This window comes from Scyliorhinus canicula, chromosome 2 (assembly GCF_902713615.1).
Source record: "Scyliorhinus canicula chromosome 2, sScyCan1.1, whole genome shotgun sequence".
Taxonomy (NCBI): Eukaryota; Metazoa; Chordata; class Chondrichthyes; order Carcharhiniformes; family Scyliorhinidae; genus Scyliorhinus; species Scyliorhinus canicula.
Window position 1 is genome coordinate 258,156,524 of NC_052147.1, and position 576,716 is coordinate 258,733,239.

General features: G+C 44.5%; 2 protein-coding genes across 7 annotated transcripts; one reads left to right on the plus strand and one right to left on the minus strand.

The window, feature by feature from the left end:
- Positions 1–8,365: 8,365 nt before the first annotated feature.
- Positions 8,366–113,007, minus strand: orc4 (origin recognition complex, subunit 4). Of its 3 annotated transcripts, XM_038789972.1 has the most exons (14): positions 112,921–113,007; positions 108,628–108,703; positions 91,036–91,109; positions 89,503–89,593; positions 61,919–61,994; positions 53,298–53,383; positions 52,220–52,268; positions 33,872–34,023; positions 27,920–28,093; positions 24,585–24,671; positions 23,134–23,242; positions 16,471–16,566; positions 11,039–11,106; positions 8,366–8,792 (listed from the first exon to the last, which is right to left on the minus strand). In XM_038789972.1, the coding sequence occupies exons 2-14, from the start codon at positions 108,682–108,684 to the stop codon at positions 8,610–8,612; spliced, it is 1,302 nt and encodes a 433-aa protein (XP_038645900.1). In that variant the 5' UTR covers positions 108,685–108,703; positions 112,921–113,007; the 3' UTR covers positions 8,366–8,609. The 3 variants fall into 3 exon arrangements, with proteins under 3 accessions (XP_038645900.1, XP_038645901.1, XP_038645903.1); XM_038789973.1 differs by lacking the exon at positions 108,628–108,703 and having other exon boundaries at positions 112,921–113,001; XM_038789975.1 differs by lacking the exons at positions 108,628–108,703; positions 112,921–113,007 and adding an exon at positions 77,718–77,930.
- Positions 113,008–113,176: 169 nt separating this feature from the next.
- mbd6 (methyl-CpG binding domain protein 6) lies at positions 113,177–484,774 on the plus strand. 4 transcript variants are annotated; one of them, XM_038789976.1, is made up of 10 exons: positions 113,177–113,540; positions 270,529–271,218; positions 304,957–305,059; positions 323,686–323,866; positions 334,658–336,757; positions 337,988–338,059; positions 368,400–369,386; positions 409,634–409,845; positions 412,297–413,526; positions 483,555–484,774. In XM_038789976.1, exons 2-10 carry the CDS (start codon positions 271,109–271,111, stop codon positions 483,624–483,626), a joined length of 5,067 nt encoding a protein of 1,688 aa, XP_038645904.1. In that variant the 5' UTR covers positions 113,177–113,540; positions 270,529–271,108; the 3' UTR covers positions 483,627–484,774. The 4 variants fall into 4 exon arrangements, with proteins under 4 accessions (XP_038645904.1, XP_038645907.1, XP_038645906.1 ...); XM_038789978.1 differs by having other exon boundaries at positions 113,180–113,540; positions 412,297–413,514; XM_038789977.1 differs by lacking the exon at positions 113,177–113,540 and adding an exon at positions 178,082–178,184.
- Positions 484,775–576,716: the final 91,942 nt, after the last annotated feature.

A 576,716-nucleotide genomic window follows, 5' to 3' on the forward strand; every position in this document is an offset into this window, starting at 1 on the left:
TGTCTACAACTCCACCGAAGTAGGACGTGGAGTTTACCCTCCGCAGGGCCTCAGTCCACACCTCATCATCCAAATCAGGCCCCAACTTCTCATCCTACTTGGCCTTAATCCCCTCCACCAATACTGTCTCCTCTGACATAATCTGTCCATAGAGACCGGAAATACTCCCTTCCTCTGACCTACAAGCAAAAGTACCCTATCCGTCAACAACATCGGCGGCGCCACAGGGAATGTTGGGTAGATCTGTTTTTCAAAATTGCAAACTTGTAAGCATCTGAATGAGTCGGATAGCGAGCCCAAACCACCCGACAGTTCTTCTAATCTGGCAAACTGCCCCTCCAGGAGCAGCTTCCCCCATTCTTTCCAACCCCTTCCCCCTCCCACCCCACCCAACGTGGCATCTAACCATGCAGGCTCAAACAGAGCATCGCACAAATTGGAGCCAACTTCCATAAACCCCCCCCCCCCTCCCCAAACCATTTAAAATGCTGTTGAAATTGTCTCCAAATCTTATGGGTGGAGAAGACCACCAGATTTGCCGACTATTGCTCTGGTGAGAACGGGAACAAGGCCGTCGCTGATGCCCTCAACCCAGATGCTCTACACGCCTTCGATTCCATCTGCACCTACGTGCTCCCAATTACTACACCAACCTAGCACCTTCTCAGCATTAGCCACCTATCAATAATAATAATCTTTATTAGTGTCACAAGTAGGCTTATATTTACACTGCAATGAAGATATATATGGGATTTTCACAATATATATATATATCAGGCATGGAACCAGCCAACCGAAATGGCAGCACCAAAGATTGACACCGCTTCCCGGGGGGATTAACCGGGAAGAACTCACTTTTTTCTCATGTTTAACTTATATGCTGGAAAAGAGCCAAAGCTCCTCAGCAGTCCCATTATATCGCCGATGGTAGGGATCAGGTCTGTCACATGCAGTAAGAGATCATCAGTGTACAAGGGCACCCTATGCTCCACTCCTCCCTTATTATCTCCCTGCACCTACCTGAAGCCCTCGTGGTGATGGCCAAAGGCTCTATCGCCAATGCAAACAAGAAGGGGGAACATGGAGCACCACATCTTGTTCCCCTGTTTAATTACAAATACCCTGAGCTCATGTTATTTGTGTGGACATTGGCTTTCAGGGCTTTGTACAACAATCATACTTAAGACACATTACAACACAAGGAAAATTCCACACCCTATTTTGGTAGGGATTGTAATGACAGAAAACCATCTTGGCTTCATTGAGAAACAATTTGGTAATTTATGCCTAGATCATAGAATAAATCATAAAATTTACAGTGCAGAAGGAGGCTATTTGGCCCATCAAGTCGGCACCAGCTTTTGGAAAGAGCATCCTCCTTAAGCCCACATCTCCACCCTATCCCCATAACCCAGTAATGCCACCTAACCTTTTGGACACAAAGGGGCAATTTAGCGTGGCCAATCCACCTAAACTGCACATCTTTGGACTGTGGAAGGAAACCGGAGCACCCGGAGGAAACCCACGCAGACAAGGGAAGAACGTGCAAACTCCATACAGACATAGTCACCCGAGGCTGGAATTGAACCCGGGTCCCTGGAGCTGTGAGGCAGCAGTGCTAACCACTGTGCCACCGTACAGTCTAGGTTAGAAAAAACTCCAAAAACTGGAATGGATGTGAAAAAAACTACAAGTTGCTACCCTCGCCTTTTGGTGACTTGCGTCTCATTATTAAACACAAAGTCACTTGTCTACTCTATAATACTAGGTCTCAGTTACATGAGTAAATGTCTCCTATACCTAGCTTTTGCTTGTTGCCACTAACTTTCATCCATTTGCTATCCTCATGATGTAGTTACACAGGTGGAAATCCCTTTCTTCTGTTGGTATAGTTCTCTGGAATATTTCCCTGGATGGAGTAAAGCTGAATAACCCAAGGCACAAGGTGATAGTTGCTATTTGGATGTTCAAAAGATGTCTTCCTTTTCTATGCAATGAATTCCATTGACCTAGTCAAAACACTGCCTCAGCAACTGCATTTTGACACTCATGGAGTGATGAACAAATTCCATCAGCTTGTACCCCATAACTTCCATGACTAAAATCCTAATGTACCGACGAGGTCATGTTTGATGCACTGACCGACGAAAATGAAATATGTTCCATACCATTTCACTAATGTTAAAGTACTCTATTGTCATGGGTGACTTCAACTTCCCTAATATTGACTTTAACCTCCTTAGTGCAACTGGTTTGGATGGAGTAGATTTTGTCAGGTGTCTCCAAGAAGGATTCCTGCCTCAATATAGATAGGGTGACTAGTGGGGAGGCCATATTGGATTTGGTGCGTGGCAACGAACCAGGCCAGGTGTCAGATGTCTCGGTGGGAGAGCATTTCAGTGACAGTGACCACAACTCCTTGACCTTTACCATAGTCATGGAGAGGGATAGGAACAGACAGTATGCGAAGGTATTTAATTGGGGGAGGGGAAATTACACTGCTATTAGACAGGAGCTGAGGAGCATAAATTGGGAACAGATGTTCTCAGGAAAATCCACAACAGTAATGTGGGAGTTGTTTAAGGAGCACTTGCTACGAGTGCTGAATAGTTTTGTCCCACTGAGACAAGGAAAGAAGGGTAAGGTGAAGGAGCCTTGGATGACAAGAGAAATGGAGCTTCTAGTTAAGAGGAAGAAGGAAGCTTACGTAAGGTTGAGGAAGCAAGGATCTGGCACGGCTCTAGAGGGTTACAAGGTAGCCAGGAAGGAACTCAAAAATGGATTGAGGAGAGCTAGAGGGAGACATGAAAAAGCCCGGGCGGGAAGGATTAGGGAAAACCCCCAAAGCTTATGTGAGAAATAACAGGATGAGCAGAGTGAGAGTAGGGCCGATCAGGGATAGTGCAGGGAAATTGTGCCTCAAGTCTGAGGAGGTGGGGGAGGCCAAAAATGAATATCTTGCTTCAGTATTCACTAGAGAGAGGGACCTTGTTGCTCGTGAAAAGAGCATGAACCAATAGGCACGAGCAGGTTGATATTAAGAAGGAGGATGTGCTGGAAATGTTGTAAAACATCAGGATAGATAAGTCCCCTGGGCCAGATGGGATATACCCAAGGTTACAGGAAGCGACGAAGGAGATTGCTGCGCCATTGGCAATGATCTTTGCGTCCTCACTTTCCACTGGAGTAGTACCGGATGATTGGAGGGAGGCGAATGTTGTTCCCCTGTTCAAGAAAGGGAACAGGGAAATCCCTGGGAATTACAGACCCATCAGTCTTACGTCTGTGGTGTGCAAACTACTGGAAAGGATTGAGAGACAAGATTTATGATTATTTAGAAAAACATAGTTTGATTAAAGATAGTCAGCATGGCTTTGTGAGGGGCAGGTCATACCTCACAAGCCTAATTGAATTCTTTGAGGATGTGACGAAGCACATTGGTGAAGGTCGGGCAGTGGATGTGGTGAATATGGATTTCAGTAAGGCATTTGATAAGGTTCCCCATAGTAGGCTCATTCAGAAAGTTAGGGGGCATGGGATACAGGAAATTTTGGCTGTCTGGATACAGAATTGGCTGGCTGAAACAAGACAGCTGTTGGTAGTAAATGGAAAGTATTCCACCTGAAAGTCGGTGACCAGTGGTGTCCCTCAGGGATCTGGTCTGGGACCTCTGCTCTTTGTGGTTTATATAAATGATTTGGATGAGGAAGTGGAAGGGTGGGTTAGTAAGTTTGCTGATGACACAAAGGTTGGTGGAGTTGTAGATAGTGTCGATGACTGTTGCAAGTTACAACAGGATATTGACAGGATGCAGAGCTGGGCTGAGAAGTGGCATATAGAGTTCAACCTAGATAAATGTTAAGTGATTCATTTTAGAAGGTTGAATTTGAATGCTGAATACAGGGTAAAAGGCAGGATTCTTGGCAGTGTGGACAAACAGAGGGATCTTGGGGTCCACATACACAGATCCCTCAAATTTGCCACCCAGGTTGATGGGGTTGTTAAGAAGGCATATGGTGTATTGGCTTTCATTAACAGGGGGATTGAGTTTAAGAGCCGTGAGGTTTTGCTGCAGCTTTCTAAAACCCTGGTTAGACCTCACATGGAATATTGTGTCCAGTTCTGGTCACCTCATTATAGGAAGGATGTGGATGCTTTGGAGAAGGTGCAGAGGAGATTTACCAGGATGTTGCCTGAACTGGAGGGCATGTCTTATGAAGAAAGGTCGAGGGAGCTAGGGCTTTTCTCATTGGAGTGAAGAAGGAAAAGAGGTGACTTGATAGAGGTGTACAAGGTGATGAGAGGCATGGATAGAGTGGATAGCCAGAGACTATCGGAGACATAATTAGAGGAAGGTAGAGGAGAGATGTCAGAGGTAGTTTCTTTACAGAGAAAGTGGCGGGTGCGTGGAATGCACTGCCAGCGGAGGTGGTGGAGTCAGTCATTCGGGACATTTAAGTAACTCTTAGACAGGCACATGGACAGCAGTAAATTGAAGGGGTGTAGGTTAGGTTGACCTTAGATAAGGATAAATGGTCGGCACATCGTGGGCCCAAGGGCCTGTACTGTTCTATGTTCTATTATGATACATCACAGCAATTTATTTTTTTCAAAATTTAGAGTACCCATTAATTTTTTTTCTCCAATTAAGGGGCAATTTAGACTGGCCAATCCACCTAACCTGCACATCTTTGGGTTGTGGGGGTGAAACCCATGCAGACGCGGAGAGAATGTGCGAACCTGGGTCCACAGCACCATAGACAGCAGTGCTAACCACTGTGCCACCCCTCCACCACAGCAATTTAAACTCAACATTTTCCTGTATTATGCGACACTTATCTGGTTTGAATCATATATTCTATTATCTGGATAAAGCAACTGAGGGTAGTAACTGAAAACCCCACCAAAACTATCCTGTCTTCTCTTTTGGACACGGCAGTTTGTTACGCTATCAAGATTGGGTCATGTTCAACTTGAAACATTAACTATTTCTCTCTCCACAGATGCGGCCAAACCTACTGAGTATTTCCAGCATTTCTTTTAAATTTCCGTACAGAGGTGCAGGAGGAGGGGAGTGAAGAAATACAATGGAAATGAAGGCCACCATTGTGCATCAGTGACTGTCATTACAAAGCTATTTCATATTTGACTTTTCCAGCCCTTTTGTCAAATGATCTTCATGCAACTGGTTAACAGCTTTGAGTTACTGATCTACACACAGCATTGTCTGCAACCAGTCTTCTTTAAACTTGATTAAATTTAACCTAACAGTGCTAAAGGATGCTCATCAGCTTATACATTTTTCCACTATGCCCAACGGCAAGCAGTAAAAGCAAGAGAATTTCCTGGTCAACCATATTGCAGAGTGCATGGCAGTACTTTGCAGAGCATAATCATGGACCCTTCCAATGAGGGCCATGGTCATTAATATCCTCTAGGGCATGGGACGTGAAGGAGGGAGAGGAATAGTGTTCAAACCCACAGATTTACATGTTAGTGTGAAATTATTCCTGACTAAGTCCCACCCTATGTTAACTTGATCCAGTGCCTGTACCCTGCCCTGCATCACCTGGATTCTGATTGACCTTGATTCTGTGTCTATGCCCCTGCATAGCCACTTAAATTCTTACCTCTCCATAGCTCTCAATTTCCTACTTTACTACAGCATTCTGTCTTTGTTCCATCCTTGGTGGAATATCCTCAGATTCATGGTGACACGTATCTCACTCAACTTTCAAAATCCCGCCTCACACAGCTGATGTGAACTCGCACTAGAACAAAATTTAACAACTCGACTGCATGTTGAAGATTAAACTTGAGTTTATGATGCAATTCTGATGTAATAAATATTTGAAATTAATCTGGAACGAAAGCACCGAGGAACCGTCCTGATTATGCACAAAAGCCAAAAATCAAACAGGAGCACCATTAGTCCAAAGAAAATGGCAGTCACCATGACAAAATTTTGGGTACTTTCTAAGATACTTAATAATCTTCCTGGGACAGCCACTGCCCTTTTGAAAAATTTAATGGAAATTAAATAAAATGTTCATATTCTTTAAATGCATAAATGGCAGGAATTATGTCTCTATAGATTGGGCGGCACGGTGGTGCTGTGGTTAGCACTGCTGCCTCAGGGCGGCGAGGACCCAGGTTCGATCCCGGCCCCGGGTTGCTGACCTTGTGGAGTTTGCACCCAGTGTCTACGTGGGTCTCACTTCCACAACCCAAAGTTGTACAGGGTAGGTGGATTGGGCCTCTGTCCCCCCTGTTTCTGCGGGATCAACCATACTTACCTACACTCTGAGGTTTCCCTTTGTTAGGAGGTCGTCCAAAATGGCCACAGTCGCCATTCTCACCATGAGGTTGGGCCCCTACGCTTTGTCCAGTGGGCACCGAACATGGCCGGCAGCTGTGTACGCCACGTGGGTGCGCACCTGCACTCCGGGGTCTCCCTTTGTTTCGGGACCTTGCAAAGTGGCTGGTTGCGGTGTCATCTTGATTTCTCAGCCTGCTCCATGCCCGTCGAGGCCTTTGCCTATCTTGCTGCCAACCCTTCCCTATCATTTTGTCCTGTCTGTTCTATGAATCCCCCCCCTCCCCCGCGTGTTCTCTCTCCCTTGTTTTGCTCCCCATGTCCAGATGCTCCCCCGCACCCAAGAGGTGCGCCGCGGTCCCACTTACTACATGTATTCTCGTGCTAGCCCTCCCTGCTAGTATGGTGGCTCCCCTCCCAGGGCTGGTTGAGGCCCTGTGTCCGTTTTGTCTGCCTGCTTCTGTTCCTTTCACCACTCCTCACCTGCTTTTCCTGTCGCCGCTCCCTTCTCTTTGTCTTCCAACTTTTAACTGAAAACGAGGCAGTACAGTCCCGCGGAAACACAAAGTCATTTTTCGGTCCGTCCTCACCGCTGCAGAGTTTGGTCCCTCTCTAAGTTGTTCGATCTCACAAACACGTTGGCCTCCGCTGAAGTGCCAAAGTAATGTTCCTTCCCCTGGTATGTGACCCAGAGTCTAGCCAGGAACAACGTGCCAAACCTCGCCCCATTTTTATAGAGCGCCAATTTTACTCTATTAAATTCGGCCCTTTTTTTGCAAGGTTTACCCCAATGTCTTGATAGACATATGTCTATATGATATATGATAGACAATGTCTTGATAGCGCATTCAGGATCCTGACCTTCCTGTTGCTTGCCATTTTAACAAAAGACCCTGCTCCCATGCCCACATGTCTGTTCTTGACCTGCTGCAATGTTCCAGTGTAGCGCAACGCAAACTGGAGGAACAACATCTCATCTTCCGGTTAGTTACGCTACAGCCTTCCGGCCTGAACATCAAATTCAACAACTTCAGATGATCAGCCCCACCTCGACCCATTTGTTTTCATTTTATTTTAACTGTCTTTTACCATTTCTTTCTTTCCTGCACCTTTCTCCTCTTTGCTTCCCCCTTCCCCTCCCCCCACACCTACAGTTCATCCTCTGTTAGATTCCCTGCCGTTTGACCTTTCACATCTTTTGTCCTCTCTGGGGACTGCCATTAGCACTCCTTCCCTTTGGTTTCTGTGGCCATTAGCAACAAGTTTCACTGGGTTTCTGTGGCTATGACTCATCTTTCATTCTCACTCAACAGTATAAATATTTCCCACTCTCTCTGTCTGTTAGCTTTGACAAAGAGTCATCGGACTCGAAACGTTAGCTCTTTTCTCTCCCTACAGGTGCTGCCAGACTTGCTGAGATTTTCCAGCATTTTCCCTTTCGTTTCAGATTCCAGCATCTGCAGTAATTTGCGTCCAGAGCCACGATCCTATCACTCTGTTCTGACGGCACCTTTTCAAGGGCCAGGATCATTCTTTGCTATGCCTCCACCTTCTTCCCCAGGTTGTCTATCGTGCACTGGAAGGAGGCCATCGCCTCCGTCACCACCTCCTTCACCACCCCCTGGAAATCCATTTATATTGCCTCCCTGATGGCAGCCAGTTCGTTTTTTAAAAAAGCTTTTCCATTTGCCCTCTCCGGTGGGGAGGTGGAGGCCGTCATTCGCGCTAGTTCCGCTGCTCGGGTCGCCGATCGTCCCCGCTCTTGGGTAGTCGGGGCTTCCACCTCGCCTCGTGGGTCCGCCGATCCGTTGTTCATGCCCCTTTCCACCACTCCTGGCTTCTCATCGGCCCTTTGAGCTACCGTTCGTCGGCATCCTCTTCCCCACTGTTGGTCTTTGTCCTGTATAAATTTGGGAAAGTTTTGGGTGGCGTTTTGAGATATAAATTAACTTTTTTGGTTCTAGTTGGGATGTGCATCTGCTTAGCACGTCACCGCCACCGGGAGTCAGCACTAATCTAGTTTTGCCATTGCAGTAATCTTTAAACTTGTTCTCATGAAAAAGCCATTTCCATTTATTTGAAAATAATGTCAATATTACAACATTGTGGCACTTGCATGTAATGTCAGCTGCACAAAGTGGTCATTGTACAGAGGTCATACAACTGGACTTTTATTTCCTACAATGTTCAACTAGTTTTAAAAAAATACTTGTTTGTGACTATTTGTGTAGAAAAATACTTAAATTTCTCAAACATAAATTCCTTCCATTGATGAATTCCAAATTCAAGTGGTTTATTCTAGAGATGATGATGCCCACAGTTGGACTTCTGTCGGGCAATGTGGATACTTTTGCAGTGCGTCCATAATCTGACTGCTATCCAGTAGCAGTTTCACCAGCTGGTACTCTTTCTGCGTTCGGGTAGATGCCCCATCCATTGGTTTAATTAATTCCAATTGGTGCAGGTGCTCAAATGCCTAAGACGACAAAGGCAAAATAAATAATTTGACCATCAGCAAATAAGTATTTAATCAATTTCCTCGCTGTTAATTTTCTTAAAGTGAAATATGAAGCAGGCTGACAATGAAGGATATAGGGAGAGACATTAACAGGCAGAAATTTTATCCAAAATGTCTGCTGACAAGCACTTGGATTGACTGCTCACGAGCATTAGGCAGTGCCAATGGTGTGGAATTTTCCCTTCTTTCAGTTTTCACAATCAGAATAGTTACCCTCATGCCTGCGCGGACTCTGCAAAGGAGCAAACTACCCAGTGCCACTCTCCGGTTTTCTACCTGTAGCTTGGCGCATTCTTCCTTTTCAGATAATAATTCAAACCCCTCAAATGAACCTACCTGCACCATACGCACTGGTGATACACAAGATCCCAGCCACTCACTGTGTGATAAAGTTCTTCCTCGTGTCTCCATTTCACCTTTTGCCAATTACCTTAAATATGTGCCCTCTGAACAGGGTGTAAATATTTGCAATTCTCCAGGCCTTTGCTGTCACCCCTTAGCCCAAGGAAAACTAGAAAATGATGGCCGGTGCCTTTCAATTTCCACTCCCACTTTCCTCAGTATCTGGGATGCATTTATCTCATCCAGTCCCGGTGTTTTATCAACTTTAATTACAGACAGTCTGACCTACGACCTACACCTACTTGTCAATTTCAAATGCTTCAAGTGTCTGAACTACTTCCTCTTTCACCAGGAAATTTCAATTGAGAAATTGGAAACATTTTTAATTGTCATTGTCCTGCTGAAGGACAAGTGGAAGAGGAGATTGATGATTCAGCTATTTGTGAGCGGTGTGGAGTATATTAATCAACTTCCATCAATTGTGTCCCACAAGATGCAGCATCTGAAAATACAGTCCCCCATCCCATATACAGTGAATTATGCCAACATGATTTGTCTGCACTAAGTCATGTACAGAAAATGTGCCAATTTCCTAGTCGAAGCAAAATTAGTTGTTGAGTTTTTCATGTTCATGCCTCTGTATAATTGGCCATGCAATTCACTTCACTGAGCTGAATACAAGTCAGAGGGCTGCATTTCACATGCCCTTGCCAGCGTGTACAACCCACCAACTTCCAATCCATCCTCCAGCTCACCCCCACCTTACTGCGGGTGGGCACCAAAATCAGCAGCCTGCTGATTTTTAATATGTATTTAAATAAATAAATAATATATTCAAATAGCTTAAATAGCTTGTTACCAAGCCAAATGACTTATAATATGCTGCCTACTCTATAAACCCTTTGTTATGGGCAGTTCGGCAGGGGTAAGCTGCCTGATTTTAAAAACAAAACTACATTCATGAAAGGGCGGGCAGGAAACAGGGTTCTATCTTCAGGGGCTGCCCTTTGCAGATCGCCCTCCCAAGATGGAATCCCCTCTTTCTTTCCTACCTGCCCTTAGCCTTAAATCCAATGCCGCTCTCCTGACTCCTCTTTGATCTCCCGAAACTCTCCCTGCCCACTCTGATTGGCCGGCAGCTCCAGAGGACAGGATTTCCTCCTCAGTAAGAGGCAGAAGCCCCACCTGGCCTTTGTTAAGCCTACCTGCAGCACATTATGGGGTGACTTTGCTTTGGGGTGGGCAACCAGGGTAACTTGGTTGTTGGGCTCTCCTTGCCTCCCTTTGTTTTTGTTCCCCATCATCCTCACAACCCTGCTGCCACCAACCATTGAAGCATGCATCGCTCATCCAGCCCCCCCACACACCATGCATGGGTCCATGTGGGCTAGGTACCGCCTACAAAATAAACCCACCAGAGATACCCCTTGACTGACCAATCAAAACAGTTCAGGCAAAGAAAAACAGTATTATGATTATTATAGAGTGGAGGGTAGGTAAATACTGGATCTACTACTAGAGATTTAGCATTGTGCTAATCTTGCGCCAATAATCTGGCTAATCACGCACTGTTAATTAATTTCTGCATGCTGCAGGCAAGTCAGCCAAAGTTCTTGGTTGCAATCTAGTAATGTTCACTGGGAATGAGCTTTACTGAACATCAAATTAGAACAGAATCGATTTGCACAAATCAGATGTGCAGCCTACAAAACTTTCATACAAACGCATAAATGCAGGAGGTTCCAGCTTCAGGGAAGGAAGGGGGAGTGGCAGAGCGGAGAAAACTAGAATCGGAAAAGAAGAAATTGGTTTAATGAATGTGGTCATTAAATTTAATGTTTACAGTTTGCAAGTTTCCTTACCTTCAAGATTACTGGTTTCTCAAAGTTATGCATTGAATGGGTCCTCCTCTGAATGAACTTCTGAAATTCTGTAATGCAACAATACTAAATATTTGGTGGATTTATCTACATGCGACATCTCTCTAATTAGTTATACTAATTAACAGCCAGACAACTTTCCAAGCGTAATGCTTCATATTTGGTTTCTGTATATCCTGTCATCCATCATCATCTTCGTCAGTTCTAAAATATAGACTACGAGTTATAACCTTTCAGCAATGGGATTGAATACGCAGAACACCGCCACATTATACACTTCGTTGGTTTCCATATATATCGATGAAATGATTGTGCGATTCAACAAGCAGAGTGACCTTTCTCTTATAGTCTAGTATAAACAGGGGGAGGGGGGTGGAGTTTAATTGAAATAGCTATTCAGGAGATATGGTGTTCCCAGCAGAATCTTCCCCATACAGAATTATAACTTTGCAGGGTGTAGATTGCCAAAAGCGATTTTGCCATATGAGATTCCAGGAAGAGTAGCCAGGTTGCCTGGAAGACATTGATGCAGAAGGAAAAAATACTAACTTCGCACTGTCCTAACAATTATCTTTAGTCACTTTTCAAACATTAAATTTATTTGAAGAGTCTTCAAACCAAACTACGCAGAAATCCAAGAGCACAGTTCAGGTGGATGTGAAAGTGAATAAATGCTCCCTGCAGGAGCACACACAAACAGAAGTGTTATGGGCCAGGGTTTAGAAAACTCCAAACTATATCATGGAGTTCACCTGACCTCACGGTAGCATGGTGGTTAGCATCAATGCTTCACAGCTCCAGGGTCCCAGGTTCGATTCCCGGCTGGGTCACTGTCTGTGTGGAGTCTGCACGTCCTCCCCGTGTGTGCGTGGGTTTCCTCCGGGTGCTCCGGTTTCCTCCCACAGTCCAAAGATGTGCGGGTTAGGTGGATTGGCCATGCTAAATTGCCCGTAGTGTAAGGTTAATGGGGGGATTGTTGGGTTACGGGAATGTGGGTTTAAGTAGGGTGAGCATTGCTCGGCACAACATCGAGGGCCGAAGGGCCTGTTCTGTGCTGTACTGTTCTATGTTCTATGTTCTAACTGTTTATCGATTCTGGTTACGATGAACACAAGGACCTGCCTTTCAGGTTATTCAACAGCGGCTTAAGCACTTTCAATCAAAAACAACCTTTATTGTACAAATTTAGTTAACATTTTTATAAACACACACCGTAAGCACTTTTATCAACTACAAACATAAATGCGCTACACAGCTACTCCCTAACCCTAACGCTAACCCTAGGGTTAAGGTTAGGGTTAGGTTACTTTAACTGTTCCAATTTAATAACAAGAGCTGCACGGTAGCATAGTGGTTAGCACTTCACAGGGTCCCAGGTTCAATTCCCGGCTTGGGCCACTATCTGTGCGGAGTTTGCACATTCTCCCCGTTTCTGCGTGGGTTTCCTCCGGGTGCTCCGGTTTCCTCCCACAAGTTCCGAAAGACGTGCTGTTAGGTAATTTGGACATTCTGAATTCTCCCTCCGTGTACCCGAACAGGCGCCGGAATGAGACGACTAGGGGGCTTTTCACAGTAACTTCATTGCAGTGTTAATGTAAGCCTACTTGTGACAATGAAGATTATTGTTATATAAACCAGTACCCACTTTTCAAAGGTATGGCCCAGCACACAGCATTCAAAGCCTGGTATGGATACTCTCGTTTCCTTTCCAGAACAGCAGGTTTGAAATCTTTCCAGAAAGCAATTATTTCTTTTCAAGTTATCAAGCAGTCTGGAAACAGCTTTTAAAAAGAAGTGAGAAAGATAAGCCAACCCCATGTTTGCGTGGGTTTCGCCCCACAACCCAAAGCTGTGCAAGGTAGGTGGATTGAACACGCTAAATTGCCCCTTGATTGGAAAAAATGAATTGGGTACTCAAAATTTATTTAAAAAAAGACAAACCAAGATACTTCTCTTTCTGAGTACAGCAGCCAAATGAGAAAAAACAAAGGCAAAAATTCAGAGCCACAAACCCCAAACCAAAGCAAAAGTAAAACCAACTCCCAGAGCCACAGCCCAGCTCCACCCACACAATGACATCACTGAAGCCATGTGATAAGACAAAAACATTTCTTAAAAGGGTCACTCCCATGACAAACGCAAGAATAAAATTAGCGGTACTGCCAGAAAGTTTATTTTGCAGCTAACCAGAAAACAGCAAACAATTTTTCGATCTTGTCTAACGAGAACGACTGCACCTGTCGCAGGATGGCTGGAGCAGAGCAAGAACAGCCCCTGCCTCGAGTGACAAGAAGCTACCCTGGAATCTGTTGCATTCATCTGGTTTCTAATAATTTAGTATTAAAAATGTGACTTTTCTTCTCTCCCTCTGGAACTATACTTCAAAGGAACATAACTTTGATCATATAGCGCGGTACTGAAAACAGGCTGAGAAGATACACATCGGCCAGGAACAGAACCCTGTCTCATGAGGCCTTGGCTGGAATCAATACTGGCCATCTGCAAAAGCAATCAAGTCAAAGTATAAACTTGTTATTGCTATATGGACTTTGTGATTATCCACTCCAAAGAACAAGACCATGCTATGAATATGTAACAAACTTTCAGGCACAGGTGATCAACTTTGCAGCAGGACGAAGAGCAGACAAAAGAGGTCATCAGACTCCATAATGAGCTGATGGCTGGTCAGACTAGGGAATTTCAGAGGACCATGTGTCTTGCTCGAATCACCATGGATAAACAGGAGTATCCTGTCTTTCCCATTAACAAGTTGGGGTCTGCTGGGTCAATGGCCAGTAGTGGGCGTATACCAATGACTCAATCCTAGCTTCCCAGCTGGGTCAGGTTGTTGCATCAGGCTCCCATCACGAGTGTACGGATGAATTGGTCAACATTGGACTATTTCAGGCTGCTTTGGGGGACGAGACAGGGATGCCTCCTCTTCCCACTGTTGTTTGTGTTAGCCATGGAGCCGTTGGCAATTGCGCTGAGAGCCTCAAGGGGCTGGAAGGGGCTAATCCGGGGAGAGTGGAACACAGAGTCTCACTTTACGCAGGCGACCTGCTCCTGTATGTATCGGACCCACTGGAGGGGATGGAAGAAATTGAGGATTCTGGGGGAATTTTGCCGGTTTTCAGGGTAGAAACTAAATATGGGGAAAAGTGAGATGTTCGCGGTCCAGACAAGGGGGCAAGACAGGCAATTGGGGGAACTGCCCTTTTGGATGGTAGGGGGAAGCTTTCGATATCTAGGCATCCAGGTGGCACGGGAATGGGAACGGCTGCACAAGCTAAATTTGGCCCGAATTGTAGACCAAATGAAGGACTGTTTTCGGAGGTGGGACACGCTCCCCGTTGTCACTAGCTGGGAGGGTGCAGACAGTGAAAATGACCGTCCTCCCGAGATTCCTGTTTGTGTTTCAGTGTCTCCCCATCTTTATTCCTCGGTCCTTTTTTAAACGGGTCAATAAGGTAATCACTGGCTTTGTATGGGCAGGTAAGACCCTGCAACTAAAAAAGGGGGTGCTTGAGCGGAGTGGGGGAGGGGAGGGCGGGCTGGCACTGTCGAACTTTAGTAATTATGACTAGGCGGCAAATATAGCCATTATCAGGAAGTGGGTGGTGTGGGGGGGGGGGGTCCGGTATGGGAGTGTGTTGAGACGGCTTCATGCAAGGGCACCAGTTTGGGGGCATTGGTAACAGCGCCTCTGCTGTTCCCGCCGGCACGGTACTCCACCAGCCCCGTGGTGGTGGTGGCCCTGACGGTCTGGGGGCAATGGAGGAGGCATGTGGGAGTGGAGGGAGCATTGGTGTGGTCTCCAATCTGTAATAATCACTGGTTCACCCCAGAAAGGAGGAGTGGAGGGTTTCGGAGATGGCAGAGAGAAGGGATTGAGAGAATGGGGGATATGTTTATAGAGTGGAGCTTTTCTAGCCTGAGGGAGCTGGAGGAGAAATTTGGATTGGCGAGGGGAACAAATTTAGGTACCTGCAGGTGCGGGACGTCCTACGCAGGCAGGTCCCAACTTCCCCGCCCACACCACCAAGGGGGATACAGGACAGGGTAGTTTCTAGAGTGTGGGTGGGAGAAGGGAGGGATTCTGACATTTACAAGGAACTCATGGGGTCAGAGGGGTCTCAGACCAAGGAGTTGAAACGTAAGTGGGAAGAGAAGTTAGGAGGAGAAATAGAGGATGGTCTCTGGGCGGATGCGTTGAGTAGAGTCAACACGTCCACAACATGTGCCAGGCTCAGCCTGATACAATTTAAGGTCGTTCACCGGGTCCACATGACAGTAGCCTGGATGAACAGGTTCTTTGGGCAAGGTGTGTGGGAGGGTCAGCGAACCATGTCCATGTGTTCTGAGCATGCCCGAAGCTCAGGGCGTTCTGACAGGGGTTTGCGGAGGTCATGTCCAAGGTGTTAAAAACTAGGGTAGCACCGAGTCCAGAGGTGCCGCTTTTCGGAGTGTCGGAAGACCCAGGAATCCAGGAGGAGAAAGAGACAGACGTTCTAGCCTTTGCTGCCCTGGTAGCCCGGAGACGGATTCTATTAGCTTGGAAGGACTCAAAGCCCCCGAGGATGGAGACCCGGCTATCGGGCATGGCTAGCTTTCTCTGTCTGGAGAAAATCAAGTTCGCCTTGAGAGGGTCAATGTTCGGATTCGGTGGCAGCTGTTCGTTGACTTCTTTGCGGAAAATTAACCATCAGCGGGGGGGGGGGGGGGGGGGACGGGGGGACTGGAGGTGAGATTAGTTTAGAGTAGGGGGTTAGTAAAGGTGGGACTTTTAAGGGAGGAAGACGGCTTTTGCACTATGTTTATAAATTCGTGTACATTGTTTATTTTGTTGTTGTAAAACCATAAATACCTCAATATTTATTTTTTTTAAAATCCTCGCTTCCCAATATGAAGAAAGGAACATTGGAAAAAATAGTCAGCGATAACCTGGGAGTCCCCCAGGCACCTGGGTTTCAAACCCAGGGAAGACATCCACGTCGAGTGATCGTAGCCTGCCAGCCTCCTTTACTAAGTGCGGGTAAAACCCAAAGCTCAGCTGTGAGTCGGAGTCATATTTTGTTGAGGAAGGGAACTGTCAATAAAATTGCGTTAAACTGTGAACCTGTTTTGCCCTTTGTTCACCTCGTAAATAAGGGCATCTGGGTAAAACGTTTGAGTAAGTAAACTGGTCGAACATCAGAGGTTTTACAAGTACAACAATATGAAAAATGTAAAGCTTGATCACAAAAAATAGAGCGCGACAGTGCACTTAATTAATGGGATTTTGCTGAAAACGTAACAAGATCATTTCTGCCATGAAAAGAAAGGAATGGACTCTGGCCGCCAGATGTGCTTCTGGCCATTTTGTAATTTAAATATAGGAACCCAAGATAACAGTATTTAAATTAAAAACTCACCATTGTAAACCATTTCAAAGTTAAACGGTTCTCCTTCGTAAATGGAATTTAAGTGCTTCATGGCAATAATCAGACAGAATTCCAGCACAGACAAACCTACAAGCAAAACAGGGCTGGATATTAAAATTATAATTCATAACAAGGACCATTTCAAGAGAAGACATTTGATCAAATTCCAACAGTGATGATCAGGTTGGCTGAGGCACGCCTCTGCAGAGTGTACATGGTGGTTTGCCCACACACCGCCTCAGCTGGAGGAAGGACGAGGGTATGTGTGCAAAATGAGAGGGGAGCAAAACAGTATAATTCCCTGAAATCTTAAATTACAGCCTTTGGTGTACTTCGCAATTAAATGGCAATTAATTTGTTCACAGAGGTTTCCCTGCAGGAACCACAAATTTCTGAATTAAATGACCAGCATTTTCTGAGGAAGCAATTAGAAAAGAAAGGAGGATGACTCTGCCCACTAAACAAATGTTTACATGGTGGTGAAATCCAGAATGTGCAAAAGGAGAAACAAAAGTTCTATTCAACGTTTTAGAGATTTTTTTCCTCTTGCTTCCCTCACTCAAAACATCCTTGAAGAAATATTTAAGGGACAGGATTTCACGGGTGACAGGGATTCCCACTCCAGCCCTGGAAAAGTCACCGTGAAACTCGCCTCCTGCTCCAGCAGGCTGCTCTGCAGTTTGTCAGCACTCAAAAAAAAATGTTAGGTGACTCAGGGCAACTCTTTCACCCCCATTTGGGATGAAGGCCTGCCTCAGAGCGGCTAGCTAAATGCACTGGCTGGGAGCTTTCTGGTCCCAGCAGCGCTACGAAAAGCAAGAGCAATGGTTGCTGCTGGGACTACAACAGTATCTCAGCAAAGAGGCAGGTACCAGACAAGAGGAAATGGGGGAAGGGGAGGGGTTCTTTGCAGGGCAAGGGGAGGAGAGGAGTCCTGAGGGAGTTAGGGTGACAAATGAAGGAGATAATCCCTCTCACCTGCCCAATCCCGAGCGGGCAAACTGGTGGACTTCCCACCCATTTCAGACTTCCTCCCACCAGCTGAAACATTGTGACCAGGTGAAAAATGGCACTAAGTGGCTAGTAATTCTTCCAAAGACAGGACTGTGCAAACAAAGCCTCGCCAGCAAACTGTTTAATCACTGCGAGGTCAGGGGGAAAGGTATCCACATAATTCTACAACCACACCTCTGCCTGTAAACCTGCCCACAGGTGACCGTAAAATTCTGTTTGATGTCAAATAGCTAGAGGACATTTAACATGCTGTCTACATTTAGATACAGGATAGTCATGGTCCTTGGTGATGAAAGAAGGGAAGGGAGAAAGGGAGGAATTTTGAAGTGTAGTCACAGCCAATTTTACACATAGCAATGTTCCACAAATAGTGACAGAGGATTAAAAACAAATTAACAGACAAGTTAAAGTTATTATGACCCCAGGTCAAACTCCCAGAGTTTTGTTGCAAGCCGGTTAGGGACAAGTAACTTTCTTTTCAGATGGAGAAATTAAAAGTCCCAGTTACTTACTGAAAAGTTAAAGCCACAAGATTCCACGGTTTTAAACAAACAGAACAGGTTTTACGATACAGAAGTCAGCAAAGCAATCAATTAACACTATCTATTTTGTACTCTAACATCCAGAAAATGAGGTAAAGCTGAATTAATATGCAAACTGTGATCATAAACACCAAAGGCCGCACATTAAATGGCAGATACAACCAAGGTATATCCCCTGAATTTTCTCGACCACTCACCCAGATGTCAGTGAGTTACAAACATTCTTTTAAATTCACTTCACTGGAGGGATTTTAGCTCCACTCTTTTGAAGATCTAGCCTCCGATTTCCATCAATAGTCACTCCAATTCAGGCTGCGCCAATAATTGCTCACCTCCCTGTTGCTCAAGGTCTTCTCCTGAGACACCTTTCTATTGGATCCACGAGCCTGCACCCCACCCACATCTAGTTCTGGCACAAATCTGACTCTCTGGTAACTTTGAGCAGCACCCCCGTCCCCAACTCCCAGCTTCCCAGAGCCAATGGCTGCAGTTCACTTCAGCTTCACTGGGCTGATAACTGCCCATGGCAATATCCCAGCAGCACAAAGCTAGCAATCTTCTGCTGCCTCCTCCAGTTCTATACACATCTGTTCACCACCAGCTGTTGTTCTCTCAGCTGCACAGAGCTAATGCAGCACTTCAGCTGTATGGAGCTGACTCTCCTCTTGTCTATTCTCTATGGACTGTTCACTTTGCCCCTTCAAACTGATTGGTGTGACCTGTTAAGATTTCCCAGCAGGGTTATGGTCCTGCCCTGAGTCAGGAACAAATGCATCAACCGGTGGTACATTTTGTACTTGAATGTTGCACTCCCCAGTTAACCAAAGGTCACCCTCTACAGGTGCTCACAAAAACCTGTATGCTGAAACAGATTCAGCAATGGAACTTTCTCATTGGTTACTGTTTAATTATGCCCTTGATGTCGCATAAGCTGCTTCCTTGATGTGCACTCTGACAATGGAAGGTTCAGACTTGGAGATACCTTTAATACATTTATTAAACTGTTAACGATTCTCCTACTTGGATTCAACTCTCCTTATAATCCTGCTATAGCTACTCAGACTGACGAACCAGTCTGCTACAATCCACGTGGTGGGTGTGATGTGTTTCAAATTAACCCTGTCTACTCACTAAGTGTCTCCACTGGAAAGAAGTAGATCATGTGTGTGGTGTCCTTTTATATGGGTTGATGTAATGCCCTCCTGTGGTAGTGTCACCTCTGTGTGTGTCGTGAATGCCCATTGGTTGCATCCTATCTTACTGGCCTATTGGTTGAATGTCTGTGTGTCATGTCTCTGGTGCTCCCTCGATTGTCTAGCTGGTCTACGTGTATTTACATTGACCCCTTGTGTATTTACAGTGATGCATATCACCACATCCCCCCTTTTTCGTGTTACATATTTTCTGTAGTGTTAAAGAAAATTGAACAAAAACAGGTAGATAAGTCATGCTCTGTACTAGTTATAGTAACATTGATCATTAAACAATAAGTCCAATTCATATGCATGTGTCCAAAATCCATTAATTATTATGGTCGAGTGTCTTTCTTGTTTGGTTGGTGAGGTGGTGATTTTGACGGTGGCATTGCTTTGTAAACGCCATCAGTGTCCCTGTGTAAGGAACCAAGAAGTGGTCAAATCACTTCATTGTCTGATTTGGAGTCTTTTTTTTTTCTTCCGATGCTTGTGGTAGCGATGTATGCAATCTGTCCTGAAAGCCATATTGCCTGTTGGTAGTGCAGCAAACGTGAATTGGTAAGATGCATCGTCCTGCCATGGTATGTCATTGTACTGAGCTAAGTAGTAACACTGTCCCTCATTTGTAGAGTTGTACCATGTCGTAGTTCCATTGGTGTTGTGTTTGTCATGCTTGTTGTCGACGCTGTTGCCTTTGGTACGCTTCTAGTTATTGTCTTTGATGTTGTTGTGTTTGCTGCGCTCAAGGACCACACTCTGAGGATAATGCGAGTCCTTCACACAATTACTCGTGTCAGCGTGCTTTGTGGCATCTGCTGTTTCCTTGAGCGTGCCGTCACTGAATTTGCGGCACTCCCCGTCTGGAGTCATGTCCGGCTTACTTGAATCAGCTTTGCTTTGTCGATTCTCCCCATCTGGTGTCTGGTCTGTTTCACCCGAGTCCGTTTTGGCTTGTCGATGCTCCCCGTCTGGAGCCCTTTCTGGTTTACCTGTGTCAGCTGAGGTTTCTTGATGCTCCCTATCCGAAGTCATTTCAGGTTCACTTGCATCTTCTGAGGTTTCTTGATGCTCCACGTCCGGAGTGAAAACGTTCAGGAATTCATTTGCTTGTGGAGAGGCTCGAGAAAATGAGGTTTGAAGTAACGTGGTGTCACCGGAGTCACCCGCAGTCTCACTGTGATTGTCGAGTGCCTCTGTACACACTAGCTGAGGTCTGTCACGTTGCACAACTGGTATGGGAAGTGGGATGCCACCATCACTTGTCGCACATAGAGTGGGTAGAGCCTCAGCGTCTTCTTGCCGTTCACTTGAGCTGGGTAGACCGTCAGAGTCTTCTTCTGGTGGCTCAAACAATCTGGGTGGACTGTCATAGTCACTTTGTTGTTCACTGGAGCGTGTTAGACTGTCATAGTCTTCTTGTTGTTCACTTGAGCGTGGCAGACTTGCATTGTCTGCTGCTGTTGCTCAGAGGAGTTGCTAGACCCACATGGTCTTGTTCATGCCAGGACTGCGCTCTGGAGTCTTGCGTTCCTTCCATCGTGGAGTCTGTCCACGAGCTTGCCGTGGAGGCTTGTGTCACTCCCTCTGTGGAGTCTTGCAGTGTTCCCTGTGTGGAATCGTGCATTGGTCTCACTGTGGAGACTGTCATCACTTTCCATGTAGAGGCTGGGACCCTTCTTGGTGCGTGAACCACTCTCTGTGTGGCAGCAGGCCAATCTCTGTGGACTTGTACCGCTCTCTGTCTCTTGGCGTCAGGCCGTAGCATAATCCTGCACTCACGAGTCGGGATGTCATATGTGCTGGGCTGAGGATTCCCTAATCCGAAGAACTAGTCGTCGGGGTCTTCAATGTACACCTCTAGTTGCGGTTCGGATTTGGTACTGGGGTAGCCACCTCCCAAGGTGAAATCTTCGTCTGAGTCGTTGTCTTCCAAGACCATATCATCACGTTTTGTGTCGGAGCTGGCATTGGGCTTGCGATGTCCAAATAAGAATTCAAGGTCTGAGTCATAGTCTTCAAGGACTGTATCATCTCTTTGGGCGGTGCTAACTGCTTGTTGTAGGGTTCTGCGGAGGTTGAATTTCAGGCATTGTGCTGTCGTTCTAGGTGAAAGAATAGAGTTTTACGGCTTTTAAACTTTTTTTTCGTGTTTTGGGACATTTCCCCTTTGAGTGGGCGTGGTCCGGGGCCTCTGACGCCACGAAGCGTGTGACGTAGGTCGTAGGAAGCGATTGCGTGTGCGCATATCGCTGTTCCTTTACTAGGGGCCTTTTTCACAAGTGCGCATGTGCGAGACGGACCTTCCCATTCTGTGCACTCGTCGCGCATCTGTGCATGTGTGGCTCCTTTTCCAAGATGGCCGCCAATCAAAACTGCAGATTTCTTCAATGGAAAGCCGATCTTCGCCTCGTGGTGAGTTTTGCCGCCTCTTTTACTGTTTTTCCTTGTATGTTCCTCGCAGAATTCTTGGAATTTGTCCAGGACTGCCTGGAAGTCGCTCTTGTTTTGCCCCTTTGAGTATTTGAAGGTCTGGAAGATTTCAGCTGCTTCTAGACCCACGATGGTAAGTAGAAGCTTTATTTTCTCTGCATCTGCCATGCCATCTAGGTCAGACGCTACCAGGTAGATCTCAAATCTCTGCCTGAACCAACGCCAGATTTCACTGAGATTGCCGTGGTACCTGAGCTGCTGTGGAACCGGAATCCTGAACATCATCTTGCCTGGGTGCCGTTGCTGGTTGTCACCGTTTGCTGAGTTGTAACTATATGGATTTAACAGGTCACTCCGTGGTACCATGTTTTGTTATGCTCTTGACGTAGCATAAGCTGCTTCCTTGATGTGCACTCTGACAAAGGAAGGTTCAAACTTGGAGACAGCTTTAACACATTTATTAAACTGTTAACGATTCTCCTACTTGGATTCAACTCTCCTGTTAATCCTGCTATAGCTACTCAGACTGACTAACCAGTCTACTACAATCCATGTGGTGGGTGTGATGTGTTCCAAATCAACCCTGTCTACTCACTAAGTGTCTCCACTGAAAGAGGTAGATCATGTGTGCTGTGTCCTTTTATATGGGTTGGTGTAATGCCCTCCTGTGGTAGTGTCACCTGTGTGTGTGTCGTGAATGCCCATTGGTCGTCTCCTATCTTACTGACCTATTGGTTGACTGTGTGTCATGTCTCTGGTGCTCCCTCAATTGTCTAGCTGGTCTACGTGTATTTACATTGACCCCTTGTGTATTTACAGTGATGTATATCACCACAGTTACTTTTATGAAAACATGAAGATTACAGGATATTCTCCCATCAGGGGAACGGAGTTGTGTAAATTCAGAAATAGTCTAATAATCAAAGGATCAACATAGTAAATAGATTTCTTGTAGGCATTCTGACTTCTCTGAAAAGACAGGAATCATGGGGTTTCCACTGTCACATTTTGGTGACAGGCTTTTTGTTTTACCGCAGCTTTTTAGGATTTTAAATGAAAAGCATTAGCTAGATGCAGAAGAAACAGATAGTGTCAGTACTAAAGACCTTTGATCAAAAAACACAGGGACACTGACTGGAGGTTGGCCCAGGAGGTTGACAATATCATGGCCCTAATTATGGGCAGTTCATTTTCGAAGTTTTATTTCTGAAACTTTCCAGAAGGCAACTCAGAATACAAAAGGTTGAATGTGATCCTATCTGGAAAGCCACAAGCATTTTCTTGGAAAGCTGGAAGAGGTAGCGTGCCAGATCCTTTTCTATGTTCCCATCCTCGGTTTCCAAGAGCATAGCACATAGACTTCTGCAAATCAGCTCATACAACTTTTATGTTGTGTTTGCAATGGCCGCACTGCACTGCATTATCTTTTCACACCTCCAACACCTATACTAAAAGAACTTCATTCCTCCTACCATGCAGTACATTTGCTTTAGAATCCATTGTGCACAGTCTGCTGGCTGCAAGAAGGTCTGTTAATCCAATGTTTCGGTTGGAGACAGTCACCTGACTAAGCGTCAACATCTGAGAATAAACAAAAAGTAAAATGATGACTAAACAAGTTATTATTTGTATTTCAGACAGATTAATTGGATAATACCAGACACTGTTACTATGACCAATATTTTTATTGTTTGCAAAAATTAAGGTGAAGGGCCTTTTGTGTAGTTAGTCACATTTCACACTTGTGAAGAATTCTATAACCATTATTTCATTGAGCAGCAGCTCCATTGAATAAGGATGACTGGAATGCGACAAAACGAATGGCGACACGACTCGCCGGTAGATGCCGGGATAACCCTCTTCCATGATCTACGACGCTTGCCACGCCTCTCCAGGAATCGAGAGTGGAATCCTGCCCATTGTGGACGGGATCACTATCTGCATATTAGGGCAAGACAGCTAGTCTCACTCTAATATGCACTTGTCTGATCTACCGAGGCCCCAATGTCTTCACCTCGGAGACCTCAGGTGAGTGCCGTTCAGTGTTGGCCCTGGGGCTGGTTCTCCCAGGGGATAAGAAGAGCCCCCAGGTGGCTGTCTCTGGGCAGGGTGACACCCTGGCATTTCTGATGCCACGTGGACATTACCAGCCTGGCACACTGGTAGTGCCACCTAGAACCAGCCTGGCACCGCCAAGGGGTCCAGATGGCACTGTCATCTGGCAAGAGCACTTCCTGGGTGCCAAACTGGCATTTTACCCATGCCAAGGATCGGTCGCAGGGGTGTCCTGCCCGCGAGGTGGGGTGTGGGATGTAGCCCCCCCCCATCCCATAGGTGAGTGGGGGGGGGTCGGGTGTGAAGAGATCAGGACATCATTTGAAAAATAGCTTTGCAATCTTTGCCTGCACTGAGGAGTTCTGGCGAGCGAAGTTCCTCAGTGTCCAAAATAGGACTAAGTGCAGCATCGGCAGAGCATTCCCCGCTGAGGCCCTGGATTGCAACAAAGTCCCGATAGATACAGGAGTTTGTTGCAATTTGGTTATATCGCGCCAATAGTCTGAGAGGGTCCACTCCACTCTCTCTCTTCCCCCCCGCACACCACCACCACCTCCTCCCTAATCGCCCCCCCCACTACATTATTCACCATATCTCTATCCCTTTTCAGTTCTGTAGAAGGGTCATCTGAACTTGAAACATTAACTCTGTTTCTCTCTCCACAGATGCTGTCAGACCTGCTGAGTTTATCCAGAATTTTCAATTTTAATTCAAAACTGTTGGGCTGTGCTATCAGACTGGGTAGAATATTTTCTGTGCTCCACCTGCAAATAAATTCCATTGTATAGCACCAGTAATTACAGAAAATTAGTAAATTGCTAGGTTAAACCATTATAATATATGACTTTAAGAGTTAATAAGCTCTTACCAGTAGCATATGCAGAGAGCGGAAATCCTTACTGGAATTGAAGTGCTTTTGTAAAATATCTTCCACAGTCTTATCTTTGCACAGAGACTGGTAGGGTAACAATATTTTAGATGGGTGTTAAATAGCTGCAAGTAGTGGCAAATTGCAAAACAGACGACAAACAAAAAGGTACAGTGTTACTCCCAGTACCACACGCGAGTGAGCATGAGAAGAGAAAGATTGAGCAGTTTAACATGTGGCTAGACAAAAGGAGTAGGAGGGAGGACTTCAGATTTCTGGGGTAGACGGGATCTGTACAAGAAGGACTGGGACTAAGGCCCTCTCATGAGGTTCGCCAGTGCTGTTGGGGAGGGTTTAATCTAGATTAGCAGGAAGATAGAAACATGGGGGAAATTCAGAGTGGAGGAGAGAAAAACTGGCAGTGGGAAGTAGAAAAGTATTAACTAATAAGGAGGATATATCAGAGAGTGTAGTATTAAGATAAATAGAAGGTAAATAGAGTTTGATCGGATTAGAGTAGGCATTAGATGGGGTCAGAGTAAGGGAGAAAAAGTAAAAAAGTTTAAATCAGGGGAAATGAGCATGCTTTTGAATGCATGGAGTATGGTTAATAAAATTAGTGAACTAAAGGCACAGGTTCCCAAATGGAATTATGATATTATTGCTACAACAAGGATGTTCCAGAGGCATCAGTATGAAATCTCTGGCTAGAGGTAAAGAATGAAAAAAGGTGTAATATTATTGATTGGTGCAGTAGAGAGATCACCAGCTAGTGGAAGAGACGGAGAGGAAACAAGTTGCAAATAAATTACAGCGAGGTGCAAGTGAGAATGTGAAGAAAAGTTTAAGAGCCAGAATGAATGGGATATGTTAGTGGAAAATCACAAGTGTAGAAGCTTGTTATTGAAGGAGAACGAACTTGCTGAAATAAGGGAGTTGAATAGCCTTTTGAAACAAGGAAGATGGCCAGGTGACAGGGTATGAAATGTGGGAGCCGCTTGCAACTATAGCTAGCACCTGCTAATTAAGCTAAGACTGCTACATGCTCATGTGCCAATAGATAACTTTAAAGTCTGTATAATTATGTACTGGAACTATTGCAATAACAAATTAATAACAAATTTATGCTTTGTAATGGGGGCGAGCTCAAGTGAATGTCAGAGACAGCCCCTAACAATACATATAAAAAAAGGATGTTTCGAGCAAAACTTTGGCACTCTCCGAGGTGGTTCTCCGGAATACCTAGAGAGCGGCCCCGATCGCAATAAAGAATATTCTGAAGTACGAACGTGTTCGAGATTGTTTCCTCTGGACTGAGAGACAAGTGAATCAGGGACGCATTCACACAATAATTATAGAATAATTATAATGGGGTACTCAGTTATTCAAATGTAGATTGGATAGGGATAGTGCAAAGGGACGAGAATTCCTGAGTGTTCAAGATAATGTTCTGCAGCAATATGTTTCCGGCCTAATTTGACCTGGTTCTGGGGGAATGAATTGGCCCAAGGGAATCAAAAACCAGTGGGAGAGCATTTAGGAGTCAGTGACCATTGTAGCTTAAGGTTCAGATTTGAAAAGGACAATACAAAAGGACAAGGAACAATCCAGAGCAAAGATAATTAATTAGGGGAAAGCCAACTATGATGGAATGAGAATACATCATAGTTAGAGCATAGAACATTACAGCACAGTACAGGCCCTGCGCCCCATGTTTTTGCCGACTATTTATCCTAATCTAAGATCAACCTAACCTACACCCCTTCAATTTGCTGCTGTCTATATGCCTGTTCAAGAGTTGCTTAAATTAGTTGAGTGCGTTGGAATTAAACGTTGGCAGAAAAGATGTGGTTGAACGATAAACATCTTTCCAAGAAAACATATTACAAGAAATGTAATGGTATGTTCCACTGCAGGGAAAAAGTAGGACAAATAAATCCACAGCGCCCTGGATGATGAGAGAGATAGTGTGAATGATGTCAGGTAGAAAATACAAGGGATAATCAAGCTGAATATGGAAGGATCAGAAGGGAAGTGAAAAAACAAATAAGAAACGCAAGTGGAGAGCATGAAAAGAGACTGGAAACCAACATAGAAGGGACTTCCCAGGTCTTCTATCAGCATATAAATAATAAAAAGAGTGGTAAAAGAAGAGGGATGAGAAGGGATTTAAAAAAAAAAAGAGGGCCTTCCACATGGAGGCAGGAGAAAGAGCAGAGTTGTTAAACAAGTAACTTGCATCTGTCTTTACATAGGATGAAGTAACTGGTACACTAAAATAATTAACAAACGAGAAGGAGGAGGTGTTAGAAAGGCTATCGGTACTGAAAGTAGATACGCTATCTGGATGACATGAGATGCATCGAAGGGTATCAAGGGAAGCGAGAATGGAAACTTCAGAAGCACCCGTGATAATCTTCCAGTCTTCCTTAGATGCAAGGGATTTGAGAATTGTGAATGCTACAACCTTGCTCAAAAAGTGGTGCAAAGATAAATCTGGCAACTGGAACCCAGAGACAGTAAAAAAGGGAGAAACTCTGCGGTGCAGGAACAGATGGACCTCGGTGTATATCTACATAAGTGAATGAAGATGGCAAGGCATGTCGAGAGAGCAGCTAATAAAACATATAGTATATTTGGCTTTATTAACAGGGGCATTGAGTACAAATAAAGGATGTCATGTTGAACCTGTATAAGACACTAATTAGCTTCATCTGTAGTACAGTTTCCAGTTTTTGGCACCATATTTGAAGAAGGATGTGAAGGCACTAGAGAGAATACAGAGGAGATTCACAATAATGATTCCAGGAATAAAGAACTGCAGCTATGAGGATAGACTGGAGAGGTTAGGGCTGTCTTCCGTGGAGAAAAGAAGGCCGAGAGTTTTGACAGAGGTACTCAAGATCCTGAGGGGTATGGACAGGATAAACAGTGAGAAACTGTTCACACCCAAGAACTAGAGGGCACAGATTCAAAATACTGGGCAAAAGGAGTAAAAGTGATGGAGAAAAATGTTTTCACCCAGAAGTTGGCTGGAATCTGGAACAAACTTCCTGAGACGGAGGTGGAGGAAGCTTTGATTGAAGTATTCGAAGGAAATTAAGTTGCTATCTGAAAAGAATGAATGTGAAAGGTTACAGGGATAAGACAGGGGAGTGGGATTAGGCAGAATGCTCTTTCAGAGAGCCAGTGTAGTCTCGATGGACTGAAGGGTCTCCTTCTGCACTGTAAAGATTCTGTGAATATGTTATATTTTTCAGTTTTTACCCAACGGCTAGAAAATAATACCTACTGTATTTCCTGTATACGAGTGATCGAAAGAAAATAAAAGTTACCTGGATATTTTGATTCCATTCTTGTGCAAATCTCCCATCAGGAAACTCTTTTGGCAAAGTAAGTTGTTGTTGGAAGATTTCCACATACTCTTTGAAGCCAAATGTGTTCAGCAAATGAATCTGCCGGTGGGAAAATCTGGACTTCACCCTCTTTTCTAGCAGTTCCAGAACATCCTAAAGTTTTAATATAAATTGTACCAAGTGTAAACAAACTGGTCAAACACCAAAAGACTCATTAGCTGGCTTAATAAATGTCCCCATGGACAGGCGAGAGGCTTTACAGTTTGCAAAGCTACAATGGCAGATGGTGAGACATTGCTGGTTGTGAAACCTGGGACTTTGATCAATAATGTTGGTAAATTGTGAACATCATAAACAGCAATCTTTTTTGCCGACAAAGTGGATGGAATAAACTGTAATTAGAACCTGCTGGGCAATCATGCACACAAGCAGCGTCTTGTCAAGGTAACTGGAATGCGAACGGCTGTACAAAAACACACGTCCTTTAAAGCCGTGCCCTAATGGGCCACGGCAGATTATGATGTAGCTTTTTTGTTTGTGCAAAAAGGTTATTGCAGATATGATGCAGGACCAGCAGATTGTGATTATGCTCACATGTGAAGAATGACCATTTGTGTACCTATTATAATGGTTTCCAATTAAGGCCACTGACTCAAAGAGGGAAGTGAAGGAAAAGGAAGTTCATCAATTTACATGGTGCAAGGGAAATTAAAAAAAACTGTAGGAATTAAATTCTATAATCCACAAATCAGATCTGCCATGATTACATTAATTGGCGGAGGGACTCAAGAGACTGAATGGCCTGCTCAGATTCCCAATGGTGATGTATCCTGAGGTCTTTTGGTTTCTGCTCTTCCTCAACACCGATGTTAGGCATTCAGTGCAGTGACCAAAACAAAATTAAACTTGTTTTTCTCCATTAGTTTCACAAAAAAAGGGAATGAATAGGGTCCCCAAGGAGAAAATGTCTGGCAGCATCTGGAGGGAGAGAAAAGGACTAACGTTTCAGGTCCAGATGACCCTTTGTCAAAGCTAAAAGACAGAGAAAGTGGGAAATATTTATACTGTGGAGTGAGAATGAAAGATGAGTCACAGCCACAGAAACCCAGGGGACAGCTCCCATGCCCACATGTCTGTCTTTGGCATGCTGCAATGTTCCAGTGAAGCTCAACGCAAACTGGAGGAACAACATCTCATTTTCCGGTTAGGCACACTACAGTCTTCCGGTCTCAATATCGAATTCAACAACTTCAGATGACTAGCTCTACCCCACCGCGACCCTTTTGTTTTCATCCCATTTCATTTCAACTGTTTTTTACCATTAATTTCTTTCTTGTCTTACTTTATAAATTTCCCTCCCCCTATCTTTTCCACCTTTCCTTACCTTTTCTCCCCTATGCTTCCCCTTCCCACACATCTACTTCTGTCACAGTTTACCCTCTGATGTTAGTTTCTCTGCTTTCACACTTTTTGTTCTCTCTAGGGACTGCCGTTAGTACTTGGTCTCCTCGGTTTCTGTGGTTATGACTCATCTCTCATGCCACAATATAAATATTTCCCATTTTCTAAGTCTTTTAGCTTTGACAAAGGGTCACCTGGACTCAAAATGTGAGCTCTTTTCTCTCCCTACAGATGCTGCCTGACCTGTTGAGATTTTCCAGCATTTTCTCTTTGGTTTTAGATTCCAGCATCTGCAGTAATTTTCTTTTATCCAGTGAATAAATAGGGTGTCATTTTCCTGGTGAACCAATCTTGCAATCACAAGTATATAAATGTAAAGGGGAGTGAATAGGGAAATGAACAAATTACATTGGTGTTCTCCAACTTAATATATAGAATTTACAGTGCAGGAGACTATTCGGCCCATCGAATCTGCACCGCCATTGGAAAGAGCACCCTACCTAAGCCCACTCCTCCAGCACGGTAGCACAAGTGATTAGCACTGTGGCTTCACAGTGCCAGGGTCCCAGGTTCGATTCCCTGCTGGGTCACTGTCTGTGCGGAGTCTGCACGTTCTCCCCGTGTGTGCGTGGGTTTCCTCCGGGTGCTCTGGTTTCCTTCCACAGTCCAAAGACTGTGCAGGTTAGGTGGATTGGCCATGATAAATTGCCCTTAGTGACCAAAAAGGTTAGGAGGGGTTATTGGGTTACGGAGGTAGGGTGGAAGTGAGGGCTTAAGTGGGTCGGTGCAGACTCAATGGGCCGAATGGCCTCCTTCTGCACTGTATGTTCTATATCCCCGTAACCCAGCAATCCCACCTAACCTTTTTGGACACCAAAGGCAATTTAGAATGGCCAATCTACTTAACCTGTACATCTTTGGACTGTGGGAGGAAACTGGAGCACCCAGAGGAAACCCACGCAGACGTGGGAAGAACATGCAGACTCCGCACAGACAGTGACCCGGGAATTGAAGCCAGGTCCCTGGCGTTGTAAAGCAACAGTGCAAACCATTGTGCTACTGTGCCACCTGAATGGTCACCAGTAATAGCTTTTTTATATAATCAACACACAAGGCAAAAAAATAGCAAGCCTGTCAGGCAATAGAAAGACTGTCAATCTAAGAAAATCTTTAAAAAGGAATTCACTCCTGACAAAGTTCAGCTTGTAAAAAAAATTGAACAAGATGGGGCAGATGACATTTATGTCCATTATCGTCTCAGTGTTTAACTTTACAGTCATAAGAAAGGCACATATAGGCAGCACTTTCTGAGGGCAACAGAAACTATCAATAGGAAATAATTGCAAGTAATTCAGTAAAGAAAATTAGATTGATGCAAAAAATTTCCTGTTGGCCGTACTGTGAATGACATACGTTCCCCTCCCATTATTCACAAGGCCAATAACAGCTAATTGAGTCCTGGATTTTACACTACCCCCTTCTTTAGGTAGCCTTTGTCTAAAGTGCTTTCACACAAACTCCCAGCCACCAATTTCCACAGTTATTTCAACTCATGTTTCACAGGCTGTAGGAAAATCTCACAAACCTGAAAATCACTTCAGATATCTTTCTGGCATCTCAGCCTTCTCAACTCAGTCTATTTTCACAGAACAGTGCTCTGTTCCAGTACCTTTAAATTCAGACTTCTTGGAAACTTCTCTTCATTTCTCTCGTTTCCTTAGCTGGTTGCTCGTCAGATGTCTGTACTTGTTTTCTTGACCATTACTCCATGGTATGGCTTTTCTTCTCGCAAAGCTGAGAGAGATGTTCCCTCTCTAGCCTTCTAAACCAACTGTTTCTAGCAGAGCTGTGAGAGCTGCTTTCTCTCTCACTACCCATCTCCAACTTCCAATAAATTCAGCTAAAACGTAAAAGCTTCTCTACCTGATAAGGCCCTGTTGCTAAGCAACACTCACATGCTTATGCATTTTATTTATTCTTCATGCTGTAGCCCTCTCTCAGCATAATAGAAACACAGTTGAAACTTAACCAACCCTCGCATATCCAAAAACCTTTGTCCAGCAGAAATCGTACTATCGAGTTTACCCTTCCAGGCACCGAAACATTAAATTGAACCCACTTAAATCTATACCTTATTTCTAATGTTTACCAATACAAATGCTGGCATGGTGTCGCACATATTAGTACTGCTGCCTCACGCGCCGAGGATCCGGGATCAATCCCGGCCTAGGTCACTGTCCCTGCGGAGTTTGCACATTCTCCCAGTGTCTGCGTGGGTCTCACCCCCACAACCAAAAATGTGCAGGTGGATTGGCCAGACTAAATTGCCCCTTAATTGGAAAATAAATTGGGTAAATATATATCCCTTAAAACTACCTTTGTTTTCCTACTACTGCCCAAGTACATCAACCGTTTAAAACGTTTCAGAATATACGTAGACAGTTGTAGAAAGCTGCCACGAGCGTTGACTTAATCCCTTGCCCAAAGCTGAAAATACCATTAGTAACAGAGTTCATCTGTGTTGTTAAAGAGCAGAATTAATAGTGAAGTAAGATACACTGCATGGTGATTACTCCCTCTGCTTACTGCCGAGGGAGATCGAATGGTCAGTAATATAGTGGGGTCAGTATTTTATCAAACGTTTAATCAAAAATGTTAAACTCTGAAACCTGTTGAAATGAAAGAAAGACAGAACCTTTGTTGGCAAATGGCTCTTTTTTAACACGACAATCCAAGACGCTTGAGAAGTCAAAATAGACGAGAAGCAGTTTGATTTTAGCATAGAAGTAGCAAGGACAAAATAATAAAGAAGATCAACAGTAGGATGTTCCAACGGTATTCAGTAATGAAGGGGGCAGATTGTGTAGTAAAACCAACGCTGAAGACAAGAGCGCTAACCATTATTTACATGGAAAAATCAGACAGCAACATCTGGAAACAGTGGTTGTCCGAGATGCCCTACTCCTCCAAAGTTTACACAATCCTGGTATCCCCGACAGATTCGCCATTCAAACAAATTGAGTAACATGAAGTTGTTGTACTTACCTTACCTTAAGAGGTGGGAACGAAATGTCAGAAAAAAATTTGTTAATTCTAGTCCCTTTTAATCATATGGTAATCCTTAATTGCTGTCAAAAACCCTCCCTGGCACCGAAAACTAACTTTTACAACTGTGGAGCCTTAATCCTTCAGATTTCAATTAATTATTGTTGAGAATTTATAAAGTCTTTGTTTTTTCTGTCTCATTGCTCTCTCTAGAACATAGAACATTACAGCGCAGTGCGGGCCCTTCGGCCCTCGATGTTGCGCCGACCCGTGAAACCATCTGAAGCCTATCTGACCTACACTATTCCATTTTCATCCATTTGCCTATCCAGTGACCACTCAAATGCCCTTAAATTTGGCGAGTCGACTACTGTTGCAGGCAGGGCGTTCCACACCCCTACTACTCTCTGAGTAAAGAAGCTGCCTCTGACATCTGTCCTATATCTACCACCCCTGAATTTAAAGCTATGTCCCCTCGTGTTGGTCATCACCATCCGAGGAAACAGACTCTCATTGTCCACCCTATCTAACCCTCTGACTATCTTATATGTCTCTATCAAGTCACCTCTCAGCCTTCTCCTCTCTAACGAAAACAACCTCAAGTCACTGAGCCTTTCCTCATAAGACCGTCCCTCCATACCAGGTAACATCCTAGTAAATCTCGTCTGAACCCTTTCCAAAGCTTCCACATCCTTCCTATAATGTGATGACCAGAACTGCACGCAGTACTCCAGGTGCGGCCGCACCAGAGTTTTGTACAGCTGCAGCATGACCTTGTGGCTCCGAAACTCAATCCCCCTACTGATAAAGGCTAGCACGCCATATGCCTTCTTAACAGCCCTATTAACCTGGGTGGCAACTTTCAGGGATTTATGTACCTGGATGCCGAGATCTCTCTGTTCAGCTACACTACCAAGAATCTTGCCATTAGCCCAGTACTCTGCATTCCTGTTACTCCTTCCAAAGTGAACCACCTCACACTTTTCCGCATCAAACTCCATCTGCCACCTCTCAGCCCAGCTCTGCAGCTCATCTATGTCCCTCTGTAACCTATAACATCCTTCAGCACTATCCACAACTCCACCGACCTTCAACTCTCTATTGATTCAATCTTTTTTCTCCTGCCCATTTCACTTTCTGCACCTGATTTGACATTTAATTCAATATTCTAACTGACATTTCCTGGTTCAGGCTCTGTGCTGCTCATGAATAATTCTTTCATCTGATTAGTTAACGGGGCACACAGTTGCTTGTTCTCGTCTCACAGGTCCCAGATCCCATTAGACTGTGCTGCGCATTTTGGCTCTCCTATTTGCAGGAAATCTCAGTACCAAATCCGACAGAAAATCTACGAGCATGCCCAAGCATAATGAACAGCTAGCGCCATTTGTTCACTGTTGGGGACAAAACGTAGTTCAATGTTAATTTAACTGTAATTTATATTTTTAAATCTTTTGTTTTGTAAAGATTCCTTTGTGCACTTACCAATCGACAAGTCAGGCCCACTATGGCTACAGGCGTCTGAGCTGACTGAGCAACGTCAAGGAGGTTATAAAGCAATGTCTGATTCCTGTGATGAGCAAAGAGGTCAAATTCATCCAAGATAAAAAGCACTGGTCTGCTGCTGCTGCGGCTTCCTAGATATAAAAATATTAACTTTACAAAGGAAAAGTGCATTTTTAAAATAATTCTTTCAATGTTGCTCCATTTCCATTTATTTTCATAAAACATTTGCTTCAATTATTTTTTTTCTCCAATTAAGGGGCAATTTAGCTTGGCCAATCCACCAAACCTGCATATCTTTGGGTTGTGGGGGTGAAACCCACGCAGACATGGGGAGAATGTGCAAACTCCACACGGACAGTGACCCAGGGCTGGGATTCAAAGCCGGGTCCTCAGCGCCGCAGTCTCAGTGCTAACCACTGCGCCACATGCCTCCACTTGCTTCAATGTTTTGAATGATTATCGTTAATTCAGGTTCACGTCAGCGCACACAATGAAGGAAGAATGCTGCTGACATCTGGAAGAACAGGGCCAGCAGGGGCATGGGAGTGCAATCACGTCCAGGTTCTACTCCAAATACCATCCAGACATGGCTTTTTCATTGTTGTTAAATTTTAAATCTTGCAACAGTGGGACTACCTTCACCAAACAGGCTGTAGCAATTCAAGGCCTTTTTTTCAAAGGCTCAAACTATACGAGGCACTAGTTAGACCACACCTGGAATACCGTGAACAGTTTTAGTCCAGAGAAGGTTCATTAGGTTGATCCTAGGTATGCAGGCATTTGTTTTAATGAGGAGAAGTTGAGCCTGTACTGATTGAAGTTTAGAAGACTGAGAGGTGACCTTGAGACATATAGGGTGCTCAAAGAGCTTGACATGATAGATGCTCAGAAGTGGTTTCCTCTTGTCTAGGAGCAGAGGGCAAAATCTCAGTTTAAGAGATGCAAAGGAATTTCTTCATTCAGAGGGTAGTAAATCTGTGTAATTCTTTACCACAGAAAGCTGCAGAGGCAGGGTCTTAAATAAGTTGACGGTTGAGGTAGACATTTTTAAATCGGCAAGCAATCAAGGGTTATGAGGATATGGCGGGAATGTGGACTTGTGGATTATATCAGCCATAATCTAATTGAATGGCAGTGCAGAACTGATGGGCCAAGTGGCCATCTTCTGCTCCTACATCTTATGGTTCAAGGCTGTCAATTCCATCTTCACGAGGGCTATAACTGCTGTTCTTGTTAGAGATTAAATAAATGCTATAATACGTGTAGGTAAATTATTGGAGAGAATTCTCAGGGACAGGATTTATACCCGTTTGGAAACAAATGGACTCTTAGCGATGGACAGCATGGTTTTGTGAAGGGGAGGCTGTGCCTCACTAACTTTTCTTTTTATAAATTTAGAGTATCCAATTTATCTTTTCCAATTAAGGGGCAATTTAGCGTGGCCAATCCACCAACCCTACACATCTTTGGGTTGTGGGGCGAACTCCACGCAAACACGGGGAGAATGTGCAAACTCCACATGGACAGTGACCCAGAGCCATGATCGAACCTGGGACCTTGGTGCCGTGTGGGAACAGTGCTAGCCACTGCACTACCGTGCTGCCATCGTGCCCCACTAACTTGATCCGAGTTTTTTGAGGAGGTGACAAAGATGATTGATGAAGGGAGGGTGGTGGATGTTGTTTTCATGGACTTCAGTAATGGCAGACTGATACAAAAGGTGAAGTCACACAGGATCAGAGGAGAGGTGGCAAGATGGATACAGAAATGGCTCGGTCACAAAAGGTAGCAGTAGAAGGGTGTTTTTCTGAATGGAAGGTTGTAACTAGTGGTGTTCAACAGGGATCGGTTTTTGATTTATGGGATTTTGTTTTTGAATTGGAACAGTTAAGGGGGAATTAATTAAGTGTTATACATATATAAAAGCAAATTACTGCAGATGCTGGAATCTGAACCCAAAAAGAAAATGCTGGAAAATCTCAGCAGGTCTGGCAGCACCTGTAGGGAGAGAAAAGAGCTAACGTTTCAGTGTAGCTATGGGGTGTCTTTATGTTTGTAATTGATAAAAATTCTTGCTGTGTGCTTATATATAAATGTTAACTACGTTCTTAGAATAAAGCTTATTTTAATTAAAATGTCCAAGAAGACTGCTGAATCACACCTGAAGGGAAGGTTCTTGTGCTCATCCGAGCCAAAGTCAACATAAAGGTTGTAGGTTAGGTGGACTTCATAATATACTTTGGAGTTTCTAAGCCCTGGCCTAGAACAGAGTTTAATCCGAACAAATTTGAGGTAATGCATTTTGGTAGGTCTAACACAGCGGGGAAATATACAATAAATGTCAAAACTCTTAGGAATATAGAAAGTCAGAGAGATCTGGGCGTACAGATCCACAGATCTTTGAAAGTGGCAACACAAGTGGATAAGGTAGTCAAGAAAGTATATGAAATGCTTGCCTTCATTGGACGGGCATAGAGTATAAAAACTGGCAAGTCAGGCTGCAGTTGTATCGAACCTTGTTAAGGCCGCACTTGGAATATTACGCGCAATTCTGATTGACACACTACCATAAGGATGTGGAGGCTTTGGAGAGAGGAGGTTTACCAGGGTGTTGCCTGGTCTGGAGAGTGTCAGCTATGTGGAGAGGCTGAATAAACTCGGTCTGTTTTCATTAGAACGACAGAGGTTGAGAGGCGACCTGATAGAGGTGCACAAGATTATGAGGGGCATGGATAGAGTGAATGAGCAGGCACTCTGCCCCCCTGCTGACTGTCCCTTCACACTGGGAAATAGGTTTAAGGTCTTTGGGGCAAAGTTTAGAGGAGCTGTGTGAGGCAGGATGTTTGCAGAGAGGGTGGTGAGTGCCTGGAACGCGCTGCCAGGGGAGGTTGTGGAAGCAGATACATTAATGGTGTTCAAAAGGCATCTTGACAAATACATGGATAGGGTGGGTACAGAGGGATACAGCACTAGGAAGTGTTGAGGGTTTTGGCCAAGGTGTTATCATGACCAGTACAGGTTTGGAGGGCCGAAGGGCCTGTTCCTGTGCTGTATTGTTCCTTGTTCTTCCCACCAGCGACTTAATTGCTTCTATTTTTTCGAAGCATGGATGGACTTAGCAACTCCAATTTGGCAAGAAAGAAACGGACATCTTTGCTGCTTCATCACTGACCCTTCCTCCATCATACAGTCAGAAGTGGCCAAGGTCTCTGCTGATTAGTGTTCTGTGCCATTCACAACTCCTCAGGTAATGAAGCAGCCATGCCCACATGTAGCAACAACTGGACAACATTCAAGTTTAGGTGGTTAAGTGGCAAGTAATATTAGTGCCAGATAATGATAATCTCCAACAAGAGAGATTTAACAACATCGTGGACCAAAGGGCCTGTATTGTGCTGTACTGTTCTATGTAACCATCTTCCCTAGCTATCGAACAGCATTGCCACCGCAGAATCCCCAGGAGGCTGGAAATTTTGTGGCAAATAACCTACCTCCTGATTCCCAAAGCCTCTCCACCAACAACAAAGCACAAGTCAGTGCTATGGAATACTCTCCACTTGCCAGGATAAAAGTGCAGCCCCAACAACACTCAAGAAGTTTGAGTGTTCAGGATAAAGCAACCTGCTTGATTGGCACCTCATCCACCAGTTTAAACATTCACTTCCTCCCTTAGCATGGCAGAGGTGCATACCATTTACAAAATAACTGCTGAAATATGTCTCGGATTCTTCAACAATACCTTCCAAACCAGTGGCCTACCAGAAGAATAAGGGCAGAAGGCACAAGAGAAAATCATCCACTGGAAGTTCCCTTCCAAGTTACAAACTATGGATTATATCACTGATCATTTAGCATTGCTGGATAGAAATTCTGGAACACTTTATGTAACAGCACTATGGGTGTATTTATAGTATACAGACTGCACTGGGTCAATAAAGTGGCTTAACACCATCTCATGAAGGGCAATACATTCTCGCTTTGTCAGTGACACCACACCCAGGAATTAAAATCAGGAAAAAAAACTATGGGCACCCAGGTTCAGAATGAAAAGTTGCCCCAGGTAATGCTTCAGTATCAATAGGGCACCAACATCAAAAAATAATAAAAATGTTTATGCAAATGAATTGTGATGAAGGTTTTTTAAAAATGTTTTGATTTGAGGATTGTATGAGGAAGAAGATAGAGGAAAAATTAACTACCCTGTTACAAACAATGGTGTGAGGCCTGTATTGTCAGCCAAAACAAGCAGACTAGGCTTCAGTTTAAAATCTCATTCAGAAAAATGGTACCGCCGACCTATCAGCATTGACCCAATAAACATTGGCAGATGCTTAGGTCCATAAATAGGTTGGACACAGGCTTCTGGCTCAGAGGGCAAGAGTGCTACCAATTGAACCACACAGGCGCGTATTGGAAAAGAGCTGCAACCATAGGATGGATAGGGCAATGAGATGAATCTAAATGGCCATAAATATAACGAATTATCACTCAGTCCAGGAGGCATGACCAAAATCCAATTTTCGCAGACTTATAAAGTACATTCAACCCCATTAAAAGATTGCACTCATGTGAGACCTATTGTCGAAAGTGGATAAGCCCACGGAGCAGCTATTTTACTGATTGATATAATACATGAATACCTGAAAAGAATCAAGCCAGCTTGGTTGTACTGAGCCACCTTAGAAATCATGCCCAAGGGACAGTGTCGAACCAGGGGATTCTGTACTTAACTTTCTACCAATCTTTGGGATTCACTCCTCAACAGAGTCCTTGGCATAAAACAGTCTTTTTTGTTGGCAAAAGGAGTTAATATTAGGGTGCAAAAGAAAACTTGCTGCCAGGGGAAAAAAAACCTTCACCTGCCTTGGGGAAAATCTATGTTCTGTGGCCCATGATAGTTAGAAACATATTGCATTAGATAATTTTAACTTGCTATTTGAAGTCTGTCCATGATTTTAAAATGGCATCACCATTCCAATGCATATAAGCCAAGGCAACAAAGGCGAAAGAACATCAATAATTAACACACTCGCTAACCAATCTCCAACATTAATCAAGCCAATTCTGAAGATGGTTCTAATGAGTTATATTTTCCATGTATTTTTCCAAGATACTCCTACGATTTGCTTTTCTCCTTCATTTAGAAACTATTTCAACTTCTTCTAAATTCTTTTATTTTCTTGTCCGAGAGTATTTTAAGTTTCGAATTCTTGAAAATTAATCTTCAAAACGTGTTCTCATTTTGAAGATTTTGTCTTGATCAACATTCCATCAATCATTGAAATACACTACAAACAGGGAACACCTAAAATTTAAGGAGCAATGTCAAACATATTCCTGTGTAAACATGTCTCTAACCTCCATTGACACTTCCCAGAAACACACAAGTCTTCAAACAAATCATTAGCCCAAAGGGCCCAGGGAAAACATCAGTCAGGGTCCATTGAGCTATGCAGATATGCTTATCCAAAAGACACTCTACTGAAATGGCAGTCATCTGCTGGTTTTAAATAGATAATCTCAATAAGAGAATATTACAACTTGCCCTTTTATGTGAAGATGCAGATAAAGGAGAAATATAGATCAATTCCACCCAGACAGAACATCTGGAGATAAAGAACTAACAATCTAACTTTAAATGAAGTACAGAGGCTGCTTGCCCTTGTACCCACAAATTCAAAGCACCCGACAGCATTTGCAAAAGGAAACAACATTTGGAAGCAAAACGATTTAGCACTGACCACCCAAGAGTCAAGTGAGAGTTGCTCTTCCCACTGTTGATTTCAATATTTGCGCAACATTATTGTTCACCATCGTTTACCCAGAGTACCCCATGTTAAGCAGATATAGAACCTCGCTTAGACCACACAAGAGCTCAGTCTGGTCTTCACATTTCACCAAAATATACATACAGAGGAGGCACTGGAGGAAGGCAACAAGATGACACCAGAGCAGAGAGTTTTTAAACTATCAGGAAGCTTCAACAGGCTGGAGATTTTTACTTTAGCAAAGAGAAAGCTGAGAGGTGGCCTGATAGAAATCTTTAAAATTCTGAATGGCTTTAGGGTAGATATCGAGATGTTTCTACTTATGGGGAAGGGGTGGGGGCAAAATTAGGGGCCAAAATATAAGATAGTAATGAATAAATTCAATGAAGAATCCAGGAAAAATATCTTTACTCAGATGGAAACTTGGACTAGTTGTAACAAAATAGCATAGATGCCTTTAAGGGAAAGCTAGATGCGTATCTGAGGAAGAAAGGAATACACGGAAATGAAGATAAGGTTAATTGAAACGGAGTGTGAGGAGGCTCGTGTGGAGCATAAACACCAGCACAGACCACCTTGGCTGGATGACCTGTTCCTGCCCTGTAAATTGTGTGTGATGAGATCCCAAACCCAAAAGGCCCTGAATCTTAGAAAAGAAAACTTTTGTACCATGTGGAAAGACTTTGATGCAGGTCAGGAGTACAAAACAGATGTTTGGCTAAGAGCCATACACCGGACAGGAGAAGGCCAATGTGCCCTGCTGGGCTAGTGTCTAGGAAGTCAAAAAAATAGGAACTGGTGGCCGTTCGGCCCTTTCTGCCTGCTCTGCCATTCATTATGATCATGGCTGATCATCCACATCAATAGCATGATCCTGTCTTTCTTCTCATATCCTTTGATTCCCTTTGTCCCAAGTGTTGTATCTAACTGCTTTTTGAATACAATGTTTTGGCCACAACTGGTTTCTGTGGTAGTGGTGAATTCCACAGAACGACCAGTCTGGGTGAAGAAATTTCTCCTCGACTCAGCCCTAAATGATATTCCACCATAGAACGTTTTTCTTGCATTTACCCTGTCTAGTCCTGTTAGAACTTTGTACGTTTCTACGCAATGCTCCCATATTCTTCTAAAATCCAGCACATACAATCCAACCAACTCAATCTCTCCTCAAACGTCAGTCCTGCCATCCTAGGAATCAGTCAGGTAAACTTTCTCTCCACTTCCTCCATAACAAGAACATCCTTCCTCAGATAAAGGAGACAAAAACTGCACGTGATCCTCCAAGTGTGGCCACACCAAGGCCCGGTATAATTGCAGCAAGACATCCCTGCTCTTGCACTCGACTCCTCTCACTATGGAGGCCAACATACCATTTGCCTGCCTTACTGCCTGCTGCACCTGCATGCATACCTTCAGCGACTGGTGTACAGGGCACACAGTTCTCTTTGCACATTCCCCTCTCCTAATTTATGGCCATTCAGATAATAATCTGCATTCCCATTTTTGTTACCAAAGTGGATAACCTAACATTTACCCAAAATATACCGAATCTATCATTCATTTGACAGCTTACTCAACTTGTGCTTCAATTTTACGCACTAATCTCTTCCGTGGGACTTTGTCGAAAGCCTTCTGAAAGTCGAAATAAACCACATCCATAAGTTCCCCTTCATCAACTCTACTTGTTACATCCTCAAAGAATTCCAGTAGATCTGTCAAGCATGATTTACCTTTCATAAATCCATGCTGACTCTGTGCGATCCCCCCACTCTTATCCCCCCCCCCCCCCCCCCCCCCCCCAAGTGGCAGGCCATAAAACCTTTGATAATGGATTCCAGAATTTTCCCCACCACAGATGTCAGGTTTACTGGTCTATAATTCCCTGTTTTCTCTCTGCCTACCTTTTTAAATAGTGGGGTTACATCAGCTAGCTTCCAATCCGAAATAGTGGGGTTACATTAGCTATCCCCAATCCGTAGGAACTATTCCAGAGCCTATGAAATATTGGAAGATGACCGCCAATGCATCCACTATTTCTCAGGCCACTTCCTTAAGTTCTCCTCTTCGAACACTAATCTCCTGCAGTTCCTCCCTCTCACTAAGCCATGTGATTTCCAACATTTGTGGCAAGTTATTTGTGAAGACAAAACCAAAGTATGTACTTAGTTCATCAGCCATTTATTTGTTCCTCATTAGAAATTCCCCTGTTTCTGACTGTAAAGGACCTACATTTGTCTTCACCAATCTTTCTTGCCTCACATACCTATAGAAACTTTTACAATCAGTTTTTATGTTCTCTCCAAGCTTACTTTCTTTTCCCATCTTAATCAATCTTTGTCCTCTTTTGCTGAATTCTAACTGCTTTCAATCCTCAGGTCTGTTGTTTTTCTTGGCCAATTTGTATGCTTCTTCCTTGGATATAACACAATCTCTAATTTCTCTTGTCAGCCATGGTTGGGCCACCTTTTCTATTTTATTTTTATGCCAGACAGGAATAAACAATTGTTGCAGTTCACCCAAGCGCTCCTTGAATGTTTGCCATTGCCCACCCACCGCCATCTCTTTAAGTAATATTTACCAATACATCAGAGCCAGCTTGTGCCTCATATCATCGTAGTTTCCTTTTGTAAGATTCAGAATCCAAGTCTCAGAATCAACTATGTCACTTTCCATCTTGTTAAAAAATTCTATCATATTATGATCACACATCTCCAAAGGCCTTGCACAACTAGATTGCCAAGGATTCCTTTCACATTATTCAATACATAGTCTAGGACAGCTTGTTCTCTCGTTGGTTCCTCAACGTATTGTCCCGATAGCAATCCTGTTTACACTCCAGGAATTCCTCCTCTAAGATATTGTGACTAATTTCATTTACCCAATCTATTTTAGATTAAAATCACCCATAATTACATATGTTCCTTTAGTTTATCTATTTTCTGTTTAATACCATTCCCAACATCACAACAGTTTGGGGGTCAATATACGACTCCCACTAATGTTTGTTTTTGCATCTTGGTGTTTCTCAGCTCTACCCATACTAATTCCACATTGTTGGAGCTAACATCTTTCCTACCAATTGCGTTCCTCTTTAACCAGCAATGCAACTCCACTGCCTTTTCATTTGTATCTGTCCTTCCCAAGCACCGAATACTCCTGAATGTTCAAATCACATCCGTGGTTACCCTGCAGCCATGTCTCCGTAATCCCGACTATATCATAACCATTTCCATCTATTTGCGGGGTTAATTCATCCAATTTACTGTGAATGCTCCATGCATTGAGGCACAAAACATTAAGGCTTGTCTTTTTAAACATTACTTGTCCCGTTCCCTCTATTTTTCACTGTGGCCCTGTTTGAATCTTGCCCTTGATTTCTCCGCCCATCATTTTCTTATTCCCCTTTGTCTTTTGTTTTCATCCTCGATTCCCCCTCCGCTGACTCCTTGCATAGGTTCTCACCCCCTGCCAGTTTACTTTAAACCCTCCCCAACCACTCTAGCAAATACTCCCCCGAGTACATCAGTCCCGGTTCTGACCAGGTTTAACCCAGTTTGTACTGATCCCACTTCCCTGAGAACTGGTCCAAATGCCCCAGGAATGTGAAATCCTCCCCCTCACACTATCTCTTCAGCCACAAATTCACCTAATATATTCCCTACAATTTCTATATGCCCTAATATCTCACCCTACATATTTCCTGCTATTTTTACTTTGACTGGCATGTGGCACTAGTCGTAATCCTGAGATCACTACCTTTGAGGTTCTACTTCTCAGCTTTCTTCATAACTCCCTATATTCTGCTTTTAGGACTTCATCCCTTTTTTAAAACCTATGTTGTTTGCAACAATGTGCACCACAACTACTGGGTATTCACCCTCCCCCTCCAGAATATCCCGGAGCCGCTCAGGACGCATCCTTGACCCCAGTACCAGGGAAGCAACTTACCATCCTGGAATGTGGCTTGCAACCACAAATACAGCAATCATTTCCCCTTACAATTAATTCCCCAATAACCACTGCATTCTCACACTTTTTACTTCTCCTTTCTGCAGTAGAACCAACCGTGGTGCAACGAATATGGCAGTCCCAAATCAACAGCCATACCCCTCTTCCTAGTTGTAGGGGATTCGATTGTAAGGGGAATAGATAGACGTTTCCGTGGCTGCAAACGAGACTCCAGGATAGTATGTTGCCTCCCTGGTGCTCGGCTCAAGGATGTCTTGGAGCAGTTACAGAACATTCTGGAGTGGGAAGGTGAACAGCCAGTGATTGTGATACACATCGGTATCAACGACATAGGTACAAATGGGATGAGGTCCTGAAAGCAGAATATAGGGAGTTAGGGTTCAGATTCATGGGGCATTGGGACTGGTTCTGGGGGAGGTGGGACAAACTGGACGGGTTACTCCTGGGCATTCGTAGGGGTGGTTAACAGACTACCAAATTGCAGTGGTAATGTTGGGAATAGCATTAGACTGTAAATCAGAGATGCACGTGATAAAGGAACATCTGTGATTTGGGTGACTCAAATTAGTCACAGTACAATACAGGAGGAATTTCTGGAGTGCATACAGGATGGTTTTCTGGACAAGTATGTTAATGAACCAACAAGGGAATAGGCAATCTTGGACTGGGTGTTGTGCAATAGGATTAGTTGGCAATCTAGTTGTGAGAGAATCGTTGAGGATGAGTGACCATAATATGATAGAATTCTGTATCAAGGTGAAAAGTGGGGTAGTTAATTCTGAGATCAAGGTCCTGAACCTCAGTACGAGGCATGAGCTGGCTACGACTGGCTGGGAACCATCACTGAAAGGTAGGACAGCAGACAGGCAATCGCAGGCATTCAAGGAATGAATAAATGAACTATAAACGTTGTTTATTCCTATTTGACACAAGAGTGAAAAGGGAACTGTGGCCAAACCATGGCTTACAAAGGAAATTAGAGATCGTATTAGATTCAAAGAAGAGGCATACAAATTAGCAAGAAAAAGCAATAGACCTGAGGATTGGGAACAGTTTAAAATTCAGCAAAGGCAGACCAAGGGATTGATTGAGAAAGGGAAAATACAATTTGAAAGCAAACAAGCGGGGAACATCAAAAATGGAATGTAAAAGTTTCTATAAGTATGTAAAGAGAAAAAGATTAGTAAAAACAAACGTAGACCCATTAGTCAGAAACGGGGGGAATTCATAACAGGGAACAAAAAAGTGGCTGAAGAACTAAATTCGTACTTTGCTTCCCTCTTCACAAAAGACGACATGAATAATGTACTGGAAATTCTGAGAAGCACAAGTTTTAGTGAGGAGCTGAAAGAAATTAGAATGGGTAAAGAAATGGTTTTGGGGAGATTAATGGGATTGAAGGCGGATAAATCTCCAGGGCCTGATAATCTGCATCCCAGAGTACTTAAGGGCCCTAAAATGGTAGATCTATTGATGGTCATTTTCCAAAATTCTTTGGACTCTGGAATGGTTCCTAGATTGGAGGATAACGACTGTAATCCTGCTATTCAAAAAAGGGAGTTAGAGAGAAAACAGGGAACTAGAGACCAGTGAGCCTAACATAGGTACTTGTGAAGCTGCTGGAGTCCATTATCAAGGATTTCGCAGCACAGCACTTGGAAAGCAATAGTGTAATCAAACAAAGTCAGCAAGGATTTATGAAAGGAAAATCATGCTTGACAAATCTACTAGAATTCTCTGAAGATGCAACTAGTAGAGGTGACCAGGGAGAACCGGTAATTGTGGTTTATTTACACTTTCAGAATTCTTTCGACAAGGTCTCACACAGCAGATTAATATGTAAAGTTAAAGTGCAAGGGATTATGGGTAGTGTCTTGAATGAATAGAAAGCTGGTTAGCTGACAGTTGGAATAAATGTGTCTTTTTCTGATTGGCAGGCAGTGACTAGTGGGGTACGCAAGGACCCCAACTGTTCACATTATATATTAATGATTTGGATGAGGCAAATTAAATGAGAAAGAAAGGGGGGGTTTACCAGGCTAATTCCTGGGATGGCAGGTCTGTCATATGAGGAGAACTACATCAGTAAGGATTATATTTGTTGGAGTTTAGAAGAGTGAGAGGAGACCTCATTGAAACTTATAAAATTCTAACAGGATAGATTCAGAAAGAATGTTCCCAATGGTGGGGGAGTCCAGAACTAGGGGTCATAGTTTGAGGATAAGGGGTAAGCCTTTTAGGACTGAAGTGAGGAGAAATTTCTTCACTTTGCCACCGCAGAAAGTAATTGAGATGGGCAGCACGGTGGCACAGTGGTTAGCATTGCTGCCTACGGCACAGAGGTCCCGGGTTCGTTTCCCGGCCCTGGGTCACTGTCCGTGTGGAGTTAGCACATTCTCCCCGTGTCTGCGTGGGTTTCATCCCCGCAACCCAAAGATGCGCAGGTTAGGTGGATTGGCCACACTAAAATTGCCCCTTAATTGGAAAAAATATGAATTGGGTACTCTAAATTTTTTTTAAAGTAGTTGAGGACAAAACGTGCAATTTCAAGATGGAATTAGATATAGCTCTTGGGGCTAAAGAGATCAAGGAATATGGGGAGGGGGTGGCGGCACTGGGAGGGGGGGAAAGATGGGATCAGGGTATTGAACTTGATGATCAGCCACGATCATAATGAATGGTGGAGCAGACTCATAGGGCTGAATGGCCTACTCTTGCTTCTATTTTCTATTAGGTTAATTTTTAAAGAAAGTTAGCTCAAAGAAAAGGTCCAAATTTGTCACGTAGGCCACTGTTGTTACAATTCTTTTTCTGTGAACGTATAATTCCATCATCATCCGAATCTAGTGTTATTCGCAAGCCTCAATCTTGCTAGTACCCAAAGAAGGCAAAGACACTACTGAACGCGGGTCCAATCTCTCTGCTCAATGTAGATGTGAAAATGCCGGTCAAGATTCTGGACAGGCAAATGGAGAACTGCGTATCAGAGGTGGTCGCAGAGGACCAGATGGGCTTTGTTAAGGTTAGGCAACCAACACCGAACATCAGGCACCTGCTGAACTTGATAATGACCCCATCCGGGGAGAGAACACCAGTGGTGATCATCTCCCTGGACACAGAAAAGGCCCTCGACAGGGTCGAGAGGAAGTACTGGTGTGGCTTGGGCCTAGGTGAAACTTCTGTACAGCCCTCCCATAGCAAGCATGCAGAACAACACCACCAGCTCTAAATACTTCCAGATGCAGAGGGGCACAAAGCAGGGATGCCTACTGTCCCCGCTTCTATTTGCCCTGGCAATCGGACCACTGATGATCGTCCACAGAACGGCAAAAGATTGGAAGTGGATCCAGAGAGGGGAACCCCTGGTAGCAGAATTTGTTTTGAATTCCAGAGAGGGCACAGAATGGCAGAGAGTCTTACTCTATGCAGATGACCTGCTCCTCTACGTCTTGGACTCCCAAAGCAGCATGGAGAGGATCATGATGTTCCTGGAAGAGTTTCAGGCTACAAATCGGGGGGGGGGGGGGGGGGGGGGGGGGGGGGGGGGGCTCCCACGCTGCCTGGGTGGGAGGGGGGTGCGAGTGATCAAGGTGAAGATACTGCCCAGGTTCTTCTTCCTGTTCAGATCCATACTGATTTACATCTCCAAGGCCTTTTTTAACACAGTAGACAAAATGATCAAGGTGTTGGTGTGTGTGGGGGTAAAAAATCCAAGGATCCCAAAAAATTCCTGCGAAGAAGGAGAAGCATTGGAGGCCTGACCTTCCCAAACCTGCAATACTACCACTGGACGGCCACAGCAGTAAGAGTGAGGGTATGCGTAAGGGAGCTGGAAACAGAATGGGTAAGAACGGAGGAGAAATCCTGCATCGGGACATCCCTCCGGGCCCTTGCCACAGCAACAATCACACCCCCATCAGCCAAGGACTCTACAAGCCCAGTAGTAATAGCCATGCTCCGACATGGAACCAGGTTAAGGGAACACTTCGGCCTGACCGCTATGACCATCATGGCCCCCATCGACAACAATCACAGGTTCACTCCAGCCACAATGGACGCCATGTTTAAAAGATAAGACCAGGGGTTGGGTGATGACACTGCCAGTTAGGGACAACAGACTAGCGATGCTTGAGGGGCTGACGGGAAGGTCACAACTGCCCAAAGGGAACAAACTACGACACTTACAAATCAAAACCTCCCTCCTTAAAGAAACAACAACATACCCACGGACGCCGGGACACTCAATGACAAAGGAGCTGTTGGACACAGGCGACTTAGGGAGGGAGAACTGTGGGAACTTGTATGGGCAACTGTTAGAGGAGGAAAGTTACCCACTGGACGAGACAAGGGGAAATTGGGAGGAAGAACTAGGAATAGAAATAGGGTGGAGGCTCTGGAGCGAAGCTACCACATGCGCAAGGCTAAGCCTAATGCAGATGAAAATGGTGCACGGTAGCACAGTGGTTGGCACTGTTGCTTCACAGCGCCAGGACCTGCTTTTGATTCCCGACTTGGGTCACTGGCTGTGTGGAGTCCGCATGTTTTCCCCCTTTCTGCGTGGGTTTCCTCCAGTTGTTCCGGTTTCCTCCCAAAGGTCCCAAAAGACGTGCTTGTTTGGTGAATTGGACATTCTGAATTCTCCCTCAGTGTACCCGAATAGGCGCCGTAGTGTGGCGACTAGGGGATTTTCACAGTAACTTCATTGCGGTGTTAATGTAAGCCTACTTGTGACACTGATAAAGACTATTATTATTATAACCAGAACCCAAATGAGCAGGTTCTTCCCAGAAGTGGGGGACAAATGTGAACAGTGCCAGGGAGGCCCAGACAACCACACCCACATGCCCCAGACTTTTCAGGTTCTGCGCAGCCTTCTTTGAGGCAATGTCCAAGGTTGTGGGATGAGGGAGTCATCAGAGTGTTAGACCAGCCAGAATTCTTCATGAGGAGGGGCTGATGCCCCAGCCTTCGCCTCTCTAATTGCCTGCCGAAGAATCCTGCTTGGCGGGCGATCAGCGGCACCAGCCAAAGCATAAACTGGCTGCCCAACCTATCGGACTTTCTCCAACCGGAGAAAATCAAATTCGCCACCCGAGGGTCGGAAGAAGGCTTCAAAAGGACCTGTTTGTAGTCAACGGCCAATAGAACAGGGGAGTGTTGAGTGTTTTTTTTTTTTTTTTAATAAACAATTTTATTGAGGTAGTTTTTGGCTTTATAAACAGTTACAGACATCATCAGAAAGGAAGCAAAAAAGGCAAAAATGTGCAAACATCCACGTACTTTCAATACTTCCACCGTAACATATTGCACAAGCCCGCTCCCCTCCCACCGGTACTACCCGCCATATTTTCCCTCCTACTCTACTCTAACCCCCCCCCCCCCCCCCCCCCCCCCCCCCCCCCCCCCCTGCTGACGCTCACTCTCCCGCAAAGAAGTCAATAAATGGTTGCCACCTCCGGGTGAACCCCTGCACAGAACCCCTCAAGGCAAACTTGATTTTTTCTATCCCCAGGAAACTCGACATGTCCGCAAGCCACCACTCCGTCCTCGGGGGCTTTGAGTCCCTCCACGCCAATAATATTCGTCGCCGGGCTATCAGGGAAGCAAAGGCCAGCACATCGGCCTCTTTCTCCCCCTGGACGCCCGGGTCTTCCGAAACCCCAAAAATTGCCACCCCTGGGCTCATCACCACCCTTGTTTTTAGCACCTGGGACATGACCCCCGCAAATCCCTCCCAGTACCCCCTCAGCTCAGGGCATGCCCAAAACATGTGAACATGGTTCGCTGGTCCTCCCGCGCACCTAGCGCATTTGTCCTCTAGCCCGAAAAATTTGCTCATCCGAGCCACCGTCATATGGGCCCGGTGAACGACCTTAAATTGGATCAGCCCGAGCCTAGCACATGTCGCGGTCGAGTTTACCCTACTCAGGGCCTCTGCCCACAGCCCATCCTCCATTTCCCCGCCTAGCTCCTCCTCCCATTTAAGTTTCAGTTCCTCTGTCTGGGACCCTTCCTCCCTCATGAGCACCTTATAAATACCCGAGACTCTACCCTCCCCTTCATCCCTCCCAGAGACTATTCTGTCTAGGATCCCCATTGGCGGGAGGCGCGGGAAAGATGGGACCTTTCTACGAACAAAGTCCCGCAACTGTAGGTATCTAAAATCATTTCCCCTTACCACCCCAAATTTCTCCTCCAAGCTCCTCAAACTCGCGAAGCTGAGTGTTGAGTGTTTTGAGTGTAATGAGTGTGTGTGATGAGTGTGTGTGGAGAGTGTGTGTGGAGAGTGTGTGTGGAGGAGTGTGAGTGAGAGTGTGTGTGGAGAGTGTGTGTGGAGAGTGTGTGTGGAGGAGTGTGAGTGAGAGTGTGTGTGTGAGAGTGTGTGTGTGGAGAGTGTGTGTGTGGAGTGTGTGTGTGAGAGTGAGAGTGTGTGTGAGAGTGTGTGTGAGAGTGTGTGTGAGTGTGAGTGTGTGCGTGAGTGTGTGTGCGAGTGTGTGTGTGTGTGTGAGTGTGTGTGAGTGTGTGTGAGTGTGTGTGAGTGTGCGCGAGTGTGCGCGCGCGCGAGTGTGTGTGAGAGAGTGTGTGTGAGAGAGTGTGTGTGAGAGAGTGTGTGTGAGAGAGTGTGTGTGAGAGAGTGTGTGTGTGAGTGTGTGAGATGTGTGTGTGGAGGGGGGGGGGTGCTCAGGCGAAGCACAGATCGTAAAGGAAAGGGCAGGGGGCATAAACCCATAGGAAGGCCGTGACACTCAAGGGGCATAGCGGCAGGGGACAGTTCCAAGGACATACGGAGGGCCAGAGGAGCAGCAATACATGGGGAAACACTATCTCGAGCCAATACTGTAATAGGCAGGGCAACTGAGGCAGACCGGCCAAATGGGGCCCACAGCCACCAAAGGGTGATGCAAATATGCATAGCGATCCTCGTTTGTTTGTGCTTTGCTGGCTTTTTAATTTTTGTCTTGTGTAATTATTACTGCACCTTGATTATCTTTGCAAAATACTACACGCGGGAACAGCACTTGTAACTCACTGTTCAAACAGAAATATGTGAAAACCAATAAAAACATTTTTTTTAAAAAGGGCATGCATTATCTGTATCAACTCTTTGATAAATGTGAGGATGTGAAATGAAATGAAAATTGCTTATTGTCACGAGTAGCCTTCAACTAGGCGCCCCTAGTCGCCACATTCGGGCGCCTGTTCGAGGAGGCTAGTACAGGAATTGAACCGTGCTGCTGGCCTGCCTGGGTCGGCTTTCAAAGCCAGCGATTTAGCCCAGTGTGCTAAACCAGCCCCTCCGATACCAGTCGGGCCATGACAAAACAAAAGCAGTTCCCCTTTTTCTAAATTTGTCTCATGTCTGTTGACAGTAACATCTGCAGGTGCAGAAAGATAAACCAGTTTGCAGCTAGCTTTTATACTGCAAGATTATAATTCTTATAGAGGCCATTCATCCCCCCCCCCATAGTGTTGTGCACTAAAAGTTCAGAGAAGGCATGATTCATAGCTTTATTTGTGCAGTTTATTAGGGTTGAACATGAGACTTTGGATACAACTCAGATGAAATTCAAATACTTCCCATATCAGATGTTCCAAACCTGAACTTTGCAGAGCTGAATCTGCCAAGACAAATCAGAATCCAGATTTAGATTGCGATCTAAATGCAGACCACCTGAATGGCATCCAAAGTTGATCTCTGGATGCTTATTCAAAAGTTTAATCAAGCCTGATCTGGGTTATTCTTGGGTTTCCTTTGTTTACACGCAGAACTGAGAAAACTAAAAAGGAACAATGCAGCATTATGTTAAAGTAACTTCAGACTAGGGTTTCCTAATGGATGTGTGCACGTGCAGTTGAGCCATATACCTGGGAAGATCCCAGGTTTGATCCCATGATAGCTGACCTCAGCCAGAGCAGCAGTTTTGGAGTAGTATGGGGAGTGGGGGTGAAGAGGGGCATTCTTGGTCCAGTGGCAAGGAAGGAGACTCGCTCCTCTGTAAAATGGGCTTGTGGAAACAACAGAGTAAGGAGGGGGACTTCATGATCTGCTGAAAAAATTTATTGTCCAGCTGTGCTTCCTGTGCAACTTCAATAATAATAATAATCTTTATTGTCACAAGTAGGCTTACATTAAAACTGCAATGAAGTTACTTTGAAAAGCCCCTAGTCGCCACATTCTGGCGCCTGTTTGGGTACACAGAGGGAGAATTCAGAATGTCCAAACTACCTAACAGCATGTCTTTTGGGACTTGTGGGAGGAAACCAGAGCACCGGAGGAAACCCACACAGACACAGGCTTATTATCTAAATGGTGAGAGATTGCAGAGCTCCAAGATTCAGAGGGATCTGGGTGAGTGGTCATTTGAATGAGTTACTGGAAATGTGTCAAAACCTGCAGAACTCTACTCCGAGCAGCTACTGTTGTCAGGAGGGGAAAGTAGAGAACTGAGGTAGAGAAATAAGTCAGAGTGGACAACAAAAACTGTATTTGTCTATATCATTTTAAATGATCTCACAACCATATTTTAACCAATTATTATCAAATGGAGAAGTCTTTGGTTAAACTACATACAAAATAAAAAGTTTGTACCTTTTCTCAAAGCCTCAAGAAGAAAAGCAAGATTTTCAGCAAAGCTCCCCTGTAATTAACAACATTTTCACGTGGTCAGTGGGTTCTCCATATACACACAGCAGCAAAAAAAAAAGTCAAATAACGGTTAAACCTCATGTGTGAGAATTCAGATATCCCAAGAACAGTACAATGTGGTATTTTTGCTACTGCATAATCGACAGGCTGGGTTTCTCCTTAGCAAAAATAAGGCCGAGGGGTGACCTGATCGAGTTCTTAAAAATTATGAAAGGCTTTGATAGAGTGAATGCAAAGAGAATGTTTTCTCTAGCGTGAAGAGCATAACTAGAGGCCACCAGTATGGGATAATCACCAACATATCCACCAGGGAGTTCAAAAGAAACACCTTGATGCAAAGACTGCAAGAATGTGGAACTTGCTACCACAGCGAGCGGTTGAAGCAAATATGATGGACGCATTTAGAGGGATGCTAGACAAGCAGAAATAGAAGGCTAAAGTAGTTGATTTAGATGTAAAAAGTGAGAGAAGACTCCAGTGGAACATAAACATGGACGTGCACTAATTGGGCCTTTGTTTCCAGTGTTGATTATCAGCCCTGTTCGCACCCGTGGGTAGCTATGTGTAATTGTTTTCTGGAAAGTAGGTATAAATACTCAAAAATGTGCAGTTGCATTATATGGAAAACAACAGGCAGAAATATCCTGTAACTGCAGCATTATTATACATAGTAATTTCAGTGTGTGGGAGAAGGAACAAACAGTAAGACTTGTGCACATCAGTTTGTATTTTATTGTAAAAGTGAGTATATAGTAAAATTGATCATGCTACCTATACTGTTTTAGTTGAGTAACATGGTGCACCAGAAGTATGGCAGATGCATAAGTTTGGTTTCTTTCTTTATCATACGTCAACCACCTTCACCAAAACTTAAAAATAGGTGCAATTGATTTCACAACATAAAGCAGGAACGGCTGATATTAAGTTACGAACTTACACAAATTTACATTACTGTTCACACAAAAAAATGATTAAGAAATATCACAATTGCAAAACATCAATCTTGTATACAATGACTTACAAAAACTTTATCGCCAACAACATTCTCAAGCTTGAGTTGTCGTGTAACTTCTTTCAGTGCAATCTTGTCATCGGTTTGTAATAAACCTAAAACATAACCAAATAAGATGTCCATAGTCTTATTTATTCACCATTTGTACAAAGAGGATTTAAAAAAAAGATTTACTAAAGACTAAAGTAGAACAGATTTGCTCTAAGAAAACATTCATCATGCGCAGCTAAGATTTTAAGGGTGCCAAGAGAAAACTGAAAAGGGACAGAACTGCAGATGTAACACAGAATGCCAAAAGAGCCTTCCAAAATGATTAGTCAAGAGACCATAATAAAACCCTCCCAGCTTTGTATGGGTTTGAGCTCAAGAAAAAACAGAAGCTGGTTGACATGGTAAATTATTACTTCTTGGAATAAAACACGCAACATTAATAATATACCATCCAAGAACAAAAATATGCTCTGCATATTCAGGATTAGGACTTTAGTGCAATAGCAGTGTCACGCAGGCTGAAGCCAATAAAAAATTGAAATATTAAAGCAAAAAACGAATGAAACAAGCAAGCAGAAACAAAATGGAAGATGACTTGTGTGGAAAAATCTTTAAAGAAAGCCAACATGTTTCAGAAATGGTGTGTTTTACATCACCAACCACAGACTTTTTTTTTAAGTAGACTGCAACATTGATAATTGGCAGGAGAGACTGGAAGGAAGTTCCTACACAATCAAAAATACCTTCAATTAAAAAAAAACTTGCATTAAAAAAAAATCATTGGCTGTGGGTGTTGTTGACCAGGTCAGTATTTATTGCCCATCCCCAATTGCCCTGGAGAAGGTGGTGGTGAGCTGCCTTATTGAACCACTGCAATCCATTCGCTGTAAGTACATCCATTGAGTAGTTTAATACAATGGGGCTTGGGCGGCATGGTGGCCCAGTGGTTAGCACTGCTGCCTCACTGCATTGACGATCCGGGTTCGATCCTGGCCCTGGGTCACTGTCCGTGTGGAGTTTGCACATCCTCCCAGTGTCTGAGTGGGTCTCCTCCCATGACCCAATGATGTGCAAGGGTGGATGGATTGGCCACTCTAATAATACTCCTTAATTGGTAAAAAACAAAGAATTGAGCACTTTAAAATATTTTGTAAATACACTTAAGTAGTTTGCACCGCCATTTCAGAGGGCATTTAAAAGTGAACCACATTGCTGTGGGCAGACCAAGTAAGGATTGCAGATTTCCTTCCTTAAAGTACATTAATGAAGCAGATGGGATTTTATGACAATCTGCAATGGTTTCATGGTTACCTGGATTTCTGGAACATTATGATAAAAGCAAATTACTGCGGATGCTGTGGAGACCACCACCGAGTTTGACGAGTGCTTCGCCGGTGCGGATAGAAGGGAAGCCATCACCAGTGCATCCAAACTGGATCCCCCGCATGACCCAGACTCCAGCTGTACCCAGGTAGACCCCAGATCATCTCTGCATTAGCAGCCCAGTAATAAAATATCATGTTCGACAGTGCAAGACCTCCCGACTATCTATGCCTCTGTAAAACAACCCTCCTAATCCTCAGATCTGCCTGCCCATTTGAAGAGCGCGATTAACCGTTCTACAGCCCCCCCTCCCCAAAAGTGATTTGGGAAGGAAGACCGGAAGACACTGAAATATGAACAGAAACCTTGGCAAAATGTTCATCTTAATTGACTGAACCCTACCCACTAGGGAGAAAGGAAGGTTGTCCTACCTTTGTCGGTCATATTTATTTATTTTAAAAAAAATAAAAAATTTAGAGTACCCAATTATTTTTTCCAATTAAGGGGCAATTTAGCATAGCCAATCCACCTATCCTACACATCTTTGGGTTGTGGGGGTAAAACCCACACAGACACGGGGAGAATGTGCAAACTCCTCACGGACAGTGACCCAGGGCCGGGATTCTAACCCGGGTCCTCAGCGCCGTAGGGCGAAGCCACGGAGGAATGAAATACCGTGAGCGGTGATAGTGTGTTTGCACAGCTATCGGTCGAAGGAGTTTAAGTGGGCCAAGGAGAATCGGAAAGTAAGGTAGCAGTATCTGCATACATCAGGACATTTCAGCGGAATTGGCAAGGCGGCAGGTGACCTTTAACAGGCCAAAGACGGTACTCTGAGAGTGATGTTTGGTTTGGCATGGTGTATCCGGCAAGGCTGAGGGTTATGCACAAGGTTAAAGATAATTAAGATAAAGATAAAGATAAAGAGACGGCGGAGGAAGCGGAATCATTGATCAAAGCTGAAGGACTTGGGCTGGACGGAGGGGTTTGCATGGGACTTGATTGGTGGTTGGGATGGGTCTGTGTGGAGACTTTGCAGGAACAAGTGTACTTATATATGTTTTACCCTTGTTCCCTTTTCCTCTCTCTTTTTATCTTGTTTGTACAGAGTTGGGGGTAATTAAAATAGTTGCAGTTTGGCTTAGGGAGTTTGTTTACCTTTTTTCTGTATTTCTTTGTACTAAGGGGTGTTTGAGGTTTGGAGGGAGTGTTTGGTGCAGGGGAGGGAAACTTTGAGAGCTGAGTTTGATTGGCTAGCGAACGAGAGCGAAGTGAGGAGAGGGGCTGCGGCTTGCGGGACCCGTTTAGGGAGGTGGACCCCCGATTCGTTTGGTGACGTGGTATGTGGAGGGATTGGGGGGCCCCAGTGAAATGTGCGAGAGTTTTCCCTCATTTCAAATTTGGAAAGCTGATGTGGTGCTTCTACAGAAACCCACCGTGGGGAAGGTACCAGATTAGGCTCCGTAAGAGTTGGGTTAGCCAGGTGTTCCACTCAGGCTTTGACAGCAGGGTTAGGGGATGGAGGTGACAATACTTCTTAATAAAAGAATTCAGTTTGAGAATGTGATTGCGGACCAGGTCAGCAGACATGTTATAGTCTCGAGAACATTGGAGGGCAAGTCAGGGGTACTGGTGAGTGTGTACGCCCCAAATTGGGATGACATGGAGTTTATGAGGAGGATGCTGACTGCGACACTTGACATGGATACACACCATTTGATTGGGGGCCGGGGGGGGGGGGGGTTTCGAGCCCCAAGATGGATCAATCTAAGCCGAAGTCTCTACTGGCAGTGTACATGAAGGAGATGGGGGCTGGGAAGAGCCATGGCTATTTTTACACCCTTGGGCAAGAAATTCTCCTCTTTTCTCTCTGGTGCATAATGTGTAGTCGTGCATAGACTTTTTTTGTGATGGGGAAAATCCTGCTGCCAGGGGTGAGGAATGCGGAATATTCCGCGACAGTGATTTCAGAACATGCTCCGCACATGGTGGATGTGGTTTTGGAGATGGGGCCTGCCCAGTGGCTGGCGTGGAATTTTGATATGGGACTGTTAGTGGATCTGGGATTTTATGTGAGGGTAGCAACCGTGATGGATGAATATGCGGGATCCAACAAGATTGGGGAGGTGTTGATCTTGGTACTGCAGGAGGCCCTGAAGGCGGTGGTGCGAGGGAAAGTAATTATATACAAGGCACAAAAGATGGGGAGACGAGAGAGTACCGCCAGTGGTTGGTGGACGAGATTCTGGAGGAGGATGGCTGATATTCAAGTGACCCTAACGCCAGAGCCTCTGGCTCTTGGAAAGAAGTTGCAGATGCAATTTGATCTGCTGTCCACTGATAAGATGGTGCGGCGGCTGTGACACTCGAGGGGGTATATGGGGAGAAGGCCAGTTGGCTCTGGCTGGTCAGCGGAGGCAGCAGGTGGCTTCCTGGGAGATTGTAGGATTCGGGTAGTAGGTTAGTGTCATCGCCGGATAACGCCAATGGGGCGTTTCAGGTGATCTATAGGAATATGTATAGATCTGAACTGCCAGAAGGAGGCGGATATATTGACATTTTTGGATGCTTTGGAGCCTCCCAGGAGGAAGATTGAGAAGAGTTCGACGGGCTGCTAGAGTGGAGGAGGTCAGAACAGCAATTGGGTGAATGCAGATGGGTTAAGCATCGGGGCCGGACCGGTTCCCGATGGAGTTTTATAAAATTTGCTGATCGATTGATGCCGCGACTAGTGGAGATGATTGAGGACTCGGATTGTGGGTCTTTTCCGGAGTCAATGATGCAAGCTTCCATAAAAAAGGATAAGGACCCAGTCGAATGTGGATCGTACATCCCGATTTATTAAATGTGGACGCCAGGATTTTGACGAAGGTGCTAGCGCTGTGGATGGAAGGGTGCCTCCCGCAAGCTATTGGGGAAGATCAGACAGGGTTTGCAAAGAATAAGCGCTTGTCGCCCATTGTGAGGTGACTTTTGAATGTGATACTGTCCCCAGCAGAAGGAAGGGAGCAGGAGATCATTGTGGCTCACCCAGTCCTTCCGAAGCCTGTCCTGGTCCTGCATCCCCAAATGGGTCACCTGTAAAAAGACCACACCACATCGGCCCCTAGATTCTTTAGGAAAGGGAAAACTCTTGCCCTTTTTACAAGGCCCCTGGACATTGCACATTCCAGGTAACTAGTCCTGTCGGGGGTGTCTCACCCCCCACTTTGCCCTTAAATCAGCCATTTAAATCATGATGAGTCATCGCATTCCATTACAAATTCCTAGGTCCCAAATTCATTTAAGATGAAACACCTTTGCATAGCCACCAGTCCCTTCCAAAGGGCGGGACAAAGAAAATTCCCAGATCATTGTTAGCTCTCTGCCCCTCCGTCCTCCCCAGAACCAGAACAGTACCATAACATCCCAACAAACCCTTCCCGTTCTCCCTTAGAAGTCCCTTTCAACCCTCTTAAGTTGAGTCCCAGTCCTTTCTCCTTAATGATGGCCTTCACCTCCTCTGGCGTGTCAAAGTAGTGATCTTTCGACTCCATCGTGACTTACATCCTCGCCAGGTACACCACCCTGAACTGCACTCTTTTTTTATATAGCGCAGCTTCTCCTTGTTAAGGGCCGCACATCTCTGTTAGTTCAGCTCCAATGTCATGGTAAATGCAAACTATGTTTCCCTCCCAGTTGACGTTCCGATTCTTCTCGGTCCACTCCAGAACGTGCTCCTTCTCCGAAATCTGTGGAAATGGATCATCACTGCCCATGGCGGCTTGTTCGCCCATGGCTTCTGCCGAGTGCACGATGGGCCCTATCGAACTCTGGAGGAGCGAACACTTCATTCCACCCCCACCAACCTGGAGAACATCTGTGAAAAGTATTGCATTGGCCTAGGGTCCTCCACTCGTTCTGGCAGCCCCACTATGCTGAGGTTCTGTCGCCTCAACCTATTTTACGGAGTCTTCCAATTTTGTTCCCAGGCCCTTGATCCTCTCTTCCACGAGCAGCATCTCTGCTTCCAACAAGGCGAGTCGTCCCTCGTGCTGGGACAAGGCTCGCTACGCGCCCTTCAGCATTTCACCTTGCTCCCTCACAGCTTTTGACATTGTTCCCAACTGTTCCCTCAATGGTGAATTTGGACTCCCTCAACTCCTTGCCTGCAAACCAAACTGCTTATCCATTTGTTTCCCAAACTTCTGAAACTCCTGCATCATCAACATAGTCAGCGTCTTTACTGGGATAGGTGCAGCCAGACCAATCATAAAATTTACAGTGCAGAAGGAGGCCATTCGGCCCATCGAGCCTGCACCGGCCCTTAGAAAGAGTCACCTTCCCTCCTTCCGACTCCCTCAAAGGACTATCAGCCTGAGGCTTCTTTGACAAAATTTTCAACATAATTCCGCCAGCAATTCTTTCCACAGTTTGGCAGGCCAGGTTTGACCACAAAAATCTCCCGAATACTGGGTAAAAAGGATTGGAAAAAAAACAAGACTCTGGCAGGAGCTACCTTTTGTGCGACTTGCTCTCGCATGGCATCACCGGAAACTGCGTTGAGCACATCTAACTCCCAAATCATCCTGTTGTTGCTCATCCCCAGAAGTGTTAGGCTCTCCATTTCCTGCATTTTGTCCAAATCACAAGTAAATACCAGTTCAGAGATGAATACCGCCTCCAAGGGATCCCTGATGCACCAAGGCATGAAGCAGTCATGCATTATATTTACCAACTCTGGCTTTAAGCCTTAAAATGTAGAATGAATCTGTTCCAACATATATTTCTGGAGAAATTAGTGGTCCTCCTTGTACAGGTTGGGAGATATATAGCATTTTGACTTGGAAGGTCTCCAGAACAGACTTTTTATATTCTTCTAACTAGATGAAAGGATTGTGCAGCTTTCCCCCCCACCTAGACCAGCTTTAACAACCTCCCAGGTGCGCTGGCCTTTTGGAATATGCCACCTCCTTTCTGTATATGTTATACAAATGCTGTATCAGCTTCTATCTGCACTCAATCATATTGCTGGCTGTTAACACATCCTTTTAGCTCCAATATGTCTTATGTTCTACCTCTATTCCTGATCACAAGTTCATCTGTGCCACTCATTATTCATAGTCACCTCTTGATTACCTCCCATCCTGCGATGTGCTTTTCACCCTCTCATGTAGAAATTGGATTAGAGTTTCAGTGTCCTTTATGAAATGAATTTGACTGCACCTCAATAATCCTGATGGGTAAAAGTCTTTCATGAAATTGCCGGAAATTTGTGGGGGGAATAGAGGAAACACCAATAGATCTGGGAGAAATCATGGAGAGCATCAGCTCCATGTAGGCGGGGAAGGCACCGGGACCCAACGGACTTCTATAAAAAAATTTGCGCCAGTCCTGGCCCCACACCCAATGGACATGTTCGCGGACTCGCTGGCAAGGGGCACTTTGCCCCCCCCCCACCCACGCTAGGGCAGGCCACAATTTCACTGATACCCAAAAAAGATAAAGACCCGACAGAACATGCATCATATAGACCTATTTCACTGTTGAATGTGGGTGAATGTAGCCCTCCGGGCCCTGGCTACAGCAGCACTCCCATCCCCCTCAACAAGATACACAAGGAGCCCAGTGGTAGCGGCCACACTGAGAACATGGGCCCAATTGAGACAACACTTCAGGCTAAGTAAGATGTCCCCCATGGCCCCCATCTGCAGCAATCACAAATTCCCCCCAGCCATACACCTTCAAAAGATGGAGGCAGGACGGGGCACACTGATGGTCAGGGACTTTTATGGAGGGCACAGACTAGCGACACTAGACGAACTGACGAGGAAGTGGAAACTACAAAAGGACAGGAAATGAGACATCTACAAATAAAGCACTTCCTACACAAAGAGACAGTAGGGTACCCAGAGCCCCAGAAACCACACTTTTAGAGGACCGGGGGGGGGGGGGGGGGGGGGAAATCGGACACCACTGGGTGAGACCAGACAAAAGTGGGAGGATGAGCTGGGGACAGAGGTACGGTGGGGTCTCTGGAGCGAAGCTCTGAGCAGGGTTAACTCCACCTCCTCCTGCGTAAGGTTAAGCCTAATGCAGCTCAAAGTGGTGCACAAAGCGCACCTGACCAGAACCCAAATGAGCAGGTTCTTCCCGGAGGTGGAAGAGAAATGTGAGCTGTGCCCGAGGGGCCCGGCCAACCACATGGTTTTGGGATTGCCCCAAGCTTGCTGGGTTCTGGACAGCCTTCTATGAGGCAATGTTCAAGGTTGTGGGGGTGAGGGTGAAGCCATGCCAATAGTGGCAAACTTCAGGGTATCGGAGCAGCCAGAACTACACATGGTGAAGGGGCCAATGCCCTAGCTTTCGCTTCCCTAATCACATGCCGGAGAATCCTGCTTGGCTGGTGATTTAGCAGCACCACCCACAGCTGCAGACTGGCTCGCTGACCTTTTGCAATTTCTCCACCTGGATAAGATCAAGTATGCCATCTGAGGGTCAGAGGAAGGCTTCCTGAATACATGGGGGGAGTTTGTTGGCCTGTTCCAAAACCTGTTCGAGACCAGCAACGAGGAGTGTTAAGAATAAAAAACCAAGGTAGATGAGGAACCAAAGGACTGACCAACCCGGGTGAGGAAAATGTGATGCACATATACAATTGTTTGTAAATATGAAAAATGCCAATAAAAAGATTTTTCTAACTGATACTGAGATCACAATGACAACATCGCAGAGAAACAGTATGCTGCCTTAAAGTTTGATTTTGTTATCTTATGTTTCAGTGCCGTTGTTAACTGGAGATAAATCATTTTTGCTCTTATGTTTGTCCCCAAGAAACAAATTTTCTTTCTTTGGAGTTGCAGCTTCAATGCAAAAAATACAATCTAAATAAAACAAAACTGGTGGATGGAACAGATATCCTTTTTTCTCTTGCTATCCCCCCACATTAAAAAAAGCTGCACTCCATGAAAGCCTGGGTTCCAGCAATTTATTCCACATCCAAATGCTTTGGGATGATGTAAGTAAGGAAGAACTCGAGTGCCAATCACGTTGATTCAATACATTGGGGGTAATTTTTAATTTATGTGTAAAACCAGTCTCGAAACTGCTCAATTTGTTTTTTATTAACTGCAACAGAAAAGAAAAATGGTTTCGATTCTGCACTGCACCCAGCCTGCAATGCCGGTTTATGTGCCAGTGATAAATTGAAAGTTAAATTCAATCATCTCTTTCCCCTCAAATCTGCAGTTCTCTCCAGTGCAAGTAAACTAACAGCTTCAGTATTTGCACAAACATCTATGTTGGAGAATCTCACTGTTCTAGAGAAAGTGACTTACCATTTAAGTGCACTTGCAAAAGATTCTCCTTAACTTGTTTCATTTCTGTAAGTTCCTTCAACACACTCTTCAGCAGCTAAGAAAACAAGATAAGAACATTTCAGAATGCAACCTTCAAGTTGGTCAAAAAGCAGCTTCTTTTTGTGACCTTAACCACTGAAAAATACGGAAAGAGTCGGAGATGGTCAAATTGACGAATTTGTGCCTGGTTCCAACAGATATGATTGTTTTAGTACTGGTACAGTTTACACTTCTGGTGTTTATCTCTGACTTACCAATATTGATTTATCAATGTTTTTGCAAAAGTAAAGAATAATAAATGACTATGGATAAATTATTCCAACTTCATACGAAAGTTTCACTTGGCATTTATGCTGAGATCCAAACCTAACTTCAGTGAACATTTTTTAATCAAAATACCAAATACATAAAATAACTTTTAATTTTGAAAAATGACAGATGGAAAGATTTGCATTTATATAGAATCTTTCGCAACCTCAGAACGTTCCACAGCATTTCACAGTCACAGATCGACTCTTGGCAGTGTAGGGGCTGTTATAATACAAAAGCTTTGGTGGCAATTGTTTCTGGATGCTTTGGCACGAAACAGCCTCAGAGGTGGATAAGGTGAGGTCTTAAATTGAAACACCAGTTTAACCCACATTTAGCGTAAGATGCCATTTTGGTGAACAAAGAACAGTACAGCACAGGAACAGACCCTTTGGCCCACCAAGCCTGCGCCAATCCAGATCCTTATTTAGACCGACTACTTATTGCCCAAATGATCTGTACCCCTTCTTTCCCCACCCTTTCATGTGTCAAAATACATCTGAAATGTTGCTATCCTGCCTGCCTCCACCACCCCCACTGACAACACGTTCCAGGCACCCACCATTCTCGGCATGAAAAATTTCCCCCGCACATCTTCCCTGAACTTTCCCCCTCTCACCTTGAACCTGTGCCCCCCTCGTAATGGAGTCTTCCACCCTGGGAAAAAGCTTCTGACTATTCACCCTGTCTGTACCTCTTGTAATTTTGTTGACCTCAATCAGTCTCCCCTCAGCCTCCGTCTTCCCAACGAGTTTATTCTTTTCATAGCTGACACTCCCCAGGCCAGGCAACATCCTAGTAAACCTTCTTTGAACTCTCTCCAAAACATTCGCGCCCTTCTGGTAGTGTAGCGTCCAGAATTGCACGCAATATTCCAAATGTGGCATAACTAGAGTTTTATACAACTGTAACATGACCTGCCAGCTCCTGTACTCAATGCCCCAGCCGATGAAGACAAGCATGCTGTATACCTCCTTGACCACCTCCATGGGGGTGCTGGGCCCGCCTGTCACCAACCCCTCATCCATGTAGTGTGGTGCGAGATTACTACTGCTGGGGACTGTACCCCTCCAAGCTTGGGGATGAAACAGTTCCTCGATGGACTGGACATGCCAGTCGTGGTGGTGGTGGGGAAGGGGGGGAGAGAGAGAGAGAGAGAGAGAGAGAGAGGAGAGAGAGAGAGAGAGAGAGAGAGAGAGAGAGGAGAGAGAGAGAGAGAGAGAGAGAGAGAGGAGGAGGAGGAGAGAACAGAAGATGGGGCCTGGGAGCACCGCGCAAACTAGGGCAGCACGGTAGTACAGTGGGTGGCACAGTTATTTCACAGCTCCAGGGTCCCAGATTCGATTCCCTGCTTGGGTCACTGTCTGTGCGGAGTCTGCATGTTATCCCCATGTCTGCCTGGGTTCCTCCGGGTGCTCCGGTTTCCTCCCACATCCAAAGATGTGCAGGTTAGGTGGATTGGCAATTCTAAATCACCCTTAGTGTCCAAAAACGTTAAGTGGGGTTACTGGGTTATGGGGAAGTGTGGCTTTAAGTAGGGTGCTCTTTCCAAGGGCCGGTGCAGACTTGATGGGCTGAATGGCCTCCTTCTACACTGTAAATTATATGATTCTATGAAGTGGGAGAAATCATGGAGAGTATAAACTCCATGCAGCAGGGGAATGCGCCAGGACCGGATGGGTCTACAAACAATCCGCAACAGCACTGGCCCCACACCTGCGGGAGATGTTCACAGGCACACTGGCGAGGGGCACACTGCCACCTACGCTAGCACAAGCCTCAATCTCGCTAATACCCAAGAAAGACAAAGACCCGACTGGATGCGGTTCATACTGACCCATCTCGCCACTAAATGTAGACGCCAACAAATTGGCGAAGATCCTCGCCAAAAGGCTAGAAGACTGCATACCAGAGGATCAAACGGGCTTTGTCAAAGGTAGACAGCTAACATCGAACATCAGGCGCTGCTGAATGTGATCATGACCCCATCAGGGGACACAGCACCTGAGGTGATCGTCTCTCTAGACGCAGAAAAGGCCTTTGACATAGTCGAGTGGAAGTACCTCATAGAGGTACTGGAGCGGTTCGGGCACGGGACAGGATTCTCCTCATGGGTGAAGTTCCTGTACAACGCTCCAATGAAGAGTGTATGGACCAACAACACCAGCTCCCGGTACTTCCAGCTGCACAGGGGCAGCAGGCAGGGATGCTCGCTGTCCCCACTGCTGTTCACCCTAGCAATTGGTGATCGCTCTCAGAACAGCAAAGAACTGGAAGGGGATCCAAAGAGAAGGTAGAGAGCACAGAGTCTCGCTCTATGCGGATGACCTCCTCCTCTACATCTTGGACCCACAAATCAGCATGGAAGGAATCATCAGCCTCCTGAAAGAGGGTGCAAATTCAACTCGGGCAAAACCGAGATTTTCCCAGTGAACCTGCAAGGGGGAAGGGCAGCACTGGTGGCAACACAGTTTAAACAAGTCCGACACAAATTCCACCACCTTTTTCCATGCTGGTGTCCAGTTTCCTGGTTTTGACATTTCAATCCCATCTTCCCGATCCTTTTGCACCCATTGTGATGCAAGGGTTAATTCGATGCCAACATCTCTGGTCCCCCATTCATTTAGTCTAAGGGTAGCCTTTATTTTAAATCCCAGCTAATTAAAAAGTATTTAAAAAGTTAAAGACTGGAATTAATACTTTTATCAAGTATGTTCCATGTCAAAACCTTAAATTTACACACAATAATTTTCAGAAAATAGGAGGTTAAACTATCCTGCAGCAATTACAATGAAATAAAACACTGTAATTTTTACTGGCCTATGACCATCAATTCCAAAGAATCTTTCACCAGCTATGGACTAGAATGCTCCCTCTTCAATAAATGCTACAATTCCGTTGCATAAGTTTAATGTCAATGTGAATAATGTATGAACTCATTCTGCATCATATATATTTCATAGAATTTACAGTGCAGAAGGAGGCCATTCGGCCCTTGAAAGAGCACCTTACCTGAGCCCACACCTCCACCCTATTCCTGTAACCCAGCAACCCCACCTAACTTGTTGGACACGACAGAGCAATTTAGCATGGCCAATGAACCTAACCCACACATCGTTCGACTGTGGGAGGAAACCGGAGCACCTGGAAAAAATCCACGCAGGCACAGGGAGAACGTGCAGACTCTGGATTGGATTGGATTGGATTTGTTTATTGTCACGTGTACCGAGGTACAGTGAAAAGTATTTTTCTGCAAGCAGCTCAACAGATCATTCAGTACATGGGAAGAAAAGGGAATTAAACAGAATTCAAGAAAATACATGAGAATACATAATAGGGCAACACCATACATACAATGTAACTACATAAGCATTGGCATCAGATGAAGCATACATGGGTGTAGTGTTAATGAGATCAGTCCATAAGAGGGTCATTTAGGAGTCTGGTGACAGTGGGGAAGAAGCTGTTTTTGAGTCTGTTCGTGCATGTTCTCAGACTTCTGTATCTCCTGCCCGATGGAAGAAGTTGGAAAAGTGAGTAAGCCGTGTGGGAGGGATCCTTGATTATGCTGCCTGCTTTCCCCCGGCAGCGGGAGGTGTAAATGGAATCAATGGATGGGAGGCAGGTTCGTGTGATGGACTGGGCGGTATTCACGACTCTCTGAAGTTCCTTGCGGTCCTGGGCCGAGCAGTTGCCGTACCAGGCTGTGATGCAGCCCGATAGGATGCTCTCTATAGTGCATCTGTAAAAGTTGGTAAGGGTTAATGTGGACATGCCGAATTTCCTTAGTTTCCTGAGGAAGTATAGGCGCTATTGTGCTTTCTTGGTGATAGCGTCGACATGAGTGGACCAGGATAGATTTTTGGTGATGTGCACCCCATGGAATTTGAAACTGCTCACCATCTCTACCTCGGCTCCGTTGATGCTGACAGGGGTGTGTACAGTACTTTGCTTCCTGAAGTCGATGACCAGCTCTTTAGTTTTGCTGGCATTGAGGGAGAGATTGTTGTCGTTACACCACTCCGCTAGGTTCTCTATCTCCCTCCTGTATTCGGACTTGTCGTTATTCGAGATCCGGCCCACTATGGTCATATCGTCAGCAAACTTGTAGATGGAGTTGGAACCAAGTTTTGCCATGCAGTCGTGTGTGTACAGGGAGTAGGGCTAAGTACGCAGCCTTGCGGGGCACCGGTATTGAGGACTATTGTGGAGGAGGTTTTGGTGTTCATTCTTACTGACTGTGGTCTGTTGGTCAGAAAGTCAAGGATCCAGTTGCAGAGTGGAGAGCCAAGTCCTAGGTTTTGGAGCTTTGATATGAGCTTGGCTGGGATTATGGTTTGAAGGCGGAGCTGTAGTCAATAAATAGGAGTCTGATGTAGGAGTCCTTGTTTTCGAGATGCTCTAGGGATGAGTGTAGGGCCAGGGAAATGGCATCTGATGTGGACCGGTTGCGACGGTATGCGAATTGAAGTGGGTCAAGGCGTTCCGGGAGTATGGAGGTGATGCGCTTCATGATCAGCCTCTCGAAGCACTTCATTACAACTGACGTCAGGGCCACCGGGCGGTAGTCATTGAGGCACGTTGCCTGGTTCTTCTTTGGTACCGGTATGATGGTGGTCTTCTTGAAGCAGGTGGGGACCTCGGAGTGGAGTAGGGATAGGTTAAAGATGTCTGTGAAAACCTCTGCCAGCTGGTATGCGCAGGCTCTGAGTGCTCGACCAGGGATCCCGTCCGGGCCCATCGCCTTCCGTGGGTTCACTTTCAGGAAGGCCGATCTGACTTCGGAAACTGTGATGGTGGGTATGGGTGAATTATGGGTTGCTGGGGCACTCGATAGCGGATTGTTGGTTACCTGCTCAAACCGAGCATAGAATGCATTAAGTTCATCGGGGAGGGGTGCGCTGCTGCCAGGGATACTGCTCGGCTTCGCTTTGTAGCCCGTTATGTTGTTTAGTCCTTGCCACAACCGCCGAGAGTCTGTCTGTGACTCTAGCTTAGTTTGATATTCTCTCTTGGCATCTCGGATGGCTTTGCGGAGGTCGTACCTGGATTTCTTGTACAGGACAGGGTCGTCTGCCTTGAACGCCTCAGATCTGTCCTTCAGTAGGGAGTCAATCTTGCGGTTGAGCCATGGTTTCCAGTTGGGGAACATACGTACTGCTTTCTTTGGCACGCAGTCGTCCACACATTTGCTGATGAAGTCTGTGACGGTGGTGACATACTCATTTAAGTTAGTCGCTGAGTTCTTAAATATGGACCAGTCCACTGTCTCCAAGCAGTCACGTAAGAGCTCTTCTGTCTCCTCGGACCAGCACTGCACAACCTTCTTAGCTGGATTCTCCCGCTTGAGTTTCTGCTTGTAAGCCGGGAGAAGGAGCACAGTCTTACGGTCTGATTTCCCAAAGTGCGGTCGGGGATGGAACGGTAGGCGCCCTTGATTTTTGAGTAGCAGTGGTCAAGTGTTGTCGCCCCTGGTGGGACAGGAGATGTGCTGGTGGAATTTTGGCAGTACACTCTTGAGGTTGGCTTTGTTGAAGTCTCCGGTCACAATGAACAAGGCCCCCGGGTGTACTGTTTCATAGTTGTTTATGACTGTGTACAGTTCATCCAGCGCCTTCCTCACTTCTGCCTGGGGTGGGATGTAGACCGCTGTGATAATGGCTGAAGTGAACTCATGTGGAAGATAGTATGGGCGGCACTTTACGGTCAAGTATTCCAGGTCTGGGGAGCAGTAGGTCGCCAGGGTCACCACATCCAAGCACCAGGAGGAGTTGATGAGGAGGCAAACCCCTCCACCCTTCGCTTTGCCTGAAGATGCCGTGTGGTCCGCCCGGTGAATAGAGAAGCCTTCAGGTTATATGGCACAGTCCGGTGAGGCGGGGGTGAGCCATGTCTCTGTAAAACAGAGCACACAGCAGTCTCTTACTTCCATCTGAGAGGTAAGTCTGGCGTTAAGTTCGTCCAGCTTGTTTTCAATCGCTTGGACGTTTGCCAGGAGTATGCTGGGGAGAGGGGTCTTGAAACCGCGTTCCTTCAGTCTAACCTGCAGACCGCTGCACAGACAGTGACCCAAAGCAGGGAATCAAACCCGGGTTCCTGGTGCTGTGAAGCAACAGTGCTAACCACTGTGCTACCGTGCCGCCCTTATTAAGATTTATTTATTTCAATCATCTGCAATCAAAAGGAATTTTAAAAGGTTTTTGGGTTTGAAAAGCAGACAAAACTTAAACAGCAAATCACAGCTTTGTAATTAGTGATCCAACTGAACACCACCGTTGCTTTGAAACACAAGCATCGTGAACAAAAGGATCATTCCAATCATTAAAGTGCATTTTTCAAACTCGTTCATGATCATCACTCTGAATGTCCTAACGTTTTGGTCACTATCACTCAGTCTGATGGGAATATTTATGCAATTGTTATGTAATGAGAAGTTCTTCCCAACAACAACTCAAAATTATTTACACAAATTTGTATCCTCTGCCAGAGGTGTCCTGAATATTTATTTATTTTCTTAAAGGTATGGGTCCCCTTTGACTTCGCTATCTCCATAATATACACCAGGTCTCAGCCAATTAAGCAAAGTATCACATACGTCTTCTTAACCCAGCTGCCTTCAGGGACCTGTGGACATGCACCTGAAGGTCCTCTGTTTCTCTACGTTTCACAGTATCTTACCATTTATTGTGTCTTGTTTGTCTTCCCAAAACATTACCTCACTTTTGAAATGAAAAATGAAATGAAAATCACTTATCGTCACAAGAAGGCTTCAATGAAATTACTGTGAAAAGCCCCTAATCACCACATTCCGGCGCCTGTTCGGGGAGGGTGGTACGGGAATTGAACCGTGCTGCTGGCCCGCCTTGGTCTGCTTTAAAAGCCAGCGATTTAGCCCAATGTGCTAAACCAGCCTTCTCAGACTGAATTTCATTTGCCACTGTTCTGCCACCTAACCAGTTCATGGATATCTTCTTGCAACTTTCCTCCTCACAACCAACCACACAGCTAATTTTTGTATCATCTGAAAATGTACATTTGGAGTCTAATTCATGTACACGTGCCATGAACAGCAACAGATGGAGTATTGAGACCAGCAGAACCCCACTGGAATCAGGTTTCTGGTGTTGCAAATATCTAGTTGCAGACAAAAAAGACATGCTGTCGATGCTCTTCATTTTGATCGAATCAGGACAGACACAAGAATGCCAAATTTCAAAAGGGGACATTAATTAATATGGAATGAGAAATGGGGTGCTGATTGGTTGAAAATTTGGCTCCAACTGATCGAGATATTGTCAGTATTTAGCACTTAGGGCAATGGGGATCAAAGGATATGGGGGAAAGTGAGATTAGGTTGGATGATCAGCCCTGGTCATAATGAATGGTGGAGCGGGCTTCAAGGGCTGAATGGCCTCCTCCTGCTCCTATTTATTCTATGTTTCCATGGCAAATGCACAAGCTGACGAAAAGCTTCGGCAGCATGGCTTTACTTACTTTTGTACTACCAAGTGACTATTTGAACATCTCGTTCATGGTTCATGTAAGACCATAAGATACAGGAGCTGAATTACGTCATTCAGCCAATCAGGTCTGCTCTGTCATTCCATCATGGCTGATATGTATCTCATCCCCATTCTCCTGCCTTCTCCCTATAACCCCTGATCCCTTATTAATCAAGAACGTATCTATTTCTGTCTTGAAGACACTCAGTGACTTGGCGTCCACAGCCATCTGCTGCAAAGAGTTCCACAGCCTCTGGCTGAAGAAATTCCTCACCTGAGTTTTAAAGGATCGTCCCTTCAGAATGAGGCTGCTCCCTCGGGTTCTAATTTTTCCTACTAGTGGAAACATCCTCTCCACGTCCACACTATCTAGGCCTCGCAATATCCTGTAAGTTTCAAGAAGATCTCCCCATATCCTTCGAAACTCCAACGAGTACAGACCCAGAGTCCTCAATCGCTCCTCATACGACAAGCTCTGCATTCCAGGGATCATTCTTGTGAACCTCCTCTGGACCCTTTCCGAGGCTGGCACATCATTTCTCAGATACGGGGCCCAAAACTGCTCACAATAGTCCAAATGGGGTCTTACCAGAGCCTTGTATAGCCTCAGAAGTGCATCCCTGGTCTTGTATTCTAGCCCTCTAGACATGAATGCTAACATTGCATTTGCCTTCCCATGTTAGCCTTAAGAGAATCTTGAACTCGGACTCCCATGTCCCTTTGTGTATCTGATTTCCTGAGCCTTTTCCTACTTCGAAAATAGTCTATGCCGCCATTCTTCGTAACAAAGTACACAACCTCACATTTTTCTACATTGTATTCCATCTGCCACTTCTTTGCCCAGTCTCCGAACCTATCCTATCCCTCTGCAGCCCGCCTACTTCCTCAATACTACCTGTCCCTCTACAGATCTTTGTATCATCTGCAAACCTAGCATCAGGACTCTCAGTTCCTTTTTCCAGATCGTGAATGTATATTGTGAAAAGTTGCGGTCCCAACACCAACCCCGAGGCATTAGTCACCAGCTGCCATCCTGAAAGACTCCTTTATCTCCGCTCTGCCTTCTGCCAGGATCACACCCTTAACACCATGCGCTTTTAACTTATTTAACAGCCTCCTATACAGCTCCTTGTCAAAGGGCTTGTAATAATCATAATCTTTATTGCCACAAGTAGGCTTACGTTAACACTGCAATTAAGTTACTGCGATAAGCCCCTCGTCGGCACATTCTGGCGCCTGTTCGGGTACACGGAGGGAGATTTCAGAATGTCCAAATTACCCAACAGCACATCTTTCGGGACTTGTGGGAGGAAACCGGAGCAGACGGAGGAAACCCACGCAGACACAGGGAGAATGCGCAGACTCCACAGACAGTAACCCAAGCCAGCAATCGAACCTGGGACCCTAGTGCTGTGAAGCAAAAGTGCTAACCACTGTGCTACCGTGCTGCCCATATTTTGGAAATCTATATAGATCACATCCAACGGTTCTCCTTTGTCTAACTTTCTTGTTGCCTTCACAAAGAATTCTAACAGATTTTTCAGATTATGACCTCCTCTTGACAAAGCAGTGCTGACTCAGTCCTAATTTATCCAACTAAAGAAAAAGTAAAAAATACCAAGTGCAGGAACGATGTGCCATTTCTTTGGAACTGTAGAGGTAGGAATGTGATTGGTTTTGTTCTGTTGAAAAAATGGAGTAGGGGCAGGACAGGTGCAGAATGAGTACTCGCCTATTTCATCTTTAATAATGGACTCTAAAATCTTACCGATGACCGAAGCCAGGCTAACCGGCCTATAATTTCCCATCTTCTGCCTCCCTCTCTTCTTAAACACAGGTGTCACATTAGCCATTTTTTCAGACCTCTGGGACCTTTCCTGCCTCCAGTGATTCCTGAAAAATCACCAATGCCTCCACAATATCGTCAGCTATCTCCTTGAGAACCCTGGGGTGCAGTGCATCCGGTCCAGGTGATTTATCCACCTTCAGACCTTCACAGAATCTTCTTCCTTAGTGATGGCCACTGGGCAGCACAGTGGGTAGCACTGTTGCTTAACAGCTCAGAGACCCAGGTTCGATTCCCGGTTTGGGTCACTGTCTGTGTGGAGGCTACACATTCTCCTGTATCTGCGTTGGTTTCCTCTGGGTGATCCGGTTTCCTCCCACAAGTCCCGAAACATGTGCTGTTATGTAATTTGGACATTCTGAATTCTCCCTCTGTGTACCGGAACAGGCGGCGGAATATGGCGACTAGGGGCTTTTCACAGTAACTTCATTGCAACGTGAATGTAAGCCTACTTGAGACAATAAAGATTATTATTTTTATTATTATTACACTCACCTCTGCCCCCCCCCCCCCCCCTCCCCCCCCCCCCCCCTCTCCCCCCCCCCCCCCCCCCCCCTCCCCCCCGAGTCTCCTGGAGCTCTGGCACACCACTGGTGTCTTCCACCGTGATGACTGATGCAAAGTAACTATTCAGTTCCTCTGCCATTTCTTTGTTTCCTATTACTACTTCTAAAGCCTAATTTTCCAGTGGTCTATTCTTGCCTCTCTTATCTTTAATATATTGAAAAAAAAACTGTGGTTATCTTTTATATTATTATCTATCTTACACTCATATTTCATCTTCTCCCCCCTTATTGTTTTTTTTATTTATATAGATAGAACGATACAGCGCAGTACAGGCCCTTTGGCCCACGATATTGCACCGACATGGGAAGTCAAAAACTAAAGGCCATCTAACCTACACGATGCCATTATCATCCATATGCTTATCCAATAAACTTTTAAATGCCCTCAATGTTGGCGAGTTCACTACTGTTGCAGGTAGGGTATTCCACGGCCTCACCACTCTTTGCGTAAAAAAAACCTACCTCTGACCTCTGTCCTATATCTATTACCCCTGAATTTAATGCTATGTCCCCTCGTGCTAGCCACCTCCATCCGCGGGAGAAGGCTCTCACTGTCCACCCTATCTAACCCTCTGATCATTTTGTATGCCTCTATTAAGTCACCTCTTAACCTTCTTCTCTCTAACGAAAACAACCTCAAGTCCATCAGCCTTTCCTCATAAGATTTTCCCTCCATACCAGGCAACATCCTGGTAAATCTCCTCTGCACCCGTTCCAAAGCTTCCACGTCCTTCCTATAATGAGGCGACCAGAACTGTACGCAATACTCCAAATGCGGCCGTACCAGAGTTTTGTACAGCTGTAACATGACCTCATGGCTCCGGAACTCAATCCCTCTACCAATAAAGGCCAACACACCATAGGCCTTCTTCACAACCCTATCAACCTGGGTGGCAACTTTCAGGGATCCATGTACATGGACACCGAGATCCCTCTGCACATCCACACTACCAAGAATTTTACCATTAGCCAAATATTCCGTATTCCTGTTATTCTTTCCAAAGTGAATCACCTCACACTTCTCCACATTAAACTCCATTTGCCACCTCTCAGCCCAGCTCTGCAGCTTATCTATGTCCTTCTGTAACCTGCAACATCCTTCCGCACTGTCTACAACTCCACCGACTTTAATGTCGTCTGCAAATTTACTCACCCAACCTTCTGCGCCCTCCTCTGGGTCATTTATTTATTTATTTTTAAAAAAAATTTAGATTACCCAATTATTTTTTCCAATTAAAGGGCAATTTAGCGTGGCCAATCCACCTACTCTGCACATTTTTGGGTTGTGGGGGCGAAACCCACGCAGACACAGGGAGAATGTGCAAACTCCACACAGACAGTGACCCAGAGCCGGGATCGAACCTGGGACCTCAGCGCCATGAGGAAGTTGTGCTAACCACTTGGCCACCGTGCTGCCCTCTCTAGGTCATTTATAAAAATGACAAACAGCAACGGCCCCAGAACAGATCCTTGTGGTACGCCACTCGTAACTGAACTCCATTCTGAACATTTCCCATCAACCACCACCCTCTGTCTTCTTTCAACTAGCCAATTTCTGATCCACATCTCTAAATCACCCTCAATCCCCAGCCTCCGTATTTTCTGCAATAGCCAACCTTGGGGAACCTTATCAAACGCTTTACTGAAATCCATATACACCACATCAACTGCTCTACCCTCGTCTACCTGTTCAGTCACCTTCTCAAAGAACTCAATAAGGTTTGTGAGGCATGACCCACTCTTCACAAAACCATGCTGACTATCCCTAATCATATTATTCCTATCTAGATGATTATAAATCGTATCTCTTATAATCCTCTCCAAGACTTTACCCACAACAGACGTGAGGCTCACCGGCCTATAGTTACCGGGGTTATCTCTACTCCCTTCTTGAACAAAGAAGTTTGTTTCCAATCCTCTGGCTTCCCACTAATCCTCGCCACCTGTATGTTTTTTTCTTTTGCTTTTCTGCTGTCCCTGATTTCCCTCGTCAGCCACGAATGCCTCGTTCACCCCTTGACACGTTTCCTCCTCCTTGGGATGTATTTCTGTTGTGCCTCCCGAATAGCTCCCCAAAAACCCCTGCCATTGCTGTTCCACTGTCTTCCCTGCTAGGCTCCTTTTCCAATCAACTCTGGCCAGCTCCGCCCCCATGCCTTTGTTGTTACCTTTGTTCAATTGTAACTTCGGATTTTACTTCTGCCTCTCAAACTGTAGGGTAAATTCTATCATATTGTGGTAACTGCCCCCTGAGGGCTCCTTCACCTCAAGTTCCCTCATCGGGTCTGCCTCATTACACATCACCAAATCCAGAATTGCCTGTTCCCTCGTGAGCTTGTCACAAGCTGCTCCAAAAACCATGTCTTAGACATTCCAAGAATTCCTTTTCTTGGGATCCGCAACTGATCTGATTCTCCCAATCCACGTGCATATTGAAGTCCCCAATATTATTGCAATATTGCCTTACTTATGTGTGTTTTCTATCTCCTGATTTATTTTCTGCCCCACATCCTGACTACTGCTAGGGGGCCTGTACACAACTTCCATCAGGGTCTTCTTTCCTTTGAGATTCCTGAACTCTACCCACACAGATTCCTTCCGAACCTATAATTGCTTCTTGCTATCGATTTAATTGAATTCCTTACAGTAGTATATAATTTTCAGTTTTAGAAATATAACCTTTAGGTTATTTGGTGACTCACAAAAAGGTCTGGAGGCTGGTATGGTTGAACATAAAGTGCTTATTGGCAACCCATATCTAGATCCAAGGTACCATCATGCTTGGGTGCTGTCTCCAAGCTGACACATTCCACAATCTATGACACACGCACAGTCTACTATCATGTGACCCTCTACATTATACTGTGGGTGGTCCTGTTCTCCAGTTCCACATTAACCTTTGCTGTGCCCACACCCTTATGCTACAGCTCTATGTTTAAAAGGTTAGAAGAGAGCTATAAAACAGCAGGTTGACTTACTTAGCTCGGAAGCTAGAGACACGACGCCTGTAATCCTTGTAAGAAAAAGGTCAGTCCAGAGAGATGTTTTTGTTTTGGGAGGTAGAGTTAAACCTTTTAAACACATTTGGTAAAACCTGAACAGTTGTAAAACTTTATTTACTTCAAAGAATAAATGGTAAATGAGGGATAATTCACAAAGTTGGGAGAGAACAGCCCAGAGAAGGCTATACCGTCATGGAGATGGGTGGTAGGTTCCCTGGTTTCAATTTTGCTTGGAGATTTTAGTTGCAGTTTTGACCTCATGTGATTTGCAATCAGAAAAGTTAGCCACCGTGCCGCCCCACACGTCTTAATGTGATGTGTCTTAAGAACATTTGGTGGAATAAGGAAATAAACCGGAGTGCATAACTTACACAGTTGTAAGTTATAGCGTTAACTTACCCATACTTGCTTTGATATATTCCATATATCATAAGGTTTGTGCTTTGCTAAACAAGATAAACTATACAAGATAAACTATACAACTATAGAATAGGGGCTGGTTTAGCACAGGGCTAAAGAGCTGGCTTTTAAAGCTGACCAAGGCAGGCCAGCAGCACGGTTCAATTCCCGTACCAACCTCCCCAAACAGGCACCGGAATGTGGCGACGAGGGCTTTTCACAGTAACTTCATTTGAAGCCTACTTGTGACAATAAGCGATTTTTGTTTTTCATTAATCTTGTGGAGTAGTTCGATTGGATGAAATTAGGTATTCGGATTTCTTTTTAAAGTGTTGTGGGCCCTATCTGGATTGTAACACCAGTCACTAACACACTTAATGACCATAACCTTTTGCTTCTTGCCAGAGCCAATTTCACATCCAACGTGCTACTTTTTCTTGGATCCCATGAACTTTTAATTTCCTAACCAGGTTGCCAGGTGGGACTTAAATCCATATAATCTACATCATCATTCTATCTCATCAGGCCTCCTCAAAAAAGAACCACTCAGTTTGCCAAACCTTTCTTTAACAACCATGTTCCACTCCTTGGTTGATCCATGCCGCTCTGAATGACACTAAACCTCAATATTTTTCCAATAATTTGCCCCCTACTAAGGCTCACTTACCTGTAATAACTCAGGCAGTCCCTTTTGCTCTTTTTACAAAGAATGATACAATGTTACTCCAATGCCATACCTAATTCCATAGATAATTAGAAAATGATGTTCAGATCCAACACTTTTTCTCCCTTTAATAACCGGGATATATTTCACAGGTCTGGTGACTTAAGGGCAGGTGAATACAGTGGTTAAGAAGGCAGATGGTATACTTGCCTTTAACAGCTGAGGCATGGAGTTTAAGAGCAGGGAGGTTATGCTGGAACTGTATAAAACATTGGTTAGGCCACAGCTAGAGCACTGTATGCAGTTCTGGAATTCACATTGTAAGCGGGATGTGATGGCACTGGAAAGGGTGCAGAGAACTTTTACCAGGATATTGCCGAGGCTGGAGAGTTTTACTTAGAGTTTTACTTATGAAGAGAGATTGGATAGACCTCGGCTGTTTTCCTTGGAGTAGAAGAGACTGAGGAGGGACATGATTGAGAGGTATAAAATTATGAGGGGCTGAGATAGAGTAGACAGGAAGAAACCTTTACCATTGGTGGAGGGATCAATGACCAGAGGGCATTCATTTAAGGTAAAGGGCAGGAGGGTTAGAGGGGATGCAAGAAAAAAGCATTTTCACCCAGAGGGTGGTGGGAGTCTGGCACTCACTGCCTGAAAAAGAGTGTTGGAGGCAGAGACCCTCATAACATTTAAGAAATATTAAGAAGTCGATGTCATGGCATGCATGGCAATGGACCAAGTGCTAGAAAATGGGATTGGAATAGTTAGGCAAATATGATGGGCAGAAGGACATTTTCTGTGCTGTAGACTTCAATGACTCGATGGAACAGACAAATAAATGCATTGCTCCCAAAATTAGTATCCTGCATTTTTTGGGAAAATTTCAGTGTTATTACTTTGGGTCTCCACTCTACAAAGCATGCTACATATGTGGAAGCATTTCTGAACACCCGTATAACTTACCTTCACCAGTTTGAGCATGCACCCTCTTGCTCGACTACTATTTTAATTATTATTGCAAATCTCAAATCTACAAATAATTTTTCTTTTCATTCCCTGAACTTCCTACAGGGCATTAACGTCTCCCATGGTCAGAACCGGACACAAGGTTTAGTCTAACCAAAGCACTTTAGAGTAGTGAGCAGAATGTTTCCAGCAGGAACTCCACTGTTTCAGCTACTGTATGGCATTTATTAATTCATACACTTTGTTAATTGCTTTAAGTGATCAGATACATTTCGTGAAGTCAGTTAACATGCTGATTGAAGTCTACTAAAATTCCTGGATCTCTTCTCACTTCACCCGTACCCATTTCAACTTTCTTTCTTTGCATAACACTGTCACTCAAATTAAATGTCACTTTTCACTGTCCTAACTGCAGAGTAAAGCGTTAACTCTAATTATGGCTACTTGGCATGTGCGTTAGGAGTTATGTCACAGTAAGCATGGAAGTAACACCACTACCTATAGAAGGAGGAATTTTCTACCTGAAGAGAAGTAGGGAAATCCTCGAATATTTCCTCAAAACCAGCAATATTTTGAAGAATGTTCTTGCTTCTTTTCCTTGTTCAGGTATTGAATGCTTCTCTTGTTGTCACAGCAGCAGTGAATGACACAGCTGTAATGTTCTTCATAGGTGCTGGAAATGCTTTGTTTTGCAAGGTAGTCATTTGACCTTTCCCCAATGCGTAACAAAGGAGCTGATGAAAAGGGAAAATTTCAGTTGATAATCTTCCTTTTCAAGAACATCTGACCATTAAGTCCTGGAGGGCTCTCTCTTGAAACTATTTTTATCAGTTTCTTCATGATACGTCTTCACTACCTTTACATTCAAGTGTCACAGCCCAGGAGCCAGCTGTTGTGAGAAGCCCCTATTCCACTCCATTGTATTTGCCTTCCAAGGAGATAAAGTCCTCCAAAACTGTTGGGAATCATGCCTTTGGTTTTGGGCAGGGTGGATGAGTTGGATGGAAAGGTAAATAGTGTATGAGATTCACAGTTTGTGACAATAATGAAATTGGGGCGGTGATGTAGAATAAAGGGTTAACTCTAATAATAGCTACTGAGCATTTGCATCAGGAGCTATGCTATAATGATGTCACTCACTTAAAATATGATGATGTGGCGATGCCAGCGTTGGACTGAGGTAAGCACTGTAAGAAGTCTTACAACACCAGGTTAAAGTCCAACAGGTTTGTTTAAAACACGAGCTTTCGGAGCACTGCTCCTTCACCTGAGGAAGGAGCAGCGCTCCGAAAGCTCGTGTTTGAAACAAACCTGTTGGACTTTACCCTGGTGCTGTAAGACTTCTTACAGTGCTTAAAATATGATGACTGAGAAGCATCTTGGAATAGCTTCATCTATGCCTTGGTCTGCCTTAACGTTTCTAAAATAGCTGGTGTGTAAATAAATGTGTTTTCAACAAAAGATCATTGCCTCCAGGAAGATCTCTTCTAAAGTAAGAAGTTAACAATTCCCGAGATAAAGCCATCTTAACAGACTAACCACGTACACATTTTAATCCTGATGTGGAGATGCCGGCGTTGGACTGGGGTGAGCACAGTAAGAAGTCTTACAACACCAGGTTAAAGTCCAACAGGTTTGTTTCAAACACGAGCTTTCGGAGCACGGCTCCTTCTTCACCTGAAGAAGGAGCCGTGCTCCGAAAGCTCGTGTTTGAAACAAACCTGTTGGACTTTAACCTGGTGTTGTAAGACTTCTTACATTTTAATCCAATCATGCTCGAAATCCTTGGCTGCAATTGAACTAACTGCCTCCTTAGATTTAACAGTTTTCACCAGGCACTCAACCCACTCCACTCACCCAGCAGTTTGGGCATTTGCAAATTTGATCAGTTTGCATTGTGCTGCGTAATCCAGGTCGTTGATATACATTATGTACGGGGCAGCATGGTAGCACAGTGGTTAGCACAATTTCTTCACAGCTCCAGGATCCCAGGTTCGATTCCCGGCTTGGGTCACTGTCTGTGCGGAGTCTGCACGTTCTCCCAGTGTCTGTGTGAGTTTCCTCCGGGTGCTCCGGTTTCCTCCCACAGTCCAAAGATGTGCAGGTTAGGTGGATTGGCCATGCTAAATTGCCCTTAGTGTTGGGTGGAGTTACTGGGTTATGGGGATAGGGTGGAGGTGTGGGCTTGGGTAGGGTGCTCTTTCCAAGAGCCGGTGCAGACTCGATGAGATGAATAGCCTCCTTCTGCACTGTAAATTCTGTGTATCTATGATTAGAAACAGCAAGGGTTCGATTTCTGTTATCTATGACAGTCCATGTTGAATTTTGTTCCATTCCCTATCAAGTATTTTTTCCTTATTACCATCTCAGGCTTTATTTCAAATTACAATGGTTTCCACTTGGGAGTATTATTCTTTTCGCAGTCTACTTGAATGGGATACTTCCCCTTATAAAACCAAGGAAGGTTGACTTAGCTTACTTGAAGATTTGAAATATTGGATAATGTTATGGGAGAAGTGTTTTCAGAACCCCAAAATGTATCATGGAATCCAACCAACCCCCCCCCCCCCCTTTAATGGATTGTTGCTTTCGAAGCACATGGCTTGTTCCCTAGGTGTGGTATTACAATTATGGACACGTGGTTTTTAAAACAAAACAATGTTTATTCCATGAACTCAACGTAACCTTTTAAAATAAACATTGGATCTCTTAACACCCCTTACTTCAAAGATAACCCCAAAAATAATACAACACTACCCAATCCTGCAAACTGTTCTTTTAAATATCCAAAAAACTTCAACCCTTCAAAAATAGGAGCACAACAGGTTACATTCAATATATTTATAGTCTTTGGATTTGAAGAAATCACCAGACCAGCTATTTTCCTTCCAGCTGCTCTCTCAAACTTAAACTAAAAACTTCAAAATGAAATGAAATAAAAATCGCTTATTGTCACGAGTAGACTTCAATTAAGTTACTGTGACAAGCCCCTAGTCGCCACATTCCGGCGCCTGTTCGGGGAGGCTGTGACGGGAATTGAAATGTGCTGCTGGCCTGCTTTCAAAGCCAGCGATTTAGCCCAGTGTGCTAAACAGCCCAGCTCCACCCACACTCTGACATCACTGCATTTCTTAAAGGTACATTGCTTAAACATCCATTTCTTAAAGGCACTCTTACATGACAATAAAATTTCCTTCAAATAAATTGAATTGAAAATCCCAATCATATTAGTTGTTGGCAACTACGAAAGACTTGTTAAAAACAGGCATGGTTATTGTTCCTGTTACACAAACATTTTGAAGGGCAACCAGATGACCTGCCTTTGTATTTATTTTTAAATATGGATAAGGATTAAAAAGTAGTTTGCATATGAAAAGTTAGGAATAAATATTATTCCAATAAACTACAGTAAAAATGCACTTGCACAACCTTTGGCTTCATTATTTGGTTTACTTAAGTAGCTATTTCTTGAAATAGTATTTTAATTTCAAAAAATTATCATCCACCCTCCCCATAATGAGGTCCATCTTGGTGTGATTGTAAAGGGAATATACTTCTAAACTGTTCGAAGGTCCTCAGCTGAAGCACTTGGGCTACTGAGCAAACGCATCTTCCTGATTCTATATTTTTGTTGTGTATTAAGCCAAGGGAAAAAATACTTCATCATAAGAGACACATTACTAGTGTTATATTCACCAGAGTTTCTCCTGCAAAAAGGATGATGTGTGTTCACAATGCAAGGTCCAAATGCTCTTTGTTTAAACTTCGCAAATAATTGTCAACTTCACATGCTTTCCTTTCTCTGCACACATACCAGGGGATGTTATTCAGCAGCATTTGTTCTGCTTTCTAAAAGGCCTCAACCTGGAGAGTCAGACATCCTAGCTAAAGCAAAGGAGGCAAGAAATTGACGGAATTTAAATATTCAGAAATGTCAAATAGAGACAGGGACATATACAGCTGTCTATGATAGGAAAAAAAGAATAAAATTAAATTATGACTTTTGCAGAAATTAAGAGTATTTATATGGTCAATTTTATCACACAAGCCATTAATATGTCTTATTCTATGAATTTAACCTCTTTTGAAGGTCAGCTAGGATTGTAAAGCATTTCACAAGAGCAGAATGATATGCTTAGGAGATTTTAAAAAATACAAGCCAGTTTTATCTGCTGAGTCACTGTCCACTCTAGATATGCAGGGTGCAGACATCTATTACTTTGGAAGCCCAGTGGTAGTATTGAGTAATTTCAAAAATGTAGGTAACTATAATAACCATGTTTTAAAAGCAATCTCAAAGATGTGTAACCACTTCAGCTGTAGCTAAAAACCGTGATCGCCCATGCTCACCATGCTCACTCCCAGTTAACACAAAGCGTGTGATTCCACATCCTTGAAATAATATTCGTAGACTTGAAGCAACTGCTGTGTAGTAATAGAAATTCAGTACCAGAAACAAGTAAGAGCACTTGAGATTAATTAAAGAAAAGTGTTCTGCAGGAATGAACGGGTGACTTTCATCTTCATATCAATTGGACCAGTCAAATTAGGAAAGGTAGTCTGGAATACAAGTTTACTGAATGCTTTTGTGACAATTTCCTTGAGAAATATGTTGTTAAACCAACTAAGAATAAAGCTATTTAGATCTATTACTGTGCAATAAGGCAGGGTTAATTAGTAACGTTGCAGTAAAATATCTACTGGGGAATAGTGATCATAATGTAATTAAATTCCACGTTGTTTGAAAATCACACACTCTAATCACTAACAAAAATCTGAAACTTAAAATCCATTACATATAATTTGAAGAAAGCCGGATATGGCTGATTAGGTAAAAAGACTACGAGATATGGTGATAAATAAACAGTGGGAAATATTTACTAAAGAAACAAAGAAAAAAACCCATTCTATTCAAGAACAAAAAACTCAACAAGAAAGATCCATCCATGGCTTACTAAAGAGGGTAATATTAGTCTGCGAAGTGGCTTACAATGTTGCAAAAAAAAAGTATTACGTCTGAGGATTATGAGACGTGTGATGGAAAGCAAAAGGAGCATCAAAAAGATGATAAAAAGAGAAACAAAAATCAAATGAGAGTGATCTAGCCTGGAATATAAAAACGGCTTGTAGGATATTTTACAAATAAATAAAAAGGAAGAGAGTAGCTTGAGAAAACATTGATCCCTCCGATGCAGAGACAAAATAAATTATCATGGGGAATTGAAGAAACGACAGAGGCATTAAACAAATACTTTGTGTCCGTCTTCACAATGGAAATAGAAATACCAAAAATGGAAGCTAATAAATGTAAGGAATTTCAAGCAATTCATATCAGCAGGGAGAAGCTCTAAGGGCTAATATCCTGTTTCCCCAGGCCTATACGACACTTGTCATAGGAAGGAGTACAACAGAAATCAACCAGATTAATCCGTGGGAAGACTGGTTCGCCCTATGGGAGATTGAGGAAATCGCCCGTGAGAATTTAGAAGACTGAAAAAATTCTTACAGGGCCTGTGACAGAGGAAATGTGGACAGGATGCTTCCCTTGGCTGTGAGTCCAGAACCAGGGGGGACAGTTTCAGAATAAGGGGTCGGCTGTTAAGGCTGAGATAAGGAGGTGTGGAAACTGAATCACTGAGCATGTTAAAAGACATTAAACGATAGATTTAGAACAATATAAAAAAGTTACGGCACAGAAAGAGGCTATTCAGCCCCTTGTGTTAGCGCCAGCCAAAAAAAGAAACTAGCCGCTCATTTTAATGTTCCGTAGCCTTGCAGGTAACAACACTTCAGCAGCAGATCCAAATCCTTCAGCATTTCAGCCTCATCCACCAATCCAGGCAGTGAAGTCATGTCGACCACCACCTTTTGGGTGAAAAAGTTTTTTCCTTGTGTTGCCTCTAACACCCTATGGGGCAGCACGGTAGCACAGTAGTTAGCTCTGTTGCTTCACAGCGCCAGAGACCAGAGTCCAATTCCCTCTTTGGGTCACTGTCTGTGTGGAGTTTTCACGTTCTCCCCGTGTCTGCATGGGTTTCCTCCGGACGCTCAAGTTTCCTTCCACAAGTTCCGAAAGATGTGCTGTTAGGTAATTTGGACATTCTGAATTCTACCTCTGTGTAACTGAACAGGCGACTAGGGGCTTTTCACAATAACTTCATTGCAGTGTTAATGTAAGCCTACTTGTGACACTAATAAAAGATTATAATCCTTCTACCAGTCACCTTAAATCTATGCCTCCTGTTAATTGACCTCTCAGATGGGAGAAACAAGTCATTCCTGTCTACCCGATCAATTCTCTCAATTTTGTGCACTTCAATTAGGTCATCCCCTCAGCACCCAAGGAAAACAACCCGAGCTTGTCCAATCTTTCCTTACAGTTGCAATTTTCAAGCCCTCGCTGCATTCTTGTAAACCTCCTCTGCATTCTCTCCAGAGCAATTTTGTCCTTCTTGTAATGTGCTGATTAGAACTGTACATAAAACAATATCAGACTAACGTCACAGACTCTCGTGGTTGTGGCAAGGCTTGAACAACATAATGGGTTACAAAGCGAAGCTGAGCAGAATCTCCGGCAGAAGCGCACTTCTTCTCGATAAACTCAATGCATTCTATGCTCGGTTCGAGCAGGAAACCATAAAACCACTGTCAACTGCCCCAGCAGCTCCGGACAAAGCCATACCCACCGTCACAGCTTCAGAAGTCAAATCGGCCTTCTTGAAAGTGAACCCTCGGAAGGCAACGGGCCTTGACGGGGTCCCTCATCGCACACTCAAATCCTTTGCAGACCAGCTGGCAGATGTGTTCGCGGACATCTTCAAACTATCCCTACTCCATTCCGAGGTCGCCACCTGCTTCAAGAAGACTACCATCATACCGGTGCCAGAAAAGAACCAGGCAACATGCCTCAATGTCTACCGTCCGGAGGCCCTGACATCGATCGCAATGAAGTGCTTCGAGAGGTTGGTCATGAGGCACATCAACTCCATACTCCCAGAATGCCTAGGTCAACTGCAATTCAGATACCGCGGCAGGCGCCATCTCTCTGGCCCTAAACTCATCCCTGGAACATTCGACAACAAGGACTCCTGCAGCACACTCTTATTAATTGAATACAGCTCCGCCTTCAATACCATAATCTGTATTCTAACTATTCAGTAACTATTCAGTTCCTCTGCCATTTCTTTGTTTCCTATTATTACTTCTCCAGCCACATTTTCCATGGTCCAATCTCTATTTTAGCCTCTCTCTTACCTTTTATATATTGAAAAAATCTCTTCCGATCTTCCTTTATATTATTAGCTAGTTTGCACTCATACTTCATCTTCTCCCCCCTTATTGCTTTTTTAGTTGTCCTCTGCTCGCTTTTAAAGACTTCCCAATCCTCTGCTTTCCGACTAATCCTCGCCACTTTGTATGCTTTTTCTTTAGCCTTTATGCTGTCCTTGACATCCCTCGTCAGCCATGGATGACTTGTCCTCCCCTTAGCATGTTTCCTCCTCCTTGGGATGAATTTCTGTTGTGCCTTCCTAATAAACCCCCAAAACTCCTGCCATTGAAATGAAAATCGCTTATTGTCACAAGTAGGCTTCAAATGAAATTACTGTGAAAAGCCTCTAGTCGCCACATTCTAGCATCTGTTCGGGGAGGCTGGTACGGGAATTGAACCGTGCTGCTGGCCTGCCTTGGTCTGCTTTCAAAGCCAGCGATTTAGCTCTGTGCTAAACAGCCCCATTGCTGTTCCACTGTCTGCCCTGTTAGGCTCCTTTTCCAATCAACTCTGGCCAGCTCCTCCCTCATGCCTTTGTAGTCACCCTTATTTAATTGTAATACCGTTATATCTGATTGCAGCTTCTCACTCTCAAACTGCAGGGTAAATTCTATCATATTGTGGTCACTGCTCCCTAAGGTTTCCTTCACCTCAAGTGCCCTAATCAAGTCTGCCTCATTATACATCACCAAATCCAGATTTGCCTATTCCCTAGTAGGCTCTGTCACAAGCTGCTCCAAAAAAACATCTTAGACATTCCGTAAATTCCATTTCTTGGCTCCACTACCAACTTGGTGCCATAGCCTTTGAAGGAGAGCAAGGAGGCAAGTCCCTTTTTCATTGTCTTTTGGCTTGCTGGGGGGGGGTATGCCTGGAGCTCTGTGACTAGCTGGGATCAATGTGGTGGCAAGGATGTGGACTCGGGGTGCCTCGCTCAAGATTAGGATGCCATGGCTGAACCTCCCATTGTTTTTGCAAAAGACTAGCAAATTACCCTTAAGGTGTTACTTACAAGTTCCTGACTGTTTAAACTATTGACTGTTGCCAGTATCCACGAAATGCTCTGAGGTCTCCTGACCATGTAGATATCCATCTATCCCGCCCACCTGGAAACTCTCACGTATCAGCAGTCTAACGAAGGGGACGGGCTTGGCCATGCTCAATCGTCAGACCACCATGTGTTGGGACTCCTTAGATGCACAGCTCCACAGCAGAGAAACAGAGCTACCCTACACAAAGGCATATGCACTGATGGCTGCTGAAACCTCCCTGGCAACAGCCCCCTCTCAGAGTAACAGTCTCACTCGTGAGACTATCAGCCAACCCACTTGCATAGATCAGGTGAATTCTCCAGGCCCAGCCGGTCAACCACTGCCCATTGGTATCGCGTGGCGTGAGTGGATGCACCCCGGACCCACCCAGGAACCATGGGCTTGACTCTCCCAGTCCTGGGCCGGGCCGGAGAATCCCCGCGACCGGGCCACGCCGCCCTGAAGCCGGCACGAGATTCTCCGGCCCAGATAGGCCGTGAAAAAAAAAAACGAGCCTCACCGGCGCCAACCACACCTACTCGCAGTCGGTGGGATTTCTGCATGCAAGGGTCAGGTGGCAGCCTGTAGGGGGGGTCCTCCGATGCGGCCTGGCCCATGATCGGGGCCCACCGATCGGCGGGCCGGCCTCTCTGTCCCCCGGCCTCTTTTCCTACATGCCAGCGCCTGTACTCCTGCATGCTGAAGGAGGCCACCGCGCATTGGTGCTGGCACTACTGCGCATGCGCGGATCCCGTGGTGCCCAGTCTGCACTTGAATCGGCGGCTGGAGCTGCATGAACCGCTCCAGCACAGTGCTGGCCCCCTGTAGGGGCCAGAATTACTCCTGGTAGCGGCCCGTTCACGCCATCGTAAAACGCGATGGCGTTTACAACAGTTTGAACACTCTGCCGCGGGATGGGAGAATCCTGCCCCCTTTTCAACTCCCTGTCCAAATCGGTACGTCATACATGGTGGCCTGCTGCGTCCTGCACAACATGCTGGAAGACAGGGAAGATCGGCAAGCCTGATTGGACGAGGATGGTGTCGATGATGAGCCAGGCAAGGACCAGGAGTTGGCTCAACAGGCTGTGGAATGAGTCCTTCAGGGCCATTCAACCAGACAGAACCTGATCAGCTTTTGATTCGCCGACTAGGAGGCCAAAAGACTGGCAGCTCCATCACTATGGTCCCACCCTCAGTCCCTTCTGTCCCATTGGGCCCCCTCTCCCCCCCCCCCCCCCCCAACCCCTACTATCCCCTTTCACTCCTTCCCATGACCACTGCTCCCTCCCCCCACCCCTTCCCTCCAAGGGTTAACTCAGCATCACAGCAGTATGTTGGGCCTGTGGAGTTAGTATCAGCGGGTCTGGCCTGCGGCACAGAGGATAATGAAGACTCGCTGTGAGATGAGCTCTGATGCTCCTCACTGTGTGAAAAAGTCGGAGACCCGTGTTTAGGATAACATACCATTGTCTGCCCGGATGATTCCTCGTTGTGCAATGGGTATTCCTTCTCATGGGCCACATTATTTTGGGGGAGGGGGCAGGGGGAGATGGAACAAGCTTTGGGGTTATAGACGGAAGAGCTTTTGAGCCCTCTGGCCCCCATGGCCTATCACCTCTTTTGGGGGGAGGGGGGGGGCAGGGGTGCCTGCGGGACATCCAGAGGTCCAATGAGCCCTTAACCTCCTCCCCATCCCCACCACCCGTGCCCAAGCATTCCAAGACCCAGTCCCAACCCAATCTTCCCACCCATGAGACACAGATTGGATTGGTGGTGGGAAAGTGTTTTAATGGTGCATTTTGCATTTTTACAGATCGTGTCTCCTTTTCTCTGACCAGGGCAGCACAGTAGTTAGCACCATTGCTTCACAGCTCCAGGGTACCAGGTTCGATTCCTGACTTGGGTCACTATCTGTGTGGAGTCTGCACGTTCTCCCTGTGTCTGCGTGGGTTTTCTCAGGGTGCTCCAGTTTCCTCCCACAAGTCCCGAAAGACTTGCTGTTAGGTAATTTGGACATTCTGAATTCTCCCTCGGTGTACCCAAACAGGCGCCGGAATGTGGCGACTAGGGGCTTTTCACAGTAAGTGCCGTCTAGCTTCCTGATCTTCTGTGGCTTCCTGCTCCTTCTAAGCATGCCCCCAGATTGCACATCAGGAGTGAGGGTGGCCTGCTGCATGTCTCGCCCTCTTGGTGATACCATCCTTGGCAGCCATCCACCGGAGGCCTGGGCATGGGTCCTGTCTGCTGCCCATCAGATGCGCTGGTGTCAAGAGGTGGGGGGGGGGGGGGGGGGGGGGGGGGGGGGGCATGATTCAGAAGGCCTACAATGTTCCAGCGCCTCCCTTTCAGGAGGTCCAGCGGGTTCCGTGCCCCTTTCTTTAGCATGCTTCCGCCCGTCTTCCGACACACCCATTAAATTATGGCCCGCTTTAGCCTTGGGGATGCAGAAAGGACATAATGAGATACCAGCCGGCAGTTTTATGGGGTGGGTTTCTATCTGGTGACATGTGTGGACACGGCGCCTGGCCAAAGAGGGCAGTGCGTATGCTGGAGTTTCCTGGAGAGTGGGTTCGAGGGACATCCTGGTCGGTGGAGTGTTACTGCCAGGATGTACCCCTTTACTGGCATCATAGATTATCATAGAATTTACAGTGCAGAAGGCATACAAGGGGTTTGGGCTATTAATACAAACACTTGTTCTCATAAAGATTAACCACTGAACAAATTTTCCATTTAAGTGTTATGGATGGGAGAAAGGAACAACCAGAACTTATTTCCTTTCACCAACTGTCCATGAGCAGAAGGGGTTTTGAATTTTTCTTTCAAAAAGCAAACTGCACATTTTCCGAAACCAGCAGTTTATGTAAGGTTTCAAGGAGCAGACTATTGTTCAGCCTGGAGATCTGCTTATTGGTGTTTATTGGTTGGATGTTAGCAGCAGACTATGTGTTTCCCAGTTCTCAAAAGGAATAAAAAGATTTCAAAATGATTGCTCGAGTCATGTGCCTTCTTTCTCCACAATTTCAAAAGGGATGTTTACCCAGTGTGTGGAACTATCTTTCATTTCAGGACCGATGATGTCCCAACCACTAGCTTCTCAAAGATCCATATTGAGGGCCTTGCAACAGAATGTCATTGTCTCGGGAGACACACCCCTCAAGGGAGGCAAGTTTATTAAGATGCAAATTACATCCATTGTCCCCTTAATGGTCCCATTTTGAAATGGACCTGACCAGTCCTATGTGTGAGATGACCAGTCCTATGTGTGAGATGAATCTGTTAACAGCTCTGCAGGCATCTGCTAGTCTCCTAGTTTCATGATCATACTATATTTACAATTGGGGTAAGATTCCATGATGAGGAGAAGATAGAAATTGTTTTGCTCTTGTAACTCTAATTGGCAGTCTCCAAAAAACTAAGGGCCAATCCTGCGGTCATGTGACTTGTATCAGACATATTTTTTTGGTCAGCAGAAACCGCATTTCAAAAACAGCAAAAAAGTTTGATATAGAGTGTTGGATTTCTGTCCAGAGGTTATTGGCTATAGGGATTAAGCACTTGAAGGGCTATAAATGTAGTGAATGGGGCTTTATGAATGAGAGCCTATTTTTAAAAAACAGGGAAATTATCAACATCCTCTTGGAACTTTATTTATTCTCAGCACGGGTCATGAAGTCTGCCTATGGTAGATATTGGATGAGTTGATATGGAAATTGTAAGGGCAAAGGGTGGTGATTACAGGGCATGGAGAATTGGCACTAATTTGGCATTAGAGCTATAAAGGGCCTTGGGGGCTGGGTATTTGTTAGCATGGAGGGTACAAGGAATCATGGGACGGGTAGAGGGGAATAGTTTGGCATGGAGGGTTTGAGGGGCCATGGGGAGCATGACGGGGTCAGGGCTGGAGGATTGTTTCTTTTACAACCAGTCAGAGTGACCACGATTGTTTCACTCCAACCCCACTCCCCGACCCTTGATATAGCATTGTCACACAACAACATACCATAGTCTTTCCTGCTCCTCGGGGACCAACAATTAGGACAGAGTTGCTCTCCCCATGAACAGCTGTTTGTTTTAGAAGATCCATCAAATTTCTGGAAAACAGCAAAACAACACAGAATTAGACAGATTTTTGTTAGGCAAGGGAGTCAAGGGTTATGTGGGGTGGCAAGAGATAGGAAAGTGGAGCAGAGACCACAGCCATATCAGCTATGAACTTACTGAATAGTAGAGCAGGCTCGAAGGGCGAGATGGCCTACTGCTGTGTTCTTAACAAATCTAAAAATGTACATGAACTAGGAATATTCTGAATAGATGACAAAATCTTATGATATACCTGGTTTCCTTATCTGTGCGAATGTACTGCAAAATTCCATATTCTTATATGCTGCTGAATGCCTTTCAACATTTGTTTGAATACTTATATAAAACATTCAATGTGTGTTTCAAAATAGAAAAGCTGCTTGAAACTGTCTAATAAACACTTATTTTAATAAATTGTGGGGAACGTACTGAAATCTATGAGACAGAAACATTTTGAACTGATCAAGAATTAGCATTTATAATGGATGGTTATGTCTGCCTTTAATTCACTGACGTGATGGTGCAACAGAATTAAAATAGGAAAATGCTGGAAATACACAGGAATGCCATGTCCACGTTAGAGGCAGCAAAGAGGCATATAGGATACTTTCCTTTATTCGCTGAGACACAGAATCTAAGAGTGAGGAGGTTATTCTGGAATCGTATGAAATACGAGTTAGGCCACAGTAGAGTATTATGTACAGTTTTGGTTACTGGGATATAGGAAGGTTGCAATTACACTAGAGCGGGCATGTACATAGGAAATTTACAAAGATGCTGCCAGGAAGCAAAATGTAAGCTCTTAGGAAAGATTTGATAGGCTGGGCCTATTTTCTTTGGTGCAGAGAAGTCGAAGGGAGATTTAGTTGAGGTGCACAAAACTATGAGGGGACGAGGTGGAGTTGATAGGGAGGGCATATTTCTATTCGTGTGGAGAGGTCAATACCCAGAAGGTGTGGATTTAAAGTCAAGTGATCAGTGGAAGGAGTTGAGGGCAGATTTTTCACCCATCTATCACCACCTTAATAATTCACGCTTTTCAACACCAGCACACGACAGCTGTGGAACAAGCAATCTACAAGATGTATTGCAGCAACTTGCCATGTTTTCTTCAGCTGCACCTTCCAAAGTCTCAACCTCCACCGCCTAGCAGGGCAAGGGGAGCAGATGGGACCACACCACTTGAACGTTCCTCTCCATGGCACACGCCACCTTGACTTGGGAATATAATGCCATTTTTTTCCACTGTTGCGGGATCAAACTCCTTACTTAGCAGCACTGTGTGTGCACCTATGCCACAAAGACCTGAAATATTTCAAGGTTTTACACACTCCACCTTCTCAAGGGCAATTAGGGATAAGCAATAAATACTGGCTTTGCCAGTGATGCCTACACAAAAAAAGTATCAATGAAGAATACTACAATGCGGCTGATTCAGGCAAGTATCACTTACTTGTACTGAGCTTCTACTCCAAAAGGTTTGCCAGGGAGATGGTGGCAGAATCTTTCTCTTAATATCATTTGTACCTGTCAATCCAATGAGAAATGAGAAAGATTATTCTACTTATAACAAGCATTATATAAACTTACCTATGTTCTCAAAAGCAAAAACTATTTTTCTTTCATTTTCTCAGACATCTTCAGATACTGAAACAAGCCCTTGTACGAACGGGATATGGCGCTCAACTCATCGATCGACTTTTCCAATGCGCCACAGCACAAAACCACACCGGCTTCCTCAGAAGACAAACATGGGACACAACCGACAGAGTACACTTCGTCATCCAATACTTCCCCGGAGCGGAAAAACTACAACATCTTCCTCGCAGCTTTCAACACATCATCCATGATGACGGACACTCTGCCAAGGTCATCCTCACACCCCCACTACTTGCCTTCAAACAACCACGCAACCTCAAACAAACAATTGTTTACAGCAAACTACCCAGCCTTCAGAACAGCGACCACGACACCACACAACTCTGCCATGGCAATCTCTGCAAGACGTGCCAGCTCATCAACATGGGTACCACCATTACACGTGAGAACACCACCCACCAGGTACGTGGTACATACTCGTGCGACTCGACCAACGTTGTCCAACTCATACGCTGCAGGAAAGGATGTCCCGAAGCGTGGTATATTGGTGAGACCATGCAGACGCTGCGACAACGGATGAACGGACATCGCACAACAATTTCCAGGCAGGACTGTTCCCTTCCAGTCGGGGAACACTTTAGCAGTCAAGGGCATTCAGCCTCTGATCTTCGGGTAAGCATTCTCCAAGGTGGCCTTCAGGACACGCGACAACGCAGAATTGCCAAGCAAAAACTTATAGCCAAGTTCCGCAAACGAGTACGGCCTCAACCGGGACCTTGGGATTCATGTTGCATTGCATTCACTCCCCACCATCTGGCCTGGGTGTGCAAAATCCTACCAACTGTCCTGGCTCGAGACAATTCACAACTTTTTAATCTGCTCCATCTGGACCTGTAAAGACTTAATTACCTGCAAAGACTCGCATTCAAAGTATCGTCTTGCATTTTTAACTTTGCCTACATATGTTTCTGGAACCTACCTCTTCATTCACCTGAGGAAGGACCAGTGCTCCGAAAGCTAGTGTTTCAAAATAAACCTGTTGAACTTTCACCTGGTGTTGTAAGACTTCTTACTGCAGTCATAAAAAAGAGTGAAGTAATCATTCATTCATCCCAACCACCCACTTGATTACAGATAAAAGGCTAATAGACTAATGTTTTGATAGCATGGAGTGTAGTTAATTTGAGGGATTGTATTTAATTCAAGCTACGCAGCCTATGGAATTTAGTGGGATACAGGTGATGTAATTAATGGGAGGAGCCATGTCTGTCTGTAGTTTTGCAGTTTGTTGTAGGATTTTAAGTTGAACAACTGTTTTGCCAAATACCGTTAGATTGAGCAGACTGGATCTGCTCCTGAAAGTTTCAGATAGAGATCCTATCTCCACAGCTGAGCAAGTAATCTGTTTTGTTCAGTGGCATTTGAACTGCATTGGGTTGCTTCACTGAAATTGGTGACAGGCACAGATAGTAAGTTTAAGTTTTTCCCTTATATGTTAAGAACTGTTTAACTGAAAATTGTAAAGCTATTTCTTTGATGTTATTGTGGTTAATTCTGTATTCAAATTAAAGTTTGTTTTAACATAAAAGATACCTATTGGTCAGAGTCATCACTCCTGGGTGAAGTATCCTTTCCTCACAGTTTTACAAATTGGAAAATTGCTTGGGTTTCTCGACCAGTACCCTAACAAAAAAAGTGGCGTCTGGCCCAGTACCCTAACAACTTAAGCCTTCCGACCCTAAAGGTGCCTCTGGCTACTAAGCAACAGCTCATTATTTCTCAACTCATGTTTATTTTTCATGCTGTAAACACTTGGAAAACAGTTTGAGATCTACCCCCATGCATGCGAACACCTTTGTTTAAGATGAATCCAACTAGATGTTTATTGGTCTGTCACAAAAACACAATATTGAACCCACTTAAATATATACCTTATTTCTAATTTTTAACAAGACAAACATAGATCACTGAAAATTACCTTGGTCTTCCTTACACAGCACATAAACTGCAGATCCCTGCACGGTTAAATATCATTGCAAAAGTCATTGAAGAAATCGTAGGGAATTGACCAAAAAAACCCCCAATACACTCAGAAGATGGGGAAGCAGAAATCATGTGGCAATCCATGCAAGGTAAGCATTAACAGGCAAGAGTTGTCACATGTGAACAAGTCATTTCAATCCAGAATTTTGCTCCTTAGTCACGCAATTTCCTGGCTCGCCGGACCAGAGTCCTTAGCTATAGGTCACCAATGGTAAACCCACATGCATAACAATTACTAATGTTGGTTTTCAAAATCAGTTCAAAGTTTAACAGGTTTAAAAATAGTAAAAAATAGTAATAAGAATACTTAAAATTAATTTACTTTGGCAAATGCTCCAAAATAATCAAGCACAGGTAGAAGCTCCAGATCAATTATCTCCCAGCACTTTTTATTCGACCAAGATGATCAAAGGTTCCTTTCACGAGAGAGCTAAGTATACAAAGCTGGATTAGACTGCAAGTAGAATATTGTGTACAGTCTGAGAACTGTACCTTAGAAAGGATATAGTAGCTTTGAAATTAGTGCAGCAAAGATTCATCAGAGTGTTACTCGGTTTCCAAAGGTTAAATTGTGAAACTAGATTACATAAACTAGACTTGGATTAAATATGTTCAAGGATGAGACAGACAGATTTTTAATTAGTATGGGAATCAAGGGGTATGGGGTTAAGGCGGGAAAGGGAATTGAGGGCTATCATATTTGACCAGAATCACAGAATATTACAGTGCAGACGAGGTCCTTCGGCCCATCGAGTCTGCACTGACGCATGAAAGGCCCTGACCTGACCACCTAAATCACGTGCCAGCACTTGGTCCATAGCTTTGAATGTTATGGCATGCCAAGTACTCATCTATGTACTTTGTAAAGGATGGGAGGCATTCTGCCTCTACCACCCCTAGCGCATTCCAAACCGTCACCACTCTCTGGGTAAAAGGTTTTTCCTCAAATCCCCCCTAAACCTCCCACTCCTCACTTTGAAGTTGTGTCCCCTCATGGAGTGATGTGGAGGCTTTGGAGAGGATGCAGAGGAAGTTCACCAGGATGTTGCCTGGTCTGGAGGGTGTTAGCTATGTGGAGAGGCCGAATAGACTTGGACTATTTTCATTAGGAAGACGGAGGTTGAGGGGTGACCTGATAGAGGTCTACAGGATTATGAGGGGCATGGACAGAGTGGATGGGCAGGCACTCTTTCCCAGGGTGGAAGGTCAGTCACCAGGAAGCATAGATTTAAGGTCAATGGGGCAACGTTTAAAGGAGATGTGTGAGGCAGGTTTTTTTTTGTTTACGCAGAAGGTGGCGAGTGCCTGGAACACGGTGCCAGGGGAGATTGTGGAAACAGATACATTAACGGCGTTCAAAAGGCATCTTGAAAAACACATGGATAGGATGGGTATAGAGGGATAAGGCATAAGGAAATGCTGAGAATTTTGGCCAAGGTTGGTATCATGATTGGTATAGGAGGGCCGAAGGGTTTGTTCCTGTGCTGTATTGTTCTTTGTCACTGATCCTTCAACCAAGGGGAACAGCTGCTCCCTATCCACGCCCCTCCCAATCTTGTATATCTCAGTCAGGTCACCCCTCAGTCTTCTCTGCTCCACAGAAAACAACCCAAGCCTATCCAACCTCTCTTCATAACTTAATTGGTCCATCCTAGGCAACATTCTGGTGGATCTTCTCTCCACCCGCTCCAGTGCAATTACATCCTTCCTTTACTGTCGAGACCAGAATTGCAGTACTTCAAAATCAAATTCAAAATCCAGCCCTGGGCCCACCAAAGTTCTATACAGCTCCATCATGACTTCCCTACTTTAGTAATCTATGCCCTGATTGATAAAAGAGAGCATCCCATATGTCTTTTCCACCATCCTGTTAACCTGCCCTCTGCCTTCAGAGATCTATGGACAAACACACCAAGGTCCTTTTGTTCTTTGGAACTTCCCAGTGTTAGACATTCCATAGTATACCTCAGTGTTAAATTACTCCTTCCAAAGTGTATCACCTCACACTTTTCAGGGTTAAATTCCATCTGCCACTTATCCGCCCATTGATCATCCTGACGATATCTCCCTGAAACCCAAGACACTCAACCTTACTGACCAATCTTTGTGTCATCCGCAACTTACTGATCCCCGTCCCCCCAAAGTCATTTATGTCATTTATATAAATGACAAACAATAGGGGGCTCATCATGGAACCTTGTGCTACGCCACTGTTACTGGGTTCCAGACACTAAAGCAACCATCTGTCCTCACCCGCTGTCTCCTATCGCTAAGCCAATTATGAATCCATCTCATCAAATCACCTGTAACCCATGTGCATTTGCCTTCTGAATACATCTTCCATGTGGGACCTTGACAAAGGTTTTGCTGAAACCCATGTAAACTACATCAACTACACACTTAGTCACATGCTCAAAAAATGCAATCAAATTTGTTAGGCATGACATCCCTCTGACAAAGCCATGATCACTGATCACGATCAAAATATCACTGATCAAACCTTGCCTCTCCATAGAATCTCTCCTTCAGAATCTTCTCTACTAGTTCCACAACCACTGACATGAGGCTCACTGGTCTGTAGTTCCCTGGCTTGTCTGTACAACCTTTCTTAAATAGTGGGACCACATTAGCTGTTCTCCAGTCCTCTGGTACCTCCACCGTAGCCAGAGAGGAATAAAAAATTTGGGTCATGATCGAGCTGAACAACAGAGTAGACTCGATGGGCCGAATGACCGACTTCTGCTCCATTGTTTCTATGGTCTTCGGATTCCCTAAAATATACAACAAGGTTTTCATGATTTTGAAAGGCACTGATAGGGTAGATAGAGACAAACTTGTCCATTGGTGGGAGGGACAGGTGAGCAAAAGGGATTGTCTCTGATTTTTTAAGTTATTAGGAAACAAAGGGTGATTGGAGTAGAACCCACTGTCAAAACCAACTAATTGAGATCAAGGCTATTGAGGATGCGATGTCACAAGGGGACAGGTGCTGGATGGGTGATCTTTCCGATACTTGCTCCTCCATTTTCTAAATCATGTCCGTCCCTCACTCAAGATGACCACCGGGTACAGCCAGGCCTTACTCAAGAATGACCACTGGTAATCCCAGAAGGAACGGGCGACATTCAACCTGGAAGTGAGCCCACATCAATCTTGGGGATGAAGTTCAGCTGCAAACCCTTAGATAAACTATACATGTAGATCACCAAGCAATAGTAAACAACAGAAGCGAGGAAAATGTTGGAATCCTGTGTGAATTACTTGCTGTGTGCTTTGTGGGTTACCAGGACAAGACAACGAACCCACTCTGGAATCGGACTATGGACGATATGAGAACCTGCCTCGGTAACATGAGCCCTTTTTCCATTTATACAACCATGAACTTGGCTCCGTGCCTTCACGCGTGTTAATCAAGACTTGGTCTTCTGGTTGCTCACATCAAGTTTCTAAACTCCACCTATATCGTTACTCGACTCCTTGCAACATAACAAGGGATATGGAAACAACGTAGATGGAAGGAATTAGGCTAAAGATCAGCCATGATCTCACCGAACAGGCTCGAGGATCTGGATGGCTGACTCCTGTTCCCCAAGTTCCCGTCAGCTTCAAGGGTTGACCAAGGGTTGCTTTATGCAACTTTAACTTCTCAGCACAAAACTGTAAATTTGATCAACTGATATTCTGGAGCCACAAGTGTCAATGGTGTGGGTAATGGAAAAGCTCACATGGGTTGATAATGAAAACTCAAGAACACAAACACATATTGCTGGGACAGAGGCGAGTATGTTTTCTGATCCATGCACTGTTATATCAAGCAATGTCATATTTCACCTCAATACACAGTGTTCCCAAAACAATTAGTTCCACTAAATTCCTGTGACAGCTGATATTTCTAATGGTCCACCTTGATGGCAAACCAGATGGCAGAAGTTATTTGAGGTAAATTATCTCAGGCCCAGAACATCACGGCAGGAATTCTTCAACACAGTACCATCCGACCATCTCCAGCTGCCTCATCAAAGACCTTCCTGCATAATTTCAGAAGTGGGGATATTCACTGATGATTACACAACATTCAGCATCATCGCAACTCCTCAGATACTGAAGCAATCCATGTAGCGTAGCATGTCATGGACAATGTCCAGGCTTGGGCTGACAAATGACAATTTGTCCTTCATTTAACTAACTCTATGTACATTTTGTTACCCTCTGGATCTCTCCCCCCAGCACCCACACGCCACCCCGCATTGGCTTCAGCATCCTTCCTCTTCTCTTGTGCTTTCCCCACCTTCCTTGCGCCCCTCTCAGCCCATGCAGTCCTTTGGTTCCTCATCCTTTTTTTCCCCCCTAGCTTACTCCTCGTTGCTGGCCTCGAACAGGTTTTGGAACAGGCCGACGAACTTCCCCCAAGTATCCAGGAGGCCTTCCTCTGACCATCGGATGGCATATTTAATCTTCTCCAGGTGGAGAAATTCTGAGAGGTCAGCGAGCCAGTCTGCAGCTTTGGGTGGTGCTGCCGAATGCCAGCTGAGTAGGATTCTCCGGCGTGCGATTAGGGAAGCAAAAACAAGGATATTGGCCCCCCCTTCCCCATGTGTAACTCTGGCTGCTCCGATACCCCGAAGATTGCCACTATTGGGCATGGCTTCACCCTCACCCCCACAACCTTGCACATTGCCTCAGAGAAGGCTGTCCAGAACCCAGCAAGCTTGGGGAAATCCCAAAACATGTGGGTGTGGTTGGCCAGGCCCTCTGGCACCACTCACATTTCTGTTCCACCTCCGGAAGAACCTGTTCATTCGGGTTCTGGTCAGGCGTGCTTTGTGCACCACTTTGAGCTGCATTCGGCTTAGCCTTACGCAGGTGGAGTTCGCCCTGCTCAGCGCTTTGCTCCAGAGACCCCATCCTACCTCTGTCCCCAGTTCGTCCTCCCATTCCCATACCAGCCTCCCACAACAGGCGTCGGAATGTGGCGACTGGGGGCTTTTCACAGTAACTTAATTTGAAGCCTAATTGTGACAATAAGCGATTTTCATTTCATTTTTGTCTGGTCTCGTCCAATGTTCGAGCTCTGTCCAGTAGCTGTTCGTATACTTTCCCACACAGCCCCCACTTCTCGCTGATTGTGCCTATCAGGTCCTCTAGTAGTGTGTTTTCTGGGGCCCCGGTGTACCTTACTGTCTCTTTGTGGAGGAAATGTTTTATTTGGAGGTCTCAATTGCTGTCCTTTTGCTAGTTTCCACTTCCTCGTCAGTTCATCCAGTGTCGCCAATCTGTGCCCGACGTAGAAGTCCCCGACCGTCAGTGTGCCCCCATCCTGCCTCCATCTTTTGAACGTGGTATCTAGCATAGCTAGGGGATAAACTGTGATTGCCGCAGATGGAGGCCATGGGGAGACATTTTGGTTATCCCGGAGTGCTGTCTCAACTGGGCCCACATTCTCAGCATGGCCGCTGCAACTGGACTCGTTGTGTACCTTGTTGAGGAGGGTAGGAGTGCTGCTGTGGCCAGGGCCCGGAGGGTCATTCCTTTACAGGATGCCTCCTCCATTTGTACCCAATCTGTGTCGGATTTTTGGACCCATTCCCTTGCTTTTTCTGCTGTTGCTGTCCAGTGGGAGTATTGTAGGTTCGGTAGAGCCAGGCCCCCTCTGACTTTTCCTCTTTGCAGTGTCAGGTTCTTACCGCCCCCACACAAAACACCATGATTACACTGTCTATGTTTTGGAAAAAGGCCTTGGGGATGAAGATTGGGATGGATCTAAATAGGAAGAGGAACCTTGGCAGTACGTTCATCTTGATCGTCTGCACTCTCCCTGCCACGGAGAGTGGGAGTGAGCCCCACCGTTCAAGGTCTTTTCTTACTTCCTCCACCAGGCTGGTCAGGTTCCACTTGTAGATCTGTGTCCAGTCTTTGGCTACTCAGAGCCGCAGGTAACTGAATCTGTTCTGGGCCGTTTTAAACGGGAGCTCCTTCAGCTCTGTCCCTCCCCCTTTTGGGTTCACTGGGAATGCCTCGCTTTTGCCTAGGTTAAGTTGTTACCTGAGAAGGTGCCAAACTCTTTCAGTATTTGCAGTATTGCCTTCAGTCCCTCCTGTGGCTTCGAGACATAGAGGAGCAGGTCATCTGCATAGAGTGAGACTCTGTGCTCTCTCTCCTCTCCAGATTCCCTTCCAACTTTTTGCGTCCCGTCCCGCAGGGCTATCACCAGGGGTCCGATCCTAGCGCGAACAAGAGTAGGGACAAGGGGCAGCCCTGTCTTGTTCCTCTCTGTAGCTGGAAGGATTCAGAGCTGGTGGTGTTAGTTCGGACACTCGCTTTGGGAGTGTTGGACAGGAGCCTCACCCAGGCGGTGAATCCCGCTCCTAGCCCAAACCGACCACATTATATGGATGTGAGTTTGAAGACAGGCCGGGCCCAGCGCCCCACGTGGAGGCTGGACACGGACCTCCTGGCCAACAAGGCAATCTGCCAAAAAATATCGCGGGCCATAGGCGATTACGTTAGTAACAACCATAACGGGGAGGTCTCACCCTCCACGTTTTGGGAGGCATTGAAGGCCGTGATTAGAGGAGAGATCATAGCCCACAAGGCAAGCAGAGATAGGGGAGAGAGGGTGGCCGGGCAACAGCTAGGGGACTCCATTCTGTCAATGTCGGGGATTTCCACCATGGTCTTCTTTATGAATTCTGTGCCGTCCCAGTTGGCAGCGTACACATTTACCAGTACAACCGGTGCCCCTTCCAGGACTCCGCTGACCATGACGTACTGTCCCCCTGGGTCCGTGACTGTCTTGGTTTCCGTAAACCTTGTCCTTTTGCTAATTAATATTGCTATCCCCCCCCCCCCTTAGCCCTTGTCCCGTAGCATGGGTGGTACGTCTGTCCCACCCAGCCCTTCCTTACCAGCAGTCAGTCCTTCTCCCTCAGGTGCGTCTCTTGTAGGTAGATTATATCTGCTTTCAGGCTTCTTAGGTGGGCAAAGGCTCTGGATCTTTTCACCGGGCCGTTGAGTCCCCTTACATTCCAGATAACAATCCTGGTGGGGGGTTTCTGACTCAGGTCCTGCGGGATCACCGATACTTACCTGGTGGACACGCCCCTGTACTCCGGGGTTTCCCTTTGCTAGGGGGCCGTCCAAAATGGCCAAGGTTGCCGCTCTCTCTCAGGCCCCTGCGCTCCGGGGTTTCCCACTGTTCAGGGGGAACCCAATGTGGCCGCCAACTGTGTGTACGCCACGTGGGTGCGCCAGCGAGATACATACTGTGGCTACAAGAGCAGGTCAGATACTGGGAATGCTGTGGCGAGTAACCCATCTCTTGACTCCCCAATGCCTGTCCACCACCTACAAGACACAAGTCGGGAGTGTGATAGAATACTGCCCACTTGCCTGGATGAGTGCAGCTTCAACAAAAAAACATTCCCTCCCTCCACTGCAAACGTACACTGGCAGCGTGTACAATATGCAAGATGCACTGCAGTAGGCTCCTATAACTGCACCTCCAAACCAGTAACCTCTACTCCCTAGAAGAACAAGGGCAGCAGATGTATTGCACATCACCACCTGCAAGTTGTGTCTCCAAACCCCTGACTTGGCACAATACCATTATCATTCCTTTACTGTTACCAGGTCAAGATCCTGGAACTCCCTCCCTAAAAGCAGTTCAAGGATCACTGAATTTACAGTGTGGAAGGAGGCCATTCAGCCCATCGAGTCAACACCGGCTCTTGGAGAGAGCACCCTACTTAAGCCCACGCCTCCACCCTATTCCAACAACCCACCTAACCTTTTGGACACTAAGAGACAATTTAGCATGGCCAATCCACCTAACCTGCACTTCTTTGGAACGTTGGAGGAAACTGGAACACCTGGAAGAAACCCACGCAGACACGGGGAGAAAGTGCAAAGTCACCAGAGGCCTGGATTGAACCCTGTTCCCTGGAGCTGTGAGGCGGCAGTGCTAACAACTGTGCCACTGTGCCGCCCCATTTTAGAAAAGAAGGCAGCTCACCACCATTTTCGCCAAGGGTAATGCCGGATGAGCAATAAATGCTGGCATAGCCAGCGTTGTCCACATCCTGTGAGTGAATTAAAAAAATATAGCGGCAAATTAAAGCTCCTCAGAAAAAAAATGGACATTAGTTTCTAAACATCCCTTCACAATGTTGTTAAGATATCAGGATTCCTACTAATAATGCAATGGGACCAGCAGATAGTTGCACAGGAGGTCATTCTGACCCATGCTCATTGCCCTACTGGCTAATTTCCCAAATCATATTGATTGACACTTAATTCAGCGGCAAGACAAAATGTGAGGAAAGTGCTGCAGGAAAAAGACAGCTGAGCTGAGTGAGCAGATAGGACTGTGAAGTGATCCATTTTAAGTGAATGGAAACTGCAGAAATGTACCCGAAAAGGCAAAAAGCAAGAAATCTTTAAAGGTGTATGAATTTGCACAACTAAAAGGTGGAATTGAAAATAGGGACGTTCACGAAAGAAAATGAAATGAGATTTTGAGTTTTACATGAATACAAGAGCAAAGTGTTTTGGAATTTGTAGGAGACAGTAACTGGGACAGAATTGGAGTATCACATAATTCGTCACATTCCAATATAGGAAGGATATTAAAGCCATAGAAAGAATACAGTGCCATCTTCACTAGAACACCAGAAATAACAGTTCGTATTAAAAAACTATCCCAATATTTTGAGTATTCTGTTTACTGAACAGAAAAGATTGGTGGTGGCGGGGCTTGGTGGGGGGGAATATGTTAGATTAATTGGAGCTCTTTACGGTGGACACAAAATAGCTTCCCATTCGTGAGAAAAAGCCCAACTGTGCATAAAATAACCTACCTACACGCATATATCTTCCATCAGGCAAGAAATTCAAAAGTCTGAGAACACGCACTAACAGATTCAAAACAGCTTCTTCCCCGCTGTTACCACACTCCTAAACCACCCTCTTATGAACTGAACTAATCTCTCCACACATCTTCTCTACTGAATAATAATAATCTTTATTATTGTCACCAATAGGCTTACATTAACACTCCAATGAAGTTACTGTGAAAATCCCCGAGTCGCCACACTCCGGCACCTGTTCGGGTAGACAGAGGGAGAATTCAGAATGTCCAATCACCTAACAATTCGTCTTTCGTGACTTGTGGGAGGAAACCAGAGCACCCGGAGGAAACGCACGCAGACACGGGGAAAACGTGCAGAATCGGTACAGACTGTGACCCAAGTCTCCACAGTGGAAGATACGAGTGGGATTCCAGAGCTCCAGAAGAATCAGGGGGCAGAGGTGAGTGCAGTGGCCATCACTAAGGAGAAGGTTCTTGGGAAACTGAAAGATCTGAAGGTGGATAAATCACTTTCTCCGGATGGACTACACCCCGAGGTTCTAAAAGAGACAGCTGAGAAGATTGTGGAGGCATTGGTGGTGACCTTTCAGGAATCACTGGAGGCAGAAAGGGTCCCAGAGGGCTGGAAGAGGCGAATGAAACACCGCTGTTTCAGAAGGGAGGCAGAAGACGGGGCATTATAGGCCGGTTAGCCTGACTTTGGTCATTGGTAAGATTTTTGAGTCCATTATTAAAGATGAGATCGTGGAATACTTGGAAGTGCATGTTAAAATAGGACTGAGTCAGCACGGCTTAGTCAAGGGGCGGTCATGTCTGATAAATCTGTTAGAGTTCTTTAAGGAAGTTAGACAAAGGAGAACCAGTGGACGTGATTTATTTTGATTTCCAGATGGCCTTTGACAAGATGCCGCAGAGGAGACTGTTAAATACGTTAAGAGCCCATGGTGTTAAGGATAAGACCCTGGCATGGATAGAGGATTGGCTGACTGGCAGACGGCAGAAAATGGGGATAAAGGAGTCTTTTTCGGGATGGCAGCCGGTGACTAGTGGTGTGCCTCAGTGGTCTGTGCTGAGACCACAACTTTTCACAATATACATTAATGATCTGGAAGAAGGAACTGAAGACACTGTTGCGAAATTTGCAGATTAACAAGGAACTGTAATGGGGCAGGTATTATTGAGGAAGCAGGTGGGCTGCAGAAGGACTTGAACAGACGAGGAGAGTGGGAAAAGTGGCAGATGGAATACAATGTGGAAAAATGTGAGGTTATTGGAAGGCGGAATGGGGGCATACACTATTTTCTAAATGGGGAGATGCTTAGGAAATCAGAAGCACAAAAGGACATGGGACTCCTTGTTCACGATTCTCTTAAGGTTAACGTGCAGGTTCAGTCGGCAGTTAGGAATGCAAATGCAATGTTAGCATTCATGTTGAGAGAGCGAGAATACAAGACCAAGGATGTACTTCTGAGGCTATATAAGGCTCTGGTCAGACCCCATTTGGAGTATTGTGAGCAGTTTTGGGTCCCGTATCTACGAATGTGGAAAGGGTCCATAGGAGGTTCACAAGAATGATCCCTGGAATGAAGAGCTCATCGTATGAGGAACGGTTGAGTGGATCAGGGGTTATGGGGTGAAGGCAGCAGAATGGGGATGAGAAAAATATCAGCCATGATTGAATGGCGGAGTAGACTCGATGGGCCGACTGGCCTAATTCTGCTCCTGTGACTTATGGTCTGAGCCGGGAATAGAACCCGGGACATCACTCCATACTTAACTTCATTAACAATATCTGCTAAATGTCTGCCGATATCCTCCTGACGTCCACTACTTAGTATGTTTCCAAGTTTTTATATGCTCTGCAAACTTCAAAATTGTACTCCTTGTCCCCCAAGACCAGATTATTTCCATACCCAAAAGAAAAGTCCTGATATTGCTCCAAATGACTGCATTGTAGACTTTTGTTCCTGACAGAAAAAAGATCCGTCCATCACTACTTGCTATCTCCTATCCCTTCACCAATTCTGTATCCAAGTTCCCACCATGTGCTTCGTTACTTCAAAAGAAATCAATCGGATTAGTCAGACAATTTGCCACAAAGAAGTCTGTGCTGGCTGACTATTATTAATTCAAGCTTCTCAGAGTGAGAAGTCTCCTGGATAATGATCTCTGGTAGTTTTCCTACATCTGACAATAAACTGATTGGCCTACAGTTATTATTATGGTTATCATTTTTTGGTTTTTGAACAGCTACTTATTTTTTTATGATCAGCTCAACTCACAAAGGCATTTATTCTCAAAGGAACATATCACTGCAGCCAATCCAATGCCATGTCTCCTCTATTGTGAGTAGGGAAATATATTGTGAATATTTTTCATAGCGTTTTAATAACACTTCCTTTTCAGTCCATCACATGTCCATTTGCTAATCTTCACACTCAATAGATCACTTGCTTCAAAAACTCTTGCTCCAACATCACTAACTAATGAGCTAATTGATGCCAATCACTAACACATAACACTATCTCTGGACTGAAGATTTTGTCTTGCACTTAATGCTTTGTGTCAGTGCAGAATGCTACTCCTACTGGTAAACATTTAAGTGTTGTTAATACATTGCTCAGGCTCATAAGTATGCACATCCCATGTTAACATCATTTATTGGACTTCTTAAACAACTAGCCTTGGATTTCAGTTTTCCCACTAGGACGGTTCAGGATTAGGAAAGAAAGAACACAAATGGAAAACGCAGTACTTACCTGGATGAGTTGCCTTAAATCAAAATCAAGCAATACATAGAACATATAGTGCAGAAAGAGGCCATTCGGCCCATCAAATCTACGCAGACTCACTTAAGCCCTCACTTCCACCCTATCCCTGTAACCCAATTGCCCCTCCTAACCTACCCTTTTTGGTCACTAAGGGCAATTTATCATGGCCAATCCACCTAACCTGCACGTTTTTGGACTGTGGGAGGAAACCGGAGAACCCGGAGGAAACCCACGCAGACATGGGGAGAATGTGCAGACTCTGCACAGACAGTGACCCAGCGGGGAATCGAACCTGGGACCCTGGCGCTGTGAAGCCACAGTGCTATCCACTTGTGCTACCGTGCTGCCCTTTGCAAGATTATTCCATTTGTTCAAAATGAACTGCCGCTTCCCCAAATCAAACTATCAGGTAGAAACTTGGTTCATCTAACAATCACCTCAAGTCAAAAGATCACAGACTCAAGACCAATTCTTGAGTTGACATAATCTCGGTTGAAATTTTGGAAGTACATCTAGCAGCTGAGTCGTTAAACCAAGCCTGTCTGCCTATTTAGGTAAACGTAAAAGATCCCATTGCACCACACAAATAAGAACCAGCAAGTTCTCCCATGTCATGATCAACGTTTATCATCCAATGGGCAGCACGGTAGCTCAAGTGGGTAGCACTGTGGCTTCACAGCGCCAGGGTCCCAGGTTCAATTCCCCACTGGGTCACTGTCTGTGCAGAGTATGCATGTTCTCCCAGTGTCCGCGTGGGTTTCCTCCGGGTGCTCCGGTTTCCTCCCACAGTCCAAAGATGTGCAGGTTAGGTGGATTGGCCATGATAAATTGCTCTTAGTGACCAAAAAAGGTTAGGAGGGGTTATTGGGTTACGGGGATAGGGCGGACGCGAGGGCTTAAGCGGGTCGGTGCAGACTCGATGGTCGAATGGCCTCCTTCTGCACTGTATGCTCTATGTTCAACCAACATTTTCTCTATGCAAGCCAACTACAGTAGTCCCCCGTTATACCGCGCTCCACAATACCGCGGTTCGCGATATACCGCGGGGGGGGATTATGGACCCCAACTGTCAGTTGTGTCAATTTCAGCGGCCGGCTGATTATTTCAGTGAGAGCAGCTTCCCTCTCCGGATCAAAGTGAGCCGGCCGCTGAAATTGACACTGCCCGCTGCTCTCTCCCTCCAATCAGAAACATTAAAACTTAAAAGTTGGATTGGAGGGAGAGAGCAGCCGGCAGTGTCAATTTGATCCGGAGAGGGAAGCTGCTCTCACTGAAATAATCAGCCGGCTGCTGAAGTTGACACTGCCGGGGGGGGGGGGGGGCGGGTGTTGGGGGGGAGAAGAGGGGGGGCGGGTGTTGGGGGGGGGGGAGAAGAGGGGGGGCGGGTGTTGGGGGGGGGAGAAGAGGGGGGGCGGGTGTTGGGGGGGGGAGAAGAGGGGGGGCGGGTGTTGGGGGGGGAGAAGAGGGGGGCGGGTGTTGGGGGGGGAGAAGAGGGGGGGGCGGGTGTTGGGGGGGGGAGAAGAGGGGGGGGCGGGTGTTGGGGGGGGGAGAAGAGGGGGGCGGGTGTTGGGGGGGGAGAAGAGGGGTGGCGGGTGTTGGGAGGAGAAGAGGGGGGGCGGGTGTTGGGGGGGAGAAGAGGGGGGCGGGTGTTGGGGGGGAGAAGAGGGGGGCGGGTGTTGGGGGGAGAGGAGAGGGGGGCGGGTGTTGGGGGGAGAGGAGGGGGGCGGGTGTGGGGGAGACCCCCTTGGGGGTGTGGGGGAGAGAGGGTGGACCTGCGGGTGTTGGGGGAGAGAGGAGGGCCCTGCGGGTGTTGGGGGGGGAGAGGAGGGGGGCGGGTGTTGGGGGGAGAGGAGTGGGGGCGGATGTTGGGGGGGGAAAGGAGGGGGGCGGGTGTTGGGGGGGGGAGAGGAGGGGGGCGGGTGTTGGGGGGGGAGAGGAGGGGGGCGGGGTGTTGGGGGGGGAGAGGAGGGGGGCGGGTGTTGGGGGGGAGAGGAGGAGGGGGGCGGGTGTTGGGGGGGAAGAGGAGGGGGCGGGTGTTGGGGGGAGAGGAGGGGGGCGAGGGTGTTGGGGGGGGAGAGGAGGGGGGCGGGTGTTGGGGGGGGAGAGGAGGGGGGCGGGTGTTGGGGGGGAGAGGGTGTTGGGGGGGTGAGAGGAGGGGGCGGGTGTTGGGGGGGGAGAGGAGGGGGGCGGGTGTTCGGGGGGGGGGAGAGGAGGGGGGCGGGTGTTGGGGGGGGGAGAGGGGGGGGCGGGTGTTGGGGGGGGGGAGAGTGTGCGGGGGGGGAGAGAGGAGGGGGGCGGGTGTGGGGGAGACCCCCTGTGGGTGTGGGGGCGACCCCCCTGGGGGTGTGGGGGAGAGAGGGGGGCCCTGCGGGTGTTGCGGGAGAGAGGGGGGTCCTGCGGGTGTTGGGGGGGGAGAGGTGGGGGGGGGCGGGTGTCGGGGGGGAGCGGGTGTGGGCGGGTGTGGGGGAGACCCCCCTGTGGGTGTGGGGGAGACCCCCCTGGGGGTGTGGGGGATAGAGCGTGGACCTGCGGGTGTTGGGGGAGAGAGGAGGGCCCTGCGGGGTTGGGGGAGAGAGGGGGGCCCTGCGGGTGTTGGGGGAAGGGGGAGGAGAGGGGGGGAGGGGGCGAGCCGGAGGGTGTGGGGAGGGGGCGAGCCGGAGGGTGTGGGGGAACAGGGGGCAAGCTGGACGCTGTGGGGGAGAGCAGGAGGGTGTGGGGGAGAGGGGGAGAGGGAGCGAGCCGGAAGGTGTGGGGGGAGAGGGGGCGAGCTGGACGCTGTGGGGGAGAGCAGGAGGGTGTGGGGGAGAGGGAGCGAGCCGGAGGGCGTGGGGGAGAGGGAGCGAGCCGGAAGGTGTGGGGGGAGAGCTGGACGCTGTGGGGGGAGAGGGGGCGAGCCGGAGGGTGTGGGGAGGGGGCGAGCCGGAGGATGTGGGGGGAGAGGGGGCGAGCCGGAGGGTGTGGGGGGAGAGGGGGCGAGCCGGAGGGTGTGGGGGAGAGGGGGCGAGCCGGAGGGTTGTTGGGGGGGAGAGGGGGCGAGTGGGAGGGTGTGGGGGGAGAGGGGGCAAGCCGGAGGAAAAAAAAAGAAATTGACACTGCCGGCTGCTCTCTCCCTCCAATCAGAAACATTAAAACTTAAAAGTTGGATTGGAGGGAGAGAGCAGCGGGCAGTGTCAATTTCAGCGGCCGGCTGATTTCAGTGAGAGCAGCTTCCCTCTCCGGATCAAAGTGAGCCGGCCGCTGAAATTTTAATTGGATCCATGATGGGGGTTTTAAATTTATTTAAAAATCTATGCTAGCGCTTCCCATTGTGAGTCTACGGGGGTCTGACCTCTCCCCCCGCCCCCCGTAGACTCTCAATGGGAAGCGCTAGCATAGATTTTTAAATAAATTTAAAACCCCCATCGTTGATATCCGCGGCTCGGTTGCAACGCGGGTGGCTGTCTTGGACCCCAACACCCGCGTTATAAAGGGGGACTACTGTACCACAGTTGCTTACAGAACAATGACTACACAAGCGTGAAAGATGCATTATTTTAATATTCTCCCACAGTGAAGTTTTATTATATCACACAAGAGGTTTGCAATGCATTTGTTCGGGGGTTGGATTAAATTTAGCCGCAACTTTCAGAATACGGCCATGACCATACGGTAATAATGCAAATACATCAGAAAAGCTCATAGCTATTAGAAAGAAGAAGTTGCTCACTCGATTGCAAGAATTCAATATAAAATTACTATTCATATAACTTAAAATGTAAATACAAACTTTGGTAATGCATTCGCCCAGAGAAAAGCTGTTGTCCTTAGATTTTCTTTTACTCATGATAAAGATTTTTCATAAACTGCAATGAAAAAAGTTAAAATGAATAATCATGATCGGCTCAATTCAAATGTTTCACAATAAAGAGCAATATTTGTGCTAAGATTGTGTCAGGGCAGCACAGTGGCACAGCACTTAGCACTGCTGCCTCACAGCACCAGAGACACGGGTTTCGTTTCAGACCTTTTGTGGAGTTTGCACATTCTACCTGTGTGTGCATGGGCTTCCTCCTACAGTCCAAATATGTGTAGGTGAGGTGGATTAGCCATGCTAAATTGCCCCTTAGTGTCCAAAAGGTTAGGTGGGGTTACGGGGAGAGATTGCATGGGCTTAGGTAGGGTGCTCTTTCAGGGGTGGCATGTGGCACAGTGGTTAGCACTGGGACTACAGCGTGATGACCTGGGTTCGAATCCCAGCCCCGAGTCATTGTCCGCGTGGAGTTTGCACATTCTCCCAATGTCTGCGTGGGTTTCACCCCACACTAACTGGTTACTCTAAATTTATTTTTAAAAAGTATACAAGATATACTACATGTCATATTTTGTGCTTGGTTCGTTAAGAAAGCCCTGTTGCTTCCTGGCACCTATTTTATTATGGTGAGATAGTGAGCACCAACATCCACATAATCAAAACATTGAGACTCTATATTATCTCAGAGTGCTATAGAATTCAATGCCATTCGACCTTTATACCACCAACTGCTCCAGTCAATGAGGTAGAAGATACACGTTTTAAGACTTTGACTGTAACAAAAACTAAAAGCAATATCAACTAAATAATTTGACAAAGTGCCATCCAGACTTGAAACATTAGCTCCCTTCTCTCTCCACAGATGCTGTCAGACCTGCTGCGATTGTCCAGTATTTTCTGTTTTTGTTTCAGATTCCAGAATCCACAGTAATTTGCTTTTATCAACTAAATAATATCTAGTAAGTAACTAATACACTAAGCTACGGAAATTAATTTCACCTTGAACTTTTAACATGACCGAAAGCCCCATGCCACAGTTAACACTTAATTTCCTCCACAGAACTGCAGTTTTTAAAGGAACCTGTCCAACATCGCTTCCAACAGGTTCACTTATTCACCGAGGCATAACATCCCATGACCGTCAGAAGGCACTATTCTCAGTTTCCAGAAAAGTCCAGAAAGACGTACAAGCAGTAAAACCACTCCAGCAATTGTTTCACCCTTTGCTTATGCCAGGGTGAATCTTCCAGATATCTTCAACTGCCACAGAATACATCTTTTCAACAAGAGACCATCTTCCCTCCTGCATTCTGCCTGGTAGTAAACAGAAAGACACACTCTCCTCTCTACTGACCACATTAGCTGCAGATCATAGTCTCTGTGACCTCCCTCTCTATGTCTGAAATCTCAGGAGATCTTTGCTTTACCCAAGTGCACTCAGGAATTGGATTTGAACTCGATTACCGAGTTACAAAGGACACTTCAATTTAATTGCACATCCAAACTGCAAATAAAACACTTTAGGACGTCCTGAGCTTTAATCAGGCAATTCCTTCCTTCCTTCTTTCACAAAGGGCATAAATTTAGCCCTGATACAGAAATAGATTATTGATGACACAGGATCAAGATATTGTGGTTCTGCAGGCAAATTTCAGGGAGCTCCGCTGTTGAACTACTCAGCATTTCTTTTCATTAACCAGGTGGAATGATGAAGTTAAATGACTCCACCAGGCTGTTGCTTGTATAATATACAAGCAGAAATATCCCGGCCACTGCCTACTGTTGGTAATCAGTCTTCAGAATACAGCACTAACAGACAACATCTTCGTTTGGGAATTTGCAGCTTGGCGACCTTTACATATGAAAAAAAAGAACCACTGGAGTGGAAACCGGCAGCACTGAAAGGGGCATTTGGCCCACTGGCATGAATCGAGTCTCTTGCGAACAATCGTGCAAACAGAAAATGAAACCTTAACCCATCTTTGCACAACACAACCACTGCCTCGTGGAGCAAATCTCGTCTGTATTGACGTGGGGCTGAGGGAAACAGAAAAATGATTGAAACACTCAGAAGGTGCGTAGAGGAAGGGATAAACCTTTTTGGAGGTTCCCTTCATCAGAGAAAATAGCAGGAGTAGGCCATTCAGCCCTTTGAGCCTGCACCGCCATTCATTATGAAAATGGCTGATCATCCAACTCCATATCCTGTTCCCGCTTCCCTCCCATCCTTTGATCCCTTTAGTCCCTGGTGCCATATCAAACTCCTTTAAAGTATACAATGTTTTGGCCTCAACTGTTTGCTGTGGTAGCAAATTGCACTGGCTCATCGCTCTCTGGGTGAAGAAATTTCTCATCTCAGTCCTAAATGGTTTATCGCTTACCCTTAGATTTTGACCCCTGGTTCTGGGCTCCTTTCTGCACCTACCCTGTATGGTCCTGTTAGAATTGTATAGGTTTCTATTAGACACCCCAAATTCTTAGAAATACTAGCGAATGTAACCCTAACTGACTCAATCCCTCCTCATACGTCAGTCCCAGCATTCCAGGAATCAGTCTGATAAACCTTTACTCCCTCTATAGTAAGAACATCCTTCCTCAAGATAAGACCACCAAAACTTCACACAATATTCCAGGTATGGTCTCATCAAGGGCCTGCATAATTGCAACAAGACATCCCTACTCCTATCCTCAAATCCCTCCGCTATTAAGGCCAATATCCTTCTTTGCTGCATGCTTCCCTTCAGCAACTCATGTAGGTGGACCAGTTGCACACTCCCCTCTCTCAATCTATAACCGTTCAGATAATAATCTGCATTCCTGTTTTTGCTACCAAAGTAATAATAATAATCTTTATTGTCACAAGTAGGCTTACATTAACACTGCAATGAAGTTACTGTGAAAGTGGACAACCTCACATTATAGTGCATCTGCCATACATTTGCACACTCACTCAAGTTGTTCAAATCACACTGAAGCATCTCTGCATCCTCCTCACAGCTCACCCTCCCACCCAGATTTGTGTCATCTGCAAATCTTGTGATATTACATGCTATTCTCTCACTTAAATATGTATCGTGGATAACTGGGGTCCTAGTATTCATTCCTGCAGCACTCCACTAGTCACTGCCTGTCATTTGTAAAATGGCTCATTTATTCCTCCTCTCTGTTTCCTGTCACCCAATCAATCAGTTTTTTATCCATCTCAATACACTACCCGCAATCCCATGTGCTTCAATTTTACACACTAATCTCTTACGTGGGACTTTGTCGAAAGCCTTCTGAAAGTCCAAATAAACCACATCCACTGGTCCCCCTTCATCAACTCTATTCGTTACATCCTCAAAGAATTCCAGTAGATTGTCAAGCATGAATTCCCTTTCGCAACCCCATGCTGAGTCTATCCAATCCTGCCACTGTTTTCCAAGTGCTCTGTTATTAAATCTTCTTCTCATGGTCTCTAGTATTTTCCTCAAAACCAACATGAGGCTGACTACTCTATAATTTCCTGTTTTCTCTCTGCCTCCCTTTTTAAATAGTGGGGTTACATTAGCTACCCCCTCCCAATCTGTAGCCGATACAATCTTGGAAGATGACTGCCAATACATCCGTTATTTCTGGGGCTACTTCCTTAAGTATTCTGGTATGTAGATTGTCAGACCCTGGGGATTTTTTGGCCTTCAATCCCATCAATTTTCCCAACACCGTTCCCCGACTAATACTGATCTCCTTCAGTTCCTCACTGTCTTACTAAACATTGCGTTCCCCAACATGTCTGGTACGTTGCTGGTGTCATCCTTTGATGAGGACAGAACCAAAGTATGTATCAGATTCCCCTCACCTCTCCAAAACAAAAAGGACAAACCCAAACCCGCATGTTGGAAAAAAAAAAGGCTGAAGAATTGCACTGTCTTGGGGAGGGGGAAAGAGGAAGAGACATGCAAGACCAATCTTAAGGAAATCATTGCGATGGATCAAATCGCCGGTTCCCAATTGAACAAAAAAGCTGGACAGAATCAAGAACGTTGGCAAAATAATGATAACAATTCGGACAAAAAGAGGATTCCCCACAGGCGCCCGAGGAGGGACAGAGTGTGTGTGGGGGGGGGGGGGGGGGGGGGAGACTTAAAACAGCAAACGTGCCCACAACTAATATCTCAGATTTCCAAACTGCATAAGGAAAATTATGGGAGGGGGCGTATTATTCATACAAATAGAGATACACAAACATCATGGGAATGGGCCCATATTTGAAAGCCAGGCTGCACCTACCTGAGCCGCCAGGCCCTCCCGCTCGCTCTCTCTCTCTCTCTCCCTCGCTGGCTCACTCACTGCCGATCGTCACTCAGGTAACCAAGCGCCTTTGTCTAATCCCGCCCCCCCCAAGCGCCCTTTGCCCTCTGACCCGCCCATGACCTCCCACCCGCCCCGTCACTCGGTTCGCAACGCCTCCCTGTCCCCCCGCGGCATTCTGGGCCATCTCCGTCCTGGCACATGCGCAGTGCCCCGGGTATTTTCAGCTGCAGGTTTTTTTTCTCTCTCTCTCCTCTCGTTCTCTCTTGCCCCTCTCTCTCTCTCACCCTGCCTCCCTCCCTCTGTCTCTCTCCACCCCCCCTCCCACCCGCTAGTCTTTCTGTGCAAAGCTCCCGCGAAGTCCCCAGAAATAAATCGGCCGTTCCTCTCTTTTTGTTATTATGAGTCCACATTCCCAACCGGATACATCCCGAGCGTCTGAAAAACTTCCTGGATACCTCCCTTAACAACCAGCCGACCTCCCGGGCCTGGCCAGCAGCCTTCTAAGTGCCATTTCAGCCCTTTATTACCCTTTGTTTTTGACTTTTTTTTTGAAACGAAAGCTTTGGCGAGGGAGGGGGGGGACACAAGAGTTGAAGGTAAGTGGTTGCAAAGCAATTCCCAGCCTCGTTTTTAAAAAAATATATAAAAAAAGATCTTTATTTTATATGAAGTGTAAATTTTACACTGTAATATATAAATATTTCTCAGTGTTAAGAATGTGGTCCTGTTGGAGTTGGAGTTTGGGGTTTAATTTTTTTTAGGTATATTTCGCAGAAGAGGAACGTTGCTGGCTCCTGAAAATGGGGTTTAATCTGGTTTAAAGGCTTCTATTTATCCGCCCCCTCTTTGCTGCTGCTGATGATGATGCTACGTTGCAGGCCACGGCCATGCGTGACTGCTGTTTACAACAGTCCAACTTCAGCTCTTGTGGGTACCAACCCCGCAGTAATCAGAGCGGTTGTTCCATCCTGATGCAAAAATGTGTTTGGATATCTGGAGGGGGGGCGGGTTGCAGTAGGATCTGCAGATTGGTATGCATTTTCCCCCTCTGTTTGAAAATGTGAATCGACTGGCAGTTAAGATACCGTCATGTTTGTGATTTTTCATATTTTGCATATTTACAGGCCCAGTAGGATGTGGATTACAATAACTAGGATTTCAAACCTAAAGAAACATTTGGGGTTGAAGGGTTTAAACATTGTGCAGTTTGACCATCTGTCACTCCAGTATTACATTTTTATTACAAAACTCCAGGGATTTAATGTTTTTTAAAAAATAAATGCACAATGTTAGAGCTGATGTGCATGGTGACTTACTCTGCGGATATATGTTGATAGTGTTCCATAGTGTAATTGTTTAGATCATAGCTTAGTGTGAAGATGGTTTTGCTTGGAAAAGGAAAGGATCTGATGCTATATGTTTTTTAACCAAGAAACTTTTATTACATTTTGAAACTACGCAGTGATGTACATTGAATTTATATGTTAAACATAAAGCAGCAAGTGATTTAATCGTCAGTTGGCAGTTTTGATTTAATGTTCTGTGCTTTCTTTTGTTTTATAATTAATGCAATTTCAAGGGACATTTTTATAGAAGATGTGGAAAATATTCACTATTTTTACAGTGTTCTTAAATGCTGTTAATTTGAAATTCTAGAATTTCTTTCCCTGGTCCGTTTGTTGACCTACATTAAACTATGAAATAAACTTTTCTATATTTGGTTGATTTTTGTATATCCTATTCTTGTTTTTTGTTTTGCTTTGCATCATGCCCAATAGATTGATTTCTCTCCTGAGTGGAGGCAGTGGTTGTGTTGGGGTTGAGATGGTTCCAAGATGGCACACCTTGTGATGGAAGCTTAAAAGTGATTGCACCTTTTGCATTAAGTTTTGGAAAACTATTTCCTGAACTAGATCTGCACCACCCCCAGCGTAATGTTAATTGTATTCCTAGCTCCTAAAGAATTGCATCCTGGGATTCTTCCCACTTGGCTGTAAACAACCCAGTGTGAAATAGTCCAATGGGCAAGGTGGTCCTTCTTAAATGAGCATTTGTGAAAAACTGCAACTTTTTAGCTGCTTAAACAGTACCTCTATATGTCCATGGAGGCAGTCACAAAACCTTGACTTCGGTCAATCTGCACTTAAATTCATTGGTATTGAATAAATGGGATCGTATTTGAGGTGAGCATATTGGGCGCACGAAATTCCTACAGGTTGGTCTAGATTTACCAGTGGCTTGATTTGGAGCTCTGTTCAAGATGATTTCTTGTATCAAGAGATTTTGCTGATTTAAAACAATGATTTTATTTTTCTCTCTTCAAATTGTCAACATTACTCTTCTGGAAAGTAGATATTATGGTTTGAGCTGATTCCATCCCAAAATGAGTTGTATTCTTATTTTGCTTTTGAAAGTCTTTCAATTCAAATGAGTGGCAAGCATTCTTAATGTAGCAATATACTGTACTGTCATATATCTTATTCAGGGAAGACTTATTTTTATGCCAGTGCTATATGTTTCATCAAATTTTATGCCAGCTTAAAGACCTTTTTCTGAAAAATTGGTAACATTTGATCTATGTTAGTTACGGTAAATATACAATGCTTGAAGTATCAATGCAATGATGTTGCTGAAGTGTCTGCCATTTATCCAGCAAGTATATTGAGCATTTTTGTATTTTCATTTTCAGAATTATAAAATTTTCAGGGGAGAATTTGTGCAGTTTGTTTAAAATTTTGTTTTCAAAATATATGATGTGCCTTGGGAAAAGTATTGAACAAGTACTGCAGTTGTAGCATCCTTCAATGTAGTATTATTATCTCCAGATATGCTCTTCTAAATATGTTACTATTGTTTTAATTTTAACAAATGTCTTCATTTTTATTTTACAATCATTCTCCTGCACGAATTATGATCAGTATATACTATCTCCTGTCAAAACAAGGTGTATGATAGCTGATGCTACAATCCTTGATGGGATAGATGCTGAGAATTATTTTTCCTTTCGCGAGGAAATCTAGAACATGAAGTCACAGTTTTAGAATAAAGGATTGGCTATTTAGGAATGAGATGAGGGATAGTTTCTTCACACAGGCTTTGCTAATCTTTGGGAATTCTCTCCCAGAGAGCTATGAATGCTCAGTCATTCAGGATAGTCAAAACAGGTTGATAGATGTTTTGGGTATTAAGGAAATTAAGCATTATGGAAATTAGTGTGGGAAGGTGGAGTTGAGGTAGATCTTGTTGAATGTTGGGAAAACTTGAAAGGTCAAGTAGCCTGCTTCAAATCATGTGTTCTTATGTATACATCTGTGTAAATTAGATTATGTTGTATATTTACAAGTGTAGCTTCAGCTGAGTTGAGTGAGGCATACTCATTGAAAAAATTGGCTACGTTTTATTTAGTTGCTATGGAGATGTTGCGCACACAGATTTTCATCAACCCAAAAAAATTTTTGTAAAGAAATATGTGCATGTGACACAATTGTGCAGCAATGATGTGCCTGCCAACATTTATATTGATGTCTTATTGGTGCTATTGCTTGAATTTATAATGGAAGTATAGTGTAAAATTTTGTATTAAGCCTTTTACTTGGAAAAAATCAGTTTGCAATACTTTCTGATCAAAAACAAATTGGATTTCTATTTATTTTCGATATGCTTGCATTGTGTTTTTGTATAATCCTTTTGAGGAAGTTCATTGCACGCATCCCTGTACATGCCTAAATCCTCCCCAAAATTTGAATTGCTTGATTACATTGAGTTATTAATTAGCTGTGCGTTGAGAATTTTCAAAAGATCCTTCTGATTTGTGATGTTAGGGTGGCATAGTAGCACTATGAGTAGCACTGTTGCTTCACAGCGGCAGTGTCCCAGGTTTGATTCCTGGCTTGGGTCAACTGTCTGTGCGAAGTCTGCACGTTCTCGCTGTTTCTGCGTGGGTTTCCTCTGGGTGCTCTGGTTTCCCTCCACAACTCCCGAAAGACCCGCTGTTAGATAATTTGGACATTCTGAATTCTCACTCTGTGTACCCGAACAGGCGCCATGTGGCGACTAGGGGTTTTTCACAGTAACCTTATTGCAGTTTCAATTTAAGCTTTGTGACAAAAAAGATTACTATAATATATTTGGTAAATGCAGCATCTGCGGAGGGAAAAAAGTTAATGTTTCAGGTTGCTGACCTTTTGTCAGAACTGAAAAGGTTAGAGATACAGCAGATTTTCAGCAGTACAGGAGCAGGAAAAGGGGATAGGGAAAGAACAAAAGGAAAATACTGTAATCAGGTGGAAGGCAGTGACAAAAGGGATATCATGCAAGGTAATGGAGATGCTATAAGTGAAGAATCAGAAGGTTACTCTTGAAAAAGTGTAAATGGGTAGAGCAGAATCATCAAGACACGGTAGCACAGTGGTTAGCACTGTTGTTTCACAGTGCCAGGGTCCCAGGTTCAATTCCCACTTGGGTCACTGACTGCAGAGTCTGCAAATTCTCCGTGTCTGCGTGGGTTTCCTCTGGATGTTCCGGTTTGAAAATCGCTTATTGTCACGAGTAGGCTTCAATGAAGTTACTGTGAAAAGCCCCTAGTCGCCACATTCCGGCACCTGTCCGGGGAGGCTGGTACGGGAATTGAACCGTGCTGCTGGCCTGCTTGGTCTGCTTTAAAAGCCAGCGATTTAGCCCAGTGAGCTAAACCACTTCCCGCAAGTCCTGAAAAATGTGCTGTTCGGTGAATTGGACATTCTGAATTCTCTCTCTGTGCACCCGAACAGGTGTGGCGACTAGGGGATTTTCACAGTAACTTCATTTCAGTGTTAATGTAGGCCACTTGTGACAGTAATAAAGGTTCTTATTAAGATTATTATTATTAATAGAAGATAGACGCAAAAGTTATGATCTGGAATTTTTGAACTTGTGTTGGGAGCCTGGAAGGGTTTGAAGTGCCTCACTGAAAGGTGGGATGCTGGTCATCAAGCTTACGTCGAGGGCAGAGGTCAAAATGGGAGGGCGAATGGAGAAATAAAATGGTAAGTAACCATAAACTCTAGCTCACACATGCAGACAGAGCAGAGGAGTTCCACAAGGCATATCTGCCACCTCCAACATAATGCCACCACCAAACTGATCTCCCTTCTCCCCCCCTCCCCTAACCAAAACCATACTCAATTCATTAAGATTGTGCAAAATCACAGAATTATTCTGCAGCAATGCTTCAAAAATGTTGATCAGTATCTTGGTAGGATCAAGGGTTTAATTGTTTTTAATTGATAGCTTAATGGGTAAGTTTGTTAGATATTTTTGGCTTGTCTATTGTTAAAAAAGATGGCGGGCTTTTTCCAAATAATGCTTAATTAGCTGCAAGAGCAATGGAATTTGCTTGCTAGCACATTTTGCATGTATATCTGCTTAACATGGCCATCGGAGAAAATTATTTTATGATGCAAAGCATCTTGGTGGCCTCTAGAACACTGCTGCTTTTTGTATAAATCAGTCCATGCATTGATATTTTGCATCTGTAAAGACCATTGTGCTACAGTTATGTGGAAAATTTCACCCATTTTCAATGTTTTGGTGCAGACAACAGAAGCAACTGAACATTTAATATGATAAGTTAGGGTTTATCTCATCTGTGGGAACAGGGAATGTTGCTTTTCTTTCACATGGAGGAAATGTTAAACTGAAAAGTGCTGAAACCGGTGCAATTAACTTGGCAGTTACCTGCGTCTGTGGCTAATGCGAAGTGTAGCAGTTTCCGTAAAACATCTTGTTCTGTCAATAAATTGTTAAAAATAGAGGCTTTGTATATGAAATTAGAATATTTTTATTAATTAACTGGCAGCACAAAACCAACCAAAAGTTTTTAGGCGTGTGCATTGAACGATGGAAGTCAAGTTACTTTTTCTGACCCAGGGTTACAGTTTGAACTAGTTCCACACAGTGGACTATAACAGTACTCCAAATTTACAATTAACCTGGAAATATAATTTTGGTATTTTATTGCTAGGAAGTAGGCTGTGATTCAAAGTTTATTTTTGTTTATTCATCGAGTATTCCAGACAACTTAAATCCGAGATACTGGATAGGAAGATATGTGTGTACGCATTTGAAAGAGAGTAAGAAGCAAGTTAACTTAGACTCCTCATGCTGAGTTATGTCATTACCATAATAGAAATGGTAAGAAATAGCTGAAGTTAGCATGTTAGTTTAAATTCTGGTTTAGATACCTTTTTGTCAGCTGATATGAAGAAATTCTGTACGGTAGTGTCACTCAATGCAAAAATCAGATTTAAATTTGCAATTTTGAATATTCAGCTTTTTTCCATTGTAATTTTATTACTGTTATTGTCCTTGTTGTGCAAGCAATATTGTCCATTAGAAATTGCTGACCTAATCACAGGTGTGGCTATGGTGACACTGCTTTAGCCACATGCGCTGGCTGATGTTAGGAGAAAACACCTTGCTTACAATCCGAAGACCATTCAGTAACAAGAAGGTAAAGCACTCACAATGGTGAAAAAACACTTGCGCACTTTTTTGCCTTGCCGTTTTACGAACAAACACCCAAAAATCTGAATGTACTTAAATGCTGTGAAAGTGTGTTGAGATCGTAAGCCTAACAATGGTCTCTTATTACTCATTTTTTGATTTACTTATCAGTAATGCAATTAACAACATCTGGATTCACAATTAGCCAAATGTGGTCTAATGGTTAATGCATTGGACAACATGCCCGAGGAGCACCTAATCTCATAAATTCAAAACCAATCTTCAATCTTTGTTGTGTTGGATGATTGTGAACTTGCATCAGAGTTTGGAATTAACATTCGTGTAACTGATTGGTCCTATTTTGTGCAAGCATTTATTCGTCTGAACAAAGCTCTGACTTCTACACAATTAGTTTCACATAAAATACAACATGGACACTTGCCCTTGAATACAACCAGACAGTATTGGTGTTTATTCTCCACATGAGCAGTAGTCTTCATCTTGTGTGTGCACCCTATTCCCGTATGCCTTTTATCCTGTTCTCTGTCCTACATCTCATAAATTTGATTTTATATCTCTGTCATTCCAGACTCCTAAGCCACTGTTTATATTTACTCTGGGTCATCCCTTCACCTTTTAAACACCTCCACCAAACACCTCCATCAAATTGCCTGCTCTGTTCCAACAAAAGTGGCCACATTTTAAAAAATTCTTTCTTCCTATTTGTATTTTCTTATACCAGACAGCTTTGTGGTGAATGTGGGGTGTAGCTTTTTTTCTGTTGCTTCAGCATCCTTCTATAGAGTGGAACCAAAACTTCAACTTCCAACTATGGTCTTACTGAGGCTTTATAAAGATTCAGCACTGCCTCTAGACTTTTGTATTCTATTACTGTAAAGCCAGTACTCCATTAACATTTTTTAATATAACCTTAGCTACTTGAGTTGTTGCTGTTAATCTTGTGTGAATCTGGACCCCTAAGTCCCTCAATTTTTCCATTTTATCCAATCAGCTCCCATTCAAAATATAATTGCTTTTTTTTCAACCAAACTGCGCCAACTCACACTTAATGACATTGAATTCCACCTGCCTTTTCTTTTTGCTCATTCCACCATCTTATTGGTATTCCCTTGCAGCTTACTTTGGTCTTCATTACTTACTGTGCCTCATGCTGAAGTATTTTCTGTAAATTCGATGTGTTCAATGAACAGAGGCAGTTCCTGAATAAAATTCAGCAACACCTTCGATCAAGCTGAGAAACTGTCTTTAACATCTATTTTCTATTTTCTCCATTTTAACCAGTTTTTAATTGAAGTTGCTATCATTCTCATAATTCCACACCCAATGATCTCTGATAGTCTCTTGTGTGGTACCTTGTCATAGACTTTTTAAAAGTCCATGTATACTAGATCACCTGCATGTTCTGCAGTCTTCATATCAGATATAGCCTTAAAGAATCCTCTCGGGTTTGTCAAGCACCAGCTCCCTTTCTAAAATCTGTTAGCTGCTTCTAATTATTTTCTCCATCATCTGGACATTTTGTAATTTTATCTGTAATTAAAGATTCTAAAATGCCCCCACCACAGATTTAAACCAACTAGCCTATAATTACCCTGGCCCTTTTCTGTCTCTCTTTTAGAAAATGGAAACAAGATTGCCCATTCACCAGTCCTCGAGCCTTAATAGAATAATGAAGTATAATTTCTAGGACCTCTGCTATTTCTTCCCCAGGATCATTCAGTGTCCCTTCAGACCCAGGAACATTTCCTCCTTTGGTTTAACTGATTTTATTATTTTTTTTAAGTATAGTTATTATATTTTAACATGATCTCACTGTGCTTGCCTTCTGTAAATGCTGAAACAAAATACTTAAGTAGTCTGCGACTTCATTTATCCTTAATTTAGCTCACCTTTACTTGACTATGTTCTTCATCCTGATATATTTGCAGAATACTTTACTGTTTTGTACCATTTTCTTGAATTTTCCTCCTCCAACTCCTTTATTTTGTTTCACAGAATCATAGAAGAACCATAGAACCCCTACATGCAGACGGAGGCTATTCAGCCCATCAAGTCTGCACAGACACTCCGAAAGAGCACCCTACCTAAAGCCCACTCCCCCAACCTGCCCAATAACCCTCCATGTTGATCATGGCCAATCCACCTAACCTGCACATCTTCGGACAGTGGGAGGAAACCAGAGCACTCGGAGGAAACCCATGCAGACACGGGAGAATATGCAAACTCCACACAGGCAGTCACCCAAGGCCCTGTGAGGCAAGTGCTCACCACTGTGCAACTGTGTCATTTTCTTGATATCTGTAGATTCCTTGGGGTCCCTTCTTCGATTGTTCCTGAGCTCTTTCGCCGCAGCACCTAGAAGCTTAAAACACTTTCCCTATTTTATAGCCTTAAAATTGGAACTAGGCCATTCAGAAATGAAATCAGGAAGGACTTTAATGCAAGTGCTGCCCCGAAAGGCTGTGGATGCTGGGACAATTGAAGCTTTCAAGACCTGAAATGGTTTGATTTTTGTTATTTAATGTTAGGTAGGAAAATGGAATTGAAATTCAGATAAACCTTGATTTTTAGAGATACTGTTCCTTTGCCAATTTGATCAAAATCTTCAAACCTGAACTCTTTTTTTTAAAGATGGACTGAGGAAATAGCTAGGGCCAAATCTCGAACATTTTGATTTCAATAAGGATATAATAGTTTTTTTTTTTTTTACAAATTTTTGCACGCAGAAATGCCACATAGAGCAACAGTTTGTTTTTACTTTATTCCCCTCTCCAATAAATAACTTGATAGAAAGCACAAATGTGATGGGAAGGATGAAACTATCAGGTTGTTTGTACTTATGGCAATTTTCACTTCTGATCTTGGACTTTTCAATCATGCTTTCAAATCCATGCTGCTGGCATGAAAATCTTCGTGAGGACGATCTCTCTTTCGACCTGAAATGAGTTGCATGTAGACATAGGCCAGTCTCACAGAGGGGCTACGGATGGGCATTGAGGGAAATGGAACCATAGCAAAGTGGAGCAGCATTGCAGAGTATTCATATGAGGCATATTATGAGTGATGAATAGAGGGACCTTATTTTGGATCTGGTTGTGATGTACCTATCACTTATGATGTACCTGTGAAATTGATATGTTGATAGATTTTTAGTCTCTAGGGGAATTGAGGGATATGGTTATTGTGTGGTAAAATGGAGTTGAAATTGAAGGTCAACTATGATTTTATTGAATGGCAGAGCAGACTTGATCTACCCCTATCTCCAATGTATCCTCTAAGCTGTACAGCCACACAGCAACCTGAAAGCCCCATCACTGGCCTTGGACAAGTCAGCCTCCTGAAATTAGTGTGCCACAGCTGTACAAAAAAAGGGCCACACTCAAAAAATGTTGCCTGCTACTATTTCACATGCCCATATGTTCGAACCTGCTTAAAGCTGACATGTAAAGCATTATCATGTTGATCAGCTCAAACATTTTTTGGTAACTAGAAATTTGATCAGGAAATGGAGCATTTTAATATGGTCATCATTTTGGAAGCTGAAAATCAAATGTTGAAAAGGTTTTGCAAAATTTATGAAGATTTCTTAAGGCCATAAGTTTCAATGTTTCAAGCTGAAGGTTTGCGGAGGGGAACACAGATTTTGTTGTGGGAATATTTTTCCACAATTTCATAATATGTTTTGTTACGTTACTAAACTAATTTGAAATATTTAATGGATCTGTTGAAAGCCTGAGCAGAATTTAATTTATTCCAAAGTGTACTGAACTAGTTTTAATGCAGGATTTACATTTGTTTTTGCGATTAATTATCTTTTCAGCTGATAGTTTTCTGTGAAATGTACCATAACCAGTAAAGTACATTGTGCAGTTGTGCAGCGATACTCCATGTAAGCTTTGTAAATTAAACTTGATTTGGAATGCAACTATAAAGTGTGGTCTAGATCGTAGCCATTGTGCTGCAGATATCCATTATTGCCTACATGACGATTGTGAGTGGAATTTATTCAAAGCATCTGGATAATGGTGTAGTGGATTTCATGTCTTTAAAGGGGCAGAAGGAGCAAGTCACCAACCTCGATGATGTGAACTTTGAACTGCTGTACATCGTGACGATTAAATGAATATCAATTTACAGAACCATTTATATTTTCCAGTTACTTCGCTAATCTTTTGGTCTAACATATTCACACTTATTTCATACTCTGATATAATACTTATTTTACTTTGGATGTAACTGTATTGGTTTAAACTTCTTCACCTCTGGACTATGTAGTGGCTCCAGCTTTTAATTAAATTGAACAGCCTGCCCGACCAATATATTTTATTAAACTGCTACAGATACATTTCTATGTACCCAAGACATACAGAGATACTTTCCAGCATACCGTAACAGGATAGTAGATAGTAAACTGGAAACAAAGAGGAAAACAGGTATTAGGAGGTGTTAGAAGCATGGACAAAGGAAAGCACCTTTTCCAAGATTATTGATAGCAAAACGAGATGATCCTGAAGAGATACTGAGGGAGGGAGTTTGGAGTTGATTAATGTAAAGTGAGAGTATTTTAAGCGAGTAGATCATCTAAGCAAAGGGCGCTTGAATGAACATATGCTTTAGGAAACTGGAGTTGTGAAAAGGGTAAATTGTAGAGGAACCTGAAAGTGGGGACAAAAATCTTTGCAGGATGAGGAAAAATACAGAGCTTAAGCATGGCGGAAGATGAAGCTCCGTATGTTGGCCTTCCCAGTTTCAAGTGATAAGGACGTAGGTTAAGAGGTTTTGCGGACAAACCTCAAGTGGAAATTGAGCCAGGCAGTGTTTAAGATGAACCTTGATAACATATTGATGTGGGGCAAAGGAAAGGAACTGAACTGGGTTTGATCTAGGTGTACAGGTCCACAGGTCACTGAAAGGGGCAACACAGGTGGAGAAGGTATAGTCAAGAAGGCAAACGGCATGCTTGCCTTCATTGGCCGGGGCATTGAGTATAAAAATTGGCAAGTCATGTTGCAGCTGTATAGGTCCTTGGTTAGGCCACACTTGGAGTATAGTGTTCAATTCTTGTCGCCACACTACAGAAGGATGTGGAGGCTTTCGAGAGGGTGCAGAAGGGATTTACCAGGATGTTGCCTGGTATGGAGGGCATTAGCTATGAGGAGAGGTTGAATAAACTCGGTTTGTTCTCACTGGAACGACGGAGGTTGAGGGACGACCTGATAGAGATCTACAAAATTATGAGGGGCATAGACAGAGTGGATAGTCAGAGGCCTTTTCCCAGGGTATAGGGGTCAATTACTAGGGGGCATAGGTTTAAGGTGCGTGGTGCAAGGTTTAGAGGAGATGAACGGGGCAAGTTTTTCACACACAAGGTGGTGGGTGCCTGGACCCCTCTGCCGGAGGAAGTGGTGGAAGCAGGGACGATAGAGACGTTTTAAGGGGCATTTTGACAAATACATGAATAGGATAGGAATAGAGGGATGCGGACCCCGGAAGTGTAGAAGATTTTAGTTCAGACGGGCAGCATGGTCGGCGCAGGCTTGGAGGGCCGAAGGGCCTGTTCCTGTGCTGTACTTTTCTTTGTTCTTTGTTTGAGTAATGCATAAAGATCCAACATCTTCTGGCTTTAAACCTGAGGTAGCAGCTGGAGATATTTGCTGGAACCAAAGTAATTTGGCTGAATATGTTCATGTGGTTTTCCCTTCACATAGGAAAATAGCTCTAATCCTATTAATTTACCCAGTTCCCTGCAATCATTTTTTCATCATTTGGTTTCTTGCACAATTGGTCATTCGCTGTCTTAACTGAACAATTGATCATGTTGCCAATCCAAATCATCTTTCCATCTGATACAATGTCAGGAGCCAGTGAATAGAAGCAAAATACTGCTGATGCTGGAAATCTGAACTAAAAACAAAGTGCTGGAAAAACACAGCATGTCTGTCAGCATTCGTGGAGAGAGAAACAGACAAACTTTTGAGTTGAATATGACTTCTTCGGAACAGAAGAACTATATCTGAATCAAAATGTTAACTCTGTTTCTCGCTCCACAGATCTGCCAGATCTGCTGAGTTTTTCCAGCACTTTGTTTTATTTCTGATTCATTTGACCTCTACTGTAACCCTGGAAGCTGAAGATAATTTTACCTGTTTGGTATCAGTTAACGCAGTAGAAACAAGGAATAAAGCCAGGCATCTACCTAGAGTGTATGATTCATCAGCTTGCTTAATATATTTGCAGAACTATTGGAGGAGTTGGAGGCCCTTCATGCAAGGTCTAAGTCTTTGAGTTGGCAGGTCATTGTACCATGGGTGGCCATCACAGCAAAGCTCCAACAAATATCCTCCATCTGCTGGCAACATAAGAACTAGGAGCAGAAGTAGACCGTCCGGCCCTTCGAGCCTGCTCCGCCATTCTATAAGATCATGGCTGATCTTTTCGTGGTCTAAGAACCACTTACCCGCACTCTCGCCATATCCCGTAGTTCCTTTATTTTTCAAAAAAACATCTACCCTATCTTTAAATATATTCAATGAAGTAGTGTCTACTACTCCTTTCGGTAGGGAATTCCATACTTTAACCACCCTCTGAGTGAAGAAGTTCCTCCTTGATTCAGTCCTAAATCTGTTCCCCCTAATCTTGAGGTTATGCCCTCTTGTCCTTCTTTCACCTACCAGTGGAAACATCCTTTCTACTTCTATCTTATCCATTACTTGAGCCCTTACTTGAGAAAGGACGTACTGGCACTGGAGGGTGTGCAGAGGAGATTCACTAGGTTAATCCCAGAGCTGAAGGGGTTGGATTATGAGGAGAGGTTGAGTAGACTGGGACTGTACTCGTTGGAATGTAGAAGGATGAGGGGGGATCTTATAGAAACATTTAAAATTATGATAGGAATAGATAGGATAGATGCGGGCAGGTTGTTTCCACTGGCGGGTGAAAGCAGAACTAGGGGACATAGCCTCAAAATAAGGGGAAGTAGATTTAGGACTGAGTTTAGGAGGAACCTCTTCACCCAAAGGATTGTGAATCTATGGAATTCCTTGCCCAGTGAAGCAGTTGAGGCTCCTTCATTACATGTTTTTAAGGTAAAGATAGATAGTTTTTTGAAGAATAAAGGGATTAAGGGTTATGGTGTTCGGGCCGGAAAGTGAAGCTGAGTCCACAAAAGATCAGCCATGATCTCATTGAATGGCGGAGCAGGCTCGAGGGGCCAGTTGGCCTACTCCTGCTCCTAGTTCTTATATTCCCTTCAAAATTTTATATGTTTCTAGTAGATCCCCCCTCAACCTTCTGAATTCCAGTGAATATGATCCCAATCTACTCAGCCTCTCCTCAGACGATAACCCCCTCAACTCCGGAATCAGCCTAGTGAGCCTCCTCTGCACCCCCTCTGGTGCTTGCACATCCTTTCTCAAGTGTAGAGACCAAAACTGCACACAGTACTCCAGGTGTGGCCTCACCAGCACCTTGTACAACTGCAACATTACCTCTCTACTTTTAAACTCAATCCCCTTCGCAATGAAGGACAAAATTCCATTTGCCTTCCTAATTACTTGTTGCACCTGCAGACCAACCTTCTGTGACTCATGCACAAGTACACCCAGGTCCCTCTGCATAGCAGCATGCTGCAGCTTTTTACCATTTAAGTAATAATCCGTTCTATTGTTACTCCTACCAAAATGCACGACTTCACATTTATTGACATTATACTCCATCTGCCAGACCTTTGCCCACTCACTCAATGTGTCAATGTTCCTCTGTAAGGTTTTACAGTCCTCAGTACACTTTGCTCTGCCACACACCTTCGCGTCATCTGCAAACTTGGATACCTTACACGTAGTTCCCAACTCCAAATCGTCTATATAAATTGTAAATAATTGTGGTCCCAACACCGATCCCTGAGGCACACCACTCGTCACTGATTGCCAGCCAGAATAGCACTCATTTATTTCCACTCTTTGTTTCCTGTTAGACAACCAATCCTCTATCCATGCTAGTACTCTACCCTTAACACCATGCATCCTTACCTTATGCAGCAGCCTCTTGTGCGGTACCTTGTCAAAGGCCTTTTGGAAATCTAGGTACACCACATCCACTGGGTCCCCTTTGTCTACCTTGCTCGAAATGTCTTCATAGAATTCCAAGAGATTCGTCAAGCATGACCTGCCCTCATGAATCCATGCTGCGTCCGTTCAATGGGGCAATTTCTATCGAGGTGCCCTCCTATCTCTTTCTTGATAATAGACTCAAGCATCTTCCCCACAACAGAGGTTAAGCTAACAGGTCTATAATTCCCCATCTTTTGTCTACTCCCCTTTTTAAACAGTGGCGTCACATTTGCTGTTTTCCAATCCTCTTGGACTGCCCCAGTGTTCAGCGAATTTTGGAAAATTACAGCCAGTGTATCTGCTATTAATCCAGCCATCTCTTTCAGTACCCTGGGATGCATTTATTCAGGGCCAGGAGACTTATCTATCCTGAGCTCCATTAGCTTGCCCAACACATGCTCTTTCGTGATAGTAATGGTTTCCAGGTCCTCACCTACCTTCTTCTCTCGGTCAATTGCTGGCATGTTATTAGTGTCCTCCACTGTGAAGACCGATACAAAATATTTGTTCAATGCCTCCGCCATTTCATCATATCCCATAACTAAATGATCACTCTCATCCTCTAACGGACCAATGTTTACTTTAGCCACTCTTTTTAATTTTATATAATTATAAAAACTTTTGCTATTTGTCCTTATAGTCTGTGCCAGTTTTTTTTCGTGTTCTATCTTACTTTTCTTTATGGCTCTTTTCGTGGCTTTCTGCTGACCTTTAAAATTTTCCCAATCTTCTAGTTTCCCGCTGATCTTGGCCACTTTGTAAGCCTTCTCTTTCAATTTGACAGCCTCATGTATCTCCTTAGACACCCATGGTAGATTACCTCTTTTCTTACAATTCTTCCTTCTCACTGGAATATACTTTTGTTGAGCACTATGAAAGATTTCTTTGAAAGTACTCCACTGCTCCTCAACTGTCCTACCATAAAATATTTGTTTCCAGTCTACTTTAGCGAGGCCCTTCCTCATTCTATCGTAGACCCCTTTGTTCAAGCATAGGACCCTGGTATTGGATTCTATCATCACACTCTCCATCTGTATACTAAATTCAGCCATGCTGTGATCACTCCTCCCAAGAGGATCCCTAACGATGAGGTCATTAATTATTCCTGCCTCATTACACAGGACCAGATCTAGGATAGCTTGCTCTCTCGTCGGTTCCATTACATATTGTTCCAGAAAACTATCCCGGATATATTCAATGAACTCCTCTTCAAGGCTACCCTGACCGAGCTGATTTGACCAATCTATATGCAGATTAAAATCTCCCATGATAACTGCTGTACCCTTTTCACAGGCATTAGTTATCTCTTCATTTACTGCCCGTCCCGGTGTGATGCTATTATTTGGTGGACTATAGACTACACCTATCAGTGTAGTCTATTCTAGAAAAATTCTTTTTCTTCTTAGAATTTCTAATTTCTACCCAAATGGATTCAACCTCATTCTCCATAGAACCTATATCATCCCTCAATGCCACCCTGATGCCGTCCTTGATTATTAGTGCTACTCCACCTCCCTTACATACCTGTCTATCCCTCCGAAACGTCTGGTACCCCTGGATATTTAACTCCCAGTCGTGACCATCCTGCAACCATGTCTCCGTAATGGATATCAAGTCATATTAATTCGCGATGATTTGTGCCGTTAATTCATCAACATTGTTCCAAATGCTACGAGCATTCAGATAAAGTGCCTTAATGCTGACTTTCTTATCATTATTAGAGAAATTGGACATCATGAGATGTCCTAAGTTATCCTTCCTTTTTGCTTCATTCCTAGCCTGCCTTGAACTTAAACCCACCTGCACACATGCTAACCTGCTGCTTATCCTTCCATTTAACTCCCTACTCTGTGTCGCTTTCCCTTTCCCTTCCCCCCGACTCAGAAGTTTAAAGTCCTACTGACCACCCTATTTATCCTTTTCACGAGAACACTGGTTCCAGATCGGTTCAGGGGAGACCGTCCCAACGGTACAGATCCCCCCCGGTTCCAAAACTGGTGCCAATGCCCCATGAAATGGAATCCCTCTTTCCCACAACAATCCCTTAACCACGTGTTTACTTCCCTAACTTTCTTATCACTATGCCAATTAGCACGTGGCTCGGGCAGTAATCCTGCGATTATGACCCTCGAGGACCTGTTCTTCAACTTCCTTCCCAGTGCTTGATAATCCCCAAACAGGTCCTCCACCCTAGCCTTGCCTATGTTGTTAGTCCCAACGTGGACCACAACAACTGGATCCTCCCCCTCCCGCTCCAGTATCCTTTCAAGCCGGTCGGAGATGTCCCGAACCCTGGCACCGGGCAGGCAACACACCATGCGGGACTCCCTATCCAGCTTGCAAAGGATACTATCTGTCCCTCTAATTATAGAATCCCCTATAACAACTACTTGTCTTTTTGCTCCCCCCTCTTGAATGGCCTTTTGCACCATGGTCAGGTGGCTCATCCTCTCCACAGCCCTTTTCGTCATCCGCACAGGGAGCAAGAATCTCATACCTGTTGGACAAGGTCAAGGGCTGAGGCTCCTGCACTCTTGAACTCTGAATCCCCCTACCTGCCTCACTTACAATCACACCCTGTTTTTCCTGAACACTTACTGAATTTGAATTACTTAATCTACCGGGTATGACTGCCTCCTGAAGCAAAACGTCCAGGTAACTCTTCCCCCTCCCGGATGTGCCGCAGAGTTCGAAGCTCAGACTCCAGATCATCAATACTGATCCGGAGTTCTTCCAGCAACCAACACTTGCTGCAGATGTGGTCACTGCCGTTCACAATGGGATCAGCCAGCTCCCACATTATACAGCTGCAACACATCACCTGTCCAGCCAGCTCTACTTATTTAATTAACGTTTACAAATTTATGTTAAATAATTTCTCGTACTTCTCTGCTAAATAAAAGCTTAATTCAACTACTATAATACTCAATAATAAACTTAAACCATATAAGAGTAAAATTAAAAAAAACCAACTTTATCTTATCAAACTGGTTAGAGGAGGAGGACGGGTGGGAGACAGTACATGTGTAGTGTCTCAGGTTTAGCCGCCGCCCAAATATATGTATGTCACGGTAGCTTGTTCAAGATTTTAGCTGATATTATATTGTGCCCATAAGTTAATATGGAAACCATTTTTACTGAACAGAACATGGATTTGTTTCATGTTCAGCAGATGACCAAAGCTACTTTCTCGAGCACCAAATTGATAATGCATTAATTACCATAATAAACGATAAATGTAAGTGTCGCAAATCTTTTGGATTTACAGATCATAAACTTCACGATTATTAATGCACATAAATCTCTGGCTATCAACAAAATATAAGTTCAGGGTGAAAATTTGTATTGCACAATTAGTGTTATTTTATTGAGTAAATTTAGGTCTTTCAACTTAGAATCTGCCTGTACCTTAGTGCAAGGCGAACATTTCAATATAATAATCATATAATTACTGCAATAACCGAGTTAACTGCATTAACTCCGATTTTCATTTTTCATTTTTTCATTACTATGAAGTTTTGGGTCTTGGATAGGCAGCATTTGAATTGTCTGCTTTATCTTTAAGAAAGTTCTACACTATTTCAATAAAGCCAAAAAAGATGCATCTCTTAATTCTATTAATTGAAATGAAATGAAATGAAAATCACTTAGTGTCACAAGTAGGCTTCAAATGAAGTTACTGTGAAAAGCCCCTAGTCGCCACATGCCGGCGCCTGTTCGGGGAGGCTGGTATGAGAATTGAACCGTGCTGCTGGCCTGCCTTGGTCTGCTTTAAAAGCCAGCGATTTAGCCCAGTGTGCTAAACCAGCCCCTTTTTGGATGTAGACGGCGCTTGCATGTGCGCTTCGTCAGAAACTGAGCTCCAGGTCATTATCGATGCCTTCTCCAAAGTCAACGAGCTCCTGCAGTACACCAGGAAACCTCCAGGAGAACAGCTGGATGGATCTGGCTGCCGTCTCGCGCTCACCTCCGCTTCTGCCGTTCCTCCAGTCTTTAGTCTTTATTCTCCTCGTTCCCTGCTCCTGGAGATGCCATGTTCGTTATTGTATCCCATGCCTGCATTCCGGCTCTCATTTCCCTGCCCGCCCCACCTCCCTGGTTCTCCTCTCTTGTTTCCTGTCTCTTCCCTCTTCTCTCCCCCCCCACCCCCCTCTCCTGTGATTCGCCTTTCTTTCCTCTAAGGTTTAGCTGTTCCTCCCCCACCCTCACGGTCTATCTCTCCCTCTCCCTCTCTGCTTTGGCGACTTTCACCTGATTCTTGGCTACCTGGCTATTTTTTCGCTTGTTCGTTGGCCATGAACAGGTCCCGGAACAATTGCGTGAATGGCTCCCACATAGGGCAGCACGGTAGCATTGTGGATAGCACAACTGCTTCACAGCTCCAGGGTCCCAAGTTCGATTCCGGCTTCAGTCACTGTCTGTGCGGAGTCTGCACATCCTCCCTGTGTGTGTGTGGGTTTCCTCCGGGTGCTCCGGATTCCTCCCACAGTCCAAAGATGGGCAGGTTAGGTGGTTTGGCCATGATAAATTGCCCAGAGTGTCCAAAATTGCCCTTAGTGTTGGGTGGCGTTACTGGGTTATGGGGATAGGGTGGAGGTGTTGACCTTGGGTAGGGTGCTCTTTCCAAGAGCCGGTGCAGACTCGATGGGCCGAATGGCCTCCTTCTGCACTGTAAATAAATTCTATGATTCTGTGGAAGCGGTCATCTGACCCTCGGATGGCAAATTTGATTTTCTCCATTTGGAGAGATTCCGAGAGGTCGGACAGCCAGTCTGCAGCTCTGGGTGGTGCTGCTGACAGCCAGCTGGACAGGATTCTACGGCGGGCGATCAGGGAGACAAAGGCAAGGGGGTCCGCCCTCCTCACCAGGAATAAATCTGGCTGGTCCGAAACTCTGAAGACCTCCAGTTTCAGGCATGGCTCCACCCTCATCCCCACCACTTTCTTTGGACATTGCCTCAAAGAAGGCTGTCCAGTACCCTGCAAGTCTGGGGCAAGACCAGAACATGTGGGCGTGGTTGGCCGGGCCTCTTTGGCACTGTTCACATCTATACTCCACCTCCGGGAAGAACCTACTCATACAGGTTCTTGTTAAGTGGGCTCTATGTACCAATTTTAACTGCGTCAGGCTGAGCCTTGCGCACGTGGAGGTGGAGTTGACCCTATGCAGTGCTTTGCTCCAGAGTCCCCACCCTATCTCAATCCCCAGGTCCTCCTCCCATTTCTTTCTTGTTGCGTCCAGTACGGTGTCGGCCCTTTCTATCAGTCGGTCATATATGTCACTGCAGTTTCCTTTATCTAGTATACTTGTGTCCAGTAGATCTTCCAGTAGTGTCTGTTGTGGTGGTTGTGGGTACGTCCTTGTCTCCTTTAGTAGGAAGTTTTTGAGTTGTAGATACCTTAGCTCGTTCCCCCTAGCTAGCTGGGATTTCTCTGTCAGTTCGTCCAGTGTTGCGATCCTGCTGTCCCTGTATAGGTCCCTGACTGTCAGTGTCCCTCCGTCCTGCCCCCTCCTTTTTGAAGGTGGCATCAGTCGGTGCTGGTGTGAACCTATGGTTGTTGCAGATGGGAGCTATGTCCGACGTTTTGGTCAGGCCAAATTGCTGCCGCAGTTGGTTCCAGCATTGGAGGTTGGCTATCACCACCGGGCTGCTGGAGTGTTTTTTTGGGTGGGGATGGGAGTGCTGCCGTGGTGAGGGCCCGGAGGGAGGTCCCCATGCAGGAGGCCTCTTCCGCGCGTACCCACTCGGCTTTTGGCTCCTTGATCCATCCCCTTATTAGCTCAGCCGTCGCCGCCCAGTGGTAGAATTGTAGGTTTGGGCGGGCTAGTCCCTCCCCTGGATTTTGTTTTTTGCAGGACCTTCTTTGGGATCCTAGCATCTCTCTCTCTCTCTCTCTCCTCTCTCTCTCTCTCTCTCTCTCTCTCTCTCTCTCTCTCTCTCTCTCTCTCTCTCTCTCTTTCTCCCCCCCCCCCCCCCCCCCCCCCCCCCATACGAACGCCATGATTAGTTTGTCCAGCGCTTTGAAAAAGGCCTTGGGGATGTAGATCGGTATGGATCTAAGTAGGAAGAGGTACCTGGGCAGTACGTTCATTTTGATCGTCTGGACTCCCCCTGCAAGGGAGAGTGGGAGTGTGTTCCATCTTTGCACTTCCTCCGTCAGACTGGTGAGATTCCATTTGTGGATCTCTTTCCAGTCATGGGCTATTTGGATCCCCAGGTAGCAGAATTTGTGTTGGGCTTGTTTAAACGGCAGTCCCGTTAGTGCTGCCCCCCCTACTTGTGGGTGTACTGGGAAGATCTCTCGCTTTTGCTCATGTTGAGTTTGTAGCCCGAGAAGGCGCCAAACTCTTTCAGGAGCACGATGATTCCGTCCATGCTGCTCTGTGGGTCCGAAATGTAGAGGAGCAGGTCATCTGCATAGAGTGAGACTCTGTGTTCTCTGCCTCCCCTTCGGATCCCCCTCCAGCGTTTTGCTGCTCTGAGCGTGATCGCTAGTGGTTCGATCGCTAGAGTGAACAGCAGCGGGGCAGTGGGCATCCTTGTCTAGTGCCCCTGTGCAGCTGGAAGTATCGGGAATTGGTATTGTTGGTCCGTAGGCTCGCCATGGGAGCGTTATATAGGAGCTTTACCCAGGAGGTGAACCCTATTCCAAGCCCGAACCGCTCCAGTACCTCTGAGGTATTTCCATTCGACTCTGTCGAAGGCCTTTTCTGCATCTAGGGAGACGATCACCTCTGGTGTTCTCCCCGGAGGGGGTCATTACCACGTTCAGCAGGTGCCTGATGTTCGAGGTAAGTTGTCTACCTTTGACAAAGCCCGTCTGGTCCTCTGCGACCACCTCAGGTACACAGTCTTCCAGCCTTTTGGCTAGGATTTTGGCAAGTATTTTGGCATCCGCATTCAGCAGTGAGATGGGTCTGTATGACCCACATTCCGTTGGGTCTTTGTCTTTCTTAGGTATCAGCGAGATTGAGGCCTGTGCTAGCGGGGTGGCAGTGTGCCCCTAGCTGGCGAGTCTGTGAACATCTCCCGCAGGTGCGGGGCCAGTGCTGTCGCAAATGTTTTGTAGAACTCCGCCAGGAACCCGTCTGGTCCCGGCTCTTTCCCCGCGTGCATGGAGCTAATGCTGTCCATGATCTCTCCCAATGCTAGTGGTGCTTCCAAGCCCCGTTTTCTGCCCTTCCCTACGACTGGGATGTCCAGTCCATCAAGGAACCGTTTCATCCCGGACTCACCCATTGGGTGCTTTGAGGTATATAGCCCTTGGTAGAAGGCCTTGAAGGTTTTGTTGATCTTTTCTTGTTCTGTTTCTAACATGCATAGAACATAGAACAGTACAGCACAGAACAGGCCCTTCGGCCCTCAATGTTGTGCCGAGCCATGATCACCCTACTCAAACCCACGTATCCACCCTATACCCGTAACCCAACCCCCCCCCCTTAACCTTACTTTTATTAGGACACTACGGGCAATTTAGCATGGCCAATCCACCTAACCCACACATCTTTGGACTGTGGGAGGAAACCGGAGCACCCGGAGGAAACCCACGCACACAGGGGGAGGACGTGTAGACTCCACACAGACAGTGACCCAGCCGGGAATCGAACCTGGGACCCTGGAGCTGTGAAGCATTTATGCTAACCACCATGCTACCCTGCTGCCCCTAATGCCTCTGGTATACCTGATTTGTGCAATTTCTCTGGGGGCTGCCTGCTTTCTCAGCCGGTGGTTGACTTTGTCTCCATGTTCGTATAGGGTCCCACGTGCCTGGCGGAGTTGGTACACTGCTTTCCTGGTGGAGAGCAGGTCAAAGTTCCATTGTAGCTCTTTCCTCTCCGCCAGGAGCTCTACGGTCAGGGCCTTGGAGTATTTACGGTCTACCTCCAGTATGGAGTCGACCAGCTGCTGTCTAGCTGCCCTTTCCTCCCTATCTCTTCACGCTTTGAAAGCGATAATTCCCCTCCAAGTATGGCCTTTAGCGCTTACCAGACGTGGAGGGTGAGACCTCCCCATTCTGGTTCTTCTCTGTGTACTCTGCTGTGGCCCGCAATATCCTTTCGTTGAAGGCCTTGTCAGCTAGTAGGGCAACCTCCATGCGGGGCGTTGGGCCCTGCCCGTCTGCAGCCTCACATCCATGTAGTGTGGAGCTTGGTCCGATATCACAATTGTCTATCCCCGGAAGCACCGTTTTCCCCACCACAAAGAAGTAAATTCTGATGTATATGTTGTGTACTGGGGAGAAGAACGAGAATTCCTTCTTCCGTGGGTGGGTGAACCTCCAGGGGTCCACCACTCCCACCTGTTCCATAAAGTGACTGAGTTTCCTTGCAATGCTAGAGGTTTTCCCCGTTTTGGGGTTTGATCTGTGTTCCCCCCCCCCCCCCCCCCCCCCCCCCCCAATGATTAGTCGGTGCGTCGCTATGTCAGGGATTTCTGCTATGGTCTTCTTGAAGCTCGTGTCGTCCCAGTTGGGTGCGTACACGTTAACTAGTACTGCCGGTGCCCCGGTGACCATGACGTACCGTCCCCCCAGGTCCGTAACCGTCTTTGTCGCCCTAAACATCTTCCCCTTGCCGATCATTATCACCACCCCCCTGGCCCTTGTCCCATAGCAGGAATGGTAGGTTTGTCCCACCCAGCCCTTTCTTACCCGCAGCCGGTCCTGCTCTCTCAGGTGTGTCTCTTGGAGGAAGACTATGTCGGCCCTCATAATTCTTAGGTGGGTGAGGACTCTGGATCTCTTCACTGGGCCGTTGAGTCCCCTTGCGTTCCAGGTGACTATCCTGGTGGGAGGGCTTCTGCCCCCTAGCTTCTGTGGGATTAACCATATTTACCTGGTGGATGCGTCCCTGCCCTCCGCAATTTCCCTTTGTTAGGGGGCCGTCCAAGATGGCCGCTGTCACTACTCTCTCCATGCGGTCGGGTCCCTGCGCTCCGGGGTTTCCCTTTGTCCCGGGGGCGCCCGACATGGAAGCCACCTGTGCGTCCGCCACGAGGGTAGTCTCCTGCACTCTGGGGTCTCCCTTTTCCCAGAGACCGTACTCGGTGGGTGCTTGCAGTGATTCCTTGTTTTGAGCCCTTGGTTGTGGCACTTTGTTGCTCTATTCCTTTACTAGCCTTGTTTGTCCCTCCTGCCGTGTTTCCCCCCTCCCCGGTCTCTTCCTCCCTGGTCTCTTCCTCCCTGGTCTCTCCCGTTTCCCCCCTCTCCCGTATACAACTCCTTTGTTCCTCTTTCCCCTGTTCCTATCCCTGTTTGCTCTCCCACCTCTGTTGAGTGGTCCCCCCCACCCCCTGCTGGTGGCGCGCTGCGGCCCTGCTTTGTTGCATGCCCCCAGCGCTAGCTTTCCTGCTCGTGCGGTGGACCCCTCCCGGGAGTTACTGTCTCGCTTCTCCCCTGCCTGGTCTGTGGTTTTCTGCCTGCTCTTCCCCTATCATACCCTGCACTCCTCCTGCTTGCTCTCCCTTCTCCGCTACTCTCGTTCCCTCGTGCTGGGGCCTGGTCTCCCACCTGAAGCGGTCCCTCGGGCAATGATTTTTCTTTGTTCAGGGTGCGCTCGCCGTGGTGGGGGGGGCCTGGCGTTGCCTCACCCCTCCCCTCCCCCCTGTCGGCTTGTTGTTGCCCCTTACCAGGGACCCCTCGTTTCTACCCTCGCTGGTGGTTTTCCAGCCCGTGTTCCTCGACAAACTTGTTTGCTTCGACGGGGGCTGTAAAGAAGTATTTTCTTTCTTGATGTGTGACCCAGAGTTTCGCTGGGTACAGCATACCAAAACGCACATTGCTCTTGTGAAGAGCTGCTTTCGCTCTCTTGAACTCGGCCCGTGTCCTGGCTAGGTCTGCCCCAATGTCCTCATAAATTCTAATGGAGTGTCCTTCCCATTTGCAGGTTCTGTTTTTCATGGCCCAGCGCAGGATTGTTTCCCTGTATTGGTACCGGTGCAGTTTAGCTATAACTGCCCTCGGGTGGTCCCCTGCTTTGGGCGCAGCGACCGGTGTGCTCTGTCCATTTCTGGTGGGTTGGGAAAGGTTTCCCTCCCCACTAAGTTACCCAGCATCTTGGCTACGTATGTCATGGGGTTTCTGGCCTCGATCCCCTCTGGTAGGCCCACTATCCTAACATTTTGCCTTCTCGAGCGGTTTTCCTGGTCGTCCACTCTGCCCTTCTGGTTTAGCACACTGGGCTAAATTGCTGGCTTTTAAAGCAGACCAAGGCAGGCCAGCAGCACGGTTCAACTCCCGTACCAGCTTCCCCGAACAGGCGCCGGAATATGGCGACTAGGGGCTTTTCACAGTAACTTCATTGAAGCCTACTTGTGACAATAAGCGATTTTCATTTCATTTTCATTTCCCCTGTGTTGTGCCCAGTCTCGCCACCTCCCTCGACAATAAGTGATTTTCATTTCATTTTTCATTTTTCCCCAGGGCCGTGATCCGGTCGCTCATGTCAGTCGCTGTTTTCTCCAGCTCCTTAATGGTCGCCTCTTGGGCTTCCAGTTTCTCCCCAGTTTCTCCCCAACAACCCCCCCCCCCCCTTAACCTTACTTTTAAGGGCACTACGGGCAATTTAGCATGGCCAATCTACCTAACCCGCACATCTTTGGACTGTGGGAGGAAACCGGAGCACCCGGAGGAAACCCACGCACACACGGGGAGAACGTGCAGACTCCACGCAGACAGTGACCCAGCCGGGAATCGAACCTGGGACCCTGGAGCTGTGAAGCATTTATGCTAACCACCATGCTACCGTGCTGCTCTAGTGCTACCGTCCTGCCCTTCCTTTTTTCCTTTCTTTTCCCTCACTCACCCAGGGTCGAGAGAGAGGCTTCTGAAATGGAAATGAAATGAATGAAAATCGCTTATTGTCACAAGTAGGCTTCAATGAAGTTACTGTGAAAAGCCCCTAGTTGCCACATTCCGGCGCCTGTTCGGGGAGGCTTGTACGGGAATTGAACCGTGCTGCTGGCCTGCCTTGGTCTGCCAGCGATTTAGCCCAGTGTGCTAAACCAGCCCCAACCAACTCCTGGGTGGGAGCCCCTTTGTTCCTGCCTCGTGGTGGTCGCCGCCGGGGGGGGGTGTCGGCCGGTCAGTGTCCCCGCTTCTTTTTTGACTTGAGAACCATTCTTCTAAATCTTTTCGGTACTCTCTCTAATGCCATTATGTCCTTGAACTTGATGATCAGCCATGATAATAATGAATGGCGGAACAGGCTTGAAGGCCTCAAAGGCCGGAGTTTGCACGATCTCCGTATCTGCATGGGTTTCTTCCGGGTGCTCTGGTTTCCTCCCACAGTCTAAAGATGTGCAGGGTAGGTGGATTGGCCATTCTAAATTGCCCCATAGTATCCGAAAGGTCGGTGAGATTACTGGGTTACGGAGATAGGATGGAGGCGTGTGTTTAAGTATGTGCTCTTTCCAAGGGCTGGTGCAGACTCGATGGGTCAAATGGCCTCCTTCTGCACTGTAAATTCTAGGATTCCTGCTTCTATTATCTATGTATCTATAAAGTGTGGGGCCCAGAACTGGACACCATACTCGGGGCCGAACGATGTTTTAATCAGGTTTAACATAAGTTCTTTGCTTTTGTACTCTATGCCCCTATTAATAAAGCCTATGATGCTGTGTGCTTTATTAACTGTTTTCTGGACTTGTCCTGACACCTTCAATAATTTATGCATGTATTCACCCAATCGCTATGCTTCTGCACCCCCTTTAGAATTATACCCTTCCTACCAAAATAAATCACTCCTCACTGCTCTGCATTAAATTTCATCTACAACTTCGCCATTTCCACCAACTTGTCTCTGTCAGTTTGAAGTTCTACACTATTTTCCTCATAGTTCACAATACTTCCAAGTTTTGTATTCTCAACAAGTTTTGAAACTGTTCCCTGTACACAACGATCTTGGTAGCTTTTCAATATATATATGCAGGGATCCTAAAACCGACCTCTGGGGAACTTGACTATAAACCTTCCTGCAGTCTGGAAAAACATCCCTTAACCACTACTCTGTTTCCGCAATTCAACCAGTTTTGTATCCATGTTGCCACTGCCTCTTTCATTCAATGAGGTCTAACTTTGTTCACAGGTTAATAGAACATATAGAACAGTACAGCACAGAACAGGCCCTTCGGCCCTCAATGTTGTGCCGAGCCATGATCACCCTACTCAAACCCACGTATCCACCCTATACCCGTAACCCAACAACCCCCCCTTAACCTTACTTTTTTGTAGGACACTGCGGGCAATTTAGCATGGCCAATCCACCTAACCCGCACATCTTTGGACTGTGGGAGGAAACTGGAGCACCCGGAGGAAACCCACGCACACAGGGGGAGGACGTGCAGACTCCACACAGACAGTGACCCAGCCGGGAATCGAACCTGGGACCCTGGAGCTGTGAAGCATTTATGCTAACCACCATGCTACCCTGCTGCCCCAACTGTGGTGCAACTGTTTATGAAATGTCTTTTGGAACTCCATGCTCCAGCTGAGATTATTCATGAAGGCTCTGCCTTCTCAACCTTGCCCCTCAGTGTGGTGACCTTCATATTAAATCATCGCCAAACAGCTCTCTCTTAAAAGGGAAGAGCAGCGTCTGGTCCTCTGGTACTATGGTGACTTTCATTTTCGTTTTGCAATATTCGAACTTAATGCCCAACTGCAAACTTTAATTGTGGTAGACTGCAACAAATATTAGGATACATTGTCAAACAAACAGGAGCAAAATTCTCTGGAATGCCTTTAATCTGAAATAAAAACAGGAAATGCTGGCAATAATCAACAGGTCCGGCAACATCTGTGGGGAGACATCAATGTTTCAGACCTGAAACGTAGATGCTGCTGATTATCTCCATCATTTTCTATTTCTGTTATTTGATATACTAATAAATATTGAAATGAAACTGTCCCAGGGCTTTATTCTGTTTCTGGTTGTGATTAGCGTCACAAGTAGGCTTACATTAACACTGCAATGAAGATACTGTGAAAATTCCCCAGTCGCCACATTCCGGCACCTGTTCGGGTGAGGGAGAATTCAGAATGTCCAATTCACCTAACAAGCACGTCTTTCAGGACTTACATAGAACAGTACAGCACAGAGCAGGCCCTTCGGCCCTCGATGTTGTGCCGAGCAATGTCCGAAACCAAGATCAAGCCTTGTGGGAGGGAAAAAACTGGAGCACCCAAAGGAAACCCACGCAGACACTGGGAGAACGTGCAGACTCCGCACAGACAGTGACCCAAGACGGGAAGCGAACCTGGGTCCCTGGTGCTGTGAAGCAACAGTGCTAACCACTGTGTGACTGCGCCACCCATAATTATAGTACTGGCCTTGCTAGTGACACCCACATTGCAGGAGTGATTTTTAAAAATTATGTTTAATTAGGCAAATGAAAAGACTTCAGTCAAAGGTCCAACTGTATTCCAAAATCAATCTTGCGAATAGTATGATGAGGGATTTGCTTGTCAGCGGACATCCATCAGGCTTGTCTATTGATAGGTTCTTTGTAACCTTCCACCTGTACTAGATCATCTGATACTTGGACAAGCTTGGAAGATTTCAAGTTTTGAGGAAGGTTGCTTCTTCTGTGGCTCTGTTTTCAAGCAAATTCAATCGTAAAGTGTCGTGACATTTAGATGTTATCTAGAATCTCCAAGATGATAAGCAGCCAATCCGGTGTGGCTGACATTTTTGTCTACTGCAGGGGCCGTCCTTTTTAGCTGTGCAGTGTTGTGGAATTTTAAATTGATACTGTAATTTCAGAGATTGTTCAAAAATACTTAAATTTAACAACTATGACCAACCCCCAAATAATCGAGGTATTATTTATCGGGCATCACATGACATTCTCTGGGATATATTAGTTGGTGATTTTATTGGAGTTTGAACATTGGCAAAATAGGGTGAGGCACTATCTATTTGAGTTGAAAACATTGGACAGTACATAACACCAGTCCCTGATATATTGGTGCTGCTGCTTGTCTGCTGCTTGTATGATAGACCTGAAAGCAATTTGATGTGATGAATGTAGCATATTGTGGAAGAAGAATATTGCCCAATATTAAAACCTGCTGGCTAAAGTGGGATTTTTCCTGTGGTGGTTTTATGCCAGTGCATTGAATATATTTGGTGACAATAATGTTCTTTGGTATTCGTGTGCGCTTTGTGATAAGAAATAGAGGAGAGTCACATTTATGTATGTGAATTGAACGTCTGAAGGCTTCTGTTGAGTGACGTGGCTGTTTGGTTGTTGGAAAATGATGCTGTCTGCGTCTGGATTGCCAGTTTTCTAGATTTCCATTTACATTGTGCAAAAGTAGAGATTTTGATCATTATCCAGAATTGCAACAAATTCAACTATTTTTATATTAAAGGGTAGCGGCCTGCCATGCCCAGTTTATTTCTGGCTGCATCTAGATCTGTTTTGTATCCATTTTAGGATAGCTGAATTAACGAGGACATTTCTTGGCATTGCATACAAAAATCCTTAATCTGCGTACAAAATACATCTACTATAGTTTTTTTGGGTGGATTTGGTGGTTTCAAGTATACCTACTTATTAAAATTAGTTCCTGGTATTTGAATTGACTGGTTGGGAAATTATATAAAAATTATGTCTTTTATTTTTTGACTGTCCTACAATATATTTGTAGTGTTCAGAAACAGTTCAGTCTTGCTGTACCTATAGCAAAGGACGTAACATTTATATAACTCCTTTTACGACCTCCGGACATCCCAAATACTTTACAGCCAACGATAAGTGAGAGGCAAGAATCTTTGAGTGTGTATTTATCACTAAAAATAAAATGAGATCAAGAGAGAACATAAATCTATATTGTTGGTTGTGAATGCAGCATCAAATTCAGCTAAGGCTGATTTAAATCAAGTACTTGCTTGATTGCATTTTGAATTGCATGCAATGGTGTTGCAGAGATATCTAGCTTGCTCAGTGTGCAAGCCTACTTTACACATCTGATATCAGGTCATTTACATAGGGGTTTCGCTGGCAATGATAGCCATGGTTTCCCAGTCAGCATTGTGCTATATTAAGGTTTCAGTAAAGTGCAATGGGTGTATGAAATTTTCATATTCTTCCCATTTAAACTCAAAATTTCAGTGAAAGCAATTATATCCTTCGTCCTTCCAAACTTGGGTTAGGCTTGGATATTCCATTTCCTGACCCGCCTCTTACCATGCATCTCCCATAAACATGAGCTCATGCAACATTCTGCTGCATGTATCTTAATTCCCACCAAATCCTATTCATGCATCACCCCTGTGCTCCCAGTGTTGGCATTAAAATTCTGTATCCCTAATTTCCAGCCCCGCAACATTGCTAGATATCTGCACTCCTCCAATTCTCTGCTTTTGCGCATCTTCAGTTTTTAACTCTCTACCATTGGTAGCTGTATCATCAGCTGCCTAGTTCTGGAGTTTCCTCCCTGAATAATACGACCATTAGAACCTATCTTTTTGGCTAAGCTTTTGGTCACTTGATCTAATAACCTTGTGTCTTGGTGTCAAATTTTGCTCTGTTGCTCTTGGGAGTTTTACCAAGTTAAAGACACAACGTAATTGCAATCTTTTGTTGATATAGCATTTGTTTTGGAATCTAGGGTGCAGAACTTTTTCACAGTTCTGTGACTTGTGTGATAGAGGGAACAATTTAAGGTCACAAGTCGAGAAGAATACACAACTACCGTTCAGTATAATTTGAAAGTTCTGCATTCAGATGCCAAAACATGACTTGAGTGTGTAATCTAGGCTCACAAAGTGTAGCAATGAAGCTGGATGTTCAAGATGCTGTGGTATTATCTGCATAAGCTCGGCGTTTTATTGTTGTCCTAACAGTATGCTTTCCACAGCCAATGCCACCAAAGATAAGGTGATCAATCATTTGCTTGTGGGATATTGTTAATGTGGAAAAGCTGTCATGCTTCCTACATAAACTCTAAAAAACATAATACATTGTGTGAAGTATTTTCTGATTTTTGGCATGGTGATAAAGGTGCTATATGAATGCAAATCTCTCTTTCCTTTTCTTTCGTGTAGAATGAATACCAATGTATGTCTTGTGACAACTAGGATGAAGTTGGGATGGAAATAAGCTAAAACAAATTTGTAATAAGAAAGCACTCAAGACTTTTGTATTTATCATTGCAAAAAGGAAAAAGAACAGAAAATGACTGCTGTGAGCTGTTATTTCATTCATGGATGTGGCTGTTCTTGGTTCTGCCAGCATTTATTGCAGATCCCCATTGCCTCTGAGAAGATGATCATGAGCTGCTGCTGTGAATTGGTGGAAGTGCAAATGGTCTCGGGTACTCCAAAACTGCAGCCAAGGCTGTTCCAGTATTTTAACTCAGCCATGATTGTCTTTCCCAGTCAGGATGCGCAACTTGGGGAGAACTTGGAGATGATGGTGTTCCCATGTATCTGCTGCCTTGGATCTTCTAATCTAGATGATAGACCATGGGTTTGGAAGTTGCTGTAAAAGGAGCTTTGGTGAATTTTTGCAGTGCCTGTTGTAGATGGCACATCCTGCTGCCGCTTTGCACTGATGATGGAGGGAAGGAATGTTTGTAGCTGGAGTACCAATCAAGCAGGTTGCTTTGTCCAGAATGGTGGAAAGCTTAGACCAAAGAGAAAATGCTGGAAAATCTCAGCAGGCCTGAGATCTCATCAGTAGGGAGGGAAAAGAGCTAACATTTCGATCCAGGTGACCCCTTGTCAAAGCTGAAAATGGTGGAAAGCTTCTTGAGTGGTAGAAGAGATTTTTAAAAATGAAGTGGAAGAAATCAAACGTGTTATGGCAGAGTGAGCTGCTTCTCCCATAATGTTGAAGATGGCACAGGAGTGTTTGAAACAGTCATTCTTAGAAAATGCTAATTGAAACACTAATTTTTACATTTGTGCTTCATTCTGCAAGTATAATAATAATCACTTATTGTCACAAGTAGGCTTCAATGAAGTTACTGTGAAAAGCCCCTAGTATCCACATTCCGGCACCTGTTCAGGGAGGCTGGTACGGGAATTGAACCTGCGCTGCTGGCATTGTTCTGCATTACAAGCCAGCTATTTAGCCCACTGTGCTAAGCCAGCCCCTCAGTAGGATGCGTAGCTGGCTATTGGGTTGGGAGAGTGATTGGAATCATGATGTCATTAATTCACAATTTCCTGCAGGTATCACAAAATTACTTGCATTTATATAGTGCCTTTGACATAAAACACCCCAAGGTATTTCAGAGGAGCATTACTGATCAAAGTCTGATGAAGAGCCACAAAAGGATGACTAAAAGCTTGGTCAGAGGTGTAGATTTTAAGGAGAGCTTTAAAAGGGCAAAGTTGAACTTCCAGTGGCAGCCATGGCGCGAGTGGTCGCACATAAGGTGGCTCTTGCCTGAGGTCTGATTCATTGGCCCTTTCTGCCCATTTATGGGGTTCCTGCAGGTGGAAAAAGTGGGAATATTAAAGAATATGGTATTCTCCTTCTGTGGGAAATATCAGAAGAATTATTAGGTGCGGAAGGCGATGAATAAGAGACAACATTTGGGTTGTGAAGACCTGGTTGGCGCAGCAGGGGAACAGATGGGGGAGGGACTTGGAATTTACAGTGCAGAAGTAGACCATTTGGTCCAATCAAGTCTGCACCGAACCGTGGAAAGACCACCACACTCAAGCCCACACTTGCACCCTATCCACGTAACCCCTCCCAATCTTTTTAGACACTAAGGGCAATTTAGCATGGCCAATCAACCTCACCTGGGCTGTGGGAGGAAACCGGAGACCCAGATGAAACCCACGCAGACACGGGGAGAATGTGCAGACTTCGCACAGACAGTGACCCAAGCCGGAAATCAAACCTGGGACCCTGGAGCTGTGGAGTCACAGTGCTAACCACTGTGCTACCATGCCGCCCTTGTGGCGTCATTGCCTGGATAATGGCCAATGGAGCAGTTGGTTGAATTCCTTGAAGTAGAGTTTAAGCAGCAAAGGAAGACAACTTCAGAGGATCTAGCTGTGGTGGCAGAGCCAATTTGGGCTGCCCTGGAGAGAGTGGAGCAGCGGCTGGAGCTGCAGAATGCGTCGATCGGTGGCTGACCGTGAGGATCAGATTGCCTTGCTGGAGGCAGAAATGTTGATGATAGCGGAGGGTCAGAAAAAATTGAGGGGGAAGGCCGAAGACCTGGAGAAAGGTTTGGCATTCTTGAACCGGAGGATTGTAGGGTTGCCTGAAAGGATTGAGGGATCGCATGTCACAGATGTTGATGGTGGGGGAGGGGGTCTGTGACTGTCCTCCTGAAGTGGATCTGGCGTATATGTCGTTGAGGAGGAAGCTGAAATCAGGAGCTGCCGAGGGCAATCATCATGAGGCTGAGTACTTGGACAAGGCGAGGATCTGGAGTTGGGCAAAAGAGACGCATGAGTGTATCTGAGAAGGGCATGCCGTCCGTACCTCCCAAGGCTTGGGAGCGGAGCTGGCCAAGCGATGTGCCGGATTTAATAGGGTCAAGACGGCCCTCTTCAGGAACAAAGTCAGTTTCCTGAAACCTTAATGTTTGTGAACATTAGATGTTGGGTGGGTTTACCTGTGAAACCAACTGGAGGTGTCGGACTGAGGGAGGGTGCGAATTTGTACGCTTTTGCACAGGGTTGTAATGTTTGGTTTTGTTTATATTACCCACTCTGTATAGTTAACTGTTTAGAAGTAGAGTTCTGTATCTGTTCAGCCTCCCCGCATTGGAGTAGTGATGTTTGTAATATACGTATGTATGAGGCTTTGTGGGTAGCATGAGGGTGGAGGGGCTTGGTGCAGCACGGGGATCGGGTGGGGCGGGGCGTGGAAGGGTGCTTTGGGATTGAGGATGTTGGTCTTTTGCCTCGGGTGGGAGGGGTTGAGGTAATCCTGCTAGCAGGTAGGCTAGTTAACGGAAGTAATGTCGGGAGGGGAAGAGTCATGGTAGGTGGCGCGGGGGGTTGGGTTTTTTGGCTTGTGTTGGTCGTCTTTGTGGCTTGGGTATGGATGGTGAGCCTGAGGAGCTGGGACCTTTTGCCTTTCTGTTGGGGGAGGGGGGGGGAGTTGCTGAAGTTAAAGGTGTTGTTGTGGAGCAGTTGGTTATAGGAGGATGGTGGCAGCCACCTTGAGGGGGTCCCTGGAGGAGTCCATTGAAATATGGATATGGCTGATCAGGCTGGGAGGTACGGGGGTGGGGTGGACATGGAGCCCTACAACCGGACTGGTCCCTTGGAATGTTAGGGGACTGAATGGGCCTGTCAATCAATCCCAAGTGGGTTGGTGGTACTCAACAGCCCATGAGGGGTTGTTAAGTAGTGGAAGAATTTCCAGATGGAGTTTGAACATACATCTACAGGGAAGGCGTTGGGCCAGTTGTGTCGCGTGAAGAGGGTGCTCGATGAGCATGTGAAGAAGGCCAGAAGGTTGCTTGTGCACCAGTTGATGTGGCAGGCGGCGAGGGAGATGGGCAGATTTGGGGGTAGGGTGGTCACTGAGACAGGGAAGGTCAATGGGGTTTTGCGGCCTTCTATCGGGGACTGTACACGTCAGAGCCCCAGGGGGAGGGACTCGGGCATGAGGCGGATTTTGGATGGCCTGGACTTTCCAGTGATGGAGGAGGGCAAGATGCATGGATTGGATGCCCCAATTGGGCTGAGGATAGTGATGGGGTGCGTGGGTTTGATGCACCCGGGTCCTGACGTGTTCTCAGCAGAATTTTATAAAATCTGTTAAGAGGGCAGTATGGTGGTGCAGTGGTTAGCACTGGTGCCTCATGGCGCCAAGGCCCCAGGTTCGATTCCGGCTCTGGGTCACTGTCCGTGTGGAGTTTGCACATTCTCCCCATATTTGCGTGGGTTTCGCCCCCACAACCCAAAGATGTGCAGTCTTGGTGGATTGACCCATAATTGGAAAAAATGAATTGGGTACTCTAAATTTAAAAAAATGTTAACAGAATTGGGGCCCCTTCTAGTGGAGATGTTCGACGAGTCAGTTGGTAAGGTGGAGCTTCCGCCCACTTTGGCACAGGCTTCGATTTCACTTTTGAAGAAGGATAAAGACACAGGGGAGTATGGATCGTATCGTCCAATATCACTGTTGAATGTGGATGTGAAGGTGTTAAGGTTCTGGCGAAGGAGGATTGTGTGCCAGGGTTATAGATGAGGACTAAACTCCGTTTGTGAAGAGGTGGCAGTTGTCTGCTAATATTAGGGGGGGGAAGGGGGGCAGGAAACTGAAGTGATAATGTCTATGGACGTACGGAAGGCGTTGACCAGGTTGAGTGGGATTATTTCTTTGTGTTGGGACAGTTTGGATTTGGTTGTTGTACAGGGTTCCTATAGGGTTCACATAAAATAATATTAGCTCACGGTATTTCCGACTGCATCGGGGAGCGAGGCAGGGATGTCCGTTGTCTCCATTTCTTTTTCTCATTGACAATCGAGCCATTGGCCATGGCGCTTCGGACTTTGGGGGATGAAGGGCTATTGAGAGGAAGTGGATGGAACACCGGTCTCCCTGTATGCAGACGACATGTTGTATGTCACGGATCCGGTGGAGTGTATTGATATGGTTATGGGGATATTGACGGAGCTTGGACCATTTTCGGGGTACAAGCCCAATGGAGGAAAGAGCGAGTTGCTTCCGTATGCAGGGGAGGGACTTGGAGAAGTTGCCGTTTCGGCTGGTTGAGGCGAGTTTTTGATATTTGGATAAGTTGAGTTTGGCACCCTTGGTGGAGGGGGTGACGGAGGACTTTAAGAGGTGGGATTTTCTTCTGCTTTCGCTAGTTGGGAGGGTCAAGCTTGTAAATGTGACAGTTTTACCGAAGGTTTTGTTCATTTTTCAGAATCTTCCCATTTTTGTGCCTACGTCGTTCTTTGGGAGGGTGAATAGGTTGATTTTGGAATTTATATGGGTGGGCAAGGTAGCCCAGATTGGGAGGGTGTTTTTGGAAAGGGACAGGTGGAGAGGAGGTTTGGCGCTGCAGAGGTTGCTGAATTATTACTGGGTGGCGAATGTGGAAAAGGTCAGAAAGTGGGCTGTGAGGGAGAGATTGATGTGGGGGTGGTTGGAGGAGGGTTCGTGTGTGCAGACGCATTTGAGGCACTGTTACTGGTGCCTCTTCCGTTCTCGTTGGCCAGGTATTCCACGAGCCCAATGGTGGTTTCACCAGTCCGAGTGTGGAATCAGTGCATGCAACATTTTGAGATGGAGGGCATGGGCGGTATGTCATTGTGGGTACCGATCTGTGGCAATCATAGATTTATCCCGGCAGGGTTAGATTCTACATTCAGGGACTTGTTCATGGGCAGTAGATTTGCGGAATTGGGAGAATTCGAGAAAGAGTTCCAGTTGCCGAGAGGGAATGGGTTTCAGTACGTGCAAGTCAAGATTTTGTGAGTAAGGAGTTTACAAACCATCCCCATAATTGCAACGAAAGATTCTGTCTGAGGACGAGATTGGTCAGAGTAGGATCTCTTTTGATTTGATTTATTATTGTCACATTTATTAGTATACAGTGAAAAGTATTGTTTCTTGCATGCTGTACAAACAATGCATATCGTACATAGGGAAGGAAGGAAAGACTGCAGAATATAATGTGACAGTCACAGCTGGGGAGTAGAGAAAAATCATCTTAATACGAGGTAGGCCCATTCAAACGTCTGATGGCAGCAGGGAAGTAGCTGTTCTTCAGTCGATTGGTATGTGATCTCAAGCCTTTGTATCTTTTTCCTGACGGAAGAAGGTGGAAGAGAGCATGTCCAGGGTGTGTGGGGTCCTTAATTATGCTGGTTGCCTTTTCGAGGCAGCAGGAATTATAGTCAGAGTCAATGGATGGGAGGCTGGTTTGCGTGATGGACTGGCTACATTCACAACCTTTTGCAGTTTCCTGTGGTCTTGGGCAGAGCAGGATCCATACCAAGCTGTGATACGACCAGAAAGAATGCTTTCTATGGTGCATCTGTAAAAGTTGGTGAGAGTCATAGCTGACATGCCAAATTTCCTTAGTCTTCTGAGAAAGTTGAGTCGTTGGTGGGCTTTCTTAACTATAGTGTCAGCATGGGGGAACCAGGCCATATCTTTTTATTAAAACAGTAAAAAGTATATGCAAGGCCAAACGGTACAAACACTCATTTTGTATTGGAGAAAAAGGATATCCTCCCCTCAGTACCAATGTACTGGGGGGGAGGGATGGATACTCTGATGATTAAAACAGTTCACAACACGTTTCAACAAAGAAACAAATGGTGCAAGCATTAAACTTTGCGCTGGAGAGACCAGATACCCTCGCCTCTACATCAACAGAAGGAAAAGGAAGGGCCGGGGGTGGGGAGAGGGGAAAGGAAGGTGGTGGGGAGGGAGGGAGTCGGTATGTTGGTGAAGAGGGGGCCCAATATGGCACTGCCTGAACTATCTACAGAGGCAGAATAACAAAAGAACCTGGTTGCTGGTAATCTGGACACCTGACAACCTGAAGCTCTTGACCCTTTCTACTTCGTTCCCATTGATGTAGACAGGGGCATGTTTTCCTCCACGCTTCCTGAAGTCGATGACAATCTCCTTTGTTTTGTTGACATTGAGGGAGAGACTATTGTCGTCGTCAGTTCACCAGATTCTCTATCTCATTCCTGTACACTCGGACATATATGAGGAATTTTGATGATGAGAGAAAGGTCCAGAGGATATAAAGTGGAAGTGGGAGGAGGAGCTGGGGGGAGGAGGGGCGGGAATGAGGCTTTGCCACGGGTAAATGCAACCTCCTTGTGTGTGAGACTGAGCCTCATTCAGTTTAAGGTGGTGCACAGAGCGTATATGAAAGTGCAGTAGGTGTCATTTTTTTCCAGGGATAGAGAATAGATGTGGGCGGAGCTCAAGGGGACTGGTGAATCATATTCATATGTTCCGGGCATGCCCAAAGTTGGAGGACTTCTGGGAGTCATGTATAGGGACCAAGTCGGACATTTTGGGAGTGAAGGTGGCTCCGATCCTTCGGTGGTGATGTTTGGGCTATCAGAGGATCCAGGAGTGGAGGTGGGGAGAGTGGCTGGCGTGTTGGCCTTTGCCTCCCTGATAGCCCGGAGATGGGGCTGTTTAGAGTTGCGGGATCCGGAGCTGCCTCAGGTGGCAGGTTGGGTGAGTGACTTGGCAGAGTTCCTACATCTGGAAAAGAAAAAAAATTGACTTGGGGATCAGATGAGGGGCTCTTCTCGAGTTGTTCATTGCCTTCTTTAAGGAGTGGTGAATGTCAGCGGGCGAGGGGGAAAGGATTTGGGTTGTTTTCCTGTGCTGTTATTTTTGTGTTTTTTGTTATTATAATTGGGAAGTGAGGTAGGGGGATCATGTTAGGACATGGAAGGGTTTTGTATTATGACTATGGTTTGCGGATGTTGGTTACTTGTGTTCTGTAAATAATGTAAAAATGCCTTGAATAAAAATATTTTTTGTAAAAAAGGCTCAGGTTGACGATATACTATCCTATTGAAGACTGGAGTTTGTGGACTCCCCTTTAGGTGGGAGTCGGTTGCTTCTCCTGATGTGGATCTCACTTTTTGACAGATCTCTTGGTCTGACTGAGGGGTGTTGGATGGTGAGCCTTGGTGTCATGCACTCTCCGATATCGATCTATGTTGGTTTTTGGGTGTCCTAATCCTTATACTTTCTGTGGTCCTGGTTTGGGGGAGGAGTGGGGGCAGGGGATATCCTGTTCTCTTGAAGGCGATACTAGTGCTGATTGATGGTCTGGTGATCTGTTTTATTCCTTGATCTGGGGCTTTGAGATGGAAGTTCGGATTCTTGCTCTTGGATTTTGTTCTTGCTCTCTCACTTTTTTTATGGGACACGCTAGGCTGAGTATTAAGGTTTGGTTGTTTCTGGTACTCCCTCTGTCTTTGTTTTTGCCATCTTGAAGTTGTAGGTTGGCAACCTGTCCTGATCTGGATCTATCGAAGAATTTAAATTATGCAATAAGAGTTAGTCAATTTCCCCTTAGTAGTGGGGTTCTTGGGTATTGTTTTTTTCTTTCAGTTTGTTTTGAAGCAATGGGCATGATGTAGGTTTACAATGTTCCCTGTATCCTGTTTGGGTGTGGCCAGATCATTTGTCCGTGGAAGGAACGTTTTGGAGATTTTGTCCCTGATTCACATTTTGGGGACATTGTCCCTGATTCATCCGGTTTATTTGTTCCCAATTGTGTAATTACTATTGTTTTGTGCTGTACCTGCTTTACATTGAAGTCTATTTCTTGGAAAAGAAAATTGAAAATTTTAATCAATAGACATTTCAAAAAAGTCAGGTATGTTCAACAGCCAGAATTGAAGGAGTACACGTATCTAGGAGGGTTAACGAAAGAAAAATACTGCAAATGTTGGAGATCTGAAATGAAAACAAAGTGCCGGAAAAACAGCAGGCTGCATCTGTGGAGATCTTCAATCCCAAAGAAGTTGTATTGGACTGAACGTTAACTTTGTTTCTCTTTCCACAGATGTTTTTGGGCATTTTCTGTTATCTAGGAGGGTTAGGGCTAGAGAAGGTTGTGGGTGGGAAAGGGAAAGATCACGGAGGGATTTGAAGACAAGGATAAGAGTTTTAAATTGAAGCATTGCTTAATCAGTTACTGAATTAAATTAGCGAGCACAGGAGTGACAGGTGAACAGTTCTTGGTGTGAGTTAGAATATAGAACATACAGTGCAGAAGGAGGCCATTTGCCCATCGAGTCTGCACCGACCCATTTAAGCCCTCACTTCCACCCTATCCCCGTAACCCAATAACCCCTCCTAACCCTTTTGGTTACTAAGGGCAATTTATCATGGCCAATCCACCGAACCTGCACATCTTTGGACTGTGGGAGGAAACCGGAGCACCCGGAGGAAACCCACGCAGATACTGGGAGAATATGGAGACTCCGCACAGACAGTGACCCAGTGGGGAATCGAACCTGGGACCCTGGCAGTCTTAAATATGGACATGGGGTGGGATGTTTATCTTGGAGTCCAATAAAGGTTGAGAATGGTCTGATTCAGCTTTAGACATTTGCCAGGAAGAGGGATCGAGTTGGTTCCAAGGGAATAGAGTTTGTGGTGTGGAACAGAAATGATTGCCTGAGTCTTCCCAATAGTTATTTGGGGGAAATTTCTTCTCATCCAGTAACGGGTGTCGGACAGGCAGACTGAGGATTTGGAGAGGTCATGAGAAATTGTGGGCAAAGTGGATACATGTCATCTGTGTACATGAGGAAACTGTCAGCTTTTATGGACAGTGTCACCAAGTGTTGGTGAGGGAAAATACTTTCAAATTAGTCAAACAGGCATGACTGCCACTGGTATAAGCTATAGTGCATGTTGGTCAGTAACAGGATCAGTAATAACAACCATGGGGAAATGGTTGAATACTCTGAAGTCACTCATCGGGGCTATTTGGCAGTTAGAGGTGATACCGGTCCCAATCGTCAGATGTAGAGAGATTAGAAAATGAATAATCAGAAATGCTACAATGAAATTAAATGAATTCATGAAGATAGAATGGTGGGACAGATTAGGCAGATTCCAGCAGTTCATCATATCTAGTATTGTCCATTCTTGCTTCTACACCGTTACTGCTGTGCCCCTAAAGGATCTATCCTTGAATCCTCCCAATTCGCAACTATATGGTGCCCCTTAGTGACCTAATTTCTATTTTTTCTTATCTCTCTGCATTTGAAGATTGTGACTGGTATCTCACCGAACTGCCTAATAGCCCAGAGAGTGAGTGGCTGTTAGTACTGATCCTGTCCTTGACCAACATGCACTATTTGCTTATACCAGGGTGCAGTCATGCCTGTTTGACTAATTTGAAAGTATTTTCCTTGCTTAACGTAAAGACGTAGGTTATTTGAAATCAGCTAAGTTTTAACTTAGCAAAGCCCAGTGATTGAATCTTGGTTCAACTAGGTCTGCATGTTCAAAGTCCCATTAGTCGTGTACATAACCACTGAGACACAGGAAAATTCTGTTGTTAATTTATCTTCATATGTATGTGAAAAAATTGTCATTTGTAAGCAGATGTAATGGCTGTGGCAAAAATAGTTCCAGATTAAGATATCTGGAACACCCTCCACAATAGATTTGAGCAAATGAGAAAGAAAATTATTGATATTGTGGCCATGAATTTTCTCATAGTGCAAGTGTGAGATTATGTACGTGTTACAATTGTTTTACCCAAGTTCCTGTGAAAAGCCCCTAGTCGCCACATTCCGGCGCCTGTCCGGGGAAGCTGGTACGGGAATCGAACCGTGCTGCTGGCCTGTTTGGTCTGCTTTAAAAGCCAGCGTTTTAGCTCAGTGAGCTAAACCAGACGGAGTGGAGAAGAAGTGTAGGGGCTTGTGGAGGGAACTCGTGTGGGTGGGCCTAGGTGGCTGAATGATACTCGGTGAGGTTCGGAATGTAGACAGCGGAGCTATGGATGAATGCAAGTTTGTGGAGGCTGAGGCCCTTCTCAAATAATTGAGTCTGGTGGTTGCAAAGACAGACAAGAGAACCCATTGCTAAAGATGTTCTGGCTACAACTGGCTAGATAAGGGTTGAGCCAAGGGAGGGTCATCCCACCGATCTGGAAATGGCTTTCCATATCAAAAGCTGCAGTGAGGCCCAGCAAGGGATGCACCATTACAGTTTTTTAAAAAATAAGTTGGAATTTCTATCTCGGAAGCCCGGTTGATGCTGTCGCAGGAGCAGAAACCTGATTAAGATTCAAACAAGAGTTGCAGGAAAGATTGACACATTTGAGGGTAGGACAGGTCTTTCTTTTTTGCCGAGTGCTAAATTTGGGTGCATTTGAGTGCTACAGTGAGAGCTTGGTGACTGAGGGAGTTAGGTGAGGAGGGAGCAAGGTTCTCCTTCATTTCATTTCCTACATTTCCTCAAAGAACGTGAGGGGAGCCGGGTGTTTACAGAGACTGCAGCTGACTGGGAGCAGAGTCGGAGGGCGGAATTCCTGTTGGTCTGCAGGGCAGCTATGTTCTGTAAGGTAAGAGGGGATGGAGGCTAGGGCAGTTGCATGCTCCTCATGTAGGATGTGGGTGGTGAGGGATACCACCGGCGTCCACGCTGACTATACCTGCGGGACCTGCACCCAACTTGAGCTCCTCGGAGTCCGTGTTAGGGAACTGGAGCTGGATGAACTTCAGATCATCCGGGAGGCAGAGTGGGTGATAGAAAAGATTTACAGAGAGGTAGCCACGCCCAAGGTACAGGACACGAGTAGCTGGGTTACAGTCAGGTGAAAGAAAACGAATGGGCAGGCAGTGCAGGGATCCTTTGTGGCCGTTCCCCTTCAAAACAAGTATACCGTTTTGGATGCTGTTGGGGGGATGACCGACCGGGGGAAGGCCCTAGCGGCCAGGTCTCTGGCTCTGAGTCTGGCTCTGGGGCTCAGAAGGGAAGGGGGAAGTATAGAAAATAAATAGTGATAGGAGACTCGATGGTTAGGGGAATCGATAGGAGATTCTGTGGTCGCGAGCGAGACTCCCGGAATGAGGCTCCCAGAATGTATATTGCCTCCCGGGTGCCAGGGCCAGGGATGTCTCGGATCGAGTCTGAAGGATTCTTAAGGGGGAGGGGGAGCAACCAGAAGTCGTGGTGCAGATAGGCACATAGCTAAGAAAAGTGATCTTAAAAAGTGATTTTAGGGAGTTATGTTGGAAGCTAAAGAGCAGGACAGGCAGAGTAGTGATCTGAGGATTGCTATCGGTGCCACGTGCAAGTGAGGCAAGGAACAGAGAGCGAGTGCAGCTGAACACGTGGCTACAGGGCTGCTGCAGGAGGGCAGGCTTCAGATATGTGGATCATTGGGATATCTTCTGGGGAAGGTGGGACCTGTACATGAAGGTCGGATTGCACCTAAACTGGAGGGGCACCAATATCCTGGTGGGAGGTTTGCTGAAGCTCTTCGGGAGGATTTAAACTAGTTTGGCAGGGGGATAGGAACCAGAGCTATGAATCAGAGGATAGGGTAGCTGTTGAACAGGCATAAATAGTATGCAGCAAGTCTGTGATGAAAGATAAACAGTTGATAGGGCAAAGTTGCAGACAGTGGAATGGGTTAATGTGTGTCTGTTTCAATGCAAGAAGTGTCAGGAATAAGGGACATGAACTGAGAGCATAGATCAGTACTTGGAACTACGATGTTGTCGCCATTACGGAGACATGGATTTCACAGTGGCAGGAATGGTTGTTAGATGTTCCGGGGTTTAGATGTTTTCAGAAGAATTGAGAGGGAGGTAAAGAGGAGGGGGAGTGGCACTGTTAATTTGGGAGTGCACCACAGCTGCAGAAAAGGAGGTATTTGAGGAGGGTTTGTCTACTGAGTCAGTATGGGTGGAAGTCAGAAACAAGAAAGGAGCAGTCACTTTATTGGGAGTTTTCTATAGACCCCCCAGTAGCAGCAGAGAGATAGAGGAACAGATTTGGCGGCAGATCTTGGAAAAGTGCAGAAGTAACAGAGTTGTTGTCATGGGTGAAGGAGCCTTGGATGACAAGAGAAGTGGAGCTTCCAGTCAAGAGGAAGAAGGAAGCTTGCGTAAGGTTGAGGAAGCAAGGATCTGACTCTGCTCCAGAGGGTTACAAGGTAGCCAGGAAGGAACTCAAAAATGGACTGAGGAGAGCTAGAGGCGGCATGAAAAAGCCCTGGCGGGAAGGATTAGGGAAAACCCAAGGCGTTCTACACTTGTGTGAGAAATAAGAGGATGATCAGAGTGAGAGTAGGGCCGATCAGGGATAGTGGAGGGAACTTGTGCCTAGAGTCTGAAGAGATGGGGGAGGCCCGAAATGAATACTTTGCTTCAGTATTCACAAGGGAAAGGGACCTTGTTGCCCATGAGAACAGTGTGAACCAGGGTAATAGACTCAAAAAGGTTGATATTAAGAAGGAGAATATGCTGGAAATTTTGAAAAGCATCAGGATAGATAAGTCCCCTGGGCCTAACGGGATATACCCAAGGTTACTACGGGAAGCGAGGGACGAGATTGCTGCATTGTTGCCGATGATCTTTGCGTCCTCACTCTCCACTGGAGTAGTATCGGATTATTGGAGGGAGGCAAACGTTGTTCCCCAATTCAAGAAAGGGAATAGGGAAATCCCTGGGAATTACAGACCCATCAGTCTTACTTCTGTGGTGAGCAAAATATTGGAAATGGTTCTGAGAGATAGGATTTGTGATTATTTAGAAAAACATTTGATTTTAAAACTCACCACTATTCTTAGAATTTCCCCTATACCAAAAAGGGCCGACATGCTAAATGGTGAACAGGGATTCTCACTCCCTGACTCCGAATGCAGGCTTCGGTGGGTGCTATTCGGGTTAAACTATATTTTCAAGATATCGCCCGGTATAACCCATACCTTCACCGAAGATTTTATCTACCTTCCACTTAGTAGCATCAATCCTGGGTCCCGCATTGCTAAGTACGTAAAGTAGACTTTAGGAATAACCACTACTTCAGGTTAAATTAAGTTATTTTATTATTATATATTTTTTTATAACAGCTGCAATCACTTTCTTTACAGAAAGGTAAAATAATCTTGCTTTTGGATCCTGCTGGTTGGTTGAAGGGACCTTCAGGCCCACCTTGACAATCAGTCTTCTTTAAAGTCTGGTCTTCTTGAGATGTATTCGCTGGTGAGCTCGGTTGCTGTGTCTTGTCGATCCTATGGACTGAACTATAAGAGCTGGCTCTGCTGGCTATCTCTCAGCTGACTCTGACTCCTGTTTAAATTCTAGTCTTCCTTAGATGCATAGCTGTTTAAGCTCGGCTGTTTGTCTTGTCTATCCCATGACCGAGATGTGAGAGTTGAATATGCTTCTCTTCTCTCTGAGTTCTGATCTGCTTCTGCTTCTGCTCCCTGGGTTTATATTCTCTTTCTAGTAGTTGTTCAGTTTTTATGACCTTATTGTAAATTAACTTATTTCACTTTGATTGTTAAAAAGTATCTTTGATCTAAACGTTCTAATACAACTAAGTATTCATTTTGGGCATAACCTCACCTCTCCGATCTGATTAAATTGTTCTTTGTGATGTTCAAAGTTCCTTTGTGATATTCAAAAATGCTTTGGTTTCAATAGAGGTGTTACTTTTATTTCCTGTGATTTCAATAGTTTGATTTTCCAATTGTCCCCAGCTCATAACTTTGCCTTTGATTTTGATTTTAATTTATGTTTCTCGTAGACAGGTTGTCTCCAATTTTCTTTAATTTACTTGATGTTAGTAGAATTTCACACTTAGAATTGACACCAAATTCAACTGAACCTAATCCTTTCCTTTTCCAGATGCTTCCTAAGATAGTTACTTTCAATGAAGGTGTGAACCATTGTTTTTAGCTTAATACAAGAATCCTGTGTGTTTGTTAAGCCTGCTTGTGAGAAAGAATCTGCTTTTTATAATCCTGCTCTTTGCAGCTGCTTTTAACCCTTCATGGGATCTTTCCCTTTATCCTCTCGGGTTTCTCTCAGACCAGATATTGCCAGACTTCCACGTTTCAAATGACACATTTTTCCGTATTTTCAACAACACATTGTTTGATTAAAGATAGTCAGCATGGCTTTGTGAGGGGCAGGTCATGCCTTACAAGCCTCTTTGAATTCGTTGAGGATGTGACTAGACACATTGATGAAGGTCGGGCAGTGGATGTGGTGTATATGGATTTCAGTAAGGCATTTGATAAGATTCCCCATGGTAGGCTCATTCAGAAAGTTAGGGGGCATGGGATACAGGAAAATTCCAGTACCAGCCTCCCCGGACAGACGCCGGAACGTGGCGACTAGGGGCTTTTCACAGTAACTTCATTGAAGCCTACTCGTGACAATAAGCGATTTTCATTTTTTTTTTCATTTGGCTGTCTGGATACAGAATTGGCTGGCGGAAAGAAGACAACGATTGGTAGTGGATGGAAAGTATTCCGCCTGGAGGTTTGTGACCAGTGGTGTCCCGCAAGGATCTGCTCTGGGACCTCTGCTCTTTGTGGTTTTTATAAATGACTTGGATGATGAAGTGGAAGGGTGGGTTAGTAAGTTTGCCGATTACACGAAGGTTGGTGGAGTTGTAGATAGAGTTGAAGGTTGTTGCAGGTTACAACAGGACATTGACAGGATACAGAGCTGGGCTGAGAAGTGGCAGATGGATGTTCAACCTTGCTAAATGTGAAGTGATTAATTTTGGAAGGCCAAATTTGAATGCTGAATACAGGGTTAAAGGCAGAATTCTTGGAACTGTGGATCCCTCAAAGTTGCCACCCAGGTTGATAAGGTTGTTAAGAAGGCGTATGGTGTGTTGGTTTTCATTAACAGGGGGTTTGAGTTTAAGAGTCGCGAGGTTTTGCTGCAGCTTTACAAAACTCTAGTTAGACCACACTTTGAATATTGTGTCCAGTTCTGGTCACCTCATTATGGGAAGGATGTGGATGCTTTGGAGAGGGTACAGAGTAGATTTACCAGGATGCAGCCTGGACTTGAGGGCATGTCTTATGAAGAAAGGTTGAGGGAGCTGGGGCTTTTCTCACTGGAGCGAAGAAGGCAGAGAGGTGACTTGATAGAGGTGTACAAGGTGATGAGAGGCATGGATAGAGTGGATAGCCAGAGACTTTTCCCCAGGGTGGAAATGGCTGTCATGAGGGGACATAATTTTAAAGTGATTGGAGGAAGGTATAGGGGAGATGTCAGAGGTAGGTTCTTTATGCAGAGAGTGGTGGGTGTGTGGAATGCACTGCCAGCAGAGATGGTGGAGTCAGAGTCATTAGGGCCATTTAAGCGACTCTTAGACAGGCACATAGACAGCAGTAAATTGAAGGGGTGTAGGTTTGGTTGATCTTAGATTAGGATAAATGGTCGGCACAACATCGTGGGCTGAAGGGCCTGTACTGTGCTGTACTGTTCTATGACAGCAGGCTGGGGAAGCAAAGCAGATTGGGAAGGGATCGTAGTCTTCATTCTTTCATGGCCATTTGGCCCACTTTGTCTGCTTTGGCTCTCCAAATGAGCATTATAGCTTAGCGCCATTCCCCTGCCTTTTCATGTACCCCTGCATATTGTTTCTAATCATGTAATGCTCTCTTGACTGCCTCAACCACACTTCCAGGCAGTGCATTCAAGACCCAAACCACTCATTGTGTCGAAAAAGTTTCTTCACATCCCCCATCTCCTCCACACTCCTCCATCGCCCCAACTATCCTGTGGAACTCCTGGAGCGATATCCCAGGACTGGGATAATTGACCTCCAACAACCACAACTATCATCCTTTGTTCGAGGTGTGGCTCCAACCAGTGAAGTCTTTTGCTAAGTCTCCTTGAAATCACATTCGGTCAAATGCTGCCTTCAAGTCAAGGGCGGTCACGATGAATGTCATGTCCGCTTGTAAGGCCTGAGGGGTTTGAATTATGAGTTTTTAGAAGTAAATCTGTATTAGGTGTCAGCATTCTGCAGGGATCACTCTCCGTGATACTTTGGTCCACTCCTCCATCGCCCCAACTCCTCATCCTATTCCTGCACAATCACAGAACATGCAGCACCTGCCCTTTTACTACTTCCCTCCTCCCTGTCCAAAGGTCCAAACACTCCTTTCAGGTGATGCAGTATTTCACTTGCACCTCTTGCAATTTGACCTGCTGTATTCGCTGCTCCCAACGGGGTCTCGCTTACATTGGGGGACTAAAAGCAGACTGGGTGATGACTTTGTAGAACACCTTTGCTCGGGGAACAAACATGACTCCAACCTTCGATTGCTATTTCAACTCAGCATCTTGCTCTCATGCCCACATGTCTATTCTAGGCATGCTGCAATGCTCCAGTGATGCCCGATGCAAACTGGAAGAACAGCACCCCATCTTCTAATTAGGCATGTTGTAGCCTTCTAGACTCAACATTGAGTTCAACAACTTTCGACTGTGAACTTTCCCCTCCATCTTGACCCCCATCACATCCTTCCAGTGGCTGAATAATTCCTTCCAGAGACATAATGCAGTTTCCGCCCATTAAGAGGCACCACAGACATGATCTACATATGTGGTAAATTCAAGAAAAATGCAAGCGACTGCATCAACTGCTGGACATAGCCTTTTTCAACCTTTGACGCCGTCTTCTGCAAAGTCTTGTGAAGCATCGTCCAATAATTTGGCTGGCCTCAAATTGGTTGTCCTCTTTCAAATACTCCATAATGACATGTAAGCCATGATTCTGTCTAACAGAATCACTCCAGATCTTGTCTCTGTAAGACTGGGGTCAAATAAGGTTTTGCCACAACGTCCATCCTCTTCTCTATCTTTCCTGCTGTAATACTGCACCTGACCGCCAGTAAACTACCCACAGATGGGAGAAACACTTCAATGTCCACCACCTTCAATCCAAAACCAAAATCACTTCAACCTCAATCATTGAGCAGATGACAATTGTGTGTGCACTCAGTAACTCTGCTCCAGGTCATCTGTCTTCGACTCCTCTGAGGTATATGAGAAAATGAGATTTAACTGAACACCCAGGAAACTAACCCTCTTCAACCAGTTCCTGCAGCACGATACCTTCTCCGCCCCATCTAATAAGATAACACTGAGACCCGAGAAAATGTGGACCATTCTTCATATCTTAGGAGCCTCCTCTCGACGAAGGTTGACATGGATGAAGAAATGCATATCCCTCCGATGTGCCAGCTCAATCTTCAGCTGACCAAGGAAAAGAGAATTTGAGGCCACAGTTTACCAGGCAGCAGTGACCCCACACCCCTTTGGACAGTTGGACAGCTTTGGAGAAGTACCACCAGCAGTGCCTTAAGATTCTCCAAATCCGATGGCAAGAAAAGTGGTACAACAGCATCACCCTATCCCAAATAACATGTTCAACATCCAAGTTGCTAATCACACCAAGCCACCTCCACTGGGTGAGACATGTTGTTTGTAATCTCAACACCAGGTTCCCGAAGAAACTGCTTTCCCAAGAAGCTGCCGTGGTAAGCGACTCCCAGGAGGACATCAAATACACTTTAGGGATGTCCTTAAAGCATCCCTAAAGAGGTCAAGCATTCCCACCGACTCATGTGAGACCATGGCTTGTGGCCGATTGAAATAGAGAAGGCACATTTTGAGAAGGCAGTGAATGCTGACTTTATGAAACTTCATTGAGAACATGCAGAAATGAAGTTGTGTCCGGCGGAAGTGCACAAACCTCCGAACAACTTATTCTACCTAACCCTTTAATCATCTGCTCCAGTTGTGGCAGCGCCTGCAGACCACGCATTGGACTTATCAGCCATCTCAAACCCAACTGGAGTGGAAGTAATTTATCCTTGATCGAGAGCGACAGTCTGAGAGAAGAGTTTGAATGGCATGTATTTTAGCAAATGAACGCTATTCCATCACACTTCTCACTGTACCCTGTAGATGGTGGACAGGTTTTGTGAGTCGGAGGTGGGTTAGTCGCTCCATAAGTCCAAGTCTCTGCCCTGTTCTTAAAACTACTGAAACCGGAGCACCCGGAGCAAACCCGTGCAGACACTGAGAGAACATGCAGACTCCGCATAAACAGTCACCCAAGCGCAAATAGAACCTGCGACCCTGGCGCTGTGAAGCAACAGTGCTAATTGCTGTGCTACCGTACAGCTGGAGTGATACAGAGCACAAAGGAAGATGGTTATAGTTGTTGGAGGCCAATTAACTGAATATCTCGGGGAGAGGGTTTGGTTCTCTTATTAATAAGAATCTTAACTTTTGTCACATGTAGGCTTACATTAGTACTGCAATGAAGTTAATGTGAAAAACCCCCAGTCGACACACTCTGGTGTCTATTCGGGTACACAGAGGGAGAATTCAGAATGTCCAATTCACCTAACGGCACATCTTTCAGGACTTGTGGGAAGAAACTGGAGCACACAGAGGAAACCCACCCAGGCACGGGGAGAAATTGGAGATGGTCATTGACTGGTACGTGTAGTACAAATGTTATTCGTAATTTATAAGCCTAAGCCTGGATGTTGGCCAGGTCTTGCTGCATGCGGGCACAGACAGTTTTAATATCTGTGGAGTCATGTTTAGTGCTGATCACTGTGCAGTCATTATTGAAAATTCTATTTCTGACTTTGTGATGAAGGAAAGGACATTGAAACAGCTGACAATGGTTGGACATGGGACACCACACTGAGGAGCTCTTCATTGATGTCCTGGGGCTAAGTTGATTAGCCTCCAACAACCATAATCATCATACTTTGTGCTCTGTATCACTCCAATGGCACAGTAGCATAGTGGTTAGCACTGTTGCTTCACAGCGCCAGGATCCCAGGTTCTATTCCCGCTTGGGTCACTGTGCGGAATCTGCATGTTCTCCCCATGTATTTCTTTTAAATTTGGAGTACCCAATTAATTTTTTCCAATTAAGGGGCAATTTAGTGTGGTCAATCCACCTACAGTGCACATCTCTGGGTTGTGGGGGCGAAACCCACGCAAACACGGAGAATGTGCAAACTCCACATGGACAGTGACCCAGAGCCGGGATAGAACCTGGGATCTCGGCGCCGTGAAGCAACAGGACTAACCCACTGCGCCACCGTGCTGCCCTCCTGTTCTCCCCATGTCTGCGTGAATTTTCTCTGGGTGCTCTGGTTTCCTCCCACAAATCCTGAAAGACCTGCTGTTCGGTAATTTGGACATTCTGTATTCTCCCTTTGTGTACCCGAACAGGCGCTGGAATGTTGGTGCTAGGGGCTTTTCACAGTAACTTCATTGCAGTGTTGATGTAAGCCTACTTGTGACAATAAAGAGTATTATTATTTCTAGTGGAGAGTTCTCCCCTGATTCCCATTAACTTCAGTTTAGCTAGGGTTCCTTAATGTCACAGTCAGTCAAATGCTGCTGCCTTGAAGTCCAGGACGGGCAACCTCGTGTCACCTCATCTCTGGAATTTAACTCTTTGTTCATGATTGGACCACTTAATGTTCAGTGCCACTTAATGTTCTGTTTTTATTTCTACTGAAGAGTTTCCCTGTACATTACAGGATGAGGTTTCCTTCACTTCTCTTGAGTCCAAATAAATGTGTGCCACAGCTCTTAGTAATTCACTTTTATTCCTCACACTCTTGCCCTCTCGGGCTCTTGCCACCTCACCCTCTCTCTGAGTGAAGAATCCGCTGCCATTCCCTTCCACTAATTTCACCAGGCAGATCTGACAATTTTAATTCCTCATGTTTTCATTTTGAGCATAGACCCCATTCACAATTTTTTCTTAGTGACTCCAACTCAGAACACACCTGGTTCCTAATGCCCCTATTAATCTCGTTCTAGCTGCCGTTAGATACACTACCTTCTCACAGTCATTCAAGTTGACCATGTCAGTGAGAGAAACACAGATTAACCTATAACAAAAGACTGCGTCTCTGCGATCCACTCCCACGGCAATTTGGCAGATCTGAGATGTCCAGGAGAGGGAGCTAAACTAATTATCTCTTTATCAACTTCCCAAACTGGCTGCTTTCATCTAAAATTCAGTTGTCCTCAATAATTTAATGTGTTATTGTATTGTAGAGTATTATTACTATTGTAGGCGTTGAACCGTTCAGGCATACCTTCAAACAGTCTATGTTGTGAATTGATCTTGGGATTTTAATTGTGATGAATATAAGAAATTGTCAAGAGTTTTTCATTTTTGCAGTAATGTTTTTTAAAACCTAGGTTGAGAGTCATACAGACAGCATGACTGCTAGAGCGGTGATTTAAGTGCCATAAAAGTGATAATTATTAACTTGCACGTGAAGTGCGAATAGATCTTGAGAACCATTTACTTGTTTACAGATGGTTAGATTATGGAATATTGTTTGGGTTTGAAGGAGTCTTGGGGGTGTTGATAATTTGAGATGTGTGGATTGGTCCTGGCTAAACAAGTTAAGGGACAACTTGAAAGAAGAGACAAAAGAATACTTTATACTTTGGGTACAAATGATCTTGGGAGGAGCCAGGTCTATCTGAAGGGTCAGTATGTTCTAGAACTCCAATCTGAACAGAGTTATTTCAGTTTGGTCCCAAAATGTTCTCTCTCCAAAGATTATGCTCAGAGAAAAGCAAATAAAACCCTGGTTGTTAACTTTATTCATGAGTGGTATCTAATATATATAGGTTTGCTTAATTAGAATATAGTGGCAGATTTAGGAAGTAAATTGAGGTTTCATCTTCTACTTAATAACTATTAACTGTAACGTTATTTCTTTGTTGCTCATGTGGTTAATCCTGTGATGAAATTAAAGTGTGTTTTAATATAGAAGATACCGCTTGGTCAGTATTATTAATCTCTTAGGGTGCAGTAACATTTATTCACTGTTTTACAAATTGAAAATAGTTGGGTTCTTGTTCGGGATCCCAATGTAGTGGAATTAATATAATTGGCTATGTGGTCAGTATACAGGCTGCTGTAAGGAATGTCATGCAATGTTCTTGTTATCACTATCTTTAATTCTTGCTGGAAAATACATGTTTTGATTTTGCCAGCTGATGTTTGCAATGTGAAATGTGGTCTCTTGAGGTATTTGAGGGCTGATGATGCTTGTGTAACATACCCCAGATTGAGTCACCGCATTTCTTTCTCGTAGGGGGGTAGCCGGAGACGAGAAATGACATGGCTAGGCCTTTTTTTTCATAAAGTGAATTCTAAATGATCACCTTTCCAATACATCTTCTGGTAATAAGATATTTCTGTTAGCAGGACACATTGTGAAAAATTTTAATGCAGTTTTGAAAAATGCAGTTTGCTAAATTATAGCCCACATCTGACAACAAAAGTGTTTTTGTTGGTCTTGGATACTTGCCTCACAGACCAGCATAGAAGATAACTTAAGACCAGTAGAATTAAATGCATGTATTCTAAAACTTTTGTAAGAACGTCAATGGGAGCAGAAGGAGGTCATTAGGCCCATTGAGCCTGCTCTGCCATTCAAAAATATCATGGCTGATCGAATGGTGACCGTAGCTCTACTTTTTTGCCTGTTCCCCATAACCCATTAATCCTTTGTAGATCGAAAATCTGTGTAACCCAGCCTTTAATATATTTAATGACCCAGCCTCCACTGCTCTGTGAAAAAGAGAATTCCAAACACAAACTACCCTCCGAGTGAAGAATTCTTCGCCGCCTCAGTTTTCAATGGGAGGTTGCTTATTTTTAAACTGTGCCCCACGAGGGAAACATTTGCTCAAGCTCCCTCTGAATGCCTCAGACTCCTTGACGTTTGAATAAAATCGCCTCTCATTCTTCTTACTTCAAAATGGATCCAGGTTTAACCTTTCCTCATAAGATAGTCCCTTCCAAGTGAACCTTCACTGAACTTCTTCTGATGCAAGTATTCCCCTCAAGGAGACTAAAACCCGAAACACTACTGTCGTCTCACCAAAGCCCTGTAGAGTTGCTATTCTATTCCAACCCCCTTGCAATAATGGCAAAGGTTTTGTTTGCCTTCCTAGTTCCTTGCTGTACCTGCAGAGACTTCTTTTTATGATCCATGTACAAAGATGCCATGTCCCTCTGTACTGCAGCATTCTGCAGTCTCGCTCAAATTAAATAATATTTTCTTTTCTATACTGTCTGTAAAAATAGGGGCTGGTTTAGCACACTGGGCTAAATCGCTGGCTTTTAAAGCAGACCATGGCAGGCCAGCAGCACGGTTCAATTCTCGTACCAGCCTCCCCGAACAGGCGCCGGAATGTGGCAACTAGGGGCTTTTCACAGTAACTTCATTGAAGCCTACTCGTGACAATAAGCGATTTTCATTTCATTTCATTTCAAAATGGACAACCACATTTTCCCACATTTATGCTCACATCTGCCAAGATTTTTCCCACTCCCTTTATCTATATAACTTTGTGTAGACTCTTTGTTTCCTCAAAAGGATTTGCTTTCAGACTGTCAGCAAATTGGGCTTTAAGGAAGCTGGTTGTCCCTTCATCCAAGTCATGGATCGTAAATAGGTCAAGCACCAGCATTGGTCCGGATGTCTCATTTCATGATTCATATGCTTCAGGAATAAACGTTTTAGCTTGAGATTGAAGTTTAAAAAATAAGGTAATGGAAGTACCTGGTTTGGGAAGTTGGTAAAACAAATTTAGCGATCAATATTCAAAGCATGGCCTGTGTTTATTTAATACGGTCAGAATGAAAACACTGAACGATGAGTAGTTCCTTTCTGAGTCTTGGTTGAGATGAAATGACGTCAGTTGTCTTCATGAGAAGTATAAACATTCATATAATTATTTGTGCAATTCTACCAGGAATGAGTGTTGTTGAACTGCACTCATCCAAGCGAATAGGGAATATTCCATTATACGCTAATTTCTTGCATAAACTTTGCTCTCCTACATTCCTTTTTTTACACTCCTGAAAGCAATGATTTATGCTGGGCTGTTCTGCAGAATCTCATTGTCCTCAAGTGCCTCAACCGAGTAGGCACAACATTTAACAAATTGATTGCCTGAACAGTGACTCAGAACAGAGCCTGATTTACTTGCTTAAAATATTTGCTCTTGAGCATGGATTACTCGATAGATTGTGATCAGGATCTGCAACTTGCTATTTTTCATATGAAGTCAGGGATTTGGGGGTAATTCTGACAAACCCAGGTAAGAATGGCAAATACTGAACAAGCATTGAGCCCAAAACCTCTTTGCCCCCCCCACACTAGATGACTTAATATTCATGCGATACGGTCTCCATGGCGTCATCATCCACGCAGCATATAAGGCACTGAGATGCAACTGAAAACAACAAATAGGATTTTGGGCTTGCTCTTATTTTCAAACAATTTTTGTAAACTTTAAACCCGGTATTTATTGTATTACAGTTTAGAATAGAATCCCTACAGTGCAGAAGGAGGCCATTCAACCCGTCGAATCTGCACCCTATCCCTGCAAATCCATAACCTAACCTACATATCCCTGGACATGAAGGGGCAATTTAGCATGGCCAATCTACCTATCCCTCACATCTTTGGACTGTGGGAGGAAACCGGAGCACCTGGAGGAATCCCACACAGATACGGGGAGAATGTACAAATCCACACAGACAGTGACCCAAGGCCGGAATTAAACCCGGGTCCCTGACGCTGTGAGCCAGCAGTGCTAACCACTGTGCTACCGTGCCGCCCTGAGCATTTTAGTCTAAGTTTGTCTGCTTCCGTTTTATGATTCTATTGAAACCTTAGCTACAGTTAAATTTGTCTGCTAACTTTAGCCTAACTGATAGGCCGGTGCCTTTTGAAAATATGTAGTGAGCATTTGTGAACCCTTTAAATGTTATCGAAGAGGAATTGTGAATCAAGTGATGCTATCCCATTCATAGCACCCCGAAGTATGCAAATTTCGATTCATGGGTCTGTGACTATGTATGAGTTTAAAGTGCTGAGGAAATGTCCAGATTGCCATTTCTGATAAATGAACACTTGGAATGCATTTTGGAATTGTGTTAAGTCAGAGATCTAAACGTGATTCATTAATCATGCCTTTCTGAAATAAATTTTGTTTAGGTTCTTTTAATAACTTTTTGGACTTTCCACTAATAAATAAGGCATTGCTCTCATTCGCTTACATTTTCTTGAAAACATTTCTGAATAAAAGAAAAAAAAATAGTAAAGTTGACATCATTGTCGTCAATTGAAGTAATGAGATATGCTGAAGTAATTAGCAATTCATTTAATTGTGGCAAAACACAGTTAATTGAAATTGGATAATTGTTTGTTGATGTGTTTCACCGTTTTTGTGTTAACAAGTTTTGATTTGATTAACCGGATTTGAAACTTGGCAACCTATCCTCAACCATTTTGTGGATGTTGCACTTTTACTCCCAAGAAGACAAGATGCCTGTTATTTGCATAATTTATCTTCTGTCCAGCTATGGGCCATCTGTCAACCGTGATATTTCTCCTGCACCTTTGATGCACTAGTTTTCATTAAACCCATTACTCCCTTTTATCTTCATCCTTTATGTCCAAAATACGCAGATTTGAATGGATTTTTCAACCAGTGGTGAAGTGATCAAAATCAAGGGTGCTCAAGAGATCAGAATCCAAGGTGTGCAGATGTCTGTGTTGTGGGGCTGGAGGAGATTGCTAAGACAGGACGGGACATCGCCAGGGAGGGATTTGAAAACTGAATGAAATTTTCAAAAATTGAGGTGTTGCTTAGCTGGGTGCCAGAATTGTGTCCTCGGCCCAAGCATCTTCAGCTGCTTAATCAATAACCTTCCTTCCATCATAAGGTCAGAAGTGGGGATATTTGCTGATGATTGTACAATGTCCTGCATCCTTTATGACTCAGATGCTGAAGCAGTCCATGTCCAAATGTAGCAAGACCAGGACAACATTCAAGCTTGACCTGATAAGTGGCGAGTAACATTTGTGCTGAACAAAGAACAAAGAACAAAGAAAAGTACAGGACAGGCCCTTTGGCCCTCCAAGCCTGTGACGACCATGCTGCCTGTCTCAACTAAAATCTACACTTCCTGGGTCTGTATCCCTCCATTCCCATCCTATTCATGTATTTGTCAAGATGCCCCTTAAATGTCACTATCATCCGTGCTTCCACCACCACCTCCTCCAGCAGCGAGTTCCAGGCACCCACTACCCTCTGTGTAAAAAAAACTTGCCTCGTACATCTCCTCTAAACCTTGCCCCTCGCACCTTAAACCTTGGTAATTGACCCCTCTACCCTGGGAAAAAGCCTCTGACTATCCACACTGTCTATGCCCCTCATAATTTTGTTGACCTCTATCAGGTACCCTCAACCTCCGTCGTTCCACTGAGAACAAACTGAATTTATTCAACTGCTCCTCGTAGCTAATGCCTTCCATACCAGGCAACACCCTGGTAAATCTCTTCTGCATCCTCTCTAAAAGCCTCCACATCCTTCTGGTAGTGTGGCGACCAGAATTGAACACTGTACTCCAAGTGTGGGCTAACTAAGGTTCTATACAGCTGCAACATGACTTGCCAATTCTTATACTCAATGCCCCGGCCAATGAAGGCAAGCATGCCGTATGCCTTCTTGACTACCTTCTCCACCTGTGTTGCCCCTTTCAGTGACCTTTGGACCTGTACACCTAGATCTCTCTGACTGTCAATACTCTTGAGGGTTCTACCATTCACTGTATATTCCCTACCTGCATTAGACCTTCCAAAATGCATGACAAGTGCCAGGCAATGACCATCTTGACATTCAGTTGCATTACTATCACTGAATCCCGCACTATGAACATTCTGGGGGTTAATATTGACCAGAAACTAAAATGGACCAGCAGTATAAATATCGTGGCTACAAGAGCAAGGTTGTGAATAATCTAATTCAGCCTCGGACACCTACCTTTCCGGCCTACCTTTCCGGCCTACCTTTCCGGCCTACCTTTCCGCCTACCTTTCCGCCTACAAGATAATCCAATCTCTTTGACAAGTTTTTGGTCATCTGACCTAAGATGATCAAACGTGGCATGATCCCTAATTTTGCTTGACAGTGTTCCTGCGGAGTACCTTGTAACGTATTTATATATCACATTTACCACTATAAAAGTTGTTGGAATCCAAGGTAAGTGGGATCAACAAAAATTGGTGTAGAACAGGGGGGATGTTGTTATTTTGGTAGGATGCAGCTCTCTGGGTTCAAGAACAGCCAAACTGTCTTTGGACTACAAATCATTTGCATTTTTAGCCATTGTTGAATTTGGGCTCAATGTCTGCGGTCAAGAATAAGCTATCTTTTAATTAAATTTCAGCCCTGCTATGCATTGAAAAAAATTCTTGAACAGGCGATTTTAGTTTACACTGACACTTTTATATCTGTACTTCCATTTGAGTAACTGCTGCTATCTTTATCACAGTTTGGCATTGAACATGGCCTACATTTCTAATTTTTAGTCAGACTTCTAACATTTCACGTACAGAAACTCAGTTAATAAATAATGTGCTATGCTGGCAGTATAAGTAATATGTCCTCATGCCAGACTAACCTGCCAGAGGTTTGTCTAATCATATTAATGATACACGTATTTAAGACTTTTGAACTGCCATATCCATATATGACATTTATAAAATTATTTCAAAGCTGAGATATGGGCGCAAGTTCAGAGTTTTTTATGCCAGCAGTTCAGACTGTTTTCAGACTGTTTTAAGAAGGTTATAATAATCTGAAGTCAGTTTATAATTCGGAGCTCAGTCCAGTATGTTTATCACAGAATTGTTTCAGCGAAAGAAGGGACCATTCAGCCCATTGTGTCTGCGCCAGCTCTCCAAATGAGCATTATGACTTAGTGCCTTTTTGCCATACCCTTACTGTTACTGTTCAAACAATCATCTCATGTCCTGTGTAAGCCTTGATTAAACTTTACCTCCCCCACATTTACGGACAGTGCATTCCAAACCCGAACCTCACTGTGTGTAAACGTTCACCTGGCATCAAGTTTGCTTCTTTTGCAAATCACTTTAAATTTATGCCCTCTCGTTCTTGATCCCTTTATGAGTGGGAAGTTTTTCCATATCTACTCTATCCAGCCCCTTCATGATTTTGAACATCTCTATCAAATATCCTCCGCCTTCTCTCCAAGAGGAACAGTCCCAACCTCTCCAATTTATCCTCATAACTGAAGTTTCTCATCCCTGGAACCTTTCTTGTAAACCTCTTCTGCACCCTTTCCAATGCTTTTACATCCTACCTCTCATGTGGCATCCAGAACTGTGCACAGTATTCCAGCTGAGGTCTAACTTGTTTTGTTCTATAAGTTCAGCATACATGCTTTTGTACTGTATGCTCCTATTAATAAAGCTCAAGATACAGTATACTTTGTTGACTGCTGTCTCCACATTTCCTGCTGCCTTCAATGATCTATGAACAAATACGCCCAAGTCCCTCTGCTCCTGCAACCCCTTTAGAATTATACCCTTTATATTGTCCCTCTGCATTTTTCCTACCAAAATGTATCACATTGCACTTCTCTGCATTGAACTTCATTTGCCACCTGTATTCCCACTCCACCAACCTGTCTGCCTTTTTGAAGTTCTACACAGTTGTCCTCACAGTTTACAAATGCTTTCAAATTTCATGTAATTTGCAAACTTTCAAATTGTTCCTTGCACACCAAGATCGAGATAATGAATATACATTCGGAAAAGCATTTATTATAACCCATAAATAGTTAAAGGGATAGACAGGGTAGATGCAGTCAAGATGTTCCCCATGGCTGGAGAGTCTAGAACCAGGGGACACAATTTCAAAATCAGAGGGAAAACACTTGGGGCCGAGATGATAAATCTTTCCATTTGGGAGTTCATAATCTTTGGAATTCTGCACCCAGAGGCTGTGAAAGTTCAGTTGTTAAGTATGTTTAAAGTACAGATTGACAGATTTTTAAATACCAGTGACATAAAGGGATATGGGGATAGCGTGGGGAAAATGTACCTAAGTGGATGATCAGCCAGGACTGCATTGAATTTCAGAGTGGGTTTAGTAGACTGAATGGCCTACTGCTCTTCCTTTATTTGTATATCAAAGAACAGTACAGCACAGGAATGTCCCCTTCGGCCCCCCAAACCTGCGCTGATCACGTGTCCTATCTAGAGCAACTGCCTGTATCCTTCCATACCCCGTCTGTTCATGTGCCTATCCAGATAAGTCTCAAAGGTTGCTAACATATCTGCCTCAACCACCTCACTTGGAAGTGCATTCCAGCCCACCAGCACCCTCTGTGTAAAAACAACTTCCACCACACATCTCCACTGAACCTATCCCCCTGACCTTGAACTTGTGCCCCCTTGTAATTGTCATTTCCACCCTGGGAAAAAGCCTCCAACTGTTCACCCTATCTATACCCCTCATGCCCCTATCTATACCCCATACCTCTCTGCCTCCGTCTCTCCAGGGAGAACAATCCCAATTTATTCAATCTCTCCCCATAGCTAATACTCTCCATACCAGGCAACATCCTGGTAAACCTTTTCTTTTCCCTCTCCAAAGCCTCCACGTCCTTCTGGTAGTGTGGTGACCAGAACTGGACATAGTATTCCAAATGTGGCCTAACCAACGTTCTACATAACGTTACCTTTATTAGGGTCACAAGTAGGCTTACATTACACTGCAAGGAAGTTACTGCGAAAATCCCCCAGTCACCACACTCCAGCGTCTGTTCTGGCACACTGAGGGAGAATTTAGAATATCCAATTCACCTCACAAGCACTTCTTTCAGAACTTGTGGGCGGAACGGAGCACCTGGAGGAAACCAACGCAGACACTGGGAGAACGTGCAGACTCCGCACAGAGAGTGACCCAAGCGGGAAACGAACCTGGGACCCTGCCACTGTGCTACCGTGCCTGCGAACTTTTATACTCAATGCCCCGTCTGATGAAGGCAAGCATGCCATATGCTTTCTTTACCACCATTTATACCTGTGTTGCCACTTTTAAGGATCTGTGGATCTGCACGCCCAGATCTCTTTGCATCTCTACGCTCCTGATGGTTCTGCCATTTATTTTCTAGCTCGCACCTGAATTAGATCTGCTAAAATACATCACCTCGCATTTGTCCGCGTTAAATTCCATCTGCCATTTCTCCGCCCAATTTTGCAGCCTATCTATATCCTGCTGTATTCTATGCTAATCTTCATCACTATTCCCAACTCCTGCAACCTTGGTATCATCCGCAAACTTTCTAATCAGACGAGCTAGATGTGGTGCTGTACTAATGATTTGATTACTGCTCAGAAAATATGCAATTCACAATGGTCAATTCCCACCACCTCGCTCAGTTTCTACAAAAGAATGATTACCGTATCAGCCTCCCCGAACAGGCGCCGGAATGTGGCGACTAGGGGCTTTTCACAGTAACTTCATTTGAAGCTACTTGTGACAATAAATGATTTTTATTTCATATTTTTTTTCCCGAATACATCTCATCAATTAGGTCTCCTCTCACATCCCCTTTCAAAAAGTCCACAACTTTATAACTTTTCTGCATACTCGAATCCTCTGATGCCAGGGATTAGCTTCTTCATTCTTTGCTGCATCAGGGACACAAAATGTTTCCCTCTGCTCAGCCAGAGTTCGATTAGAATTAAAGGTGCGACATGGCCAGACGGCAACACATTTCCAAAATAAGTGAATCCAATTCAAGCCCTCCTGATTTTCCAGTGTCCATTCAGCATGTTGTTTGTTTTTCATTATTACGCTACTGTGACTGGATGCCAGTGTAATCTGTTTCCCTCCAAGATATCTCTCAGCCATTTTCCAAGCTGTTTAACATCATTTACTGGGGATGTTCCCCTTTAGAAAAGACGTACTGGCGCTGGAGGGTGTGCAGAGGAGATTCACTAGGTTAATCCCAGAGTTGAGGGGGTTGGATTGCAAGGAGAGATTGAGTAGACTGGGACTGTACTCGTTGGAATTTAGAAGGATGTGGGGGGATCTTATAGAAACATACAAAAGTATGAAGGGAGTAGATAGAATAGAGGCGGGGAGGTTGTTTCTACTGGCGGGCAAAAACAGAACTAGGGGGCATAGCCTCAAAATAAGGGGAAGTAGATTTAGGACTGAGCTTAGGAGGAACTTCTTCACCCAAAGGGTTGTGAATCTGTGGAATTCCCTGCCCAGTGAAGCAGATGAGGCTCCTTCATTAAATGTTTTCAAGATAAAGATAGGTAGTTTTTTGAACAATAAAGAGTTATGGTGTTCGGGCGGGCAAGTGGAGCTGAGTCCGCAAAAGATCCGCCATGGTCTCACTTAATGGTGGAGCAGGCTCAAAGGGCCAGATGGCCTACTCCTGCTCCTAGTTCTTGTGTTCTATCTTTGCAATGTACAAGTCTTATCAGCACCGAATTTTGTCTGCAATGGTTCCTCCCACTTCCAAATGTTGTCTAGCTCTTTCTGTAGTTTTATTTAATCACGCTACTGCAAACGTGATCAACTTAGTTGCTTATATATTCGGTTCTTGAAAACCGTTGGCTTATTTCCAGTAGTGTGAACTATCGAGCATTCTGCTTCTTAGATTTTATCACCTGCCAAAGTAGTCTGTGCTGTATGGGAGCTGTCCTGAAGAATTATTTTTGAACAGTATTAAGCTATCTAGAATATATATGTCAGGTACCAGAGAAATTAAGAAAGCCGTTGGTTAAATTCCTGGGCTGTACTGAGTTTAGCAGTTTAGTTTTCGAATGCTGCAGTTACCCAATTGGGCCATCTCCCCACACTAGCCACCACTCTTCTATATCCCCTTCAATAGAGAAGAGGGAAAAACGAACAAACGTTTTTTTTTAAAAGCTTCAAATATTTTGAACATCCCCTTTTTCCCTCTGTTATAAATGGTTAGCAACAGTTTTATTATCGAAGACTTTTATTATCGAAACCTATAGTTTGACCCAATTAAAATTCTGCATTTATCCATATGCATTTATCCATATGGATTCACATGGGGATCTTTATTTGTGCTTTATTTGTCATTTCTTTGTTTTTGTGTTGCTTTCCTTTTTAGTAACCTTTTGTTGTTGTATGGAAAGTTATAGAGAGTTAGAGAGCTGGTGGAGATGATGTCATTCAATCTACATGGTTCAGCATTCATACGGCCAGAACCTGTTTTAAGGAGTCCACGTGAACCATAGCTGTTAATCACATGTATAATCTGGTTAGTGTTTTCCAGGTTAGTGATCTAGCCATATTAATGCATCTCAACAGGGGTGGGTGGTGGTACAATGGTATTGTCAATGGCTGAGGAATCCAGAGTCCCAGGATAATGCTCTGGCAACCTGGGTTTGAAACCCACTACAGCAGATAGTGAAATTTAAAGTCCAATGATGATGATGAAATCATTGTCAGATATTGTACAATCGATCTGTTCTTATCTGGTCTGTCCGACATTTTACAAAACTATGTAGACTAAGTATCCTGCCATTAACTCTTCAATTTTCCTATCATAGATATTAGGCTAACTGACTTGTAATTTCCTAATTTGTGTGTCTCTCCTTTCTTGGATAAAGTTAGATTTGGTATTTTCAAAACTGATGGGACCTTTCCATAATCATGGGAATTTTGGAAAATTACAACCACTGTTTCTTTTTTCATTTACGTGATGTGGGCATCGCTGGTTAGGCCAGTGTTTATTGCCCATCCCTAGTGGCCCTTCAGAAGCTGGCGGTGAGTTGCCTTCTTGAGGTGTAGGTACACCCACTGTGCTGTTAGGGAGGGAGTTTTGGGATGTTACCCCAGCGACAGTGAAGGAGTGGCGATATATTTCCAAGTCAGGGTGGTGAGTGATTTGGACAGGAATCTCCAGATTGTGGGGTTCCCAGGTATCTGCTGCTCTTGTCCTTCTAGATGGCAGTGGTTGTGGGTTTGGAAGGTGTTGTCTAAGGAACCTTGGTGAATTACTGCAGTGCATCTCGTATATGGTGTACACGGCTGCCACTGTTCATCGGTGGTGGAAGGTTTCAATGTTTGTGGAAGGGGAGCAATAAAGCGGGCTGTTTTATCCTAAATGGTATTGAGCTTCTTGAGTGTTGTTGGAGTTGCACTCATCCGGGCAAGTGGAGAGTATTCCATTACACTCCTGACTTGTGCATAGTAGATGGTGGACAGGCTTTGGGGGGGGGTGAGGAGGTAAGTTGCTCGCCCAGACTTCCTAGACTTTGACCTGGCCTGCTAGCCACAGTATTTAAAAGCGTCACAGCCGGCGTTCTCTATTTAAAAGCCGGTCACGGCCAGTATTCTCTATTTAAAAGTCGGTCACAGTCGGCATTCTCTATTTAAAAGTCGGTCGCAGCCGGCATTCTCTATTTAAAAGTCGGTCGCAGCCGGCATTCTTTGTTTAAAAGCTGGTCGTGGCCGGTATTCTCTGTTTAAAAGTTGGAGTTACTGGGTTGGAGGGATAATTCATGTCAATCACTGATAATTCATGAGTCCGTTTGCACTGTAAATTCTATGGTTCTATGATTTCATTATTTTGAATTATTAATTCCCCAGATGCACTAAAGTGGACCAAATTTTGTTACTCTTTTCCTTTTTAAATACTTGGAGAAACTCTTACCTATTTTATGCTTCTAGCTAGCTTTCTCTTGTCCTCAAATTTCTCATTTGTTTTAGTCCTGCTTTGCAGGTTTTAAAATTCTGCCCACCACTAAACTTTGCAGATTTGTGTACTTTTTCCTTCAATTTGCTACTATTCTTAACTTGCTTAGTTAACCACGGATAATTCATGTGTCTCCTACAATTTGTCTAACTGAAATGTAACTGCTCTCTTTTTATAAATGTAGAGTACCCAGTTATTTTTTTCTCCAATTAAGGGGCAATTTTGCGTGGCCAATTCACCTACCCTGCGCATAGTTTTGGATCCACGCAAACGGGGAGAGTATGCAAACTCCAAACGGACAGTGACCCGGGGCCAGGATCGAACCTGGGTCCTCAATGCCGTGAGGCAACAGTGCTAACCAATGTGCTACCATGCTGCTCTTGAAATGTACCTTTGTTGAATGTCATGAAATATCTCCTCAAATATGTGCCACTGATTCTCTGTTCACCTAGCCCTAAACCTAATTTCTCAGTTCATTTTGACTTCCTCAGTCTTCATATCTTGTCATTGCCTTTATTTAAGTTTTGAACACTTGTCTTAGACCCACTCTTCTCTTTCTCAAACTGAATGCAGTATTGAATCATGTTCCAATCACTGCTATTTATCTCAAGACTCCTTTACGATGAGGTCATTACTTAATCCTGTCTCATTGCATTGTACCAGGTCTAGAATAGCCTGGTAGCTCTTTAGATGGTGCTGTTCTTAGAATTTGTTCTGAAAACATTTCCCAGATTGCCTTTAACAGTCTGCTACATGTAATGTGTATGTAAATTAAAACCTGGGGCTGATTTAGCACAGTGGGCTAAATAGCTGGCTTTTAGTACAGAACAATGCCAGAAGCGCAGGTTCAATTCCCGCACCTGCCTCCCCGAACAGGCACCGGAATATGGTGACAAGGGGCTTTTCACTTTAACTTCATTAAAGCCTACTTGTGACAATAAGTGATTATTATTATTAGTATTATTAATATTATTATTATTATAACCATCCGTGATTATTTCTATATCTTTCTTATAAGCCCCAATTATTTCTTCTTGTATATCCCATCCTCTAGTTTACTTACTGTGTGGGGGGGGGGGGCTACAAATTATTCCCGCAAGTTACTACTTTTACTATTTCTTTTCTCTACCCAAACTAATTTGACGCTTAAATCTTTAAAGCAAGGTCATCTCTCGGTGTTGTGCTAATGCTGTCGTTAATTAACAGAGCTTTCCCGCCATTCGTTCCAAGCTTCCTATCCTTCCAAAACATAAAATGCCTCTGAATATTCAGGCCCCGGCATTGGAAATCGTGCAGCCACAACTCTCCAATGGCTATCAGGTCATACATCTTTATTTCTTCAGTATTGCTAAAGAAAGAAACATGCTGTCACAGCTTTTCATCTTGTACTCCTCCAGGGGTTCCACAGCCTGACCAGCCGGGCCCGAGAGGAGCCAGGGCTGGGAGGTGAAGGGTGGTGGCAGAGAGGAACTTTGGCAGCCCGAGAATAGGAGGAGCTATGGGGGCCTGAGAGGGCTCATATTAAAATGCCTAAAAGAAGGTAAAACTTGGAAGTATTCATTAAGCAACAGAACTTTTTTTTATTTTAATAAATTATTCATTTAAGACAAAGTTAGTTTTATGTTTGTACCTGTTGCACAATAATCATTTTCTGTGGTTTAATTCTTCAGTATAATGTTTCTCAGACGTTCCATCAGTATTCTTGGGAGATCAAATGGTTCTGTAGCTGTGAAAGTTTGGGTAACCCTGCTGTGGAAAGTTTCCGAGGCAGGATGGTGCAAGGTCTTGTAGAAAAGGATTTTAAAACCAAATATCTGGAGACAGTTTATGTTAATATTAGAAATGATGGAAGAATGCGCAAGTTTCAGTTTATCGACTGTGTTAAGCTGATGGCAGCAAAGAAGGCATAACCTTGAATGCCTGGATGGACTATGGTCAAGGTTCAAAGGCAAATGAAGCAAAGGTCACAGTTGCAAGGATATTGCAGACAAGTTATGTTGAGTAAGACTCATGTATTTTCTGTCCTATGACTTATAAAATGCAATATTATTTGCTGTGTGATGTTGTATAATATTGCTGCTAGTTTTTAAAAGCACCCGCACGGTCTGGAATCTTTATTCAACAAGTTACTGGCCCTTTCTAATAATGGGACAAACAATTTAATCGTTAGCATTTGTAGGGCGAGCTCTATAAACGGTCCTTTTCCAGTGGTTCAGGGAGACATGGCATTTTTCACACTGTTTCTATGTCCTGGCCATGCTGAACTAATTTTAACTTGTCATTCATCGACTAGGTGCCTTGCTGCGTGAAAAATGCTTCAATATCTGCGTATTTTTGGTCATCTGTCAGACTACTTTCATATGTAACCTGGTGTCAAATTTTAATACTCTTGTGAAGCACCTTGGGTTCATTTGCTGATATTAATATTAATGCAAGCTTTGTACTTAATTTTTGAGGTCAGGTGACTCCCCTTGATATCAAGGTCGCATTTGACAGAGTGTGGCATCAAGGACCTCTTGCAAAATTGAAGTAAATGGAATCGGAGGGAAAAATCTTCACTGGTTAGAGTCATGCCTAGCTCAAAGGAAGATGGTTGTGGTTGTTGGAGGTCAGTCATCTCGGCTCCTCACTGGAGGAATTCTTCAGGGAAGTGTCCTAGACCCAATTATCTTCAGTTACTTCCATCAACAGCCCTCCTTCCATCAAAAGGGCAGAAATTGGGATGTTTGCTGATGATTTCATACTGTTCAACATTGGCAACTCCTCAGATACTGAATCATGTCCAAATGCAGCAAGACATGAACAGTATCCAGGCTTGGGCTGACAAGTGACAAGTAACACTCATGCCACATAAATACCAGGCAATGATTGCAAGAAGAGATAGTCTAACCATTGCCCTATGACATTCAATGTTATTACCATCACTGAATCCTCCACTTTCAACATCCTGGAGGTTATCACCACATGGACTCCAGTGGTTCATCAAGGTAGCTCACCACCACCTACCCAGGGATAATGAGGGATGGGCAACAAATTCTGGTCCAGCCAGCGAAGCCCACATAGATAGGATAGAGTCATAGATAGATGTTTACAGCATGGAAACAGGCCCTTCGTCCCAGCTTGGCCATGCCGCCCATCTGTCATTAAGCTAGTCCCACTTGCCCTCATTTGGCCCATATGCCTCTATACCCACTCTGCCCAAGTAGCTGTATAACTGTTTTTTGTAAAGGAAATATTGTACCCACCTCTACTACTGCCTCTGGCAGCTCGTTTCAGATGCTCACCACCGTCGTGTGTGAAAACATTTCCCCTCTGGTCTCTTTTGTATCTCTTCCCTCTCAGCTTAAACATATGCCTTCTAATTCTAGACTCTATCTTTGGGAAAAGATGTTGACTATACACCTTATCTATGTTCATTATTGTATAGACCTCTATAAGATCACCACTTAGCCTCCTACGCTCCAGGGAGAAAAGTCCCAACCTATCCAGCGCCTCCTTATAATTCAGACAATCAAGTCCCATGGATGAATAGAAAAAAGTGTAATCACTTATTAATTGCATATGGTGCTCGCAAATGATTTGAGAGTCCCCTACGAGTGCAAGTTGTTGCGTTTTTCTTCTTCGTCCAATTAGTTGAACAACTAATTTTGCAGAACTGAAAGCAAGGATAAAACCATAAATATAGGAGCAGAATTAGGCCACTCGGCCCATCGAGTCTACTCCGCCATTCAATCATGGCTGATACTTTTCTCATCCCCATTCTCCTGCTTTGTCCCCATAACCCCTGATCCCCTTATTGATCAAAAACCAATCGATCTCTGTTTTAAAGACACTCAGTGATTTGGCCTCAAGCCTCCTGCGGTAAAGAGTTCCAAAGATTCACCGCTGAAGAAATTCCTCCACATCTCTGTTTTAAAGAATTGTTGCTTTAGTCTTGAGATTGTGCCCTCTGCTTCTAGTTTTTCCTACAAGTGGAAACATTCTCTCCACGTCCACTCTATCCAGGCCTTGCAGTATCCTGTAAGTTTCAATAAGATCCCCCCTCATCCTTCTAAACTCCAATGAGTACAGACCCAGAGACGGGCAGTCGGGTCTTGCGCGGATCAGCTGGCGAGTGTATTCACAGACATCTTCAACCTCTCTTTCCACCAATCTGAGGTCTCTATCTGCTTCAAGAAGACAACCATCATCCCTGAACAAAAAAAAAGCCAAGCAGCGTGCCTTAATGACTATGGTCCAGTGGCTCTGCCATCCATCATCATGAAGTACTTCGAAAGGTTAGTCATGGCACAAATCAACTCCAGCCTCCCGGATTGCCTTGATCCACTATAGTTCGCCTACCGCTGCAACAGGTCCACAGCAGACGCTATCTCCATGGGCCTGCACTCAACCCTGGAGTACCTAGATAACAAAGGCACCAATGTCAGACTCCTATTTATCGACTACAGCTCAGCCTTCAACACCATCATTTCTATGAAACTCATCTCCAAACTCCGTGGCCTTAGCCTCTGCTCCTCCCTCCACGATCATCCTCAACACCGGTGCCCCACAAAGCTGTGTCCTCAGCCCCCTGCTATACTCTTTACACACCTATGACTGTGTGGCTAAATTCCCTTCCAACTCGATTTTCAAATTTGCTGATGACACCACTGTAGTTGGTCGGATCTCAAACAGTGACGAGACAGAGTACAGGAATGCGACGGGCAATAATCCCTCCCTCAATATCAACAAAATGAAGGAGATTGTCATCGATTTCAGGAAGCCTAGTGGTGAACATGCACCTGTCGGCATCAATGGGAATGAAGTAGAAAGGGTCGAGAGCTTCAGGTTTTTAGGCGTCCAGATCGCCAAAAGCCTGTCCTGGTCCCCCCATGACGACACTATAGTTTAGAAAGCCCACTAACGACTCAACTTTCTCAGAAGACTAAGGAAATTTGGCATGTCAGCTACGACTCTCTCCAACGTTTACAGATGCACCATAGAAAGCATTATTTCTGGTTGTATAACACCGTGGTATGGATCCTGCTCTGCCCAAGACTGCAGGAAACTACAAAAGGTCGTGAAACCAGGGGCTGGTTTAGCTCACTCAGCTAAATCGCTGGCTTTTAAAGCAGACCATGCAAGCCAGTAGCATGGTTCAATTCCCGTACCAGCCTCCTCGGACAGGCGCCGGAATGTGGCGACTAGGGGCTTTTCACAGTAACTTCATTGAAGCCTACTCGTGACAATAAGCAATTTTCATTTCATTTTCGAATGTAGTGTCATGTGAGAGTACCTTTAAGAAATAGTATTATCAGTGATGTCAGAGTGTGGGTGGAGCTGGGCTGTCTGTCTGCTTTACTTTCGTTTTTGAGCAGGCTGCTACACGGAGTTTTTAGTTTTGTTTTCAGAGAGAAGAGCTGCAGTGAAAGCCAGCAGATGTGCATGGATCTCTCTACAAGCTAAAACGTGTTCATTTGGGTGATTTCAAAGTGCTGACTGCTCTCAGTAGTGAATTTAAACCTGATCTGTGTGTTAAAATGATATTGTATATTCCAGATGTTATTTGGGAATTTATTAAGGGTTATCTGTAGAGTACTGTATTCTTTGAGGATTTATTGGTGTTGATAGTTGTTTAGATGTTTACTGTGGGTTTACAAAGTGTTAACTGGTTTCATAAATAAATATTGTTTTAATTTAAAAGTACTGTAACTCTCTGTTGAATAACACCTGAAAGGCAGGCCCGTGTGTTCCCCAGAACCACAGTAAATTCAAAGTTAAGGGTCAGGCGAACTCCATGATACACCTTGGGGTTCTTTAAACCCTGGACCTTAACAAATAGGGTCTCGAGGGGGTTAAAAGTCTATCTATTGGATTGGCTTAGTGAACTTAAAGACAGTGAGGGGTGAGCATATTCTCGTTGCTTTTCAGGTGTGCTTTTTCAGTTTTAAGTAGGGAGTGTGTTGTGGACAGTGGCTCTTTCAGAGGCTCTGAAGTTTTTGAGGGTGGAGATGGCCACACGCAGTACCTTGTGGTCAGAGACTAAAAACACGCTTTTAGAGTTGGCAAAAACATTGCAGTTAACATTACCTGACAAAATGCGAAAAGATGAGGTAATTATGGCGGTGGCTAAGCATTTAAAATTGCCTGAGAGACAGTTTGACTCATTGGAAATGGCAAAAATTCAGTTACAAATTAAACAAATGGAACATGAGAAATAATTAAAGCAGTTTGAATATGAAAGAGATAGAGAGGAAAAAGGAAAGGAGAGAGAAGAAAGGAGAAAAGAAGGAATAGCCCTAGCAGAAGTTCAAGAAACAGAAAGGGAGATACAGATCAGGGAAAAAGATAAAGAGAGAGAGTTTGAACTTCAGAAAATAGCCATGAAACAAGACAGTCAGTTAAAATTGGCGGACGTAACGGGAAACTTACAGTTGGATGATAGTGTTAAGGATAGTGAGAAAGAGCGTTATAGTCGAAGGCTTGGTGGGGATCTATGTCCAAGCATTGCCAAGGTTTGTTGAGAAGGAGGTAGAAGCCTTTTTCATTTCATTTGAGAAGGTAGCTAAACAAATGAAATGCCCACAGGACATGTGGGTATTACTGATTCAAATAAAGCTGATCGGTAGGGCGAGTGAGGTGTTTGCATCACCACTGAAGGAGGTATCTGGGACGTATGAGGAGGTGAAAAAATCCATCTTGGGTGCATATGAACTAGTGCCTGAAGCCTACAGTCAAAGGTTTAGAAATTTAAGGGAAGAATTCGGTCAAACATACATGGAGTTTGAAAGGATCAAACAGAGTAATTTTGATCGGTGGGTAAGGGCTTTGAAAATAGACCAAATGTATGAAGCTCTGAGAAATTTTGGAGGAGTTTGAAAAGTTCAATTCCTTATGTAGTGAGAACTCATGTGGAAGAGCAGAGGGTTAAAACTGTGAGGTGAGCAGCAGAAATGGCAGATGATTATGAATTAGTTCATAAATCAAAGCTTGGTTTCCGACATCAGTTTCAGCCTGTGAGGGACAGAAACTGGGGACATGAGAAATACTCTAGTGGTAGAGGCAAAAGTGATCTGATGGGAGATAATAGTGAGAGTGTACCTCAGATTAAAACATAAATCCAGGAAGGTGGAAAAGAAATGAAAAGTTTCAAATGTTTTCACTGTAATAAACTAGGCCATGTAAAGTCGCAGTGTTGGTGGTTGAATAAAAGCACTGGGAAGGCTGATGTGGTAAAACAGGATAAGACAGTGGGGTTTGTTATAGTGGTAAAGGAAAGCCCAAGTGAAGCAAAGGAGGTGCAAAATATTGTACAGCCTGATCAAGAGGTGATTGATAAGAAGGTGCCAGATCTCTTTAAAGAATTGACTTGTCTGGGTAAAGTTTACTTGTGTGTACCAGAAGGAGCAGGTAAAAAAAGTCACAATTTTAAGAGATACGGGTACTAGTCAGTGCTCAATGGTAAGAGATTCGGAGTTATGTAGTTTGGGAAGAATGTTGCCAGAAAAGATGGTATTATGTGGAATTTAGGGTGGGAAGAGTAGTGTTCCATTATATAAGGGTGAGGTTGGAAGGTGTGGTGAAGTGGTAGTACGAGTAATAGAGAAACTATCTTGTCCAGAAATACAGTTTACCTTGGGTAATGATAGCTGGATCACAGGTGGGCGTGATGCCTATTGTGGTTGATAAGCCGGTGGAAAATCAGACAACTGAAGTGTTGAAGGACAAATATCCTGGGATTTTTCCGGATTGTGTAGTAACAAGGCCGCAAAGTCAGAGGTTCATATAAGAGGAGAAATCAAAAAATAAAGATAAAGTTGAAGTGCAATTATCAGAAACCATTTTTGATCAGACGGTTGAAAAAGAACAAGAACAGGTGCAGGATGAGGCAGATATTTTTAGTTCAGGAAAATTGGCGGAGTTACAACAGAAAGATATAGAAATGAAATGGATGTATCAGAAAGCATACACAGAAGAGGAATCTGAGTGTATACTGGAGTGTTATTACCATAAAAATGATGTCTTGATGAGAAAATGGAGATCTTTACATAAGCAGGATGAAAAGTGGGCAGGTGGATGAAAAGTGGGCAGAAGTTCATCAAGTCGTATTGCCGGTAGGGTATAGAAAGGAGGTGGTGCGAGTAGCACGACGTACCAGTGGGAGGTCATTTGGCAGCAAAGAAAACTCGAGCTAAAATACAAAAACATTTTTATTGGCCTGGACCATGAAACTATGTAGTTAAATTTTGTTGATCATGAAACACATGTCAAGTGATAGGGAAACCTCAAGCAGTGATAAAACCAATGTCTGTAGTACCCGTTCCAGCATTTGAGGAACTTTTTACAAGGGTCTTAATTGATTGCATAGGACCGCTTCCTAAAACAGAAAGTGGGAATCAATATCTTTTGACTATAATGTATGTGTCTACTAGGTTTCCAGAGGCCATTCCAGTACGCAATATTACAGCTAAAAAGATTGTGGAGGAGTTACTGGACTACCCACAGAAATACAATCGGATCAAGGACCAAATTTTACTTCCAGGTTATTCAAAGAAGTTATGGATAGCTTAGGAATAAAACAATTTAAATCAACTGTGCACCATCCAGAATCGCAGGGAGCATTAGAAAGATGGCATCAGACATTAAAGACAATGTTGAGGGCTTATTGTCACGATTATTCAGAGGATTGGGACAACAAAATGCCATTCGTACTGTTTGCAATTAGGGATGCACTTAAGGAGTCAACCAAATTCAGTCCTTTTGAACTAATTTTTGGTCATTAGGTAAGATAAATTGATGAAGGAAAAACTGGTGAGAAAGAAATCAGAACTTACATTATTGGATTACGTGTCAAACGATTAAATAGAGAAGGTGAAGGTGAATTGGCTGGACAGCATTTAAAAATTGCACAACATGTGATGAAACGGGTAGCGGACAAGAAATCCAAAGTTTGTAATTTTGCCAGTGGAGATAAAGTTTTAGTATTGTCACCAGTGGGAGGTGAACCTTTAAAACCTAGGTTTTGTGGACCTTATCAGATTGAAAGGAAATTAAGTGAGGTGAATTATGTGGTAAGAACGCCAGATAGAAGGAAATCTCACCGATTGTGTTGTGTGAATATGTTTATAAGGTACTTTGAAAGGGAAGGAGAGAAAAACAAAGTTTTAATGATTCTAACTCAAAGTGACGAACCAAATCTGGATGACTGGATTTGACATGCCTCAAATTTAATTGGAAAACGAGGATATTCTTAAAAATTGGGATAAATTGTTGAATTACCTTCCAGAGGAAAAACGGACTGACTTGAAACAGTTATTATCACATGGGCAAGTTTGTGGAGATAAATTGGGCAGCACTAAAATAGCTATACATGATGTAGATGTGGGAAATGCTGTTCCAATCAAACAACATCCATACAGACTTAACCCTTTAAAATTGACACAGGTTAACAAAGAGATTGAAAGTATGCTTAAAAATGGCATAATTGAAGTAGGTTGCAGCCAGTGGAGCTCACTCATAGTGATGGTACCAAAACCGGACGGTACGCAACGGTTGTGTGTGGACTAGAAAGGTTAATGCAGTTACAAGAATGGACTCTTATCCTATCCCACATTTGGAGGATTGCATTGAGAAAGTGGGACAATCAGCTATTATTTCCTAACTGGATTTGCTTAAACGTTACTGGCAGGTACCTTTATCCGACAGGGCGAAGGAGATTTCCGCTTTTGTGAGTCCAGATGGTATATACCAATTCAAAGTTATGCCATTTAGCATGAAAAACGCCCCAGCCACATTTCAACGGTTAACTAACAAAGTTGTTTCAGGATTACCCAATTGTGCGGTATACATCGACGATCTGGTAATTTTCAGCCAGACATGGAAAGAACATTTAAAACATCTGATGGAGTTATTCGATGAACTTCAGGAGGCGGGTTTGGTGATAAACGTAGCCAAAAGTGAATGTGGAAAAGCCCAAGTCACTTTCCTCGGCCATTCAGACGGGGTTGAATAGTCACAGGGGATGTGAAGACAACAGTTATTGAGGAGTTTCCAATACCCTCGACACAAAGAGAAATAATGCGATTTCTTGGTATGAGCGGATTTGATCGAACATTTGTGCAAAAGTTTTGTAGCATGGTTGCTCCACTGATGGACTTGCTGAAGAAACGTCTCAAATTTCAGTGGACAGCCGACTTTCAACAGGCATTTGATGGCCTGAAAGCTGTGGTAACCAATGCTCTTGTGTTGGAGAATTACAAGGGACTCTGTGATCAGATTGAACTAAAGTATCTGCCTTTAAAAAGAAATGTTGAGGCGTAGAGAAATGGATGGATCGTGCAAAGACCTTGTTCAAAGAGACTGTCAATCAAGAAGGATTCCTGTTGGAGGAAGAAGCACTAAAATGGACTATATTATTATAAATCTTCGTGTGGTTTGTTTTGTTAAAAAAATGTATATTCATTGTCCATATTTCTTAAAGGAAAGTGAAAAGGTGAAAAATGAAACCATCTTGAAGTTGGTTTATTTTTTGTTCTTGGGCGTAGGTGTCATATGAGAGTACCTTCAAGAAATGGGTGTTTAAGAAGTGGATGTTTATCAGTGATGTCAGAGTGTGGGTGGAGCTGGGCTGTGTCTGCTTTACTTTCGTTTTTCAGCAGGCAGCAACAGAGTGAGTTTTTAGTTTCGTTTTCACAGAGAAGAGCTGCAGTGAAACCTAGCAGATGTGCATGAATCTCTCTACAAGCTAAAGAGTGTTCATTTGGGTGATTTCAAATTGCTGACTGCTCTCAGTAGTGAATTTAAACCTGATGTCTGTGTTAAAAGGATCTTTTGTCTTCCGGATGTTGTTTGGGAATTTATTGAGGGTTATCTGTAAAGTACTGTATTCTTTGGGGATTTATTGGTGTTGATAGTTGTTAAGATGTTTACTATGCATTTATAAAGTGTTAACTAGTTTCATAAAAAAAATTGTTTTAATTTAAAAGTACTGTAACTCTCTGTTGAATAACACCTGAAAGACGGGCCCACGTGTTCCCCATAACCACAGTATATTCAAAGTTAAGGTTCAGGTGAACTCCATGATGCACTTTGGGGTTCTCTCAACCCTGGACCTTAACAGTAGCCCAATCCATCACACAAACCAACCTCTCATCCATTGTCACTGTCGACAATTGCAGCTGCCTCTGAAACGCAGCCAGCATAATTAAGGGCCCCACATACCCCAGACATACTCTCTATCACCTTCTTCCGTCAGGAAAATGATTCCAAAGTTTGAGGTCATGTACCTACCGACTCGAGAACAGCTTCTTCCCTACTGCCATCAGACTTTTGAGTGACCCTCCCTCGTATTAAGTTGTACTTTTCTCTACACCTTGCTTCAACTGTAACATTATATTCTGCAGTCTCCTTCCTTCCCTATGTACGGTGTGCATTGTTTGTATAGCCTGCAAGAAACAATACTTTTCACTGTATACTAATACATGTGACAATAATAAATCAAATCAAATCCTCAACTGTTCCTCATACGACAAGCTCTTCATTCCAGGGTTCATTCTTGTGTACCTCCTCTGGACCCTTTCCAAGGCCAACACATCCTTCCTTAGATACAGGGCCCAAAATTGCTCACAATACTCCAAATGGGGTCTGACCAGAGCATTGTATAGCCTCAGACGTGCATCCCTGGTCTTGTATTCTAGCCCTCTCAACATTGCATTTGCCTTCCTAACTGCCGACTGAACTTGCAAGTTAACCTTAAGAGAATCGTGAACAAGGACCCCCAAGTCCCATTGTGCTTCTGATTTCCTAAGCATTTCCCCATTTAGAAAATAGTCTATCCCTCCATTTCTCCTTCCAATGTAAATAACCTCTCACTTTTCCACATTGTATTCCATCTGCCACTTCTTTGCCCACTCTCCTAGCCTGTCCAAGTCCTTCTGAAGCCCGCCTGCTTCCTCAATACTACCTGTCCCTCTACAGATCTTTGTATCATCTGCAAACTTAGCAAACATGCCTTCAGTTACTTCTTCCAGATCATTAATGTATATTGTGAAAAGTTATGGTCCCAGCACCGACCCCTGAGTTACACCACTAGTCACCGGCTGCCTTCCTGAAAAAGACCCTTTATCCCCACTCTCTGCCTTCGGCCAGTCAGCCAATCCTCTATCCATGCCAGGATCTTACCCTTAACACCATGGGCTCTTCACTTATTTAACAGTCTCCTATGTGGCACCTTGTCAAAGGCCTTCTGGAAATCTAAATAAATCACGTCCACTGGTTCTCCTTTGTCCAACTTCCTTGTTACTTCCTCAAACAACTCTTAACAGATTTGTAAGACATGACCTCCCCTTGACAAAGCCGCACTGACTCAGTCCTATTTTATCATGCACTTCCAAGTACTCATTTAATAATGGAGTCTAAAATCTTACCAATGACTGAAGTCAGGCTAAACTGCCTATAATTTCCCGTCTTCTTAAACAGTGGTGTTACATTAGCCACTTTCCAGTCCTCTGGGACCCTTCCTGCCTCCAGTGATTCCTGAAAGATCATCACCAATGCCTCCACAATCTCCTAAGCTATCTATTTTAGAACCATGGGGTGTAGTCCATCCAGTCCAGGTGATCTATCCACCTTCAGATCTTTTCAGTTTCCCCAGAACCTTCTCCTTCGTAATGGGGGCACTCACCCCTGCCCCCTGGTTCTCCTGGCGTCCATGGTGTCTTCCACCGATGCAAAGTAGCTATTCAGATTACCATTTTTTAAATCCTATTATTACTTCTCCAACCACATTTCCCAGTGGTACAATGTCTATTTTTGCCTCTCTCTTACCTTTTGTATGTTGAAAACAAACTCTTCCTATCTTCCTTTATATTACTAGCTAGCTTCATCTTCTCCCCCCTTATTGTCTTTTTAGTTGTCCTCTGCTCGTTTTTAAAGGCTTCCCAATCCTCTGGTTTCCCACTAATTCTCGCCACTTTGTATGCTTTTATGCTTTGCTTGACTTCCCTCATCAGCCATGGATGCCTTGTCCTCTTCTCAGCATGTTTCCTCCTCCTTGGGATGAATTTCTGTTGTGCCTCCCGAATAACCCCCAAAAACCCCTGCCATAACTGTTCCACTGTCTTCCTTGGTTGGCTCCTTTTCCAATCAACTCTGGCCAGCTCCTCCCTCATGCCTTTGTAGTTACCCTTATTTTTTTTATTTTTTTAAAATAAATTTAGAGTATCCAATTCATTTTTCCAATTAAGGGTCAATTTAGTGTGGCCAATCTACCTAGCCTGCACATCTTTGGGTTGTGGGGGCGAAACCCACGCAAACACGGGGAGAATGTGCAAACTCCACACACACAGTGACCCAGAGCCGGGATCGAACCTGGGACCTCAGCGCCGTGAGGCTGCAGGGCTAACCCACTGCGCCACCATGCTGTCCTAATAGTTACCCTTATTTAATTGTAATACCGTTACGTCTGATTCCAGCTTCTCCCTCTCAAACTGCAGGGTACATTCTATCATATTGTGGTCACTGCTCCCTAAGGGTTCCTTCACCTTCTGTTCCCTAATCACGCCTGCCTCATTATACATCACTAAATCCAGAATTGCCTGTTCCCTCGTGAGCTCTGTCGCAAGCTGCTCCAAAAAACACCTCTTAGACATTCCACAAATTCCATTTCATGGGATCCACTACCAACCTGATTTTCCCAGTCCACCTGCATATTGGAATCCCCCTTGATTATTGTAATATTGCTTTTTTACATGCCTTTTCTATTTCCTGATTTATTTTCTGCCCCACTTGACGACTGCTCGGGGGCCTGTACATAACTCCCATCAGGGTCTTTTTACCTTTGCAATTCATTAGTTCTACCCACAGCGATACTATGCCTTCATATCCTATACCGTTCCTTGCTGTTGGTTTAACTAATAATGCAACCCCACCCCCTTTGCCTATCTGCCTGTCCTTTCGATAGGACATATATCCTTGTATATTTAGATCCCAGCCCTGATCCCCTTGCAGCCACGTCTGTGATGCCCACAATATCGTCACGGCCAATTTCAATGTGCCCAACAAGCTCATTTATCTTGTTCCGTATACTGCGCACATTTAGGTACAAATCCTCAATCCTGCATTGACCACCTCCCTTTTTACTCTGGTCACCTTTTTTGCTCTGTCTGAGGGTGTTGATGTTCTTTTATTTTCGTTCTCTATTTCCCCTTCAGTTATTACACCTTCTATGCTCACATTGTGGTTCCCACCCCCCAACCCCCCGTGATACTAGTTTAAATCGTCCCGAGTGGATTTAGCAAACCTCCCAGCCAGGATATCACTGCCCCTCCAGTATGGACATAACCCGTCCTTCTTGTACAGGTCCCACCTGCTCTGGAAGAGATCCCAATGGTTCAAAAATCTGAAACCCTCCCTCCTACACCACCAGTTTAGCCATGTGTTTAGCTGCACTATCTTACTATTTCTAGCCTCTGGCACGTAGCACAGGGAGTATTCCTGAGATTACAACCCTAGAGGTCCTGCTTCTTGGCTTACTGCCTCACTCCCTTAACTCCTTCTGCAGGACCTCATCACTCTTCCTGCCTATGTCGTTTGTACTTGTGTACTACGACCTCTGGCTGTTCATCCTCCCCCTAAAAATGTCCTGTGTTCGTTCAGAGACATCCTTGACCCTGGCACCAGGGAGGCAACGTAGCATTCTGGATTCTCTTTCACGTCCAAAGAAGCGTCTATCTGTGCCCCTTACTATTGAGTCCCCTATAACTATCGCTCTCCAGCAATTTGCCCTCCCCTGCTGAGCAACAGAGCCAGTTGGGCTGCCACTATTCTGACCGCTGTTGTTTTTCCCTGATAGGATATCCCCTCGCAACAGCTTCCAAAGTGGTACACATGTTAGAGAAGGGGACAACCACCAGGGGATTCCTGTGCTGACTGCCTGCCCTTTCTAGCGGTCACCCATCTGTCTGCCTGCACCTTGGATGTGACCATGTCTCTATAACTTCTGTCTATGATGCCTTCTGCCACCTGCATGCTCCTAAGTGCATCCAATTGCTGCTCTAACCGAACCACGCGGTCTGTGAGAAGCTGCCATTGGTTACACTTGCTGCAGATGTCGTCGACTGGAATGCTGGAAGCGTCACAAATCTGCCACTCACAGTTGGAGCACTGCACCCTTTTGAGTGACATTTAAGCACTAGTGTGTCAATGATACTTGAATTATTGTTAGATTGAGGTACAATTGATTATGTGGCCCTGACACTAGATTTTTACTGTAAAATTAAATACGAATCTCTGCCCTCAAGTTCAGTTACTCTACTTCGTTTATTGATAATTTTTAATTAGTTTTTTTTCAATGTTTTTTTTTCAAATTTAACACATCTCTCCCTGTAGATTATCAGTTACAAGCCAAAAGAAGGAAAACAAAACAATAGGGAAAAAGCACCTCCTCACACTCTGCACCGAATTACCTCACTGCATCAAATGACCAAGTTTCAACCTCACTCTAGCAGTCTCCTCACTCAGGATGTCTCGACTTCACCGTGCGCAAAGCTTACTGAGTGCGCTTTGTGTCTGTGTTTATATCGAACTCGGCTGAGCAAGATGACGCTCACTATTTACAGAAGAGGAATGCAATTCAATACATTTTACACCTTTGGCCACTAATCAATTCATTTTAAAAATTGCACATAATTCAACTTTAATCTAATTGGCAAATACTTAGTTTGTATCTAATGAGTTTAAGGGCAGCACGGTAGCATGGTGGTTAGCATAAATGCTTCACAGCTCCAGGGTCCCAGGTTCGGTTCCCGGCTGGGTCACTGTCTGTGCGGAGTCTGCACGTCCTCCCCGTGTGTGCGTGGGTTTCCTCCATGTGCTCCGGTTTCCTCCCACAGTCCAAAGATGTGCGGGTTAGGTGGATTGGCCATGCCAAATTGCCCGTAGTGTCCTAAAAAGTAAGGTTAAGGGGGGGGTTGTTTGGGTTACGGGTATAGGGTGGATACGTGGGTTTGAGTAGGGTGATCATGGCTTGGCACAACATCGAGGGCCGAAGGGCCTGTTCTGTGCTGTACTGTTCTATGTTCTATGTTTTCCAGTTCTACAGCAAAATAACCAACTTCCCTATCTTGATTTGGCATTTGTTTGAAAAAAAAATCTGATTTGTATTCGCCAACCTTAAGGGCATTTAAATGGTCATTGGACAAACATATGGATGATAAGTGATTGTAGATGGGCTTTAGATTGGTTTCACAGGTCTACGTTCTATGTTCTATACGATGCTAATTAGGCTTCATTCTTTCCAGAGCCAAAAAAATCAGTTTCCCTTGGGAACATTTTTTCTGAAGGGAATTCAAGTTTGGGGTGAGATCTATTGCAGGACAGTCTGTTTCTGTGTTACACCATTGATCCTTGTGGTTAGCCAATGTTTAACACGGGGATGCCTTCAAAGTGACTTTAACATGATCTTTTTTTTTAAATCAGGAATTTACTGATGAGTTTTTTAAAAAATTATTTGACTTCTGGTTAGGCTGCAGTAGTTTTCAGTATCTTGTTGCTTCATTCAAATGAATGATTAATGCCTATGGTCGGAAAAGGCACCTTTTCCTAAAATTTTCACTGACTTTTCAGATTATCTACCCATTACCAATTTTAGGACTTTGCTTTGTGCTTTTCTAAAGCTCAATTGATGATGAGAGTAAAGATTGAGAAACCATTAGTTTTCATAAGGCCAGTGATTACTACTGAAATGTATCACTGTAATGTCTTGGTTTGTGATCTCTTGATGTAAAGGTCTTTGTGAATTACAAGTTTGCTAAGGGTGGTGTGATGCAAATTGTCATGACATCAGGTCCATGAGAGTTAAATCTATAGAGACCTTGACTAACTGTCAGGTTAGCTCAGTTGGTTGGACGACTGGTTCGTAATGCAGAGCGGTGCCCATTGTATGGGTTCAATTCCTGTACCAACGGAGGTTATTCCAGTTCTTCTCAACCTTGTTCCTCGCCTGAGGTGTGGTGACCCTCGCGTTGAATCACCACCAGTCAGCTCTCTCTCAAAGCCTATCGTCCCCTGGATTGCAATGACATTTTTTTTTACAACTGTCATGATAAAAAACAAACGAGTCATCTGAGCACTTTGTAGTTATTTATTCCCCCCCCCCCCATTATTGCCATTTAGCTTATATACTTGTACTCAAGAGCTTGAGTTTCCAGCCGCTGAGATGACCCATTAATTATCAAAAATCTCTCTTTTAAAAAGCTCCTTTCTGCCTTATTGATTTCCAGGACGTTTACCTTTGTGTTGCAGTCAATTGTTTGGGACACTTTTTTTCGCAACTGTATCTTTTCCCACTTGGGTCTCTTGTGTGTTGTGCATTTTTTTAAATTTGCTTTTCAAATACATATAGGTGGTGATGCTGCCGTTGCAATGTGTATAACATGGGACTGTTTGTTACATGTTGAAACTGCTATTTAAGGATGAACTACAGTCAAACTGGCATGCAAATCAAAACTAATTAACTAACTATTGAAGAACTAATCCCAAGTTTTTGCAACACCAGTGGTGAATTTCATCAAGTTCTGCTCTATAGTTCAGTATTGCATAGCAAGAGGTTCTGTTTGTTGACACGGTGCTGAATTAATTTGCATTTGGAACAGAGACATGGACATATTTATTAACTGCCAGGAGGCTTGATACTGTTGGGGAGGGAGGAAAGGGAGAAATGGAGGAATTTGGATTTTATTGCAGTGACAGTAGTAGGAAAATTAAATGTTTGTTACAGCTGAATCAATACAGCCTGTGTGCAGACAGGTACTTCCAGTGTTTGCAGACCTTGTACGTGTGTTTAAAATGCTTCTTATCTGAGAAAATGTTTATACTTTCACACCCATAAACTGTTTTATATTTTCAACTTGTTCGCCTGGTACATTATAGCTCAACAAACTAATTTTTCCTTTGAAAAATGACATCTTGAAGACGATGTCCTGCAACAGGTTAGGTGGGTTACAGGGATAGGGCGGTGCAATGGACCTCGGTAGGGTGTTCTTTCAAAGGGTCGGTGAGGACTCGATGGGCCGAGTGGCCTCCTGCAACACAGTAGGAATTCTATGGTTCTACAGAATATGGAGCGTATCTGTCAATTTCAGTCTTCTTTGCCGAAGTTAAACATTTTATATGGGCAGTACGGTAGCATTGTGGTTAGCACAATTGCTTCACAGCTCCAGGGTCCCAGGTTCGATTCCTGGCTTGGGTCAGTGTCTGTGCGGAGTCTGCACGTTCTCCCCGTGTGCGTGTGGGTTTCCTCCAGGTCCTCCGGTTTCCTCCCATAGTCCAAAGATGTGCAGGTTAGGTGGATTGGCCATACTAAATTGTCCTTAGTGTCCAAAATTGCCCTTAGTGTTGGGTGTGGTTACTGGCTAATGGGGATAAGGTGGAGGTGTGGGCTTGGGTAGGATACTCTTTCCGGGAGCCGGTGCAGACTCGATGGGCCGAATGGCCTCCTTCTGCACTGTAAGTTCTATGAAATTTTTTTTTCACAAAACCGTTGCAGATGGAAGAAAAGCCAATGGACTATGTATTCACCAGTTTACGGTTAATTTGTTTGTCTCTCGGCAAATGCGTTAATTAAATTGTGCACTGTTTCCCAGGTTTAAGTCTTCTCGCTATTCTCCTAACCCCCTCCTGAATGTTCATTGGCATGGCAGGGAAATGGTTACTTAACTGCTGCACTGGAGCCAAATTATATTGACAGTTCTCCAGCCTTGGTACATCAGATGACTCGTTTTTCCACCTGTGTTTTATTCACCCCCACCCCATTTGTTCAGCTTTCATATGCAAATGAAAGTAATTGGTTGCCTTTGACACTTGCATTATGGCCTACGGTTCTACTCTGCACTCTACTTCTCACTCATCATTATTTTGCCAAATTATGTGCAACCATTGTCTGCAGGGCAGTAGGATTGTGGGTATTCTGATTTTGTTCCATTTGTAATGTGCTGACTTTGGAGCAGTGTTGCCAGTGCTGGAGCAATTTGCACACGTGCTGTTTCTTAAATTGCATTCACATTGTGGGAATCAAATTACTGGCCAGAACAAAATTGTCCTGCTCTCTTCACCAGGCTGTTGAGGTGTCCAGGCTCCAAGGCAGAGGACAAAACTACTGAGTTTCACATAGTTTATAATAGCTACCTTTGTATATGGAAGCATGTGTTTTTTAATAATTTTCATATTACACGCAAAAATAACCAGAGTTAGTGGGATTTACCAATCCGAACATTATTCGCTTTGGCATTACAATTACAGGAAAATTTAATACAAAACATGTCACCTCATTAGTTTTGCGGGCAGGAATCAACACAGGAATTGAGAGCCTATTCTACCACAATTTGAATTTATATTGCATCTTTAATGTAGTAAAATGTTCCAAGGTGTTTCACATCATGAAGTGTAATCGGACAGAAGTTGAAATTCAGCCAAAGAATGAGACATTGGGTTCGGTGGCTGGTCAAAGCTTACGTTTCACAGAAGGTCTTGAAGGAGAGGACGAGAAATTGGACGAAATTCAAAGCTTAAGATTCAGATAGCTGAAGGAATGGCTGTCAGTGTTGTAAAGGAATTGGGGAATGAACAAGAGACCAGAGTTAGAGGAACGCAGAGTCCTCAATTGAATTGAATTGTAAAATAATAAAATGGTGCAGAACCCAAGACGAGCAAAAGAATTAACTTGATTTTGTTAATAATTTGGTGGATATAGAATATAGAACAGTACAGCACAGTACAGGCCCTTCAGCCCACGATGTTGTGCCGACCATTTATCCTAATCTAAGATCAACCTAACCTACAGCCCTTCAATTTACTGCTGTCCATGTGCCTGTCTAAGAGTCGCTTAAATGACCCTAATGACTCTGACTCCACCATCTCTGCTGGCAGTGCATTCCACACACCCACCACACTCTGCATAAAGAACCTACCTCTGACATCTCCCCTATACCTTCCTCCAGTCACCTTAAAATTATGTCCCCTCGTGACGGCCATTTCCACCCTGGGGAAAAGTCTCTGGCTATCCACTCTATCCATGCCTCTCATCACCTTGTACACCTCTATCAAGTCACCTCTCTGCCTTCTTCGCTCCAGTGAGAAAAGCCCCAGCTCCCTCAACCTTTCTTCATAAGACATGCCCTCAAGTCCAGGTAGCATCCTGGTAAATCTCCTCTATATCCTCTCCAAAGCATCCACGTCCTTCCCATAATGAGGCGACCAGAACTGGACACAATATTTCAAGTGTGGTCTAACTAGAGTTTTATAAAGCTGCAGCAAAACTTCGTGGCTCTTAAACTCAATCCCCCTGTTAATGAAAGCCAACACACCATACGCCTTCTTTACAACCCTATCAACCTGGGTGGCAACTTTGAGGGATCTGTGTACGTGGACCCCAAGATCCCTCTGTTCCTCCACGCTTCCAAGAATCCTGCCTTTAACCCTGTATTCAGCATTGAAATTCAACCTTCTAAAATGAATCACGTCACATTTTATCAAGGTTGAGAACATCCATCTGCCACTTCTCAGCCCAGCTCTGCATCCTGTCAATGTCCTGTTGTAACCTGCAACAACCCTCAACACTATCTACAACTCCACCAACCTTCGTGTCATCGGCAAACTTACTAACTCACCCTTCCACTTCCTCATCCAAGTCATTTATAAAAACCACAAAGAGCAGAGGTCCCAGAGCAGATCCTTGCGGGACACCACTGGTCACCAACCTCCAGGCGGAATATTTTCCATCCACTACCGCTCGCTGTCTTCTTTTGGCCAGCTAATTCTGTATCCAGACAGCCACATTTCCCTGTATCCCGTGCCCCCTAACTTTCTGAATGAGCCTACCATGGGGAACCTTATCAAATGCCTTACTGAAATCCATATACACCACATCCACTGCCCGATCTTCATCAATGTGTCTCGTCATATCCTCAAATAATTCAATGTGGCTCGTAAGACATGACCTGCCCCTCGCAAAGCCATGCTGACTGTCTTTAATCAAACTATGTTTTTCTAAATAATCATAAATCCTATCTCTCAGAATCCTTTCCAATATTTTGCTCACCACAGACGGAAGACTGATGGGTCTGTAATTCCCAGGGATTTCCCTATTCCCTTTCTTGCATTGGGGAACAACGTTCGCCTCCCTCTAATCATCCGGTACTACTCCAGTGGAGAGTAAGGATGCAAAGATCATCGCCAACGGCGCAGCAATCTCCTCCCTCGCTTCCCGTAGTAACCTTGGGTATATTGTCAGGCCCAGGGGACTTATCTATCCTGATGCTTTTCAAAATTTTCAGCACATTCTCCTTCTTAATATCAACCTGTTTGAGTCTATTAACCTGGTTCACACTGTTCTCATGGGAAATAAGGTCCCTCTCTCTTGTGAATACTGAAGCAAAGTATTCACTTCGGGCCTCCCCCATCTCTTCAGACTCCAGGCACAAGTTCCCTCCACTATCCCTGATCGGCCCTACTCTCACTCTGATCATCCTCTTATTTCTCACACAAGTGTAGAACGCCTTGGGTTTTCCCTAATCCTTCCCGCCAGGGCTTTTTCATGCCGCCTCTAGCTCTCTTCAGTCCATTTTTGAGTTCCTTCCTGGCTACCTTGTAACCCTCTGGAGCAGAGTCAGATCCTTGCTTCCTCAACCTTACGCAAGCTTCCTTCTTCCTCTTGACTGGAAGCTCCACTTCTCTTGTCATCAAAGGCTCCTTCACCTTCCCATTCCTTCCTCGTCTCAGTGGGAGAAAACAATTCAGCACTCGCAGCAAGTGCTCCTTCAACAACCCCCACATTACTGTTGTGCATTTCCCCAAGAACAATTGTTCCCACTTTATGTTCCTCAGCTCCTGTCTGATAGCAGTATAATTTCCCCTCCCCCAATTAAATACCTTCCCATATGTTGAATTTCCATTTTAATTTCTTTTATCAATTGAATTCCAAAAAGGTGCAAGTGGCACATACATTTGCAACTGAAAAGATGCACTGCTTGCACATTGCCATTAATATAAGTGGTTCACATTTAATGTATTTTATCCAATCGTTACATCCCTTCTCATAATTCCCCATTTTTATTTTCAATGGTACTATTGCCGGAATGTTGTTATACCCATGGCATTTGTTATGCCTTCAGCAGTTTTTTTTTTGATATCACGTGAAGTGAATCAGATTGGCTGAAGACTAGCATCTGTGATGCTGGGGACCGCCGGAGGAGACAGAGATGGATCATCCACTTCTCGCTGAAGATTGTTGCAAATGCTTCAGCCTTATCTTTTGCACTGATGTGCTGGGCTGCCCCATCATTGAGGATGGGGATATTTATGGAGCCTCCGCCACCATTGCGTTTAATTATCCACCACCACTCACAACTGAATGTGGCTGGTTTAGCACAGGGTTAAATAGCTGGCTTTTAAAGCAGACCCTGGCAGGCCAGCAGCGCGAGTTCAATTCCCGTGCCAGCCTACCCGAACAGGCGCCGGAATGTGTCGACTAGGGGCTTTTCATAGTAACTTCATTTGAAGCCTACTTGTGACAATAAGCGATTTTCTTTTCATTTTCATTTCATTCATTTCAGGACTGCACGCTTAGATCTGATCCATTGATTGTGGGATTGTTTCGCTCTGTCTATCACCTGCTGCTTCTGCTGATTGGTGTTCATGTTGTCCTGTGATGTAACTTCACCAGGTTGACACCTTATTTTTAGGTATGCCTGTTGCTGCTTCTGGCATGTCCTCCTACATTCTTAATCGAGCCAAGGTCAATCCCCCGTACAGATTTTGGTTGTATACATATGCCCATGTACGAGTTGCTATATCTGTTTGAAACGTATCCCAATTAGCATGGTGGTAGTGCCACACACTGCCATTGGAGGGTATCTGCACAAAGTGTGTGTGTGTATCTGCACACGCTGGAGTTAACCTCAATATGAAGATAGAACTTTGTCCCCACAACTACTGTGCAATGGTCACTCCGACCATTACTTTCATGGACAGATGCGTCTATGACCAGTAGATTGGGGAGGACTAGATCAAGTAGGATTTTCCCTCTTGTTCATTACTTCATCGCTTGCCAAGCCCCATTCAGACAGCTGCAAACCTTTAGAACTCGGCTAATTATGTCAGTGGTAGTGCTATCGAGATACCCTTGGAGATAGATATTGAATCCCCAACCCAGAGTACAATCTGTGCCCTTGCAATTGAATCAAGAGCATAATTAGAGATATTTTAACTTTCATTTGTGATTTATTTTTGGTTTAATATAGTATCTCTTTCAGGGACTGTCCCTTACTTTGTCCCTTGGTGCATTTAATTTAATTGTTTAATCGTTTATTTTAAAATAGAGACAGCAGCAACAGTTTGATGTGGGGAACCATAAGTAAGTCGTAACTCCATTGAGCTGTCAGACTGGGCCTTCCATCCATCTTCCAAGCGGTGTTCAACATGGAGGAGTACTGACTCACCAGCTGAGGTGGATGGTAACCAACAGGTGGTTTCCTTGTCCATGTTGGATTTAATGCCATGAAGCTTCATGAGGTCTAGAGTCAATGTCGAGGACTCCTGGGCTAACTCTATCCTGACTGTGCCACTATGCTGCCAAACTCTGGTGAGCATGTCCTGTCCATGGGCCAGGACAGTCCAAGATGGTGATGGCAGTGTCTGGGACATTGTCTGATTGTGTCAGGCTGCTGCTTGATTAGTCTGTGAGGAGTCTCTCCCGAATTTTGACTCAAGATCCCAGATATTAGTAGGAGCACTTGTAGAATCAACAGGGCTGGGTGTGTCGATTTTGTTTCCTGTGTCTAGTCTGATGGCAGGTGGTCTGTTCAGCTTAGTTGTTTTAGACTTAGTAGTGATTTGATACAACTGAGTAAATTACTAGGCCACTTCAGAGGTTACTTAAGAGTGGACCAATGTGTTTGGACCATATGTAGGCCAGACCAGGCCAAGGCAGCAGATTTCCTTCCCTAAAGGATGTTAATGAGCTGGGTGGGTTTTTGCAACAATTTTTATAATTAGATTTGTTTTTAATTATTTATTGTAAGTTCCACCAACTGCCTTGATGGAAGTTGAATCCGTGTCCCCAGAGCATTAGACAGGGACTGTGGATTGCTCATAATATGACATTTCCATTGGGCCACTCTCGCCTTTGGTTATATTGTTCTATTCTAAGTTTAGCAAATGGAATGGGATTAACTTTTGCAATAAATCATCTGGGAAAGTATGGACTAATATCGTCCAGGACAAGGAATGATAAAAATTGTTATCTTCAATAATGCTAGATGGTGGGTGAATGATGCAGAAGCTTGTCTTTTACCTTCAAGTTTATTCTTCAAACAAATCAGCAGAGTTGCAACCTCCTTATGGTTCCCCACACCAAACTGTTGCAGTTGTCTCTTGCAGTGTTAATGTAAGCCTACTTGTGACAAGAATAAAGATTATTATGATATTTATACTCTTTTTAAAATAAACAATTAACCAATTAAATCAAATGAACCAAGGAACAAAGTAAAGTGGCAGCTCCTTAAAGACATACTACATTAAACAAATCACAAATGAATGTCATGCTTTGTGGAAAGACAATTGTTACACCATTCCTGATATTAAAACGTAAAATGCTAAATGATTGTGCATCTTTGAAATCAAGCTATTGCAGATATCCACTTAAACATTTATTGAACTATATATAATATTTCCAGATTAACTTGTTAATTTTGAGCAGGTACTCCCTTTTGGTAGGTGAGCGTCAATGGATACTGGTATCTTTTAAAATTCTCAAGGAAATTTAACTACAAAGTATTAAAACTGTCTACTAACTGCTGATTGCTGAGATACAAACATCAACTCCAACTCAAAGCATAAACAAAAAATGGACCAGGTCAAGTCAATTCATTTCCTTTATTTTCTCCAGTGGAGTTGCTTTTTTTGACCAGTTTCTTTTGGTAATCTTTATATTTCCTGCTAACATAGGAGACTGAAAGTAAAATGCATCTCTTGCACCACCAACACCCCATACAGTTCAAACCATAGAATTGCTACAACACAGAATGTGGCACTTTGTCCCCGTGTTCTTGCCAACTCTCAAACAGCAATTCATCCCCACTCCCTCGCCCTTTTCCAGTCGCCCTACAATTTTTTTTCTCCTCTGATAATTATCCAATTCCATTTTGAACCTGTTTTTAATCTGCCCCCACTTTCTCAGTCAGTGTATTTCAGATCCAAGCTACTTCATTAGTAAAAAAAAAAGTTTTTTTTATATTGCCTCTTTTCTGACAGTTAATTGATTGGCATATTCTGGTTCTTGACCTCTCTGCCAATGGTAACAACTTTCCCCTATTTACTTGGCCAGACTCCTCATGATTTTGAATATTTTTATCAACTCTCCTCCGAAATTTCCCTTCTCTAAGGAGAACAGACCCATTGTTTCCAATCAATGAGTGGCATGGCGGCACAGTGGTTAACACTGCTGCCTCATAGCACCAAGGTCTTGGGTTTGATTCCGACCTTGGGTGACTGTATGGGGTTGCATGTTCTCCCTATTACGATCCCAGACCAGACCCCAGCAGTGGCTTGGCGATGGGACCCAAAACCCTAATATTTTAATTTATTTTGTAAGACTGTGCGGAAAGAATACTTGGATTGCATGCAGAAATAGAGTTTTGGTATTTTAAAACACAATTTTTTTATTAGCATAGTATTAAAATCTTTAACCTCACACCCAAAATAGCTTACAGCTATCCCTTAAACCTTACTACTAAATACAGTAAATACCCTTAATTACCAGCTCTACCGGGGCAGCAGGGTAGCATGGTGGTTAGCATAAATGCTTCACAGCTCCAGGGTCCCAGGTTCGATTCCCGGCTGGGTCACTGTCTGTGTGGAGTCTGCACGTCCTCCCCCTGTGTGCGTGGGTTTCCTCCGGGTGCTCCGGTTTCCTCCCACAGTCCAAAGATGTGCGGGTTAGGTGGATTGGCCATGCTAAATTGCCCGTAGTGTCCTAATAAAAGTAAGGTTAAGGGGGGGGGGTTGTTGGGTTATGGGTATAGGGTGGATACGTGGGTTTGTGTAGGGTGATCATTGCTCGGCACAATATTGAGGGCTGAAGGGCCTGTTCTGTGCTGTACTGTTCTATGTTCTATGTTCTATTCCCAATTAAACAACAAGAAAAAAAACATACAGATTTCAATCCATCCCAATACTAATGGCACAGAATAATGCTTGCTTTCCAGGCAGATTTGGCTCCTGTTAGAACCCCTGCAAACTCTGGCTGAATAACTTCAAAAAGTCGATTTAACTGGCTTGTTTCAGCTTTCCCCTTGGCCCCAGACTAGTCTGCACTGCTTTATATACTATTAATCTTTTTTTAGCTATCCTACTATGAGAGCAAAATACCTTACTTGTGGACTAAGTGTTAGCCAGATCAGTACTGAACTCAAAAAATGCTTTCTCAAAATGTCTGAATGCATTTGTTCCACCCAGCAATGACATCATTCCCCCAAGCTGAAAACAAATTAACTCCCAGGCTGAAAAATTTACTTCCCAGGCTGAAAACACATGAACTCTCCAGGGACTCCCGCTAGTCAAACAATAGGGCATTATTGACAATGGTCAATTTCACCTATAACTCCTAAAATCTTTCAAAATGAGCTTATTTTAAAAACATGATTCTGCAGGCAAGCAAACTCCAAGCTTTTAACTCTGAAGTTGTCAAATGTTTGTCATTGAATATATCTAAAATCCTGCATTTGTCATACCCCATGCCTGCGTGGGTTTACTCCAGTTGCTCCAGTTTCCTCACACAATCCAAAGATGTGTGGGAGGTGGATTGGCCATGCGCATTGCCTCCAGGGACGTACAGGTTAGATTGGGTGGTGGGGAATAGGGTGGGATGGGCAGGGTGTCGACTTGGGTATGGTGTTCATGCAGAGAGGGTGTTTGCAGTCTGGATGGGTTGAATGGCCTCCTGTACTGTAGGGATTCTATCAAGGTTTTAAATATTTTTTAATACATTTAGAGTACCCAATTTTTTTTTCCAATTAAGGGGCAATTTAACGTGGCTAATCCATCTACCCCTCACATCTTTGGGTTGTGGGGGTGAGACCCACGCAGACACAGGGCGAATGTGTAAACGGCACGCAGACAGTGACCCAGGGCCAGGATCGAACCTGGAACCTTGGCACTGTAATGCAGCAGTGCTAACCTCTGTGCTACCGTGCTGGCCATGATTCTCTCAAGGGTAACTGAATTTTGCATCCCTGTTTGTCCTCTTGAAGTCTATCACTACCCTCCTTAAAGTTCTGAACACTCCCAAGTTTCATGTCATCCACAAATTTTGAAATTGCCCTCTGCAAGTAAAAGTCTTGGTCATTAATAGAGATCAAGGAAAGCCATGTCAGAACAACGACCCCTAGTGAACTGGATTTATATGCCTTTTTCCAGTCTGAAGAAGAAGCATTCGCTGCTGCTCTGACTCCTGCCATTCTGCCAGAATCATACTCCTGCTGTATGGACCTGTTTAGCTCAGTTGGCTGGACAGCTGGTTTGTGATGCAGAACGAGGCCAACAGTTTAATTCCTGTACCGGCTGAGGTTATTCACTTTGCTCTGCTCCTGAGGTGTGGTGATCCTCAGGTTAAATCCCCACCAGTCAGCTCTCTCCCTCAAAGGGGAAAGCAGCCTATGGTCATCTGGGACTATGAGGACTCTACTTACTTTTACTTTACTTTGCGACACTGCCCCTCTTATTCCATGGACTTCAACTTTGCTGATAAGCCAGTTATGTGGCATGTTACCAATCGTCTTTTGGATGCAAATCCACGTTATCCTCACCAACCTTTTGTTACCTCATTGAAAAACTGAAGTCAAATTATTTGCTCTTCATTATCCAATTGTTTTCCTTAATTAATCCACGTTTATCCAAGTGACAGTAAATTCTGTCCTCCTTTATTCTCCCCATAGTGTAAGTTTTCCCAGCAGAGTTTAAACTGACTAGCCTGTTGTTCCCAGGTTATCCTTCCACCATTTTTTGCACTAGCATGTAACATTTTCTGTTCTCCTCCTCTGACACCGCCCCAGTCTTTAAGGAATATTGAAAGATTATGGCGTTTGTGTCTGCAATTTCCACCCTTGCTTCCCTCCGTATCTTCAGATGCATTTGATCAGGTCCTCATGACTTAACAACAGTCAACCTTCTTAATTACTCCTCTTTGAACATTTTTAGCCCATCCAGTGTGTTAATCTCTTTCACTATAACAATGTATCATCATCTGTCTTGGTAAGGGCAGGAGCAAAGTACATACCTACTACCTCAGCTATGGCCTCTGTCTCTATTTCTAAACCCCTTTCTTGGTCCACAATGAGACTTGCTTCACCAGTTGCCACACATTTACTCTTTATATGTCTGCGGACGACTTTTGGACAGCATTTTATGTTGGCTGCCAGTCTCTGTTTATGCTCTCTTCCTGCTTCTCTTATTTCTTTCTTCGCTTCCCCATTGAACTTTCTATATTCATCCTGGTTCTCAATTGCATTATCAGATTGTAATCTTTGCCCCCATTTTGCTGCTGCCTTTTTGCTGGATCTGTTTTTACTCTAATTTCTCTTTGAACATTTAGCCAGGTTTGATCCTGGCTCTGGGTCACTGTCTGTGTGACGTTTGCACATTCTCCCTGTGTTTGCGTGGGTTTCGCCCCCACAACCCAAAGATGTGCAGGGCAGGTGGATTGGCCACGCTAAATTGCCCCTTAATTGGAAAAAATGAATTGGGTACTCTAAATTAAAAAAAAAAATTCTATCTGTGATCTTTCACAATCTGCTGGTGCTTTTTTTCCTCTCAGCATTTTGAAAATACATGATCTTTTGAGATCAGCTTGCTTTGCAAATGCCGTAGTTTTTACAGATCTGAAACATTGCTGCCTATTTTCTGCAAGGAACCAAAAAGGTCAGTGGAACTCAGTGGAGCAGACTTTGTCAACCACAGCATACATGTTCTTGAATATAAATATGTTTCAGAGGGTCGAGCAAGACTGGTGTTTATGAATACTGTACCGCCATTTCTGTTTGTCTCCATTATTCCTGTTTCTCCAAAATGTAGCACTCACCTGAGACATGATAACAGAATTTTCTCTGAGATAGCAGTCATGTTCCATCTTCCGTTTTCTGCTTCCAAACATCTCGAGATCCTGTTAAATCTCCTCAATACCACATTCCGGGTATTCCCTTCAGTAAGGAGAGGCAGAGTGCTATTGTCGCTGGACTAGTTATCCAATGACCGAGGATAATGCTCTGGGGATGAATCCCACAACGGCAGATGGTGTAAGTTGAATTACAGAAAAATTTGGAATTAAAAGTATAATGATGACAAAGAAACTGTTGTCTAAAAGCCCATCTGGTTCACTAATGTCCTGACATAATATGTTACTCCAGGCCCACAGCAATGTGGTGGATTTTTGCATGCTCTCTGAAATGGCCCACCAGCCGCTCGGTTGTATCCAACCACATCAACCTAGGCACTGGAAATGACAGCAGCCAAACCCAGCAGTGTCAACCCTGCAAAGTCCTCTTGTGCTAAAATTAATCAAGATTAGTCAAGCAACAGCCCGACATAATCATCATTCACCAGAGGTGGCAACACAATGTATACAGTTGGGAGGGAGTTGCCCAGTCAACTCTGCACCAGGTCACATATGTGCAAAAAAATCTTAGCTGATTACCATGTACTGTCCCCCTCAGCTGGTGAGTCAGTACTCCACTTGAACACCACTTGGAGGAAGGACTGAGGGTGGGGGACTACCATGTCCATTACCAAAAGTGGCTTGGGAGTGCCCGCACAGATTGAGCTGACAGGAAGGTGGTGAGGGGAAAACATACTTGACCTCATCCTCACCAAGCTGCCTGCCACCGATTGCATCTGTCCATGACAGTATTGGTAGGAGTGATCACCACACAGTCCTTGTGGAGACAAAGTCCCATCTTCACATTGAGGATACCCTCCATCGTGTTGTTTGGAAATACCACTGTGTTAAATGGGATAAAGTTAGAACAGATCTAGCAACTCCAGACTGTGAATTCATGAGGTGCTGTGGGTCATCAACAGCAGCAGTATTGTACTCCAGCACAATCTGTAACCTCCTGGCATGGCATATCCCCCACTCCACCATTACCACCAAGCCAGGGGATCAACCCTGGCTCATTGAAGAGTGCAGGAGAGCATGCCTGCAGTAACACCAGGCATACCGAAAAGTGAGGTGCCTACTTGATGAAGCTGCAACACAGAATGCTTGTGTGCCAGACAGCATAAGCAGCAAGTAATAGACCGAGCTAAGGAATCCACAACCAATGGATTAGATCTAAGCTCTGCAGTTTTGCCACGTCCAGCTGTGAATGGTGGTGGATAATTATACAACTCACTATTGGAGGAGGTTCTACGAATACCCCCATCCTACATGATGGAGGAGCCCACACATCAGTGCAAAAGATAAGGATGAAGCATTTGCAGCAATCGTCAGCCAGAAATGCCGAGTGGATGATGTATGATTCAAGTCATACCTGACACGAAGGAAGATGGCGGTTGTTGTTGGAGGTCAATCTTATCAGTTACAGGACATCACTGCAGAATTTCCTCAGGCGTGTGTTCCTGATAAACAGCTAAATGACAGCAAGACGCCGGGAGAGATGAGTTATTTGTTGCCAGGCCATGGGCTCCTGCCGTCTGAACCCTTTTTTTAAAAAAAGCCCATGTTTGTTTTGAGAGCAAACTGAGGGGGGGGGGGGGGGGGGGGGGCGCGATTGCCTCCCGCTCCCCCATGCGCCTGCCCGCGCACGCTCCCGCTCTCGCTCGCTGTGTGTGCTTGTGTTTACACCGTACCTCTTTCACATTTCATATTGTATGTTAACCAGTTATACAACTTGTTTTATATAAATGTTATTTTGCTGTCATAATAAGTAAAGTATTCAGAGTTTATTGCACGAAACCTGGTTACAGTTTCTTTTATTCTACGTCTAGCAATAGTGAGGGTAAACAGTTGGCCATTTTAATTGGTGAATTACCACGTCAACCTTGTGGTGCAATATTAGTGGGGCGACCAAAACTGTGCACTCCCCTCATCCCGGTCTTAACACTGCTGTCTTTATTTTTCTGATCGCTTTCTCTTGTCCTGTAAATTTTACCTCCTCGTTAATCTTTTATGATGTGGAGATGCCGGCGTTGGACTGGGGTGAGCACAGTAAGAAGTCTTACAACACCAGGTTAAAGTCCAACAGGTTTGTTTCAAACACGAGCTTTCGGAGCACGGCTCCTTCTTCAGGTGAATGGAAAGGCTTGTTCCAGAAATGTTTATATAGACACAGTCAGGGATGCCCGGAATGCGAGCACCTGCAGGCAATCAAATCATCAAAGATGCAGAGAGAGAGGTAACTCCAGGTTAAAGAGGTGTGAATTGTCCCAAGCCAGTTCAGTCGGTAGGCCTCTGCAAGTCCAGGCTTGTTGGTGGGGACCGAATGTAATGCGACATGAATCCCAGATCCCGGTTGAGTCCGCATTCATGCGTGCGGAACTTAGCTATAAGTTTTTGCTCAGCAATTTTGCGTTGTCGCGTCTCCTGAAGGCCTCCTTGTAGAATGCTGACCCGGAGATCAGAGGCTGAATGTCCTTGACTGCTGAAGTGTTCCCCAACTGGAAGGGAACACTTCAGTTGCAAAAAAGCAGACAAGAGCGCATATAGACACTGACATTCAGTTTCTACAAAGATGCAAAAAAGCAGACAAGAGCGACTATCAACAGGCAGGACTGTTCCCTTCCAGTTGGGGAACACTTCAGCAGTCAAGGACATTCAGCCTCTGATCTCCGGGTCAGCATTCTACAAGGAGGCCTTCAGGAGACGCGACAACGCAAAATTGCTGAGCAAAAACTTATAGCTAAGTTCCGCACGCATGAATGCGGACTCAACCGGGATCTGGGATTCATGTCGCATTACATTCGGTCCCCACCAACAAGCCTGGACTTGCAGAGGCCTACCGACTGAACTGGCTTGGGACAATTCACACCTCTTTAACCTGGAGTTACCTCTCTCTCTGCATCTTTGATGATTTGATTGCCTGCAGGTGCTCGCATTCCGGGCATCCCTGACTGTGTCTATATAAACATTTCTGGAACAAGCCTTTCCATTCACCTGAAGAAGGAGCCGTGCTCCGAAAGCTCGTGTTTGAAACAAACCTGTTGGACTTTAACCTGGTGTTGTAAGACTTCTTACTGTTAATCTTTTAGTCATTCTTGTCATCATAGACATAGAATTTACAGTGCAGAAGGAGGCCATTCCACCCATCAAGTCTGCACCGGCTCTTGGAAAGAGCACCCTACCCAAGATCAACACCTACACCCTATCACCATAACCCAGTAACCCCACCCAACACTAAGGGCAATTTTGGACACTAAGGGCAATTTATCATGGCCAATCCACCTATCCTGCACATCTTTGGACTGTGGGAGGAAACCGGAGCACCTGGAGGAAACCCACTCACACACGGGGAGGATGTGAACGGAATCGAACCTGGGACCCTGGAGCTGTGAAGCATTTGTGCTATCCACAATGCTACCGTGCTACCGTTCTGTCCAATATTCCGGCCTGCTACTTATGTTTAGCAATTGTATGCTTTTTCTTTAAATTTGATAGTTTCATTAACTTTTTTAGTTAACCACGGATGGCGGGCCCTCCACTTAGAATTTCTCTTACTACTCTATCCTCCTATTTCTATACAGCACTCACTGGCACATGGCACTGGGTGTAAACCAGAGATTACTTTTAAACATGTAATATCTTTGTTAATATTTATTGTGAGATTTTAGGATTGCACGGTAGCACAGTGGTTAGCACTGCTACCTCAGAACGCCAGGGACCCAGGTTCAATTCTGACCAAGGTGACTGTCTGTGTGCAGTTTGCACATTCTCCCTGTGTCTGCGTGGGTTTTCTCCGATTGCTCCAATTTCCTCCCACAATCCAAAGATGTGCAGGTTAGGCGAATTTGCCATGCTAAATTGCCCCCCAGTGTCCAAAGATGTGTAGATTAGGTGAAGGGGTTGTTGGGATCAGGCATGTGGGTATGGGTGGTGTGCTCTTTCGGAGGGTCGATGCAGACGCGATGGGCCGAATGATCTCCTTCTGCACTGTAGGGGTTCTATGATTCTGAGGTACTGCTTGCACGTCTCCTTCCCAGTTTCCTGCAATTTCATTGCAGAACTCATCCCTCTTTCTGTCTATATCTTTTGTAGCAATATGGGCTGTGACCATTACCTGTTCACCTTCCTGTAGTTGGTATCCAGCAGCTATGTGCTTAATTATACTTAATACTTCACAGATTCTGAAGTGCCATCAGTTATCATATTTGTTTCTTGGTGATATTGCAATTTTTGTATTAACACACCATAATTTCTTGTCAACAAAGAAAACCGCAGTACAACCTGGACATAATGTCTAGCACTGTATCTCAAGGTTATCGTCAATGAACTGCTTTGTGGCCTGCTTGGTGATTCCTTGAGGCCATAAGGTTAGTTAGTTTATTTTAAGTAGCATGTGCTGTGTAAAATAAAATAACCATAAGGCAACATGGTGGCACAATGGTTAGCACTGCTGTCTCACAGCGCCAGGGACCCGGGTTCAAATCTGGCCTCGGGTGACTTTGTGGAGTTTGTGCATTCTCCCCGTGTCTGCATGGGTTTCCTCCCACAGTCCAAAGTTGTGCATGATAAATTATCCGTAGTGTCCAAAAGTTAGCTGGGTCACAAGGACGTGGTGGGGAGTAGGTCTGGGTGGGGTGTTCTTTCAGAGGGCCGAATGGCGCCTCTTTACTCTGTAGGGATCGATGGTTCTTTGAATCATAGAATCCCTGCAGTGCCAAAGGAAGCTATTCCCTTTGCTATTATCTGCTTATTTGTTTACTTTTTCCCAAGCTGTTCTCGTCTTGATCTTTAATATTACATATATCTTGGCCAAAGTGCAGTTGTAAGAATTAACACAACTTTCGAGTTACTTTTTGTTGTAATACCATTCTTGGATATGATTTGTTTCTTAGAACATGGATTGCAATGAGGCTTTTTCTCCTGCCTAAAAAACAACTCCTTTAAATACAATATTAAATTCTGTATTGGTACCAGCCCAGCCACTGGTACAGGCGAACGAGCATGTAACGGTGCCTATTGCCAGCCCAGATGAATGAGAATTAGTGGCAGGAAGGGCATTCATCTACAAATCCAAAAGCAAAATGATGATTGATCTGAAGGGGATACCCAGCATTGTGACAACCAAGGAAAGATGGGAACAGCTGAAAGAGAAAAGAAAGAAAATAAGGTGCATGTTATTTATTTATTTAGACATCTGTATGCAGTGATAGTACAATGTAAAGTTAGAAGACTTGATATTACTGCAGCCTGTATTTAGATGATTTGTCAGTACTTTATGTAAATGATGGCAAATATTTATCACTATCTAACATGCTTCTAACCAGGCAAGCAGGTTATTCGTTGTAGTTTTTACTTTCCAGTCATTGGATTGATATTGTCCGATTAGGATGAATTGAATACTTTTGCGTTTCTTCTGCCTCATTTGCTTTCAATGGTGGGCAAGTTGAACAGGGACGTTTAGTTGTAATTGAATCTGTAACCATCTGCTTGAGATTCAGAGCCTCTACTGGGAGGGTCTGCTATGTTCGGGTCTTAATGCTAAAATAGATTTCAATTTGCATTCTGGTCTGTCTTGGTTATTTGCCAGCTCTGATCAGATGATTTCTTCCTTGCCTTTGTTGATCTGTGCTTGCAATAATATATGAATGTGTGTAAAATAAGCCGACATAGAATGTTGCAGCTTAGAATGCCCTCCATTCCTGTGCCAGCCCTTTGAAACAACTATCTAATTAGTCGCATAATCCTGCAAAATTTTACTTGTGACTGCTCTCCCCTTTTCGTGCAGCAGTGTAGTTAGATTATGAATTCAAAGGCTCAGTTTCAAACCAGTATTGGTAGCCTGATCAATTTTGAGATGACAAAAGTAAAAATTGTGACTGCTATTAAAAATACTGCTGTGTAGTATTGAGTTTTCACATTACTGTGGAGCTGAAGTTTTAATCTCTTGGTGGAAATAAATTGAATCAAATTATGGGGTCATGAGGTGTTCCAAACTTTCAATTGCAAACTTGCAACAGCTAAATCTTTTTGGCCACTGGCAGTCTAAGCAGAAATTAAAACATCCCATTTGTCATAGTTTTGCATTATAATCTTTAGTATTATTGTCGCAAGTAGGCTTATATTAACACTGCAATGCAGTTACTGTGAAAATCTCCTAGTCGCCACACTCCGGCACATGTTCAGGTACACTGAGGGAGAATTTAGAATGTCCAACTCACCTAACAGTATTTCTTTTGTGACTTGAGGGAGGAAACCGGATCATGGTAGCACAGTGGTTTACACAGTTGCTTCACAGCTCCAGGGTCCCAGGTTCGATTCCCAGCTTGTGTCACTGTCTGTGCGGAGTCTACATGTGCTCCCCATGTCTGCGTGGGTTTCCTCCCACAGTCCAAGGGTATGCAGGTTAGGGGATTGGCCATGATCAAATTGCCCTGGGTGTCCCAAAAAAAAAGGTTAGGTGGGGTTACAGGGGTAGGATGGAGGTGTGGGCTTAAATGGGGCGCTCTTTCCAAGGGCCGGTGCAGATTCGATGGGCCGAATGGCCTCCTTCTGCATTGTAAATTCTATGATTCACTCGGAGGGAACCCACGCAGATACAGGGAGAACTTGCAGACAGTGACCCAAGCCGGGAATCAAACCTGGGACCTTGGCTAACCACTGTGCTACCGTGCCATCATTAACTAACATCTATCACAACTGATGTGTGATTCCTGCGAGAATGGACTAGAATCTTGTAAATCAAGGCACTGTTTTTAGTAACTGCATTCAGATTGAATTACTTGGAACTATCTTTACTTTATTTCTCCTTTTCACCATCATCGGGACATCTTTAGATCAGATGGAATAGAAATACGAGTTAAACTGGACTGTTTTATAGAGACCGAGTTAAAACTTGTGGCTGTTTTTCCTTGTGTAAAGAAAAAATGTATGTGTATCAAAAATGTGATACCTTGTTTAAACAGCCATAATTTGTCAAAAAGTAAAATGGAAGTTTAGAGCACAATTTCTTTAAAATTATAATTATGTACTTTGTATTGTAAGCCTACAATGAGGCAAGGAAGTCGAAATCCTAAGTAATGCATGTGAGCAGACAATGTTCTTTTATGTTGTGTCTCACTCATAGTATATACATGTTGTGGTGATACCACAGTCAAAGGCAGGCATATTAACATTTGCTTGAGGTGAAAAATATCCTTTTTATTTTGTTACTGCACAAGAAATATATACATACATACATAAATACATGAATAGGATGGGAATAGAGGGATATGGACCCAGGAAGTGTAGAAGATTGTAGTTTAATCGGGCGGCATGGTTGGCAAGGGCTTGGAGGGCCGAAGGGCCTGTTCCTGTGCTGTACTTTACTTTGTTCTTTGTTCTTGTTCTTTGAAACTAGTAACCAAATCAAATGGGGGTTTGAAGTCCAGCAGGTTTCTATTTTTCCTATTCTGATTAGGCACGGTAGCACAGCGGTTGGTAGTGTTGCTTACAGCGCCAGGTTCCCAGGTTCGATTCCCGGAATGGGTCATTGTCTGCGCGGAGTCTGCATGTTCTCCCCGTATCTGTGTGGATTTCCTCTGGGTGCTCTGGTTTCCTCCCACAGGCCCCGAAAGACGTGTTTCCTAGGCGAATTGGACATTCTGAATTCTCCCTGTGTACCTGAACAGGCGCCGGAATGTGGCGCCGGAATGTAACTTCATTGCAGTGTTAGTGGAAGCCTACTTGTGACAATAATAAAGATTATAAAGTCAACTTTGATGTCAATGGGGTGTACACAATTTCGGAAAGATACATTTGTGAAGAATTTCAACGAAGGGTGAAAAAGCTGTAGTTTGAAATGGAAATCAAGCAGTTGATTCAAAAGCAGTTTCTTTGACAAAGAGTCATCCAGACTCGAAACACAACACAATAATAGTAATCGCTTATTGTCACAATTAGGCTTCAATACTGTGAAAAGCCCCAAGTCGTCAAATTCAGGCGCCTGTTCGGGGGACGGCGGTACGGGAATTGAACCCGTGCTGCTGGCCTTGTTCTGCATCACAAGCCAGCTGTTTAGCCCACTGTGCTAAACCAGCCCCTCTACACTTGGCTCAGTTCTCTCTCCACAGATGCTGTCAGACCTGCTGAGACTTTCGGGCATTTTCTGTTTTGGTTTAAAATATTGCTAATTTTTAGATTATGTAGCTGCTGGAAATTATGGCTGTTGTGGAATTTTGTAATAATTAGAGGATGTAAGGAATAAATTGGAATTATTGTTCAATATTTTAAGTTGGTACTTTTGCTGATCTATTAAAATTAAGCTTGTACATATCCTCGTAACTGTGGATGTGTTTCAATACATTTAAAAATCAAACTCCTCGCATCAGACTGGTGAAAGTTACACCTTTCTCCCCATTCTGTTGAGTTACTTGTTTCAACTACACTGTGTGTAGGAATACGTCTGAAACCGCACATCTCCATTAGTGAGGAAAGAGGAAATTTGGAGGAGCTGCTGTTAGATTCTTCCAGCTGGTTAGGAACCGTATCCTTGCTTCTTTTCAGCCGTAGGCAGCCCATAACCTGGAAAAATACTAGGATTCCATAATAACACAGATATTAAAAGCTGCACTTCCTCTTTATATCCAACCTACCACAACCGCAAAGTAAAACCGTGGGAGCTGTCCTGTATGGCGACTGAGAAATAAATCTCTCTTCCATCAGTTTCATAAACAAGGTATTGATTCAGACCATATGTGTGCCCACAATAGCAATTTAGCCCTTTCTACTAACATCTGCTCAACTGCAGAACAAATCTGGAAGTAAGTAGGGACCAAAGGCAAAGAATAGAGTTTAGTTCTGCAAATTTATGTACTGACTTTGTATCTCTGTTGCAAAAAACATTCCCCAAATAGCTTGTTAATTGTACTTCTCTATGCTCTGTGGTCCATTGAAATGGAATGTTTTATGCATTATTATGCTGCTTTACAAAGTCCTAAGATATAGAAAAATTTGATAGCAATTATTGGTCTCATGATCAGTATGAGTAGCATGAGCATTATGCTATGCCTTGTGCTCACCCTAATTATTAAGAAATAGTTAATGTTTTAAGTTCAAAGACTTGATATTCCTGAGAAACTTAATGTTTTCAAATTCTTGTTTACCAGCATCTATGTTTTGTATATAAGAAACAACATTTCCTTTCACCACACTTTTTAATTATCTCCTTTTATGAAGATGCTAAATAAAGCTGGAATATGTTGTATCTTTAGACTTGCAATACAAAAGGAGTAGATTGCAGATGCACATGGGTTCAATGTAGCATTAACAGAGGTTTATGATATAGGTCTTCACTATACAAAAGCTGATATAGACTGAGGGCAAAAGCCGACAAAGTAACTAATGACATCACTAGTCACATGTCTCTGTTCTTAAAGAGACATTGCACACAACTACAGTAATCCCTATATGTTACAGAGGACACGAGAAGTCGCACTTCGGTACCTTGTGCATTCCACGTGTGTAACTCGAATCAACAAGGATTGTTAGGCTGTTAAGTTGTTTGGGAGCATTGTAACCAAGTCTGATTTGCTCCTCTTGCTGCCTACATTAACAGTATTTGCAACAGAATTGTTTGTATTCTTTCATGGGATCTGGGTGTTGTTGGCTTTTTAAAATGTTTAATTCATTTATGGGATGTGGGCATCGCTGGTTAGACCAGCATTCATTGCCCATCCCGAGTTGCCCTTAAGTTGCTGCCTTCCTCAACTGCTGCAGTTCTTGAGGTGTAGGTACACCCACTGTGCTGTTGAAAATTGAAATTGAAAATCGCTTATTGTCACGAGTAGGCTTCAATAAAGTTGCTGTGAAAAGCCCCTAGTCGCCACATTCCGGCGCCTGTCCGGAGAGGCTGTTAGGGAGTGGGTTCCAGTATCGCCCCAGTGACAGTGAAGGAATGGCGATATATTTCCAAGTCAGGGTGGTCAGTGACTTGGAGGGGAACCTCCAGGTGGTGGGATTCCCAGGTATCTGCTGCTCTTCTCCTTCTAGATGGTAGTGGTTGTGGGTTTGGAAGGTGTTGTCTAAGGAACCTTGGTGAATTACTGCAGTGCATCTTGTAGATGGTACACATGGCTGCCACTGTTTGTCGGTGGTGGAGGGTTTGAGTGTTTGTGGAGGAGGGAGCAATCAAGCGGGCTGCATTGTCTTGATGACGTTGAGCTTCTTGAGTGTTGTTGGAGTTGCACTCATCCAGGCAAGTGGAGAGTATTCCATTACACTCTTGACATGTGCCTTGAAGATGGTGGCCATGATGTGGAGATGCCGGCGTTGGACTGGGGTGAGCAGAGAAAGAAGCCTTACAACACCAGGTTAAAGTCCAACAGGTTTGTTTCAAATCACTAGCTTTCAGAGCACTGCTCCTTCCTCAGGTGAATGAAAATGTAGGTTCCAGAAGCCTATATATAATATAGACAAAATCAAAGATGCAAGACGATTCTTTGAATGCGAGCATTTGCAGGTAATTAAGTCTTTATAGATCCAGAGAGAGGGGTATTCCCAGGTTAAAGAGGTGTGAATTTTCTCAAGCTGGGATGGTAGATGGTGGACAGGCTTTGGTGGTCAGGAGATGAGTTACTCGCCATAGGATTCCGAGCCTTTGACCTACCATGGTAGACACAGTATTAATATGGCTAGTCCAGTTCAGTTTCTGATCAATGGTAACCCCAAGGAGGTTGATTGTGGGGAATTCAACGATGGTAATGCCATTGAATGTCAAGGGATGATAATTAGATCCACTCTTGTAGGAGATAGTCATTGCCTGATGTGTTTGTGGCACGAATGTAACTTGCCACTTGTCAGCACAAGGGTGAATATTTCCCAGGTCTTGCTGCACTTGGACTTGGACTGTTTCATTATCTGAGGAGGCGCGGATGGTGTTTAACATTGTGCAGTCATCCACAAACATCCCCACTTCTGACCTTAAGATGCAAGGAAGGACATTGATCAATCAGCTGAAGGTGGCTGGGCTGAGAAAGCTACCCTGAGGAACTCCTACAGTGATGTCCTGGAGTTGAGATGGTTGACCTCCAACCACCACAACCATCTTCCTTTGTGCCTCCCCAACCAACGGAGTGTTTTCCCCTGATTCCCATTGACTCCAGTTTATCTAGGGCTCCTTGATGCAATACTCTGTCAAATGCTGCCTTGATGTTAAGGACAGTCACCCTGTATCTGTATTTATTACCCTTTGCTAATTGCCCTTGTGTAGGTGGTGGTGAGCAATCCATGTAGTGTAGGTATATCCATGGTGCTGTAAGGAAGGAAGTTCTAGAATTTTGACCTCACAGGTGAAGGAACAGTCAGGGTCATGTTGTGGCTTGGTGGGAACTTGCAGGTGGTGGTGTTCCCAAGCATCTGCTCCCCTTTTCTTTCTCTATCTGGTAGAGGTCATGGGTTTGGAAGGTACTGTCAAAAGAGGGTTTGTGCGTCACTGCAGTGCATCTTGTTGGTAGTACACACTGTTGCAACTCAGTGGTGAAGGGAGTGAATGTTTAAGATGGCTAATGAGGTGCCTGTTTAAGTGGATTGTCCTGGATGTGTTAAGCTTCTTGAGTGTTTTTGGAGCTGCACTCATCCAAGAAAGTGGAGAGTATTCCATCGCACTCCTGACTTGTGCCGTGTACTTTGTGGCAGGCTTTGGGGATTCAGGGGATGCGTTACTTGCCAAAGAAATCCCAGCCTCTGACCAGCTCTTGTAGCCACAGCATTTAAATGGTTGGTCCAGTTTTGATCAAAGTTAAATCCCAGGATGTGGATAATGGGGGATTCAGCGATAGTAATCCCATTGAATTTAATGGGGAGATGGTTTTATATTCTCTTTCTGGAGATGGTTGGTACCTTGTATTTCTGTGGCACAAATATTATTTGCCACATATCAGCCAAAGCCAGAATGTTGTCCCGATCTTGCTGCATTTGGACATGGACGGCTATCAGTATCTGAGTTGTCATGAGTGGTGCTGAACATTATGCAATCATCAGAAAACATCGCCACTTCTGATCTAGTGTCATAAGAGGGTTATAATAATCTTTATTGTCAAAGTAGGCTTACAATGCAATGAAGTTACTGTGAAAAGCCCCGAGTTGCCACGTTCCAGCGCTGTTCAGATACACAGAGGGAGAATTCAGAATGTCCAAATTACCTAACAGCACGTCTTTCTGGACTTGTGTGGGCACAGGGAGAACATGCGGACTCTGCACAGACAGTGAACCAAGCTGGGAATCGAACCTGGGACCCTGGAGCTGTGAAGCAACAGTACGAACCACTGTGCTACCTTGTCGCCCTACAGCATGAAAACAGGCCCTTCAGCCCAACTTGGCCATGCCGCCCAGCTTTTACCACTAAGATAGTCCCAATTGCCCGCAATAATCTGGAGGGAAGGTTATTGATGAAGCACATGAAGATGGTTGGGTTTGAGACACTGCCCTGCGGAATTCCTGCAGAGAAGTTCTGGAGCTGGGGTGACTGATCTCCAACAGCCAAAGCCATCAACGAGGTATGACTCCAACCAATGGAGAGCTTTCCCACTGATTCCCAATGACTGTAGGAATGCTCCTTGTTGTCACACTTGGGTAAATGCTGTTTTGATGTCAAGAGCAGTTACTCTCTTTGCCTCAAATTTATTTAGACCAAGGTTTAATTAGGTCAGCAGCTGAGTGGAATAATGGGAATTTAAAATTCTTTACCATGTTCCTCCCTCACATCCCCATGGGTCGAATTCATTCAGTGCAGCAGAGTGGGCAGTAAATCAAAAAGGTTTCAGGAGTGTCCAACTCTGTACCTCAGTACTTCATACTTGTTCTAGTGAACTACGAGGTGAGAACTGAATATAATACATAAAGTGGGAAACAAAGAACTTGGGTTGCAACAGCAAAATAGGTTCAGTGAATCTCGGGGAAATATTTTCTTTCTGAATCAGTGGTTTTAAATTAAATACTTTCCCATTTTTCGCATCGAGTGACAGCATCAGGAGTTCCTAATTTAGCTATAATGTCATTGTCAGGAGTAATTCTCCTTCTTCTCTGATTCAGCTTAGAAGAGAATTCCAAATGTAACCATCAAGACACTATGCATTTTCCACACCACCTATTCCCTGGCATTTCGAAAGTTATCAACTACTATAAAAATTGGGCCATTTGTGCTATGGACCATTGCTTCTTGAAAACCAGATTGCCATTGACAAGATTTTTGTCATGATATGCCATGGTATTTGCTGACTTCTGAATCCCGATTCACAAGGCGACAGACCTGTGTAGAATCCACGACATCATCCAGTCTCTTTGTTCCCTCCTGCCTCTGGGAACTGTTTTTTAACATGCTGTGAAAACCTCAAATGATGTCCGTGGCAAGTCCAAGACGAGGTTTACTTTGAAATGCATAGCACACACAATTCAGAAAATGAGTGACACTGAGAAATGCACAGAATGAATAATGTTACTACACTGTTTACTGAGCATGCAGGCACAGCAAGCAGTTTAGAAGGAAAATGGTAGCTTGGCCTTTATTGTAAGAGGACTGGAGTACAGAAGCAAGGATGTCTTTCTGCAGCTGTGTGGGGCCTTGATGAGGCCTGTTTTGGAGTATTGTGTGCAGTTTTGGTGTCCTTCTCTAAAAAAGGATACACTTTCCATCGAGGGAATGCAACAGTAGTTCACCAGTCTGATCCCCAGAATGACAGGATTGTTGTATGAGGAGAGATTGGGTTCGACTGGCCCTATATTCATCGGAATTTATCAGAATGAGACTGACATAATGAAATGCATAAAATTCTAACGGGGCTAGATAGACAGGATAAGGGGTAGACCATTTAAAACAGAAGAGGACAAATTTTTTCACTCGAATAACAGCAAACGGGATTATTATTTAAATGATAAAATATTAAAACATGCTGCTGTACAGAGAGACCTGGGTGTGCTAGTGCATGAGTTGCAAAAAGTTGGTTTACAGGTGCAACAGGTGATTAAGAAGGCAAATGGAATTTTGTCCTTGATTGCTAGAGGGATGGAGTTTAAGACTAGGGAGGTTATGCTGCAATTGTATAAGGTGTTAGTGAGGCCACACCTGGAGTATTGTGTTCAGTTTTGGTCTCCTTACTTGAGAAAGGACATACTGGCACTGGAGAGTGTGCAGAAGAGATTCACTAGGTTAATCCCAGAGCTGACGGGGTTGGATTACGAGGAGTGGTTGAGTAGACTGGGACTGTCCTCATTGCAATTTAGAAGGATATGGGGGGATCTTATAGAAACATAAAATTATGAAGGGAATAGATAGGATAGATGCGGGCAGGTTGTTTCCACTGGCAGGTGAAAGCAGAACTAGGGGGCATAGCCTCAAAATAAGGGGAAGTAGATTTAGGACTGAGTTTAGGAGGAACTTCTTCACCCAAAGGGTTGTGAATCTATGGAATTCCCTGCCCAGTGAAGCAGTTGAGGCTCCTTCATTACATGTTTTTAAGGTAAAGATAGATAGTTTTTTTGAAGAATAAAGGGATTAAGGGTTATGGTGTTCGGGCCGGAAAGTGGAGCTGAGTCCACAAAAGATCAGCCATGATCTCATTGAATGGCGGAGCAGGCTCGAGGGGCCAGATGGCCTACTCCTGCTCCTACTTCTAATGTTCTTATGAGTGGTGAATCTGTGGACTTCTCTGCTTCAGAACGCTGTGGAGGCTGTCACTGAATATATTGCAGAAGGACATGGATTTCTGGATTCTAAAGGTGTCTGGGGGTATGGTTAGAGTGAAGAAGTATGGTGTTGAGATTGAGTATAGACCAGAATCATACTGAATGGCGGAGCAAACTCGAGGGCTGAATGGCCAACTGTTTTCTATGTACCTTGCTAGTATCCTGTGAAATTTCATAATTTAACCTGTGGATTGAAATACAACACGTATAGTGAGGTAGCCGCACTGTCGGAAAAGAGTGCACAAAGGGACTGGATTGACTGCCAGAGAGAGCAGAAGCACTCGGCAGATAGTGCAGGAGTTTCATGGGTTCCTTAACAGATTTTCGATTTGGGATACTGTTGAGATGGTTTCTTAGGGGAATGCAGTGAGAGCCTAATCCAAGGCATCATGAGTGGCTCAGCTGCACAGAGGGAGAATAAAATGAGTGGGAGAGCAATAGTGATATGTGATTCTATTGCAAGGGGAACAGATAGACCATTCTGTGGCCACAGACGTAACACCAGGATGGTATGTTACCGACCTGGTGCCAGGGTCATGGATGTCACTGAGCAGCTGCAGGATATTCTGAAGGGAAAGGCTGATCAGCAAGAGGTTGTGCTGCATGTCGGTACTAAAGACATAGGTAACGAGAGGAATGAGGTCCTGCAAGCAGAATATCAGGAGCTCGGAAATAAATTAAAAAGTAGGACATTGAAGTTAGTATTCTCAGGATTACTCCCAGTGCAATGTGCTTGTGAGGTCAGGAATAGGAGAATAGACTGGATGAATGTGTAGCTGGTGAGATGGTGTAGGAGAGAGAGGAATTTAGATTTCTGAGACTGAGACTGCTCGGCAAAAGATGGGATCTGTACAAACTGGGTGGGCTCCAGCAGGACTGGGGCCAATATCCTCAAGAGTATTTGCTAATACTGTGGGGGCAGGTTTAAACTCGAGTGGCAGGGAGATGGGAACCTGTGCGGAGAGACGCAAGTGAGGGAAACAAAGATAGAAATTAAAGATGGAAAAGAGGAAGGCGCAGGACACTAGGGCTTGTAGCAAACAGGGCCATAATACTAAAGATGTGTGAAAATGATAAAAAGTCAAATCTAAAAGTACTGTAACTGAAGGTACGGAGCATTTTCAATAAGGTAAATGAATTCACAGCACAAGATGAAAATGGGTATGATATAATTGTGATTATGGAGACGTGGTTGCAAGGTGGTTAAGACTAGGAACAAGGGTATTCAATCTTTAGGAAGGACAGGCAAAAATACAAAGGAGGTGCGGTGGGGGTGTCGTTGTTAGTAAAGTATGAAATCAGTGCAATAGTGAGAGGATATTGACTTCTAAATGTGGAATCAGTCTGGGTGGAACTAAAAGGTAACAAGGGGTGGAAAACATTAGGAGTTGTCTGTAGGTCTCCAAACAGTGTGGTGAGGGATGGCATTAAACGGGATTTAGAGAGGCATGGAACAAAGATGCGCTAATAATTAGACATGACTTTATTTGACAGAAAGATGGGGGAAACCACATCAGCAATAATACTGTGATGGATGAATTCCTGGAGTGTATACAAGATGGTTTCTTAGACCAACATATTGAGGAACCAACTAGGCAACAGGCTATCCCAGATTTGGTATTGTGCAATGAAAAGGGGTTCATAATTATCTTGCGTGGAATCCTTTAGTGAATAGTGACCGTAACGTGATCAAATTTTTAATTGGGATAGAAAGTGAAGTTATTGCATCCAAAACTGGGGGGAAATCTACACAGGGAAACTCCAAAGGTATGAGGGGTGGGTTGGCTGTACTAGATTGGTTAACATCATAGGCAACGGTTAATGTTTAAGGAACAAGTGCATGCTAGTGCAAATGCACAACAGACAAAGTGGCCTATCATGGCTAAGAAAGTAAATGAAGTCTAGTATTAAGTCCAAAGAGGAATCCTATGAAGTTGCTGAAAAAGTAGCAAGCCTGAGAATTGGGATGAGTTTAGAATTCAGCAAGGGAGGACCTGGAAATTGATGCAGAGGGGAAAATTAGTGTATTAGAGTAAACTTGCAAGGAATATAAAAGTGGACTGTAACAACTTCGAGCAGTATGTTTAAAAAAAAAAGTGGTGAAGATAAATATAGGCCCCTTACAGTCTGATACAGGAGGATTAAAATGGAGAACAAGGAAATGACTGAACAATTAAACAATAAATAAATTCTGTCTTCACAGAAGACACAAATAAATTCCCAGAAATATTAGGGAAGCAAGGGTCTAGTGAGAAGGAGGAATTGAAGGAAATTAGTATCAGTAAAAATAAAAGTAATGCCAGAGGAATTAATAGGACAGGAGGTTATTTATCCTCGGGGCTTGAGAAGCTACATCCCAGGGAACTAAAGGGGGTGGCCATGGAAGTAGTGAATGCTTTCATCTTAAATTCTGTGGATTCTGGAGCAACCATAGCCAACTGCAAAGTGGCAAATGGAGAATAGCCTAACATCAGTCGCAGATAAAATGCTGGTGTGTATTACAAAGGATGTGACAACAGCAGACTTGGAAAATATCGGGATTAGCTAAAATCATTAAGGATTTATTCAAGGGGAATCATGTTTAACAAACTCACTGGAACTTTTTGAGGATGTAACTAATAGAATAGATAAGGTAGAGTCAGTGGCTGTGGTATATTTGGATTTTCAGAAAGCTTTTGGAAAAATCATACATGAGGTTTGTATGCAAAATTAAAACACATGGGATTGGGGGTAATATGGTGGCATGGATTAAGACTTGGTTAGCAGGCAGGAAATAAATGGGCCTTTTTCAGAGTGGAAGGTGGAGTGACTAATGGGACACCACAGGGATTGGTGCTCAGTCCCCAGCTATTCACAATATATATCAATAATAATCTTTTATTGTCAGAAGTAAATGTAAATTTCAATCGCTTATTGTCACAACTAGGCTTTAAATGAAGTTACTGTGAAAAGCCCCTAGTCGCCACTTTCCGGCGCCTGTTCGAGGAGGCTGTTCTGGGAATCGAACCGTGCTGCTGGCCTGCCTTGGTCTGCTTTCAAAGCCAGCGATTTAGCCCTGTGCTAAACAGCCCCTGTTTAGCAAGAAGTTACTGTGAAAGGTCCCGAGTCGCCACATTCCGGCACCTGTTCAGGTAATGACTTGGATGAGAAAATTAAATGTATTATTTCAAAGTTAATTGATGACACAAAACTAGACGTAATTGTGAGTGGTGAGGAGGAAGTAAAGAGGGTTCAAGTTGATTTAGGCAGGTTGTGAGTGGGCAAATACATGGCAGATGCAGTACACCATGTACAAGTGTGAAGTTATCCATTTTTTTGGCAAAAAAAAAATGGCAAACCATGAAGTGGTGGTAGATTGGGAAATATTGATGTGCAAAAGGAACCTAGGGATCCTTGTACACCAGTCATTGAATGTCAAGCATGCAGGTGCAGCAAGCAATGAGAAAGACAATGGTATGTGGCTTTCATTGCAAGAGGATTTGTGTAAATAAGGATGTCTCACTGCAGCTTTATCCTTGGTGTAGCACACCTGGTGGTATTGTGTGGAGGTTTTGTCTCCTTACCTAAGAAAATATATACTTGCTCGAAAGGGAGTGAAGCAAAGGTTCACCAGACTGGTCCCTCAGATGGCAGAATTGTTGTATGAGGAGCGCTTAGAACATAGAACGATACAGCGTAGTACAGGCCCTTCGGCCCACGATGTTGCACCGACATGGGAAGTCAAAAACTAAAGGCCATCTAACCTACACTATGCCATTATCATCCATATGCTTATCCAATAAACTTTTAAATGCCCTCAATGGTAGCGAGTTCACCACTGTTGCAGGTACGGCATTCCACGGCCTCACCACTCTTTGCATAAAAAACCTACCTCTGACGTCTGTCCTATATCTATTACCCCTCAATTTAAGGCTATGTCCCCTCGTGCTAGCCACCTCCATCCGCTGGAGGCTCTCACTGTCCACCCTATCTAACCCTCTGATCATTTTGTATGCCTCTATTAAGTCACCTCTTAACCTTCTTCTCTCTAACGAAAACAACCTCAAGTCCATCAGCCTTTCCTCATAAGATTTTCCCTCCATACCAGGCAACATCCTGGTAAATCTCCTCTGCACCCGCTCCAAAGCTTCCACGTCCTTCCTATAATGAGGCGACCAGAACTGTACGCAATACTCCAAATGCGGCTGTACCAGAGTTTTGTACAGCTGCAACATGACCTCATGGCTCCGGAACTCAATCCCTCTACCAATAAAGGCCAACACACCATAGGCCTTCTTCACAACCCTATCAACCTGGGTGGCAACTTTCAGGGATCTGTGTACATGGACACCGAGATCCCTCTGCTCATCCACACTACCAAGAATTTTACCATTAGCCAAATAGTCCGCATTCCTGTTATTCTTTCCAAAGTGAATCACCTCACACTTCTCTACATTAAACTCCATTTGCCATCTCTCAGCCCAGTTCTGCAGCTTATCTATGTCCCTCTGTAACCTGCAACATCCTTCCACACTGTCTACAACTCCACCGACTTTAGTGTCGTCTGCAAATTTACTCACCCAACCTTCTGTGCCCTCCTCTAGGTCATTTATAAAAATGACAAACAGCAATGGCCCCAGAACAGATCCTTGTGGTACGCCACTCGTAACTGAACTCCATTCTGAACATTTGCCATCAACCACCACCCTCTGTCTTCTTTCAACTAGCCAATTTCTGATCCACATCTCTAAATCAGATAGGTCTTTATTCACTAGCGCTTCGAAGAATGATGGGGGCTGGACAGACTGAATGCAGGAATGATGTGCCCCCTGCCTTGGGATGGGGTGAGTGCAGGGGTTTCTCCAGAGCAAGGGTCATGGTCTTAGAATATGGGGTAGGCCTGAGATAAAAAAGAAACCTCTTTACGTGGGGTGGGGAGAACCTGGTTGGTGAACCTGTGGAATTCTCTACTGCTCAAGGCTGTGGTGGCTAAGTCACTGAATGTATTCAAGAAATAAATAGATATGTTTCTCAATACTAAAAGCATCAAGGGGTATGGGAGAACGGGAGTATGGCGTTGAGACAGAGGATCAGACATGATCACATTGAATGGCGGAGCAGGCTCGATGGGCCGAGTTGCCTTCTCTTGCTTCTGTGTTCTATTTCCTATGATTGTGATAACTAGCATCGGCCATGCTGGGGCATAGCTCAGTAAGAGGGAATGGGGTGCATTTCGAGAATAGAACAGAGATGGATGTGTGAAGTACAGAATTTAACATTGAACATTGAGACATAGGAGTTCTGATTTTCCTTCAGAATTGTTGAATTCAAAATTAGCTTCCGAGAAGTGTAAAAGAGATCATACTTCATGGAGATACAAACCTCGTTTCAGCGATATCTATTATGGTTGCTATCCAGGTTTCTCCAAAACTGCCGCCAAAAAGGAACTGTGTTGGTAGGTTAACCACTGCACCTTGAGTCTAAGCACAACCTGCTAATTATAAGACCATAAGACATAGGAGCAGAATTAGGCCACTCGGCCCATCGAGTCTGCCCCGCCATTCAATCAGGGATGATATTTTCTCATCCCCATAACCCCAGATCCCCTTATTAATCAAGAACCTATCTATCTCTGTCTTAAAGATACTCAGTGATTTGGCCTCCACAGCCTTCTGCGGCAAAGATTTCCACAGATTCCCCACCCTCTGACTGAAGAAATCACTCCTCATCTCTGTTTTAAAGGATCGTCACTTTAGTCTGAGATGGTGTCCTCTGGTTCTAGTTTTTCCTACAAGTGGAAACATCCCCTCCACGCCCACTCTATCCAGGCCTTGCAATATCCTGTAAGTTTCAATACGATCGCCCCTCATCCTTCTAAACTCCGAGTACAGACCCAGAGTCCTCAACCGTTCCTCATATGACAAGTTGTTCATTCCAGGGATCATTCTTATGAACCTTCTCTGGACCCTTTCCAAGGCCAACACATCCTCCCTTAGATATGGGGCCCAAAGCTGCTCACAATGCTCCAAATGGGGTCTGACCAGAGCCTTATACAGCCTCAATAGTACATCCCTGGTCTTGTATTCGAGCACTCTTAAATTAACTTCATTTCCAACCTTGCGATTTTTCACAGCAGCAAGAAAACTACCCCATCATCTTATGCAGACCTTTTTTATATGGGAGGGGTCTGTTTTTTTTAATCAAAAAACTTGGATTTTTCATGGTAGTAGGAGGACTTTTATGATTGACAGTAATTGAGCATACCATGACTCCCTCTTCGTTAGCATAGCTCTTTTTCCATTTGTACAAATGGTACTTATCCAACACTACAAAGTTAATATTTTCTTCGGTTTTAGTTAACTCCCTGCTTGGTTTTATACGCAGAAATACACAGATTTGCTCATCAAAAGAGACATGGTGAATTGTTCAAAAATTAAAATATATAAATAAATAATGCAAATCATTTATTCTACCTTTCAAATATTCACCATTTAAGTGCACCGAATGCTCTGGAGATCGAATTCTAAATTAGGTGACATGGGTTATGCTTAAAGCGCAGAAGCTAAAATCTGGTTAAAAAAGCATCCATTCCTGACGCCAGATAAACATGTACCTGATTAATAAATTCTCACCTCGTCGTAAAATTCTAATGTGGCGATTGATTACTTGTCTACTTCTATCATATAGTATTCTGGATTCAAGCATCAAAACACAAACAAACCTCTCCCTTTAGTACTCTTTACCCTAAAGCTAACGATTCTGGAGCTAACCCTATTTTTGACATTTAATTATTGCAATGTAGAATTTGTTTCAACTTATTATTTGGTTAGGTTTCTCTTTCGATTTGATACAGCTGACACGTTGGAGCTATGAAATAGAATTGAGTTCAGGAAATTTTTATCTGTTGTTTCCAGTAACCATGAACATGACAAGTGGCACAAATTTATTTATAGTTGTATCGTTATGAGTCTTAAAATATTTAACTCTGTTCTAGAATAAAACAAAATACTGGAAATACTCAACAGGTCAGGTAGCATCAGTGGAGAGAACACAGAGTTAACCGGTCTCCGGTCGGTAACCTTTCATACATACATACAAATTTAGAGCAGGGGTAGGCCATTCGACTCCTTGAGCCTGCTCCATCATTCAATACGATCATAGCTGATCTGATTTGGGCCTCAAATCCACAGTCCCTACCCCTGGTAGCATTTGAATCCCCTGTTCTTGAAGAATCTACCTCTGCCTTAAAAATATTCAATGACCTTGACTCCACTGTTCTTTGGGGAAGCGAGTTCCAAAGATCCAGGACTCTGCAGAAGATAATTCTCCTCCCCTCCACCTTAAAGGAGAAACCCCTCATTTTTAATCTGTGCCTCCTTATTCTATTCTCTCCCACAAAGGGAAGCATCCTTTCAGCAGCCACCATGTCAAGTCCCCTCAGGATCTTATATTTTAGTCAGATCACCTCTCATTATTCTGAACTCCAATGGGTATGGGCCTGCTTGTCCAACCTCTCCATGCAATTCAAGGTATCCATCAAGTGAACCTTCTCGGAACTGCTTCATAACGCTTTTCTATCCTTTTTAAAATAAGGAGACCGAAACTTCATCCGAATACACCCTCACCTACTGAATAATTCCAGCCTTTTCTGTTTTTATTTCAGATTTCCAGCTTTTGCAGTGTTCTACTTTTCAGTTACACTTTTGGTATTCAGTCCTTTGTGCTGACCAGCCCATAATTGTTCAATCTGAACCTTGAAAACTTTTCAAAATACTGAACATAAACTTCTGTAATAGGGTGACATGGACTTGATACGTGTAAATTATTGAAATGTCTTCCATGTTTTATCGTAGTCCTGAACAAAATATAGTGCTACAATAAAACCAGATCAGATTTCTTAGAGCCACGTGCAGCAATTAGGATTTTACTGAAGAGTATTGGGTGATGAGATTTTTGAATTATATGTTATCCACTTTATGTAGCACCCAACAGTACAATTACAGATTTTGTCCTGTCAAGTATAAGTTCAACCAAGAATAGAACATTAAGGTGAAGTACCAGTGATAATAGGTCTGTCACTGGTGTTAGTGGAAACAATGTGAGGTGATGATTTAAGAGCATAATAAAATAAGCATAAATGTAAAGATTATTGACATGTATGACGTTTTTGCTTGTTAACTTCAGACTGTGTACATTTGTGACTCCACTGGAACTGAATACTCGATGCTAAGCTTGAGTGCCTGATTCATTAAATATTTGTGTTGGGCTTGCACTTCCAGTGCAAAGAACAAAGAAAAGTGCAGCACAGGAACAGGCCCTTCGGCCCTCCAAGCCTGTGCCGACCATGCTACCCGACTAAACTACAATCTTTTACGCTTCCTGGGTCCGTATCCCTCTATTCCCATCCTATTCGTGTATTTGTCAAGATTTGTAAATGTCACTATCGTCCCTGCTTCCACCAGCTCCTCTGGCAGAGAGTTCCAGGCACCCACTACCGTCTGTGTAAAAAAAGCTTGCCTCGTACATCTACTCTAAACCTTGCCCCTCGCACCTTAAACCTATGCCCACTAGTAATTGACTCCTCTACCCTGGGGAAAAGCCTCTGACGATCCACTCTGTCTATGCCCCTCACAATTTTGTAGATCTCTATCAGGTCGCCCCTCAACCTCCGTTGTTCCAGTGAGAACAAACTGAGATTATTCAACCGCTCCTCATAGCTAATGCCCTCCAAACCAGGCAACATCCTGGTAAATCTCTTTTGCACCCTCTCTAAAGCCTCCACATCCTTCTGGCAGTGTGGCGACCAGAATTGAACACTATACTCCAAGTGTGGCCTAACTAAGGTTCTATACAGCTGCAACATGACTTGTCAATTCTTATACTCAATGCCCCGGCCATTGAAGGCAAGCATGCCGTATGCCTTCTTGACTACCTTCTCCACCTGTGTTGCCCCTTTCAGTGACCTTTGGACCTGTGCACCTAGATCTCTCTGACTTTCAATACTCTTGAGGGTTCTACCATTCACTGTATATTCCCTACCTGCATTAGACCTTCCAAAATGCATTACCTCACATTTGTCCGGATTAAACTCCATCTGCCATCTCTCCACCCAAGTCTCCAAACGATCTAAATCCTGCTGTATCCTCTTGACAGTCCTCATCGCTATCTGCAATTCCACCAACCTTTGTGTCGTCTGCAAACTTGCTAATCAGACCAGTTACATTTTCCTCCAAATCATTCATATATACTACAAACAGCAAAGGTCCCAGCACTGATCCCTGCGGAACACCACTAGTCACAGCCCTCCAATTAGAAAAGCACCCTTCTATGACCTAGCCAGTTCTGTATCCACCTTGCCAGCTCACTCCTGATCCCATGTGACTTCACCTTTTGTACCAGTCTACCATGAGGGACCTTGTCAAAGGCCTTACTGAAGTCCATATAGACAACATCCACTGCCCTACCTGCATCAATCATCTTTGTGACCTCTTCGAAAAACTCGTATCAAGTTAGTGAGACACGACCTCCCCTTCACAAAACCATGCTGCCTCTCACTAATACGTCCATTTGCTTCCAAATGGGAGTAGATCCTGTCTCGAAGAATTCTCTCCAGTAATTTCCATACTGTAGTTCCCTGGATTATCCTTGCTACCCTTTTTAAACAAAGGAACAACATTGGCTATTCTCCAGTCCTCCGGGACATCACCTGAACACAGTGAGGATCCAAAGATTTTTGTCAAGGCCTCAGCAATTTCCTCTCTAGCCTCTTCAGTATTCTGGGGTAGATCCCATCAGGTCCTGGGGACTTACCTACCTTAATATTTCTCAAGACGCCCAACACCTCGTCTTTTTGGATCTCAATGTGACCCAGGCTATCTACACACCCTGCTCCAGACTCAACATCCAGCAATTCCTTCTCTTTGGTGAATACTGATGCAAAGTATTCATTTAGTACCTCGCCCATTTCCTCTGGCTCCACACATAGATTCCCTTGCCTATCCTTCAGTGGGCCAACCCTTTCCCTGGCTACCCTCTTGCTTTTTATGTACGTGTAAAAAGCTTTGGGATTTTCCTTAACCCTATTTGGCAATGACTTTTTGTGACCCCTTCTAGCCCTCCTGACTCCTTGCTTAAGTTCCTTCCTACTTTCCTTATATTCCACACAGGCTTTGTCTGTTCCCAGCCTTCTCGCCCTGACAAATGCCTCTTTTTTTTCTTTTTGACGAGCCCTATAATATCTCATTTTACAAGGTTCCTGAAATTTGCCATATTTATCCTTCTTCCTCACAGGAACATGTCGGTTCTGAATTCCTTTCAACTGACACTTGAAAGCCTCCCACATGTCCGATGTTGATTTACCCTCAAACATCCGCCCCCATTCTATGTTCTTCAGTTCCCGCCTAATATTGTTATAATTAGCCTTCCCCCAATTTAGCACATTCACCCTAGGACCACTCTTATCCTTGTCCGCCAGCATTTTAAAACTTAGTGAATTGTGGTCACTGTTCCCGAAATACTCCCCTACTGTAACTTCGACCACCTGGCCGGGCTCATTCCCCAATACCAGGTCCAGTACATCCCCTTCCCTAGTTGGACTGTCTACATATTGTTTTAAAAAGCCCTCCTGGATGCTCCTTACAAACACTGCCCCGTCTAAGCCCCTAGCACTAAGTGAGTCTCAGTCAATATTGGGGAAGTTGAAGTCTCCCATCACAACAACCCTGTTGTTTTTGCTCTTTTCCAAAATCTGTCTACCTATCTGCTCCTATATCTCCCGCTGGCTGTTGGGAGGCCTGTAGTAAACCCCTAACATTGTGACTGCACCCTTCTTATTCATGATCTCGACCCATATAGCCTCGCTGCCCTCTGAGGTGTCCTCTCGTAGTACAGCTATGATATTCTCCCTAACCAGTAGCGCAACCCCGCCACTCCTTTTACATCCCCCTCTATCCTGCCTCAAACAACTAAATCCTGGAACGTTTTGCTGCCAATCCTGTCCTTCCCTCAACCAGGTATCTGTAATGGCAACAACATCATAGTTCGAAGTACTAATCCAAGCTCTACGTTCATCTGCTTTACCCGTAATACTTCTTGCATTAAAACATATGCACTTCAGGCCACCAGACCCGCTGTGTTCAGCAGCATCTCCCTGTCTACTCTGCCTCAGAGCTATACAGGCCCTATTCCCTAGTTCTCCCTCAATGCTTTCACCTTCTGACCTATTGCTCCGGTGCCGACCCCCCTGTGCACTTGTGATTTAAGATGATGCCTCATCCCTTTATCTCCAATGCTGCATTCAAAAGCTATTGCAAATAAGAAAAACCTGCAAATCATGGAAATCTGAAATCAAACAATAATAATCATTATTAGTGTCGCAAGTAGACTTACACTAACACTGCAATGAAGTTACTGTGAAAATCCCCTAGTTGCCACATTACGCCAGCAGTTTGGGTACACTAGGGGAGAATTCAGAATGTCCAATAAACCTGACAAGCACATCTTTTGGTACTTGTTAGAGGAAACTGGAGCACCCAGAGGAAATACGTGCAGGCACGGGGAGAGCGTGCAGACTCCGCAAAGACAGTGACCCAAGCCGGGAATCGAACCTGGAACCCTGGCCTTGTGGAGCAATAGTGCTAACCACTGTGCTACCCTGCCGCAAGGTCTGTCAGCATATGAAAGAGAAAAGGCAGGTTTTGAGTATGGATTCTTCGTCAGACTGGAAATTGAATCTGCACTTTCATAGCTTGTTCTTTACGGGACAGACCCTAATTGAGAAAGGAAACCAAAACGGGAAACTGAAAATGTTAACTGACCCTCCAAGCTTATAAGGGAACTAAGACTGAAGCTGAAATTGAAAACAAAACATCTGGAGAGACTGAAACTGATTTGTAAGCATATAAAAAGGAGACCGAGCAGTCCGGGCTCAAATGAAGATGATGATCCCAGTGGTGCAGTGAAGGCAGGCTGAAGAAGACAGAAGCTGAGAATAGACAAATACTGTTGCTGCACCTGTTTTTGTTACTTGAGTAGGACATTGGTGGATTTCCACCATCCAGACCATTGTAAAGAGGAGGTTCTGCAGTTGTGTGCTATATTTTGGTGAAGACCTTACCTGTGGAACTCCAGTTGATTGTGAGCTGTTGGCGTTGGAGATCAGGTGAATTCGTAAAAGAGGAGGAGCTCAAATACTTTGTGAGGAAGCCAGAATTTTGCTGGACTTAATGACTGAGATTAATGACAAATATGATCAGTTGCCGACTGAGCCAATTTGTAAGATCTGACTCAGTTGTATCAGCCACTTAATGGGTAATTTATAGTTCAAAATCAACTGCAATTTGCTTGTTAATTCCTGCTTAACTTCTGGTGATTCTAGTTTTTCAATGTATGTGGTTATCCAAGGTAATATTTAGTCTTTGCCTTGTTTGGACCTTGTATCATAAAAAATATTTTTGTTTAAAAAATAGAACACAGAGGGTGGCATGTGGCACAGTGGATAGCACTGGGACTGCGGGGCTGAGGACCCGGGTTTGAATACCGGCCCTGGGTCACTGTCCATGTGGAGTTTGCACATTTTCCCCCATGTCTGCGTGGGTTCCACCCCCACAACCCAAAGATGTGCAGGTTAGGTAAATTGGCCACGCTAAATTGCCCCTTAATTGGAAGAAAAAAAATTGGGTTTTAAATTAATTTAAAAAGAAATAGAACTCAAGAACTAGGAGCAAGTGTAGGCAATTCAAGCCCTCGAGCCTGCTCCATCTTTCAATATGATCATGGCTGATCTCATCTCTCCCTCTTCACCTTCCTGCCTGCACCCCATAGCCCTTCATCCTGCCACTAATTAAAAACCTATCTATATCCTCAAATTTGTTTAGTATTCGGGCATGCACTGCACTCTGGGGTAGACGATTTCACTGATTCACAACCCTTTGAGTGAAGTGATTCCTCTTCATTTCTGTTTCAAATCTGCTACCCTTTAACTTAAGGCTATGCCCTCTCATTCTAGAACGTCCAACAAGGAGAAACTTCCGCTCCACGTCGCCCCTGTGTTTAACATCTTCTATTCCTCAATTAGATCTCCTCTCATTCTTCTGAACTCCAGCGAGGATAGGTCTACTTGTGCTGGCAGCACGGTAGCACAGGTGGATAGCACTTTGGCTTCACAGCGCCAGGGTCCCAGGTTCGATTCCCTGTTGGGTCACTGTCTGTGTGGAGTCTGCACGTTCTCCCCGTGTCTGCGTGGGTTTCCTCCGGGTGCTCCGGTTTCTTCCCATAGTCCAAAGACGTGCAGGTTAAGTGGATTGGCCATGATAAATTGTCCTTAGTGTCCAAAAAGGTTAGGAGGAGTTATTGGGTTACGGGGATAGGGTGGAAGTGAGGGCTTAAGTGGGGCGGTGCAGACTCGATGGGCCGAATGGCCTCCTTCTGCACTGTATGTTCTATGTAAACTGCTCAATCTCTCTTCATAAGACAAGTCCTTCTTCCCTGGAATCAATCTAGTGATCCTTCTCTGATCAACTTCTAATGCATTTACATCCTTCCTTAAGTGAGGTGACCAAAACTGTGTGCAGCATTCCAGAAGCAGTCTCATCAATGCCCTATACAGTTGTAACAGCACTTCCTACTTTCAGACTCTATTCCATGAGAAATAAACGGCAACATTCTATTTGCCTTCCTTATTACCTGCTGCAATGCAATTTTCTGCGATTTGTGTACAAAGACACCCCAGATCCCTCTGCACCAAAGCTTTTTGAAGTTTCTCTCCATTTAGATAATAAGTTGCTTTTTTATTCTTCTGACTGAATTGGATAACCTCACACTTATCCATGTTAAATTCCATGTGCCAAATTTTGGCCCATTGACCTAACCTGTATCCGTTTGTAAATTTCATTTATATAGATTGTAAATAGTTGGGGCCCGAAGACCGAACCATGTGGCACACCACGGGTACAACTTACCAACCAGACTATGACCCATTAATCCCACTCTTTGCTTTCTGTTGGTTAGTCAATCCTCTATCCAAGCTAATATATTACTTCCAGCCCCGTGGGATCTTGCCTTGTGTATTAACCTTTTGTACGGCATCTTATCAAATGCCTTCTGGAAGTCCAGATATACTACATCTACAGCACCTCCATTATCCACTTTGCTTGTTACATCTTCGAAGAGCTTTGAATTTTGAAGCTTAATTCTTTCAGTGAGTAACTGGAATTTTGGATTTGTTATTTTTTCAAAAAGTATCACTGTTCTTGACTGGGATCATGACAAAGCTGAAAGATAAATCCTAAAATTGAGTATCTTCGTATTGTGATATCCCTCAGGACAGGTCACCAGATCTCCCTGCGGCACCACTAACTGAGCTTCTGTAACACCGTCCATTCCTGCTCCAACCCAGAACAACATGCATGCCTTTATCACCCTTTGGCTTAAGCACTTTAGAGCCCACGTTTTCATCCGCCACAAACCATAGCTCATGCAATTCTCCTGGGAGTTTGGCTCAAGTTAGAATCAGAGCATGATGGGAAATGGAATGAGAGTTTGGTCAAGTTAAATCAGAGCTTGATGGGAAATGGAATGTCAAGTTTGTATACCAGCTTTGTGAAATGAATTGTTCCTATGAGAAGGCGTTATCACGACCTTGACTGTCTGTGAGAATCTGTGGTGGGAACGAAACACAGCCGGGGGAAGATTCACTCCTTAGGACTTTTTGATAAAGAATTACTATGCTATGAAACTAACTGTATTACTAATGTTGGGAAGAAAATAATTACATAAAGGAGGAACGTGAGGAGCGTAATGAGCTAATTGTATCACTAATGATTGAAAGCTTGATGGGTTTTGTAAGAATATATAGTCAACTGTAACTAAGAGAAGTTTGCTTTTTCACTTGCTGTAACTCAGTTACACTTGTGCTGCAGCCCCGCGGTAAATAAAAAGGCTCTTTTAAGTTATCTGGTGTTCGACTGCTGATTACCTCTGGACTGCAAAAAATTTAGTATTATCACTCCTTGTCCTATCTTGCAACCATTCCCACTTGCCCACTATACTGTCCTTACTGATCCAAATTGGCTTCCAGATCACTAATATTTAAAATTAGGAACTTCGGACTGCGGATCAGGAGTCGGCCTTCGAGCACGCTCTGCCATTCAACAAAATCACGGCTGATCGTATTGTGATCTTTTAAAAAAATTAAAAAAAATTTTGCAAGATGTGGCCGTCATTGGCTCGGCCATTCCCCATTGCCCTTCAGAAGGTGGTGGTGAGCTGTGTACCCACAGTGGTGTTGAGGAGGAAATTCCAGGATTTTGACCCAGCCATAGTGAAGGAACGGTGATATATTTCCAAGTCAGGATGGTATGTGACTTGGAGTGGAACCTCCAGGTGGTGATGTTTCCAAGTACCTGCTTGTGTCCTTCTGCATGGTAGTGGTCATGGGTTGGAAGGTGCTGCCGCAGCAACCTTGGCGAGTTTCCTGCAGGTCATCTTGTAATGGCACAAATGGTTGAAAATATTCATCTGTGGTGGAGCGATTAAATGTTTGTGGAAGGGATTAATTAAGCGGGCTGCTTTGTCTTGGATCGTGTTAGCTTTTTGAGTGTTCATTCAGGCAATGAACTGGACGAACCATCTAAATACTGTGACTACCCGAACAGGTCAAAGGCTAGGAATTCTGTGGCTAGTAACTCTCCTGGCCCCAACAGTCTGTGGCACCATCTGCAAGGCACAAGCAAGAGTGCAGGGTATACATCCAAAGTACATTTTGCCCCCTCAACACGGTGGTGTACTGATTTGTCAGCTATGGGGGAAGACGGTATGTGGTAATCAGGAGGGAGGTCCCTTTGTCCATGTTTGATCTGGTACCATGAGTCTTCATGGGGATCCAGAGTTGAGGTAGAGGATTCCCAGGGCAACTTACTCCTGGCTGTATACCACTGTTCCGTCACCTCAGCTGAGTTTTACCTGCTGGTGAGACAGGCCATACCCAGGAATAGTGAAGGTGTGCTGTGTGATACATTATTTCTAAGGTATGATTCTGTGAATATGACTATGCCAGGCTGTTGCTTGACTAGTCTGTGAGACAGCTCTCCAAATTTTGGCACAAGCTCCCAGATGTTCGGCCTCCACCTCATCCTCCTGTCTGCCCCTCCAATAACTCTTTGTTCCCTTGTCTATCTGTCTGATTCAGCCTTGATGAAGTTGAATGAGTCAGTCTCCACTTCTTTCTGGAGAAGAGAATTCCACAGAATAACAAGCCTCAAACAGAAAATGTTTCTCCCATCTCTTTCTTCAGATCTCTTAATCTTAACCGTGTGCCCTGGTTCTAATCTCCCCTATAAGAGGAAGCATCCTCGCAGTGTCCACCATATCGCGTCTGCTCAGGATCTTGTATGTTTCAATAAGTTAATCTTTCATTCTTCTAGATTCCAGTGGGCAGAGGTTCAAATTATTCATACAATAAGCCCTTCAACCCAGGAATTTGTCTTCTCTGAACTGCTTCCGATACAATTATATTATTTTTCAAAGTGAGACACCAAAACTGTACATAATACTCCAGATGTGTTCTCACCAAGACCCTGTATAGCTGGAGTAAAATATCTCAACTTTTCTATTCAATTCCCCTTGCAATAAAGACCAATACCCAATTTGTCTTCTAGTCACTTGCTGTACCTGCAATGACAACTTTATTTGTGAGTCATGTACCAGGATATCTAACTCCCTCTGTGCCACAGAGTTCTGTAATCGCTCTGCATTTAAACAGTATGTTGCTTTCCTGTTGTTCCTGCCAAAGTGGACAAGCTCACATTTCCCCACGTGATATCCCGTCTGCCAATTTTTTTCCCACTCGCTTTACCTATGTGTATCCTTTTGCAGACTGTTGCCTCCTCTTGTAAATATTTGAGGCCTTAGCACTGATCCCTGTGGCTCTCCGTCAGTTACAGCTTGCCAACCCGAAAATGACCTTTTCATCCCTATCCTCCGCTTCGTATTAACTAACCAGCCATCTATCCATACGGACATGTTGCACTTATTTTGTGTATCAATCTTTGATGTGGCATCGTATCAGATGCCTTTTGAAAATCCAAGTACACCACATTTACAGGTCCCATTTTATCCATATTACTTCCTCAATGAATTCCAATAAATTAGTTAAATACCGTTTTCCTGTTACAGACCCATGTTGACTCTGGCCCATCCCATTATCATTTTCTAAGTATCCTTCATTAACCTCCTTAATAGCGGTTTTTTGCATTTTCCCTATGACAGATGTCAGGTTAACTGGCCTATAGGTTCCTGCTTTCTAGCTCCCTCCTTTCTTGAATGAAGGTGATAGGTTTGCTGTTTTCCAATCTTTTGGGTCCCTTTAGACTCTAAGGAATTTTGTAAGATTCTAACCAGTGCCTCTACTATCTCTGCAGCAAATTACAAACAGTAGGGGGAAGTCCATCAAGTCCTGGGGGACTTGTCAGCCTCAGGCTTAATAGTTTTCCCTGTAATGTTTCCCTGGTGATTAGGTTTCTCCCTCCCTTTCATCTCTTGATTTCCAAGAATCTTTGGGAAGTTTTGTACGTGAATAAAGATGCAAAATACCTGTTCAACAGTTCTGCCGTTCCTTGTTTTCATTAATAATTCCCAGCCTCATTTCCTGAAGACCAGCTCAAGCTTGAGCTACTCTTTCCTTTTTACATGCTTGTAGAAACTCTTACTATCTTGCTATCATTACATTTCCAGTTCACTTTTTTTCTTGTACTATAATTTCTCTTTTTTTTAAGTTGTCTTTGCCGGTTCATAAATTCAGTCCAGTCTTCTGACTAACCTTAGCAGAATTGAAGAGTCATTCTTTCAATTTTATACATCCTTAACTTCTTATTTATCCATGGGTGATGCATCTTAAAGAACATTTCTTTCTGTTGGAGATCATTAAATATCGCCTTTTACCTTCCCAGACCAGACCCCAACAGTGGCTAGGATACTGGACCAAAACCACAAAATATTAGTTTATTTTAAGACCACAGAAAGAATGATTCGCTCCAGGAGTGGTTGAATGATAAAAATAGGGCTATGGTATTTTAATTCAACCCTTATTGTGAATACAAAATTAGATTTTACACCCGAAAAGAACAGCTTACAATTATCCCTTAACACAACTATACAATTTCCCATGAAACAACAAACACACAGCTCTTAATCCAGTTTAAATTTAGCTGGGCATGAAGTCATGCTTGCTTTATAAAACAGATTCGGCTCTGGTCGGAACCCCTTCAGTCTCTGGCTGAGTGACTTCAAATGAAATTAAATGAAAATCGCTTATTGTCACGAGTAGGCTTCAAATGAAGTTAATGTGAAACACCCCTAGTCGCCACATTCCGGCGCCTGTTTGGGGAGGCTGTTACAGGAATCGAACCGTGCTGCTGGCCTGCTTGGTCTGCTTTCAAAGCCAGCGATTTAGCCCTGTGCTAAATAGCTTCTTCAACTAAGTTATTTCAGCCTCTTCCTTGTCTTCAGACAAGACTGCTCTGATTTGAAATATTATTACTCTTTTTAACAATCCTACTTGGAAAATATTGTGGATTCTGGGTCAGGCTGATCAAAATTCAGCTTCTCTCTCTCTCTCTCTCTCTCTCTCTCTCTCGAAGCCTCTCCAAACTCTCTGACTCTCTGCCTTCTGAGCTCCACCCAGCAATGACCTCATCTTCCCAAGCAAAAAAACAAATGATCTCTGTAGGCTACAAAAGCACATTAAATCCCAAACGATCTCCACATTAATCCACATTCTTCTGGTCAACTTCACCTATTTTTGAGAAGCAAAATAAATCTTGACCTTTGCAGCCAAGCACATGATACTCCCAGACTTTTAACTCTTGTCCCCATATTTAGAAACCAATATTTCTAAAATCCTCCAATCATCACCCTCCTTAAAAGTCTTCCACTACATTTCTACTGTCCTGCCTTCATATCCTTCTTATTACTTTTGGTTGGGTTTAGAACACAACTCTTAGACCTACACTTCTCACCTTCAAACTGAACATGAAATGTTTTTGTTTCATGTTTGTTGTTGCCTAGAGGTTCCTCTACTACAGGGTCTTGATTAATCCTGTCTCATTGCACTTTATCAGGTCTAGAATTTCCCATTTCCCAGTTGACTCTGAAACATACTGTTCTACGAAATTGTCCCAAACACACTTTGTGAACTCATTTTCCAGGCCACCTATAATAATCTTTATTATTGTCACAAATAGGCTTACATTAACACTGCAACAAAGTTACTGTGAAAATCCCCTAGTCACCACATTCCGGCGTCTGCTCGGGTACACAGAGGGAGAATTCCGAATGTCCAATTCACCTAACAAGCACATATTTTGGGACTTGTTGGAGGAAACTGGAGCACCCGGAGGAAACCAACATGGACATGGGGAGAACATGCAGACTCCACACAGACAGTGACCCAAGCGGGAGTCATACCTGGGACCCTGGCGCTGTGAAGCAACAGTGCTAACCACTTGCTAATGTGCCGCCCACAATTTGACAATTTGATTCGTCCAATCTATGTGAAAATTAAAGTCATCCATGATTGCTGCAATGGCTTTCTTACACACATCATTCATTTCATCCGGTATAACCTGTCCCACAAACAAACATATACATAGAAAATAGAAGCATGTGGAGACCATTCGGCCCTTTGATCCTGCTCCACCATTCTTTCTGATCATGAAGTTCAATATCCCACAGTGTGAATACTGATTTTTATTGAGGCGTTTATCATTTTAACAATTTTAAACATCAAATTTCAAAAAAAACAAAAGTCACAATAATATACTCAACAACGCCCCCCCCAGCCACAAACCCCAGCCAACATGTCTTGCACAAACAGTGCCACCTTCTCCAACCCGTGCCGCATCTCTCCTCTCCTCTCTCTCTCTCTCTCTCTCTCTCTCTCTCTCTCTCTCTCTCTCTCTCTCTCTCTTCCCCCCCCGAAAGCTTAATTTTCTCAATGAAATTGATGAAAGGCTGCCACCTCCGAACAAACCACTGCGGCAAACCACTGAAGGCAAATTTATTTATTTCGATTTTGATAAACCCCGCCATGTCGCGAACCCATACCCCTGACTTCGGGGGCTCCGAGTCCCTCCACCCTAGTAAGATCCGTCTCCGGGCCACCTGGGAGGCAAAGGCCAGGATGTCGGCCTCACTCACCCCCTGGGCTCCCGGGTCTTCCGACACACCGAAAACTGTGCACTCGGCACCACCTTCATTTGTACTACCTCTGACATAACATCAGAAAACCCCTGCCAGAAACCCCTCAGTCTCAGACGGGCCCAAAACATGTGGATATGGTGAGCAGTGATCACCTAAAATTGTATCAGGCTAAGCCTGGCGCACGATGAGGACGCATTAACTCTCCTCAGGGCCTCCTCCCATAACGTGGCCTCCAACTCTCCACCCAACTCTTTCTCTTCACCTCCTCTATCGGGGCTCCTTCCCACTCCATCAACGCCTTATAGATTTCTGAGACCTTCCACTCTCCTACTCCTTTCTTGACCCCACCTTATCCTGTAGGCCCTGGGATGGCAGGTTCAGGAAGGTCGAAACCTGCCTTCTGCCAAAATCCCTCACCTGCAGATACCGGAACCCATTCCCAACTGGCAACTCAAACTCCTCCTGCAGGCTTGGGAAACCCTCACCAATAAAGAAATCCCAATAAAGAAATTGGCTTCCAGTCATTCCAAAACGTCAAGTACCATTCAATATTCAAGCCCATTTCTGGCCATCTTTTAACCATGTTTCAGTAATGGTTATCAGGTCATATATGTTTACTTCTATCTGTGCTAACAATTTATCCATGTTGTTATGAATGATGCATATATTAGATATTTGGAGAAAGGCCCTTCAACTTTTGTCCTTTTTTACCATTTTTGCACCCTGGCATTATCTGGAGGTGCACTCAAGTCTGTGCGCTCTCTCCCTTCCCTGTCACACTCTGATTATCATTGCCCAAATTGCTACCCTGCTCCTTGTTGTTTCCCTTTAGTTCACCATATCTCCCCTCACATGAACCCTCATCTCCCCCTGATTTAGTTTAAAGCCTTCTCTGCCATCCTAGTTGTACGATTCGCCAGAATATTGGTCTCAGGATGATTCAAGCGAAGGTGTTCCAGACGTCCAGTTCTTACTGTATCCAATGTCCCATGAATTAAAATACATTTCTCCCACTTCAGTCTTTTTAGCCACGTATTTAACTCTCTAAATTGATTTCCCCACGCCAATTTGCTCATGCCTCAGGTAATTAATGATCTTTAAGTTTGTAATTTTTAATTTATCTTTTAGTTGCTCATACTCCACATACAGAACCGTGCTAGCTGTGTTCTTGGTACCTCTGTGAGCCACGACAACTGGATCCTCCCCCTCCCAGTGCAAGTTCCTGCCCAGCCCTTTGCAGGTGTCCAGAACCCTGGCACCAGGCATGCAATACAACCATCAGGAGACTTGCTTCGCTTGCAGAGCACTGTGTCCATCCCCAACGTTATCGTCCTTCTGTTTAAATCTCTGTCTCTGCATCCTCTTGTGATGTATCCCCTCGCAAAAATCTGAATTCGGTGATTCAAATTTCTTGTGCCACACTTTTTCTTTCACTCTATTTATTGCTAATGACTATATCTTCAGTTGGCTGCAGCCTAAACTCACCAGAAATTTGGCCACCCCTGCTAATCTCTCTTCCTTTGGCTCAAGATGTGGTCTTTTAGAGCATTTTTAAACCTGAAAGGTACGATGTAAGTGGAGCTAGCTGTTGCTAATTTACCATGTTTTTGTTAAGGCTCAAAGTTACCTCAAATAATTTATTGGCACTATATTTGGCAAAAAAAATTTTAAGGAATTTGGATATTAGCAAATGACTTTGATAAAACTGTGTGTGCTGCTTTTGAGAAATCACAGATCAACTCTAACCTAGCTTGTGAGTGCACAATGTTCCTTCGGGTACTTTATGTACTTGAACATGGATGCCTGAACACAGATCTTGTTCTGATCAAACTGGTTGTTTCTCTGAGGCCTGTAGTTTCCAAGAAGTAATTTGCTCTTGGTGTCATTCAGAAAACTAGGATGGACTCCTGAATGTTTAAGAAAGTTGGGTGAATTTACAGTCTCCAGATTAATGATTGTTAAGCACTCTTACATTATTAGATTTAATTTTGCTTTAATTTAAACTTCTCTTGTACTTTCTTATTCTCTGCACGGTGGCACAGTAGTTAGCACTGCTGCCTCACGGAGCTGAGGACCCGGGTTCGATCCCAGCCCCAGGTCACTGTCCGTACTGAGTTTGCACATTCTCCTTGTGTCTGCGTGGGTCTCACCCTCAACCCAAAGATGTGCAGGGATTGGCCATGCAAAATTGCCCCTTAATTGGGAAAAAAAAGAATTGGCCACTTTAAATTTCAAAAAAATTTTCTTTTTCTCTCTCCTCCCTACAATAATTTTTCACAGACACTCTCCTTGTACTTGCAATTGCAAGAATAAAGTCTGTTGGTTTGTTTTAAATTGCCAATGTTGGTGCGTTTTGTTTTGTATAATGGGAGTTTTCCTTCAACGGCACTAACTTTTCCTGGTCAACAGCAATGACTTGCATTTATATAATGCCTTTAATATAGTAAAATATTCCACAGCATTGTCAAACAAAATGTGGCACTGGAGCATATAATACGATATTAGAGGTAACAGTGAAAGATTTGGTAAAGAACAGAAGGTTTGAGAAGTGCCTTAAAGGAGGAAAGATCAGCAGAGGTTGCGAGAGGGAAATTCAGAGGCAAAGGCCTTTGCAGTGAAGGCAGGGCTGCGAAAGATGGAGAGATTAAAATCAAGGATTCACAGATTCGGTTGACTCTTGCTTTTGGATGGCAAGTGTTCATCCTTCTGCCGCTCACATCTCCTCTAGACAAATCTTCTATTTCTTTCCTTGTCCCATTTACCAATTAATTTGTCATTGTCCCACTAACTGTATTGTCAGTTTAACATTTTCTGTCTTCTAACCTATCACAGGGTTTTCACTCTTTTTCACACACTTCCACCTTTCACTTGTTTAAGACCTGTTACACTCAAACTTTTCCATTTTCTGATCAAAGATCATTGATCTGAATCAATAACTCTGTTTCTCTCTCCAACGATGCTGCCTGACCGTATTTCCAGCATCTTCTGTGTTTTATTCCTTATCCACCATCTTTTTACAATTATTTTCCTGAGTTCCTGGATATTCATCCACTGCTGGGCTTTCCTCTGCTTTTGTGTTAACTCCTGGAAAAGCTGTGAACGTGACTGTTGGACAGCATCTCCTGTGCATTGTTCACAATTTTCCGTTGTTTTAGGAAGGATCGTGTGCAATAGGTGTTTTGTATTGCAGTGTCTTCATTCCTCCTGGAAACGCATCTGCCATTCAAACCGATACTGATGAGACTTTAATTTTAGTTATGAAAGCTAACGTTTTTCAAATATTGCAGTTGTATTTTGAGCACACTTTTATAGCAGTAGCTACTAGAACTGTTCTGTCATTTGGTTAATCTTTTTTTAGTTCATAAATCAAATTCATAACATCATCTTTGATAAAATAATTCCCAAAATGGGATGTATGCTTCTGAAAGGATATTTGTGACTCATTTGGCTAAAGGGAGCGCTCAATCGCATCACATGGAATCATTATGCAGATTCTTGAATTTGGTTGCAAAAACAGTCATTTTCGAATACAGAGATTTTGAGATGCTAGGATACTGGAAGATGACATTGAAATGAGGATGGAGCAGGAAATTACACTTTTGTGCTATTCATGTTATTTCCTTGCTAATTCAGCTGTTTGTACCCTTCAGTTTATGACATCAGAATGAACTACCTGGGCCATTATCTTGGCTTCTAATGTGTTATCTTGTTGTGATTCTCTTGAGGGTGACAGCAAAGATATTTCACGTAAGAATGATCCATATTTTATTGGAACGCAATTCAGTATTCCATACATTTGTGCAATAATTGTAGTATACAACAAAAGTAGAATTGAGACAGTGAATCCATTTTCTACCTTCTAAATATTTTATGCAACGACATCACAGCAAGGCATAATTTGGAAGCATTTGCATAATGTGAGGCAATAACAGAAGAATAATTGTGTACCCAAGTTTTTGTTAAAATGTAAAATGCTATTATTTCATGACTAATTCTTAATCATGTAGATATTGTCACATTGCAATGACCCCCTTTCCGGTTTCACGGATTGTTGTTTATGAGATCTTGCTGTGTGCGCATTTGCTGCATTTATTACCAACTCTTAGTAGGCCTGGAAAGATGGTTGTGAGCTGCCAGCTTAATCCATTCGGTCCATGTGGGGAAAATGCTCCCTTTTGCTGTGGGTAAAGAGTTTCAGTATTTTCAGATAACTATGATGTAGACTTGTCTGAATCAGGAGAGTATGTGACTTGGAAGGGATCGTGGAGTTAATTTTGTTCTTACGCACCTGCTGGATGGGTGGAGGATGTGGGTTGTGGCATGCTGTTGAGGAAAATTAAAGGGGAGAGTATTCAGAGAGGGAGTGTACAGGCAAAGTTCTTGATTCAAGGGCGAAAAGCCCAGTTGTTTAAGGATTAGGATAAGGCCCGTATTGTAAAATACATTGCATGCGGGGAATCAAACGTTGGTGTAATCATCAGATGAAACCCACTTTACAGGCAATAGGACCACAGCCATTATGCAGTCCCGATTTAAATGCATGCATTCTGTCTGGAGGTCTGGAGTTATAATTATTGCTTGTAGGGCAGCATGATGGCACAGTGGTTAGCATTGCTGCCTCCGGCGCTGAGGACCTGGGTTCAAATAGCCCGGGGTCTCTGTCCGCGTGGAGTTTGCATGTTTTCCCCATGTCTGTGTGGGTTTCACCCCCACAACCCAAAGATGTGCAGGATAGGCGGATTGGCCATGCTAAATTGCCCCTTAATTGGAAAAAATAATTGGGTACTCTAAATTTATTAAAAAATATATAATAATTATTGCTTGTAAGAACAGAACGGTGGCACAGTGGTTAGCCCTGTTGCCTCACGGCACCGAGGACCCGGGTTCGATCCAGGCCCCAGGTCACTGTCCATATGAAGTTTGCACGTTCTCCCCATCACAGTGTGGGTCTCACCCCCACATCCCAAATATGTGCAGGATAGGTGGATTGACCACACTAAATTGCCCCTTAATTGGAAAACAATAATTGGGTACACTAAATTTACATTAAAAAAATAATTATTGTTTGTATTAGATATTTGTAGTTAAATTGCAAAACTTACAGTAGTTACAGAAGCAGAGAAATAGGATTGATTGAAGCTTCAAAGTTTCTCAACAGTGCAAGGTGAGTAGCTGAGAGAACCAAATGTAACATTGGTTGAGGGATAAATTATTTCCAGGACTAGGGAAAAATCCCCTCCACTTCAAAATAGTACCATGGAAGCTTCTACATTCACATAAGAAGACAGACAAGGTTGCCGTTTAATATCTCATCCAGAAGGCAGACACTCCTTGTGAAACTAGATGTTGTGCTTTAGCCCCTGGAATGGGACAATAAATTCACAACTGCTTGATTCGGGGGAGAGTGCTACCATTTGAGCCAGAGCTGACACCAATGTTTAAATGGGTTTATGTGTAAATTATTCAAGACGTGTTTGACCTGTTACTTTTTAAGAATTAATTTTTGAGATATGGGCATTGCTGTCTGGGTCAGCATTTGTTGCCCATCCCTAATTGCACACAAACTGAGTGACTTGGGGCCATTTTGGAGGGCATTTAAGAGTCTTGTTTTTAAAATATTTTTAGTAACAAATTTTTCAATATAATATACTTACATATACGTGCAAAAGTTAACAGTATTTCAACCCTATGCCCCCCCCCCCCCCCACATCCCCGAGCATCTGACGGGGTGACCAACTCCCTGAAATGGGAAATAAATGTCTGCCACCGCAGGTGGAACCTTTGAGCTAATTATTATTAGATACATGAATTTTTCCAAGCACAAAAGCTCTGTCAGGTCGTTTAACCATGCCGTGGCATTGGACGGGGCTGAAGACTTTCAACCAAACAGAACTTTCCTTCAGGCTATTAAGGAAGCAAAGGCTCAAGCATCCGCCTTCGCCTCTGTTGCAACTCTGATAAATCTGAGATCCCAAAAATAGCCACCAAAGGACATGGTTCCAAATCAACCCCAATAATTCGCATGGTGCTGAAGAAGGAATCTCAGAAGCTCAAAAAGCCTTAATGCAGGACCAGAACATGTGTGTATGATGAGCTGGGCCCCGAGAGCACCCTTCACACCTATCCTCTGCATCCATGAAAAACCAGCCCATTTGTGCCAGAGATCTATGATCGGCTGGTTTGATGGAGCAAGTCCTGTTGGACAAGATTAAAAGGAAGTGGAATTGGGGAGTTGAGGGAGGGGTGTAGAAAGAGGGGTGTATATAGAGTCAACTCTACATCCACGTGCGCCAGGCTCAGCCTCATTCAATTCAAGGTGGTACATAGGGCATATTTGACAAGGATATTTAAGAGTCAACCACATGCTGTGGATCTGCAGTCACAGGTTAGCCAGACGAAAAGCACATTAGTGAGCCATTCTCTGTTTTTGGTTCAGATTCCAGAATCTACGGAATTTTCTACTTTGGATTTTTGTGGCAATGGTTTCAGGTCATCATCCAACTTTTAATTCTCGTTATGAATTCAAATTTCCCCATCTGCCATGGTGGGATTTGAACCCGGTTCCCAGAGCATTACCATAGTCTCTGCATTACAGTGACAATACCACTATACCACCCCCTCCCCATTACGCCAGCCATGATTTGTTCTGCAGGGAAGCCCACTCTTTGTGTTGTGGAAATGGAATACTTGACATTTTGAAATATAGCCAATATCCCCAGTAATATTGAAACAAGCATCAAATTATATACTGAAGGACACCATTTGGCCCATTGCACCAGGAGGCCTTTTGGTTGAGCTATCCAATTTGTCCCAGTCCCCTGTTTTTTTTGAATTGCCCAACAATATTTTTCCACTATAAGTATTTATCTAATTCCCTTTTGAAAGTTTGCTTTCTCTGTGAAAGTCATTTAACTGCTTTCACCTCATTCCCCCAGACCGCATTAGCTTTTTAAAATATATTTTGTCACGTTGCTTCTGGTTCTTGGAATTAGCTTGAATGACTGGGCTGTTTAGCACAGGGCTAAATCGCTGGCTTTGAAAGCCGACCAAGCGGGCCAGCAGCACGGTTCGTTTCCCGTAACAGCCTCCCCGAACAGGCGCCGGAATGTGGCGACTAGGGGCTTTTCACAGTAACTTCATTTGAAGCCTACTCGTGACAAGTGATTTTCATTTCATTTTCATTTCATTTGGTTACTGACCCTTTTGTCACTGGAAGCAGTTTCTTATTTAATTAGAACCATTCATGATTTTGAACACTTTATCAAATGTCTTGAACTTTCTCTGCTTGAAGGAGAACAATACCAATTTCTCCAGTCTTTTCAGACAACTGAAGTCCCTCAGCCTTGGCATCATCCTCGTAAATATCTCCTGCATCATCACCAAAGCCTTGACATTCTTTCTGAAGTGAATGCAATATTCCATCTAATGCCTAATCAGTATTTATTAAGCTTTTGCATAACGTCCCTGCTTTTCTTTATGCCACTTTATATTAATAAATTGAAGGGCATATGTGCTTTCTTTTTAAAGGCCTTCTCAGCTTCCCACATCGCGCTACCACCAAGAAAGCACAACAGCGCCTATACTTCCTCAGGAAACCAAGGATATTCGGAATGTCCACACTGACTCTTATCAACTTTTACACCATAGAAAGCACCCTATCTGGCTGCATCACAGCCTGGTATGGCAACTGCTCGACCCGAGAGTCATGAATACCCCCCAGCCCATCACACGAAACTGCCTCCCATCCATTGACCCTATCTACACCTCCCGCTGTCTTGGGAAAGCTGGCAGCATAATCAAGGATCCCTCCCACCCGGCTTACTCACTCTTCCAACTTCTTCCGTCGGGCAGGAGATACAAAAGTTTGAGAACACGCACTAACAGATTGAAAAACAGCTTCTTCCCCGCTGTTACCAGACTCCTCAACGGCCCTCTTATGGACTGATCTGATTAATACCACACTCCTGTAATGCTCCTTTATTATGTATGCTTCACCCGATGCCAGTGACTATGTATTTATTTTGTACTTTGTGTTGCCCTATTACGTATTTTCCTTTCTTGTACTAAATGATCTGTTTGAGCTGCACGCAGAAAAATGCCTTTCAAAATACTTTGGTACATGTGACAATAGACAAATCCGTCCATCCACTTATCCTGCCACATATAAGAAAAATATTTACAGTCGTTCTGTTCCTGAACCCCTTTTAAAATTATATGTTTTATTTCATTTAGTTTGGTTAATCTTCAGACCAAATGTAACACTTGTGTTAAATTCTATCTGCCATATTTGTCTGCACATTTCACAAGTCTATTTTTTCCTGAATACTAGATTGCTGAGCTTTGAGTCATCAGCAAACTATGACCTAAATAACCAAGTCCAGGTTATTAGTATATCACAAAAAGCACAACAATTTTATCAAAAGGAAGAAATCAGTGAAAACTACAATTTTTCACCCTTCCCCCTCTGGTATTGTTTGTCAGATGATTCAACCTGGTTTATTCTGTAAATTTTAAACATCTGTTTCAGAACAGTCTTTGTGAGACCTTGAAGCAGCAATTTGTCTGCATTTTCTGCTCATCTTGTGTGTGAAATCTGCCCAAAAGTACAGCTAAATTGCCATCTAAGGATCCGTCTAAGTAGCTTTTGTTTCAGGTCCTGATGGACCGTATCCTTGAGTAATAACCAGATGTTGTGTTAGCATTTCAAGCTAAACTGGCTTGTGCCTGAGGCAGTGTTCCTGAGCCAATATTATCTCAGCTATGCATGTATTTAACTTTAGTTTTACTCTTTCGTGGATTGTTTTAGGGTCTTTTTGTTTACACTTCTGCATCCTATCCCCAAGACCACACGCATCTTAATCCATGTGTCTGCCAATTCCATCTAATATCTATGAGCAAATGTGTGAGAGGGCTATAGTGTGACGCAACCAGCAGTAAGATGGAGATTTTGCCATCTGCTGAATCACAAGGCAGATTGGCATCGTATCATCCAAATGTTTTAATGTAGACTGAATTTCTGTTTTTTTACTTGTACAACCCCGACAATTTTATTCTTGCAAAGGTATCCCTTTTACAACCATTTTTATTTCTAACTTGAGTTAGCTGAAGCAAGCGGCAGATTTTTAGCTTGTTACTGGTGGTTCCTTTACTTGCCAAAAACATTGATATCTAAAAGAATTAGTTTCAGAATTTCATCTTAAGAACCAGCAATTGTCTCAAAAATACTGATTAACATTGGAGCTGTTACTATAGGTACTTTTTATACTTGGTACTGTAACATTTTACAAGACATGAAGGTAAGCCAAAACTGTGTTGCACTCTGCTCCTTATGGTGTACTCTTTTAAATCTTTGTACAGTGATTGACTAAATATTTTTTTTACTGTTAAAGCAATAAATTGATGCTGCATTATCTTAAAACAGTAATTATTTATACCTTAAGTATATAGATAGTGGGTTATACAGTCACTCCTAAAACTGTTAAAAATCATTTGATAAATATTCTCTTTTTATGCCATTCATCACTGCAATATTATATACAAAAAGCATGCATATTAATTTGAAGAAATCCAAAAGTTTTAAAGTTGATAATCTAATATATATTATTTTGTCGAGAAGTCAGCCAGCAGCATTCATCTTCTAATGCAAATTATAACCACTAAAGGGCAGAGGGGATTAATCTATTGGATCAAGATGTTATCAAAACTTTAATAACCAACTAGTTGTATCAATACAATCCATTTGACTCAAGTAAGAGAACAGGGCTCATCCAAGACCGTTCTTCCATGTTACTTAAACATCATCAAACACTTGAGGTCAGCTTGACCCACCAAACAACCTCAAGGTCTGAAGTTACTCCAGGTGGCATAAGTACCACGAGAGGGTTAACTCCAAGTCCTGTCATCTGAGAGACGTACATTGATTAAAATATGGATATTCTTTGATGAAGTAACCTCTACTAAAAATTAGCTGCCTTAACCCATTTCTGGTCAGAATGAGGTTTCAGCACAAATACGGTAGTCCACAACTCATGTCAAAAATAAACTGAAAAAACGGAGGCAGCCTCTGGGACTCCGGCCACTCGACTAACGGCGAAGATGCGTACGAGCACCTTTGCAACAGAATTTGACAAACGCTGGTGGGTTGTGTCGGGGGATCTCTGCAAATCAATGGTTAGGCCTTAGCTTCCATCCGTTTGACGCTGGAGAGGACCAGTGAAACGGTCAAGGCACATGGAGTCAGGATACAGGGCATGGAGGTGGCCCTTTCGAGATATAGTGACCAGATTGCCTCTCTGGAAGCGGAGATGCCTCTGATAGCCGGTGCGAATAAATCACTGAAGGCCAAAGTGAATAATTTGGAGAATCGTTGCAGGAGGCAAAACATCTGAATTGTGGGGCTGCCAGAGGGAGTGGAGGACCCAACTCCCACAGAGTATTTTGCAGAGATGTTTGGGAGGATGGTGGGGGAGAGTGGACTCCCGCCCCCGACCGAGCCGCCGGGCACTTTAACAGAATTGGAGAGAATGAGGTTTTCGAACATTGGGGATGGACATACGTTGAATGGTTGGGGTTCCTTGTTCATGTTTGCATTTTCTGTGCTTGTTGGGATTGAACTACTGCAAGCAATATTTGTGGAATTTCACAATCTCAAAGAAAAAGAGCAAGTCCTGAGATAGGCGAGGGGGCATTGCGACTACAGCTGGAAAGGCCACACCATCAGGTTTTGCCAAGATGTGGTAGTGAAGCTGGCGAAGAAGCGAGCTGCGTTCAACAAAGACAAAACCGCCCTGGACAAAAACGGGTGGTGTATCCGACAGCTTTATTTTAAATATAAATTTAGAATACCCAATTCATTTTTTCCAATTAAGGGACAATTTAGCATGGCCAATCCACCTACCCTGCACATCTTTGGGTTGTGGGAGCAAAACCCACACAATTGGGGAGAATGAGGCTTTCGAACATTGGGGATGGACATGTTGTTACGTTGAATGGTTGGGGTTCCTTGTTCATGTTTGCATTTTCTGTGCTTGTTGGGATTGAATGTTTTTCAAGTTGGGCTTTGGTGTGGGGTTTAGTTTCATGTGATTTTTGTTCGAAAATATATAGCTCCCAGTTGGAAGGCTATGGCTTTTTTGAATATATTTAAATTCTGTTTTTAACGTTTTATACATAAAACAAAGAGCACAAAATAGCTAAGATAACAAAATAACCCCCCCTCACACTGTGAATTGATACACAGAAGACTCAAAAGATAATGCCGCCGCCGCCTCCCCCATCACCACCAGAGCAGCTGACAGTGACAACTCTTTAAAGTAAAGAATAAACAGGTACCATCTCTTATAAAACCCCTCAATGCCCTCCTTCAAGGTGAACTTAACCTACTCATGCTTACTTAGGTGTAGTGGGTTCTGACGGCGAGGGGGGGTGAGGGTGGGTGGGATGTTAGGGGTAGTTTGCTGACTGTCTGCTGATTTTTCTTTGTCTAATCTTGTTAGTGGGTTTGGCGGCCTTCCTGGGTGGGCCTGGTTGCTGTATTTTCTATCTAACTGTTGGATAATTCCTCTTGGTGAAAATCGTTGATTCCGGATTGAGGGCTGGGTGGAGGCCACCAATTAGTTTGGTCACCTGGAATGTCAGGGGATTGATGGCCTAGTGAAAAGGTTGAGGTTATTTGCTCACCATAAGAGTTTAAATGCCAACGTGGTGTTTCTGCAAGTGACTCACTTGTGGGTCAGAGACCAGATAACGTTGCGGAAGGGGTGGATGGGACATGTTTTTCATTAGGGCTTCGACGTTGGGCCTAGGGTGTGGCAATATTAATCAATAAAAAGTTTCAGTTTTCTGCCGCTAAGATCTCGTCTGATTCCAATGGTAGATATGTTATTGTCTATGGATCTTTGGCAGGAAGCTCGGTGATTCTGGCTAATATCTATGCTCCAAACTGGGACGTTATTCATTTTATTAATATGCTGCTGGCCTCCATCCCCACTTTGGATTGATTTATTTTGGGTGGTGACTTAAACTGTGTACTGCACCTCAGGCTTGATCGGTCCAGGCCCAAATCTCTGACTCCATTAGGGGTGGCCAGGCTCATGGAACGATGGGGGGTCGGTGCAGATCCATGGCTCCATGGCACTTTTTGCACCCATGTGATAAAGATACTTTTTTCTCCCGTGTGCACTAGGTATGCTTGTGTATCGACTGTTTTGTTATGGATTGATTTGTCCTCTCTTTTGTAGAGGTGGCTGATTGTGATTTTGGACAATGGCCCACATTTTGCTGATTTGGCACGAGGATTAAGTGTCTCTCGGCGTCTGCCATGGAGATTGGATCCGGCATTATTAGCAGACAAGTGATTTTGTGAATGCATGTCCACCACCAATAAAATAAACATTCTTTTAATTAAAGAACCCATAATAATTTGCAATTGAGGTATGTGATTGTAAGAAATTGATATAATATTTAATATTTGTGGCAGTAATGTTATTAACACCCCTGGTTTAAAATACATACAGGCAGTATGCCTGCTAAAGCTGTAATTAATGTGTCATAAAAGGGTGAGGTAATCATTCATTCCAACCATTTACTTGGTTGCTGATAAAGGGACAGTGGAACATTGTATATTTTGGATGGTTCCTTAAAGTACAGATAACTTGGGAGGGATTGTATGTAACCCTAGCTCAGCAGATCATGGAACTTAGTGGGATGCAGATGATGTAATTAATGGAAGGAACCAGGTCTGTCTGTAGTTTTGCAGTCTGTTGTAAAATTTTATGTTAAACAGCAGTTTTGCCAAATGTTGATAGATTAAGCAGAAGTGTACTGGGTCTACTCCTGAAAGGATCTCTCTCCAAAAGTCTCTCCACAGCTAAGGAAGTGACCTGCTCTGTTAACTTTATTTGTAAGTGGCATTTGAACTATATTGAATTGCTCAATTGGAATTAGCGGCAGGTGTAGATCGTAAATTCAAGTTTTTCTTTGTGTTTTAAGAACTGTTTAACTGATAATTGCAAAGCTATTTCTTTGCTATTAATGTTGTAAATTATGTGTTTGAATTAAAAGTTTGTTTTCACATAAAAGACACCTAATGGTCAGAACTATCACTCCTGGAGTGAAGTATCCTTTCCTCACAGTTTTACAAATTAAAAAAATTGTTTGGGGTTCTCATCTGGTATTCGAAGAAAAGTTGAGGTTTGGTCCGGTATCCTATCAGGTGATCATAGGCATGATCAAAGAGGTAATTTTGCGAGATGAGAGCTAGCAAGACAGAAGAACTTTGAGAAATCATATGACAATGCTGGGCCTGTAAACTCATAAAAGGAAGGTCAGTGAGCTATAAAACCGTAACCCCACCTAACCTTTGAACTTTAAGAGCCGCGAGGTTTTGCTGCAGCTTTATACAACTGGTTAGACCATACTTGTAATATTGTGTCCAGTTCTGGTCACCTCATTATAAGAACATAAGAACTAGGAGCAGGAGTAGGCCATCTGGCCCCTCGAGCCTGCTCCGCCATTCAATTAGATCATGGCTGATCTTTTGTGGACTCAGCTCCACTTTCCGGCCCGAACACCATAACCCTTAATCCCTTTATTCTTCAAAAAACTATCTATCTTTACCTTAAAAACATGTAATGAAGGAGCCTCAACTGCTTCACTGGGCAAGGAATTCCATAGATTCACAACCCTTTGGGTGAAGAAGTTCCTCCTAAACTCAGTCCTAAATCTACTTCCCCTTATTTTGAGGCTATGCCCCCTAGTTCTGCTGTCACCCGCCAGTGGAAACAACCTGCCTGCATCTATCCTATCTATTCCCTTCATAATTTTAAATGTTTCTATAAGATCCCCCCCTAATTATAGGAAAGATGTGGATGCTTGGAGAGGGTGCAGAGGAGATGTACCAGGATGCTGCCTGGACTGGAGGGCATGTCTATTGAAGAAAAGTTGAGAGAGCTAGGGTTTTTCTAACAGGACAAAGAAGGAAGATAGGTCACTTGATAGAAGTGTACTAGGTGATGAGAGACATGGATAGAGTGGATAGCCAGGGCGGAAATGGCTATCACGAGGGGACATGATTTTAAGCTGATTGGAGGAAGGTATAGGGGAGATGTCAGAGGTAGGTTCTTTACAGAGAGAGTGATGGGTGCGTGGAATGCACTGTCAGCGGAGGTGTGGAGTCAGAGTCATTCAGGACTTTTAAGCGACTTTTGGACAGGCACATGGTCAGCAGTAAATTGAAGGGGTCTAGGTTAGGTTGATCTTAGATGAGGATAAATGGTCATCACAACATTGTGGCCAAAGGGCCTGTACTGTGCTGTACTGTTCTATGTTCTAAAAGTCAATCTGTTCAGAAATAATACTGTATTTCAAAGCTGAACACCTTGCCAATGAAGGAAAGCAAGGATAAGAAGAAAGCCATTCAGAGGTCTTGCAACATAGGTTAGATATTGTTGGAATGGTCGGTTGCAGCAGAGTTTCATTGGCTTGGGGGTATAATGTTAGCTTTGGGTGATCCAATCTGGATAGCTTGCGAGAAGTTCTGGGTTCGAATCCCAAACGAGGCATTCGTTATGGGGCGGCGCGGTGACACAGTGATTAGCACTGCTGCCTCGCAGCTCCAGGGACCCAGGTTCAATTCCGGCCTCGAGTGACTGTCTGTGTGGAGTTTGCACTTTCCACCCATGTCTGCGTGGGTTTCCTCCCACAGTCCGCAGTCCAAAGATGTGCTGGCTGTGTGGATTGGCCATGCTAAATTGCCCTTTGTGTCCAAAAGGTTAGGTTGGGTTCCTGGGTTACAGAGATAGGGTGAAAGCATGGGCTTAGGTAGGGTGCTCTTTCCAAGGGCTGGTGCAGAAAAGGGCATTTTTCAGAAAATGTTTTATTGAAACATTTGTAATTTTCACAGTTTAACACATTAACATCTCTTAAACAACCGCACGGGCCGACACCTGCAAAGAAAGGAAAAACAACCTACAGAACAGCAATCCCTACTCTTCCATCCCCCCCCCCGCTGGATTCCCTAGCTGCCCGTAAACTAAGTTCTCTGTCCCGCTGTAACGTTGCAATGCCTCCTATTTCCTCTCTCCCCCCCCCATTACTGCTGAAGCCGGCGCAGTTTCGATGGGCTGACTGGCCTCCTTCTGCACTGTTGATTCTATGGTAGGGAGGGTTTGAGGGCCAGGATTTTGAATCCAATTTCTTGGGGACGGGGAGCCCTGGATCTTTACTAAATGCAAGTAGAGCACTTCAAAACGACAGAGAAAAACCAGAAGGTCAATTATCATGAGCCACACACCTGCCTGGAGTGGCAGCCAACTATAACACTAGGGGCAGCAGGGTAGCATGGTGGTTAGCATAAATGCTTCAAGCTCCAGGGTCCCAGGTTCGATTCCGGCTGGGTCACTGTCTGTGTGGAGTCTGCATGTCCTCCCCATGTGTGCGTGGGTTTCCTCCGGGTGCTTCCGGTTTCCTCCCACAGTCCAAAGATGTCGGGTTAGGTGGATTGGCCATGCTAACTTGCCATAGTGTCCTAATAACAGTAGGTTGAGGGGGGGGGGGTTGTTGGGTTACGAGTATAGGGTGGATACGTGGGTTTGAGTAGGGTGATCATGGCTCGGCACAACATTGAGGGCCGAAGGGCCTGTTCTGTGCTGTACTGTTCTATGTTCTATGTACCCGCGACTCATCTCAGAAGATCAGCAGAAAAACAAAAAAATGTAGCTCCAGCCACATGCTGGAATCCATTCTTCTGGGGATGGAAAGCAAAATGAGGTGAACACATGATGGGATGCGGGAGATGGGGGCACAGTGGTTACCGCTGCTGCCTCACAGTGCCAGAGGACCGGGTTAATTCCAGCCTTGGGTCACTGTCTGTGAGGAGTCTGCACCTTCTCCCCGCATCTGTGTGTGTTTCCTTCGGGTGCTCCGGTTTCCTCCACAATCCAAAGATGTGCAGGTTAGTGTGGATTGGCTAGTTAAATTGTCTCTAGTGTCCAGAGCAATGTGTAGGTAGATCAAGGGGTTAATGGGATAGGGCAGGTAGTGAACTTGGGTGAAGTACTCTTTCAGAGGGTAGGTGCAGACTCAGTGGGCCAAATGGTCACTTTTTGCACTGTAGGGATTCTCAGATTCCAAGTTGCAGTTTGTGCAATATGGAACTCTGGGCATTCAGCATAGTTTTGGATGAGTCACGTCCAGAAGTGACAAAGATACTGATCAGGTGACATTGCTCTTTGTGATCATTTGGTTGAAAGATGTTGGGGTTGAAGAGAAGGGAGTGCAGCTATCTTGCAAGAGCTTAATACTGATGAGGGGTGAGCGATGTGGAAAGATTTAATCTCTCAACTTGATGGTTATACTCACTGAAGAAATTAAATCTTCAAATGGTGTCCCAGTCAGTAAGGTATCTGATGCTTCTTTGTGATAACCAGAGTACTCCGTTAATATCTACGTACGCTTCGGAGATCTTGGTATCCAGGTGGCGTCAACCAAAGCTGCTGCTTGAAGCAGTGATGAGATCTATCAACTTTCTTTCCAAGAACTGGTGGAAAGTTTTTGGCTTGTTATTTTGAAAATTCTCATCGAAATATATCCTTCCTGCAGCTATCCATGATTTGTAATGCTGTGTTGCCCACCCAAGAAATGTCTTGTTTTAACTGTATCCTCAAAACTTTGACCTCGTAAGGCCAAAGTAGTTCTTTCAGAGCCGTAGATACCTCTCTAAGCATTCACGCAACTTCTGGATCAACAAGAAAAGCTCAATGTTTGAATTTCCGAGGGAAGATGTCAAAGAAATTTGTCCTTTTAATTTTGACAGCTTTCCTGCATTCCCGAGAAATATTTTTTTATCAAAGCTGTGCTTTTAGATGATTTGTGGGTCGTGCAGCCAATACGGTAGCTCGTTGCTTGCCACTTTATCGGATTGTGTTCCATTTAAACCTCCTGGATCTGAGGATGCGCGGGCATTCTTGGCTTATGGGATATTGTGATTGAGCGGGAATTGTCTTTTGTTTTTGACTCATTGGTCCCAGGAGAAAAGTGCGCGATGGTGGAGTGTTGGCTGAAATTACAATGTTAATGGAATTCTGTTTTCTCATTAGGCGGTAGTTTTGCTGGAAAATGGTGAAATCTGGCCTTCTGGTTTGGTTTGTTTTTGCAGCGTGACAGTCTAAGCAGAGGATTAACAAATTGGGAAGTGTGTCAGATTTCTTACAGCTTCTGATTCATTGACGTTTGTCTTCCTCGGGCAGTTTATTGTCTGGGCAGAAGGTTCTGCACACTTGCACACTTAGCCAAACTTATTTTCTAGTTCCCAAGTTGCTCAGATTCAATGAGTTCTACTTTTGGCATCAATGCTGTTTGCTTTTAGCTTCCAAATTCAAGTCACAATGTAGATGGTTAGGACATCATCTGCTCGGTGTCCATTCTTAAGGTTGTTCCTGCGAGAAAGGTATTACAAGGACATTTGAAAGTAATTGACTATTGCAATTCTGAGACTTCACCTCATTTTGAGCATGAAAATAGATGAAGTGAAACAGTGGCATTAATTTTTGTGAGCTGAGAGATTGATTTGTAAGTTATTTGCATCAAGTACAACAAATTGGTTTGGATCAACTCACCAACTCTTTGTTGCAGATTATGCTCTCATCTACTATGCGAGCTTGATCACACTACTCAATATGGCAATTTGCGATCTGCATGTCAACATGATCTTGAGAACCGGGTTGAAAAGTGCCTCAATCATCACAGTACTGAGCTGTACTGATCAGCATGATGCATTGGATTTGCACTTTTAGAAAGGTGAAAGTTGAGAAGGGAAAAAGATTAATGTCTTAAGATGATTAAAGAAACAACTAGATTTGTTCAAAATCCAACGAAGTTCAGAGAAGTGAGGTAGTGGTAGTGGTGAATATCTTTGTCAATAACCAACGTTGGGAGCCTCTTTTCGAGCATGTTTCCGGTCAGTACTTTGCAGATTGACACACAGTTTTCCTTACTAGATTTCCCCAATGAATGTTAAGTTGAAGAAATACGTCTAGTTTAGATCAGACCCCAATGAGCACTCTACAAAATCACAGGAGTACCGATTATATGTTTGTATTTTGTATGTTTTTCACTTTTTTATTACTGACCACAAAAAATTGAGGGGGGAGTCAAACAAAAAATATTACTTGATAAAACCATGAAACTTCCAATTAAACTGGTAAAATTCATTTTTATCTTGAATATTAGAGAATCACCAATTATTTACACAGCTCACAAACCTTACTTTTATGGTCTCGTTGGCAGTCCCAAAAGTAATATAAATTTTAATTATCACAAAGTGTACTGTCCAGCTATTTTAGTGATAAAATTGGTATTGTATTTGTGAATGTATAATACCCTGTTTAAGTGTTTGAAGTAACACCACACTACCATAGTATTATGAGAAGTATATAATAAGTTTTCAGTATGGTCTAATAACATTTTCATGGCTCCTCTGTGTGCATCGCAACATCAAAAGTGCAATGTGCATGCATCTCTGCACATGATTTTTGGGGAAAAAATAATGGGAAATTTCAGGGTGGTGTTTCTCAAATTTACAAATAAATCAATTTTTACTGATCTATCACCCAAGAGAAATCTGTCATTTGTCAGTGGAATCTGATTTAAAGTTCCTCAAGTATAGCTATTTTTCCTGCAATCTGAGCAGGCAAAGCTCCCGTATGCAAATCTTTTGATCATAAGGTTTTCTTCAATCGTCAATCTATTGGGAGCACAAAACTCGTTCCAGACCTTGTCTGATTCTGGCTACTTAAAATGCACTGATCATTGCTGTGCATTTTTTCCCCTTTGTCAAATAAGGTATATGGTTTGTAGAAGATCCATTTAGAAACAAATGCACATATCATATTTTATAATATTTGTACTAATTTCTTGTTACGTATGCTTTATTGCATGCTAGTCATACTACGGGTCGAGACGTTTGAATTTATTTATGCCTCCAACACTTCGGAATTCCAAACTTGTGCCTCCTAATTAATGATTATTCTTGTTTAATGTGTGTGTTTTGTATGGCTGAGAGAAAGAAAGAGTGGATGTTTGTTTATCAAAAATTACAAAACCCATCTGGCAGCACTAATTGTTTTTAATAAGCTTAGTTCTGTTACTTTTGCCAAATAAAGATCCAGCATAGCATTGAAGTAGTTTTTCTGGTGCAGCTGCAAAACAATTGTTTTAATTGTAAAGAGTTTAAAATAATATACTTTCAACAGGCAATATCCTCTTGTGCTTCTATCTGAAGGAGGTTGTTTTCCAAAGTTTGCTTGTGTATTGTTCAGGATTTATTCTTTTTCCTTTTCCGCCAGTGGGTGGCACAGTGATTAACATTGCTGCCACACAGTGCCAGAGACGTTGGTTCAAGCCTGGCCTTGGGTGACTGTCTATGTGAAGTTTGCAAGTTCTCCCCATGTCTGCATGGGCTTCCTCCGGGTGCTCCGGTTTAGAACAAAGAACAATACAGCACAGGAACAGGCCCTTCGGCCCTTCAAGCCTGTGCCGACCATGGTACGTGCCTAAACAAAACCGTCTGCACTTACGGAGTCCGTATCCTTCCATCACCCACCCTGTTCATGTATGTTTCCAGATGCCCCTTAAATGCATCTGGACAATCTGCTCCCACCACCTCCACAGGTAGCCCGTTCCATATATTTACCACCCTCTGTGTAAAAAAAAAAACTTGCCTCGCACATCAGTTCCAAACTTTTCCCCATGCACTTTAAACCTATGTCCCCTAGTACCTGACTCTCAAACCCTAGGAAAGAGCATCTGACTATCAGCTCTGTCCATGCCCTTCATAATCTTGCAGACCTCTCTCGATCACATTCACATGCGTTGCCACTTTCCGTGATCGGTGGACATGCGAGCCCAGATCTCGCTGACTGTCAGTACTCGCAAGAGTTCTACCATTTATTGTGTAATTCCTACATGCATTGGACCTTCCAAAGTGCATAACCTCGCACTTGTCCGGATTAAACTCCAGCTGCCATTTCTCCACCCAAGACTCCAACCAGTTTATATCCTGCTGTATCCTCTGGCAAACCCCTCCACTATCTGCAAGGCCGCCAATTTCTATGTCGTCTGCGAACTTACTAATCAGACGGGCTACGTTTTCTTCCAAATCATTTATATACACCACGAACAACCAAGGCCCCAGAACTGATCCCTGTGGAGCGCTGCTCGTCTCAGCCTTCCATTCAGAAAATCACCCTTTTTATGTGCCGAAGCCAGTTCAGTATCCAACTTGCCAATTCTCATCACAGTCCAAGGATGTGCAGGTTTGGTGGACTGGCCATGCTACAATTTCTCCTTAGTGTGCAAAGACGTGCAAGTTAGATGGGGTTACGGGATGGGGTGGGGGAGTGGTCCTAGGTAGGATACTCTTTCAGGGGTTGGTGCAGACTTGATGGGGCGAATGGTTCCTTCTGTACTGCAGGGATTCTATGGTTAATATCATTTTAACTGTGACCATTATTTTAAAACATTGTGAAGGGCATTACAGCGGTGCAGTGGTTAGCACTGCTATATACAGCACTGATGGCCCGGTTTACTAGGGCTGGTTTAGCACAGGGCTAAATAGCTGGCTTTTAAAGCAGACCAAGGCAGGCCAGCAGCGTGGGTTCAATTCCAGTACCAGCCTCCCTGAACAGGTGCCGGACTGTGGTGACTCGGGGCTTTTCACGGTAACTTCATTTGAAGCCTACTTGTGACAATAAGCTAATTTAATTTAATTTAATTTAATTTCCATTTCGATCCCGTCCTGGGTCACTGTCTGCATGGAGTTTGCACATTCTCCCAGTGTCTGTGTGAGTGTCACCCTGACAACCCAAAGATGTGCAGGATAGGTGGATTGGCCATGCTAAATTGTCCCTATATTGGAAAAAAGTAATTGGGTACTCAAAATGTAATTGTTTTTTAAAGCATTATCAACAGATACATTAATTATCTTTTTAAATACTGGGAAGTATCTGGCAACTTTCCAGAGAACTGATGTCCGATTTCTAAAATCGTTACAATATTAGGTTTTTTCAGATTGTAATATTGGTTCCATTTCTGTGGCTTGTTATATGCAATGTAAATTGAAATATTTCCAGGTACAGGTCAATATTTATAGGTTCTTAAATATTCTGTGCAGTGACCACATGACCAAACTATAACCAGGTTTGCAAAGTAAGTGTTTTTCTACTACTTCAACTTGGGTCATCCAGTGGTCAATTTGTAGCTCAGTTTCAATAATTTGCGCACGTTGGCTAATATCTGTGACGTAACATATTTAACCGTATTTAAAATTGGAAGAAATCTATCACCATAAAACAGTAACTAGTGGAGAGTTTTTATACGAAGAAAGTTCAAGAGCAGGTCATTTTCTTTCTGAAAGCTATATGAGAGAGAATCCTAGTTCCAGTCAACATAATGAGAAGTGTAAGTGATGAGAATGGGGTCAATGAGAATCCAACAAAAAAATGCGTCTTTTTCAACAATTGAGTTGGTCCAGATTTATTTCATTACCAAATTTGAATTCCTCAGCTGTAATGGGATTTGAACTTGTGTCTTTAGATCAGTGTGGTATAGAAACTGCCTTTTGAAATAGACAGGCAAATGTGTTGGAGATGCATGTAACTTTGATGCCATTTTCTGTAGTTATGGGGGAATTAATGGTCAAAAACAGCTACAATGAGCATGGTATGCCTCAAAGGACTTGGTTCTTCTGGAAGCATGGGTTTTATAATTGTTAGGATATTCGTAGATCATAGAATTTACAGGCAGAAGGAGGCCATTTAGCCCCATCGAGTCGCACCGCCCTTTGAAAGAGCACCCAACTTAAGCCCACACCTCCACCCTATCTGCGTAATCCAGTAACCCCACCTAACCTTTTTGGATACCAAGGGTAATTTAGCATAGCCCAATCCACCTAATTTGCACATCTTTGGACTGTGGGAGGAAATCGGAGCACCTGGAGGAAACCCACGCAGACACTGAGAGAACGTGCAGACTCCGCACAGACAGTGACCCAATCAGCGAATCGAACCTGGGACCCGGAGCTGTGAAGCAACAGTGCTAATCACTATGCTACCGTGCTGCCCGACCAGACCCCAACGTTTGTTAGGATCCCAGACCAGATCCCAAACAGTTTCTTTTGAGCTTTGTAAAACTGTGAGGGAAGGATCCTTGACCCCAGACTGATGACTCTGACCAAATAGATATCTTTAATGTTAAAACAAACTTGAATTTAAATACAGAATTAACCTCTTTCACGTCAAAGAAATAGCTTTACAACGACCAGTCTCAAACTGTTCTTAAATGAAAGGGAATACTTGGTAACTTACTATTTACACCTGTCACTAATTCAATTAAGAAATCTAATACTGTTCAAATGCCACCTATAACTAAAGTTAATACAACAGACTTACTTGAGATGCTCTGTGTAGATACTTTTCGAGTCAACTTCTGTCTTGACAGACTCCAATCCGATGGAAAACTCATATTCAATTTAAAATAATCTAGTAGTTTGCAAAACTACGGACTAACCTGACTGCTCCCATTAATTACATCCCTTTAGGTTCCATGACCTGTGTCGCTAGGACTAAATATCACTCCCCCGTAAATTGTTTAGATTCCAGGGAATCTCCAGCAATCAAAACACAATTCCATTACCCTTCATCTGTAACCAAGTAAGATGGAATCCATATTGCCTGCACCTTTTACGACTCTTTAATTGCACTTTTGCAGATGCACCTTTTTTTCGGTACCTGAACCTACGATTGTTAAAAAAATTACAAAAACAAATATATACCTTAACCCAAAACATTGCTGCAGCAGATATAAAATATGTAACAACTTCTAAATTCATCACATAACTTGGGTTTGGATTTATTTTATTTGTACCAAGGTACAGTGAAAAATATTGTTCTGCGTACAGTCCAGACAGATTATTCCATACATGAAAAAAAATAGGACGTGCATAAATACACAATTTACATACATAAGCACAGGCAACGGGTGAGCGTATGGAGTGCAATCATACTTAATAGAGAAGATGTGTGGAGAGATTGGTTCAGTCCAGAAGAGTCATTCAACAGTCTGGTAACAGTGGGGCAGAAGCTGTTTTTAACCTGTTAGTGTGTGTTGTATCTCCTGCCCAATGGAAGAGGTCGGAAGAGAGAATAACCCAGGTGGGAGGGGTCTTTGATCAATGCTGCCTAATTTCCCACGGTAGCGGGAGGTGTAGACAGAGTCAATGGATGGGAGGCGGGTTTGTGTGATGGACTGAGCTGTGTTCACAACTCTCTGAAATTTCATACGGTCTTTGGCCAAGCAGTTGCCGTACCAGGCTGTGATGAAGGCGGATAGGATGCTTTCTCTGGTGCATCTGTTAAAAAAAAAAAAAAATTGCTTTGCTTGTGCAGGTCTGTCACCTTTCTGCATTTTCTTAGCGCTGTTATAACTGAGATTTATTTTTAATTTTATTCCTTACTCTGATTCTTAATTTCAATCTGACTTCAAACCCTCTGTACCCTCAAGTTAAATATTAGACTATGGTAATTTCACATCCTTAAGGGCTCTGATTAGAAATTGAATAGTTAATCGATTAGCTTGTTTTTGCAGGGACTAAATAAAATATTTTTTTGTTCGGGATGTAGCTTGGTATTGGATATGCATGTGCCTATTTTATTATCTTAAGCTAAAGTACTTCATATTGGGTAGCACGGTAGCACAAGTAGCTAGTTCACAGCACCAGGGTCCCAGGTTCGATTCCCCTCTGGGACAGTGTGCGGAGTCTGCACGTTCTCCCCGTGTCTGCGTGGATTTCCTCCAGGTGCTCCGGTTTCCTCCCACAGTCCAAAGACGTGCAGGTTAGGTGGATTGGCCATGCTAAATTGCCCTTAGTGCCCAAAAATAAGAGGTTATTAGGTTACGGGGATAGGGTGGAAGTGAGGGCTTAAGTGGGACAGTGCAGACTCGATTGGCCGAATGGCTCCTTCTGCACTGTATGTTCTATGTTAATATTATTCTCCTACTTTGTGAAATGCACAGCCGAGATCTCCCTGACATTCCTAGCTCTTTTCCTGTAATTGCAGACATAACTCTGAACTCTTCTCTCTTGAAATGTCTTTGACCTTTCTTCCAACTCCTTTACCCAACTCTACTCATTTTCATTTTTGCTTAACAACCACTGGTTTGTCCATTTTTTTTACTATTTTCTTGCTGCAGTGAAGAGCACAGCAGCAATGCAATGTATTCATTTTCTATAACATCTGTAAAACCTCCCCCAGATATTTACAGAAATCTAACAAGTGAAGCATAGTATTGGTATCGTACAATTTATGTTCATGTAACTTAACACTTTTTTTTTAAAAAAAGAACTTCCACGCTGTCAAAGTGGAAATGCGTAGTCTGTTCTTCAGATGAAAAGAAATTCTGTATTCTTCAGAATGAAATAACGATAAACAAACTAATGGGGAGAAGAGAATAGCTCACAGGATCCGCAAGTTGAATCTCACAACTGAATAAGCTGAGTTGATTTGTTTTGTCTGCTTCCTATCGCCTTCTCAAAAATTCTAACCTTTGCCAGAAATAACAAAAAGAAACCTGTGATTGTATATGTTTATTTTATCAAATTGAAGCAATGATTTGGACCGGTATTGTTTCAAGTTAGTAGCTGCTATTAAGCTTGTCCATCTTTTTGGCATTTGATGATATGAGGATTGAGTGCAATACATGGGGAAAGATATGTTCTTAAATTGAATATTTGTGTTATACGAAGTACACCTAACAAAATCAAACTGAGTCTTCCCATCAGAAATACTCTTGTCTTAAAAATAATTTTAACGTAAATGTTGCACTGCTTTCTGTTGATTTATTTTGCAAACTAATGCCAGTGACGTCACTGAAGACTCTTGCTCAGAAAATGTAAGTGAACTAAATGTTTGTGAATAGTTAATGTGGTAACTACTTGGTTAACAACCAGATCTGGTAATGTTCATTCACCATATGGGGCTGGTTTAGCTCAGTGGGCTAGACAGCTGGTTTCTGATGCAGAACAAGGCCAGCAGCACTGGTTCAATTCCCGTACCAGCTTACCCGAACAGACACCGGAATGTGGCAACTAGGGGCTTTTCACAGTATCTTCATACTTGTGACAATAAAAGATTATTATCATTATTATATAACACCAGATTAAAACTTCAGCAAGGCACCATGGAAAATACCATTAACTAGTTCGCAAAATAATAAAAAATCGCAAAATAGAAGTGAGATGTCTACATGATAAAATGTTTATATGTTAGACAGAGATGCAGCATGTATATTTAAAGTTTCCAATAAAGACAGATAATCAATTTTTGAACTCGGGTTTACATTTTTATCAGATGTTGTAAAATCAGTGATCAATAATTGCAACATGGACTGCAACAGTTCAAGAGGCCAGCTCATCACCTCCTCGAGCAATTAAGGATGGACAATGAATGCTATCCTAGCCAACAAAGCCCACATCCGTTGAATGAATAAAAGAAAATCACATTTGTAGCCACATTTTTTTTGTATGTTCGTGGAATGGGTGTGTCACTGGCTGGGCCAGCATTTATTGCCCATATTGGGGGCAATTTTTAAAAATAGATTTAGAGTACTCAATTTATTTTTTCCAATTAACGGACAATTTAGCGTGGCCAATCCACCTACCCTGCACATCTTCGGGTTGTGGAGGCGAAATTCAAGCAAACACGGGAGAATGTGCAAACTCCACACTGACCGTGACCTGAGCCGGGATCGAACCTGGGACTTTGTCATTGTGAGGCAGCAGTGCTAACCAATGCGCCACTGTGCTGTCCTCATATTGAGGGCAATTAAGAGTCAACCACATTGCTGTGGATCTGGAGTGAAATGTAGGCCACACCAGTTAAGGACGGCAGATTTCCTTTCCCTAAAGGACATTAGTGAACCAGATGGGTTTTTATGCCAATCAACAATGGTTTCATGCTCATCATTAGATTTTTTTTATTGCAGATTTTTAAAAATTTTATTCAAATTTCACCACCTGCCATGATGGGATTTGAACCGGGCCCCCCAGAGCATGACCCTAGGTCTCTGGATTTCTAGTCCAGCGACAATACCAAAATGCCACTAGCTCCCCAGCTTATCCCCCTTTGTACCATTACCATCAATCCAAGAGATTCTAGTTAAGAGGAGACGAGGAGAGCACGCCAACAGCAGCACCAGCCATACGTTAAAAACAAGCTTGCAATGTGGTGAAGTTACAGCACAGACTAAATGCCATGCTATCGCACAACCAATGGATCAGATTAAAACTCTGCAGTTTTGCTAAATCCAGTCATGAATGGCAGTGGATACTTAAACAACTAACTGGAAGAAGGTCCTCCACAAAGATCTCCATCCTCAATGATAAGATAAGCCAGCAAAAGACAAAGCTGAAGCAATTGAAACCAGTTTCAGCAGTGGTGCGAATGGAGGATCCATCTCTGCCTCCTGATAAGGTCCTAGGCACAGCAGCGGCCCTAGGGTTGCTGGCGCCCCGGGCAAGCTGAACTTCGGCGCCCTTACAAGTGCCAATTTTAAAGGCCTCCAGCACTGCGCTCCATCACCTTTCCCTGCTACGGATAGCCTTTTCCTGCTCCCCTCGGCGGCCCTCCTCCTGCCGAGGACCCTCCGTGCAGCCACTGCCTCACACAGACACTGAGCAGCCGCCAGCGGCTGAACCAGACCTGCAGGCGGCCGAGGCCAATCAACATGGCGGCCGCACAGGGGGCGGGGCCGGGGCTGAAGGAGCACCCCACGTGACTCCGGGCTGCTCGTGGGCAGCTACTGAGCATGCGTAGCTGCCATCAAGCGGAGGCAACATGTTGCAAATGCGCAGATCGTCCTTAGAATCTTACAACCTCAGAACTGATGGCGCCCCCTAGCACATGGCGCCCCGGGCGACTGCCCGAGTTGCCGGTACCTTGAGCCGGCCCTGCCTAGGCACCACAGACAGCAGTCTTCAGCTAATTCAAATGACATCAAGAAATGACTGAAGGCACTGGATACAGCTCAGGCTGTGGGCCCTAACAACAGCCTGGCCATAACACTTGTGCCTCCAGCCAAATTGATCCAGTAGAGCCAGAATACTGGCATTTACTGAACAATGTGGAAAATTGCCTAAGTATGTTTTATCCACAAAAAGCAAGATAATCCAACCCAGCTAATTACCACCCCAGCAGTATACTCTCGATCGTCAGCAAAGTGATGGAAGGTTTTGTCAGCAGTGCTGCAAAGCTCAGCAATAACCTGTCCACAATGTTCAGTTTGAGTTCCAACAGGGCTACTCTACTCCTGACCTTATTACAGCCTTGGTCCAAACATAGAAAAAAAAGAGCTGAACTCATGAGGGGAGAATGACTGCCCTTTACACCAAGGCAGTATTTGACACAGTCCTAGCAAAAATTGAAGTTGATGGGAATTGAGGGAAAACTCTCCTCTAGTTGGGATTACGCATAGCACAGAGGAAGATGGTTGTTGGGAGGATAACCATTTCAACCTCAGAACATTGCTGCAGGAGCTTCTCAAGGTAGGGTCCTCGGCCCAACCATCTTCAGCTCTTTCATCAATGACTGCCCCTTAAGAAACTCAGTACTATCCAAAACAAAGCAGCCTACTTGATTGGCGTCCCATCTACCATCTTCAACGTTCGCTTCCTCCACCGCCAATGCACAGTATAGCAGTGAATGCCATCCACAAGATGCATTGCAGCAATTCGCTCCTTCGACAGCACCTTCCAACACCATGACCTCTACCAACTAGAAGGACCAGGGCAGCAGATGCATGGGAACATCACCAAAATTCCTTTCGAAACGTCTCACCATCCTTACTTGGAACTATAATGTCGTTCCTCCACTGTTACAGGGTCAAAATCCTGGAACACAAACTAACAGCACTGTGAGTATATCTACACCAGATGGGCTGCAGTGGCTAAAAAAGAAGGCTCCCCTCCACCTTCTCTCGGGCCGTTAGGGCTGGCCAACATGTTGGTCTTGGTAGCTGGTCTCTTACATCCCATAAAAATGAAAAAAAGTTAAGACAATCACATTTTCAGCACGTTTTGAAATAATTTGTTTTGCAATATATTTAGATTCCAGATAGTATAATTGAGCTCAAATACTATTTTAGAAGAAACATGTCCTGCCGCTTCATATTTATTGTGGCGTATCACAAGTACAATATTTATTTTCGAATTGTAGGACTTTGCAGTTGGCATCTTTTGGTATGCTATCCAAAAGAAATTGCTTTGGAAGAAATGTTCGATGGAACTTATTTATTTCAATTTTTTTTTGTTTGCTTTGCTGATAACTGTATTAATTAAACCAAACTTTGCGAAAGTTCCTTTTCTCTCTCTTGGGATTTCAATGACAAAGGGATGCACATTTAGTGGTTCTAATTTTAAAACCTAGCTGACAGGTGTGCCTTGTTAACATGGCTTCCTTCTAATTATTCATTGACAATCTCTATTGTTTCTTTTTTTTAAATAAATTTAGAATACCCAATTATTTTGTTTTCCAATTAAGGGGCAATTTAGTGTGGCCAGTCCACCTAACCTACACATTTATGGGTTGTGGGGGTGCAACCCACACAGACACGGGGAGAATGTGCAAACTCCACACGGACAGTGACCCATGGACGGGTTTCGAACGTGGGTCCTCGGTGCCCTAGGCTGCAGTGCTAACCACTGTGTCACGTGCAGCCCACAAATCTCTATTATTTCTTAGCATGCAACTTCTCTGTCTCACCTGTGTTTGTATTTGCTTTCTTTCATACGTAAATGTTTCCTTTGATGTGCAGTCTTCTGTTATTTATGGAAGCCAACATGGCAGTCAGTTTTGGTTGAGGGAGGAGAGTTGGTCAATACATGTCAATGTGAACAGTGCGAAGCAGCCGTTTGTATCAGCCTGAATGGGTAAACATGAGATTTAACATTTCTAAAAGATTTAACATTTCGACATATCTCTCTGCCTTACATTTAAGTATCAACCTCATGCCCAGAGCAAGAGATGGAACCCAGAGCTTTCTGTGTTACCATTATATTTGAAGGCGAAGACCCTTAATATGCTGTGGGGGTTTTATTTTGGTTAATTAGCTGAATAAGTATGTATTTTCACAACTGCAACTATTTACATTTAGTTTTTTAAACTGAATTGCCTTAAAATAATTCTGTGTCACAGTCTTAACTTAGATCTTTGAAGATATTGCATTTATTGTATTGCATTGAAAGAGTGTTTTGATCCATCAGTGAAATGAGCTGAATGAATAAAGCATTATAGGAATATTAACATGACTAAATCACAAACAAAACTCAAGTGAGAATGAAGAAATTCTTTAAATAAGAATAATCAGAACATTTAATGCCATGCAGTGTCTGTGCTAGCTTCTGATGCTGTTTTATATGGAATAATGGGGCTTAAAGATGGAGAAATTTAAATACTGATTTAAGTTAGTTATTGTTGACACCAGTATATTTTTAATGAAAATATCTCCCTCCTTTTGAAGTCTATTTAAAGCAAGAAGAAAAGCTGGTTTTATCTTAATTCAGATTTTTTCTAAACGGTTAAGTTTGTGTCTTAAATAATGCATTGGGTCGACAGTGTTTCATTAGAATTCATGGCTTGACATCAGTTTATAATACAGTAAATGCAAGTATTTTATAGAACATCTCTACTGCCATTTTCTTGATAAGCTAATTGTTAATTTTTCATGGAATATTAATATGAACTAAACTCTTGTATATTTACAGGATTTTCTACGAAGGCTGAATCATTCAAAACTATGGAAGTGGTGAGAAGCAAAATCAAGAGGCTGTTTTGTTGAGCGTGAGACCATCTGTATTTTGGATGTGCATGGAAAATATACGTCCAAGGATGTGGTCTGCTATGGGTTCAATTATGGGAAGATTGCCCTGACCTGAAAAGTCAAAACTAGTCTGCAGGAATCAGTAAGGCTGAAAAAACTGCTGTATGTCAAAACATACATTATCCTCCTTAAAACCTCGAACTGAATAAAGGTTTTTGTGAATCATGTGCATCCTGATTAGAAGGCAGCTGGTTCTCTCCATGTAGCACTATTCTACAGCTCCAAACACTCTGAGTCATCCCACAACACTAAATGAATGTGGCTTATTATGAGGCAGTGACTTTGTATAAAATGGTAGCGTTTGAAGAGATGATTCCTCATTGAGCTGGAACTCTGCCTGAATATTTTGTACAGTGGACAAGCACTGTACCATCTGGTCACGTTTCAGAGGCCATGATGACATGAAATCCGAAGATATCATCTGACTTCTGATATCTTTAAGTGTCACAAGCAGAAACGTTAAAATGAATGGAGCAAGTGAGAATGATGGTGAAAAAGATGGTGGTGGACCAGCAATCCAAGTTCCTATAGGATGGCAGCGGCAAGTTGACCAGAATGGAGTACTGTACATGAGGTATGTGTTCTGTATTTTTCTTTTAAATGGTCAACTTGGAAAATGGAGCGAGGGATCCATGAAGTGAGATAGAGTAAAGTGTAGTGGTGATGGTACATTTAAACTGTGATCAGATAACTATAGAATATTTTAATGTAAACAATGTTCTTACTCGTGATTTTGTTTTCAGTACCTTGCTCAGTTGGAACTCGACCCCAACTCAGTTATGTTATTACTTACCTTGCTGCTTTTTACTTGGTCTTTGTGATCTGTCTGCTCAGTCCAGTTTGGGGTAAAGCAGTTTGTTCCGTTTGAGTAGGACTGGCTTTTTCGAGTAGTCAACCTTTTCAAAAATATATCTGCCATTTTTTTCTCAAAGCACTTTTTGAATGCTTGGTGGTCAGTGAATCATGGGATTTAATAGTTACACAATTCAGGAAAATACAGGTTTAATCTGTAATTTATACGTATCCAGTCTTAGCGAGGGAGTATTGGGATGATGTCGAACACAGTGGGCTTATTCTTGAATAGGAAGGAGAAAACGTGAAGGCGTGTGTCCTCCTGGTTACTCTTAACTACTCTTTTAGAATCGTGCATGTGGGTGCCAGTTGATATTTGGATTGGGATTTGCTATGATTTTACGTTATAATGTACCCAAGATCAGGTACAGATTCTTATGAAGGGTAGATTGCAACTGATGTACATGAATGTGTGCTACTTCTGGAAACTGTGCTACAGCACTTGCATAGAGAATATTTCAAAAGAGGAATATGTGAAGAAGCAAGGGTAAGTAAATTTCTGTTTTGTTGAATATTTAACTAACAACTGTATGTGATGTGTGTAATTTTCAAAGATTGCTTAAGAATGGTATCTAAAGACACCTCTGCATCACTCGGGTAGTAGCCAGGAACTTTTGAGGACTGCTCTCTGATTTTTACTGCTCGTTGTAAACATACAGTTCCTATTTAAATTTGAAGGAAAGTAATCATTTAAAAAAAAATTTAGAGTACCCAATTCATTTTGTCCAATTAAGGGGCAATTTAGCATTACCAATCCACCTGCATAAACATCTGCATGATAATCCTGCCACCTGTTTAACCTCAACCCTGCTATCTTCAAGGCTGAGATAGACAGATTTTTAACCAATAAGGGAATCAAGTGTTATGAGGATAAGGCAGGAAAGTGAAGTTGAGGATTATATCAGATCAGTCATGATCTCATTGACTGGCAGTGCAGACATGGTGGGCCAAATGGCCTACGTCTGCTCCTATGCCTTATAGTTCCCCATCCTTTCTAAATTACTGTGTTGGTAGGATGGGACCCCTTATAGATTTTAAGAAACTTTCACATGACTGGGGGCAACTGATTGCAAGCACTGAGTTCTCCCAATTCAACAAAATGTTATACTATAATAGGAAGTTGGATTTATCTAACGTCTTTAGCGTAGAAAATGACCCATGGTATTTTGCAAGGACAAGACAGCACATGGGGGAGGGGAGGGAGAGGTCCTCAGGTGATCATGTACTAATTTGAAACTTGAACTTAAAAAGTTCTAGGCGAATACAGTGATCCAGAGATAGGCATGCACTATCCCCCGATAACTTTTATTTGCAATAACATTGGCTCTAGAAATGAACTCATCAAGCTGATTTTTGAATTTTTGCACTGCATCTGCACTTCACACACAAGTGAAAATGAAAATTGCTTATTGTCACGAGTAGGCTTCAAATGAAGTTACTGTGAAAAGCCCCTAGTCGCCACATTCCGGCGCCTGTTCGGGGAGGCTGTTACGGGAATCGAACCGTGCTGCTGGCTTGCCTTGGTCTGCTTTCAAAGCCAGCGATTAGCCCTGTGAGCTAAACAGCCCCTTTTAGACTCGTGCATGTGGGTGTTCCTAGTTAGTGATTTGTTCCTAGTTTCAGTAACCCCTTATGTCGGAAAAAACATATTTGCTGACATCTGTACTAGTTCTTACAAGCTTATGTACCTGATGACTTTTGCTCCCTAACCTAGCTTGTTTAAATAGTTGTTCACATAGACACAGTGTAGTCACTTCATCATTTTAAACGTGTAGCAGTGATCTTTCTGAGGGCAGGTCTTCTGCTACTTTCTCCAGACCTCGCAGTTAGCGCTTTCCTCTTCAGTTGTTCAAAGGAGCCTCCCATTTTCAATTTAAGTTGTTTAACATCATTCTGTTTCCTCCTCATGGTCAACAACCCTCTTATCTTCCTTCACACACCTCCTTCGGCAGGTTCCCATGCCTTAAGATGTGGCCAATCCAACCTTGGTGCCTTTTCTTGATGTTCACTAACAATCTTTCCTCCTCCAACTTCCTGATAACTTGTCCATTGTCCTTATTTTCTCTCCAACTGACCTTTTCTACAAATCTACAAATTAGGATTAGGCCACTCAACCCGTCAAGCCTACTCCACCATTCAATACGATGATGGCTGTTCTGATTGTAATCTCAACCCCACATGCCTGCCTCCCCCAAAACCTATCAACCCCCTGTTAATCGAGAATCTGTCTAGCTTGCCTTAAAATTATTCAAAGATTCTGCTTCCAGTGCCTTTTGAGACAACCCTCTCAGAGAAAACATTTCTCATCTTCATCTTAAAGGAGCGACCTCTTATTTATTTTTTTAAATTTAGAGTACTCAATTTATTTTTTCCAATTAAGGGGCAATTTAGCGTTGCCAATCCATCTACCCTGCACATTTTTAGGTTGTGGAGGTGAAACCCACACAAACAAGGGGAGAATGTGCAAACTCCACATGGACAGTAATCCAGAGCTGGGATCGAACCAGGCACTTCGGTGCAGTGAGGCAGCAGTGCTAACCACTGTGCCACCGTACTGCCTGACCCCTTATTTTTAAACAGTGACCCCTAGTTTAGATTCTCTGACAAGAGGAAACATCTTCTCCACATTCACCCTGTCGATACCCCCCAGGGCCTTAAAGGTTTCGATCAAATCACCCCGTACTCTTGTAAACTCTCGTAGCTGCAAACCTAACGTCTCCAACCTTTCCTCATAAGACTACCAACCCATTCCTGGTATTAGTTTAGTAAACCTTCTCTGAACTGTTTCCTTAAGATGAGGAGACCAACACAATGAAAAATACTTCAGATGTGGTCTCACCAATGGCTTGTACTACGGAAGCATAATCTTACTTTTGTAATAAATTCCCCTCTCAATAAATTCTATTAGCTTTCCTAATTACATGTTGTACCTTTAGGCTAGCCTTTTGTAATTTATGCACTAAGACACCCAGATCCCTCTGCTTGTCAGAACTCTGCAATCTCTAACATTTAGATAATGAGCTTTTTTCTTTCACCTGCCAAAATGGACAATTTCACATTTTCCTACATTATACTCCATTTGCCAGAGTTTTAAAAGAACTCTCATAACTTGTTATGTCCCTTAGTAAGCCTCCTTGTGTCCTCTTCACAATTTACTGTCCTGGCATACCTTTGAGTGGTCAGCAATTAGACAAGAGTCCCGGTTCAATTCCTGACTTGGGTCACTGTCTGTTCTCCCCATGTCTGCGCGGGTTTCCTCCGTGTGCTCCGGTTTCCTTCCACAAGTCCTGAAAGACGTGCATCAGGTAATTTGGACATTTTGAATTCTCACTGTGTACGCGAACAGGCGCTGGAATGTGGCGACTAGGTGATTTTCACAGTAACTTCATTGCAGTGTTAATGTAAGCCTACTTGTGACAATAAAGATTATTATTATTGTTCATCCTACAGAAGCACATTTCACAATTTTATTGCCTTTTGATGTCCCATTTTCTCAAGGTTCAGGTTGCAGCCCCTCATGACATTTTAAGCACTTCGATTAAATCTCCCTTTCACTTGTCAGAATGCAAAGATTAGATTTTGATTTATTGTCACGTGTACCGTTACAGTGAAAGTTATTCTGCGTATAGCCCAGGCAGATAGCTCCATACATGAAATCATAGAACATAGGATAAATACATAAGGATGCATAATGAAAATACATAAACATAGACATTGGGTGAAGTATATGGTATATAGTCCTATAACTGTAGAGAAGATGCATAGAAAGATCAGTTCAGTCCTTAAGACCATAGAGGGTCATTCAGGAGTCTGGTAACAGCGGAGAAGAAGTTGTTTTGGAATCTTGGTGCATGTTCTCAAATTTTTGTATCTTCTGCCTGATGGAAGAGGTCGGAAGAGAGACTAACCCGAGTGAGAGGAGGTCTTTGATTATGCTGCCCGCTTTCCCAAGGCACTCAGAGATGTAGACAGAGTCAATGGATGGGAGGTGGGCTCGTGTGATGGACTGGGCGGTGTTCACGACTCTCTGAAGTTTCTTGCGGTCTTGGCTTGAGCAGTTGCCGTACCAGGCTGTGATGCAGCCAGATAGGGTGCTTTCTATGGTACATCTGTAAAAACTGTTGAGAGTCATTGTGGAGATGCAGTATTTTCTTAATTTCCTGAGTTAATATAGGCGCTGTTGTGCTTTCGTAGCGTCGATGTGGGTAGACCAATACAGATTGTTGGTGATGTTTACACTTAGGAATTTGAAGCTATCAGGCGGCCGGTGGCGCTGTGGTTGCACTGCTGCCTCATGGCACCGAGGACCCGGGTTCGATCCCGGTTCCGGGTCACTGTCCATGTGGAGTTTGCACATTCTCCTCATGTCTGCATATGTCTCACCCCACAACCCAAAGATGTACAGGTTGGGTGGATTGGTCATGCTAAATTGCCCCTCAATAAGGTTAATTGGGGGGGGGCTGTTGGGTTACTGGTATAGGGTGGATACGTTGACTTGAGTAGGGTGATCATTGCTCGGCACAACATCGAGGGCCGAAGGGCCTGTTCTGTGCTGTACTGTTCTATGTTCTATATGAGGCGCCCAGAATCATAACCGGGTGAAGCGCCATTTTTGAAAAGTAGAGAAAAAGAGGGCTAAAAGCAGGATGCCGCCGGGGGAAGCGCTGAGGTATATGCCGCACGCTAATTGGTTACAACCGGGACTATTAATTAATATACTATGCGGCCCTTTAAAATTGTGAATTTCTGTATGTGGCCCTTGCACGGAAAAGTTTGCCCACCCCTGACCTAATCTAATCTTTGGTGAGGATGCACTTGATTGTGGTATGCTTAACCTTAACATAGCTGGGGAGCTCTGGGTGAGTAAGAATTTGAGTTGGTAAGAATAGCAAGTGTTAAAATCCAGTTCAGGCCCAGTAACATTTTGATTAAAGTAGATAAAGTTTGAAATCTCCATTGTCCACTGTGAGAAGAAAGCCCCAAGTTTTACTGTTTTAAACAAATGAAATAAACTTTACAAAGTCAGAAAATGAAACCAGCTACAATACCTATCTTCTACTCTAACATTCAGAATTAACATGAAATAAAGGTGAATTAATAGGCAAACTGTGGTCAAACACACTGCACATTAAATGGCATATGCGACCAAGACACTAATTTCTAAGCAACCAACTCAAATGTTAGTGACCCATGAGTCAAACAATCTTGTTAAAACTTTGTCTCCCTCACGAGGGATTTCAACTCTTCACTTTAGAAGACCAGGCAGCACGGCGGCACAGTGGTTAGCATTGCTGCCTATGGCGCTGAGGACCCGGGTTCGAATCCCGGCCCTGGGTCACTGTCATTATGGCGTTTGCACATTCTCCCCGTGTCTGCGTGGGTTTCACCCCCACAACCCAAAGATGTGCAGGATAGGTAGATTGGCCATTCTAAATTGCCCCTTAATTGGAAAAGAAAATAATTGGGTACTCTAAATTTAATTTTTTTTTAAACTTTAGAAGACCAAGCTTCTTAATTCCCTCAAAAGCTGTTCCGACGTAAACTGCTTCAATGACTGCTCCCCTCCTGATGGTTCAAACTCTCCTCTTGAGACTGCATTGCACAGATTTACCAAGTTGTGTTCCTGCCTCTAATTCCCAGCACAATTCTAACTGTTTTGCAGACCACTAGATACACGAAAGTGGCACTGCCCCTGCGTTTCTCCGAACTCCAGGCTCCAGTTGCACCAGGCTATGTATGATTATCGGGCTCCTCTGAACCCTAATTGCTTGGCACAAAACCAGTCACCTGCCACCTTCTCAGTTCCCTGGGTCTTCTCTGAGCCATAACTACCTGGTCCCTGCTTCCAGGGCTCCTCTGTGAGCCATCAACCGCACTAGGTCCAAACTGCGACCAAGTCCCTCTTGGAACAAAAGCAAACAAATTGAAACCAGAGGACTTTCTTAAGCTCCACTCATCAGATAGCCTTTCAAGGTTCACTGAATGCTTTTAAACTAATTTAGCTCTAATTTCCAAAACAATCATCTATTTGGACTGCACTTTTGATAGCAATTGTAGACATTGTAGGTTCACCTGCTGTTTTGTGGGTGCATCTCTTCTATTCTAACTCTATTAAGCAAACATGGTGAACATTCTGCATTGATATTTCTTTGATGTTCTGACCATCTGTAAAGCCCAGCATTACCTCTAAAACATGAACGATGAATGATACATTTATCGCACACTGGTTGGTCAGGATGAGTCAGAAAGTCACTGTGGTATGGGCTGATATGGCTCTGGGCTCACTCAGTTTGATTAACAAGAGGCCAGAAGACGTATTACCAAGTCCCATAAACTTTTCCATATGAGCAGTTCCATGGGTAAATGCACCATGTGACTCATCTGCATTTTTCCTGGTTCAAAATTCATTTTCATTTATTAATTTATAAAAAGGTAACCTTTTTATAGTAAAGTCACAAAACAATACAAAGTTGTTGCAGTCCTCATTATCTTGGAGGTGCTGGTTATACAAGGAACAGATTTATTCCAAATTTATTGCTGTTGTGTTTGGTGTTTGACGTCCAGCAAGGAATCTACCAAATGACTTGTCCAAACCAGGATCTTTATTAAATCACACATGGTAAGGTAGCGATCTGTTACAGAGCAAGTTATCACTTTGTGCTCTCCTGGAACTCCCCCCTCGGCACAACTGTCCTCATGTACGTCTTATAACCACCCCTCCACCACCGTATGTGCCTGCACTTGGATCTGAGTGCCATGTCACATGACCCGTGTCTCGAGACCCCATGGTGGATCTGTACTGCCACCTGCTGTTTGGAGGTCGCACCACCAGCCATCTACAATATTGCTTACAGACACCACCACAATTGCAAGTTCAAACTTCAATTTCCTGGACTGTACTGTGTTAATGGATTAGGACAGGAGCAGAACTCCTGTAAGAAATGTATGTGTAGATGTTGAATGGCAAGAGTATACTTCTGATGTTCCTCACAGTCAAACAGTTTGCTGCCATTGATGGCTTGGTTCACAAGTAAAATTTGTGAAATGAGTGAGACATTACAACATGCTGGAAGAGTTTATTTGGCAGGGTGTTATTAGCTACAGGGATCTCTCAAGGCCAATAATTTCTATATTGTTATAATAATTAAATTATTCAAAGATTTTCAGTCTGATCTCCAACCAACTAATTTGGGATCAAGTTTGTTTTTTTACCAAATGAATTTGGTGGCTGAAAACTAGCTTTTAAGACCAATGCAAGTTTCCCAAGCCTAGTTTCCCAATACTGACCATTGAAAAATACATGTACGACGTCAGTAACTACACACTTCCAACAGTTGATTCTGATGTGCATTTTTGATGTCTGTGCATCTGACTGAAAAACTGTTCAAAAAGATTCCATTATATCACCCAGTACAGACTTTGTTGCACAGCTCCCAAAAATGATGTTTGGGAGTGTGCTGAATTTGAAGTCGGTTGGTTCTGCCTTTTGCTTGGGGATCTTTTCACTGCTCCATCGCAATAGTTAAAATGTTTGCACTTGTTTTGATTATTCAAAGTGACGGGATTTTGAGAGTTAGAAGTTAAACTGAATCACTGGTGGAACTGTGCAGAAGGAGGCTATTCGGCCCATCGAGTGTGCACCAACCCTCTGAAAGAGCACCCTGCCTCGGCCCATTCTCCCACCCAATACAAGTAACCCCCTAATCCCAGCTAACCTGCACATCTTTGGACTGTGGGAGGAAACCGAAGTACCTGGAGGAAACCTACGCTGACGCGAGGAGGAAGTGCAAATTCCACGCAGCCACACTAGGCCAAATGTGAACCCAGGTCCCTGGCGCTGTGAGCCAGCAGTGCTAACCACTGTGCCACCCCTGTTATCCTCTAATGCTCCCCAAATGATAGGGGATTGGGGCAAACAGTAAGTATCGGCCTATGTTTGTACTTTAATCTGATCAGGATCTCACCAATGCACCAGCTCTATAAATTTAGCTTTAGAACCCAAATGCTAAAGGTAAAAAAATTGAGGTGCACAATTTGTTTTCTCCCGTTGCCTAAACTTTATTTAAATATTCTCCAAACTGCTTATTCTCGCTTTTATAAACATACATCATTTTGCACATGTCTCTAGGTTTTGTCCAGGTGGTCAGGCTTCCTCCCACAGTTCTAAATTGCCCCTTCATGTCCAAAGGTTAGGTGGGGTTAAGAGGATAGGGCAGGGAATTGGGCCTAGGTAGGGTGCTCTTTCGGAGGGTCGGTGCAGGCTCGATGGGCCAAATGGCCTCCTTCTACACTGCAGGATTCATAATGTGTTGGCATTTTATATGTTTGTGCCAAAATGAGACACCAAAATTAGGTTTGCCTGTAATTTGAAAATCCAGCTCTTGCTTTTCTGGACCCCACCACAGATTTGTCACCAATTCCAGTGTAGCAAGATTGTTTACCTTCTCCCTTTGAAGCAACTATCATCATTTTGAGGAAGAGGATGAGATTGTTCGAGCATCAAAACACACAAAATAAGAATAAGAGTACGCCATTATGCCCCTTGAGCTCAGCCCATTATTCAATAGGATAACGGCTGATCTGATTGTCACCGTACCTCTACTTTGTTGCTGCCCCACATGCCTCTTGATTCCTTTGCAGCTAAATAAAATGTTGAACTTGGTCTTTAATATATTCAATGACAAATGGGCAGCACGGTAGCATGGTGGTTAGCACAAATGCTTCACAGCTCCAGGGTCCCAGGTTCGATTCCCGGCTGGGTCACTGTCTGTGCGGAGTCTGCACATCCTCCCCGTGTGTGCGTGGGTTTCCTCCGGGTGCTCCGGTTTCCTCCCACAGTCCAAAGATGTGCGAGTTAGGTGGATTGGCCATGCTAAATTGCCCGTAGTGTCCTAAAAAGTAAGGTTAAGGGGGGGGTTGTTGGGTTACGGGTATAGGGTGGACACGTGGGTTTGAGTAGGGTGATCATTGCTCGGCACAACATCGAGGGCCGAAGGGCCTGTTCTGTGCTGTACTGTTCTATGTTCTAAATGTGCATTGCTGTTTAGGGTAGAGAATCCTAAAGATTAAAGACCTTCTGAGAGAATTAAGTTCCTTCTCGTCTCCATCTTAAATCAGAGACATCTCAATTTAAAACAATTTAAAACTAGTTAGAGATTCTTCCACAAGGGGAAACATTATTTCAGCATCTACCCTGTCAAGCCCCCTGAACATTTTATACGTTTCAATAAAATCAACTCCAATCTTCTGAACCCCAATGGGTGCCAGGCCCAACTACCCCAACCTCTCCACATAAGACAACCCTTTCATCCCAGGAATCAATCTAGTCAGCCTTCTCAGCACTGCCTCTAATGCAAATATACCCCCCTCTTTAAGTAAGGTGTCATGGACAGAATGTTTAAGTTTTCTTTTACTGCCCGAGATCCGTATGTTTATATAAAAGGGGTGAGTGTTTTCTTACCCTCGGTGAGTAACCAATTAAATAATTCCAGCAACAAGTTTTTTTGTCAGTTTATAAAGTTACTTATTATATGACACACCTATCCTGAGTTTTTAAAAAATATTTCCAATTAAGGTCAATTTAGCGTGGCCAGTCCACCTACCCTGCACATCTTTTGGTTGTGGGGTTGAGACCCATGCAGACACTGAGAGAATGTGCAAACTGCATATGGACAGTGACTCGGGCTGAGATGGAACCCAGGTCCTCAGCACCCTGAGACAGCAGTGCGAATCACTGTGCCGCTCCACCTATCCTGAATTTAACGCATTTCATTCACTCGTCTCACATGCAAAGATTATATAATAATAATCTTCAATAGTGTCACATGTAGGCTTACATTAACACTGCAATGAAGTTATTGTGAAAATCCTCTAGTTGCCACTCTCCGGCACCTGTTCGGATAATGAGGGAGAATCCAGAATATCCAATTTTTTACCCCTTACTTTCATATCTATCATTGTATGATCTGCAAATTTGACTACAGTACACTCGGTCACTTCATCCAAGTCATTGTTTTATTCTCATGTTTTATTGCTCCCTCTTTTTTTACTCTTCCTTTGGTGGTTTCTAAACTTGTCCCAATAGTACGGCCGACCACTAATTTTCAGAGAATTGTATACCTTTTCTTTCACTTTGCTGATCCTCATCTTCCTTAATTAACCACGGACAGCAAGTCTTTCTTGTCGGAGCTTTATTTCTCAGTAGAATATATATTATTTGAGAGTTAATAAATATTTAGTTTTTTATAAATTTGGAGTAGCCGATAATTCTTTTTCAATTTAAGGGGCAATTTAGCGTGGCCAATCCACCTAACCAGCACCTCTTTGGGTTGTGGGGGTGAAACCCACGCAGCCATGGGGAGAATGTGCAAACTCCACATGGACATGGACAGTGACCCAGGGCCGGGATTCGAATCCGGGTCCTCAGCCCCGCAGTCCCAGTGCTAACCACTGCGCCTCATGCCGCCCCAAGTTATCAAATATGATCTTAAATGGCTACCCCACTTCTATTTTCCCAGTCCACTATAGCCAATTCTATCTTCATACCCTTGCAGTTGATTTAAATTTAAGACAGTAGTTTTAGACCCAGGATTTTCACGCTCAAACTGAATGTGAAATTCATCATGCTATAATCACCCTTACCTAGAGAATCCTTTGCATTGAGGTTATTAATTAATCCTGTGTCATTGCACATTATCAGGTCTAAAATAGCCTCTTCTCTGGTTGTTTCCAAAATGTATTGTTCCAAGAAACTGTCCGAGATACATTCTATGAAGTCAGCCTCGAGGCGATCTTAGCCAGTCAATATGAAGTCAAAATCACCACAATTATTGCAGAATTTTTCTTTGGAAACTCCATTATTTTTTGATTTATACTCTGCCCAGCAATGTAGCTACTGTTTGGGGCCTATAAATTACTCCCAATAATGAGTTAATTTCCATGCTATTTATTTCTTATCTCCACCACAACTTATGCTACATTTTGATCTGTCAAGTGCAGACCATTTCTCACGACTGTGTTGACCTCATCCTTATTCAGAGGAATGGCCTTAAGATTTTAGACCTCGTCAGTGCCCGCTGTGCATCACTTGGCTTGTAGAGGAAAGAATTAATGGGTACAATTCGGAGACCTGCAAAGTATGGTTTTGGAAATCTAGAGAGAAATATTCTTAGTTATGTTTTACAATTGTTTTTATGACATTTTCAAAATGGAACAATTTGACGTCTGACTAGCTGCATACACAATGAATATGTGTCTTCTCTTGGGATCAATAGTGGCTGCAATTTAGTTAGCTAACGTTCTGAAGAATACCTGTGCAATTAAGAATGCCACCATAAAAGCACAGCAGGAGAGGACCCCCCCCCCCCCCCCCCAAAGCCTGAAGCAACTCTTGAGTCAGAATGTCCAACCCCAGGAACATGAGCACCAAGTCCAAGCTCACACACCAGTGCAGTAGTATGTGACTGCGGTGCTGTCAGAGTTGCCATATTCTAAACATCCCTTCCACTGGACGTAAAATACTCAATTGTAATATTTTTTCAATTTTCACAAACGTGGGAATTTTTCCCAGTCTATTGACCAATATTTATTCCTCAACAAATGACCAGAATTATGCTTCTGAGAACTAGCTGCCATGTTTCTACATTATAACAGTGGGTACATTTCAAAAGTACTTCATTAGCGATAAAGCGCTTTGGGATGAGCTGAGATCATGAAAGGTAGGGTAAAGTCCATGTCTGTGACTTAGTTTCAGTCTTACTCTCTTGAAGAATGTGTCTGCATTCTTAGCAATCATTTGGCTCGCAGACCCTGTGTCAAGTAGTTTGTCTGGTTCCAGTTAGCGACAGCATAATTTTGTTTTGTGGTCAGAACTGGCGTACTAAAATTCAACAGTTTTGTGTGATGAGTAGAAATGGATGTGGGAGAATTCTTTCAAAGTAGCATGATACCAGTAAAAATAAATTGTTGTGGACCAATAAAGCAAAAGCAAGAATAAATTTGTTCATAGAGGGCAGCAAGGTATCACAGTGGTTACATCAGTTGCTTCACAACTCCAGGGTCCCAGGTTTGATTCCGGCTTGGGTCACTTTCTGCGCAGAGTCTGCATGTTCTCCCTGTGTCTGCATGGGTTTCCTCCAGGTGCTCCAGTTCTCTCCCCCCCCCCCCCCCCCCCCCCCCCAAACACAGTCCAAAGATGTGCAGGTTAGGCGAAGGCCATAATAAGTTTCCCTTTGTGTCCAAAAAAGGGTAGGTTGGGTTACAGGGATAGGGTGGAGGCGCGGGCTTAAACAGTGTGCTCTTTCCAAGGACCAGTGTAGACTTAATGGGCCGAATGGCCTCCTTCTGCACTCTAAATTCTATGTTCTAAATGTGTTAGCACATTAGCCTTGCACGGTAGCCTTGTGGATAGCACAATTGCTTTACAGCTCCAGGGTCCCAGGTTTGATTCCAGCTTGGGTCACTGACTGTGTGGAGTCAGCACATCCTCCCCGTGTGTGTGTGGGTTTCCTCCGGGTGCTCCGGTTTCCTCCCACAGTCCAAAGATGTGCAGGTTAGGTGGATTGGCCATGATAAATTGCCCTTAGTGTCCAAAATTGCCCTTAGTGTTGGGTGGGGTTACTGGGTTCTGGGGATAGGGTGGAGGTGTTGACCTTGGGTAGGGTGCTCTTTCCAAGAGCCGGTGCAGACTCGATGGGCCGAATGGCCTCCTCCTGCACTGCAAATTCTATGATATATCGATGAATGTTTCATCCAGTGTAAAAGGTTATATTTTCTCTATTCTGAAGCAATTTTTTAAAAGTCTACCTGAGAGAGAACAGGCAAGGATGCAGTTTAATTTTCTTGCCAAAAGACAGCACATACGATGATTCAGCTTTCCCTCCGCACTGCATTGGGGTGCCAACCTTGATTATATGCTCAGATCCTGAGGTTGAGCTTGGATCTCAAACAGTTTTATCACTGAACAAAGATTGAAACGCAACTCACTACTTTAGAATCAACAGTCCTGCGACACAAGTGAAGAGTGTTCTTAATGGTTAACAAGCTAGGTCATAAATATACTATGCAGGAGATTTAAGGTTTAAGATTAATTATAAAATTGTTCCAATTTATTTATCAACATTTTAATTGTTTCCAAAACCTTTGCATCAGTGATATTATGAAGCCGAGAAAATGATTCGACTGAAAATTTTATTTGAAATTTAACTAAATGTATTTTCCGAGACTAATGAGATTAATTATCTCAACATAACTTCAGAATTCTAACTTTCTACTTCACTTTGTATACTGAAGCAAAGGTGAATACGCTACTTGTACTTGAAATATACAGCTAACAAGTGAAGAGGGCAATCGGAGCACATGTCTTTACTGTGCAGTGTTAACATGATTACAAATAGAGGGCAGCACAGTGGTTAGTACTGGTGCCTCTTGGCTCCGAAGACTTGGCTTCCATCCAGGCCCCGGATCACTGACCTCGTGGAGTTTGCACATTCTCCCCATGTCTGTGTTGGTCTCATCCTCAGAACCCAAAGATGTGCAGGGCAGTTGGATTGGCCACACTAAATTGCCCCTTAATTGGGAAAAAAAGAATTGAATACTCAAGGTACATTAAGGAACTATGATTGCAATTATGCAGCTCTTCCATGAGGCTTTTCCCTGCCTAGTTGATCCTCTAACTACAAAGCTGAAAAAATAAATCACTGTGAAGGCTTCAGACCGATCCACTTCCAAAAGCCTGCTCTGAAAACTCTGTTCACGTTTTGACAATTGTGACAAATTCCACTACAGCAGCTGATTAATTTTCCCTATCTCCCAATGTTATCAGATCCTTGAGAAAAAGGAACAGAATTGCTCTGGATTCACATCTTTGCCAAAAACTAATCAGTTCTTCCTTGAGCCATATGCTATCTGTGTACGAAGCTTCGTTGAACTCTCTCAATTCATTTTTGAAATGTATTACTTTTGCAAACCGAGCAACAAACAAGGGGCAAAAACATTACCTTTGCTGCCTACCTACAGTGGCAGAGCCATGAATAAGCAACTAAAATCATCTTTCAACTGAAATCCTGTGTAGTTGTCATTTTTTTTTTTAAGTACAAAGCTTCTGAAATTGGTACTGCATTTTAAAAAATAGTAATTTAATGCTCCTTTTGCCAACATTTTCATGGGCCAATGCAGACTCGATGGGCCTTTTGCACTGCAGGGATTCTACCCGTGCCAATGATCATCGGACTACCTGATTCCCCACCTTAATCACGTCCTATCCATTTAACGTACACACTTGGCTTCTCCCTGGCATTCCAAAGTCACTGGACCTTTAAGCCTACCTGCTTTCCGGCAGCTAACACTGTAAAACAAAAACATGGGTGTGTGATTCCCTTGCCCTTGACTGTCCTGCACAGCATTGTTCTCAGCTGGACTCGGTTGGAAGGTCGGGCGAGACAAATGCGGCTGTATTTCAGGGTAAGTAACTAGGAGCAGAGTGTCAATCTGACAGTGATTGCCATTCCATGGAAAATTTGGGCTTTGATCTCCAAGGTCTAGATTCTTCAGCTAGGGAAACATCCTGTCAGCATCTGTCCTGTCGAGTCTTCCCATAATCTTGCATGTTTCAAAATGATGTTTGTTGTAAACTTCCTTAGTGTTGTTTTAACCTCTATTTCCTTTTTCAATCCATGAAGCTCTAGATATACTCTTGCAGTATGCCATGCAACTATAATTGAAGTCTCCATTGAAACGGAAGAAAAATTCAAACCCTCACCTTGATTTCAGAAACTGAATATATGTCAATGGTGGTGTTGTGGCACACGATGCAGATATGAACTACCAGAGCTTAGGACTAAAAACAGAATTCACATTCTTGTCAACTGTGAAGTGCTCAAAGTATAAAACAGAAAGCAGCTAAACTCAGAATAGTTTGAAGAAAATAAGAATGATGCATACTGCAAAACAGTATGAAGCGCAGTTTTTTTTACCCATGAGAGAGAATTTAGCAACTTTCTGTCTCTTGTGTTGTTATAAAAACATAAAAACTAGGAATAGGAGTCAGTCATTCCGCCCATCGAGTCTGCTCCACCATTCAATATGATCATGGCTGATCCTTTATCTCAATTCCAAGTTCCTGCTTTCTCCCCATACCGCTTGATGGCATTAAAATCTAAAATTGTATGTCTCCTTTTTTTAAAAATAAATTTAGAGTACCAAATTCATTTTTTTTTTCAATTGAGGGGCAATTTAGCGTGGCCAATTCACCTACTCTGCACGTCTTTTTGGGTTGTGGGGGCGAAACCCACGCAAACACGGGGAGAATGTGCAAACTCCACACAGACAGTGACCCAGAGCCGGGATCGAACCTGGGACCTCGGCGCCGTGAGGCAACAGGGCTAATCCACTGTGCCACCGTGCTGCCCATTTCTCCTTTTGGTACCCAATTCACTTTTTCCAATTAAGGGGCGATTTAGTGTGGCCAATCCACCTGCTCTGCACATCTTTGGGTTGTGGGCGCAAAACCCACGCAAACATGGGGAGAATGTGCAAACTCCACACAGACAGTGACCCAGAGCCGGGATCAAACCTGGGACCTCAGCGCCGTGAGACTGCAGTGCTACCACTGCGCCACCGTGCTGCCTTTATGTCTCCTTCTCGAAACATTGTGACTTGGCCTCTCCAGCCTTCTGTGGTGGACAATTCTGCAGGTTCGCTACCCTTGGAATGAAGAAATATTTCCACATCTCAGTTCCAAGTGATCTACCTCATATCCTGAGGCTGTTACCCCTGGTTCTAGATTCCCCAACCAGGGCAGCACGGTAGCACAAGTGGCTAGCACTGTGGCTTCACAGCACCAGGGTCCCAGGTTCGATTCCTCGCTGGGTCACTGTTTGTGCGGAGTCTGCATGTTCTCCCCGTGTCTGCGTGGGTTCCCTCCGGGTGCTCCGGTTTCCTCCCACAGTCCAAAGACGTACAGGTTAGGTGGATTGGCCATGATAAATTGCCCATAGTGACCAAAAAGGGTTAGGAGGGGTTATTGGGTTACGCGGATAGGGTGGAAGTGAGGGCTTAAATGGGTCGGTGCAGCCTCGAGTGCCGAATGGCTTCCTGCACTGTGTGTTCTATGTTCAGGGGAAAATGCTCTGTCCAGCCTTGTTTGAATTTTATATGTTTCAATCTGGTCTCCTTTCATCCTTCTAAATTCCAGTGAATACAGGCCCAGTTGAGCCAGTCTCTTCTCAGAGGACAGTCCCACCAACCCGATACCAACCTAGTGAATCTCCACTCCACTCTATATGGCAAGCAATTCCTTTCTTAGGCAGGGATACCAAAACTGTACGCCATACTCCAGATGTGGTCTCACCAATGCTCTGTATAACTGCAGTAAGACATCCCTACTCCTGAACGCAAATCCTCTTGCAATGGATTGGATTGGATTGGATTTGTTTATTGTCACGTGTACCGAGGTACAGTGAAAAGTATTTGAAAAGTATATGAAGGCCAACATACCATTTGCCTTCCTAATTGCTTGCTGCACCTGCCTCTCCACTTTCATTGACTGGTGTACAAGGACACCCAGATCTCTTTGCACACCCACACTTCCCAATACATCTCCATTGAAATAACACGCTTCCTTTCTGTTTTTCCCACCAAAGTGTATAATTTCACATTTAGCCACATTGTACTGCATCTGCCCACTCACTCAACTTGTCTAAATCACCTTGAAGTTTCCTTGCATCCTCCCAATTCTGCCCGGTTTTGGTTCACCAGCAAGCTTGAAAATGTTGTATTTGGTTCCCTCATCCAGATCATTTATTTATATATATATAATATATCTCGTGAGCTGGGGCCCACAAACTGATCCCTGCTGTACCCCACTCGTCAGTGCCTGCCACATGGAAAAATACCCATTTATTCCCATTCTTTATTTCCTATCTGTCAACCAATTCTTGATCTATGCCAGTCCATTACCCCCCTGTCATAATATCCACTCATGTATATAATGAGATGCAGACAGGCAGCGATTGACACATAGGATGATCAATGAACACACAACATAAAATAACCAATCACCAGACAAGACACCACCACTATAAAGCTCACAGGGCATTAAGACTCCCGCTCTTTTCGGGACCAAGACACTGAGACAGTCAGAGTGCACAAGTCAGTGGACATTATTGCCATGTGGTAGCTAGTAGGTCTGGCAGAGCCAGTCCGAGGTCGTCAGTAGGATTAGTAGAGTGTCAACCCACAGCTGAACATGTACAGCAGTTCATAGTTTAAATAAAACCGTGTTGGATCATCTCTGGTGTTAGACGTTTGTTTCTAGCTTCCCTGCATCCAGTTGCAGTCAACGTCAAACCAACCTGCCTAACACATCACCTCCTATCCCAGACTCCTAAATGACCCTCTTATCAACTGACCTCATTAACACTACATCCTGTATGCTTCATCCGATGCCAATGCTTATGTAGTTACATTGTACACCTTGTGTTGCCCTATTATGTATTTTCTTGAATTTTGTTTAATTCCCTTTTCTTCCCATGTACTGAATGATCTGTTGAGCTGCTTGCAGAAAAATACTTTGTACTGTACCTCGGTACATGTGACAATTAACAAATCCAATCCATGTGCTTTGATTTTTCCCACTAACTCTTTCTGGAAATATTAAATTTATTCCTGACTATCTACTGTTGTAGGTAAGAAGTGTCTGACTGAATACTTGACAAAACATACATTCTCTGTAATTTATCAGGAACTAAGGAGCAATTGGTTTTGGAGAGGAGCTGGGGCCTGGAAGGTTTACTCTGCAGTAAACCATAAATTTGACTTTGAGACCTCAACTGGTAGCTTCAAAAAGAAGGAAAGGTTTGAGCAAGCTGCAGTGAGGCATTTTTTTCTTTATAGAACAACATAGTAAATGTTTTAACTACGAACTTAAACTGGTTAACCTGATGCATATATTTACTTACCTCATTGCTTCTAAGATTATAATTTATTATGCAATAGATTTCTTGACCGGTTTAAAACATTTTAGTGGCATTGGTGGAATTGTTGAACCTGTCCAATTTACTGATTAGGATGCATACAAGACACCAGTGAGATTCTTTCCACTTGGGTGAATACCGATTTTATATGAAATGAAATGAAAATCGCTTATTGTCACAAGTAGCCTTCAAGCCCCTAGTCACCACATTCCGGCGCCTGATCGGGGAGGCTGGTACGGGAATTGAACCCGCGCTGCTGGCCTGCCTTGGTCTGCTTTAAAAGCCAGCTATTTAGCCCTGTGCTAAACCAGCCTCTCATATTCTCAATTAACACTTGTACATATATTTTTGAAATATCCATTTTTGCCTATCAAGACATGTGCAAATGCCCCCACAGTCAGAAGATGCAACAAATACTTTTGAAAATGATATGCTGAAATGTAACTGCTTTAAACTTTGCATTTAGATATTTTACCTGGTTGAAGGGGTTTTAAAACAAATGACCCACTTTCATTAATCTCTTCCACCTCCAGAAAGAAGCAACTTACATTTAAAACACTTCAATTCCTTGTCCCGAAGTGCTTCAAAGCCTATCAATTAGTTCAAAAATGGAGTCACTATTGTTGTGTCAGCAACAACTGCAGCTAATCGGTCCACAGCAACAATCCACAAACAGCTTGGAGCCAAAATATTGACAAATTACTTTTTGTTGCTGGTGTTGTTGAGGGCTAAGAATTGGTCATCAAATAGTTTCTACTGAGACGTTACCCCTTTTGCATCTTTCGCATCCACCTGAACAGATAGATGGAGACTTGATTTAACATCTCATTTACAAGGTGGCACCTCCAACAATCTATTAATGCTGTACCATAATGTCAGTCAAAGTTATTCTCTCACGTCCTGAGTGGGGATCAAATGCACAACTTCTGACTCGGATGATACAACTATCGAATCAAGCTAACATATTGATAATAGTTTAATCAGACAAGTAAATTATTTTACTCCAAGTTAGTATTTTATGTTGGCCTATCATAAAATCACAAATTTATTCGGAATATAAATCTATAAATTAGTGAGTTTTCTATTGTCATTCAGATGTTTTATTTTATTCCCATTGAAATGTTGTAAACAAATTGACTACCTGGTAATTTTTAAGTTGCTTTGCTTTTCATTGACTGTAGTGCTTAATATTTTTCTGGTCCTTTGCCAGGCCAAAAAGGTGATCAGCCAACTGTTGTCGAAGATGATCCAAAGCATAATTTATATCATCAGAAATATGCTGGGTCAGAACACTGGAGCACAAAACTAATATACAACAGCTTGATGGAGAACTTGGAATTAAGAGGGAATGGGGAGGCAGTCGTGAGAGAGCAAACTACAATTTCATAGCTTTCCACAAACGAAAGACAAAGGGCAAAGTAGTTTAATTTGCCACGCGGTCTTCATGTTTCACTGCCAAGCATGAAATGCTGAATTAGATGTTTTATGCTAACTATTGCACCAGCCTATTTCCATGCTGCTCTCTTCACTAGACTAACAAGCCTATTTTGAGGATCAGTGCATTCCTAGAATCAGCAACATACTTCAACACTTTCCAGGATAGTGTTGTGCTGCTCATAGAAAGCTTGGGAGGAAGTAGCAATGTCCCGTAGAGTTTTGTTCTTGGAACATTGGAACAGACGTAGACCATTTATACCCTTGAGCCTTTCCAGCCATTCAATGAAATCATGCATGAACTGCCACTTAACTCCATATACCTTCCTTGCCCTGTATCCCTGAATACCATGGGTTAACACAAGTGTGTCAAGCCTAGATTTAAATTAACAATTGATCGAACATCAACTGTCCTTCATGGAATAGAGTTCAAAACTTGTACCAACTTTTATAAGTGTTTCCGAATTTCTCTCCTGAGAAGTCTGAGTCTGATATTTAGTCTATACCCTTCAGACCTAGACTCCCCGACCAGTGGAAATTTTTTCTATCTCTCTATCCCATCTGTTTTCCTTGATATCTTGAAATCGTCAATAAAATCATCTCTTAATCATCTGCTAAATTCTCGGGAATATACTCCAGTTTGTATAATCTCTCCTCATAATTTACCTTTAGAATCCAGGTATCATTATGATAAATCTACTCAACACTTTGATACCCAGCATTGCTCGCAGACTGCATCAGTTGACTATTTGTCAATATTATAGATGCAGTGCTGGAGGGGGCAGTCTTAGGTTTGCTGATTATCTTGAATAGGAGGCATGGCAAATAATTCTGAGGATGCTGCTGGATATGAGGAAGTACAGGTGCAAAGGAAAAGTTGGAAAAATTGGGACTGCTTTTGTAAGACGTGATGGAATTTGCAGTAGTTTCAAAACTTATACTTTTTGAAATGGAAAATTTGAAAAGTGAAACCAAAAAATGAAACTGAGAAGGGAAACTGACCCTCGCAGTTTGCCGAGAAACTGAGATTGAAAGCCAAAACTTCTGAGAAGACTAAAACTGATTGAAACCATATATAAAACACACCCGTCTGCATCAATGCTGGAGATCGTTGACAGCTTCAAATTCCTAGGTGCACACATTACCGACAATCTGTCCTGGTCCAGCCACGTTGACACTACAATCAGGAAAGCACAACAGCGCCTATACTTCTGCAGGAAACTAAGGAAATTCAGCATGTCCATATTACCAAGTTTTACAGATGCACCTTAGAAAATATCCTATTTGGCTGCATCACAGCTTGGTATGGCGACTGCTTGGCCCAAGACTGTAAGAAACTACAGATTCGTGAACACAGCCCAGTCCATCACGCAAACCCGCCTCCCATTGTTTGACTCTGCCTGCACCTCCTGCTGCCTTGGCAAAGCGGGCAGCATAATCAAAGACCCTTCCCACCCGGGTTATTCTTTCCTCCAACCTCGTCCATCGGGCAGGAAATGAAATGAAAATTAAATGAAATGAAAATCGCTTATTGTCACAAATAGGCTTCAAATTAGGTTACTGTGAAAAGCCTCTAGTAGCCACATTCCGGCGCCTGTTCGGGGAGGCTGTTACGGGAATTGAACCGTGCTGCTGGCCTGCCTTGGTCTGCTTTCAAAGCCAGCGATTTAGCCCTGTGCTAAACAGCCCAGGAGTGCAAAAGCTTGAAAACACGCACTAACATATTCAAAACGAGCTGTTACCAGACTCCTCTTGTGGACTGAACAGAACTGATCTCCACACACCTTCTCTACTGAGTGACACTGCACTCCGTATGCATCACTCGATGTCTGTGTATTTGCAATGTGTATTTATCATATGTCCTATGTTTTTCATGTATTGAATGATGTGCTTGGACTGTACGCAGAACAATACTTTTCACTGTACCTTGGTACATGTGACAAATCTAAAGGTCATAGCAATCAAAGCTCAAATTAAAATGATCCCAGTGGTGCAGTACAAGCAGGCTGAAGACAAGAGGCCAGATCCAGAAGCTGACACTGAGCAAACATTCAGTTGCTGCAGCTGTTTCTGTTACTTGAAGCTAGCATTGGTGGATCAACGCCATTCAAAGCATAATAAGCAGAGTTGAGGAGGTTCTGCAGAAATACGCAATTTTCGGTGAAGACCATGCCTATGGAACCCATGTTAATTGAGTGCTGTTGTCGCCTGTCATCGAGCCAATCTCAGAAGAGGAGCTGAAATTCTTTGTGAGGAAGACAAGAGTTTTGAAAGACTTTATGACTGATATATATGCTGAGTGGATTGCTGAGCGAGTGCATAAGATCTGTCTTTGTTATATGTGCCATTTAATGTATAATTTATAGTTTATAATTGTCTGCAATTTGCCTGTTAATTCATGCTTAACTTGAGTTGATTCTGGATTTTAGCGTGTCGGTGGTTATTCAAGCTGGTATTTACTGTGTTGTTTGAATCTTGTATGGTAAAAATTATTTTGTTCTGAACTGGTGAATCTTGTGGCTTCATGCCTTCAGTAAACAACTGGGATTTCCGATTTTTTTTTAAACAGTTACTCTTGACCGAGATAGTAATGAATAGTGGAGATTAATGATAATCTTTATTATTGTTATAAGTAGGCTTACAACAACTCCTCCACAATAGTCCTCCATACCGGGGCCCCGCAAGGCTGCAGACGTAGCCCCCGACAATACTCCCTGTACACACACGACTGCGTGGCAAAATTTGGCTCCAACTCCATCTACAAGTTTGCTGACGATACAATCATAGCCAGCAGCACGGTTCAATTCCCGTACCAGCCTCCCTGAACAGGTGCTGGAATGTGGCGACTAGTGGCTTTTCACAGTAACTTCATTTGAAGCCTACTTGTGACAAGCGATTTTCATTTCATAGTGGGCCGGATCTCTAATAACGATGAGTCAGAATACAATGATGCAGCGACAACAATCTCTCCCTCAATGCCAGCAAAACTAAAGAGCTGGTCATTGACTTCAGGAAGCAAAGTACTGTACACCCCCTGTCAGCATCAATGGGGCCGAGGTGGAGATGGTTCGCAGCTTCAAATTCCAAGGGTACGCATCTCCAAAAATCTGTCCTGGTCCACCCACGTCGACGCTACCAGCAAGAAGGTAGAACAGCGCCTATACTTCCTTAACTGAGGAAATTCGGCATGTCCACTTTAGCTCTTACCAACTTTTACAGATGCACCATAGAAAGCATCCTATCTGGCTGCATCACAGCCTGGTATGGAACTGAATGGCCCAAGACCGCAAGAAACTTCAGAGAGGCGTGAACACAGCCCAATCCATCACACCAACCTGCCTCCCATCCATTGACTCCATCTACACCTCGTGCTGTCTGGGGAGCATAATCAAAGAGGCCTCCCACCCGGATCACTCACTCTTCCAACTTCTTCCATCGGGCAGGAGATACAGAAGTCTGAGAACATGCACAAACAGACTCAAAAACAGCTTCTTCCCCACTGTTACCAAACTCCTAAACGACCCACTTCTGGACTGACCTGATTAACACTACACCCCTGTATCCTTCACCCGATGCCAGTGTTATGTAGTTACATTGTGTACCTTGTGTTGCCCTATTATGTATTTTCTTTTATTTTCATGAATTAATGATCTGTTGAGCTGCTCGCAGAAATATACTTTTCACTGTAAACTTGGTGTGCGTGACAATAAACAAAAAGAAACAAACACATTCCTCTGGTTAATTTCACCCACTGTTTCCTAGAAGCAAAACAAAATCATTTTTTAAAACATGACCACTGCAGTCAAACACACTATAACACCCCCCGGGCTTTTAACCCTTAACTTTTCCCAATATTTAGAAACCAATATTCCTAAAATCCTCCATTCGTCACATAATCCAGAGACCCAGGGTTAATGCTCTGAGGACATTTGTTCCAACCCCACCATGGCGGCTGATGGAATTTCAATTCAGTTAATAAATCTGTAATTAAAGGCCAGTTTCAGGAACAGTGACCATCAAACCATTGTTGTAAAAACCCATCTGGTTCATTAATTTTCTTTAGGGAAGGAAATCTGCCAGCCTTATCTGGTCAAGCCGACATGTCACAGTAGATCCACAGCAATGTGGTTGGCTCTTAACTACCCTTTGACAAGGTCTAGCAAACCACTCAGTTGCATAATCAGAAATCCATAAGGGCGACAGTACAAGGTACAGTGACTGAGGGGAGCACAGTGAATAGGCCCAGTAATAACAAAAGGAATAAAACTGGAGATGTTAAGATTCAAAACAGAGGTAAAAAAACCAACATAAGTGTAGTTTACCTGAATGCTCGTAGTATTCGGAATAAAGTAAATGAGTTGGTGGCACAAATCATCGTAAATGACTATGATTTAGTGGCCATTACTGAAACATGGTTAAAGGATGGTCACGACTGGGAATTAAATATCCGAGGGTATCAAACTATTCGGAAGGTCAGAGTGGATGGTAAGGGAGGTGGTGTTGCTCTGTTATTTAAGGATGACATCCGGGCAATAGTAAGGGATGACATCGGTGCTATGGAGGATAAGGTTGAATCCATTTGGGTGGAAATCAGGAATAGTAAGGCGAAAAAGTCACTGATAGGAGTAGTCTATCGGCCACCAAATAGTAACGAGATGGTGGGGCAGGCAATAAACAAAGAAATAACTGATGCATGTAGAAATGGTACAGCAGTTATCATGGGGGATTTTAATCTACATGTCGATTGGTTTAACCAGGTCGGTCAAGGCAACCGTGAGGAGGAGTTTATAGAATGTATCCGCGATAGTTTCCTAGAACAGTATGTAATGGAACCTACGAGGGAACAAGCGGTCCTAGATCTTGTCCTGTGTAATGAGACAGGATTGATTCATGATCTCATAGTTAGGGATCCTCTCGGATGGAGCGATCCCAATATGGTGGAATTTAAAATACAGATGGAGGGTGAGAAAGTAAAATCAAATACTAGTGTTTTGTGTTTAAACAAAGGAGATTACAAGGGGATGAGAGAGGAACTAGCTAAGGTAGACTGGGAGCTAAGACTTTATGGTGGAACAGTGGAGAACCTTCCAAGCGATTTTTCACAGTGCTCAGCAAAGGTTTATACCAACAAAAAGGAAGGACGGTAGAAAGAGGGAAAATCGACCGTGGATATCTAAGGAAATAAGGGAGAGTATCAAATTGAAGGAAAAAGCATATAAAGTGGCAAAGATTGCTGGGAGATTAGAGGACTGGGAAATCTTTAGGGGGCAACAGAAAGCTACTAAAAAAGCTATAAAGAAGAGTAAGATAGAGTATGAGAGTAAACTTGCTCAGAATATAAAAACAGACAGTAAAAGTTTTTACAAATATATAAGACAAAAAAGAGTGGCTAAGGTAAATATTGGTCCTTTAGAGGATGAGAAGGGAGTTTTAATAATGGGAAATGAGGAAATGGCTGAGGAACTGAACAGGTGTTTTGGGTCGGTCTTCACAGTGGAAGACACAAATAACATGCCAGCGACTGATAGAAATGAGGCTATGACAGGTGAGGACCTTGAGAGGATTGTTATCACAAAGGAGGGAGTGATGGGCAAGCTAATGGGGCTAAAGGTAGACGAGTCTCCTGGCCCTGATGGAATGCATCCCAGAGTGCTAAAAGAGATGGCTAGGGAAATTGCAGATGCACTAGTGATAATTTACCGAAATTCACTAGACTCTGGGGTGGTCCCGGTGGATTGGAAATTAGCAAACGTAACGCCACTGTTTAAAAAAGGAGGTAGGCAGAAAGCAGGAAATTATAGGCCAGTGAGTTTAACTTCGGTAATAGGGAAGATGCTGGAATCTATCATCAAGGAAGAAATTGCGAGGCATCTGGATAGAAATTGTCCCATTGGGCAGACGCAGCATGGGTTCATTAAAGGCAGGTCATGCCTAACTAATTTAGTGGAATTTTTTGAGGACATTACCAGTGCAGTAGATAACGGGGAGCCGATGGATGTGGTATATCTGGATTTCCAGAAAGCCTTTGACAAGGTGCCACACAAAAGGTTGCTGCATAAGATAAAGATGCATGGCATTAAGGGTAAAGTAGTAGCATGGATAGAGGATTGGTTAATTAATAGAAAGCAAAGAGTTGGGATAAATGGGTGTTTCTCTGGTTGGCAATCAGTAGCTAGTGGTGTCCCTCAGGGATCCGTGTTGGGCCCACAATTGTTCACAATTTACATTGATGATTTGGAGTTGGGGACCAAGGGCAATGTGTCCAAGTTTGCAGATGACACTAAGATGAGTGGTAAAGCGAAAAGTGCAGAGGATACTGGAAGTCTGCAGAGGGATTTGGATAGGTTAAGTGAATGGGCTCGGGTCTGGCAGATGGAATACAATGTTGACAAATGTGAGGTTATCCATTTTGGTAGGAATAACAGCAAACGGGATTATTATTTAAACGATAAAATATTAAAGCATGCCGCTGTTCAGAGAGACTTGGGTGTGCTAGTGCATGAGTCACAGAAGGTTGGTTTACAAGTGCAACAGGTGATTAAGAAGGCAAATGGAATTTTGTCCTTCATTGCTAGAGGGATGGAGTTTAAGACTAGGGAGGTTATGTTGCAATTGTATAAGGTGTTAGTGCGGCCACACCTGGAGTATTGTGTTCAGTTTTGGTCTCCTTACTTGAGAAAGGACGTACTGGCGCTGGAGGGTGTGCAGAGGAGATTCACTAGGTTAATCCCAGAGCTGAAGGGGTTGGATTATGAGGAGAGGTTGAGTAGACTGGAACTGTACTCGTTGGAATTTAGAAGGATGAGGGGGGATCTGATAGAAACATTTAAAATTATGAAGGGAATAGATAGGATAGATGCGGGCAGGTTGTTTCCACTGGCGGGTGACAGCAGAACTAGGGGGCATAGCCTCAAAATAAGGGGAAGTAGATTTAGGACTGTGTTTAGGAGGAACTTCTTCACCCAAAGGGTTGTGAATCTATGGAATTCCTTGCCCAGTGAAGCAGTTGAGGCTCCTTCGTTACATGTTTTTAAGGTAAAGATAGATAGTTTTTTGAAGAATAAAGGGATTAAGGGTTATGGTGTTCGGGCCGGAAAGTGGAGCTGAGTCCACAAAAGATCAGCCATGATCTAATTGAATGGCGGAGCAGGCTCGAGGGGCCAGATGGCCTACTCCTGCTCCTAGTTCTTATGTTCTTATAAGAAAGTTACAGAGACGTCAATAAGGAAAGAAACCAAATGGACAACCAAACATTGACAAAGGCACTGGAAACATCAATGCACACACCCAGCCACCTGCAAAGTCGTCTTTACTAACATCCAGGGGCTTGTCAAAATTGGGAGAGCTGCAGACCATTCAGGCAGTAGCTTGACGTAGTCATACTCGCAGAATTATGCCCCAGTAGCTCTGGCAAGATCCCACCAGCAGGACCCACAAGTTGTGACTTCACCGTGCTGTACCGTCGGGAGGGAGTTGCCTTGGGATTCCTCTATATTAACTCCGGACCCCATGACACGCCACACACACACGCACAAGATGCACACACCAGCACAAGGCACACGACGCACGCACATAATACATGACGCACACACATAATACACGACACACACACAAGACACACGCACAAAACACACAAAAAACCCAAAAGCTGGTTAATCAGTATTTGAAATGAAAAAGTATTTATTTCAGTGCTCCTCCATATTCAGCATCACTTAGAAGAAGCACCGAGTGTGGTCAGGACATATGGTGTATTATGGGTGGCAGTCTTCAGTGTCCATCACCAAGATTGGCTCAGTATCATCTCACCTGACCAAACTGGCTAAGTCCTAAAGAACATAGCTGCTAGACAAAAGTCTGCAACAGGTGTTGAGGCATACAATAAAAGAGAAAAACTTCCTTTATCTCATTCTCACCAATCTACCTGGCACACATGCATCTGTCCATGACAGTATGAGCAGGAGTCACCACTGCACAAATCTTGTGGAGAAAATATTCCACCTTGATGTTGAGGATAACTTCCATCATTGTATGGCACTTCCGCCGTGCTAAATGGGATAGATTTTGAACTGATCCAGCAACTCCTAACTGAACATTCATAAGGCACTAGGGGCTATCAGCAGCAGAATTGTATTCAACTTATAACCTCATGGCTGAACATATTACTGTTGCCATCAAGTTGGAGGATCAGCCCTGGTTCAATGAAGAGTCCTGGACTGCACGCCAGGAGCAATATCAGCCATACCACAAAATTAGGGTAGCATGGTGGTTAGCATCAATGCTTCACAGCTCCAGGGTCCCAGGTTCAATTCCCGGCTGGGTCACTGTCTGTGTGGAGTCTGCACATCCTCCCCGTGTGTGCGTGGGTTTTCTCCGGGTGCTCCGGTTTCCTCCCACAGTCCAAAGATGTGCGGGTTAGGTGGATTGGCCATGCTAAATTGCCCCTAGTGTCCTAATAGTAAGGTTAAGGGGGGGGGAGTTGTTGGGTTACGGGTATAGGGTGGATATGTGGATTTGAGTAGGGTGGTCATTTCTCGGCACAACATCGAGGGCCGAAGGGCCTGTTCTGTGCTGTACTGTTCTATAACCTGCTGAAGCTCCAACACAACACGACTTGCATGCTAAGCAGTGAAAGCAGCATACAATAGACAGAGCTATGTATCCCACACCCAATGGATCAGATCGAAGCTTTGCATCCTTCTATATCCAGTCATGGATGGTGTTGGACAATTTAACAACTGACTGGAGGATGAGGGTCCATAAATATTTGCATCTTTAACTATGGGGAGTCCAGCATATCAGTGCAAAAGTCAAGTCTGAAGCATTTTGCTACAATCTTCAACCAGAATTGGCAAGTGGATGATCCATCGTGACCTCCTTTTGGGGTCCCCAGCATTACAGATGCCAGTCTTCAGCCAATTTGATTTACTCCACCTGTTATCAAAGAAGACGGAAGGCATTGGATACTGCAAAAGTTATGGGCCATAACAACAATAGTGTAGGTCAGATAGGCTTCAGATGGTTTCACAGGTCGGCACAACAGCCTCCCCGGACAGGCGCCGGAATGTGGCGACTAGGGGCTTTTCACAGTAACTTCATTGAAGCCTACTCGTGACAATAAGCGAAGCGATTTTCAACATCGAGGGCCGAAGGTACTGCGCTGTAGTGTTCTATGTTCTAACATTCCAGCAATAACATTGAAGGTTTATGCTCCAGAGCTAGCTGTGACCCTAGTCGAATGTTCCACTGCGGCTACAATACTGGCATCTACCCGGCAATGTGGAAAATTGACCAGATATGTCTTGTCCACAAAAGCAGGACTAATCCAACCTCACCAGTTACCATCCCCTCAGTCTAATCTTGATCACTTGATAAGTGATGGAGGGGTGCTATCAAGCAGCAGTAAGCCAGCGATAGCCAACTCACTGAAACTCCGTTTGGGTTCTGCCAGTGCCACTCGGCTCTTTAACTTAATATACCCTTTGTTCAAACATGGACAAAAGAGCTGAACTCGAGAAATGAGCTGAGATTGATTGCCCTGGGTCTCAAGGTAGCATTGGACTGAGTGTGACATCAAGGTGCTCTAGCAAAACTGAAAACTGAAGTCAATGGGAATCGGGGGAAACTCATGGCTAATTGGAGTCATACTCTAGCACAAAGGAAGATGGCTGTGGTGGTTGGAGGTCAATCATCTCCGATCAGGACATGGCTGCAGAAGTACCTTAGGATAGTGCCCTTGGCCCAACAGTCATCAGCTGCTTCAGCAATTATCTTCTCTCCATTATAAGATCAGAAATAGGAATGTTCACTCGTGATTGCACAGCCCATTGGCAACTCCTCAGATATTGAAGCAGTCCACGTCCATATGATGTAGACATGGGCAATATTCAGGCTTGGACTGATCAGTGGCAAGTATCATTCGTGCCACACGAGTGCAAGGCAATGACCATCCCCAAGAAGAGAGAATCTAACCATCTCCCCCTTGACATTCAATGACATTAACATTGCTGAACCCCCTCCATCCTGGGGTTGCCATTGACTAGAAACTGACCTGGACTAGCAACATAAATTCTGTGGCTACAAGACCAGGTCAGAGTTTGGGAATTCTGCAGAGAGCAACTCTCCTCCTGACTCCCTAAAGTCTGTCCTCCATCTATAATGCACAAGTTAGGAATGTAATGAATATATTCCATTTGCCTGAATGAGTGCAACTCCCAACAAAACTGACGAAGCTTGGCACCATCCAGGACAATGCAGTTTGCTTCATTGGCACCTTATCACCACCAAGCATTTTCTTCCTGCACCACTGACTCACGGTGGCAGCAGTGTTCAGTACCAGGTCTGCAGCAACACACAAAGGCCCCTTTGACAGCACTTTCCAAACCTGCTACCTCTACTGCCGAGTGGGACAAGGGTACCAGATGCAAGGGAACAGCACCACTGCAAGTTCCCTCCAAACCACACACCATCCTGACAAGGTGGCTGACCACTGCCGTCGCATGGGTAATTAGGGATGGAAATAAATTCTGCTGGCATAGCCAGTGACGCCTGTGTCCCACGAAAGAATCAATTTAAAAAAAGAAATGTTTCACAAATAGGGTTACATTGATTGTTTTTATTTATTGTCACATGTACTGAAGTACAGTGAAAAAGTATTTTTCTGTGGCTGAGAAAACACAGTACGTACATAGACAAAAAGAATAATGAACAGAGTACATTGACAAATGGTGCATCGACAAACAGTGATTGGGTACAGTGCGGAACAAGGTCCAAACAAAGCAAATACATGAGCAGGAGCAGTATAGGGCATCGCGAATAGTGTTCTTACAGGGAACAGATCAGTCCGAGGGGGAATTGTTGAGGAGTCTTGTAGCTGTGGGGAAGAAGCTGTTCCTATGTCTGGATGTGCGGGTCTTCAGACTTCTGTACCTTCTGCCTGATGGAAGGGTCTGGAAAAAGGTATTGCCTGGGTGGGAGGAGTCAGAGAGCAAGGCCAAGGAAGTTAAAAGATTTCTCACAAAGGGAGGGGGGAATGGACAGAAGCCTTCTGCGATACAAAATCCAAGATGTTGTAATAATAACGGGTTTACCTCACAAATCGCCATCATGATTTTGTGCTCTAAAATTAGTGGAACAGTGGCAGTCATCAGATCACAGTAGCAGCACTGATCCGATGTACTTGCAAACATTTATTGGGTATAAGGTCAAGAACAAGTCGATTTTTTGCATTTAGCATGAATGTAACTGGAGTGCATTTAAAGTTGTGCAGACAAGAAAGTAACACAGAACTGCCATCATCTGGAATTTCCAAAAGGACGATTGATCAGCTAACAATTGACCGAATGACTGACTGGAAGAGTTTGTCTAGAAAACGAACAGGATAATTTCACACTGCGCTAATTCAATTTGTTTTATCTGAGTGTGACATTGAAGGTGAAGAGGGAATATGTTCCTTTCATTGAGTTGATAAATTAATAATCTGTTTTTCTTCTTATTCTACATACTGTGCAATTGTTTCACATGATTTGTGCTATTTAAACATTTTTGAAGTTTTGGACACTTGGCCTTCACATTTTACAGATTTAGAACTTTATAATGCATGGTCATTAATGAAGGAGGCCATTTGGCCCCTCAAGTCCATGCCGGCTATCCATGACCATGGAAGCAATCCAGTCAGTCAGACTCCCACGCCATTCCCATAGCCTTTCAGGTTTATTATCATCCAATTGCGTTTTGAAATCAATTTTTTAAAGGTGTTTTATTCCAAACATGTTCAACATAGTACCACAACCTTAACATCCAACAGAGTATACAGTTTGTACGTTTTTTTCCCCACATTTACCCACCATCCCCCTCGACAAACAGCTCCTCAAATAAAGTCATGAATGGCCTCCACACCTCAAAGCCATTTTCCGACCCCCTGAGTAAAAATTTGATTTTCTCCAACCTGAGAAACCCTACTAGTCTCCCAACCACGTCACGACCCCCGGTAGCATAGCCAACCTCCAATTCAAAAGTATCCCTCGGTGGGCAATTAGCAAGGCGAAGGCCACAATATCGACCTCCTTCCCCTCCAGCAGCTCTGGCACTTCCAACACCCCAAAGACCACCACCATAGAATCCGGCTTCATCCCAAACCCTACAATCCTTGATAGATTCCTAAACAGAGACTCCCTCAATGTCAGCAAAACTAAGGAGCTGGTCATTGACTTCAGGAAGCACAGTAGCGAACACACCCCTGTCTGCATCAATGATGCCACGGTGGAGTTGGTTGACAGCTTCAAATTCCTAGGAGTGCACAGCACCAACAATTTGTCCTCGTCCACCCACGTTGATGCTACGACAAAGAAAGCACAACAGCGCCTATACGTCTACAGGAAACTAAATAAATTCGGCATATCCACATTGACTCTTAGCAATTTTTACAGATGCACCATTGAATTTAAATGAAAATCGCTTATTGTCACGAGTAGGCTTCAATGAAGTTACTGTGAAAAGCCCCTAGTCGCCACATTCCGGCGCCTGTCCGGGGAGGCTGGTTCGGGAATTGAACCGTGCTGTTAGTCTGCTTTAAAAGCCAGCGATTTAGCCCAGTGAGCTAATCCTATCTGACTACATCACAGACAGCTTGGCAACTGCTTGGCCCAAGACCAAACGAAACTACAGGAAGTCGTGAACACCGCCCAGTCCATCACGTGAACCCGCCTCCCATCCATTGACTCTGTACCTCCCGCTGCCTTGGGAAAGCGGGCAGCATAATCAAAGACCCCTCCCAAAGGATTATTCTCTCTTCCAACTTCTATCAAGCAGGAGATACAAAAGTCTGAGAATATTCGCTAACAGATTCAAAAACAGTTTCTTCCCCGGTGTTACCAGACTCCTGAATGACCCTCTTACGGACTGAACAGATCTCTTCACACATCTCTACTGAGTAGTACTACACTCCGTATGCTCACCCAATGCCTGTGCCTATGTATTTACATTGTGTATTTATGCATGTCCTATGTTTTTTCATGTATGGAATGATCTGTCTGCGCTGTACGCAGACTATACTTTTCACATGGGACAATAAATCAAATTCAACACTGCCTCCCAAAAGTTCTCCAACTCCTCACGCCCTCAAACCTATCGCAGTCATGTTCACTTCTGTCAAATCTTCCCTCAATCTCCTTTAATCCAAGGAGAATGACCCCAACTTTTCCAAACCATTCTGGTAAATCTTTTCTGCATCCTCTCAATGACGCATGTCCTGCCCGGATCGTGACCGTGACTAGATGCAATGCCCCAGTTGGAACCCAACCAGACCTTGAGAAAGATTCAGCAGAACCTCACTGCATTTTGTTTATGAAACCCATACACTTTGCCAACTAATCACCTTCAAAGATCGATGCAAATGCACCCCCAGGTCCCTCTGTTTCCATGACACTTTGTCAAACATTTTTTTGAAAATCCACTACACACCATCCACTACATTCCCTTCTTTTTCTGTTACTTCATCAAAAAATTCAATTGCCTGTCCAGTCCAATTATCTACTTCCCATGCTCTGATCCATTTGCAACACATTGATTTGTTTACAAGTTTTCCTTGCTTCCCTTTTTAATTCCACCTAACCTCTGCAATTTTCTCTTGCTCTATGGCCACACTCTTAATCTTCTACATCTAATCTACTGCATGTTTATCCCCCTCTCCTTCCATGGCAGAGCTTTATCATTTCAGCCTATATTCTGGAATTCTCTCCCTAACTCCTTTCACATGCCAACTTCTAAAGCTCCCTCAAAACCTATTTTAGTCTCCGATTCACATTTGTTATAGAAGTGCAAATACACTTTGCTATTCAAGTGTTGTGGTTCATTCTGTTGAAACATCAATATTACCTATGGCTGTGCCTGTATCTCAACTACAGTCCTTTGCAGATATGACAGTAGTTAGTATAAAAACAAAGGATTTCATGCTTTCATTTTCATTATTGAACTGATGAACTAGCTTGCCAGACAGCTCTGTTATGACTATTACATGTAGCATATTACAACATATTTCTTTTTCTTTTTATCTTTAGTCCAAGTGGCTCAGTGTTGGCCTGCATCGAGCAAGTTAAAACCTATCTGCTTACCGATGGAACTTGCAAGTGTGGCTTGGAGTGTCCTCTTATTCTTTCAAAGGTAATAAGAAATTGGAAATATTTCTAATTTTTGACAACTAGTTGGATGCATTTATCACACAATAACCATACCAGAAATGCAAACATTTAATTATCTGTTACAAATGTAAATATTTTATATATTATGTACCAACTAGGTCCAAAGTGGTTGATGAGTGTCCTCTGAAACTTGTGTGTGTAGCTCAGGTAATTAGCCAGATAAGACAGTGTATTTGTATGTAGCCCCATAGTTACTGGATGTGGAAACATTTTATTGCAAATGCATCTTTCGTATTGTCATATTAATAGGAGGTTACAAAAAAAAAAGCTGAGCTGGATCTTCAGTTATCGCACAAACTCAAGATTGGGTGGGAGGGGATAATATGAAAGTGAGCACGTAGCTGCTGAACATGGATCACCCTTGATTATGCCGATGAAGGTCTGACAGACGGTCAACTCTTCCAGTCAGGAAGCAGTACAAAAACAATAGGTGTCTTTTATGAACAAATTGTTTTATGAACAATTATTCACGCAGAAAGTTCAGTAATCACAGCAATGTAAGCAATCGTCGATCATTTTCACTGCATCTTTACAAATCTTTCTCCAATCTGCACAGAGAAACGTGAATTGTGTTCTGCCTGTCAAGATGGGAAAGATCGGGGCACCCTCTACTTAAGAGCTTCATAATGTTTTATTATTTGATTGTAAGGCCTTGTTGTGAGCTCCCGTCTTGCTTTCCCATTGTTGACAGCAGTTGATTACCACCTATACGCTATTCGTTTTTGCCATATTTTAGTAATTTACTACTTTGTTTCACGTTACATTTTTCTAGTCCTATAAAAATTATTCAAAAATTAGTTTTTGCCATATTTTAGTCATTTACTACTTTGTTTCACTTTACATTTTTCTAGTCCTATGAAAATTATTCAAAAATTAGTTTTTCGTCAAGTTCTAGTTTAAAAAATGATTCATTACCTCAACCGATAAATACTATATATTCTCGCCATCAGTCTGAGCTTTCTGATTTCAACTGATAAATCATTGGTCTCAACATGGTGACAGCTTCCAGCTTCAAGATTTGCTTCAAACGTCATCGAACTTTACTCATGACTGATATCAATACCTGTTTCCTACAAGTCATGACTTTCAAACATGTAGAACCTGTCCCACACCTTGCAGAAGGGCTCTTGGCTATGTGATGTGCTGGAAGGCTGTACTACTGACCTGACTGTCCAATTTGATTCTTCAAAGTACAGTAAGATCTCTAACTTCTTATTCTTCCATGAGCAAAGCTCCAGGCCCATGAAGGAATTGGAGCATGCTCCTAAGAAAGAAGCAGTAGCTGCATTCTGTCAATTCCTAATGTTTAAAACTTGAGACACGGTAATGAACTTCGCCATTGCTCGCAACCTCCAGCCAAGTCACAAAAGCATCAGCTTTTTCGGAAATATTTACAGAATGTAATATTTATCTGAGCAGGATCCTGATCTTAGGAAGACTGAGGCAATTATCTTTGATCCTGCCACAAACTTCATTCACCCCTGTCCCTAATAATTATCCGTGGTTCAGATTTCCAGTGGCGGGTATGTGCTGAGCAGTCGCAGGAAAGGTGGCTCTCTCACTAGAGACTTCAATTTAGCTTTGACCCGAAAATCGGTCGCCAAACGAACAAACCCCCCCCACCCACACACACACGCACACACATCCTGAAACATAAAACATAAATGCCCTCAAACCAGCAAAGTGGCCGAAAAGAGGAAGACCGAGGCGACAAACATGAGCGAGGTAGAGCAGGACATGGTGGATTGAGAGGAGCCACAGATGCAACCGCCGGCCCTCCCACTGACGGGGCAATTAATGGAGCTCCAAACATGAGAGCTCCGAAAACATAGGGACTCCATTAAGGAGGACCTCATGGCAATGGTGAAGTCGGCGGTAGCAGACACCTTGGCCCTCTTCAGAAAGGCACTAGAAAGGATGAAATGTCCATGTGAAGTCGCAGAAGGCGAGGGTAAGGGAACTAGAGAATGCGGCCACCGACCAGGATGATCAGAGCACTCCTCCTCCCTCAGGTGTCAAATCCTTCATGGATCCACCCCCTCATCTGCTGCACAAAAGGTGCTTAGTTCTCTCGTCATAATTGTGTAAAGAGCACTTGGGGATAGGACGGAGAGAGGCGAGGCAGTCAGCTGGTCGACTCCAGGTGGATTGGCGGTACTCGACGGCCCGACCGTGGAACTACTGGCGGAGAGGAAAAAATTACAAATGGAATTTGACCTGCTGTGATCCAGCTGCGACAGATACGGGGGCGCTTTTATGAGCATAGGGATGAGGCCAGCTGCCACTGGAACACCAGCTTAGAAAGCAGACAGCCACGAGGGAAATAGTGGGGCAGCATGATAGCACAGTTGCTAGCACTGTGTCTTCACAGTGCCAGGGTCCCAGGTTTGATTCCCGGCTGGGTCACTGTCTGTGCGGAATCTGCACGTTCTCCCCGTGTCTGCATGGGTTCCTCCAGGTGCTCCGGTTTCCTCCCACTAGTTCCGAAAGATGTGCTGTTAGGTAATTGGACATTCTGCATTCTCCCTCTGTGTACCCGAACAGGTGCCGGTATGTGGCCACTGGGGATTTTCACAGTAACCTCACTGCAGTGTAAGCCTACTTGTGACAATAAAGATTATTATTATAACTACTCACTATCAAGAAGGAACTTTCCACCCGCATTGGCACAGGCCTTGATATCACTGATCCTTCAAAAGGACAAAATCCCGACCCGACGGAGTGTGGGTCATACAGTCCTATCTCACTCTTTAGCATGGACACCCTGGCAAGACGACTGGAGAGTTGCGTGCCAGAAGTAGTTGCGGAAGATCAAACGGGTTTTGTCAAGGACAAACATCAGGTGCCTGCTGAACGTGATCATGCCACCACTCAGGGAAGAGACACCAGAAGTGATCATCTCCCTGGATGCAGTGAAGGCTTTTGACAAGAGTCGAATAGAGGTAGTGAAACAATTTGGGTTTGGGCCGGGGTTCACCTTGTTGGTTAAACTACTGTGCAGCGCTCCCACGGCGAGCGTACAGGCAAATGCCACGAGCTCTGGATACTTCCGGCTGAACAGGGGCACGAGACAGGGATATCTGTTGCCCCCGCCCCCCCTGCTATTTACCGCTGCAATTTAGCCACTGATCAGTGAAGGGGTGGAGAGGCATCCAGAAGGGAGACTGGGAGCACAGTCTCGCCCCATGTGGTTGACCTGCTCCTCTACGTCTCGAACCCCCAGCCAGCATAGAAGGAATAATGGAACTCTTAAGGAAGTTTGGAGTCTTCTCGCGTTACAAATGTAACCTGAACAGGAGTGAAGTCTTCCCCATGAACATGTGGGAGTATCACAGTTGTGGAAATTGACATTCAAGCTGGCCCAAGCCACATTCCAATACATGGGGACCCACTGGGCAGCTACAGCAGAAAGAATAGAGGGATGAAATGAAATGAAAATCGCTTATTGTCACGAGTAGGCTTCAAATGAAGTTACTGTGAAAAGCCCCTAGTCGCCACATTCCGGCACCTGTTCGGGGAGGCTGTTACGGGAATCGTTTTAATAGAGGCGCGTTTCTGCACGGGGACATCCTTCTGCGCACTGGCCACAGCCACGTTCACATTCCCTGCAGCCAGATACTCAGGCCCAGTGGCAGTGGTCACACTGGCAACATGGAACCAACTGAGAACATGGAACGAGCTGAGACGCCATTTCAGTTTGACCGCAATGCTCACCATGATTCCCTCATCTGCAAGAATTGTGACTATGGAGTATGCTTGAAAAGGTGGAGACAGGACGAAGGAGTACTGATGTTAGGGGACCTTTACATAGACGGCAGAGTAGGCACCTGGGGAACTCACGGATAAGCTCTAGCTTCCGAAAAGGAATGAGCTACGATATATATAAATAAGGAACTTCGTCTGGAAGAAAACAGCAACTTTCTCCCAGGACATTCCCTACTCGACAGACCTCTGACGAACTAGGGGGCGTTAACTGCACAGAAATCTATGGCCGGCTACTAGAGATAAAGTCACCACTGGACGAGATGTGGGAGGAAGTAAGGGAGGGGACCAAATTGGACAACAGAGAGGCAGGGCTGGGACAAAGGGTGAGGGGCAGGGGAGCAAGAAAGGACAAAGGGTGAGGGGCAGTGGAGCCAGAAGGGACAAAGGGTGAGGGGCAGGGGAGCCAGAAGGGACAAAGGTGAGGGGCAGGGGAGCCAGAAGGGACAAAGGGTGAAGGGCAGGAACCAGAAGGGACAAAGGGTGAGGGGCAGGGGAGCCAGAAGGTGAGGGGCAGGGGAGCCAGAAGGGACAACGGGTGAGGGGCATGGGAGCCAGAAGGGACAAAGGGTGAGGGGCAGGAGCCAGAAGGGACAAAGGGTGAAGGGCAGGAGCCAGAAGGGACAACGGGTGAGGGGCAGGAGCCAGTAGGGACAAAGGGTGAGGGGCAGGAGCCAGAAGGGACAAAGGGTGAAGGGCATGGGAGCCAGAAGGGACAAAGGGTGAGGGGCAGGGGAGCCAGAAGGGACAAAGGGTGATGGGTAGGGGAGCCAGAAGGGACAAAGGGTGAGGGGCAGGGGAGCCAGAAGGGACAAAGGTGAGGGGCAGGAGCCAGAAGGGACAAAGGGTGACGGCACACATGGGAGCGACCGCAGCAGCAAAGCCGAAGCACGAACGGCCAATGCCAAACATGCCCCCCGGTATGTTCTAGCACCAAGGGGCAGCAGGGACACCAGTAAAACAGTACAGTTGTGGCAACCGACTTCTGTGGGCTCAAAAACAGTGGTCCCCATAGCTGTGAATAGGTTCCTTTTCTTGAATTTATCAAGGTTTGTTTGTCCTTCATTATTTTCCTATTGTACCTATTTTGTAGATTCCCATTTTTCCTTCTCTTTTATTATTGCATGTTACACATAGCGAATGTTCCTGTAAATAATTGTGAAACCGATAAAAATGCATTTTTTTAATTGTCTGAGGTTAAAACAATTTGCAACCTTGATGTGATATTTGACCATGTGATGAGCTTCCAACCATCAACAAGACTTCTTATTTCTACTTCTGTAACATCACCTCGACCTCAACTTCTCTGCTGCTGAACCTCTTCTTTATACCTTTGCTGAGTCTAGACTTAACTATTCCAATGCATTCCTGGCTCACTTCCCACATTCTATCTTCTGTACACTAGAGATTATCCAAAACTCTCTTATCCATGCCGTAATTCAGGGGTCAATCCTGTGCTCACTAATCTGTTGGCTCCCAGTTATCATCATCTTAATTTTAAAAACCTCATCCTTGTTTGTGTCCTCTCCATGGCCTCACTGTTCCCCATCTTTGTAATCTTCTCCAGCCACATAACCCTCTGCAATATCTGCACTCAAATTCTGATCTCTTATGTATTCATAATTTTATTCACGTCACCATTAGCTACTGTACGTAAAGCTGCTAACACCCTAAGCTGCAGATTTCCCTTCCCAAACCACTCTGCCTTTTCCAGTCTCTGTTCCTTTGAGATGCTCCTTAAAACCTATTCTCTTCGACCAAGTTTTTGGTTATCTATAACTAACATCTGTGTCCAATGTGAAATTTTGCTTCATAACCCTGCTATGAAGCACTCTGAGATGTTTTATGATATTAAAGGTGCAATATATTTGCAAGTTTTTGTCTAGTTTTCTTGTTTAAATACTGAAACCTAACAGGCCGTTCAGACTTAACTTTAAATACTACTCCAAAAGCAAATAGCATATATATTTTGTAGTGCTAGCACATGGATCTTCACTTAAGACATGTTCACGTCGCAGTCACTGATATACACTTCATTTTCTGAAGCTACTATAGCATAACATTACAGCCCAGATCACACCATGGACTGTAAATTGAGGCTTCAGTATCTGCCTACACCTCCTTCACAGAATTGCATGCCTTGATCAAAACCCATGGACCAAGTTGACAGATCAATTCGAATTCAGAGAAAATACAAAAGCAAAATGCTGAAAAGTTTGATTAGCCTTGTGATTTTTTTAAAATTGAGAAGCCACAGTGAAGGGCCAGGATACATAGTGCAGAGGACCTATTTTTCCCTGTCCAACACGGAAAGGCGAAAGATGGGGTTCCCCAGTTGGAGGATTCAGAGAACAGCTTCATCAATAGATAGGTCCAACATAATGCATGTTGCTGTCCGTTTATTTTTCAGTGACTAAGTTTGCATGGATAACAATTTTGGATAACCTCAAGTTTATAAGGATGTATCTGCAAACAACCTGCAAGAGATTGTTTTGGATCTGTGGCTTTTTTTTCTTTCTCGGGATGTAGGCGTCACTGGGTCAGCATTTGTTGCCCATCCCTAATTACCCTTGAACTGAGTGATTTGCTAGGCCATTTCAGAGGGCGGGGTGGGGGAGGGGGCCATTTCAGAGGGCGGGGGGGGGGGGGGCCATTTCAGAGGGCGGGGGGGGGGGGGCATTTCAGAGGGTGTGGGGGGGAGGCTCAGAATCAATCACATTGCTGTGTGGGTCTGGAGTCACATGTAGGTGAGACTGGGTAAGGACAGCAGATTTCTTTCCCTGAAGGACATTAGTGAACCAGATGTGTTTTTATGACAATCGGCATTGGTTTCATGGTCATCTTTATACTTTTAATTCCAGATTTTATTAAAATCAAATTTCACCATCTGCCCTGGTGGGATTCGAAAGCGGGTACCCAGAGCATTACCCTGGGTCTCTGGATTACTAGTCTTGTGACAATGCCACTCCCTCACAGATAGAATCGAGAAACCTGGTTAAAAAATGTAAATGGTGGGTGGCACGGTGTCGCAGTGGTTAGCACAGCTGCCTCACAGCGCGACCCAGGTCCTATGTGGAGTTTGCGTATAATCCCAGTGTCTGCATGGATCTCGCCCCACAACCCAAAGATATGCAGGGTAGGTGGACTGGCCACGCTAAATTGCTCCTTAATTGGAAAATGAATGAATTGGGTACTTCAGATTTCTAAACATAAAATGGAAATGACTTGGTGACTTTTCTTTCTGTCCGAGGTCACTGTTCATTTCCCCTTTTGACTCTTGAGATCATTGTGATTCTGATAACATTTGAATGGTGAGGGGAAACTTGATTTATGTAGATTGTAGTTGAAGCATCAATAAAATCCATTAATCTCTGGCACTGTACAAAAAAAAAAGAGCAGGAGAGTTGCTCTATTCCAGATAATATTTACACAACCAACAATACAGTAAGAAATATTATCTGATCAGTCATCTCATCAGGGAGGCAGTGGGGTCACTGGACTAATAAACCAGAGACCCAGAGTAATGTTCTGGGGTCCCAGGTTCAAATCCCGCCACTGCAGATGGTGAAATTTGAATTCAATAAAAATCTGTAATTAAAAGTCTAATGATTGCCATGAAACCATTGTCAATTGTCTTAAAATCTCATCTGGTTTGCTAATGTCCTTTATGGAAGGAAATTGGCCATCCTTATCTGGTCTGGCCTACATGTGACTCCAGACTCAGCAATGTTTTTGGCTCTGAACTGCCCCCTCAAGGGCAATTTGGGATGGTAAATACATGCTGGCATCGCCTGCAATACCCACGTCCCATGAACGAATAAAAAAAAAAGGACTGGTGATCGACAGACCCAGGGTAATACATGGGCAAAGGAACTGAATTCAAAGGGTGAGGTGAGAGTGACTGTCCTTGACATCAAGGCAGCATTTGATCGAATAAGAGTTGAAGGAGCCCAAGCAAAACTGGAGTCAATGGGAATCAGAGGGAAAACTCTCCATTGATTGGATTCATACCTAGCACAAAGGAAGATGGTTGTGATCGTTGAAGGTCATCTATCGACATCCCGGAACATCTCTGCAGGAGTTGCCTTAGGCCCAACCAGCTTCAGCTGCTTCAGCCTGACCTTCCTTCCAAGATAAGGTTGGGGGGAAGGGAAAGTGAAAGCGACAGGGAGCATGGAGTTAAATGGCAAGATACGCAGGAGGATAACATGTAGGCAGGTGGATTTAAGCTTGATGCAGACTAGGAATTCAACAAAAAGGAAGGATAACTTTGGACATCTTAGGACTTCCAATATCTGTAATGATAAGAAAGTTAGCATTAAGGTACTTTACCTGAATGCTCGTAGCATTTGTAACAAAGTAGACGAACTAATGGCACAGATCATCGTGAATGATTATGATGTGGTAGGCATCACAGAGACATGGCTGCAGGGGGTTCAGGACTGGCAGTTAAACATCCAAGGATATACAACCTATCGAAAAGACAGGGAGGTGGGCTGAGGGGGTGGGGTTGCCTTGTTAGTTAAGAACAAAATTAAATCTATGGCACTAAACGACATACGGTCGGATGATGTGGAGTCTGTGTGGGTAGAATTGAGGAACCACAAAGGCAAAAAAACCATAATGGGAGTTATGTACAGACCTCCTAACAGTGGTCAGGACCAGGGGCGCAACATGTACCGGGAAATAGAAAAGGCATGTCAGAAAGGCAAGGTCACGGTGATCATGGGGGACTTCAATATGCAGGTGGATTGGGTAAATAACGTAGCCAGTGGATCCAAAGAAAAGGAATTCATGGAATGCTTACAAGATGGCTTTTTGGAACAGTTTGTCATGGAGCCCACAAGGGAGCAGGCTATTCTGGACCTAGTGCTATGTAATGAACCAGACTTTATAAAAGACCTTAAAGTAAGGGAACACTTAGGAAGCAGCGATCATAATATGGTTGAGTTCAGTCTGCAGTTTGAAAGAGAGAAGGCAAAATCGGATGTAATGGTGTTACAGTTAAATAAAGGTAATTACGAGGGCATGAGAGAGGAACTGGCGAAAATCGACTGGAAGCAGACCCTAGTGGGGAAGACAGCAGAGCAAAAATGGCAGGAGTTTGTATGCATTATTGAGGACACTGTACAGAGGTTCATCCCCAAGAAAAGAAAGATTATCCGGGGAGGGATTAGACAGCCATGGCTGACAAAGGAGGTCAGGAAATGTATCAAAGAAAAAGAGAGATCCTATAAAGTGGCCAAAAGCACTGGGAAATCAGAAGATTGGGAAGGCTACAAAAACAAACAGAGGTTAACAAAGAGACAAATAAGGAAGGAGAGGATCAAATATGAAGGCAGGCTAGCCAGTAATATAAGAAATGATAGTAAAAGTTTCTTTCAATACATAAGAAACAAACGACAGGCCAAAGTAGACATTGGGCCAATTCAAACTGATTCCGGAAGGCTAGTGATGGGAGACGAGGAAATGGCTGGAGAACTTAATAAGTACTTTGCGTCTGTCTTCACAGTGGAAGACATGAGTAATATCCCAAAAATTATAGAGGGTCAGGGGGCTGAGTTGAGTATGGTTGCCATTACAAAAGAGATGGTGCTAAAAAAGCTAAAAGGTCTTAAAATTGACAAATCTCCCGGCCCCGATGGGCTACACCCTAGAGTTCTGAGAGAGGTGGCTGAAGAAATAGCGGAAGCGTTGGTTGAGATCTTTCAAAAATCACTGGAGTCAGGGAAAGTCCCGGACGATTGGAAGATCGCTGTTGTAACCCCCTTGTTCAAGAAAGGATCAAGACAAAAGATGGAAAATTATAGGCCAATTAGCCTAACCTCGGTTGTTGGTAAAATTCTAGAATCGATCGTTAAGGATGAGATTTCTAAATTCTTGGAAGAGCAGGGTCGGATTAGAACAAGTCAACATGGATTTAGTAAGGGGAGGTCGTGCCTGACGAACCTGTTAGAATTCTTTGAGGAGGTGACAAGTAGGTTAGACCAGGGAAACCCAGTGGATGTGGTCTATCTGGATTTCCAAAAGGCCTTTGATAAGGTGCCACACAGGAGGCTGCTGAGTAAGGTGAGGGCCCATGGTGTTCGAGGTGAGCTACTGGCATGGGTTGAGGATTGGCTGTCTGACAGAAGGCAGAGAGTTGGGATAAAAGGTTCTTTTTCGGAATGGCAGCCGGTGACCAGCGGTGTCCCACAGGGTTCAGTGTTGGGGCCACAGCTGTTCACCATATATATTAATGATCTGGATGAAGGGACTGGGGGCATTCTAGCGAAGTTTGCCGATGATACGAAGCTAGGTGGTCAGGCAGGTAGTGCTGAGGAAGTGGGGAGGCTGCAGAAGGATCTAGACAGTTTGGGAGAGTGGTGCAGGAAATGGCTGATGCAATTCAACGTGAGAAAATGTGAGGTCTTGCACTTTGGAAAAAAGAATCCAAGCATAGACTACTTTCTAAACGGTGAGAAAATTCATAATGCCAAAGTACAAAGGGATCTGGGAGTGCTAGTCGAGGATTCCCTAAAGGTAAACATGCAGGTTGAATCTGTGATTAAGAAAGCGAATGCAATGTTGTCATTTATCTCAAGAGGGTTGGAATATAAAAGCAGCGATGTGCTACTGAGCCTTTATAAGGCTCTGGTTAGGCCCCATTTGGAGTACTGTGTCCAGTTTTGGGCCCCACATCTCAGGAAGGACATACTGGCACTGGAGCGTGTCCAGCGGAGATTCACACGGATGATCCCTGGAATGGCGGGTCTAACATATGATGAACGGCTGAGGATCCTGGGATTGTATTCATTGGAGTTTAGAAGGTTAAGGGGAGATCTAATAGAAACTTACAAGATAATACATGGCTTAGAAAGGGTGGACGCAAAGAAACTGTTTCCGTTAGGCGAGGAGACGAGGACCCGTGGGCACAGCCTTAGAATTAGAGGGGGTAAATTCAGAACAGAAATGCGGAGACATTTCTTCAGCCAGAGAGTGGTGGGCCTGTGGAATTCATTGCCGCGGAGTGCAGTGGAGGCCGGGACGCTAAATGGCTTCAAGGCAGAGATAGATAAATTCTTGATGTCGCGAGGAATTAAGGGCTACGGGGAGAATGCTGGTAGGTGGAGTTGAAATGCCCATCAGCCATGATTGAATGGCGGAGTGGACTCGATGGGCCGAATGGCCTTACTTCCACTCCTATGTCTTATGGTCTTATGGTCTAAGGTCAGATGTGGGGATGTTTGCTGATGTTCAGCACCATTCGCAACTGCTCTGACAATGAAGCAGTCCATGTGCAAATACAGCAAGACCTAGCTTAGGTTGACAAATGGCAAGGGCATTTGCGCCACTGAAATGCCAGGCAATGACTATCTCCAATAAGAGAGATTCAAACCATCACCCCTTGCAGCTCCAACAACACTCGAGAAGCTTGACGCCTATCTAGTTCCCCATTCCACAAACATTCAGACCCTCCACCACCGCTGAACAGTGGCAGCCTTGTGTACCATCTACAAGATGCATTGCAGTAACTCACCAAGATTCCTTAGGCAGCATCTTCCAAACCCACGACCACTATCATCTAGAAGGACAAGAGCAGCAGATACCTGGGAACCCCATCACCTGAAAGGTCCCCTCAAAGTCACTTACCACCATGACGAGGAAATATATTGCCGTTCCTTCACTATCAGTGCGGCAACATCCTGGAACTCCCTCCCTAACAGTACAGTGGCATACCTACACTTCAAGGACTGCAGTGGTTCAAGAAGGTAACCCACCACCAGCTTCTGAAGGGCAACTAGGATGGACAATAAATGCTGGTCTAACCAACGATGCCCACATCCCGTAAATTAATTAAAAATTATATATATTCAATGGCATTTGCATCTCTGAATCCTCCACTATTAACATCTAGGAGGGGGAGTGGGGAGCGGTTACCATTGACCTCAAACTGAACTGGACAAGCCATATAAATACTGTGGGTACAAGAGCAGGTCGGAGGTTAGGAATCTTACAGCAGTAACTCACTTCCTGACTACCCAAAGGCTGTCCATCATCACCAGTCAGGAGTGTGATTGAACACTTCCCACTTTCCCAGTGCACTGTCATGTCTGTAGACTGGCCGATATGAATGATGCACTACAGAACATCTGGTTTAAATAATTTCTTAAAACAACTGTGTGGTAAAGATAACTGGAATAAATACATAACAAACTACTGACACTAAATTATAGAGCTACTGCTAAATACGTCTATCCACCAACACGACTTACTCCCAACTTCCCCAGGCACAGAGCCGCATGGTAGACTTACACTACCATCTGCTGGTTGGAGGTCGTGTACAATATATACAGAATTGCTTTATGCATATCATCACATCCCCCTCCCTTTTGAAAATGTATTTATTTACATTCATGACTTTGATTTTACTAACCAATATGATGTGCATAATAAATTTTTAACTTTGAACTATATACAGTTCATCACAAATTCAGTCTCTCAGGTTTACGTCATAGCCTTATTGATCTTGAGTGGCTGCTGAACTTGTGAAGTTACTTCATCTTCCTTTGTAGTTGTCGATACTGCTTGTGATTCTTGTATTGTTGTGTCTGTATCTTGTTGTTGTGGCTCCCTATGCTGCACTGCATCTTCTTCAGCTGCCTTAGGACCCTTACCTCCTTCTGGTGGCTGCATTACAAAAGATTAGCAAACTTCCAGCTGAGCTCTTCTGTTCCTCCTTAAGACAACACCTTCATCCATGATGACAAATATGAGTTTGAATCTGCTTCTCGCAGTACCTTCGCATACATAGACCATCCATTCGCTTTGGAATCTTCTAGTCTGACCGTGTCATCTGGCTGTAATGGTTGGAGCCTTTTCACGGATCTACCGTAAGATCCCATTTGCCTCCTTTTTTCAGAGATCAGTTGCCTCTCAAACATATGGTTCACTGTTTCTTGAAGAATATAGGGCAAGGTCATTCTCAGTTGACAATTCATCAACTGAACTGGTAGAAGCCCATTGATTAGTGGTGCAGAACGATAACTTAGGAATGCAAGATAAGTGTCATCTCAGCTTTCCAATGCTTTTTTCAGGAGCTGTTTAACGATATGAACACCCTTCTCGGCCTCCCCATTCGACTGATGGTACAAAGCACTCGAGGTGACATGTTTGTAATCATACTGCTGTGCAAAGTCTGTCCGCTCACGACTAGCAAAACAGGGACCATTGTCACTCGTGACTATATTCGGTATCCCATAACGAGCAAAAATAATCTGTTTAGCACTCTTACTGACACATTTGACCCTGGAATTCGACAGCTGTGTTATCTATGGATAGTTCGAAAAGAAGACTGTGACCAGAAGGTATTCTTTTCCATTCAAGTAAAAGAGTTGTGACTATCTCACCCATCTGCATTGCTTTGTTTGCGTTGAAACCTTTGACAGGTTTTGCAGTTATCCACCATCATTTCAATGTTGTGGTTTATCCCTGGCCAATAAACTGCATCCCTGGCTGCACGCTGCACTTTTTCACCCCCAAGTGCCCTCCATGGAGTTTTGTTTGAATCATTGACCTCACTGACTAGAATCACAATTTGTTGTTTCCACAGCAAAAATCCATTCATATCACTTAACTCTGTTGGTACATTGTAAAAACTTAAGCAGGAGTCTTTAGGCCATCCTTCGTGAAGATACTTTCTCACCTTCTGCAGAACCATGTCTTTGGTGATTTCTTCTTTACGGTTTGACTTGTCAGATACGGACAGAGACTCAGTGAGCAGGTTTACATAGACCTGCACGTCCTCATACAACTGGTGTGTTCCTTCTATGCCTGCAGCTCTAGATAGTGTATCAGCAACAATGAGATATTTGCCCAGTGTATAATTCAGCTCGAAGTCACATCGTTGCAATTTCATGATCATTTGCTGAATCCTCGGGGACATCTCGTAAAGATTTTTCTTAATTATAGAGTTCAGTGGCCTGTGGTCCATTTCTACTAGAAATGTTGGAAGACCATATGCATAATCATAGAACTTTGTGATCCCATTAATCAGCCCAAGGCATTCCTTTTTAATTTGCGCATACCTGCGTTCTATATCAGACATCGACCTGGATGCATATGCCACTGGAAGTCAGTTTCCTTCCAGATCGTGTTGGAGTGGGACAGCTCCCAACCCTCCCTTTGATGTGTCATAAGAACATAAGAACTAGCATCTGGCCCCTCGAGCCTGCTCCGCCATTCAATTAGATCATGGCTGATCTTTTGTGGACTCAGCTCCACTTTCCGGCCCGAACACCATAACCCTTAATCCCTTTATTCTTCAAAAAACTATCTATCTTTACCTTAAAAACATGTAATGAAGGAGCCTCAACTGCTTCACTGGGCAAGGAATTCCATAGATTCACAACCCTTTGGGTGAAGAAGTTCCTCCTAAACTCAGTCCTAAATCTACTTCTCCTTATTTTGAGGCTATGCCCCCTAGTTCTGCTGTCACCCGCCAGTGGAAACAACCTGCCCGCATCTATCCTATCTATTCCCTTCATAATTTTAAATGTTTCTATAAGATCCCCCCTCATCCTTCTAAATTCCAACGAGTACAGTCCCAGTTTACTCAACCTCTCCTCATAATCCAACCCCTTCAGCTCTGGGATTAACCTAGTGAATCTCCTCTGCACACCCTCCAGTGCCAGTACGTCCTTTCTCAAGTAAGGAGACCAAAACTGAACATAATACTCCAGGTGTGGCCGCACTAACACCTTATACAATTGCAACATAACCTTCCTAGTCTTAAACTCCATCCCTCTAGCAATGAAGGACAAAATTCCATTTGCCTTCTTAATCACCTGTTGCACTTGTAAACCAACCTTCTGTGATTTCTGTGTCCGTTGAGATTTTTGTATTTTTCGCTGGGTCGAAAAACGTCAGGACTGGCGCTGTGGTCAGCGAAACTTGTAATGCTTGCCATTCTTGTTCGTGGCTAGTGGACCACTGGAATGTAGCGTCTTTTTTTCTTTCTAGTTTCCCAAAGGTGTGCAGATTTAGCTGCCACATTGGGAATGAATTTGACCACAAAATGTATCATCCCATGCTATGTACCGTCTCTAACTAATTTAAGTTGCCAGAAGCCTTGTGACGTGTTTAATTTACTAAAGCAAGTTGCTCCTACCATCTCGCATGTTATTTTCTCCCTTTATGGCATAGGGTAATGTTCCCTCTTAATGTTGAGGTTCAGATCTTCAGGGTCCATACAGATGCATAGGTCTCCATTACGCTTCTTGACACAACCATAGAGCTTACCCAGTCTGTAGGTTCTTCTATGTGCTTAAATACGCCTAAAACTGTCATCCTCTATAGCTCAGCCTTCAATTTGTCTCTCAATGGAGCTGGCACACATCTCAGTGCGTGAATCACTGGCTTTGCATTTTCCTTTAGTTGGATTTTGTAAGTGTATGGCAAAGTGCCAAAGCCTCGGAAAATCACAGGAAAATCATTTAGTATTGAGTCTCCTGAGGCATGTTGGCTTGTGCAGAGCTGTCTGCTCTGTAAACCTGCTTAACTAGCTGCAGGTCCTCGCACGCATCCACTCTTATCAGAGATTTGCATTCCGTTGCCACAATGGAAAATTGAAACTTGTAAGTTCTGTTTTTTACATTGACATCGAACTCGCATGCTCCTAACTTTGTGATTTCATGTCTGTTGTAATCTCTGAACAATACTGTTCTGTTTACTACTTGCGGTTTAATAAGCAACTTTGTGACATTAGAAAATTGATGAGGTTCGCCCTCGCACCTGTGTCGAGTTTGAATGTTATTACTGTCATTTATAATTAATGGCACTGTCCATTTATCTTTTTGACTATTTGCTTTTAATTCATTGTTGCTGCAAATTGTTACAAAGCATCATCGTTTGGCATGATTTGAATTTCCTTGTCTTCACTGGACATCATGTTGACAGAAAACGTGTTCTCGAGGCACACTTCTTCAACTGTGTTGATAACTTTTGTTTGCTCCGCTTTTTTCCTGGAAAAACTTTTGTTTGCTCCGCTTTTTTCCTGGAAAAAAATTGTGTTGCAAAATGATTTCTGCTGTTACAGTTGGGGCATATCTTTCCAAATGCTGGACATAGTTGTGGCAAACGCGGTCTGCCGCTTTGGAGGCATGAAATGGAGGACCGGGTCAGCCAGTAAAAGTGGCCGCCTGCATCAGAGCACGTTTTTCATTTGAGTGCGTCACCACTCTAATGGCGGTCGGCCGCCTCTGCCACCTTCATGCCAAAATGCAGGAGATTCCATCTGCTTTGCTGCAAGCTCGCTAGCGTGACATATTTGGATAGCATTTCAAGTTGAAGCTTTGTTTCTCTTCGAAGCCTCTCGCGTACCTTATCGTTGGAGATCCCGAAAACGATCTGATCACGGATCATTGACGACTGGAGAGCACGAAAATTACGCAACTGCGCTTTCAATCGCAAGTCGGTGAGAAAACTATCAAATGTCTCGTCTGCGTTCTGGGTGTACGTGCAAAATATATAGCAAAATATATCGAAGGTTTCATTTTTTTAGGAGAGCAATGCCGATCAAATCGCTTGAGAACTTTGTTGAAGTTCTTACTTTCTGCCTTGCTTTCGAAGACAAACACATTGAAAATTTCAATGGCTTGAGGACCTGCTACAGTGAACAGCAACACGATGTGCTTCTCGTGAGACTGTGCCTGCAGACCAAGTGTTGCAACATGAGTTTGAACTGCTGCTTAAACACCCGCCAATTCTCATCTACTTTACCGCTAATCCGAAGCTGTTGACATGCATTGATACCTTAGATCCTGGCTTCGAGGTTTTACCATGCATTGACCACCAGTTGTCAGTAGCGTACAAGGTTAGTGAAAAATTGCATTGTCTTTCTTCTTCTACGGAGTTATCTTTAATTGTTCAGATCGTTGCAGTATCTTTTTGTTCTTGAGTGATCATCAAGCCTGGTACCAGGTCATGTTCTGTAGACTGGCCGACATGAATGATGTACAACAGAATATCTAGTTTAAATAATCTATTATGAAACAACTGCGTAGTAAGGATAACTGGAAAAAATAAATAACAAACTACTAACACTAACTAACTATTATAGAGCTACTGCAAAATATGTCTCTCCACCACCACGATTTACTCCCAACTTACCCAGGCACAGATCCGCATGGTAGATCCGCACTGCCACCTGCTGGTTGGAGGTTGTGTGCAACATTATATACAGGATTGCTTATGCATATCATCATATGCACCTCCAACAACACTCAAGAAGCTCAACACATGCACAGTAGCAGCAGTGTGCACCTTCCAAAGCCATGACCACTACCATCTGGAAAGAGAGGACAGCAGATACATGGGAATACCACTACTTGGAAGTTGCCTTCCAAGTAATTCACCATCATGACTTGGAAATATATCACTGTTCCTTCACTGCCGCTGGTCAAAATCCTGGAACTCTTTCCCTTACAGCACTAAGGGTGTACCTACACCACATGGACTGCAGCGGACCAAGAAGGAAGCTCGCCGCCACCTTCTCATGGGAAATTAGGGATGGGCAACAAATGCTGGCCGAGCAAGGATTTCAAAAATGATTTTTTTAAAATTACCGTGGAGTTCTCATTGAGTACAACTTGGCCGTTGTGCCTCCCTTCATTATGACCATGATTATGCTTCAAAAGTGCTTTATTGGCTGTGAAGCAGTTTGAGACATCCTTACGATGTGGTACATCAGTGCAAGCCTTTCATTTATCCATGTGGAAATACTAACAAGTGGGGCACTTTCATCGAGTGATATTCATCATCAGATTAAAATCCTGGAATTGCCAGCCTAAGAACACGATGGAAGCACCATTATCATAAGGACTGCAGCAGTTCAAAAAAGCAGCCCACTGCCACCTTTTTAGGGAAAATAGGTTGCACAGCAAATGTAACCTTTCTGGTGTCATCCATTTCTTGAGAATTATTTTTTAAATCAAGCTATCTCACAAAACTGTAACCACTAGAAAAGTTAATTGTGATGTGAAATGAAATGAAATGAAAATCGCTTATTGTCACAAGTAGGCTTCAAATGAAGTTACTGTGAAAAGCCCCTAGTCGCCACATTCCGGCGCCTGTTCGGGGAGGCTGGTACGGGAATTGAACCTTGCTGCTGGCCTGCCTTGGTCTGCTTTAAAAACCAGCTCTTTAGCCCTGTGCTAAACCAGCCCCAGTGATGTGAGTACTTAGTGAGCCATGTTCCTCTTGAAATTATCTGCAAGGAAGTACTTGAGACGTTTTCATCAAGCGCTCTCAGCAAGGAAAAATATTAAATTATAGAGTATTGAAGTGGTCATCTTCACTTTGTTTTTGAACAGGAGATTTAGCTCCCTGTGCACAGTTACGATACAAGCAAACTGGGTATGTTTCCTTTGACCTGATCCCCTTTAGAGTAATTGAACCAATTGACTGTGGGCATCTGACAAATCTGTCTGTCTGTTTTTACAGGTTGTATAATTCCGTTATAGTTGATTAATACTTGGGCTAGACAACATATGAACGAGATATCCCTCCGTCAACAGGAAATTATTAGTTTACAGCTGTTGGGTTAAAGATTTGTCTGTTTCATCACATTGTTTGCAGCCTCTGAGATTTGTTTGTGGGGAAAAATGGGGTGTTTTACATGAGTGCATCTGCATTGTAGTGGGGGAAGATTGCCTGATGGTTGTACAGGATTATACGTTGCATGTCCCAAAGTAATTTACTTTTCCCTTTGAGGGCATTAGCAAACTTAACAAACATAACAAACCAACAGTTGGAGCTCGAGTAACAAAAGTGTTGTCTTGCATTTAGGTGTTCACTTTTGATCCTGGAGCAACTGTGAAACAAAGAACAGCAGAGGATGTAAAAGCTGATGAAGATTTGACAAAACTTTGCATCCATAAACGAAAAATAATTGCAGTAGCTACACTACATAAGAGTATTGAGAGGCCACATCCTTCCCTGCTTCTAACCAGCCCAGGCGGTGGAGCAAGTAAGTTTTCAAAAACTGAAATATTATCTACCTTGTTTTATGAGTAAATGTGATTTACATTATCCAAAAGCTACATGGTGCTATATGATTATTTATTTTTAATGTTACTCTGTGTCTTTGGTGATATTTTACTTAATATTAGACTACCAATACAGTATTTTTCTGCTGATTTTCATGAAACACGATGGACACGATTTAATCGGCATTGCTGTCAACATTTTTGTTTTTAAACTCCCAAATGATACAAATGACAAGATGTACATGAAAATTGAAATATCAGTTTAAAAATTAGTTACTGCAGTTACTTGTTTTTACTTGTTTGAAATGTAACAAAATTTCAAAGTCTGTTTAAATTTGAGCAATTACAGATTCTGCATCGTTAATCCTAGGGTTGAACAATTTTGAAATTGATCATTTTCATCTGATCTTGGCTACTTGGAGAGAAAAAAGTGACAATAAAATGTCCCTTTTTTTAAAAAATTGTTCTTGGGAATTGCGACTCCAGCAACCCAGTATTTGATTGTCATCTTCAGTTGCCATGAGGGCATTCTGAATCAACTGGAGTTGTGTAAAGGCCAAATTGGATAGTGGTGGCAGGTTTGCTTCCCTGAAGAACGTTAGTGAACCAATTGGGTTTTGGTGAACCAACAATGCAGCAACTTTTGTGTTCGTTTTCTAATGAAAGCCCACAAGTTACCAAACGTATTAAATTCATGATGTTGACTATCACTGTGGGATTTGAACTTGTGATTTCTAGGATGATCACTCTTGCACTGAAATGGACAGATCGTGGCAGTGGGGGGGGGGGGGGGGGGGGGGGCAGTTCTATGAGAGAAAGCAACAGTTGTAATTGCAATTTGCATTCGACTATTTTGCCAGGTAGGAGTATGGAAATATCTACAGTTTGTTTGGCCTACTGTCTGGCTAAAGAACTGTGAAGGCAAGTGACCTCTGTGATATCTATCACTGGAAAACCGGAGAGAGCCAACTAATAACAGGAAAGAGATACTTCAAAGTCTTGGTTTTGTCAGATTTTATAGTAGTATTTCGTTGCAAATTTACTTTTCCAATTCTTTTTTTATAAATGTTTTTTATTGGGTTTTGAACAATTATGTACACAAAATAGAATACATATATATATGTATATAGAAATATACATAGAAGAGAAGGGAACACGCACAAAAAACAAAACAAACAACAACAAAAAAAAGTTAGAATAAAATAACTGATAGGGTATTATGTCCTAGCTCAACAACAGCAGCTCTGTACAATTGACAATATTGTTTGTAGCACATTAGTAGGCATCTGTTTGTTGGCGGGGGGGGGGTACATATACATTTGGGTGCCGGGGAAACAATTACCGAGGGCAATACGCGGATGGATCTGGTGTTGGTATTGTCACTTGCTTCTCCCGGACGGTTTACGCTGCCGTTGTCGTCTCGCGATCACCTCCACTTCAGCTGTTTGTCCTGTCTTTCGCCCGGATTTTCCTTGTTTTCTGGTCATGTAGATGCCAAGTTTGTTGTCGTTTCACGTGCCCTCCTTCCGGCTGTCAGTCTCTTGCCTCCCCCCTCACTGGTTCCCCTCTATTGGTCCCTGTCTCCTCCCTCTTTTCCCCCCCCCCCCCCCCTTCCTTCTGCCCCCTTCCCCCCACCTCCCCTTCTGCCCCCTTCCCCCCACCTCCCCTTCTCCTGTGGTTCGCCTTTCTTGTCTCTTAGGTTTAGCTGCTATCCCCCCCCCTCCCGGCGGTCTATTCCCTCCCTCCCCCGTCGCTACTTTAGCCTGATTCTTGGCTACCTGGCTATTCTTTTGCTTGTTCATTGCCCACAAATAGGTCCAGGAACAATTGGGTGAATGACTCCCACGTTCTGTGGAAGCTGTTGTCTGACCCTCGGATGGCGAATTTGATATTCTCTATTTGGAGAGATTCTCAGAGGTCGGACAGCCAGTCTGCAGCTTTGGGTGGTGCTGCTGACCGCCAGCCGAACAGGATTCTACGGCGAGTGATCAGGGAGGCAAAGGCATCCGCCCTCCTCCCCAGGAATAGATCTGGCTGGTCTGATACCCCGATGACTGCCACTTTCGGGCATGGCTCCACCCTCATCCCCACCACTTTGGACAAAGCCTCGAAGAAGGCTGTCCAGTACCCCGCAAGTCTGCGGCAAGACCAGAACATGTGGGCGTGGTTGGCCGGGCCTCCTTGGCACCATTCATATCTATCCTCCACCTCCGGGAAGAACCTACTCATACGTTAAGTGGTTCTCGTTAAGTGGGCTCTATGTACCACTTTTAGTTGCGTCAGGCTGAGCCTTGCACACGTGGAGGTGGAGTTGACCTAATGCAGTGCTTCGCTCCAGAGTCCACACCCTATCTCAATCCCCAGGTGGTCCTCCCATTTCTTTCTTGTTGCATCCAGTACGGTGTGGGCCCTTTCTACCAGTCGGTCATACATGTCGCTACAGTTCTCTTTATTTAGAATGCTTGCATCCAGTAACTCTTCCAGTCATGTCTGTCATGGCGGTTGTGGATACGTCTTTGTCTCCTTTTGTAGGAAGTTTTTGAGTTGCAGGCACCATAGCTCATTCTCCCTGGCTAGCTGGAATTTCTCTCAGTTCATCCATAGCTGTAATCCTGCCGTCGGCGTATAGGTCCCTGACTGTCAGTGTCCCTCCGTCCTGTCCCCACTTTTTAAAGGTAGCGTCAGTCAGTGCTGGTGTGAACCTATGGTTGTTGCAGATGCGAGCTTTGTCCGACATTTTGGTCAGGCCAAATTGCTGCCGTAGTTGGTTCCAGGATTGGAGGTTGGTTATCACCACCGGGTTGCTGGAGTGTTTTTTTGGGTGGGGTTAGGAGTGCCACCGTGGCGAGGGCCCGGAGGGAGGTCCCTTTGCAGGAGGCCTCTTCCGCGCGCACGCACTCGGCTTCTGGCTCCTTGATCCATCCCCTTATTCGCTCGGCCGTTGCCGCTCAGTGGTAGAATTGTAGGTTTGGGAGGGCTAGCCCATCCCCCCGGATTTTGTTTTTTGTAGAACCTTCTTTGGGATCCTAGCATTCCCCACCCCCCCACCCCATACGAACGCCATGATTAGTTTGTCTAGTGCTTCGAAAAAGGCCTTGGGGATGTAGATCTGGATGTATGTAAGTAGGAAGAGGTACCTGGGCAGCACGTTCATTTTGAGTGGAGAGTGTTCCCTCTTTGCAGGCCCTTTTTTACTTCCTCTGTCAGACTGGTGCGGTTCCATTTGTGAATCTCGTTCCAGTCATGGCTATTTAGATCCCCAGGTAGGGGAATTTGTGTCAGGCTTGTTTAAATGGCAGTCCCGTTAGTGCTATCCCCCCTCCTTTTGAGTGTACCGGGAAGGTCTCGCTTTTGCTCATGTTGAGTTTGTAGCCCGAGAAGGCGCCAAACTCTTTAAGGAGCATGATGATTCCATCCATGCTGCTTTGTGGGTCCGAAATGTAGAGGAGCAGGTCATCTGCAAAGAGTGAGACTCTGTGCTCTCTGCCGCCCCTTTGGATCCCCCTCCAACTTTTTGCTACTCTGAGAGCAATTGCTAATGGTTCGATCGCTAGAGCAAACAGCAGTGGGGACAATGGGCATCCTTGTCTGTGCAGCTGGAAGTATCGGGAGTTGGTGTTGTTGGTCCGTACGCTCACCATGGGGGCGTTGTATAGGAGTTTTACCCAGGAGGTGAACCCTGTTCCAAGACCGAACCGCTCCAGTACCTCGATGAGGTATTTCCATTCGACCCTGTCAAAGGCCTTTTCTGCGTCTAGGGAGACGATCACCTCTGGTGTTCTCTCCCCGGATGGGGTCATTATCACATTTTGCAGGTGCCTGATGTTAGAGGTAAGCTGTCTACCTTTGACAAAGCCCGTCTGGTCCTCTGCGACCACTTCTGGTACACAGTCTTCTAGCGTTTTGACTAGGATTTTGGCCAGTATTTTGGCATCTGCATTCAGCAGTGAGATGTAAGACTCACATTCCGTTGGGTCTTTATCTTTCTTAGGTATCAGCAAGATTGAGGCCTATGCTAACGTGGGTGGCAATGTGCCCCTAGCTAGCGAGTCTGTGAACATCTCCCGCAGGTGTGGGGACAGTGCTGTCGCAAATTTTTTGTCGAAGTCTGCCAGGAACCCGTCTGGTCCCGGCTCCTTCCCCGCGTGCATGATGCTAATGCTGTCCAGTCCATGATCTCTCCCAGTGCTAGTGGTGCTTCCAGGCCCCGTTTCCTGCCCTCCCCCACGACTGGTATGTCCAGTCCATCAAGGAACCGTTTCATCCCAGCTTCCCCAATTGGGGGCTCTGAGGTGTGCAGCCCTTGGTAGAAGGCCTTGAAGGTTTTGTTAATCTTTTCTGGTTCTGTTTCTAATGTGCCTCTGGTATCCCTGATTTGTGCAGTTTCTCTGGTGGCTGCCTGCTTTCTCAACTGGTGTGCCAACAGGCGGCTGGCTTTGTCTCCATGTTCGTATAGGGTCCCACGTGCCTGGCAGAGTTGGTGCACTGCTTTCCTGGTGGAGAGCAGATCAAAGTACCTTTGTAGCTTTTTCCTCTCCGCCAGGTGCTCTGCGGTCGGGGCCTCGGAGTATTTACGGTCTACCTCCAGTATGGAGTCGACCAGCTGCTACCTAGCCGCCCTTTCCTCCCTATCTCTTCGAGCTTTGAAAGCAATAATTTCTCCTACGGCCTTTAGCGCTTCCCAGAGGACGGTGAGACCTCCCCATTTTGGTTGTTCTCCGTGTACTCTGCTATGGTCTGTGATATCTTTTCGTTGAAGGCCTTGTCTGCTCGGAGGGCAATATCCAACCGCCATGTGGAGCGATGAGGTCTGCCCGTCTCTAGCCTCACGTCCATGTAGTGTGGAGCGTGGTTGGATATCACAATTGCGGAGTATTCCACTTTGTGTATCCCCGGAAGCACCGTTTTCCCCACCACAAATAAGTCAATTCTGGTGTATACATTGTGCATTGGGGCGAAGAAGGAGAATTCCTTCTCCCCTGGGTGGGTGAACCTCTAGGGGTCCACCGCTCCCATCTGCTCCATAAAGTGACTCAGTTCTCTTGCCATGCCTGAGGTTTTCCCCATTTTGGAGCTTGAACTGTCAGTCGTTGCCGGGGATTTCTGCCATGGTCTTTTGGATGTAGCTTGTATTGTACCAGTTGGGCACGTACATGTTAACTAGCACTAGCGGTGCCCCATCCAGCTGACCATGACATACCGTCCCCCTGGGTCCGTAACCATCTGCGTTGCCCTAAACATCGTCTTCTTGCTGATCAGTATTGCCACCCCCTGGCTCTCATTCCATAGCAGGAATGGTAGGTCTGCCCCACCCAGCCCTTTCTTATCCGCAGTCGGTCCTGCTCTCTCGGGTGTGTCTCTCTTGGAGGAAGACTATGTTGGCTTTCATATTTTTTAGGTGGGTGAGGACTCTGGATCTCTTCACTGGGCCGTTGAGCCCCTTCCATTCCAGGTGGTATACTGGTGGGAGGCATCTGTCCCCCCGCTCCTGTGGGATTAACCATACTTGCCTGGTGGACGCAGGGTTTCCCTTTGTTAGGGGGCCGTCCAGGATGGCCGCTGTCGCTGCTCTCTCCATATGGTCGGGTCCCTGCGCTCCGGGGTTTCCCTTTGTCCAGGGGGCACCTAACATGGCCGCCCACTATGCGTCCGCCATGTGGAATCCGCCACACTCTGGAATCACCCTTCGCCCAGAGACCATACTGGGTGGTTGCTTGCAGCGAGCGATTCCTTGTTACCGAGCCTTTGGTTGTGGCACTTTGTAGCTCTATTGTTATTCTCTTTCTAGCCTTGTTTGTCCCTCCTTCCTGTGTCCCCCCGCCCCCCCCCTTTCTCCCCTCTCCCGTGTACCCCTCTTTTGTCCCTCTTGCCCCTGCTCCTATGCCCGTTTGCTCTCCCGTCTCTGTTGAGTGGTTTCTCTTCCCCCCGGCCTGGTGCCATCCCCCATGTTGGGGGCGCGCTGCGGCCCTGCTTTATTGCATGCCTCCGGCGCTAGCTTTCCTGATCGTGCGATGGACATCTCTTGGGGGTTACTGTCTCGCTTCTCCCTTGCCTGACCTCTACGGTTTTCTGCCCACTCTTCCCCCTCCTAACCTGCACTCCTCTTGCTTGCTCTCCCTTCTCCGTTACTCTTGTTCCCTCGTGCTGGGGCCTGGTCTCCCACCTATAGGCCTCCCAAAAGCGAGCGTGAAGTAGAGGTACAAATATGTAGACAGATTATAGAACAATGTAGGAGCAATAGGGTCGTTGTGATGGGAGATTTTAACTTCCCCAACAGTGAATGGGACTGATGTAGTGTTGGAGGCGTAGATGGAGCAGAATTTGTCAGGAGCATCCAGGAGAGTTTTTTAGAGCAGTATGTAAATAGTCCAACTCGGGATGGGGCCATACTGGACCTGGTATTGGGGAATGATCCCGGCCAGGTGGTTGACGTTTCAGTCGGTGATTACTTTGGGAATAGCGATCACAATTCCATAAGTTTTAGAATACTCATGGACAAAGACGAGAGTGGTCCTAAAGGAAGAGTGCTAAATTGGGGAAAGGCCAACTACAACAAAATTCGGCAGGAGCTCGGGAATGTGGATTGGGAGCAGCTGTTTAAGGGTAAATCCACATTTGAAATGTGGGAGTCTTTTAAGGAAAGGTTGATTACAGTGCAGGACAGACATGTCCCTGTGAAAATGAGGGATAGAAATGGCAAGATTAGGGAACCATGGATGACGGGTGGAATTGTGAGACTAGCTAAGATGAAAAAGGAAGCATACATAAGATCGAGGCAACTCAAAACTGATGAAACTTTGGAGGAATATCGGGAAAGTAGGACAAATCTCAAACGCGCAATAAAGAGGGAATAAAGAGGGCTAAAAGGGGTCATGAAATATCTTTGGCTAACAGGGTTAAGGAAAATCCCAAAGCCTTTTATTCAAATATAAGGAGCAATACGGTAGCTAGAGAAAGGATTGGCCCGCTCAAAGACAAAAGAGGGAATTTTTCCGTGGAGTCAGAGGAAATGAGTGAGCTTCTTAATGAGTACTTTGCATCGGTATTCACCAAGGAGAGGGACATGATGGATGTTGAGGCTAGGGATGCATGTTTAAATACTCTAGGGCATGTCGGCATAAAGAAGGGGGAGGTTTTGGGTATTCTAAAAGGAATTAAGGTGGACAAGTCCCCAGGACCGGATGGGATCTATCCCAGGTTATTGAGGGAAGTGAGGGACGAAATAGCTGGGGCCTTAACAGATATCTTTGCAGCATCCTTGAGCACGGGTGAGGTCCCAGAGGACTGGAGAATTGCTAATGTTGTCCCTTTGTTTAAGAAGGGTAGCAGGGATAATCCAGGGAATTATAGACCTGTGAGCTTGACGTCAGTGGTAGGCAAACTGTTGGAGAAGATTCTGAGGGATATGATCTATTCACATTTGGAAGAAAATAGTCTTATCAGTGATAGGCAGCATCGTTTTGTGCAGGGAAGGTCATGTCTTACAAACCTAATAGAATTCTTTGAGGAAGTGACAAAGTTAATTGATGAGGGAAGGGCTGTAGATGTCATATACATGGACTTCAGTAAGGCATTTGATAAAGTTTCCCATGGCAGGTTGATGGAAAAAGTGAAGTCGTATGGAGTTCAGGGTGTACTAGCTAGATGGATAAAGAACTGGCTGGGCAGCAGGAGACAAAGAGTAGTGGTGGAAGGGAGTGTCTCAAAATGGAGAAAGATGACTAGTGGTGTTCCACAGGGATCCGTGCTCGGACCACTGTTTGTGATATACATAAATGATGAAACGTATAAGTGGTCTGATGAGCAAGTTTGCAGATGATACTAAAATTGGTGGAGTTGCAGATAGCGAGGCGGACTGTCAGAGAATACAGCAAAATATAGATAAATTGGAGAGTTGGGCAGAGAAATGGCAGATGGAGTTCAATCCAGGCAAATGCGAGGTGATGCATTTTGGAAGATCTAACTCAAGAGCAGACTATATGGTCAATGGAAGAGTCCTGGGGAAAATTGATGTACAGAGAGATCTGGGAGTTCAGGTCCATTGTACCCTGAAGGTGGCAACGCAGGTCGATAGAGTGGTCAAGAAGGCATACAGCATGCTTGCCTTCATCGGACGGGGTATTGAGTACAAGAGTCGGCAGGTCATGTTACAGTTGTATCGGACTTTGGTTAGGCCACATTTGGAATACTGCGTGCAGTTCTAGTCGCCACATTACCAGAAGGATGTGGATGCTTTAGAGAGGGTGCAGAGGAGGTTCACCAGGATGTTGCCTAGTATGGAGGGTGCTAGCTATGAAGAAAGGTTGAGTAGATTAGGATTGTTTTCATTGGAAAGACGGAGGTTGAGGGGAGACCTGATTGAGGTCTACAAAATTGAGAGGTATGGACAGGGTGGATAGCAACAAGCTTTTTCCAAAAGTGGGGGTGTCAATTATAAGGGGTCACGATTTCAAGGTGAGAGTGGGAAAGTTTAAGGGAGATTTGTGTGGAAAGTTTTTTACGCAGAGGGTGGTGGGTGCCTGGAATGCTTTGCCAGTGGAGGTGGTAGAGGCGGGCACGATAGCATCATTTAAGATGCATCTGGACAGATATATGAACGGGTGGGGAACAGAAAGAAGGAGACCTTGGAAAATAGGCAACAGGTTTATATAAAGGATCTGGATCGGCGCAGGCTGGGAGGACCGAAGGGCCTGTTCCTGTGCTGTAATTTTCCTTGTTCTTTGTTTTGTTCTTGAAGCGGTCCCTCGGGTAGTGGTTTGCTATTTGTTCAGGTTGCACTTGCGGTGGCGGGGGAGGGGGAGGGGGGGGGGGTTGAAGGTGGGGGCCTGGCGTTGCCCCATTCCCCCCCCCCCCCCCCCCTGCTGTCGGCTTTCCAGCACGTGTTCCTCAACAAACTTGTTTGCTTCGGCGGGGGCTGTGAAGAAGTACTCTGTATGTGACCCAGAGTTTCGCTGAGTAAAGCATACCAAAACATACATCGTTCTTGTGAAGAGCTGCTTTCGCTCTATTTAATTCGGCCCCTCTCCTGGCTAGGTTTGCCCCAATGTCCTCGTTGACTCTAATGAAGTGTCCTTCCCATTTTCAGGTTCTGTTTTGCCTGGCCCAGCGCAGGATTGATTCCCTGTCTTGGTACCGGTGCAGTTTAGCTATAACTGCCCTCGGATGCTCCCCTGCCTTGGGCTTCGGGCACAGCGACCCGTGTGCTCTGTCCATTTCTGATGGGTTGGGGAAAGTTTTCCTCCCCACTAAGTTACGCAGCATCTCAACCATGTATGCTGTGGGGTTTCTACCCTCAATCCCCTCTGGAAGGCCCACTATTCTTTCATTTTGCATTCTTGAGTGGTTTTCCTGATCGTCCACTCTGCCCTTCAAGCTCCCCTGCGTTGTGACCAGTCTCGCCACCTCCTTCTCCAGGACCATGATCCGGTCGCCCTTGCCAGTCGTGGCTTTTTCCAGCTCCTTAAATAGTCGTCTCTTGGGCTTCCAGTCTCTCCTGTGCTGTGCCCAGGGTGAGCTGCACCTCCGCCATGGCTTTGGCCATTGCTGCCTGCACTGCAGCCTCCATGTCTGCCCTAACCTCTGCCTTGTTTACCTGCTGATGTTCCCTCAGTGCCTCGGCAAAGGCTGCCTTCCAGTTCCAGTTCCTCCCTGGCCCAAGGGGGAAAAGCTCCTGTCTGCCCAGTTCTGTTTGTTGCGGCGGGCCTTCCGTTCTGCCGCTTCGTGTGCCGGTTAGCTTGCCTGAATGGGCTCTCTCATTGCCCCTTCGGCTTCTGGTGGTATTTCTCCCTCTGCTTTGGCTACTTTCTGGCATTATTTTCTTTCCCCTTTTTTTTCGCCCGCCCCTTTCCATTTTCTGTTGTCCCCCTTTTCTTTTCCCCTTCCTTTCTCTCCTTTAACACTTTTTTCCTCTCTTAAACCCCTTTTTCAAAAAAAATTTTTAAACATTTTTTAAAAATATTTTACACTTCTGCCGGTATGTTATCAACTTTCTGAAAATAGAAAGGCTATCCTAAATGAAGTTAGCTGATTTTTTTTTTTTGGGAAGGTATTTAACATTTTTGTCAAAGAATCCCTGACATTGGCCATTTATTTCACTGACTTGTACTTTTCAAAAACGTTTTGACTCTTTATCTGCTCTGGAAGTTCCCTTCCAAGCCAAACACCATCCTGACTTTAGACTGTATACAACGTTCCTTCATTGTTTCTGGATCAGAAACTTGGAGCTCCCTTCCCAGCAGGACGATGGTTGTATCTACACCAGATGGACTGCAGCAGTTCAAGAGGGCAGCTCACCATCACTTTCTCAGCAGCGACTCGAGATGGGCATTCCATGAACCAATGTAAAAAAAAAATGGTATCACAGCCGAGCACAATCTTGTCTACTGGGTATCTATGCACCCACAATTCAAATGGGAATTGTTATTTAACAATCATGAGTGAGAATTCTGGCTGGTTTTCTTTCGCACAAAACTCCCTGCACTGAAATCTCTTTAGCTTTGAGGCCAGTTGTAACACCTCTTTTTCCCATCCCTTAGTTGGAATAGACTCCCAGAGAAAGCAATTTATTCCAAGTGAATTAGAATTTTTCAAAGGAGCTGGATCATTAGGATTTTAGAGAGATCAAGTTTTTTTTTTTCTGCAGCAAACAAATTTCCATCAAAGTAGAGATCAACACATGGTGAAGGAGGATGATGATTAATGGGGTGAGTGATGTTTCTCTAAATTTTGTTGTTCCTGTTCTGTGTGATTGATTTATCTTTCTGTTTTTTAAGGTGGCTCTCCTATGGTACAGTCACGGGCTGCAACACCAAGAGCAGTGAGGAATAAATCACAAGAAGTAATGGTGAATTCCACAGTGCCAGACTATAAGAATACGTTTCTGCCTAAATTGATGACGGGGGTTCCAAATGCTGCGACACGGATTTATCAACAGGAACTGTGTAGAAGTCCCCAGCAAGAACTTCATGTTTATTCCAGGCAGAGACTGGGCAGCAATGATCAAGGACAGAAGTCTCCGTATCGTGGAAGCCATGGTGGTCTATCTAGCCCAGCATCATCGGGATCACAAATCTATGGAGATGGTTCTATATCTCCTAGGACTGATACAGTGGGAAGCCCTGATGTATTTACGAGAAGTAATCTCGGCTTTCATGCTGGGCCAAACTCCAGTCCTATTCACGCAAATAGAATTCCCCATTCACCACCCACGGTTCTGATGCAAAACTCTTCGTCCCACCCATCCTGTGCTCTGGCTGGTAGGACTTCTATACCTCTTTCACCAACAATGACTACAAAAAGCCCTGTAATGAAAAAACCCTCTTGTAATTATTCATCAAACATTGATATGCCAAGAATTATGTTTCATAAACCTCCCCAAGGTGCCCCAACATCATGTGCTCTCCAAAAAAAGCCATTGCCCTCTGAAATGGATCCATTAGGCATCCTTGACCCCATACCGAGTAAACCTAACCTAGTACTTATGAATGCATCTAATTTCCCGACAACCATGCACTCTCAGGTACCTATGATGAATGTAAACATGCCTCCGGCTGTTGTCCCTTTGCCAAGCAACCTACCATTGCCAACTGTTAAACCCGGCCCTATAAACCATGGAACTCATGTACCAAGGGTACAGCATTCAACATCAACATCTGTATCTCCTGCTCCGGTCACCTCCCCCATACACATGATGGGACCTGTCATGGGAAGAATTGAGGCGTCACCACAGCGATCAAGGTCATCTTCTACATCCTCTGACCATGGAAGCTTAATGATGCCACCTGCAGGTCCACAGTCAAGCTGCAGTGGGATAAAGGTTCCTCCAAGGTCACCAAGGTCATCTATGGGTTCTCCTCGACCATCTATGCCATCCAGTCCATCCACCAAGCCTGATGGGCTTCTTCATCAATACAAAGATATTCCTAATCCATTGTTGGTTGGAATGAACAATGTTCTAAATCCTCAAAGTAACCTATTGTTTCCATCTGTATCTGTTGGAAATGTACAACAACAAAAAGGTCAGCCAGGTTTGCTCGGAATGCCCTTAAATCAAATTTTGAACCAGCATAATGCTGCCTCATTTCCAGCAAGCAGTTTACTTTCAGCAGCAGCCAAAGCACAGCTAGCTAATCAAAACAAACTGTCTGGTAGTAACAGTAGTGGTGGAGTTGGCAGTGGTGGCAACAGTGAAGGACACAGCACTTTAAATACCATGTTTCCACCAACTGCCAACATGCTTCTTTCAGTTAATGAAGGTCAGAGTGGGCGTGCAGCACTGAGGGATAAGCTAATGGCACAGCAAAAGGATCCTTTAAGGAAGCGGAAGCAAGCAACACCCACAGTGTTGAGTATGCTAAAACAGTCTCAGATGGGCAACTCTGGTGTCCCAAAGTCTGTGATTGACTCTCTAAGGAAACAAGGACAAAATTCATCTGTAACCATGAATAACACCATGTCTCAGTTACTTCAATCTATGAGTTCACAAAGTTCTCAAATCAGTGGCAATAGCAGTACTAGTTGCGGTAGTTCTACTGCAGGTATTTCTTGTTCCTCCAACCAACATAACTTCTCAAATACCAGTCTGAACTCAGGTTCCATTCATAACCTATCAGCTCAAAATTTAACAAGAGGGGAAGGTATTTCTTGCCAAAATACAAGTACTAATTTAATCCACAGTTGTCAGGGCCCAAACAATCAATTTGTTGGGATAGTCGGACCGCTCCATGGTAGTGGCAATTGTGGGCTGCTTCATCAGTCTGCAATGACTTTGGGAAATAGTTTGCATTCTAACCATCATTCAAGAATTGCAGCCTCTTCGGCAGTAATGGTTCCAAACAGCAGTGGCATTTGTAGCCAAACCAGTGCTGACACAGGTATGGTTTTATAGTGATGATTTTTTAATCCATTGTCTTGAGATTTAGTTTCAAACTTCAACACTGGGTATATTTATCATTTTCAATAAGTGTTTTGCAATTTTGGTTAAGTTTTGTTACATGAATACAAAATTTAGCAGATATATCACACAACCAAGTTGTATTCTGGTATACCGTCTTTGCAAAGATTTCTCTTTCACTGATGCAAATGCATGTAGCCAAATACTTAGGTTGGTCACAAAATATTTTTCATTTGATTTAAATGCTTATTTGAAGGTTACAAATATGGTGCTGCTATCCTCTTGAACATTTAATAATTGATGCGTTTCTTCTATTTTTTTTTTAAATCATGCACCTTGCCAAGTTTTCACTTTTGTGACCAACTGATTACAAACTAAAATGTTATGATAGATAGGTTTGCAAAATGTTTGTGAAACCTCCGGAACATCCATCTCCTCTTAATGGCATGATTTTGAGGAGGAAAATAAATTGCAAACATTTCAATTAATCGAACAAAAATGTTCTTGTTTTTCATGAATTGAATCTAACCCTTTTAGACTTGGAAATCATTTGGAGTTAGAAATCTGTTTGACAAAGTATCCTCCACTGAAATACAATACAAAGATGATTCTTATACTGATCTTCATCATCGGAAATGAATGTAAATTTTAAATGTCTAATCTACCCTATATTTAAAAAAGTGCAAGTGGTTTGCATGCAAACTGAATATTCTGCCAACCATCCCGAAACATATGTTATATTGTTGGCAGATTCAGCTTATTTTATTCTGGAAGGGATGGCTGCATTATGGCCAGTTTGCTGTGGAGCTGCAATATCATTATTCACGGCATTTTGGCTTGATTAAGCCAAATTGTTGTGGGATTTGTTTATGATAGTTAAAACTGCTGGCTAGATTGCACTGCAGACAGAAGACAGAAGGTATAGTGAAATGGCAAAAATAATCCGCATGCCACTTTCCCAGGTTTCTAACTTATGGGCAGTTGTAGAAAGAAGCTGCCGCAAAAATGGGGCCAGAACTGTACACTTTATTAACAAAAATGTTTGCTAATAAAATTATGACTGCATGATAGGTGATGTAGAAATAGGATAACTGGAAATGTTTTTTCTTTGTTATGGAGTTATTCACTAACTTTTTTGTGTTTGAGTGTAGTTTATTTGTAACACTTTTTCCTCCATTTTCTTGCCCTTGTCAATGCTATCCTCTGTCAGGAGGGCAGGAAGGTCCATCCCATGGACATCTCCACAGACGACAACGTTGTTCTTTGGTCAACCTGTCAGGAGGTACGCTTGAGTATTGTAGGAACAGGACCCATTTTCCTTCCCCTGTCATCACAATCAAATAAATAGTTCTGCCCAAAGGGAGAGGTCTGAATGAAAATAAACACTCCTTCATATACAACTTAACGCAAATTAAAATAAGAGACCACGTTAAATATAAAAATGTTGCTGAAACAAACTTGTCAATGTTTGCTGAATGTCTTATTATCGATAGCTCTTAAGAATGTTGTCTTTGACGTTCTTCTTATCATTTTCTATATTTGTTTATTTGTTGCATATATTTTGTTAACGTGATTGTGTATCAACCTTTCATCTCCATTTAAATTAGTACAAGTGGATGGTACTAAAAATCTTTTTTCACCTTTTGGGAGATATAAGGGAAGTTTTATTCTGCTCCCAGTGATGCACTCCATAGTCCGCCTGTCACAAAAGATTAAGACAAAAACGTTGACCCCGTATCATTAAAGTACCTAAACTGAAGAAGTTATTATGACCTCAAATACAAGTGATGAAAGGATAACATGTGGCAGGGTAATGGTAATGACACTGGCCAGACTAATCCAGAGGCCCAGACTAATGCTCTGGAGACATGGGTTCAGAAGCTGGTGGAATACAAGTTCAAATAATAAATCTGGGGCAGCGCAGTGGCACAGTGGTTAGCACTGGGACTGTGGCACTGAGGACCCGGGTTCAAATCCCGGCCCTGGGTCACTGTCCGTGTGGCGTTTGCACATTCTCCCCGTGTCTGCGTGGGTTTCACCCCCACACCCCAAAAGATGTGCAGGTTAGGTGGATTAGCCATGCTAATTTGCCCCTTAATTGGAAAACAAAATAATTGGGCACTCTAAATTTTTTTTTTAAGTTATAAATCTGGAATTAAGAGCTAGTCTAGTGTTGGCACAAAATCATTGTCAATTGTTATAATAACCCATCTGGTTCACTAAATCTGCTGTCCTTGCCTGGCCTACATGTGACTCCAGGCCTGCAGCAATCTGGTTGACTATTAAATACTCTCTTAAATGGCCTAGCAAGCCACTCAATTGAATTAAATCACTACAAAGTCTGAAAGGAATTTAAACCAGACAATCCACCCAGCATCAACCTAGGCATTGGAAATGACAATGGCACACCCAGTCTGTTGACACTGCGTTGTTCTAAAGGTGGCTAGGGCATAGAATGTACTCTGGATATGGGACTTCAATGACCATCGCCAAGAGTGGCTCGGTAGCACCACTGCTGATGGAGCTGGCGAAGTCTTAAAGGACACAGCTGCTAGACTGTGTCTGGCAATTCATGAGAGAACCAATAAGAGGGGAAAACCTATTTGACCTCATCCACAACGATCTACCTGTCACATCACAGATGCATCGATTCTTGTGTGTATTGGAAAGAATAACCACTGTACAGTCCATGTGGTGATGAATTCCCATCTTCACATTGAGGGGACTCGCGTTGAATGGAATAGATTTCAGACTTAACATCTCAAAACTGGGCATATAGCATCCAGAGACGCTGTGCGCCATCAGCAGCACAATTGTATACAACCATAATCTGTAACCTCATGGCCCAGTACATAGACGAGGCTGAAGCATTTGCTACAATTTTCAGCCAGAAGTGCCAAGTAAATGATCCATCTCGGCCTCCTCTTGTCCCCAGCATCACAGATGCTAGTCATCAGCCAATTCTATTTTCTCCATGTAATATGTAGAAATAGCTGAAGGCACTGGACACTGCAACGGTTAAAGGCCACGACAACATTCCAGCAATAGTGAAGCTCCAGAGCTAGCCACATCCCGAATCGTGATGTTCCAGCACAGCTACAACACTGGCATCTTTCCTAAATGTGAAAAATTGCCCAGGGAAGTCCTGAGCACAAAAAATAGGACTATTCCAACCATGTAACGCCCCATCAATCTATCCTTGATCATCAGGAAAGTGATGGAAATGTTGTCAACAGCGGTAGCAAGCGGCACTTATTCAGATTATCTGCTCCCTGACACTCCATTTGGGTCCTGCTGGGTCACTCAGTTCTTGACTTCATTACAGCTTTGTCCAAACTTAGACAAACGGGTGAACTCGTGAGGTGAGAGTGACTAACCTTGACATCAACGTAGCATTAACGAGTGTGGTATCAAGGAGTCTTTGCAAAACTGGATTCACTGTTGGGGCTGGTTTAGCACACTGGACTAAACAGCTGGCTTGTAAAGCAGAACAAGGCCAGTAGCGCTGTTTCAATTCCCGTACCAGCCTCCCTGAACAGGCGCCAGAATGTGGCGACGAGGGGCTTTTCACAGTAACTTCATTTGAAGCCTACTTGTGACAAGTGTTTTTCATTTCATTTCATTCACTGAGGCGCAGGCATGAGGGGGGGGATCTCTGCTCGTTGGGGTCATAGCTAACACGAAGATGGTTGTGGTTGTTGAAGGTCAATCACTGCAGGATTACTTTAGCTGCTTCATCAATGATCTTTCATCCTTCGTAAGGTCAGAAGTGAGGATGTTTGCTACTAATAGTATCATGTCCAGTCCATTGGAAACTCCTCAAATGTTTAAGCAGTCCAAGTCCATATACAGCAAGACCTGGACATATTCAGGCTTGGGATGACATGAGGCACAGTCGCAGAACACCGTGCTAGGCAATAACCCTCTCCAACAAGAGAAGTCATAGAATCCCTACAGTGCAGAAGGAAGCTATTCAGCCCATCGGGTCTGCACCGACCCTCTGAAAGAGCACCCTAACTAGGCCAAATTCCCCAACCAATCCAAAACCCCACCTAAACTTTGGACACTTGGGGGCAATTTATCATGGCCAATCCACCTACCTGCATATCTTTGGACTGTGGGAAGGAACCAGAGCACCTGGAGGAAACCCCCCCCCCCCCCCCCCCCCCCCCCCTCCCACACACGGAATCTAACCATCTCTCCTTGACATTTAATGCAATTACCAGAGGTGAATCCCCCACTATCAACATCCTGGAGGTTACCATTGACCAGAAACTGAACTAACTAGCTATTTAAATACAAGAATGAATATATTCAAGAGGCGGCTGGATATAGCACTTGGGGAGAATGGGATCAAAAGCTATGGGGAGAAAGCCGGATTAGGCTATTGAGCTGGATGATCAGCCATGATTGTGATGAATGGCGGAGCAGGCTCAAAGGGCCAAAAGGCCACCTCCTGCTCCTATCTTATGTGTATCTTTGTAAGAGCAGCTCAAAGACTGAGAATTCTGTTGTGAAAGCCTCTCTAATACCTCTCCTCCTGACTCCCCAAAACCTGTCCACTATGTACAAAGCATAAATCAGCAATGTGGCAGAAAGTTTCCACTTGCTTGGATGAGTACAGGTTCAACAACACTCAAGAGGCTCAACACTTCAAGACAAATTGGCCCATTTGATTGGCACACCAGCCACCACAGTAATCATTCATACTGTGCGCTACCAATGCACAGTGACAGCCGTGTGTACCACCTTCAAGATGCACTACAGAGACTCAGAGGCTCCTTCAGTAGCACCTCCTAAACCTGTGTCTCTACCACTAAGGACAAAGGCACTAGATGCATGGGCACATCACCACCTGCAAGTTCCTGTCAAAGTCTCACATCATCCTGACTTTGAAATATATCTCCATTCCTTCACTGTCACTGTGCCAAAATCCTGGAACTCCTTAACAACACTCTGGGCTTTCCTGCAACACATGGAGTGCAGTGGGTCAAGAATGCACCACACCGCTGCTTTCTCCAGGGCAATTAAGGATGGGCAATAAATGCTGGCATAGCCATGAACAAATATAAGTTTTATTTTACTTGAGGTCAACATTAGTCTAATAAAATAAAGGTTTGAGATTCTTAAAAATACTCACATTTGTTATGCAAGTGTTTGTAATGAATAGTTTCAAAAGTGTAGTGTAAAGCACTATTATTAATTACATGTATTTAGAATTTTGATCATTAATGCAGATGATTTGTTGACACTCATGCTCAAACTGACATTTTCACTACCACCTAACTTGCTGTGCAAAATGGGAGAACATGGCAGAGGGATCAAGAATCAAGGAAGACTGTTTCAAGGTGATTAGCAAAAGAGCCAGAGGTGGCATAAGACTTTTTTTTTGCTCAGCAAATAGTTAGGATCTGGAATGCCCATTCTCAAAGTGTGGTGATGACAGATTCAATCATAGAACATAGAACATAGAACGATACAGCGCAGTACAGGCCCTTCGGCCCTCGATGTTGCACCGACATGGAAAAAAAAACTAAAGGCCATCTAACCTACACTATGCCCTTATCATCCATATGCTTATCCAATAAATTTTTAAATGCCCTCAATGTTGGCGAGTTCACTACTGTTGCAGGTAGGGCATTCCACGGCCTCACCACTCTTTGCGTAAAAAACCCACCTCTGACCTCTGTCCTATATCTATTACCCCTCAATTTAAGGCTATGTCCCCTCGTGCTAGCCACCTCCATCCGCGGGAGAAGGCTCTCGCTGTCCACCCTATCTAACCCTCTGATCATTTTGTATGCCTCTATTAAGTCACCTCTTAACCTTCTTCTCTCTAACGAAAACAACCTCAAGTCCATCAGCCTTTCCTCATAAGATTTTCCCTCCATACCAGGCAACATCCTGGTAAATCTCCTCTGCACCCGTTCCAAAGCTTCCACGTCCTTCCTATAATGAGGCGACCAGAACTGTACGCAATACTCCAAATGCGGCCGTACCAGAGTTTGGTACAGCTGCATCATGACCTCATGGCTCCGGAACTCAATCCCTCTACCAATAAAGGCCAACACACCATAGGCCTTCTTCACAACCCTATCAACCTGGGTGGCAACTTTCAGGGATCTATGTACATGGACACCGAGATCCCTCTGCTCATCCACACTACCAAGAATTTTACCATTAGCCAAATATTCCGCATTCCTGTTATTCTTTCCAAAGTGAATCACCTCACACTTCTCCACATTAAACTCCATTTGCCACCTCTCAGCCCAGCTCTGCAGCTTATCTATGTCCCTCTGTAACCTGCAACATCCTTCCGCACTGTCTACAACTCCACCGACTTTAGTGTCGTCTGCAAATTTACTCACCCATCCTTCTGCGCCCTCCTCTAGGTCATTTATAAAAATGACAAACAGCAACGGCCCCAGAACAGATCCTTGTGGTACGCCACTCGTAACTGAACTCCATTCTGAACATTTCCCATCAACTACCACTCTCTGTCTTCTTTCAACTAGCCAATTTCTGATCCACATCTCTAAATCACCCTCAATCCCCAGCCTCCGTATTTTCTGCAATAGCCGACCGTGGGGAACCTTATCAAACGCTTTACTGAAATCCATATACACCACATCAACTGCTCTACCCTCGTCTACCTGTTCAGTCACCTTCTCAAAGAACTCGATAAGGTTTGTGAGGCATGACCTACCCTTCACAAAACCATGCTGACTATCCCTAATCATATTATTCCTATCTAGATGATTATAAATCGTATCTTTTATAATCCTCTCCAAGACTTTACCCACCACAGATGTTAGGCTCACGGGCCTATAGTTACCGGGGTTATCTCTACTCCCCTTCTTGAACAAGGGGACCACATTTGCTATCCTCCAGTCCTCCGGTACTATTCCTGTAGCCAATGATGACCTAAAAATCAAAGCCAAAGGCTCAGCAATCTCTTCCCTGGCTTCCCAGAGAATCCTAGGATAAATCCCATCCGGCCCCGGGGACTTATCTATTTTCACCTTGTCCAGAATTGCCAACACTTCTTCCCTACGCACCTCAATGCCATCTATTCTAATAGCCTGGGTCTCAGCATTCTCCTCCACAATATTATCTTTTTCTTGAGTGAATACTGACGAAAAGTATTCATTTAGTATCTCGCTTATCTCCTCAGCCTCCACACACAACTTCCCACCACTGTCCTTGACTGGCCCTACTCTTACCCTAGTCATTCTTTTATTCCTGACATACCTATAGAAAGCTTTTGGGTTTTCCTTGATCCTACCTGCCAAAGACTTCTCATGTCCCCTCCTTGCTCGTCTCAGCTCTCTCTTTAGATCCTTCCTCGCTTCCTTGTAACTATCAAGCGCCCCAACTGAAACTTCACGCCTCATCTTCACATAGGCCTCCTTCTTCCTCTTAACAAGAGATTCCACTTCTTTGGTAAACCACGGTTCCCTCGCTCGACCCCTTCCTCCCTGCCTGACTGGTACGTACTTATCAAGAACATGCAATAGCTGTTCCTTGAACAAGCTCCACATATCCAGTGTGCCCAACCCTTGCAGCCTACTTCTCCAACCAACACATCCTAAGTCATGTCTAATGGCATCATAATTGCCCTTCCCCCAGCTATAACTCTTGCTCTGCGGGGTATACTTATCCCTTTCCATCACTAACGTAAAGGTCACCGAATTGTGGTCACTGTCTCCAAAGTGTTCACCTACCTCCAGATCTAACACCTGGCCTGGTTCATTACCCAAAACCAAATCCAAAGTGGCCTCACCTCTTGTTGGCCTGTCAACATATTGTGTCAGAAAACCCTCCTGCACACATTGTACAAAGAACGACCCATCCAATGTACTCGAACTATATCTTTTCCAGTCAATATTAGGAAAGTTAAAGTCTCCCATAACAACTACCCTGTTACTTTCGCTCTTTTCCAGAATCATCTTCGCCATCCTTTCCTCTACATCTCTAGAACTATTAGGTGGCCTATAGAAAACTCCCAACAGGGTGACCTCTCCTTTCCTGTTTCTAACCTCAGCCCATACTACCTCGGAAGAAGAGTCCCCATCTTGCATCCTTTCTACCACCGTAATACTGTCCTTGACTAGCAGCGCCACACCTCCCCCTCTTTTGCCCCCTTCTCTGACCTTACTAAAGCACCTAAACCCCGGAACCTGCAACAACCATTCCTGTCCCTGCTCTATCCATGTCTCTGAAATGGCCACAACATCGAAGTCCCAGGTACCTACCCATGCTGCCAGTTCCCCTACCTTATTTCGTATACTCCTGGCATTGAAATAGACACACTTCAAACCACAGACCTGAACACTGCCGCCCTCCTGCGAAGTCAAAACTGTGCTCCTGACCTCTCTACTCTCAATCTCTCGCACCCCAAAACTACAATCCAGGTTCCCATGCCCCTGCTGAATTAGTTTAAACCCCCCCAAAGAGTACTAACAAATCTCCCCCCCAGGATATTGGTGCCCCTCAGGTTCAGATGTAGACCATCCTGTCTATAGAGGTCCCACCTTCCCCAGAAAGAGCCCCAGTTATCCAGAAATCTGAATCCCTCCCGCCTGCACCATCCCTGTAGCCACGTGTTTAATTGCTGTCTCTCCCTATTCCTCATCTCACTATCACGTGGCACGGGCAACAACCCAGAGATAACAACTCTGTTTGTTCTCGCTCTGAGCTTCCATCCTAGCTCCCTAAAGGCCTGCCTGACATCCTTGTCCCCTTACCTACCTATGTCGTTAGTGCCAATGTGGACTACGACTTGGGGCTGCTCCCCCTCCCCCTTAAGGACCCGGAAAACACGATCCGAGACATCACGTACCCTTGCACCTGGGAGGCAACATACCAAACGTGAGTCTCTCTCGCTCCCACAAAATCTCCTATCTGTGCCCCTGACTATTGAGTCCCCAATTACTAATGTTCTACTCCTTTCCCCCCTTCCCTTCTGAGCAACAGGGACAGACTCCGTGCCAGAGGCCCGTACCCCATGGCTTACCCCTGGTAAGTCGTCCCCCCCACAAGTATCCAAAACGGTATACTTGTTACTCAGGGGAACGACCGCAGGGGGTCCCTGCACTGACTGCTTCTTCCCAGTCCCTCTTACAGTTACCCATCTATCTCCAGTCTTTGGTGTAACTACTTCCCTGAAGCTCCTATCTATGACCCCCTCTGCCTCCCGAATGATCCGAAGTTCATCCAGCTCAAGCTCCAGGTCCCTAACACGGTTTTTGAGGAGCTGGAGTTGGGTGCACTTCCCACAGATGAAATCAGCAGGGACACTGACGGCGTCCCTCACCTCAAACATTCTGCAGGAGGAGCATTGTACTGCCTTCCCTGACATCCCCTCTAGATTAAAAAAAACAAGAAAAAGAAAAAGAAAGGAAGAGCTTACCTGATATTACCTCAAACCCTGATCCCGCTGAAAGGTAAGCAAACTTAAAGGCACTCACTCACCTTCACGACAGGCCCCTGCTCCCGCTTCCCAACCACCGTGGGGTGGGGGGGTTGGTTAGAGGAGGAGGTAGGGTGGGAAACACTCACAAAGTGTTTCGGGTTTAACTGTCACTTGCCAACAGCCCCTCCACAAACCACCTTCAACTTAGGCTGACCGCACTGCACGTATGCAAATTTCCCCAGAACAGCTGATCAGTAGCTCTGCTCTGCTGCCCTCTGCTGGTTGCTTGCCTTTACTCAAACTCCTTGGGTCTTCTTCGCAGGTTCACCTTCAACTTAGGCTGACCGCACTGCACGTATGCAAATTTCCCCAGAACAGCTGATCAGTAGCTCTGCTCTGCTGCCCTCTGCTGGTTGCTTGCCTTTACTCAAACTCCTTGGGTCTTCTTCGCAGGTTCACCTTCAACTTAGGCTGACCGCACTGCAGGTATGCAAATTTCCCCAGAACAGCTGATCAGTAGCTCTGCTCTGCTGCCCTCTGCTGGTCTAAAAAATCATGGCCTTCAAAAGTGAATTGAAGAACCTGGAGAAAATATTTGCAGGGATAAGTGGAAAAGGTGAAGTGGGAATAAATCAGTTGAACACAATGCAAGAATTAATAGGAATAGGCCATTCAAAAATAAATTCATGGCGAATCAGAATGTATCTTCAACTCCTCTTTCCTTTCTGTCCACCCTTGGCACACTTGTTCATCAAAAGTTTATCTAACTCGACTTGCTTATATTCAGTGACCAAACCTCCAGTGGTCTCTAAGGAAGAACATTCACCGACTTGACTTAACCCCCTGAGAGAAGAAATTCCTACTCATTTCTTCTTAAATGGGAGACCCCTTTTTTTTAAACTGTCCTTTAGTTCCAGACTCTCTCTCTTCCCCCAACACACACACACCGGATGCATCCTCAGAGTTCATCCTGTCAAGTCACTTTGGGATCTTGTATCGCTTGCAGACAATTAGCAGGGAAATAATGGGTCAAATTATATTTTAATGATTTTCCCAGTTAATCTCTGCAGCCCTGAATTCTTGCCACAATATCTTCTATTTTCAAAATGGTACGTTTGATATTAATATTTGTGCATTATGTATCAGTGATGATGGCTGACCTATGCATACCCTGTCGCTACTACAAGTAACTTAATAACCTTTTCAAATGTTTTATGCACTGGGTAGCTCCTGACCATCTCTACTTTTAAGGCAATGCACATCTCGGTACAGGATTAACAAGTTTGTTCAAACATTTTGAACAAATATTGGAATAATACAGTTTGTTGACAGATAAGTGTACAACCCAATGCACTTGTGTTGTTTGACAAGATTTGATGCATGCAGATTATTAGACTTCTGTAAATCTTAATAAGAATGAAATGTGTGCAAGGTAATTGCAATTGTTCCTGGTGAAACAAGTGTTTTCCGAGGACGTAGTTAGCATTCTTGCGCCAATGTGCTTCAGGAAAAAATACTGCCGTTATCAGTACCACCTCCGCTGTTAGAATTACAAACATCTGTACGCCACCTTAGAGTTGTTCTTAGGTAAGATAAAACTGAAGGACAAAACATATGATAAAATTAACAATTACTTGTGTATGAGTGAAGGTCCAATCAGTTTACAGCACAGCTGCCAGTAGTGGAACAGTTTTAACTGGGAACTTGCAAAAAACCAGAAGTAGAGAGGCACAAATATCTTGAAGACCTTTAGTGCTAGGGGTGATTACAGAAATTGAAGAATCAAGCTGGATTTCTTGCCCCGGTTTCTTCCCGCAGTCCAAAGATGTGCAGGTTCGGTGGATTGCGAAGCTAAATTGCCTCTGGGGCATTACTGGGATAGGGTAGGGGATTGGGTCTAGATAGGGTGCACTTTCAGAGGGTCAGTATAGACTCAATGAGCCGATTGGCTTCCTTCTGCACTGTAGCAATTCCATGATTCTGAGATCATTAAGTAATTTGAAATCATGGGTGAAAATTGGAAAAATTAAGGCTTTTAGGACTAGGAAAACAAATGTGGGTCAACAAATATGGATGACACATGAATGGGACTTGGTGTGAGTTAACGTTATTATGATCTGTCTAGGGACCAGTAACTTTCTGTTCAAAGTAGACAAAGTTTGAAATCCCAGTTACTCGATAAGACAATACAGTCACAAGATTCCACTGTTTTAAACAGAACCTTCTTATGCACTGCCATCTCCATGAAAATGTAGCCTTTCAGGGTTCTCTAAATGTTTTTAAAATAATTTAACTCTTATTCTCATCTCTGTACTGCACTTCTTGGGAAGCATAGCAGATACCGCATCTCCAGTTCTCCAGCTAAATAAGCCCACTTGTTGTTTATGCCTTTATTTCTGTGGCCCAAACCTTTTAAGTATAATAGACCATTTGTTTTGCAGTCCAAGAATTAAATGTTAATTCTAAAATATTCACATGAACCAAGAACTAGATATTCTTCACAAGATGCGGGCAGCAGAGTTTCGGATGAACTCAAGTTTATGTAGGACGGAAGACCAGCTAGTAGAGTGTAGGTAGGCATAGTCAAACCTCCAGTTGAAGCGGAGTTTGGGATGAGTTTAGGCAAAGCAGAGTTGGGCGATGTGGAAAAGGTGCTGTTTAATTTGGTAGCTCCCAAATTATTATTAGTATTATCCAGCATTGAAAGGATCACCATGTTCATTAATCTCACTTGAATAATTATTTCATTTATTCTTATCAACTGGTGCAGAATAGCAAAATGAGAAGCAACTAATTTCTTCCTTGATTTCTTGAGAAACTCAGCATAATTTGCATATTGAGTCTCCACTTAGTCCTTGTGAAAACAAAGCCATGCACAGAAATTATTTTTGCTGGATCTTTGCAAGGATAGCTGAAAATATTTTTTAAGAGGAAAGGAGTCTGAGTAATTTATTTCAAATAACCTGGTTCAGAATATACTAGAGTGCAGCCAAAGGGACACGCTACATTTTTGCAAATGGCAATCCTTGGAAATCTTCAGTTTTTCATATGCTGAAGTATTTTTGTTTCTAAAATTAAGTAAGATAATTCAGATGTTTACTCTATGCAGCCTTTTTTGCTGAGATTCCCTGATTTGTCACCAAGATGTATGCATACTACAGGAATTGATAACAATTTGGCGTCTGGGTGCCATGAGTCATTGTGCGAATTTTCACTTGAATAAATGTAACCCCTCCTTGCTCTTCATAGATATTCAAGCTCTCCTCAGTCGTAAACTTCGACTCTTATAAAAACAATATGAACTATACACGTGGTTTCACACAAGCACAGTTAGCGTTCAGACTGAACTGAGCATCACAAACAGGAATGATTATTAGTGATTTTTAAAATTTGGTCTGCTCTATATGGTAATTTGGAATCTTGAGTAATTTTCTTTCAATAAACAGGCCTGACTGACTTGATACTGAGATTTGGGTATATGGATTTTTTGATTCGACTGCACTTGATAAGCATCTTTTTTTAAAAAATCTTTTTATTGGCTTTTCTCTTGTTTTAAACAGTTGTGCGTATATTAAATTTTTTTGCCCGCGCTAATTTACTTTACTGTACAGAGGGATGTATTTTGTCCTTCATTTAACTAACTCTGTGTACATTTTGTTGCCCTCTGGGTCAGTCTGTCATTCCTCCCCCTTTCCCTTCCTCTTGTCTTGTGGTTTCCCCACTTTCCTTCTCTCTCTCTCTCTCCCCCCCCCCCCCCCCCCCCCCTCGGATGGGCAGTTCTTTGGTTCTTCATGTGTCTTCTTGGTGGTTTCTTTTAATTCTTAGCTTACTCCTCGTTGCTGGCTTCGAACAGGTTTTGGAACAGGCCGACAAACTGCCCCCAAGTATCTAGGAAACCTTCCTCCGACCCTCGCATGGCATACTTAATCTTCTCTAGGTGGAGAAATTCCGAGAGGTCAGCGAGCCAGTCTGCAGCCATGGGTGGTACTGCCGATTGCCAGCCGAGCAGGATTCTCCGGCTTGCGATTAGGGAAGCGAAAGCAAGGGTGTTGGCCCTCTTCCCCATGTGTAACTCTGGCTGCACCAATACCCCGAAGATTGCCACTATCGGGCATGGCTTCAACCTCACCCTCACAACCTTGGACATTGACTCGGAGAAGGCTGTCCAGAACCCAGCAAGTTTGGGGCAAGCCCAAAACATGAGTGTGGTTGGGTGGGCCCCTTGGGCACAGCTCAAATTTGTCCTCCACCTCCGGGAAGAACCTCATTCGGGTTACATAGATACATTGAAGATAGGAGCAGGAGGAGGCCTTTTGGCCCTTCGAGCCTGCTCTGCCATTCATCACGATCATGGCTGATCATCCAACTCAATAGCCTAATCCTGCTTTCTCCCCATACCCTTTTATCCCATTCTCCCCAAGTGCTATATCCAGCCGCCTCTTGAATATATTCAAAGTTTTAGCATCAACTACGTCTTGTGGTAATGAATTCCACAGGCTCACCACTCTTTGTGTGAGGAAATGTCTCCTTATCTCTGACAAAATGGTTTACCCTGAATCCTCAGGCTGTGACCTCTGGTTCTGGACACACCCATCATTGCTAACCTCTTTCCTGCATCTCCCCTGTCTAGTCCTGTTACAATTTTATAAGTCTCCATGAGATCTCCCTCATTCTTCTGAACTCCAGCGAGAACAATCCCAACCTAGTCAATCTCTCCTCGTATGACAGTCCCGCCATCCCTGGAATCAGTCTGGTAAACCTTCCCTGGAACCAGTCTGGTAAACCAGGGTTCTGGTCAGGTGCCCTCTGTGCACCACTTTGAGTTGCATTCGGCTAAGCCTTGCGCAGGAGGAGGCGGAGTTTGCCCTGCTCAGTGCTTCGCTCCAGAGTCCCCACCCTACCTCTGTCCCCAGTTCGTCCTCCTATTTGTGTCTGGTCTCGTCCAGTGGTGTTCTCACTCTGTCAAGTAGCTGTCCATATATATTCCAACATAGGGGGCCCTTCCCCCCCACCCCCCCCCCCCCCCCTCTTGCTGCTTGTGCCTATCAGGTCCTCTCGTAGTGTGTTTTCTGGGGCCTCGGGGTACCCTACTGCCTCTTTGAAGTGTTTTATTTGGAGTGTCTCAATTCCTTTCCTTTTGTTAGTTTCCATTCCCTCGTCAGCTTGTCCAGTGTCGCCAATCTGCGCCCTATGTAGAAGTCCCCGACCGTCAGTGTGCCCCCGTCCCGCCTCCATCTTTTGAAGGTGGTATCTAGCATGGCTTGGGGGAATCTGTGATTGCCGCAGATGGGGGCCATGGGGGACATTTTAGTTATCTTGAAGTGCTGTCTCAACTGGGTTCCTGTTCTCAGCATGGCTGCTACCACTGGGCTCGTTGTGTATCTTGTTGAGGAGGATGGGAGTGCTGCTGTAGCCAGGGCCTGGAGGGTCGTTCCTTTACAGAACGCCTCTTCCATTTGTACCCAATCTGTGTTGGCTTCTTGTACACATCCCCTCGCTCTTTCTGCCGTTGCTGCCCAGTGGTAATATTGTAGGTTTGGTGAGGCCAGGCCCCCTTTGATTTTTCTTCTTTGCAATGTCGGTTTGTAGATTCTTGGGTTCTTGGGAGCAAAGATAATATAAGGCGGGAACCGGAAGTACAACCCGCGGACTTCTGGGAAGGATTTTCTCCTAGCCAATAAATTCTGGTGGAGAGGATACCTGAGACACTACACGTGTAGTGTCTCCCACCCGCCCTCCTCCTCTAACCTAATAATAAGACCCATTGGTGTGAGCAGGTAAGTGCTATATTATATTATTATTTTTTATTTGTTTTATATTTGTTTACCAGAACTTGGTTGAAATTAAGTGGGATGGCAGGGAAGGTAGTGCAATGTTCCTCCTGCAGGATGTTTGAGGTGAGGGATGCCGTTAGTGTCCCTGCTGATTTTACCTGCAGGAAGTGCAGCCAGCTCCAGCTCCTACAAGACCGAGTTATGGTACTGGAGCTGGAGTTGGATGAACTTCGGATCATTCGGGAGGCAGAGGTGGTCATCGACAGGAGCTTCAGGGAAGTAGTTACACCAAAGACTGGAGATAGATGGGTAACTGTAAGAGGGACTGGGAAGAAGCAGTCAGTGCAGGGACCCCCTGCGGTCGTTCCCCTGAGTAACAAGTATACCGTTTTGGATACTTGTGGGGGGGGGGACTTACCAGGGGTAAGCCATGGGGTACGGGACTCTAGCACGGAGTCTGTCCCTGTTGCTCAGAAGGGAAGGGGGGAGAGGAGCAGAGCATTAGTAATTGGGGTCTCAATAGTCAGGGGCACAGATAGGAGATTTTGTGGGAGCGAGAGAGACTCACGTTTGGTATGTTGCCTCCCAGGTGCAAGGGTAAGTGATGTCTCGGATCGTGTTTTTCGGGTCCTTAAGGGGGAAGGGGAGCAGCCCCAAGTCGTAGTCCACATTGGCACTAACGACATAGGTAGGAAAGGGGACAAGGATGTCAGGTAGGCCTTTAGGGAGCTAGGATGGAAGCTCAGAGTGAGAACAAACAGAGTTGTTATCTCTGGGTTGTTGCCCGTGCCACGTGATAGTGAGACGAGGAATAGGGAGAGAGAGCAATTAAACACGTGGCTACAGGGATGGTGCAGGCGGGAGGGATTCAGATTTCTGGATAACTGGGGCTCTTTCTGGGGAAGGTGGGACCTCTATAGACAGGATGGTCTACATCTGAACCTAAGGGGCACCAATATCCTGGGGGGAGATTTGTTAGTACTCTTTGGGGGGGTTTAAACTAATTCAGCAGGGGCATGGGAACCTGGATTGTAGTTTTGGGGTATGGGAGATTGAGAGTAGAGAGGTCAGGAGCACAGATTTGACTTCGCAGGAGGGCGCCAGTGTTCAGGTCGGTGGTTTGAAGTGTGTCTATTTCAATGCCAGGAGTATACGAAATAAGGTAGGGGAACTGGCATCATGGGTTGGTACCTGGGACTTCGATGTTGTGGCCATTTCAGAGACATGGATAGAGCAGGGACAGGAATGGTTGTTGCAGGTTCCGGGGTTTAGGTGTTTTAGTAAGGTCAGAGAAGGGGGCAAAAGAGGGGGAGGTGTGACGCTGCTAGTCAAGGACAGTATTACGGTGGCAGAAAGGATGCAAGATGGGGACTCTTCTTCCGAGGTAGTATGGGCTGAGGTTAGAAACAGGAAAGGAGAGATCACACTGCTGGGAGTTTTCTATAGGCCACCTAATAGTTCTAGAGATGTAGAGGAAAGGATGGCGAAGATGATTCTGGAAAAGAGCGAAAGTAACAGGGTAGTTGTTACGGGAGACTTTAACTTTCCTAATATTGACTGGAAAAGATATAGTTCGAGTACATTGGATGGGTCGTTATTTGTACAATGTGTGCATGAAGGTTTTCTGACACAATATGTTGACAGGCCAACAAGAGGTGAGGCCACATTGGATTTGGTTTTGGGTAATGAACCAGGCCAGGTGTTAGATCTGGAGGTAGGTGAACACTTTGGAGACAGTGACCACAATTCGGTGACCTTTACATTAGTGATGGAAATGGATAAGTATACCCCGCAGGGCAAGAGTTATAGCTGGGGGAAGGGCAATTATGATGCCATTAGACATGACTTAGGATGTGTAGGTTGGAGAAGTAGGCTGCAAGGGTTGGGCACACTGGATATGTGGAGCTTGTTCAAGGAACAGCTATTGCGTGTTCTTGATCAGTACGTACCAGTCAGTCAGGGAGGAAAGGGTAGAGCGAGGGAACCGTGGTTTACCAAAGAAGTGGAATCTCTTGTTAAGAGGAAAAAGGAGGCCTATGTGAAGATGAGGCGTGAAGTTTCAGTTGGGGCGCTTGATAGTTACAGGGAAGCGAGGAAGGATCTAAAGAGAGAGCTAAGACGAGCAAGGAGGGGACATGAGAAGTCTTTGGCAGGTAGGATCAAGGAAAACCCAAAAGCTTTCTATAGGTATGTCAGGAATAAAAGAATGACTAGGGTAAGAGTAGGGCCAGTCAAGGACAGTGGTGGGAAGTTGTGTGTGGAGGCTGAGGAGATAAGCGAGATACTAAATGAATACTTTTCGTCAGTATTCACTCAGGAAAAAGATAATATTGTGGAGGAGAATGCTGAGATCCAGGCTATTAGAATAGATGGCATTGAGGTGCGTAGGGAAGAAGTGTTGGCAATTCTGGACAAGGTGAAAATAGATAAGTCCCCGGGGCCTGATGGGATTTATCCTAGGATTCTCTGGGAAGCCAGGGAAGAGATTGCTGAGCCTTTGGCTTTGATTTTTAGGTCATCATTGGCTACAGGAATAGTACCGGAGGACTGGAGGATAGCAAATGTGGTCCCCTTGTTCAAGAAGGGGAGTAGAGATAACCCCGGTAACTATAGGCCCGTGAGCCTAACATCTGTGGTGGGTAAAGTCTTGGAGAGGATTATAAAAGATACGATTTATAATCATCTAGATAGGAATAATATGATTAGGGATAGTCAGCATGGTTTTGTGAAGGGTAGATCATGCCTCACAAACCTTATCGAGTTCTTTGAGAAGGTGACTGAACAGGTGGACGAGGGTAGAGCAGTTGATGTGGTGTATATGGATTTCTGTAAAGCGTTTGATAAGGTTCCCCACGGTCGTCTATTGCAGAAAATACGGAGGCTGGGGTTTGAGGGTGATTTAGAGATGTGGGTCAGAAATTGGCTAGTTGAAAGAAGACAGAGAGTGGTGGTTGATGGGAAATGTTCAGAATGGAGTTCAGTTACGAGTGGCGTACCACAAGGATCTGTTCTGGGGCCGTTGCTGTTTGTCATTTTTATAAATGACCTAGAGGAGGGCGCAGAAGGATGGGTGAGTAAATTTGCAGACGACACTAAAGTCGGTGGAGTTGTAGACAGTGCGGAAGGATGTTGAAGGTTACAGAGGGACATAGATAAGCTGCAGAGCTGGTCTGTGAGGTGGCAAATGGAGTTTAATGTGGAGAAGTGTGAGGTGATTCACTTTGGAAAGAATAACAGGAATGAGGAATATTTGGCTAATGGTAAAATTCTTGGTAGTGTGGATGAGCATAGGGATCTCGGTGTCCATGTACATAGATCCCTGAAAGTTGCCACCCAGGTTGATAGGGTTGTGAAGAAGGCCTATGGTGTGTTGGCCTTTATTGGTAGAGGGATTGAGTTCCGGAGCCATGAGGTCATGTTGCAGTACAAAACTCTAGTACGGCCGCATTTGGAGTATTGCGTACAATTCTGGTCGCCTCATTATAGGAAGGATGTGGAAGCTTTGGAGCGGGTGCAGAGGAGATATTGCCTGGTATGGAGGGAAAATCTTATGAGGAAAGGCTGATGGACGTGAATTTGTTTTCGTTAGAGAGAAGAAGGTTAAGAGGTGACTTCATAGAGGCATACAAAATGATCAGAGGGTTAGATAGGGTGGACAGTGAGAACCTTCTCCCGCGGATGGAGGTGGCTAGCACGAGGGGACATAGCCTTAAATTGAGGGGTAATAGATATAGGACAGAGGTCAGAGGTGGGGTTTTTACGCAAAGAGTGGTGAGGCCGTGGAATGCCCTACCTGCAACAGTAGTGAACTCGCCAACATTGAGGGCATTTAAAAGTTTATTGGATAAGCATATGGATGATAAGGGCATAGTGTAGATTAGATGGCCTTTAGTTTTTTTTTCCATGTCGGTGCAACATCGAGGGCCGAAGGGCCTGTACTGCGCTGTATCGTTCTCTGTTCTATGTTAACTCCACCCCCACACACACACAAACGTCACGAATAGACTGTCTACGCTTTGGAAAAAGGCCTTGAGGATGAAGATCGGAATGGATCTAAACAGGAAGAGGAACCTTGGCAGTACGTTCATCTTGATCGTCTGCAGTCTCCCCGCCAGGGAGAGTGGGAGTGAACCCCACCTTTGAAGGTCTCCTCTTACTTCCTCCACCAGGCTGGTCAGGTTCCACTTGTGGATCTGTGTCCAGTTTCTGGCTATCTGGATCCCCAGGTAACGGAATCTGTTCTGGGCCATTTTGAACGGGAGCCCCTCCAGCTCTGCCCTCCCCCTTTTGGGTTCACTGGAAATGCCTCGCTTTTGCCCAGGTTAAGTTTGTAGCCCGAGAAGGTTCCAAACTCTTTCAGTATTGCCTTCAATCCCTCCTGTGGCTTCGAGACATAGAGGAGCAGGTCATCTGCATGGAGTGAAACTCTATGCTCTCTGTCTACTCTTCAGATTCACTTCCAGCTTTTCGTGTCCCGCAAGGCTATCGCCAGGGGTTCAATCGCTTGCGCGGAGAATAGTGGGGACAGGGTGCAGCCCTGTCTTGTTCCTCTCTGTAGCTGGAAGTATTCAGAGCTGGTGGTGTTAGTTCGGACACTCGCTTTGGGAGTGTTGTACAGGAGCCTCACCAGGTGGTGAACCCCGCTTCTAGCCCAAACCGTTCCAGTACCTCGAGGAGGTACTTCCATTCGACTCTGTCGAAGGCCTTTTCTGCGTACAGGGAGACGATCACGTCTGGTGTTCTTCCCCCGGGGGGGGGTCATTATCATATTCAGCAGCCGCCTGAAGTTCGCTGTGAGCTGCCTACCCTTGACAAAGCCCGTTTGGTCCTCTGCGATCACCTCTGGTACACAGCCCTCCAGCCTTTTGGCCAGGACCATTGCGAGTATTTTCGCATCCACGTTCAGCAGTGAAAAGGGTCTGTATGATCCACATTCCGTCAGGTCTTTAGCTTTTTTGGGTATTAGTGAGATTGTGGCCTGCGCTAGCATGGAGGGCAGGGTCCCCTTGCCAGTGAGTCCGCGAACATGTCCCTTAGGTGTGGGGCCAGGTCTGGTGCGAATTGTTTGTCGACGTCCGCCGGGAACCTGTCGGGTCCAGATGCCTTCCCCGCCTGCATGGAGCTGACGCTCCCCATGATTTCTCACAGGTCTATTGGTGCTTTCAGTTCCCCCTGTCTGTCTTCCCCCACAACTTGTAATTCCAGTCTGTCGAGGAACTGTTTCATCCCTACGTCCCCGCTGGGGGGGCTTGGAGGTGTACACAGTGTTGCTCGTTCTGGTGAGTGCGCTTTACACTCAATTGGCTCTGTTTTATTACTTAGCTCGAGAGTCGCCAGGTATCCTTATGATACCACCACGAGGTTCAAGTTCAAGTTCAGATCAATGACTCAATACACCAATTAGAAAGGTTCGAAACAAGACACGTCTATTAATACACAGTTATTCGCTTCTCATGCATATAATACTAAAAGATTATGCTATTCCAACCACTAACAGGCCAATACTTATCTGGATAAGGGAACCCGCTGGGTCAGGGAACAATGGCCTCTTGCTCGATCCTGAGTCTGCAGGCTTCCAGCTGGTATGGACTAAGGGGTCAGGAGCATCTATCTCGTAACGTGCGTTGTATGACACTTAGTTGGTGGTGCAGTGGCCAGGCCTCTCCTTACGGTCAAGTTCTTCGAGAGCTGCTAAGGTGTTCTGCTGGGAGGGCCGGCTAAGAGAGTGAACTGAACTTGGGACCTGTCTTTTATAGGTCCATGGGGTTTTGCACCCTTTTGGGTGGACCCCAAGCTTACTTCCAATCGATTGGATCCCATACCAATCGCTGGGTGGTTCTTTCTGGCTTGTTTGTCTCCTTTGTCTCGGACACCCGTTAGCGCCGAGGAGTCTGACTTGCTATTGACTGTCTTAAATGTAGCTAATCGTTGTAGCTATTGTTCCCGGGGATCACTCATCAATATGCATAACTGCTGGTTTCAGTGCTGTCTGCTTTCTTTGCAGGCAGAATACACAGGAAAAGTCTGCAAACTGCTTGTTTCTCTAGGATTGTCCAATTTCCCTGCTGTCATAGAACATAGAACAGTACAGCACAGAACAGGCCCTTCGGCCTTCAATGTTGCGCCGAGCCATGATCACCCTACTCAAACCCACGTATCCACCCTATACCCGTAACCCAACAACCTCCCCCTTAACCTTACTTTTATTAGGACACTACGGGCAATTTAGCATAGCCAATCCACCTAACCCGCACATCTTTGGACTGTGGGAGGAAACCGGAGCACCCGGAGGAAACCCACGCACACAGGAGGAGGACGTGCAGACTCCACACAGACAGTGACCCAGCCGGGAATCGAACCTGGGACCCTGGAGCTGTGAAGCATTTATGCTAACCACCATGCTACCCTGCTGCCCCTTATTGGTGTCTTTTTGTTTCTCCATTTTGTGTGGGGAAGTGGCCAACTCAGGTGGCTACAACAGTCCCCGGTAGAAGGTCTCAAAAGCCCGATTGACCTCCTTTGGCTCTGTTATCAGTCTGCCTCTGCTATCCTTAACCTGCGCTATTTTCCTCCTGCTTTCTCAGCTGGCCAGCCAATAGGCGACCAGCCTTGTCTCCGTGTTCGTAGAAGTCCCCCGTCTCTGGCGGAGTTGGTACAATGCTTTCCCGGTGGATAGCAGGTTAAAGTCCATTTGCAGCTTTTTCCTCGGGGCCTCGGAGTATTTTCTATCGACTTCCAGAATGGCGTCCACTAGCTGCTGCCTCTCTTCTCTATCTCTGCTTGCCTTGTAGGCTATGATCTCTCCTCTAATCAAGGCATTCAGTGCCTCCCAAAACGTCGAGGGTTAGACCTCCCCGTTTTGGTTGTTAGTAACGTATTCGCCTGTGGCCCGCACTATTTTTTGAGAGAAGGCCTTGTTGCCAGGAGGTCCATGATCAACCTCCACTTGGGGCTCTGGGCCTGGCCTGTCTCCAACCTCACATCCGTATAATGTGGAGCGTGGTCGGAGATAGCGATCGCGGAGTAGTCCGTTCCCGTTATCCCTGGAAGCACCGATTTCCCCACTACAAAAAAGTTGATACGGGTGTGTACCTTGTGCACCTGCGAAAAGAATGAGAACTCCTTTTCTCCTGGGTGCAGGAATCTCCATAGGTCCACCGCCCCCACCTATTCCATGAAGGCCCCTAGCTCCCGAGCCATGCCAGATTTTTTTCCATGTTCTGGGGTTTGCTCGGTCTGTCAGAGGGTCCAGCACGCAGTTAACGTGCCCCCCCCTCCCCATAAACAGTCGGTGTGTGCCAAGGTCGGGGATTTCCGCCATGGTCTTTGGATTTCCGCCATGGTCTTTATGAATTCTGTATCGTCCCAGTTGGGAGCGTACACATTTGCCAGTACAACCGGTGCCCCTTCCAGGACACGGCTGACCATGACGTACCGATCCCCTTGTCTTGGTTTCCGTGAACCTCATCCTCTTGCTAATTAATATTGCTACCCACTAGCCCTCGTCCTGTAGCATGAGTGGTACGTCTGTCCCACCCAGCCCTTCCTTACCAGCAGTTGGTCCTTCTCCCCCAGGTGCATCTCTTGTAGGTAGATAATGCCTGCTTTCAGGCTTCTTTCATTTCATTAAGTGGACGAAGACTCTGGATCTTTTCACTGGGCCATTGAGCCCCCTTACATTCCAGGTAACAATCTTTGTGGGGGGTTTCTGGCCCCCAGGTCCTGCGGGATCACCCATTCTTACCTGGTAGACGCGTCCCTGCCCTCCATCTTTGGATATATGCTTTACCAAAAGGTTCTTGTAGTTGGGGTAAGGAATATGGCTATTTTGCAACCTCAAGAAAGCATTTGATCTTGAGGCTAAATAACATTTTTTTGACTTCACTTTCAGTTTATTTGTAAAGAATATTCAAAGATGATTCACAGGTAGGATTGGGGAGAAATGAATGCCAAATAGGAAAATATATAAATTGACATGCAGAATAAACTAGGTTCAGCACAGGAGCTCTTGCTCATTTATGCGATTCTCAGCTTGTAATTTTCCAATTGCCTCGGATTATTAAGTATCTACATGATGAAAACATGCAGCTAGTAGGATGCGGAATTTGTAACTGTCGGTGGCAGCATCCCAACTTACGAGATGAGTCCCTCAAGACCTCGTGGGGGAAAAAGCAAATGAGTGCAAATTCTGTATCTCTCACCAATGTCTATGTACCATGTTGAGCCGCTTCTCCTTCCCCTTTATTATCCCACTCTAAGGATAGTCATGGGATCTAAGTTGCAACAGCCTGATCAGCCTTGCCTTTTTTTGATCTATACTGTACCAGAAAGTTAAGGCTAGAGAGACTCGAATAAATGAAAAGAAGAAATGGTCCAGCTGGCTTCATTGTGATGATTGTGTTGTCGCTGTTGAATAACTAATGCCACTTTGTATGCTTTTTCTTTAACCTTTATGCTGTCCTTGACATCCCTCATCAGCCATGGATGCCTTGTCCTCTCCTTAGTATGTTTTCTCCTCCTTGGGATGAATTTCTGTTATGCCTCCCGAATAACCCCCCAAAACTCCTGCCATTACTGTTCCACTGTCTTGCCTGCTAGGCTCCTTTTCCAATCAACTCTGGCCAGCTCCTCCCTCTGTCTTAGCCCCTTAAATATTTTAAGGATATCATGAATTCTGCTTCCATCATTGTTTCTGGTGGAACATTCCACACCCAAACGATGACCTGTGTTGAAAACATCCCCTAACCTCTCCCTTTTAGTAATCTAAATTGATGTTATCTACTCACTGACGAGAGGACCATTTTTCTGATTCATTATACCAAAATCTCTTGAATTTAAATGTTTGTTAGATTGTCTTTTACCTTTCTGTTCTAATTCTCAGTTCCTGCCACTTTTCCCCCAAACTGAAACTTCTCAGCCTTGTATCAGTTTAGTGAATCATTTGTACCTGCTCCATAGCCATGGCATCCTGCCAAAGGCAAAGCACGCAGTCTGGGCACACTGCAGCCTAACTAGTAATTGCCGTATGTTTTGCGTATTGCACTCTGTTTGTGTTTGTAAAATAGAATGGTTACTGCACAGAAGGAGGCCATTTGGCCTTTAAAACTGTTTCTCTACTGGAGCAATTCACAATCCCACTCCCTCACCCTTCACCCATAACCCTGCATGTTTTTTTATAGGTGTTCAGTCAACTCCCTTTTGAAAACCACAATGGAATCTGCCACCATCACCATTTTGGACAGTGCATTTCTGATCCTAACCCTTCACTGTATAAAAATAAATGTTTTCTCATGTCATCTTTGGTTATTTTGCAAATTACTTTAAATCTATGTTCTCTTGCTCTTGACCCCTCTGACAAAGGGTCCAGTTCCCTGATGATCACATCTCAGCTCAACCCTCCACTCCTCCGATTTGAGATTCTGTAATTGTAAAATCTAGGATCCCAAATGCTTCCTCCCGCAAGTCACGAAAGACGTGCTGTTAGGTAATTTGGACATTCTGAATTCTCCCTCAGTGTACTCGAACAGGCGCCGGAGTATGGCGACTAGGGGCTTTTCACAGTAACTTGCAGTGTTAATGCAAGCCTACTTGTGACAATAATAAAGATTATTATTAGTAAATGCTGTTTTTGCAGCTTTTGCCATTTGCCGTTTAATCATTTGTATTTTGAGCCTCATAATTTTGCTCCTCTACTCTAATTTTAAACTTTTATCATTTACCATCTCTGTCCTCACATCCTCACAAAATGCATCACCTCATCTTTCTCCACATAGAATTTCAACTGCCATCTATCTGCATAATCTACTAACTTGTTTCTGTCCTTGTGAAGTTATTGTATTTCACAATTAACCACACTCCTGTTTTTGTGTCATCGTGCCCAAGTCCAGAACATTTTTTGTATTTTGAAGAACAGAAGTCGCAACACTGATTCCTGGCAAACGTAATTGTGACACCTATTGATCACTGTTCTCTGGTTTCCATCCTCTAATCAACCTCCAAACCATACTGTCAAAGTTTCTTTAGTACCACGCACCTTAAGTTTTGTCAGTAAATTTCCTACGTAGCACCTATCAAATACCTTTACAATAATCTTTATTGTCACAAATAGGCTTACATTCACACTGCAATGAAGTTACTGTGAAAAGCCCCTAGTCGCCACATTCTGGCACCTGTTCGGGTACACAGAGGGAGAATACAAAATATCCAAATCACCTAACAGTACGTCTTTTGGGACTTGTAGGAGGAAACCGGAGCACCCGGAGGAAACCCATGTAGACATGGGGAGAACGTGCAGACTCTACACAGACAGTGATCCAGCCGGGAAATCGAACCTGGGACACTGGAGCTGTGAAGCAATAGTGCTACCCACTGTGCTACCGTGCTGTCCTGAGAGATTACAAGTACAGCATTCACTGCGTTTTTGACTTCAAAGCACACCGTTCAATTTATCAGACATGTCTTGACTTTTACATTTATTTAGAAAGGGTCCTGAATATTTACTGGGTTCCCGAACATTCTTATAATGCACTGGTGCTTCAGTTGGCCTGTTTCGACTGTTGCTTCCGAACATACTGCAGTTTTGAATTTCTGCTTGCAAGGTGCAGAATTTCAGACAACACTCTGGGAGTAGATTCCACAGGCAGGGCAAGTAGCATTTAAAACTTGGCGCTAATATTCACTCATTTACTCATATCCTGCATGCTTTTTCATTTGACACTACATTGGGGCTGGTTTAGCTCACTGAGCTAAATTGCTGGCTTTTAAAGCAGACCAAGCAGGCCAGCAGCACGATTCAATTCCCGTACCAGCCTCCCCGGACAGGCACCGGAATGTGGCGACTAGGGGCTTTTCACAGTAACTTAATTGAAGCCTACTCGTGACAATAAGCGATTTTCATTTCATTCATTTCATATTAGCATCCTTGTGGTCCAGCACAGTGTTCTAACACAAACAATCGGGGGCCTTTGTGGTGATGTTCTGATTCTAATTTTGTACAGCTTTGGCAACCATGTCACAACTGTACTTTAGTTTATCCAGTCCATTAGTCTTAGTCATTTTGAATTGTGCACAGCCAGAAGCAAACATTGAATATTGTAAGCAGCCAAACAAATGGGCTCAACATAACACTGGGCAGATGTTTGTTTCTACGAGAGTTATGGTAATTTTCATGAAGATAAAATTAACACACTTCCTGAGGAGAGAATGAATATTTTATTTATTGTGCATATTTTAAGACTTCCATATTTTAAAAAGGGTGATCTTTTCAGTAAACTATTGTGATATTCCATATTTTCAGCTTTAAATGTATTCTGACTTTCATCCCAAATAGATGTGATCATGCATTGTATCTTTGCGTTATCTTTCACAATGGTAATGGCATAACTCTCAAAATGCTAATGTATATGGATAAATGCAAACCAATGGTAAACTGTTAATTTGTCAGGCAATTTGGGCATTTTCAAAAGCCCTTTAATTTTTCAAGTTTTAGAAGTGCCATTCAAACTGTAAATATAAGCTATCACAGACATTCAGTTTACTTGGAAATTCTTGTTGCAGCTACAGAAGCAAAGTAATGGTGGTCTTGTGTCTTGCAATATACTGTTGGTCTGTGATATTGGAAAAAAGTCTTTGATTGATCAGAATAATCTTCATTAAGGAAACTTCAATCACGCTTATTTAATATTTACTTCAAAATGTGTTTATTTCATATCTAATTTTGCTAACTCTTGATCATCTTAAATATCAATGATTGGAATCATTCTTCACCATTAAGATATTGAATTAATATTATCAATGCTTAGAGTCAGAACTAAGTGTTGAGGAACTAATCTGCACCATTGATCTGTTGCAAATTAGCCAAAATATATTACAGTCAAGTGAATACCATAAAAATATTTTTTGGATCAACTGGGCTTGTACGCACTGGAGTTTAGAAGAATGAGAGGGGATCTTGGAGAAACATGTAATATGCTCATGGGACTGGACAGGATAGATGCAGGAAGAATTTTCCCAATGTTGGGGACGTCCAGAACTCTGGGTCACAACCTAAAAATATGGGGTGAGCCATTCAGGACTGAGATGAGGAAGAACATGGTCTCTCAGAGAGTTGTGAACTTGTGGAAATCTCTAACACAGAAAGGTCTTGTGGCCAGTTCTTTGGATATATTCAAGAGGGAGCTGGGTGTGGCCCTTGCGGCTAAAGGGATATGGAGAGAAAGCGGGAGTGGGGATACTGAATTTGCATCATATTGATTGGTGGCGCAGACTCGAAGGGCCGAATGGCCTACTCCTGCACCTATTTTCAATGTTGCTATGAGGGGATTGCCTTATGAACAAAGATTAAACAGGTTCGGACTCTACTCATTGGAATTCAGAAGAATGAGAGGTGATCTCATTGAAACACACAGGATTCTTCAGGGACTTGACAGGGTAAATGCTGAGAGGATGTTTGCCCTCATGGTAGAGTTTGGGACCAGAGGGCAGAGTCGCAGAATAAAGGTTTGCCGATTTAAGACTGAGATGAGGAGGATGTTCTTTTCTCAGAGGGGTGAGAGTCTTTGGAACTCCTTGTCACAGGGAGCTGTGAGGGCAGAATCCTTGTGTCTATGATCGATTCTTGATCAGTAAGGGAATCAAGGGTTACAGGAAAAGGACAGGAAGATGGATGTGAGGAATGTCAGACCATTCATGATCCAATTGAATGGTGGAGCAGGCTTGGTGGGCCGAAAAGCCTGTTCCTATTTCTCATGGTTAAGTCAGTCAGACAGCAGTAAAACAAAATGATAAATATAGTTAGCAGGTAAATTCCACTCATTGCTCAAAACATATTGCTTAAAAGTGAGACATTTTGCTGAAGTTTTTATCATGGAGGAGGAGGCCATTTAGTCTTGTAGTCAGTGGGAGACGAGCAAGAATGCCACATTTTAAACAATTACAACAATTTATACTACAGGAGAAAAGGATACTGATTGGTTAACAAGCTGACTCTGATTGGCCAAACATTGAGTAATGGGGCTCCCCATGCTTTCAGAAAATTCAAAAAAGGCACAAGTCCAAAGATGTGCAGGTTAGGTGGATTGGCCATGCTAAATTGCCCTTGGTGTCCGAAAGGGTTGGGCGGGGTTGCTGGGTTACAGGTGTGGGCTTTAAGTAGGGTGCTCTTTCCAAGGGCCGGTGCAGACTCGATGGGCTGAATGGCCTCCTTCTGCACTGTAAAGTCTATGTCTACTTGTTTGAAGCGAATGGGTCACTGCAGATGAATGTCTGCCTTCTCGCCAAGGAGAAATAGACCACATTACGCATTATTTTTAAAAATAAAATTTAGAGTACCCAATTCATTTCTTTCCAAAGAAGGGGCAATTTAGAGTGGCCAATCCACCCACCCTAGTTGTGGGGCGAAAACCATGCAGACACTGGGAGAATGTGCAAACTCCACACGGACAGTGACCCAGGCCTGGGATCGAACATGGGACCTCGGCGCTGTGAGGCAGCAGTACTAACCACTGCACCACAATGCTGCCCTACACATTACGCATTCTACTGATTATCTTAAATTGACTGTTAATGTAGCTATTAGTGCACTTGTGATAGTTCAAGTGCTGCCCAATCGCAGAATCACATCTCACAGTGGAATTTTGTTTTGGGTTTTGCAAGCAAAGCTGGTTGAGTATAGTCTGTGCTCTGTTTATTACGAACAGCTGGAAGAGCATTTTGTTTAATTCAGTCAATCGTTGGGAAAAGCGGCCTACCTACCTGGCATCGCTCCGGCACCAAAATGTCTGATGGTGTTGCGTGGCCTCGGAGCCAACCCAGATATGTATATAAATGGACTGGAGTAATCTTTCTAAATAAGCGCAATTATGTCAACAAAATACACAGCATTCCTAATGGCAGTTCCAAAGTTGTATCTGTTGAATCTGCTTCCAAATATGAACACACAGCTTTGCACAAAAGAAAGCTACAAGAATATTGCTTGTACTTGTGTAAGAGTAACAAGCTGCTTGTATTATCTATGATGATGTTCATCCTCAATATTCATTACATCCTTGCATGTATGAGCTGCCTAAGATGTGCACAAGTGATGTCCCATCGTACCCTATTTTATCGATGACTGATTCTGTGCAGTATGAATTGGCCAAACAACATGTACCTTTTGGATATTTGAGATAGCTAGAGTACAGACCATACTCAGCAAGTCCACATTTGCAAACCATAAACAAAATGTTTACTGTTAGAAGTTTATCCATGATTGGGCAGCACTTGCTAAACAACCCCGAGTATGCTGAAAGCGACACCATTGTAAGCTAATCAGTCAGCTCATAAATGGCTCATTTACACTTGCCAGAAGTGACATATGCAGGGGGCCATTCTCTGCAAACAAAAGGAATCCGTCCAAGCCTTGTGCTTTTTCTGAATTACCTGTAAGCTTGGGGAGCCTATAGTTCCTTGTTGCTTTCACCATTAGATGTAGGAGCAGAAGCAGGCCATTTGGCCCATCACATTCATTAAGATCGCGACTCTGATTTGACAATCCCCAACTCCACTTTCCTGCCTTAACCCCACACTCCTCAATTCCCTTACTGATTAAAAATCTGTCTACATGACAAAGTCTCAGTCAACCAAAGTTGACTTACCAGCTAATCGCTCTTTTTCTCCCGTGTGAAAAATTGTTGTGATCATTTGAAATCTTTGTGTTAGTCTCTTATGACAATATTAAAATCCTGCACCAGCAAGCAATTGTTAACTGCACCATAACATAAATGAGCAGAAATAAATATATGTATTGGGTACACTCTATTTAAAGCGCAGCCTTTACATAAAAATGCCGAAAGTTAGTAAAATATTACAAAAAATTGTTCATTTAATTTATACGACTCTAAATTCTGTGCCAACTGAGCAAATGTCTATGCTAGTATGTTGATGTTTTGTGCTATTACTACTTGGGTTTCTAATGCCAGCTGAAAATGTGACCAGTTACTTCAAACACTTCATTTAAAACCAGGGGCTGGTTTAGCACAGGGCTAAATCGCTGGCTTTGAAAGCAGATCCAGGCAGGCCAGCAGCACGGTTCAATTCCCATACCAGCCTCACTGAACAGGTGCTGGAATGTGTCGACTAGGGGCTTTTCACTAACTTCATTTAAAGCCGACTCGTGACAATAAGCGATTTTCATTTCATTTCATTTTAAACTTTCTATCAAAATTTCATGGCTGGCATTTTTGTGTGTTTGCTTGGTTGTCATGTGCTATTAGTCTAAACATCAATTTTCTGAAAAACTGACAACTTAATTTGGTTGTTGCTTTTCAGTGAATGCTCCTTTTATTTGCCCTGGACTCCTAGCTGCCTCTCAGTGGCTGCTCAGATATAAGTGGGTCTGGAAAAGAAGGGCAGCACTGACCTATAGACAAACTCTAGCCTAAGTAGACCTGCCCTGCATGCTGCAATAGAAAAGCAACAAATATAGGGACGTAAAAGGAGAGCGAGAGGGACAGATTGTTAGTTACAAAAAATAAATTAAACTGTTTGCCTGAAATTTGAAAAAATGTCCAGGCATATTAAACTAGGATTGAAGTATTGGCCATGCAATAACAAATAGGACCACATATAAAATGGAAAACTGCAGGTTAAAATTATCCTGGCAAATGTATACTTGAATAGAACATGTTATTGTTCCAATTTAAATTTTAAAATCTCAAACAGGATATAACGTTTTCTGTTTTTATCCAAACATTTTTTAAAAATGAATTGGGAGTACCCAAATATTTTTTTCAAAATAAGTTACAATTTAGCGTGACCAACCCACCTCACCTGCACATCTTTGGGTTGGGGTGACACCCACGCAGACACGGGGAGAATGTGCAAACTCCACAAGGACTGTGACCCACGGCCTGGATTGAACCCGGGTACTCAGCGCGGTGGACAGCAGTGCTCACCACTGCGCCACCGTGCCGTCCCATATCCAAACATTTTGATTCAAATTGAGATCTCCCTGTGATTTTTTTTTCAGGGTTTGATGATGCAGCTTTTCACCTGTGATAAACTGCTTCCTTTTATATGGGAGACAGGTAGAATTACATGTATTTTTGCCCATGTAGTTGTAAGGAAAGGATCTTAAATTCTTGGGGTTTTTTCAGTGTAATATTTAATATTCTAAAGAGTTGACTTTTATGGATTTTTATTTTCGGTGGAAATAATTTGGTTATGATTCGTAAGCTCAACTGGGAGCAATGAATTAAAGTGCTGTCCATCTTTAAACCCCCTTTTTGTAGTCTTTTGGAAACTCGGTTTATGGTGCACCAGTTAATCTTCTTGCAATGTTAATTCCTTTGTTGAATTATTCATGTGAACATAGATATATAACCTGCATTCACTGTAAATGCCGACGCAGCGTGTTGACATATTTTACTCATCTTTAACCTGTCTGTGGGTTTCAGGTAGTTCTGGCCAGCTAGCATCCATGGCCGTTGCTGGTACCAACCAACTTGCCATTACCAAGACAACATCCGTTCTACAAGATGGAGTTATAGTTACAACAGCGGCTGGAAATACAATGCACAGTCAACTTCCCATGGGGAGCACTCTTCCCTTCGTTGGTCAGGACCAAGCTTTTCAGTTTGGACAGGCTGTCCCTACGAGTAGCAATCTTACCCACCCTTTGAACCCAAACCTCCTTGGCTCTCTGTCCATCCCTTTAACAATGAACCAACAACAGCTCCTGAACCAGAATATGCTGAACATGTTGCCTTCATCTGGAGATGGCAAGGGAGAAGTCTCTGTTAACCCTTTGGGAATCCTGAATCCAAATTTAAATGCAGCTTTGACTTTGCTCCCTGGTGATATGGCTGGACAGACTTTGCAACCTGTTCAACTTTTGGCAACATTGTTTCAAAACCAGGCACAAGCTACCATGCTCCCACTGACATCTTTTAACTTGACTCTCCCAGATTTATTACAACAGCAAAACCACCCTTCACCTTCAGTGACACAGATCCAGTCCTTGCAAGATCGTTTGCATAGCAATCAGTTAGTTAATAACAGGACAGAAACCCTTTTGACAAATCCTCTGCCAAACCTTTCAAACAATGACACTACTACAAACCCTCTTCTCCTCCCAGCTGTCACAGCAGCCCCAGGACTGATGGCTCTGAATCCCCATCTGTTGAGAAGTGTTTTGCACTCTCCCTCAGACCGTGCTGCTCATCATTCTGAGGTTTCCATAGCAACCTCATCCCAGGCAACCACTACCACCACCACGTCGTCATCGGTCGCTGCACTTGCCGTCTCAACTCTTGGTGGGACAGCAGTTATGTCAATGGCAGAATCGTTGCTACCCATTTCAGCTGCTGGGCATGCAACAGGACCTACAAAACTGAACAACTCTCTGATACCACACCTACCCTTGCTGGGAGCCAGCCTTCTTGGTAAGTTTTGAATTTGCCAAGTGATTGGTACATTAAATATTATTTTGCTTCTCTTAAGGAACACAACGAACATTTCTGCAGTGTAAATCATACCCCATTTTTAAGACAGTAGAAGTTCTTTAATTAAAGAAATACAGAAATATTTTGGTCTGGAACATTACACTGCTAACCTGGTACATTTTGAAATGTATGTAAAATGTATTTGTATTGAGTGACTTAATTTATTAATATTCAGAACACTTCCACAGATATCTTCAAATTCATATTCTGATATCTGGGTCATTTTATTTTGAAGAGAGATTACTACGTACTCCCGTGTAAATATCACATGTTTTTTTTCAATGAAAACGTTTCTGCATCTATTGGCTGCCCACGCTGTAGTGAAGCGGTTGCGTGCAACATATTGAGTGACATAAAATGTTTGCTGTTTTGTTTTACTTTTGACCCTTCGAGCAGTCTAATTACGGAAATACAATGAGCCAGAGTTTTCTGGAGGAGTCAGTCTATTGACGACTGTTGTTAATTCGATTTTCACTTGCCCATTTGTCCTCACGTTATTTTGCGCAGTAAATTGCTGAAATTGTGAACTCATCGCTGTGAATGAACAGAGCAAACAACGTGTGTAGCCCTTAACCAATAAGATTGAAGGATTGTAAAATAATCGAACAAGGACTGTAAAAAGAAGTGGAATGGGTGAATTCAATGTTACATCAGGTGCAGAAAGAGAAATAGAGGGCGGAAAGAAAGATTGGATTCACAGAGAGGAAAATATGCAACAACACTCAATTCCTGAAGGATTGAGATTCTGCATAATAATTAATATTCAGTACCAGTGAAGTTCAGTGATAGCAATTATCAATTAGCACATGATTGAAAGAACCCACAACTCGTCCAGATTTAATTAAATATGCACAGGTATGGCTCTGAAAACAGGTTCCTTGCATCGTCTCAGACCAGCTGTAACTTTCTTTGGCAATAGAGCAACTTCTCGCCACTCGGTGCATCACAGTGGTAAAGCAGAGAGCACGAAGCCGTTTTCATGAAGTCAGTGAAGCAGCAGCAGGTCATGGACAGCAACTTTTGTATTTCTGTGTTTAATTGTGCATCTGTCCTCAATGAATTTGCTGCAGCATTTGCGCATTGATAACGGCAAGTGCCATTAGCCTCTCTGTTGCTTTGACAGAAACGTATGGCTAATACAGAGGAAGACAATGCTGCAGTCAAGATCTTCAACTTATTTCCCGTCTATACTCGTACACCATCTGTTTTTAAATAAATAACATTGCATGATAATTTGAGTCTTCAACTATTTTGCAATTCTTTTGTTATTTCTTTGACTAAGAACTTTTGTTTCGAATTTGAGTGAAGGAAGTCTTTACAAACAGGTTTCTTTATACCAGTGTCTGTTTAAAACAATCTTGAGCACTATCGCATTTTGAAAATAATGCAGCACTGCTGCCATTGAATTCAAAAGTATGAAATGTTCATAGTTTATCAACAAGTACAATATTTATGCAGTATTCAATTTATGATCCAAAAAGCTTTGCATTTTCAAAATAGTTTAAAATCGATTAATCTAGCTAATATTATGGGATCTTTAATGTTTTCACTGGTACGAAACTTTAGTAATGCATCGAAGATAAATCAATGCATTGCGATTGGATACTCATTTGCTTTTGCGCATATGTTTTAGATGTTATTTTTGTCGCCTTTTCAAAGTACTTCCTTTTTCCCACGCACATTCCACGTAGCTGTGGTTTTTCGAATTGTTTACAATGTTTCACCAGGGACGAGATGCTACCTCAATTTTGCTGGGCTGGTGAATGTAATGGTATCTTCGGGCACATCCATGATTGCTGTTTAGAAATTCGCACACCAAGAGGGCGACATAGTGGCTCAGTGGTTAGCACTGCTGCCTCACGGCGCCGAACACCCGAGTTCGATCCCGGCCCCAGGTCACTGTCCATGTGGAGTTTTTACATTCTCCCTATGTCTGCGTGAGTCTCAAACCCACAACCTAAAGATGTGCAGGTTAGGTGAATTGGCGGCACTAAATTGCCCCTTAATTGGGGGGAAAAAAAGAATTGGGTACTCCAAAAAAGATAAATTTGCACATAATTATGTTCTATTATTTTGCAGCCAGCCCAATCAATTAATGATTGTTCTGTCAGAAATATGACATGCCACTAGTCTGCTGCCTTTAATGTTCCGCATCCGACCTAATGGTTTGCATAGAATCCAAGCAGCAGAGTTTCCACACTACTTCTTCCGATAAAACCGCTGGCATTGCCTGCAGCTTTGCTCTTTAAACATAGAAGATTATGTTCCGAGCTCATAGCCACTTCCTGAACTGGAGCTGTTGCAGTTTGTATTAGGTTATGAAAAATCATGTCCTCCTTTCATGTATCTAGTACCATTTTTTTCAATTCTTTATAACCTTCTATCAACCATTAAGGGTAAACCTCATGCAATATCAGTTAGTTGTTCATTTTTTCCAAAGTAATTTGGTTTAAGTACTGGAGCGAGACATCCTGTTCTGAAGGTCATATATTGCAGATAATTCTCTTCATTCCAAACCTTTGACAGTTGCATTTGAAAAATCATAAAGTCTATTATTAGATTTTTAGGCTATAAAATGATTTCTGGATCTGTTATTTTGAAACACATCACTTTTGTCCTTGATGCATCTTTAAAGAATTACAGCATTTGTGTCATGAATGTATCGAGTATATTTGTGATCCTAGACTATTACTCTAGATTAATTTTGTAATTTAAGTGCTGGAACCTAGAAAAGCAATCATCATGAAAGTTGCCATTTAAAAATGTAAGTTTGCTGATTCTTATTTACATTACATAATCAACTCTTAATGCCCGCTGAAGTGGACTACACTCTGAAGTGGACTAACTGCTTCAAGGGCCATCTTGGAACAAATAGAAATGTGCAATCTCTTCTGGTATGTCCAGATTCAAATAAAAAAAGAGAACCAAGAAAGTTAAAATTCAACCCCTTTCTGCCATTCTGAATTTGTGGAAAAGTAGACAGCTACTGCAATTTTTATGAGAACAATTTATGTTCATTTACGTTTGAATGAAAAAATGTAAACCTCAGTGTGGTTTAAGACTGGGGGAAAAAATCAAAAAAATGGAGACAAGGGTTCAGAACCTAAATGAAAGCATTATGTTTGAAATGGACAACAGTCAGTACTACATGTTCACTATTCTGTTACGTAATCAATAGTTGAAATAGTACATTGCTTCTCGGCCTTTTGGCTAAGATCTAGCATAGCGCTTCTCGGCCTTTTGGCTAAGATGAGCATGGGATCAGGTGTAATGCCAGGATCTGGTATGTCTGTCTTGTGGAGACCATGAATTGGATTCAATTTGAATTGGTTTTTGGGGCAAGCAAGGAGCTGGATTAGGGCTTCGCCCCTGTCCACATGCTGAACCCTGACTTTGTAACTCTGATAAAGTAATTTTTAAAAAAATAGTTGAAATAATATTCTGTCTTAAGATGGTTCCAAACTTGTGTCTTTCCAACATTTTGAAGCTCATTTTAGTTGAGGCTTTTGGCACAAGGATAATTTGAATATAGTGAATGAAGGCATAATCATTTCGGACAGTTAATTTATTTTTTTGATTTTAATTGATGCAGATGAAATAATTAGCAATTTAAAAGTCTTTAAATGATGAAGCATTTTAGTTTTTTTATATCCAACACTATCCTAGGACTTTACATTTTTTTTAAAACGTTGTACTCTGTGATCAAAGTAACGAACAACTTTGTGCATAACAATATTCACAAACTGGCACAGTAATTCATTTTCCTTTGTTAAGTCGCAGACTTTATTGGTGATTTTAATATTCAGTAATTCTATGAACATGTGGGTGCAGAAGAGTTTGCTGTTTCTCTGCTGAACATCTGATGCTATAGTTTTCAACCATTGGACTGCCTACCTCCATCTTGGTGATATTAACCATCAGCCCTTACTTCAGGCTATCATTCTCTTAAACTTTTATCCATATCTTTGTCAGAACTAGACTTAACAATTCTGGGACTTCCCCTATCTGTCCTCCCATCCTGCACTCTGTCAAGTTTTTACTTCATCCTAGACTCTGCTCCCCATATTTTATTCCCCACAAAGTCCTGCTCATGCTTTGGGCAGCACGGTAGCACAAGTGGATAGCACTGAGGCTTCACAGTGCCAGGGTCCCAGGTTCGATTCCCCGCTGTGTCACTGTCTGTGTGGAGTTTGGATGTTCTCCCCGTGTCTGCGCGGGTTTCCTCTGGGTGCTCCCGTTTCCTACCACAGTCCAAAGACATGCAGGTTAGGTGGATTGGCCATGATAAATTGCCCTTGGTGACCAAAAAAGGTTCGGAGGGGTTATTGGGTTACAGGTATAGGGGTGGAAATGAGGTCTTAAATGGGTCGGTGCAGACTCAGATGGGCCGAATGGCCTCCTTCTGCTCTGTATGTTCTATGCTCCTGCTCAAAGTCTTTGTCCTTGTTGACCCACATTAGCTGACAGTTCCCTAGTGCCTTAATTTTAAAATTCTTGTCCTGTTTGGATCATTTAATCATGTAGATCATAGAATTTACAGTGCAGAAGAAGGCCATTCGGCCCATCGAGTCTGCACTGGCTCTTGGAAAGAGCACCCTACTTAAACCCACATATCCACCCTTTCCCGTAACCCCACCTAGCCTACGAGCAAGTTAGCATGGCCAATCCACCTAACCTGCACATCTTTGGACTATGGGAGGAAACTCACGCAGACACGGAGAGAATATGCAGACTCCATCCAGAATGGTTTCCCTATTTCTGTAACCTTTTCCAGACCTCTAGAACACCACCCCAAGTCACGCACCATCCTGACTTGGAACTATTGCTGTTCCTTCATTGTCGCTGGATCAAAATCTTGAAACTCCATTCCCAGCAGCACTCTGGATGTACCTACTCCACATGGACTGCAGTGGTTCAAGAAGGCAGCTCACCATTTTCTTGAGGGCAAGTAAGCTTCGGCAACAAATGCTGGCCCAGTTAGCAATGCCCATATCCCAGGAAAGTAATTAGTTTTTAAATATCTGCTCCCGTGAAATCTCCATTCCTCTCATTCAGATCTGTTGTATAGTTCACCCTCTTGCCTCACCTTCCAATGATCTTAGCATCATCATTGACAGCAGCCATACCTTTAAAGGTTGGGCCAAACTAGTCTGGTTTATTTGGACACAGGTCTGGCCAAGCTGAATGACTTTCTGACACTGAGGCGAAGAAAAGAATCTTATTACCTGGCCTTAAGATCACACTGAGGATTTATCTGGAGAACCTAGATAATATTGCAGGAACAAGAATGATCATCGCAAGTCCCAGGAAGAAGTGTGAGCGCAAAGACATGATGGCTTATCCTCAGATCTGCCACAGCCGAAGTGCATATTCTGGGGTTCTCTTCCATAAACCCCTCTGCTGCGCCACCTCTCTTCCTTCGAGACCCCCTGTAAACTCTGCCTCTGGTCAAAGGTTTGGTCATCCCACACGATACCCTCCTTGTTTGACTTGGCATCAATGTCCCTATAATTTTTTTGTCCCACCGCACAAAAAGCCTGTTGTGTTCAGTTTGCACAAGACTTTCCCGATTGCTATGCAGCCTGGAATGAACATTGCATTCGGGGTTTTTTTATAGCTCTGACTATGAGATATTTAATCCATGTTACAGGGACAATGCCAATGCAACTTAATCTTGTGGGGATTTTATGTTGCGGTTCCACACATTGCTGCATGATTGATTGCAGCACCTATGTGTATTTCATATCAGATTTATGGTGCAGCACTGCTGAATCCAGTGTGCCAAAAGTTCAAACTGATTCAGCCACACCTATTATTTCCACATCAGACCATTGTGTTGGCACCGGACGTTTGGGTCTCTGTAATAACTGATTAAGTAGTGGAAATCAAATTAACATGACATGCATTGAAAATGCTTTTATCCCAAATCCGAACACCTCATTGCATATTTTGAGAAACCTAATTCAAGGGTCAAATACAACAAGAAAAATGTCAGTAAAAAGTGGAGGTCAACTAACCTCAGAAACGTATTCCACCATTCTTTACCATGGCTGACCGATGATCTGATTATGTAGATCTGACTATGTAAACCTGACTGCCTCCAACTCCTTAACATCTTTGGCTGACATAAATTTATCAATCCAAATTTACATGATCAATTGCTCGATGCAGAAAAGTTGCCATTTGTATATCCTTTTCATAGAACCATAGAATCAACGACATGGAGACAGGCCCTTTGGCCCAAACTGGTCTATGCCAACCAAAAAGCCCATCTAAGCCAACCCCATTTGCCTGTATTTGGCCTGTATCCCTCAAAACCTTTCCTATCCATGTATCTGTCCAAATGACTTTTAAATGTTGTCAATATCCCTGCCTCGACCACTTCCTCCTGTTGCTAATTCCACTAATGTGCCATCTTCTGGGTAAAAAAGTTGCTCCTCAGGTTCCCATCAATTCTTTCCCTTCTTAGCCCAAACCAATGCCCTCTAGGTCTCGATTCCCCAACTCTGGGAGAAAGACAAAGTGTATTCAGCTTATCCATGCCTCTCATGATCTTATCCATCTCTAGAAGTTCGAGAAGTGCTATGGGGTGGTTTAGCACAATTTGGCTAAATCGCTGGCTTTGAAAGCAGACCAAGGCAGGCCAGCAGTACGGTTCAATTCCCGTACGAGCCTACCAGAATAGGTGCCAGAATGCGACGACTAGGGGCTTTTCACAGTAACTTCATTTGAAGCCTACTTGTGACAATAAGCAATTTTCACTTTTCACTTTCAAGTTCACCCCCCAGACTTCTACGTGCCAAACAAAAATGTCATAGCCTGTCCAATCTCACACTATAACTCAATCCCATGAGTCCTGACATCTTTTGCGTGTAGAAATATTTCTTAACTTCATTCCGGAAAGGCCTGGCCTTAGAATTTTAGGCTGGATCTAGATTCAACCAATGGAAATAGTTTCTCTACCTACCTTATCAAGTCATCTTAATATCACAAAATTTTGAAACATTCATCCCTTAATTTTCTGAATTCATAGAGTCATAGATGTTTACAGCATGGAAACAGGCCCTTCGGCCCAGCTTGTCCATGCCGTCCAGTTTCTATCACTATGCTAGTTCCACTTGCCTGCATTTGGCCCATATCCCTGTATACCCACCTTGCCATATAACTGTCTAACTGCTTTTTAGCTGTCTAACTGTCTAAAAGTATTCCCATCTCTACCACTGCCTCTGGCAGCCTGTTTCAGATGCTCACCACCCTCTGTATAAAGAAATTTCTCCTCTTGTCTCTGTTGTATCTCTCCCCTCTCACCTTAAACCTATGCTTTCTAGTTCTAGATTCCTCTACCTTTGGGAAAAGATGTCGACTATCTTTCTTATCTATGCTCTTCATTTTGTAGACCTCTATAAGATCACTCCTAAGCCTCCTATGCTCCAGGGAAAAATGTCCCAGCCTATCCAGCCTCTCCTTGTAGCCCAGACTACCAAGTCCTGGTAGCATCCTCGTAAATCTCTTCTGCACTCTTTCTAGTTTCATTGCAGTGTTAATGTTAGCCTTCTTGTGACAATAATGATTATTATTATAGTTTAACAATATCCTTCCTATAATAGGGTGACCAGAACTGAACACAGTATTCCATGTGTGGTCTAACCAATGTCTTGTACAACTTCAACAAGATGTCCCAACTCCTGTATTCAATATACTGACCAATAAAACCTAGCATGCTGATTTCTAGGGAATAGAACTCTGCCTCATGATTTAACCCTTCAAATCCAGGTATCATACACATAAATCGATGCAGCACTTACTTCAAGGTCAGTAAAATGTTTCTGAGGTATAGTGCCCAGAACTGAACACACAATTCCAGGTGTGGTCTAACCATTGCTTTTTAGAACCAAAGCATGACTTCTAACCTTGTACTCTAGTCCTCTAGATATAAAGGTCAGCATTCCATTGGCCTCTTCGATTATATTTTTCATCTGGTCATGACATTTTGATCATCTATGTACTTGAACCTCCACTGCCATTCAGCAAATACTCCATTCTATGCTTTTAAGCTCCAAAGCGGTGACCTCACATTTGTCTATATTGGATTCTATTTGTTACAGTTTTGCCCATTTGCTTAAGTTAATATTGTGTTGCAATGTTATGTTTTAATCTACATGGCTTACAATGCTGCTTATCTTTGTGTCATCTGCAATCTTGGAGATGTGGTTATATGTCTTGTCATCTCAGCTGTAAAATACAGTCATTGTTTACGCTCCAACTCAGACCCCCCCCCCCCCCCCCATTTTCTAACCAGGTCAATAATTTCCAGTTGATTCCAAAGCTTCAACTTCAGCTAACAGTCTCTTCTGAGGGACTTTATCAAATGCCTTCTGGAAATCCACATAAATTATATCCTGCCCACTACTTCATCACCTTCAAAAAAAATTCGAACAGGTTGTTCAGGCATGATATGTGCTTTAGAAATCCGTACACAAAATGATGTGTCTGAATTAGCCAGGCAACACCAAGTTCGGATTTTTAAAAAAGTGTAGGCTTTATGTGGGAGGAATAACCAATAACGATCATGGGCTACGATGCACAGGTCGAATTTTACAACGTTAATTGAGGAGATTAGGGGTGATTTTGAGAGATAGAACATAGAACACTACAGCGCACTACGGGCCCTTCGGCCCTCGATGTTGCGCCGACCTGTGAAACCATCTGATGCGATACGTTACTCCTGACACTGGCAGGAAGGGTGCAGGTGGTGAAGATGAATGTGCTGCCAAGGTTTCTGTTTGTTTTCCAGACCCTCCCGATCCTTCTCCCTAAGGCCTTCTTCCAAAAATTGGAGACAGTGATTTTGGAATTTATATAAGCAGGGAAAGAGCAAGGGTAAAGAGGACCCTGCTGCAGAGGCAGAAAGGGGGGTTGGCGCTCCCGAACGTGCTGCACCATTACTGGGCAGCAGATGTGGCGAAGGTGAGGCAATGCTCGAGGCGGAGTGGGTCAAGATGGCGGAGTCCTGTCGGGATTCCAGTCTGAGGGCTATGATGATGGCTCTGCTTCCACTCACTCCGGGGAAGTAAATGGGGAGCCCGGTGGTACAGACGACAGGTAAGGTGTGGAATCTGTTGCGGAGACACTTTAAGTTGGAGGGGATGACGGTGTTGACACCGCTGTGTGGGAACCATAGGTTTAAGCCGGGAGAGATTGATGGGATGTATGGAAAGTGGAGGGAGGTGGGGTGTGTGAGGGCGAGGCACTTGTACTTGGAAGGGAAGTTTGCAGGTCTGGATGAGTTGCGGGAGAGATTTAAGTTGCTGAGGTGGAATAAATTTAGATATATGCAGGTGAGGGGCTTTGCACCAAAGGAGTGGAGGACATTTTACAAGTTGCCGGAGCGCACCTTATTGGAGCAATTGCTGCTCCTGGATGAGTTGGGAGATGTATATGGGTGGTTGGGAAAACAGAAGGGGTGCAGGTGGTGAGTATCAAGAACAAATGGGAAGAGGAATTGGCGGGCAGATAGGCTGGGGACTGTGGCACCAGGCGATGCGTAGGGTGAATTAGACCTCATCTTGCACAAGTTTGAACTTTATTCAGTTCATCGTGATGCACACGGTACATGGACCCTGGCAAGGATAAGTGGGTTCCTCCAAGGAGTGGCCGTTGAGTGCGAGAAGAGTGGGCGAGGGCCGGCGAATCATGCACACATGTTCTCGGGTTGTGAGGCGCTGTAGAGATTCTGGGAAGCGGTGTTTGGGACATTATCCAAGGTTGTGGTGGTGCTCTGGCCAGATCCAAAGGGGAAAAATTGTACAAAATGTGGACTGAGCATTTGTGGAGTGTGTTTTTGTTTATGAATTTGAGTATCCAATTTTCGTTTTTTTTCCCAATTAAAGGGCAATTTAGCGTGGCCAATCCACCTACCTTGCACATCTTTGGGTTGTGGGGCTGAGTCCCACGTAGACACGGGGAGAATGTGCAAACACCACGCGGACAGTGACCCAGGGTCGGGATTGAAACTTGGTCCTTGGTATTGTGAGGCAGCAGTGCTAATCACTATGCCACCATGCCGCCTGTGTTATTGTATATGTTGCTTTTTGTAACACATTTGGAATAAAATACATATTTTTAAAAAACAATAAAGATAAACAGTGGTGTCTTTAAGGTGTGTGCAATTGGAAATGTGCCATGGAGGGAAGAAAAATAGATCCGCACATGCAATATTCCCTTTGAGATGTGTACATGTATGGTTGCATCTCAATCTTAAAGGAAACAAACAATGAAACAATAATAATCTTTATTGTTACAAGTAGGCTGACATCAACATTGCAATGAAGTTACTGTAAAAGCCACTAGTCGCCACATTCCGGCGCCTGTTTGGGTACACAGAGGGAGAATTCAGAATGTCCAATTCACCTAACGAGCACGTCTTTGGGGACTTGTGGGAGGATACCAGAGCACCCGTAGGAAACCCACGCAGGGAGAATGTGCAGACTCCCCATAGACAGTGACCCAAGCCGGGAATCGGACCTGGACCCTGGCGCTGTGAAGTAACAATGCTAACCACTGTGTTACCGTGCCAAGTGTTCCTTGCAGTGTGCATAGAAACATAGAAAATAGGAGCAGTAGGAGGCCATTCGCGCTCTTCCACGCACAGGGAGAATGGGCAGACTCCGCACAGGCAGTGACCCAAGCCGGGAATAAAATCTGGGACCCTGGAGCTGTGAAGCATCAGTGCTCCCACTATGCTACCCTGCTGCCCAGCTGTACAGAAGGAATAGAAGAAAGGGGAACGTTGGAGAAAAGGTGTTCTAGCTTTTAGATCCTTGGAAACAGTTGTTAGAGTAAAAGATGGTGGCAACAAATGTCACTTCAACTTTAGCAGAAGAGCAAATAGAATGGAATATTTTGAAGGAACAAGATGAAAAATGAGGGGAGCAAGGCCAAGATTTATAATAGTCTCGAAAGAAAAGGGAGTGTTGCAATGGTGAGTTTGCATTGGTGAACACAAGTTTAAGTCTGTCTTTATGTGTCCAACCGAGTGAAATAATGAGCAACAAAGTGCAATGCTTTGTTTTTCCTCTGAGCTTGACACTAAAGGGGCTGTTCTCCCAGTGTCATTATAGGCGGGAAAACTGATGAGAATGCTGCTGGCTGTTCCGGCATGATTCTCATCACAATCCACACACACTTAGTTATTGTTTGGAGTTTCCCCAATATTGACTGGGATTCACTTAGTGCCAGGGGCTTAGATGGGGCAGAGTTTGTGAGAAGCATCCAGGAGGGCTTCTTAAAACAATATGTAGATAGTCCAACTAGGGACGGGGCTGTACTGGACCTGGTATTGGGGAATGAGCCTGCCCAGTGGTAGAAGTTTCAGTAGGGGAGCATTTCAGGGAACAGTGACCATAATTCGGTAAGTTTTAAAGTGCTGGTGGACAAGGATAAGAGTAGTCCAAGGGTGAATGTGCTGAATTGGGGGAAGGTTAATTATAACAATATTAGGTGGGAACTGAAGAACCTAGATTGGGGGCGGATGTTAGAGAGTAAATCAACATCTGACATGTGGGAGGCTTTCAAATGTCAGTTGAAAGGAATTCGGGATCGGCATGTTCCTGTGAGGAAGAAGGATAAATAAGGCAAATTTCGGGAACCTTGGATAACAAAAGATATTGTAAGCCTCGTCAAAAAGAAAAAGGAGGCATTTTTCAGGGCTAGAAGGCTGGAAACAGACAGGGCTAAAGAGCTGGCTTTTAAAGCAGACCAAGGCAGGCCAGCAGCACGGTTCAATTACTGTACCAGTCTTCCCGAGCAGGTGCCGGAATGTGGCGACTAGGGGATTTTCACAGTAACTTCATTTGAAGCCTACTTGTTACAATAAGCGATTTTCATTTCATTTCATAAGTAAAGTAGGAAGGAACTTGAGCAAGGAGTCAGGAGGGCTAAAAGGGGTCCCGAAAAGTCATTGGCAAATAGGGTTAAGGAAAATTCCAAGGCTTTTTACACGTACATAAAAAGCAAGAGGATAGCCAGGGAAAGGGTTGGCCCACTGAAAGACAGGGGAGGAAATCTATGTGTGGAGCCAGAGGAAATGGGCGAGGTACTAAATGAATACTTTGCATCAGTATTCACCAAAGAGAAGGAATTGGTGGATGTTGAGTCTGGAGAAGGGTGTGTAGAAAGCCTGGGTCATATTGAGATCCAGTAAGACACGGTGTTAGGCGTCTTGAAAAATGTTATGATGGATAAGTCCCCAGGGTCTGATGGGATCTACCCCAGAATACTGAAGGAGGCAAGAGAGGAAATTGCTGAGGCCTTGACAGAAATCTTTGGATCCTTACTGTCTTCAGGTGATGTCCCGGAGGACTGGAGAATAGCCAATGTTGTTCCTTTGTTTAAGAAGGGTAGCAAGGATAATCCAGGGAACTACAGGCCGGTGAGCCTTACATCAGTGGTAGGGACATTACTGGAGAGAATTCTTCGAGTCAGGATCTACTCCCATTTGGAAGCAAGGGGTTGTATTAGCGAGAGGCAACACGGTTTTGTGAAGGGGAGGTCGTGTCTCACTAACTTGATAGAGTTTTTTGAGGAGGTGACAAAGATGATTGATGCAGGTAGGGCAGTGGATGTTGTCTATATGGACTTCAGTAAGGTCTTTGACAAGGTCCCTCATGGCAAAAGGATCAGAGGTGAGCTGGCAAGATGGATGCAGAACTGGCTAGGTCATAGAAGGCAGAGAATAGCAATGGAAGGGTGCTTTTCTGATTGGAGGTCTGTGACTAGTGTTCCGCCGGGATCAATGCTGGGACCTTTGCTGTTCTTAGTATATATAAATGATTTGGAGGAAAATGTAACTGGTCTGATTAGTAAGTTTGCGGACGACACAAAGGTTGGTGGAATTGCGGATAGCAATGAGGACTGTCAAGAGGATACAGCAGGATTTGGATCGTTTGGAGACTTGGGCGGAGAGATGGCGATGGAGTTTAATCCGGACAACGGTGAGGTAATGCATTTTGAAAGGTCTAATACAAGTAGGGAACATGCAGTGAATGGTAGAACCCTCAAAAGTATTGACAGTCCAGGAAATCTAGGTGTACAGGTCCACAGGTCACTGAAAATGGCAACACAGGTGGAGAAGGTAATCAAGAAGGCATACGGCATGCTTGCCTTCATTGGCCGGGGCATTGAGTATAAGAATTGGCAAGTCATGTTGCAGCTGTATAGAACCTTAGTTAGGCCACATTTGGAGTATAGTGTTCAATTCTGGTCGTCACACTACCAGAAGGATGTGGAGGCTTTAGAGAGGGTGCAGAAGAGATTTACCAGGATGTTGTTTTTTACACAGAGGGTAGTGGGTGCCTGGAACTCGCTGCCGGAAGGGGGGGGGGGTCTTGACAAATACATGAATAGAGGGATACGGACCCCGGAACTGTCGCAGTTTTAGTTTAGACATGGGGCAGCATGGTCGACGCAGGCTTGGAGGGCCGAAGTGCCTGTTCCTGTGCTGTACTTTTCTTCTTGGGGAGGTTCTCACTGAATTTTCACACACTTGGAATTTTTTTTTGGAGTGGGATCCGAAAGGCGCCAGCAAGACCAGCTTCTTGAAGATCGGGCACTATTTTTAAATGTTGGCCCGATCTCAAAGTTAAATGTGAGATCCCCCACCCACAGCCATTGCAGCCCCTGCACAGACATGGGCAACAATCCCAAACATTGACCCCCAAAGAGCAACCCTTCCATCACATAGGCCTGAGGGTGACCTGGCTCCTCCCCCATCCTCGCTGGTATTGGCCCCCCCTTCCCCAAGTGAATAATACCCTGCCTTTGGGGACCCTTCCCTGAATGGCAGTGCACTGGCACACTGGTAATGCTAGGTTGGCACTACCCAGTGGCCTCTGAGCCCCCTGGCGGCATCAAGTTTTTTCATATTTGGAAACCAGTTCTGATTCACTCCCCTCATACTGCGCCTACGGGGGAGGTGAATTCCGGAGAAAGCAGGGGACTCTGGCTTTGAACAGGCTGAGCATATTTAATTGAGGTTTAAGACTCATTTAACTATGCGAGAGATTGTGTTGAGTGCCACGGGCCGGGAGCATTGCGCTCTATTCAGCAATCGGTGAGAACCCCGTTTCCGAGCTCTCCTGTTCCCAGAAAATAAGAGTAAAAGATGGTGGCACCAAATGTCATTTCAACTTTAGCAGAAGAGCAAATAGAATGGAATATTTTGTAGTTAGGAGGAACAAGATAAAAAATGAGGTGAGCGAGGTGTGCTGGGTGCAAAAGGAGGTTAGAATCGTGCCCTTAGCTGTTTTTTCATTTCATATAATCTAGCTACTTAGTAAAGCAACAATGCTTTGAAGCTTCCTTGTACGGCAGTCGTAGTTGCGCTGGATGCATTAACCTTCCAGCCTTTCAATAGTGAAATCTTAGTTCAGAACAGACTAATGGTGTCTCCCTGGCTGTAATGTCCTATCTTAAATTCCTTTGGGTAGCTTCAACCGCATACACCCAGAGCTAAGAATTGCAGCAACTAGCAGTTTGTATGACGAAAATATTCATACAACTGCATTCAAAATAAATTCCAGACAATTCAAAGCATCTTAAAGGAAGCACAGAGACCAGTGTTGTCATATTGGGGACGTAGGATGATGTTCGGGCTGAGAACTGATCAGGCTGATTCCAAAATATGGAAAAAAAAATTTAGAACTAAATATTAGGAAGAACAAAGTCCATTGTCTTTTGTTTCAGCCATAAACTCTGTTCCCTAGCCACTGACTCCATCCCTCCCATTGGTAAAATTGCCTGAAGCTGAACCAGGTTGTGAAGTCTGACCACTGAAATTCCGACCACATGTATGCGCCACAGTAAGATGGCGTACTTCCACCTCTATAATACCTCACTCTGAGCCTGCACCAGCTTATCTGTGTCTAAAACATTTGGCTGTGCCTTTCTTACCTCTAGCTTCGACTATTCCAAAATACTCCTAACTGGCCTGTTTTCTGCCCTCTACTAATTTAACTGGGGGCAGCTTTAGCTCAGGGGGAGGCAGTGGCATAGTGGTATTATCACTGGACTAGTAAACCAGAGACCTAGAGTAATGCTTCAGTTCAAATCCCGCCACTGCAGAAGGTGAAATTTGAATTCAATAAAAACCTGGAAATAACTTCTAATGATGACCATGAAACCATTGTCGTAAAAACCCATCTGGCCACTGATGTCCTTTAGGGAAGGAAATCTGTCGTCCTTGCCTGGTCTGGCTTAGTTGACTCTTAACTGCCCCCTCAAGGGCAATAAATGCTGGCACAGTCTGCGATCCCCATATAGAGTGATGCCAACAGCACAGGTTCAATTCCCGTACCAGCTGAGGTTATCCATGTTGGGATCATTTCGATTTTATAGAATAGAACTTAAAATTGTTCATCCTTTTTTCAATTCCCTCAGTGGCTTCGTTCCTCCATATTTCTGTAACTGCCTCCAACCTTTTGAGATCATTCGACTCCTTCAATTCTCCTTTTGAGATAGTTCCATTCCACTTGTATCTGACCTTATATATTCGTGAGGTACTGAGTTCTGGAATTGCCTGCCTTAAACTTCTCTGCCTTTCTACTTTTAAAGCAACTCTTAAAACTTACTTCAGATGCCATGCTTTTGATTATCTGCCTTAATGCTTACATAGCTTGATATCAATTTTTCAAATTTGTTCCTGGGATTTGAGCATCACTGGCAAAACCAACATTTGTTACCCACCCCTACTAGCCTTTGAGGTGGTGACAAGCCTCCTTGAAACACTGCAGTCCATAGAGTGTAGGTACACCTACAGTGCAATTAGGAAGGAAGTTCTAGGCTTTGATCCAACAAAAGACAAGGAGCAGTTATAATTCTAACTCAGGATGGTATGTGGCATGGAGGGGAATTGCAGGCAATGGATTTCCCAAACATTTGCTGCCTATGTCCTTCTAGCTGATGGAGGTTGTGGATTTGGAAGGTGCTGTCAAAGGTATCTTGGCAAGTTGCTGCAGCGCTTCTCGTATATGGTGCACACTGCTGCCACTGTGCATGGTGGAAGGAGTGAATATTTAAGGGTCGATTGTTTGCTGATCAACTGGTCTGATTTGACGTGGATGATGACTAACTTCTGTCGTGTTAACCGCGCTGAGACAACATGGGCTGCAACTGGGTGTAGCTTTAACTGAAAGATACTCCAGACCTTGAAGTTAGTTCAATCTGATTTATTGAACCTGTCACACAGTCAGCACAGTTCTCTGTGAGTTCGACTCTTTGCTAACCTAAGTGTGATTACTCTGTCTGACTGAACCAGACTAGCTCTTAGCCACATGCTGTAGGAGTTATATGATATATATACACCCTGACTCATTCTGTAGATGTCCCCAGTGGAAAGAGGCGGAGTGTGAGTTCCACGTGCCTTTTCTAGTGGGAAACCACCCCAAAGTGTTCTGCCTGCTGATTGGTTATGTTCTGTTCTCTGTGTTCATTAGCTGCCTGTCTGTATCTCATTATATGCCTGTCTACATATCATGACAACTTCTTGAGTGTCATTGGAGTGCACTGAATACAGGCAAGTGGAGAGTATTCCATCACACTCTTGAATTGTATCTTGTGGATATACTTTGGAGAGGAGGTCAGTTACTCACTGCAAAATTCCCAGCCTCTAATCTGCTCTTGTAGCCACATTGTTTGACAATGTTTGTATGAAGTGCCATGGGACATTTAACTACTTTAAAAGGTATTTTATAAATGCAAGTTAAGATTAGATAAATGATGACAGTAACGCACAAACTTTCCCAAATGATCATGTTGATAAATGCACCGCCCATGTGGTAATAAGCCCTAGAGGCCAGACGAGTTTAGATTTTTCAACCAGGACACCAATTTCATTTGATATTTAACCTTAGTATCCCGAAGCTTGGGAGTGGAAAACATTCAACCAGATTTCCTGCTCCTGGTTACATTTCAATGACTCCTGTTAGAGATCAGATTTAAACATTAATGAGAATAAAATTTCACAATGCCTGATTTAATAGCTGTGCAGTATTCACTACCTGGACTCACACACAGGAACTTTACAAGGTACGAGTCAGGAGTGTGATGGAATACTTTCCGCTTGCTTGGAATTGTGCAACTCCAGCAACCCTCCAAGGTCAACACCGTCCAGTGCAAACCAGCCTGCTTGATCAACACCCCATCCTCCACCTCCACAAAATGACAGCAAAGTGTACCATTTGCAAGATGCATTGCAGGGAAGTCTTCTACCAGCACCTTTGGTGTACCCTACAACACATGGACCTCAATGGTTAATTGAGGCTGCACACCACCACCTTCTTGAGGATAATTAGGCAATAATACTGGCTTTGCCAGTTACAGCCACATTTTATGAATTAGAACAGAACAGAGAACATACAATGCAGAAGGAGGCCATTTGGCCCATCGATTCTGCACTGACCCACTTAAGCCCTCACTTCCACCCTATCCCAGTAACCCCTCTCAACCTTTTTGGTCACTAAGGGCAATTTATCATGGCCAATTCACCTAACCTGCACGTCTTTGGATTGTGGGAGGAAACCAGAGCACCCGGAGGAAACCCACGCACACACTGGGAGAACGTGCAGACTCCGCACAAACAGTGACCCAGCAGGGAATCAAACCTGGGGCCCTGGTGTTGTGAAGCCACAGTGCTATCCACTTGTGCTGCCCAATATGGGAGCAGTGTGGTCCCAGGTGCTCTTAAAACTGTATGAGAGTGAGTACTTTTAGGAGATAAAAAATTGAAGGGAGAGGCAAACAAACAACTCTTTGAATTAATATAGGAAACGGAAGATGCAGAAACAAGCAGAGTACTTAAAATAATAGAAGTAGCCTGGAAACTGGAAAAGAAACATTAAATCTAACCTTAATTGCAAAACCTTAATCAAGAAAAGGAGGAAAAGTTGCCCAAGTTGATAACAAATTTCCAGATCCAGCAGAGGAGGCATGAGTGTGAAAATAACAATTTAGTAATGAAAAGATTAGAAGCGATTATTCTGGACAATTTACTTCCACAAGCTTTAAAGAAAATGGGGACATAATTGGTGAAGCATTAGCTATATTTAGAGATGTTGAATCCTGGATGTGTATAATTTACCAATTCTTAGCCAAGTGGGAATTCTTTGTGTCACCAGGCAATGTCTGTTGATATGATGGATATTTTGAAGTGAACATTGCAGCAGCGGTTAATTCTGGCATTACCTCCTAGCCAAATGTTCATGGGTTCTATAATTTGTCACATAATGGGTTTGAACTTGCAATGAGTGGCAATCACAGTCGGATTGCTACTTCACTCCTTTTTACTTAGACTAGAAGGTAGCTGCATATTTTGCACCCAACATTCCAATTCAGGCAAGCTGAGAAAAGTACTATGCAGCGGGTTCCTGAAGCTTTCAATCAAGTGCAGCCAAGTCATATGAAATGAAGGCACCCTTACAGCAACAGCTTCCCTAAAGCAGGAAAGTTTAACGGTCCCAGCCACTTTGAGAAGCCAGGGAAAAGGTAGGTCTACAAGGTAAGTGGATAGGATTTCAGGGTGGGGCGTGTCGGAGGGTGGGTCTGGACAGGGCGGAGGTCAGTCGGGCACCAATGGGGGCCGGGGTCAGTACTATAGTTATGCAGGTGTTAGAATTGGGTCTAATTCGGGGGCGGCACAGTAGCACAGTGGTTTGCACTGTTGCTTCACTGCTCCAGGGTCCCAGGTTCGATTCCCGGCTTGGGTCACTGCCTGTGCGGAGTCTGCACGTTCTCTCCTTGTCTGCGTGGGTTTCCTCCGGGTGCTCCGGTTTCCTCCCATAGTCCAAAGATGTGCAGGTTAGGTGGATTGGTCGTGCCAAATTGCACTTGCGTTAGGTGGAGTTATAGGGATAGGGTGGAGGTGTCAGCTTAAGTAGGGTGCTCTTTCCAAGAGCCGGTGCAGACTCGATGGGCCAAATGGCGTCCTTCTGCGCTGTAAATTCTATGGCACGTGGCGGAGTGGTTACCACTGGGAATGCAGCGCTGAGGACCCAGGTTCGAATCCCGGCCCTGGGTCACTGTCCTTGTGCAGTTTGCACATTCTCCACGTGTCTGCATAGGTTTCACCCCCACAACCCATAGATGTGCTGGTTAGATGGATTGGCCACACTAAATTGCCCCTTAATTGGAAACAAGAAAAATAATTGGCCACTCTAAATTTAATTTTTTTTTTAAAGAACTGGGTTTAATTCTTCTAACTTTTCCTGAGTAACTAGTCTGGTTAGAGTCTGAACCATCCAAAGTCTCCGATTTATATGCAAGTTTCAGAAGGTTCCTGGTGCAGGGTAACTGCCCATTGGAAGTGTGAACTTCCTGGGAAATTCCTGTGCAGCTGTTGCATGGGGTCTTTGAGGGGATCCTCCTCTCCCCCCCCCCCCCCCCCCCCCCCAGTGCACCTTTTGGGGTTATTGGAGGTTGTGGGTCATTATCTCACTGGCCTGAGGCTGCTGCAGTGTCTCTACCATATTCCAATTGAGATCAGCTTGACTGTAAATCAAGTTTTAGAGCTACTGTTGTTACATTACAGCTAATCACTGCCTTTTCCCAAACTAAGGACAGTCAGGGTATCAGTGCAGTCCTTGCCATTTTACATTTATATTTGTGCCTTGAATTAAGCTTGTAGGAATACTCTTTCCAGAATCCTATTTTCAAATGCCGTTGCTGATGTGTTGCGGTTTGCTATTTTAAGACTAGGTTGCAGCTCAATTACAAGTGTCATAAAAGCTCTGCTGTGCCTGAACCATTTTCGCAGCACACCAAATTTCTTAGTTTTGTTTCTGCAGTCTATCTTGAAGGATCTGTAACAAAGGGTCTAAAATGAATGTGATCTTTTGAAATTCATAATTAAAGGCTACTGAGGTCCAGCTCCAGATCATATTAAATTACTATTTTTGTTTTCCATTTTTATACAGGAAAGAAAAATAGCAGTTGCTTTGAATAAACTTTAAAACGTGCATAAATCTGGCGTTATTTTTATAAATTACTAGATTAGCTATAAAATGTGACAGCAGAAATCGCCTAAATTAATAATTCTATTTAAAATTGAAAGAAAACTTTTTTTACCTTTATAAATTTCATAAAGCTATAGTAGCAGTTACCATATATGCTTAAACCTTTTAACCCTAACATATAACTTACCTTCTTTCAATATTGAGCTTTCAAAATGACTGTCACCTGTTATCATTTTCTTTTATAAATTTAGAGTGGCAATTCTGTTTTTTTCCCAATTAAGGCGCAATTTAGTGTGGCCAATCCACCTACCAGGCACATGTTTGGGTTGTGGGGGTGAGACCTGATGGAACCATCAATTCACGAGACACATGCTTTCAGATATGAACAGTGGTTTTAATCTACTTACTTCAGAGTCAGCCTGTTACCCGTTGAACTCTCGATGAACTCAGGCTGGCTCTGGACACGGTTATTTATACAGCAGTCTAGGGGAGGAGTCGTGGGCGGAGCCAAGGGTGGAGCCCTGTACAAACTCCTGAGCATTCCCAGAGCTACTCCCCCTAGTGGTCGGAGAACACTACTGCGCTTACAATAGTATTGGTAAATACAGTGTGAATTACTGAGTGACATTCACCACATTCACCCGCTGCAAAAAAATCAAGTCCGGCGGGGGTGGTGGTCTACAAAGTAAGTCTGTCTGGTGGTCGAACTGTCCGCTGTGATCTGCGGAGCGCCGGAGTTGCAGCTTCTTGCGGTGGCTGGATGGGTGTTGTGTGCTGGGGTACAATGGCGGACTCCAGGGAGGGTTGTGTCCGAGCTTCATACTCTTCTGGTTTGACCAGGGACTGGGGGCTGGCCAGCGCGGGTGCACGGAACTGGTGGAGCGGGCTCGGGAGCGCGAGGGGGCGGCAGCATGGGGTGTAGGGTGAGGGGTCCTTCTGTGGGGGTAGAGGGGGCGCTGGATCCGGCGGGTGCCAGATCCCGGAGGGATACTGTGTCCTGGCGGCCGTCAGGGAACTCGACGAAGGCGTACTGGGGGTTGGAGTGGAGCAGGCGCACCTTCTCAACAAGGGGGTCAGTTTTGTGTGCCCTGACGTGTTTCCTCAGGTGTACCGGGCCCGGTGTCCTCAGCCATGCCGGAAGTGAGACCTCCGTGGTAGTGCCCCTGGGGAAAATGAAGAGCCTCTCGTGAGGGGTCTGATTGGTCGCTGTGCATAGGAGGGACCTAATAGTGTGGAGCGCGTCTGGGAGGACTTTCTGCCACTGGGAGACTTGGAGCTTTCTGGACCGGAGGGTCAGTAGGACGGTCTTCCAGACCGTCGCGTTCTCCCTCTCCACCTGCCCGTTCCCGCTGGGGTTGTAGCTGGTAGTCCTGCTCGAGGCAATGCCATTGTCGAGATAGCAAATGGGAAACGGGAGAACTTATCTACGATGTTTAGAAAGTAAACGTTCTTGTTAGTTGAGGGGAGTGGCCCTTTGAAATCAATCGCGAGGCGTTCAAAGGGTCTTGAAGCCTTGACCAGGTGGGCCCTGTCTGGTCTATAGAAGTGCGATTTGCACTCCGCACAGATCGGGCAGTCCCTGGTGACCGCTTTTACCTCCTCGTTGGAGAAAGGCAGGTTTCGGGCTCTGATGTAGTGGGCGAGCCGGGTGACCCCCGGGTGGCAGAGGTCGTTGTGGATGACTTTCAGTCGGTTAGTCTGCGCGCTGGCGCATGTCCCGTGGGATAGGGCATCCGGAGGCTCGTTGAGCTTCCTGGGCCTTTTCTCATTGGAAAGGAGAAGGATGAGGGGCGACTTGATAGAGGTTTATAAGATGATCAGGGGAATAGATAGAGTAGACAGTCAGAGACTTTTTCCCCGGGTGGAACACACCATTACAAGGGGACATAAATTTAAGATAAATGGTGGAAGATATAGAGGGGATGTCAGAGGTAGGTTCTTTACCCAGAGAGTAGTGGGGGCATGGAATGCACTGCCTGTGGTAGTAGTTGAGTCGGAAAATTTATGGACCTTCAAGCGGCTATTGGATAGGTACTTGGATTAGGGTAGAATAAGGGAGTGTAGGTTAACTTCTTAAGGGCAGCACGGTAGCATTGTGGATAGCACAATTGCTTCACAGCTCCAGGGTCCCAAGTTCGATTTCGACTTGGGTCACTGTCTGTGTGGAGTCTGCACATCCTCCCCGTGACTGCGTGAGTTTCCTCCGGGTACTCCGGTTTCCTCCCACAGTCCAAAGATGTGCAGGTTGGGTGGATTGGCCATGACAAATTGTCCAAAATTCTATGATTAACCTAGGACAAAAGTTCGGCGCAACATCGTGGGCCGAAGGGCCTGTTCTGTGCTGTATTTCTCTATAATTAATATCGTAATTATAGGTGGAGAATTCGATCCTCCACCGAAGAATTTTATCATTTTTTATTTTGCCCCTTTGCGAGTTATCAAACATAAAGGCAACCGATCGTTGGTCGGTGATGAGGGTGAACCTCCTACCTGCGAGGTAGTGCCTCCAGTAACGAATAGCCTCCACAATGGCTTGTTCTCCTTTCTCGACTGAGGAGTGTCGGAGTTCTGAAGCGGAGAGGGTACGGGAGAAAAATGCGACTGGTCTCCCTGCCTGATTTAGTGTGGCTGCTAGAGCTACCTCTGAGGCGTCGCTCTCTACCTGAAATGGAGTGGATTCATCCACCGCCCGCATGGACGCTTTGGCGATGTCCTCCTTGATGTAGTTGAAGGCCTGGCGTGCCTCAGGTGACAGGGGAAATTGTGTGGCCTTAAAGAATGGGCAGGCTGTGTCTGCATATTGAGGGACCCACTGGGCGTAGTATGAGAAGAAGCCCAAGCACCGTTTGAGGGCCTTGGGGCAATGGGGGAGGTGGAGTTCTAAGAGGGGGCGCATAAGGTCCGGGTCTGGGCCCAGGACTCCGTTTTCCACGACGTAGCCGAGGATGGCCAGCCTGTTTGTGCGGAAAACGCATTTCTCTTTGTTGTAGGTGATGTTTAATTTCTGTGCCGTCTGGAAAAAACGGTGGAGGTTGGCGTCGTGGTCCTGCTGGTCATGGCCGCAGATGGTGACATTGTCCAAGTACGGAAACGTGGCCCGCAGCCCGTACTGGTCCACCATTCGGTCCATTGCTTGTTGGAACACTGAGATCCCATTAGTGACGCCGAAGGGGACCCGGAGGCGGCCATCGGCCTCGAATGCCGCGTAGTGGCGGTCCTCCGGGAGAATTGGGAGCTGGTGGTATGCAGACTTCAGATCCGCCGTGGAAAAGAGCCGATACTGGGCGATCTGATATACCACGTCTGCAATCCTGGGGAGGGGATACGCGTCGAGGAGAGTAAATCTATTTATGGTCTGACTATAGTCGACAACCATGCGGAATTTTTCCCCGGTCTTAACGACCACCACCTGAGCTCTCCAGGGACTATTGCTGGCCTCTATAATCCCCTCACTGAGAAGCCTTCGGACCTCTGATCTGATAAATATCTTATCCTGCAGGCTGTATCGCCTGCTACGAGTGGCTACGGGTTTACAGTCCTTTGTGAGACTGGCGAAGAGAGGAGCGGAAGAGATTCGCAGCGTAGCGAGGCTGCAGATAGTGAGTGGGGCAGGGGCCCGCCGAAGCTGAGGGTGAAGCTCTTAAGATTACATTGAAAATCTAGGCCTAATAAGAGTGGCGCGTAGAGTTCGGGCAAGAAGTCGAGTTGAAATTTTGCATAGCTAGCGCCTCGGATTGTAAGTGTCGCGGCGGTGCGCGCCTGGATCTGGACAGAGTGGGAGCTTGAAGCGAGAGAGATAGGTTGCCGCACGGGGAAAACGGGGAGCGAACAGCGTCTTACCAGATCTGGGTGTATGAAGCTCTCAGTACTCCCGGAGTCGAAAAGGCATGGCGTGCTGTACCCGTTGATTTGGACCTCTGCCATCGAGTTTCACAGATGCTTCGGGCGCGATTGGTCCAGGGTGACTGCGCTGAGTTGCGGATAGTCGGCGGCTCGATCAGCTGTGCTGGAGTGGCCCCGTGATGACTGCCCTCTGAATTCATAGTCGTACTCTTCCGATGAGTTGGCCGAGCGTGGAGATGCGGGTCGGGCCCGTGGATCGCACGTGGCGGGCGGCGAGGAAGATGGCGTCCAAGATGGCGGCACCCATGAGTCGCACGTGGCCGGCCGCGTGGTGGAGGTTTTCCAAGATGTCGGCCCCCATGGATCGCACGTGGCAGGAGGGAGCGGGGTCGGGGCATAGGCCGCAGCGTTTCGGGCCCTGCGGGTGTGAGGAGCGATTACTTCATGCCGCTGTGGTGTTGGAAGCTGGGTCCCTTTTTGCGAGGCACACTCTCGCGTAGTGGCCTTTCCGCCCGCAGCTGCTGCAGGTCGCGTTGCGGGCTGGGCAGTGCTGCCGCGGGTGCTGATTCTGGCCGCAGAAATGGCAGGCTGGGGCAGCATAGTGGCTGGCTGGGGCAGCATGGTGGCTGGGCGGCCGCGTGGCACAGGCCTGGGGGAGTCGCTGGTCGGGGGCCCATGATTGGGTCTCGGGATCCGCGGGGAATGAGGTGTGGCTGCGGAAAGAGACCTCCATCGTGGTAGCCATTTCCGCAGTTTCTAAGTCTTGGGCCCCCTTTTCCAGCAGTCTTTGGCATACATAATTAGACCTGAGGCCCGCTACAAAAACGTCGCATACCGCAATTTCTCTATGTTCAGCCGCGGTAACCGCTTGATAGTTACAGTCATTTGATAAGTTATTGAGCTCTCTTAGAAATTCGGCGAGTGATTCTGTAGGCTGCTGGCGGCGAGTCGTGAACACATGGCGTCCGTAAACTTCGTTAATGGGCCTGACATACATCTTATCGAGTATCGCTAGCGCTGCAGTATATGAACCGGCCGAGTTTCGTTGCATAGAGATTCTGCGGCTCACCCTCGCGTGCAGTAGACTTAACATCTGTTCCTCTGTTGTTTCGGCTGTGCTCGCTTCTGCCAGGTAGGTCTTAAAGCACCGCAGCCAGTGGGAGAAGATTTATTTTGCCTCTGCATCCTGTGGGTAGAGTTCTAGGCGTCCAGGCTTGAGGGCTGATTCCATGATCAATCCTGACTGTTCTTAAGTGGATTAAATTGATGGAACCATCAATTCAGAGACACGTGCTTTCAGATATGAACAGTGGTTTTAATCTACTTCAGAGCCAGCCTGTTACCCGTTGAACTCTCGATGAACTCAGGCTGGCTCTGGACACGGTTATTTATACAGCAGTCTAGGGGAGGAGTCGTGGGCGGAGCCATGGGTGGAGCCCTGTACAAACTCCTGAGCATTCCCAGAGCTACTGCCCCTAGTGGTCGGATAACGCTACTTCGCTTATAGTACAATACTACAATAGTATTGATAAATACAGTGTGAATTACTGAGTGACATTCACCACAAGACCCATGCAGACACGGGGAGAATGTGCAAACTCCACAAGGACAGTGACCCAGAGCCGGAATCGAACCCGGGTTCTCAGTGCTGAGAGACAGCAGTGCTAACCACTGCACCACCATGCCTCCTTACCTGTTATCATTGTCACACTGATATTCAAATAATTGTAACTCGTGAAACATTGATTTTTGTTACCTAAATTTGACCAATTTAGCATTGTAGATCTATCCCTAACACATTTGGATGTATTCAAAAGGTAGCGGGACCTGATACCATTTATCCTCCTGTACCATTTGTTTATATTAAGGTCACCATAAGGTGAGAGGAGTAGTAAATCGTATCTCTTTTTCAGGAGCTCACTCTAACACATATAATCATATCATTTAAAAAGAAGGTAATCCTGTCCTTCAAACTACATGCTAATGTTTTTAATTTTGATTGCAGAGAAGTAAGTTTTACACAGCATCGGGGGAGATGGTGACCATCTCATTGGACTAGCAATCCAGGCTAATGTTCTGGGGACATGGGTTCAAATCACACCATGGCAGCTGGCAGAATTTAAAAATCAATTGATAAAATCTGAAATTGAAAGCTAGTCTCTAACAGTGATCATGACCATGATGTGGAGATGCCGACTTTGGGCTGGGGTAACACATAAAGAAGTCTTACAACAACATGTTAAAGTCCAACAGGTTTGTTTCAAATCACTAGCTTTCGGAGCACTGCTCCTTCCTTAGGTGAATGAAGAGGTAGGTTCCAGAAACTTAGCTATATAGAGACAAAGTCAAAGATGCAAGACTATTTTGGCATGTCCTCAGTGACTAAAGATTTGATGCACTGCCCCCTTTGCCGTCCATGACCTTGTTGAAGTTTTAAGCATGTTTGGCAATACCACTGTGCAGCTCTATGAGGCTGCATTTAACTGATTCTATTCTTAACCTATCTGATAGCTAGAGCTTCTGCAGTGTTGGTTTCTCTTCTTGCCTCCCTACCATTAGTCAAATATCTGTTCTTGACCTACTCTATCTGATCTACCCGTTCGGCAATTGTTGCATGCTACCGTCAGCTCAATGTCTACATGTATGCAGATAACACCAATCTCTACCTCTCCCCCACTTTTTTTTAGTTTAGAGTACCCAATTCTTTTTTTTCCTAATTGCAGGCCACTTTAGTATGGCCAAACCACCTACCCTGTACATCTTTGAGTTGTGGGGGTGAGACCTATGCAGACACTGGGAGAATGTGCAAACTCCACACAGACAGTGACCCGGGGCTGGAACTGAACCCGAGTCCTTAGCACCGTGATGCAGCAGTGCTAACCACTAGGCCACTGTGCCACCCTCCACCACCATTCTTGCCTCGGTTGTCAGACTACTGTTGGATGAGCCACAATCTCCTAAAGTTAAATGTGCGGTCGTACTGTGGTTAGCACTGTTGCTTCACAGCACCAGGGCCCCAGGTTTGATTCCCAGCTTAGGTCACTGTCTGTGTGGAGTCTGTACGTTCTCCTCGTGTCTGCGTGGGTTTCCTCCGGTGCTCCGGTTTCCTCCCACAAGTCCCGAAAGATGGGCTGTTAGGTAATTTGGACATTCTGAATTCTCCCTCTGTGTACCCGAACAGGCACTGGAATGTGGCCACTAGGGGATTTTCACAGCAACTTCATTGAAAATGAAATGAAAAATAAAAATGAAAATCGCTTTATTGTCACGAGTAGGCTTCAATGAAGTTACTGTGAAAAGCCCCTAGTCGCCACATTCCGGCGCCTGTCCGGGGAGGCTGGTACGGGAATCGAACCGTGCTGCTGGCCTGCTTGGTCTGCTTTAAAAGCCAGCGATTTAGCCCAGTGAGCTAAACCAATGATACTGTAAGCCTACTTGTGACAATAAAGATTATTATTATTATAAAGTTACATGTTCGTATGGTTGAATTCATAGCTTTGGACCCAGGCACTATTTACGGTTGATTCAGACTGTTCATAACCGCTGAATCCTATTCTCTCTCGAGCTAAGGTTCTAACTCCATATATTCTCTCAGAGGCTTCTTACTTGAATCTCTAATATTGCATGCTTTTGTCTCAGCCCATCAGCTGCTGAGACCCACATCTCTGCCTCTGTCACCTCCAAGTTTGGCTCTAATGTTCTCTTGGCCGGCATCCAAATCCTGAACTGTCTTTGAACTTCAGCTCATTTAATACTGCTGCCCATATCCTAATCCATACTTGCTCACCTCTTTTTCTTGGCTCCTGCACCCAAACCCACTTGATTCACAGCGCCAGGATCCCAGGTTCCCGGCTTGGGTCTGTGCAGATCTGCACATTCTCCCCGTGTCTGCGTGAGTTTCGTCCAGGTGGTCCAGTTTCCTCCCACAAGTCCCGAAAGACATGCTGTTAAGTGAATTGGACATTCTGAATACTCCCTCGGTGTACCTGAACCGGCGCCGGAGCGTGGTGGCTCGGGGTTTTCATTGCTGTGTTAATGTAAGCCTACTTGTGACAATAATAAAGATTATTATTACCAGTCCGAAACAACCACCTGAGCAATCTAATTTCCAGCACTTGGCCCATGGCGTTGTATGTCGTGGCATTGCAAGTGCACATCTAAATACATCTGAAATGTTGTGAGGGTCTCTGCCTCCACCACCTTTTCAGGCAGAGAGTTCCAAACTGTTTGAGATGTGGCCCACCACAGTCGTATCATCCGCAAACTTATAGATTGAGTTGGAGTTAAATGTTGCCATACATCCATGGGTGTACAGGGAGTACAGTAGAGGACTGAGCGCACATCCTTGTGGGGCTCCGGTGTTCAGGACTATTGTGGAGGAGGTGCCGTTGCCTATCCTGACAGATTGCGGTCTGTTGGTGAGGAAGTCAAGGATTCAGCTGCATAGGGAGGGGTCAAGTCCAAGATTGCAGAGTTTGGTTATTAGTCTTGTTGGGATAATGGTGTTGAAGGCGGAACTGTAGTCTCTGAACAGCAGTCTTAGATAGGTGTCCTTGTTGTCGAGGTGTTCGAGTGTTGATTGCAGAGCCAGTGAGATAGCGTCTGCTGTGGACCGGTTGCGGTGATAGGCAAACTGCAGTGGATCGAGACCGTCTGGGAGGCTGGCAGTGATCCGTCTCATGACCAGCCGCTCGAAGCATTTCATGATAACAGGCGTTAGGGCCACCAGTCGGTAGTCGTTGAGACAGGCTACCTTGTTCTTCTTTGGTACTGGTATTGTGGTGGCCTTCTTGAAGGAGGTGGGGACATCAGAGCGGGGGAGTGAGGTGGTGGAGATATTTGCGAATACGCTCGCCAGCTGTCTGCGCAGGCTCTGAGTGCTCGCCCAGGGACTCCGTCAGGGCCCGTCGCTTTCCACGGATTCACTTTCAAGAAGGCAGCTCTTACCTCTGAGGCTGTAATAGTGGGTATGGGTGTGTCCAGGGCTGTTGGGGCGGGTGGCACTGATACATTGACTGACTGTTCAAAGCAGGCATAGAACTTGTTCAGATAAGACCATCAGACCATAAGACATAGGAGCAGAATTAGGCCAATTGGCCCATCGAGTCTGCTCCGCCATTCAATCTTGGCTGATGTTTTCTCATCCCCCTTCTCCTGTCTTCTCCCCATAACCCTTGATCCCCTTATCAATCAAGAACCTATCTATCTCTGTCTTAAAGACACTCGGTGAATTGGACTCCACAGCCTTCTGCGGAAAAGAGTTCCGCAGATTCACCACCCTCTGGCTGAGGATACTTCTCTTCATCTCTGTTTTAAAGGATCATCCCTTTAGTCTGAGATGATGTCCTCTGGTTCTAGTTTTTGCTACAAATGGAAACATCCTCTCCACGTCCACGCAGGCCTCCAGTATCCAGGCCTCGCAGTATCCTGTAAGTTTCAATAAGATCCCCTCTCATCCTTCTAAACTCCAACGAGTACAGACCCAGAGTCCTCCAACGTTCCTCATACGACAAGTTCTTCATTCCAGGGATCATTCTTGTGAACCTCCTCTAGACCCTTTCCAAGATATGGGGCCCAAAACTGCTCACAATACTCCAAATGGGTCTGTCCAGAGCCTTCAACAGCCTCAGAACTGCATCCCTGATCTTGTATTCTAGCCTTCTTGACATGAATGCGAACATTGCATTCACCTTCTTAACTTCTGACTGAACATGCATATTAACCTTAAGAGAATCTTGAACAAGGAATCCCAAGTACCTTTGTGCTTCTGATCTCCGAAGCATTTTCCCATTTAGAAAATAGTCTATGCCTAAATTCATCCTTCCAAAGTGCATAACCACACATTTTTCCACATTGTATTTAATTTGCCACTTCATTGCCCACTCTCCTAGCTTGTCCAAGTCCTTCTGCAGCCCCCTTGCTTCCTCAATACTACCTGTCCCTCTACAGATCATCGGGTAGGGATGCGCCAGCCCCAGATATTCCTCCTGACCTTGCTTTATAGCCTGTGATCTTGTGTAGGCCCTTCCATAGTCGTCGTGGGTTAGTGTTGTTGGCCTGGGACTCTAGTTTGATGCGGTATTGTCTTTATGCATCCTTGATGGCTTTCCGTATGTTGTACCTGGATTTCTTACATAGATCAGGGTCGTCAGGCCTGAACGCCTCCGTCCGGAACTTCAGCAGGGAGTGAACCTTTTGGTTGACCCAGGGTTTCCGATTGGGGAATACCCGTATTGTCTTCTTCGGTACACAGTCCTCGACACACTTATTGATGAAGTCTGTGATGGTGGTTGCGTACTCGTCCAGGTTAGCTGCCGCGGCCTTGAATATGGACCAGTCCACAGTCTCCAATCAGTCGCGAGGGTGTCCTCAGATTCCTCGGACCAGCACTGCACGGTTTTCTTGACTGGCTCAGCGCACTTGAGTTGCTGTTTGTAAGCCGGAAGTAGGAGTACCGACTTGAGGTCGGATTTGCCAAAGTGAGGTCGGGGAATGGAGCGGTAGGCACCTTTTGATGCTCGTGTAGCAGTGGTCCGGGGTGTTTGCATCTCTGGTGGAGCAGGAGATATGTTGATGAAGTTTTTGGGTAGGACCTTCCTGATCCCATGTGATCAGCCTGTCTACATCCTCCTGTAACCTAAGGCTTATTTACTTATTTACTATTAGTCTTCACTATTTACCACCCCACCAATTTTGTATCATCTGCGAACTTACTGATAAATCCTCCTACGTTCATGTCTAAATCATTTATTTAAATCACAAACCGCAAGAGCCTCAACACTGATCCTTGCATGACTCCAATGGGCACAGTCTTCCAGTTACAAAAAACACCCTTGACCATCACCCTCTGCTTACTGCCACTCAGCCAATTTAAGATCCAGTTTGCCAAATTTCTTTGGATCCCATGGGCTCTTACCTTCGCTTTGCATCTCCCATGTGGGACCTTATCAAAAGTCTTTCTGAAGTCCAAGTAGACTATGTCAAATGCATTGCCCTCACCTACACACCGGGTCACCTCTTCGAAAAATTGAATCAAATTGATCAGACATGACCTCTCCTTAACAAAACCATGCTGACTGTTCTTGATTAATCCCTGCCTCTCCAAATGCAGATTAATTCTGTCTCTCAGAATTGCTTCCAATAGTTTCCCCACTGTTATGGGCCAGGGTTTAGAGAACCCCAAAGTGTATCATGGCGTTCACCTGACCCACTACTTTTAATAGATTGTGGTATGTGGAGCACACGGCCCACTCTACAGGTGTGATAGAGCAGAAATGGAAAAGTATTTTTTAAAGCAAAACAATGTTTATTCTATGAACTCAAGTTAACCTTTTTAAAACATACAGTGAACAGCTTAGCAACCATTAATTCAAATACAACCCCCAAAGACTACAACACTAAGTAATCCTTTAAGCTTTCCTTTTAACATCCATAAGACTTAAACAAACCCTTTAAACAGAAGCACATCAGGTTAAAGTCACTACTGAGAGCAGTTATTAGTTTTAAATCACCAAAGGATTGATTTACAGTTTTTAGATTACAGAGAGAGAGACTCGCACACCTTCTGGGTGTGACTGCAGCTATCCAGCTCTGAAAACGGAACTAAAACAACCCTGCAGCAAACAGCCTAAAACGAAAGTAAAAAAGCTGACACAGTCCAGCTCCACCCACTCTCTGACATCACTGCAGTAATAAACACCCATTTCTTAAAGGTACTCTCACTACAGATATGTATATACACACCCATTTATAAACACCCATTTGTTAAAGGTACTCTCACATGACACCCACCACTGAAGTTAGATTGACAGATCTGTAGTTTCCTGGTTTATCCTTTCCTTCCTGCTTGAATAATGGTACCACATTGTCTATCCTCCAGCCCTCCGGCACCGCTCCTTTGGCCAGAGAGAAATTAAAAATGATTGCCAGCACCCTTGCCTCATGCAACAGCCTGGGATACATTTCATCTGGCCCTGGAGGTTTGTCTGCTTTTATGCCTGACAGACCACTAAATACCTCCCCTCTTTAATTTTATTACAGTTCTTCTTGATTTCTGTGCCACACCCATCCCTTTCACTGGTAAAGTAAGGTAAAGTCGCCATAGTCCCAAATGACAGGCCACTTTTCCCCTTTTGAGGGGGTCAGCTGACTGGTGGTGATTTAACCGGAAATCTCAGGCGAGGGGCAAGGTTGAGAAGGCGGGTCTTCATAGTGAACACTGACATACATCATTTAGAACCCTACCTACGTCCTCTGGCTCCACACACAAATTATCACTGTGGTCCTTAATGGGCCCTTCTCTTTCCTTTTACCCTTAATATACTTGTAAAACAGCTTGGAATTTTCCTTTATTTTACCTCCAGTTTTGAGCCTTCAATATCTATTATAAGCCTCCATTTTTCTCCTTATCCCTTGTATATCCCCTGTTATCTAAGGTTCACTGGATTTGTTGGTCCCACCCTTTTTCTTGATTGGAACATGTTGGGCCTGTACTCTCCCTATTTCCTTTTTGAATGCACCCCACTTCTGCCTCAGATTTACCTAAAAGTCTCGTCCCCCAATTCACTGATAAAATCATGTCTGATCTTATTAAAGTCGGCCTCCCCCCCCCCATTTAGACTTTGATTTAAGACCCATCCTAGTCCTTTTCCATAACAATCTTGAATCTAACGAAATTATGATCACTGTACTCAAAATGATCCCTCACTGATGCATCACCCACATATGGGCTTTGTTACCTAAAATTAAGTCCAGGATTGCCGTAATCTTGGAGGGCCCTTTACATATTGGCTGGAAAAGTTCTCCTGGATGCATTTTAAGAATTCTGCTCCCTCTAAACCTTTTACACCTAAACCTGAACGCATGACGACTATGGCAGGGCTTACACAAGATCGCAGGATACAAAGCAAGGCCAGGCGGAATATCTGGGGCTGGAGCATCCCTCCCCGATGAACTGAACAAGTTCTATGCCCGCTTTGAGCAGTCAGCCAATGCATCAGTGCCACCCGCCCCAGCAGCCCTGGACACACACATACCCCCTGTTACAGCCTCAGCGGTAAGAGCTGCCTTCTTGAAAGTGAATCCGTGGAAAGCGACGGGCTCCGACGGAGTCCCTGGGCAAGCACTCAGAGCCGGCACAGACCACTGGCGAGTGTATATGCAGACATCTTCAACACCTCACTCCCCCGCTCTGAGGTCCCCACCTCCTTCAAGAAGACTGCCATAATACCAATACCAAAGAAGAACAAGGTAGCATGCCTCAACGACTATCGACCGGTGGCCCTGACATATGTTATCATGAAATGCTTCGAGTGGATAGTCATGAGACGGATCAACACCAGCCTCCCAGAGGGACCTGGTCCACTGCAGTTTGCCTATCACCGCAACCGTTCCACAGCAGCTGCTATCTCCCTGGGTCTACAATCAACACTCGAAAACCTCGACAACAAGGACACCTATGTGAGACTACTGTTCATAGACTGCAGCTCTGCCTTCAACACCATTATCCCGACAAGACTTATAACCAAACTCCGCAATCTTGGACTTGACCCTCCCTGTGCAGGTGGATCCTGGATTTCCTCACCAACAGACCGCAATCTGTCAGGATAGGTTACAACACCTCCTCCACAATAGTCCTCAACACTGTGGCCCCGTAAGGATGTGTCCTCAGTCCTCTACTGTACTCCCTATACACACACACGACTGTGTGGCAAGATTTAACTCCAACTCAATCAAACGTTTGCAGATGATATGACTGTGGTGGGTTGTATATCAGGGAGTTGATCACTTGGTTGCATGGTGTACCGAAAACAACCTCTCTCTAAATGTCGGAAAGACCAAGGAACTGATCATCAACTTCAGGAAGCGTAGCACGACACACAGTTCCGTCTGCATCAATGGCTATGAAGTAGAGGTGGTCAATAGCTTTAAGTTCTTGGGGATCACCATCACCAACAGTCTTCTGGCCCACTCATGATAATGCAACAGTCAAAAAGCCCAACAACGTCTCTACTTCCTACGAAAGCTAAAGAAATTCAGCTAGTCTGTTTCGACTCTCAAACTTCTACAGATGTGCCATAGAGAGCATCCTATCCGGCTGCATCAGAGCCGGGTATGGCAACTGCTCAGCCCAAGATCGCAAGAAACTGCAGTGTGGTGAACTCAGCCCAACACATCACACAAGCTTGCCACCCTCGCATTGATTCTGTCTACACCTCCCGCTACCTCAGGAAGACAGACAGCATTATCAGAGACCCCTCCCACCCAGGCATTGCATTCTTCCAGACCCTTCCATCAGGCAGAAGATACAGAAGTCTGAAGACCCGCACATCCAGACCTCTGAACAGCTTCTTCCCCACAGCTACTAGACTCCTCAACGACTCTCCCTCGGACTGATCTGTTCCCTGTAAGAACACTATTCGCGACGTCCTATGCTGCTATTGGTTATGTATTTGCTTTGTTTGGCCCCTGTTTTCGTACTGTAACCAATCACTGTTGTCGATGTACCATTTGTCAATGTACTCTGTCGATTCTTCTTTTTTTGTCTACCATGTACGCACTGTGTACGTTCCCTTGACCGCCGAAAAATAATTTTACCTGTACTTCGGTACACGTGACAATAAATCAAATCAAATCACCATGACTATTGTAGTTAATGTTGGGGTAGTTGAAAACCCCACTATCACAAATTACCCTATTACTTCAATTTAATAATCTATATTGTCACAAGAATGCCACATTAGCACTGCAATGAAGTTACTGTGTAAAGCCCCTAGTCGCCACATTCCGGCGCCTGCTTGGGCACATGGAGGGATCTCCAATTCATCTAAGCCTTTCAGGACTTGTGGGAGGAAATCAGAGCACCTGGAGGAAACCCACGCAGACACAGGGAGAACATGCAGACTCCACACAGACAGTGACCCAAGCCAGGAATCAAACCTGGGACCTTGGAGCTGTGAAGCTACCCACTTTGCTACTGTGCTGCTCATACTTTTGCACTTCTCTGAAATTTACCTACATATCTGCCCTTCTATTTCTCTCGGACTGTTAGGAGGCCGAGAGAACTACTCCCAGCAATGCAATTGCTCCTTTTTGGTTTTTGCGTTCTACTCATGTTTCATTTGAAGAGCCTTCTAAGATGTCATCCCTCCTTACTGCTGCAATTAATTCCCTGATCAGAATTGCTTCCCTATCTCGCCTGAAGATCCTATATCTTGGAATATTGAGCTGCCAATTCTGCCCCTCTCTGAACCATGTCTCAGTGACAACAATTACATCATAATCGCCATGTTTTAATGTTTACCCTCAACTCATCTGCCTTGTTTGTCAGACTCCTTTCATGAAAATAAATACCATCCAATCTTGCCAAACACACTTGTAACTTAACTGGTCTAGAAATTCTAAACCTTCCTGACTCATTTGCTGTGTCTTCAAATTTTGACTGTGCATTTATCCCTGCTGAACCTTCTCTCAGAATCCCAGCTCCCTGACAAATTAGTTTAATCCCTCACCAACAGCACTAGAATACCTCCCTGCAAGGACGCTGGTCCCATTTACATTCAGGTGCAAACCGTCTGCCTTCCCACTGTACCCAATGTCCCAGAAATCTAAAGCTTTCTCTCCTGCACAATCACTCCAGCCATGCATTCATCTGGACTAACCTCCTATTTCTATACTCAAACTAGCCTCTGTCCTAATATTTCCCACCCTGGCTTTTTATGTCTGTGTCCTTCCTGCATATTTCCTTTGTTCCCATTTCTTTTATGTTTAATTTATTATTTTGGCCTGTGGACCCATAATCGGAATGTGTCTTCAAGCAGAAGACTCGAGGTTGAAGCATCCTGCTTCTCCGGGCGCTGTGTTCCCAAGTTTTGTTTTTGAAAAGGAGGAGCCACATTCCTCGGCACCGAGTGGATCTTAGGAATCATGTTTGGAGGATGTTGGATCGATTGGTTGGCCAGAGTCGGTGTTCTTCCTGACAGTGGTCAGCGATTGGTTCCTGCGTGATGCTTTCTGAGAGAACTGGGCAGAAGTGTTTAGACCTTGGAAGTAAAGGATATCTCTCTCTCTCGCTCTCTCTCCGCTGCTTGCTGAAGTGAAAGAACTGCTTTATTCCAAAAGCAGTGAGTATCCGGCGCATCTTTTACTGTGAACCTGAAATAATGCGAGTCATCCAGAGAAAACCATTTCAAGCCTAGAAGGAAGAAATTATCAAAACGAAACCTGAACTTCAGAACGACACTAACTAGAACTCATCCCAATGCATCAAAGATCCTTATCCTTTTAATTTTCACATTTTCTTTCCCTTTCCACCTAGTCTCGAAGAATGAGAGCTTATTTTATTGAAGTATCTAAGATTCTGAGGGGTTGACAGGGTAGGTGCGGAGAGGATGTCTCCCATGGGAAATTTGTAACAAGGGGGCACAGCTTCTAAATAAGGGATCTCCCATTTAAATCGCTGCGTGGGAATTTCTCCAGTCAGAGGGTTATTATTCTTCAACATTCTCTTCCACAGAGAGCAGTAGAGGCTGGGCCGTTGAATATCTTGTGTTCTGAATTAGACAGATTTGTGATCTACAAAGGGAGTCATAGATTATGGAGAGTAAGCAGGAAAGTGGAGATGAGGCTATAATCAGATCAGCCATGACCTTAATTGAATGGTAGGGTAGGCTCAAGGCACTGAATGGCCTACTCCTGCTCCATTTCTTATGTTCCTCTTTCTTAAGTTGTGTGCATTTACGTGTAGTAATTGAGGTTAAGTGTCATTATTTGATTTCAAGACCAGTCAATCTGGAAATGCGAAATAATTCACATATGAAGTATTTTGAAGTACAGTAATTCTTGTCACATGGCCAAACAGCAATGTGATAACTGACTAGTTGATGCAATTTTACAGGTGATGTCGGCAAGGACGGAATGTCAAGTCAGGACAACAGAACAATTCCCTGATTTCCTCAGAGCAATATGTCCGCTGTGGCTCAGCTGGGAGCATTCTTGCCTCTTAGACCAAAGATTCGAGGTTCACGTCTCATGCTAAGACTTGAACACAAAATCGAGGCTGACATTTCAGTGCAGTACTGAGGGAGTTAGAGGTCTGGTCTTTAAGATGAGGCGTTAAACTGAAGCCCCATCTGCTCTCTCACATGAGTGTGAAAGATCCCACATTTTTACGGAAGGGCAGGGGAGTTACCCCTGGTGTCCTGGTCAATATTGGCCTTTCAATCAATGTCACAAAAACAGATTAACTGGTTATTATCACATTGCTGTTTGTGAGTGCAAATTGGCTGCCCAATTTCCTACCTTCCAAGAGTGACAGCATGCAGAAGTATTTCATTGGCTATAAAGCGTTTGAGACCACATATGGTGGGCAAGTCATTTTTTCTTTGATTGGCAAAGGAACCAGAGATGAAATGAGAAGAATCTTTACACAGGGAGTTATGATGATCCAGAAATACACTGCTTCAGAGGGTGGTCGATGCAGATTCAACAGCACCTTTCAAAAGGGAATTGCATTGTAACTTTAAAGGAGGAAAACACTGAGCCACAAGGAAAGGATAGGGAAGCAGAACTATTTGAATAGGTCTTCCAAAGAGTCAACACAGTCATGATGGGCTGAAACGTCGCCTTTTCTTCTATATCATTCTGTACTTCTGTCATTTGCTGTGGGGTTTCAGCACTAGGTTTAGCATTGATGCAATCTTGCAATATTAGAGATGTCATTCTTTAGTTTAAGGCATTAAATGGAAGTCTCATCTTCAGTGTTCAAGCAAATGTTAATCTCAGGAAGAATAAGGAAAAAGGACTTGCATTTATATCATGCCTTTCATGGCCACTGGATGTCTCAAAGTGCTTTGTAACAAACAGCCCTTTTAGTGCTTTTTAAATGCAGTCACTGTAGTAATATGGAAATGTTACAGCAGCCTAGTTGCGTGCAGCAAGATCCCACAAACAGCAATGGGATAATGACCCTATAATCTATTTTACTGATGTCAATTAGGGGGATAAATCCCCTGCTCTCTTAGAAACTGTGAAGTGGGATTTTTTTATGTTGGTCTGAGAGGGTTTAACATCTTTTCCAAAAGGTAACACTTTCTTAGTAACTACTTTGAAGCGTCAGCCTTGATTACTGTGCTCAAGTCCTGGAGTGGGCCTTGAAGCCCAATCTTGTGACTCGGGCAAGAGTGCTAAGGCTTGCAAAATTGCCTTTAACCTGTGTCCTCTGGTTACTGACCATTCTGTCACTAGATAGTTCCTTCTTATTTATCCAATTATACCGCAATCCTGGTCATTGATATGTATCAAAAATACCAGTGGTATGCTACGGACCCCTTGGAGAAGCCACCATTGACTTGTGAATCCTTATCCTTCTGATTGAAAGGCACAAATTCTGCCAAATGCTGTAGCATGCAATGAATTAAGTTGACAGTTTGTATTTTCCCCGCCAGGCTATTTTCACTTTTGCTAATTAGCAAGTATAATTAGTCTTTTTGATATTTTAATCCAATTCCAATTTTATAAATATTTTGAAGAGATATTTTGTTGTGCTGAAAAACTCCTGCTTCTCTGCTCTTTTCTACCAGCCACTATAATTTTTAATGGATCGTGATCATTTGAAAGGGTCTGGCCCTATAATAATGCTTTAAAACTGTCAAGCGGTGAAATGAACACCACTCTAGATTTCTCTAATATATTTAGCCAATATAGTGAATGATCTTCCTTTATATTCAAATTTTTGAAAAATGAATTTTAAGACGATTACGGTTCACCTTTGTCCTCCCCAGGACCTGTAGTCCAGAAATTATTGTTTAATGTCTTATTGAGGATACCTCCAGTGGCGCAAAATCAGTACAGTAGTACCCATTATTGAGTTGCCTGTTTTTTAAGTCCAGAAACGAGATAACCAACTGAGCCAATGACGTAATATGAAACTGGAAGTATTTGTTGAATCATTTCAATTAACTTACTGGTGTCGATACCAGCAAATCTGACACCAAAAGAATATTACTTAAATATAGCACATTGACTGTCAAATAATACAATTTTTGGTGATTACCTTCAGTACATGGAGATTATAGTGTTAGAGTCTTGCCGCACAAAAGAGGCCCATCGTATCTGCGCTGGCCATCAAGCACCTATTCTAATCCCATTTTCCAGCACTTTGGTCCATAGCTTTTTATGTAATAGAAACATAGAAAATAGGTGCAGGAGGTAGGCCATTTGCCCCTTCGTGCCTGCACCATCATTCAATATGAGCACGGCTGATCATTCAAATTCAGTCTCCCACACCCGCTTTCTCTCCATACTCCTTGATCCAGCAAGGACCACGTCTCCAGCTCCCTCTTGAATATGTCCAACGAACTGGCCCCAAAAGCATTTTGTGGTGGAGAATTCCACAAGTTTGCAACTCTCTGAGAGAACACGTTCTTCCTCATCTCAGTCCTGAATGCCTTGACCCTTATTCTTAGGCTGTGACCCCCAGTTCTGGACGTCCTTAACATCCGGAACATTCTAACCGCATCTAGCCTGTCCATCAGGATTTTCCATGTTTCTATGAGATCCCCTCCCATTCTTCTAAACTCCAATGAATACAAGCCCAGTTGATCCAGTCTTCATATGTCAGTCCTGCCATCCCAATGGTGTTTCAAGTGGTAATTTAAATGCTTCTTAAATGTTGTGAGATTTGCCACTCTACCACCCTTTCAAGCAGCGAGTTCCAGATTTCCACCACCTTCTGGGTGAAAAATCTTCCTCAAATCTTCTCTCGATCTCCTGCCCCTTAGGTTAAATTTATGCCCCTTTTATTGAACTCTCTACTAAGAGGAAAAGATTTTTTCAATCTACCCTAACTATGCTCCTCATAATTTTGTAAACCTCAATGAGGTCCCCCTTCAGCCTTCTCTGCTCTAAGGAAAACAACCCCAGACTAGCCAGCCTTTCTTCATAACTGAAACACACCAGCCCAGGCAACATTCTGGTGAATCTCCTCTGCACCCTCTCTAAAGCAGTTTATCCTTCCTATTGTGTGGCAACCAGAACTAGTTTGGTTTCTTTGTGTTCCCAACAAGATCTGACCAGACTGTATTGCTCCCCAGTCAATGTAAGGTGAAAAAGATCACTTTTAATTGGTCTCTCGTGATTTCTAACCATGCTAACTATCTTCTGTGGCTGCTGAATGTTGTTCAGGGCCAGTGATTTTAATATATAAATTTATTGTTCGTAATTATTTTTTTAACCTGTCACTGGAAGTGCTTCAACAGAAATGTGCAACAGATAAGATACACAGTGGGCATGCAGATCCCAGCATTGATGTACTTTTTTTGTGTGTTTTGTTGTTGTGTACAGGTGATGTACCTTCATTCAACAACAGTTTGAACAATCCACAATTAAGTCGCCTCCAGACTTTGATCAACAGCAATCAGATGTTTCCTCAGAATCATCAACTTTTACAAGGTTTGCAAGGGACTCGGGGCCTACAGGGCTTTCAAGGTCACCCTTCATTTTCTGTCCCTGGTAACCCACCAAACCCCATGGCATGCGTTTTTCAAAACTTTCAGGTAAGCATTTACACGTCTTATTTTAATTTTGCATCTGCCAATGACTGAATTGTTCAACTATCAACTGAGGTAAAGTCTTCAGTAGCAATTAACAGGAAGTGTTTTGTAATTCCTTCACCGTTGCTGGTTCAAATTCCTGAAACTCCCTCCCGCACAGCACTGTGGATGTACCTACACCACATGGACTGCAGTGGTTCAAGAAGTCAGCTCATCATCACCTTCTCCATAGCATTTAGGGATGGGCGATAAATGCTGGCCTAGCCAGCGACGCTTACATGCGATAATTTTAAAAAATTATATAACATCACACATTCTATAATTAATAGTGGGACATCTGACAGACACACAAATAATTTGTTCCTCCTTAATCATGCATGATTTTATCGTATTTGTACCTTTATCGCTGTTCTGAATACTGTAAAGGCAACTAACCACATCAGAAGCAGGTCTCTGCCTAGTGAAATAAAATCCAAATTGAGCCAAAAAAAATGACGACGCAAAACTTTTCCCTCCTGTGAATGTCGCTAAAAGAAATTGTTCCAATAAAATCTTAACTGATGATTTTTCCGGAATGTTTATTTCCTTTCCAGTTCTGTTGCAGAGGGCCCTTCAGTTAAAAGCTTCATGCGATTCGAAGACAGTCACAAGCTGCTTGTGGTTGACTACCTATTGAAGTTAATGGTACAATTTATTGTAATGTACCACTATGTGAACGCATCAGTTTGTACTGCTATGTTTTTTTACACATTGTTTTAAGATCCTTACAGTGCCACAATTATGGTGCCTTTCTCTGTAACTAATTCTACAGCCACTGACTCGTTTTGGTGTTGAGGGTATTCTCTTGTTTATCATAAAAGGATGGAAAATGAGCACATACGGAGTTTTATGGATAATGCCTATATCTCCCCATCACCTCAAGAAACTGGTTTCAAAAGTATCTGAAAATTATGGAAATATATTTTTTGTCAGAGGAATTAATATTAACAGTCTAAATGGATCTGCTTTTCAATACCCATGGGTTCATAACACAAAACTTCAAATTTATCTGTTTGAACTTTAAGAGAAAGCATTTTTATTGCAGTTTTCCAGTTTTGGACCGTTTTGATCAAAAATCGGAGCCTCATCTCACTTTTTCTTCATGGCTGTGCTGACTTAATCAACAAGTAATTGAGTTACACCAGCAGGGAATTCCTAGGTGATGTCATGGGCTTCTGCTGGGTTAGCTGATGCCTGTTGGGGCTTCAGGAGGAATGCGGGAACTGGTCTCGTCACCCTTGGTTAGTGAGGCAAAATCAGTCCGGTTTTGAACTGCCAGTGGCTATCCAGAGATGCATGTTATAGAAGTATTCCTGGTTCTCTCCATCGTGACTCACTCTTCCAAGCTGCTTGTTAAGCTGGATCCCACCAAGGAAGGAAATGTTGAAAGAAAACGATCAGGTCTGCAAATTCACCAAAGTTCTGTCGATGCTGTGTTTTGAATCTTCAATGGGATATCAAAGTGAGCAATTGCCTTGGTTCGGACATGGAAGGATAAGGCAGAACACAAGCAAGATAAGCAATACTTGGATTTGCATAAGAAATAGGAACAGGAATAAGCCACTCGATCTCTCCAGCTCAGCCCACCATTCACTATGATCATGGCTGATGCAACAATGCATTCTGTATTTTGACTTTGGGTACTCAGTAGAATGGTTCTTTTATTTTCACAAAATAATTTTGTCTCGCCTGTAATACTAAAGTTTAAGCATCATATTAGCCAAGAAATATAATTGAAGGTTACTTGTGCATTGTACAAATAATATTCTTAAATTATAATACATATGTAGAAATCTCTTGCTTATTGCAAAAGTTGTAAACATCATTATGGTTTGAACATCCAAAGAATCATGGAATGGTTCCAGCACAGAAGGAAGGAATTCAACCTGTTATATCGATGCTGGCCCGCAGCGAGAGAATCTCGGCTAGTCCCACTCCCCAGCCATTTCCCTATAGCCTAGCAATCTTTTCTCACCAGGTGCCTATTCAATTCCCCTTTAAAAGCCGCAATGGAATTTTCTTCCACCATCCTCGCAGTCAGTGTATTAATGTACTAATGCAGATATGTTCTAATTCTACAATGAGGTAGTAGGTTGAATTGCATCTCCTGGTGAAAAACAGGGCGAAGTGAACCTGCAGACTTTATTAATCTCCTGGGCCAGTAGGATAAATTATTGAAGAAAAACTGCAATGTTTATGAAGAAGTTAGTCCAAGTATATCTTCAGTTGTCTAAACCATTTTGCAAGAATGACTGTTCAGAAATATTTTTTATGCTTTCTTCCTCTTGAAATACTTTATTCTGTTTGATGTGTAACTTTAATTAGCTTAATACAATTTAAAAATAGTTTTACACAATGCCTGATAAATTACAGAAAAGAAAAATAATGCTGCGATTTTCAAATTTCTTCCTGCAGGTGAGTCCAGCGCAAAATGTCTCACTTTCAAATGCCCCAGGAACCCACCCAGGAACGATATTGCTATCCGAGGGATCCCAAACTGCTCTTCCCCCCTTCCATGATCTGTCTGGTAGCCAACATCGAATAGTACCGACTCAAGGTCAGCAAGGCAGAGAAGAGGTCCCGACTGTGGGTCCCCATGACCATTCTGTTGATGCTATATATAAAGCCGTGGTGGATGCTGCAAGCAAAGGAATGCAGGTAGTGATCACTACAGCGATGAGTAGTACTTCACAAATGAGCCCAATCCCAGCCCTGAGTGCCATGAGTGCCTTTACTGCTTCCATTGCAAACCCTGTGAATCTTTCAAATGCTGTCAATGCAGTGATTCATGGGAAAAGACTTTCCAGCATGGAGATTGACAGCCGGATCAACAGTCAAAACATCCTCTCAAATAGGCATGCCAGAGGAGTGAAGTTGAGGAGAAATTCTGAACAAGCAAAAATTGCTCCAGATGGGGAAGGATTCGAGTACTTCAAATCACCAGGTCGCATCACTCCTAAAAAACAGTGGGAAACTGAGCAACTTGCAGTTGGTGATGCAACAGTGTGGAAATGTGAGAAATTTCTAGAACACTCTGGGCAGATAAATCATAGTCCTTCAGCGGAAAGGATACCTTCTTTCCACGGGGAACAGACTGATGCAGTATTACAGCAGAAAAACTGCCACTTGGATAAACGATTTCTTGAGGACAGCTTTAGGTTTAATAGTCAAAAAAGACACATTGTTAAAATTAAAGAAAGACTAGAGAACACTTTGGAAAGATGCACACACCTCAATGGAAATCGGTCTCAACAGAACAGGAACTTTGGTGAGTTGCTAACAGCCCCCAAACAGGAACTAGCCATAGAGGAGCAATCTCCAAGTTCCTCGGCCAGTTTGGAGGGGATGCCAGGTTCCTTGGCACATGACTATATTCAGTACAATGGAGATTATAATTCAGAAACCATAAATGGATGTGCCCCAAGTCCTTCAGATACTAAAAGCATCAGCAGTGATGATGATTTGAAAATTCCAGATTCTCCATCTAACGATTTAATACACTATAGACCAAGGACGTTTAATGTTGGTGACTTAGTCTGGGGTCAATTAAAAGGATTTCCTTCATGGCCTGGGAAATTGGTGAGGGAAGGCGAAGTACACAATTCCTGTCAGCAAAACTCTGAAGAGGGAAAGGTAAATAATACAGTAAGCATCTGTTTTTGATCTCAGTTTTCATTGTGGTATGTGATGAAAATAAGTTAACCTGTGATATAGCCTATTTATTTTTATGTTTTGTTTTCAATAACAATGCAAACCAATTGCCTTCTGACTTGAAATAATAATACTGACTGGCTGATATAAAACTTTTTATTTTAGAATCAGGCTTATTGATTCTTTTGCTGAATTATTTTACATCGAGGGTAATAAGTAGCTGAAAGGTTTTTAATACCCTAAACTAATCATGTGGTTTACCAATATCAGCAAACACCACCACTCTGCCTGCTTCAGGGGAGGCAGTGGCGTTGTGATATTGTTGCTGGGCAACTAATGCAGAGACCCAGAGTAATGTTCTGGGGACCCATGTTCAAATCCCATCATGGCAGATGGTGAAATTTGAATTCAATTTTTAAAAATCTGGAATTAAAAGTCTAATGATGAATATGAAACCATTGTTGATTGTCGTTAAAAAAACATCTGGTTCACTAATGTCTTTTCGGGAAGGAAAGCTGTCATCCTTACCTGGTCTGACCAATATGTGACTCCAGGTCCACAGCAGTAAGGTTAACTCCTAAATGTCTCCGGGATCGGTAATAAATGATGGCCTGGCCAGCGATGCCAGCTTGAACCAGCTAAATTTAATGTCAGTAATTGTTCTTTAGCATAAAGCAAATAAAAGTTTTAATAATTTCATTTTATATTTTTCTTGCTGTTACATGCCAAACATTAAAGAACAATGAAACTTGCAATTATTTCAAAACTTTAATTTAGTAACTGTCTCCAGCACTTCACAGAAGAGAAACAGAAAGAAAGTCGTAAAAATTTCAAAGAATGATTAAAAGCTAGTTGAAAATAATATGTTGAAAAGGGGAAAAGTATTTTTTTTTGAAGGGAACTCTGACGAACAGGACCAAAACTGCCAAAGGTTCTGCCAGCGGTGATGGAGTGGAGCAGGGAGCAGGAGACAGTGGACTGAAGAGCACAGATTTGAACTTGAGCACAGATGTTGAAGGGATTTGTAAACCAGGATTTTGAATTCATTGCATTGGGAATGGGTAGTTTGGTGAGGACAGCGATGAAAGGGAAACGAGAACAAATGCAGCACAGGGCACAAGCAGTGAAGTTTTGGCAGAGCTACAAAGGAGCCCATTTGGACTGTGGAGGTAACAAAAGCATGAATAGGAGTTGCGGCAGTGATGAAGATGAGAATTGGTTGATACTGTGGAAGTGGAAAGAAGTAATCTTTGTAATATGAGGTTATGCGCCATCAGTTTCAATCTGAGCAAGGAAGGGAATGGAATGATTGTGGATGGAGTCACCGGATGGTGAATTCCAGCTGATTGATGACTTGATGTCAGACGATCTGAAAACCACGGTGACTGACTGATGTTGATCGGCGATAGTTTTTGTTAATACTTCCAACCTGCATATAGAAGCTGACCCATCCAAATGGATAATGCCATTGAGAAGAACATCTAAATGAGAAAAAGGAGAGGATTTGGGATGAAAGCTTACAGTGCGCCCAGGTTACACTGCCGGGCTGGGTGGAGACACCATTGCTTTTCATGTGCGAGCTTCATTAGAGTTTTAAAAAATATATTATTGTTCAACTATTTTCATTTTTTTTTACTGTTTTTATTCTCCATTTTCACATTTTCCTTCAAAATTTACACCCCACCCACAAACTGTAAACGGTAACAAATACAAAGTCAATCCTCTTAACCATAACAACGATCCCATCCTCCCACCACGCCAAACAACGGCCCACCTGTCAATATATGCATCCAATAAAACAAACCCTCCCACGGTGGAAACAAAAAACAAAGGAGAAAAAGAAAAACGAGTGCCCATGGTCACCATAGAGTCCACTCCCCGCCCCCGCCCCACCACACTTAATGCCGTCCAACCTCTGAAAGAATACCGTACATGATACCCAAGAGTTGTAAACATCGCCCCCCCCCCCGCCCCTCTCCAACTCCTCCCGTCCACTGCCTCTTGTAAAACTCCTCCCCCCCCCCCAACCTCGGTTCCTTCCCCCCAACTTTCCACCCCAGCTAGACCACCCCGACCCTGTTCTGCCAGGCTCCGATGGCCGCAGCCCCTCCCCCCACCTCACTCCCATTCACTGGCCGGCTTAAACCGGCCAGTGTGGAGGCCCGCCTGGGTCCCCTTCCACCTTGCCCAGCCCTAGGGAAGCCCAGAAATCCCCTTTTAGCTCACACACCCCGCATATCCACCTACACCCCAAAGAGCCCTCACTTTGAGTGAAAGTCCCATCACTTCCCTTGTCCAAATATATACAACATTGGCTTCTTTAGCCCATACACCCGCACGCAGTGAAACAAAATAGAAGAAAATACAGTCCTGAGGTTACATTGGCACATGGCCATTTCTCAATTTCTCAGTTCTGCCACAGTCCTTCTGCCTTCGCAAACTCCTCCGCTGCCTCCGCCGTTCCAAAATAAAAGTCCTTGAGCTTGTAAGTCACCCTCAGCTTCGCTGGATATACAATGCCGCACTGCACCTTGCTAATGTACAGTGCCCTCTTCACCCGATTGAAAGCAGCCCGCCTCCTCGCCAGCTCCACCGTAAAGTCCTGGTATACACGTATACCAGCTCCAGCCCACTGCACCACCCGCTTCTGCTTGGCCCAGCACAGGACCTTCTCCTTCACACTGTACCTACGGAAGCACAGAGTCACTACCCTTGGCGGCTCACTCGCCTTTGGTACAGGCCTCCACGACCGATGAGCCCGATCCAGTTCATATCGGGAGGGACCCTTCCCCTCCCTCAATAGTTTCGCCAGCATAGCGGCAAAATACTCCGTCGGCCTCGGCCCTTCAACTCCTTCGGGCAACCCCACAATCCTCAAATTCTGTCGCCTGGATCTGTTTTCCAGCACTTCCATTTTTCCTCGCAGATCCTTGTTAATCTCCATCACCTTCCGCATCGAGGTAAGTTGATCACAATGCTGCAATAATGTCTCCTCCAGTTCCTTCAGCGCCACTGCGCTCGCCACCGCCGTCGTCACCGGGGAAATCGCCTCCTCCCCCAGCACACTCAAAACCTCCCTCATCTCCTTCCTCATCGCCTCCAAGTGTTTTGTAAACTGCCTTTAGAATTCTGCAGCCATCACCTTAGTTATTTCTTCAGCCATAAGCAATGCGGCCTCCCCTGGTGCTCCAGCCTCCTTTTTCCTTGGTGACCCTGCGGTGACCTTTCCACTCCCCGACGGACCTTCAGCTTTTTTTTAACGCCCGTTTTTTTGCTGATCTTCGACATTTTCTTTTACTGTGCCTTCACTGTGCCTTCTCCCTGCTTTTGACGCCTCCGTGGACCCTGGGACCGGGCTTACAGCCCCAAAAATGCCATTCCCGAACGGAGCCCTCCATTGCGCGGCTGCCTCCCGCCCGCCATCACCTGAAGTCCAACTATTTTCATTTTATACATAACACAAAACTGAAAACTAGGGACCGGTTCTGGGGGAGGTGGGACCAGTACAAACCAGATGGTCTGCACCTGGGCAGGACTGGAACCGATGTCCTAGGGGGGTGTTTTCTAGAGCTGTTGGGGAGGGTTTAAACTAATGTGGCAGGGGGATGGGAACCGATGCAGGAAGTAGGAAGGTAGTAAAACAGGGACAGAAGCAAAAGGAAGTAAGGGGAAAAGTGCAAGGCAGAGAAGCCATAGTCAAAAATCAAAAAGGGCGACAGTACAAGGTACAGTGACTGAGGGGAGCTCAGTGAATAGGCCCAGTAATACTAAAAGGAATAAAACTGGAGATGTTAAGATTCAAAACAGAGGTTAAACAAAACAACATAAGTGTACTTTACCTGAATGCTCGTAGTATTCGGAATAAAGTAAATGAGTTGATGGCACAAATCATCGGGAATGACTATGATTTAGTGGCCATTACTGAAACATGGTTAAAGGATGGTCACGACTGGGAGTTAAATATCCGAGGATATCAAACTATTCGGAAGGACAGAGTGGATGGTAAGGGAGGTGGTGTTGCTCTGTTATTTAAGGATGACATCCGGGCAATAGTAAGGGATGACATAGGTGCTATGGAGGATAAGGTTGAATCCATTTGGATGGAAATCAGGAATAGTAAGGCGAAAAAGTCACTGATAGGAGTAGCCTATCGGCCACCAAATAGTAACGTTATGGTGGGGCAGGCAATAAACAAAGAAATAACTGATGCATGTAGAAATGGTACAGTAGTTATCATGGGGGGTTTTAATCTACATGTCGATTGGTTTAACCAGGTCGGTCAAGGCAACCTTGAAGAGGTGTTTATAGAATGTATCCGCAATAGTTTCCTAGAACAGTATGTAATGGAACCTACGAGGGAACAAGCGGTCCTAGATCTTGTCCTGTGTAATGAGACAGGATTGATTCATGATCTCATAGTTAGGGATCCTCTCAGAAGGAGCGATCTCAATATGGTGGAATTTAAAATACAGATGGAGGGTGAGAAAGTAAAATTAAATACTAGTGTTTTGTGTTTAAACAAAAGAGATTACAATGGGATGAGAGAAGAACTAGCTAAGGTAGACTGGGAGCAAAGACTTTATGATGGAACAGTGGAGAACCTTCCAAGCGATTTTTCATCGTGCTCAGCAAAGGTTTATACCAACAAAAAGGAAGGACGGTAGAAAGAGGAAAATAGACCGTGGATATCTAAGGAAATAAGGGAGAGTATCAAATTGAAGGAAAAAGCATATAAAGTGGCAAAGATTGGTGGGAGACTAGAGGACTAGGAAATCTTTAGGGGGCAACAGAAAGCTACTAAAAAAGCTATAAAGAAGAGTAAGATAGAGTATGAGAGTAAACTTGCTCAGAATATAAAACAGACAGTAAAAGTTTTTACAAATATATAAAACAAAAAGAGTGGCTAAGGTAAATATTGGTCCTTTAGAGGATGAGAAGGGAGTTTTAATAATGGGAGATGAGGAAATGGCTGAGGAACTGAACATGTTTTTTGGGTCGGTCTTCACAGTGGAAGACACAAATAAAATGCCAGCGACTGATAGAAATGAGGCTATGGCAGGTGAGGACCTTGAGAGGATTGTTATCACTAAGGAGGTAGTGATGGGCAAGCTCATGGGGCTAAAGATAGACATGTCTCTGGCCCTGATGGAATGCATCCCAGAGTGCTAAAAGAAATGGCTAGGGAAATTGCAGATGCACTAATGATGATTTACCAAAATTCACTAGACTCTGGGGTAGTTCCCGGTGGATTGGAAATTAGCAAACGTGACACCACTGTTTAAAAAAAGGAGGTAGGCAGAGAGCAGGAAATTATAGGCCAGTGAGCTTAACTTCGGTCTTAGGGAAGATGCTGGAATCTATCATCAAGGAAGAAATAGCGAGGCATCGGGATAGAAATTGTCCCATTGGGCTGACGCAGCATGGGTTCATAAAGGGCAGGTCATGCCTAACTAATTTAGTGGAATTTTTTGAGGACATTACCAGTGCAGTAGATAACAGGGAGCCAATGGATGTGGTATATCTGGATTTCCAGAAAGCCTTTGACAAGGTGTCACACAAAAGGTTGCTGCAAAAGATAAAGATGCATGGCATTAAGGGTAAAGTAGTAGCATGGATAGAGGATTGGTTAATTAATAGAAAGCAAAGAGTGGGGATTAATGGGTGTTTCTCTGGTTGGCAATCAGTAGCTAGTGGTGTCCCTCAGGGATCCGTGTTGGGCCCACAATTGTTCACAATTTACATAGATGATTTGGAGTTGGGGACCAAGGGCAAGGTGTCCAAGTTTGCAGATGACACTAAGATGAGTGGTAAAGCGAAAAGTGCAGAGGATACTGGAAGTCTGCAGAGGGATTTGGATAGGTTAAGTGAATGGGCTAGTGTCTGGCAGATGGAATACAATGTTGACACATGTGAGGTTATCCATTTTGGTAGGAATAACAGCAAACGCATTATTATTTAAACGATAAAATATTAAAGCATGCCGCTGTGCAGATAGACCTGGGTGTGCTAGTGCATGAGTCACAGAAAGTTGGTTTACAGGTGCAACAGGTGATTAAGAAGGCAAATGGAATTTTGTCCTTCATTGCTAGAGGGATGGAGTTTAAGACTAGGGAGGTTATGTTGCAATTGTATACGGTGTTAGTGAGGCCACACCTGGAGTATTGTGTTCAGTTTTGGTCTCCTTACTTGAGAAAGGACATACTGGCACTGAAGGGTGTGCAGAGGAGATTCACTAGGTTAATCCCAGAGCTGAAGGGATTGGATTATGAGGAGAGGTTGAGTAGACTGGGACTGTACTCGTTGGAATTTAGAAGGATGAGGGGGGATCTTATAGAAACATATAAAATTATGAAGGGAATAGATAGGATAGATGCGGGCAGGTTGTTTCCACTGGCAGGTGAAAGCAGAACTAGGGGACATAGCCTCAAAATAAGGGGAAGTAGATTTAGGACTGAGTTTAGGAGGAACTTCTTCATCCAAAGGGTTGTGAATCTATGGAATTCCTTGCCCAGTGAAGCAGTTGAGGCTCCTTCATTACATGATTTTAAGGTAAAGATAGATAGTTTTTTGAAGAATAAAGGGATTAAGGGTTATGGTGCTCGGGCCGGAAAGTGGAGCTGAGTCCACAAAAGATCAGCCATGATCTCATTGAATGACGGAGCAAGCTCGAGGGGCCAGATGGCCTACTCCTGCTCCTAGTTCTTACGTTCTTATGTTCTTAAAACACCAATCCAAATGAAAGCTCCCCATTTACACCTACCACTCCCCCAGATCCGAGCCCCACCCCTGCAAAACCACCTCACCCCTTCCCATTCCCCACCCCTTTAGTAACAAACGGTGGTTAGCTCTTTGAAATGCACGATGAATGGCTAACATCTTCGGTAGAACATCAAGTCTGCACCAACCTGCTAAAACAACACCTTACCTATGTTCACTCCCTTGCCCCACCTAATCTTTGGACACTAAGGGACATTAGCACAGCCAATTCACCTAACCTGCACACCATTGGACAGTTAAAGAAAACCCGACCGCCGGAGGAAACCCACCCAGACACGGGGCGAATGTGCAAATTCCACACAGACAATCACCCAAGGTCGGGTTCCTGGTGCTGTGACAGAAGTGCTAGCCACTGTGGTTCACTAATTGTCCTTGAAAGTGGTGATGAGCCACCTTCTTGAACTACTGCAGAACATAGGTTATAGGTACACCCAGAGTGCCCTCAGGGATCCAGAGTGCTGTCAGGGAGGGAGTTCAGGATTTTGTCGCCACGACAATGAGAAACATTCTATCGAGGAGGATCATGAAGTAATGAGCATGAGGAGGATGGGTGGGCAACCATATCAAATGCCCCAGAAAGCACAAGTCAGTAAAAATGCACTACGATCACAGTTAGGGACTGTGACGACTTAACCCAACACAGTCTAATTGCTGTCAGCAGACCTGGGTCGACAGAATTCAAACAGGTAATTGTGTGAGAGGTGAACATGGAGCTGGATTGTATACAGGACTTAGGAAGGGAGAACACATATGGACCTGTAGTTGGAAAGGTCCGAGAGAAACTTTTTGAGAATTGTCAATCTTGGTGTTTTGGTGGAAAAAATAGTGTATGTACAAAGGGAATCATAAACAATTTCTGAAAGGCAAGTGGCAATAGGTGAGTGGATTGGAATTGGATCGGGATTGGAGTCTATCTCTAGCATTTATGAAGTGAAGTTTGATAGATTAATTGAGAATGGGATGTGGTATATATGCATTCTAAAAGGTGTTCAATAATGTACCTTACACAAAGCTTGTCAGAAAAATTCAGTTACATAGTGTAAGAGGAAACGTACCATGGATAGACAATTGGGTGACTGATTAAAACTAAAGATTTGGGCTGAACGACTGCTGTTCATATTAAGAGGGAGTTTGGAATGGTGTATCATTCTGTGTTTCCCCTGTGTGTGTGTATGTACATATAGATATGATTTAGATACCAGTATAGATAGTAGAATGTGCAATTCCAGGTGCCCCGTATGCTCAGGCCTGACGCCTCCACACCTTGGGGTGCAATGGTGGGAATTATACCAGGGAAATGGTTGGGGTGACAAAATGTGAATAGAGTAATGGGGAGGAAAGCAGGAGAGGCAGAGTAAAGAGAGTCATTGCAGATGTTGATAAAATAGTCGGGCCATGACATGTGGCAGGCCAGAGGAGAGAAAATTACAGCTGATAGAGCTGTAGAATTCCTTTCCAGGTGAGATTGTGAATGGAAAATGTGGATGGTGAATTGAGGGCATTGAAATCAGAAGCAACCTTGTTAATTAATTCAAAAGCACAAGACTTTCTGTAGTTATAAACTGCCATCTTTTTTCTCTATTTTCATTCTCATATGTTTCAAATAAATTGAACTGTTTAGTAGAACCTTGTCATAAGGTTATTTATGGCACAGAAGGAAGCCATTTCACCCATCAAATCCATGCTGGCTTCCCACAAAGCAATCCAATCTGTCGCACATCCCTGCTCGATCTCTGTAGCCCTGCAAGTTCATTTCTATCAAGTGCCCATTCAATTTCCTTTTGAAATCATTGATTATTCCACCTTCCACTGCCCTCATGGACAGCAGGTTCCAGGTCATTGCCACTTGCTGTGTAAAAACATTCCTCTTCACATTCTCCCATATCTCCTGCACAAACCCTTAAATCTGTGCCCCCTCGTCTTTGTACCTTCAGCTAATTAAGATTTTTTTCCTTTTCTACCTCATCGAATCCTGTCAGAATATTACACACCTCCATCAAATTTCCTCAATCTCCCTAGATTCCAATATGCTTTGGTAGCTACTCCCTCAATATGACCTACCACCTGTACATTTACCCACCTCTGCATATTCTCCCAAGTTCCCCTGTTGCTGTGCACTTTTAAAAATTGTGCCATTGTCTATATTGCGCCTCAATTAGCTCACCCGGCTAAATCGCTGGCTTTTAAAGCAGACCAAGCAGGCCAGCAGCACAGTTCGATTCCCGTACCAGCCTCCCTGAACAGGCGCCGGAATGTGGCGACTAGGGGCTTTTCACAGTAACTTCATTGAAGCCTACTCGTGACAATAAGCGATTTTCATTTCATTTCATTTCATTTCCATATTCCTTCTCTGTATTAAATCCCATCTTCCACTTTTCTGCCCATTCTGCCTGCCCAAGCCCTATTGCAGACTGGTCAGCTCACCCTCGCTGACACTGCCAAGTTTGATATCATTTGCAAATTTCGAAATTTTACTCCGTATTCCAAGGAAATATATAGTGATTTTTGTGAACTTTAATTGGTGTGATCACATTTGACTTATGTAAATTTTGCATACATTTTGTGTAATATTTTTATTAACTTTTTTAACGTACACTACATTGCAAAAATGTGATGAAATTGTGTATAGAATGTATTACTTTCCAAATACATTTAAACTTAAGCGAAATTTAATTTATTTCAATTTGCACGCAGTTAAAATTATGCATTAGACATGTATGGTAGCCCAGTGGGTAGCACTGTTGTTTCACAGCACAGGGTCCCTGTTTCGATGCAGAGTTGGAATGTGGTGACTAGGGGATTTTCACAGTAACTTTGTTGCAGTGTTAATGTAAGCCTACTTGTGACCATAAAGATTATTATTATATAGCAATAGCGGTAACAGCACAACTGTTAAAAGTAGAGATTTCCAATATTGCTCATTGGTAGTAATTACCGCAGTTGCCTTTTGTTCTTCAAATGGTTAAAAATTGTAACTTCAATTGCTGGTATTTGTTGAACTTAATTGAAGAAAGCAATGACCGGGAATAATGGTCAAAATTCTTCTAGTTTTCAGATTGTTTTTGCATAGGTTCAAGCTGCTTTGCATATTGCTAAATGTAAAATCTCCCATTGGGCAGCATTTTTTCAAAAAACAGATTTTGCATTGGAAAAAAAATCCTTGATGTATTTCAGACTGCCGATTCCACCTCTGTAACAAAACCCAACTCCATCCCTGTCTCAGCTCTTATACTGCTGAAATCATTACTCATGCTTTTGTTATCTCGAGACTTGATTATTCGAACCCACTTCTGGCTGGCACCCCATGATCTACCTAAACTTGAGCTGATCCAGAATTTGTGCTGGTGTCCTAATTCTCACAATTTTAAACACCTCATTATTGTTTTCTAATCCCTCCATTGTCTCTTCCCAATCTCTGTAATCTCCTCCAGCCAAATGCCGTTCCAAGGTTTCTGTGCTACTCTACGTCTAGCCTCTTGACGATCCCTAATTTCAATCACACAACTGTTTATGGCCATGGCTTTAGTTGTCAAGGCTCAAAGTTCTGGAATTCCTTCCTTATGCCTTTCTGCCTCTTTTCCACTCTTTGAGAAGTTCCATCAACCTGCTTATTTGAGCATGTTTCAGGATGTCTGTCCTAATATTTCCTTATGTGACATGGTGTCAAATATTGTCAGGTAATGCTGCTGTGAAGTGCTTTTAGACAATTTACAATGTTAAAGTGCAATTTTCATTAATACAACTGGAAATGTGTTTATCATACAAGATACATGTTTTTAATCTTGTCCACCTGTGAATAACGTGGTTTTAAATAACTAAAATTGCTTGGGGATAGAAACATTTTTAAAATTACATTGCTGTCAGTTTTTTAGTATTTTACTTATACGTTTGAAAGTTTTTAAAATGTGCCCTTTAGTGTCTTTGCGCCTTCTAAAATGTTTAATATTAAGAGCTTCATCAAAGGCTGTGAACAGATGCAATTGGTAGAAGTAGTGGTGATAAATTTGATCTGGGATTGGACCACCTTGGAGCACAATGATTTTTAAACGAGCTAAAATAACATACTATATGTGCACTGAACATATAAAGGGAAAACTGCAAATATTGGAAATGTGAAATGAAATAAAGAAAATGCTGGAAAAAGATGCAGCAGATTGGCAAGCATCTGCAAAGAGAAACAAACGATTCATAATTCCTGTTGACGGGCGACACATCCAATAGGATGATTTCTAAAAGGATGATTCTCCTGGAAGAAGAATCTTTTGCTGTAGTTCTTTTCAAACAGTAATGCATTATGTTTGGATTTAATTTGTTCAAACTTCAATTGTTTTAGTCGAGAACATTCTAAATCTTAAAATTGTGGCCCCATAAGGAAACATAACACATTATTTTGGATTTAGAAGTATTATGAACAATGAAGAACCGTGCAGAAGAATTTTGGTGTATAGATTTAATCATGACTGATTTACTAACAGTGTGCTGACAATTTCTAAGCAAACAAAAAATAATCTCTGGATGACTCATTTCACCTGATCCAACATAGAGTTCCAAAGCTGTGCTTTCAATTTTTGAAAGGACTTGATCCAAGCATAGAACTTCTTGTCAAACTGGTTTATGCATTAATCAGGGTTCAACTGTATTCGTCTTCAAATATTGTTCTACTAAACCTCTGTTACTTCAACTAGTAGTCTGCAATGATTAAATATTGGTTGTTAACATGTGAGATGCAATTCTGCGGGCATTAACCTGTTTTTCCCAGAATGAATATCAACTGTATTGTTGTGTGTCCTTTATTGAGAAAACTCAGATGGTGAGCACACTTCCCTGTTCAAGTCATGGCTGGTCAGCAAACAAATTATTAGGCATATGGTGATTACAGTGAATCTTGATTGTACTGAAAGCATATTGCTGCTCAAGTCCTAACATTCTTCTGACCCACTTCCCAAGAGGAAGTTTAGATGGTTGCGATTGTTTTTATGTTTTTGTACACTTGACTTTGAAGCAAATTGTGTGATGTAGTGAAAGTGTTTGCAGACTGACGAACAGACTGTGATTTGAACATTTTTTTCCATGGCAGTAAACCATCTTTATGCTGGGTTGTTCGCCCTTGGTGACGGAAGTATTCTTTGGGTTTTCACAACCCACATGATGGGGTGTGAGTGGAGGTCTCACACAGCAATTAGATGGCAGTATTCCAATTGAATATCAGTCCACAAATTAGAGCTGGAACTCTGCTTGCTGGGACAGTTTGGTATCGGTTTAAATCCCGAACTTACAGGTGGGAATTATATCTGTAAACCCATCTCCCGTTGTGGTATTAAAGTTAGTTGTATATAAGGGCAACAAGAGGTTATTTATCATGTAATGCATCTGTTTCAGAAGCGGCCAGCACTTACCTGCAGACGTTATTACTTCAGTCTGCACCTTACTTCCAAGACATTATCGATCCTATGGAAGCCAAACATTTCGATTATTATGACAATACATGATGGCATGAAAGGTTTAGCATTATAATATCTAATATCTCCATCATTATAATACTTTCTGTCACAAAGATTTGTTGTATTTTAATTGGTTATCTCCAAACAAGTTCCACACTGCCACAAAATGGATGTGGTCAGTAAAGTAGTAAGCACATTCGAAACCATTCTGGAAATCCACGGGTTTTCTGTTAAAATTCATAAGAAATTAATCTATGCCTAACCCAAGTTTGAATACTCTTTAAATTAGCAGTTCCATTGATATATTATGCAACTGCTGTATTAAATTAGCAGTATTTGTGTAAGGGCTTTTCAATCCTAAAATTGAGCTTCTTTTGAAGCTCCCCTACTATTCATGTCCCCTGATGTAGAAGCATAGAAAAGTAACAAAAAAAACACCATTCAACCCGTCATATCTGCACCGACATAAAAGAGAAAAAATAAACTATCCACTAATTTTAATTCCACTTTACAGCACTTGACCTGTAGCCTGCAGTTCCAAGTACTTTTTTCATGAGTTGAGCGTTTCACCTTCAACCACCAACTTCGGTAGTGAATTACAGATATCCACCACCTGGATGAAAATTATTTTCATGTCTGTTCTAATCATTTTACAAATCAACTTAAATCTATGCCTCCAGATATGGTAATTGGTCTCTCAGCGAGGGAAACAAGTATTTTCTGCCTATTGTAGTTAGGCCACTCATAAGTTTGTACACCTCATTTAAGTCAGCTGTTCTAAGGAAGACAACCCTAGCATATCCAATCTCTCTTCATAGCTGCAATTTTCAAGCCATGTCAACGTTCTTGAAAATCTCCTTTGCAGTGTCTCCAGAGCAATTGTGGTGACCAGAACTGTATCAATTTCCAGCTGTGGACTGAACAGCATTTAATACCTTTCCATCATCACATCTCTGCTTTTGTATTCAATAGCCCAATAAAGGAAAGAATTCCATATGCTTCTTGACCATCTTGTCCACCTGTCCTCCCATCTTCAAGGACCTGTGGATATACACTCCAAGGGGTGTCTCACTTCCTCAATCCCTCTCAATATCTACTGTTACGGATACCTGGTCAGCCCCTCAACAATGGCTAAGATACTGAACCAGACACGTAACATTTTTAAAGTTTTAAGACTGTGCTGGGTGGCGCAGTGGCTGGCACTGCTGCCTCATGGCGCTGAGGACCCGGGTTCGATCCTGGCCTGGGGTCACTGTCCGCGTGGAGTTTGCACATTCTCCCCTTCTGCTGGGCCTCATCCCCAGAACCCAAAGACGTGCAGGATAAGTGGATTGGCCACGCTAAGCTGCCCCTTGGGGAAACAAAATTTGGTACTTAAAATTTTTTTTTAAGTTTAAGGCTATGCAGAAAGATCGATTTGATCCAGGAGTGATAATATAAGAAGTAAGGCTTGGTTATTTTATAAACCAATTTGATTAAAGCAAAAGGAAAGAAAACAATATTTAAACTTTTACTTCAGCTCTAACTAAAGATTATAACCTTAACATACCAGTTCCCATTAAGCAACACTGCATGAACAACACTGGGCATGAACATGCAGCTCTTGTTCCACTATCACAGACAGACAAAAGCAATACTTGAATTCACAAAGCACTTTTTTTCTTCTGGTGGGACAATTGTTTCGAACCTCTTTTCTAAATCTGCCTCGGTGGCAACCTTCATGACTTCTCTGCTTGGTTTCCACAGCCTTCTGCCTCAAAGCAACATTTCCTAACTCTAAACTCCTCAAACAAAGGCTTTCCCCTGAAGTGGCCAGAATTTATAATCTTTTTTGTCACAAGTCTGCTTACATTAACACTGTAATTAAGTTACTGTGAAAAGCCCCTAGTTGCCACATTCCGGCGCCTATTCAGCTACACAGAGAAAGAATTCAGAATATCCAATTCGCCTAACAGCACGCCTTTTGGGACTTGAGAGGAAACCGGAGCGCCCGGAGGAACCCACGCAGACACGGAGAATGTGCAGAGTCCACACGGATAGTGACCCAAGCCAGGAATAGAAACTGAGACCCTGGAGCTGTGAAGCAACTGCGCTACCCACTGTGCTGCCGTGCCGAATCTATTGTCATTATTTTGGTTGATTGCCACCCCTGTTTGTACAAAAGAACAGAGCTATACTATTTATATGCAACAAGCCTTCCATTGATGGATAAATCGGTCATCAGACTCTGTGATGGACTGATGGCTTGGTGAAACAAAATTGTCCCAAATGACAATAGATCTTGAGTGGATCATCCTGGCTGAACCAGGGCATCTTGTTTATTCCCACGAATGAGATTAAGTATGAATAAGACACGGTAACTCAGGCTGTGGGAGTATCCATCTGACTGCTGCTAACAGTATTTTTCTTCAGTCTGCTTAACCCCTAAGTTGCCTGCTACATCCTGGACCCCATTTCTGGACCTAAGTTCTAATATCTCCCCACCACGACACTCCCCATTTATTGGGTATTCCCTTGCTTTGTTTGCCCTCCTCAAATTCATTACCTCAAACTTTTCTGGATTGAATTCCATTTGCTACTACTTTGTCCCTTCAATCAAGCCATTGATATCATCCTGATGTCGACAGCTGTCCTCTTCGCTATCAATTCACTTTCACTTTTTGTGTTAACTGAAGATTTCCCAATCATGTCTCATGCACTTAATTCTGAATCATTAATGTATACAACAAACAAGAAAAGCCCACGACTGAGCCCTGTGGAACACCACTTTCCATTCACAAAAACATTAATCGACCACCCTTTGTTTCCGGTTACTGAGCCAATTCTAGATGTAACCTGCCCCCTTCCCCTGTATCCCTGAAATCTCAATTTGCTGAACAATTTGTCATATGGGTTCTTGTCAAACGCCTGACTGAAATCCAAGTAGACAACATGCACTGCACTGCCTTCATCAATCCTTCTTGTTAACTTCCTCAAAAAAAACCTCCTGACTGTGCTGTGCCTGATCAATCCGTGACTTTTAAAGTGACAGCTTACCCTGTCTCTCACAATTGTTTCCAATAATTTGTCCACCACTGAAGTAAGACCGCCAGCCAAGTGTTCTCTTACCTATCCCTCCCACCCTTTTTTAAAAATGGCACAACATTCGCAGACCTCGGGCTTTAGATTTGGCAGCACTCTTTTTCTTTGTGGGGACATGCCTACACTGTGCCTATAGAATTTCATCTTCTCCCACCGATTTGATACAGTTTTTCCTTCTAATAGCTCTGCCCCGCCCACTTTGCCAGCTCATCTCTCAGCCAAATTTGTCTTCCCCCAATTTTGAACTTTGACTCCTTTTCTTATCTTTAGCCTTTTCCATACCTATGCTAAGTCTAACTATTATAATCACTATCTCCAAAGTGCCCACTCCCCCGACTACTTCATCCACTTGCCTGGCTTTATTTCCTGAGACTAAGTCTAGAAATGCACCCCCCCCTCATTGGGCTTCTAATGTACTGGCTAAAAAGGTCTCTTGAATGCAGTTCAAGAAGTTTGGGCCCTCTGTGCCCTTAACACTATTCACCACTGCATCATTCGCCCTCACTTCAGATATAAAATGTATGAAACTTGTAGGGATTTGGACTCTCTAATAAATCTCTTAATAAGAAAATTCTTGTTGAGGAATATCATTATTTGCAAAAAGGACAATTACTATTTTAGAATGGAGTGGCGCAGTAGATAACACTGGGACTGCGGTGCTGAGGACCTGAGTTTGAATTCCGGCCCTGGGTCACTGTCTGTGTGGAGTTTGCACATTATCCCCATGTCTGCATGGGTTTCACCCCCACAACCCAAAGATGTGCAAGTTAAGTGGATTGGCCATGCTAAATTGTCCCTTAATTGGGGGGGGAAATAAATAATTGGGTACTATAAATTTATATTTTAAAAAATGGAGAATAGCAAGTTTATTGGACAATAAAGATTGATACTTCACTAGTCAACGCACCGCAGAGTACACAAGTTCAACACACTTCAGTCTGTCTTTCCCATGATCCTGGGACTTCTGGGGTCACCTCTTAGTTCCTTGCACCTTCTCTCTTGACTCATGACATCCTTTGAGATTTTAGTTTAGTCAACTTAACTCGAGTGTGCATACAGATTCCTTTGCAGCTTTCAATACTTCAACTCTAGTTAAATTCTTTTTCAACCCACAACTTTCCAGTCTATTTAAACTGCTGAAGGTGCACATTCACAGCTGCCTGCTGAATGATGTCTCTTTGTTCTTCTCTCTCGGAATCCTAATCCAGATCTCTGTACTGGACTCTGCAGAAACCGTCAACCTATTACAATTTAATCAATCACTAAGCTGAATACTGGATTCTTATAGCAACCCTTCAGCCTGTGATGACTACCAACTGTGGTGGTAGGGTGGTACAGTGGTTAGCATTGCTGCCTCACTGTGCCAGGCACCTGGGTTCAATTCCAGCCTTGGATGACTATCTGTGTGGAGATTGCACCTTCTCCCTGTGTCTGCGTGGGTTTCCTCCGGGTGTTCCGGTTTCCTCCCACAGTCCAAAGATGTGCAGGTTAGGTGGATTGGTCATGCTAAATTGCCCCTTAGTGTCCAAAAGGTTCAGTGGGGTTACTGGGTTGCGGGAATGGGTGGGGGCAGGGCCTAGGGTGCTCTTCTGGAGGATCAGTGCAGACCTGATGGACTGAATGGCCTCCTTTTGCACTGTTATGATTCTAACTACCCATCGATTGACATGGTCTTTCGCTAACATCCTAACAAGTGACCACTCCTGATTCCCAACCAATGCCCCTCAGCAAGTGTCCTGTGAGAAATGCACTAATCCTTGGCAATCACACAGTCCTGTGATGTACCACAATTTTTATATCTCTTTTGCAAATAGCATTGCAATATTTAGCCCAACTAGGTGTGCCTGAATCAACTTAACCGATAACGTCTAACCCAATATTTGTAACCCTTGACTAGTGGAAAGAGTTCTCCCAGCTTCCCACAACAATAATCTAACTCTAATTTGTATCCCTTAGCCAGAGAACCAATCATCAAACCATCTTTCTAGCCAATCAACTTGGTAGATTTAACTTCGATTTATTGTTAAACTAGACTTTTGCGAGCACAAATGTGGCCCAGCTATAACTTCAGTTCACTCCTGTTCTTTCTGAAAACTGCATACAATATTTGGCGCTTAAAAGAATACCAACTTTAAGACTTTCTTGTCAACCTCCTTCAAAAGCATTGTGATTTTCTTGTCAAATAAATCCTGTGCCATTCCATTCTTTCTAGCAACCACCTTGTGTCTACCCTTCCTTACTATTCCAAATACTTGAATGCAATCCAACTGTACCGTTAAATCCCATATCGTTACATGCATTAAGAGGTGCAACTTTGATGCCTTTTCTTGATTCGCAAACAGTCTTTCCTCCTCCACCATTCTGAGACTTTATTTTTTACTCTGTGTTCTTTCCATCATAATGTCAGAAGTGGAATTGTTGGCACAGTGTTCAGTTTTGTTCCCAATTCTCCAGATAATAAAGCAGTCAGTGCCCCCATGGAACAGGATCTGGACCACATTTTAGGCTTGGGCTAATAAATGGCAAGTAACATTTGTGCCATACAAGTGCCAAGAACTTAGTATCTCCACCAAGAGAGTCTAGCCACCTCTCTTTGACATTTAGTAATATTTTCATCATGAATCCTTCGCTAACAGCACGCTGGAGGTTACCATTGACCAGAAATCTCGAACTGAACCTACCATATGAATACTCTGACTGCAAGAGCGGCTCTAAGGCTGTGTATTCTATGGTGAATAACTCAATTCCCACCATCTACCAGGCATAAGTCAGAAGTGTGATGGATTACCCTCCACTCAAGTACCACTCCAAAAACACTCCAGATGTTTCACACCATTCTGCCCAAAGTAGCCTGCGTGGTCAGCATCCCATTAAACAATTTAATTATTCAATCCCTCCACCACTAGCACAAGATAGCTGCAGAGTGTCGCAAGATAGCTGCAGCGTCTCCTATCTATAATTTGCATAACAACTCACTGTGTCTCCTTTGGCGGCATCTCCCAATTTTGCATCCTCTACCACCTAAAAGAACAAGAAAGTGGGCATCTGGGAACAACACCACGTTAAAGTGGGCTGTTTTGTCCTGGCTGGTGTTGAGTGTTGTTGGAGCTGTGTTGGTTCAGGCAAGTGGAGAACTGTCCTTCATACTTCCCTGATTTGTGCCTTGTTGATTATGGGAAAGCTTTGGGGATTTGGAAATGAGACACTAAGTCATACGCCATTTTGACTTGAAAAATTGCATTGTTTAAGGGTCAAAGTTCTGAAACTTCCTACCTAGCACCACTGGCACAAAAACACAAAATGCTGAAAACACTCAGCAGGTCTCTCAGCATCTGTGGATTAACGAAAGCTCATTGACCTGAAATGTTTATTCTGTTTCTCTCCTGCAGATGCTGCCAGACCTCCTGAGTGGTTCCAGCATTATCTGTTTTTATTTAGATTTCCAACATTTTATACGTTCACTACACAAACTGCAGCGGCTCAGGCAAGCAGCTCATTGCAACCTAGAGACATTACATGCGAAAATTCAGATGTTTAAATGTGCAAATGGTGTGTGTTTGACTGTAACATGCTATAGTTCACCCTGACCTTGCTGTTGAACACTAGCTTTTTGATGCCAGGTGCCCTACTATAGTAGGGCCAGGGTCCCAGGTTCAATTCCCCGCTGGGTCACTCTCTATGCGGAGTCTGCATGTTCTCCCCGTGTCTGCGTGGGTTTCCTCCAGATGCTCTGGTTTCCTCCCACAGTCCAAAGACGTGCAGGTTAGGTGGATTGGCAATGCTAAATTGCCCTTAGTGTCCAGAAAGGTTAGGAGCGGTTATTGGGTTACGGGGAGAGGGTGGAAGTGAGGGCTTAAGTGGGTCGGTGCTGACTCAATGGGTCAAATGGCCTCCTTCTGCACTGTATGTTCTATGTGGTAGTGATCTACCTCAGGGAAAGTTCACTGCTTATTTCTCCATGCCTCGGAATCTTGTGCATTCCTCTTCAGTTGATCATGGGAACCTCCTATTTTTAATTTAAGGTGATTAATTTGTGTATTTGTGGATTGGATTGGATTATTGTCATGTGTACCGAGGTACAAAGAAAAGTATTTTTCTGCGTGCAACTCAAAAGATCATTTAGTACATGAAAAGAAAATACGTAATAGGGCAACACAAGGTACACAATGTAAATACATAGACACCGGCATTGGCTGAAGCATACAGGAGTGTAGTATTAATCAGGTCAGTCCCTAAGAGGTTCGTTTAGGAGTCTGCTAACAGCGGAGAAGAAGCTGCTTTTTTAATCTGTTTGTGCGTGTTCTCAGACTTTTGTATCTCCTGCCCGATAGAAGGAGTTGGAAGAGTGAGTAAGCCAGGTGGGAGGGGTCTTTGATTATGCTGCCCGTTTTCCCAAGGCAGCGGGAGGTGTAGATGGAGTCGATGCGTGGGAGGCGGGTTCGTGTGATGGACTGGGCAGTGTTCACGACTCTCTGTAGTTTCTTGCGTTCTTGGGCCGAACAGTTGCCATACCAGGCTGTGATGCAGCCAGATGGGATGCTTTCTAAGGTGCACCTGTAAAAGTTGGTAAGAGTCGATGTGTACATGCCGAACCTCCTTAATTTCCTGAGGCAGTATAGGCACTGTTGTGCTTTCTGGTCGTAGGGTCGAGGTGGGTGGACCAGGACAGATCTTTGGTGATGTGCACACCTAGGAGTTTGAAGCTGTCAAACATCTCCACCTCGGCCCCATTGATGCAGACAGGGATGTGTACAGTACTTTGCTTCATGAAGTCTGTGACCAGCTCTTTAGTCTTGCCAACATTGAGGGAAGGATTGGTGTCATTACACCACTCCACTAGGTTCTCTATCTTCCTCCTGTATTCTGACTCGTCATTGTTCGAGATCCGACCCACTGCGGTCGTGTCATCAGCAAACTTGCAGATGGAGTTGGAGCCAAATTTTGCCTTGCAGCCGTGTATGTATAGGGAGTATAGTAGGGGGCTAAGTACACAGCTTTGCAGAGCCCCGGTATTAAGGATTATCATGGAGGAGATATTATTATTTATCCTTACTGATTATGGCCTGTGGGTCAGGAAGTCGAATATCCACTTGCAGAGTGAGGAGCCAAGTCCTAGGTTTTCGAGCTTTGATATAAACTTGGCTGGGACTATGGTGTTGAAGATGGAGCTGTAGTCAATAAATAGAGGTATGATGTAGGAGTCCTTGGTGCCGAGATGCTCCAGGGATGTGAAGGGCCAGAGAGATATCTTCTGTGTGGACCGGTTGTGATGGTATGCAAATTGCAGTGGATCTAGGAATTCTGGGAGTATGGAACTGATGTGCCTCATGACAAACCTCTCGAAGCACTTCATTAGATCAATATCAGGGCCACCGGACGGTAGCTATTGAGGCACGTTGCTTGCGTCTTCTTTGGCACGGGTACGATGGTGGTCTTAAGCAGATGGGGACCTCGGAGCGGAGTAGGGACTGTTTGAAGATATCTGCGAACACATCTGCCAACTGGTCCGCTCAGGAGCTGAGTGCATGACCAGGGATCCCGTCCGGACCCGTCACCTTCCGAGGGTTCCCCTTGCAGGAAGGTCGATTTGACTTTGGAAGCTATGACGATTGGTCTGGGTGTGCCCAGGGCTGCTGGGGCAATTGACAGCGGTTTGATGGTTTTCTGCTCGAACCAAGCTTAGAATGCATTGAGTTGATCGGGGAGGGGTGCGCTGCTGCCGGAGATTCTGCTCGGCTTCGCTTTGTAGTCGGTTATGTTGCTTAAGCCTTGCCACACCTGACCAGAGTCTGTAAAAGCTAGTCTGTGACTCTAGCTTGGTCTAATGTTGTCTCTTGGCATCCCGGATGACTTTGCGGAGGTCACACCTGGATTTCTTGCATAGGTCAGGGTCGTCTGACTTGAACGCCTCAGACCTGTCCTTCAGTAGGGAGTCGATCTCCCGATTAAGCCATGGTTTCTGGATGGGGAACGTACATTCTACTTTCTTTGTCCCTATGGTTTTTTTCATGTATGGAATGATCTGTCTGGATTGTATGCAAAACAATACTTTTCACTGTACATCAGTACATGTGACAATAAACAGATCCAATCCAATCCTCTTGGCCTGCATCCCTCTAATCTTCCTTCAGTGACCTCCTTCAACAAGTTCTCATAGCTTAGAAAATGGCCAGTACAACCTTGTTGCCTTTTCTTGATATTCACTGATGATCGTTCCTCCTCCAGCTTCCTGAGGACATTGTGCTCTCTCCACATGACCCAGCCCATCCTTCTCCAGAACTGCATTTCCCACCTTTCTCATCTTTCAAAGCCTCATTTTCTCAAGGTCCACATTTCAGCCCCATTGTGCAAGACATTTCAAATCACAATTTTGGTTATTCTACTACTCATTCTTGTGCTGAGCATTTCTTTTTGTTTGGAGCCTGTATTCTTTGCCATTGTTATTCTAGCTCTGATTTCTTTTCATGGCAGAAGCTATCTCCTGACAAGAAACTTGCCAGGTACTTAAATTGTGATATCTGTTGCAAGTGTTGACCATTTTCTTTTCCATCATTATTTATTCTAATCTTGATAACATTTTGTCTTTTTTACCTTCATTTTCACTTCATAAGCTTTCACCGCTTCATTTGTTCTATTCTCTGTAGTCAGTATGAAAGTCGTAAACAGAAGAGAGCTTGGGGCTCTCATCTGAGTGGTTTTGAAATAGTCTATCCATGACAAAGGTTTTTCTCTCATTCCAAGTCCTTGTTGAGTATTTGCTACTTATAAAAACGCAAGAAGCGATCCTTTGTGGAGTCAATTCACTGAGTTCTTTCTAAAATCAAGTGCCTCCATGAAGTGAATGTAATGAAGGCGGCCCGTTAGCACAGTAGTTAGCACTGTTGCTTCACAGTGCCAGGGTCTCGGGTTCGATTCCTGGCTTGGGCTCAATGTCTGTGCAGAGTCTGCGCGTTCTCCCTGTGTCCGTGTGGATTTCCCCCAGGTTCTCCAAGTCCCGAAAGACAGGCTGAATTCTCCTGTGTACCCGAGTGTGGCGACTAGGGGATTTGCACAGTAACTTCATTGCAGTGTTGAGTGACAATAAAGATTATTATTAGTGGAATTCGCTAATTTTAATTTTCCACTGAACTGAGAGGGCATTGTGGTGTACATAGCAATCTGTGATAGATGTTCCCGAAATTAACCATAATTCATTGTAGCAGATAGATTCTGAAAAACAGTATTGATGCACATGTTGATACCACGGTATAGTAAATTGTTTCATGGTACCTATGAAAAAGAACACCAGCACACATCTCTTGCTGCAAGTACAACAGCGAAGGCTGTTTTGGAAAGAGCTGCAGAAACCAGGCAGTGTCACAATGCAGCCTCCAACATTGCTTGCAATGTGGTTTGAGCAATTCTGGGCTTTGGTAATGATTACTACATAATCAAAAAGTTGAGCTGGGAAGTAAGGGCATTTGCTGTTGATACTTCGATATTGTAAAACAAATGCAGTGTTGGACTGAATGCAGTGCTGTTGCTCTGCATCATGCTAAATTCTAGAAGGTAACTTATATGAATAAAGGGAATCTCATCACTGTGTGTTCTTCTGCATACACCATGGATTTCTTAATAATTCTTCAACATAACTTTTGGCATCCTGACCTTTAAAACTGTGCCACGATAGCCAGAGACTTTTCCCCAGGGTAGAAATGGCTGTCACGAGGGGACATAATTTTAAGGTGATTGGAGGAAGATATAGGGGAGATGTCAGAGGTAGGTTCTTTATGCAGTGAGTGGTGGGTGTGTGGAATGCACTGCCAGCAGAGGTGGTGGAGCAGTCATTTGGGACATTTAAGCAACTCTTAGACAGGCACATGGACAGCAGTAAATTGAAGGGGTGTAGGTTAGGTTAATCTTAGATTAGGATAAATGGTCGGCACAGCATCATGGGTTGAAGGGCCTGTACTGTGTTGCTATGTTCTATGTTCTAATTGTGTCCCTTTAATAGCACTCCCCCTAGAGGCCTGCATTCTTCTTTCACTTTGCAACAGTTTTGATTTTGTACTGTTCCAGAAAGCAAATAATATATTTCTGTACAAATTTCCCTTAAAGAATGAGTCTGAACCCTTCCCAGTATACTTCCAGTCTCTCGTGACAATTTGGAAAATAAACGAGAAAATGGGTCATTATTCTTTCTACACCATTACTTCCTTTGTGCATTTATACTTGCTAGTTGTTTAGGCCAATCATATTTGTGGAATTTGACTTTCATCTGCACGGCCATGTTAGTACAAAGGACCTGCAAAATCTGCAGCATTGTCAAAATAATTGAATCAGAGGGTGTATTTTCTTACAATTATTTTTAAAGAAAACAAGTTTGACTTTGTTTCAAAAGGGTCAGAAAAGCATCCCACAGTTGATGAGGTGAATTACTTGAGAATACTGCATTGAGGTAAAAGATAGGTAGTTTTGGAATGGAACATGCCACTGGGTCTTTTCCAAACCAAGCGAATAATATCCTCCTGTTTGATTTCCTTAAGTGACAGGTTAGCGTTTGAGAAATGGTCGGCTCTGAAGAACACTTGAGATTAGTCGTAGCTTTTCTTTTTCAGGCTCTGCCTATCTTTTTCCAACAGCTGTGTGTTTTTAAAATTTTCTGCTCAATACATTTATGATCTATCTGTGTGACTTGCTATTCTTAGCACATTTTTGTAGTAAGCAGTATGGCAGTTTTGTAACACTACTCATAGCTTTGGTTATTGACACTGGTGTGTGAGTCATCCCTGCTCACCTCAGCTCTATTTAAGAAAGGTGCTGTTGGACGCGCATGATCAGTGAGCTTTGCTCACAAGCAGTGGACGAGAGCACATCCTGAGTGAGACACAGCCAAAGTGTGTGGGGATATCAGGAATTTGGAGCACAGTGGGAATTCTATGCAAAAGGGAAAGAGATGCTCTTTCACTTTTTTTCATTGCTTTGTAAAACTTCAGCGAGTGGTCTTGCCCTGCTGCAGCAGTAGAGGCTACAAGGGAGAGAGCTGATTGGCAAGTAATAATAATAATCGCTTATTGTCACATGTAGGCTTCAATGAAGTTACTGTGAAAAGCCCCTAGTCGCCTGTTCGGGGAGGCCGGAATCGAACCCGCGCTGCTGGTCTTGTTCTGCATTACAAGCCAACTGTGCTAAACTAGCCCCTCTAGTAGTGGGTTAGGTCAGGTAAAACAAAGAACAAAGAAAATTACAGCACAGGAACAGGCCCCTCTGCCATCCCAGCCTGCGCCGATCCAGATCCTAAACCTGTCGCCTATTTTCCAAGAATCTACTTCCCTCTATTCCCTGCCTGTTCACATATCTGTCTAGATGCATCTTAAATGATGCTATCGTGCCTGCCTCTACCACCTCCGCTGCAAATCGTTCCAGGCACCCACCACCCTCTGCATAAAAAAAACTTTCTACGCACATCCCCCTTAAACTTTCCCCCTCTCACCTTGAAATCGTGACCCCTTGTAATTGACACCCTCCACTCTTGGAAAAAGCTTGTTGCTATCCACTCTATCCATACCTCTCATACTTTTGTAGACCTCAATCTGGTCCCCCCTCAACCTCCGTCTTTCCAACAAAAACAATCCTAATCAATCTTTCTTCATAGCTAGCACCCTCCATACCAGGCAACATCCTGGTGAACCACCTCTGCACCCTCTCTGAAGCATCCACATCCTTCTGGTAATGTGGCGACCAGAACTTCCAAATGTGGCCTAACCCAAGTCCTGTACAACTGTAACATGACCTGCCAACTCTTGTACTCAATACAAGATCCTTGGGGGCAGCACGGTAGCATTGTGGTTAGCACAGTTGTTTCAGAGCTCCAGGGTCCTAGGTGCGATTCCCGGCTTGGGTCACTGTCTGTGTGGAGTCTGCACATTCTCCCTGTGTGTGTGTGTGTGGGCTTCCTCCGGGTGCTCTGGTTTCCTTCCACAGTCCAAAGATGTGCAGGTTAGGTGGATTGACCATGCTAAATTGCCCTTAGTGTCCAAAATTGCCCTTAGTGTTGGGTGGGGTTATTGGGTTATGGGGATAGGGTGGAAATGTGGACCTTGGGTAGGGTGCTCTTTCCAAGAGCCGGTGCAGACTCGATGGGCCGAATGGCCTCCTTCTGCATTGTAAATTGTATACCCCGTCCGATGAAGATATTTGGCATCAGTCTTTATGGTGGGAGATTCTCCCAACATCCCATTAATACCAAAGAATATGGGATGTGGAGATGCCGGCGTTGGACTGGGGTGAGCACAGTAAGAAGTCTTAAAATACCAGGTTAAAGTCCAAAAGGTTTGTTTCAAACACTAGCTTTCGGAGCACTTCTCCTTCCTCAGGTGAATGAAGAGGCATGTTCCAGAAACATATATATATAGACAAATTCAAAGATGCAAGACAATGCTTAGAATGCGAGCATTTGTAGGTAATTAAGTCTTTCCAGATCCCGAGATAGGGGCAACCCCAGGTTAAAGAGGTGTGAATTGTCTCAAGCCAGGACAGTTGGTAGGATTTGGCAAGCCCAGGCCAGATGGTGGGGGATGAATGTAATACGACATGAATCCAAGGCCCAGTTGAGGCCGCATTCACGTGTGCGGGACTTGGCTATGAGTTTCTGCTTGGCGATTCCTCGTTGTCGCGCGTCCTGAAGGCTGCCTTGGAGAACGCTTACCCGGAGATCAGAGGCTGAATGCCCTTGACTGCTGAAGTGTTCCCCGACTGGAAGGGAACATTCCTGCCTGGCGATTGTCTCGCCATGTCCGTTCATTCGTTGTTGCAGCGTCTGCAAGGTCTCGCCAATGTACCATGCAGACTCTGCGATACCGAATGAACGGACATCGCACGGGTCAATGCAGATTCAGGCTGAATGGCCTCCTTCTGCATGGGAGGAATTTGATAAAGTTGAAAGAAAAAGGATATAAGGAGGCAAAAGTAAGTGATATTCCCGAAGATTGGGATAACTTCAGAATCCAACAAAGAAGGACTAAAAAGATAATAGAGGGAGACAATAAACTATGAGGGCAAACTAGCAAGGAATATAAAAACTGACTGGAACTTCTCTCAATATATAAAAAGAAAGAAAGAGGTCAAAGTGAACATCGGCTCTTAGAAAATGAATCTCGGGAGATAGTTATGGGGAATAAGGAAATGGCTGAGGAGTTGTATAGATATTTTGCATCAGTCTTTATGGTGGGAGATTCTCCCAACATCCCATTAATACCAAAGAATATGGGATGTGGAGATGCCGGCGTTGGACTGGGGTGAGCACAGTAGGAAGTCTTAAAATACCAGGTTAAAGTCCAACAGGTTTGTTTCAAACACTAGCTTTCGGAGCACTGCTCCTTCCTCAGATGAATGGAGAGGTATGTTCCAGAAACATATATGTATATAGACAAATTCAAAGATGCCAGACAATGCTTAGAATGCGAGCATTTGCAGGTAATTAATTCTTTCCAGATCCAGAGGTTGGGGTAACCCCAGGTTAAAGAGGTGTGAATTGTCTCAAGCCAGGACAGTTGTTAGGATTTTGCAAGCCCAGGTCAGATGGTGGGGGATGAATGTAATGCAACATGAATCCAAGGCCCAGTTGAGGCCGCACTTGTGTATACGGGTGAATACGGGGGAAGTAAATACCATCAAAATCACTAAGGAATAGTATTCGGTGAACTTGAGGGCCTAAAGGCGGATACGTCTTCTGGCTCTTATGGCTTGCGTTGTAGTATTCTGAAAGAAGTAGCTGCCGAGATCATATATGCAATGGTTGTAATTTTCCAAAAATCCTTGGATTCTGGAGAAGGACCCGAGGATTAGAAAACTGCCAATGTGACACCCCTATTCAAAAAAGGAGGGAGGCAAAAAGCGGGTAATAAGCCAATTCGCCTAATATCTATAATTAGAAAAATGTTGGAGTCAATTATTAAGTAAGTATTAGCAGCACATTAGAAAAACCATAATCTAATCAAACAGAGTCAACATGGCTTCACGAAAGGGGACTAACTTATCTGAGTTTTTCGAGGAAGTCTCAACCAGAGTCTGCAACCAATAAATGTGTTGTATGTAAACTTCTAGAAGGTATTCGACAAGCTACCTCACAAAAGGTTAATTCCTAAAATAAGAGTCCATGGTGTTGGAGGTAGTACATTGTATCTATCTACAATTCCCTCTGCCTCGGAAAGGCAGCCAGCATAATTAAGGACCCCACGCACCCCAGACATACTCTCTTCCACCTTATTCCGTCAGAAAAAGACACAAACATTTGAGGTCACGTACCAACCGACTCAAGAACAGCTTCTTCCCTGCTGCCATCAGACTTTTGAATGGACCTACCTCGTATTAAGTTAATCTTTTCTCTACACCTACGGCTATAACTGTAACATTCTGTAGACTCTCCTTCCTTCCCTATGTACGGTATGCATTGTCTGCATAGCATTGGATTGGATTGGATTGGATTTGTTTATTGTCACGTGTACCGAGGTACAGTGAAAAGTATTTTTCTGCAAGCAGCTCAACAGATCATTCAGTACATGGGAAGAAAAGGGAATTAAACAAAATTCAAGAAAATACATAATAGGGCAACACAACATATACAATGTAACTACATAAACACTGGCATCGGATGAAGCATACAGGGTGTAGTGTTAATGAGGTCAGTCAATAAGAGGGTCATTTAGGAGTCTGCTGACAGTGGGGAAGAAGCTGTTTTTGAGTCTGTTTGTGCGTGTTCTCAGACTTCTGCATCTCCTGCCCGATGGAAGAAGTTTGAAAAGTGAGTAAGCCGGGTGGGAGGGATCATTGATTATGCTGCCCGCTTTCCCCAGGCAGCGGGAGGTGTGGATGGAGTCCATGGATGGGAGGCAGGTTTGTGTGATGGACTGGGCGATATTCATGACTCTCTGAAGTTCCTTGCGGTCCTGGGCCGAGCAGTTGCTATACCAGGCTGTAATGCAGCCCGATAGGATGCTTTCTGTGGTGCATCTGTAAAAGTTGGTAAGGTTTAATGTGGACATGCCGAATTTCCTTAGTTTCCTGAGGAAGTATAGGCGCTGTTGTGCTTTCTTGGTGATAGCGTCGACGTGAGTGGACCAGGACAGATTTTTGGTGATGTGCACCCCTAGGAATTTGAAACTGCTAGCCATTGATGCTGACAGGGGTGTGTACAGTACTTTGCTTCCTGAAATCAATGACCAGCTCTTTAGTTTTGCTGGCATTGAGGGAGAGATTGTTGTTGTTACATCACTCCACCAGGTTCTCTGTCTCCCTCCTGTATTCTGACTCGTCGTTATTCGAGATCCGGCCCACTATGGTCGTATCGTCAGCAAACTTGTAGATGGAGTTGGAACCAAGTTTTGCCACGCAGTCATGTGTGTACAGGGAGTAGAGTAGGGGGCTAAGTACGCAGCCTTGCGGGGGCCCCTGTATTGAGGACTATTGTGGAGGAAGTGTTGTTGTTCATTCTTACTGATTGTGGTCTGGTCAGAAAAGCGAGGATCCAGTTGCAGAGTGCAGAGCCAAGTCCTAGGTTTTGGAGCTTTGATATGAGCTTGGCTGGGATTATGGTGTTGAAGGCGGAGCTGTAGTCAATAAATAGGAGTCTGATGTAGGAGTCCTTGTTTTCGAAATGCTCTAGGGATGAGTGTAGGGCCAGGGAAATGGCGTCTGATGTGGACCGGCTGCGACGGTATGCGAATTGAAGTGGGTCATGGCGTTCCAGGAGTATGGAGGTGATGCGCTTCATGATCAGCCTCTCAAGCGCTTCATTACAACTGACGTCAGGGCCACCGGGCGGTAGTCATTAAGGCACGTTGCCTGGTTCTTCTTTGGTACCGGTATGATGGTGGTATGATAGCATGCAAGAAACAATACTTTTCACTGTATACTAATACATGTGACAATAATAAATCAAATCAAATTGGCATGGATAGAGAATTGGCTAATGGACAGGAAACAGAGAGTGGGGGGAAATGAATTCTTTTTTCAGATTGGCGATCTGTAACCTGTGGGGTTCACAGGGATCAGTGCTGGGGCCAAAACTGTTTTAATAACTTGGAAGAAGGAAACGGATGTACTGTAGCCAAATGTGCAGACGACACAAAAATAGACGGAAAGGTAAGTTACAAGAGGAATACAAACTGTTTGCAAAGAGATATTGACAGGTTAAGTAAGTGGGCAAAATGTTGGCCAATGATGTATAATGTGGGAAAATAAGTTGTTCATTTTGGAAGGGAGAGCAAAAGAGCTATTATTTAAATGGAGAAAATCTGCGGAAAGCTGTAACACAAAGAGACTTGGGGTACTTGTGCACAATACACAAGGCTGGCACACAGGTGCAGCAGGTAATCAGAGGAAGGCTTATGGAAAGTTGGCCGTTATTTCAAGCGGGTTGGAGTGTAAGACTAGGGAAGTCTTGCTGCAACCAGTAGTTCAGAGAATATTTACAAGGATGATCCCTGTTATGGAGGGGTTGTCTTATGAGCAAAGGTTAAACAGATTGGGACTGTACTCATTGGAATTTAGAAGAATGAGATGTGATCTCATTGCAAGGGGCTTGACGGGGGAAATGCTGAGATAATGTTTTCCCTCATGGGAGAGTCTTGGACTAGAAAGCATAGTCTCAGAATAAAGGGGTGACAATTTAAGACTGAGATAAGGAGGAATTCCTTCTCTGAGAGTTGAAAGTCTTTGGAACTCTGCCACAGAGAGCTGTAAGTGCTGAGTCCTTGTGTTTATTTAAGACCTAGATAAATAAATTATGGATCAGTAAGGGAAACAAGGATTATAATTATAATAATCTTTATTATTGTCACAAGTGGGCTTACATTAACACTGCCATGAAGTTGCAGTGAAAATTCCCCAGTCGTCACATTCCGGCACCTGTTCGGGTACACGGGGAGAATTCAGAATGTCAAATTCACCTAACAGCATGTCTTTCAGGACTTGTGGGAGGAAACCGGAGCACCCGGAGGAAACCCACGCAGACACAGGGAGAACATGCAGACTCCGCACAGACAGTGATCCAAGCCGGGGATTGATCCTGGGACTCTGGCACTGTGAAGCAACAGTGTTAACCACTATGCTACCATGCCGCCCATTACAAGCACGGTAGCATAGTGGTTAACACAGTTGCCTCACAGCTCCGGGGTCCCAGGTTCGATTCCTGGCTGGGTCACTCTCTGTGCGGAGTCTGCAGGTTCGCCCCGTCTCTACGTGGGTTTCCTCTGGGTGCTCCGGTTTCCTCCCACAGTCTAAAGGTGTGCGAGGTAGGTGGATGGGCCATGCAAAATTGCCCTGAGTGTCCAAAAAACATTAAGTGGGGGTTTCTGGGTTACAGGGATAGGGTAGATACGTGGGCTTCAGTGGGGCGCTCTTTGTAAGGACCGGTGCAGATGCGATGGGCCGAATGGCCTCCTTCTGCACTGTAAATTCTATGATTCTATGATTACGGGGAAAGGACAGGAAAGTGGACGCGAGGAACGTCAAATCAACCATTTTCCTATTGAATGGTTTGAAGGGCCGAACGGCTTGCTCCTGTTCCTATTTCTTATAATCTTGTGTCCAATGATGGGCCAAATGGCCACCTTCTGTGGCATAGATCTTTCTAGTTTCATACTCGCTGCATCCCACTTCCACATTCACCAAGTAACGGAATAAAATGATTTCACATGAACCGGTGACATGGAATCGGATTTATTTCTCTCTATGCACCTTGTAACCCAATCAGTTTCTTTTGGGTAAAACATCAAATCCCAGTCCAGATTATTTTCTTTATTATTTTATTTTGCTACTGATTTCCTGTACTAGCCAGAATCCAGGTCTAATCAAAAGAGGGTGTAAAAGAATCAGTGAATTGTGACTGGTAGTTGATACTGGTTTTGCAGCAGCCAAATCACAGTAAAAATCCAAATGAACATTGCACTTTTAATTAGACTGTGTCTCTGGAGTCTTTCATTTTGGGATAATATTGTCTTTGCATTGTGTGTTGTTCGTAAATCTATCGCTGAAGTGTTAAAGAAAAATGTTGCTTGGCGCTATGAAATAGTTTATAAAAATGACTGTGATCACTTAAAGATCAGACCAGCACGAAGGGAAATGTACAGTTGTCGGCACCAATATTTATTGCTCTGCCACATCAATTCAATCATCAACAAAACTAAGTCACGAAGTTCCTCTCTAATTGCACAACAATACATATCATTTAGCAAAGGGATTTTTGCCCAGGAATGTCTGTAGGACGTGGAATGTGCTATGCTGCAATGAATATTTTGAATTGTATTGTCAGCCTAAGCTCATATAGCGCTCATGGACTACCAACTTCCATCCTTGAGTAGTTGATTCAAAAGGCACCAATCTCTCCCTTTATCCCCATGGGCAATAATAAAAGTAAAGGCCATGAAGGCCGGTTAGTAGGCTATTTTATCATGCAAAGCATTGGGCAGTTCAGTATCATTGAGGAACTACATAATGATACGTTTCTCCATTCCATTACAGGAGGATTTGCTAATTCAGATAAATTAAATGGAGCTGGAAAAGGCCAGCTGGTACATTGAGTCTTGTTGTACCAAGTATAAGAACAGAAGAACTAGGAGCAGGAGTAGGCGATCTGGCCCCTCGAGCCTGCTCCGCCATTCAATGAGATCATGGCTGATCTTTTGTGGACTCAGCTCCACTTTCCGGCCCGAACACCATAACCCTTAATCCCTTTATTCTTCAAAAAACTATCTATCTTTACCTTAAAAACATTGAATGAAGGAGTCTCAACTGCTTCACTGGGTAAGGAATTCCATAGATTCACAACTCTTTGGGTGAAGAAGTTCCCCCTAAACTCAATCCTAAATCTACTTCCCCTTATTTTGAGGCTATGCCCCCTAGTTCTGCTTTCATCCGCCAGTGGAAACAACCTGCCCGCATCTATCCTATCTATTCCCTTCATAATTTTATATGTTTCTATAAGATCCCCCCTCATCCTTCTAAATTCCAACGAGTACAGTATGAGAGGAAAAAAAGTGCAGCAGCAGGAAGCTTTATGACTGCCAGTATTTCTGAAGTAACAGGCAGCAGCAGTGTGATCATTGCATTATATCTTTCATCATCAAGAGCGTACAATTTTACATAAGTCATCGATGTCATACTTTTTTCAAATTCACTGCAACGTACCTTAGCAAGGGTAAATTCTGAAATTAGTTTTTGTGAACAGTAGGCCCAAAGAAGGCATTTGGATTTTTTTGGACTATAATGGGGATAGAATCGTGGATCTTACCTTTATTGAAGGCTTAACGTTTCTGGTTGATTTCAGAAATGACCTTGCACTGAATTTCAAGTTTCAGAAAAAGGTATCCCCCGCAGTTCATATGTCTGAATATGTTCCACTTTTTGAAGCAAAATTGCAACTGATGTAATTTTCATTGTTTAAAAGATGTTTTCAGAGTTTGTCTAAACTGAAATATAGAACAGCTGCGCAGGGAAAACGGAAGGTAAATGACAAATTTCAAATGGCGGGATGGTTAACGGACAGCAAGCAAAGGGAAAGCATAAATGGGTCACTTTCAAGTTGTTGGCCATGACTAGTGAAATTCAGCAAGTGCTGGAGTCTCAACTATTTACAATCTAAATTAATAATTTGGATGAACAGGCCGAGAATAATGCATCTAAATTTGCAGACAGTACAAAGCCAGGTAGAAATATAAGCTGTTAGGACATGGAGAGGTTGCAAAGAGATGGAGACTGGGTAGCGAGCAGGCAACAGATGGCAGATGGAGTGCAAGTGTGAGGTCATTCGTTTTGGTTGTTAAGAATAGAAAAGCAGAATATTTTTTACAAGACATGAAACTTGGAAATGTTGATAGTCAGAGGGACTTTGATTTGCTTGTACAAGGAACACAAAGTTAGCATGCAGGTACCGCAAACAAGTAGAAAAGCAAATGGCATGTTGGTATTTATTGCAAGAAGATTGTAGTACAAGAATCAGGAATTATTGCTACAAATGTACAGGATTTGTGAGACTACACCTGGGATACTGTGTGCAGTTTTGGTCTCCATTCCATGTTTAAAGAAGGATGTACTTGCATTTGAGGCAGTACAGCTAAGGTTACCAAGATTGGTCAATGGGATTTGGGTTTTCCAATGATAAGAGGCGGAGTAAATTGGGCCTATATTCTCTGGAGTTTAGAAGAGCGAAATGTGATCTTATTTGATGGTACAAAATTCTGAAAGGGCTTGACTGAGATGGTGTTTCTTCTGACTGAGGAATGAGCATCAGGATAAGGGAACAATCATTTAGGACTGATATGAGAAATTTTGTTATTGAATATATTGAATATATATTGAATATATAGGGGCTGGTTTAGCTCACTCAGCTAAAATCGCTGGCTTTTAAAGCAGACCAAGCAGGCCAGCAGCACGGTTCGATTCCCGTACCAGCCTCCCCGGACAGGCGCCGGAATGTGGCGACTAGGGGCTTTTCACAGTAACTTCATTGAAGCCTACTCGTGACAATAAGCGATTTTCATTTCATTTTCATTTCATTTCATATTTAAGGCCAGGATAGGCAGATTTTTGGTGTTGAGGGACATGGGGAGTACGTGGAAACTTAGTTGACTTCTAAGATCCAGCTTGAGGTGAATGCATTTTGGTAGGTCTAACATAGAGGGGCAATACACTTAGGAATATAGAAAGTCAGAGATCTGAGTGTGCATGTCCACATATCTTTGAAGGTGGCAACACAAGTGGGCAGGGTAGTCAAGAAAGCATATGGAATGCTTGCCTTCGTTGGATGGGCATCGAGTATAAAAACTGGCAAGTCATGCTGTAGTTGTTAGAACCTTGGTAAGGCCGCACTTCTAATATTGCGCACAGTTCTGGTTGCCACACTACCATAAGGATGTAGAGGCTTTGGAGAGGGTGCAGAGGAGGTTTACCAGGATGGTGCCTGGTCTGCAGGGTGTTAGCTATGTGGAGAGGCTGAATTGACTCGGACTGTTTTGATCAGAAAGACAGAGGTTGAGGGGTGACCTGATGAGAGGTCCACAAAATTATGAGGAGCATGGATAAAATGGATGGGCAGGTACTCTTTCCCAGGGTGGAGGGGCCAGTCACCAGGTGGCATAGGTTTAATGTTTGTGGGGCAAAGTTTAGAGGAGATGTGCGAGGCAGGTTTTTTACGCAGAGCGTGGTGAGTAACTGCAACCACGTTGCCAGGGGAGATTGTGGAAGCAGATTTATTAACGGCGTTCAAAAGGCATCTTGACAAACACGTGGATAGGATGGGTATAGAGGGGTACAACACAAGGATGTGCTGAGGATTTTGGCAACGGTTGGTATAATGACCAGTACAGGCTTGGAGGGCCGAAGGGCCTGTTCCTGTGCTGTATTGTTCTTTGATCACATTCAATAGCAAGGCAGGCTCACCAATCTATTTGGTCCATTCCTGCTCCAATCTCCTTTGCTTAAGTGTTACCATTCTTAACATGATTCTGAACATTGGCATGTTGGTAGAAGACAGCACTAGTCTCATTTTTCACATGAGCTTATTGAAAGATTGAAATTGATACTTCACATTTTAGAGAAACTGGAAAGTGCCACTTACTGAACTCCATTTTTGTTGTGAAGGTTGTGCTGATAATGTTAAGCTGTCTGCTTGTGAAGATCCAGCACTAACATATGTGCAGTTGGTTACTTTTGATCTTTAAACGGTGCTAATTGATTTGAAAGCAAATTATAACAATGTACAGCTTCCCCCCCCCCCCCCCCTCCCCCCCCCCCCCCAATTCTTCTGCAGACAACTCTTTGAAAAGATAAGACTAAGTTAGTTATTTGGGATATACTTTAAAGATTAAGTTACCTTTAGCCCTTATGTAATTTTGTTCAAGTCAAGTTGTTTTTCACATAAGGTTTTTATTTATTTAGTTAACAGTTAATAAATTCCTTCTTAAATTGTAGTTGACCAATATTTTGTATAACCCAGTCTAAATAGAAATAGTAGACACATTCCCCAGTGTTTTCTCCCAAATCTTGCTCCATTGTTTTAAGGGAATGCATTTCGCCAGTGAAGCCTTCAACAATCTCAAACAAGCAAATTACCAATAAAATAATGATGGACATAGTCAACATAATTTCCCAAAGGCAGGGGAGTCTAAAACTAGAGGGCGTAGGTTTAAGGGACGAGATATAAAAGGGTCCAGAGGGGCAATTTTTCCACATAGAGGGTAGGGTGGTAAGTATCAATGAGCTGCCAGAGGCATGAGTAGAGATGGGTACAATTTTGTCTTTTAAAAAGCATTTTGACAGTTGTATGGGCAAGCTGGGTACAGAGGGATATGGGACTAGCTTAGTGGTTAAAAACTGGGCGGCATGGACAGGTTGGGCCGAAGGGCCTGTTTCCATGTTGTAAACCTCCATGACCTCTATAATTGGCTGTGCTGTAATACCACAAGGGATGAATATTCAAATTTGGTCCTTTCAGTAATCTTGAATCACAATTCCAAGAAAGTATCACATTTCATGATGCATGGTATTTTGTAGAGAAATTCCCTGAACCACAAGGTTTATTTTTATTTAAAGTTCCCAATTCTTTTTTCCCTATTAAGGGGCAATTTACAGTGGCCAATTCACCTATCTTGCAGATCTTTGGGTTGTGGAGGTGAGACCCACACAAACACTGAGAATGTGCAATCTCCTCATGAACAGTGACGTAGGGCTGGAATGGAACCTGTTTTTTTTTATGACCAAACAGCACATTGGTATTGTACCTGATGTCACTTCTCAACTTGTGCTCCTACATAATGTTGCACTGCACATTTTGCTTTGCTTTGATTCTGAAACCATTATGGAGCAATTCAAAATATACATTTAAACTGTTTATAACAATATATGTTTCTCTCAATGTATGGCTTTGTAGGACAGCACAAGACCCCAAATAAGAGTTCCCTAAAGGTTGTTCAAACTCCTTCAAAATTGGACTTCCGGTGGCGCCTAAGCGGTGAGCAGTCGCACACGCGGTGACTCCCGTCAGGGTATTTTGTTTTTGGCCCTTTTTGCGCCGGTCTATAGATGATTTTTGGGAGGTAATTGGGTGTAGTTTGATGGAGTAAGATCCCCTCGTACAAGTAATGTCCACTAAATATAACACAAGACTGAAATCGGGAAGGGATTGTTTGGAAGTTCCTGCAGCCTCAGCACGGACTGGGGGTGAACTAAAATGCTTGAGGACTCTGGAGTTTGTTGATTGTGAAGTTCATCTGTATTTGTATATTTGGTGGGATTTTTGTAATGTGGAGGAGGGCTTGGGGGTGTGACTTGGCTTGTTGGTGTATGTTTTTTCTGGGTGAAGTTGGAGTTTGTATATTGTACGAGTTTTTATTGGGGGGGGGGTTTGGATGTTGATTTTCCTCTATTGTTCCATATTGAAGTTTAGTATTGGTGGGGGGGAGGGGGTCTGAACCTTAATACACTGTTTAGTCAGAGGGCCCCGGTCCAGTTGATAACTTGCAATGTAAGGGGGTTAAATGGCCCAGTAAAAACGTCCTGGGTGTTTACGCACCTGAGAAATTTTAAGATGGATGCGTTTTTTCTGCAGGAGGCCCATTTGAGAATCAAGGAAGGGATGGGTGGGGCAGGTATACCACTCTGGTTTTGATTATAGGGCGTAGGGGACGCAGTGCTGATTAATAAGAGGATGGCTTTTTCTGCAATATATTAGCAGACCCAGTTGGGAGGTACATAATCATCAGTGGGTCATTGGCGAGCACACCGGTGGTATTGGTTAATGTGTATGCACCAAACTGGGATGTCATGGCATTCATTAATAAGGTGCTGGCATCTATCCCAGACCTTGATCCACATCAGCTAATTATGGAGGGGACTTCAATTGTGTTTTGGATCTTAGGTTGGATAAGGTCGAGTCCCAAGTCTCTGAATCCAAGTCTTCATGGGGCAGATGTGGGGGCAGACCCATGGAGACCTAAGGAACTTTCTTTTTTGTCCCCACGTCCACTGGGTTTACTCGCAAATTGACTTGTGTGTGATGGGTAGGCCTCTTCTCCCTGGGGTGAGGGAGGGGTGGGGGTGGGGGGAGGAGCAGGGTACTTGGCGATTTGTGATATCGGATCGTGCTCTGCATTTTGTGGACCTGATGGTGGAGCCGAGTTGCTCTCAGTGACCCCCGTGGAGACTGGGCACGCTGCTGCTCGTGGATAAACGTGTTTGTCAGTGTGTATCCTCTGCCACTGGGGAGTATGTTGAGCTCAACAGGACAAAGGCGGCCTTGCCTTCAATGCTCTGGGAAGCCCTGAAGGCAGTTATTGGTGGTGGTTGGGGGGGGGGGGGGGGGGGGGGGGGGATGCTTGAGGGGACTTCATATGAGTATGGGGGGAAAGACCAGTCAGCTGTTGGCTCACCAGCTGAGATGGCAGACATCCTCCCGGGAGATGGTGCGGGTTAGGGACTCGGGTGGCTGGTTGGTTTCTGCCCCAGAGAAGGTTAATAAGATGATTGAGGCCTTCTACTGTGGGTTGTCTGAGTCAGCCCCCTGAGAAGGGTTGATCAATGAAGCAATTTCTGGATGGATTGACCTTTCTGGAGGTGGAGCAGGAGTGAAGGCAGGTGTTGGAGGTGCAGATAGAGCCGGAGGAGATCAGGAGCTGTATTCAGTTAATGCAGGCGGGCAAAGCACCGGGTCCAAGTATATAGGCTGAGAGGCGGTAAATCTAGAACTGAGATGAGGAGGAACTACTTCTCCCTGAGGCTGATGAATTTGTGGAATTCGCTGCCCCACAATGCTGTGTAATCTGAGTCAATAAATGGTTTCAAGAAGGAGACAGATTTATTTCTCATTTAAAATGGGTTAAAGAGATATGGGCAACAGATGGGGTGGTGGATTAGAGACCAGCCATGATCTGATTGAATGGCGGAGAAAGCACGAAGGGCTGCATTGCCTACTTCTGCTCCTAATTCCTATGTCTAGATGAACTCCCCATCGAAGTTTAGAAAGTTTGCTGGTCAGTTGGTCCCACTTCTCCTGGATATGTTTATTAATTCCATGTCGCAAGGGTCACGCTGGCGCAAGCTTCGATTTCCTTGATCCTGAAGAAGGATAAGTAATGTGGGTCGTATCGGTCTATTTCATTGTTAAACGCTGATGCTACGTTGTTAGTAATGCTTTTGGAACCCTGGCTATCTGGGGGTGATTTCAGAGGAGCAGACTGGATTTGTTACGGGTCAGCAGTATCAGCCAATATTACGAGATTGTTAAATGTTGTGTTGCCACCCTCCTTGGGGCAAGAGGTGAATATTTCGATGGGCGCAGAGAAGGTGTTCGATAGGGTTGAGTGGGATTACCTCTTTGAGATCCTGGAGTGGTTTGGCTTCAGACCAAAATTTCTTTAATGGATTAGGCTTTTGCACAGGAGCCCCCAATGTGAGTGTATGTACTAATGCCCTGAGCTCAGGTTATTTCCAACTGATCAGGGATACAAGGCAGGGGTGTCCGTTGTCTCGGCTTTTGTTTGCCTTAGCAATCGAACTGCTGGCCATTGCGTTGAGGTCATCTAACAGATGGAGGGGGATAGAGCTTGGGAGTAGGGAGCGTAAGGTGTCCTTGTATGTGGACGATTTGTTACCATATATCATGGACCCACTCTTCAATGTGGGGGAGATAATGGAGTTGCTCAGGAAGTTTGGCTCCTTTTCGGGGTACAAACTGAATCTGGGCAAGAGTGAATATTTTCTGGTGAACTCCCTGGGGAGGGGAGCTGATCTGGGGAGGCTGCCGTTTCGTCCAGCCAGGACTAGCTTCCGGTATATGGGAATTCAGGTGGCCCATGACTGAGCCTCGCTCCATGAACTTTACTTTTCTAGTCTGATGGATGGGGTAAAAAGAAAGGAGCAATCACATTGCTGGGACTGTTCTATAAGCCCCCTAACAGTCCGGAAGAAATGGAACAGCAGATATGTAGGCAAATTTCAGAGAAGTGTAAAAGTAATAGGGTAGTGACAGTGTTGGATTTCAGGTTCCCCAATATCAACTGGGGTATCCATACTGTGAACGGTTTGGAGAGAGTGGAATTCTTAAAATGCATCCAGGAGAACTTTTTAAGCCAGTACGTAGAGGGGCAGTCCTGGACATAAATTTTAGGAAACAAAGCTGAACGGAGAAGGATGAGGGGCGACTTGATAGAGGTTTATAAGATGATCAGGGGAATAGATTGAGTAGACAGTCAGAGACTTTTTCCCCGGGTGGAACACACCATTACAAGGGGACATAAATGTAAGATAAATGGTGGAAGATATAGAGGGGATGTCAGAGGTAGGTTCTTTACCCAGAGAGTAGTGGGGGCATGGAATGCACTGCCTGTGGTAGTAGTTGAGTCGGAAAAGTTAGGGACCTTCAAGCGGCTATTGGATAGGTACGTGGATTAGGGTAGAATAATGGAGTGTAGGTTAACTTCTTAAGGGCAGCACGGTAGCATTGTGGATAGCACAATTGCTTCACAGCTCCAGGGTCCCAAGTTCAATTTCGACTTGGGTCACTGTCTGTGTGGAGTCTGCACATCCTCCCCGTGACTGCGTGGGTTTCCTCCGGGTACTCCGGTTTCCTCCCACAGTCCAAAGATGTGCAGGTTGGGTGGATTGGCCATGAAAAATTGTCCAAAATTCTATGATTAACCTAGGACAAAAGTTCGGCGCAACATCGTGGGCCGAAGGGCCTGTTCTGTGCTGTATTTCTCTATATCTAAGTGGTTGGAGTATCAGTGGGGGAGCATTTTGCAGACAGTGACCATGTCTCCATTAGATTCAAGATTGTTATGGTAAAATACAAGGATGGACCGGAGATCAATGTTTTAAACTGGGGGAACCCGATTTTAATAAGGTCGGATATAATTTAGCCAGATAGACTGGGAGCGGACACTTTTAGGTAAATCTGTGACAGAGCAGTGGGACGCATTCAAGAAGGAAATAGTGAGAGTACGGGCCCAGCATTTTCCAATCAAGAAAAAGTGTGGGATCATCAAATTCAGCAAACCATGGATAACAAGTGATAGCAGAAGCCCTAGAGGTGTATAGAATGTGCAAGATGGAACTATTTTTTAAAAATTAAGAGAAATAAAAGGATGCGGGCAGGTAAAATAAAGGAAAATCCTAAGTTCTTTTGCGAGTACATTAAAGGTAAACGATAACCAGGGAAATATAGGTCACAGTAAGGACCACAGTGGTAATTTGTGTGAGGATGTAGATAGGGTTCTAAATGTCATGTGAGGGATGCTGTGGGTAGAGGAATCAGAGAGAAAGTCGGTAATAAAATTAAAGTGATTAACATAGAAGAGTGGTCTGGCAGGCTTAAAAGTAGACAAATCTCCAGGTCCCGATGAAATATATCCCAGGCGGTTGAATGAGGCAAGGGAGGAAATAATAGGGACGCTGGCAATAATTTTCAGTTCCTCTCTGGACACAGGAGTGGTGCCGGAGGACTGGAGGTGAGCCAATGTGATACCATTACTCAAAGGAAGATGGGATAAACCAGGAAACTGCAGCCAGTCAGTCTAACCTCAGTGGTGGAGAAACTATTGAAAGTAATTCTGAGAGACAGAATTAATCTGCATTTGGAGAGACAGGGGTTAATCAAGAACAGTCAGCATGGATTTGTTGAGGGGAGATCATGTCTGATCAATTTGATTCAATTTTTTGAAGATGCGACCAGGTGTGTTGTTGAGAGAAATGCATTTGACATGGTCTACATGGATTTCAGCAAGGCTTTTGATAAAGTTCCACATGGAAGACTGGCTGTGAAGGGATCCAAGGAAATTTAACAAATTGGAATTTAAATTGGCTGAGTGTCTAGAATCAGAGGGTGATGGTCGAGGGGTGTTTTTCTGACTGGAAGCCTGTGTCCAGTCGAGTCCCACAGGGATCAGTGTTGGGGCTCTTGCTGGTTGTGGTTTATATAAATGATTTATACATGAATGTAGGAGGAATTTTCAGTAAGTTCCTGGATGATACGAAAATTGGTGGGGTGGTAAATGAGGAGGAGGGATAGCCTTAGATTACAGGGGGATATTGATGCGCTGGTCAAATGGGCTGATCAGTGGCAAATAGAATTCAACCCAGATACGAGTGTGGAATGAGGCTCTTCTCAGGGTCAAGTTCACCTCGTGTGATATAAGCCTGATTCAGTTCAGGGTGGTGGGCAGGGCAACCTGACTAGGGCGCGAATGACAGATTCTTCTCGGGGTGGAGGTGTTGTGCCTAAACCACAGAATGTGGTTTTTAGAGTACCCAATTATTTTTTTCCAATTTTGGGGCAATTTAACATGGCCAATCCACCTACCCTGAATCCCATGGAGGCAGCAGTACTAACCACTGCGCCACCGTGCTGCCGCCCACAGTGTGTTTTAACTCGTATACGATGGACAAATGACCACAAGTTGTTTCGTATAATACTATAGTTTATTTACTGTCACACAATTGTTACTGTTAATCAATCACACACACATGCAGGTTGAAGTATAAGCTAATGCACACAAGACCTTGACTTTCAAGTGACTGAGGGCCGCAGGGTGGCACAGTGGTTAGCACTGCTGCCGAGGTCCCAGGTTCGATCCCGGCTCTGGGTCACTTGTTGTGGGCCAGGGTTTAGAAAACTCCAAAGTATATCATGGAGTTCACCTGACCCACGACTTTTAATAGATTTTGGTTATGGGGAGCACAAGGGTCCACTCTCCAGGTGTTATGCAACAGAGACATTAAGTATTTTTCAAACAAAACAATGTTTATTCTATGAACCCAGTTAACATTTTATAAATACACAGTAAACATCTTATCAACTACCAACACACATGACCCCACAGATACAATACTCTATAGGTAACCCTTAATACCTTTCCTCGCAACATCCATCAGTTAAATCTTTTTTAGCAAAGACAGCAGGTTTAAATTCTGTACAGAAACAGGTGTAACTTTGAAATCATCAAGTGAGCTGAAGACATTCTTTAGCCTGTAGAGAGAGAGAGAGAGAGAGATCAGAAAATCTTCTTGCTTTGAATGCAGCTCTCCAACACTGAAAACAAAACCAAAAATAGAGCCACAAAGCAACTTTTCAGCTCAAAACGAAAGTAAAGACAGCCCAGCTCAACCCACACACTGACAGCACTGCAGCTATTTGATAAACACCCATTTCCTAAAGATACATCCACACGACACACTGGTCGTGTCGTGTTTGCACATTCTCTCCGTGTTTGTGTGGGTTTCGCCCCCACAACCCAAAGATGTGCAGCGTAGGTGGATTGGCCACGCTAAATTGCCCTTTAATTGGGAAAAAATAATTGGGCACTCTAAATTTTTATTTAAACTTGCAAGTGACTGGCAAGTACCGGGCAGATCAAGCCTTTTTCTGTGATCCGTAGCCTTGCAGTTCTCGATGGCTGGTTGTTGGTCTTCCTCGCCCTTGGTTCTGGTCTTCCTTCTGCTGGTGTTGTGGATTGTCGTCTTTGGCCAGTGAAGGTTCACCATTGTTGGGTTGCTGCGGCAGAGAGCAATTCTAAGGTGGTGCAGCACCCTTTAACCTTCTTGGATTTTGTGCCCTTTGGTGGGCGGTCTCTGAGGTATTTGTCAGTCAATTGATCAGGCTTGCACCCTGATCGATCAAATCCAATCAGGGGCTGCCACATCGATTTTGGGGCGGGCACTCAGTGGCCATGCTTGCAAGTGTTGGGGGGCAGGTAGGCCCTTCCAAATACGAAGTTTAGGTGCCGCTGAGTCTGGTAAACAAGTGTGATTGACAGGATAGTTCTATTGTTCCTGGGATGGCCTGGAGATGGCCTTTTTCCTCTGTATTGTAGAGTCGAGCTGTAGTTTAATTCTGAAGTGTTTATTTGAGCTGCAACCTGTTTGTGCTCGAACCTGGCCAATTCTCCCAGCATCTTTTGCAGGACACCATTTTAGGTGGCCACAGAGGATAGGTGTGGGCCGTGCTCTGGGGTGCTGGTGAATCACACACACATGTCCCAAGCTTGTTAGTTTCTGGGTCTAATTTTTTGATATAATGTCAGGTATTTGGGGCATTCAGCTGGAGCCGTGGCCATTTTTGGAATATCTGGCTCGCTAGTGCTGCAGACGGAGACGAGGGCAGATGTCCTATCCTAGCCTTGCTAATGGACCGGAGGCGAGTTCTGCTTCAGTGGAGGTCCCTGGTGTCGCATAAGGCCTCGGCTTGGTTGGGCGACCTGATGGAATGTTTGTACTTTGAGAAGATCCAGTATACCATGAGGGGGTCGGTGAAAGGGTTCAAATCGAGTTGGCAGCCCTTCATCTGCTTTATCCTGTTGAGGGAGGGTGTTGGTCTTTTTATTTTTTATTAAGATTCTGTTTTCTTGAGGGGCGAAGGGGTTTGGGTGGGTGTGCGTTTGGTATAGTACGAGGTTGGGATTTGTTGTATGTTTGTTATAATGAAAATCTTGTTTGAATAATTTATTTTGACTCCAAAAATGGAGCAGGACAGTGTGTGTGTGGGTGTATGTGTATATTTTTAAAACCCTAATTGGATTTATGATAAAGGCCTCCTCAGTCTTCCAAATGCATAATTAAATTTGAGCAGTTGACTTAGTCGCAAGACAAGGTGAATCTACAAAACCCTTTATAATGTGGTACCAGTTGGCAGTTTCAGGAATCTTGCAGACAGGGCAAAATGTATATCATAGTAAGATGATGCTCCTCTGAGGTCTTTATATTTGGATCTATTGTCCAAGGTCCAGTGAAAAGTATTGTTCTGAGTACAGTCCAGACAGATCATTCCAAACATGAAAAACATAGGCAGGTGATAAATACACAATGTAAATACAAACACAGACATCAGGTGAAGCATACAGAGTGTAGTACCGCACAGTGGAGAAGATGTGAAGAGATCAGCACAGTCCATAAGAGGGTCATTCAGGATTCTGGTAACAACAGGGAAGAAGCTGTTTTTGAATCTGTTTGTGCATGTTCTCAGACTTTTGTATCTTGTGCCCAATGGAAGAGTTTGGAAGAGAGAATTTGATCTCAGGGGCTCTTTCTGGGGAAGGTGGGACCTCTATAGACAGGATGGTCTACATCTGAACCTGAGGGGCACCAATATCCTGGGGGGGAGATTTGTTAGTGCTCTTTGGGGGGGTTTAAACTAATTCAGCAGGGGCATGGGAACCTGGATTGTAGTATTGGGGTACGGGAGATTGAGAGTATAGAGGTCAGGAGCACAGATTTGACTTCGCAGGAGGGTGCCAGTGTTCAGGTAGGTGGTTTGAAGTGTGTCTAGTTCAATGCCAGGAGTATACGAAATAAGGTAGGGGAACTGGCAGCATGGGTTGGTACCTGGAACTTCAATGTTGTGGCCATTTCAGAGACATGGATAGAGCAGGGACAGGAATGGTTGTTGCAGGTTCCGGGGTTAAGGTGTTTTAGTTAGGTCAGAGAAGGGGGCAAAAGAGGGGGAGGTGTAGCGCTGCTAGTCAAGGACAGTATTACGGTGGCAGAAAGGATGCAAGATGGGGACTCTTCTTCCGAGGTAGTATGGGCTGAGGTTAGAAACAGGAAAGGAGAGGTCACCCTGTTGGGAGTTTTCTATAGGCCACCTAATAGTTCTAGAGATGTAGAGGAAAGGATGGCGAAGATGATTCTGGAAAAGAGCGAAAGTAACAGGGTAGTTGTTATGGGAGACTTTAACTTTCCTAATATTGACTGGAAAAGATATAGTTCGAGTACATTGGATGGGTCGTTCTTTGTACAATGTGTGCAAGAGGGTTTCCTGACACAATATGTTGACAGGCCAACAAGAGGTGAGGCCACATTGGATTTGGTTTTGGGTAATGAACCAGGCCAGGTGTTAGATCTGGAGGTAGGTGAACACTTTGGAGACAGTGACCACAATTCGGTGACCTTTACATTAGTGATGGAAAGGGATAAGTATAGCCCGCAGGGCAAGTGTTCTAGCTGGGGGAAGGGCAATTATGATGCCATTAGACATGACTTAGGATGGTTAGGTTGGAGAAATAGGCTGCAAGGGTTGGGCACACTGGATATGTGGAGCTTGTTCAAGGAACAGCTATTGCGTGTTCTTGATCAGTACGTACCAGTCAGGCAGGGAGGAAGGGGTCGAGCGAGGGAACCGTGGTTTACCAAAGAAGTGGAATCTCTTGATAGAGGAAAAAGGAGGCCTATGTGAAGATGAAGCATGAAGTTTCAGTTGGGGCGCTTGATAGTTACAAGGAAGCGAGGAAGGATCTAAAGAGAGAGCTAAGACGAGCAAGGAGGGGACATGAGAAGTCTTTGGCAGGTAGGATCAAGGAAAACCCAAAAGCTTTCTATCGGTATGTCAGGAATAAAAGAATGACTAGGGTAAGAGTAGGGCCAGTCAAGGACAGTGGTGGGAAGTTGTGTGTGGAGGCTGAGGAGATAAGCGAGATACTAAATGAATACTTTTCGTCAGTATTCACTCAGGAAAAAGATAATGTTGTGGAGGAGAATGCTGAGACCCAGGCTATTAGAATAGATGGCATTGAGGTGCGTAGGGAAGAAGTGTTGGCAATTCTGGACAAGGTGAAAATAGATAAGTCCCCGGGGCCTGATGGGATTTATCCTAGGATTCTCTGGGAAGCCAGGGAAGAGATTGCAGAGCCTTTGGCTTTGACTTTTATGTCATCATTGGCTACAGGATTAGTGCCAGAGGACTGGAGGATAGCAAATGTGGTCCTTTTGTTCAAGAAGGGGAGTAGAGATAACCCCGGTAACTATAGGCCGGTGAGCCTAACGTCTGTTTTGGGTAAAGTCTTGGAGAGGATTATAAAAGATACGATTTATAATCATCTAGATAGGAATAATATGATTAGGGATAGTCAGCATGGTTTTGTGAATGGTAGGTCATGCCTCACAAACCTTATCGAGTTCTTTGAGAAGGTGACTGAACAGGTAGACGAGGGTGGAACAGTTGATGTGGTGTATATGGATTTCAATAAAGCGTTTGATAAGGTTCCCCACGGTCGGCTATTGCAGAAAATACGGAGGCTGGGGATTGAGGGTGATTTAGAGATGTGGATCAGAAATTGGCTAGTTGAAAGAAGACAGAGAGTGGTGGTTGATGGGAAATGTTCAGAATGGAGTTCAGTTACGAGTGGCGTACCACAAGGATCTGTTCTGGGGCCGCTGCTGTTTGTCATTTTTATAAATGACCTCGAGGAGGGCGCAGAAGGATGGGTGAGTAAATTTGCAGACGACACTAAAGTTGGTGGAGTTGTAGACAGTGCGGAAGGATGTTGCAGGTTACAGAGGGACATAGATAAGCTGCAGAGCTGGGCTGAGAGGTGGCAAATGGAGTTTAATGTGGAGAAGTGTGAGGTGATTCACTTTGGAAAGAATAACAGGAATGCGGATTATTTGGCTAATGGTAAAATTCTTGGTAGTGTGGATGAGCAGAGGGATCTCAGTGTCCATGTACATAGATCCCTGAAAGTTGCCACCCAGGTTGAAAGGGTTGTGAAAAAGGCCTATGGTGTGTTGGCCTTTATTGGTAGAGGGATTGAGTTCCGGAGCCATGAGGTCATGTTGCAGTTGTACAAAACTCTGGTACGGCCGCATTTGGAGTATTGCGTACAGTTCTGGTCGCCGCATTATAGGAAGGACGTGGAAGCTTTGGAGCGGGTGCAGAGGAGATTTACCAGGATGTTGCCTGGTATGGAGGGAAAATCTTATGAGGAAAGGCTGATGGACGTGAATTTGTTTTCGTTAGAGAGAAGAAGGTTAAGAGGTGACTTAATAGAGGCATACAAAATGATCAGAGGGTTAGATAGGGTGGACAGTGAGAACCTTCTCCCGCGGATGGAGGTGGCTAGCACGAGGGGACATAGCCTTAAATTGAGGGGTAATAGATATGGGACAGAGGTCAGAGGTGGGTTTTTTACGCAAAGAGTGGTGAGGCCGTGGAATGCCCTACCTGCAACAGTAGTGAACTCGCCAACATTGAGGGCATTTAAAAGTTTATTGGATAAGCATATGGATGATAATGGGATAGTGTAGGTTAGATGGCCTTTAGTTTTTGGACTTCCCATGTCGGTGCAACATCGAGGGCCGAAGGGCCTGTACTGCGCTGTATCGTTCTCTGTTCTATGTAGGGTGCTGCAGAGGTATCAAATTATTTAAATGGCATCTACTTTCCTGGGTTCCAGCCAATTATTAAGCAACCAAAATACGTTTTTCCAACCAAAATGATGGTTAACCTGATCACTTTGGTGAGGTGACAACAATACATATATATAGCATTTTTAAGTACAAATTGTTGCATGATCATACTGAGTTATCTGAAAAATAATTGGCCAGCCTATGGAATGTGAGGTTGCTGCCACCTTAAAATTTAGCAGTGCTTTATTATGCACCTGGCTGGTGTTTTCCCTGACTTTGGTGTCCGTTCACAGTGTTTTAATCGAGTTTTTTTAAATGAATATTGTATAAATTGGGGAGAGGAGTCATCATGGTGCATAAAGTATTTGAATTATTTTTAAATGGTGGACCATCTCCAGCACACCGTGGAATTATTGTCTGAGATGCAGCTGAAGAACAATGTTGAAAAAGGAAAGTTATGGCAACACGGTGGCGCAGTGGTTAGCATTGCTGCCTCACGGCGCCGAGGTCCCAGGTTTGATCCCGGCTCTGGGTCACTGTCCATGTGGAGTTTGCACATTCCCCCCGTGTTTGCGTGCAAAGATGTGCAGGTTAGGTAGATTGACCACACTAAATTGCCCCTTAATTGGAAAAAATGAATTGGGTACTCTAAATTTATTTAAAAAAAGGAAAGTTAGCTTTAAAAAGAGAAAATAATCCATCTCTCAACGAGCTTTCAGTGCATAAATTTGAAAATCCCTATTCAAAGATAGATCCCTATTCCGAAGAAGATCCATTCAACAAACATATCAATCCAGAAAGTATCTCATTGTAGCAATTAAGCTCTCAACTTATTTCAGGATTTTTGACTCCACTGTCATAATATACACCAGTATATCATGGTGCAGACACACACACTGATGGACATACACTAGGACCAATCAACACACACAACACCACAGCCAATCACCAGTCAGAACACACGCACTATAAAGGCAGAGGGCATCACTTTTCCCGCTCATTCGGGATGCAGCCTCTCAGAAGCACAAGAGCTTATCGGTTACAGTACAGACTCTCACCACGTGCTGAGTGATTCAACTGATTTGGACAGGCACAGGTCTCTAGTTAATCTAGCATTGTGTAAACCCACAGTAATAGTATGTCTACCATTTTATAAGAGTTAATAAAATAGTGTTGAACCATCTTCAGTGTTGGTGGCCTATGTCTGCTTTACGGATCCAGAGTGCCCAACACATCATCCACTATTCTGCTTAGAAATCCATTTCATGTATGGATTGTTTGAAGGAAGTGTTCCTGACATCAAATTTGCCTTTACCCAATTTGAACTTAATTTCGGCTTTGTGCTCTGTCATCGCCATTTAATTTGAAATCTCAAAAAGTAACCTTTCCTGAGTCACTTGAGGTTCCCCATCAGTTACCTTATTTAAGGCTGAAAGACCAGGTTTCTCCAGTCATTTCTCATGGAAGATTCAGTTTCCTGATGCAAGAGATTAGTTTTGTGAATTTTTATACACTGCCTCCAAGTTTGGTTGTATCTAGGTGATCAGAACTGGACACCCCTGTGCAGTTGCTCGGAGCACTCTGTAGAGTTGAAGCTTGACTTCCTCCAACTTAGTCTATTTTTCAAATGTAATTCAGCATGTTATTTTTGCTTTGATTGCTATTCAATGACTGAACATGCTTAGCACTAAGTCGATTAATACTCTCTTTCGATATCTCTGCTTCACTGCTATTGAATACCATACATGGAGAAAGAAATGTTATCCTTTTTTTGTTCAATAATATTTGCATTTATCTCTATAGTTTCATCACTGTTCTTCCCATTCTGCCCAGTTTCGTCAGTCCCTGCTTCAGACTGCTGTCACCAAACTTGAAAGGGGGAGCAGCACACCATGCTTCGCATTACTGCGATAAGCAGTCACTTTTATATTAAATATTTTGTATGTATGACCTATGTCATTGTGGTTTTAAACACAATCATTAAAGGGGCTGTACGGTGGCACAGTGGTTAGCACTGCTGCCTCGCTGCACTGAGGACCCAGGTTCGATCCCGGCCCTGGGTCACTGTCCTTTTGAAGTTGCACATTGTCCCCGCACCCAAAGATGTGCAGGGTAGGTGGATTGGCCACACACTAAATCGCCCCTTAATTGGAAAAATAAACACTAAAGAGAATATTGCCATAAATTGTCTAAAATGCTGCCAACGGCATTTTGATAAATGTAGCGGAGAAGCAGTGGTCCCCATGCAGACTGGCTGAGTCTTGATAGCCAGGAACACATTTTGGAAAAAAACAAGGCTACCATGTGTGATTCTTTTTTGATCTGTGATCTCAAGATTCATCATTTGGAAGTGCAGGTTTGCTCAGTAAGTCATTTTGTGTCATCCACTATTCTATGGTAGTTTTCATGGAATCCCCTACGCTGCAGAAGGAGGCCATTCGGCCCATCGAGTCTGCACTGACCCTCCGAAAGAGCACTTATCTAAGTCCACTCCTCCGACTAGCCAGCCCTATACCCATAACCCTGCAACTAACCTACACATCCCTGGAAACTAAGGGGCAATTTAGCATGGCCAATCCACTTAACTTGCACATCTTTGGACTGTGTGAGAAAACTGCAGCACCCGGAGGAAACCCATGCAGACACGGGAAGAACGTGCAAACTCCACAAGGCTGAAATCAAACCCAGGTCCCTGATGCTATGAGACAGCAGTGCTAACCACTGTGCCACCGCGTGCCTTATTGAGGCAGGGGAAAACCTACTAAGTTCCCCAGTGTCTCAGTGAGTGATTGTGTAATGTGGTGCCTGGCTTTAAGTTTGATTCCTGACCTGATTTAATCTTGGTGGTGGGAATGCACAGCTTCCTCCTCATGAGAGGAAAGACTCAGCTAGGGTTGTTGCCCCATCAATCCCTGCTAGAATTCAAATTGTGGGAACGCTGAAAATTAGGCTCACCTGTGATGGGCCCATGATCAAATAACTCATTAGCGATTGTTGTTCCTGTTCACTTCATGCCATTTGGGTATGTAAATACATGTGGAGTAGTATGCAAACATCAACTTTCAAAGAAGGGGGTAGGAAATAATCAATAGTTGAGGGAAGCTAATTCACATCATTTCAGAACAATTTGCTTCTGTAACTCTTCTATTCCTGTGATTCTTCTCAAAAGATCGATGATACTGAATTTCAGTTGGATAACGAGCTTGATTGCTAACTTGTTTTTATCTTGTTGGGTCCATGAGCAGTTTTCCCTTTGAGGTTAGGTTTCCACAGTAAAGCGTTAGTTTCTTGATGATTAAGATTTGTTAAGGTGTGTACCGTATATTTTATCTAATTTTACTTCTGTTCAGTAACGATATGCATTGATAATTTAGATCAGGGAATCAAATGCAATATTTCTAAGTTAGCTGACAACATGAAAAATGTAAGTGGCGAGGAAGCTGTGCAGAGACTTCAGGGTGATTTAGTTAAGTTTGAGGGAGTGGTCAAATACATGGCAGAAGCAGCATTACATGGATAAATGTGAAGTTATCCACTTCGGAAGGAAAAACAGAATGATAGAGTATTATTCAAATGGTGATATGTTGGGAAATGTTGACTTACAAAGGGAGCTGGGTAGTCTTGTACACCAGTCACTGAATACAAATATAAAGGTACAGCAAACGTTTAGGAAGGCACATGGTATGTTGGCCTTCATTGCAAGAGGATTTTGAGTACAGGAGCGAGGATGTCTTTCTTTAGATGTAGAGAGGCTTGATGAAACCACACCTGGAGTATTAAGTGCATTTTTGGTCTCCTTAGCTAAGAAAGGATATACTTGCCAGACAGGGAGTACAGCCAGGGTTCACCAGACTAATTCATGGGATAGCAGGATTGTCATATGAAGAGAGATTGAGTCAACGAGGCCTATATTCACTGGAGTTTAAAAGAATGAGAGGGGATCTCATTGAAATGTACATGGTTCTGTTTGGATTGGACAGACTGCATGCAGGGATCTTGTTTCATCTGGCTGGGGTGTCTAGAACAAGGGCCCACAGTCTCAGGATACTGGCCATTTAGTATTGAGATGAGGAGAAACTTTTTCACACAGAGGGTGGTAAACCTATGGAATTCTCTGTCACAGAGAATGTGGAGGCCAAGTCACTGAATATATTTAGAGAGATATATTTACATATAGATTTTTGCACTATAAAGTCGTCAAGGGAATTGGGGGGGGGGGGTGTTGTGTGTTGGAGCATGTTGTTGAGGCCTAGGGTCAGCCATGATTATATTCAGTGGTGAAGCAGGCTCGAAGGGCTGAAATGCCTACTCCTATTTTCTATGTCTCATACCTAGTCATTCAGTTCTTCGTTGATAAGCCTGTGGGAAGGTTATACACATGTACTTTTAAATTTAATTCTCGGTTCACATGTGAGCACAAAAATAATAGAGGAGCTAATTGCAATAAATGTGATACTGCATGGTAAAAATGCATCATATTGCTTTGAGAAGCCAGTAAGGCAAGAGAGTACAAGTTTGAATTAGTGACTTGGGGAGGAATAATCTTTACTTAAAGCCAATATGTGATGAATTTCGGAAATTATCATTTTATATTTTTCTGCATTTATTTAAACCTGTGTTAAGATGCATGCAGACAGTATGACTGCTAGAGTGGTTATTAAGGTGTTGTAAACGTGAGATAATCATTGATTTGCAGATGAAGTGTTCTGCTAATAGATTTTGAGAAACCATTTACATGTTTACAGATAGCGAGCTAATGGAATATTGTTTAGGTTTGAAGGGCCCCTGGGGTGCTGATAATTTCTGAGCGGTATTGTGTTTGGCCCTGTTTAAACAAGTCAAGGGACATCTTATAAGAAGAGACAAAAGAATGCCTTATGCTTTGGACACAGATGATGTAGTTAATGGGAGGAGCCAGGTCTATCTGAAGGGTCAGTATGTTCTAGAACTTCAATCTGAACAGAGGTGTTTCAGTTTGGTCCTGAAAGGTGTTCTCTCCAAAGATTCGGCACAGAGAAAAGCCAATAAAACCCTGGTGGTTAACTTTATTCATGAGTGGTATTTAATATCTATTGGTTTGCTTAATTGGAATATAGTGGCAAGCTTAGGAAGTAAGTTATGGTTTCTTTTACTTAAGAATTGTTGTAACTGTTAACTGTAAAGCTGGTTCTTTATTGCTAATGTGGTTAATTCTGTGATTGATTTCAAAGTTTGAATGAAAAAAGAGCTATCACTCCTGTGGTGTCGTAACATTTCCTCAGTCTGAGCAAAAGTTAAACAGGTTGGGATTTAGAAGAATGAGAGGTGGTCTAATTGAAACATATAGGATTCTTCAGGGGCTTGACAGGGTTAATGCTAAGAGGATGTTTCCCCTCATGGGAGAGTCTCAGAGAAGAGGGCCTAGTCCCAGAATCAAGGGTGCCAATTTAAGACTAAGGTGAGAATATTCTTCTCTCAGAGGGTTGAGAGTTTTCAGAATTCCTCGCCACAGAGAGTTGTGGGGGCAGAGTCCTGGTGTATATTTACAGATGAGGTGGATAGGTTCTTGATCAGTAAAGGAATTGAGTGTTACGGGGAAAGGGCAGGAAATTAGACGAGAGGAATGTCGGATCAGCCATGAGGCCAGTGCTTAGCACTGTTACTTCACAGTGCCAGGCATCCGGTTCGATTCCGGCTCATCACTGCCTGTACGGAGTCTGCATGTTCTCCCATGTCTTCTTGGGTTTCCGCCGAGTGCCCCTGTTTCCTCTCACAAGTCCCGAAAAACTTGCTTGTTAGTTGAATTGGACATTCTGAATTCTCCCTCTGTGTATCTGAATAGGCGCCGTACTGTAACTTCATTGCAGTGTTAATAGAACATAGAACACTACAGCGCAGTACGGGCCCTTCGGCCCTCGATGTTGCGCCGACCTGTGAAACCATCTGAAGCCTATCTGACCTACACTATTCCATTTTCATCCATATGTCTATCCAGGGACCACTTAAATGCCCTTAAAGTTGGCGAGTCTACTACTATTGCAGGCAGGGCGTTCCACACCCCTACTACTCTCTGAGTAAAGAAACTGCCTCTGACATCTGTCCTATATCTATCACCCCTCAATTTAAAGCTATGTCCCCTCATGTTGGTCATCACCATCCGAGGAAAAAGACTCTCACTGTCCACCCTATCTAACCCTCTGACTATCTTATATGTCTCTATTAAGTCACCTCTCAGCCTTCTCCTCTCTAACGAAAACAACCTCAATTCCCTGAGCCTTTCCTCATAAGACCTTCCCTCCATACCAGGCAACATCCTAGTAAATCTCCTCTGAACCCTTTCCAAAGCTTCCACATCCTTCCTATAATGTGGTGACCAGAACTGCACGCAGTACTCCAGGTGCGGCCGCACCAGAGTTATGTACAGCTGCAGCATGACCTTGTGGTTCCGAAACTCAATCCCCCTGCTTATAAAGGCTTGCACACCATATGCCTTCTTAACAGCCCTATTAACCTGGGTGGCAACTTTCAGGGATTTATGTACCTGGATGCCGAGATATCTCTGTTCATCTACACTACCAAGAATCTTGCCATTAGCCCAGTACTCTGCATTCCTGTTACTCCTTCCAAAGTGAACCACCTCACACTTTTCCGCATTAAACTCCATCTGCCACCTCTCAGCCCAGCTCTGCAGCTTATCTATGTCCCTCTGTATCCTATAACATCCTTCAGCACTATCCACAACTCCACCGACCTTCGTGTCATCTGCAAATTTACTAACCCATCCTTCTACACCCTCTTCCAGGTCATTTATAAAATGACAAACAGCAGTGGCCCCAAAACAGATCCTTGCGGTACACCACTAGTAACTGAACTCCAGGATGAACATTTGCCATCAACCACCACCCTCTGTCTTCTTTCAGCTAGCCAATTACTGATCCAAACCGCTAAATCACCTTCAATTCCATACTTCCTTATTTTCTGCAATAGCCTACCGTGGGGAACCTTATCAAACGCCTTACTGAAATCCATATACACCACATCAACAGCTTTACCCTGATCCACCTGTTTGGTCACCTTCTCAAAAAACTCAATAAGGTTTGTGAGACATGACCTACCCTTCACAAAACCGTGTTGAGTATCGCTAATCAACTTGTTCTTTTCAAGATGATTATAAACCCTATCTCTTATAACCTTTTCCAACATTTTACCCACAACCGAAGTAAGGCTCACAGGTCTATAATTACCAGGGTTGTCTCTACTCCCCTTCTTGAACAAGGGGACAACATTTGCTATCCTCCAGTCTTCCGGCACTATTCCTGTCGACAAAGACGACATAAAGATCAAGGACAAAGGCTCTGCAATCTCCTCCCGGGCTTCCCAGAGAATCCTAGGATAAATCCCATCTGGCCCAGGGGACTTATCTATTTTGACATTTTCTAAAATTGCTAACACCTCCTCCTTTTGAACCTCAATTCCATCTAGCCTGGTCGACTGAACCTGAGTGTTCTCCTCGACAACATTGTCTTTCTCCAGTGTAAACACTGACGAAAAATATCCATTTAATGCTTCCCCTATCTCCTCTGATTCCACACACAACTTTCCACTACTATCCTTGATTGGCCCTCATCTTACTGTAAGCCTACTTGTGACAATGATAAAGATTATGATTATATTGAATGATGGAGTCATCTCGAGGGGTGAATGGCCTACTCCTGTTCCTATTTCTTATCGCCTCATGAAAATAGGTTCTCATTTGGGATCCTAACAAATAAATGTTAAAATAATAAACCAAGTATCATTAGCCAAGATTATGGAATCCAACAGAAGTTCAAGCTGTGTTTCAATGTTGGGCTAGATGAGTTTCTGCAAAGTTTGGAAAGTTTTTATGTGATCAACAGACTTTTTCTTATGTCCATATACACTGGGGATTCTGTTCATCTTATCAATCTGAGCATTTCCTGCTATAGAATTCATTAATTTTCCAATATAGTATTATATAAATAACTGGGAGACCAGACATGTGTTGTTACACTTAGTTTAACACAAAAGTTAACTGAAAACTATTTATTTCACTGATCAGCTTACAGAGAACACTTTCATATTTGATTTTCACTTTTTCTAGTTTGTAGTATGTATGTATGGAGGACATAGAAGTGAAGAAACTTATTTGGCTGCTACTGGTATTTAAGGTGACTTAATGCTACCTTTTTCACATCAATAACATGAAAATATTTAATCAATTTAACCAAATCTCATGGGACACTTGCTCTTTAGGCACTGAATTATTTTATGAATGTGTCACCGAAAAGCGTATGTTTTCTTTTTGTTTAAGAATTTGCCTTTGTTGTATTATGAAATCTTTCTAATGTTTCTTTAATGCCATTACTTACAAAATTTGCCTGGGCGGCACGGTAGCATTGTGGTTAGCACTGTGGCTTCACAGCGCCAGGGTCCCAGGTTCGATTCCCGGCTTGGGTCACTGTCTGTGCAGAGTCTGCACGTTCTCCTCGTGTCTGCGTGGGTTTCCTCCGGGTGCTGCGGTTTCCTCCCACAGTCCAAAGACCGTACAGGTTAGGTGGATTGGACATGCTAAATTGCCCTTAGTGTCCAAAAAGGTTAGGAGGGGTTATTGGGTTACGAGGTAGGGTGGAAGTGAGGGCTTAAGTGGGTCGGTGCAGACTCGATGGGCCGAATGGCCTCCTTCTGCACTATTTATTCAATGTTCTATGCCATTTTAACTCGAGTGGTATCCTCTGTGTGCATGCACCTGGAGCTAGCCACGCTGGCAGCCATTTTGATGTTTTATTATTCCCTCAACGTGAGCATCGCTGGCTCGGCCAATGTTTTTATTGCTCATCAAATAGCTTTGCAAGGATAACTGGCAGAGTGTCATTGGCTACACACACATTCCTGTGAAAGCACGATATGTCAACTCTGAGGTGTACCATAACCAAAAGTAATTCCACTCCTTCAACATCCTGCTAGTGTGCTATCATGCAGGTCAATGCTGTTATGCTAGCAGTACCTTATTCTACATCAGTTCACTGTACCACCTGCATTTCAGCCACCATAACAAACGAGAGGGTGGCTACAGGGTGATGAACCATGTTGTCAAAAGACAGCTTTCATGACTCCTGTGCATGTGGACAACATGCAAACAACAAAAGCCATGCTATCACATAAAATGTGATAGAGCTGACTATGGGGTTCTTTAAACATCTTCCAGGTTCCCACTGTCGCATTTAGGGGTACCCCAATGATGTGCTGGAGAATCCCTCCAGGAAGTTCCCACGTAAGAGTTTACTGACAAATGAATGAAATGAAAATTGCTTATTGTCACAAGTAGGCTTCAAATGAAGTTACTGTGAAAAGCCCCGAGTCGCCACATTCCAGTGCCTGTTCGGGGAGGCTGCTATGGGAATTGAAACGGCGCTGCTGGCCTTGGTCTGCTTTACAAGCCAGCTATTTAGCCCACTGTGCTGAACCAGCCCCTAATTGTCCAGAGATGGTAACTTCACCCAGACAATTGCGCTGGGTTGAGAACCATCCAACAGAAACTTTTTAAATTGCTAACTTTGGATGGTTCTGACAGTGTTACCCTGATATTTACTCTGAAATAGTTAGGAGGGGGAAAAAAAAATCACTTCTAATTCTATTAAACACCAAGACCAGGCCTTGCATACGACACACACACACACACACACACACACACACCCCGCCCCCCCCCCCCCACACCACTTCCGATCTTTTACTGGTAATGTTACTGTGTGACTGCATCACTTCATGTAGCAGTTCATGTAAATGAAAAAAAATCCTCCAAAAACAAAAGTATCCCCTGAAAATCAAGCTCGGCAGTCATTTTTCTCAAAAAGAGACCTGGAAAAGAGAGAAAAAGTATTTTGAGCCCTGTACTCAACAGCATACTTAGTGCTGTGTGCATACTACAATCATTTACATTTGCAGACAGCACCAAGTATCCATACCATAGAACATAGAACATAGAACATAGAACAGTACAGCACAGAACAGGCCCTTCGGCCCTCAATGTTGTGCCGAGCCATGATCACCCTACTCAAACCCACGTATCCACGCTATACCCGTAACCCAACAACCCCCCCCTTAACCTTACTTTTATTAGGACACTACGGGCAATTTAGCATGGCCAATTCACCTAACCCGCACATCTTTGGACTGTGGGAGGAAACCGGAGTACCCGGAGGAAACCCACGCACACAGGGGGAGGACGTGCAGACTCCACACAGACAGTGACCCAGCCGGGAATCGAACCTGGGACCCTGGAGCTGTGAAGCATTTATGCTAACCACCATGCTACCCTGCTGCCCTGGCATTGGAATCAAGAAGTACAGAGTAATTTAGCAATATAATCCCACACTTGGATGGGAGTATGGATTTGGGATCGAGGATCAGCCATGATCATGTTGAATGACAGAGCAGGCTCAAAATGTCTGAATGACATATTCCTGCACCTATTTTCTATGATGTGGAGATGCCGGCGTTGGACTGGGGTGAGCACAGTAAGAAGTCTTACAACACCAGGTTAAAGTCCAAGGTTTATTTCGAATCACTAGCTTTCAGAGCGCAGCTCCTTCCTCATGAAGGAAGAGGTGGGTTCCAGAAACAAATATATAGACAAAGTCAATGATGCAAGACGATACTTTGAATGTAATAAAGTCTTTACAGGCCCAACAGGAAAGAGGGATAATCACAGGTTAAAGAGGTGTGAATTGTCTCAAGCCAGGACAGATGGTGGGGGGTGCATCTAATGCAACATGAATCCAAGGTCCCGGTTGAGGCCGCACTCATGTGTGCAGAACTTGGCTATAAGTTTCTGCTCGCCGATTCTGCATTGTCGCGCATCCTGAAAGCCACCTTGGCGAACGCTTACCCGAACATCAGAGGCTGAATGCCCTTGACTGCTGAAGTGTTCCTCGACTGGAAGGGAACATTCCTGCTTGGCGATTGTCTCGCAATGTCCGTTCATCCGTTGTCACAGCGCTGCATGGTCTCGCCAATGTACCACGCTTCGGGGCATCCTTTCCTGCAGTGTAAGAGGTAGACAACGTTGGCCGAGTCACACAATGTTGGCCGAGTCGCACGAGTATGTACCACATACCTGGTGGGTGGTGTAATCACGTGTAATGGTGATGCCCATGTCGATGATCTGGCGCGTCTTGCAGAGATTACTATGGCAGGATTGTGTGATGTTGTGGTTGCTGTTCTGAAGGCTGCGTAGTTTGCTGCAAACAATGGTCTGTTTGAGGTTGCGCGGTTGTTCGCAGGCAATTAGTGGGGGGGTGGTGATGACCTTGGCAAGATGTTGCGAAGAAGATGACGTAGTTTCTCCGCTCCGGAAAGTACTGGATGGTTGTGTTCCGTGTTTGTCTTCTGAGGGGTTTGGTGTGGTTTTTTGCTGTGGCGCGTTGGAGCTGTCGATCGATGAGTCGAGCGCCATATCCCATTCATACAAGGGCATCTTTCAGCGTCTGTAGATGTCTGTTACGCTCCTTCTCATCTGAGCAGATCCTGTGTGTGCATACAGAGGGCTTGTCCATAGGGGATGGCTTCTTAATGTGTTTCGGGTCGAGGCTGGAGAAGTGGCGCACCGTGGGGTTATCCGCAAGGTCATCCCACACACCCACTACTTGCCTTCAAACAACCGCGCAACCTCAAACAGACCATTGTTTGCAGCCAACTACCCAGCCCTCAGAACAGCGACCACGACACCACACAACCCTACCATGGCAATCGCTGCAAGACGTGCCAGATCATCGACATGGGTACCACCATTACACGTGAGAACACCGCCCACCAGGTTCGTGGTACATACTCCTGCGACTCGGCCAACGCTGTCTACCTCATACGGTGCAGGAAAGGATGTCCTGAAACGTGGTACATTGGCAAGAACATGCAAACGCTGCGACAACGGATGAATGGACATTGCGAGACAATCGCCAAGCAGGAATGTTCCCTTTCAGTCTGGGAACACTTCAGCAGTCAAGGGCATTCAGCCTCTGATCTTCGGGTAAGCGTTCTCCAAGGCAGCCTTCAGGAAGTGCGACAACGCAGAATCGCCAAGCTGAAACTTATAGCCAAGTTCCGCACACTTGAGTATGGCCTCAACCGGGCCTTGGATTCATGTCGCATTACATTCACCCCCCCAACATCTGGCCTGGGCTTGCAAAATCCTACCAACTGTCCTGGCTTGAGACAATTCACACCTCTTTAACCTGTGGTTATCCCTCTCTCCAGTTGCTCCGTCTGGACCTGTAAAGACTTAATTACCTACAAAGACTCGCATTCAAAGTATCGTCTTGCATCTTTGACTTTGTCTATATATATGTTTCTGGAACCCACCTCTTCAGTCATCTGAGGAAGGAGCTGTGCTCCAAAAGCTAGTGATTTGAAACAAACCTGTTGGACTTTAACCTGGTGTTATAAGACTTCTTACTATTTTCTATGGTTCAGGCACTGCCTAAATTATGACTCTTGTCTTTATTTTTGTATGCAATCTTGCTGTCTTTCGGGTGTGTAATTTTTGAATTTGAGAGTTTAAATACTACAGTTCCTGGCGTACTGCAACCTGGAAATGGGGAATTAATTTGTCTTGAGAATCTAATTAGTTAGTGGGAATAATCATAAATAGACACCGAATGAAATGGAGTTAACGAACTGAATGACGTTCTTATCTTCTAATATATAACACACTGTTTACCATTTTACTATTCAGCTATGAAGAGAGGCTGACTCGGCTGGGGTCATTTTCCTCGAGTCGAGAAGGCTGAAAGGGGCAGCATGGTGGTTAGCATAAATGCTTCACAGCTCCAGGGTCCCAGGTTCGATTCCCGGCTGGGTCACTGTCTGTGTGGAGTCTGCACGTCCTCCCCGTGTGTGCGTGGGTTTCCTCCGGGTGCTCCGGTTTCCTCCCACAGTCCAAAGATGTGCGGGTTAGGTGGATTGGCCATGCTAAATTGCCCGTAGTGTCCTAAAAAGTAAGGTTAAGGGGGTTTATTGGGTTACGGGTATAGGGTGGATACGTGGGTTTGAGTAGGGTGACCATGGCTCGGCACAACATCGAGGGCCGAAGGGCCTGTTCTGTGCTGTACTGTTCTATGTTGAGGGGGGAGGACCTGATCGAGCTGTGCATTATAGACAGCAAAGGTAGAAACGAAGAAACCCTTCCCCTCAGTAGAGGGATGAATAACCGGGGGCATAGATTTAAGTTATGGGGCAGGAGATTTAGAGGAGATTTGAGCGAAGTCTTTTTCACCCAGAGGATGGTGGGAATCTGAAAGTCAATGCCTGAAAGGCTGGCATCTTCACAACATTTAAAAAGCATTTAGATGAGCACTTAAAATGCCATAGCATGCATGGCTACGGACCAAGTGCTGGAAAATGGGCTTAGAATAAATAGGTGTTTGATGGTCGGCACAGACACGATGTGCCGAAGGGTCTCTTTCTGTGCTGTATGAGTCTACTAATAAAAGAAACTGGAATGTTTTGATGTATAAATGCTCCGTTGATATCCCCCCCAAATCTGCAGCTGCTACCCCTTTGCCATCCATTTCCCATACATATCAAAAATAAAAAGTCAATATCTGTGCTTTGTCATGGAATATTTTATTTGTACAAGCCTCGTGAGCGAGAGGAAATCAGCTCTCTCACAGTCACATCCATGCACATTCTTGTACACAGACTTAAAATCTGAATGACACGTTGCTTGATTGGACTGAAATGTAACTGGATCTTTAAGTGACTTAGTCTAATGCATAGGCCTTTAACAAATGGGTTTACTGAGAGTTCTGGTCACCAGTGTTTTGCTCTTTTAACTACAATTAAACAATTGATATAAAGTCTTTGATGAAGCACTTGGTTTTATAGGCAGAGCTGCTTCAGCCTCCAGGCTAACTTTCAATGAATAAGGTACATGAATGATAATTCAGTGTCATAGTTTCAAAATTGACTTATCTAAAACATTTAATTAAATAACAGTAAAATGCACATTTAGTATTGAGCAAATTAATTACACACACTTTGAATTGAGTAATTTAGTGGATTAAAGTGAAAATATTCAGAGGTGAAAGTTAGATACCTGTAGACAGGAGTAGTGGGATTAGCATTTTTGCATTTAGGTTTGCTTTTGTTTTGATTAACACAAGTTTTTTTTGCCCTGACTTAAATTACAATTTTAGTTTTTTGTTCAAGTTAAACGAAACTAAGCTTGAGGGCAGAGTCGGACAACTGTTGAGCCCAGTTATCTCAAAGTAAATTCCTGCTGAAATATTCTACTAGTTTCTACTTAATCGTACAATTCAATCAATAACTCGTTTATTTTGCATTAGGTCTTTGACATGTCCCATTTAATAGGATTTCTTAACCAACTAATCATGTTCAGGAATAGAAAATTAAATATAGTATTAAACTTTTTAACTGAGACTTCAAAGAAAATCTCTGAACTCAATGACGGTGGTTTGATTCTAATCTATTTTTAGATTACAATGCTATTCACATGTCTGTTTTTTCTTGTTATCACAATTTAATTTATTATATTTCCAAAGATTTTTTTATTTAACTAAGCATTCTCTCAAGAAATCTTTTAGTCTGATTCCTGAAGACTTTATCGAATTTACACTAAATGTAATTACCAAACTTTGGGAAAAGTTCAAAATGGCCAATGGGATTAATGGAGAGTCATTTTTTTTTAGAAAGGTTAAATAAACTGATTTGAGAGAGCTTAAAAATATAATTCAGATGAGCAGAATCGTCTGTTTCCCAACTCCATCCCCCCGCCCTTGGCTAAAAACAAAAAATTCTACAAGAGAACGTGTGTGAGCAATTATAGAATGGAGGCCATTCAACCAGTCATGTCTGTTCAGATTGTCTGCAAAAGCAACTCTGCTGATCCAACTCCTCCCCCCACCGCCCCCTCCTTTCCAGGTAGGGTAAAATGTCTGTAACTGACACGTGTACTGTAACTTGATAAGGCACAGAAAAATTAATCAGAAAATTACCCCATTGGAGCATTGCCAGTAATAGTGCAAAGTAGCTTTTAGCTTTGTATATATTCAGGACCACTTGCTGTAGTTGACATGCTCAGAGAAGGATATGGTGCATAAATGAAGGTCAAAGACTTAAATTATAAGTGCATTGAACTCGGCGTAGTTGAAACCAATCACATACATAACGTCAAAACCAGCAATTGAAACCATTTTACCATTGTACATTTCAGTACATTTTTGCATGTTTGTCTTGGATCATCCATCTTGTACTGATTTATGTATTATTTTTAAGTGTGCACAATATTTCAATTATATTGTCAGAGAGTAGTTGTATTTTTATTAAATTACCTTGCCCCATTTGTAGTCCAGTCAATGATGTTTCTCCATTGAAATCTAAAAGTGGTAGACTAATCTTTCAGTTAATTCAGAGAATGGTCTGAATAATTGTTCCATGGTTGTATCCTGTTTTCTGCATTTGCTCTCACATGTTAGCCGTTTATAGAATGAAAGGTTTATAAGTAGTATATAGACATTATGAAAGTTTGTCCATAAATGACAACATTTCAATATCTCAGGGTTTCAAAGCTGTCACTGAATCAGGAGCTGGCTGAGTTTTACTGACTGACAAATTGTTGAAACTGAGAAAGCAGCAAGTTGTGATCCTGAAACCGACTGTGTACTAACACTGTACACACTCATAAATAGTTTGCGATCCTGAAACAATTTCCTGAATTGTAGTTGAATTTCAACTTGCGTTCTCTGCTTCTTCAGGTTGTGAACCTGACCTGAATCGAGCTGCCTACCTTGAGAAAAAAAGACACTGCTCCTGAGATGCATTCCTGTAGCTGAACTGAAATGAACGCTTTTAAGAAGTATATTTAAAAGATTCACTCAGTGTGCAGACAGAGATTAAGTGCATTATGACTATGACAACGATTGCCATTGATTTTTGAAGCACATTCCGCTGCTCCTTCTGGGCTAAACGATGAAAGATTAGCACTTGGATTTTCATTATGTGAAAGCAGTAATGTCATAATGGGAGTGTTATTCCATTCAGTTACATGGTAAGTGAATTGGAACATTCGAAATGTTTCAGTATAAATGGCGAATACCGCAGCTCTTGGTGTGAAGCATTATAAGCGAGTGCAATTAAGAAAAACAAAGTCAAAAATGTGCTCCGTTTGATCCACAAACTGGAAGTATTTCAAATCACGCAGGCGGCTGTGGAATATGCTATTTATATATTGAAATTCTTTGGCAAGTGATTTGAATTGAAAGTGTGAACTCAACTTCCCTAGTTGCAATCTGGCACGTGTTATTAATGGTATGTTGTTCATGTTGTTAATGCCATTTGAGCCATTACATCTTAATGTCCTGAGCTTTACCCATTGATGATCATGCTCAAGATTACGAGAAGTGAGGTCCACAGTACCAAACAAAGAAAATTTGGTACATGGAAATAATCAAGGTATTTGCTGACAATTCGTACTACACTGACAGATGGGCATTAAAGCCAGCCTTTCTTGTTTTTGGGTACTGTTACCTCAGTGGACTAGACAGTTGGCTTGTGATGCAGAACAAGACCAGCAACGTGGGTTGAATTCCCATACCGGCTGAGTTTATCCTTGAAGGCCTTGTCTTCTCTACCTTGCCCCTCGCCTGAGGTGTGGTGATCATCAGGTTAAACCACCACTAGTCACCCCTCAAAGCAAAAGCAACCTATGGTCATCTGGGACTATGGCAACTTTACCTTACCATTGCAAAAGCAAAAGACTCAAACATTAAAGCTACCTAAAACATCACATATATAACTTCAAACCCAGCAGCAGCTGTCCATTAATTGCAAACAAGCCATTCTCCTCTGGGCCCCATGTAACAATTGCTGTGTTTTTAGTTTCACTTGTCTGACAGCTGTTTGTGCGTTGGACTTGATCCTTTTTAGCAATTACAAATATCTTGGTCGTGATGGCCTGTCTATTTAGCTCAGTTCATCAAATTCTCATTCTGGGTCAGAAATGTATTAGTGTCCCCACCCCCAAGCCAATTTAAACACATAATTGAGACTCCACAGTGATGCATTACTAAGGGAGTTTGCATTATTGCAATAATGCATTATTGATGGGGCAATTCTTCAGATGAGATGTTAAACCAGGGACCTGTCTCGCTCTTCCAGTGGCTTATTTGCATACAAAGGAGCCACGGATGTACTCCCGGTGGAATGGCTAACGTTCCCCCCCCCCCGCCTTCATCAATGCCACCAAAAACAAGTTAACGTTTTATACTTCTCATTGTAGTTTGCAAGATCTTTCTGTCTACAACCTTTACTAACATAAGTAACAATACTTCAAAAGTAATTCAATGCTCTGAGATGTTTGGTCTCACATTTGGACTGTCACATTTGGTCTCTTGACATAAAGTTGCCATAGTCCCAGATGTCCATATATCTCAGTGCTATTTCTCCTAGCCTAAAAAGAAAGAATTTGCGACTTTCACAATCGCAATGTCCCAAAGAGCTATGTCCTTCATGCCAATGGGTTCCCTTGCTTCAGCTGATAATAAGAATTTACATAAGAACTAGGAGCAGGAGTAGGCCATCTGGCCACTCGAGCCTGCTCCTCCATTCAACGAGATCATGGCTGATCTTTTGTGGACTCAGCTCCACTTTCCGGCCCGAACACCATAAGCCTTAATCCCTTTATTCTTCAAAAAACTATCTATCTTTACCTTAAAAACATTGAATAAAGGAGCCTCAACTGCTTCACTGGGTAAGGAATTCCATGGATTCACAACCCTTTGGGTGAAGAAGTTCCTCCTAAACTCAGTCCTAAATCTACTTCCCCTTATTTTGAGGCTATGTCCCCTAGTTCTGCTTTCACCCGCCAGTGGAAACAACCTGCCCGCATCTATCCTATCTATTCCCTTCATAATTTTAAATGTTTCTATAAGATCCCCCTTTATCCTTCTAAATTCCAACGAGTACAGTCCCAGTCTACTCAACCTCTCCTCGTCATCCAACCCCTTCAGGTCTGGGATTAACCTAGTGAATCCCCTCTGCACACCCTCCAGTGCCAGTATGTCCTTTCTCAAGTAAGGAGACCAAAACTGAACACAATACTCCAGGTGTGGCCTCATTAACACCTTATAAAATTGCAGCATGACCTCCCTAGTCTTAAACTCCATCCCTCCAGCAATGAAGGACAACATTTCATTTGCCGCCTTAATCACCTGTTGCACCTGTAAACCAACTTTCTGCGACTCCTGCACTCGCACACCCAAGTCTCTCTGCACAGCAGCATGCTTCAATATTTTATCGTTTACATAATCCCGTTTGCTGTTATTCCTACCAAAATGGATAACCTCACATTTGTCAACATTGTATTCCATCTACCAGACCCTAGCCCATTCACTTGACCTATCCAAATCCCTCTGCAGACTTCCAGTATCCTCTACTTTTCGCTTTACCACTCATCTTAGTGTCATCTGCAATCTTGGACTCATTGCCCTTGGTCCCCAACTCCAAATCATCTATGTAAATTGTGAACAATTGTGGGCCCAACACGGATCCCTGAGGGACACCACTAGCTACTGATTGCCAACCACAGAAACACCCATTAATCCCCACTCTTTGCTTTCTATTAATTGACCAATCCTCTATCCATGCTACTACTTTACCCTTAATGCCATGCATCTTTATCTTATGCAGCAACCTTTTGTGTGGCTCCTTGTCAAAGGCTTTCTGGAAATCCAGATATACCACATCCATTGGCTCCCCGTTATCTACTGCACTGGTAATGTCCTCAAAAAATCCCACTAAATTTGTTAGGCACGACCTGCCCTTTATGAACCCATGCTGCGTCTGCCCAATGGGACAATTTCTATCCAGATGCCTCGCTATTTCTTCCTTGATGATAGATTCCAGCATCTTCCCTACTACTGTACCGAAGTTAAGCTCACTGGCCTATAATTTCCCGCTCTCTGCCTACCTTTTTAAACAGTGGTGTCACGTTTGCTAATTTCCAATCCACCGGGACCACCCCAGAGTCTAGTGAATTTCGGTAAATTATCACTAGTGCATCTGTAATTTCCCTAGCCATCTCTTTTAGCACTCTGGGATCCATTCCATCAGGGCCAGGAGACTTGTCTACCTTTAGCCCCATTAGCTTGCCCATCACTACCTCCTTAGTGATAACAATCCTCTCAAGGTCCTCACCTGTCATAGCCTCATTTGTATCAGCCACTGGCATGTTATTTGTGTCTTCCACTGTGAAGACCGACCCAAAAAACATGTTCAGTTCCTCAGCCATTTCCTCATCTCCCATTATGAAAACTTCCTTCTCATCCTCTAAAGGACCAATATTTACCTTAGCCACTCATTTTTGTTTTGTATATTTGTAAAAACTTTTACTGTCTGTTTTATATTCTGAGCAAGTTTACTCTCATACTCTATCTTACTCTTCTTTATAGCTTTTTTAGTAGCTTTCTGTTGCCCCCTAAAGATTTCCCAGTCCTCTAGTCTCCCACCAATCTTTGCCACTTTGTATGCTTTTTCCTTCAATTTGATACTCTCCCTCATTTCCTTAGATATCCATGATCGATTTCCCCTCTTTCTACCGTCCTTCCTTTTTGTTGGTATAAACCTTTGCTGAGCACTGTGAAAAATCGCTTGGAACGTTCTCCACTGTTCCTCAACTGTTCCACCATAAAGTCTTTGCTCCCAGTCTACCTTAGCTAGTTCTTCTCTCATCCCATTGTAATCTCCTTTGTTTAAACACAAAACACTAGTATTTGATTTTACTTTCTCACCCTCCATCTGTATTTTAAATTCCACCATATTGGTGATCGCTCCTTCTGAGAGGATCCCTAACTATGAGATCATGAATCAATCCTGTCTCATTACACAGGACAAGATCTAGGACCGCTTGTTCCCTCGTAGGTTCCATTACATACTGTTCTAGGAAACTATCGCGGATACATTCTATAAACTCCTCCTCAAGGTTGCCTTGACAGACCTGGTTAAACCAATCGACATGTAGATTAAAATCCCCATGATAACTGCTGTACCATTTCTACATGCATCAGTTATTTCTTTGTTTATTGCCTGCCCCACCATAACGTTACTATTTGGTGGCCGATAGACTACTCCTATCAGTGACTTTTTCGCCTTACTATTCCTGATTTCCACCCAAATGGATTCAACCTTATCCTCCATAGCACCGATGTCATCCCTTACTATTGCCCGGATGTCATCCTTAAATAACAGAGCTACACCACCTCCCTTACCATCCACTCTGTCCTTCCGAATAGTTTGATACCCTCGGATATTTAACTCCCAGTCGTGACCATCCTTTAACCATGTTTCAGTAATGGCCACTAAATCATAGTCATTCGCGATGATTTGCGGCATCAACTCATTTACTTTATTCCGAAAACTATGAGCATTCAAGTAAAGTACGCTTATGTTGGTTTTTTTACCTCTGTTTTGAATCTTAACATCTCCAGTTTTATTCCTTTTAGTATTACTGGGCCTATTCACTGAGTCACTGTACCTTGTACTGTCGCCCTTTTTGATTTTTGACTATGTCTTCTCTGCCTTGCACTTTTCCCCTTACTTCCTTTTGCTTCTGTCCCTGTTTTACTACCTTCCAACTTCCTGCATCGGTTCCCATCCCCCTGCCACATTAGTTTAAACCCTCCCCAACAGCTCTAGAAAACACCCCCCCCAGGACATCAGTTCCAGTCCTGTCCAGGTGCAGACCGTCCGGTTTGTACTGGTCCAACCTCCCCCAGAACCGGTCCCATGCCCCAGGAATTTGAATCCCTCCCTCTTGCACCATCTCTCGAGCCACGCATTCATCCTATCTATCCTGACGTTTCTACTGACTAGCTCGTGGCATTGGTAGCAATCCTGAGATTACTACTTTTGAGGTCCAACTTTTAAGTTTAACTCCTAACTCCCTGAATTCAGCTTGTAGGACCTCATCCCGTTTTTTACCTATATCGTTGGTGCCTATGTGCACCACGACAGCTGGCTGTCTCCCCCCCCCCCCCCCCCCCCCCCCCCCAGAATGTCCTGCAGCCGCTCCGAGACATCCTTGACCCTTGCACCAGGGAGGCAACATACCATCCTGGAGTCTCTATTGCGTCCACAGAACCGCCTGCCTATTCCCCTTACGATCGAGTCCCCTATCACTATAGCCCTGCCATTTTTCTTCCTGCCCTGCTGCGCAGCAGAGCCAGCCACGGTGCCATGAACCTGGCTGCTCCTGCCTTCCCCTGGTGAGCCATCTCCCTCAACAGTATCCAAAGCGGTACATCTGTTTTTCAGGGAGATGACCGCAGGGGACACCTGCACTGCCTTCCTACTCTTGCTCTGTCTTTTGGTCACCCATTTTCTATCTCCCTCAGTAACTTTCACCTGCGGTGTGACCAACTCGCTAAACGTGCTATCCACGACCTCCTCAGCATCACGGATGCTCCAAGGTGAGTCCATCCGCAGCTCCAGAGCCGTCAAGCGGTCTAACAGGAGCTGCAACTGAACACACTTCTTGCACGTGAAAGAGCCAGGGACAGTGGGCATGTCCCTAAGCTCCCACATCGCTCCCACATCCCACAATAGTGACACTGTTCCCATTCTTCACACTGTGAAGTTCACAAAGTGGGCTGGAGGAATAGATTGTTTAAACATCTGCCAATTGCACTGAAATCAAAAGTGCTCCACACACATTATTTTTTTGCTCATTTAAATTAGAACAAGAATTGATTGTTGTCCTGTAGCTGGTAAATTGCAAAAATATTCTATTTACTATTTATGCCTTCCTGCCAACTAGTGACTTTATTTCTTTGGGTTCTGAAGCAATATATTTGTTTAATCATCAGAAGTACCCTGTATAATTAGTTGAATCCTGGTAAGTGTCAGATTTTCAAGACTAATTATGCTTGGATCAGCATTTCTACAAACTGAATTAAAGCAACCAATGCACAGAATTTTTTTGGTTCCATGTTTCAGGGAAATATTCAAAGATATCCTTTAAAATATATAGAGAGATTATTCAAAAGTGAAAATATATACCTGAAGTATAATTTCAGTTTTATGTTTAGCATTGAAATATTTGAGAAACTGGTTTTATGCTTGGATCAGGAATTCGTATTCAAGTGTGTTGTACTATGATCAAGAAATATGTTCACTGGGGAATTATCGGTTGCAGAATATTAGAATTCTATACTTCGACCAGGTATGTGTTGCTAAGTATGTTCTCACCTGCTCAAACTTTAGGAAAGGGATACATTTGAGACTAATTTTGACAGTTTACCCATTTTAAGACCAAGACCACTGCACCTCAGTTGGGATTGTTTGACAGTAAACTTTTGATCTAATATTTTTGGTGTTACTGAGAATGATGTAGGATGCGCAAAGACTCTGGTAGTCATTCTGTACATGATGATATGACTTCAATAATCCAGGCACCAGAATAATTCTATGTTCAATAGTCATAATGTTCAGATTTTTATCTTATTTAATCTCATTCAAAACATTTACTGCATTTCAAAAAATTAATCTATAGTTCAATTCTTCATTTTACAGGTTCACCAGACACCGCAGAAGGAGAGGCAAGTCAAGTCACCAAAAGCCAAGAGGCGAAAAATCTCTAGATAACGTTCAATGTCTTCATCACTGATATAGAGATATAGGGTTGAACTGTGTGTATATAGAGTCTTAATTATCCACAATGCTAAAAGGTGCTATTGAACTGTGGTACAGTGTTTCTTCAATAATGGGCAAAAATTATATGCTGGATAGCTCATCAGAAACCTTGTGAGATCATGGTTACAGTTTATCTACTGCTTGCCTAAGAAGTGACATTTTCTACAGTACTAAGCGATCAAGAATTTCAAAAACTGAACAGTCCAAATGTTTCTGATGATTTTTCATTGTGTATATAGATATGCGAAATTTCATGGTAATATCAAAATGTAAATACTGTACAAAGTTGTCATGTACAAGCATACTTAATGCACAGTTTATCTTTTCTTGTACAAAATAGTGTACAAAATTCTTTGGTTTCTATTGAGTACACATACAAGAGATTACCAGTGTAAAGAGGATAAATAAAAATGCCGCTTAAAGCTTTTATATGCAAGATGCTGTTTTTGTATTTAACAGCAGATGAGGCATGGTTATGTGATAACTTAATTATGGCAGACACTTCACACCGCCAATGTTCATTTCTATTCTGTTTAGAACTGTCTTTTGTGCAATGGCATGGAGGTCTACTACAGTCCCACATGCAAACTCCATGTAAAATGAAGTCTTTATTTTTCCCTTCGCTTTTTTTCCCATTCTGAATTGATGTGTTCTGTTTTGATGGTATTGTTGTCTGTGTTTTCTTATCAGTCAACTTTTCTGCTGTTTTATGTCAAAACAAATGTTTTATTCATCAAAGGTGCGTGCTTTTATATTTAATTTGGCCTTTCTTTGCTTTACTCCTAAACTGTCTTGTAATGACAAACTTTGCTCTTTGTTTTGACATTTACCTAATTGTTTTGTATTTTCTCACATGTATACTTTACATTAGTAGAACATGTAAAGTATTTTGTGCACTTGATTTTAATTGGTTGATGGCATTTATGTGGGTGATAGGAGTAGTTTGTTCCAGTCCATGCAAATTCTCTTTGGGGTTTTATGGTTTCATGTAAAGGACACTAATTGTAAATATTGTGAGCATTACAGGTCGTGCAGTGTTGTAACATTTTTAATAATGTTGCACCTACTTTACAATTAAAAACTGGTCACTCATACTTGAATTTCTGCTTGTGGAGCTATTCTTTACCAACATTTCATGGTAAAATAGGAATCCGAATGCAGTACGCCAGACCTATTTTTAAACCTCCTCAAATTGAGTTTAAAAAATGTACTGCTTATAGCTAGTATAGTTACTTGTATTTTGTAATTGCAGGTGCTCATCACATTTTCTACAGTACATAACATGGCGGAGGGAACTACTGCAGCAGAACAGTCATGTACATTAATTTGCTTGTTTGAACTTTGTAGAAAGGAACAATGAAAGGCAATATCCAACAATTATTGGATTTTCAACTTAATTGTTTTTCTTCATGGTACCGAGTTGGCAAAGGACATTGACTAATTTGTCAATGCTTCTATGAAGCTGTCATGGAACTGAAGTGCAGATTGTAGCAACACAGTGATGGATGGGGACTGGATGATTCACCAGCAGCACAGGCACTACATTTGTATTGTTGGCAATTCTGATTCTCATTAGTGCTTATTTTATTTTGTGTGACTAGAAGAGACTTAATTAGATCTCAAAACTCAATATAAATTCAATTTTATGGTACAAACAGGTTCATGGATGTTTGAATTAAATACTGGGCTGTCGAATATAATGATTTTAATACAGTGGCTAATTTTAGGACTGCTTGGCAGCATTTATGTTTTACAATTTAGTACTTTTGGCCATTGTGTTTTAGGCCCATATGACTGGAGTTTTATTGATGTTATATGCCTCAGGAATTGAGATTAAAAAGTCCAAAATAAAGCCCTTCCAGTAGAAATGCTTCGCTAAAGTTAATAATGTAGGCATATTATGTGTAAATGCCTCAGAAATGATTGGAAGTCCACAAACCATGGAAGCACGAGTATATTAACTAAATTGCCACATTTAACTAGAGTTCCAATCTGACCATAAATGTGGTGGATCTTCAGTTTCTTTCGGTTTTCTTCCATGACATCATTTATTTTAAAAAGCCACTGTATAAATAGAATATCCTCATCAAATAACTCATTAATGTGCTGTCCTATCCTGTCATCTTAAATCGTGTATGACACTGTGTTAAATGTGGTCACCATAAGACATAGGAGCAGAATTAGGCCACTCGGCCCATTCAGTCATTCAATCTTGGATGATATTTTCTTATCCCCATTCTCCTGCCTTCTCCCCATAAACCCTGATCCCCTTATTGATCAAGAACCTCTGTTTAACAACAGCTTGCAGTAAATGTTACTGTTCTCACTTGCCCTTTTTTCTCACTTTTCTCTCTCTCTCCACCTTGTATAATTTTCCATTGACGTAGGCAGCAGGAGATGCAAGACTGCAACCCAGTTACTTGGTTGATTTTGACCAAGAAGAAATAATTGGGGTTCGCTTTCGCAGCAGCAGTCTTTTATTATGTTTTTTAAAACTCTTCAAACGTGCTTTCTCTCCAGATTGATCCTTGGTGTTTTAACTCAATTTTTCTGAACCAACAATGTGGAATAATTAGTGGGCGGCACAAAGGTTAGAACTGCTGCCTCGCAGCTCCCGGAACCCAGGTTCGATTCTGACCTCAGATGACTATCTGTGTGGAGTTTACACGTTCTCCCTGTGTCTGCAGGGATTTCCTCCAGGGGGTCCGGTTTCCTCCCTCAGTCCAAAGATGTAAAGGTTAGGTGCAACCTTGATGGGCTGAATGGCCTCTTTCTGCACTGTAGGGATTCTATGATTCTAATAACAGAACAACCTGCACAATAGAATCTATGTAATAACATTGTTGTACTTGGCAAACAGTAGCATCTGTAAATGTGGAGTCCTTGCTGAGATGCTTTCCGTTCCAGATGCATGCTCTAAATGTGTGAAGTGGCAAATACAGACAAATTCTAGATGTTGCTTGTTTAAAGTAAGAATATGAGATGTGTGCGCACCATTGGCAGGATAGAACTAATTAAAGGGAAACTTGAAAGGAACAAGAGGGTGTTGATTTGCTATTGATTAACCAATGTGAGGTGGTAATGAGGCAAATGGGATTCTGGGTTATATTTCCAAACTCCGGAGGTCAAGCACCCAGAGTTCATGTCGAAGTTACACTACCCTGTTCAGGTTACTACTGCTTTCTGTTATATGCCAAGTTAATTGGCCTAACTGCAATAGAGTGCAAAAAGACCAAACACCAAAGTTTGAAAGAGGAGCGATGCAACATGACTTGCTAAGTCTGGGCTTCCCATCCTTAGAAGGAAATATCTAGGAAAGGGGCTTCGGGAAGTTAAGTGGTTAGAACCAACATGTCTCTCCTGCTTCCCCAGTGCATCTGACAGGAAACTGGTTGACGTTTGTTGAATGAACACTAAGGATGTTGAGAAGTTTGACTTTCCACCGTGGGTCAGAAAAAGATAGATAGAATCATAGAATGCCTGCAGTGCAGATGGAGGCCATTCGGCCCATCAAGTCTGCACCTACCCACTGAAAGAGCACCCTACCTAGGCCCATTGCCCCACCCTATTCCCATAACCTTACATCTTTGGACACTTAAGTGGCAATTTAGCATGGCCAATCCACCTAACCTGCACATCTTTGGACTGTGGGAGGAAACTGGGGCACCCGGAGGAAACCGACACGGGGCGAAAGTGCAAACTCCACAGAGTGTTACCCAATGCCGGAATTGAACCCGAGTCCCTGGCGCTGTGAGGCAGCAGTGCCGACCACTGTGCACCGTGCAGCCCCTGTGGGGGCAGGGCACTGGATTTATCGAATAAACAACTAGATGCTGTAATGTGAGTTGGTATTCTGAAAGGATGAGATTAAATGGACCAATGGGATTGATATTTTCATTGAAATCCCTCTTGTACCCCGGCTGAATTAAGGATTCGGCCTGAATTGACGAAAAAGTTGTTCGTTTCTAGCAGTGCAGGTTAACACCTTAAAGCTTAAGTTGGTATTACAAGAGGTACTCATGGTTAAACTGGACTTGTGGAACCTTCCCACAGTGCTGTAGCATAGTATTCCCTGAAATATAACACTCTAAATGGCAATGTGAGACAAGACCTTATTTTGGGTGGATACTTCGAGCTACTCGAGAGTTATAATAGTCAAATTTAAACTTTTTCAATCAATTAGTAATTTATTCAGGATTAGAACTTCTAGGGATGCTGTCTTTAATAGTATTTTCTGCCATATTGTTTTGGTATCTTTAGTTTTGCCCACCTCTGCTGTGCCATGATCTTAGCTATTTCTCCATTCCTTTTGTCATTGGCATTCGTTCCTGCAAACATGAGGCAGTTCTTGTATATAAATGAAGCTATCAATCGTTTCTTTAGCAGATTTATTTATTTTTATCTGCACAGCTGAACATATGTTTTGGCACAATTTACAAAATTGTTACAATCTCCCACATTTTTCCTTTAACAAACCCCATCGGTCAACCTTTTCTACCTCAGGAAGATTTTCAGTCAAATCTGTCACCCAGTTTCAGATTCAACAATAATTGAATGGACCTTTCAGTAATTAAAGTATATATCCTCCATATTGTCTGCTAACATTACCTGATTTTCAGAATTGGGGGAGTCGATGCCAGGCTTGGGACTGATATTTGTCATTAAATAATACACAACAGAAAGAGGTCATTTGAACAAAGAAAAGTACAGCACAGAAAAGACCCTTCGGCCCTCCAAGACTGTGCCGATCATGATGCCCTGACTTCAAAAACAAAAACCTTCTGCCCTTACTTGGTCCGTATCCCTCTGGTTTAGCACAGTGAGCTAAGACAGCTGGCTTGTAATGCAGAACAAGACCAGCAACGCGGGTTCAATTCCCGTACCGGCCTCCCTGAACAGGCGCCGGAATGTGACGACTAGGGGCTTTTCACAGTAACTTAATTGAAGCCTACTTTCATAGAATTTACAGTGCAGAAGGAGGCCATTCGGTCATCGAGTCTGCACCGGCTCTTGGAAAGAGCACCCTTCCCAAGGTCAACACCTCCACCCTATCCCCATAACCCAGTAACCCCACCCAATACTAAGGGCAATTTTGGACACAAAGGGCAATTTATCATAGCCAATCCACCTAACCTGCACATCTTTGGACTGGGAGGAAACCGGAGCACCCGGAGGAAAACCAAGCACACACTGGGAGGATGTGCAGACTCTGCACAGAGAGTGACCCAAGCTGGAATCGAACCTGGGACCCTGGAGCTGTGAAGCAATTGTGCTATCCACAATGCTACTGTGCTGCCCTACTTGTGACAATAAGCGATTATTATAATATTGTTTCCTCCCTATTTATGTACCCATCCAAATGTGTCTTAAATGTTGCTAATGTACCTGCTTCCACCACATCCTCTGGCAGCACGTACTATAAGACATAGAAGCAGAATTAGGCCACTCGGTCCATCGAGTCTGCTCCGCCATTCAATCATGGCTGATATTTTCCACGGATGACTGTGGCGCTGAGGACCCAGGTTCGAATCCCGGCCCTGGGTCACTGTCCGTGTGGGGTTTGCACATTCTCCCCGTGTCTACATGCGTTTCACCCCCACAACCCAAAGATGTGCAGGTTAGGGGGATTGGCCATGCTAAATTGCCCCTTAATTGGAAAAAAAATATTTGGGTACTCTAAATTTTATTTTTAAAAATGGCAGATGTTTCTCATCTCCATTCTCCTGCCTTCTCCCCATAACCCCTGCTCCCCTTATTAATCAAGAACCTATCGATTTCTATCTTAAAGACAGTTATTTGGCCTCCACAGCCTTCTGCGGCAAAGAGTTCCACAGATTCACCACCCTCTGGCTGAAAAAATTCCTCCTCCTCTCTGTTTTAAAGGATCGTCCCTTTAATCTGAGATTGCGTCCTCTGCTTCGAGGTTTGCTAAAAGTGAAAACATCCTCTCCACGTCCACTCTATCCAGGCCTCGCAGTATCTTGTAAGTTTCAATAAGATCCCCCATCCTTCTAAACTCCGAGTTCCAGGCACCCACCACTCTCTGCGTGAAGAACTTTCCCCCTCTCACCTTGAACAGGTTCCCCCTTATAATTTACGCTTCCTTTCTTGGAAAAAGCCTATGGCTATCCACCCTGCCTATGCCTCATTATTTTGTGGACCTCTATCAGGTCTCACCTCAGCCTCCCATCTTTCCCGTGAAAACAATTCTGGTTTATTCAACCTCTCCTCATAGTAAACACCATCAAGACCAGGAAACATCCTGGTGAATCTTCTTTGCACTCTCTCCAAAGCTTCCACTTCCTTCTGATAATGTGGTGACCACAACTGCACGCAATACTCCAAATGTAGCCTAACCAAGGTTTTATATAGCTGCAACATGATTTTCCAACTTCAGTACTCAGTGCCCTGGCTGATGAAGGCAAGCATGCCACATGCCTTCTGAATCACCTTGGCCACCTGTATTGCCACTTTTAGGGAACAGTGGACCTGCACACCCAGATTCCTCTATATGTTAATGTTCCTAAGGGTTCTTCCATTTACAGTATATTCATACCTAGATTTGATCCTCCAAAATGCATCAGCTCACATTTGTCCAGATTAAGCTCCATCTGCCATATCTGTGTCCAAGTCTCCAATCTATCCAGGCAGCACAGTGGGTAGCACTGTTGCTTCATAGCTCCAGGGTCCCAGGTTCGATTCCCGGCTTGGGTCACTGTCTGTGTGGAGTCTGCACATTCTCTCCGTGTCTGCATGGGTTTCCTCCGGGTACTCTGGTTTCCTCCCACAAGTCCCGAAAGTGCTGTTAGGTAATTTGGGCATTCTGAATTCTCCCTCCGTGTACCCAAGCAGGCGCCGGAATGTGGTGACTAGGGGCTTTTCGCAGTAACTTCATTGCAGTGTTAATGTAAGCCGACTTGTGACAATAAATATTATTATCTATATCCTGTTGTATCCTTGGCACTATCGGCAACTCCAGCCACCAATCTTCATGTGATCCGCAAAGTGACTAATCAAACCACCCACCTTTTCCTTCAGATCATTTATATATACTACAAACAACAGAGGTTCCAGCACTGATCCCTGCGGAACACCACTAGCTACAGATCTCCATTCTGAAAAACACCCTTCCACCGCTACTCTGTCTTCTATAACCAAGCCAGTTCTGTAGCCATCTAGTCAGCCCACCCCGAATCCCATGTGATCTTAATTTTTGTACCAGTCTGCCATATAGGACCTTGTTGAACGCCCTACCAAAGCCCACATAAACTACATCCACAGCCCTTCCCACATCAATTTTCTTTCTCATCTCTTCAAAAAACTCAATCAAATTGGTGAGACATGACCTTCCCTGTACAAAACCATGGTGCCTGTCACTAACTAGTCCATTTTCCTCCGAATGTGCAGATATCCCGTCCCTCAGTATCTTTTCCAAAGGCCCCAGCTATTTCTCCCCTATCCTCCAGCAGTAAACTGGGATATATCCCGTCCGGCCCCGGGGACTTGTCTACCTTTTTTTTCCATAAATACAGTACCCAATTCTTATTTTTTCCCCAATTAAGGTGCAATTTAGCGTGACCAAATCACCTACCCTGCACATCTTTTTGGGTTGTGGGGGTGAGACCAACGCTGACAGGGCGAGAATGTGCAAACTCCACATGGACAGTGACCCAGGGCCAGGATTGAATCCAGGTCCTCAGTGCCATGAGGCAGCGGTGCTAACCGCTATGCTGCCCCTGATTTGTCTACCTTCATGCGATTTAGGATACTCAACACTTCCTCCTTTGATATGTTGACGCTCTCAAGAGCGTTCACACACCTATCCCTGACTTCAACATCCATCATGTCCTTCTCCCTGGTGAATATGGATATAAAGTATTCATTAATGATTTCACCGACTTCCTCTGATTCCACGCAGAACTTCCTCCATTGTCCTTGAATGGGGCTACTCTTTCTCTTGCTACCATCTCGCTCCTAATATTTGCCTAAGGGCGGCATGGTAGCACTAATGACTAACACTGTGGCTTCACAGCGCCAGGGTCCCAGGTTCGATTCCCCGCTGGGTCACTGTGTGGAATCTGCACGTTCTCCCCGTGTCTGCGTGTTTCCTCCGGGTGCTCCGGTTTCCTCCCACAGTCCAAAGACGTGCATGTCAGGTGGATCGGCCGTGCTAAATTGCCCTTAGTGTCCAAAACGTTAGGAGGGGTTATTGGGTTACAGGGATAGGGTGGAAGTGAGGGCTTAAGTGGGTCGGTGCAGGCTCGATGGGCCGCATGGCCTCCTGCACTGTATGTTCTAAGCTTTGGGATTCTCTTTGGTCATGTTTGCTGAAGACATTTCATGGCCCCTTTTAGCCCTTCTAATTTCACGTTTAAGTTTCTTCCTACTTTCACTGTACTCCTCAAGGGCTTTGTCAGTTTTTAGATGCCTCTATGTTTCCTTTTGACTAAGCTTACAATTTCCCTTGTCATCCTTGATTCCCGAATCCCGCCATTTTTTTCCTTCCTTTTTGAGGACCTGTCCTGAACTTCAATCAACTAGCCTTTATAAGCCTCCTACATGTCAGACATGGATTTGCCCTCAAATAGCTGATCCAATCCACATTCCCCAGTACCTGTCTAATTTGGATGTAATTGGCTCTTGGCCAATTAAGCACCCTCACCCACCGGCCACTCTTATCCTTATCCATGACTACATGAAATCTTATGGAATTATGGTCGCTAAACCCAAAATGGTCCCCCACTGAAATACCAATCACCTGGCCTGGCTCATTCCTCAGTTCCAAATCTAGTATGGCCCTCCCTCCCTCACTGGAACACTGTCAATAAGCTCTCCTGAACACCTGTAACAAATTGTTCTCCATCCAAGCCCCTGACTGTAAGGGATTTCCAGTCAATATGGGGGAAGTTAAAGTCACCCACCACAACTACCCTACACACCCAACATTATGATTTCACCCTTCTTATTCCTGAGCTCCACCCATAATGCCTCACTACAAGATCCCTCCAACGTGTCCTCCCTTGAAGTAAAAAACACACCACTATTCTTAGAACTCCCCCTATACCAAACACGGTCAATAAGACACTCTAAATGGTGAACAGGGATTCTCACTCCCTGACTCCTATACAGGCTTAGGTGGGTGCTATTCAGGTCAAACTATATTTTCAAGTTATCCCCCAGTATAACCCATATCTTCATAGAAGAATTTTATTTACTTACCACTTAGTAGCATTGATCCTGGCTCCCGCATTGCTAAGTAAGTAAAGTAGACTTTGTAATAACCACTGTTTCAGATTAAAACTTTAAGTTATTTTATTATTATATTTTTTCTTTTAAAAGATGCAATCACTTTCTTTACAGAAAAGTAAAAAGATCTTGCTTCTGGATTCTCCTGGTTGGTTGAAAAGACCTTCAGATCCACCTTGACAATCTTTAGCTTTTGGTCTTCCTCAGATGGATTCGCTGTTCTGCTCGGTTTCTATGTTCTATTCTTCCCATGACTGAGCTATGAGAGCTGATTCTGCTGGGTGTCCCCTTTTTTAGGGTTTATATTCCCCTTCTAGCAGTTATTAAGTTTATATGACATCGTAAAGTAACTTTATTTTACTCTTGATTGTACAAGGTACCTTTAATCTGAATTATTTCTAACACGACTATGTATTCACATTGAGCATGACTTCAGCTCATCGAACTCTTGATTACATTGTTTCCCTTGTGATGTTCAAAAGTGCTTTGATCCCAGAGGGGTGTTACATCTGGTTTCTGTCATTTCTAAAGTTGCTTTTTTTATCAAATAGTGCCCTTAGCTCAGAACTCTGACTCCGATTTGGGGTTAATGTGCGTTCCCATTGTCACGTTGTCTATAGCTTCCCATAGCTGGAGGGGCTGTTTAGCACAGAACTAAATTGCTGGCTTTGAAAGCAGACCAAGGCAGGCCAGCAGCACGGTTCAATTCCCGTACCAGCCTAGGGGCTTTTCACAGTAACTTCATTTGAAGCCTACTTGTGTCAATAAGCGATTTTCATATTCACCTGGTGTCAGAGAATTTCACACCTAAACATTTGTCGCCCAATTCAACTGAAGATCCGAGCAATTCTTTTTTAGCTGTTTACTAAAATAATTAACTTCAAAGAAGATGCTAAATATTGCTTTTTTCCAGATAACTAAAAGTTCAATCTGCTGTGACTTAAAAGACATGCATCAGTTTTACAGCTTGAATAGTCACAAGCTATTTTCTTAACGCCTGTTTGATAAAGGCTATCTGCATTTCAAAACCTTCTTTTGCAGCTGCTGTTAACTCTTCGTGGGATTTTTCCCTAAATTCTCTCTACCTTAGGTCAGGCATTGCCAGACTTCCATGTTTCAAATGACATATTTTCCATTTTTCCTTTTACACCCTCAACACAGCTGTGATCTGATCCCTAATCAGCAATGTAACTCCCCAGCTCTTTTGTTTCCCCTTCTGTCCCGGGCAGCATGGTAGCATAGTGGTTAGCACAATTGCTTCACAGCTCCAGGGTCCCAGGTTCGATTCCCGGTTTGGGCCACTGTCTGTGCCGAGTCTGCATGTTCTCCCTGTGGCTGCGTGGGTTTCCTTGGGGTGCTCCGATTTCCTCCCACATTCCAAAGATGTGCAGGTTAGGTGGATTGGCTGTGCTAAATTGCCCTTAGTGTCCAAAATTGCCCTTAGTGTTGGGTGTGGTTAGTGGGTTATGGGGATAGGGTGGAGATGTGGGTTTGGGTAGGGTGCTCTTTCCAAGAGCTGGTGCAGACTCAATGGGCCGAATGGCCTCCTTCTGCACTGTAAATTCTATGAAATCTACGAGCCTAAAACAATGATATCCCGGAATGTTAAGTTGCCAGTCCTATCCCACCCGTAACAATGTCTCCGTGGGCGGCACAGTGGTTAGCACTGCTGCCTCACAGCAAGAAGGTCCCAGGTTCGATCCCGGCTCTGGGTCACTGTCCATGTGGAGTTTGCACATTCTCTCCGTGTTTGCATGGGTGTCGTCCCCACAACACAAAGATGTGCAGGGCAGGTGGATTGGCCGCGTTAAATTGCCCCTTAATTGGAAAAATGAATTGGGGGACACTACATTTATTTTTTTTAAACAATGTTTGGTAATTGTAATTACATCATACTTCCATGCATTATTCCAGGCACTCAGTTCATCCGTCTTCCCTGTTATACTTCCACTTTAGCAAATGCACTCCAGACCTACAGTCCCGCTGAGCCCTGTGGCTTCCCTCTGCCTGCTCTTACTCTGCGCTATGTTTATCTCAGTCTCACTTTTTCCCCCAGTCTCTACACTTACTGGCCTGCTGTTCCGGTTCCCACTCCGCAAACACATTAGTTTATTTTGGTTTGTGAATTTTTTAAAATCCCTTCACTGATGTGAGTTTAACAAGGCCTATCTTTTTTTTAATATTTAGATTACCCAATTATTTTTTCCAATTAAGGAGCAATTTAGCGTGGCCAATCCGCCTACTCTGCACATTTTTGGGTTGTGGGGGCGAAACCCACGCAGACACGGGGAGAATGTGCAAACTCCACACAGACAGTGACCCAGAGCCAGGATCGAACCTGGGACCTCAGCGCCGTGAGGCGGTTGTGCTAACCACTAGGCCACCGTGCTGCCCTAACAAGGCCTATCTTAATTGACCATGAAAAAGTGATGGTGAGCCGCCATCTTGAACTGCTACAGTCCATCAGGTGTAGGTACATGTACAGTGCTGGTCAGTGACCCGGTGACAATACATAACATGGCGGAGGGAACTAACACAGAAGAACAGTCATGTACATTAATTTGCTTGTTTGAACATTGCAAAAAAACAATGAAAGGCAATATCCATCAATTATTGGATTTTTGGCCTGAATGAAGGCTGACTGGCAGATTAACACTGAATAGGAAGATCAAAGTTTAAGTTGTATTACAAATGTTACTCATAATTAAAACTGGACATTTTAAACCTTCCCACATGTTGTCGCATAGCATTCCCTAAATTATAACTCTCTAAAGAAAATTAAGCCATTCAATTTGTCTGTATTTGCCACTGATCAGCTGAGAAAAGGGCTTAGAATATTGGTCTAAATTCAGAGGAACATCTCCCACTCCATTTCAATTGTGCATTTAGCTGGAACAGCAATATAGTTAAGACAGGATGGGATATGACTTGGAGGTGAGTTTGCAGATTGTGGTGTGCCTATACATCTGTCTTTGTCTTTCCAGGGAGGTGCGGCTGAAGGAGCCTTGGTGAGTTTCTACAGAGCATCTTGTGTTGGGTAGATGCTAGCTGCCACTGCGCTGGTGATGGAGGGAGTGAATGGTTAATTTTGTGAGATGAAGTGCCGATCAAGCAAGCTGTCTGTCCTGGATGGTGTTGAGCTCCTTGAGTTGTTGGAGCAGTATTCATCCAGGTCAGTGGAGAGTACACCATCATACCTCTGACTTCTGCTTTGTAGATGGTGGACAGGTTTTGGGGAATCAGGAATTGAGTTACTCACCACAGAATGTCCAGCCTCTGACTTGTTTTTGTATTCATATGGCTGTTCTAATTCAATTTCTGGACAATGGTAACCTCCAAGATGTTATTGGTGAGGAAATTTTGGCAATGGTGTAATGTGTGCTGTTGAATGTCAAGGTGATTGCCTGATACATGTGCGTCGCAAAATTTGCCACTTCCCAATTTTGTTCAGATCCCTTGATGCCGCATTCAGTCAAATGCTGCCTTAATGCTACAGGCATTCATTCTTCCTCACTTCTGGATTTCAGCTCTCTTGTCCATGTTGAGGTTGAGCTTATAATGAGATCAGGAGCCAAGTGGTCCTGGCAGAACCAGATTGAGCCTTGGTTAGCAAGTGCAGGGTTTGCCCCACATGTGCCGAGCCTAATTTTATTCTGCTGCACAAAAAAGGCTGAGGAAGTTGCCTTTGACATTGTGTTTGCTGTCTAGATTTGGCCAGGGTGAGGGATATGTTGGTGCTGCTTGGCACAATCAATTGATACCTGACATTTGACTGGCAGCAAGTTGTCACACCATGTGCCTTTATTTCAGGACCTGAATAAATGAAGGTGGTGGGGGTGGCTGCTGGAGACATGGGTGCTGAAAACTACGGTAAAGTAATGGTCGGGCAGCCCGGTGGCGCAGTGTTTAGCACAGCAGCCTCACGGTGCCGAGGTCACAGGTTCGATCCCGGCTCTGGTTCACTGTCCGTGTGGAGTTTCTTTTTTCCTCATTTTCATAAATTGAGAGTACCCAATTATTTTATTTTTCAATCAAGGGGCAATTTAGCATGGCCAATCCACCTAACCTGCACATCTTTGGATTGTGGGGGTGAAACCCACGCAGACACGGGAGAATGTGCAAACTCCACACGGACAGTGACGCAGGGCCGGGATTCAAACCCCAGTCCTCGGCGTCGTGAGGCGGAAATGCAAACCACTGTGCCACGGGCCGTCCTTGTCTGTGTGGAGTTTGCACATTCTCCCCATGTTTGTGTGGTTTCACCCACATAACCCAAAATATGTGCAGGCTAGGTGGATTGGCCATGCTAAATTGCCCCTTAATTGGAAAAAATTAATTAGGCACACTAAATTTTTTAAAAAGTAATGGTCAAGCGATTTGGCCATCACATTAATGTCAATGAACACAGCAGGTTTGGAGAAAAGAGTAGAGAATTGAATTAAAGAGCAACTCTGGGATTTAGTTTTTTTACTAAATGTGCAGAATAAAATGCTGGCGTAGGGATGTATAAAACAGGAAGGTGATTCACAAAGGCCAAGTTCGTTTTTAAGACCTTTACAATGATATGAGTGTTTAGTTATGCTCTTGACGTAGCATAAGCTGCTTCCTTGATGCGCACTCTGACAAAGGAAGGTTCAGACTTGGAGACAGCTTTAACATGTTTATTAAACTCTTAACAATTCTCCTACTTGGATTCAACTCTCCTGTTAATCCTGCTATAGCTACTCTCACTGACGAACCAGTCTGCTACAATCCAGGTGGTGGGTGTGATGTGTTTCAAATCAACCCTGTGTACTCACTAAGTGTCTCCACTGGAAAGAGGAAGATCATGTGTGCTGTGTCCTTTTTTATGGGTTGGTGTAATTCCCTCCTGTGGTAGTGTCACCTCTGTGTGTATCGTGAATGCCCATTGGTCGTGTCCTATCTTACTGACCTATTGGTTGACTGTGTTATGATGTCTCTGGTGCTCCCTCTAGTGTCTAGCTAGGTGTACGTGTATTTACATTAACCCCTTGTGTATTTACAGTGATGCATATCACCACAATGAGTGTGGCTATGTGAATAGTTGAGGAGCTTTTTTGAGGTTGAAAGAACAGGTCACCTTTGGGAGAAATTGGAGATTGAGGGGTTGCCGGACATTACAAATTAAGGTTAGTTAGCATGAGGAGAGACTTTGGACAGCCGCAGCAGTTAATTAAATGTTGAGGATCTTGAGGAAGAGTTGGGAAATCTGATAGGCGATGAGAAATTTGAATGAGAATTTGAATGTGTGTTCAAGGGGTATGGTGAACTCAAGGTGTGATCTGAAGTTAAGTCCCACACTGTCTCCAGAACTGCTTCGATGCTTGCTATGGTACATGTGTGGCTGCATTGATGCATTTGTCTGAATGAGACTGGGGATGGTCTTGACGGTGACCATTTTGCAGAGTGGTGTGGAAGGGATTGGCATGGGGAGGTTGAATTGAGAATAGAAGACCCTGCACATCGGGGTAGGGGGATGGGGGGGTTTGGAGAGATGGTGGTGGCATAGTGGTAATGTCACAAGACTAGTAATCCAGAGATCCAGGGATTCAAATTCCAACATGACAGCTGGTGGAATGTAAAGTTAATTAATTAATCTGGAATATAAAGCTTGTCTCCAGAATGGTGCCAAGGGCAGGAAGGTGGCACAGTGGTTAGCACTGCTGCCTTACGGTACCAGGACCTGAGTTTGTTTCTGGCATTTGGTGACTGTATGCAGTTTGCACGTTCTCCCAAGTGTTTGCGTAGTTTCATCCGGGTGCTCCAGTTTCCTCCAACAGCCAAAAAATCTACAGGTTTGGTGGATTGACCATGATCAATGCACTGGGTTACATAGAACATACAGTGCAGAGGGAGACCATTTGGCCCATCGAGTCTGCACTGACCCACTTAAGCCCTCTTCCACCCTATCCTTGTAAGCCAATAACCCCAACTAACCTTTTTTTCGACACTAAGGGCAATTTAGCGTGGCCAATCCACCTAACCTGCACGTCTTTGGACTGTGGGAAGAAACCGGAGCACCCGGAGGAAACCCAAGCAGACATGGGGAGAACGTGCAGACTCCACACACACAATGACCCAGTGGGGAATCGAACCTGGGACCCTGGTGCTGTGAAGCCACAGTGCTACCCACTTGTGCTGCCCATATAGCATTATGGGTATATGGCAGAGGAGTGGGCCTAGGTAGATGCTCTTTCCAGGGTCAGTGCAGACTCGATGGGTTGAATGGCCTCTTGCACTGGAAGGATTCTATGATCTATGTAATGGTGTCATAAAAATCCATTTGGATCACTAATGTCCTTGCCTGGCCTGGCCTACAGGTGACTTCAGACCCACAGCAATGTGGTTGACTCTTTACTGACTTCTGAAATGGTCTCACAAGCCTCTCAATTCACGGGAAATCAAGGAGGGGCAACATGTTGACCTTGCCAGAGACAATCTGTGAAAGAATAAAGAAGAAAAATCAATACATCTGAGTAATGTAAAATAGTAACACTGTACTTGGGCCATCACCCAATACATCTCTTAGTCAAGAAAGTGCATGGAACAATCTAGATTCGAAGAGAACAATGCAAATCGATTTCCCTCAATCTTATAATGCACTAGAAATCTGAATGAAGCCATACCATATTCTCCACGTTCTTTATAACAATGATATACATCCTGTTTTTTTTCTGCTTGCTCCAAGGTCTCCAGAGCATTATTAACATGCTGTGATCACTCAAAGAACCAACCTTAGAATCTATTGCCTGTATTACTCCTAATAACACAGCTCCATGAGGCTTAAGTTTGAAAGGAATCATTGGACTTCACTCTGCTGCCTACCCAAGGCACTTTATTGTGTAAGGTGCATAGCATTCACCTAACCTGCACATCTTTGCACTGTGGGAGGGAACTGGACGAAACCCATGCAGACACTGGGAGAACATGAAAACTCCACACAGACAGTCACCCAAGACTGGAATGTAGTGGGTGCTAACCACTGTGCCATTCTTGGCACCATTACTGGACAAGCTTTATATTGCAGAATATTATATTTCAGGAATATTCAGATATTCCTACTGTTGCTAGAACAATTGTGCTCTGGGGCATAAAAGGGTATATATACTTCAAACAGAATTTTATTCACTAACCTCCAAAGAATAACTCCAAAATGAATTTGTGTTATCCAAGATCCACCTCAACCTTAAAGCAGCATTTAGGAATTTGACATGAATACTATGTACCTTACACAATAAGGTACCTTGGGTAGGCAGCAGAGTAAAGTCTACTTCTTCCTTTCAAACCTAAGCCCCACAGAGGTGTGTTATTAGGAGGGCCGCCAACTTAAAACATAGAACAGTACAACACAGTATAGGCCCATTGGCTCACAGTATAAGCCCATTGGCTCACAGTATAGGCCCATTGGCTCACAGTATAGGCCCATTGGCTCACAGTATAGGCCCATTGGCTCACAGTATAGGCCCATTGGCTCACAGTATAGGCCCATTGGCTCACAGTATAGGCCCATTGGCTCACAGTATAGGCCCATTGGTTGCTGACCAGTTATCCTAATTTAAGATCAACCTAACCTACATCCCTACAATTTACTGCTGTCCATGTGCCTGTACAAGAGTCAGTTAAATGTCCCTAATGACTCTGACTCCATCGCCTCTGCTGGAAGTGCATTCCACACACCCACCACTCTCTGTGTAAAGAACCTACCTCTGACATTTCCCCTATACCTTCCTCCAATCACCTTAAAATTATGTCCCCTCATGACAGCCATTTCTGCCCTGGGGAAAAGTCTCTGGCTATCCACTCTATCCATGTCTCTCATCACCTTGTACACCTCTATCAAGTCACCTCTCTGCCTTCTTCACTCCAGTGAGAAAAGCCTTAGTTCCCTCAACCTTTCTTCATAAGACATGCTCTCCAGTCTAGGCAGCATCCTGGTAAATCTCCTCTGCACCCTCTCCAAAGCATCCACATCCTTCCTATAATGAGGTGACCAGAACTGGACACAATATTCCAAGTGTGGTCCAACCAGGATTTTATAAAGCTGCAGCAAAACCTCGTGGCTTTTAAATCGATCCCCCTGTTAATGAAAGCCAACGCACTGAACGTCTTCTTAACTGCCCTATCACCCTCGGTGGCAACTTTGAGGATCTACGTACCTGGACCCCAAGATCCCTCTGTTCCTCCACACTTCCACGAATCCTGCCTTTTACCCAGTATTCAGCATTCAAATTCGACCTTCCAAAATGAATCACTTCACATTTATCTGGGTTGAACTCCATCTGCCACTTCTCAGCCCAGCTCTGCATACTGTCAATATCCTGTTGTAATCTGCAACAGCTCTCGACACTATCTACAACTCCACCAACCTTCGTGTCATCAGCAAACTTACTAACCCACCCTTTCACTTCCTCATCCAAGTCATTTCTAAAAACCACAAAGAGCACAGGTCCCAGAGGAGATCCTTGCGGGACACCACTATTCACTGACCTCCAGGTGGAATGCTTTCCATCCACTACCACCCGCTGCCTCCTTTCCGCCTGCCAATTCTGTACGCAGACAGCCAAATTTCCCTGTAGCCTATGCCCCCTGACTTTCTAAATGAGCCTACCATGGGGAACCTTATCAAATGCCTTACTGAAATCCATATACACCACATCCACTGCCCGACCTTCATCAATGTGTCACGTCACATCCTCAAAGAATTCAACGAGGTTTTTTAGGCATGACTTGCCCCTCACAAAGCCATGCTGACTATCTTTAATCAAACTAAGTTTCTCTAAATAATCATCAATCCTATCTCTCAGAACATTTTCCAGTAATTTGCTCACCATAGACGTAAGACTGATTAGTCTGTAATTTCTAGAGATTTCCCTATTCCCTTTCTTGAACATAGTAAGAAGTCTTACAACACCAGGTTAAAGTCCAACAGGTTTGTTTCGAATCACTAGCTTTCGGAGCACAGCTCCTTCCTCGGGTGAATGAAGAGGTAAGTTCCAGAAACATATATATCGACAAAGTCAAAAATGCAAGACGATACTTTGAATTCAAGTCTCTGTAGGTAATTAAGTCTTTACAGGTCCAGATGGAACCCCTGGAGATAGGGATAATCACAGGTTGAAGAGGTGTGAATTGTCTCAAGCCAGGACAGTTGGTAGGATTTCACAAGCCCAGGCCAGATAGTGGGGTGTGAATGTAATGCAACATGAATCCAAGGTCCCGGATGTGGCCGTACTCGTGTGTGGAACTTGGCTATACGTTTCTGCTCGACGATTCTACGTAGTCGCACATCCTGAAGCTCACCTTGTAGAACGCCTACCCGAAGATCAGAGGCTGAATGCCCTTGACTGCTGAAGTGTTCCTCGACTGGAAGGGAACATTCCTGCCTGGTGATTGTTGCTCGATGTCTGTTCATCCATTGTCGCAGCGCCTGCATGGTCTCACCAATGTAACATGCTTCAGGACATCCTTTCCTGCAATGTATGAGGTAGACAACGTTGGCTAAGTCGCACGAGTATGTACCCCGTACCTGGTGGGCGGTGTTTTCACATGTAATGATGGTACCAGATCGATGATCTGGCACGTCTTGCAGAGATTGCTATGGCAGGGTTGTGTGTTGTCGTGGTCGCTGTTCTGGTGGCTGGGTAGTTTGCTGCAAACAATCGTTTGTTTCAGATTACGCAGTTGTTTGAAGGCAAGTAGTGGGGGTGTGGGAATGACCTTGGCAAGATGTTCATCTTCATCGATGACGTGTTGAAGGCAGCAAAGAAGGTGTTGTCGTTTCTCCGCTCCGGGGAAGTACTGGACAATGAAGGGTACTCTGCCGGTTGTGTCCCGTGTTTGACTTCTGAGGAGGTCGGTGTGGTTTTTTGCTGTGGTACTTAGGAACTGTCAATCGATGCATCGAGCACCATATCCCGTTCGTACGAGGGCATCCTTCAGCGTCTGTAGATGTCTGTTACACTCCTCCTCGTCTGAGCAGATCCTGTGTATACGGAGGGCTTGTCCATAGGGGATGGCTTCTTTAATGTGTTAAGGAAGTTAAGGAAGCTGGAGATGAAATGAAAATCGCTTATTGTCACAAGTAGGCTTCAAATGAAGTTACTGTGAAAAGCCCCTAGTCGCCACATTCCGGCGCCTGTTCAGGGAGGCTGGTACGGGAATTGAACCCTGCTGCTGGTCTGCCTTGGTCTGCTTTCAAAGCCAGAGATTTAGCCCTGTGCTAAACCAGCCCCTATATGCGGAGCATTGTGAGGTTATCCATGGGCTTGCAGTAAAGCAAAGTGCTGAGGTGACCATCCTTGATGGAGATGAGTGTGTCCAAGAAAGCAACCGATGCTGGAGAGTAGTCCATGGTGAGTCTGATGGTGGGATGGAACTTATTGATGTCATCGTGTAGTCGTTTCAGTGATTCTTCGCCGTGGACCCAAAGGAAAAAATGTCATGGATCAGTCATCGATCGACAGTTCCAAAGTGCTACAGCAAAGAACCGCACCGACCACCTCGGAAGACAAACAGAGGGGACACAACCGACAGAGTACCCTTCATCATCCAGTACTTCCCTGGAGCAGAGAAACTACGACATCTTCTTTGCAGCCTTCAACACGTCATCGATGAAGACGAACATCTTGCCAAGGCCATCCCCACACTCCCATTACTTGCCTTCAAACAACCACGCAATCTCAAACAAACCATTGTTTGCAGCAAACTACCCAGCCTTCAGAACAGCGACCACGACACCACACAACCCTCCATGGCAGTCTCTGCAAGACGTGCCAGATCAGCGACATGGGTACCACCATTACACGGGAGAACGCCACCCACCAGGTATGGGGTACATACTCGTGCGACTCGGACAATGTTGTCAACTGATACGCTGCAGGAAAGGATGTCCCAAAGCGTGGTACATTGGCGAGACCATGCAGACGTTGCGACAACGGATGAATGGACATCGAGCGACAACGGATGAATGGACATCGTGCGACAATCACCAGGCAGGAATGTTCCCTTCCAGTCGGGGAACACCAGCAGTCAAGGGCATTCAGCCTCTGATCTCCAGGTAAGCGTTCTCCAAGGCGGCCTTCAGGACGCGCGACAATGCAAAATCGCCGAGCAGAAACTTATAGCGAAGTTCCACACACTTGAGTATGGCCTCAACCGGAACCTAGGATTCATGCCGCAATACATTCACCCCCCACCATCTGGCCTGGGCTTGTGCAATCCTACCAACTGTCCTGGCTTGAAACAATTCACACATCTTTAACCTGTGATTATCCGTCTCTCCAGGCTCCGTCTGGACCAGCAGACTTAATTATTTGCAAAGACTCGCATTCAAAGTATCGTCTTGCATTTTTGACTTTGTCTATATATTTGTTTCTGGAACTTACCTCTTCATTCACCTGAGGAAGGAGCAGTACTCCGAAAGCTAGTGATTCGAAACAAACCTGTTGGACTTTAACCTGGTGTTGTAAGACTTCTTACTGTGCTCACCCCAGTCCAATGCCGGCATCTCCACATCATGGCTTTCTTGAACAGGGGAGCAACATTCGCCTCCCTCCAGTGAAGGCGCAAAGGTCGTCACCAACGGCGCAGCAATCTCCTCCCTTGCTTCCTGTAGTAACCTTGGTCATATCCCGTCTGGCCCAGGAGACTTATCTATCCTTGTGCAGCACACTACCATTGTTTCAACCCTCCTTGCACATGGGTCCTCCCATTGGCGACAACAGACTCAATTTATCAACAAGGTCAATCAGCAGAGATGAATGTTTCTACATTTCAGGCTGTAAAATATCAGTGGCAAATCCTAAAGCTGTAGCATAAAGGAAATATGCCCTACTCTTTTTTTTAAATAAATTTAGATTATAAAAATGTTTTTTTCCTATTAAGGGGCAATTGAGCGTGGCCATTTAACCTAGCCTGCACATCTTTGGTTTGTGGGGTGAAACCCACGCAAACACGGGGATAATGTGCAAACTCCACACGGACAGCGACCCAGGGCCGGGATTCAAACCCGGGTCCTCAGTGCCGTAGGCAGCAGTGTTAACCACTGTGCCACGTGCCGCCCCAAAATGCCCTACTCTGTGAGATTCGACATCTTGTTTACTAAAAAATTAGTTGGTCGTTAGGAAAAACTTGGGGGCATTAGAGTTTAAACGGCCTTTGTTTTTCTATCCATCAGAAAACATAATTCTATAATTTATCACATCTTTCAATTGCTTCTACCCCCAGAAATTATTCAATTCCCTTTTGAATTTGCTGAAACAATGTTAAAATATCTCGGGGTACAAAAAGCACAAAAGAAAGCAATCCTAATTCTTCTCTGTGCCCCAGTAATAAACTACCATTATTATCACACATGGTGCCAGTCAGGTTGCCATGGCACTAACACATCGATTGACTTGTGGGCAGATTGGAGCAGAACTCATCAGATGATTCAGCAAAGGAGACGACAAGCGAAGGCTATGATTGCTGTGTATTTTATATCTTTGTGCTATGCAGAATGGCATACCAGTTTACTGTGTGCAGGAGGAATTTATTTACAAACTTTTTTAAAAATTATCTTCTACATGCTTCTAGCAACTTCTACAGTTCATTTACTTTTCTCTGAGTCCACACCCAGGCTCAACTAAAGAAGCACAGTGAGCGTCAATAATAAACAGACTCTCATAATTGCAATGTTCAACTGTTCTGTGTTCGATCATCAGTTTTATATTGCCTCTATTTAGACTTAGAAAGATTATTTGCTGAGGATAATCATATCGACGCATTTGAGGAATTTGTGCATCCAAATTTTCAGCCATAAATGCTTCTGCAAACCAGAAAAGGAGGAATTTGTGCATCCAAATTTGCAGACATAAATGCTTTTGCAAACCACAAAAGGTTATCTTGTGTGTGATTCAGAACAAGCTGGTCTTGATGTGTTATCTGAGTTAGTTTAACATTGACTGCAACTGGATGCAGTGAGACTAGGAACAGGCTTCCGACACAGGAGATGGTCCAACACTGTTTTATTGAACCTGCTGGTTGCTGTACATAATCTGCTGTGGGTTGACACTCTATTAATCTAAACTGATAACCTCAGACTGGCTTGACCAGACTAGTTCTCTGTCACATGGAGACGGTGCTCATGGCCTTGTGCACTCTAACTATCTCTGTAGCTGTATCCCATGAAAAGGGGGAGAATTTTAATGCCTTGTGTGTTTTATAGTGGTAGTGTCCTGTCTCGTGATTGGTTGTTCTGTGTCGTGTGTGTTCATTGGTTATCCTGTGTGTCAATCACTGCCTGTCTGCATCTCATTATATACATGAGTGGATATTATGACATCTCCCCTTTTTGAAATAAATTTTGGAATGTGGCTGTATATACATGTGTGACTATGTACAAGTGGTGAGTGAATGAACATATTTATATGGGAAGGTGTCTATCGTGCAGATACAGAGCAAACTGAACAAAATTTACAGGATTCAAGTCTATAGATTCAGTCTTTGTGGTGGGCGACGATTTCTTGTCGATCGCCTCAGAGGTGGAGGGGGGGAAGCCGGCACCTGGACAGGCGGGATGGCTGCCAAATCGGTGGCCTCGTGGACAGGCGGGATTGCTGCCAGATCGGTGGCCTCGTGGACAAGCGGGATTGCTGCCAGATCGGTGGCCTCGTGGACAAGCGGGATTGCTGCCAGATCGGTGGCCTTGTGGACAAGCGGGATGGCTGCCAAATCGGTGGCCTCGTGGACAGGTGGGATTGCTGCCAGATCGGTGGCCACGTGGTGCGAGATATCCTGAGGCAGCATGATCACATGCGGCGAAGTGCGATCAGGTGGTGGGCAGGCAACTTTACGCAGCGCCCTCCTGTTGCGCCGAAGAATGGAGCCATCAGCCATTTGAACAACGAAAGAGCCTGTCTGACGACAACAGCTGGGGCTGACCAGCCTCCCTCAGGCAACTGGACGCGAACAACATCGTCCGGAGCCAGCGCAGGCAGGTCAGTGGCATGAGCATCATATGTGATCTTCTGCTGGTCCCTGGATCGCTAAACTTTCTGCAGCACCGTGAGGTGGTCAAGGTCTGGTCAAGGTCTAAATTGTCATTTTTGACAATGATTGCCATGATTGAATGGCGGAGTGGACTCGATGGGCCGAATGGCCTTCTACTCCTATGTCTTATGGTCTTAACATGGATGGCTGGAACAGTTGTCCGCAGGTTGCGGTTCATGAGCAGCTGCGCCAGAGACAAACCAGTCGACAGAGGGGTTGCCCTGTATGCCAACAGCGCCAGGTTAAAATCAGAGGCTGAGTCTGCAGCCTTGCAAAGCAGCCGCTTGACAATATGGACCCCCTTCTCGGCCTTCCTGTTTGATTGCGGGGAATGGGGACTAGATGTGATATGCCTGAAGTGTAGGATCGTGCAAAGTCGGACCACTCTTAGTTGTAGAAACATGGACCGTTGTCACTTGTTACTGTGAGTGGTATCCCGTGCCTGGCAAACATCTCTTTGCAGGCTTTGATGACGGACTTGGACGTGAGGTCCCACAGTTTCACCACTTCCGGGTAGCTGGAGAAGTAGTCGATTAAAAGCACATAATCCTGCCCATTTGCGTGAAAGAGGTCTATCCCCACCTTGGACCACGGAGAGGTCACAATCTCGTGCTGTTGCAGTGTTTCCTTGGGCTGAGCTGGTTGAAACTTCTGGCATGTTGTGCAGTTGAGGACGATGTTGGCAATGTCCTGGCTGATGTAATGGCCAGTAAACTGCCTGCCGAGCTCTGTGTCGACATTTCTTGACTCCAAGGTGACCCTCATGGATCTGTCTGAGCACCATGGTTTGCATGCTTTGGGGAATGACGATTCTATCCAGTTTAAGAAGGATCCCCTCAACAACCGTTAATTCGTCCTTAACGTTGAAGAACTGGGGCATTGCCCCTTTTGCCAGCAATGGGCGAGGTGTTGGAGCACACACTGCAGTAGAGGATCTTTGGCAGTTTCTTCGCGTATTTGGATAACTTGTTCATCAGTGGCTGGGAGGTTGCTGGCACACAACTGTACCTGTGCCTCTATGTGGTGAATGAAGTCGCCCTATTCACATGGCTTGGCAATGGATCGCGATAGGGCATCCGCGATGATCAGCTCCTTACCTGGTGTGTAGACGAGTTCGAAGTCATATTGGCGGAGACGAAGAAGAATTCGCTGCAGCCGATGTGTCACATCATTTAAATCCTTCTGGATTATGTGGACTAAGGGCCTGTGGTCTGTTTCCCCCCGTGAACTTTGGCAGGCCGTATACGTAGTCATGAAACTTGACTATTCCTGTCAGGAGACCCAAACACTCCTTTTCGATCTGGGCATACCGTTGGTCGGTCGGAGTAATGGCCCTGGAGGCGTATGCCACTGGAACCCAGGACGAGGAGTCGTCTCACTAGAGGAGCACCACCCCAATGCCGTCCTGGCTTGCGTCTGTGGATATCTTGGTATCCTTGGTTGGGTCAAAGGACGCCAATACTGGGGTGTGGTGAGCTTCGCCTTCAGCTCAAGCCACTCTGCTTGATGTGCGGGAAGCCACTGGAACACTGGACTTTTTTACGAGATGCCGGAGGGCTGTGGTGTGGGATGCCATGTTAGGAATGAATTTTCAGAGAAAATTTACCATCCCAGGGAAATGTAGGACCGCCTTTTTGTCCTCTGGGGTCTTCATGGCATTGATTGCCAGCACCTTATCAGCGTCAGGTTGCACACCCTGTTGTGAAATGTGGTCACCTAGAAACTTGATAGCGGACCGACCAAATGAGCATTTGGCCCTGTTGAACTGGAGGCCGTTTTCATGTATCCTCTGGAAAACTTGTTTGAGGCGAGCGATGTGATCCTCGGGCGTCGTGGACCAGATGATCACGTCTTCCACATAGACTTGCACCCCCTCGATGCCCTCCATCATTTGCTCCATTATTCGATGAAAGACTTCGGAAGCTCAAATGATGCCAAAAGGCATGCGATTGTAGCAATACCTGCCGAACGGAGTGTTAAACGTGCACAGCCTCCGACTAGACTCGCCCAGCTGTGTCCGCCAGAACCCACGTGAGGCGTCCAGCTTGGTAAAGAATTTGGCATTAGCCATCTCACAGGTTAATTCTTCTCACTTCGGGATCGGGTAGTGCTCGCGCATGATGTTGCGATTCAGGTCTTTGGGATCGATGCAATTGCAGAGTTCACCAGAGGGTTTCTTGATGCAGGCCATGGAGCTGACACAGTCTGTTGGTTCCGTGACCTTTGAGATGATGCCCTGGTCTTGGAGTTCTTGTAACTGCGTTTTCAGACGATCCTAGAAAGGAGCCGGCACCCGGTGTGGTGCATGGATGACCGGGGTGGCATTAGGCTTGAGTAGTATCTTGTAGCGATATGGGAGCGTGCCCATCCCATCAAACCAAACACATTGTGGTATTGCGTGAGAATGTCATCTATCTCAGCCTGTAGGTTCGCATTGGGCGAGGCAGTCTCAGGTGTAGAGGACATGGCATGGACTCGCTGGATCAGATTTAGGAGTTTGCATGCGCGAGCACCGAGCAGGGATGCGTTGTATGGCTGGACGATCTTGAATCTTAACGTCACCTTGATTGCCTTGTGAGATACACCGAGCTGACACGATCCACTGGCAGCTGTGGCATTGTCATTGTAGTCAAGGAGCTGGCAGGCTGGTGGAAGAATGCTAGGTTGGTTTTGAATGCTGTCGAGGTCTGACTGATATGCGGTTCGCAGACACGTCAGTGTCCAATTTGAATCGGATGCGACACTGGTTGACCGTGATGACAGCACAACACTCGTCGTCAGGATCCACACTCAGGATTGAAAGGCGGTTAGCAGGCACGGTGTAGGCCAGCTCGCGTGTGGTGATGATGCCCACCCGATATAGAGACTTGAGGCAGTCAACATCGGTGTCCATTGGGCTTTTGGGATCAGAATCCTGCATGCCTTGTACGCAGCGGACACGTCTATGCTGCAGCTGGGATCGCTGGCTGATGCTCAGTGGAGTGGACCTGCAGAGGGCCGCATAATGCCCAGGCTTTTTACACTGTAGACATCACCTGCCTTTGGCTGGACATTGCTGCTTTAAATGGGTGGAGCCACAATTTGGACACATCATGACGCTGACGTCAGTGCGTTCTGTGCGCCGTCGCGCATGCACAGTGCAGTCGACGGACGTTTGCGCATGCGTAGTAGGGTCTTTGGCCTCATTGGCCTCCCGGTCATAGCGCGCATGCGTGCGGACCCGGGAAAAGCGCGTGGAATGGCCACTCTCCTCGATGCTCAGGCCTTGCATTTTTGCGATGGCCTGCACCCTTTCTGCCTCGTGGGAGGCCAGTTTTGCAGTTTCTGCCGCCCTGATGCAGGAGTAACAATTTCTGGCATGCTCATGGACAACGCACGTTTCGATGGCGATGGAGAGGGTCAACTGTTTGATTTTGAGTAGCTGCTCTCGCAGGGTGTAGGACTAGTCCCCGAAAATGATCTGATCCCGGATCATGGAATCAGCCATTGAGTCATAATTACATGACTGCGCTAGGATGCGGAGATGGGTCAAGGACTGAAAAGGTTCATCCTTACCCTGAAGCCTCTGTTGGAAGATGTACCGTTCAAAGCTCTCATTCACCTCAACTTCGCAGTGGCTGTCGAATTTCAGCAGAATTGTCTTGAACTTCGTCTTGTCTTCGCCATTGGCAAACGTGAGCAAGTTAAAGATGTGGATGGCGTGGTCCCCGCAGTCGACAGGAACAGCGCGATCTTCCTGGCATCCGATGCTACCTCGAGATCGGAGGCCTTGATATACAGGAGGAACTTCTGTTTGAAGACCTTCCAGTTGGCGCCGAGGTTGCCGGAGATCCGGAGTTGCAGAGGGGGCTGGATCTTTTCCATGTCGCTGGAAGGTTGCTTGCTGGTCGTTGCAGAGTCACTCGAGGTAGGTTTGTTAGAGTTAATAGTTCCCTGGTACCATGAAGTGTTATCTGAGTTGGTTTAACATTGACTGCAACTGGATGCAGTGAGACTAGAGACAGGCTTCAGACCCAGGAGATGGTCCAACACTGTTTTATTGAACCTGCTGGTTGCTGTACATAATCTGCTGTGGGCTGACACTCTATTAATCTAAAGTGATAACCTCAGACTGGCTTGACCAGACTAGCTCTCTATCACATGGAGACGGTGCTCATGGCCTTGTGCACTCTAACTATCTCTGTAGCTGTATCCAGTGAAAAGAGGCAGAGTCTTAATGCCTTGTGTGTTTTATAGTGGTAGTGTCCTGTCTGGTGATTGGTTGTTCTGTCGTGTATGTTCATTGGTTATTCTGTGTGTCAATCACTGCCTGTCTGCATCTCATTATATCCATGAGTGGATATTATGACAGGCCTGACAAAAGAAATGGGTAAACCATCTGACTGAAATTATTTCATCAAGCCCTTAAAAGTGGATGCTACAATCAGTAAATATTGGGCGTGAGTCTCTCCCAAAATTTCCAAGTTCATTTGTGGTTGGTCTTTCGGGAGTTTCCCGTTGGCTCTGGCGGCAAGTTCTCCTCCGCTATTCAATGACACAGTCACTTTTTAAAAAAAATCTTTTTATTACCATTTCTCATATTTATAAACAGTCGTATATATACACATCACATTTTTCTCGCCCGCACTAATTTCCTTTATTATACAGAGAGGTTTATTTTGTCCTTCGTTTAACTGACCCTATGTGCATTTCATTGCCTTCTGGATTGGTCTATGGCTCCTCCCCCTTCCCTGTTGTCCTGAATTTACTTGACACTGATGGAGATGAAATTACCACAGGGCCAAGCTTGAAACTGAAGCTTCAGGGAAATGGAAGGAAAGTTATGCTTTAGCAGTGGAATCTGGCTAGCTTTTTAGAAAACTAGAAAAATGTAGGCAAGGTGGTGAATAATTTTTTATTTTACTTGGACCAGTTATAATGTAATAAAGCTAACCTGTTAAACGCAAGAAAATCAGTTATTTTATGATCACAGCACATAAACAGTTTATTACACATTAAATTGGCAAGTATAGAGGGCAGCACAGTGGCGTAGTGGTTAGCACTGCTGCCTCACGGTGCCGATGACCAGCGTTCGATCCAGGCCCCGGGTCACTGTCCGTGTGGTGTTTGCACATTCTCCCCGTGTCTGCGCGGGTCTCACCCCACAACCCAAAAAGATGTGCAGGGTAGGTGGATTGGCCACACTAAATTGCCTCTTAATTGGAAAAAAAAGAATTGGACACTCTAATTTTTTCTTTTTAATTGGCAAGCATAGGGCTTTTCACAGTAACTTCATTGCAATGCAAGCCTACCTGTGACAAAGATTATTATCCTTTTCCAAACTAAAAGGCGAGGAGAGGAAAAAGAGGGAAACATTTGACCCCTCCCCACCTGGTAGTAACCACTCGTTTCTCCATGAATTTAGATACATTCCTCACTGCTGCAGTTAATTATGTGGGAAAACTATTAATATCACCATTATAATGAAAACTATTATTTTGTTACATTATTTTGTAACTTCCTTGTAATATCTCATTCGCCCCTATCAGAATCTTTTTAAATATGATTTCTGCAAAGGGGCTGGTTTAGCACACTGGGCTAAATCGCTGGCTTTTTAAAGCAGACCAAGCAGGCCAGCAGCACGGTTCGATTCCCGTACCAGCCTCCCCGGACAGGCGCCGGAATGTGGCGACTAGGGGCTTTTCACAGTAACTTCATTGAAGCCTACTCGTGACAATAAGCGACTTTCATTTCATTTTTTCATTTCAAAGGACACCTAAGTGATTTACATAGAATTTACAATGCAGAAGGAAGCCACTCGGCCCATCGAGTCTGCACCGGCCCTTGGAAAGTGTACCCCACTTAAGCTCCACCCAATCCCCGTAACCCAGTAACCCCACTTAACCTTCTTGGACACTAAGGGCAATTTAGCGTGGCCAATCCACCTAACCCCCACGTCTTTGGACTGTGGGAGGAAACCGGAGCACCCAGAGGAAACCCACGTAGACACGGGGAAAACGTGCAGATCCCGCACAGACAGTGACCCAGCGGGGAATCGGACCTGGGACTCTGGCGCTGTGAGGCAACCGTGCTAACCACTGTGCTACCGTGCTGCCCTACTTTGATCTACTTTTCCGTGATCTACTTTGTTATACTAGTCTGTTTGGTTTCTCAAGTTGAATCATGAGTAATCTTTCTTCCTTATTTCCCTATATCTTTCAAAACATTTTTAGCCATTTCTTTGTGCTCGCTTTTACTGCCTATAATCATTTAGGTCTGTTTTTGACATCTCCCCACTGGTTTGAAGTCCTTATTTGTTTTTTATGTGCTCTTGAGGTTGTGTTGTTTTACGTTTCTCTCCCTAATGTTGATCGATTCTTTTTTGGCAGTTCTTCTCTCATTGTCTTTAATGAACTGTCCTGAAATATTAATCTTATTAGCCTTTCCAGCAGCTCAATTTTACTCCCATCAGTGTAGGTGTCATCAATATATTCAGACACTCCACCTACTGCTTCATTGGTGTTAATAAATATGAAGAACGGAGGCCTGGGGGCTAATTCCTGGGGGATGCCACCAGTCACTGTTACCCAGCTGGAACTACTCCCATTCATTATTACTCTCTGCTTTCCATTAGCAAGCCATTTTCTGCCAAATTGACACTTCGCTATTGAGTCTTTTAGTGTTTTTCCGAGAAACTTTCTGTGCAGCATTCTGACACCTGAGGTACATCATTTACTGAATTTCCTTTATCCATCTACCCGCACACATCATGAAACAATGGGTGGAGGGCAGCACGGTGGCCTAGTGGTTAGCACAACCGCCTCACGGCGCTGAGGTCCCAGGTTCGATCCCGGCTCTGGGTCACTGTCCGTGTGGAGTTTGCACGTTCTCCCCGTGTCTGCGTGGGTTTCGCCCCCACAACCCAAAAATGTGCAGAGTAGGTGGATTGGCCACGCTAAATTGCCCCTTAATTGGAAAAAATAATTGGCTAATCTAAATTTAAAAAAAAAAAAAATAAAAAAAAAATGAAACAATGGGTGGAATTTAACGGAAAAATTTCTAAGTTAATTTGTGGTGGGATTTTTGGGCAGTTTCCCGTAGCTTCTGCCAGCAAGTTCCCCACCGCTATCAAATGAGACTGAGTCACTTTTCTGGGCCCTGGGGTGTTTCTCACCGGGTTAGCCCACACTTGGAATTTTTTTCATCACTGGGGAGCTGAACTTCGAGATAGGGCCGCCATTTTGAAAGGTTGCCCCTAAGTGAGGTTGTGGGTCCCGCCCCCCACCACCACCCACGGGCAATATTACACCCCAAACACATGGACATTACCCCACACCCCTTCAAGTGAGGACAACCTAATTGGGGGCCCCTGGGTGCCCACCCCTCTTCAGATACCCCCAAATGCCACCGCCCCAACCACCCAAAGGCCCCTATCTACCTTCTCTGCACACCCACACCTTTCATACCCCCCCTTGGGTCCTCGCCCATGGCAGTGCCACACTGGCACTCAGGCACCCTTGCACTGCAACCCTGGCAGTGCTGCTGTCAGCTAGGAAGTGCTAAGAGGCCCGCGGAGAGGACCAGGGGGGCCACCTTGCAGTATCCCTGCCCACCCAGGGTCCTCTGGCCTGGGAGACCTCCCGGGTATCCTTCAACCTGTGGACCTGTACTGAATGGCACCCAGCTGCGGCCTCGCTGGGGAGTCTGGTTGATCCTGGGTAAGCTCGCCTAAGTAGGTTTAAAACCTAGTCAGGCATGCCGTTTGGTCAGGCCCCCTTTGGGCAGGATTCTGCCGCAATGCGGCCGGTAGATAGCGCCCAATATCTATGTTTGTTAGGCTTGGTTTCTTTATCATTAGCATTTGATTTAGGCGAAAGGAATATTGGACTGAAGAGTGGGAATGGACCATTTGTCCGTTTGAACCTGCTCCCCAATCAATAAGATCATAGCTGGTCTGACTATGGTGTCAATTCCACTTTCCTGTCTGCCCCTCATTATCCTTTAACTCCTGTCTTTCAAAGATCTGTCTAACTCTGCCTGGAATAAATTCAATAATCCAGCCTCCACTGCTTTCTGGGAAAGAAAGTTCCAAACCTACAGCCCTCAGAGAGGGAAAAATATTCCTCCTCTTATCTGTCTTAAAAGGGAGATCTCTTGTTCTTAAAATTACTCTCGATCCCATTCGATAATTAACTGAAATTACTTGGACTAAGACCAAATTTCCCTCTTAGTACTTCAAACTCCGAGGGTTGGGAGAACATTTTTTAAAAATTTAGCGCACCCATTATTTTTTCCAATTAAGGGGCAATTTAGCGTGGACAATCCAACTAACCTGCTCATCTTTGGGTTGTGGGGTGAGACCCACGCAAACACGGGAAGAATGTGCAAACTCCACATGGACAGTGACCCAGAGCCGGGATCGAACCCCGGATCTCAGTGCTGTGAGGCCGCAAGTCTAACCACTGCGCCACCGTGGTTCGGGGTGGGGGGAAATAACATTTATTATATAAATTCCAATGATCTAATATTCCCCCCCCCCCCCCCAAACCGTGCCCCCTTTGCCTCTCTGGTAGCTCGGAGACGGATATTATTAGCTTGGAGGGACTCAAAGCCCCTGAAGTCAGAGACCTGGCTATCGGACATGGCTAGCTTTCTCTGTCTGGAGAAAATCAAGTTCGCCCTGAGAGGGTCAATGTCAGGGTTCATCCGGAGGTGGCAACTGTTCGTTGACTTCTTTAGAGAAAATTACCCATCAGCAGAGAGGGGGGGGGTTAGTTTAGTTTAGTGAAATGTTTAATAGTTTAAGAAATGTGCGACCTGTGAGGGAGGAAGACGGCCTTTGCACTATGTTTATATTTGTATGTACATTGTTTCTTCTGTTGTTGATACAAAATCACAAGTACCTCAATAAAATGTTTATTTAAAAAAAAACTAATTTCTAATGTAATCTTGACAATCTGGGTGAGGAGATAGAACCTTGGATTATGTCCAGCTTCAATCTATTGTTAAATGCTGACATAAATGGTGTCGAACAAAATTGCCCTGTTCTTGGTGAAGCTTTTTGTACTTTTGCTTCTTATAGTTCTCGAGATATTGATCCAGTACACCCGAGAATGCATAGAAATTACAACACAGAAACTGACCATTTGACCCAACCGGTTTATGTCAGTATTTTCAGTATTTTCCCTCCATGTCGGCAGTGTGGCCATATCTTGGTTCTCTGACACTCTTTTTAAAAAAAAAATTTAAAGTACCTAATTCTTCTTTTCAATTAAGGGACAATTCAGCGTGGCCAATCCACCTATCCTGCACACCCACGCAAACACGGGGAGAATGTGCAAACTCCACACGGACAGTGACCCAGCGCTGGAGTCGAACCTGGATCCTCAGCACCGTGAGGCAGCAGTGCTAACCACTGCGCCACCGTGCTTGCCCCCCCCCCCCCGACACTCTTGTTTCTGACATTTCTCTTTATTTTATTCCAGGAAGTTGGAAACTAACTTGACTGCTATTGATTTTATATTCCCCTACACTATATTTCACTTTTTCAAAGCGGATAATTAAAACTAATGCAAATGATTACATTGAATTTTCACATTTCAGGATGTTGGTACTGATATTCTTATAATTTACTTTTGTTAAAACATACAGCTGAATCTTTGGGTAGAACATGAAGATGAGAGTTTTTTCAATCCATACTAAGGTTCTAAGATGTTAACCGTGCACATACAGATCGGGTTTGAGCTCCTGTTGGAGAGGATCAGTTTTTCCAAAATCAATGCCATCTACACAAACATTGCACCGCTGGGAAAAAGCTAGGACTTGAGCTCATTTCCAATTCAATAAAATATAATTTAAATCTGATAAAGAGAAGACTTCAATCAGTGTGAAAGTATTCTTGGCTGCCTGAGGCGGTGCCTTAGGAATAATCCAAAGGAAAGCAGTAAAGAATCTAGAATTAGATTTTGATTGGTTGCTTAATTGTCTCTCCATTGTTTTGAATACTACTGTTTATTCGAAGGGACCTATTTAGGAACTTGTGGCAATTGTAAGTGGCTTTGTATTGTGTTTTCGCTGTTAATATCAGGAACAGGATTTTCCCATTAAGAGTAATTAATCCAAATAAATGGACTTTAGTTGAATGCAAGTCTCGAGTATTGATGCATTATACAAATGGGCAGTCCATCCATTTGACTTCAAAGTTAAATCATTTATCCTTACAATTCTTCACATCAAACATTTACTTTAGAATATTTAATGAATGGCGGGGGTCATCTTGAGTTGGGGCTTAGCTACTGGGGCTGAAATGATTCCAGTTCTGCTTTGCGTTGAGTTCCTTCACCGATTTTGTTCCTCCTTCTCTGAAGACAGTGAGGTATAAATTCACCCAGGGAGATGGCACCAAATGGGCAACAGTGCTTTGGTCACCTGTTCTGCACTCATCCCAATTTCCGTGTCCATGGGCTTCAACAGAAATCAGCATTTCTGTTGTATCAGCACCTGATACAGGTGTATCAGCACCTGTGTGAACCGGTACGGTACGGTACTCTGCACGGAGGCACAGTGGTTAGTACTGCGGCTTTACAGCACCAGGGACCCGGGTTCGATTCCCGGCTTGGGCCACTGTCTGTGCGGAGTCTGCACGTTCTCCCCGTGTCTGCGTGGGCTTCCTCCGGGTGCTCCAGTTTCCTCCCACAAGTGCACATTTACATATGTGCCTTTAAGCAAACTGGTCAGAGGACTATGTATCCCTGTGGACAAATTCAGGCCACATTGTGTCCTTACCTGATCTCTACATTAATGCACTTTGTGCATTGTGCAGTAAGGAATTGAGACTGCTTGTTGGCATTTACCCCTCTGGAGTACCGCGGTGGTCAGTGATGGCATCCTTCTCTGTGCTGAAATAAAGAATTGAGCTCTGCTGTCTTTCTGGGCCTCTGTGATTCAGTTAAATGCTGTAGCTGCCAGCTGCATTCACCAGTACAAGATAACAGAAACAAACAATAGAGGAGGTGAAGAAACACCAATGTGAATTTAACAGAAACATGCAAGAGAAATATTCTTCTGATGCACCGCGAGCTGTTCCGCCGAAGATCCTCTCTATTATAAATAGAAAAAGTATTACAACCATGTGCATCTGTCGTACTTCAGATATTACGCTGAAAAAAATCTTTCATTGCTTGCTAATTTTTTTATGACCTTCATAACATTGCCTCTTCCCAAAGACAGCTGCTGGGGATTTGCAACCTAAAGAGACTTTTCTTAACAATTTGCTTATAATTTACAATGTCAAAAGTACTTCATTGCATCCAATTCATTTTGAGGCACTATGAGATTGTGAAAGGCATTATATAAATGCAAGTCTGTGTAGTTGACTTGAGTATGTGCCTATTAATGCTGCTCCTTCACAGGAAGTACATGAGCACTCATCTTAAACTTCTGGACCAGATTAATCTAATTCCAGCTCAGCAGTGAAGTATCACTATTGTGCACCTTAAGCAACACCATGTCCACTCACACCATCTGGCATACTCAACATTGCAGTGTTGCAGACTAGAAGAATATCAAGGAATTCCACTCGATTAGCGTGTAGCTGATTTGTGATCACTGCCTGGTAGCTTGGAGCTGTCATGATGCCTTTCGAACATAGAACATACAGTTTGGAAGGAGGCCATTCGGCCCATCGAGTCTGCACTGACCCACTTAAGCCCTCACATCCACCCTATCCCCGTAACCCAATAACCCCTCCTAACCTTTTTGGACACGAAGGGCACTTTATCATGGCCAATCCACCTAACCTGCAGGTCTTTGGACTGTGGGAGGAAACCGGAGCACCCGGAGGAAACCCACGCAGACAAGGGGAGAACGTGCAGACTCCGCACAGACAGTGAGCCAGCGGGGAATCGAACCTGGGACCCTGGCACTGTGAAGCCACAGTGCTATCCACTTGTGCTACCATGCTGCCCCTATCTTACAGAAGTCCCTCATTCTCCTATTTTTCTTCCTGCCGAACAGATGCAGGATGGATAATATGAAGACCATGTCTAAACACCACTTGTCTGGCTCATGATGTCTGTGTATCCTTCCTATAGGCTTGCTGGGCCTCGGCTTAAGAAGGATATATTTCGATGAAAGAAAGTATCAAGCACAAATCTTGAAACAAGGATTCTGGTCCTGGACAGATGCCACATGCTATAATAATAATCGTTATCAGTGTCACAAGTAGGCTTACATTGACAATGAAGTTACTGTGAAAATCCCCAGTCGCCACATTCCAGCGTCTGAGGGAGAATTCAGAACATCCAATTCACCTAACAAGCAAGTCTTTCGGGATTTGTGGGAGGAAACCGGAGCACCTGGAGGAAACCCACGCAGACACGGGGAGAACGTGCAGACTCCACACAGACAGTGACCCAAGCCAGGAATCGAGCCTGGGTTCCTGGCGCTGTGAAGCCACTGCTACCAACTATGCTACCGTGCCACCCAATGCTGCTATCATGGTTTGCTGCAAGACATCTAAATGTAATGTGGAATAGGCATGAAACTGCGGCGGAACAAGGGTCTTCAGGCATCTAAGAAAGAAGAGACAGCAGTGCTGAGAATGCTGGGAATTAACAGTTACCTCCATTTGTTTATGAAGACTACCACTTAATCTCGTACATAATAATTCCATTCAACGGGGAAACAGATGAATTCCGAATGCAAAGTATAGTAAAAGGATATGGGTTTGGAAAGGAAAAGGATGAAAATTAATCACATTTCAGAAAGATGGGAATCGCGCAATGAATTGAGTACTTATTTCGCAATCCTTTTTACAATAGTTGCATTACATGATGGGACACAGGGGTGCTCTCATTGTGTGACACTGAAGAGACAGTTTTACTGGGACAAGAAATCAAATGGGGCCATTTTCCTTGTTGACATAATAGCATCAGATCTTTGGAAGGATCAGACACCTACGCATTGTGCTCTGACCTGAGCCAATTTTCTGGGGTCAAATTAGTTTGAATAATTCGGTCAGTCTCCAATGCCACATCATAGCCAGCAGCTCCTAATTATTCTTTAATTTGAATTTTAATTTTACTACCTTGCTCTGTGACCTATTGCACTAGGCTAGGCAGCTCTTTAAAATTTAAAACTCAACCCTGCAGCCCATAGCAACCCAGTGCACCACAAACACATGGCAATCCTCGCTCCAAGCGTTGCTAAGGTTCATTGATTAGACGTATGTGATGATCTTCTGATTATTTGCATGTAATTGAAATACAGCTGCCCATTTATTTGAGCAGGCTTGTGGTACATTTCAGATCCATCATTAAAATCAGAGGATCATAAAATAATGCAGCTCAGAAAGAGGCCATTCTACCTGTCCCAGTTCTTTGGTAGAAGTATCCAACGTGTCCCACCCCTAGCTCTGAACCCCATAACCCTTCACCTCCTTTGGTCTTCATGTATTTATCCTATTTCCCCTTTTGAAAGTTACTTGTGAATTCAAAAGTCATCATAACTGGGTGTGTCAAATAAAGGTTTTCTCATGTAGCCTCTGGTTTGTTTGCCAATAACCTATGTCCTCTGATTATCAGCTATTCTGCCACTGGAAACAATCTGTTATCAAAACCATTCAAGATTTTCACGTCCTCTATCAAATCTCCTCTTAACCTTCTCTGCTGTAAGGTGAATATCTCCAGTCTCTCCATGTGACTGAGATCCCTCAGCCCCAATTACAGTACTACAGCTGGGGCATAACTAGTGTTTTAATAATAAAATAATAATAATCTTTATTACTGTCACACGTAGGCTTACATTAACACGGCAATGAAGTTACTGTGAAAATCCCCTAGTCGCCACACTCTGGCGCCTGTTCGGGTACACTGAGGGAGAATTCGGAATGGGCAATTCGCCTAACAGCACGTCTTTTGGGATTCACCCGGAGGAAACCCATGCAGACACTGGGAGAACGTGCTTACTCCACACAGACAGTGGCCCAAGTTGGGAATCGAACCTGGGACCCTGGCGCTGAGAGGCAACAGTGCTACCCATTGTGCTACCCTGCCGCCCCCACTGTGCTACCGTGCATTTATAAAGGTCTGGACATAGCTTCCTTTATTTTGTATTTATGCTCCTGTTACTAAAGGCAAGGATTTGGTGTTCTTTTACAACAGTATTTACTTTTTGCAAAAATATACTTTATTTGTAAAATATCTGAAAGAACATTGCAAACATTTCAAAATGGTCCTCGCACAAAATGCAATAAAATTCATGTTCTCTACATATATCCTGCATTGTATTGAAATACCTCTTAAGGTACTTCAATACAGTCAAAGAAACATTACAGACATTTCAAAATGATCGTTACAAATGGTAAAATGAAAATCGCTTATTGTCACGAGTAGGCTTCAATGAAGTTACTGTGAAAAGCCCCTAGTCGCCACATTCCGGCGCCTGTCCGGGGAGGCTGGTACAGGAATAGAACCGTGCTGCTGGCCTGCTTGGTCTGCTTTAAAAGCCAGCTATTTAGCTCAGTGAGCTAAACCAGCCCCTAATGAATGAAAATCACTTATTGTCATGAGTAGGCTTCAATGAAGTTACTGTGAAAAGCCCCTAGTCGCCACATTCCGGCGCCTGTTCGGGGGGGGTGGGCTGGTACGGGAATCGAACCGTGCTGCTGGCCTGCCTTGGTCTGCTTTCAAAGCCAGCGATTTAGCCCAGTGTGCTAAACAGGCATTTAAGTTTTCTACATTGATCAAGTTGCACTCTGAGATGCTTCAATACAATCTTGATACGTTTAATATTCACTGTGTATATTCAATGTGAGCCATGCAGCCTGAGGGGGTTCTGCACAATTCCCAGCCCCTAAATTCATTATAGCTGAAGGGGTTTTTTCTATTTATTCACGGGATGTGGGTGTCACTGGTTAGGTCAGCATTTATTGCCCATTGTAGTGCCCTTTAGAAGGTGGTGGCGAGTTGCCTTTTGAACCACTGCAGTCCTTCAGATGTAGGTACACCCATTGTGCTGTTAGGGAGGGAGTTCCAGGATTTTGCCCCAATGACAATGAAAGAACGGTGATTTATTTCCAAGTCAGGGTGGTGAGTGGACTTGGAGGGGAATCTCCAGATGGTGGGGTTCCCAGGTATCTGCTGCTCTTGTCTTTCTAGATGGTAGCAGTCATGGGCTTGGAAAGTGTTGTCTAAGGAACCTCGGTGAGTTACTGCAGTGCATCTTGTAGATCAGTGTTCTTCAAAGTCGGGGGCGTGTCGGGGGCATGGGTTGCGGATGGGTCGCGGAGCCGTTGTCCACGGCACTCCCGATCGCGCAAATCCCCATGCAGCAGCCGGCTTTTCATAACGCCGGTACCAAGCCGCCAGGAACATGTTAAAAAAATTTGGCCGCAATGCGCATGCGCGTGTGATGATCGGTGCACATGCGCAAATCGGGCTCGCATACTCAGTGCGACCACTATTTTTTAAACAGTTGTAGTTTTTTGTTTTACAAGTTCTGTAGTGGTTTTTATTCATTTATTCATTTATTTTATTCATTTAATTTTTATTTTTTTCATTTAGTTTATTCATTTTTTTTTACAAGTTCGGGGGGGGGTTTTATTCACTTTTTCATTTATTTTACTCATTTTATTTTTTATTTCTTTTACAAGTTCGGGGGTGTGGGGTGGTTATTTGATAAAATTTTACAGGAAAAAAATTCAGAACTTTGGACAGATGGAGACTCCATACTTTCCGACACTGGAAGGCTTCACCTTCATCCAACAGGTTCCATTGGAGGAGCATGTACGGGGGCCAAAGGGACCCAAAACCATTTCCTCTATTGTTGTCAGCAGCAAACAAGGTGAAAGAAAATGGTGGATCGCGGAATTCGGCCGGAGTGGGTCGCGAAGGTCGGCCGGCGTGGGTCGCGAAGGACGGCCGGGTTGGGTCCCGAAGGTTGGCCGGTTGGTAAAAATGGTCTCCGGAAAAAAAGTTTGAAGAACACTGTTGTAGATGGTACACATGGCTGCCAATGTTCATCGGTGGTAGAGGGTTTAAATATTTGTGAAAGGGGGAGCAATCAAGTGGGCTGCTTTGTCCTGGATGTTGTTGAGCTTCTTGTGTGTTGCTGGATCTGCACTCATCCAGGCAAGTGGAGAGTATTCCAGTACACTCCTGACTTGTGCCTTGTTGATGGGGGACAGGCTTGTGGGGGGGGGGGGGGGTCAGGAGGTGAGTTCCTGTCTTTGACCTGCCTTGGTAGCCATGGTATTTATATGGCTAGTCCAGTTCCCTTTCTGATCAATGGTAACCCCAGGATGTTGATTGTGGGGGATTTAGCACTGGTAATGCCATTGAATGTCAAGGGGCGATGATTAGATACTCTCTTGCAGGAGACTGTCATTGCCTGGCACTGTGAATGTAACTTGCCACTTGTCAGCCCAAGCCTGGATATTGTGCAGGTCTTGCTGTATTTGGACACGGACTGCTTCATTAACTGAGGAGTCATGAATGATGCTGAACATTGTGGAGTATTCTGCAAACATCCCCACTTCTAAACTTATGATGGAAGGGAGGTCATTGCTGAAGCAGCTGAAGATGGTTGGACCTAGGACATGACCCTGAAGAACTCCTGCAGTGATGTCCTGGAGCTGAAATGATTGACTTCCAACTACCATAACCATCTTCCTTTGTGCCAGGTATGTCTCCAACCAATGGAGAGTTTCCCCCATGATTCCCATTGACTCCAGTTTAGCTAGGATTCCTTAATACCTTACTTGGTCAAATGCTGCCTTGATGTCAAGGGACGTCACTCTCATCTCACCTCTGGCATTCAGCTCTTTTGTCCATGTTTGAACCAAGGCTGTAATGAGGTCAGGAGCTGAGTGATCCTGGCAGAACCCAAACTGAGCGTCCGTGGCCAGGGTATTGCTGAAGAAGTGCCGCTTGATAGCACTGTTGATTACTCCTTTCATCACTTTGCTGATGATGGAGAGTAGACTGATAGGGCGGTAATTGGCTGGGTTGCATTTGTCCTGATTCGTGTGTACAGGACACACCTGGGCAATTTTCCTCATTGCCGAATAGATGCCAATGTTGTAGCTGTACTGGAAAAGCTTGGCTGGGGTGCGGCAAGGTCTGGAGCACAAGTCTTCAGTACTATTAATATTAATATTATCAGGACCCATAGTCTTTGCAGTATCCAGTGCCTTCAGCCATTTCTTGATATCACATGGGGTGAATCAGATTGGCTGAAGACTGACATCTGTGATGCTGGGGACATCCAGAGGAGACTGAGATGGATCATCCACTCAGCACTTCTGGCTGAAGATTGTTGCGAATGCCTCAGCCTTGACTTTTGCACAAAGGCGCTGGGCACCTCCATCATTGAGGATGAGTATATTTGTGGAGCCTCCTCTTCCAGTGAGTTGTTCAATTGTCCACCACCATTCACGGCTGGATGTGGCAGGACTACAGAGCTTAGATCTGATATGTTTGTTGTACAATCACTTAGCTCTGTCTGTTAGTTTCTGTTTGCCACTCACGTAGTCCTGTGTTGTAGCTTCGCCAGGTTGACACCTCATTTTTCGGTATGCCTGATGTTGCTCCTGGCATGCTCTCCTGCACTCTCCATTGAACCAGGGTTGATCCCCTGGCTTGGAGGTAATGGTAGACTGGGAGATATGCCGGGCCATGAGGTTGCAGTTTGTGGTTTAACACAATTCTGCTCTGCTAATGGCTCAAAGCACCTCATGGATGCCCAGTCTTGAGTTGCTAGATGAGTTCAAAGTCTATCCCATTTAGTAAGAAGTCTTACAACACCAGGTTAAAGTCCAACAGGTTTGTTTCAAACACGAGCTTTCGGAGTGCAGCTCCTTCCTCAGGTGAGGAATCCTTCTTCACCTGAGGAAGGAGCAGTGCTCCGAAAGCTCGTGTTTGAAACAAACCTGTTGGACTTTAACCTGGTGTTGTAAGACTTCTTACTGTGCTCACCCCAGTCCAACGCCGGCATCTCCACATCATGTATCCCATTTAGCACAGTGGTGGTGCCACACAACACGATGGAGGGTATCCTCAATGTGAAGACGGGACTTTTTTTCTCCGCAAGGACTGTGCAGTGGTCACTTAGAATCACTACAGAGCAGAAGGAGGCCATTCGGCCCATTGCATCTGCACCCACCCTCCGAAAGGGTACCCTACCTTGGGTCAGGCCCCCACCCTATCCCAGTAACCCCACCTAACCTAAACTTTTAGACACTAAGGGGCAATTGATCATGGCCAATTCACCTAACCTGCACATCTTTGGACTGTGGGAGGAAACCGGAGCACCCAGACGAAACCCACGCAAACACGGGGAGAACGTGCAGAGTCCGCACAGACAGTCACCCGAGGCCAGAATTGAAACCAGGTCCATGGAGCTGTGAGGCAGCAATGCGAACCACTGTCATGGATAGATGTACCTGCAGCACGCAGATTGGTGAGGATGAGGTTAAGTATGTTTCTCCCTCTTGGTTCCCTCACCACCTGCTACAGTCCCAGTCTGGCAGCTATGTCCTTTAGGACCCGACAAGCTGGGTCTGTGAAGGTACGACCAAGCCACTCTTGATGATGGACATTGAAGTTCCCACCCAGAGCATATTCTGCACCCTTGACACCCTCAGTGCTTCATCTAAGTCGTGTTCAACATGGAGGTGTGCTGATTCATCAGCTGATGGTGGCCGGTACGTGGTAATCAACAGGAGGTTTCCTTGCCCATGTTTACCCTCAGGCCATGAGACTTCATGGGGTCCAGAGTCGATGCTGAGGACTCCCAGAGCAACTCCCTCCCGACTGTACACCACTGGGTTGCCACCTCTGCTGGGTCTGTACTGCCGGTGAGACAGGACATACCCAGGAATGGTGATAGTGGTTTCTAGGATATTGTCTGGAGGGTATGAGTCTGTGGGTATGACTATATCAGGCTGTTGTTTAACTAGTCTGTGAGACAGCTCTCCCAACTTTGGCACAAGCCTCCAGATGTTAGGACTTTTCAGGGTCGGCAGGGCTGGGTTTGCCATTGTCGTTTCCAGTGCCTGGTTCGACGGGGGGTGGTCTGTCCAGTTTCATTCTCTTTTTTGTGTTTTCGTAGCGGTTGAATACAACTGAGAGGCTTGCTAGGTCATTTCAGAGGGCATTTAAGCATCAACCACATTGCTGTGGGTCTGGAGTCACATGTAGAGCAGACCATGTAAGGTTGGCAGATTTCCTTCCCTAAAGGAAATTAGTCAACCAGGTGGGTATTCACGACAATCGACAATGGTTTCATGGTCATCATTAGACTTTTAATTCCAGATATTTTATTGAGTTTAGATTCCACCACCTGGGCGGCACAGTGGTTAGCGCTGAAGATCCCGGTTTGATCCCGGAGCCGGGTCACTGTCCGTGTGGAGTTGGCACATTCTCCCCGTGTCTGTGTGGGTTTCACCCCCACAACCCAAAAATGCTGTGAAGGGTAGGTGAATTGGCCACACTAAATTTGCCCCTTAATTGAAAAAAAAAGAATTGGACACTCTAAATTTATTAAATAAATAAATTGCACGGTCTCAGATAGCGACCTTCACACTGTGCCTTTGCAGCGGCTGCGCAGGCATCCCTCAGTATGTAGTCCTTGGTTCCGGAATGTGCCAATCTGCAACACCAACAAGTTTTGGGCCGAACAAAGAGTGTCTTTCACCGAGTTGATGATCCTCCAGCAACAGCTGCTGTTGTTCGGTCAGTGTCCAATCTGCTCAACTTGTCCAGACACCTTCAAAGATTTGTGTGTTTACAATCCCCTCCCCTACCCCTGTCTCCCTATTCCTACACCCACTTTAAAATTATGGCACTGATCACACCTGGCCATCAAGCTTTATCAGAACTTTGAACGCTTGAGAGCACAACATGGTTTGGTGCCCATTGTTCTGCCGTTAAGTTTTTTTTCAAGAGGACACACCTGGTGTGGTGGTGCCTTGGAACCAAGTCTCAGTCACTGCAGGCTCTGGGATTGGCCATGTAAACGTGTGGGCATGCCCCCCCCCCCCCCCCCCCCCCCCCCAAAACAAAAGCCGGTGTGCCCCCCCCCCCCCCCCCAAACAAAGGCCGGTGTGGTCAAATTCTAGTTCACACTATCCTTAGGCTGGGAACATGAATAATAGGCTGCAGACCTCTGAAAGTTTCTACACCTGAATCATTTATATAGATAGAGATAGATAGAGAAATACAGCACAGAACAGGCCCTTCGGCCCACGATGTTGTGCCAAACTTTTGTCCTAGGTTAATCATAGAATTTTGGACAATTTTTCATGGCCAATCCACCCAACCTGCACATCTTTGGACTGTGGGAGGAAACCGGAGTACCCGGAGGAAACCCACGCAGACACGGGAAGGACGTGCAGACTCCACACAGACAGTGACCCAGCCGGGAATCGAACCTGGGACCCTGGAGCTGTGAAGCAATCATCCCTGTTCCTGCACCCCATTACATATTGACCATGAAATGACAGGCTAATTGGCAGAACCTACTTTGTAGTTATTCATCAACAAATAAGTGAAGCTGTGTTCCGCTTCATTCCGCCAATTCAGTTCTGAGAATGATTAAAGTTAATCTGTGTCAGTGGTTAACTTTTGGTAAGCCATCCTCTTGAGTGAGCAATCAAAATGTAGATAATAGAGGCCATTATGGTTAATCAGTATGTATTTTGGAACGAAACAACACCAAGTAAACATTATAAAAGGATTAATTTAAAGTAAATTCTAATTGCAAACTGGTCACAAGGGCAGTTGATTTAAAACAGATCTTTAGTGGCATGTTTTCAAATGATATGCATTCAGAATCTTGCACTGAAATGGACAAGTTTAAAAATGAATTTCAATTGCTTATGCAAATTCATTGGATAAAGGGAAACTTCCCATTTGAAAGGCTTGAGCTCCAAAAGACAGTGCAGCGTTGTGAGCAGTAAATTGTCATAGCAATCAGAATTTTAGTATTCAGTATTTTTCAGACCAGCAGCAGAGCCTTGCACACGCAATCTATGCAAATACGGTCACTAGCGTTGGCTTGGTGGTAGTGCACCTGCCTCTGAGTTGTGGTTTCATAGACTTGAGAACATAATCTAGGCCGACACTCCAGTGCAATACCGAGGGAGTGCTGCACTTTTGGAGTTGGAGTCTTTCAAATGAGCTGTTAAACCCAAACCCAGTTTGCTCTCTGTATCAAATGTAAAATATCCTGTGGCACAATTTGAAGAGAAGGGTGGCTTGCCCAGTGCCCGTCCATCCTGTGCAGGAAATATTCACATTTCTCCATTACACAGCTGGGTTGGGCACTGCCCATTTGTAGTAGAAAGTATTAAAATCAATGCTTCCAGCATTTTCTTTGGACTAAAATCAATGTGTTAACCCCAATCAACTGTCTATTTTTTACGGGATGTGGGCTTCGCTGGCTAGGCCAGCATTTGTTGTCCGACCTTAACTGCCCTGAGAAGATGGTATCCCCAAGTTTCTTATAATTTTTGGAAATGTCTTCTATTTATCTCTGACTACATTCCAACACATGATTTTGCTCCTCCCAGCTATGTTTCCCACTTTGCCAGAAAAACATCTACCCAGCAAATCATGCTCTCTTTGCTGCACAAGAAACGTTGCAGGTGAAACTACTGAACAATTTATTAACGCTAAATAAATCTCTTGGACCTGTAAAACAGTTGGTGACATGTTTCAAGTTGGTTCTTCAATGGCTGATTTACCGACCCAGGGAATTTGGCCAGCCATTTGCTGCTCCTCTCACCTGACGTTCTTCCTGCCCAGCAGCTGCACCTTATGCCTCATTATCGTTTTATTTTTTATTATTTTGTGGGATGTGGGTGTCATTTGCTGCCCATTCCTAATTGCCCTTGAACAGAGTGGTTTGCTTGGCTATTTCAGAGGGCTGTTGAGAGTCAACCACAACACCGTTGATCAAGAGTCCCATGCAGGCCAGATCAGCTAAGGACAGCAGATTTCCTTCCGGAAAATACATTAGTGACCCAGATGGGATGAGGATTGTTATGAGACTAGCTTTATATTCCAGATTCATTGACTGAATTCAAATCCCCCCATAGTGCTGCCGTGGTGGGATTTGAACCCATGCCACCACCCCCGACCCCCCCAATTTACAGAAATTTGGAATTTCTGGGGCATAGCACAAAGTTCATCCTGGAATTGGGCAACAAGGTCAGATATGAGATACCGTGAGACTAGAAGAACATCGAAAATGGCAATGGGTTGGCAAGCTGTCCTGCCTTTTGTGATGATATGCATAATCAGACATGTAGATAGTGATAGACAAGACCTCCGACCAGCAGGTGACAGCAGAGAACAACCACATGACACTTACCTCAGGGAGTTGATAGAGGGTCTTCATAGTGGATAGTCATAATTTGTAGTAGCTCATAATTAATTTATTATGGTTAGTAGTTTTTGATAAAAACTTTACAGTTATCTTAACCACGCAATTGTTAAATAATAAAACTTTAACTAGTATAAGAACTAGGAAGAAGGTAAAATCAAACACTAATGTTTTGTGCTTAAACAAATGAGATTACAATGGGATGAGAGAAGAGCTAGCTAAGGTAGACTGGGAGCAATGACTTGATGGTGAAACAGTTGAGGAACGGTGGAGAACCTTCCAAGCGATTTTTCACAGTGCTCAGCAAAAGTTTATACCAACAAAAAGGAAGGACGATAGAAAGGGGGAAAATCAACCGTGGATATCTAAGGAAATAAGGGAGAGTATCAAATTGAAGGAAAAAGCATACAAAGTGGCAAAGATTAGCGGGAGACTAGAGGATTGGGAAATCTTTAGGGGGCAACGGAAAGCTACTAAAACAGCTATAAAGAAGAGTAAGATAGATTATGAGAGTAAACTTGCTCAGAATATAAAAACAGATAGCAAATGTTTCTACAAATATATAAAACAAAAAAGAATGGCTGAAGTAAATATTGGTCCTTTAGAGGATTAGAAGGGAGGTTTAATAATGGGAGATCAGGAAATGTTTGAGGAACTGAACAGGTTTTTTGGATCAGTCTTCACATTGGAAGACACAAATAACATGCCAGTGACAGATGGAAATGAGGTGACTGATGTGTTGGGTATGCTGGGTCTGCGAGGACTAAGTTTACCATAGCAGTGAGAGAGACAGGCTACCAACACTTGTAGAAGTGCAACTCTATTTTATTTAACTATGAGCTGTTAAACATACTTGCACTGTGGGTTGACACTATGTTAAGTTGACTGGAGACCTGAGGCTAACCTGACCAGACTATACTGCTAGCACATGGTAGATGTTCGTGTTGCTGATCACGGGCTCTGGCTGTCTCAGAGGCTGCATCCCAAGAGACCGGGAAAACTAGTGCCCTCTGGCTTTATAGTGGCCGTGTCCTGTCTGGTGATTGGCTGCTGTGTTCTGTGTGTTGATTGGTCATTGTGTGTCAGTCAGTGTCTGTCTATGCACCATCATATACTTGTGTGTATATTATGACAGTGAGGACTTTGAGACGATTGTTATCACTAAGGAGGTAGTGACGGGCAAGCTAATGGGGCTAAAGGTAGACAAGTCTCCTGGCCCTAATGGAATGCATCCCAGAGTGCTAAAAGAGATGGCTAGAGAAATTGCAAATGCACTCATAATTTACCAAAATTCACTATACTCTGCGGTGGTCCTGGTGAATTGGAAATCAGCAAACGTGACACCACTGTTTAAAAAAAGAGGTAGGCAGAAAACGGGTAATTATAGGCCAGTTAGCTTAACTTTGGTAGTAGGGAAGATGCTGGAATCTATCGTCATGGAAGAAATAACAAGGCATCTAGATGGAAATTGTCCCATTGGACAGACGCAGCATGGGTTCATAAAGGACAGGTTGTGCCTAACTAATTTAGTGGGTTTTTTTGCGGACATTACCAGTGCGGGAGACAATGGGGAGCCAATGGATGTGGTATATCTGGATTTCCAGAAAGCTTTTGACAAGGTGCCACAAAAAAGGTTGTTGCATGAGATAAGGATGCATGGCATTAAGGGTAAAGTAGTAGCATGGATAGAGGATTGGTTAATTAATAGAAAGCAAAGAGTGGGGATTAATGGGTGTTTCTCCGGTTGGCAATGAGTAGATAGTGGTGTCCCTCAGGGATCAGTGTTGGTCCCACAATTGTTTACAATTTACATAGATGATTTGGAGTTGGGGACCAAGTGCAATATGTCCAAGTTTGCAGACGACACTAAGATGAGTGGTAAAGCAAAAAGTGCAGAGGATACTGGAAGTCTGCAGAGGGATTTGGATAGTTTAAGTGAATGGCCTAGGGTCTGGCAGACGGAATGCAAGGTTGAAAAATGTGATGTTATCCATTTTGGTAGGAATAACAGCCAAAGGGATTATTATCTAAATGATAAAATATTAAAACATGCTGCTGTGCAGAGAGACCTGGGTGTGCTAGTGCATGAGTTGCAAAAAATAGATTTACAGGTGCAGCAGGTGATTAAGAAGGCGAATGGAGCAACCTCCGGTGGCGTTTGCGAGCGGATCGGCCACATCGAGAGGAGCTCCCGCCGGTGGCCACTATTTGCAGCGCATTTGGGGGTTTCCCCGATTCTTCGCTTCCCCCCCCCCTCCCCTCCCCCCCCTCCCCCCCCCCCCCCCCCCCCCCCCCGATTATTGTCGGCCTTTGGGGCCGTCCCCGGCATCAAACGGGGCCGGATTGAAAACCGGCAAGGAACCCAGCCTGGGTGTCGGGTGGCTGGTGCTGAGGCTTTGGGCCCAGCGCGCGCGGATGTCGGAGCAGCGGGGCGGAGGCCAAATGGAGGTCGAGGCGACAGGCCAAAGCCAGGGCGCGATGGAGGTGAGATGTCCCACATCGGGTGGCTCCCGCCTAGAATATTGTAAGAAGACTGAAGTCCGGTCCCAGGGGAATTCTGGAGGAATACAAAAAAGAAGAGAAATAAGTTTTAAAGAAACTTGGTGAAAGTTTTTTTTTTTCTTTTTTTGAAAGAAGAATTTTTTATATTTCTATAAAAAAAAAGTTTGAAGAAGGAAAGAAGGGTGAAAAAAAGGAAAAATAATAAGTCGCCAAAGGATGCGAAAAGCAGCGTCGAAGAAGGGAGTCAACACGGGCTCACCGTTGAATGAGAGGACCAGCAAAAGTGCTGACAAGATGGCGAATACCAGACCGCATGGTCGGGCCGCACTGCTTACGGTGGAGAAGATGACCAAGGTGATGGCGGTCGCATTGAAGTCATTGGTGGAGGAGGGAATCGCCCCTGAGGGTAGCTGTGGCAAAGACGTCGGCTGAGATGAGAGAGCAGGGTGAGAAGATGAAGGAAGTGGAGGAGGCCGCGTCGCAGCACAGCGACCAGCTCACCTCGATGGGGGATGAGCTGCGGAGGGTGGTGTAGGTCAACAGAGGACTCCGAGCAAAGCTCGAGGACTTGGAGAACCGCTCGAGGCGGCACAATCTGAGGTGGATTGGCCATGCTAAATTGCCCGTAGTGTTCTAATAAAAAGTAAGGTTAAGGGGGGGGTTGTTGGGTTACGGGTATAGGGTGGATACGTGGGTTTGAGTAGGGTGATCATGGCTCGGCACAACATTGAGGGCCGAAGGGCCTGTTCTGTGCTGTACTGTTCTATGTTCTATGTTCTAATTGTGGGCTTGCCCGAAGGGACAGAGGGCCCAAGGCCAACAGAGTACTTCGCTAAGAAGTTGGCGGAGTTGATGGGGGAGGGTGAGATCCCCTCCCGGTACGAGCTGGACCGAGCTCATCGGTCATTAAGGCCGAAGCCCAAAGTGAATGAGCCGCCAAGAGCAGTAATTATCTGCTTCCATAAGTACTGATTGAAGGAGAAGGTGTTAAGCTGGGCAAAGCAGAAACGTGAGGTGCAGTGGGATTGTGCTGGAGTTTGGATCTACCAGGACTTGATGGTGGAGTTGGCAAAAAGACGAGTGGCGTTCGGGTGAGTGAAGGCAGCACTGTACAAAAAGGGGGTGCGATTTGGTATGGTATACCCGGTGAAGCTCAGGGTGAAGTATGATACCAAAGACTTTTATTTTGAGACAGCGGAGGCGGCTGAGGTGTTCGTGAGGGCAGAAGGCTTGGGACAGATGTGAGGAGCGGAGCTGGAAGAGAGACTGTGGACTGTGATTGGGGAACTGGAAAATGTATAAATGCTATAACTTTCTTTTTACTGATGTGTATTGTAATTTACTTCACTTCACATTGTTACAGAGTTCAAGTTATTGGTTGGGTTGATTGGCATTCTGTGTTGCGACGGTTATATCTTATTGTAGTGAATTGTATGTGTTGGATTGTTGTTCTTGTTTTTTCTTTCCCAGGGACTGGGTGGGAGGGGACGGTATACCTTGGCGGGGGGAGCCACCCGAGCTAGCTGACTAAAGTCGGCTAGTGAACTGAGGTGAGAGGAGGGCTGCAGACATTGGAGCCTGGTTAGCAAATTTCGAAGGGCCTACGAGGCGAGCGAGGGGAAGGGATTGATTGATGTTTTTTCGAGAGGAAATGTAGGGGGGGATTTTGGGAGTGGGGGGAAGGGGTTCGATGTTAATAATGGATAGGGGCGTGTCAGGCTCAAGGGGCAGGGCCCGGCGGTATAATGATGGTGGATAAGAAGGGTGGGGAAGGTGACAGACCCCCAGTTAGGATAGTCACGTGGAACGTGTGGGGGTAAGGAGGTCCGGTCAAGATGTCAAGGGTGCTTGTGCATCTTAAAAGTTTGAAAGCCGAAGTAGCAATGCTGCAGGAGACTCACCTGAGGATGAAGGACCAGGCGAGACTTAAAAAGGGCTGGGTTAGTGATGGAACCATCAATTCACCAGACACGTGTTTCCGATATGAATCTAGGCTTTAATCGACTTACTACAGAGCCAGCCTGTTACCCGTTGATGAACTCTCAGTGAACTGCAGGCTGACTCTGGACAAGGGTATTTATACAGCAGCACTAGGGGGAGGAGTTGTGGGCGGAGCCAAGGGTGGAGCCCTGTACAAGCTCCTGAGCATTCCCAGAGCTACTCCCCCTAGTGGTCGGATAACGCTACTGCGCTTACAAAGACATAGTGTGAATTATCATGTTACATTCACCACAGTTAGTCAGGTGTTTCACTCGATTTGATGGAAGGGCTCGAGGGGTAGCGGTAATGGTCAGCAAAAGAGTACGCTTCCAGATGGCGAAGGTGTTAGCAGATCAGGGGGGTAGATATGTGATTGTGACAGTGGCACTGGAGGGGAGGTTAGTGGTGCTGGTAAGTGTATACGGTCCCAATTGGGACGATGTGGGATTCGTAAAGAAGGTGTTTGGGGCCATCCCCGACTTGGACACACACAAACTGATAGTGGGGGGGGGGGACTGGAACTTGGTGCAGGAGCCAAGGTTGGACAGGTCACGGTGGGGGGGCGAAGGCGTTGGTTGGGCTAATGGTGGAAATGGGAGGGGTGGACCAATGGAGGTTCCTGCACCCAAGGGAACGGGAGTATTCATTTTTCTCAGCAGTCCATAAGGTATACTCATGGATCGACTTTTTTGTGGTGGGGAAGGCTTTGCTGGCTGGGGTTAAGGGTCGGAATACTCGGCAATTGCAGTGTCAGATAATGTTCTGCATTGGGTGGATATGGTACTGGAGAAGGGGGTAGCGCAGAGGCCGGGGTGGAAATTAGATGTGGGACTTTTGGGGGAACCAAGGGTTCTGTGACAAAATTGAAAAGGTAATTGAGGAATATGTAGGTTTCAACTGTACAGGTGAGGTGTCGAAGGCAGTTGTCTGGGAGGCTCTATAGGCGGTGGTGAGGGGCGAGGTGATTTCATTTAAGGCCAGGGTGGACAAATAGGAGAGGTTGGAGCGGCAGAGGGTAATAGATGAGATGTTGGAGGAAGATAGGAGTTATGGAGAGAATGGGGACCCAGCAAAGCTGGAAAAGAGGAAGGGGGCATATGTTAGCAGGTCTGCTCCGGAGGGAGGCAGCGGTAAGGGAAATTGTTCAGGTGAGGGATAGGACAGGGAAGTTGGTGGTGGCTCCGGATCTGATTAACAAGGTTTTTGAAGAATTTTATGAGAGGTTCTACAGGTCAGAACCAGCCGGGGGAGACCGGGAGATGTAGGAATTTCTAGATGGGTTGGAGTACCCAAGGTTAGGGCAGGCCTACATTAGAAGGAGCGATAGTGGAGCAGGAGATAAAGGATGCGATTGGGAGGATGCAGTCGGGGAAGGTGGCAGGGCCGGATGGGTTTCCGGTGGAATATAATAAAAGATTCAAGGATAAGCTGGCACTCCTGATGGTGGGGATGTTTGAAGAGACGATAGGGAAGGGGTGTTGCTACAAATCTTGGGGCAGGCATCGATTTCACTGTTGCTAAAAGAAGATAAGGATCCGACGGAGTGTGTGGGTTGTATAGGCCCATATCACTTCAGAATGTGGACGCAAAAGTATTGGCGAAGGTACTGGCGGGTAGGCTAGAGGAGTGCCTCCCGAAGGTGATAGGTGAAGATCAGACGGGGTTCGTGAGAGGGAGGCAGCTCTTTTCAAACGTTAGAAGGGTATTGAACGTCCTTATGGCACCGGCAGAGGGGAAGGAAACAGAGGTGGTTGTGGCATTGGACGCTGAGAAGGTGTTTGACCGGGTAGAATGGGGGTACTTGATGGCAGTTCTGGAGCGGTTTTGGATTGGACCAAGATTTGTGAACTGGGTAAAGCTACAATATAAGGAGCCGTTCGCGAGTGTCCACACAAACAACATCAGCTCGAGATACTTTCCTCTCCACCGTGGGACTAGGCGGGGATGTCCTATGTCCCCCCTGCTGTTTGCACCCGCGATTGAGCTGTTGGCTCAACTGCCTCCAAATTCTCAATGAAGCTATTATTATTGGGCGGCAAAAGTGGAGACGGTGCGGATCAGGGTCAGAGGGGTTGGTTCCCAGTGGGTCAGAATGAAGGAGAGTGTGTGCAGGGGGTTGGGATTGAAAGCACTAGCAACAGCGCCGCTCCCGATGACCCCAGGGAAATACTCAGGGACTCCGGTAATAAAAGTTCAGGGCTTTGGAAAGGAATAGTGCGGAGGTAATAGAGCATAGGGTGCCCTTATATGAAGATGACTTGCTGTTATACGTGTCGGAACCGAGTGTGTCGATAGGTGGGATATTGGAGCTGCTTCGAGTGTTTGGGTCTTTCTCGGGGTACAAACTAAATCTAGAAAAGAGTGAGTATTTCGTGGTGTCTCGGCTCGGGGTGGGGGCCGGGGTGGGGGGGGCTGCCATTCCATAGGCCAGGGACTCACTTTAGGTACCTGGGGGTGCAGGTTGCCCGGGAGTGGTAGGGGGTCTCCGCAGGTACAACATTTCTAGTTTGGTGGGGAGAGTGAAAGCTGATCTGGCGAGGTGGGAGGGGATATAGAGGAGGGGTTCTGGTGTGAGGTGCTCCGGAGAGTGAATGCCTCCACCTCGTGTGCGAGGTTGGGGCTGATACAGCTGAACGTGATATACAGAGCACACCTCACAAGGGTGAGGATGAGCCGATTCTTTAAAGGAGTAGAAGATGTTTGTGAACGTTGCGGGGTGGGGCCCCCCGCTAATCACGTTCATATGTTTTGGTCCTGTCCAAAGCTAGAGGATTACTGGAAGGAGGTTTTTAGGGTACTTCCTAAATTACGTGGTGCACGAGAAACTGGACCCAGGCCCCCGGGAGGCCATATTCGGGGTGTCGGACCAGTCAGGGTTGGAAACGGGTGCGGAGGCAGATGTTGTAGCCTTCGCTTCATTGATCATCCGAAGGCGGTTCCTGATAGGTTGGAGAGCAGCCTCTCCACCCTGTGCCCTGGCATGGCGGGGGGACCTGTTGGAATTCTTGACTCTTCAGAAGGTTAAGTTTGAACTGAGGGGAAGGATAGAGGGGTTCTACAATTCATGGGTATTATTCATTATGCACTTTCAAGAACTGGATAACATCGAACATTAGTTGGGGCGTGTGGGTGGGAGGGTTGGGGGGAGGGGGGCTGTGTGTGTTAATGGCGACTTTGGGTGATCCCTAATTCCTTTTTGTCATTTGTTTGTGTGAACATGCGGGTTCATGTTTGGGGTTTGGTGGGCAGATGGGATTGTTGTTATTGATATGGGGAAAAAAGAAGGCAAATGGAGTTTTGTCCTTCATTGCTAGAGGGATGGAGTTTAAGACTAGGGAGGTTATGCTGCAATTGTATAAGGTGTTAGTGAGGCCACACCTGGAGTATTGTGGTCAGTTTTGGTCTCCTTACCTGAGAAAGGACATACTGGCGCTGGAGGGTGTGCAGAGGAGATTCACGAGGTTAATCCCAGAGCTGAAGGGTTGGATTACGAGGAGAGGTTGAGTAGACTGGGACTGTACTCGTTGGAATTTAGAAGGATGAGGGGGGATCTTATAGAAACATATAAAATTATGAAGGGAATAGATAGGATAGATGTGGGAAGGTTGTTTCCACTGGCGGGTGAAAGCAGAACTAGGGGGCATAGCCTCAAAATAAGGGGAAGTAGATTTAGGATTGAGCTGCGGAGGAACTTCTTCACCCAAAGGTTTGTGAATCGATGGAATTCCTGCCCAGTGAAGCAGTTGAGGCTCCTTCATTAAATGTTTTCAAGATAAAGATAGATAGTTTTTTGAAGAATAAAGGGATTAAGGGTTATGGGTGTTCGGGCCGGAAAGTGGAGCTGAGTCCACAAAAGATCAACCATGATCTCATTGAATGGCTGAGCAGGCTCGAGGGGCCAGATGGCCTACTCCTGCTCCTAGTTCTTATGTTCTTAACTAGATGTTCGTTAGTGCATTTATTCCAATTGGCCAAGCACCAGAACATAACACCTTTGTGAAGTAGTAGAAACAGATTGTATTAAATTGAGTTTGCCCTGATAATTTTTAATTTTGAAGACAGCATGTGTGGCAATGAGCTCGCAGTTAGAATTTTAGCCATGTCAATGTTTTGCAAGACGGAACATGTTTTTCTTTCATCAGGATTAGAGGTTAGAATCAATCAGTCAGACTTAATAATTGCTTATTGTCACAAGCCCATGATCGCCACATTCCAGCGCCTGTTCGGGGTGGCCGGTACGGGAATTGAACCAGCGCTGCTGCCTTGTTCTGCATTAGAAGCCAACTGTTTAACCCACTGTGCTAAACCAGCCCCTATTTGTTGGATGTCTGGACTGAAAGGTATAATAAGCAACTGATCAATCAATCAGACAGTATTTTCATGAGCTTGAGGTCGAAACGTTTTCAGGTTTGCTGGTGTCTTCTGAGGAAGATGCTCAAAACGGGCAATACTCTTCACTCCCATTTCATGGAATAACAGGTTCATAATCTAGCCAGCCATCAAATCGAGGGTGCTAGATGCGGCGGCACGGTAGCACAGTGGTTAGCACTATTGCTTCACAGCTCCAAGGTTCTAGGTTTGATTGCCGGCTTGGGTCACTGTCTGTGCGGAATCTGCACATTCTCCCCGTGACTGCGTGGGTTTCCGCCCACAGTCCAAATATGTGCAGGTTGGGTGGATCGGCCATGTTAAATTGCCTTTAGTGTCCAAAAAGGTTAGGTGGGGTTACTGGCAGTGGCGTGCAGAGGTCTGGTGATGCCCGGGGCAAATCTTGATTGTATGCCCCAAAGACTCAAGTATAAGGCCTAATATACTGAGAAATATTATGAAAAAGGAAAACATTTTGAATATATAAACACAGATGAAACATGAAATAAACGCTTTATTCGATTTTAATATAAATCAATCAAATTTATTAAGTTCTTTTCCCCAAATGATACCTCCTGTCACAAAACACCTGAACTACTTCACTTTTTACATCAGCTGTGAGAAATTCTTTTTCAATGCTTATTAAAGCCAGGTTGGTCAGTCGCTCCTGTGACATAGAAGACCTCAGATATGTTTTTATTAATTTCAGTTTTGAAAATGATCTTTCACAGCTTGCGACTGAAAATGCGATTGTGAGCAGTAATCTGTATGAAACACACAGCGTCGGAAAGACATCCCTCCCATACTGCAGTAAAGACTCCAGAGCATCTTTAGGATCAGGGGGAACTCTATTCCCTCCAGCTCGAAGGAGCATCACAAAATCAATAATTTTGTCATATAACTGAATTGCAACCACATCATTGTCATAATAATTTGCAAAGTCTGAACATTCCTTTTTTAATTTCTCTCTTTCTTGTTCATCTTCAATCACTCCTGAATTCAAGTTCAGAAGAAAAGAAAATCGGTCACTGAGTCTTTGAAGACGGACACTGCGGTCTTCAATTTCAGTTTTTAATCTGTTCACAATCTCTACCATTACTCTATTCATTTCTTCTTGTGCCGTCAGTCCACTATCTCTTGCTGACTCTCCAGGCATTATTCTTCTTCTCCTTGTTCGTGCAATTGGTATTCCCCAATTTTGACAATATTCATTGGCTAAATGTATTGCATTGTGGATAATTTCATTATTCTTCAAATTCAAGATATGAATAAGTCCTCTCAGATCACAAGAAGCTTCATGGAACCCCATTTTCGGATCCTGCAAACGTTTTGAGACTTTATCCACTGATGATAAAACTGAGTACCAAAAGTTTAATAAAGCTATAAACGGGAATTGTTGAATAGAGTTCAGTAGCGATCCTGCATCAGATTTAGTTTCCCTTGAAAATTCTCCTTCCAGCAGGTGTTGAAGGCTTGCAATAACGTTGTCACACTCTTCGTGGATTACTTGCACAGCATCATGGCTGGAACTCCATCTTGTGTCACACTGTCTTTTCACAGTCCGAGTGACAAATGATTTTAACACTTCCCAACGAGAAGTAGATGAAGAAAAAAAAGTAGAGTTTTTCTAGAATGCCAAAAAATGTAACAACAACAGGTTGCACCTCACTTGCATGGACACAGGACAAATTGAGGCTGTGGTTCTCGCAGTTCACAAACACAGCTTTTGGGTTAACTTCAAGAATTTTTTGTTGAACACCTCCTCTCACTCCAGCCATAACTGCTGCGTTATCATATGCTTGACCACGACAGTCATTCATGGAAATTTTGTCTTCTTCCAATTTTTCCTGAATTTTATTTACCAGGCTGACTGCATCTTTCTTGTTGACTTGAAAAAATCCCAGAAATGTCTCCTTTATTTCTACTTTTCTGTTTTCATCAATATGAACGTAACGCAGAATTTCAGAATCCTGATCTTCATGGGCAATATCTGGAGTTGAATCCAGCATTATGCTAAAATATTTTGCGTCCTTAATTTCGGACATTATATTTTTCTTGACAGTTTCACCAAGAAGATTGATTATTTCGTTTTGAATTCTGTTGGACAAGTAGGTGATACTTTTTGGTTTCTCTTTCCCTCTCTGCAAGTGTTTTGCTAAGATGTCATCATATTTGGCCAAAAGTCTGATTGTTGCTAGAAAGTTTCCTGTATTTTCACTGACTGTCTCCCCTGGCTCTGATAACCCAGATATTCCTTCTCCTCGATGTCCACGATAGGCCAGATTCTGTTTTGCCAGAAAGGATATAACCTCGACAATCCGTTCAGTTATAGCTTTCCATCTTTTCTTTTCAGCAGACATTTGCTGTTGAAGTTCAGCATCTATCGTAGTTTAATGATGGAGTCGAACTACAAGGTTCAGGTATTCCCTCATGTGAGCTCTATGAGAAGAGCTTTTCTCATGGTCAGGTATTGTTGGATTTAATTTTCTCCAAGTGGAGAAACCGTCTTCCTTTCCAAAGTTTGACACAGACAACAAATGCTCCTTTGAAAACAAAAAGCAAACAAAACAGTAGCATGCTTTCCGATATGGAGAGTATAACAACCATTTTCTCTCCACAATTTCTCCGTTTGTGGAATCTTTATCAAACCACTGTTTGGAAAATGATCTCCCATCCTTCTCAGCAAATGGACCACTTTTATTCTGATATCTTTCAGGGCCATGTTGTAATATTGTCGTCTTCAAATGATCTGGAATCGGTTTCTTCAAACAGCCAAAATCGCTTCTTTGCAAAAATATGCAAATATCTTCTTTATTTTCTTCACATGGATCATCATCCTGACAACGAGACTGAGGAGAGAGAGTATTATGTTCTGACCGAGCTGAATCCGTATCAGAAAAATCCTTCTCTGCACCCACATCATCTTTTACTTCTCCAGGTTCTCCTACTTCTTCTTTACTTCTTTTCATCCATGCATCTAATGCCCCTCTTTGATGGGACTCTTCTTCGACTCTGGCCCTCTTTTTTTTCCTGTTCTGTGCTCCACTCGGTTGTACACGAAATACTCGTAACATTTCATTTTCTATCTCAAAAACCGTAAGACGCATGAGAAAATGGGAAGAAAATGGTAAACAATCGGTCAGTTGCAGACGGATAAACCATATTTAATTTCTTTGTTCCTTCGTATCAAATTATTTCACACTGATAATTTTGTGCAATTTATATCATAGACTTGCAAATTGGTGGTATCTATATTCGAATATTAGCATGTTAAGGAATAAATGTCTCCTATTCCGAGATTAAATGCCATAGCAGTCCTCTGATCATCCAGGCTTCACTCTTACTACATCCCACGTAAATATTTCATTAAATATCGCCAAAAAACCTATAAAAACCGTAGTTGCACCTGTTCTAGAGCTATTCACTGACCTGAGTAGGTAGAAGAACTAATTTAGATGCACAAAAAGCTGAAGAAAAGACGAGTTATGACTCGAGGAAACGCAGGAACGAACAGCCACGTCTGCTTGTTGCTTTTGATGGTTGCACCACATACATCATGCGCATGCGTGTGGGGGGGATGGGGAGAAGGACCATTTTCTCTAGACAGAAAGGGTACACCATGTTAAAGGAATAAAGGGCTAACAACTGCCTCTGCAGTGTGGTGAGCCTCCAAAAATTGATTTATCACCGCTGAAATTTTAAAATTACTATCTTATTTCCTTCTCTGGGGCGGCATGGTGGCCTAGTGGTTAGCACAACCGCCTCACAGAACTGAGGTCCCAGGTTCGATCCCGGCTCTGGGTCAATGTCCGTGTGGAGTTTGCACATTCTCCCCGTGTCTGCGTTGGTTTCGCCCCCACAACCCAAAAAATGTGCAGAGTAGGTGAATTGGCCACGCTAAATTGCCCCTTAATTGAAAAAAATAATTGGGTAATCTAAATTTAAAAAAAAAATTTTTTTTTAAAAAAAAAAAATTTTTTTTTTTTTTTTCCCTTCTCTGATTGGATGCCCCCATCCAATGGATGCCCGGGGCCAATGCACCGTCGGCCCCCCCCTCTGCACGCCACTGGTTACTGGGTTACAGGGATGGGGTGGAGGTGTGGGCTTGGGTGGGGTGCTCTTTCCAAGGGCCGGTGCAGACTCGATGGGCCGAATGGCCTCCTTCTGCACTGTAACTTCTATGATTCCATGGAATGCAATTCCATCCTTCTTAAATATGGTATGGAGACCAAAACTGCACACAGTATTCCAGGTGTGGTCTCACATATTCTGTACATTTGTCGCAATAATTCCTGATTCTTGTCTTCCAATTTTCTTGCAATAAATGCCAACATGCCATTTGCATGTCACAGCAGGTCACAGCACCAGGTCACAGCATGAGGGACTTGGGTTTAATTCCGGCCTTGAGTGATTGTGTTGAGTTTGTACATTCTCCCCGTGTCTGTGTGGGTTTCCTCCGGGCGCTCCGGTTTCCTCCCACAAGTCCCAAAAGCCATGCCGATAGGTGAATTGGACATTCTGAATTCACCCTCTGTGTACCCAAACAGGCGCCGGAGTGTGGCGACTGGGGGCTTTCCACAGTAACTTCATTGCAGTGTTAATGTAAGCCCATTGTGACAATAAAGATTATTATTATTATGTGGAACACGCCATCATTCGCTCAGAGACTGCACATTTAGATTTCCTTGTACTCTTTTTCTGTTGGCACTACTTCACCATCCCCAACCACACCGTGCCCCCACCCCCGAAACCCTAACCATCAATTTCCATTGCAGAGACTGACAAATATCTAAAAAACATGTTGAATGTTTTAAAATACTAAAACAATATTGCCTCACATGCAGTTCCTCTAGATTTGCATGTTGAGGTAAATTTCCTGCATGCTGCTGGCACAAAGCCAAAGCTGTGCTTTGTTTTTGCTAATTATACAAAATTGCATCAAGTCATCTCGATGTGTAGTGAGCTAAGCTTCATACTGGCAGCCGGCTTTCTCTTCATAGATTTTGCCATTTAAATGAGGGCTTAAGGTCTTGTGTATAGTAAGCTTTTCAGTCATGTTTTTCACTTGCTCGTAATGCAAGTCAAAGTTACTATAATCATCCCTAAATGTGTCATAATTAATGGAAATTTCTCCTACTCATCTCTGATTTCTAACATGTGACCTCCGTCCTCCCAGCTGTGTCTTTTTTTATTCATTCAGAGGATGTGCATATCACTGGGAAGGCCAGTATTTATTACACAGGCCTAATTGCCCTGAGAAGATGCGAATGAGCTGCCTTCTGGATTACAACTGCATGGTTTGCCAGACCAGGCATTGTCAAACTCGAGGGCGCAACCCGCGGGTGGGCCACGGGCGGTGTCGGGAACGTCGGGGAGCTGTGCGTCGCGGCGCTCCCGATCGCGCAAATCTGCGCGCAAGAGCCGCAGCAGCCGGCTGTTACTAACGCCGGCTGCAAGCGGTCTTCAAAATGGCCACGAACATGTAAAAAAAACTGCGGCCGCACTGCGCATGCGTGCCAGATCACCCGCGTGCATGCACAAAACTATACACAGGCCCGCCGATGATCGGGCACTCATGCGAAGTGTGACCACCTTTTTTTTTTAACGGTCGCAGCTTTTTGTTTTACAAGTTTGGGGGGCGTTTATTCATTTTATTCAGTTATTTTATTCATTTTATTTTTATTTTTTTCATTTGTTTTATGCATTTTATTTTTTTTACAAGTTTTGGGGGGGGGGGTTTATTTGATAAAATTTTACAGAAAAAAAATGCAGAACTTTGGACAGTTGGGGACACCATACTTTCCAGCACCGGAAGGCGTCACCTTCATCCAACATGTTCCATTGGAGGAGCGTGTATGAGGGCCAAGGGGACCCAAAACCATTTCCTCCATTTTTGTCAGCAGCAAACAAGGTAAGAGAAAATCATGAGACGCGCAGGTCGGCCGACATGGGTCACGAAGGACGGCCGAGTTGTGTCCCGAAGGTTGGCCGGTTGGTAAAAATGGGTCCCCGGAAAAAAAGTTTGAAGAACACTGTGCTGGACCATTTCAACTGGGCAGTTCAGAGTCAATAACATTGCTGTGGGTCTGGAGTCACAGAGGCCAGTTCAGAGCAGCACTTGATGTTCATAGAGACTTGGGCGTATTCGTACACAAAGTTAGCATGCTGGTACAGCAAATAATAAAAAAATACGTTGGTCTTTGGTCCCATATCACCTTACATCATTGACTTTGTCTATATATGTGTTTGTGGAACCCATCTCTTCACTCACCTGATGAAGGAACTGTGCTCCGAAAGTTAGTGATTTGAAACCTGTTGGACTTTAACCTGGTGTTATAAGACTTCTTACTGTGCTCACCCCATTCCAACACCGGCATCTCCACATCTTTGGTATCAAGGCACAGGAATACAAGAACAAAGAAGTCTTGCTTTGGTAAGGCCACACCTGGAGCACTGTGTGCAGCTTTGGTCACCCTTTAGCACAGGGCTAAATCGCTGGCTTTTAAAGCAGATCAAGACAGGCCAGCAGCACGGTTCAATTCCTGTACCAGCCTCCCCGAACAGGCGCCGGAATGTGGCAACTCAGGGCTTTTCACAGTACCTTCATTTGAAGCCTACTTGTGACAATAAGCAATTTTCGTTTCATTTCATTTCATTTTCATACTGTATCTAAGCATATACTCACACAAACATTTATTAGTTTGATTCCTGGGATTAAAGTGTTATTCTTTGTTTAGAGGCTGAGGAAATTGGACCTAGGCTCTCTGATGTTTACAAGAATGAGAGGTGACCTCATTGAAGCATATATGATTCTGAATGAGCTTGGCAAATTAGACATAGAGGTAATTTCCCCAGATTCAGGAGCGTGTGGACACAGCCTCAACATAAAGAAGTCAGCATTTCGAACTTTGATGAGAAATTTTGTCACTCAGAGAGCTGTGAATCTTTGGAATTCTCTACCCCAAAGGCTGCTCCATCGGTGAGCATATTCAATGTGTTACGGATGCCTGGCCAGATCCCAACAGTAGCTTAGATGCTGGACCAGACCCGCAACGTTTTTAAGTTTTAAGGCGGTGTGGAATGATCGATTAGTTCCAGGAGTGACATCGTAAGAAATAGGACTTGGTTATTTTATAAAACAATAACCAGCATTTATTGCCCTTGAGGAGGCATTTAAGAGTCAACCACATTACTGTGGGTCTGGAGTCACATGTAGGCCAGACCAGGTAAGGCCGGCAGATTTCCTTCCCTAAAGGACATTAGTGAACAATGGTTTCATGGTCATCACTAGATTTTTAATTCCAGATTTTTATTGAATTCAAATTTCACCATCTGCAGTGACAGGATTTGAACCTGGGACCCCAGAGTACACTGGGTCTCTGGATTATGAGTCCAGTGACAATACCCTATGTCACCGCCTCCTTCTCTCTCTGAGCTCCGCCCAGCCTCTCAAACAAAGGTTCTCTCCTGGGGTGCTTAGACTTGAACCCATCAGCGTTATCATGACTGTTTGATTTTCACTCCCATTTCGACAAAAGAACAGAGACATGCTATTGATCAGCAACTAACCTCCCATTGATAGATCGAGAGGTCATCAGACTCTGTAACGGGCTAATAGCTGGTCAGATAGGGGTGTCCCAAAGCACAATGGACCTCGAGTGACTCACCTTTGTTGAACAGGGCCATCCTGTGTATTCCCACTAACAAATTTAAATCTGACTGGGACAACATAACTCATGCCAGGTGTGGGCGTATTTCTCTGACTCCGTTCTAGCAGTTCTATTTCCTCGGTCTGTTTAACCCCTAAATTGCCAGCTACATCTTCGATCCTATTTCTGGATCCAATTTCCTAATATCTCCCTTGCATAACGAAGGATAGGATAGATAGAATTTTTGATCTCTCAGGGAATTTGGGGAACAGATGGAAATGTGGATTTGAAGCACAAGTTAATCAGTGGCAGAGCAGGCTCGAAGCGCCCTATGGTCTACTCCTACTTCTTATGTTATTATATTAGGGCGTTAGTGAACCAGCTATGTTTCATCACAATGCAGTAGTTTCATGGTCACCATTATTGAGACAAGTTTTTAATTCCAGTTTTAATTAATTGAATTTAAATTCTGAGCCTCTGTGGATTTGGACCAAGGTCCCCGGGTCCCAGTTTTTACAAATCACAATTCAGAAAATTGATAGTCACTTGGGCGAATGCAATTTTAGCGAGCATTGGCTGGCATGGATTTGTTAATGACTGGCACAGTGGTTTAGCACTGCTGCCTCATAGCGCCAGAGTCCCAGGTTCGATTCCCGGCTTGGGTCACTGTCTCTGCGGAGTCTGCATGTTCTCCCCGTGTGTGCGTGGGTTTCCTCCGGGTGCTCTGGTTTCCTCCCACAGTCCAAAGATGTGCAGCTTAGGTGGATTGGCCATGCTAAATTTGTCCCTTAGTGTCCAAAAATGTTCACTTTAGGTGGGGTTACGGGGATAGAGTGGGGGAGTGGGATAGGTAGGGTGCAGACTTGGTGGGCCGAATGGCCTCCTGCTGTATTCTAGGGATTATATGGATTCTATTCTAAGCATGGTGCCACCGATGAGGAGCTTCAGTTACATAGAAAGAATGGAGAAGTTGGGACTGTGCTCCTCGGAGAAGAGAAGATTGAGAGGAGATTTGATAGAGGAGTTCAAAATCATGGGAGGTCTGGATGGAGTAGAGAGGGAGGAATTGTTCCCGTCGGTGAAAGGATCAAGAAGACAGTGAGTGGTTCGGTTCCAGAATACACTGTTTGAGAGTATGCTGGAGGCAGTTCACTTGAGACTTTCAAAAGGGAATTGGATCATTATCTATAATGGAAAGAACTGTCCAGCTACGAGGAAAAGAGAGGGCATTGGCAATAAGTGAATTGCTCTTTCAGAGGGCCTCTTCCGACATGATAGGCTGAATGGCCTCTTTCTGTGCTGTAATGATTTTATGATTCTATAAAATAACTACAATGCTACTCTATTACCTCTGTTCCCCCACACCACATTGTCAACAATAACTATTCAGCATGTGATTTCCTCTCACTGCGTAAGAAAACTTTATGGGTAAATTTATTTTTATCCAATTTATCAATGTTGAATTTATTTCTTCAGCCAGAAGTGCTCCATGAAACATTTCTGAATAATTTTTCATTCTTTCATCGCCCTCCAATGTTGTTCACTCTCTCCACTGGTCAATCTCTGACCTTTGTCTCCAAAGTGTTGCAATTATTTATAAATATAATCACAATATACAAAATTAAAAATTTGTTTATGGGACGTTGGCGTCGCTGGCTGGGCCAGCGTTTACTGCTCATCCCTGGTTGTCCTTGAGAGCTACCTTACTGATCCGCTGCAGTCCCTGTAGGTACACCCACAGTGCTGTTAGGGAGGGAATTTGGGGATTTTGATCAGCGACAGGAAAGGAACGGTGATATATTTCCAAGTCAGGGTGGTGAGTGACTTATAGGGGAACCTTCAGGTGGTGGGGTTCCCAGGTACCCGCTGCTCTTGTCCTTCTAGATGATAGTGGTTGTGGGTTTGGAAGGTGCTGCTTAGGAGCCATAGTGAGTTCCTGCAGTGCACCCTGCAGATGGTGGACGCAGCTGACATTGTTTTTACCAAATCTACATGTCCATGTTTTGATCAATTATTGCCTCAAAAACATTAATAACAATATATCTCCATGTAATGATGCACTTTCACAGACTTCATTGGAAACACAAAAGGATTATTTTTTTAAAAATGTATTTTATTACAAACCTGTATCAAAACAGGTTACAGCGAACGAACACCCCGGGAAACATACTTCCCAAAAATCTGTACAGAGTTTTCCTCTTTTTCACCCCCCCTTTCCCCACCCCCACCCCCACCCCCACCCCTGCGACGAACAGCCCTTCAAACACGGTCACAAACATCCCCTGCCTTTTCTCAAACCCCCCTGAAGAGCCACTTAACTCATACTTTATCTTCTCTAACCACAGGAAGTCGTACAGATCACCCAAACGAGCCGCTGCCCCGGTGGCGATGCCGACCGCCACTCCAACAAAATTCACCGCCGTGCAATCAGAGAGGCGAAGGCCACAACATCAGCCTTCCTCCTCTCCATGAGTTCCGGCTTCTCTGAAACCCCAAATATCGCCACCAAAGGGTCCGGGTCCACTCCCTCCTCCACTATCCTGGCTAAGACCGCGAACACTCCCGCCCAGAATCTTCCCAATTTCTCACAACCCCTAAACATGTGCAAGTGATTCGCTGGCCCCCACCCACACCTCTCACACTCATCTGCTACCCCGTGAAACAACCCACTCATTCTCGGCCGAGTCAAATGCACCCTGTGCACCACCTTAAACTGTACCAGGCTCATCCTTGCACATGAGTGGGTCCCGTTTACCCTACACAGTACACAAAAGGATTATTAATAAGATGTGTATAGCAGCTTAAAGCAGCTACACCAAGGTCCCTACATGTCTCTTTGCTAAGAGAGGACTCCATCCCTGGGATGATTACCCACTCTGGCTCCCCGGTGGCCCTCCAGGTTAAGTGACCCTTACTCTGCTGTGTTACCATGAAAGGAACAATTATCACATTTTGTTCACCATTTCTCACATCTCCACATCTTTTGTTACAAACCGTCTCATTTCACTTTTTAGCATAGTCGCAGAACATCAGCTAAAGACAATAGAATTTGACATCCCATCGCTAAGCATATCCAGCAGACACCTCAAACATATTCTTTTTTTTTAAATAATTTTTATTGAAATTTTTCGATACAAACATTTACCCCTATTACATTTTAAATTATAACACTACAAGTCCCCCCTGGAAAAACCTCCCCACGCCCTCCCCCGCGCGCACCCCCCCCCACCCTCCCTCCCCCCCCCCCCCCCCCCCGCGCTATCAGTCTAGCAACCAAACCGCTTTTCCCTTTCTGCCGATGGCCTCGGGCAGTCATTGCCCGCGACCCCCCGCTGGCGTGCTCCCTTCATTGCCATCCCCCCTTCCCCCCCCCCCTTTTCTCCCCGGGTTGCTGCTGTTTCGGCCTCCAGTTCCTATCTCTGATCCAGAAAGTCAAGGAAGGGCTGCCACCGCCGGAAGAACCCCTGTACCGACCCTCTCAGGGCGAATTTGATTCTTTCCAATTGGATGAAGCTTGCCATGTCGTTTAACCAGGTGTTAACACTTGGTGGCCTTGTGTCCCTCCACTGAATCAAGATCCTTCTCCGAGCTACCAAGGACGCAAAGGCCAATATTCCGGCCTCCCCTGCCTCCTGTACTCCTGGCTCCACCCCAACCCCAAAAATCGCTAGCCCCCACCCTGGTTTGACCCTGGTTCCCACCACTCTCGATACCGTCCCCGCCACCCCCTCCCAGAACTCTTCCAGTGCCGGACACCTCCAGAACATATGTACATGGTTCGCAGGGCTTAACACACCTGTCCTCCCCTAACACACCTGTCCTCCCCCCCAAAGAACCGACTCATCCTAGTCCCCGTCATATGGGCTCTGTGCAGCACCTTAAATTGGATGAGGCCCAACCTTGCGCACGACGACGACGAATTGACCCTCTCTAGGGCATCCGCCCATGTCCCATCTTCTATCTGCTCTCCCAGCTCCGCTTCCCACTTGTCTTTCAGCTCCTCTATCGGTACCTCCTCCACCTCCTGCATTATTTTGTAGATGTCCGAGACCTTCCCTTCTCCGACCCAGGCCCCTGACAGCACCCTATCACTCGCCCCTCCATCGGGAAGCAAGGGGAATCCTTCCACCTGTCGTCTGGCAAATGCCTTCACCTGCAGGTATCTAAACGTGTTCCCCGGGGGGAGCTCAAATTTCTCCTCCAGCTCTCCCAGGCTCGCAAACCTCCCCTCTATGAACATGTCCCTCAGTTGCCTGATGCCCGCCCTGTGCCAGCTCTGGAATCCCCCGCCAGTGTTCCCCGGGACAAATCTGTGGTTCCCTCTCAGTGGCGCCGCCATCAGACCCCCCACTTCCCCCCTGTGTCGCCTCCACTGCCCCCAGATTTTAAGGGTGGCCGCCACTACCGGACTCGTGGTATACCTTGTGGGGGGGAGCGGCCATGGTGCCGTTACTAGCGCCCCCAGGCTTGTATTGCCGCAGGACGCCCTCTCCATACGTTTCCAAGCTGCCCCCTCCCCCTCCATCACCCACTTGCGCACCATCGATGCGTTCGCCGCCCAGTAGTATCCGGAAAGATTGGGTAGCGCTAATCCTCCACTGTCCCTACTCCGTTCCAAGAAAATCCTTCTCACTCTAGGGGTGCCATGCGCCCACACGTAGCCCATAATGCTGCTAGTTACCTTCTTGAAGAAGGCCCTGGGGAGGAAGATGGGCAAGCACTGGAACAGAAACAAGAACCTCGGGAGGACCGTCATTTTAACTGACTGCACCCTCCCTGCTAGCGACAGCGGTACCATGTCCCACCTCTTGAACTCCTCCTCCATCTGCTCCACCAGCCTTGAAAAGTTCAGCTTGTGGAGGGTCCCCCAGCTCCTTGCCACCTGCACCCCCAAGTACCTGAAGCTCTTTACTGCTCTCCTAAAGGGGAGCCGCCCAATTCCCTCCCCCTGATCTCCCGGGTGTATCACAAAGACCTCACTTTTACCCACATTTAATTTATATCCCGAAAAGTCCCCAAACTCCGCTAGTATTTCCATTACCTCCGGCATTCCCCCTTCCGGATCCGCCACATACAACAACAAATCATCCGCATAGAGTGATACCCGATGCTCCTCCCCTCCCCTTGTCAGTCCTCTCCAACCCCCTGAACCCCTCAGTGCCATCGCCAACGGTTCGATCGCTAATGCAAATAGTAAGGGGGATAGGGGGCATCCCTGCCTGGTACCTCGATGGAGCCCAAAATACTCCGACCTCCTCCCGTTTGTAACCACACTCGCCATCGGGGCCGAATACAGCAGCTTCACCCACTTGATAAATCCCTCCCCAAACCCAAACCGTTCCAGCGTCTCCCACAGGTATTCCCACTCCACCCTATCGAATGCCTTCTCCGCATCCAGTGCTACCACTATCTCAGCCTCCCCCTCCACTGCTGGCATCATAATTACATTCAACAGCCTCCGGACATTTGTATTAAGTTGTCGTCCCTTTACGAAACCCGTCTGGTCCTCATGGATTACCCCTGGCACACAATCCTCTATTCTGGTTGCCAGGACCTTTGCCAACAGTTTGGCATCTACATTCAAGAGGGAGATAGGCCTGTAGGACCCGCACTGTACAGGGTCTTTGTCCCGCTTCAGGATCAAGGAGATCAGGGCCTGTGACATTGTCGGGGGCAGAGCCCCCCCCTCTCGCGCCTCATTGAAGGCTCGCACCAGCACTGGACCCACCAAGTCCACATACTTCTTATAAAATTCCACCAGGAACCCATCCGGCCCCGGCGCCTTCCCCGCCTGCATCTGGCCTATCCCTTTAACTAGTTCCTGCAGCTCTATCGGCGCCCCCAGCCCCTCCACCCGTTCCTCCTGGACCTTTGGGAACCTCAATCTATCGAGGAAGTTCTCCATTCCCCCCCTCCTCCTGGGCGGCTCAGACCGGTACAATTCCCTGTAGAAATCCCTGAAGACCCCGTTCACCTCCTGCCCCTTCTGCACTACGTTCCCTCCCTTCTCTCTCACTCCCCCAATCTCTCTGGCTGCATCTCGCTTGCGCAGCTGGTGTGCTAGCATCCTGCTCGCCTTTTCCCCGTACTCATAGACCGCGCCCTGTGCCCTTCTCCATTGCGTCTCCGCCTTCCTAGTGGTCAGTAGGTCAAACTGGGCCTGTAAACTGCGCCGCTCCCTCAACAGCCCCTCCTCTGGTGTCTCCGCATATCTCCTGTCCACTTCTATAAGTTCCCCCACCAGTCTCTCCCTCTCCTGCCTCTCCTTCCTTTCTCTGTGTGCCCTTATGGAGATCAGCTCTCCTCTGATCACTGCTTTCAGGGCCTCCCAGACTACCCCCACCTTCACCTCGCCCGTGTCGTTCGTGCCCAGATATCTCTCAATGCCCTTCCGGACCCTTCCGCACACCTCATCGTCCGCCAGCAGCCCCACATCCAGGCGCCACAACGGGCGCTGGTCCCGTGCTTCCCCCAGTTCTACCTCTACCCAGTGTGGTGCATGGTCCGAAATCGCAATGGCCGAGTACTCCGTGTCCTGCACTCTCGAAATCAGCCCCCTGCTCAGTACAAAAAAGTCTATTCTGGAGTACACCCTGTGGACGTGGGAGAAAAAAGAATACTCCCTCGCCCTTGGCCTGCCAAATCTCCAAGGGTCTACCCCCCCCATCTGCTCCATGAACCCCCTTAGCACCTCCGCCGCTGCCGGCCTCCTATTCGTCCTGGAACTCGATCTGTCCAGCCCAGGGTCGAGCACTGTGTTGAAGTCCCCCCCCATGATCAGGCCTCCTGCCTCCAGACCCGGAATGAGGCCCAACAAGCGCCTCATAAAACCCGCGTCATCCCAATTCGGGGCATATACATTTACCAGCACCACATTCTCTCCCTGCAGCCTACCCTTCACCATCACGTACCTACCCTCCTTATCTGCTACCACCTGCGCCGCCACGAACGACACCCTCTTTCCCACCAAAATCGCCACCCCCCGGTTCTTTGCGTCCAAGCCTGAGTGGAACACCTGCCCCACCCACCCCCTTCTCAGGCGCACCTGGTCTACTACTCTCAAGTGAGTCTCCTGCAACATTGCCACATCCGCCTGCAGTCCCTTTAGGTGTGAAAAAACCCTTGATCTCTTGACCGGTCCGTTCAGCCCCCTCACATTCCAAGTAATCAACCGGGTCGCGGAGCGACCCGTCCCTTTCCCCTGTCTATTAGCCATGTTCTGTCCCCTGTTCGCCCCGGGTCGACCCTCCCCTTCTGACCCGTTCCCCATGGCGATGGCCCCCCTCCCTCTCTCCTCCCGTTCTTCCCTTCCCGTCCTCAGCCTTTCCAGCAGCAACCCGGTATCCCCCCCTAACCCCCCTTTCCCCCCCCCCCCCCCCCCCTGGCTAGGACCCCTCCTAGCCGCAGTGTACCCACCATCGTACTCCCGAGAGTCAGCTGGTTTTCGCTGACCCGGCTGCCCCTGCCACACTCCGACTCCTCCCGATGTGGGGGGAGAGGGGCCTCCCCCCCCCCCCTTGCCATCCCTCTCTGACCCCGCTTCAGCGCGGGAAAAGCCGCCATTGCTGGCCCCACCCCACTCTTCTCTCCTCCCCCTTCCCTCGTCCCGCGCGTGGGAAACAGGGGAGAGCCCGCGCTTTCGCCCGGCCACACCCTACCCCGCCATCTTCAATTCCACCCCCGTCCCCATCCACACCGATAACAAAGCCCCCTTAAAACGAGAGGAAGAAGAAAGAGAAAAAGAAAACACGCATAACCCACTTGCTCCCCCCCCCGTCCCGCCTCCCCAACTTAACAATATAACAATATAAATAACAAATCGCAAACAAATACATAAATACATAACTATGCCTGCATAACTAAATAACTAAATAACTCCCCAGTAATAACTTAACCAACAGTAACCATAACCCTTAAAGAACAGATCAAAAAACAGTAAAAAAGCCCCCCCTACAACAACAATAATTAAGGGAAGTTGGCAACGGGAAGAGACACACAAAAAGGAACAAAGAAACCCCCCATACCACAAGTTTCAAAGAAACCAAACGATCCATCAACTTTAACCAAGTTCCGACCTGGCCTAAGAAAGACATGGGCCACTTGATCAGTCAAGGGTACTCGGGCGGCCTCGACCGCCGGCGTTCCCAAGTTCTAGTTCAGGTCCAGCTTTTCCTCCCGAACAAAAGTCCATGCCTCCTCTGGGGTCTCAAAGTAATGGTGCTGGTCCTTGTAGGTGACCCACAAGCGCGCTGGCTGCAGCATTCCAAACTTGATCCTTTTTTCGTGCAGCACCGCCTTCGTTCGGTTAAACTGGGCCCGCCGCTTTGCCACCTCCGCACTCCAGTCCTGATATATCCGCACCGTTGAATTCTCCCATTTGCTGCTTTTCTCCCTCTTGGCCCACCTCAGCACTTTCTCCCGATCGCAGAGACGCTGGAACCGCACCAGCACCGCCCTCGGGGGCTCGTTTGCCCTAGGCCGCCTAGCCATGACCCGATATGCTTCTTCCAGCTCCAGGGGCGATGGACCGGCCCCCTCTCCCATCAGGGAGCTCAACATCTCCGCTACATATTTCGGGAGATCAGGCCCCTCCAGGCCTTCTGCTAGGCCCAGGATCCTCAAGTTCTTCCGCCTCATTCGCGTGTCCAGCTCCTCAAAGCGGCTCTGCCATTTCAGGTGGAGTGCCTCGTGCACCTCCACCTTTTCCACGAGGACCGTGGCTTCCTCCTCCCTCACCGCCATCTCCTGCTGCAGCTCTCTTATCGACGCCTCTTGGGTCGCCTGGGCCCCCATCAGCCTTGTGGTCGTCGCGTTCATGGACTCTAAAAGTTCCACTTTCAGCTCCGTAAAACACCGGAGGAGAGCGGCCTGCTGCTCCTCCGCCCATTTTCTCCAATCTTCTAGTGCGCCCCCGGCCGCCATTTTGGTCCTCTTCCCCCGCTTTTTTTGGGGAGCTGCTGCCGCTTTTTTTTGTCGCCCCTCTCCGCGTACCGACCATAAAGTTGGTCTCACTCTCCTCAGGGAGCCTTCCCCCACCGGGAATCGTCTTTACAGTACCGTCGGGGCCCTCCAATCGGCCCTTAAACACCTTTGTCGCAGGAGCTGCCAAATGTGCGACTTAGCTGGTCATAGCCGCAACCGGAAGTCCACCTCAAACATATTCAATGGCAAAATACTGTGAATTCTGGAAATCAAAAAGGGGAAAGATCGGCAACACTAAAAAATATTGGAAACGCTCAGCAAGTCAAAAACAAAGAACAAAGAAAATTGTAGCACAGGAACTGGCCCTTCAGCCCTCCCAGCCTGCGCTGATCCAGATCCTTTATCTAAACCTGTTGCCTATTTTCCAAGGATCTACTTCTCTCTGTTCCCCACCCGTTCATATATCTGTCTAGATGCATCTTAAATGATGCTATCGTGCCCGCCTCTACCACCTCCGCTGGCAAAGCCTTCCAGGCACCCACCACCCTCTGCGTAAAAAACTTTCCACACAAATCTCCCTTAAACTTTCCCCCTCGCACCTTGAAATCGTGACCCCTTGTAATTGACACCCCCACTCTTGGAAAAAGCTTGTTGCTATCCACCCTGTCCATACCTCTCATAATTTTGTAGACCTCAATCAGGTCCCCCCTCAACCTCCATCTTTCCAATGAAAACAATCCTAATCTACTCAACCTTTCTTCATAGCTAGCACCCTCCATACCAGGCAACATCCTGGCAACACCCAGGCAGTATCTGTGAAGAAACAGAGTTAATGGGCAGAAATTGTACTGACCTGACATTTGGAAGCTGGGCAATTGTGCGGTGGCGGTGGGGGGAGGGAGCAGTTGGCTATCAGAGTCTGGTTGGTGGGGGAGAGATCAGGTTTTGATGGGGGAGAGATTGGGCCCTCGTCAGAGCATTGAGCGAAGACTATTTGGCAGGAGTCCTGTTTGCGAAGCTTCCTCAAGGAGGCATCTTTCTCCAGAAGGTAATTTGAAGACACCTCATCTCCTGAATGCACCAAGTTGTCACGTTGAGGAAGCTATTTGTCACCCAATACTCAGTGATGGAACCATCAATTCAGCGAACACGTGTAGTTGGATCTGAACAGAGGCTTTAATACACTTACAATAGAGCCAGCCTATTCGTCGTTGAACTTCAGGTGAAATGGCAGGCTGGCTCTAAGGCACTGATCTTTATACATCGGTCCCAGGGGGAGGAGTCCTGGGCGGAGCCAAGGGAGGAGCCCAGTACAAACTCTCGCGTACTCCCAGAGCGACTCCCCCTGGTGGTCGGCAACTGCACTTACAATGGGTAGATAACGAACATATATACATGGAGTGATATTGGCAACTATATATAGTGTGAATCAGAAGAGTGGGCGGGCTTTGTCCGCATATTGGGGGACCCACTGGGCGTAGTACGAAAAGAGCCCCAAGCACCGTTTGGGCTGTCTGGAGAAAACGGTGGAGGTTGGCGTCGTGGTCCTGCTGGTCATGGCCGCAGATGGTAACATTATCCAGATACGGAAACGTGGCCCGCAGCCCGTACTGGTCTACCATTCGGTCCATTGCTCGTTGGAACACCGAAACCCCATTAGTGATGCCGAAGGGAACCCGGAGGAAATGGAAGAGGCGGCCATCGGCCTCGAACGCCGTGTAGTGGTATGCAGACTTCAGATCCACCGTGGAAAATACCCGATATTGGGCGATCTGGTTTACCACGTCTGCGATTATGGGGAGGGGATACGCGTCTAGGAGCGTAAAGCGATTGATGGTCTGGCTATAATCGACGACCATGCGGAATTTTTCCCCGGTCTTGATGACCACTACCTGGCCTCTATGATCCCCTCACTGAGCAGCCTTCGGACCTCCGTTCTGATAAATACCCTATCCTGCAGGCTGTACCGCCTGCTGCGGGTGGCTACCGGTTTGCAATCCGGGGTGAGGTTGGCGAAGAGAGGAGGGGGGCAATGCGCAGCGTGGCAAGACTGCAGATAGTGAGTGGGGGCAGGGGCCCGCCGAAGCTGAGGGTGAGACTCTTGAGATTACATTGGAAATCCAAGCCTAAGAGGAGTGGCGTGCAGAGGTCGGGCAAGACATGCAGTTTAAATTTGGAATAGCTAGCGCCTCGAATCGTTAGCGTTGCTGTAGTGCGGCCTTGGATTTGGATGGAATGGGAGCCCGAAGCGAGGGCGATAGTTTGGTTTACGGGATAAATAGGGAGGGAACAGCGTCTTACCAGCTCTGGGTGTATGAAGCTCTCTGTGCTCCCGGAGTCGAAGAGGCACGACGTGTTGTACCCGTTGATCGGACCTCCGTCATCGAATTTCTCAGATGCTTGGGGCGAGATTGGTCGAGGGTGACCGTGTTGAGTTGCGGGCCGCGTGGTGGGTGCCCGGGGGAGTCGAATTCTTCCGATCGGGCGTCCTGTCAAGTAGATGCCGCAGCGTACTGGCGAGCTTGATGCAGGAACACTGCGCTGAGTTGCGTCCATGTGGTGACTGCCCGGGGAGGTCGTACTCCTCCGATGAGCTGTTTGAGTCTGGGGATGCAGCTAGGGCCCGTGGATCGCACGTGGAGGGTGGTGATGAAGATGGCGTCCAAGATGGCGGCCCCCATGAATCGCATGTGGCCGGCCGCATGGTGGAGGTTTGCCAAGATGGCGGCCCCCATGGATCGCACGTGGCGGGAGGGGGTGGAGCCTGAGCGTAGGCCGCAGTGTTTCGGGCCCCGCGGGCCTGCTGGTCCTGGGGGCGATGTTTTTGGACTGTTGGGGTGTTGAGGGCTGGGGCCCTTCTGCCGAGGCACACTTTAGCATAGTGGCCTTTCTTCCCGCAGCTGCTGCAGGTCGCGGATCGGGCTGAGCAGTGCTACCGCGGGTGCTGGCTTTGTCCACGGAAGTGGCAGGCTGGAGCAGTTCAATAACTGGTTTGGGGAGCTGAATAGTGGCAGGCTGGAGCCGTTGAATAACTGGTTTGGCGAGCTGAGTAGTGGCAGGCTGGAGCGGTTGAATAACTGGTTTGGCGAGCTGAGTAGCTGGCTGGGGGAGCTGAGTAATTATCTGGAGCAGCTGGATAGTTTGAGTAGTTGACTGGGACAGTAGGACCGGCTGTGGCAGCGCGATAGCTGGGGGGCCTTGCGGCACAGGCTTGGGGGGTCCTCAGGTCGGGGGGTTAGCGGGGTCCGCGGGAAACGAGTTGAGGCTGCGGAAGGAAACTTCCATTGTGATAGCAGCCTTTAGGGTAGTCTCTAAGCCCTGGGCCCCATTTTCTAATAGTCTCTGGCGTACATAGCAAGATCGAAGGCCCGCTACAAAAACATCCCGCACAGCAAGCTCCCTATGTTCGGCCGCGGTTACGGCCTGGTAATTGCAGTCATTTGAGAGATTGTTCAACTCGCGTGCAAATTCAGCTAAAGTTTCAGTAGCCCGTTGTCGGCGAGTTGTGAGCACATGGCGGGCAAAGACCTCGTTCATGGGCCTAATATACATTTTGTCCAAAATCGCCAGCGCAGCGGTGTAGGAACCGGCTGGATTTAGTTGTGTAGAAATTCTGTGGCTTACCCTCGCGTGCAGTAGGCTGAGCTTTAGTTCCTCCGTAGTTTCAGCCGTGCTGATTTTGGCCAGGTAGGCCTTAAAACATTTCAGCCAGTGGCAGAAGGTTTCTTTCGCCTCTGCATCCTGCGGATCGAGTTCTAGACGTCCTAGTTTTAGAGCGGATTCCATGCTTTACTTCGGCAGCTTCTTAAGTGTATTAAATTGATGGAACCATCAATTCAGCGAACACGTGTAGTTGGATCTGAACAGAGGCTTTAATACACTTACAATAGAGACAGCCTATTCGTCGTTGAACTTCAGGTGAAATGGCAGGCTGGCTCTAAGGCACTGATCTTTATACATTGGTCCCAGGGGGAGGAGTCCTGGGCAGAGCCAAGAGAGGAGCCCAGTACAAATTCTCGCGTACTCCCACAGCGACTCCCCCTGGTGGTCGGATAGTGCAACTGCACTTACAATGGGTAGATAACGAACATATATACATGGAGTGATATTGGCAACTATATATAGTGTGAATCACATTCACCACACTCAGGAAAACCCGCTGACAGCCATTGAATCCCAAAAGCTGAATGACAATAATGTATCCTCGTCAAACTTAAAGTTCTAGTCCTACTCTTGGATTCAGTTGACTGTCTGCCCTTCCTCCAGGTTCAGTTCAAGCTGGAAATGGCCCAGTTAAAGTCTGGGCAAGTTTGGGTCTTTTTTAAAAATCATTTTATTGGCATTTTCCACATTTATCAACAGTTATATACATTTTTTGCCGCGTTAATTTATTGTATTATGCAGAAAGGTTTATCCTGCCCTTCCCTTAATTAACTTTATGTACATTTTGCCACCCTCTGGCTCGCCCCCCCCCCCCCCCTCCTCCCTTTGTGTCCTCCCTCTTTCCCTCCCCCACCTGTGATTGGGGGGAGGGGGGGTGCCCCCTCCCTCCCTCCCTCCCACGTTGTTCCCTTTTTGTGACTTTCCAGTCTTTCCTCTTCCTCCTGCTCCACCCTCCTTCCCCCCAGGTTGCACAGTCCTTTTGTTACCCCCTGTCTTTATTTTCCCCTTGTTCTTATTATTTTTCTTCCTCTCTCTTCTGTCTTCCTCTATTACTCCTCGTTGCTGGCCTCGATCAGGTGTTGGAACAGGCCGACGAACTGTCCCTGAATATCCAGGAGGCCTTCCTCTGACTCCCGGGTGGTGTACTTAATCTTCTCCAGGTGGAGAAATTCCGAGAGGTCAGCGAGCCAGTCTGCAGCTTTTGGTGGTGCTGCCGATCGCCAGCCGAGCAGGATTCTCCGGCTTGCGATTAGGGAAGCGAAAGCAAGGGTGTTGGCCCTCTTCCCCATGTGTAACTCTGGCTGCACCAATACCCCGAAGCTTGCCACTATTGGGCATGGCTTCACCCTCACCCCCACAACCTTGGACATTGCCTCGGAGAAGGCTGTCCAGAACCCAGCAAGCTTGGGACAAGCCAAGAACATGTGCCGGGCCCCTCTGGCACTGTTCACATTTTTCCTCCACCTCCGGGAAAAACCTCATTCGGGTACTGGTCAGGTGCGCTCTGTGCACCACTTTGAGCTGCATTAGGCTGAATCTTGCACAGGAGGAGGTGGAGTTTGTCCTGCTCAGTGCTCCGCTCCAGAGTCCCCATCGCACCTCTGCCCCAGTTCGTCCTCCCATTTCTGTCTGGTCTCGTCCAGTGGTGTTCGAGCTCTGTCCAGTAGCTGTCCATATATTTTCCCACCGAGTCCCCCTCCTTGCTGCTTGTGCCTATCAGGTCCTCGAATAGTGTTGTTTGTGGGGCCCCAGGGCACCCTACTGTCTCTTTGCGGAGGAAGTGTTTTATTTGTAGGTGCCTCATTACCCGTCCTGTCGGTAGGCCCACTTCTCCGTCAGTTCATCCAGAATCGCCAGCCTGTGTCCTACATAAAAGCCCCTGACCGTCAGTGTGCCCCCGTCTCGTCTCCATCATTTGCAGCTTTTTCCTCTCTGGCAACAACTCTACGGTCGGGGCCTCAGAGTATTTTCTGTCGACTTCCAGAATGGAGTTTACTAGCTGCTGCCTCTCTTCCCTGTTTTGATTGTTACTAATGTAATCGCCTATGGCCCGCGATGTTTTTTTGGCAGAAGGCCTTGTAGTCCAGGAGGTCCGTGTCCAGCCTCCATGTGGAGTGCTGGGCACAGCCCGTCTCCCAACCTCATGTCCATGTAATGTGGAGCGTGTTCGAGATAACGATCGCGGAGTATTCCACTCCCATGATCCCTGGAAGTACCGTTTCCCCACTGCCAAGGAGGCGATACGGGGGTATACTTTGTGCACTTGTGAGACACTTGTGAACTCTGGTGCTGGTTTAGCACACTGGGCTAAATCGCTGGCTTTTAAAGCAGACCAAGGCAGGCTAGCAGCACGGTTCAATTCCTGTACCAGCCTCCCCGAACAGGCACCGGAATGTGGCGACTAGGGGCTTTTCACAGTAACTTCATTGAAGCCGACTCATGACAGAAAGCGATTTTCATTTCTTTCATTTCAGAAGTACGAAAACTCTTTTTCTCCTTGGTGTAGGAACCTCCATGGGTCCACCGCACCCACCTTCTCCATAATTGCTCCCAGTTCCCTAGCCATGCCTGTCTTTCTCCCAGTTCTGGGGTTTGATCGGTCGGTCAGTGGGTCCTGCACGCAGTTAAGGTATCCCCTCCCTATAATCAGTCGGTGTGTGCCAATGTCAAGGATTTCTGCCGTGGTCTTAGAACATAGAACATAGAACAGTACAGCACAGAACACGCCCTTCGGCCCTCAATGTTGTGCCGAGCCATGATCACCCTACTCAAACCCACGTATCCACCCTATACCCGTAACCCAACAACCCCCCCCCCCCCTTAACCTTACTTTTATTAGGACACTACGGGCAATTTAGCATGGCCAATCCACCTAACCCGCACATCTTTGGACTGTGGGAGGAAACCGGAGCACCCGGAGGAAACCCACGCACACAGGGGGAGGACGTGCAGACTCCACACAGACAGTGACCCAGCCGGGAATCGAACCTGGGACCCTGGAGCTGTGAAGCATTTATGCTAACCACCATGCTACCCTGCTGCCTCTTTATAGATTCTGTGTCTTCCCAGTTGGGAGTGTACACAGTTACCAGTCGGGTGCTCGTAAAAGGCGTCCTATTTGAAAGGTCTATTTGAGAAGCTTGTGCTTCATGCAATATTTCCTGAACTTTGATTATCAGGTATGTGTCAAAGCTGTAAATGGTGCCCAACTGTTTAAGCTGACCCTGGAATGGATAGCCCATCATTGGCTTTCCCGAAAGGAGAATTGTCATTGCTGCTGCCGAATAGAAAATGTGCTGAGATTAAACTACCATGAGGAATTTCAAACACAACCTTTGAGATGGCATTGTCTTGCCACGGCCCCCTGGTGGATAATGTGAAGTGGTGTAGTTTGCTGGCTAGGCTCAGTGGATGAATAATGAACAGTGCCATCATTATCTCATCCACTTGTTCTCTTGCCACCCAGGATGCACCAACACTGTGGACCCATAACCAGCTCTCCAACATCCACACACTGCCCCGACTAAGAGGGCATAAGCCATTAGGGCTGTTAGTTGCCGAGAGCAGCAGGTGCCGAGTATCTGTGCAGAGCCACTCTCTCGCCTGCACCATTAACAGTATTCTTTGATGAGATGTCAAAAAATAGTTGTTACAATAAGAGTGTGTCATGATATGCAGACATGCAGATAATAATATACAGATAGGCACAGACAGGCAGCTAATGAACACAGAGACAGGACATGACCAATGAGCAGGCAGGACACTCAGGGGTGGAATCTCACTATAAAAGACACAAGGCACTCATACTCCGCCTCTTTCCACTGATGAACATCTACAGAGTGAGTCAGGGTGTATGTACATTATCACACCCCCAGCACGTGGCTAAGAGCTAATCTGGTTCAGTCAGACAGAGTAACCACACTTAGTTTAGCAGAGAGTCGAACTCATAGAGAACTGTGCTAACTGTGCTACTGGTTATGTAGATTGAACTAACTTCAAGGTCTGGAGCATCTTTTGGTTAAAGCTGCATCCAGTTGCAGCCTGTATTATCCCAGAATACACAACACAACATGCTACCTGGAGACTGCTTAATCTAGGTGGTTTACCTCAGTCTGTTCCGTGATGACCAGCAAATGTATCCCGGCACCATGGAGAAGATTCAGGCTTCTCACCAGCTTAGGGCCTCCGGCAATCTCAGTGCCAACTGAAATGAAATGAAAATGAAAATCGCTTATTGTCACAAGTAGGCTTCAAATGAAGTTACTATGAAAAGCCCCTAGTCACCACATTCCGGCGCCTGTTTGGGGAGGCTGGTACGGGAATTGACAGTCACTGTGAAGTGGACACCAATGAAATCTTCGAGCGCTACATAGTCAAATAGCGTCTACAAGGTAAAGATGAAACTTTCAACTCCTCCTTAACTAACCTCCGCCTTCTAGCACTGTCCTGCAACTCCATGATCAGAGACCAAATCGTTTTTGGAGTTCACTCTGATCCTCTGAGAGAGCAGCTACTGAAAATCAAGCATATGACCCTGCCAGTCGCCACTGAAACATGCACAGTGCATGAGCACACCAAAAATTACTATGCCCAGTACAAATCGGCTGAAAATGAGAAACTTGCCTCCCACGAGGCAAAGTGTGTGCAGGCCATTTCCCGGATGCAGCGCCTCAGCATTGATGAAAGCGGCCATTTTGCGTGCTTTTCCCGGGGCCCCAAGCATGCGCGATGCAAATGGGATAACAAAGCGGCCGACACCCGCACTGCGCATGTGCGACAATGCGCGGAGCGTCAGGACACCGACATCATGACGTGCTCGAAATGCAGCAACGTCCACTTAAAGAAACACTGCCCTGCAAGAGGCAGGCGATGTTTAAACTGCTGGAAGCCTGGACACTATGCAGCCTTGTGCAGGTCTGCACCACCAATCAGGGGCCAGTGCTCCCAATTCCGACAACGGCGCATTCAGAGTGTGCAACAACGATGACAGGATTCTGATCCTGGCAGTACAATGGACCCAGAGGAAAATGCCTGGACTCCGCCTACTGTGTGGGCATCATCACCAAATGTGAATATGCCACATCCAACTCATCACAAACTCAATCCATCCTTGCTGTGGATTCTGCGAACGAGTGGCGTGCAATGATGCGGGTCAACCACTGCTCCACACAGTTTAAGCTGGACATAGGTGCTTCTGCCAACCTCCTCTCACAGGCAGATTTCAAAGGCATCAAGAAGCCCCCCCAAGGTCCTTCCAGCAGCCTGCAGGCTCCTGGACTACAATGGAAATGCCATCACAGCACTGGGATCCTGCCATCTACTCGTCTCCAACCAGAGCACCCATGCTGGGTTACGTTTTGGAATTGTCAAGCCAGACAGGGCATCCCTACTTGGTGCACATGCCTGCAAGCAGCTGAACCTCGTGCAGCGGGTTTACACAACGACAGCCTCCAATGTGGATCTTCAGGCCGGCATTGACGACATCCTCGCTCAGCATCCGGATGTGTTCGACAGGATGGGCAAGCTGCCATATCTGCTACAACCTGATTCCAAGCCAGTGGTCCACGCACCACGCCGGGTCCCGGCTCTGCTGAGGGAGCGCCTGAAGGCACAGCTTAAGGATCTTCAGCAACAGGGCATCATTTCCAAGGTAACCAAACCGACTGACTGAGTGATCTCGATGGTATGTGTTAGAAAGCCTTCGGGAGACCTGTGTACCTGCATTGATCCCAAGGATCTCAATAAGAATATAATGCATGAACACTACCCCATCCCAAAGCGGGAGGAACTCACCAGTGAGATGGCACACGCTCGTTTTTTCACCAAGTTAGATGCGTCACATGGATTTTGGCAAATCCAGCTGGATGAGTCCAGCAGAAGGCTCTGCAACTTCAACACACCGTTTGGCAGATACTGCTGTAATCACATGTCGTTTGGCATTGTCTCGGCATCGGAGATCTTCCATCGCATCATGGTACAGATGATGGAGGGCATTGAAGGGGTTCGTGTGTACGTGGATGACATCATCATATGGTCCTCAACCCCTGAAGAGCATGTTTCCCATCTCCAGCAGGTATTCCGCTGTGTCCATGCCAACGGCCTGAAGCTGAACAGGTCCAAATGTTACTTTGGCATGTCGACACTCAAGTTTCTAGGTGACCAGAGCTCTCCGCAGGGCGTGCGCCCGGACACAGACAAGGTCAAGGCCATGGAAGCCATGAAGGTTCCTGAAGACAAGAAGGCGGTGTTGCGCTTCCTGGGCATGGCCAATTTTCTGGGCAAGTTCATCCCAAACCTGGCCTCACACCCCACAGCCCTACGAAACCTGGTGAAAAAGTCCACTGCCTTTGAGTGGAAGGCAGCACATCAGGCAGAGTGGTTGGAGCTGAAAGCCAAGCTCACCACTGCACCCTTCTTGGCATTTTTCGACCCAGACAGGGAGACGAAGATCTTGACAGATGCGAGCCAGGATGGCATCGTGGCGGTGCTGCTTCAACGCGATGACACTTCATCCTGGGCACCGGTAGCCTACGCATCGAGGGCCATGACGCCCACCAAAACAAGGTATGCGCAAATAGAGAAGGAATGCCTGGGTCTTCTCACTGGCATTCTCAAGTTTCACAACTGTGTTTACAGCCTGCCGACATTCACTGCTGAGACGGATCATAGGCCTCTGGTCCACATTATCCACAAGGACCTGAACGATATGACACCTCAGTTGCAGCGCATCCTCCTCAAACTCAGAAGGTACGACTTTGACTTAGTGTACACGCCTGGCAAGGAGCTCAGCATCGCTGATGCATTGTCCCGCTCCATCACATTGCCGCGTGAACCGCTGGAAATCATCTGGCAGATTGAATCACAGGTGCAGCTGTGTGCTAGCGTCTGATGAGAAGGTGGTTCGTATCCGCGAGGAGACAGCCAAATACGCCCTATTGCAGTGTGTCATGCATCACCTCGCCAATGGCTGGCAGAAAGGGTAGTGCCCTCAATTTTACAATGTAAAGGACGACCTGACGGTGATTGATGGTACCCTCCTCAAGTTGGACCGGATTGTCAGGCACTAGTGACTAAATTAAAAAACAGGTCCCCAAGGCTCATAATCTCTGGTTAGTACCTGAGCCACGTGCGAATTGGCACAGGGATAAGGAAATTAGGGAAGTAAACACGTAGCTAAAGGAGTGGTACGGGAAGGAAGGGTTTCATTTCATGGGGCATTGGCATCAGTATTGGAACAGGAGAAATCTGTACCATTGGTACGGTCTCCATCTGAACCGATCTGGGACCAGTGTTTTCGCGGAAAGGATAAATAGGGTGGTCACAAAGAATTTAAACTAGCAAGCGAGGGGAAGGGAAGGGTAACACTGCGGGAAGTAAAATGGGTAATGGGAAGCAAAGCAGCAGGTTAGCACATGGGAAGATGTGTTCAACTACATCGTAAATTATGAATAAAGATAAAAGGAAGAAAAACTCAGGAGATGTTATTAATGGAGATGTTAGGATTCAAAAGGAAGGTATTAAAACTAGCATAAAGACACTTTACCTGAATGCTCGTAGCATTTAAAACTGCATAAATGAGTTGATGGCACAAATCATCGCAAATGACTATGATTTAGTGGCCATCACAGAGACATGGTTGCAGGGTGGTCACGCAGTGGCTTGCAGGGGGGGGGGGGGGGCGACGGTGCATTGGCCCCGGGCATCCATTGGATGGGGGCATCCAATCAGAGAAGGAAAAAAAATTTTTTTTTTTTTTTTTAAATTTTGTTTTTAATTTAAAAAAAAAAAAATTATATTACCCAATTATTTTTTTCAATTAAGGGGCAATTTAGCGTGGTCAATCCACCTACTCTGCACATTTTATGGGTTGTGGGGGCGAAACCAGCGCAGACACAGGGAGAATGTGCAAACTCCACACGGACATTGACCCAGAGCCGGGATCGAACCTGGGACCTCAGTTCCGTGAGGCGGTTGTGCTAACCACTAGGCCACCGTGCTGCCCCAGAGAAGGAAATAAGATAGTAATTTTAAAATTTCAGCGGTGATAAATCAATTTTTGGAGGCTCACCACACTGCAGAGACAGTTGTTAGCTCTTTATTCCTTTAACATGGTGTACCCTTTCTGTCTAGAGAAAATGGTCCTTTTCCCCATCCCCCCACACGCATGCAGATGATGTACGTGGTGCAACCATCAAAAGCAACAAACAGACGTGGCTGTTCGTTCCTGCGTTTCCTCAAGTCATAACTCGTCTTTTCTTCAGCTTTTTGTGCATCTAGATTAGTTCTTTTACCTACTCAGGTCAGTGAATAGCTCTAGAACAGGTGCAACCACGGTTTTTATAGGTTTTTTGGTGCTATTTAATGAAATATTTACGTGGGATGTAGTAAGAGTGAAGCCTGGATGATCAGAGGACTGCTATGGCATTTAATCTTGGAATAGGAGACATTTATTCCTTAACATGCTAATATTTGAATACAGATACCACTAATTTGCAAGTCTATGATATAAATTGCACAAAATTATCAGTGGAGAATCAGTGTGAAATAATTTGATACGAAGGAACAAAGAAATGAAATATGGTTTATCCGTCTGCAACTGACCGATTGTTTACCATTTTCTTCCCATTTTCTCATGCGTCTTACGGTTTTTGAGATAGAAAATGAAATGTTACGAGTATTTCGTGTACAACTGAGTGGAGCACAGAACAGGAAAAAAAAAGAGGGCCAGAGTCGAAGAAGAGTCCCATCTAAGAGGGGCATTAGATGCATGGATAAAAAGAAGTAAAGAAGAAGTAGGAGAACCTGGAGAAGTAAAAGATGATGTGGGTGCAGAGAAGGATTTTTCTGATACGGATTCAGCTCGGTCAGAACATAATACTCTCTCTCCTCAGTCTCGTTGTCAGGATGCTGATCCATGTGAAGAAAATAAAGAAGATATTTGCATATTTTTGCAAAGAAGCGATTTTGGCTGTTTGAAGAAACCGATTCCAGATCATTTGAAGATGACAATATTACAACATGGCCCTGAAAGATATCAGAATAAAAGTGGTCCATTTGCTGAGAAGGATGGGAGATCATTTTCCAAACAGTGGTTTGATAAAGTTTCCACAAACGGAGAAATTGTGGAGAGAAAATGGTTGTTATACTCTACATATCGGAAAGCATGCTACTGTTTTGTTTGCTTTTTGTTTTCAAAGGAGCATTTGTCGTCTGTGTCAAATTTTGGAAAGGAAGACGGTTTCTCCACTTGGAGAAAATTAAATCCAACAATACCTGACCATGAGAAAAGCCCTTCTCATAGAGCTCACATGAGGGAATACCTGAACCTTGTAGTTCGACTCCATCATTCAACTACGATAGATGCTGAACTTCAACAGCAAATGTCTGCTGAAAAGAAAAGATGGAAAGCTATAACTGAACGGATTGTCGAGGTTATATCCTTTCTGGCAAAACAGAATCTGGCCTATCGTGGACATCGAGGAGAAGGAATATCTGGGTTATCAGAGCCAGGGGAGACAGTCAGTGAAAATACAGGAAACTTTCTAGCAACAATCAGACTTTTGGCCAAATATGATGACATCTTAGCAAAACACTTGCAGAGAGGGAAAGAGAAACCAAAAAGTGTCACCTACTGTCCAACAGAATTCAAAACGAAATAATCAATCTTCTTGGTGAAACTGTCAAGAAAAATATAATTTCTGAAATTAAAGACGCAAAATATTTTAGCATAATGTTGGATTCAACTCCAGATATTGCCCATGAAGATCAGGTTTCTGAAATTCTGCGTTACGTTCATATTGATGAAAACAGAAAAGTAGAAATAAAGGAGACATTTCTGGGATTTTTTCAAGTCAACAAGAAAGATGAAGTCAGCCTGGTAAATAAAATTCAGGAAAAATTGGAAGAAGACAAAATTTCCATGAATGACTGTCGTGGTCAAGCATATGATAACGCAGCAGTTATGGCTGGAGTGAGAGGAGGTGTTCAACAAAAAATTCTTGAAGTTAACCCAAAAGCTGTGTTTGTGAACTGCGAGAACCACAGCCTCAATTTGTCCTGTGTCCATGCAAGTGAGGTGCAACCTGTTGTTGTTACATTTTTTGGCATTCTAGAAAAACTTATTACTTTTTTTTCTTCATCTACTTCTCGTTGGGAAGTGTTAAAATCATTTGTCACTCGGACTGTGAAAAGACAGTGTGACACAAGATGGAGTTCCAGCCATGATGCTGTGCAAGTAATCCACGAAGAGTGTGACAACGTTATTGCAAGCCTTCAACACCTGCTGGAAGGAGAATTTTCAAGGGAAACTAAATTTGATGCAGGATCGCTACTGAACTCTATTCAACAGTTCCCATTTATAGCTTTATTAAATTTTTGGTACTCAGTTTTATCATCAGTGGATAAAGTCTCAAAACGTTTGCAGGATCCGAAAATGGGGTTCCATGAAGCTTCTTGTGATCTGAGAGGACTTATTCATATCTTGAATTTGAAGAATGACGAAATTATCCACAATGCAATAGATTTAGCCAATGAATAGTGTCAAAATTGGGGAATACCAATTGCACGAACAAGGAGAAGAAGAATAATGCCTGGAGAGTCAGCAAGAGATAGTGGACTGACGGCACAAGAAGAAATGAATAGAGTAATGGTAGAGATTGTGAACAGATTAAAAACTGAAATTGAAGACCGCAGTGTCCGTCTTCAAAGACTCAGTGACCGATTTTCTTTTCTTCTGAACTTGAATTCAGGAGTGATTGAAGTAGAACAAGAAAGAGAGAAATTAAAAAAGGAATGTTCAGACTTTGCAAATTATTATGACAATGATGTGGTTGCAATTCAGTTATATGACAAAATTATTGATTTTGTGATGCTCCTTCGAGCTGGAGGGAATAGAGTTCCCCCTGATCCTAAAGATGCTCTGGAGTCTTTACTGCAGTATGGGACTGTGTGTTTCATACAGTTTACTGCTTACAATCGCATTTTCAGTCGCAAGCTGTGAAAGGTCATTTTCAAAACTGAAATTAATAAAAACATATCGGAGGTCTTCTATGTCACAGGAGCGACTGACCAACCTGGCTTTAATAAGCATTGAAAAAGAATTTGGGGCAGCAGGGTAGCATGGTGGTTAGCATAAATGCTTCACAGCTCCAGGGTCCCAGGTTCAATTCCCGGCTGGGTCACTGTCTGTGTGGAGTCTGCACGTCCTCCCCCTGTGTGCGTGGGTTTCCTCCGGGTGCTCCGGTTTCCTCCCACAGTCCAAAGATGTGCGGGTTAGGTGGATTGGCCATGCTAAATTGCCCGTAGTGTCCTAGAAAAAGTAAGGTTAAGGGGGAGTTGTTGGGTTACGGATATAGGGTGGATACGTGGGTTTGAGTAGGGTGATCATGGCTCGGCACAACATTGAGGGCCGAAGGCCCTGTTCTGTGCTGTACTGTTCTATGTTCTATGTTCTAATTTCTCACAGCTGATGTAAAAAGTGAAGTAGTTCAGGTGTTTTGTGACAGGAGGTATCATTTGGGGAAAAGAACTTAATAAATTTGATTGATTTATATTAAAATCGAATAAAGCGTTTATTTCATGTTTCATCTGTGTTTATATATTCAAAATGTTTTCCTTTCTCATAATATTTCTCAGTATATTAGGCCTTATACTTGAGTCTTTGGGGCATACAATCAAGATTTGCCCCGGGCATCACCAGACCTCTGCACGCCACTGTGGTCACGACTGGGAGTTAAATATCCAGGGGTATCAGACTATTTGGAAGGACAGGCAGGAAGGTAAGGGAGGTGTTGTAGCACTGATATTTAAGGATGACATCAGGGTGGTAGTGAGAGATGATATAGATACTATAGAGAAAAAGGTTGAATCCATTTGGGTGAAAATTAGAAATAATAAGGAGAAAAGGTCACTGATAGGTGTAGTCTTTTGGCCAGGAAGAGGAACCTGGGCAGTACATTCATCTTGACCATCTGCATCCTCAACATTAGGGAGAGTGGGAGTGTGTCCCATCTCTGTAGGTCCGTTTTAAACTTCCTCTGCCAGACTGGTCAGGTTGCATGAGTGGACCCGTGTCCAGTCGTAGGCAATCCGGATTGCCAGGTAGTGGAATTGGGTTTGGGATAGTTTGAATGGTAGTGCTCCCCAGCTCTACCCCTCCCCCTTTTGGGTTCACAAGGAAGACTTGACTCTTGCTCAGGTTGAGTTTGTAGCCTGAGAAAGTTCCAAATTCTCTCATGAGCCTCATGATCCGTTTCATGTCACTTTGTGGGTCCGAGACGTAGAGGAGATGTGAAGGGAAAAAACTGAAGTGACATGACAGTAAAGCTGTGACCTGATCGGCTGGTAAGGAACCTTTTAAATTTGAAAAAGATATCACTGAAAAAATTAATGAAAACTAATTGATTAACTAGGTAGAGGAGTAACTGAACCTGAGGGCAGAGATTAACAGTTAGCATTTAATTTTACAGTAAAATTCTCGTGCCAGGGCCATATGGTTAATTGTAACTGAATCTAATAACAATTTAAGTTATTATGTTGAATCAATTAACTCGTGCTTAAATATCAATCAGCGGGGTGCAGTGCTCTAACTATGAGATGTGGGAGATCCGTGATGCTTCCAGCGTTCGGGTCGACGACGTCTGCAGGAAGTGTAACCAATAACAGCTCCTTAGACTGCGTGGTTCGGTTGGAGTAGCAGTTGGATGCACTTTGGAGCATGCAGGTGGCAGAAAGTGTCATAGATAGGAGTTATAGAGACTTGGTCACATCCAAGGTGCAGGCAGAGAGATGGGTGATCACTAGAAAGGGCAGGCAGTCAGTACAGGAATCCCTTGTGGCTGTCCCCCTCTGTAACAGGTATACCATTTTGGATACTGTTGGGGGGATAGCCTATCATGGGAAAACAACAGCAACCAGAACAGTGGTACTACAACTGGCTCTGTTGCTCAGCAGGGAAGGGCAAAGTGCAGGAGAGCAATAGTTATAGGAGACTCCATAGTAAGGGGCACAGATATGCACTTCTGTGGATGTGAAAGAGACTCCAGGATGGTGTGTTGCTTTCCTGGTTCCAGGGACAAGGATGTCTTTGAACGAACACAGGACATCCTGAAGGGGGAGGGTGAACAGCCAGAGGTCGGAGTACACAAATATACTGTTGCATCTGTCCAATTCAGACACTTCAACCAGCTCTTTACTTAAAGTTTACCAAGGTGTCTTTATTTATGAGTAGAACAAAGTAGGTCACAGATATAATACAACACACTTTATTAAATATAGTTAACCCATAAATTACGCACTATACATAGAAGAAACACCCAGGATTCGACTATACTACCCTCAAAGGTGATTTGGTAAGATGCAGATCCGATCCCTGAGTCCCTTTGGTTCCTCTTTGTAAAGGTGATTCTCACAGGCTGTTGCTTGCTTGCTTCCTTCTGGTCTGGTCAAGGTCACCTCACACACCAAGCTTTGAGTCTTTTGCTTTGAGTCTTTTGCTTGGAATCTTTTGCTTCGAGTCTTTTGCTTCGAGTCTTTTGCTTCGAGTCTTTTGCTTCGAGTCTTTTGCTTCGAGTCTGTTGCTTCGAGTCTGTTGCTTCGAGTCTTTTGCTTCGAGTCTTTTGCTTCGAGTCCTTTGCTTCGAGTCTGATGCACGAACAATTGCACAAAGACGAGAGTTGGATACAATCGAGGCTTTAATACACTAAGATGTGTGGCCTCCTACAGCAGCTGGTGAAATGGCTGCTGTACAAGGAGCACACATATTTATACTCCGCCTACTGGGCGGAGCCAACAGGCAGGGATCTACCCCTGTACCTGTAGTACAGGGGCCTTACCGTAAATCACCTAATATATACATCAGTGGTGACTACCACATTCACCCCCTGTTAAAATTGAGTCCGGTGGGGGTGGTGGAGAACTATACGCAAGTACATGATTTAAAATACAGAGAGAGAAAAAAATTGAGTCCAGCGGGGTGGAGAAGTATATACAAGTACATGTTTTAAAAATACAGAGAGAAAAAAATTGAGTCCAGTGGGGTGGAGGAGAATTATACAGAAGGATGATGTTTCAAGAGTCCCGATCAAGTTACAGGTTCAGTCGGGCCGGAGCCTTGATCTACCGCTGGGAGCGCCGCAGCGGTGGCTGTGATTCGGTGTCAGTCTGGTCCTTGGTGACTCCGGGAGCGTGCTGAAATCCTCGTGATCCTCGGGCGTGGGCAGGGCAAGGATGGATAGTCCTGGGGTGGTTGCTGCTGGATGCGCAGGGGGAGGGGAGGGTGGCGCAGGGCCGGAGGGGTGTGTGTGTGGGGAACCTGCTGGTGCCAGGTCCCTGAGGAAGACAATATCTTGGCCGCCATCGGGGTACGCTACGTAGGCGTACTGTGGGTTGGCGTGGAGTAGCTGTACCCTTTCAGCCAATGGGTTCATCTTGTGGAGTCGTACGTGCTTAAGGAGGAGTACGGGTCCTGGAGCTGCAAGCCAAGTCGGAAGCGACACCTGGGTGACTTCCTGGGGAAGGCAAAGAGACGTTCATGGGGTTTGTCATTAGTCACAGTGCATAGGAGCGACCGAATGGAGTACAGTGCGTCGGGGAGGACCTCCTGCCAGCGGGAGGCCAGGAGATTTCTTGACCGTAGGGCCAGCTGGATGGCCCTCCAGGCCGTCCCATTCTTCCTCTCCACCTGTCCGTTTCGCCGGGGGTTATAGCTGGTCGTCCTGCTCGAGGCGATACCCCTGCTGAGCAGGAACTGACGCAGCTCATCGCTCATGAATGAGGATCCCCGGTCACTGTGGACGTGGGCGGGGAAGCCGAACAGAGCGAAGATTGTGTTGAGGGCTTTGATGACGGTGGCAGACGTCATGTCAGAGCATGGGATGGCGAAGGGGAATCTGGAGTACTCATCGACCACACTGAGGAAGTACTTGTTTCGGTTGGTGGAGGGGACGGGCCCTTTGAAGTCCACGCTGAGGCGTTCAAAGGGGCTGGGGGCCTTCACTAGGCACGCACGGTCTGGCTGGTAGAAGTGCGGTTTGCACTCCGCACAGACCTGGCAGTCTCTGGTGATTGTCCTAACTTCCTTGATGGAGTAGGGCAGATTGTGGGACTTGGTGAAGTGGTACAAACGTGTGACTCCTGGGTGACAAAGATTGTCGTGCAGAGTCCGGAGTCGGTCCACCTGTGCGCTGGTACATGTACCTCGGGATAGGGCATCAGGGGGCTCGTTGAGCTTACCGGGGCAATACAAAATCTCATAGTTGTAGGTAGAGAGCTCGATCCTCCACCTCAAGATTTTATCATTTTTGATCTTGCCCCGCTGTGTGTTGTTAAACATGAAGGCTACTGACCGTTGGTCAGTGAGGAGAGTGAATCTCCTGCCGGCCAAGTAATGCCTCCAATGCCGCACAGCTTCAACGATGGCTTGGGCCTCTTTTTCGACAGTAAAATGCCGAATTCCAGAGGCATGAAGTGTTTGTGAAAAGAATGCCACGGGCCTGCCTGCCTGGTTGAGTGTGGCAGCCAGAGCGATGTCTGAAGCATCGCTCTTGACTTGAAACGGTAACATCTCGTCGACTGCGTGCATTGCGGCCTTGACGATGTTGGCCTTGATACGGTTGAAGGCCTGGTGAGCCTCGGCTGTCAGGGGAAACAGAGTGGATTGAATGAGTGGACTCCAGGAGCACCAAGAGCTTCATTCATCCCAATACGGTAAGGTGCCGCTCCCTCATGGTTCACCCCGTCAACCAGAGAATCTCCCTGGCCTCTGGGTCCCACTCCGTGGCGATCCGGAGGGTATTGCACAGCCACCCTCTCCATCCCATTCTCCCTCTCGGCACCCATGGGTCGCATGTGGTCCGAGGAGGGGAAGATGGCGGTGCCCACTGGTCGCACGTGGGGGTAGTCAGAACAATAGCGGCGACTGCGCGGGACTGGCACACCGCAGCAAAGTGTCCCTTTTTTGCCGCAGGCCTTACAAAGGGCGGTCCGAGCCGGGCAGCGCTGTAGAGGGTGTTTAGGCTGCCCACAGAAGTAACATTTGGGTCCCCCGGGGTTGGTTGGCTGCCGCGCGGCACCTGTGTGGGGTTGGCTGAGGGGGGTCGCTGGTGAGGTCCAGGATGGGGCGGCCGTCTGCGGAGTCCACGATGCACGAGGGATTGGCAGGGATGGGACGGGGGCGTAGGCCTGGATGTTGCGCGAAGCGACCGTAATCGAGAGCGCTAGCTATTTAGTCTCAGCTAGGTTGAGTGTGGCCCCTTCTAAGAGGCGCTGTCAGATGTAATCGGACCCTATCTCTGTAACAAAAGCGTCTCTCATGAGCAAGTTCGAGTGTTCTGTGGCCGTGATGTCCTGACAGTCACAGTCTCTAACTAGGGGAATCAGGGCACGCCAGAAATCTTCCACTGACTCACTGGGAAGTTGACGACGAGTGGAGAGGATGTGCCTGGCGTAAAGCGTGTTAGTCCGCTGGGCGTAATTTTCTTTCAGTAGCGCCATGGCTTCTGCGTAGGTAGATGCGTCCTGGATAAGCGGAAAGACGTTGGAGCTCAGCCGCGTGTCGAGGGTCTGCATCTTCTGAGCTTCAGGAATTGGGTCTGGCGCAGAGCCGATGAATGCTTGAAAGTCCTTTTTAGCGTTGTCTGACTGCGGATCCAGCTGCAGGCGATCCGGCTTGATGCGAAGGTCCATCTTCTGAAAACTTTAGTGTATTAAATTGATGCACGATCAATTGCACAAAGACGAGAGTTGGATACAATCGACGCTTTAATACATTAAGATGTGTGGCCTCTTACAGCAGCTGGCGAAATGGCTGCTGTACAAGGGGCACACATATTTATACTCTGCCTACTGGGCGGAGCCAGCAGGCAGGGAACTACCCCCGTACCTGTAGTACAGGGCCTTACCACAAATCACCTAATATATACATCAGTGGTGACTACCACACAGCCTTAGCTTCCAGTCCTTTCTCTCCAGATTCTCTGGAATGCCTATGTTTTTTTACCCCCCTGTCGCCACCCACCTCCTTTCTCCACCTGCCCTTGGCCTTCGGCCAATGGAATCTTAGGAGGCAGGGTCTCAGTGCTTGTTGACAGGGTACCTAAGCCCCCATGGAAGGAGCAATGATTGCTTGATGGGTTATTCAAGTCCGTTTCAGACACGCCCCGGCAGCTTGTCTGAGTTCTGTATATTCGGATTCTATAAGAAATCTGCAGACTGTGGTTTGTAAAGTGCCCAATTCTTTAATTTAAGAGATCCAATTTAATCGACCTTAAACTAGGCCCTGATTATATTACTACAGTATGAACAACATAGGCAAGAAGAGTGAGTAGATCCTACAGAAGGAGTTCAGGGAGTTAGGCAGTAAGATAAAAAGCAGGACCTCTAGGTAATCTCAGGATTACTCCCTGTGCCACGTGCCAGCGAGGCTAGAAATAGGAGGATAGTGCAGCCAAACACGTGGCTAAACCAGTGGTTTCAGATTTCTGGACCATTGGGATCTCTTCCGGAGCAGGTGGGACCTGCAGTAATACACCAGAAGCACGTTTTTATTTAACATAAACACAGTTAACGCTTGTAATATATTTTGGCTAATCGGCTTATTTGTAATAAATAATAATCTTTATTGTCACAAGTAGGCTTACATTAACACTGCAATGAAGTTACTGTGAAAATCCCCTAGTCACCACATTCCGGCGCCTGTTCGGGTAGACGGAGGGAGAATTCAGAATGTCCAATTCACCTAAAAGCACGTCTTTCGGGACTTGTGTAAGGATACCGGAGCCCCGAAGGAAACCCACGCAGACACGTTGAGAACGTGCAGACTCCGCACAGACAGTGACCCAAGCAGGAATCAAACCTGGGACACTGGCGTTGTGAAGCAACAGTGCGAACCACTGTGCTACCATGCCGCCCAGAACATCCACACGTACCATCAACAGTTTGTACAATTTTGCCTCTTTAAATCCCACCCCTCCCCTCTGGTAATATACAATTCCATAAACATGGATAAGAATGGATACCATCTCACACAGAATGCTTCCTCCTACCCCCTTAGGGTAAACATAATTTTCTCCAGGCTCAGCAATTTCAGTATGGCGCCCACCTGCGCTCTGTAGCCATCTGGGATGGCCACTTCCAGAATACAAAATGGATGTTTGCAAAGACTATAGGGAACTATGGACAATGCTAAGAAAGCCGGCAGGCACAGAGCCTGCATGTGTATTGGAACCTCAGCCCCCAGACGAGACTGAAACTGGAAGGCGATTAGCATATTGATGGCCCATCTCCGGGAACAAAGGAATGA

Bases quoted from the DNA above. Each gene is read 5' to 3' on its own strand.
- orc4 (XM_038789972.1), bottom strand. From the start codon at position 108,684: ATGAGTAAAAGAAAATCTAAGGACAACAGCTTTTCTCTGGGCGAATGC. The intron at 28,094-33,871 runs GTAAGTGCACAA...TTAAAACTTTAG, and splicing joins TGGGCCTGACTTGTCGATTG to GATGTTCTGGAACTGCTAGA. The intron at 11,107-16,470 runs GTGAGTTTTTAA...GTTGCATTACAG, and splicing joins CTTTGAAATGGTTTACAATG to AATTTCAGAAGTTCATTCAG.
- mbd6 (XM_038789976.1), top strand. From the start codon at position 271,109: ATGAATGGAGCAAGTGAGAATGATGGTGAAAAAGATGGTGGTGGACCA. The intron at 305,060-323,685 runs GTAATAAGAAAT...TCTTGCATTTAG, and splicing joins GTCCTCTTATTCTTTCAAAG to GTGTTCACTTTTGATCCTGG. The intron at 336,758-337,987 runs GTATGGTTTTAT...ATCCTCTGTCAG, and splicing joins CCAAACCAGTGCTGACACAG to GAGGGCAGGAAGGTCCATCC.